Below are 576716 nucleotides of genomic sequence, written 5' to 3'. Positions count from 1 at the left end.
GTATATTTTCAGAGTTAGTGGATCCCCTTTTTGGCACTGGGCATTGTAATCAATGCATATTTTCTACTACTCTCCCTGCTTCCATGATCTCACCACTCCATTCCACCTCCATATAAACAAACCCACTTAGCTTTGTTGAAACAGCACTGATCATGTTTCTTTCAAACCATCCTATGATTGTGAATGCTGTAGCTCAAAACACTATCACATTCAAGATCTTTACTCTTTGGCCCTAACCAATCATTATCCATTCAATTCATAATGTTCCCAGCCTTGAAGCCCCTTAAAATCTGAGAGGGACACACTGACCAAGCAACAGAAATATAAGACAAGACATCTCAGATATAAGTTTTGGAGGAACCCAGATCTGAGAAAATTTAGAGAGGAGGAATTATTTGAACTGGTCCTAAGAAAAGATGGAGTGAGAGGAGGGAGGATTATCAAAGGAATAATGTAATGAAAAAGCATGATGTGTACAGGGAGAAGGGAAACCCATTTGCTGCGACAGCCACACAGGGAACTGGCTTGCAGGAAGGAGCCAGATATGGGGCTGGAATGCAGGCTGAAGCCTTCTTCTGAAAGGCCCAGTACAAGTTTGAACCTTACCTTGCAAGCTCCAATTTCTCAATACGTATGACATATCCTGCTGGTGTGCAAACTGCTTTTAGGTGGTAATAAGAGAAAGCATTTCATTTTAATGGTCTGGTTTATTTAAATGCACATTAGAAAAATACTGGTTTCTGTTTAAAGTAGTGAGATAAAGATCCACTTTAAATAAACGTATTTAAGCAAAACAAAAGTGAGTTGATTTAAAGAAAAATATTAAACAATGATATGAGTGAACTATAGGTGTGCTAAAAATGGTTGGTATTAGCAAATGAATTTGGAAGATGGAAAACTAGGAGCAGTTCTTTACAAGAATGACATTGTCAGATGTGTCTTCTGCAAGGGTAACTGCTGAGTGAGAAATAGCCAGTCTCTGGCCTCGGGTACCCCTCCTTCCCTGCCCTCTGCTTGCTTCAATCCCACCTAGACAGTTCACACACTGGGCTTGCCTTGCCCCATGACCTGCCTTTGTAGCTTACACGGGTGGTTAAGCAATGAACTCTTAGAGCCAGGGTGCCTGGATTTGGAGCCCAGCTCTCCACTTACTGGCTAGTTCCGTGAGCATATTGTTTTGCCTTTGTACCTCATGTGCCACCCCACTGGTAATGAGGACTCTAAAAGTTAGTATTTGTAAAGGGCTTGAAACTGAGGCATTCAGCAGGTACTATGCTGCATACATACGTGTTCATTAAAATGACAGGTTTTATCCACCCTAAACGCATTCTCCCTTCTATGCCTTGCAAAAAATGTTTCTGTTTATTCACAATCCAGCTAAAACCAAATGTCATCAACTGATGAATAAACAAAATGGTTTATTTTGTGGTACATCCATGCAATGGAATCTTTTCAACCAGAAAAAGGAATGAAGTGCAGATACATGATACCACATGGAATGAACTTTGAAAATATACGTGCTAACTGAAACCAGTCAGATACAGAAGCCACATAGTGTATGATTCTATTTATATGACACGTCCAAAATAGGCAAAACCATAAAGAAAAGTAGATTAGTGGTTGTCAGAGGGTAGGGGGAAGAGGGAAATGGGGAGTGTGACTCTTACTAGGCATCGGGTTTCTTTTTAGGTAATGAAAATATTCTGGAATTAGATAGTGGTGGTGGTTGCACAACTTTGTGAATATACTAAAAAAAACACTGAAGTTCACACTTTAAAATGGTGAAATGCATGGTATGTGAATTGTATCTCCAAAAAAAACAAAAATCCAGCTAGAAGACCACCCCTCTTCCCTGACTGTTCCCTCCTCCAGGCTCCCAGTTCAGATCACAAGCCTTGTTAAGTTACAGAAAGTTGGGCACAGGTCAGTTGTCCCCACTGGAATGTGAGCAGCTTTAGGGTAGGAAGACTGTCCTATTCATCCACAACTCCCCAGAATTTAACAGAATGCCCAGCATCCAGTAGTTGCTCCAGTAAATGCCTGTCAATATAATAAGCAGAACATTACCACTGGAGGGAGGAGTAGACCTGGAGAGCCATTTACTTCCTCAAGTGTGCAGGCTCTGAAGTATGAATCCAGTAGCAAAAGATTTCATGCCCAGCCCCTGTGAGTATTAAGACTGTGTACAAAACAGCATAAAAAGCCCTTTCTTTTGCCATTGAGATTGAACAAGCTTAGACTTGGATTTCTTTTTCTCTCCTGTCAACTAGGCTTGTTTTTGCCGGGCAAACATGCAATCCTGAATGGAGAGATTGCTGGAGCAACAGCAATCTCTGTTCTGATAATCACTGCCGTGCTAGAGCCATTGCCAGTAAAGCAGGCATGCTCCTCAGACCCCGGCATGGAAGCCACACTCTGGGTGAGCACAGATTATGGAGGAAATGCAAGGCGCAGAAATCTCAGAAACGTGGCACCAGTGAATGAAGAAGGGTTTCTTTCATGTACGGTCTTTAAAGTCAGTCTGCTAAGCCTGCTGTCCTCACTGATTTGGAAAAACAAGGTGGCATGAAACACGTGAGGGATCTGCAATGTTTGGATACATTTCCATACCTCTTCTTTTAATATCCACCTTTGGGGAGGCAAGTGTGAAATAGGAAGAAACCAAAACTTCAATTCAGAACACCTGGGTTAAATTGTGGGTTCCCTGTGAAGTAAGCAGTTTCTTCACGGAGCCTCAGTGTCCACCTCTGTACGATGGAGATGACGAATATCAGAGATAGTGTGAGGATTACGTGAGCTAAAGTGAGGACAGCATGAGTAGAGGACAACTATGTGACAAACTGCAGGCACATTATAAAAGAGCTGAAAGGAAAGGTACAAAAAATTTAAAAAGTAGGAACCCAGGTAATTTTTTCCTTTGTGTTTAGGCTCCACTTTTCTTTACTTGTACTTCTATAAAGGACATTCTTTGCCCATGAATTAAAGTCCTTGGATCTGATTTCTTCTCACCTCTTCAGCCTCATCTCTCTCTGGACTCAGAGATTTGCCCCTAAATAGTAACTACCTGTTTTTCATACATCTGAGTCTCTTTCAAGAATTACCTCTAGTTCTGGAGACAAACTGCTTGAATACAATTTGGCTCTGTCTTTACTAAGCTATGTAACCCTAGGCAAGTTACTTATCCTTTCTGTTTCTCAGTCTCCCAGTCTATAAAATGGGGGTAGTAATTTTATATACCTCCCTGAGGAGTGCCCATTAATTTGCAGTTGCACTAAAGCCACACTTTATTCCACCCCTGAGGAATGCCTGTTGATATGCAGATGCATTAAAGCCAGGTGAGATATTTTGGAAATATTACAATTTTACCCACAACCTCATAGTGTTTTTATGCAGATTAAATGGGTTAATCTTTGTAAAGTGCTAAGAACAGGGCCAGACATTTAACACATGCTGTGTACATGTAAAATATATAAAGGTCTTAGCTCTATGAAGAGTTCCCTAAAACTCTCCCTCTTCCCCTGCTATGCCTCCTCAGGTTGAAGTGCTGTTACTCATTCCTCATAGCATCTAGAATGTTTCATGACACTCATTTTTAAAATGTCAGTTTTAAAACTCATTTTTAAAAACATAAGCTCCTTTAAAACAGACCTTTTCTTATTTCTAGAAGGTAAATGTGGACACAACATAAATGGTTTTCAGTGAATCAGTGACTGAATAAAAAAAAAATACCTCTATAATAGAAAATACAAAAGAACATTTTTTTTGCTTACATGTCTCACTTCAACTGTGACCTCCTTGAAAACCCAGAGTATTTCTTATCCATTTTGTATCTCCAGTGCCTGATACAGAACCTGTATCCACTCAATGACTAAATGGCTGAAGTTATTACTACTAAAAGGTCAATAAAACACATAGAACCTTTAAGAAGAGTTTTGGAAGCAACCCTCAAAGCAATACCCAAGACTTGGACAAAAACATATATTATCTTAGATTAATTGGGACAATTTGTGTATCACATCAAAGAAAACCTGGATGAGATACATCTATCCAATATAAAGACAGGGGCAACTCAAATAATCAAACATAGGCTGTTGGCCTTTCACACAAGAACAGAAAGATGAAGACTGATTTGGAAAAGGTCTCAAATGTCAAAAATGAAGAATCCAGAGAGCCAGGGTGCAGTTAAATTAAGTTAGCTGCCTTCAGAAACCTAAAAGTTAGCTTTAACTTCCTTTAATGTTTGTTGTTCTACCAAAGCTATTGACAATGTGTCTACATAACAGCACGTATTTATTTAATACAGACCATCTCTCTCCATGGAGTTTAAGCATTGTACACAGGGAAGAAACATTGTAAAGGGAAGAAAAGTAAGCACTTCTTTAAGAAGAGGTGGTAAATGTAGAACCAGTTGTTCCCAAAGGTAGAAGGGAGGAAAATGGAGATAAGTTCCCTGGAATTTGAATGAATTCACCGATTATGAATCCATAACATATGGGTGTGTAGAGACAGTGGTATCTAGGGTCGGTATGTAACTGACATTCAGAGTGTAACTAGAAATTCCACAAATTATATTGTCCAAAATATATTCCTGCTGGAGACAGAAACAAATGCTCTGATTAAATAAGGTATTTGTAGAGCTTTTGTAACCCCAAATGACCTGACTTGGAATGACACAAAAAGTGTTATTTGGTTGTAGTAATAACTTATGGAAACTAGGTAATAGAAGCTTCCCTTAGCCAGGAACAATCCCAAACCTAAATGCATTTCTCTTTCTTCCCCAAATCTACAGGACATCAAATATGAACAAAATGTTTCTTCAAAGGAAAACGTCAGCCTAGTACATGGAGCCTTCCTTTAATGTTTGTTGTTTTACCAAAGCTATTGACAATGTGTCTACATAACAGCATGTATTTATTTAATACAGACCATCTCTCTCCATGGAGTTTAAGCGTTGTACACAGATTTTTTTCATTTTAAATTAATTAAAAATACAGACTAAGCATAGAACAACTTCATCCTACTTAACCAAAAGCTTTAAACTGAAGGCATTTTAGGTCTGAAAAGATTCTAACAAACTTTCTCATAGCCCAGCTGTTAGAAATTTATAAATACCAAGATACTGCTCAAAAAAAAAAAAGTCTAACAAAATTCTGGGAGTACTGTAGTGACATCAATGGGACCTAAGGAGAAATTCTCAGAACCTGACAAGGAAAGAGAAAAGTGACTGACATGAAGCCCTTCGCCAGGAATACCTGCATCCTACGGACTGAGTTTAATTCAATTTTGTCACTGACCTCCCCCAAATTCCTTCTGTAACCCTGAATCTTCAGAAAGCAGATGGGTGTTAAAAACAAAAGGACTGAACACTATTTGTTCAAGCTGTATGGACTGTAGTGACTTTGGAGAGAAAAGACTTTTCCATAATGGGGCTTCCCAATCTCCTTACTACTGGCATTTGGCACCAGATAATCTTTGCTGTGCAGGGCTCTCCTGGCACTGCAGGGTGTTTAGCAGCACCCTGGCCTCTGTCCACAGATGCCAGTACCGGTAGTGCCGTGCCCCTCCCAGACTGTAACAATAATGTCCCCAAAGGTGCCAAGTGCCCCCTGGAAGACAATCTCCCCCGGTGGAGAACTGGTCTAGAGACACCAGCCTAGAACCGTCCTGTATGTCAGCAATATTCACTATCTCAAATGAGATTCAGGAATCAGGAATTGGGTCTTTAAGAACTTTGTAAAATGTGGACAAGCCATTTAATCTAGACATTTTTCTTCTGTGACTTAATACCAGGGTGACTGCCCTTCTAATACCTCCTCTCCTCATTTACTCCCAGCACCCTGATCTTCTAGACATCCTATGAATAGCAACCTTTTACAGATTTGAACTATGAGAGTAAAAAAAGTTAGAATTAGAGGAATGTTGGGCTATGCAAAACATGTCTAATCCGAAACCTCCCTGTGCCAGTATCCAGTTTAAAAGGCAATGAAGCTGAAAGCCAGTAAGGGTGAAGTGCCATGTCCAAGGTCACTTGTCTACTGAGCCAGTGGCAGTCTTGGTAAGATGACTCATGTAGGCATTTTTCCTAAATCTTACCTCATTTAGGAAGCCTTACAAGAGTCTGAATCCTGACCACTATTTACTCTGGACAAGTTCAGGGCCTCATTTCCACATCTATCAAGTGAGAATAATAGTAGGACCTACTTCTTAGGGGTTGATTTAATAAGATAAGTCATACCTGGCATACAGTAGGTGCTCATTCAATGTCAGCCATTTCTTTTTTTTTACTTTAAACTTTAAGTATTTAATTACAGCTAGCTGTTCAGCAGTTGCTCAAACACAAGCCTTCTCCTTTCTCTAGTGATTATTGCAGGTATAAATTGTAGCAGATCCTCACCAAAGTATCTTTCTTATTAAAAACAGAATTTAAATAAATGTGAAACCTTCAGGCACTACGTGTCCTTTCGGAACGTGACCGTCTTATGCAAAACCAAAAACCACACAATTTGGCCCAATTAAGCAACAATAAATTTGATCACACCTCCTGAGCTCCACTGGTGTTGACATACCAGCATGAAAAGCTACAGCCGTTGACAGTTTCTATAGCCATGATTACAAAATATTATCCATCAAAAAAAACCTTGTCTCCTACCTCCACCCATCCCTAATAGTTTATGACTTTTTAAAACGTTACTTTTTTTGGACTGAAGTCCATTGCTTCAGAGCAAAATACACCATTTTACTCCTATGAATTTGGAAATACATGCTCCTTTTTTTAAGAGCTGGTACCACTCCCGGTACCGGAGTGGAGGAGGGCTTGCAGTGGCGGTACTAAAGCAGATAAAGCTTTAGTAAACTGCAAAACTACATACTTCCACTACAAAAGCTTTGTGCTTGATTTGCCATCATATCCCCACAGTGCTCACTCTAGAAAACAAAAAAATTAATTTGCTAGTAATACAAATCAGTCTTTCACAGTGTAGATTAAAATGTGTTTTCCAGTTTCCACTCATATAATATGCAGAAGTGCAACAGACCTTTTGTCAAGTTAGGTAAGAGACAAGAAATATTTTTGCATATTCTAAAAGGATCCATGTTTATGTGTTGATATTTACAGCATGAATTTGCATGCGAACTGGTTGTAACACAAGGAAATCCACTGTTTCATCATGTAATATTTTCTTTTTATCTTTCATAATGTGAGGTGAATCTTTTTTCATGAACAATTTACATTTAGTTCTCAATTCTAAATATATATGATACTTCATATACATTAAACTATTAAGTATATATTCTATATTAAATAACATTTATTTAACATACATATTTATAACAGGATATAAATATAAGTATGTAATGTGAATATCAAACATATACTTAGTATTAAAATATTAAATACAAGATTAATTTGGATTAGAAATTGATGGCTGAAACTACATGTAAAATTTTTTAATACTAACACACATAACGCACCCCATCAGTTTCCTATACATAGTAGATGCTCAGTTAGTGTTAGAACATTATTTTGTCATATGTGACATATAAAGGTCACATACCTTATCTATACAGGTGACCCTTGAACAACACAGTGGTTAGGGGAGCCGACCACTGCACAGTTGAAAATCTGCATGTAATTTTTGACTCCGTGAAAACTGAACTACTAATAGCCTACTGCTGACCTGTAGGTGTCCACTGTCACCCTCAAAGAGGAACTCTCATGTTCTGTCTGCTGCAACAACCTCCCTACAATCCAGTCTCCACCCAGACGTGCCTTTTAACAAGTAAATAATCTTTAATGGCTTTCCACTGGTCTCAGGAGTAACAAAATGCAAACACTTATCCATCATCTTGGAGGACCTACACACCCTAGGTCTCAGTCACCCCAACTCCACCTTGAGACCCTTGCTTCTTGTTCCTGACACTGTAGCAACATCGGCCTTCTTTATGTCCCTCAACATGCCAAGGTGTTTTCCAGCCTTAGGACCTTCACAAATGCTACTTCATCTAGCAAGGATCTTCCTGCCCATCAGACACCTTCAGCATCAGCTCCCTGGAGGTGCCTTTACTGACTACTCCAGCTAAGAGAGTCCCATGTACTATTGTCTAGGGGTCTGGGGTATGCTCATTCCTTCAGAGTACTGAATCCCATCTCAAACACAAAGGAAGCCCCAGGAGGGCAGAGAACTTTTATTCTCCTCTGTATACCCAGTGACTGGCACATAGCAGCTACTCAATAAATTAACACTAGAGTCTGTGTCTACATAAAAATAGGTTCTTTCAGTATCTGATTTAAACTAGTTAAGCCCTATTCAGCATTTTTTTCCAAGTGTACCTATTTACTGGGTTTATATTTTGACAAACTTTTCTAACTCTTCAGTAAGTACTGCCAGCTTCATCTACACAGTATATAAAGACAGGTCTAATTCAACATCTACATGTTCTTCGTTACTAATGTCTCATTCAGTACATATGGTAACTAATAAAATGATTTGCAGAAAGTACTAAAACCCTTACCTGTTTATTAGGTATACTGTTTTTTTTAATTCCTCAACAAATTGTCCAGTTACCATCAATTGTGATGATAGCTTCCAAATTAACTTAGAAAAAAAAAATCCAAGTAGTTCTAAATCAGCCAAGTAGCCAGGATCAACAATAGTCGAAAATAACTACCTCCAAAATCTTCATTTACCTTCAGTAGAATTTATACTATTTTTTTTTTTAAACTGCCAACAACCTTGCTGTAATGCATACTAGCCTTCAAGACCAGTTCTAGGGTCTCCACCCCTTGTGGGGATTGTAACCAAATGTAGGGGAAGCTTTTTCCAGTAGGGGTTACCTAAAAAAGGTAAGTGGATGCACAGAGGGAGCTGTACCTCCAAGGACCAAGAAATGCAATTTTACCAAACCAAGGTAATTGTATAAAGGGAGAGAATAAGGTTGGGGCCAGCAAACAAAGTATGACAGATCCGAGAGTTGAGCCACTCAGTAAACAGCAAGAACAAGGTTTTGTATAAAGGTTCTGGGGAAATATTAAAAACTCATACAATGACACAAGCACTCTTGTTTCATGCCATGTCAAGGCAAAATACCTACGTGAGCTCTGCAACCCAGAAAAATCTACCCTGTATTAGTACTTGGCATGTGGAGAAATCTCAAAGGTCAAAGAGATAGCTTTAAAAACAAATGTCTTGACAGTTACTTTCAGAACAATTATTTATTATAATTAAATGACAGAAAAAGTAATAAACAATAGAGTGAGATGAGCTAGTCAAGTATAATTATCTGTAGGGCATGCAATTCACAAGACTGGTTCAAAACAGAGGGCTGTAAGAATTAAATGGAAATCACAAAAAGATTGCCAAAGAGGCGGCTTTGATTTGGAAACAGAGAAGTGCTGAAATGATTGCGCCATCCCCACTCAGCCCTGCCTTGCTCGTTACTTAGTCATCATCAAGGGCTCCATCAAGGGCTCCTAGTGGCATAGAAAATAAAGAAACTGGAGAAACCAGAGAAAATATGGCTCCTTAAGAGGAGACATCTGGGAGAAAATCCATGCTTATTCAGAAAGACGTGTTCATGGTTGTATTTTAAGTAGAACTCATAAGTTAAACTACACTTTCAGTCACACTTGTGCTTTATAAAAGCCTGCCTGTTGTATTCATTCATTCAACACTCCTTTACTGAGGACCTACTCTGCAGCAGGCTCTACTCTAAGGTGCTTGGGATACATCAATAAATAAAGCAGACAAGCTAGTGGAGAAAAGACAGACAGACAGTGAGCTATATAATTAAACAGCAAGTAAAAAGCTACTATGTGAAAAAATAAAGCAGAGTAGAGAGAGGATGATGTGTGTCAGCAGAAAGGAGGAACTGCTGTTTTAGACACAGGGAGGAAGAGACAGGACTTGGAGATGAAAAAGTGAGCCATGCAGATACTTGGGGAAGACGGTTCAGGGAGTGAAACAGCCCGTGCAAAGGCCCTGAGGCATGAAACCACAGCTGGAGCAGAGTAAGTAAAAGAGTAAGTGATAGGAGATGAGATTTAAGAGGTAATGGAACTAGAAATACAGTGTCTCATTGGCTTGAATGAGTTGGGCAGGCACTGGAAATTTTTCAGCAGGGGATTGATGTAATCTGACTTCTGTTTTAGAAGAATTGCTTTGGACACTGTGCCAAGAACAGAGTGTATGGGGTGAGGGCAAAGGTGGAATCAGGGAGAACAGATAAGCAGGTTCTGCATTTCCACTGTAGTTCACTGACTAGCTCTAGCCAATGGGGAAAGGGCAAGACCCTTCCCACATTACTCAGATGTTTAGTACATGGGCATTGCCACTTAATTTCAGGGCCTGTGTTGCCTCTACAGTTCCCACTGGGGGACTGACTCCTAGGTTCCACTCTGGGAAGATTGCTGGGAGAATATCCCCAAAACCCTGCCTTCCCAGGCTTTGTCTAAACTGCTGGGAGTGACTGTCTATGAATATGAAGCAACTGCAGATGAAAGGCAAAAATTCCAGGGCTCATTAGTACCATCTGAGCTGTTAGTTTCTGTTTACTCATTGGCAAACCTACATATAACTTGAGGTAGATCCTGGAACCTACAGTGTAGGGCAAAGAGCAAAGGCGGTTCCTGGGCCAAACTATTGTTTGCACCGACGGAAGGGCTAACTTGTTATTGGATTCCCTTTGCTCTGCAAACAGGATCTCACTAGAGGCAATTCTCTCAGTATTTCTTCAGCCACCTGCCTCCTTCCATGACTTGTAGGTGGCAGAGCCAGGATTTGAACCAAGACAATCTTATGCTTTTAGCCACTCTGCATGGAATATGAATTTAGTGCAAATAAGTGTCCCTTCCCCCAAATTGTCATTTTCACTCTGGCTAACCACCTTCTCTTTCTCTCCATGCGTGACCAAATTTTGCTGATTACCCTGAGAACACACTAACCCACAGAGCTGAGCTCTCCTCTGCATCAGGGCGCTGCAGCTTTTGCCTTTGATAATCCAGCTAAACTCCAAGGTAAATTGTCAGCCACTATGTTCTTCCCTGGGAAAGTCTAAAATAGTTAAGATCATTTATATGGAGAAATAGATCATAGATATTAGCTGGTAGAATATAAAAAACAACAAAGCCATCAGGCCATTGAATTTTCTGTTAATAATAAGCTGCGGTGCCCCACTGAGATTTCTGTGTCACCAAATGCTCCCAGTTGTATTTACACAAAGGCAACATTGTCTTAAGAAGGCTAATAAGAAAATGGGCCTAGCCTTGGCAAGGGCTTGGTATACCGAGACCTATGTTATTATTTTTAAAAATAAATGACAACAAATAGAAAGAAATATTATTTAAGCCATCTTTTCAAAAGTCACAGTGCTATTATCATCACCGACAGGGATCCCTACTTTTAGAAACACAAATATTTTACCCATGCTGGAAAGGCCCACATATACATTTTCAGAATGACAATCAAATGGGTCTAAGAGAATTAACACTTCAAAAAATCACCATTTTATTAAATTCTTCTCTTTTTTTCTCTTGGCACCATGTGAAATGCTTTGCAAAAATGATAGAGCCGGGTCTCAGTGCTCTGAAAGGTAAATACTTTTTATTATAATTTTTACAGGTTGGCATTTCCTTGGTCAGGTAGAGGCATCCTGTCCCTGTTTCAGCTGCACAATGCCTGCATTCATTGCACACCCACCCACCGCCTGCTGGTACATATAGTTAACTCTTGCTGACCCACTGTGTGGATTACCCATAGCTCTGGGATTGGGGTGTCTTTTCTCCACAGGTAGAAACTTGAGTAATATGAGCAAAATGGACTATTAGCCAAAGCAAAGCACATTCAGGAGGCTAAAACTGTTAGCAACTCCTCTTTCTCTCAACATACACCTACAGGCACCTACTGTAGTCTTAGCCCTGGGCCACCATGTTCATTAAGAACCACAAACATACAGCATCCCCAATGACGAATACTGTGATTTGAGGAGACCAGAGATTGTTTTCTTGATTAATGTGAATGACCCCAATTTATAACTAAAGTACACATGTATCACTACCAGGAATCTGCTGAGACGAAAGGATTAAAATTTTCCCCAAATCACAAAGGGTCTCCAGGGTTACTCAAGCAATTTGTCTTCACCTGATGTCATCTCCCTTAAGTGGCCTTCAGTAAGGTAGTGATTGTACTTCTGATTTCTAAAATGGCCCTACTTTTAAAACCTGATAGGAGTAACTGTATACTTGTCATTAACATTATAGTATCAGTTTACTTAGGTTTTGCATTTTATAAACATATAAACTATATACATCTAAACATACCCACAAATCATTTGGGCATAACCTAAGTTCCTATGACAAAAACTTAATAATCACAACAAAAAAGAACTCTCATATCATATGCATAAGTTACATAAACTGAGCTGTGATTTTTTTTTCAGGTGTCCTTAAACCACCACAGATAGCAGGGGTAAAACTGAATGGGAGTGCAGTTGAAGGGCTTGGCCCTTTTGTAATCACTTTACTTTTGGTTATACCAAGAGCTGATATCTTGAACTCATTCAAATTAGCCATCTATTGCAGTGCAGGAGGAGCATTTGAATTACAAAAGGTGGTGGGTGGCGGGGGGTTGGAGGGGTGGGGGTGCTCAAATTCCTACAGTTGCCAGTTCACTAGCAATAGTTAGAGGGCATTGGTAATCTTGTGGGCTTTCTGGTGAATTCCACATTACTAATGGTGTTGGGAACTCACCTGTTCCTCAGCCATTTATCCTCCAGATACTCTCCCTTCTACTTTTGCTGGAAAGTTCTTCTCTCACCCCTTTTCCAGGGCAAGAGAAAAGAGTTTCTGAAAAGCAGGGTGCCTTGCCTTCCCAGGGAAGGTATCTTTTCCCATCTCCTTTCCCCCATACAGACGCTGTCAGACAGAAGGGGAAGCAACTATGAGAGAAGCACAAACCATCAGAAATCAAGCTCAGACCATCTCAGAAGTGTTTTACTGACAAGAAGATTCAGGACCACACAACAAGTGGCAGGGTGCCAAATCCCTCCAGCATGAGATGTTTCCAACAACTTGAGGTGGCAACTGAACAATTACTTATTATCATTTCTATGGCAGTCCTCTGGGGGTTCTACAGGCCTCCTACTTCACAACCTGAGTCACCTCTGTCTGCACTGGAATTGGAAACCTTTTTCCGGTTGTTCTTTGAAGCAATTACTCTGACCAGGTAGTTGTCTGAACAACCTCTTACGATATTAAACCAGAACATTAACATCATCATAAGACTCAGAGACTGATCCCAAGAGGAAAAATATATCTCTAAATCAGGCCCCTAGTTGAAATGTACCAATATAACCTTTAACTTGGACTCATTCTGACAACCACTGTTTGAGCTGCACTTAGGTCTTCATTGTAATCCCATAAATGTTTGGCACGCAAATTCTAGATTGATGCAAAATGCATCCTTTTTTTAAGTCTTATGAATTCCAAACTTAAGCCCTCTTCAGAGTAAGCTTTTTCTAGGATTATGCATCCTCTGGGAAAACCTAATCACAGTTTCACTTGAACCTCAGTCCAATTTTGAGATCTGCCTCCCTCACCAGCATCTCTGTATCCACTCCTGAAAAATCACAAGGGACTTGAAATGTGGAGGTGGAAAACCATCTGAAATACTTTCCTACAGCAGTCAAAGTGCAATTATTTAGGACATGACTTACTTTTAATCTTCAGATCAAGAGTAGAATGTGGAAAGACAACTCATTTTGTGAGAAAATGATTTCATATACTTTAACCTTCTAATCTTTGTCTACATTACTCAGAACAGGTTCCATTACTAGTAAACCAAAGAGAACAGTCTAATTGGAATGTTATTACCCTGTGAGGAAAAAAAAATGTGAGTGGTTTTAGACACTAGTTAGAGCAAGTATATAGGACACGTGTCCAGAAGCACAGATTCCTTGCTTTCTATATTTCATCCTCAGCATCAACAGTGGTTTTGGGCAGAAACCTTTCAAAATTTAGTCCAGAGCAGCACAGTGGAGAATCAAAAATAAAGAGGTGACTATTAAAACTACAGACTGGAGTAAAATGATGATGCCAAATTTTCATCCTACAAGCTTCTGAAAACTCAATAACCAGGAGGAATAAAAATCTTCAAAACTGGATTCATTTTCAGCATACATTCCAAAAGACTCTTTCTGAAGCAGATGAATTTCAAGGGTAGCCTAGCCAGCCAGGTAAAGATGCAAGGCAGTTAGGCTGGTGGCTTCATTCTTGTCAGCTTTTTTCTCCATTTAACAAATATTGAAATTGAATGATGAAGCTAGGCTCTTGCCTAATTTCTTAGTCCTCATTCTCCCAGTGTGCAATAATCAACTCAAAGAGGCCAAGGGTATGTATATCAGAATACGGTGAAGGGTCAGGTAATTAAGTAAGGATTCAAAAACCCAAATTGCTTCCTTTTCCTCCTCCTGTTTCCCTTACAGACTGAGTTGGTTTTGTTTCCCTCCAAGATTTCAGATCATCAATCTGACAAAGATTATTGTTGAAATCAACAGCAACACAAACTCCCCATATTTCTATCTCATTGCTTGGTTGGATACTTCAGGGTATCTAAAAGTTGTGTTTTATGCCACTTGACAACCTTTCGCCATTTGGAATCAACACCTGCAATTCTCCAACGCTCTTGGTCTAATTGCAGTTGTGCTTAAACTGCAGCAACTTAATGTTCGTATTGCCAACTTTGCTTTCCCTCCCATGAAAAGTTTCAAGTGACTCCAGCATTAAAATTTTCAAGGAACATATTTCTAATTTACATTCCTACTAAAAAAAAAAAAAACCTGAGTCATTAAAATGCCACTAGAAAAAAGTTACTTGATTTTCATTCAAATCAATATGGCCCAAAAGTATCTTGAGCACATTATCTTTCTATCACTTTGATAAGCCTCAAGCAAGAAACCACATTCTCAAATGCCTTGGGACAGTAACAGAGAAGATTAACTTTTACATAATTAAAAAATGAATCATTCTTTTTGAAAAATTGCACTTCATTTATTTTAAGTGATTTCTTAAATATCTGGTGACTGGTGGTGTTTGTCAGCTGTCATAATTCATCAGCCCTACACTTTTATGCAGATCGAATTTTTAACTTTAAACAACTAAGCCCCCACTCTGTGTTACCCAGGGAGGTAAATAGGAAGATATTTCCCCCAAGCCCTCTTCTTAACACTTAAATGAGACACCTGTCATTGATGAATGTCTCCTCAATCTCACTTGAATAATCTGAATCTAAAAAAGTCGCCTATGCCTCTGGACGGCCCAATCTTGCGTTTTTAAGGGTGAAAATAAATCTGCTTATTGTATGGAAAAGGTTTCATCACCAGAAGAAACATGATGGAGCTGACTGTACAGGATTTTCTGCTTTTCAAGAAACTGACACTTCTAAATCTTTTTACAAACCATTTCTTTCCCACTAAATACAGCAGAGTTGGAAGGAGGGTGGTAGAATGAGGTAGGTAAGTACTAAAGAGAAAAGAAAGGAAAAAATTTTTCAAAACTGCAACCCAAGAGTAAGATTAAGGGACAGTAGTCAGAAGGCTTGCCAAAAACCACCTTACCTTTGTTATGTATTTGGAGTCGCCCACTTCAGAAATTAACACCATTCACAGCCCGGTGGCAATTTACACAGCTAGGAAGTAACCTATAACATCTTGTAGGCCTCCCTCTTTTTAATGTAAAACCAAAGTAAGGAGTGTCCAGCTACTCCCCACCGCGCGCCGCTTAAAGCAACAGATCGTTTTGGGCTTAACTCCCAGACTCTGGGAATTCCAGTTTGTCAGAATTCCTTAACCTTGGAAACCCGCAGAGAGAAACTCCCAACGAGGACAACCCCCGAGCCCCGGCTTCTCACTGTCCCAGGCTGCACATTCCAAAGTGGGAAACTAGAGCGAAAGCCAGAAGGCAGCTCTCGGGGCGAAATTCCTGGCGGGAGCGAGAACTCGAAGGCGCAGCGCTCGGGCTCGGAGCGGCGCCGGGTCCGCAGCCCCGGGAGACCAGCGGCCCCGGAGCCCGCTGCGTCCGGCGCGGCGCACGGGGAGCGCCCAGGGTCTGCTCTCCCCGCTCGTCCCGGCTCCGCCGCCCTCCCCCAGCCGAGGCCAGTCGCCTCACAGTAGCAAGGTTGTCTCTCGTCTACTCCCTTCCCTTAAACTCACCAAACCAGATTTTTACTCCCAACACCGGCAACTTCCCGTAAATCTGCACTGAAATTTTATCCTGCTCGCTGAGCCTCCGCTGGCTAAAGGCCAGTGCAACATTCCTGTTGTTTTAGGAGCGCAGATACCTTTGCTGAAGGTTAAAAAGAAAAAAATCTGCCCCGATGGGAGAGATTTGGGGACTTCACCAGGCAGACTCCTCTCCCCGTTCAAAAAGTCACATCCCTTTCAGACGACAAAAACGGCCCCAGAAGAGGCACCTGCTCCACCTGAGGACATCTGTCCGAGTCGGGCGTCCGCCCCCCTTTGGGCTGTTCAAAGAAATCAAGCAGAACCATGTTTGAGGAATAAGGAACCTGCTGTTGAGTCATTAGCCGACCGGTACACCCCACCCCCGTGCTTCCCCCGAGTAGAAAGTCGTTCCGCCAGGTAGGATCCGAGCGAGCACCGCGGCGGGCCTGAAGGAAGGGGGACTTGCCAAAGTGTCCTTACCTGACGCAGAGCACAGCTCCGGCAAGCGCAGGAAGGAGCGTCACGAGGGCGAAGCCCTGACCTTTGCCGGGGCCTTCGCAGCAGGGCCTCGGGCCTGGGCGCTGCTCCTTCAGAAGTGGCTCATTTTCATGCGCTCTGACCTAAAGTTACAGCTGGTTGCTAGAAAGGGAACAAAAAACACTGCACTTAAAAACAGCAGCCAGGCCCTCCCGTAACCTTGCCTCATCTCTGGGGAGCTGGCTCTAACCCCCACCCCAACGCCATCCCAGAGAAACCCGCAATCTGTGCTCCACCCCTTCGCATTACCTGTTTATACAAGAGTTAAGGAGCCTCACGCATTTCAATAGAGCGTTAAGCCTGTTTGTAGGCGAGTAATCGGCCAACAGGAATCGAATTCTGTGACTAAACAAACTAGAAGAGGAAGCAGGCACCACCAGAACCTAAAACGGAGTTGTGATTTCGGGTTGCAATGTCATTCAACTGCGGAGAAAAAAAAAGTACTGTTTCTCACTGAGCTACTTTAGAGGACTAGTCCAAAAATGGAGGGTTTTTGTTTTTGGTGGTTAAATGAGTTAGTACCTACAGAGAGCTTGAACACAGAGCCTCGGCTGCCATCATTAGCAACAGCGGCAGCTGTGTGGCTCTTAGAAGAGGAGGAGGAGGCGTTCCCTACACCCAGCACACTCCCTAGCTGTAAGGCCGTGGGCAAGTGTTTTTTAACCTCTCCCAGCCTCAGTTTCTGGACAATTCCAATGACGAGATTATTGCTAACAGTTTACATTGAGGAGAGTCTTGAATGCAGTGGAAAGTAAGGTTCCTGTAAAGGAGTGTCCAGTTGATTTTCATCTCACTTAGAAGTTGGCCAGATTGACAAGTTACATGGAGATAAATTGGCCTGTACATTCCATGAAGTTCACTAATAGGAAGGGAACTCAGGACCCAGCCATCAACCCTAGATGTGTCCTTTATCCTAATTTGGATTTAGGCACTTGATTTGCTGTCTGACCCTGAGGAAGTTACTTACCCTATTCAGTTAGAAGCTGTTGCTGGACAAATAATGGTCATTGCCATTTGAAAAGAACTGTGAAATAGGGGGAAATACTTTTTAAACTCCTCATAAATATTAAAAAGGGATCACTGAAAGCTAGTATGTGATCAGACAGACACCTTGTTTCCTCCATTTAGCTTCCCTTTTTAAGAAAGAAATCATAATTCCTTTACATTAATGAGGCCCTTTGTACTTTACCAAGCACTTTTGCGCACCTCATCTTCTCTGATCTTACAAATCAATCCTATGAGCTATTTTATCCCCATTTTGCAGACGCCGACACTGAGGTCAATTCATTCTGCATGGTGAGGCCAGGTCTAGTTCACACTTGCAGTTAAATCTAAAAGCAGCACTTGCCACCTTTAGGAAAAATGATTCCTTAAAACCAGCAGGGTTCTAGAACATGTTGAATATCTTTGATTTTTTTTATCTTCCCAAGGGGGTAAGATTTAACTCAGATCAATCAAGCAGTTTTTGAGTTTTCAAGTCATCCCTCTTCCAGTAGAAACCAGAGTGAACTGTCAACAGGAGGCAGTGAGATACTCCAAAGTTCTCTCACCATTGCTGAGTGTTGGCACTGCCAGGCATGAACAAAAGCTCCACTACCTTAAGACAACTGAGCAACCCCAGCTCTACATTAGCCTAAATTTTTCTTTTCCTGAAGTATCTGGATCATGGCCTTGAGAGCCACTCACTGTCAGGGACTCTCCAAGTTAAAAGGTTCAAGAGGGGACATTCTCAGGCTCCCTGAGATTCTTCTACCTCAGAACAGGTGTTTCCATAGGAAGCACTGGGCCAAAGCCTGGGGAATAATAACCGGGAATAATAAAACGAATTTGGAAGTGTGGACGTCAGTGCCTCCAGGTGAGCCAGAACAGGAGGCAGGGCAGATGGCCCTTGAGGAGGCACAGGTCCGTGGAAGTAAGTCCTTATGGCAGTTCGGAGTCAGTTATTTTCTCTGAAATGTTGCCTGGCACTTCTGCTTCTTTCTCAGTTTTGCCCACCTATTAAGTGGGTAAACTTTTTGCTCCTGTTCTTCCCACTGCCCTCCCCCAAAATATGGCAAAAATGTAAACAGATTTTGTAAGTGACAGAAGACAGCAAAAGAAATGTGAGCTTTTGTTATTCCTTCTTTGTGACTGAGCCTTGATGCTTGTTGATACTATTATTATTATTAATTTAATCCTCAGACAAACCCCATGATCCAGGGGGATTCCATGCTTGCAAACCCCTGTCTTCTGCTTTCTGCTTCCTTCTTTCCTTTGTCCCTGTGAGGCAATGTGAGGGAATACAAACAACAGGGAGATCTGTTTTCCCACAGATTCGAGCTTGAATCTCAGTTTTCTCTCTTAGCTATGTGATGCTGGGTAAATTGTTCAACTGTTCTGAGCTTCAGTTTCTTCATTTATGAAATAACACTTACCTCTTTGGATTTCTGTAAGAGTTAATTGAGAGGTGAAATCTCAGCATGATTCCTGGTACATAAAAGGTAGTCAGAAATGGTATTTACTTTTGTATCAGGAGAAAACCTACTCCACCATTCACAAAGAATTGTCTTTTCCATATTTAAATCTTAGGTCAGATAACACTATTCCAAGACAGTTTCATCAAGAGAGGCAAGCCTCAGACCTTTGTAAAGAACTAAAACATAGTAATAACTATTTATCCACATAGCATTTCCAATGCTATATTATCATCTTTGATCATCACAACTCTGTAAGTATGGTAAAGCACAAATCATTTGTATTGCCCCCTTGCTCAGATTAGGAAGCTGAGGTTAAGAGTTCTTCCAAGTGGCTAGTAAGTAGCAGAGCCAGGTTTTTTCACTATTCCCTCCACTAAAATCATGATTACTTTATTCCTTTAATTACTTTATTCCCAGATCTGTGCCCTGTGAAAGTGAGGTATGCTGATCCTGTGAAGTACATTTCCAGTTCTTTGACAAACAGAACGGTAGCAAGATAAAAGAGCCTGGGCTTGATGTCCGTCAGATCAAAGATTGCATCCTGGCCATTATGGGGTCATGGCCAAGTTACCTAATGCTCTCTAAGCTTCAGTTTACTGCTAATGGCAGTACCTAACTGTAGGGTCAGCATGATGTTTCAATGAGATGGTACACAGAAAAGCACAGCGCTCAACACACTTAAGTTGTCAATACGTGTTAGTCATTTTTCTTAAAGACCAAAGATCACGCGCTAAAAAGGTACACATGAGGCCTAAATGAGGCATCTAGTAAGTGAATGCAAAGAGCTTAGAAAAATGCCTGGCACACAGTAATTGCTATTTAACTGTTTGCTATTATTACTATTATTATTATTTCTCTGTGTGATTCTTTGTGACCGTGGTGAGGTCATGGTAAGCAATTGACTTTTTGGGGGAGGGGATTTCCTATTATTAATTCTTATGAGAACTGACCTTTAGGGACCATCTTACCACATGAAAAAGGGTAATATCTTCATAAAGGCTTTTACTTTCTAGCTGTTTTCCTCCTTTCCTCTAATTTTACCTGAAACAGAAAAATGACTGCTGGATGGGATAAAATTGAAACTTGAACCCAAGCTTTCTGTTGAGGCTGCTGATAGTTTTCCCAATAGGAATTGTTTAGAAAATAAACCCTAATTCCATCTAGAATATGCAACTTCACCCACACAGACACCTCTCATCCCCACATTTTCCACAGTTACTCCTTCCTCACATGGTGGCCACTCACTAATCAAAGAAGACTTTAAAGAAAACTTTTATTTTTAAATTTTTGTATTAAGTCCCCACTGGATAGAACACATGCAAAGTTAAAACATATTATTCTGGGCACTCTTTAATCCAGAGGATTGAGCCCAGCTACTAACCTTAGAATGCAGCCATCAGCCCATGGGTGGGAGGATAAGGGCAGGCCGTTCAGGACTCGGTTAGAAGGGCTCTGGGTTTATGGTTTCTATACCACACCATAGGTGGGCCCCAAACTGAATTTTAAAAATGTACTGAGTTCACAGAAAAGGGAATTAAGTATAGCGGGGGTTCACTCTACTCATTAATCTCAGAAGCCAAATCCTTCATTTTGAAAAAGGCCTTCAAGACAAGGAGTCCCTTGACCTTCGTTCTTCCTGCACAAACAGCTCTGCAAAGCCAGCCTGCCTAGACGGAAGGCTTTCCCCACCTCCACCCACCTGCTGAGATGGAAGGAGCACTAATGTACATTATAGGCCCTTAAAGGCCTACTCAAGACCAAGAAGTGGTTTTGTTATGGCAACAAATGGTGTTAATTCCTTTATATCCCTTTAAGACTTATTCCCCACAAGAGAAGAGCTCCAGATTTCTTTTTTTTAATAATGAAAAACAGTCTCTCCTAAGCAGTTCAATCACTCATGCAATAACTTATCAGAAAAGATTGTCAACATAGAATTACTAACATTTATTAAGCACTTACTGGACTATTTGCCAAGTGCTGTGCTAAGCACTTTGCATGTATTAACTATTTAGTCCTCACTTCAATCCATGAGATAGAGACCACTGTCAGGCCCATTTTAGAGATGAAGGGACCAATGTGCAGCATAGGTAAGTGACACTGCTGAAGTCCCACAACCAGAAAATGGCAGAGCTGGCTCCAGAGCATATTTTCCTAGCTGCTATACTCTGTGGCCTCACAAACGATTTTATACATGTCTATGATTGTATTATACATGTGTAGGTATTCTAGTAGCAGTAGTGCCAGTGTAAAGATGATGCCTGACACATAGTAGGCACTCAATAAGTGTTTGTTGAATAAGTGAATGTAGCTATACATCTAAATGTGATGATCTCAATATTTAAAAGTGTGTGCCAAGGAAGGTAGGGTTGGCTTGTGTAGGATTTGAGGTTCAAGACCACATTAGAGAACAAATAGTGTGTTTTTGAAACTGTATTTTACAGGGTAGAATTTATTGCAGGGGAGGCCAAATTTACTGACCATAAAAGGCACATAAAAATAAAGTGAATAATCTCACTTTTGCTTGTACTGTTTCTTTTTTTGGAATCTGCTTGTATATCCATCCATCCCCATTATAAGCACAGTAAGTAAAAACATAGTCTGGAGGTACATGCATGAATCTGAATCCTGTCTCTGCCACTTATTCACTGTGTGACTGGGGGCAAATAGCCTGACCATCCAGGGCTTAAGACTCCTACCTCATTAGTACCCACTGTATAGGAGTGTTAAGAGGATTCCATGTGTTACTGTCAGTGGAGTGCTGGGAACAGCACCAGACGTTGTAAACCCTATGGAAAGGCGTATTCGTCCAACCTCCCATCCATTGTTTTATCCCACAAATATTTATCAAGCATCTACCATGTGTCAGGTTCTGTGCATTGAGCTGAATATAGAAAATAAATGAGATATAGTCCCTATCTTCAAGGAACTCATATTCTATGACAAATAGAATTCAATTATAAGCAACCAGCCAATGGCTTTACAGCATGTAAACTCAGGAAGTTAGTGGCAGTCTAACTTAGACTTGTTCAACAAATACATATTGAGTATCTACCAAAAGTCATACATTGGAGATATACAGATGAATAGATACATGGTCCATTCTCTCACATTGGAAAGAGAGACATATATGTAACTATACATAACACAAAGTGAGGAGGTCAATAGAGATGGAAGCAAAATGCCAAGAAGAACCCATCAATGCTGCCTGTGTGGAAGAGGGAGAACGGAAACTTCCTAAAGTGGTAACATTTGAACAGGGAACTGAAAAATGAGAAAATAAAAGGTAGCAGAGCATTCTAGTCAGAGAAACTTCAGGAACAAGGACAAGATTGGGGGGGATAGGGGGTGAAAGCATTTAGCATCTGGATCACGAAGCTGGGGATATGGTGAAGTGGCAGGATTTGTAGCTGGTAAGGTGGGTTTGGGCCAGATGGTTGAGAGATTTGAAAGAGCAATGGTCTTTATTATTATGGGTGCAAGATTTTGAGCAGAAAAGTGACAGGATCCTGGGTGTGATCATGAAAGAAAACTCAAGTGCAACACAGAGGTGGATTGAAGAGGGGAGAACTTGGGAGCAGAGAGACTTGTTATGAGGAAATTGCAATGGTTCAGGTAAGAGATGATAAGGTCCATAGAGCAACTGTCCAAGAGACGTCAAATGTGGTAGATACTATGGATTATCCCATTCCACTGTCCTTCCAGTGTGCCTTCCTGTACTGAGAGGCTGGAAAGCTAAAAACTACATTTCCCGGACTCCTTTGCAGTTAAAGTGCCAGATGTAATGTGAATTCTGACAAACAGATCCATTCGTGCAAGCTTTGGAAGATAAAAGCGAGAAGGAGGCCAGGTTTCTGGCTGCTTTTGCTGTTTCTTCTAACAAGCACAGTCACAAACACGTGGAGTATTCCTGTGCCAGAAGCCCAGGGTGCTGCTCTAACTTTATGGGTAGAGAACAGAGTAAAGGGCACCCATTTTTGGCTCGTGTGGATCTAGCAATATGGCTCTGCTGCAATTAAGGCAATGGTAGCTTTCTGATCCCACATTGCAACAAGAGTGGTGTGTCCCTGAAGTCAGTAGTTCTGGTGGTGGTTTTCTGATTCCCTACCTTCCTGACTATGGCACATGCAGAAGCTCCCCAGGCAGGCCAGTTCTGCAGTGTTACTATGGAAGTCACACCCTGGGTCGCAAGAAAGTACCTGCTATTCCAACACTTGTGTAAGCACCTAATTGCATATATTAAATTCCTTTCTGCTTAAAACAGCTAGAGTGATTTCTATTTACTGCAGTGGAACCCTGCCTGATGTATTGAATAAATAGAACTGAGAATCTGATGATCAATTGAATATGGTAAGGAAGAAGGAAGTGGGTGACAGTGAGAAAAGAGTGGAGGCAACTACTTCCAAGGTTTCTAGCTTCCTGTGGCCATTAGTCAAAATAGAAGTTCATAGAGAGGATTGAAGATGTGCAGGTAGGAGAGTGGGGCATCTCATGAGTGATTGGAACAGGCCCTCCACAGCATCCAGCTATGCTGCAGACAGTTGAAAGTAGGTCATTACTGACTATGTAATAGTGGAGTTGAAGGAGATTTGTTTTTTGGACTTAAGTGGCATTTTTACTGCAATGCATCACTGACCCACACTTACAAGTTCGATCGTGAATGAAGGGTCATATGAAATAGCAGTGGTGGAGTTAGTAAAATTCAAACATACATACCAGTCTGTCCATAGGGACATTTTCCCTCTCATGTTTTACTGTTTAGAAAGCTATATTTGTGGTAGTATCTCCTTTCTTAACTTTGGTAAGACTCATGCATTTTTTCTTTTTAAAAATAGTAGGTTTCAGTATAGTCTACCAGTATTTTTCTTTCAGGCCCTAAATGACAGAGTATTGCTCAAATAAAATCACATTGTAACCCCAGCTGATTACTTTGGCAATAACAACCAGGCCATGGGCTAATGATCCATACTCCTCCACTCAAAAATATTAAGTGTTTCATTGTGGTTTTTACAACAAACTTGGACAAGTAGTACGATTTTCTTTTTCTTCATTCTTCCTTTTTCCTTTAAAGAAAATTTTTTATTTTATCTTAGTAACTGATCCCATTTATCATCAGCATAGTGACCATGTTTCCAAGGCTATAGGCAGTAGAAAGGTAAATGGACATGAGTTCAGCTCCTTTGAACCTTTGGGACAAATAACAGCCTGATACTGCACACTTGAGATGGGGACATGTGTTTTCTCCTTTTACAATAAAATTAATGGATTTACATAATTGTTATTTAGTGTGTGCCTCAGTGAATACATTTTTTTAAATTGACACAAAATTTGAAAGCAGGAAGGAGAAGCTTATATAATATGTTATAAATATTAGCACCCATTTTTTAGAAACAAAAAGTGACCCTTGGTAAGACTTCAAGATGCATTTTAACATAATTTTGTTGTTGCATTGGTGACATTTAGTTATAGTGGATTAAATGCAAATATTTCTGCTGACCTGGATTATGAGCTCCCTCCGAGGGGTGCAGAAACTGTCTTGTTTTCCCAGCTCCAATAAAAGGTCCACACGCAAGACACTCAAAGAATGCTTGATGAGTGATTAAAGGGAGTTTCTAAACTATGAGACAAGAGACAATGTTTTAGTACTGGTTCTGCTTCAGTTTCCTCAACTCTGAAACAAATTTCCAGGTCATAAATTCCAATGCTTTTTTGAAGGGTTTCTTACTAAAAAAATATTTTTGATCCCAGATAGGAAAAGATAAAGAATCTCCTTTCCAAAAATGTTTGAAGTATAGCTTGTTTAATGAGTTCAGTTTGGTTTTGCCTACAGCAGGGGTTGGACTGATTGACCTTTAGAGGTTCTTTACCAATTCTGTGGTGGTAGGATCCTACCAATTCTCCTCTACCTTGGGATCTGGGTCAGAATTACTGGGTATGGAGCCCCACTCCAGAAATGATTTCAACTACTGAACTATTTCTGTTTTCCTCTTGTTTACCATCAGGATATTTCCCCTTTCCATGGGGATTTTCTGAAAAGGTCACACAGTCGCTTCAGCAAACTATCCTCTTGTTGAATGACAATGATAGCCTCATTCTCTGGTTGGCAACAAAGAAGCAACTAACTGCCATGTGATCTAGGCAGAAAGAGGGGGCTAGGCCACTTAGCTGGCCAGGGCCAGAGGGAAAGTCCACCCTCCTGTGATGACACTGGGGCTGTGGCAGTCTTCCATGGAAGTGACCACTGGGCACAGTTACACTGAGGCTTTGCTGGAGCAGTATAGAGGGAAGGACGCACCTTCTGTGACCAGCTCTGGCCTTATAGGGAAGGAGTTCCAAAATACTTCAGAGAATCCCATCTGTATTGCCTTTCCTGTCCACTTCCTAAATGCATACACAAGATAATCTATTGTCCTTGGGACCAAGGACAATCCTGCTATAAGTACAGTGAATAGCTCTAGGTAGCGCTAGAGTATAAACCAGTCTAGTCATCCATCTATTGAATACTTTCTGAGTCCCTGCCATGGGCTAGACCCTGTACTAGGTACTGGGCTCAGGATGGTGCATGAAATCACACCCTACAAACTGATGGTCTCATTGGGTAAGCATAGACATGCACAACTAATTATCAAAATAGCATAAGGGGCCTGTTTTGCCTGGGAGTATAATCTCCCCACGTCTCCGTAAAGGCTGTGGATTCATCCATACTGTGTGCTGGCAGGGCTGGTGTCCGTGTCGCTCTGTCCTCCCATATATGACCTGTCCTGTATATGAGGCACTTGGCTCATCTGACCAGAGCATTCTGCTGCCCAGATCCCTTGGTGACTCCCATTCCCTATCAAATTAAGATCTAACCCTTTAGCAAGGCATACAATTTGACTCTCACTTACCATTTCAGTTGTTTCTCTTGCCACTTCATTAAAGAGCCCATAATTCATAGTGCTCTTTTCATGTTTCAATCTTTAGTCCCCTACAGCAGACGCACTAGGGGTCTTGCTCACATCAGGCCACATTTACCTGTCCACACGCACTAAAAATTGCTGCAAACACCTGCGTCTCTCTTTCTGCAGCTTTTCTTTGGCTATGGGAGGACCCTAGGCAGGGCAAGCCAGAAGTGTCCCTGGAAGCACTCCCCCACCCCAGCTTCCTTGCCCTTCTGTTGGGTTAATTCTGAGAGATGCTTTACACTATACTGACTCACAGAACTGTCCAAAGGGATTGAGCTCCAACTGCCCATAATGGCAGCTATCTTGATAACATACCCTTCTTCCACTCCTGGTTGCATTCTCCATTCCCCTACTGCTGTTTCCTGGGATCATCTCGCAATTACTAACTATTGCATCCTTGTTTCTGGGCCTACTTCTGGAGGGATCCGAACCAAACAGTCCCTTCTGACTCTCCCACCTTGGCCCAAATGCCCCCTGTCCCCAGTGGGTTGAGCTCCTCATTCCTGAGGGCAGTGTTGAGCAATCTCCTCCACTATGATGCTAGTTCCAAACCACCACACTCCACATCCACAGTGGTAGAACCTCTGTCCCCTGAGATCCTTGGCCCTTTACACAGGCCTCTCTCACTCAGTGCACCGTGCAATATGGTACTACCATACTGGCATATTTGACTTTGCTCACTAAGAATTATGACATACTCATCTTTGCCAGCCTAGGCCCTAGCAGACTGCCTTGACAGAATAGATGCCCAATAAACATTTGATGAATGAATATGTGACCTTCCTGCTGTGGTTTCCCAGTCTACACAGTGAGAAAGTGAAAACCATGTTCCTGACCCAGCCCTTCCAGGCAAAGGAGAATTCTTTTGCTCCTTGAGAGGAGGTTAGGAAACCTCTCCTTGCCCCTCCCATCGTATTGTCCCTGATTAGGATCTTACTGCAAAGAAGGGGCTCTCTTTCAATGCAGGGCAGGTCTCCAAGCAGACTTGCCCAGGTCACTAGGAATCTGTGGAGTAAATTCCAAGGGTGTGAAAAACCAGTAAGGGAGGCCTGAGGGCTAGTGCAATGGCCATATGAAAATTGCTGTAGATAAGCTGGAGGCAACTTAAAGATGCCATCAGTCTGTAAAGCTGCTATCTTTGTAGCTTTTATCATAGGGTGAAAACCAGCTCTGCAGTAAGCTGAGGGCTAAATAAATAGCTCAAAAGGAGATATAACCCTGGAGAGGAATCCAAAACTGTTGGTTGAGAAAGCACCCTGTCTTTTGGGAAGGCTGATTTCAGCTGACTTTCTCTGCTTTGCCTACGGTGTTATTTTAAAATCTCACTGCCAGTGGAGATCTGATCCCCTCTGCAGAACCAGGACTAGCAGGGATGGATGGCACAGGCTGATCGCCTGTGAAGTTAGACTTCAAACAAACAAACAGAAACACAAATTCCAGAGCCATGAGAAGTAGAGCTGGTCTTCCCTGCTGAGCAGAAATGGAAATGAACTAAAAAGCCAGCACTGTAGGAAACAAGAGTTGGCCCAGGAAAATGAACCCATGTTCCACTATGTCATTGAATGAGATCTGGGAAGAATCAAGGAAGATTTGAAAAGAAGGGGAGCAACCATGAAAGGGGCAGTAGAGGCACTAAATAGACAAGGAAGGAAGAAGTATTCACATTGCTTTAAGGGCTTGCATTGGCCAGGCAGATAGCACTTATTTATCTCTCTTATCAGAGAAATTTGAGCTATTATTATACTATTATTATTGTAAATTTAAGTTCAGTAGCTTTGAGCTCTTACCATTGCCATTGTACAGAAGGAAAAACAAGCTCAGAGAGGTTAAGTTAATGACTTGCCCAAGGTCTCCTAGTAAGGAATGAAAGCTGGGTCTAAATGACAATGAGGATTTGAAAACAATCTGCACCCAGTTTAAAATACAAGATGACCGTTGCTGTTTGATTTAAGTCATGTGCTCCACATAGTCAGGAATCATAACTCAAAATTCTGTGCATCTATCATTTTTTTCCTCCTCCCTGCACTTGTAAAATCACTGCCTTTGGGGGCATTGTGAGATAGGCACTGTGGCCGTGGGAGAAAGAAGGGGGAAGGCTTGTTTAGAGGATCAAGTTTAAAGAGACCTAACCTTTGGAAAATCTCCAAATTTGGGTTTCACCATGTGCTTAGGTTAAAAAGAAGGAAAGAAAGGAAAGAAGGACAAAAGAAAAAGGAAGAGAGGGAGGGGGGAGGTCTACAAGCCCAGGATTTAAATGTTCACACTTCCTAATATTGGTTATGACTATAGGGACACGGAAATACCACGGGACTGGCAAGCACTGCCCTACTTTTAATTCAGCCCCAAGCAGGAAGGCTTAGGTATGTCACGAGAAAGCCTCTTGTTACCGCCCTAACACCAGAACAAAACCCCTGGGAGGAGACTCCCATCCTGACAGCCGTGATTTCCAAAGAAGCCGGGCTGGTCTTATGACTGTGATAGCTCAAGTGTCCCATTGTGTAACCCACTGATATTTAAAATGACCCTCGAAACCATCCTACAGGATTAGGAAGATAAAGTACATTAATTTTAGTAAAAGGAGAGAGGAGAGAGAACTCTTGTTGAGGAGCAAAACGAAGAAGAAAGAAACCTGGACAGGAATCCTGGACGTGTGGGTTCTGGTTCTGACTCCTCCACCAGTGCAAACTTCCTGCGGTGACTTTGTCTCTGCACTTTCCTCTGCTTCATGAGGGACCTGTGCTAGATGACACAGACGAAAACTGCCAGCTCCCGAGATCTAAGGGAACATTCGGAGGCTTTCAAAGAGGTAGGCCAGTGAATGTGATTTGGAGCTGGTTGACTATAAGATGATGAGTCAGAAACCAATCCAAGGACTATTTTTATTTTTCTTCATTTCCAATTCCCTTATTTGGGTTCTATTACAGGAAAGATAAAGAGAGAAAAGGAACTGTCAAGAGGTAAATGAAAGAAGGAAAACAGTAAATAAAACAAAAATCAACCGATACTTTTCAACAAGCTGGATTACAAAACTAGGCACCCTAGTGTTTTTTGAGGTGGCAGTGTCATCACTGTGGAAAGAACACAGATTCTGTTTTGAATCCAGACGACCTAAGAAACCTAAAAATGAATCATAGTTTTATCACTTATGGTATTCACAACCCTGAGTCAATCCCTTCATCTTTTTAAGCCTCAGTTCCCTCCTGTAGAAAAGGAGAATTATTTGAACAGTAGTAATAACTACCATTTATTAAGTGCTGTATGTGCCAGGCACTGAGCTAGGCTCTTCATATTATGTCTCTGAATCTGCCCACAACTGTATGAATTAGGTATTACCATTCCTATTTTACAGGTAAAGACATCAAGACTAAACAAATCTAAGAGCAGAGCTGGGATTTAAACGCATTTCGGTGACTCTAAAGCTTAACCTCGTATCTACCCTCCTATACTTTCCCAGGGGATAATATGGATCAAATAAGGTACTTTGTGAATGGCAATATACAAGTGTTTTATACAATATTCATTATCAGTACACCAATAATGGTGAATTTTTTTAATGTTCACAATCAAAGTGAGTATCCAAATAGAATTATGTATAATCTTATTTGGATGTCTAATCAAACAGAGGCAAAAGATGGCTCCAGGCTAATCAGACCCTGGGAGCTTCCCCCATTAGTTTCCATCATTGAATGTCTAAGTTTCTGGGCTCAGGAAAACAGTTTGCTTAAGCAGAAATGTTGATAACTGAGAAACAGTGCAGGGAACACACAGAGCATATGTGAAACCTCTTTGGGCTATACAGTTTTATCTCTGAAAGTACCATCTGGGCAAGCACACCAGAAAATAACCACAGATTACCAGCTGTTAAATTTTACCTTTAAAAAAAAAGTCAAGCAAAAGACTCAGTAACCTACCATGCAGTAATTCTGGATTGTAGTCAGAATAAAATAGGTGGCAAACTGTCCCTATGAGTCATCAAGGCCAACGAAGGAGCTGTTTGGCCTTTTAGAACCGGGCCACATTAACTTGAAATTGAATCTTAGTGTGGAGGGATGGTGCATAGCCCCTTTAAAAGAGGATGTGGGAAACCAATGACTCAAGCAGGTAGCACAGTTGACCTGGGAGTCTCAGTCCCACTGAGGACCTGCGTAAGGAAGCCTCTTCTCTACCTAGTCAGGACTTCAGCCTCCTCAGTTCCCTTAAGGAGTTCTGAACTTTTCAAACCCGTTAGACAGATGCAGAATGTGAAACGGGAAAACGACCTTAGAACTCATGTGGTCAAATGTTCTCATTTCACCGGCGAGAACACAAAGGCCCAGACAGGTGAAGTCTAAAGGTGCCAAAGCTCATGAGTGGCACAGGAGGAACGTACATCTCCCACTCTCCGAACCACGTTCTGGAGGGCGATACTGCCTCACCCCTCCTTCACCCTTTGGGATTCCCACACTGATGTGCTGAATACCACAGTGCATTTAAAAATGATTAAATGGTAAATTTTATAATAGGTATATTTTACTACCAAAAAATACTTTTGGCAAGACAGGGAATACTGAGGAGTGTTTTTCAAGACGTTATCTGGGTCTGGAGCCTAAATGTCTCAATATAATTCAGTAAATGTTTATCAGGCACCTATTGTATACCAGGCTCTGGGCAAGGTATGGCAGAGTATGTAAAAATGACAAAACCCTAGTCTTTACTCTCAAAGAATAAATAGTAGGCAGCTCAATTGATGAAAACGCAAAGTCAAGAGGAAGAGTGCTGTATGGTGAACCATGATCCTGAGGTGCCAACAGGACATTTTTGTATGATTTTGGTGAGTGAGATACTGTGTGTAATGCGCCTAGTACAGCAGCAGGCATGTAGGAGTTTAATCAATGCTATTATTGTTACTATTATGTGACTCTTTTGACACTTACCTTCCTCTTTTGCAAAACCAGAGGTTTGGATTAGATAAACTACAGACTCAGCAACCAGGAATGGAGGTGGTCTTCTGTTTTGTCGATAGTAAAGTGAGGCAAAGCACGCTAGAATGACTGTCCTCACAATATGAGAACTCAGAAGCCCTGGCTGAGAATGGGTGGGCTCCGTTCTGCAGTGGCTGATCTACGGGAGCTCTTCTGCATCCTCCAGCATACAGCGGCCTTGGCCACAGAGCTAAATCAGCGACTCTGGGGCTGCCTTGTTCTGGGTCTCACAGCTGGAGCGAGTTGTTAAACCCAGACATTATTAAAATTCAGTGATATAAACTTAAATGAAATGAATTAAATGTAAAATGAACTAGCATATACTTCAAAAAGTATCTTCTCCTAATCATTACGTCTTTTTACTACTGTTATCTATGTTTTTAAGGTTATTTACATCAATCCTACTTTGAATGGTGGAAAGAAGATAAAATGGTGTGCTACTGTATATCACTTCCCAGCTCCTCATTCAGTGATTAGCAGCTTGCAATCAGCCAAGGAAAGAGTATTTACACTACAGAAATTAGCAAACAGTACAAATCAGTGTTGGACCTCCCCCGAAGCTGGTTAAACATTTACCAGCACAGCGCTGGCTCAAACCAGCAAGTATAATCTGGGTCTCTTGCAATCACTCTCAAAGAGAAAAGAGCATAACTACCATCCCACGGCATGTAAGTCAGGGGCCCATGAAGAAACAGACTGGGAGACATGGCCTTCTTATCCTCTGTTTCCTTAACCAGAATAAAATAATTCTGAGTGGTTGGCACACAGCCATGGACCTCTCATGTTCAATTCTTCATCCCTGTTTGCAAGAGCTAATTACAGTGAGGGGGTGTGCAAAGCAACAGTTCTTTGTGTTCAGAGTGAAATAATGGCTTAGTCACCCCTGAGAGTATCAAGGCTCTGTACTTTTCCTCAGAACAGTGAGCACAAATCCCAATCTGATGGCATGTGACTTTTTCTTCTTCTAAATGAATCAGACTTTATGAATAGAAATTTACTTTTCCTCCACCCGCTCAGGCCCAGCCATGCCAGGTAGCATATTTTCTGTTTTTCTAGTTGAGTTGACTCACCAATAGTTTTAGAAGCCTCTTGGTTCCCATGTTTAGTTCTGATAACATCAGAGGGAGTTGGAATCCTTGCTTTGCAAACTCACTGATTATATAGCATACATTTGATTCTGTTTTTGTGGAGAGAAAACAAAACCCACTCCTAAAACAGAGCTAAGCCCTGGGTTTGGGAAGGGAATCTTCTCTTTTCAGACTTCTGGGACAAAACTAGACCAGTGAGCTGACCTGACTGCGGTTCCAATGCCCTCTCCTAACCCCAGGACAAGGCAGGGTGGGTCTGAGCTGCGTACCAGGCCACCTTTCGACAAAATTTAGGACCAAAAGGGTTCAGGCCTCAAAACCCTTAACACTGACAGACATTGGTGCTCCCCAAATCATAGGTAATTCAAAATAAAATTTCCAGTAACACAAAACCTATGTGGAGGGCAGAGTAGTATCTTGCATAAGTCTGTAGATTCTAGAGCCAGACTGCTTAGGTTTGAACCCTGGCTTTCCCATTTAACCGTATTGTGACATTGGGCAACTTAAAATCTGTGTCTCAACAGTATAGCACAGAGAAGACAAGTAGTGACTCTGTGGCATCTTACTACACTGATAGACAGTGACTGCAGTGGGGTATGGGAGGGGACTTGATAATATGGGTGAATGTAGTAACCACATTTTCATGTGAAACCTTCCTAAGAGTGTATATCAATGATACCTTAATAAAAAGCATGTATTTTGTAGGATAAAAAAAATCTGTGTCCCAGTCTCATCATATGTGGTAATGTTACCTACCCTTGTAAGGTTGGCAAGAAGATTAAATTATGTTAAAATTTGTAACACACTTAGAGAAGTACCTGGTACATGGTAAGTGCCACATAAATGTTAGTTATTCTTTAAATGCCAACATACTTTCTGGTTTGGGATTGAAAATTTGTACATAGGTTAACTGAAGCTGAACTGTTATGTATTCTTTTTCCTATTTATTTATTTCCTGATACCCAAAACACATGACCTAGCTCTGAGACACCAGGCAGGTGTTTTGCAATACAATTCCATAAATCAATCATCAAACAATCTTCATGCAGCTTGGACCTAGAATTTGAAGTGCATTCTGTTGGTTACGATTCATGGTTTGAATGTCAGTCACAGAGAGCTCTTTTTGTTTTGGTTGTTTGTTCAGCTTTTCATTTTTAAATAGTGATTAGACTTCAGAAAAGTAGCAAAAATAATACAGAAAGTTCACAACTACCCCTTACCCAGCTTATCCTAATGTTAACATCTTTCATAACTATAGTACAATTATTAAAGCCAGAAAGTTAACATAGATAAAAGCCTGTCAACTAAACTATAAACCTTATTTGAATTTCAGCATTTTTCCACTAAAGTCCAGCATCCAACATAGGCTCTTGACTTTAGTTGTATCTTCTTAGTTTCCTCCAATCTGCCATGGTTGCTCAGTCTTTCCATTTCTTTCCTGACCTTGACACTATTGATGAGTAGCAGCTAATTATTTTATAGAACGGCTTGCAGTTTGGTTTTGTCTGATGTTTACTCATGATTAGATTGAAGTTGTCTTTTTGGTAGGAGTCCCACGGAAGTGATGTGTCCTTGGTGCATCATTTCTGCGGGAATAGGATGTTTATACATCTCATTAGTGGTCATATTAACCTTGATTACTTGGTTAAGGTTTCTCTGTATAACTGTAAAGTTACATACCTATTTTCCAGAGTAGAGGACATTGTTAGTAACCTCAGAATAAAGGAAGCTTTTTTTGCCATGCCAGACCCTCTATACTAATAGCTTACATTTATGTCCTGCTGTATGAAAGGTTCTATACATATTACCCAACATCTCAGTGTACTTTATTATTTGAAGTACGAGGTAGAACTTTAAAATGTCACTTGAGTAGCACCTCATATGAAAAATTATTTTGGTTACTTCAAGGGAATGCTTATTTGAATGGGGTTTCAAAGCTTTATCATGGAATAACAGAGTAACAACAATACTGTAAACTTAAAATAACATGTGTAAAGGAAAAATTTACACTGTAATGAACATATGAGACCAAATAAATAAATAAATAAAATAACAGTGAGGCCCATGTTTTAGGTATGTATCATGTATGGTCCATTGTTAAATGGTAATTCTTTGGGGAGAAACATTAAGCCTATGAGAGAGCCTGAAAATCCATGTGGAAGAGTAATACTATAAAGACAAAATTTCAGAGCTTGATATTTTGGGCAAATGAGACAATATATTATATATAAACATTTTTAATATACTAAAAATCCAATAATGTATATTATTTGCCTCTTAAGTATATTAAAAATCAAAATTTCTGTTATTTCCTTCCTCCCTCCCTGCTCCCCTCTTTTTATTCCTTTCAGCACCACTACATCTCTATATAGTCTAAACCATACAAATTAATACTAGGTCATATATCCAGTCCTGGGTTGTTTTCCAATTGACTTATGACTTGGGAAGTTCTTTGGAGACAAGGATCAAGTCTTAGACACACAGTCTATTCCCCACAGGGCCCTAGGACAGAATTAATCTTAAGAGCTAATATTTATGGACCATTTAATTTGTGTCTAGCATTATTCTAAGTATTTCATACTCATTATCTCACTTGCTCTTCAGAAGAGCCTCTGAGGTACATGCTATTATTATTCCCATTTCACAGATGAGGAAACTGGAGTTAAGTGACTATCCCTAGTCAACTAGCTAGTAAGAGGCAAAGCCAGGATTGCAACCTCTGTCCAGCCTTAAAGCTGCTGGCACAACCATTGAGATCTACTGTATGCCTGCTGGCCCTAAATATATAGCAGATACTCAGAAAATGTTTGTTGACTTTTCAATTGATTGCTTCATTCATTTTGTTTATTCTTTTATTCCTAGTAAGGGGTGGAAGACGGAAAGTCAGGAAGATGGGGAAGGAGACAGTTAACAAGAAGTAGCCGTAAAGTAACTGATCTGAGGGCTGGTGCCCAAATAGAGATTGAAGTGGGGCATGTAGGAGGGAGACGGAAAAGTAGCTTTGGAGGCAGCCAAGCTAGTGACAGCCTCCGCCATCGTCACAGCTGGAAGTCACACTGGCATCATGAAGGGTTGTGCAATTACATTCATCTGGTGTGACTTGAGACCAGAGACTGCAATTCCCATCTTGTCTCCCTAACTTCCAGCAATCTTATGTTTTGTTCAGTCTCAGAGTTTAGTTTGATTCATTCATTGATGAGATAACAAATTATGTTCTAGGTTCTGGGGATATGTAAGTAAAAAAAAAAAAGGTAACAATTCCAATGCTGGCAAAACTTACATTTTCATTGGGAGGACACAAACAATGAACATAATAAATAAGTAAATTCTGTAGTAGCTTTAAAGCGTCAAGTGCTGTGGTTTAAAAAATAGAGCAGGGTGAGGGAGACCAGAAGTCCTGAGGGCAGAGGGGGACTGGTCGGAATAGACCTCACCTGTAAGGTAGTATTTGAACAAATATTTAAAGGAGATGAAGTTAAAAGAAAGATAATGACAGGAATGATAAGACCCATACTACTAGATTATAGAAATTAAGAATGAACCATTTATAATCAAATTTATAATCAAATACTGAGCAGCTGAGTACTTTCACAAAGGGAGAGTTACCTACAGAGTTGGTCATTCTTCCCTGGGAGGTCCGAGGGATGACAGAGCATCTGTTGGTCAATTTTCATCTCAATTATTTAAAAATAGAACTTCCAAACTTAAGTGGTGGTAGCATACTTTTGAGCCACCATCAGTTTTATTTGTTTGCACACAGGCTGTGTGTGAATTTGTGCATTAAGTGGTTTGTTCTCATGACTACATAACTGCAAACCACAAAATGATTATGAGAATCGTCATGGAATAGCAAAGATGGTCTTTCTATTCATGAACCAAGTGAAGCATAAAATTGGTAAATAACTTTTCAAGAATAGCCTAAAGATTTGCTTTTAATATACATATATAAAGAAGTACTGCTAAAATAGTGTCTTAGACAAGGAACTTTAAAATTGAGTGGTTTCCCAATTTCTATTCTTATCTACTAAGTGCTAACAATTATTGAGCTCCTACCATGTGCAAACATCATGTGAAGTATTTATTGTGTATAATTTCATTTCACTTACTCACTCATTTAACAAATATTATTGAGCATTCACTTGTGCCAGGCATTGCTCTAGGCTCTGGGGATGTGGCAGGAAACAAAACAAACAAAACCCTTCATCTTACGGAAATGGATATGTAATAGGTCAGGTGGTAATAAGTGCTATAAAGAGAAATCAAACCAGGCTGAGGGGGTAGACAGAACCTCTGGGTGGAGGTGCCACCAATGTACTATAGAGTGATCAAAGGCTCTCTAACAGAATGACAGTTGGTGTTCTGAACAAGACTGTTTCTAGGCAGAGGATACAGTAGTAAGTAAGAGCATTTAGTATTTGACTGTAAGGTAATTACTATCTCATAGGAAACTGGAGGCTCAGGGATACAATTCTTATTTATGTGTCCATGTCACATAAGTAGTAACAGGCAAAGCCAAAACATGACTCCCGAAATATGGACCTCAAAATCCATGCCTTCCTCTTCTCAAATATCATTCAGTATACTTGTCCTAACCAAGAGTTACTCTTTTAAAAGATTGGCAGAGTATAGGACTACCAGGAATTAATTGGTGCTGCTGTTATTTCTGTAATTTACTCCAGCCTTAGGCAAATTACTGACAGTTGCTCTTCCCCAGAGCCTGTAAAATGGGGCACAGGTAATTAACAACTCAGTACAAGTGTTATGACAACTAATTAGTTACTGCTTACAAAATACTCTGAACATTAACAATAAGAGTGTCTTCACTCTGAGTATCACATTTTCCTCCCAGTGAAACTCTAGATACCCCCATCCCTGTCCTTCCCCAGCTTCCATTTCTCGGATTTCCCTCTGTGGGCAAAATGAATTACCCCACTGCTAAAACCAGAAGCCCAGGAGTCATCTTTAACTCCTCTTCCTTCTATTACATACATACACAAGTACTGTTCATTCTAACTCCAAAATGTATCTTGTATCCATCTACATCTCTCCACTTTCAATGCCACTGGTCTATTTCAACCCACTGTTCTCTCTTGCATGGAGGATGGCCATAATTGGCTAACTGGCCTCCTCCTTTTCCATCTTGATCCTCTCCATGCATTTGCCCCACAAAAATTACCAAGAGCAACCTTTGAAAACAGAGATGTATCATCTCCCTACTTAAAACCCTTCAGTGACTACTGATCACAGACAGGGTAAAGCACACCCCTACAGTGGCTAGGGTGATCAACTCATCCTGTCCAGCCCAGGACTTTCCCAGTTTAAGCACTGAAAATCCCACATCCCAGGAAACTCCTCAGTTCTGGGCAAGCAAGAGTGATTGGTCACCTTAACTGTGGCCTGTCAGCCCTTACAGGAAGGGCTCCTGCCTGCCTCATGGCCTCATCTCATGCCATCTTTCCCTCAGTCACTACGTACTTTGCACACTGGCATTTGTTAGGTCCTGGAATATCTGGACCCTTTCCATTCTCAAGGCCTCGATGGTTGTACTTGTCTTTCCCTTGGCCTGGAATGTTCTTCCTGTGGTTGGATTTTTATCATCCTTCAAGGCTCAGCTTAAATACTCTAGAAAGGCCTCTGCAGATCCAAGTTAAGTCCATAGCTCCTGTCTGCTATTCTCTATTATAGCATTCTTCCATTTTCTTCCTAACACTTATCATTAGCCTTAATTCATTTTCCATTTCTTTATCATGTTTCCTACCATTAGAATGTAAGAGAGCAGGGACTTGTCTGAGTGTTCACTGTGTTATTCCCAACATATAGCACATGGCAAGTGTGCAGAAAATATTTCCTGAACCAATTTTTTAGTCTTGATCCTCACACCCACCAAATAAGAGGTAGACCCAGGCCCTGCAGAGAGAGAGCTCAAGGTCTTGCAGACACCAGGACATCTGGTTGACATGGCTCCCCTCAACCTCCACCACTACGGGTGACTAAGACCTGACTTCAAAGAGACTTCAAAAAAAAGCTGGTTTCTCTGGAGGCCTAGAGAGGTTAAAGGACTTGCCATGAGTTGCATACTCAGTCTACATATAACATAGGCAGGGCAGCAGATATTTCCTGATTCCCTATCAACTGAATTCTAATTTCAAAGGATCTTAGTGTAGGAAGAAACCTCCAGGCCTTGTTTGCTTTGGCCCTTCAAATAAGACTCTATCATTATCTCCATTTAAAAAACACGGTATCTGGAACCAACAGAAATAACTTGACTTTTCCAAGGTCACACTACTATTAAAAAGCAAGGAAATACTTCGTTCTTATAACACATTCTCTCTAGTTTCTAATCTTTTTTATTCTTAAGTTTGTACAACCATGCAATCAAGTATCTTTTCCATATTGAACAGGCTGGAAAATGCTATTTAAAAAAAGAGGGGAAAAATTAGATGCAAAGATACCTCAGAAGTGACAAATTATTTAAACAGAAATGATGCTTTTGTTTCTGATTTGCTAACTTGTCCAACAAATAGTTAAGTCCCTGCCATATACTACGAACTGCTCTAGACACTGAGGATAGAGCAAAGAATAAAGCAAAGGCTCTCTGTCCTCCTCGCACTTCCATTCCAGTGTGAGAGGCAGATTAAAACAAACAAGCAAACAAATATATTTTTATGTGTAAAGTGTTATTAGGTGGTCAAAGTGCTATGAAGAAAAATAAAGTAGGGTTAGGGAGAGAGTGATGGGCAGAGAGCACAGCTGATTAGATGGTCAGACTGAGACACTCCAGTAAGATTCCGCTTGAGCAGTGATCTTGATCAGTAAGAATCTGTTTGAGCAGATTAAGGGCAGGAACTAGAAGAAGAATGTTCCAAGCCAGGGAGAACGGAAGTGCAAAGGTCCTGAGGCAGCAAATGCCTTGGCATATTCAAGGGAATGCCCGGGGCCCTGTGGTTGGAGTGGAGTAAGCCAGAAAGGGGAAGGAAAGGTCACATAAGGAGCTAGGGACAGATCCTGATGGTAACTGCTTTTTAAAACTCCTCCTTTTTAAACTGACACGTCTGCATAAAGCTAATATTTACAAAGCCAGGCCTTGAAGAGCAAGGTTTATTGTACTTGTGTGTTTCAGTGTGTTAGCAAGCGCCACAGAATTTGCATTTTCTTCCCCTAACTGCTTCTTGCTGTTAGAATGTTAATCTGTCTAAATCCATTCAGCTTCACTTATTTGGAAACCAGTCACCTAGCGCTTGTAGCTAAAAAAGGAGACCAACTAATACATCTCCACAGAGCCCTTAGTGGGGGCCACTCCCATGGATCAAGATCACTGCAGAAACCCAAGCTATTGTTTAGCCAATAGTTTCATGTGGGTTTCTAAAAATAAGTAAGAATCTGAGTCATCCTTTCCTCAGACGGTGCTTTATTCCTTTTTACACGGTGGCTCCTGGTTGGTTAACATTACTTAGCAGCCGCGTGGGCAGGTCTGTCTGCTCCCCCGTTGTAGGTGGTATGGAGTGAGGCAGGAAGGTGAACTGGCTCTGAAGTCAGGCCTAAGTCATATTCTGCCCCCACCACACTTACAAAACAGTTTTAACCAATTCACTTAACTTGAACTTCAGCTTCCTCCTCTGTAAAAAGGGAATATTAATGCTGTATTAATTTTCTACTGCTACATAACAAATTAGCATGCATCTGGGAGACTGGAACACATCCATTATCTCACAGTTCCCTGGACCCGAAATCCCAGATGGCATAACTGGATTCTCTGCTCAGAGTTTCACAAGGCTGAAACCACGGTATCTTGGCTGTGTTCTTGCCTAGAGCTCAGAATTCTCTTCTGAGTGCTTTCCGGTATTCGGCAGAATTCAGTTCCTTGCAGCTGTAGGACTGAGGTCCCTGTTTGCTTGCTGGCTGACAGCTCCGGCCCTCTCTCAGCTCTTTAAAGCTGCCCACGTTCCTCCTCCAGTGGCCATCTTCAAACTAGGACCTACACATCAAGTCCTTTTCACAGCTGAAGTATCTCTGACTTCTGCTCTCAGCTACTTAAAGCCTTTTTAGCTCTCATGTATTTAGATCAGTCCCATCCAGATAATCTCCCTTTCTTAAAGTCAACTATACCGCATAACATAATGTAATCACCAGAGTGAAATCTTACATTCACAGCCTCCAGGAATTCGGGCAAGACATCTTTGGGACTATCTTAAAGTTTTTGCCTACAGCAAATGCCTTCCTCAGAAGAACTCCTTGAAAATTAGAGAGAATGTATTTGTGTAACAGAGACAATCAGTTCAGCCACTGTTACCCACAAGGACCCCCCTTTGGAGGAGGCAGCAAATAATTATCTGAGCTACTCAGTGAATCAAGTATAAGACAAGACTCTGAATTGTCAAAGGTAAAACACCTTTATCATATTTCTCATATTTATGGATGCTAAGTAGTATTTTGCCCATAACAAGGAATCTCTGTCTTACTTGGAGCATTGATTTGCTGACTTGATTTGAGAGCTCTAATCTTGACCTAACTGAATGAGACAAAGACTGGGTTCCTCCTTTTTCCTCTGAGCACATTACTTATCTTTCCCTTATCAAATCATTTTGGCAAAACCACCTTTCCTCTTCCTTCCTCTGTACTTTGGTAGATTCATTAACACAGGGCTTTGAGGATAGATACTAACTGAATTCTGGGAATTGGCTCAAGTTCATTTACCTTAAAATGGGAAAGGAATGGCCTCTTCACATTACTGAAGGCCCAGAAAAAATAAAAGGGGAGGGGTAAGCTTCCGAATTAATTTCAGAACATTATTATGTACAACACAGCATTGGTAAAGAGCATAAACTCTAGCACCACACTTCTAGGGTTCAAATCCTGTCTCTGCCACTTCCATTCTGTGTGGCCTTGCTTAAGTCACTTCACCTCTCTGTGATTAGTATTCTCATCTGCAGAGCATCTACTCCATAGGGTTGTTGTGAGGATTGAATTAAATATTTTAAAACTGCTCACAACAGGGCCTGGTGCCAAGAAGTACTATGTAAGTGCTTGTTCTTGTGCCTGATTCTGATCCTCTGGTGTCAATATAGTCATTTGTATTTACTAGCAAATGTAGCCACAAAAATAATTAGGGCTGTCTTTATTCATAGTTGTGACAGTGCAGACAATGGACCTCTAAAAACTAGGATCCTTTAGGGCAAAGGCTAACTAAATCTGGCTTCTGTCCCATTCTCTGTGGTAACAGGCTGTCAAGGCAAGATTGGGAAGATGGAGATTCAGCTAGGAACACAAAGATCTTCCAGGTGCACGCAATATACCTTCTGCTCTGGTTGCCTAATGTCAGTCTGCTAAGATTCATATGATATTGGGACATACAAATGATAGAGCATTTGCTGTTCACCTAGAACATGGTGTCAGGACCCTGTTGTTCTGAAGATGGCTCACCAGGTACAAGAGAGCTCTGCATTCAGAAGCTACAACCGCAGAAACACCAAATTGCCTGAGCATTGCCAGTCAACCAGGAAAATACTGGAGTCAATGAATAGCTATCTGCATTCAGCAATATGGCACTTCTGGGACTGACTGCTCCTTGCTAAGAAGCAGCAATGTACCTGTATGTGCGAGGGGCCAGCGGCTGCTTGTACATTCAGTTAATGAAAGAGGTTTTCTTCCTTGGACTAATACTTAAAACTACTCACTCATTCCTGGTAATATTATACTTTAAGATACTATTCATTTGATAATTAACAGCATGCAATACTACAAAAGTGATTTTTATGTACAGAATATGAATAATTCTGTTTCTTTTGGCACAGAATTAAGAGGGGAGGGAAACTGCAAGCCTAGATGAGAATTTACCTTTTTTTTTAAGTAATAAGGCCTGAGTTATAAATCTTACATACTGGAATTATGTGTAGCTCTAGTTTAGATCTTTTTGTACCTCAGCTTTATCTGGTAAGGGCTTATCAATTTTTGGAAAATATGTCTTTGAGCTTAGAGTTCATGTATTTGTTTTGAATCTCAGTCCAAGTTGGTTGGAAGCTTGATACAATTCTAAGTCTGAAAGTTTTTTCTTTTTTTTCTTTTCCAGATAAGATTTTGTACAAATTGTAATCTTCATTAAATAACATATAACTCTCCCTACCTCCCTCTTTTTTTATCCATGATAGTGGCATCTAACCCATGAGGACCAATATTACGCCCCTTGGAGGAAGAATTTGGTTGAAGCCAGCCATGCACATCATGCCTGCCTTTCCCTAGTTGAGGTGCAAACAAACAAACAAACAAAAACAAAGAACAGGTAATTAATTATCTTCATTTGGTCTTGAACATACTCTCTAAGGATGATGCCACAGATCTAAACAAAAATTCCATACAGTAGCCCTGATGTGCTCATCATGAAACTCCTTGCTGATTGAACTTCAAAATGAACAACTAGCAAAGAAGCAATATTTAAATCTGCTGGTAGGTGTTCCTGGGAAGTGTGACATTCCCTGGTCAGTGCTTACTTATTTGATATTCAAACTGAATGTTGACTTGGAGTTATCAAAACTCTGTAATCCTACCTGCTTTACGAATTACCCAGCTTGGACAGATTCTTGTGTTTTTGGCCAGTGGCAGTTTGTAAGGCTGCAGAGGGAAAAACAGGGTTAGTGTCTGTTACGGGCTGAATTTCTCCTCAAAATTCATATGTTAAAGTCCTAACCCCAAGATGATTGTATCTGAAGGCCTAGGAGTTCAATATCTGTAGTTAGGAGCTTTAAGGAAGTAACTAAGGCTATACGAGGTCATAAGGAGAGCTCTGATCCAATATGGCTGGTGTTCTTATAAGAGGAGGAAGAGACACCGGGGATGCACACACAGAGAGAGGAGGCTACCTGAGGACCCAGTAAGAGGAGGCCTCTGAAAGCCAAGGGGAGAGGCCTCAGGAGAAACCCACCTTGTTGGCACCTTAATCTGGGAATTCCAGACTCCAGAACTGTGAGAAAAACTTTTCTGTTGTTTAAGCAAACCAGACTATGGTTTTTTGTTAAGGTAGCTTTAGCTAAATATTACAGTGTGATATTCAGAAAAAGCTACAGAATTTGAGTGACTTTTGAGCATAGAGCTCTCCCCCTTGTGGGAGGATATAACATTTTGGGTGAGTTGACTCCTGTTCAGTTGAGAGCAGTTTCTACAGACGGGGGCAGTTATGAATCATTAGCAGCCAACACTCAGCAGATGGAAAAGATGGGTGTACCAGTAGCTAAATGGAATCTGGACACAGCACCTATAATATCCACTCACATAAAATATTGGGGTGAAATTTGGACTTGCTATAAAAATGGTGGCTCAAGATGAATCTCCTAGCCTCCCTTTTCAATCCCATTGTCCCCATTCCCTTCTATATAGAAATTCTATATTAATACAGTCCAGACAAATATGTCCATTTTCCTGATGTGTACTAGAAATCTAATTTTGTTCAAAGAAGAGCATCTGATAAATTACCCTGTACCCCCTGGCATTTCATCTCTCTGAAGGAGAAAACAATCAAGGGAAACACTATTCTGTTTTTAATTTTGACCAAGGTACAATGCGACCATGAAAAACAAATATCATGATGGAGAAGACAGGCAATCCTAAACTTCGGGGATGCCAGTTGTCAGGTGGGCTTCAGAAAAGGATAGCTCTGGGTCTGTACTTATAAACTCTCAAAGGGATATGTTCAAGAAGGAAAAAAATTCTAAAACTGAAGTGTCAACTGTTGATCCCAGTGCATACCCAGGGGTGACCCCCAGCTACTTTATCTGTACTTTGCGTCCTCCCTGGCCATAGGTCATCCAGGAATAAACCCAAGCTGAGCCAATCAATTTTTCAGTCCAGGAACCTGAACTGCTGAACTGAGAGTCTAAAAGTCATGGTGATGTCCAATGCCCTAGAGTGGAGCCATGCACTGCCACTAACCATGACCTTGCTCTTGGTGTTCAACTTTTCTTTGGAGCCTTTTAATCTATTCTGGCCAGAGTTTGTTTCTGTTATTTGCAACCAAAAGAGCCTTAAGTAATACAGGTCTTGTTCAAGCCTTGCCTTCAGATTGACTATGTTTCATATACAAGTATTATTTTTAAAGATCTATAATATTAACAATTTGCATGTTAATTTCAATGTAGGTTAACCGTAACTTTTTTGCCATTATGTAGTTTTCTCAGTGTATATTAAAAGCCCAAATGAAGTGAAGATGTTAATAAGTGAAGAAGCCCAATAAAGAAGAAGGTTGAGAAACTGTTGATCTAGAACTTTCTGATAAGGTAATGGGCCTCTTTGTGAGGTAATGGCAATGAAATTTAAAGGTTGATAGACATGCATTTAAGGAAGGAAGTCACTGGTACCTGCTCAAAGTCAGATGATTTAACCAGATCAACAGCAGGGCTCAGTGGAACTTTTGGGTGGACATGCTTGCTGGCACACTTGTAGAAATTTTATAATCTCAATGTGACCTTACCATTCAGGGTAAGGATTCAAATAAGCCATCATAAGGCTGTGTAGTATGCTTGAAAGAGTCTGTACTCCAGCCAAGTGTGTCTTATGAGAGTCTGTATATTCTGGGAGCTTACTCTGACCACTGTCTTCCTTTTGAACGCAGTTACAGTGTGTGCTGGGAGAAGCAGCTGGTACTTTGAGAGCAGAGAGGCTTTACTTTCCTAGAGAAAAGGTCACTGGGATGTTGGCTGTGTCCTTTTTGCTACTAACAAAGGTGGATACTTAGAAGAAAGGGCTGAGATTTTCATAGAGTAAAAATTGAGAGTCACTAATGGTTGGATAGGAAGATTTTGACTTCATTGTTTCTCTTGAGATTGTCATTTAAAATGATTGTAAATATTATAAATTGCATTCAGTTTAAAAGGCCTACCCTGTATTCTTTGCAAAAAGTCTAAATGAGGTACCCTAGTGGCCCTCATTCAACATGTGGTATGTTTTAACCAATATGAAATCTCACATCCTGCTTTAAGATTATTTGAAATTGTAAAATAAAGTATGTATTATCACTAAAAGTATATAAAAGCAATAATAATTTCAGATTATGGTATTAACAGTTACGTACCACCCTCCCCACCCTCACCTCTACCCATACACTGCCCTCTGCTTGACCCCCATGAGTCAGAGATATCCAACCACAGAAACCATCCTGTATAGCTGTTAATCCTCTGTTTCATCAATTTGCTGACTCCTGATGTTGCCATGTTCATAAGGCATAATGTGTTTCAAGGGTATTTTGAAGATGAATTTCCTTTATCTCTGATCTTTCTTGCAAAAAAAAAAAAAAGAAATCAAGTTGGCCGAGTTCTCTGACAGAGGACTCCTTAACCACCTCAGGCGAACCTAGTGGTTCCAGCTTTCGACATCCAGTTTGGACATTCCCTAAAACAGTGGTTCCAGTTTGAGACATTCCCTAAAATGGTTAGGGAATTGGGAAAAACTGCTGTTTTCAGGTAATATTAGTCAAAATGAAGATGGCTTTTCATTTCTTTCTGAAATTGGAATAAATTACTCAGGTTTTAACCTGAAACTGCAAAGACACTTAGTTGGGGAAATGTACATCTTGACTAGAATAATATTTGACTTGCTTTTCAAGCTCCCACAGGGCCAACAGAGAGAACAGGACCCAATGTGCAGAGAGGATGCATCCCAATCTCTGAAACCAACTTAATACCAGCAAATCATTCCATAGAGCCTATCGGTTCTAATGAATTTCTGTTGCAAATTAATTTGTTCATTCATTTTCATGTGACCTAATAAGGAGTGATCAGACCCTCTGGTCTATTAACTGAAACAAATTTAGAAAATGAAAGACCTACAACTATCCATCTGGATCAATCAATGTTGGGAACACTTTGCTATCAAGATTTTATTTAATATAATCTGATGTGGCCTCTCTCTAAAGTATATTTCATTGCTGACAATAAACAATCCATATGTGCAGAGTGTTTCTAACCCAATCCAAGAAAGAACTGATCCCAGAAATTATATTCCTTTTGTTGCTCCCTTGTATCTATTCAGTTAGTTCATTATAAAAATTAAAATGGCTGTTTCTGCTCAATGACCTTTAAATGTTGAATTTGCCAGGACCTCTTCACTGTATGGTCAGCCAGATTCTGCCAGAAGTGTTCTGTGCATGCAAGGGGTGACTGCTTGGCTACAACTGCCCGTACTCCAGCCTCATTTTCAACTGGGAACATGTTCTCCCACAGACACAACGGAAGGGTACCATTGATAATTCACATACTCTTTAAACCTAAAATGTCGGCCCAACATAACATGTTTTTCCAACCAGTGTGGGCGTGATTGTTCACATCCACATTACTCAAACTTGGGCTATTGCTCAAACTCCTTTTGCGGAATTCTAAATTTCCTTTGAAAGCCATTTTTGTCTTTGGGAGTCAAAAAAAACCCTTTCTCCTTGGAGTATGGAAAGAGATAAGTACTTTTGGAGGTGTTCTTTTTCCCTTCCGAGAACTGAATTTCTACCCTTTCCTTTCCTCCCCTCTGCTAAGTGCAGTCACTCCAACTCCCAGATCTAAGGACTAGCCCATGTGGGTGGTGTCACAGTTTTTACTCAGAAGTTTTGAAGTTCTCAGTCATGCCTTTCCTTAACTGCAGCTACACTTAATTCTTTATTCGCCATGTTTTCCTTTCTCCTGAAGACTTAACCTACACAGACAGTTTCCTATGTGAATTCCTTCTCCAAGTCACTCTGGGTACCTGTACTCTATGACACATGGGTGTATGCAGGTTGATTTATACCCACATGTCAAGATTCTTTTTCTTATTAATTATTGCATGCCCTTCCCATTTCAACCTCTGCTCCATCTGATCCTTATAAATCTTTGAAAATATAATTCTTGGGATTTTATAGTTCTCTTTTTTAGAAATTTTGCTATTGGATTACCTCAGTCTTGTAGAACCATGTTAATTTGATAGCAGTGGGCAATATAAGGATTCTGGAATTTATTATGGTCTATGGAAATTATATGATGGACTCATGAAGGGGAAGTTTTGTTGGAAAAATGTCAGTCAGTACCCTTTGTAATGGCTATGGATTTTATGGTGGAGACAGAGGTAAAAGATTCTGAAAACTGAATAGAAAAAAGCTATTATTCTTGAATGGATAAAGAAGATGTGGTACATATACACAATGGAATACTATTCAGCCATAAGAAAGAAACAAATCCTACCATTTGCAACAACGTGGATGGAGCTAGAGGTTATTATGCTCAGTGAAATAAGCCAGGCAAAGAAAGACAGATACCAAATGATTTTCCTCCTTTGTGGAGTATAACAGTGAAGCAAAACTGAAGGAACAAAATAGCAGCAAACTCACAGACTCCAAGAAGGGACTAGTGGCTACCAAAGGGAAGGGGTGTGGGAGGGTAGGTGGGGAGGGAGGGAGAAGGGGATTATGGGGTGTCAATAGGTGCACATGGTGTGTGTGGGGTCACAGGGAAGATAGTGTAGCTCAGAGAAGACAAATAGGGACTCTGTGGCATCTTACTACACTGATGGACAGTGACTGCAGTGGGGTATAGGGGAGACTTGATAATAAGGGTGAATAATAACCATATTGTTTTTCATGTGAAACCTTCATAAGAGTGTATATTAATGATACCTTAATTTAAAAAAAAAGGCTATCATTCTTTGCAAGAGAGACAATAAAGAGCTCTTGATAAAGCTACAGATTAAAGGAATATTAGAAATCTGCCATTGGAAGGGCAGCAGCCTTCCAGAAAAATGACTTCAGATGTTCAAGCCACATCTGTATTATTAAAACCACTATTTGTAAAAGAAAGTGTACCAAGAGAAAATTAATTAGACATACATTTCTGAGGTATTTTATCTATTGACTGTTCATTTTTTCATTATATCAAAAAAATGGTCATATGAAGAATCTCAGATAGTCAAAATGTCAGAAAGTAAACATTTTGTGTGACAGCTATTACCTCTATTTAGTGTGCTACCACTTATGTGACAATCATATTACTGAATTTGGGGATTAGTACTGGAATCTTAAGAATAAAAAATATTGAATTACAAATTAACTTAGTTTGCATTGCTTTTATGTTTAAAATATTTCCTATTTTTAGGTTCTGTTGTGTCTAAGAAAAATTGGAAACTTTGCCCACCTTGGTATGGCTTAATGAATGAATTGTATTAGGAACAGAATTTCAGTAAATAATCATTTATTCATTTTTTCAATAAATAGGCTGTAAGCACATATCTGGCTCATGACAGGCACAGTACTAGGCCCTGGGGGTACAAAGATGAAGTGGGCACAGTTTTTGCCATCAAGGGCCACAGTCTAACAAAAATGGACAAGCAAACAAATAATTAGTGTGCAATAGAGGAAGCTAACTCCTACTGAGCATGCCAGAGTAGGTTCATAGATGAGGTGAGCATTGAGATATCTTGAAGGATAAAAATCAGTTTGCCTGATGGACAAGGGAAGGAAGGCCCCTCAAGACAGAAGGAATATATTTGCAATGATATTAATGTGAGACAGAGCATAACAAGAACAGGCAACAGTGGTTGTTTAGTGTGTCTGGATCCAGGGGACCTTTGGGAGATTAATGGGAGTTGGGGCCAGAGAGGCAGGCAGGGTCCAGGCCAAGGAAGTCTTGACCCCTGCTAGGGAATGTAGGCTTTACCAAAATCAAGAGAAACTGAAACCTTGTAAATAAGGAAAAATGATCAGTGGCCTTTTAGAAAGATCACTTGGGTGGTGGCCTTTTAGAAAGGTCACTAGAGTGGCAGTGGAGTAGATGGAGGAAATGGTTCAGGGTCAGAGAGATTAGGTGGTTGCTACACACGTTCAAACAAGAATGATAATTACTAACATTGAGTGCTAACCATGTGTCAAGCACTTGATATATGTCATCTCATTTAACCCTCACGATGATCCTATCAGGTATTATGTTAGTCAAGTTAGGTCATGCTGTGACAAAAAACAACCTCAAAATCTCAGTGCCTTAAAACAATCAAAATAATTCTTTGCTCATGCCACATGTTCCATGCAGGTTAGCCAGGGGGCAATGCTCCTCATAGTAACACAGAAACCCAGGATAATACAGAGGTTTCATTTGAATATACAGTAGTGAGAGGGGATCATCATCACCACAAGGGAAGGATATTATACATCCTGACTTCAAGCTATACCACAAAGCTACAGTAATCAAAACAGTGTGGTACTGGCACAAGAACAGATCCATAGATCAATGGAACAGAATAGAGAGCCCAGATATAAATCCCTGCATGTATGGTCAATTAATATATGATAAAGGAGCCATGAATATACAATGGGGAAAAGATAGTCTCTTCAATAACTGGTGTTGGCAAAACTGGACAGCTACATGCAAGAGAATGAAACTGGACTACTGTTCAACTCCACACACAAAAGTAAACTCAAAATGGACTAAAGAACTAACTGTAAGACATGAAACTATAAAATTCTTAGAAAAAAACATAGGCAAAAATCTCTTGAACATAAGCACAAGCAATTTTTTCCTGGACACATCTCCTCGAGCAAGGGAAACAAAATAAAAAATGAAAAAGTGGGGCTTCATCAACCTAAAAAGCTTCTGTATAGCACACAACACCATCAGCAGAACAAAAGGGCAACCTATGGTATGGGAGAATATATTCATAAATGATTTATCCAATAAGGGGCTAACATCCAAAATATACACAGAATGCATACACCTCAACACCAAAAAAACAAAAAAACAAATAACCCAATTAAAAAATTGGCACAGGACCTGAACAGACATTTCCCCAAAGGAGAAATACAGATGGCCAACAGCCACATGAAAAGATGCTTCACGTTCCTAATCATCAGGAAAATACAAATCAAAACCACAATTAGATAGCACCTCACACCAGTTAGAATGGCTACTATCCAAAATACAAGAAATATCAAGTGTTGGCAAGGATGTGGAGAAAATGGAACCCTCCTACACTGTTGGTGGGAATGTAAATTGGTGCAGCAACTATAGAAAGCATTGTAGAGGTTCCTCAAAAACTGAAAATAGAAATAACACATGACCTAGTAATTCCACTTTTAGGAATTTACTGGAAGAAAACAAAATCCCTGATTTGAAAAGATATATGTAACCATATGTTTATTGTTGTATTATATACAATAGCCAAGATATGGGAGCAACCAAAGTGTCCGTCAGTAGATGAATGGATAAAGAAGAGGTGGTACATATACATAATGGAATATTATTGAACCATAAGAAGAAAGAAATCCTGGCATTTGCAACAACATGAATGGACCTAGAGAGTACTAGGCTAAGTGAAATAAGCCAGGTGGAGAAAGACAAATACCATATGATTTCACTTATTTGTGGAATATAAAACAAAAGAAAACAAAATAGCAGTAGACTTATAGACACTGAGAAGTGACTGGTTGTTGCCATGGGGAAGGGGTTGAGGGGAGTGGGAGAGGGATAAAAGGGCTTAAAAATCTCAATCATAAGAAAGGGGGTATTATGATTAGCATGTAGAATGTGGGGGATTGGGAAAAGGGGAGGGCTGTGCAACACAGAGACGACAACTAGCGATTCTACATTTTGCTATGTGGATGGAAAGTGACTGTAATGGGGTTTGTGGGGGGTACTTGGTGTAGGGAGAGCCTAGTAAACATAATGTTCTTCATGTAATTGTAGATTAATGATAACAAAAAAAGGGGGGGATTACTCCCTGATAGGATAAAATTAACTGCAAATCAACGATTAATGCATACTTTACATATCCTTAATTTTGATCTTTTAAAGGGTGTCGGATGATCAGCTATGGAAGTACATTTTTCTGATAATATTTCTCTTAAAAAAAAAAAGCAGTTCCTGTATGGTGGTCTTCAATAGGTTCTTCACAATGGTATAAAGGTCATATCAAAGTGTGGGCAAAGGGTTTGTTTGTGTTTATACAGAGGATCAAAGCCTAATTTGGCTACCCAGAAAATGAATTAAGATACGATATGAAGAACATCCAACATCAACATCCTCTGGAAGAGTCATTCCAGAAGATGATCATCAAAAAACTTCAACAAAGATCCTGGCGCTGTTGCAGTTATAGCTGCATTCATTCCACCAGTTCCTGGACTTGCCATTTAAATGAAGAAGGAGATATCTAAGCTGGCCTGTGCATACAGTAAAACAACAAATTTGACTGGATCTATATTGTCGGAACTCAACCAAGAATTAGGATAAGTGCAAGTTGCAGTGCTCCAAAATCGTGCGACTATAGACTATCTACTGTTAAAAGAACATATGGGATGTGAACACTTCCCAGGAATGTGTTGTTTTAATTTGTCTGATTTCTCTCAAACTATTCAAATTCAGTTAGACAATATCCATCATATTACTGATAAGTTTTCACAAATGCCTAGGGTACCTAACTAGTTTTCTTGGTTTCACTGGATATGGCTGGTAATTGTAGGTCTGCTTTTGTTATGTATCTGTATTCCTATTCTGTTAATGTGTGTACGCAATTTAATTGGTAGTTTGTTAAAACCTATACATGCTTATGTTACTCTACAAGAAGTTATGTCAAATAATCAATCTCCCCATGTTTTCTTCCATCTGCTACTTCTATAGCTTTTCTTCTTCCTTCCTAATTACAACCCTTTAGTAGAATTCGTGCCTTATATCGAAGATTACCGAGTATCATAATTCTTCTAAGTGGTAAAGATACCTCAAGACAAATGCTGGGCATGGAAGCCACAGAGCATAAATCTGCAAAGAAGTAAAAAGCTAACCTTTTCAAAGAATATTGTTCTCTCTCACTTACCAACTTTACATTTTCCTGTATGGCCCCGGAAGATGACTGGTTAGCCAGAGACGGGTAAGATTCCTCAAGGGAGGAACAACCTAAGACAGGCACAGTCGCAGGGGGGCCATCAGGTGAGAAATTGGGGATCAACAGAGGTGAGGCTTAGAACCTCACCATCCCCCCCCTCCCCCCGGTTTGAGAGAAATCTTCTGCATCCATGGATGTTGTGTTGCCCTTGTCTAGCTTGGATTAATACTTAGTCTATAGGTACACACCTGATCGTCTACATTTGCCCTCTTACAGCACAAAATTATGTTTTCTACCTTTATTTTGCATCTACCTACCACTTCAGCATTTTATTAAAAAAAAAATTTGGGGGAGAAATGTGGGATTCACATATAAATCAAGTATAAAAATCAAATGGATAATCATATCTGACTTGATTGTTCATAGTTCAGGATGTATGACCAAAACCAAAAGTTTCTGTGATATGACTGCCCTTGCACTATTCATCATGTAAGAACTTGTTCACCATGTAAGAACTTGTTCGTTATGCTTCAGAAGATTGGAGACTGTTGAGAATTAGGCTTGGGGTTGATTAATGATTGTGCATTGAGTCCCCTATACAGAATTTTATTGTTGTTAACAACCATTTGATCAATAAATATGAGAGTTGCCCTCTCAAAAAAAAAAATCTCAATCATAATATAAATTGGTCATGGGGATAGCAGTACAGCATGGAGAGTGTAGCCAATAGTTCTGTAATGTCTTCCTTTGTTGACAGATAGTAACCTTACTAGAGGGGGTGAGGGTTTAATAATATGAGTAACTGTTGAACCACTGTGTTGTATACCTGAAACCAATATAAGATTGTATATCAGAGGTAAGTCAATAAAAGAAAAAAACCCTACAAATGTTTAGGCTTCTTCCTCCAAGTTTCTGACCCAGTAGATCTAAGGTGGGAATCTAGAATTTGCATTTCCAACAGTTTGTCTAACAAATTTCCAGGTGATGCTGATAGGACTGATCTGGGGACAACAATCGGACAAATTCTGCCCTAGAACATGGTCCTGACATTAAAATGTGATCTTTCTGGTGTCCCAGATAGATGCCTGACATATTATGAACAAAGTATTAATGAGACTTTCCACTCAGGCTAAGCTGACACTCTGGTGACCCCCATCACTGTTTGAACTCTAATATTTCTGCCTGGACTTCAAGCCCACAGAAGCTGTTATCTCGTAATTCTTGGATAGTTTCATCTTACATGTGTCAGCACAGCTCAAAGCCAAGTGCCTACAGAGACCCCACCCCACCAAGGATATTTGGAGACCTGTTTTTGCAAAGCTTCCACCTCTCCAGTGCCCCATCTTGCAGATTCCAGCTACTCAGCTGCCCCAAACTACAGTCTCTGACTGCTCAGCTCAGCAAGTCCTTAAGCTCACTGCTTCCTGGTATGGAAACTGCCCTCAGATAGAGTCTGAGTGATTCTGGGCTCACCTCTTAAGTATCTCTTCACTTAGGGACCACAGAGTTCTGCTACCTGAAACAGTTGACTCATATAATTTGTCCAGGTGAGTAATTTTTTTTTTAATAATGGTGGATTGCCAGTTTACTCCATCATAGCAAGGGGTGGAAGTCCTGGCGTTAGACCTTTTGGATTTAAGGAGCATTAGACTATCCAGATGGCAGTATCAACAATGAAGTTAGCCTAGAGATAAAGGTTTCCAAGGCATCAATGCATAGATAGTAACTGAGAACAAGGGCATGAATCACATAGGAGGTTGTACAAAATGAGAACAGTAGAAGATCAAAGATAGAATCTTGGTGGAACTGCCAGGTTTTTATGGATGAGAGAAAAGAGGGTTGGCAAAAGAGTCATAGAAGGAATGGTCCAATAGGCAGAATAGTGGTTCATTAACTGTCCCAGAAGGCAATGGAGAAGACTTTTAATAAATAAATTTTCAATTCTTGCTGCATCTCCCCAGTGTGCTAAGAGGTTTGTGAAAAAATTTTGTTCTTATATTTCAAGCAACCCAATTCTATAGTACTATCATCAGTCCCATTTTGTAGATGAAGATGATGATGAACATGAAGAAACTGACAACTGAGTGACTTGCACAGGGTCATGCAGCTGGTTAAGTGGCAAAGCCAGGACTTGAACCCAGGCATTCTGTCTCCAATATGGCTCTGACACCACAATGCGCTGCCTCACTCCAAAGTAGGAGAGGATGACCAATGCTATAGGGCTGTCCAGGAAGCTGAGGATTGAAACGTGCCTATTGGATTAGGCACTAGGGCCACCGGCCAGCCCAGCAAGAGCCCACTGCAATAAACAGTAGGTGCTAATTAACCACTCAACATTAACTTCCTGGGCTTAACTCATCTTTGAGCCAGAGTCTGCTTGCATTTTCCTCCCCCTCAGAAACCTAGTCCAGGTTTCTGCTCAGAAAGAGGAGACTCACTCCCTAACTGCGTTCAGGGAAGATATCTGGTGCTCCAGCTTCCTAACAGGGTGAAGTGCAGTGTGAGGTACCTGCTTATAACCCAGCAACTGTGCTCAGGCACAGATCTACATGCATTTGAACATATCATCAACTCAATTACCTATGTTCAGATTAGCCTCGGCAAATCTTTAAGCGCTCACAGCTTTCTTCAGGTGTTCAGGGGATTATTATAGGGAGATGTTGATCAGCTGTTCTCCATGTCTCTTGTGGGCAGAACAAAAGGAAAGAGGCTTAAATGTCAGCAAGAGATTTAGATGTAAGTGAGAACTCTGTGAGGCAGGGAGGTCCTGTGTCCCCGAGTAAATGTTTCCAGCCTTTCTGTCTTATTTAGCCCTAAATATTCCCTTTCCCACCATTCCATCTCTCTCTTGTTTTCTCACAAAAAACAAACAAAAACAATAATAACAATAGCAAATGCTTTTATAGTTCTTACTTTTTGCCAGGTACTGTTATTAAAGTTTTTACTCATTTCACTCATTCATTACTCACAACATGATGGGATAAATACTATTGCCATCTCCATTTTACAGATAAGAAAACTGAGACACAGGGTGAATAATTTGCCAAAGGTCATATAACCAACAAATGGCAGAGCCAACATTTGAAGCGTCACGCCAAAGTTCATCCTTTTAACCACCACCCTGCACCACTAATCCATGGATACAGCACTAGAATGATTCAGGAGAGGTCAAAGCAGGGAGAAATGCCAAAAATTTGGTGTGGAGGTGTGGGTAAAGTGAAGGTTCCTATGGCCGGGATTCTCATCTGGTCCTGGTCAGCTAGCTCACTACACACGTTGCTATGACTCTATATAAAGAGCTCTTCCCGTGCTCTGGGCTATACAGGCTGCAGGAGAGCAGAGACCGGAGCGGTGGCAGTGCCAAGGACAGAGACTGAGGCGACCACGGGAGTAGAGAGGCCCAGAGGCAGAGACTGGCTTGCTGCATGCAGACTCGCTCTGAGTGGATGGGATTCTAGTGATATTGACCTGCTGCTGTGAGAATAAACTTGGATATAAATCCTTTCACCCCAAGAATGTTCCATTGTCATTTTTTGGTCTCATTGAATCCACAGTCAACTTTTCCAGGGCTGAAACCCACTGGCAAGATAGGTGGCTATGGCAGTTTTTTGCGAAATGGCCCTAAGTGAACCATGCCTCCCTGAGTTCACGCCTGTGTGTAGTCTCCTTCCACACTGACTCTGTGCCAGCACGATGACTTGCTTGACCAATAGCATGTGACGGAAGTGCCTTTCTGGGACCTCAATCCCAGGTCTTAAGAGGTCTGGTGCTTTCTCTCTCAGATCCCAACTGCCTTGTATGAAAGATCAGGCTGTCTACCTGTACAGAGAGGCCACATGTAGAGAGAAGACATGAGGGTTGAGAGCCATGTGTTGAAGAAAGTGGCATCCCAGCTAAGAGCCAGCACCAAAATGGTAAGTGAAGCCATCCTGGGTCTTGTGGTTCCAGCTGAACTGCCCTAAGAGACACCACACAGAGCAAGGAGGAGCTGAACCTTTTGAGCCCTGCCCCAAGTCCTGACTCTAAAAGGGTTATGGTTGTAAGGTTCCTTTTTATTATGGTGGAATACACAGGAGATTTACCATTTTAACCATTTTTAAGTGTGCAGTTCTGTGGCATTTAGTATATTCATTGTGAAGTGACCATCAGCACCTTCCATCTCCAGAACTTTCTCATCATCTCAAACTGAAACTGTCCCCATTAAACACTCTTCCTCCCTCCTCCCAGCCCCTGGTAACCTCTGTTGTACTTTCCGTCTCTACGAATTTAAGTCAATAAGTTTTAAGGTGGTTTATTAGGCAGCACATATAACTTCATACAGATACTGACAGATTTAATAATTTGCTTTTAGAATGTATTGATATCTTTGTTAGTTTATTAAATACCAGAGAGTTGTAGAAGCACTAGTAACCCTCCCATAGCTTCAGTGCACTGTGTCATTTATACATTTAATTCTAATGTGTCATGGCTTACAGTTGCTATGGGTAAAATTATAATTATCCTAATTTTTACTTTAAAGTTGAGAAGGCATTTTCACATTTAATATATCATTTGCCTTTCATAATAGCCTTGTGAGGCAGAATTGCTTTTTTTTATTTTATAGATCAGGGGACTGAGGATCAAAGACTTTAAGCAACATGTTCAAGGTCATAGCATAGAGTAGAGCAAGTTGGTCTGCAACTATTTATTAATCATTTCTATTGAGAAGAGAGATGGGGAGGGGACTCAAAAGACAACACAGCAGCTTGAAAGAGAAGATACACAGCCAGTCCTTTAAGAACATCTGCTCCCCTAGGACACGTGCATGGATATGCCCACAGGAAAGTCCTTTGATCATGCTGAGTGCCAACCAAGATGGCTCCCAATGAAATGTTTATAGAGTGTGGCTAGGTCCCACATTAAGAAGCAAATATGCTTAGCTGTATTTTGGGCAGGAATAGTATGATGAGGTAAGCCAGGTACATTACCATTGAGTAAAGCCACAGAATCATATTCCATTCATAAAAGGGACATAAAATCAATTTTAGTGGGTTACAAACTATATATATTTTTTAATGAACCAGAGCAGAATTCATTGAAATGATAAGGGAAAGGGTTTTTCCGTGCAATTTATTTCAGTTATATTGTATATGCATACTTGCAACTTCATAGTCATGTGTTTTGGGATTTGGGTCATAATACGAAATGTATAATCTTTTTCGTGTGAAAGCACCCGAAAACCATTGCCCTACCATGCTTCTTCCCTGCACACAGACTTCCTCAAAGTGCAGAAGTATTCTGTAGTCTCTGGGGAAGTACAGCCTATCTTCAAGCATTGGCCTTGTGCAAACAGTAAAAAAAGAGACATTTATTTCAGCACAAGGACAACACTCCAGAGGCCAGTTTGGAATGGCTGAAAACATTGCATGTAAAATTTTACCCGTGTGCCTAAGGGGATTTTATGACACAGAGGCACAGTGATACAAGGCTGACTGCACTTGGTTAGACATAGGGAAACGGAGGTTCCAGTCTTGGTGCTCCATCAAACACCTATAATCCCTCACGATTTTCTGGGCTTCTCTAGAATAGAGGGATCTGACCAAATCAGATTATCTCTAGGGAAAGTCTTTCACCAAGAGAAGGAATGCTAATAAGATTTATGTCACTGCCTCCTCATTTTCCCAAGGAGGGGCACTGGGATAGTGAATGCAGAGGGAAGGTCAGTCTCTTTTTACAAAATGTGTGCAATTTTTGGTTTGTTTATATTTTTTTCTGAGGTTGGTGGGGATAGACAAACACTATCTTTGAAAAATAACCTAATGTACATTTCGATTTTGAGGCAAAGGACTTGCCTTTAATACTCCACCCAGGTTCCTATGTCTATGATCATAAAAGTTACACCATTTCATTCTCATGAATTAAACAATAAACTGTAATCATCTATGTTCAAGGTATGATGGTAAAGTCATGGCATCTCAATCATATATAAAATTTCATCATTATAATTAAGTCATGTATATAAGAAAGTAGTTGAATTCCTCAGGAATTCACATGGTCATGGTGATTCTTTAACCTGAACTCAGGAAATATGACCTCCTTGATGGTAGGATTTCTATCCTGGAGCCCCCGTGGAGGGAGGGGAGTGGGGCGGCCAGTGACTACTGGCAGCTCCTGGATGTTAAGGAAGTCCTCATGGCAGAAGAGAAGGAGCCTGGACACTGCCAACAGTTATTGTTTAAAAATAAATAAAAAGAGTCATAGAGCCTCAGCAATAATGGCCCTGCTTCTGTCAAGATCGGCAGGAAGACAGGTACAGAGAGCTCTGCAGAGCCCTTCCAGCCTTAGACATGGTCGGAGACGTGCCCCAGAGTCCCATGCTCCTTGATATACTGGGTTGAACCTGGAGCGTTTCTATGTACACTCAGATGGGTCTGGGAGGGACCCTGGAACTTAGCAGCTTTGTTTGCAGCTTAAAAGTAGAAAGTGTTTTTCATCAAACAGAAAACATTCCTGTCCATTTGAATGCCAAACAAAGTAAATGCTGTTTAGGGGCTGATATAAGCAAATTCAATGTCTTTGGAGTACTCCACATCTTTGTTCAACTTAGGGGGAGCATAAGGAATTTTTCAAATTACTTCATTTATATTTTCTTGTGGTATTGAGAAATTGATGTGATTTAATGACTCATTTTTTTCATGGTGAATTTTTAAGAAGGTATTCAAACAAGATGCCATCTAATAGGCTTGAATATTGCCTAAGTCTCTGATATGATAAAAAGAACAGATGGGCACAGATTGAAGGGGAAACAAGAAAAGTTTTTTTAAGGGCAATGAATTATTAGACCAGTGACTCCTTCCCTCCCCTAAAACTAACCCTATGCCCAGCTTATCTAAGTAAACCAAAGGAAATTTAATCTTAGCTCTACTATATATTCAGTACATTTTGGCTGACATTTTGAACCCTGTTAGAAAGCTGGTTGGCTTCCAAGCACATGCAATACTAGAATGGAGAAATGGTAAAGATAACTATCTCATTTTTCTTGCTCTCTGAAACACTGACAATGATTCTTTGTAAAATGTCTCAGGACATTGGAGGAAGTTATCGACAAACATTTTGCAGAAATCTGTCAGGAGCTGATTACTGCAATTTATATAATGTGGATATTCCATTTCACAGGCTTCATGTGTTGCAAGATTAAAACATGCATGGAAGACAATGGAGTCTGAAGGCTGCCATACATACGAACAACCAGGAACCAAAGTGCAGGTTTGAAGAGTGGTGTTTTTAGCTCCTGAGAGGACAGAATGATGGCCTCAGGTGACACAGGCAGAGCCACCAGTCACACACTGATCCCCATCCAAACAGCGCAAACATTAACCAGCAAAACGAGAAAACCCATACCTCCACCTGGCTGCTCAGAAATCCTTGCCTAGGTGCTGGTTTCAACGGGATGCGCCACATGAAAGTTACATGCTATGAGATAGAAATATCACAGATAAACTCAAACCCCTTTTGTCAGCAATTAAGTTTTACTCATCTGTCACCAAGGCACAGCTCTAACCAAGGGCTATATCATAGGCGGGATTCCACACTTCACCCAGCCCCATCCTGCAGGGGAACTAGTGAGTCATGAAGTATGTATATAGAGATGTCAAGGCCATGGCTTAGTCCCAAACTGGATGATAATCCCTGGGAAACTGAACCCTGGAGGGCAGTAAGAAGACTTCATTAGACCATCACCCAGCACAGGAAATTTGCCTAATTCTCGGAATCAACCAGCCAAGGCAATTTTAGACCTTTTTCTTTGATAAGTCTAGGGTTTTTTTAATATGTGGGATGAGATGTATAGATCACTTAATTCTACTTGCTCTTGGGTTTTCATCTGGGGAGTTGACCTGTGCCCACTTACTCTTTTTCCCAGGAAGAGTAGGCCAGTCTCACCACTTCTCTCAAGCTACATAGTAATCTCATGTTTGTGAACAACAGATGCACACGAGGCTTAAGTCTCAGATTCTTCAACAAAGATGATGACATTTCCTTTCATAACATTGTGCTTTATGTGTTAAACTATTTGCTTAGGTTAAAATTATGTGTATGTTTTTAAAGCATTTCTAGATGCACACATTTAAAATAAACATACATACACACTTATACAGATAATCAAAGCAACCATTTTTTAAAAAGTTATTTTTGAGACATCATTTCAACCAGTCACCCTGCCTGTGTGAATCCACTTTTTTTTTTTTTTTGCTAAGATAACTTAATGACTAAAGGTAGCCAATTTGCCCATGCCATAAAAACCCATCTATTATTGACTCTCTCTCTCCCAACAACAGGTAGTGTGCTGATGGTTTCCATAGAAATGCAAAGCCCAAAAATGCATTGAGATCCCTTCCTCAGCTCTGTTTGACTTTCTTGTCATTACTGGGTGAAGAGGAATTACTTTTTCTTTTTGTTGGACATTTGAGAGATGACACCATTATGTTTCTGTTATTGTATAGTTCACAAAGTATGCATCTATTATTGTCTCATGATCCCCACCCACAACATCCCTCTTGACAGGCTGGGCAGAGCAGGAATAGTTATTCCTATTGACAGATGGGAAGCTGAAGCTAGGAGAGGTTTGGTTACTTGCCTGATACTGTGATACACACCAAGTCACAAGTTGGGATTCAAACCCAGACCTTCTGAGTCCTAATCTGCACTCTTTTCTCTACTTTGTACTTCCCCCCCAAAAAAAGATACGAGTACTTGTGAGACAGGCTAAAAATCCCATTTTCTTGGTTCCTCCTCTAAAATCTATAAACAATAAAGAGCTCAGCAGGTGAGTTCACACATCTGGCACTTTTGTGTTCCAACCAATATAGGGGCAGTCACCCACAGGACTGGTTGCCTATAGCCATTATACCTGGTAGCTGGAAAGAGTTGGTACTAGGTGAAGGGTTGGCACAGCTCCTTGTAGATACTTGAGGTAGGGAAAGAAATAGAAGATGGGAGAGATTGGCCATAATTCTTGGAACTTTCCCCAAGGGAGGGTGGCAAGAAGGTTTTGCACAAAGTAACAGAACATGAAGTATTAGTCTTGGTTCCCCAAACTATAGTCAGTGAGCTGGGAAAGAAGTTTGAGAGATCATCAAGTCCATCACGCATTCGTTCATTCATGTGTTCATTCAACAAATAATTGTTGAACATCTACCATGCTGAGAATATAGCAGGGAACAAATCGAAGTCCCTGCCCTCCCAGAGTTTATATTTTATTGGGGAGAGACACAGCCAACAAATAAATAGTTCAGCAGCTGGTGATAGGTGCTGTGGAAAACAGGAAAGCAAGGTAGGAGGAAAAAGGACTGTTGTGGAACAGGAGGTATTATCTTACACTTGTTGGTTAGGGACTGGCATTGCAGCCCACTGATAATGACATGAACAGAGACTTGAAGAGAAAGAGGGAAGAAGCCATGGGGATATCTGGTGAGAAGAGAGTGTCGGGCGGTAGGGACGGGTGGACAGCAAGTGCAAAGGCCCTTCTACAGAGAATGCTTGACATGTTGAAGGAACTGGCAAGATACTAGTGGGGTTGCAGTGTATGAGGGGGAAAAACTGTAGGAGATTGTGGGGCCCAGACCCACAAAGCGTTGTGTTAGGCTTGAGTGAGATGGAGGCCAGCTGGAGGGTTCATGTGGGGAAATGATAGGATGAGTTTTTGAAGTGCCCTTCTGTCTGCTGTGTCAGAAAACCTCTAGGGGCTATGCCAAGGGACATAATGGAAATCTACTTCATTCTTGAAAGACCTTGTATATTACTCAGTTGCCCTCATATTTCCCAGGTTGGTATCCATGCTTCTCTCTGGGCAGGGTTCCTTTCATTTCTAATCATCAAGTTCTTTAAAATAGTCTGATCTTGTCATCATCCCTTTTCAACTTCCAACTTAAAACTTTTCAAATGGTATTCACTTGCTCTTAGGGGAAAGTTCAAATTCCATCCTCTGGACTAAAGGGTGTGTGACATTTAGTCCTCGCGCCCCGCTCCTCTGGTATGCCCCCTCCATCCTCCCCTTCCTACTCCAGCCACCTTGGTTTTCGGTCCGTTCTTTCTAGTACTATGCCTTCCTTCAGGTAATTTATTCTCACAATATGTTCTTCCCATGTTGCACCGGTTCATCCTTGCATATCCCATGTCCTAAGGGCTCCAGAAATGTGTTGAGCTATTTAATTCATCAATCAGATGTGATATATAAAATGAAGCCATCTCTGAATCCAGTTTGGAGTTTTTTCTGTTTTGTAAGAAAGCTCCGGTTTCACTATTACTACAATTCCATTCAGTATGATTTTGGATTATGTGAATATATTTTGAGGTAAATATATGTGATATTAATAATTACATGTTGGAATACCTTTCCTAGGTGTTACAATTCTAATTCACCCTCCCACATCATTATAGCATGGGAAATTACAAGAGAGATCTTGTTAAATAAGGGCTGGTTGATCATAAATTTCAGTGTAGCTCTTTGTCTATTATGGATTTCCCCATGTTAGCATTTTACTACCAATCTGAGAGACCTGCTCTCTGTGTTATCAGAGTTATATTATTCTGTCTAATTCTTTGTTAAAGTCTTTTAAAATTCTGGAGTTATGCGGTTTAATGTGGTACTCCAGCATGCATGTGGCTTTAAGTTTTACATTTTTTAATTAATTAAAATTAAATTTTAAACCACTCCTTCCTCAGTTTACATGCAGTTAGCAGCTACCACATTGGAGAGTGCAGAGCTGTAAGATTCCTGTCATGGAGGAAGTTCTGCAGGGCAGCCTTGTTCTAGAGCTTATGTTTCACATCTCCCTAGGGTTTTGATAAATTTTCTATTTCTACAGAGATATCTGCCACAGGGTGGCAATACTATCTTGCCTTTCTTTCAGTGCCTACTTTGTGCCAAGCTGTGTGGTAAGAGAGCATTGTATATATTATATATTTTTTATTTATATTATATCACATATATACATTTATAAAGTAAATGTACATAAATATATTTATATATGACATATAAAAATATATAAATATAAATATAAATATGTAATCTTATTTATTCCTTGTAAAACCATGAGCCAGCTCAGGGAGGCCACTATATAATATCATTGTAATAAAGCAGAAATTTGATGTCCATTAACTCCGGTTTCCAAATTGAATTCCTTAAACAATAGAATCCAAATTGGTCTCAATCCCATCAGATTACCGAAAACTTCAACGCAAATAAAAGACGATTCTTGCCAGTGTGGATCTACGTCTTTCCAGAATTTGGAGGGCTTACAAGGTCAAGGACCACGTGGCACAAACTGGAGGCCTAGAAAGCCAGAGGACATTCGAGACTGCAGTGGAACAGTTCACAGGCATGGTGTTCTTTACTAAGCAAGACCAATTTACCTTTTATCATCTAAGTGATAAAACTTTTCATATGTCCCCCAAGAAATGGTCTGTCTTAGAAAATTACATACGTAGACATGTATGTGTGAGCACACAGACACACAGAGACAAGAACAAGATGGGCAACATTTGGCAAATAGAGAAGCAGAAAAAAATACGTTTAAAATGTATTTAGCATGATACTTAATTAATAGTTCCATGTAAATTGGCATAACCCTTGGCAGCTGAGTGGCACTGACATAGTTGTATGTCATGGAAAGAACTGAAAAATAAAAGGCAGTTCCAGATAACTTCACATTAGAAGAAATCTCTTATTTGGAACATCAAATAATTGTGAGGAATTAATTTTTATCAATAGAAAATCAGTCTCTCTTTAGTATCACTAACAATTAGTAAATAAATACTTAAAGAATACTGTTTGAAGCAGTCATGATATTAGTACCTGTGGTGCCCTCATGTCTTGGCCTTGTCCTAGAGCTAATATGTTTACTGTCATTTTACAGATGGAAAAACTGAGGCTCAAAGAAGCTAAGTGGTATATTTCTTGGGTAAAAAAGTGGTGGAACAAAATTGAAACTTACATTGCATCTACTCAAGAATTACATTCTGACTCCCTAACGGGAAGAATTGACTCTAAGTCATCTTTCTTTGATTTTTGTGGTTAAATTCTGGATGAAACCAGAACAATAGAACATCAGCTTAAAAAACTGAAGTACGGGTAAGATTCCTCAAGGGAGGAACAACCTAAGACAGGCACAGTCGCAGGGGGGCCATCAGGTGAGAATTTGGGGATCAACAGAGGTGAGGCTCAGAACCTCACCCCCCCTGCTTTGAGAGAAATCTTCTGCATCCGTGGATGTCTTGATGCCCTTGTCTAGTCTGGATTAATACTTAGTCCATAGGCACACACCTGATCATCTGATCATCTACATTTGCCTTCTTACAGCACTAAACTATGTTTTCTACCTTTATCTTGCATCTACCTACCACTTCAGCATTTTATTAAAAATAAAAATAATAATAATAATAGGAGAAATGTGGGATCAACATATAAATCAAGTACAAAAATCAAACGAATATTCATATTTGACCTGATTGTTTATAGGTCATATTGCATGATCAAAACCGAAAGTTTCTGTGATGACTGCCCTTGTACTGTTCACCATGTAAGAATTTATTCACTATGTAAGAATTCGTTCACCATGTAAGAACTTGTTCGTTATGCTTCAGAAGATTGGAGACTGACGAGAATTAGGCTTGAGATGGATTAATGATTGTACATTGAGCGTTGACCCCCCTATACTGAATTTTATTGTTGTTAACCATTTGATCAATAAATATGAGAGATGCCCTCTCAAAAAAAAAACAAAAAAAACTGAAGTAATGCTTGAAGGAAGCAGTCAGGACATTTTAGTGCATGACTAGAAAAGCTTTTGATTCAGAATTATTCTTTTATCTTACCAGTTCATTTTAAAGATTATGCTTCAATCCACAGGAAAGTCTAGAATTGTTTTTATTTATTTAAAAGCCTACATATCTTTTTATTTCATATAGCTTGATAAAGTTCTTCATCCAATGAATAGAATAACCTAAAGCAATGTTGGCATATTTTTTCTATAAAAAGCCAGTTAGTAAATACTTTAGACTTTGAGGGCCACATGGTATTTGCCACAGCTACTCAATTCTGCCATTGCAGTGTGAACACAGCTGTAGAAAATACATCAGCAAATTAGCCTAGCTGTGTTCTAACAGAACCATATTCATGGACTCTGAAATTTGAATTTTATATAATTTTGTCTGCCATGAAATATGACTCCTCTTTCGATTCTTTTCAACCATCTGTAAATATAAAAACTATTTGTATCTTGTGGGCTATATAAAAACAAGCGGTAGCTAGATTTGGCTTGTGGTCCATAGTTTGCCAAACCGTAGTCTAGAGCTGAAATCAAAACCTGGGGAAATGAAGAAACTTGGTTAATAATATGGAAGGACCAGGACTATGCTGTTTTTTCTGCTTACTCAGCTTAGTGGGTTGTATCCTGTCATAAAGAAACGAAAATAATGAAAGCCACAAAAGATAATTTAACTATATGCAGGGAAGGTCATTTTAAGACCATGAGCCAGGACTGCTCTGAAATATTCTTCACAAAAAGCAGAGTCAGAATGCCTGCCCTTATGACTTTACATGCCTTGTCAATAATAATACAATGGCAAAAATACAGGACCCTCTTTTTATTAGTAATGTTTCTTTCCCTCTGCCAAAAGGTTCTATGCTATATTAAGCAAATTCTGCCAGTATTAAGCTAAAGGAAAATGGGGAGGAGAGCAGGAGGTTAAAATTTTAAGTTGCAATATTTGTTTCCTAATCTTGGATTAATGGACTTTTAGGAAATATTTGCTTTAATCTTCTTCACTAAAGAATAATTTATGTATAATCTACATGTAATTAACACAGCATTACTTTGAAGATTTGCTCATTGGGCTCCTCTCTTACATCATTCAATATTTTTTGAAGGTTTACTATGCACCAGATAGTATTGTAAGTTATGAGTATATTGTAGTAAACAAATTTCCTTATATCTTCTTTCAAAGGAATGTACAATTTAAGGTTCTATGTTGAATATAAAATAACATTATATAATTACATATAATATATTGACAAATAACTAAATTTTTTAAAACTATATAGGTAGTTTTTATACTGAATATATAATAATATTATATGTGATAATATATTAACAACTAACTTTTTTAGCTATATAGGCAGTTTTTATTACATTACTATACAAGTAATAGAGAGTTTATTAGAGGACTAGTGTCAAAATTACACACTTGCAAAAATTTTCACTACTCCACCTGCCACACAGTATGGGATTATAAACCAAGAAGCATTAATGGAGAGTCACTAAAGGGTTCCATAATTGAGATGTATAAAATATTGCCATATCTCTATTTTAAAAGATACCCCTGATTAGGTTGTAGCTATTTCAAAGGGTAAAAATGGAAATAACACACACTGTCCAGATAGCTACTGTAAAAACTGTAATACAGAGATAACCTTTATTTTGACACAATTGGGCATTTTTTAAAGCTATGGACATAACTCTAACTTGTAAGTGACGTTCACATGAAGCAATTCCTAAGCCTTCTAATTTCCAATGGATATCTTCACCATTATAAATGGAACAATTTTATGGCCATGAAGTTGATAGACCTTAGTAGTTCCCAATAACCTGCTATTCCTCAAAAGAAAGTCATGTGTACCCACTCCAGGAAAATACAGAAGGCAAACAGCAGTGAATACTGCCTAAAATCTATTCATTCTTTCTTATAAAATGCTTTGAAGTGTTAAGAAACAATACTAGTGTCAAACAAATTCGAATTAAAAAAACATTCACTTACTATCTGCAGGGCAAACTATACATAGCTGAACTTTTAAAAATATTATGCCAAAACATGTCTGCTTAACTTTCCAATAAACTCCAAGTACTTCACACCGATTTTCTCTCTCCCACCTTTCATTTCTTCCTGAAATTTCTAGGTCAAATCGCTTGAGGAAGTCTGAGCCACAACAAAATGCAGGGACTTGTATAAGAACATAACTGGTTTAAACAGAGGAATTATCAAGGTTAGAACCCAGGGCTTGTTTATAAGATGTCCCTTTACCCATTATCTCCTGTGCTAAAAATTTAAATAAACCATTAGTCAGAGAGGTAGCTTCAGCTGTACAGCAAACTCTTCTTAGTCACACACAGTGTTCCTGTTTGAAGTAAGTGAAAACAAGGAAACTTCTTTCCTTTCCACTCTCATTCACAAACATAAAAAACTAGAAATACCAGATAGACCTGGAGGTAATTAATGCATAGCAAGCTGAACTTTCAACCTGCAAGATTATTTTATATATGCAAGAAACACTTGTAATTGAAATGTGATGATTTAATGAAGCCCCAGGGTTAGATGGTTGACTTCTCCTTGAGTTAAGTACTCATTTTGTCTTCCCATTGCTTTGGTCCTCCTCTGTTGGTCCAACCATGGAAATAACATTGCTTGTAAAACTCGTGCCTTTATGGGTATGTTTTTTTCCACTTCTGGTTTGGAGTGGCCACTATTTTGATCCTTTTCCCAAAGCATTTAGAGGCAAATTAAGGGATAAATGCATGAAAATTGTGGTGGGGGCCTCATTCACCAGGTCCTGGCTCATCCAACAGGCCCAGCTCTTGGTTCAAGGGTGAAAATATGAAAACATGATCCAGGGCTGGCTAAGGGGCATTCTCATCTTTCAAATCTAATTTTGACAGATCCTGAGAAGCTTTGTTTTCATGTAAGTGTTCAAGTTGGTGGGCAGCACAAGAAATTCTCTTGTCAAGATCAGCTTCTGGACTGGAGTTCACCTGGACCTGGTATTATTCTGGTAGATACTGAAACTGGCATACTTCCCTTCAAACACAAGGGAGCAAAGAGATGGGGCATGTTCAGTGACCACTGCAGGCAGCCCCGTCCCCTTAATACTCAAGTCCCTCTGCGCCTAAGCCTACACTTGCTGAAATCTTACTCTTTGTTTGCACCATGGATCTCTTTACTTGCTTAAGAGCAATGTTTTGAAATGAATAAAATAAAATATATATGATTTTAAAATATAGTGAAATACTGTTATTAAAATTATTTTAGATAGTAATGTATGTGCTTCCTTGTTAACACATTAAACAAGATCTCATTTGAAAAACTATATAAATTTGGAGTAACTTCAATGATATTTCCAAGCTTTTTGTGAAAGGAAAGGAGCAACACACAGCAGCAATTCACCGGAGAGTTCCGCTTTATTAGGGAAAGGTGCTGGGTTATATTGGAAGGGGCATGAACTGATTGAGGTGTCACTTCTACGGGGCTGTTGGCTGTTGGCTAGGTGCTGGAATTGGGAGGGGAGTGAGAGGTGATTGGGCTTCAGGTGGCACCGGCGGGAACCGAGGACCCCGAAGAGAAGCCTTAAGTTTGCCATCTTACTGGTGGGGGCCCTTCATTTCCCCCTTTCTCCTCTATGGGGTTGTGGACGTTGCTTTCTCTCTGGCTGCTTCCTGCTGAACAGGGGCGGAGAAGGGAGTGAGGGCTTGAGGATTGGGAGGAAAGGGTTGATAGGACTCCCCACAGTAAGGATGAGTAGATGTGGACTTCTTCAGGTTTGGAAATCAATGAAGGTTCCCTGTAACCATAGGTTGGCTAAGAGGATATGGGTGTCAGGAGCCAGGCGTCTGCGGCTATTGTTTACAGGAACAGTTTCCAGTGGAGAGAGGGGTCCATCTCAGCGTATGGTGAGGAGGTCACGTGAGGGTGAGGGATCTTCTGTGGCCAGAAGCTGGTAGTTCCTGAGTAAAAGCTGGTTGAAAGCTTGATTAGAGATTTTTCTGACTTGGGATTTGATGAACTTTATTATACAGGGTAAGAAGAGACAGACGAGAAGAATGACTATTACGGGGCCTGCAATGGGCCAGACCCAGGTAAGGAGGGGGTTTGTTAGTATTGAAGAGAATGGGTTGGAATTGGAAGCAGAGTGGAGACTGGAGGCAAGGTCGGTGAGTTTGGTAATGTCAGTTTCTACAATGCCGGATTCGTTGATGTAATAGCAGCACTATTCCCAGAGGAAGACGCAGGTGCCGCCCTTCTCGGCTGTAAGCAGATCTAGGGCCCGCCGGTTTTGAAGGGTGACTTTAGCTAGCGAAGTGACCTGTCTTTGGAGAGAGGCTAGGGAATCGGCAGTGGATGTCAGGGCTCCCTCAAGTTTGGCGTTGAGATCTCTAACTGCCTATAGAGAGTGACCCAAGGCTTCTCTCGAAAACCCTGCCCCAATGGCTGAGGTGATCAAAGAGCTACTGACTATGATGGGAAGGAAAGCAGCTCTTTTTGTGCGCGAGGGCAAGGGAGGTTGGAGCTCAAGAAATTCTGCCATGCTGTAAAGTGTTAACTGTGGGATTAGGGTGATGAGAATGCAGGGTGTATCGGAGTTGAGAGGCAGTGAGTTGAAAAGACTGCCATTACACTAAAAGAAGTGTCCCGGTTGCGTAAAAGTCTTAGAGCCGGAGGTAGGGGTGTAGATAGAGAGGCAGTGAAGTGCACTGGAGGGGGGTGGAGTTGGGCCTACACAGTGGTGGATGGTGAGATTATCTGCGTATTCTGGTTCTCATAGGAGTATGTCTGCCAGGGGGCAGAGGGGTTGTCTTTCTGCATGGAAGGAGTAGTTGGAAATATTAAGGGGCACGGTGGCCAGCAGTGGGCGCTGTAGTGATGGGCACAAGAAACAATTGGCGGTGTTAAGGGTGTGGTTGAGAAAGATGGTGGTGTCTTGAATGATCTGTAACGAAGAGTAGGAGAAATGGGAAGGGGGCAGGGATAAGAAGATGAAGAGGCGCTGTCAAGAGTTTGGATAATGACTTTTTCGGAATGTCTGCTATCTGATGCAACTTGAGAGATCTGGGAATGAGAGGGAACATACTTTTGAGAGATATGAAGGGTACCGTGGGGGGTCAAGGAACCCCCCGTAGTAAACTGAGGCTGTGACTCTGGCAGCCCATCGAGAGTCCCAGGGATCTGGGATTGATAAGGAGAATGAGCCGTTGGGATATTTCATGAAACGGTTGGAGGAGTAATACTGTGGGTACTGGAAGTTACTCATGTAGTGAATGGCGCAAGACTAGCAGGGACATCTCCTGTAGGTGTCTGGCCATCGCCTGCAATAGGCTTGTTTTTGTTCATAGAGGAAGCAGAGGTAGGGAGAATAAGGGTAGCTGCTAGTGAACACTTCAGTGGAGGGAGGAAAGTGGAGGTATAAAGGCTCAGAGCAGCTTTTCAGAGGGCAGTCTGGTGTGGCAATGAGGGCAGTAACTTTTGTTTGATGCTGTGTGGAAGTCTGTCTGACTTTGAATCGCCATACAAAGGAGGCTGGGGTGGCGGGGAAGACAATAGGAATGAGGAAAAAAGCAAGAGAGCAGTAAAGGAGGAAAAAGTCATGATTCGGGTATGGATGGCAAAGGGGGTGAACGGGATTTTGGAGGAAAGAGGACAGTAAGGTCAGGAGTCTGTAAACTTTTGTAGGTTAAGAGATCTTTTAGGTAATGTGGGGACAGAATGGTAAGGGGCGCCCTGAATGTCAGTTTATGAGCTGCCTTCTGCAAGAGCTGTCTAGCAGCTAATGCTCGTAGGCAGGGGGCCCATCCCCGAACTGTGGGGTCTAATTGCTTGGAGAGATAAGCTACTGGGGCAAAGGATGGGCTATAATATTGGCTTATGACTCCTAGAGCTTGACTGGACCTCTCATGAATGTATAATGAGAAGGGCTTCGACAAATTAGGAAGATGGAGAGCTGGGGCTTCCACAAGGGCTTGACGGAGCTTAATGAAGGAGTGTCGGGGTGAGGAGGATAATGGTTTTTTAGCAGGGCTCTTGCTGAGGTCGTATAGGTGTCTTGCTAACAGGGTGCAGGGAGAAGTTAGGGATCTACGCTCTAAAATATCTAGCCAGGACTAGAAAGGAAAGGATTTCTGTCTTGGTTTTGGGAATGGGCAGGTCAGAGAGGAGCTATTTTCTGTCTAAGGTAATGGACTTTCTTTGTTGAGATAGAAGGAATCTGAGGTAAGTGACAGGAGGGGAAGAGATTTGAGCTTTGATGGGGGATACTCGGTAACTTCTGGAAGCTAGAAGGTTAAGTAGGGAGGCAGTGTCAAGTCGAGACTGTTCTCACGAGAGACTGCAGAGTAGAAGATTGTCTATGTATTGTAATAAGGTGGACTTGGAGTGATCATGATGAAACTGTTTGAGGTCCTGAGCTAGGACCTGTCTAAAAATATGGGGACTATCTCGGAAGCTTTGTGGCAAAACTGTCCAAGTGAGTTGTTCAGAATGTATTGTGTATGGGTCCGTCCAGGTGAAGATGAAAAAATCTTGGGAGCAGGGGTCTAGAGAGATAGAAAAATGGGTCCTTGAGATCTAGGACTGAGAAGTGGGATGCTGAGGCAGGGATCTGTGATAAAAGGCTGTATGGATTTGGAACTAAGGGATGGATAGGGACAATGGCTATGTTGATGAGGCGAAGGTCTTGGACAAGGCAGAAAGATCCGTTGGTTTTTTTAACAGCTAATATGGGGGTATTAAATGGGGAGTGAGTGGGTCTGAGGTAGTTTTTGTTTAAGAGATCTTGAATGATGGGTTGGAGGCCTATGAGGGCTGAAGTGGTTAGGGGGTATTGGGCCTGACAGATATACTGAGAGGGGGTCACATAATTTGATAGAGGCAGGGGGATATAGGGCCACAGAGGGGCTTGTAATGTCCCAAACTTTGGGATTTACAGGGTGTATGAGGGCAGAACCGGAGCTTTCATTGGGTAGAGGGGGGTCGTCAGCTATGAGGGCCATCAGAAAGGGAGTACTGGGGGCTGTGGGAGTGGATATAGTTATGGAAATGTGGAGGAGAGAAAGGATGTCCTGTCCTAGTAAAGGGATGGGACACTGGGGCATAACTAGGAAGGAGTGGGAGAAAGGTATGGGATTGTCTAGGATTGTGCATAAAAGGGGGGGGGTTTAATGGGAAAATCTGTTTACCTCTTACCCCGACTATAGGAGTAATGGCTGGCGTGGTAGGGCCCCGGTATTCTCGCAAGACTGAGAAGGTGGCTCTTGTATCTAGGAGGAAGGAGATGGGGCGACCGTCTACTGTTAAAGTAATCCTGGGCTCCTGTTTGGTGATGGAAATGGTCGGGCGAGAAGCCCCCGGGCCCCATCAATCTTCTTCTGCCAGCCCCACTACGGCGGGCTTAGGATGGGGGTTGTTCGTCCAGCCTCCCCTTCGGGTGGTTGGGCAATCAGACCCCCAGTGGCCTTTTTTGTGGCATCTGGGGCATGGGGTGGTAGGAGATCTGGGGGAGGGGTACGCCCTTGACTAATGTCCCTCTTTTCCACACTTGAAACAAGCTCTTGGGGGGGCTTGTTTGTAGAGGGGCACCCAGGTTGTGGTTTTATCAGCTGGGCCAACATCTGGAAATTGGCCTGATCAGCCTTTTGTTTACGGCGTTCTTTCTCCTCCTCCCGGTTATGGAAGACTTTAAAGGCCACTGTTAGGATCTCAGTCTGTGGGGTAGTGGCGCCCTGTTCTAACTTTTTGAGTTTAGCTTTAATGTCGGGGTAGCTTTGAGCTAGGAAGTATGTCATAAGGACATGTTTTCCTTCAGGTGTTTCTGGGTCCAGGCTGGTATACTGTAATAGGGCTTGAGTGAGTCTGTCTAAGAACTCGGAGGGGGTTTCATCTCTCTTTTGAATTATGTCTTGGAGTTTTTGAAAATTGACTACTTTACGAGCTGCCTTTTTCAGACCTGCTATTAAGCAGGAGGCAAAAATATCTCGAGAGCGGAGACCTACGGCGGTGTTATAATTCCAGTGTGGGTCTTGTTCGGGGACAGCAGTGGGGCTGGGGGGATAGGTGGGGTCAGTCCTGTGGGTTTCGGTAGCGTGCGTTTGGGCGAAGTCCCAAACTCGTCAACGCTCTTCAGGGAGGAGAGTATTGGCTAGGAGCATGAAAATGTTATGATGTGTGAGGCTGTAAGACTGCAGGGTCCATTGAAACTCCCTGATATATGTTGTGGGATCAGTGGAAAAGGAACTTAGGCATTTCTCTAGTTGGGCTAAATCTCCTAAATGCCTTTGGATCCTGCTACCTCCTGGAGGGGGGCGATAATTTTGGGAGGTTCTCAGAACTAAGTCTGAGGGGGACTGAAGGGTTCTGGTTCAGTCTGTGGGGGAGTGACGTGGTCTAGCTGCGCCTATTCAAGCAGGTCCTGAAGTGCGGAAGGGGGGCAAAGAAAATAAAGAAAGATAGAATTGGACCCACATGTTGCCAGCTAGCAGCCCAGCTGCTTGCCTCTGCTGCTCTAGTTGAGCTTGAACTCATGACTCTGAGGTTAAGAGTCCCATGCTCTACTAACTGAGCTACAGCAGGACTCTGGTTAATTGCTTATGGAATACGTAAACAGAATGTTCTTTGTTCTCCATTCTTGCTACATTGGCAAGTGGGGGAAGGGCATACTTAGAAGCAGGGGCGGTGTTTCTACACATCTTCAAGGTCTCCCTATTTTCAGAGTGAGGAGTCTTGGCAAGATATGTTTTTGTGGGCAGATAACTTCTAAGGACTGCACATGTTTTTGTGGGCAGATAACTTCTAAGGACTGCACCGGTTGTTCTCTAGCTTGTGCTTTCCCATGCTGCGTTCAGACATGGGGGAAGGTGCTTTCCCATTCTCCCTACAAACATGTGAGAAGACAAAGGCGGTCCCTAACAGGGGAGAAATAGGTGATGAGGGCAAAGATGGAGGAGGCCCCTGGGACCTAGTTAAAGGGGGGGCTGAAAGGCTCAGGCTTAATCTGCGGGGGACGAAAGCAGAGGAGGTGAGATGGGGGAGGAGATGGTGGGGGAGGAAGGGAGAAGGGCTGTTGTAGGAGAAGAAGGGGAAGGGAGTGAATGGGAGGCTTCTGTGGGGGCGGCGGCTTGCAGGCTAGGAGAACTTGGGAGGGGGCGGGGAGAGGAGGAGGCGGAAAGCTTCGATATAGGGAATCTCCTTCCATTTTTTCAGGTGCTGGCAGTAGTTAAAGAGATCGCGAGTGATGTTAGGATCAAGAGTTCTCCCTGTGGGCCATTGGTTGTTATTGTCTAGGGGGTATGTCGGCCAATCTTGGGAGCAATATTTATGGAGAGGTTTTGGTTTTATATCAGGCATCAGGGAGAGGGTGGCCAAATGCTTAAGCAGGCATTTAAGAGGTGAACTTTCAGGGAGGGATGAGGAGGCTCCCATGGCTAAAGGACAGAGAAGGAGACAAACAGGGGAAGACGAATGGAGATCCTCGGACTGGAAGCAGAGCACAAGGAGACAAAGGGCGTCCCCGATGATCCATGGTGGTCTGCCAAAACTCGTATACGAGTCGGAATTTCTTAGGAAGTGTGGGTCATCACCCAGACTTCCCTAAGAAGGCAGAGTGCCGGAGTCACGAGGTACCTAGCACTAGGAGTTTTTGGCGGACGGAGCAGAAGGAGGAGGGGGGAAGGGAGCGTCCTCATCCACAAAGGAGTCACCTCGTTTATGGCTGTTGGAGGGGGGTGCCTGAGAGTCTGCCACAGCCGTGAAGGCCTGAGGCAGGAATTTATGGCTATTGGAGGGGGCCTGAGGGCCCGCCGCAGCCGTGAAGGCCTGAGGTGGGGATGTATGGCTGTTGGAGGAGGGGCCTGAGGGTCCGCCGCAGCTGTGAAGGCCTGAGGCAGGGAGAGTTCCCTCCTCGTCCCCGAGCGTCAGGGCCTTGCCGGACGATCACGGTCAATGGCACTGTGATAGCTCGGAGAAGAGTGGCCCACCCAGGGGAAATTTTGCTTAAAAAGTTTCAGCACTGATGGAAGGGACTGTGAATGCGTTTATGACTGTCGGAGGAGGGGCCTGAGGGTCCGCCGCAGCCGTGAAGGCCTGAGGCGGGGATTTATGGCTGTTGGAGGAGGGGCCTGAGGGTCCGCCACAGCCGTAAAGCCTTGAGGCGGGGATTTATGGCTTTTGGAGGAGGGGCCTGAGGGTCCGCCGCAGCCGTGAAGGCCTGAGGCGGGGAGAGTTCCCTCCTCATCCCCGAGCGTCAGGGCCTTGCCAGACGATCACGGTCAATGGCACTGCGATAGCTCGGGGAAGAGTGGCCCACTCCGGGGGGAAAACTTACCTAAAGGCCAGAGAGGAGTGGTAAGTGTGATGAGCCAGCACTGGAAAAAGAGGACGAGGGCAAGCTGCTGCTGGTGTCGGGGGGAAGACGGGGCCCAGTTGGGGTGTCCCGTCTCCCAGGTTTCGGCACCAATGAAAGGAAAGGAGTGACACACAGCAGCAATTCACCGGAGAGTTCCGCTTTATTAGGGAAAGGTGCTGAGTTATATAGGAAGGGGCATGAATTGATTGAGGTGTCACTTCTACGGGGCTGGTGGCTGTTGGCTAGGTGCTGGGATTGGGAGGGGAGCGAGAGGTGATTGGGCTTCAGGTGGCGCCGGCAGGAACCGAGGACCCCGAAGAGAAGCCGGAAGTTTGCCATCTTACTGGTGGGGGTCCTTCATTTTGCAACAAGCAGAATGTGAGATGAAAATGCCTGTGATTATTTTTAGTGAAAAGTCAGAGGTACTGCTACCACTGGTGTGATGTGTTGCCTACATTCATTATTGAAGGAAATACTTTTATTTGTAGGTTAGCGAAAACAAAGATTGAATTTTTTCATCCAAGGTCACCCTGAATTCTGCCAATGGACCCCAGGCTAACAATCCCCAAGAGGTTTGAAAATAAACACAAACCCAACTAACAGAGCTGAAGACCCAGCCCTCCACTGCCTACCCCAAGACATAACCAGGCTTGGGGGACTCCTTTTCTAGCCATTTAACTTGCAGATCTCAGTTCTAGTTAACCAGTGAAAGATTATTTCTGCTTAGTTTCCTATTTATTTGTTGCTGTGGGTTCCAAGTGTGTGCTGGTGTTCCAGAACACTAGAAAATTACCCTCAGCAGATGCCTTCCAAAAAGAGACATGCCACACAAAGACAAATTTGGAAAATTTACTGTAAACTCTCCCTGAAATTTTTGAAAAATAGGACACTTACCTTTGACTAACACCATCAATGTTCTGCTTTCAGCTCCTTTAATTGTGGAAAAATGCATCAGTTAACAGCCCTTTAGCATGTGCCAAATACTCTATTGATAAACCTGCAATTACAGGTCAACAGATGATCTTCTAGAAAAAGCTAGCTTTTGGGTGATTAAGATGAGGCCAAAGTTAAAATAAAAGATTATTACAATCTTGGAGTCATCTTCAGTATTAGCTTTAAAAAATTTATCTTATTATCTTATTCTGCTAATAGCAGAAATGAAACAAAGTATGGTAAAAATAACTGTTATTATTGTCAGAAGTAATAGCATTAACAGTGCCAATTAAGTCACTATCCTCATACAATGAAAATATTACCACAAAGGTTAGCAAGAGGGACTCTTAACTCCTAAACTTAGGCAGAGAATTTTTCATCAAAGTAATTTAAAAAATCTCAATTAATGGATGAGGAAACAATTTCACTCATATTCCTGATTTTAAAAGAGATACCATAATACACCAGGCAAAAGAAATAGTAGCTACTACTGCTAACAGGGTGACCTTTATATATGAGTGTGTGTTATAATGCTGAAGAATGTGTGAATGATTTAAAATTTTCAAGGACACACTGCTTAGGTAGACAAAGAGAGTTCTGTGCTTTATTCTAAAGCAAAGTACAAAGCCAGAAAGTTAGCTCATACCAAGAAATGCTTTTTCACAATAATTGTCACCCATGTAATAAAGCTTCATTTTTTTTTAAGATACTGATGAACACTGGATCTTGTTTTTTGAAAGTGATGTCTTGCTTAATTTGAAAAGTTAAACTATAAAAGTTGTACTTGCTATAAACCTTGACATTTAGACTGGAGCAGTCTGAATTCTAACTATAGCTGTCCAGAATCATAAGCAAACAAGTTACCAGATATCTACAAGGTTCCTGACAAACCAAACCACTGAGAAATTCCTTGTCTCCTTAGTAAATTTGTTAGTTAAGTGAAAAACTGTTGGTTTCATTTAAAATTATAACAAAATAAATTTTATAAATTGCTTTTTGTTTCTTAGTATTACTCCCAGACTCTCTTGCTTTCACTTAATTGAAAAAACAATGAATTTCCCTGAAAAAAATAACAGAAATAAAATTTAGTATGAAAGCCACACTCATGAATAAAATGTTATGTTAGTTGGAAATTGATTCCTCTGTGCCCCTTACTTTAAGCACCCTAAAATGGTAACATTTTACAATAATTATAGACTCTTTTAGTTTATAATTTTCTGGTTCAAACATAAGTAAATAAAACATAATGTGAATAACTACATCGAAGTTGCAGAATATAAAATCAATATGCAAAAATCAACTGCATTTTTGTATACTTGAGATGCACAATCTACAGTGAAATTAAGAAATTATTCCACTTATAACAACATCAAAAGGAATAAAATACTTAGGAATATTTTAACAGAAGTAGTACACAACTAATACTCTCAACACTACAAAACAATGTTGAAATTTAAAAAGATTTAAATAATGGAAAGAAATCCCATGTTCATGACTAGAAGACTTAATATTGTTAAGATGGCAGTACTTTCCAAATTGATTTACAGATTCAACACAGTCCTTATAAAAATCCCATCTGGTTTCTTTGTAGAAATTGATAAGTTTATCATAAAATTCATATTGTAAATTTAGAGGACTTAGATTAGCTCAAACCATCTTGAAAAAAGATGAAGCTGGATGATGCACATTTCTAAATTTCACAACTTACCGCAAAACAGCAGTATTCAAGATAGTATGGTACTGGTATAAGATGTATATGCAGGTCCATGGAATAGAAGTGAGAGTCCAGAAATAAGCTCATATATCTAGGGTCAATTGGTTTTTGACAAAGGTGTCAAGACCATTCAACAGGAAAGGAGAGTCCTTTTTTTAAACAGAGCTGGAACAACTGGGTATCCACATGCAAAAGAATGAAGTTGGACCTCTATCTCAAACCACATATAATAATTAATGAAAAATGGATCAAAGTCCTAAAAGTCAGAGCTAAAACTATGAGACTCTTAATGAAAACACAGGAGCAAATAAGTGTGACCTCAGATTAGGTACATTTCTCAGAAAGGACACCAAAAGCACAAACAACAAAAGAAAAACAGATAAATCAGACTTCATCAAAAATTTAAGTACTCATTATCAAAAGTACTTCAGCAACAAAGGACACTATCAAGAGAATGAAAAGACCACCCACAGAATGTGAGAAAATTTTTTCAAATCATATACTGGTAAGGGACTTGTAGCTAGAATATATAAAGAACTCAATAATAAGAGAAAAACCCAACTTAAAGATGGGCAAGGAATCTGGATTCTCCTAATGGGCATTTCTCCAAAGAAGATAAACAAAAGGCCAAAAAGCACATGAAAAGATGCACACCGTCATCAGTCATTGAGGAAATGCAAATCAAAACCACAATGAGATACCATTTCACACCCACTAGGATGGCTAGAAAACAAAAAAAACAAAGTGAAAATAACAAGTGTTATATAACAAGTGAACTAGGAACGCACATATATTGCTGGTGGGAATGTGAAACAGTGGAGCTGCAGTGGAAAGCAGTTGGGCAGTTCCTCAGAAAAAAAAAGCATAGTTACCATTTGACCCATCAACTCACTTACTTTTAGGTATATGCCCCAGAGAATTTAAAGCACGTGTTTACACAAAAACTTATACATGAATGTTCATTGCAGCCTCATTCATAATAGCAAAGGTGGAAACCAGCCAAATGTCCACTGACTAATGAACAGGTAAACAAAATATGATTTATGTATAAAGCAATATTATTTGTACAGAGAAAGGAATAAAGTACTGATACATGCTACAGCATGGATGAACCTTAAAAACATTATGCTAAGTGAAAGAAGATACTCACAAAAAAACACATATTATATGATTTCATTTACATGAAATGTCCAAAATAAGCAAATCTACAGAGACAGAAAAGAGATGACTGGTTGCTTACTTAGATCAGGAGGAGATAGGGAGAAAATGGAGTGATAGCTAAAAAGTACAGGATTTTTTAAGAGGTAGATGATAAAAATATTCTAAAATTGATCATGGTGAAGGTTGCACAACTCTGTGAATACACTAACAGCCACGAATTTTATACTTTAAATCGTCAGGTTTCTCTGAGAAAGATCTATGGTGAATTCATTCATTCATTTACAGGTATAGAATAAGAAACAGGAGGAGCAGGCTTGTGGGTAAAATCAGTGTAGGACATGTTGAGTTTGAAAAGCCAGTAGAATATAATGCACTAAGAGAAGTCCAGTAGTGGAGTGAGAGAGCTGGGTATCATTTGTGTACAATTATAATAGTTACAATTATGAGTGTGTAAAAAACATGTAAGATAGGAGTCTTTTGTGTAATTGTGGTAAAATACACACAATAAAATTTACCATCTTAACCACTTCTAAATGTACAGTTTAGTAGTGTTAAACATATTTATTCACATTGTTGTGCAACCAATCTAGATTTTTTCATTTTGCAACACTGAATATCTATACCCATTAAACAACAACTCCCCATTTCCGCTTCTCCCCTGTCTCTGGAAACCACCATTCTACTTTCTGTTTCTATGAATTTGACCACTATAGATACCTCATGTAGGTATTTCTCTTGATGTGGCTGACTTAATACTTGGCATAATGTCTCTAAGGTTCACACATACTGTAGCAGGCATCAGAATTTCCCTCCTTTTTAGGGCTATTATTTCACGGTATGCATATACCACATTTTAGTTATCTCTTCATCCATTGAGGAACTTGGGTTGCATTCCCCCCTTGACTGTAATGAGTAACAAAATGCCGTTGTGAACAAAATGCTGTGGATGTACAAATCTCTCTTTGAAATCCTGTTTTCAATTCTTCTGGTGTAAACCCAGAAGTGAAATTGCTGGACCATATGGTAATTCTATTTTGAATTTTTTTGAGAAACTGGCATACCGTTTTCCATAACAGCTACACCACTTTATATTCCTACCAACAGTGCAGAGTTACAATTTTTCCACATCTTTGCCAACATTTGTTACTCCCCCCATCTCTTTGTAGTAACTCTCCTAATGGGAATGAGGTGATATTTCACTGTGGTTTTAACATGTTTCTCCCTAATAACTAGGGATGTTGAGTATTTTTTTCATATGCTTTTGGCCATTTTTACATCTCCTTTGGAGAACTGTCTATTCAAGTTGTTTGTGCATTTTTAATGAAGTTAAAGATGTTTTTGTTGTTCTTGAGGAATTCTTAATTTTGGGTACATGGACCACACCTAGTGTGAATAGATGGGATTTAAGTAGTCACAAACACCCTATACTGTATACAAAATTGTATGTGTATGTGCTTTTATTTTTCCCAGAGATTCTCTAGCTCTTATCAGATTTGTTTTCCAGAGAAAATAGGCCCCGCCCCCTGCATTGTGTAAATAATGCATCAAGGGGGAAACACAAAGGATGAAAGTATGTTTCCAGGTCTATTATTCATTTCCTCATTTATATCTTTTGTCACACAGAGACTGTCATTTTTATATAGTCAAATATGTTTATTTTTTCTTTTAGAGCTTCAGAATTTTCAGGCATGGTTGGAAAGGGATATTCCCTCACCCTTTGGACTGATAAGATAATCTAAATTTCTTTGTGTGATACTTTCATTGTCACATTTTTATGATTAAGTTCTTCATACTCCTGGAACTATTATTAGTATAAAGTATGGGTCCTTTTTTATTTTCCCTTTGATAGATGACAGTTATTTTAGTTTCTTTGTTTGCCAAAACCTAGAGGGCAAAGTAAATAATATTGGTGATGATAGCTATCCTATTTTTTATGGAATGGTTTTTGTGATTTGCCATTGCATATTTGCTTGCCGACTGTTGCTAATCTTAAACTTATTTAAGTAGTTTCCTTCTATTCTTATTTCGTAAGGGATTTTTGAAAAAATGGCTGCTGAATTCCATCAAATAAGTTTTTAGCATTTGTTCATACACTTACATTTCTCCCTTAATTTATTCATGCAATAATCATATAGTAGATTATTTGCTAACGTACCTTTCTTGTATTTCTGGAGTAAATCCTATTTGGTCACAGTATAATATTCTTTTGCTACATAGATTTCCATTGCTAATATTTTATTTTGAACTTTTGCATCTATATTCATAAGCAAGATTGGTCTATATGTTATTATACTGTATCTTTCAGGTTTTGGTATTTAAGTTTGTTGTTTTATACAATTATTAGGAGAATTTCATCTGAAATGGTAAATAACTTTGTAATTCTCTCTCTTCTTAAAGTCAGATAAACTTATTTCGGAAGCCACCCAGATGTTTAATCACCTTATGAATCTCTTCTATAATAACTGGTCGTTCATATTTTCTACTTCTTTTGGGGTAAATTTTATTTTCCTAATTTTTTTTTACCAGGAAATAATTTTCTCTAAATTTTCAAATTGCTGACATAGAATTAATCTCTATTCTATTTCTTTCTCTGTATCTGTGGATATGACTTCTTTCTCATTCCCTCATTTTGCCTCTTCTGCTCCCTGCCCTGTGGAGAGGGAGGTACATTGACCTTTTCAAAGAACTAGATTTTAGGATTGGTCCTCTCTATCATTTTTGGTTCCTGTTTAATTGGTTTCAGCATTTAGCTTGATTAATTACCACTTTTGTACTTCTTTGGTTATTTTGTTTTCCTTTTTCTTATCGCTAAATTAAGATAAATTTTTAGTTCCATTAATATTTAGTTTTATTCTCTAATGATGTTTAAGTCCATGGTAGGCTTTTGTTGTCTTTATTTTTATAAATCAACTTTAAATTGTGTAAACTTATTTATAAAATGTTACATCCTCACAGAATGTTCATCTTGTGTAGTGCTTTCAACTTAATGTCCTCTGTCGGATATTACACTGCCAACTCTCTTTCTCTCTACGTATGCTTTCTTTGATACTGTGTATGGGCATGTTTCTTGTAACTACCATACAGCTAAATTTTGCTTTTTAACCAAATCTGGAAGGTTTTGCTCACTAATGGGTGCATTCAGTTCATCATACCCAATGTTCCTATCTTACTCTATACTGATCACTTTAATTTAGATTTTGGTTGTCTCTTTTTCTCTATTTGGCTCATTTCAACAAATTAGTATACCTTTCATTTTCCCCTTTGTTAATTTGGAGTATCTCCTGCATTTTTTTCCCATTCCATTAATGGTCACATCCCCTTCCATTCTTTCTGTATCAGAATATGTGTTCTTAGTATTGTTGGCAAATAAGTCACTCCTTGAGATGCAGTATGTCCTTCTCCATAGTGTTCTAATCTAGCCCAATTGCACCCACTCCCTCAGCTCCCCTCCTCTCCACAGCTAAGACCTTTAGGACAGGTCTACTCACTTTCTTTTCCACTATTCCCCGCTTTCCCATGAATCATCCAGGACCTTTTGTCCACCTTTCTGCACAGACTTAATAGCCAGAAGACCTACTGCCTCCTGACCTCATTTAAAAACATATTCTATACAAAACAACTAATCAACTACATAAAGAACCTGTTTCATGGAATGCTTGGCTAAAATGAAAGCCTTCTATGAAAGCACTTTATGAACTATGACTTGGAGTACAAACACTGGCCTGTCTGGATCTCAAGGGACAGTTGTGGACAAGGTGACATTATAGTCTCTATGCTTTGTTGTGAAGAAAAAGTGCTCCAGCCCTATTATTAGGCATAAAGTCACCATTATTCAAGGTTAATTTCTCTCAGTTAAGGTATTTTATTACAGGATCTATGCATTTAAAGGATGATATCCTAAACTATCAGAATCTATTAACATCTTAGAAAGCTAACAATCCCATAGAAAAGGGACTCTGAACAGGAATGTTCTGACAGGATGAGACTGTTTTGAATCATGGAGAACTGCCTGGAAGTAGCTCCATGGAAGGTGTCTGAAAGGAGGAATTCCAGACAGAAGACTGAGGGATGAGGCAACATCTAAAATAAGAGAAAGTAAAAGCAAAAGCCAGCACATTTTGACATCTTCACAGTGTTGCCTCATGCCTGTGCTGGTTAAGAAGTTCGTGGTGTTATGTAGACTCAAGCCGGGACAGACACTCTACCAGTGCTGTCATACAGGAATATAATGAGAGCCACATGTATAATATTAAAATGTTCTACTAGCCACATTTTTAAAATGTAAAAACCTGAAATTAACTTTAATATTTTATTTAACCCAATATATCTACAATATTATCATTTCAACAAGCCATTAATATGAAATTATTGAGATATTTTACATTCTAAGTCTTTGAAATCTAGTGTGGATCTTATGCTTACAGTGTATCTCAATTTGGAATAGTCACAATTCAAGCACTCAATAGTCAGATGTGGCCAGTGGACAGCCCTGCTCTGCAGTGAAGGTGGTAAAAGCAGCACAGTCCTGGGCTCCCCACTCCTCACCCCTGGCAGAAATCACCAGTCAGCCACAGCATCCTTTTGTAATGAGTCCTGATGTGGTCTCCCAATTCCTGTCACCAGAGCCTGACAGACAAGCTCTCTATTAGGGTTGGCGGCACCCTGATAGAAGGTAAACCCCACGAGGGTGGGGCTGTGAGCTGTTTTAGTCATTGCATTTGCCCCAACACCTACAGCAGTGCCTGGAATACAGTCAGCCTTCCAGATGTACGTATTCAATAAATTACATCTATTTGTCATCCTAGTTGTAGAGCTAGTGAACACAGCTCATTTCTAGTGATTATTATTGTCTGAGAATAATTTTAAATTAAGCCCAAATAGTACAGAAACATTACCAAACCTGTGAGTTAAAAGATAATTCTAAATCAGTTTTAAAATCAAAAGGGACCAATTCCTTTCTTGTTTCACCCTCATAGTGCTACTGCTGAATATGAATTTTAACCTTTAAAGATTTTCTTGTAGGCATTATACTATAATAAAAAATTTTTAAAAAAGGGAATTGGTCTATGACTGTATTTATTACCATGCCTATAATCACACTGTTTGCTGAATGTGTTACTGTCACAGTATATAATAAAATCTAAACACTTTGCAAAGTTCTGTATAATTTCAGTCTATTTCTTAGCAAACTCCCTGAAGCAGCACAAGATCAGAGGAGCAGCCGCATTCATAGCAACTAGTCACATTTCAGAGTGAAGTCATTGCCTTTGAGAGTTTAAGAAAATTAATAGAACTTTTATACTTATGATCATTATCACAATTATTATAATAACTATTTTTTGTTGAGTGCTTATTACATTCTAAGAATGATGCTCAGAGTTTCACATACATTATCTCATTAAAGCCTTAATTAAGATTATGCTAGTAATCACTTGCTTAAAGTCATCCTAAATATCCTAGTCAGCTAATACAAGAAATAACCAGGATTAAAACCCTGGTCTGCCTGGCTCTTAAGTCTGGAATCTTGTCCATTCAGTTAGTCCACCCTCCCCATCTTTGTAGTGAAAATATTTAAATCCCCAAAATTATGTGGTTTGTTCAAGGTTGTACAACTAGTAAGAGGTAGAGTCAAAACTGACATCTTTATTCTCAGGATCAGATTCCCTCTTTTATACAATATAGTCTGTCCATAAGCAAAGTATACGACATACAATTTATTCAAAATATGTATTTTAAATGGTTAAAATTTGGCCTTCATTTGGAGAAAACCAGTGACTACTGCTTTGGTTTGTTTTCCCATGCACAGCAAAGTATTGGTTCAGCAGCCAGAATAGGGACTGGGAAAGCAGCTTCGAGGTACTCAGCAGGGCACATAATTATTGATCCTGGTCCCCAACCCCCAACTTAGGGAATGAAGAGAACTACTATCTGTTAAAGTGGTCAGCAGTTAAGTTTTACCAGTGAAGGAACTCCACAGACAACCACAGAGGGCCCTGGTGGCAGCTCACAGGCATGAACTACGATTTAATTGTCTTGCCTTGCTCACGGAGTGGGAAGTCTCTCCAGACCCCTCCCGAGGGCTCTTCTCATGGCTTCTCCCCACATCTTTGAAACCCCAGCACCTGGATGACTTGGGGCCAGAGGCTGGGGAATGTCCCAGCCCTGGGTGTTTTCAGGGCTGACCTGAATGTTCAGATCTGGAAAGCAGCAGGTGTCTTGTCAATCCCCATAAGCTGCAGAAGAACATAGAACAATGGCCTTTTCAGTCCTGGAAGCTGTGTGGCTCTCCTCAAAGCCACCTCCCTTCCATTTAAGCCCGTTTTTATTGAAGCTAGTTGAATGCTGTCTTATCCGCATTAAAGTGACTTGGGCTTCTCTGAACTACAATTAGATTTTTATGCCACCCAGGCATAGAAGCTCACTTAATTTCCAGTGTCCCACCATTCCAGTAGACTTTTTCACTTTCAAGTTCACAATTTTTGGTTAGCAAACTATCAGATGCAAGGAAAAATTACACTGGTGCACAACAGTAAAATACTAGCTGGGTTACACAGAATGTCCAGTGCAAGAAACGTGATGACTGACAGAGTCACGCTCACGTGTCTCAGCTCAGACGACTGAAACTGTTCCTGTAACTCCCCTTGCTGGCCAATGTGAAAAGTGACAAAAGAAAAATCATCTAAACATTTCCTCCTTTCTGACATCTCTTCCTCTCACTGCATATCCAAATACTTCAAGGCTAGAAAAAAAGAATGGTTAAACAAAAAAAATATCTAGTGTGAGGGGACTAAAATCAATAGTTTTATTTGCTGTGTTTCTGAGGGATTAGCTATTTAAGTGGGAAATGCAATGAGGTAATGATTTTGATGAAGAAGAAAGTACCCTGCCTGGTATGAAAACTACATGCCATTTACCTTCCCTTACCTCATAAAAAAGAACATGAGTTACATGATCAAGATTTATACCCATAACGCCAGGGAGTCTAGCTATTTCAAAGCCATGACATCCGGCTAATCTCAGGGTGGTGGGTAAAATGAATTATATTTGTTGAATCTGGCACTAATCATGATGAATTACACACACAAGAGTACCATCAGTTCTGTTATTTCAGGGAAATGGTGTTTTTAATGCAGAAAAAAAAGTCATAACATACACATATTGAGAAATTAAACATTGGTACTACATTCAATTTACTTAATCTTAGAGAAAGGTGACATGGGGAATGTAGTCCACCAGATACACAGATTTCTGACAGCTATACTGTTTAGTAGAATGTTTTGGAAGATATAAGCAGGTATCAGCTATAAAAACTCATTGTCATTAGAAATTAAAGTAACAGTTCCTAGCCCTGGAGTCTTGTCTTGTAATAGCAGATTTGTTCTTTCTCTGTCATTGACAGTCTCATCACTAGGTCAGCTTCTGATCACACCCCATGAACAAATTCTGTATAATCCAGGAAGGATTTTCCTCCCTATGGTTAAACTACTCTAAGAAAATAAGCTTTTTTGAAGGCCATTTTGAGATTTTACATGAACTCTCTGAAGTTCCTCAGTGTTACTTATTACTTTTATGTTCTAATAATTTGCAAAATGATATTCTTGTGACAATTATATTCATTATTGATGATCTAGATTGATTGCGTACCTTACAGGACATCAGTGATTATTCATTGGTGATGTTGATGGGTCAGCTAATGCTGAGCAAACGATTTTCAAATGTCAGATCATTTGCACTAAAATATTGAAAATCTGCAGATCCCTGCTTCAGCTTATTTATCCTGTGTGGTTAATAGTGATGCTGAATTCTTCTGATGACACTGGGCATTGCAAAATTTGAAGTATGATGTCTAAAATAAGGAGAACAGTACATCTTTGATGGTCAGGCCAGGCTGGAGCATCATACAGCACTGAAGGGCTTGGGCATGGATGTCACATTACAGAAGTGACATTGCCAAATGGGGGAGCCAACTTGCAAATAGTGAGACCACAATAGTAAGGGGACTCAAAACAAATGGTACTCCTCTACCTCCTCCTTACCTAGCACCTTTATCTTTACTGTTTTTCCTTTTGCAGTTTATGTTCCACAGCCCATTTTTGCCCTTGCAAATAGTACTTCCTTGCAACAGCTCAGTCATTCTTTCTTTCTTTAGTTCTTCCATCACATCTGCCAGGTAAAAGACTAGCTCTGGATCAAACCACCTATCCACCTCTCTGCTGCAATCCCCAGGCTGCTGAGTTTGCAGGAGAAATTACACAACTGCATAATTGATTCCACCGTAGACTAAAGGTCTCCAAACTCGATTGGTCCTCAATACAGCCTTCATTTATTATTCAGTCATTCGGTATTTTCCTAGGTGGCTCGCAGCCTCTCTCCACCATGCTTCAAAGAATTCAACCTCTCTTCACTTTCCTTAAACCTCCAACACCAGCATGCAATCTTCCTTTGTACCCAACAGAGAAGACAGTGCTCCTCAGATGGGAAATCCTGCACTTTTGTACCCTGACCATTGGTGTGCTGATAAATGCCTAAATAACCAACTCTCGGGGGCTGGGCTGTGGTGGAGTTCTGATTTGTAGTCTTTGTCAATTTTCATGGTGTAAATATTCCCACTGTGGCTGAATTCAAGCTGTTGATATTATGTTAGCCAGCTCTCAAAATTCCTGAAAATTTTAACAGTTGGTTCCTGTGAGCTAGTAGGATCTGGCTCCAGCACATACTGTATGAAGCCCAGAAACTTAAATACTTCTAGAACATCTTCTCCTCCTTACCTGTTTAGAGAGGAAGAGATGCCTCTCCTGTTTTCTTCCCAACTAAAGGAAAAGCTTCCTGCCTTCTATAATACCTTATTTTACCTATTAAAATCCTCTCCTGCACTTTCAACTTCCTCCTCTTTATTGGCCGATTCCTTTTTACCATTTCAACTTAGCTGTCTCCCACCATGTTTGTTTGTTAGAAGAAAACTTCATTTCACTACACATTTCTCTCCAACTATGTCACAGACCCATTTCTTCAAATAATTGTTTCCACTCATCTGCTTACTGGAATCAGGGTTTCCACTGAAATCTCAAAGTTATCAACTTCCTCTAAATTCAGTAGACAATTCTCTGTCTTTATCCAACTGACTTCACTTCAGCATTTGACACATTTGACCACTTCCTCCTTGCCTTGGCTTCTGTGACACAACGATCCTGACTCTCCACCTTGTTCTTGGCTTGTCTCATTTGGAGGCTCTTCCCTTTTGTCCTCTGCTTTCTTGCTGGAGTTCCTCGTGATTCTATCCTGAGATCTCTTTTCCTCTCCTTCTACTTTCCCAGTATCTCATCTCCTCCATGGCTTCCATGACCATCTCTAGGTTGATGATGACTCACTGGTCTGCGGCTCCAGAACAGCCCTACACCTGAGCTTTAGACATGTGCCACCCACTGCCTATTAGGCGTATTCATTTGGATATCTGCAAAGGCACCTTAAACCTAACATTCTAAAACTGAAGTCTCCCCAAATCTCCTCCACTTTGTGTGCTCAGCTCAGTGAATGGCCCCCGGTTGCCCATGCCAGAAACCTTGAAATAATCCTTAACTCCACCTAATACCTCATTCCAATTAATTACAAAGTCCTGCTGATTCAAATTCCAAAAGATCTTTTCCATCTGTGTACTTCTCATGATCCTTAGCGCCATCACCCTGGTTCGGTCACACTGCCTCTCACTAAAATTATCCTTAACTAGTCTCCCTTCCTTCAGTTTTGCCTGCCCCTAATCCATTCTCCATTCTGATCTATCAAAAACTCAAATCAGCTCACGTCACTTGCCTCCTTAAAACCTTTTGATGAGTCTCCATTGTTTTGGGGGTAGAAACTAAACTCTCTGATACGAACTGTGAGTTCCTGTGTGGTCTGACCCCCATTTCTGAGTCTCTCCCTGATTCCCACCCTATTCCCATCTAAAATTTTTTTTCAGTTCCCTAAGCATGCCTTGTGCTGTTTCATCTCTGGGCCTTTGAACAATACTGTTTACTTTGCCAGGAACACATTCTATTTCCTGCTTCTTTCCACCCCTTTTCCTCTAATGCTTATTCATTCCTAGAAGTCACTTCTGTACAGTGCCACTGACCCAGCTGCCTTCACTTCCTCAACCATTGCATTAATACAGTTCTGCAGTGACTGCTCTACTTGTCTTTTCTCCCTCATAGATCCTTATCTCCATGAGAGCAGGCTATGCTCTTCAACACTGTATCCCCATTGATTTTAATCAAGAAGCCCCATATCCGTTAGCACTCACTCCCCAACTCCTCCACTCCCAGCCCCTAGCAACCACTAATCTACTTTCTGTCTGAAAGTCCAGGGAGAGGAAATCCTGGGGCAAAATACCTCTAAAAACCAAAATCAGTCAAAGGGAGAAATAAAGTTTAAAACCCGTTTATTGCTTACAAACTGCAGTCCAGGGCGGTCTCTCTCCTGTGCTGAAGAAGCAAGCAAGCCAGCCCCTCCCTTTAGACTCTCAGGTTCAGGCAAGCCCTAGGTTGCCCAGGTAATTACCCATTGACATGGAGATGAACTTCTCTCCACTCCTGAGGATATGCAAATGCACTAAAGCCACCTTTGAGCACCTGTTGATATGCAGATGTACTAAAGCCAGGTGAGATATTCAGGAAGTATTACAGTTTTACCCACACAGTCTTTATAGAATTCACCCTACCCCCACCACCTTCCACTCAGCAAGTTACCAGTGAGGAATACTGAGCCTGGACATACTACTAACTCTTAAAATAAGAATATTAAGTTAGTGAGTCATGGTAAATTACTAAACCCTCTTCTGCCTTATTTACTTAAATTTGAAAGGATGCCTACTCACTCAAGGACGCAGCTCATAAGATGACCTACAGTTGTTAATAAGCTACGTATATATATCAACTGACTTCCATATAAAATTTTGCAGTGCTTAGTTTCCCATCTCTTGCTTTGGTCAAATCATAGAATTTCCAATTTCATGAATGTTAGCTTCTGTTGCTGGAAGCAAAGCCTCTATGATGCTTTAAAGAGCCTCCCATTTTGCCCCGGCTGCCCCTCAGGTCCCTGCCTTCTGCTTAGCATCCTCCCTATTCTCTAAACATGGTTCTCTTTCACTCTGATCTCAAGGAATGTGGATCCCTGCAAGTTAACATTGAAAAATTTGTCTTACCTACAATGTTGTATAGCTCTCATTGAAAACCTATCTTTTAATTCAGACATTTTTAGGCTTTTAGTTTTTGTTTTCAGAAACATATAATGAAAATTAGTGAAAAAATAATAGACATATTTTACAGGATCAATTCATCTGCCATCTCCAAGAATTCCATGGCTTCTTTGTGAATTGTAACTGGAGAGAAAGGTTGATTAATTAATCTTCTTTCCAGTTTCATGTTGCCATTAGTTAAAGACTATGAGATACCAGTGACAATACTAAAACCGTTATTTTCATTACCTCATTTAAACTCAGAGCAACCCAACAAAGTGGGAAATAGCATTACCTCTCTTTTATAGATGGAAACTGAAGCTGAAAAATTAAATGTCTTGCTCAAGATTACAAAGCTAGTGATTGAAGGTAAGACTCTCAGTTGGTATCTGACTATAGAATTCAGAATCCATTATGTTCTTTCTGGGGGAAAATATTAATGATAATGTTAAATGATAGTTTAAGCACATGCTGTCTATCCTGAAAAATATCATTATATTCTGACTTATATGTTCACAGAACCCAGTTTGAATATCTTTTATAATGGAAAAATATAAATATATATATATGCTTAAACATGGGCCCCTTGAGAAATGCTTGTGTTTCCTAACCAAAGTTTCATGGCTTCTCCCTTCAGATTGTTTCTCTGATAGCACAACATAGGGCTGAGCTGGTGACGTTCAACAGTGAAAAAGACTAGCCTTAGGATTATTGAAATCCTACTTATTTCCTTCCCATAATGCTAGCTGCACATGTGTCGTTTTCATTTTTGTAATAATTTCAGTTATTGGGATTTAGATGCCTGGCACATAGTAGGTATTCACTAAATATCTACTGAATGGATTGATGTGTCTGCTCCTTTTTGCAACTCTATACTCTTACTTCTGAAGTCAAGACCTGTAAAATGAAAAATTTGAGACAGAGGAGCACTAAGGAATATTCAGCATTGTCATTCTAGGAGTCTATAAACACCACTCAGTTCCAAAATATATGCCGCACTTGCTCCCTAACTGCTTGAACTACATTAGTCTTGTTTCTGTAATTATATTTCAAGCAAGGACTGTCTTTCAATTCTTACATAAGCCCCGTGGAGCCTAGCACAGTGCTGGATTTACAATAGATAATCTATTGAAATGCTCTTCATATTCTCTTACAAATGGCAAAGTAAGTATTTGTTAATGTGGATATGAAAATTATTTTCAAGTTGATAAATTTTGTTGGAACCACCCCAACCTCTTTCCTTCTAATGTTCATAAATTGTAACTTTATTTTTTCCCCAAGTCAACATGATTATAATTTAGTGAACAAATAATAATGTTGTACTTAATTTGTATTTACTTTTAACAAAGTATTATTTTATACTTTATATATATATATTTATAAAGAATTACTCTGATGTCACCTTATGTACATAAACCAGACAAAATTAATTTGATTGCATGATCTATATGGGTTTGCTCTCAGCCATATACAAGCCTTTTTTTTCCCCCATAGAAATTTTTGATTGAGGTATAATGTTCAAATGCTTGAAATGCAATCTTTTAAAGTATACAACTCAGTGGTTTTATATATTCATAAAGTTTTCCACCATCACCACTATCTAATTCCAGAACATTTCCATCATTCAAAAAGAAAACCATATCCATTAGCAGTCACTCCTCATTCCCCCTCCCCTAACCCCCTAGCAACCACTAATCATTTTGTCTGTATGGATTTGCATATTCTGGATATTTTGTATAAGTGGAAACACATAGTAGGTGGCTTTTGTGTCTAATTTCTTTGACTTAACATGTTTTCAATGTTTATTTATATTGTATTATGTCTCCGTTTTTTATTCTCTTTTTATGGTCAAATAATATTCCATTGTACAGATAAACCACATTTTGTTTACCTGATCATCAGCTGATGGACATTTGGATTGTATCCACCTTGTGGCTATTGTGATTAGTGCTGCCATGGACATTCACACACAAGTTTTTGTCAAAACACCCTTTTTTCCATTTTCTTGGTTTTAAATCTAGGAAAGGAATTGCTTGGTAAAATGGCAATTTTATGTTTAAGTTTTTGAGGAACTACAAATCTGTTTTCCAAAGAAACTTCACTATTTTACATTCCCAATAGCAATGTATAAGGGTTCCAATTTCTCTATGTCCTCACCAACATTTGCTATTTTTCTTTAAAAAAAAAAAATCATCCTAGTAGCATGTGGAAATATATCTTACTGTGGTTTTCGTTTGCATTTCCCTGTTGAGCATCTTTTTATTTGCTTATTGACCATTTTATATTTTCTTTGGAGAAATGACTGTTCATATACTTTGCCTATTTATTAATTGGGTTATTTATATTTTTTATTGTTGAGATATAAGAGTTCTTTATAAATTCTGGGTACAAGTCCCTTATTAGATATGACATTTGACAATATTTTTTCCCGTTTGGTGGGTTGTCTTTTCACTTTCTTGATAGTGTCAATTATATCACTGAAGTTTTTACTCTTGATGTTGTATATTTATATAATATGTAAAAATAACTATATATATATTTGATATATATATTATCTATATTATCAAAATCATATCAAAGGAAGAGATTGAGACATACAATCAAATCAAAATCTTCTATTCCTCAATAGCAAAATAGAATAAAATAAATTGGGAAAAGATATATGCAATGCATATAATAAAAACATATTGTTACAAATCAATTTTTAAGTACGATGAACAATGTAATAGGATAAATGGGCTAAAGAGAGGAACCACTGCAAAATTAGAGGGCACAGTTCCCACGACGGCCCTCTCTGCCAACACCAATCCCCAGCTTGAGGGGTTCCCAATACCACACTCAGGTTTAATAATTCACCAAACGGATTCACAGATAAAGTGCTAATTAAGTTATAAGAGACAACTGATATATAAGAAAAGCTAATATTCTTACCTGAGCTTTTCTCTTTGTTTGGGTGTTTGGGTTTAGAAGGATAAATGTTTGAATATCTGATGTAGTAAATAGCTCTGGGAATTGAATTTCATTATTTGACAATATTGCCATCTTTCTCACAAATTGTGGCATTATTTTAGGCGTATTTTCACTTCCTATCATGAATTTTATAGCATAGTGTGATAACTCTATTAGCCAGGGGTCATCTCTGTGCATTAAAGACCTAAAGCAGCAGGTGACTTGCAGTTGAAGCCAACACTCATTTGCCATTTCAAAAATCTGGGGGCCCTTAAGAATTACTCTAAGTGACTTCAATGGGGTTTGGGCGGGACTTGATAATATGGGTGAATGTAGTAACCACAATGGTTTCCATGTAAAACCTTCATAAGAGTGTATATCAATGATACCTTAATAAAAAAAATCACAATCTGATCATCTAAGAACTCTGATGGAGATGTACAAGATTAATGCTGTTTTCGTGCCTGTTAACATCCATTCCATAGCCCATGGATCAAACAATAATTGTGACACTTAAGTCTATCATTTAAGAATTACATTTCCTAAGAGAAGAGCTGCCATAGATGGTGATTACTCTGATGGAATTGGGCTGAGTAAATTGAAAACCCTCTTAAAAGGATTCACCATTCTAGATGCCATTAAGAACATTCATGATTCATGGGAAGAAGTAAAAGTATCAACATTAAAAGGAGTTTGGAAGAGGCTGATTCCAACCCTCATGGATGAAGTCAAGGGGCTCAAGAATTCAGTAGAGGAAGTAACTGCAGATGTGATGAAAACAGCAAGAGAACTAGAATTGGAAGTAGAGCCTGAAGACGTGGCTGAACTGCTGCAATCTCATGAACAAGCTTTAATGAGGAGTTGCTTCTTATAGATGAGCAAAGAAAGTGGTTTCCTGGGGTGGAATTTACTTCTGGTGAAGATGCTGTGAAGATTGTGGAAATGACAACAAAATATTTAGAATTGAACATATACATAGTTGATAAAGTAGCAGCAGGGTTTGAGAGGACTGACTCCAATTTTGAGAGAAGTTTTTCTGTGGCTGAAATGCTCTCAAACAGCACCACCTGCCACAGAGAAATCATTTGCAAAAGGAAGAATAAGTCAATGGGGCAAACTTCATTGTTATCTTATGTTAAGGAATTGCCACAGCCACTCCAGCCTCCAGCAACCACCACCCTGATTCATCAGCAGCTACCAACACAGGCAGGACCCTCCACAAGCAAAAAAATTTATGACTCACTCAAAGCTCAGATGATGGTTAGCATTTTTAAACAATAGAGTGCTTTTAAAATAAGGTATGTATATTGTTTTTTTGAGACATTTTGTTTTTCACACTTAATAGACTACAGCACAATATAAACATAATTTTTATATGAGGAGAAATGAAAAAAATTCATTTGACTTACTTCATCACTATATTCGTCTTATTGCGTTGATTGGAAATTGAACTTGCAATACCTCTGAGGTACACCTGGACTTTTCAAGGAAGACTATTCCAGTTTTGTATAACTCTGATTATAGAAAAGCATTCTCTGTACTGGGTCAAAACCTGCTTTTGGTGTTGTTATGGGCTGAATGTCTTTGTCCCCCCAAAACGTATATGTTAAAATCTAATCCCCAGTGTGATGGTATTTGGAAGAGGGGCCTTTGGGACATAACTAGACCATGAGGGTGGAGCCTTCAGGAATGGAATTAGTACCTGTATAAAAAGTACTGTACAGCTCACCCCTCACTGTGGGACAGTATGGAAGTCAGCAGTCTGCGACCCAGATAAGGGCTCTCAGAACCTGACCATGCTGGCACCCTGATCTTGGACTTCTGGCCTCCAGATTGTAAGAAATAAATTTCTGTTTATAAGCCACCCAATGTATGGTACTTTGTTATAACAGCCCAAACTAAGACAGGTACTATCTTAATGTTTATTCGTTATTATTGTTGTTTAGGATGCTGTAACTTAATGATTTAGAACAAGATGCTTCTTTTTTTGACAGCTTCTGCTTCTAGTCAAGATGAAGTAACAGGGACCTGATTTACTCTCCCACGTGAAACAATTAAAACACTGAACAAAATATAGGAAATAACCGCATTCAAGATATTGACAACAAGGCAACTAAGGACAGTGGTCCTTAAGAGACAGGAAACAAATGAGGGAGACTTCAATTATCTCCAGCTTGTACACAGAAAAAATGTCCAGGCTTCAGCAAACTGGAAACCCAGGTGGAGCCCAGCAGGCTATCTGGGTTGAGGAGATGGAGTTGGAACTCCAAGAAAGAGTTGGAGCCAATAGAATGCAAAGCAAAATGTAGGATAAGACAGTGGCACAGAGAGAGAACTCTGGAGATCAGCTATGGGTCCCCTTTAGAATTTAGTTGAGTGCTTATCAGTGAATGAGTGTGAGGACATTATCCAAGGTCAGGTAAAGAACCACCTGAAAGGATCAGGGGGAAGTATAAACAGTTCTTAGGGCTCACAAATAGCCATAAATAGTCCCTGTTCCTAACAGCCAGAGTAGAAAGCCTCATAATTCACAGATACTGGTTAGAATACTAATAAGAGTCTTGCCTCAGTGTTGGAGAAAAATTATTCCTAGACCAAATGCTGTGCTGGTCCTGGATAAATGAACTTAAATGTTAGATCTGAAAGGATCTGTTTCTAGTAACTGAGCCCCATGACAAAGCTCAAGAATATTTATAAAATATGAAAATATTCAGCTCTCAACAAAATTTTATAGTGTCTTATATCCAATAAAAATTGCCAACCATGCAAAGAAGCAGGAAAATACAGTCTATGATGAGGAGAAAAATTAATCAATCAAAACTCACCTAAAAGTGACACATGTGATAGAGTTAGTAGAAAAGGACATTGGAACATATATTCAAGAAACATATAAATCAAAAGATTGAACCTGTTACATAGAGATATGGAAGGCACATTTTTTTATACCTGCATTGAACCTCTAGATATGAAAATTAATGTGCCTGAGATAAAATAAAATTACATTTGATGGAATTAATGGCAGATTAGACACCACGAAGGAACTTAAAGGCATAGCAACAGAAAAAAATTCAAAATTACACATAGAAAAGACTGGAAAGTAAAAAGAGCATTAGTGAATCATGGAACAACTTCAAGTGGCTTAATGTACATATAACCAGAGTCCCTGAAAAGAGAAAGGATACATATCCTCCTATGTTTATCACATTATTTACAATAGCCAAAATATGGAAGAAACCAAAATGTCCATCAATAGATGAATGGATAAAGAACAGGTGGTACATATACACAATGGAATATTACTCAGCCATAAAAAAGAATGAAATCTTAACATTTGCAATCACATGGATAAACCTAGAGGGTATTATTCTAAGTGAAATAAGTCAGACAGGAAAAGACAAATACCATATGATTTCACTTGTATGAGGAATCTAGAAACAAAACAAACAAAATAGCAGTAGACTCAAAGACACAGAGAACACACTGGTGATTGCCACAGTGGAGGGGGTTGTGGAGATGGGTAAAATATGTGAGGGGATTAAGAAGTATAAACTTCCAATTAGAAAACAAATTAGTCATAGGAATGAAGGTATAGCATAGGGAAAATAGTCAATAATATTATAATAACCTTGTATGGTGATACATGGTAACTACATTTACTATGGTAAGCATTTAGTAACATATCTACTTGTAAAATCACCGTTATACACCTGAAACCAATATGATATTGTATATCAACTATTTCAATTAAAAATAAAAATAAATGATTGAATCTGTCATGAAAAAACTTTTTCATAAAGAAACAATAGGTCCACATGTCTTCAATGGTGAATACTGCCATACATTTAGGTGAGAAATTATACCAATACTACACAAATTTATCTGAAAAATTGAAGAGGTCTGAATAATTGTTAAGGAATTCTATGAGTATTACTATTACACCAAAGGTAATAGAAAAACACAATGAAAAAGAAAATTAAAAACCAATATCTCTCATGAACATAGATGCAAGAATTGTCAGCAAGTTTTGCAACTTAAATCCAACAATATAAAAAAATAGAATAATGATAACAAAGTGGGATTTAAGGAATAAGATTAGTTAAAAATATCAGAATCAGTCAAGGTAATTTGCCATATTAGCAGTCTAAAAAAGAAAAAAACATATATCCAGGGCCAGGATTAAGATAAGTGACAAAAACGAGGCACTTCAGGTACAAAATCTAGTGAGCACCAAAATCCAAAATAGTAATAAAGATGAATGATATTTTAATGTAATATTTATACAAATAAAAATTAATGCAAAAATTCTTGGTAAACAAATATAAAAATTTATAAAGGAAGGAACATAAAATAAAAGTTACTATTTTTATTTACCCTCAACGTCAAATATATAGTATAAATTGAATTGCTTCAGCAGGTCTACAACGTATCTCACTCATTCTAAGGCGGTTTACATGTACATTTTATATAAAGGCAGATGGAAATGGTTCCAAGTGTTGTCAATTTACACCTGCCGACTCACAAAGATATTCCAATACGGGCTCCAAGAACCCTGGAGACTATGTATGCAGCTGCCTGGGACCAGCAGGAGCACCAAAGGCGGTCAGGGTTCCAGCTGCCCTGGGAGAGCCAAAGCGGGTGGGTACTGCGCAGGCGTCAGCCGGGCAGGTCAGGCCTGCTAGGGACCCGGCACACGGCCAGTGTCTGAAGTGCAGTCACTGGGTGGTCATTTGGTGGTGTACCTGCCACCTGCCTGATTCCATGCCCTATGCTACTCCGATGCGCCTTCCCCCTGGAGGCAGACGTGCCGGTCAGGGCAGCTCTTGCGGGTCTCAAATCAGCTGCATACATAACCTTCAGAACCTGCATACATAACCTTCAGAACATAAGGCCACCATCACAAAATCTTCCCTAGGTGGCTGCATTAAAGTGGAGACCTCGGACCCCCTTTGGACTGGCCGCCCAATGGCGGCCCGGGCTTACCAGTGATCAGGATTCCCAGGTGTCTCTGGTGAAGCACAGCTTGGTAGTTGGCCAGGCCGCGTCCTGGCAAGGCGATCCAGACCCCTCCAGCTCTACCTGCAGGGGGAGTTAGCGCCTTTGTGTAGGTTGGGCTTCCGTACAGACCTCAGCCTGGACGGCCTCTCCAGAGGCTGACCCTCTTTCACGTGCCTGGCCACACTGCTGGGCATGGCTCGTGCGTGGGCAGCATGTTCCGCGGGCAGTCTCCCTTGGGTTGGCTGCCTGAGTGAATCCGGGTATCTCCACCAATGGAGATTGCCATGTGTCACTTACTGGGTAAACCAGTCATCATCCCATAGTCCAGCCCTGGCAAGGCAGCCTAGGTTCCTTCAGCTCTGTCCCCAGGGGAATATACCCATTTCTGTCGCTGCGTGTCTGCGGTTAGGCAGACGCCTCCTGCCTCCCAACACACCACCCCCGTGACTCCTCCTCTCGAGGACCTGGCCCCGTTGCAGGTCCCTGGCAGGCCTGACCTGTGCGGCTCACTTTTGCACAGTATCCTGGTCCCTCAAGCGCGTGGGGAAAAAGCCAGGGACCCCAAGCCTGTGGAGATCAGGAGTCCCCAACCAGCTCCATTGTCTCCTGGGCGGAGGGAGCCCACCACCCTGTAAATCTCTCAGGCCCCAGCACGAGGCTGGCTGACTCACAAGGGCCGGGCCTATCAGAGTAATGAAGGCTCCCAGGTGCCTCTTGGTGAAGCGCAGCTGGGCAGTCGGAGAGGCCCCGCCCTGGCAAGGTGGTCCAGAATTCTCCAGCTCTGCCTTCAGGGAGTATACACACCTTTAAGTAGGTTCTGGCATTGAACTAGGTGGGTGCCCTGTTCCCTCAAAAGCCTGCTCTCTTGACCAGGCTTCTGACCCTCTCCCCTTTGGGACTGGCTGCCCGCTGGGGTTCCTGTCTTCTCCCCGGCAATCCAAGCTCCCAGGTGTGCTGTCCTGGAGACCACCGAGGCCAGCTGCTGGCCGCAGCCTGGTAAAGCAATCCAGTGTCCTTCCTGCCTTGGGGTCGGGGTGGGGAGTGTGCATGGGAGGTGCTTAGGGCATGAAATCAGGCAGGTGCCAGGCACCACACCAAGAGTCGGTCCGAGGCTCTGCCCTTCAGACACTGACCCTGTTCCGGGGGCCGGGCCAGTCTGACCTGCCCGGCTGATGCCTGCACAGTATGTACCCTCTGTGGCTCTCCCAGAGCAGCTGGAACCCTGCTGGTCCTAAAGTAGCTGCATATATAACCTCCAAGGCAGAGGAAGGTCATCATCACAAAATCTTCTCTAGGCTTCAGCATTAAAGTGGTGGCCCTCGGTCCCCCTTTAGACTGGCTGCCTGGTGGGAACCTGGCTTCAGGTGTCTCTTGGCAAAGCACAGCCTGTCAGTCCGCCAGGCCGCATCCTGGCAAGGCAGTCCAGACTCCTCCAGCTCTACCTGCTGGGGGAACTGGCGCATTTGTGCAGCAGCTTGCTTGGTACTCTCAACAAACCTTACCAGAGCCTAGCCTCTCCTGAAGCTGCCTCCTTCCAGGTCATTGGCAACCTTGCTAAGCTTGGTGTCTTGCCTGCGGGTTTCAGCCCTGGGCAAGTTCACTCTTGATTCAGTGAAACCGAAAAATGACAATGGAACTTTCTTGGGGTGAAAGGGTTATACCCAACATTATTCCCACAGTGGCAGGTCAATCCTGTCCACCTCAGAGCAAGTCTGCACGCAGCAAGCCAGTTTCCGCCTCTGGGCCTCTCCGCCCCCGCAGCCACCTCAGTCTCTGTCCTCACTGCTGCCACTACTCCAGCCTCTGCTCTCCTGCACAGAGTCAGTAACAACATACTGCCCACACGTGTGTAGGGAGCCAGCCCATAGGGCCAGGTGAGAATCCTGGCCATAGGAACTTTCATTTTCTCTGCACTTGGCTTGTACTTGGGCAGCTGTCACTCAGCTTTGTCCATGTTTGGTCTGGCTGCCTGAGTGGATCCCAGGTTTCTCTAGCTATCAAGGCTGTCAAGGTGTCCCTTACTGGAGGGTAAGCCAGTGATCATCCCTCTGGCTTAGCCCTGGTAGGGCAACCCTGGTTCCTCCAGCTCTGCTTTCATGGGGAATATGCCCATTTCTGTCACTGAGTGTTTGGAATTATGCACATGCTCCTTACCCCTAACAGACCATCCCATGACCTGGCATATCCCAACACTGGCCTGTTCCAAGTCCCAGGCAGGCCTGACTTACATGCTCTACTCATGTGCTGTACCCACCCTTTCCAGTACTGGCCTTGGGCATCCGGAGCCCTCCAAGGCCTATGGAGGTGGATGGGACCTGTGCCACCTTTGTAGGTAGCCTCCTGGTGGGAGGGATCCAGCCCTGGAATCTTTCTGAGGTGGGAGATATAAACTGGCAACACCCCCAATCACACTGGACTGCCTGCCTGCTGGGGCCCATTCTGCTTCAGCATCCAAGGCTTCCACGTGAATTTTATGGGAGGTACTCCTCAGGCAGGTACAGCCCCACCCAGTCAAGGCAGTCAAGTTTCCTCCTGCTCTGCCTTCTGGGGAATATGCACCTTTGAGCAGGTTTGGGCATGGCAGTGACATTGGACTTTGTCCGAGTAGATTGCATTTTGTGGGGAGATTACCAAGAAGACCAACTTTGTATGTAATTTCCCTTATTAAACCTGCCACCTATCCATCTGGAGTGCCTTGTCTCTTTCTTTGGTCTCTATATGGGAACCAGTTTTAGATTACATCTGGAAACTAGGAGCTTTTGAATCAACAATTGGCATCCAGCCAGGAAACTGAAGAAGTGGGCCTTGACAGAGAGGCATCTCTGGGGGAAACCCTGATTTGACCATCAACCTCTGTGTGTGGAGGAGTGATCTCTGCAAGCTTCTCAAGTAAGATCCTTAGCCCTGGAAAGGAAGCATCTGAGGGGGGATCCAATCAGGGGCCCATGTGTGGAGACAGGAGGCCACTGAAGGCCTCTTCTCTGAGTTCCCTAGCCCTAGAAAGGGCGCATCCATGGGAAAGTTTCTGTGTGGGAAGGGGTGGCTGGATGGCAGACGCTACAGACTGCTGCATGAGTACAGGAGCACCCTGCAAATGCTGGCACCTTTCAAGTGCTTGTTTGAGAAGCTGCATAGCACACTGGGGCAAACGGAATCCGGGAAAATGATGAGAACGAAGAGCTGGATGTTACAGTGATTGACCATGAAACAGATGAAATGCCCAGTGAGGTCTGACTGCTAACAGAAAGGAAAGCAGGTAGCACGGCACTGGCTCCCCAGCCAGTGGGCGGCCCCCAGTTTAGGAAATGTTCACAATGAGAGAACCCACTCCTGCTGAGCTTGTTAACAGGGCTGCCCCATCTAGCAAAAGGCCAGGGGAAAGTATCCAGGCTCGGTTAATGCAGCTCTGGGGTTCGGGGGTGGGCAGGGTGGTGTTTCTCTCACCAGGCAGGTGGCAAAAAGAAGGAGCACCACTAGCACACATCCTGCCCTCTGGCAGTGCTTGCATGGTGCCCAGGGTGTTCAGGGCACTCACTCCCTTAGAGACTGAATTATTCTAGCCTGCAGGTGGGCTTGGCCCAATGACAGTTACCTCCCTGGGCATGTGGGACCCTGGAAATCTACAGAGGAGGTACAACAAATTCTTAGGGAGTTGTTTGCCCCTCTTTGAAGGCCCTGATCAGGCCACATTTGCTGCAGGAATGAAAGCTGAGGTACGCCAGGCCATCCCCAGCACCTGATACGGGACACTGATACCCATGCTGAACCCAGTTGTGGGACCCACGCTGAACCCAATTGTGGGACATTTATAATGTTGGGCCATCCCTGCTGATCTGGAGGAAACTGACAAGTCCTGAGAACAGGTATACGCTGTGGGGAAGACCCAACACAAAGGGGAAGCTTGGAAAGCCAAAAGACTATCCCAGGCAGCCATAAAGAGCCTGATGAGGACAACCAAGAAGCAAATGTGATACAACCTCATTTCTGTGGGGACTGTACCTGAACGGACAGACTGACAACCTCAGACTGGACGACTGCTGTGCTGGTCAGCCTGTGGAGAGCCTTAAAACCTGAATGACAGTTCAGGCTTGCTCCCTCTGTCCCTGCCATCCCCGCTGCCCTACCTTCTCCAGCAGAGGCCTCAGGGATACAGTCCTATTTGGGTGGATGCCTCCTATGCCCTGGGTATAAGATGCTCAGGCCAAGATTGTTCCCAGATGAGGGCCATTGGAGGTGATCAGAGGCCTCATGTTGAGCTCACTCTTCACTGGTCTTCCAGAAATGAACAGAGGTAATGGCTCATGGAGGATGATGGTGGACTACTGAAAACTGAACAAGGCAGTACCTCTCATCTATTAGGCTATGTCCAACATTGCCACCATCTTAGATACCTTGGCAGGGTCCTAGATATGTACCATGCTGTGCTGGACTGAGCAAATGCCTTTTTCATTATACCCCTGGCCACTGAGTCACTAGATCAATTTCCTTTCACATGGGAGGACCAACAACGGACCTTTCAAGTGCTTCTCCAAGGTTAGCTGCACAACCTCAACATATATCAATGGATAGTAGACCAAGAGCTGTCCCTGTTCTCCTTCCCCACATCAATAAAGTAGCCCCATTACATTAATGATATAATATTAACATGTGAAGATTTGGCTCTGGTGCTGGACACTCTGTAGGCAGTTCTGGAACATCTGTGAGGAAGAGGATGGGCAGTGAACACACAGAAGATCCAAGGCCCAGGCACCACCATAAAGTTTTGAGAGATATTTGGTTGGGTAAGACGCATGTTGTCCCAGAAACCAAGATTGCTACGGTGCAAGTTTATCCAGCCCCTAAGAATGTGAAAGAGGTGCAGACCTTCACAGGCATTTGGGGGTCTGGAGGACTTTTATTCCCCACCTGTCACAGTGCCTCTGTCCTTTATACCACCTGGTAAAGAAAGGGCACATGTGGGAGTGGGTATCAGAGCAGCAAGCTGCCTTTGAAAAGGAAAAACATATTAGTGAAAGAGATTAAAGCTCTGGGCATTTCCCAAGCAGGGCTCCCATTTGAGTTAGATGTGTCTGTGATTCCAGAATGTATGGGCCAGGCACTGCGGCAGAGACTACAGAGGGAGAGAATGCCCCTAGGATTTTGATCTCAGCTCTGGAAGGAGACAGATACCTGATACCCCCCTATAGGGCAATAGCTCCTATCAATGTATATAGTGCTTCTCCAGGTAGAACCTCTCACCCAGCAGCCAGTAGGCTGAACTCAGAGCCATTTGGCTGGTAATCACTCATGAGCCCTGGCTGTTACCCACTTTGCATTGACAGTTGAGCTTTCCAAAAGGGATTAAGCCTATGGCTTTGACAATGGAAAGCAAAGGGTGTATGATCATGGATAAGCCCTGTGGGATCAGGATGTATAGGGGGACATTTGAGTCTAGCTGCAAGAGCCTGAGGCAGTCCTCACTGTTTCCTACATCCTGGTTCAGAAGGCACTGACAGTCCCTGGCAATCAGGAAGCTGATGCCTTAGCTCAGATATGAACCCTAGCAACTGATCCTCCAGTAGATACAGCAGAGAGGGTGCACAGAAAGAGCAGCCACCATTGCACCCAGGTGCAATGGCATATTGCCAAGGATTGCCCTTAAAATACAGTGACATGGTTTCTGCAGTAACAGCATGTTCTGTGTGTTCTACACACTTCCCAAGGCAACTGCCCAAGGTGTCTGGAGCCGTCCACTGGAGTTTCCAACAAGTGAGGGACTGGCAGAGTGACTATATCGGCCCCTCCCTTGAAGTGGGGGTTAAGTATGCCTTAGTTTGTGTGGACACTGCATCTAGCCTCTCTCAACCTTTCTTTTGTCACTCTGCAAACCAGGCTGCCCCTATTAGGGGATCAGGGAAGCTGACATTTATAGATACCCTCATCAATTAGACAATGATCAGGGGGTCACATTTCAAAGGTCATGATGTGTAAGATTGGGATACTAAAAAATATATGTGGGCATGGCATATAACCTGCAACCAGCAGGATTGATTGGGGAAAAAATATTAAAGCAGCAGATTAAACTATTAACAGGTAAAACCACTTTGGCCAGGTGGACAAAACACTGTCCTAAGCTCTAATGTATTTGGTTGATCAACCAGTAAGGTCTGTTGCCCCATCTGCCAGACTGAGGACCCCCGTTGAGGCACCAAATACTATAAAGGTATGGAAGTCACAGGAAACAGCCATTGCCCCCACCCTCATTGTGGATCAACATGCTAGGCTGCTGAGAACACCAAGCCCCATCACCCCTGGGAAAGGAGTTATCTACTGGAATTTGCAGTAGGATATCCTGCGGGATGGGTGAGTTACTTTGCACACCTGGGTGAGAGGGAACTACTCATTCGCCCCTGGGATCCTGTGGTCCTGCTGCTCGCACTGTTGAAATGCACTATACCTGGAGTGAAACATACCATTGAGAGAGGGGAGAAGGTGGGGGTCCTGATCGGGCACATCCCGCTCGCAGTCCATCTCCTCATGCCTGACGGTGCTGCCTCCCCTGGCTGAGCACATGTATGGTATGCACACCAGGTCAGGTTCCTAAGGCCGCCAACCTCCCTCTCCTCATGTTCTGTTTCCCACTGGTATCATCACTGGGCTGCTGTCTGTGTTCCCTGCTTTGGCTTGGAGAACATTATAAGATGCACAGAAACCTTTATCCAGCAAGCCTTGAATGAATGCCAAACAAGCATTTCCTTACTGAACACTGAAATACCTCTAATGAGAAAAGCTGTCCTCCAAAATAGGATGGCTTTGGACATTATCACTGCTTTGCAAGGAGGAACCCGTGCCATTATCCAAAAAGTATGTTGTGTGTTCTACTCGATGAGTCTGCTAATGTGTCATCTTTATTAAATCACACATGAGAACACAAGTGAACACCCTCATCCATTTCAGCTTAGAGGGCTTAACAAATAAATGGCTTGGCCCCTGGGGCTCTTGGTGGAAAAGGCCACCACTGATTTGAGGAGTCACTGTCCTGACATGTTTCCTTTTGTATGTACCTATATTGCTGCTGTGACATGGGCCGCCAGTGCAACCAGACAGCCACCAAAGGAGGACCTTCATGTTAGTGAGACCCCTTGCTGACCACCCAGGGCACGCTGTGGAAGAGAGGGGCATGTGAGGTTGTGAGAGCCAGTCACAAGGAGTGGAGTGTTGGGGGAGTTCATCAGGAAGACATGACTGCTTGTTGACCTGTGAGGTGGACCCCAGAATCTGAGGCCCCCTCCCTTATCCTTGGAATGTGGGTTCTGCTTGCTTTCCCTGCTCCCAGAGTCTGCCTCAAGGACACAGCCTTGAGATAGTGATGTGGTGTTGAGAACATCTGTACCATGTACTTGACTGAACCCAGTTAAGGGTAAAAAAATTTTAACATTTGGTGGGTGGATGCAGAGATCTACTCATCTTGTGGCCGCTCAAGACAAGCGTCATGTGGCCACCTACCAATGTGCAGTGGCCTGCCTCTACCTTGGGTCTCTCCCTGCCCTCTGCACACAGGAGCTGGTTTTAGATCACACCTGGGAAGCTCCTGAGGTGTAGTGCAACTGACTCCATCTCCAGGTGGTTGTACTACAACTGCCTCCGACCAGGTTGTACAACTACAAATGAGCTCCAGTAGCTCAGTCATTGTTATACTGCATTTATACAAAATTCTAGAAAATGCAAACTAATCTGTAGTGACAGAAAGCAGATCATCAGTTTCCTACAGTTGGGGGAGCGCAGGAAGAGGGAAGGAGGAGGGATTACTAAGGGCCACACGAAAACTTCAGGGGGTGATGGGTATGTTCATTATTTTGATTGTGCTGCATGAATGCTCAGTTATACAGACATCAAAACTTATCAAATTATACACTTTAAATATGTGAAGTTTATTGTATGCTAATTTTACCTCAACAAAGCTGTTTAAAAAATGAAAAGAGGAAAAAAAATGGCTTTGTGGCCCTGGGAAAGTACTTTTCTAAACATCAGTTTCTTCATCTCTAAAATTGGAGTAATTGGGGAGCCTTTCTCATAGGATTGGCATGGGGATTAAAAGGGTACAATGGACAGTCAGGAACAACACAGACCAGTGGTTCAGTGTGTGAACTCCAGAGTTAGATTACCTGGGCTTGAATCCCAGCTCTACAACTTACTATCTATATGACCTCAGGCTATTTAACTAAACTTTATATCTAGTAATAATAATACTTAACTTAGAGGTTTATTGTGAGGATTGGTAACAGATATTTCTCTAAAGTGTTTAGTAATGTCTTATAAATATTAAGTAGTCAATAAATGCTTGTTGTCATCCTTATTTGTTATTTTTATTTGCCAGATGGAACCATCCAGAACAAGTGAGATGATTCTGTCCTTCAAGATTTGAAAATGACTTTGCTCTAGAAGACTAATAATCCTCAGATCTTGTAGCCGTTCCTCAGTGGTCAGTTTTCAGACTCCTCACTGTTGTTGGCAGTTACTCTTTGGAGGTGTTCCAGTTGTTGATGTTGTTATCCTTTTAACGTATGCTGTCCATATCTGGCACCTAATGGAGTGGAGCTCTGATGCCTTCTCTCTACTGCTATTTGCTCTGAACACTCTACTTCAATTAATGCACTTCTTTCATAGATAACTGAAGGTCACCATTAATAACACCGTAGCCAAGATTTAGCCCTAAATCTTTTTCATACATGCTGCCATTTAACTCTGTCTTACTTTATTTTTTATGTAAAAAAAAAGCCTTACTTTACTTTTATCTTTTAACTTTAATGGCTATGATTTTTCATTTTTGTTATAAGGCATTGTTTCTTTGTATCTTTCATTTTATTGGTGTGCAACCCACTGTACTTGAAAAACTATTTGGAGGAATAATTTGAGGCCTAGATGAAAAGTTTCTTCCTCCAAAGAAGATATGCATTAATTTTTGCCAAGTCCCTGGGGGCACAACCAACATGACACCAGCAGGTCCAAGACTTGGGATTTCCACATTCACACAGAAAATCTGACTGAGGTCTCATTTACTACTAGTTCAGTCTTACCCTAAGGGTATAGCCCTTTGGGCCCCCAGCATACTGGGGGAAGGTCTGTTATTAGACTTTGCATTGCATACAGACCCTGTGTTTTCACTTCTAACCTCCTACCTATCAAGGCCATCTCAGTGAAGGTTCAGATTTTCTGGCATCAACAAATGCCCTCATGGCAGAATCAGATTCTGTACCCTGATCACCTTTCTGAGTTCCTGCTTTAGCTTTAGTCTTAGTCTTTTAATTCCTTACTATTTTGTCAGATCTTTGAAACATCTAAGTGTTGGGATTTTTTCATATTTTTCCAGGATTTTTTTTTCTATAGAAACATTGATCTGAAAAAACATAGCGTACCATTATAGAAACTGAAAATTCACCCACACCTACCCAGCTCTCTGAGTAGAAAATAGGCCGCAGAACACCAACCTGAGCTTGAGAAAGGCAACAGGTCCTTCAGAGGGTGCTGTGTGGCACTGCGCAAGCAGAGCAGAGCAAAGGGAGGGAACCAAGAAGGAAGGTGTGTGCAGTAGAGGGAGATGAGAGCCTCCAGGAGTTCCTGGGTGCAAGGGAATTTCAAACAGTGAATATTTTAAAGAAGAGCTACTATGTGCTTGCCCTCAGACCCCCTTAAATATTTGGGAGAATAAAAAGCGAAGCTTCTATTTTGGCCAACTTCTTTAAAGCAATATCTTTCTATGATTGTGCCACAGAAATCACTGCTTTATAAGCCTTATGTACTTGCTTACTATAGGCGATTAAGGGAGAGAAAAGCGAGGCCACAGGGGGTAGAGGGAGGAAAGCAGGGGCACCAAGAGCAAGGCCTTGTTTTAGTGGCATTAATAACCTATTTCATGTGAGAAAGAGAAAAAGTTGAATGAAATATGACCTCTGTCTTCTAGGAGCTCATTGTCCAGGGACAGGGAAGAACAATATGACATCATATAATTTGAAGCAATCCAGATGCAAACAAATTTTATTGAGCATCTACTAAGTGCCAGAAGCTTTCTAAGAAAGAAAAAAGCCATGACTAACATCCAGGGACTGGCCATAAACTTACAGGTAGGCCAGAGTGTGCTTATAAACTTGCCTGGAGCTCGCCATTAGGCCAAATTATTTTCCTATTGGACATTTACAATCTCACAGAGCACCAAAACAAGGCAAGGCCATCCTGACACCATATGGAAGTGAGAAAAAACAAGGCCATTTTGTAATTTTGCCTAAGTATGGACAAAAACAAAGTTGCTGTGAAACCCACAATATACCAAATGACTCCATCTCCCAGCTAGCAGGCGTCACTACTGCTCGTGTACCTGAAGATTTTCGCCTTCCTCTGTCCGTCCTCCATATCCTGTAATCCTCTCTTGTATTTGGGAGATACATTGCAAGAAAACCCCAGTGGATGCCTGAAACCGTGGAGAGTACCAAACCCTGTTTATACTATGTTTTTCCCACACAAACATACCTATGATAAAGTTTAATTTATAAATCAGGCACAGTAATAGATAACAACAGCTAATAATAGAATAGATCAATTATAACAATACACTGTAATAAAAGTTACACAAATGTGGTCTCTCTCCCAAAATGTCTTACTGTACTCACCCTTCTTCTTGTGATGATGTGAGATGATGAAATGTTTACATGATGAGATTAAGTGAGTAAATGACATAATGTTAGGCTGCTACTGTCCTTCTAAAGATTGGTTGGAAGGGGGGTCATCTGCTTCCTGACCCAGTTGACTACAGGTAATTGAAACTGGGGAAAATGAAATTGTGGTTAAGTGGGACCGACTTTAAATAAGTACTGAGATACCCAGTCACAGATTGTCCCTGCATTCTGACAATACTCAATCCAGAGTGAACCCTGCTTCCTTGGACCCTCCCACAAATCACCCAGCCACAGCACAAATCCCATAATAGGTTCATTCTAACACCCTCCTACTGAGAGGCCCCTTACTCCCCACTGTATGCATTCTGCTTCGCTCCAGTGAGTGGTAAACCCAGCTGTCCAACTGCGGATATGCTCTTAGTGGCTTTGGCTGGAGGGCATTGCCATTTCAAATATGTTATTTAATTAAGAGTATAAGTCAGAATTTACAGATTATCTTGAGCTCCTAGAGGCTAATTTGATTCAGAATTATAAGCACAAAGAGACAAATCTGGGATATGAGCACCAGCCGTTTGAATGCTTCTCACCACCCTGAATGACTGAAGAGAGAGAGCAAGATAGAGAAGAAAATAAAGATGTCCAAAAGAAGACAGAACATTTTTTTCCTCACTGGTTTTAAGTGCCACTTTCATGGAGCAACATCTCCATCTTGTGATGTTTTATAATGCAGGTTTGTAATTAATTGGATTTTGCATTATAGACAATATACTTTCTTCTTATTTGCTCCATAAGCAAAATAAAATTAAGATATTACATTGAAAACCAGAGCTTAAGAGTAAAGAAATGTCTTTTATTGTCATCTATGGTACTTTTATTTTCTCCTGAAAGATGACTTTATTGCATCTTTTCACTTTAAAATAATGTCCTTCCTAAGATGACTGAAGATCATATGGAGTTTATTGGTTGCCTCTGCATCAAGGAACTGTTGGGTGCCTGAAGGATAGGGGTGGGAGACTTTTCACCAACTATTCTTTTGTATTTTTTAAACATTTAATACCATGTGAATGTGTTACCAATTCAAACCATAGATTAAAGTGTATAAATGTCAAAAATAAAATACATATGTATATCCCTTTTGCTTTTTTAAAGATAAGTAAAATCTGCAACTAAGGTACTTCAGAAAATAAAATGAATTCTCTTTGGTTTTTTATTCATTAATTGTAGTTGACTTAGATACCTTAAGTATGAGACTGTAACAGTGGGAAAGAAATACCAAGATTAGGAAGAAGAGCTCATTAAAACATTACAGGATAGAATAGGGAAGACAAACACTTCATGTTGGAGCATGTGAATATGGCAGTGAATATTTTCCTAAATAATCATATTATCTGGATTTCAAGAAAACCTTTTCTGAGTCACTTGAAAGAATACTAATTGTAAATTTAAGACAATCTAACATTAGAATATGGAGAAAGTACTGTACTAACATACTTACACTAAAAAGTTATTTGTTGTTTATCTGAAATTCAAATTTAACCGAGCATTTTGTAAATTACCTGGCAACCCCAATTGTACATCCATTAAAAAAATATAAACAACTCATAAATTTACCAGCAGATGGCTCCCAAAATCTAGTTTAGTGTAAGATAGTATACTCAAAACCTAGTCAGTATTGTTTCAGGGTTTTTATTGTTTTGAGTGTTTGTTTGATTGGTCTGGTGTGGGTGGGTTAGTTTTAGGGGGGAGTGGGAATTTTTCCATAGATATACAAAAACATAAAATATACCTTTATACCATTTCATATGACCCTTTATGATCCTTAACTTTAAAATTAAAATGAAAAAATTTAATTTAAAATATTTTTTATATTTGCCAATCATTTAAATGCTAAGACAGACACTTGAAAGGAAGGAGCTTAAAGATGGCAGCATGAGAAGTGAGACAGGAACCTCCTCCCAAAACCACATATAACATAAAAATACAGCAAATACAACTAATCCTGAAAGAGTGACAGGAAAGAAGACTGTGACAGACTGCCTACATCTAGGGAAAAGAGAAGACCTCACAGGAAAGGGTTAAGAAGATGTGGTACATATACCCAATGGAATATTATTCAGCCATAAGAAGAAAACAAATCCTACCATTTGCAACAACATGGATGGAGCTAGAGGGTATTATGCTCAGTGAAATAAGCCAGGCAGAGAAAGACAAGTACCAAACGATTTCACTCATTTGTGGAGTAAAACAACAAAGCAAAACTGAAGGGACAAAACAGTAGCAAGACTCACAGGCTCCAAGAATGGACTAGCGGTCACCAAAGGGGAAGGATGAGGGAGAGTGGGTGTGGAGGGAGGGAGAAGGGGGTTGAGGGGCATTATGATCAGCAGACATATGGTGTGGGGAAGGTCATGGGAAAGACAGTGTAGCACAGAGAAGACAAGTAGTGACTTTGTGGCATCTTACTATGCTGATGGACAGTGACTGCAATGGGGTGTGAGGGGGACTTGATAATATGGGTGAATGTAGTAATCATAATGTTGCTCATGTGAAACCTTCATAAGAGTGTATATCAATCATACCTTATTAAAAAAAAGTAAAAAAAAGAGTGTATATCAATGATACCTTAATAAAAATAAATTAATAAATGCTACGGCAACATGTATAATTTCAGTTTAAAGTGACACTCACATTTAACAAAAGAATTTCATATCTATTAGATTATGTGTACTGAACATTAGGGCAGGGATCGCCATAAAAACCATAGCTTTGCCTCTTTCATGCAGTCTGATTTGCTAAGATATTCTGGCATTAAGACATAAGCTTTATTTTGACCCAAAATACACACCCAGTACTCCCAGTGAAATCATTGATTTAATGGAATTATTAGACTTGTCACAATATTACTAACCCTTTGCTAATGTCAGAATGTCTTGATATGTTCAAGTCTACAGTTTATTTTTCAAGAAAAAAGTATTCTAGGAACAATTATTGTGTTCTAGTCTATTTTCTCTAAAAACAGTATAACTGCTCAAGCTCTCTTTTGGTTCTAGTTTGCATGGCTATATTTTTCCATCCTTTCCGTTTTAACCTATTTGTGTCTTTGAATCTAAAATATGTCTCTTGCAGCCAGAATATAGTTGGATTTTTAAATCCATTCGATCAACCTCTACTTTTTAATCAGTATATTTGATCCATTTACACTTAATGTAATTACAGATTAGGTAGGATTTATCTATTTTTCTATTTGTTTTCCATCTGTCTTATGTCTGTTCTCTTATTCTGTCATTTGTCCTCTTGTGCTAAAATAAACTTTTAAAGAGATATTGTTAAGTAAATATCAAAATAGATATTTAAACATCTTTCCTCTATTGAGTGCCAATCTTTCTCAGTCTCTTCAAATCCTTCTCCACTCACTTTTTTCTTAAAAAATAAGTCATAGACTTGAACCTATCTAGAGACAAATATAAAGAGTGAAGAGACTTGCCTGTGGTTATGCAATTAATTCATGACAACATTAGGACTAAAACCCAGTCTTCTGACTCTATCTACCACTGTGCCATGTAAGTGGACTGAATTAATCTGTGATGTGGAATCCTTCTAATTTCTTTCTTGCCAGTTCTGAGCTTCTTCTATTTTCTCCCTCTTGTTTCAGAGAAACACTGTCCTCTAACTCTTGAACTCGAATCTCTTGACACACAGTTTCCTCAAGTATGCGGCCAGCACCATCAAAGGTATAGGAGATTATTTGAAGTGGTATGGTGACTTAGTCTTGAATAACAATTCAACACATAATGAGAAAGCTGCTTTGTCCAATGTCCTTTTGATTCCTCTGACAAGGAAAAAGTGTCATTTACATACTAGTGTCTAACACCTCTCTAACATTGCCTATCTCCCTTTTTAACCAAGAGCAATCAATCTCAAGCCTGAAGCCTTGACACAACCCTTTCTAACTAGGAAATAATAGTATTAATTTGCTGCTGTTGTGATTATTTTTGCTTATGGCAAATGATGTTGATTTTCCATTTACAGTTTTCAATTTAAGTAAGATCATGATTTTGATTTTAAATAAAATACTGACTAGTAAGATAGTAGTATATGGGTATGGAAAAATAACCCATAAAGATGGTGCTTGAATAACCAACTCTGGGAAACTAATGTGCTGGCACAAACTGTAACACAGGTTGTCTGTTGTAACTCTTAATTTCCTGGGCCACAAAGGGCAGTCAAGGGCTGGGATGATAAGTCTCCTGAATCCTCTTTTCCCCTTGCATCCTAGAAAACTCAAATTCTTCCTTAGCTTCTGTTACGATTTTGGCTTCTAAATCTCAGTGTTGTTTCTAATGTGCTGTCTCTGAACTTCTGTGGTCTGGGTTTTTATTCCTCTCCACTTGCTCCACCCTTCAGAACTCTTTGCTCTATCTGTTGTCTGCTGTTTCCAAATCAAGGGAGACTGTTTTCCTCTTCTGCAAGCGGCTATGGCTCTTTTGGCTAATCTCTGATGTTCTTGCATTAAAGAACCCACAATCATATTTTAATTTTCCCAAAGGGATCTTTGCATTATCAGCTTACCACTTCCTTTTCAAGTGTTTTGGACAAGTTTCCACAAAGACTGGGCAAGATGATACTGGAGTATCCTTCACACCAACTCTCCCACAGCATCAGAGGACAGTGTTCACCTGCCTCAAGGTCATTTTCTTGCTTTCTTGGCCATATATCCTCACTCTCCTCCTCTGGGATGGGGTATTTTAGTATCTGACCATGCAGTCTCCAAATGCATCTTACCTCAGGAACAGGCCCTAAGGATCCTCTGACAAATAAGGGGCCTGATGTGCCCCAAAGTCCTGAGTTGGGTGTAGTTAGGTCTATAATGGAACATTAAATAACTAGTCACAAAGAAAATAGACTGTATTATTTCTAAATAGCAATAATCATAAATTGAGTCCTAATGTTTAAAGACACAAGTTAAAACTCTTTGTTTCATATGCTTTTCACATTTCTGTAATAAGCCTCAGTGGAACTGAGCACAGTTTTATACACCCAGATCAACTTGCAGCAAATGAGCAAATATATTTTGAATTCCTACTTTGCTAATATACACTAGCTACTCTGAGTTAAATGCAAGGAATGTTATTTTACAAATATTTTAAATACTTTACTCCCTCAGAAAAGAAAATCACCCCTTTAAGTTCTGTTAGCAGAAATCTCCTAGTAACTAAGTTTTAATTTTGTACACTGTCTCTGACTTAATGTTCTTATCATATTACAGAATGCAACACAAACAAAGACCATATTTTTATCACCCTGCTTTCACAACAGTTGAATTCACACACCTATCTCTATGGTTACTTTTGTATACTGTTTAATGAGATTTAGGTCCATAATGAAGCTATAAACCAAGAATGAGAGGTAAGGAAGCAGGATTATACACATGATTAGAGTAAATAGTAACCATTTAATTTGCTAACTGACACTGCTTGCCTAAGCTTTATTTTGGTGATAGAGGCTCTCATTAAATATTGTTTCCAGTACAATGAATTGTCACTTACATTGACCTATCATGGAAAGACAAACTCCTTAAATTATATTTTGAAAGACAAAGCAGTTTAAAGTTTATAGCTAGCTATTACCTCACATTTTCAGCAGCTTGTACTGTGTACTGTCTGACGCATAATATGTATCATGACCCAAGATACCTTCATGTTTGTAATTGTCTATGTGTGTGTGTATCTGTGAAAGCCAGTGATATTTTTCAAGCATCTGGAAATAAAATGATACTATATGTAATAAAAATAAAAAGATGTAATAAAATTAGGAGTGTGTGTGTTTTATGGGTTGTGCTGGTAGAAGGATGGCAGAATACAGGTATGTACACAAATATTTATCATCAAAATTGAAGAGTACCAGAATATAAGTATATCCGTGTACTAATTTCTTGAGGTTAGGGTCCCTGGTTATTTCTATACATTCATTTTTTACTTCGAGGCTGAGCATAGTGCCAGGTACACAGTAAGAATTTAATATATTCTTGATAAAGGAATGAATGTATGCATGTATGCATGTATAAAATGTATGGAAACATAAAAGAGGCAACACTTGACATTCTGAGAAAAATGGAAGTGAGTGGGTTTGTAGGTGGAGGGGTCAGAGGAACAGGTATAGCAGAGACTGCTAACTGTCCTCCAGTATCCATTCTCCCCTTCTTCTAGAGAAGTAGTTCCCTTAATTTCTAGTTGGACCCATTTACCAACCCTCTTTGCTGCTAGGTATGCTATGTGACTAAGTTCTGGCCAATAGAATCTGAGCCAAAGTGATGTGTACACCTTTTGGATCCTGTCCTGGAAAGGAATCAGCATGCCCTTCCTTCCCTCTTTATTCCCCTAACCACTGGCTGGAAATGACATGGCAGTAAGCCATCTTGGGTTAAGCGGACAAGGGCAAAGTGCTCACATGCAGTCTAAGTAGAAGTGTGGCTCCCTGACAACTTTGCAGAGGAGAGCCACTATGCTGACTGTTTTGTTCAAACAAGTGGGTATTCTGGCTCTGTCACAGTGATGAAATTTACATTCTAACGTAAGCATCAGGAAGGATTTATACATGTGATGCTTACACTGAGTTTGAAGACTGAGGAGATGTACACTACCTGGACAAAAAGGGAAGGATTTCCAAGACTGAGCGAATGGCATGTATACAAATAAGGAAGTTCAGGGAATTGCTGTGGGGTGCTAAGCAACGAAGCTGGGAAGGTGGTAGGGGCCAAATCACAGAGGACCCTGTCCGCTTTGCTGAAAGGTTTGGATCTTTCCCAGTAAACAAGAAGATAGTGCATGACAGGTGTGCTGGGGAGTGGAAAGATTAAAATCTCACTACTCACATGCAAAACGTGCCAGGATAATCAAACTGTTTTTTAGGAGAGAGAATGGAAATCCAGAGAGGCTAAAGGACTTTTATAAGTCAGAGACAGAAGTGGAATTAGAATCAATGAACAGTCTTTGAATTATACCAGAGTTTTCCGAACTATTGTCTTTGGGAGGGTGCATCAAAATCACCTGGGTTACCTGCTAAAAATGCCAGTTTCTGGGTTCCACTCCACTCCTACTCTAGATCTCTGGGGATGGGTTCCAGAAATTTGCACCTTTACAAAGATTTCATGTGCTTGAAAGTTGAAAACTACTGAATTATACCACTCTCAAAATTTACCTGAAAAAAATCTCTAAATGTTTATGAACTAAGCCGAGAACATGGACTCTATAATAAAGGGTTTTCAGATGTCAAATTCAGCAGACTAGCTTTTCTTATAATCTTATGTTTTCTAGGATGTAAAGATTAAAGATAGATAAAACTTCTAGGGCAGAAAAGAGGAAGTAACCATTATTGAGCACCTACATCTTTCCAGACACTATTCTTCACACATAGTATTTTACAAAATCCTCACAGACACCCACTAAGGTAGGCATTACTATTGCCCCCTGACAGATGCAGAAAATGAGGCCAGGAGACGTTAAGGACTTGCTGAGCTACAAAGATGTAAGTTTACCAAATGCCCAAGTCCGCCCCTTCCTGTTTAACATATCAAGGGAAGGAATACAGAACATAACTAAGAATCCCTGAGTGACCATAACCAACGTTAATATATATGTAAAGTACATTTATGTTCCAGATTGGACCACTTCTACAATGTAGTTGGACAAATTTCAGGGATTCCCAAACAGCAGCCAGCCACACTGGTGATTTAACTCTCAAGCATGCTTTTTGCTGAGTTTGGCGGTTACACCTGCAAGCCTTCCATATGGCTTTGTTTGATTTCAGCCCAGAATTAAGAACTCCGCTCAGTTTGCAGGCTTTGGGTTTTTTGCCTTATTGGAGAAAATGGAGATCAAGTATCTAGCAGATTATTTTTTCTTTTTAATAGATATTAGCTTCAATATAATAGTAATTTTTTTCAATTACTTGAAACATTCTTTGCCAAGTTTCTCCCATAATCCAATGCTGAACTCTGTTTTACAAAAAGCTTTTTTTCCAAATGTGTATTTAACATACAACATTCTGTAAATTTAAGATATGAGTGTTGATTTATTTATATATTGTAATATGATTGCCATTGTGGTGATAGTTAACACCTTTATTGAGTCACTGAATTATCATTTCTTTTTTGTCTGGAATAATTAAGGTCTAGTCTCAGCAAGTTTGTTGATTATAAAACAATACTGTTGTCTTATCACTTCTACTGCGCATTAGATCTCTAGGACTTACTATTACAAAAGGCCTTTCTAACCAGGCAAGAAATGTGAAGTACATGCATGTTACATTAGATTGCATGACCTTTATGATCACAGTTGCATTTGTTTATAGAATTTTACTGTAGGAGAAATTAGAGTGCATATAAAACAGCTCTAGATACTCTGCCTGGCATTAAAATCATTAGACTACTAGACCTTTAAAATCTGCTAGAGAATTTTCAAAGTAGAAATACAAATGGCATATATTAGGAAAAAAGCAGTCCTTTCCTTTCCAAACATGCACTTTGGAGATAATAAAGTAGGCCAAAAGGCCCTCAGAAGAAAACTTAATTTTAATCATTTTGGTTTATCCTTTAAAGTTTTTTTTTTTTTTTACTACATTTAAAAGTCAGCAAACTGATTTTTCTTTGAGACACTAGGATGCAGATTTTGCTTATGCTCTCAAAAATTAACTTAGCCACATTAAAACCCGTTCGGGAGGTTTATATTTGTTCCCAGTTCCATTTTACAATTTGGAGAGGGACCAATTTGATCGTTTGGAGGTCCATTTCAGCAACTTCTTTGCAGGCAACTCCTGGAAAGGAGGGCTGCGGTCTTATATTGGCAGTTTGACCTGGAAGAGTCTAATGTGATATGTTCTAAAAAGCTGGAAATAAAGAAGGCTCGTCTTTTATCCTTTCCTCCACTAGTCCAACGGCCATCTGTTTTAATATTTCCTGAGCCCTTGCCTAACCCGCTAAGCTGGGTGTTAGCGACTTCGAATTCTTGCTCTCAAAGAGATCCCAGAGGGCGTGTCGGGTAAGAGGGGACCACTTGGGATTCTGGGGAAGTCGAAGATCTTCATTCAGGACGGCGCGGTCGAGCTGTGCCAGGGTCTTCGGTGTCGAGGAGGGGCTGGAATCGGGGTTCTGGGACTCGGGAGGAGGAGCCGCACGCCCAGCTAGGGGCGGCGCGGGCAGATCCCGTGGAACGGCGCTCGGACGGCGTCTGTCCGCTCCCAGTCGCCATGGAGACGCAAGTTCGGGGCGTGCGGACTGCCGGAGGCGGAAGGCGCGAGAGGCGGGAGAGGCGAACCCTTCGCGGCCAGAGCCACGGGTCCCCCCCGGCGCCACGCTCACCGGCTCCGCCGCGTCCGCGAAGAGCGACTGTGCGTGACCAGGCGCAGCCATAGGCGCGCCCTCGTTTCGGGAGTCCGAGGGAAGCGGACGCCGGAGGTCGCGACCCCCCTGCCCCTGCCGCGGAGAGGCTGCATTTGAACCAAACGGCCTTCGCGGTCCGTCGCCGCCGCCGCCCTGCAGTCCCGTGTCTCCCGAGGGCACTGTCTCGGGCCCCAGCCCCCGGTGCCCGCAGTGCAGCGGCCGCCCCGTCTGCGTCCCCAGAGCCCCGGGAAACATCGCCCTCTAGGGTAAGGGAGGGCTCGCGGGGCCGTGGGGTTGCGGGCCCACGGGGGCTCTGCCCACAAACGGGCGTCGGGAAAAGGCGCTGGTTGCCTGGGCGGCAGTTGCCGGGCCACTCCCAGCCCTGTCCCTTCTCCAATGTGTGGGCGTTTGTTGGCGCTTGTCTGGCTCGAAGTATGCGGTGCGCGGTCGGCCCCCAAGTGCCATCTCTTAATCTGTAAGGCTACAACGACATGGGCCATCAAGGGTGATCCAGCAGAAACAGTAATTTACCGAGATACCCTTTCTCTTCCAGAGACGATGCTGAATGTACAAAGAAAACCATTTTCTGGAACATCTGACTTGTAATTCAAGCTTCAGTTACCGTTGACAGTCCGTCCAGGGGCAACTATGCTTAACTCCGCAAATGAACTAGAGTTTTCGAACGAAAGTAATGACGAGGTCATCTCCCAGTTCGCTTCCCTGGCACTGGCAGGTGATCCAGGATCCAGCGAAAAAAACTCAGTTCACCTTCCCCCCAAAACTGGCTATTCGGACTCCATTTACGTTATGGCAGCAAACATATTTCAGGGTATTCGACTTGAAAAATCACCAGAGAACGTCTTAATCAAGTATGGGAATGAGCCCCTGCAGTCCTTGTCCAAGTCTGAGGATGAATCCTTCCAGCGTTTGTCCTATGAGCTGGCTTTCAGTGCCCTGAAATGTGAGTAGTACCAGTATTGAAGATCGGCAGTGAAAGAAAATAAGGAATCTGTGGAGTGCACACCCTCCTCCACCCCACCCCATACACACCAAGTTTTGATTTTATGCCATGCATATTTTGTTACATGCAAATGTCAAGGAATTAGAAAAGTTCCAGTACAACAAGCTGTTTGAGGCCAGAACTGTTTTTCACTGCAGATTTTTGCATGCTTAGCACTGTGCCTTGTCCTTAGGTAGACGTAATGCATAGTCATTAAATGGAACAAGCAAACTGTTCTATTAGGAGGAGGAACAAGAAGCCATTGAGGTATCCAATTACAGTTACTCTCTCCTTGGATAGTTCTTTATATTCTGTGTTCACATCCCATATTTATGTACATGAACTTTCACAGATATAAAAACCAGTGAAAGGGTGGGGGACAGAAACAAAGATGGAATTAAGAAAAGGTACAATATATTAAAAATGAATATCAAAATTATATCAATCCCAATTAAGATTTAATTTTGGGAGCCTATGAATTCATTCCTCCAAATTTTTGTAGGATTCCCTCTCTAATTTGCCTTCAAGGTTTAAGATGCATTGTTTCAAATTACCTCAGTGGTGGTTAATTATCAGCGTCTGGGTGTGGACTTGACTCTAGGACAGAACCAAATACTGTTTGATATTAAGAGGCAAGTTCCTTTAGTTTTCATTTCTTTGTTTTCCCCTGCTTGTGATTTTTTTTCTTTTTAAATATGTCTTAACCATTTTTCCTCCTTCAGTTTAATCTTTCAGATTGGCTTATTCCTTCCCAACACCCCCTTTAAAAAATGTAATTTTTACAGAACAAAATGTTGCATTTTAAATAATAAGTCAAATGAACATTTTTATATTTTATCTTTGCAGCAGTGAAATACAGACTGGGCCTCTATGTTGATTAGTTGGTATTCAATGTTAATGCTGAAACTCTATAATAGATAATCTGTTTTCCTGATAGAATATTGATTCTTACCTTTAGAAATTAAAATTAGAAGCCTGAAATTATTCTATGTAAAATTAATGCATGATGAGATAGTCATGCTGTAGTGATACATATAGTAGGTCATCTTTTTTTTTCTCTCAATCATTATTTCTGTTTTATGAAAGTCTTATGAGTCTTTGATATTTTTTAATGGCCCAGAAAATCCCACTCAGATAAATGATTGCCATACAATCTTTTTTACAACTCTGCTTTTGCTTGAAATACTCTTTTTTATAAGCTCAAATTCTGAAATAGGATGGCTTTGGTTATTTACTTGGTACAAGTATTATTTTCTTATGATAATATCTTGCTTAAATTATCAACTGAATAATTTATGATTATTCAAAGGGAATTAAAACTAGAATTCCTAAATGCAGTGGGTTTTCAAGATAATTTTGCTTTAAAAATATTGAAGGCTTGTGCATTCCACTTTTATCTGCTGTATTAATCATTGTTCTATCAATGCTTTCATGTGATATTTTATAAACTCACATTTGGCATTTGGCTTATACTGTATAGGTTCAGGGAATCACAGTTCAGAAAATAAAATTCAGCATTTCTTCCCTAAGTTTTATAGGAGCAGTAAAGCTGAAAAGGTTAATGTACAAACTAAAGGGAACTTGGGTAATGATCCCTTTTATTGGTGAATTTGTGAACAAGTAATTAGATCATATTACTATATATTTTTTAAGAAGTACAAGGAAAAGAAAAGAAAATCCTTTAGTTACTTGATTCTTTGTTGATATCTTTCTTTGTGTATATAAGCTCTTTCAGAACAGAGAGTGTATTTATCTGATTAACCTTTTCAAAGTTTAAAGGGCTAGAATAATGTTTTTTGAAATGAAGACAGTCACTACTCCTGCTTTACTAAATAGTCCCAAGGTCAATCTTCTGCCAAAGAAGGTAACGATGCTGGGGTTCTTGTTCACCAAGCCATAGAATGAGCTTCACAAGCACTCAAGGTAGGAGAGCAAGGTAAAGGCTTTTATTTAGAAATAAAGTGAGAGGAATGAGCTGGCTCACACCAGAGGGGACAAGAGCGCCAGTAGTGGTGCGTTGTCTAGGGAGTTTTATAGGCAGTTGAGGATTTTTCGAGAACATCAAAAAAAGGCTTAGGGGTGTGGACTTGTACCACCTGCCCTGTCCACAAGGTGGGCTGGGTCACAGTCTGATTGCTAGGGCTGACAGCAGAGTCACAGGTTATGCTGATACCCTTGCAGAACACTCAAACATTCCAGGCCAAGTTGCCAGGCAGTTGCTCCTGGCCTTTTGATCTTTAACTGATCTCACTGAAGATGTCTATATCTTTACCCTAGAGAATTAGTGTGACCTTGACTTTGCATAATGCTTATCACAGAGTTTCAGTAGGGACTTCTTTGCCCATTGTTACATTGCTCTGACTAAATATTCCACCCTGCTTTTCCCGGAGGCCCTCATCCTACTCTGACTACAGCCACGGTCCCTGTCTCAGTAATAGAATAGACTATTCCTATTAAGCTTTACTTCTATCAAAGAAGAAAATACTAACAGCTAATTTGATTTTTCAAACAATCTCTGGATATTTCAAGTAATACTAAATATTAAAAAAGAAGAAAAACTGGCAAAATGGTTTTTAAAAAATAAATTAATGACCAACAGAGGGGAAAAAAAAAACTTGAGGAAAGAGATGTCCCTGAAATTGTTGATCTTGTTCCTGACTGAATTCTTTCCCCAACCTCTCTAGGTTTGTGAACTTTTAGTTTGAGAACTTTCAGTCTCTAGGTTTGTGAACTGGCTGTGACATTAACCTGGTTATTTCAGAATCATCTAACTTTTAAGTGAAAAACCTAGTAGATGCTTAATGTATAGTTTGGTTATGGCTTTGGGAATTAGTAAGTGTAGTTGGGGGTCCCCAAGACCACCCTCAGGGTCAGTGATTCACTATAAGGACTCATAGAATTCAGCAAACTGTAATACTCATGGTTATAGTTTATCACAGTGAAAGGTTAGAGGTTAAAAGCAGCACCAGAAGAAGGTGCAGAAGGCAGAGTCTAGGAGAGACCAGGTGCAAGCTCACCATTGTCCTTTCCCAGAAGAGTCCTATGAACAGTGCCTATTTCTCCCCGCAATAATGTATGACAATACTAAAGAGGTCTTGCCAACTAGGGAAGCTCACCCAAGCCTTGCTGTCCAGGGTTTTTACTAGGGTCAGTTACATAGACATAGGTAGTGCCCTTGTGGCTGATTTTACTCAGTCTCGAGCTCAATCTAATTCCATGTTGCCTAAGGCCCCAAGTAAACAAAGACGCGTTCATTAGGCAAGATAATCCAAGGACTTTTAGAGGTTATCTCAAGAGCCCTGAAGGGCCAAACCTTTCTTTAGAATGTGCAGGGTTTGACCACCCAGGCTTGCTGAGTTAATTCCTAGTTCCACAGTGATTCATTAGGAAAATGATCTAGACCAATAACCTCTTAAACTCTGGGTGTCACCTCAGAGGTTAAAGCAATTCTTCTGAATGACAGTAGTAATACCTTATATTTGTGTAGCTCTTTGCGATTCACAAAGAAATTTAAATCATTTGATATACCAGTCCTTTGAAATGGAAGATTCTCATTTTGCTGATGAAAAAATTGAGGGACGCTCAGGAAGAGATTAGAAGATGTCCCTAAGGAACCAAGCAAAAAAGGATAAGAAGAGGGTTTTCATCTGGCTTAAGGGGTGATAGAAAATAGCGACCCCATACCTAAGACCTAGTTTTTATAGTTCCACATTGTTTTAATTTAATTGTATAACGATTTTATATTTGGTGATGCCAGCTTCTTTTCTCTGGTATTTACTTCTCTCAAATATTCTTATAGAAATGATAGTGACTATTCTTAGTAGTTTTGTCAAAAAATTCTTAGTTTTGTTGTTTCCCTCTTTCCATGTACACAAGACATGCATTCTATTTGTATTATATAATTATAGGAGGGCCTTGATGTTCTTGAAGTAAAGTTTCTAGAAGTCTCTCATATGAAGGAAACTCTATGAAAACATAATAATAATAAATAGGAAGAACCTAAGGGAGAGTCAAAAGAAGAAACATCTTCTACCTTTTTTCCAGAATGGGAGTGTAGGTAAAATTGCAATATTTCCAGAATCTCTTGCCTAGCTTTAATTCATCTCCATATCAACAGGTGTTTCCAAGGGGTGGAGAGAAGTAGCCATCTCCATATCAATAGATAATTATGGGTGAATGAGGGTTTATCTGGACCAGAGAGGTTGGGTGGAGCCATCTCTTCTGTAGCTGGGTTAAGAGAGAGACAGGATGATTGTTTGTAAGAAATAAATGGGTTTCTTCCACTTTATTTCTCCCTTTGACTGATTTTGGTTTCAAGGGTATTTTGTGCCGGGATTTTCCCTTGGAGTTACATCGCGGGATGACCAGAACAGCTTATGTGAGTTTTAGGGGTCCAGTAAATGACACTGCCCTTTTACACATGAGTTTGGAACAAATTGAGAGAGAAAAGAAAAAGATGTTTGGGAACATGGCTTTATATCTCCAGTCAGGTGGCTTGCAAATACTGTAGTCCTGAATTAGAGACTTTCCATCTAATTTGAGGTGCAGCTGAAGAAGTGCAGACCTCTCCCCACCAATTCACACACAGCAAATAGTGAAGTAGCGTGCTTCCTGTAGGTGTGCTGGCAGAGAGAGGGGGAAAGGGAGAAGGGGAGAAGGGGAGAGAGACAGATAGTGTTAGGGTCCAGAAATCCGGGGATTTCCCGAGAGAACAAAGCACACAGGCACGGAGATGTAAATACAAGCAAAGTCTTTATTCAGCCAGCTAGCTGGGGTGGACAGCACCTCCCCTGACACACAGGCCGGGTCAGGGCAGCCGACCCCCAGGCAACTTTAGGTATGGAATATATAGGGTTTTCACAGCGGTTGCACCGAAGCCCGCACATTTCTACAACCAATAATTTTAAAACACATTCTATATTGTAACCAATGGGAAACATTGTAACCTTTTTAGGGAACGCGTCAGTGTCAGTTGCCTGACCGCTTCAATTGTTATCTCTTGCTTACCCAAGCATGTCTACATGATTTATCACGGATTACATCCCCAGGCTGTTGCCCACTTCTAGTTATCTAACTTAGGGCAGGCGCATTCCTAAACTTAGCCTCCAGTAGTTTATACAGAAACTGGGTGGCTCTTGCTCTAGGGTCAGGTTAAGTGTTATTAGTTCTTTTTCCTGACTCTTGATGCTCTCTGCTCTCCTTTACATTTCCTCCCCCTTTTCTTGATCAGACTGAGGAATCTTCCGCAGTGGTATCTAGGGCCTGATATTTTTGGCGAAGGACCAGGAGTTGGACGGTGTCAAACCTTTCCCGTACAAACCTAAGCAGCCTGTTTATTATGCACGGACCGATTGTAAGCAACAACATTAGGATGACCAGTGGCCCCGCAACGGCCGAGGAGGGTAGCAAACCATGGCTTGTGTTTGAACCAAGACTCAAACCAGCTTTCGCTGCTTTCATATTCCTTACGCCGCCTCTCTAGATCTTTTTTTAGCTTGGCCAGGGACTCCCTAACTGCACCAGTTTTGTCTACATAGAAACAGCACTCTTCCTTTAAGGCTGCGCACAGCCCACCTTCTCTTAAGAACAGGAGGTCCAGGCCTCTTCGGTTTTGTAGGACCACCTCTGACAAGGAAGTGAGGGACTGCTCCAGGTCTGACATGTCTGTCGGAGTTGTTCTAGGTCCCTATCGTTGCCAGCCTCAGGGCTGTGAGCCCCTGTTCCCGAGTTACAAGGGCTGCGACCCCAGTGCCTGCCCCTGCTATCCCTAGGGAGAAGAGGGCCCCAATGGTCAGGGCAGTAACAGGCTCCCTCTTTTTCCGGTGGGGGCTCGGCACTTCTTCCCAAAAAGAAAGGAGGGATTCATGAAAATGATATATTAAGCGAGGAAGAATGGCCACAAGCACACAAAACTCACTGTTAGCATTGAACACAGAGGTGGATAGGGCTGGGGTGAGGCCCGTCTTTGAACAGAGCCACCAACCCGAGGAGGGTATAATCCACTTTCCCTGCTCCCACGTAGTGTTATTATAGGAGGAGCATAACTGGCTCTGGGTCATCGGGACTGTGCCTACACACGTACCAGCGACTGAGACCTGAGCGATCGTAAGTCCCCACGGTCTCCCGTCCCAGTAAGTGGGATGGGAGTTGTTGATAGTGTAGGAGCCATTTATCCCGATTGCCTCATAGAAGGGGGGTGAACCTGGGTAGCATAGCCAACAGGGATCGGTGAGGGAGGAAGTGGTGTGGTTAAGAGTCTCTACTACTGCCTGCACCATTTCCCACATGGGATTATCTAACTCAGAGGGAGCGTGCTGGGCCCCTAACCTAGAGGTCGATGGACCCGGTCCTCTTGTGGGCTCTGGGGCAAGCGTTCTGGTCAGCATTTTCTCATCCTTTTTTGCTCAGGCTCTTGTCCTGGACTGAAGGTTTCTGGGCATTTATAACCGGGTTGGGACCTACAGCAGCATTGGGAGTTGACACAGTTAATTTAATGATGAGGGTCGAGCCAGTATGCCCCCCATATTTATAGTACACCAGTCCCCATGTTAGTCCGTTTATCCAGCGCGATACCTCAGTCTTTTTGCCCGTCTCGGTGAATTGAACTCTTACCCAATCCTGGTCCCTTCTGTCACAAGCCTTGGTTTTGTAAAGGGCCATAGGCTGGTGACGAGGGATGCCCTTGTTGACATAAGTGAATTTGACAGAATCGATTTTTGTAACTGTCCATCTCCAATCCCCATCATTCGAGGTTACACAGTCCCAGCTGGCACAAAAGAAGTCATGTCCCCCCCCCACAGTGCCTTCTTTTACCTGTTCCTGGGCAAGCATAAAACCCATGGGAGTGAGCCAAATTTGGAGGGACGGATTGGTAAATGGGGTTGATCTGCCAGAAGCAGAAATACAGGTCAGGCCACCAGGTTCCGATTGGCGCAGTGCGTTGTGTGGAGTTGATGACCTCCCCATTGTTGCTATCAGTCAGCATCCAGGTCAGGTTCCTTGGTTGATGGGGGTTGGTGCCTCTGATCTCCACAGATGTGGCTCCTGTGAAGGTCCATACTAAGGAGCTTATTAGCAGGATCCCCTTCATCTTCAGCTTAAGTGTAGTTTTAGGGGATTGGCAGGATGCTGCTGCACCTTCCACTCTTCCTTTCGGTTCCTTGGATCGTTATGAGGTAGGACCTTCCGAACGTGGGTGTGGTGCACCCATGGAGCGATACCATCAACCTTGAGAGCAGTGGGGGTGGTAAACAGTACAACGTAAGGTCCCTTCCACCTGGGCTTGAGAGTCCTCACTTGGTGTCTCTTAACCCATACCATATCCCCTGGGACTATGCCATGTTCCGGGCTCGGAATTTTCCCGCCCTCGTAATATGCTCTGATCAGGGGCCAGATTTCCTGCTGCACTTTAGCAAGAGCTTGCAACACATTCAGATAGTCAGGGGCCGGGTCCTCTGCACCGGGAAGCTGCACTCGCCAAGTTATGGGTGGAGGGGCCCCATACATTATCTCAAATGGAGTTAAACCATGTACATAGGGGGAGTTCTGAGCGTGGAAGATGGCTAAGGGAAGGAGGGTCACCCAGTCCCCGCCAGTCTCCAATACCAATTTAGAAAGGGTCTCCTTCAGGGTCTGATTCATTCTTTCTACCTGCCCAGAGCTTTGTGGGTTATAAGCACTATGTAACTTCCAATCCACTCCCAAAGCTAGGGCTAGTCCTTGCAGGATTTTGCTAATGAAAGCCGGGCCGTTATCAGAACCTATGGCTTCAGGGACCCCATATCTGGGGATGATATCCTCAATTAATCTTTTTGCTACTACCTGGCTAGTCTCCTGCTTGGTTGGAAAAGCCTCCACCCACCCAGAGAAGGTATCCACCATAACCAGCAAATACTTATATCCATACTTCCCTGGTTTTACTTCGGTGAAGTCTATTTCCCAATTCCTCCCTGGAGCCCTCCCCCTTTCCCGAGTGCCTGCCGGGTGCAGCCCTCTTGGGGCTGGTCTTAGCATTGCACAGCTACTGCATTCTTTTGTGATCTGATGAGCTGCCTCATTCTGGTGGGGAAACACCAACTGTGCAGACTGGAAAAGGCTGAGCAGCTTTTTCCAGCCTAGATGGGTGGACTTATGCAGATTAGCAAGCATGTACTGTCCTAATACTTCTGGCAGGATCAATCTACCTTCTTGGTCCCTACTCTAATTTCCCTCCCCAAACACTTTTCCCGATACTTGTTTCCTAATCCACTCAAGATCCCGAGGGGAATACTCAGGTTTGGGTGGCAGGGCCGGCAGTTCAGGTATAGGTATCTTGAGGGCTGTAAGTACAAGGGAATCCGAGAGGGCCGCCCTCCTAGCTTCCGCATCAGCATGGTTGTTGCCGATAGCCTCAGGTGTCCTCTTTGGTTGGTGGCCCGGTACATGTATAACTGCTACCGCCTTTGGTTTTTCAATAGCGGCTAGTAATCTTTGGACTTCTTGCAGATTGCTCAGTCCCTTCCCTTCCGCGTAACAGAATCCTCTTTCTCGGTAGATGGCACCGTGGACATGGACAGTGCCAAAGGCATACCTGCTATCTGTGTAGATACTGGCCCGCTTGCCTTCTGCTCTTTCCAGGGCCTCAGCGAGAGCAATAAGTTCCGCCTTCTGTGCTGAGGTGCCAGGGGGCAGAGCTGCGCTCCAGACAACTTCCCCTTTGTGGGTTACTACTGCTGCCCCTGTTCTCCTGACCCCTTCCTGCACAAAGCTGCTCCCATCTGTATACCAATTTAGCTCACAGTTCGGTAACGGTGTGTCTTTCAGGTCTGCTCGCACCTGGATAATTTCGGAAAGGATGTCTCTACAGTCATGGATGGGGGTCGACAGATCTGGGTCCGGCAGAAGGGTAGCAGGATTTAGGGTCACCGGGTCAGAGAAAGCAATTCGTGGAGAATCTAGTAGGAGCCCTTGGTAGTGGGTGAGTCTTGCATTCGTCATCCATTTTCCTGGAGGATGCCTGAGGATCCCCTCTACAGTATGTGGGGCTGTTACCCTCAGGTTCTGGCCAAAAGTCAGCTTATCTGCCTCTTTTACTAGTAGAGCGATGGCTGCTAGGATACACAGACAAGGTGGCCACCCGGAGGCCACTGGGTCTAGCCGCTTGGACAAATAGGCCACAGGTCTTTTCCACGGGCCCAGCTGCTGAGCCAGGACTCCTTTAGCCACTCCTTGTTTTTCATGTACAAACAGGATGAAGGGTTTTTCCGGGTCTGGCAGAGATAGGGCGGGGGCTTGGAGGAGGGCTTCTTTCAGTCTGTCAAAGGCCTCTTGTTGTTCCTGACCCCATTGCCAGCCCGGCCCTTCTCTGGTTGCCTCATATAGCGGTCGGGCTATTTCTGTGTACCCTGGAATCCAGAGCCTGCAGAACCTGGCTGAGCCAAGAAATTCCCTCACTCCCCAGGATGAGGAAGGGACAGGGATAGTCAGGATAGTTTGTTTCATGGCCTGCGTTAGCCATCTGGCTCCATTAGCTATTTTGTACCCCAGGTAGACCACTGACCTCTGACAGATGTGGGCTTTCTTGGCGCTGGCTCGATATCCCAGTTTGCCTAGTTCAGCCAGCAAGTTTCCCGTGGCTTCTTCACACTCCTCACGGGTTTCTGTGGCCAGCAACAGGTCATCCACAAACTGCAGCAGTGTCACGCGGGGGTGGCTCCTGCAAAAGGGCTCCAGGTCCTGGCTTAGGGCTTCATTGAATAAGGTGGGAGAGTTCTTAAAGCCCTGTGGCAGTCTAGTCCAGGTAAGCTGCCCTTTTCTTCCTCCCCTGGCTCCTGCCACTCAAAGGCAAACAAAGGCTGACTAACTTCAGAGAGTGGGATACTGAAGAAGGCATCTTTCAGGTCCAGAGTAGTATACCACACATGTGAGGGTGGCAGGTGGCTGAGTAGGGTGTAAGGGTTGGGCACTGTAGAGTGGATGTCTTCTACCCTCTCATTGACCTTTCGCAAGTCCTGCACCGGTCTGTAATCTCCACTGCCAGGCTTCCTTACCGGAAGCAGGGGCGTATTCCATGCAGATCGGCAGGGTTTAAGGATTCCTGTCTCCAACAGTCTGTGGATATGGGGTGCTATCCCTTTCCTAGCCTCTTCCAGTATTGGATACTGCTGGACCTGGATGGGTAGGGCCACGGCTTTGAGTTGAACAACGACCGGGGGTAGATGTTTGGTGAGACCAATTCCTCTGGTTTCGGCCCATGTGGAAGGGAACTTCTGCAACCAAGAGTCCATTTCTCCCTGGCCCCCCTCTTCTAGATCTGCCTGAAACAGACGATGTTCATCGGCCAGGGACAGAGTCAACACATGCACCAGTCGTAGGGGCTGCTCTTCCTTGTCCACGATCTTTATCCCCTCGGGTTCAAAATGGATGTGTGCCCCGACCTTGGTTAGTAAGTCTCTGCCTAACAACGGTGTGGGGCTCTCAGGTACGACCAGAAATGAGTGAGAGACCTGATGCCTTCCTAGGTCCACTTTTCTGTTAGTGGTCCAGGCGCATCTCTTGGACCCTATCGCTCCCTGGACTATACTTGTGTGTCCTGGGTTCAGGGGACCGTGGGCCTGGTTGAGAACTGAATATTGTGCCCCAATATCTACCATGAACCCAATGGGAGTCCCCTCCATGCACAGGGTTACCCAGGACTCGGGGAGGGGTGCCGAGCCCCATCCCTGTCAATTTCCTCTTCTAGGTGCAGGGTCTTAATGGGCTTCCCTCCTCCTTGTTCCCTCCTTTTGGGGCACTCCCTCTTCCAATGTCCATATCTCTTACATAGGGCGCATTGATCTCGTCCTAGTCGGGATTGGCGGGGTCCCGTTCTTCGAGGTGGCCTAGGGCTCTCTTTCACCCCAGCCAGGAATATCCTGGCCATCTCCTCCCTCTGCTTCTTGTTCTCCCTCCTCTGAAATTCTCTGTCTTCTTTCCTATTTTTCTCCTGCATTACCCATTTCTCTTTCCTCAGCCTTTCCTCTCTGTCTTCTGGAGTTTCCCTAGCATTGAAGACCTTCTCCGCTTGCTGCAGCATTTCCCTAACAGAGATCTCCCCCAGGTCCTCCCGCTTGTGGAGTTTCCTCCGGATATTGGGGGCTGCCTGGTTGATGAATGAGAGGACTACAGCTGATCTATGTTCCTCTGCTTCTGGGTTTATGGGGGTATATTGCCTGTAAGCGTCAAACAGCCTTTCCAGATACGCGGCTGGGCTTTCCATTTCCCCCTGAACAATAGTTTTTACCTTATCCAGGTTAGTGGGCCGTCTGGCGGCCGCCTGGAGACCAGTCATCAGAGTCTGGCGGTAGACCCGGAGACACTCCCTACCTTCTGCAGTCCCGAAGTCCCAATTCGGGCGCATAAGTGGGAACGCCTCGTTGATGATGGGCTGGAGGGTAGTGGGTCTTCCATTTTCTCCGAGGACATTTTTCCTGGCCTCATTGAGGATACGCTCTCGCTCTTCTGTCGTGAAGAGGGTGCAGAGCAATTGCTGGCAGTCGTCCCATGTGGGACGATGGGTAAACATAATGGAGTCCACCAGACCTATAAGACACTTGAGGTCCTCCGAGAAGGGAGGGTTCTGAGTCCTCCAATTATAGAGGTCACTAGATGAAAAGGGCCAGTACTGATATTGTTGAGCTCCGTCCGGACTGCCTGCACTGATGGCACGCACAGGCAAAACCAGCACTGCTCCTTCTGAGGTGGAGGAGGGAGCCTCCCCTTCTTGTTCCCTGGCCCCCAGAGGCCTTAACTGCATTCCTCCCGCTCTTCCTGGCCTCCTGCCTTCTCTTGCTGAAGAGTCTGGAGAAGCTGTGGCTGCCTGGTCCCCGCTGGGCTCCCCAACTTCGTTTTCTACCCCCTCAACAGCTTCACCCCCTCCCTCCTGCAGAGCCGCATATGGGTCACTCAATTGACAAAAGGGGGTAGAGGGGAGAACTGTCAGGGAGGACAGGCGGTGCACTCGGGTTTGTGGCCCTGCGATCAGAGGGCTTTAAATCTTCCTGAGCAACTAGGACGGAGGTCTTTAGTGGGTTGGGGTGAGGTTTCCCCACCGAAAAGGGCCTCAGCCAGGACGGAGGATTCTCAGCTAGATTTTCCCAGACCAGGATATAGGGGAGTTGGTCAGGGTGGCCCCCAGGGTCTGGTCGGGAGATATTGGCTTTGACTTTGCTGATAAGGTCCAGGGAAAGAGACCCCTGGATTGGCCAGCCTACTCCAAAGGAAGGCCACTTGGCCGAGCAAAAGATGTCAAGCTTACCTTTCTTGATGCCAAGGCCCATATTTAAGGCCTATTCCTTGACCTTCGGGAAATGGGAAAGGATCAGACCCTTAGGAGTAGCCTGAGTCTGGCCCATAGTGAGAAAGAAGATAAAAAGAATACGAGGAAGACAAAGGTGAAGGATGAAGATGCCACTTCAAACAAGATGACTGGTGTATGTGCTTGTGAATGGGTGCCTGTCATTGCACAGTTTTTCTTCTGCGGGGGACGCGAATTTATCTGGGATCTGTGGCTGTGACCCCCTTATCCTGTCATGGGAGTCTTCTAGCAGCGGGCGCCCTAATGGCTCTTAGTTGCCTGACCCGTGCCCGTGGGGGAATGATTTAGTGGCAGAAAGGAGGGATGGAAAGAACAGGAGAACCTCAAAATAGGAGAAACTTAAAATGAAAAGCGCAGAAAGAAATATAAACCAAAACACAATAAAATAATCAACAATGACACTAAACACACACACCACATCTGATCGCACTCGCTCGGACCGGTCCTTCTCTCACTCTGGTGTGCACCACACTCACCACTTTCAGGATCCTCAAAAACTCTCGTAATTCTCCCAAAAGGCGTCCACTCAGACCGCCGCAGGGTGACGAGCTTGATCTTTTCCTCCTCGGGTGCCAGTTTTCTGCTGATCGGATTTACCTTCCTAAGGCCGAGTCACTCGGATCCTAGGGCCAGGATTGGTTACCTGGGCTTCACCCAGGGTCGCTAACCTGGGGGCTGGGAATACCAACCTGGACTTTCTCGCTCGGGATCACTAACCCGAGACCAGACTCGGGATGGCGACTCCCGATTTATGCAGACACGAGGGAGCAACCCTCGAATTACACTGCCCCGTCCGGACAGTTAGACCTTGCCTCCAGCCGTCCTTTGTTCTCAGGGAAGCCGCTTGGATCCCGGACGAGCCCCCAAATGTTAGGGTCCAGAAATCCGGGGATTTCCCGAGAGAACAAAGCACACAGGCATGGAGGTGTAAGTACAAGCAAAGTCTTTATTCAGCCAGCTAGCTGGGGTGGACAGCACCTCCCCTGACACACAGGCCAGGTCAGAGCAGCCGACCCCCAGGCAACTTTAGGTATGGAATATATAGGGTTTTCACAGCGGTTGCACCGAAGCCCGCACATTTCTACAACCAATAATTTTAAAACACATTCTATATTGTAACCAATGGGAAACATTGTAACCTTTTTAGGGAACGTTGTCAGTTGCCTGACCGCTTCAATTGTTATCTCTTGCTTACCCAAGCATGTCTACATGATTTATCACGGATTACATCCCCAGGCTGTTGCCCACTTCTAGTTATCTAACTTAGGGCAGGCGCATTCCTAAACTTAGCCTCGGGTAGTTTATACAGAAACTGGGTGGCTCTTGCTCTAGGGTCAGGTTAAGTGTTATTAGTTCTTTTTCCTGACTCTTGATGCTCTCTGCACTCCTTTACAATTCTCGCTCGGGATCACTAACCCGAGACCAGACTCGGGATGGCGACAATAGAGACACAGACAGACAGAGGGAGTAGGGAGGGAGAGAGATATGTTCCACTTCCTTCTTAGAATTTCACCAATCAAATAAACTCAATTTTCTTTTCATAGGGAGTGGTGAGGAAGAGGTAGGGAGAGAATCCAGGAGCGTTTCTCTAAGGAAGGCCCTCCACATTGATAACATGAGGAATGGGGATTAGGGTCTCCCTTCAACAGGCTAAGAGAAGAGGCTTTCATTAGTGGGTATAACTGGAGCTATTGTGCTGAACTAGGATAGGCAAGCCTTGTAATCTTCAAATCCTGATAACTCAGATCAGGCATTAGCAGTATGTTTTATTTAGGTATTTTAGTTTGTTATAAGAATAATATGAGGAAGAGCAGCAAAATGTGGCGAAGAGCATGCACTTTGGTGCCAGATTGTGTTTGAATCCCTGATTTGCCACTTGCTTTGTGTCTTATGAACATGTTACTTAACCATTCTGTGTCTCATTTCCTAATCTCTAACATGGAGAAAATGATAATACCTAATTCATAGGGTTGTTATGAGAGTTAAATGAGCTAATTTATGGAAAGCACTTAGAAAAATGTCTAACACATAGCACTATCTAAAGTATAGTTATTATTGATTTGATATTACTACATGAGAATGTTAACATAAATTATATAAAAAGGTGATGTATTCTGGATAATATCAAAGGCAGCCCAAAGATGATATCAGTTTTGACAAGAGCCCATCTGGAGAAAAAAAGCAATGTTGGCAAAATCATGTTCCCTTGTTTTTGCTCATTCTGCCTCTCCTATTTCTTACGAGTCCAGTACCTCCATTGCTCAAAGTTCTACAGCCCATGCAAGTCTGCTATGCAGAAGTCCTTTATTCTTATGATGACTTCAATTTTATATTTTCTGTGGAATTCATGCTAAGAAACTATGAAGTAGATAGGAATTGGTTTACAAGTACTAAGAGTGTGAAATCCAAACTTCATTTTCCTTATAAGTGAAATGTGGATACTGCTTTGTACTATACAACAATAATTGGTGGTTAAAATGTGGATAATAAAGGATATCCTATGAAGATGGGAATCTGAGCTCCTACGTTAATCACTTCTTTTTAGTTTTCCCATCCCCTTCCCCAAAAGACTATGAAATTCATTGGGTATTGTGCATTTATAGGTTTTGTATAAATGTTGAATGAATTAAAGCTAACCTAGATTTCTGTTTAATTGATTAAAGCATTTGTTATATGGTTATATATAGCTTCAGTAGTTATAACAAAAGGAACATCCATGTGGAGGTTTTTAAATATGTATATTTAATACTTCTGAAATTATCCCTCTGCATGGAATGTGTTCTCCCAGATCTTTGTATAGCTCACTCCGGGCCATTTTCGGGTCTTAGATTAAAATCTAAGGATTTTAATGAAGTCATCTTATTAATGTCTTCATCAGTGAGTTCCAGGAAATATTTAAGAAATAATACCACTCTAACACAAACTCTTTTGGGGAATAGAGAAAGAGGGAACACTTCCCATTCATTTTATAAGGACAGCATAACCCTGATACCAGTATTGACAAAGATATTATAAGAAAAGAAAATTATAGACCAACATCTCTCCTGAACATAAACATAGAACAAAAATCCTCAATAAAATATTAGCAAATCAAATTCAGCAACAAATAAAAAGGATAAGATTATAAATTAGATCCTTTTTAATGTTTTAAAAGTATACAAATTAAAGATTGGAATTCCTTTATTACTACTTTGACTATTCAGACAATGCTCCCTTGACTATGATTCCATGTGGAGCCTTGGTTATAAGGGTCTGGGATTCATAAAAATTACAAATATTTCATCATGTCAGTGTAATTTAAGTCTTTATCAAGAATTGAGTTATATTTTAGATATGAAATATCTTATGGCATTATCTAAAATGTATTTTGATTCCAAACTTCTAATTTTCAGGCTTGGTATTTTCAGTAACAGACATTTTCCTTGTCTTGCAGATCAAGATATTTTGGAAACTATATTAATAGACAGCTATATCTTCCCAAGTACCACAATAGTAAGTAGACAACTTTAATATAATTAGCTGTCTCATGACTGTTATTTAGAAAGTACTAAAAAGCCTTCAGATTTAAATCATAACTAGTTTGTTTAATGCTGAGAACTCTTCAAAATATATTAACTCTTTCCTACTTCTAATGTTTCTAATACTAGCCTTAGTCCTTTGATTTAGACTACCAAAAATTACATAAAGTTTTAAAAAAGTTTCTTACTTTTTTTTCTCTAAAGTCCTTCTCTATCTCATAATTCAACCAGACTATATAGTTATATTCCTGCTCTTTTATGGAACAAAAGTGGAATGGAAAATATTGCTGTTAAATATTATTGAATCTTTTCTTTCTGTCTGTTTTCCCTTGTTAGCCAGATAACTTGAGCAGTCTTATTATTGTGATGCTGTATGATTTCCAAGATAGGAAATTTCAAGCTCGTCTCCTTTCTGATAATGAAGAGTCCATACCAGAAGTTCAAGAAGTAGAGAACCTTCTTAACAGGTAATTATAAAAGTGAAAACAATTATATAAAATCATTACAATAGTTTCATTGGCAAAATTATATACAGTGTAATGTGAAGGTTAAGTGTTAAGAACTTGTAGAGAATAAAGTTTATAAGTTTCTTGATTTCCTTTATAAATAGTCTTAAACTGGTTAAATATTCTGTTTAAAATCAAGTTGTTTTTGAAAGCTTGAATTGCAAGATCCGATTGAAAGTATTTATGAAAATTTCCTAATAATTCTTAGCACATACATAAATTAAACTTCATTTGAAACAGCTATTATTTATTTCCTTAGCTTTGTTTATAGCTCTTTTAAAAAACTAACATGACTGGATTGCAGAGAATAGTAGAGCAGTATATATGTATAAAGCTAATGCTGAGAGATACATGTATAAATATAACATCAGAGCATTTTTAATCAAGAGTCTTAGCTTTCAGATAATAGAAGCCATCTTCAGTTAGCTTAATCAAAAATGTAAAATCTAAAATGTTCACTTAAAGATACTGGACTGTCTCATACAACTCAAAGAGTCAGGAAGAGAATGAAATCAGGAACTGGGAAGATGCAAGACTTTATTTCTGCTTCTTTAATCTCTGCTTCATTCTCTTTTCCTCTGCAGATCTGCCTTCTCTGCTTCTTTAGTGTACATGGGGAAAGCTCTGTTGTTGCACTCTGGTTCCTGAGCTTACATGTACAGTTGTTTTTAGTTTCTTCACTTAGACTAACTTATTTTATTATGTCTACACCCCAATTCTAAATTCTAAATAGCCTGGGAATTTTGACTGGCTCCATGTGGATCAGGTGCATTTTCTTAGGCCATTCTTCCATAACCAATGAAGTGGGATTCTGAATTTAGACAGGATATTGGAGGCCAAACTCCATAGATTTTCTGGGGATTGGAGCTGGGTACTTTGTACCCAGGAAGCAGAATCACTGTAAGCTTGAAGTATGTGTTACTATGAACCTACTAAGGGGGTAAAGACTAATTTTAAGAGGTGACAGAAAAAGTAATTGTTTAGCATGAAATTCAATAAGAATGATTTTCTTCTTATGAAAATTGTATTTTACCTCTATTGTCTCTACCAGAGATCCTTTTTCATTACTCTGTGTACCAACTTCTATCTTTTGGTTCATTTATTCATGGCTTTAGAGATATAATCCAAGATGACACCTATTATCATTTTTGACATATGCAAAGTCTTTAGGAACTCAATCCTTACATAAAATGCAACTATCATTTTAATACTATGTAACTAGATTGAATAAAAAGAGGCCACAGCCTCTTTCTTTCTCACTCCCCAAGTCCTCATGCTAGCCCAAGAGTCTGTTTCTGCCAAATAATTTGTTCGACTTTTATGAGACAGCATTGGAGAATGGGCAGTGAAAGTCTAGAATGGCAGCAGGAAGGAAAAGACGTAGTAGTCCATCCTCTCAAAACACCTCAAACTATCCATTCTGAAGTTATCTACATTACAATTAAGACACCAACATCTACCTAGATATCATCCTTGATCCTTCTTTCTTCAGCTTCCCTGTGCTCATCCCATACCTAATGCATCAAGTCCTGTAACTCCAACTGGAAAACATATTCTGAGTCTGTCTGCTTCTTACCATTTACACTACTACCATCCAAATCCAAGCCACCATAACCTGTCACTTAGACACTGTGATAGCCTTCTCACTGTTTCCCAGCCTATAACTCTTACTTTCCCACAAACTGAAATGAAATATACAATGGAGGAATTTAAAAACAGATTAGGTGAAATAGAGGAGACAGTAAATGAAATAGAAATTAGAGAACAGAAATGCAAAGAAGTGAGCAGAGAGAGAAAAAAGGATCTCTAGGAATGAAAGAATAAAAAGACAACTCTGCAACCCATACAAATGGAAAAATATTCACATTATAGGGGTACCAGAAGAAGAAGAAGAGAGAAAAAGGAGTAGAAAGTATCTTTGAGGAAATAATTGCTGAAAACTTCCCCAATCTGGGGAAGGAGATAGTCCCTCAGGCCATGGAAGTGCACAGATATCCCAACATAAGGGACCCAAGGAGGACAACAACAAGACATATAATAATTAAAATGGCAAAGATCAAGGACAAGAACAGAGTATTAAAAGCAGCCAGAGAGAGAAAAGGGATCACGTACAAAAGAAAACCCATCAGGCTATCATCAGACTTCTCAGCAGAAACCTTACAGGCCAGAAGGGAGTGGCATGCTATGTTTAAGGCAATGAAATAGAAAGGCATTGAAACAAGAATACTTAATCCAGCAAGATTATCATTTAAATTTGAGGGAGGGATTAAACAAATTCCAGATACGCAAAAGTTAGGGAAATTTACCTCCCACAAACCATCTCTACAGGGTATTTTAAAAGGACTGCTCTAGATGGAAGTACTCCTAAGCCTAATATCTCCTAAGACTAAAAACCAGAGAAAATAAAATGTCAGTAAGGGAAGTAGACCAATTAATTATTAAACAAATGCAAAATTAAATCAGCTACTCAAAAAGTCAGTCAAGAGATACACAAAGAATATAGAATATGACACCTAACATATAAAGAGTGGAGGAGGAAGAAAAAGAAGGGAGAAAAAAGAAAAAGAACCTTTAGATTGTGTTTGTAATAGTATAATAAGCAAGTTAAGTTAAACTGTTAGATAGTAATGAAGCTGTTCTTGAACCTTTGGTAACGATGAATCTAAAGACTGCAATGGCAATAAGTACATATTTATTGATAATTACTCCAAATGTAAATGGACTGAATGTACCAATCAAAAGACATAGAGTTACAGAATGGATAAAAAATCAAGACCCATCTATAGAGTGCCTATAAGAGACTCACTTCGAACCCAAAGACATACAAAGACTAAAAGTGAAGGGATGGAAAAAGATATTTCATATGCAAAAGCAAGAGTTGCAGTACTTGTATCAGACAAAATCGACTTCAAAACAAAGAAAGTAACAAGAGACAAAGAAGGACATTACATAATGGTAAAGGGATCAATCCAACAAGAGGATATAACCATTATACATATCTATGCACCCAACATAGGAGCACCTACATATGTGAAACAAATACTAACAGAATTAAAGGAGGAAATAGAATGCAATGCATTCATTTTAGGAGACTGCAACACATCACTCACTCCAAAGGACAGATCAACCAGACAGAAAATAAGTAAGGACTTAGAGGCACTGAACAATGCATTAGAACAGATGGACAGAACAGATAGCTACAGAACACTCCACTCAAAAGCAACAGGGTACACAGTCTTCTCAAGTGCACATGGAACATTTTCCAAAATAGAGCACATACTACGCCACAAAAAGAGCCTCAGAAAATTCAAAAAGATTGAAATTGTACCAACCAACTTCTCAGATCACAAAGGTATGAAACTAGAAAGAAATTGTGCAAAGAAAACAAAAAGGCCCACAAACACCTGTAGGCTTAACAACATGCTCCTATATAATCAATGGACCAATGACCAAATTAAAACAGGTATCAAGCAGTATGAAGAGAAATGAAAATAAAAAATAACAGCTCAACACTTGAACTTCTGTGGGATGCAGCAAAGGCAGTTCTAAGAGGAAAGTATATAATAGTACAGGCCTCTCTCAAGAAAGAAGAACAATCCCAAATTAACAGTCTAAACTCATAATTAATGAAACTAGAAAAAGAAGCACAAATGAGGCCCAAAGTCAGCAGAAGGAGGGACATAATAAAGATTAGAGCAGAAATAAATAAACTTGAGAAGAATAAAACAATAGAAAGAATCAATGAAAGCAGGAGCTGATTCTTTGAGAAAATAAACAAAATAGATAACCCCCTAGCCAGATTTATAAAGAAAAGAGAGTCTCTACACACATAAACAGAATCAGAAATGAGAAAGGAAAAGTCACTATGGACACCACAGGAATATAGAGAATTATTAGAGAATACTATGAAAAATTATATGCTAACAAATTGGATAACTTAGAAGAAACGAACAGCTTTCTAGAAAAATACAGTTTTCCAATCTGACCCAGGAGGAAACCAAAAATCTGAACAGACCAATTACCAGCAATGAAATTGAATTGATAATCAAAAAACTACTTAAGGACAAAACACATGAACCAGATGGCTTCACCACTGAATTTTATCAAACATTTAGTGAAGACCTAACACCCATCCTCCTTAAAGTTTTCCAAAAAGTAGAAGAGAAGGGAGTACTTCCAAACTCATTCTATGAGGCCACTATCACTCTAATACCAAAACCAAGCAAAGACACCACACAAAAAAAAGAAAATTACAGACCAAAATCCCTGATGAACATACATGCAAAAACACTCAACAAAATATTAGCAAATCAAATTAAAAAATACATCAAAAAGATCATCCATCATGATTAAGTAGGATTTATTCCAGGGATGCAAGGATGGTACAATATTTGAAAATCCATCAACATCATACCACATCAACAAAAAGAAGGATCATGAACAAAAATCATATGATCATCTCCATTAGATGCTGAAAATGCATTTGAAAAAATTCAACATCCATTTATGGTAAAAACTCTCGACAAAATGGGTATAGAGGGCAAGTACCTCAACATAATAAAGGCCATACATGACAAACCCACAGCCAAAATCATACTTAACAGTGAAAAGCTGAAAGCTTTTCTTCTAAGATTTGCAACAAGACAAGGATGCCCACCCTCCCCACTTCTATTCAACATAGTACTGGAGGTCCTAGCCATGGCAATCAGACAACACAAAGAAAGAAAAGGCATCCAGATTGCTAAGGAAGAAGTTAAACTGTCACTGTTTGCAGATGACATGGTATTGTACATAAAAATCCCTTAAGAATCCACTCCAAAACTACTAGAACTAATAACTGAATTCAGCAAAGTTGCAGGATAAAAAATTAATACAGAGAAATCTGTTGCATTCCTATATACTAATGATGAACTACCAGAAAGAGAAATCAGGAAAACAATTTCATTTATAATTGCACCTAAAACAGTAAAATACCTAGGAATAAACCTAACCAAGGAAGTGGAAGACCTATACTTTGAAAACTACCAGGCCCTCATGAGAGAAATTAAAGAAAATACCAGTAAGTGGAAATACATCCCATGCTCATGGATAGGAAGAATTAATATTGTCAAAATGGCCATCCTGCCTACAGCAATCTACAAATTCAGTGCAATCCCTATCAAAATACGAACAGCATTCTTCAATGAACTAGAGCAAATAGCTCTAAAATTCATATGGAACCACAAAAGATCCCGTATAGCCAAAGCAATCCTGAGAAGAATAAAGTGGGGGGATTATGCTCCCCAACTTCAAGCTCTACTATAAAGCCACAGTAATCAAGACAATTTGGTACTGGCACAAGAACAGACCCATAGACCAATGGAACAGACTAGAGAGTCCTGATAAAAACCCAACCATATATGGTCAATTAATATATGATAAAGGAGCCATGGATATACAATGGGGAAATGACAGCCTCTTCAACAGCTGGTGTTGGCAAAACTGGACAGCTACATCCAAGAGAATAAAACTGGATTATTGTTTAACCCCATACACAAAAGTAAACTTAAAATGGATCAAAGACTTGAATGTAAGTCATGAAACCATAAAACTCTTAAAAGACAACATAGGCAAACATCTCCTGAATATAAGCATGAGCAACTTCTTCCTGAATGCATCTCCTTGAGCAAGGGAAACAAAAGCAAAAATGAACAAGTGGGACTACATCAAACTAAAAACCTTCTGTACAGCAAAAGACACCATCAGTAGAACAAAAAGGCATCCTACAGTATGGGAGAAAATATTTGTAAATGATAAATCTGATAAGGGGTTAACATCCAAAATATATAAAGAACTCACATACCTCAACACACAAAAGGCAAATAACCCAATTAAAAAATGGATGGAGGATCTGAACAGACAATTCTCCAAAGAAGAAATTCAGATGGCCAACAGGCACATAAAAAGGTGCTGCACATTGCTAATCATCAGGGAAATGCAAATTTAAACCACAATAAGATATCACCTCACACCAGTAAGGGTGGCCAACATCCAAAAGACAACAACAAATGTTGGTGAGGATGTGGAGAAATGGGAACCCTCCTACACTGCTGGTGGGAATGTAAATTAGTTCAACCACTGTGGAAATCAATATGGAGACTCCTCAAAACACTAAAATCAGAAATACCATTTGACCCAGGAATTCCACTCCTAGGAATTTACCCAAAGAAAACAAGATCACAGATTTGAAAAGACATATGCACCCCTATGTTCATCACTGTACTAGTTCATCACTGCACAATAGCCAAGATATGGAAGCAACCTAAATGCCCATCAGTAGATGAATGGATACAGAGGTGGTACACATACACAATGGAATATTATTCAGCCATAAGAAGAAAACAAATCCTATCATTTGCAACAACATGGATGGAGTTAGAGGATATTATGCTCAGTGAAATAAGCCAGGTGGAGAAAGACAACAAAGCAAAACTAAGGGAACAAAACAGTAGGAGGGTTCCCCTTTCTCCACATCCTCCACAGACTCCAAGGACTAGCAGTTACCAAAGGGAAGGGGGTGGAGAGGGATGGAGAAGGTGATTGGGTGGTGTTATGATTAGCACACATACTATGGGGGGGGGCATGGGGAAGGCAGTATAGCACAGAGAAGACAAGTAGTAACTCTATAGCATCTTACTACACTGATAGACAGTGACTGCAGTGGGGTATTTGGGGGGGACTTGATAATATGGGTGTATATAGTAACCACATGTTGCTCAGGTGAAAGCTTCACAAGATTTTATATCAATGATACCTTAATAAGAAAAAGAATGAAATCTTGATATTTTCAAGATTTGGATGGATAGACCTAGAGGGTATTATGCTAAGGGAAATAAATAAGACAGAGGAGAGCAAATACCGTATCATTTCACTTATATATGGGATCTAAAAAATAGAAATAGGATCATAGTGATAGGAAGCTATTGGGTATCAGAAGGGGGTGGGTTGGGAGGTGGGAAAAATAAGTAAAGGAGATTAAGAGGTACAAACTTTCAGTATCAAATAATTAATTCATGGGGATGTAATGTACAGTATAGGGAATATAGTCCATAATATTGTAATAACTTTTTATGGTGACAGATGGCACCTAGGCTTATCTTGGGGATCATTTCATAATGTATGAAAGGATTGAGTCACTAGGGTACCTGAAACTAACAGGATATTGTATGTCAATAATACTTCAGTTAAAAAATAAGTAAGGTGAGGGGAAATGGTCTATTAGTTAGGACTCTTTTCTGGCAACTGACAGGATCCCAACTCAAACTAGGTTAGGGAAAAGGGAGATTTTATTATAAGGGATCTTGTGGAAGAATTGAACATTGGGATGGCAGGAAGGGCAGTGATGTGCCCTTGCTTCTACTAAATTCTATGACTCAAATTATTATCACAACTCTCTTCAACTCTAGTCTCTGCTTCTCTGTGTGCTTGCCTTCATTTTTTTATCTTCCTTTGTTCCCAGAATGGGCAGCTTGGCTACTGACAGATCAGGAGCTTTACATCTTAGAGTGCCAAACACTAGAAAGACTGGCTTGACTCTCTTGCTGCATCTAAAGAAAAATCCGTTGACGCTGGCTTGGGTCAAATATCCACCCACTACCAATCAGCTGTGGCCATGGAGACAGAGTCAGTTAGGGACACTTCCCAGGAAAATTACATGAATGGAGGGAAGAGAGGAACATTTTTCAGAAGAGGGGGAGTTTCGATTCCCAGAAGGGAAGCTGTGCTTAGAATACGAAGCTGTAGGTTTCTACTATAAAGGGAAACACTGGAAATATTTTTCCCATTATTTATAGGTATAAAGTTTCTTGGGACATACTATATTATGATTTGATATTGTATATAATATTAGCTTATTTCATTGAGGCCTGGGGTGTTGTTATCTTCCTTTAGAGACATACTTTGCTAGAAGAAGGCAGCAGCTAGATCAGGGGTATGGACAAGCCTGGGTGACCTAGTCTAATCAGGGACTGAAATGACTGCAACCTGGGCTTCCGTACTCATGAATGGCAGGTGTTCCTTTTTGCTCTGTTCCTGGGGTGGTCTTCTGGTGACCAAATCCAAAGCCTGGGCACTTTATCAGAGCCCCCCTGCCATAAACTTGGCATGCCCCAAATTTCCATTTCTGTTCCTCTTGCCCCATGAGCCATTGTAAGCTCTGCATATCTCTCAGCTCCTCAGGCACATATCTCAGAATTGGCAGATAACTTTCTTATATGATGCTTCTTCTATTGGAAGCACTGGACAGTGTGCTTCTCATACCCCTACCTTACTCCTGGCTAGCTCTACGCCTACCCTTATGGTTTAGCTTAGTTCCTGGAAAACCCTCCTTGACTCCACAGCAGCACCTCTTGCCTGTTCCACCATGGCATCCTGCCTTCCCTTGTCATTAGTACTTAGGATATTTTAAAATAATTGCTTTGTCTCCTCTGACCAGACTCTACTCTTCATGATGTCTGGAATGGCATCTTTCTCTAGCACCTCTTTATTTCTGGAACCTAAAACAGTGCCTAGAATATAGTAAGAATGCAAATATTTGTTCATGAATTAATCGATATTTCTCTACCCTTAAATGTCCTTCCATTTCTTGCAGAAAAAATTCCCACTTCCTCTGCATGGTATATAAGATTTTCTATGCTTGAGCCCTGGATCTTCCACCACCCCGCACTCTGTAAATACACCTCTCACCTAACATCTCCTCATGTTTACGGTGCTCTGCCCTGTGGTGTCTTTGCTCACATTGTGGTGTGGGAAACTCATGCTGTCTGTGTGTCCTTTTGGTGGTTTGGAAATCCTTGCTCCTCCTTTAGTAGTTCAGGTTTCTCCTCCTCTTACAAGTACCTTTGGGCTGATTTTTATTCTTCTGACACATTAATTTTCTTCATCTATGTCTCTTACAACTTTCATCATGTTATGCTATAATTATTTGTTTATATGTCTATTTTACCCCCAAATTATAAGTTACATAAGGGTAGAAACTGTTTTTCAATCTTCATAGCCCAGATCTGATCACAGTACTTGGTTAGCAGTAGTAAAAGAATAAGTATATTAATTATCATTTCTGAAATGACTTGGCTTTAAATACTTTTTAAAAATATCCTTGCAACAATTTGTAAGTTAGGTACTAATTCTTAATTCCTAGAGCTTAAAGAAGCTAAATAACTTATCTAACATAATATGTCTGGTTATCCTAATAGCATTTGGATTTGGTGTTGGTCTTCAACCTGATATTTATATTTATATTAAAAAATCTTTATAACTGTATATATACTTTAAATTACTTTTTTTGATTCGGTTATATTGAAAATCACAGTCTGATATGTTTTCTTTCTGGAAATTTGAAAAATTATTTTTCTCTGTACTCCCTCATGTACACAACACATATTTTTCTAGTCTTCACATCTCTAATCTTCATACTTAATGATTGAATTATTCACTCAATAACATTTATTATGGTAAATTTGAGCACCTCTTTATTTCTGGAACCTAAAACAGTGCCTAGAATATAGTAAGAATGCAAATATTTGTATGCAAATACAAATGCAACTACATAGGTATGTGGAAGGAAAGTTGAATGAAAAACAGTCTGTACTCAGGAATATTTTCACAGAGTATAATACAGAATAATTCATCCCTTTAAATTAATTTATTATTTTATGAGCATTGATATATTAAGTAATCACTTACAGCAAAGTTTCCCTTGCTGTAGTTCTATGACATTAGGATATAGCACTATATAAATCTAGTTTTATTGTAGCCCTAGAAGGCTTAAAGTTTAATAACCCCTTCCTCTACTCCCCAAGTGCCCCTATCTATGTTCTCTCTTTCCCTGTCTCTTTTTCTTCCTCTCCCTCTCAGGCATGTACACATATTCACAAGTAAACACATTGTTAGGTGAAAGGTTTTCATTGTATTGAGTAGATAAGAAGCTTAATCTTACTAAGCTTTTTGCAGCTACACACATTCTGATTGTACTTGACTCTGGTAGCATCTCTTCCCCATTTCTCAGTTATCCTTGAGGTTTATTATTTAATTAGATACCTACTGTGAAGACGCTGTAAGTATGGATCAAGAGTAAGCCCTGTATTCTCATGTAGTAAACATTTGGGTTTTGAGATCAAGAAAAACCACTGAGTCTTCCTGGTGATGCTAACCAGTGCTTTGTTATATGTAACTTTAAGGCATGGGATAATCAGAACTGGGAAGGACTTGATACAGATTCATGAAAGTTCCTTCATCTTGTCAAGACTACACTGTTGTCATTTATGATAATAATAACTAGTCTATAATCAGTGCCTGCTATGTTCCAGGCACTATGCCAAGTATTTTACCCACATGGTTGGTAATCACCACATTAATAGCAAGGTAAGTTAACCACATTTTACAGTAGAAAACAGAAGCTCAGAAAAGAGATTTAGTAACATACCTGAGGTCAACATAGCTAGCAAGTGACAGAATCTGAATTTAACTTTGAATTTGTCTGACTAAACCTACACCTCTTTCACTATATAAAATTTGTCTCTCAACCAGCAATTGATATAAATATCTGTGGAGATGCACCACTATACAGGGTCAGAAAAAACTGAAAAAAGGAGTAGGATTTTTGGATTTCTATTTTCAAATGTGAATTTTTCCTTTAGATTTCAAAATTTTTAAATAGAATTATAGAAAGATTTGTTAAAATTCTCTATTTAATCTATTAATATTTCTTATGGAAAATTGATGATAGTCTTGTCTTTAGTGCAATAGTCACCAAGAACGGGTTTTCTGTCTCCAGTTTTAAGACAAAATTGGCTGCGGCATTGGCAAGATGTCGAATCAAACACAATGTCCTTTCAATTTACCACATTCTTCCAGAAACAGTTAGGAATCAGGAACTAAGGGCCTCCACTTTGCCACTTTATGCTTGGATAAATACTTGTAAAATCAGGTAAGTTTTGATCAAATTCTTTATTCTTGTTTCAAGTAACTAGCCTTTCACAATAATGTAGTAAGAAAGACTACATTTTTAATGGTGGGGTGGGGAAGATACCTAGGGGAGTGATTGGGGAATCATAGTTTAATTCAGGATCTTATCACCAAATTACCAAAGGTAATTACATAAATATGTTAACTTTTCTGTCTCTAATAATCTTTCAACTTATTGTTGACTAAAATTATAAGTTCCATTAGATGCAATATATGCATGAAATTTTTATTTATTTTAGGAAAAAGAAGACGTTAGTGTTAAATACATTTTTTAGTGTATTATATTTGTAATTACAATGTAATGTTGTATATTTACAGCCCTGAAGAAGTTTATCATAGTTTGAAGAAAAAATGCTATAGTAAAGTCAAATCTGTGCTGCATACTGATGATAAAGTCTTTGCTGTGGACCAGCATTGCTATGATGTCTTAATTTTTCCATCTCATCTTAAAAGTGATCTTTTAAATACAGATCTTTTCAAAGATTACAAACTTATATTTCAGGTAAACTCATTTATTTTCATTTGCTTCTCAATATTCCTACTTATTCAAAGAATCCCTCCACTTAAAAGTAAAACCTAACAAACTGATTTTATTTTTTATAGATATTCAAGGAGGTTTCTAAGGCCCAATTTTCACCTGAAATAAAATTAATCCCCCTACAGTCAGTGTTAATATTATACTTCGGCATTGTCCTTTGAAGTTGTAAAGAACATGGTCTCCTTCTCAAGGAATGTGTTCCCCTTCCCAGACACCATAGATGGGAAGACTTATATTGCTGGCAACTGAAAGGCTTTATTTTTCTCCCCCAAGGGAGGATTCAAAAGTACAATGATACCTTTTCTTCTTTCCATTTCTGGGGAAGATGCTAGTGCCATCCTGTATGTAAAAATGCAATGTGTGATACTTTTTCATTATCTCTTTAATATAGTCTTACAGCTTGGATTTGTAAGTGGTGTATAGTGGCTATTAGTGCAGGAAGAGAATATGAGATGTAATGTGGTTTCAATAGAATGAAAAATAAAAGGTCCAAAAAATTAGGTTAAATTAGTTTTTATGTCCTTAGATTCCAATTCTTGCCTCAGATTCACCTTGGTGTTCTAAGGTTTATCCCTTCACTGCACCCGTATTCGTGGGCAGAATCTCTTGCCCTGATTTTGTAGTGACATCCTATTAAGCATTGAGATCAACTGCAGAAACCCATCTGTGTAACCCCTTTTATAAACTTCTCCACCATCTTACTTGTAATCCCTGTGAACTAGTAGCAGTTTAGGTGATAAGATAACAGGGTAGAAAGAATGACAGTAGCAGATGAATGGATTTTCAGGAAGGGGTAAGAATGGGAGATAAGGCAGGACATCACTAATCTATTAAATCTGTTAAAAATTTTCTTTTTTGGGGGGGTTTTGGCATTGTCTTAACACTACATAAAAGTTAAGTGATAACGGTCATAATTTAAGCTGAACAAAGTTAGGGTCTTTGTTTTAAATCAGTTATTTTTGTCAACTTTGTATTTTAACTTATATTGTATTTTTAACTTATATATAAACTCAAATGGATTAGGTATCTATTCAAGATTCCTACTAAGTACTTTCTTTCATTTAAGGCAAAAAGAAGTCAGTTCATGCTTCTAGTAAAGAAATTCTAATCATACCATTATCTCATAGGACAAATCTCGAAGTCTTGCTGTCCATACTGTAAAGGCCTTATTAAATATGGATGATGATATCTTAATGGTCAATTCAGGCTCATGGTATACAGTTGCACACATGTCAATCTTAACAGATAATAATACCTCAAAAGTATTTGTGTGTGGAGTGCAATCACAAGCTAAGGATACTGACCTGAAGGACCTTTCTACAAATATGGGATGTAAAAGTATGTACAAATATTTATTTGTTGGTTGATTAATGTTCTACAAAATTTAGAAATGTTAAAAATGTTTGAATTTATTATTTTTTTATATGTATAAACTCTGTATGTAAACTATATGCTTAAACTCCTCACTAATACATACTATATCAAGCTGTTCTTGTTGCCTAATATTGGTTAAACAACTGCAGTTTAAATTAATGAATATATTGTTTGACATTTAGCTGCTGTATAATTTGAAACAATAATTGGTTAAAATAACCAAAAATAATTGTTTAAAGTCAAGGTAGTAGAAATTATCATCCTTTAGTAAGTAACACCATCACAGGAGTGCTTGTGGGACAAAAATAATATCTAGGATTAGCAGCTAAGTCCCTTAGACTTCTTATTAAGAACATTTTTTTTGATTCATGCTGTGACTACAGATATCATTTTATTATAGGTTCAGTGGGGCTGAAAAACTAAGCAAAAATTTTGACAGATTTGCAGGGCTAAGGAGACTAAAAGTAGAATTCAGGACTTGAACAGGAGAGGTAGACTGGTAAATAAATACCCAGTATTTCACTTAGAGCACAGAAGGAGCCTACCCTGGAGAGTGATCAGTCCTCCAGTGAATTAAAGCCCAATTCCCAGTTGGATGAAGGTGCTCTGGGATTGCTGGTACCCAGGCTTAGGTCCTACCAGAGGCAAAAGTAAATTCTTTCTGGAAGAAGAGAGCATCATCCTAGGTTTCATATTATCTCATAAATTTTTTCAAATGAAATGTCTGGTACTCAGTTAAGAAGAAAGAGAGAGAGACAAACACGAAGAAAAGAGAAAACTGAAATAGAAAAATACTGCAATAGAAGTAAACCCACAGAGGGCCCAGATACTGGAGATATCAAATGTGGATTTTAAAATAACTATGATTAATACACTGAAGAGACTGAATGCCAAGTTGTAGAATTTCCGCAGAGCCCTGGAAACTATAACAAAGAATCAACAGAACATTCTAGAACTGAAAAATATAATTAGTGAAATTAAGAATTAAGCATTCCAACCCATTCAATGAAGAAAGAATAGTTCAAACTTTCAACAAGTAGTGCTGGCACAATGGGATAGCCACTTGCAAAAGAATGAAGTTGGACCTCTATTTCAAACTATACAAAAATGAACTCAAACTGGATCAAAGAGCTAATTATAAGAGGTAAAAGTGTAAAATTCTTAGAAGAAAAAACAGAGGTGCAACTTTCTGACCTTGGATTTGGCAATGTTTGTTAAGATATAACAGCAAAGGCACAGTAACAAAAGAAAAAACAGATAAATTGGACTTGATCCAGATTAAAATGTCTTGTTTTTCAAAGATCACTATCAAGAACATGAAAAGACAACCCACAAAATGGGAGAAAATATTTACAAATCATATATCTGATAAGAAATTTATATCTGGAATGTATAAACAACTCACTAATGAAACGGCAAATACTACAATTAAAAAGTGGGTAGAGGTTCTGAATTTAATCCACCTCATCAAGAAAAAGAGATCATAAATAATTCAGTTATCAGCAGTAAAGAAATATCACTACAGATACTAGAAACACTTTGAACATAACAAAAGGATACTATGAGCAATTTTATGCCAACAAATTTGAACATTTAGACAACATGGACTTATTTCTGGATCAACACAACTTACCAAAACTGATACAAGAAGAACAGAGAAAATCTGAATACTCTTATATCTATTAAGATCCTAAAAGTCATGAGTATTAATGTCTATTGAATTCATAATTTAAAATCTTTCCCACCTACAAAGCAAAAAACTTAAAAATCTTCAGTCCTTTAAGGAAGAAATAATATTCTTTCAGAGAATAGAAAAATAGGGACTACTTCACAGTTTGTTTTATAACTTTAATATAAAAAAAACCTTAAACAGAAACAAACATTAAAGGAGGGAAAACCAATGCCACTCAACAGCATTGTGGTAAAAAATAAACATCAGCAAACTGAAAATTTTTATAAATAAGATATTAGCAAATTGAATTTAGTAATATATGAGAAAAATACTGCATTATAAATAAGCTGGGTTTCTTCTAGGAATGCAAAGTTGGTTTAACTCTTAAAAATCAATTTATGTAATCACATTATAGAAGGAGAAAAATCATATCATCCAACAGATTTAGAAAATAAATTTGATAAAATTTAGCATTCAGTCATGATATACATATGCAGCAAACATCATACTTGAGGAATTTTTAAAGCATTCCTTCTAATCTCAGGAATTAGATAAACATGCCTGCCATCACCACTTGTAATCAACACTGTACTAGGAGTTATAGGCAACACAGTAAGGAAAGAAAAGAATAAGCATATAAAGATTGGAAAGGAAGAAATAAAACTATTTATTTATAGGTAACATGGTTTTGTATGTGGAAAATCGAAAAAAATCCATAACTAAACTATAGATTTCACATATGCCTTTTGTTAGATACAAGGTGAGTGTACAAATTCAATTTCTGTATACCAATAACAAAAACTTGAAAATGAAGCAGATACCTTTATAACAGTACCAAAAAACCATAAAAAATTTAAGAGCACATCTAATAAAAGATGTGTAAGACCTCATAAAACCATGGAATATTATTGAAAGAAAGATCTAAGTAAATGGAAAATAGGTCATGTTCATGAATTGAAAAACTAAATTAGAAAGGTGAACTTTCTCGCCAAGTTGATTCAGTTCAATCCACATGACACTACAGGGTATTGAGGAAGAGATGTGCTCTTCATAAATGGTGCTAAGAAAAAATAAAAAATTAAACTGACTCCTACTTGACAGGATCTATACAAATCTAGAGTCTCCTAGACTTTATTATAGGAGAAGCACTTCATGACTGGGGTCAGTAAAGATTTCCTAAACAGGACACATAAAGCAGTGACCATTCAAAAAAAAGATCAATAAATTGTATTACAGTAAATTTTTAAAAATGTAAAACTGCATTAAGAGTAACGGCAGACTGTAGAAAGTGAGCATATAAACTGGTGAAGAGTTTTTATCACAGTTGACAAAGAATTCTTACAAATTAACAGTAAAAAAGACAGACAACCCAAAGGGAAAATGTGCAAGAAATATGACCACGCATTTCACAAAAGAGGATATCCAAGTGTCAAAAAACTTACATAAAAGTACCCAACTCCATTAGTAATCAGGGAAATACAATTAAAACTCACACAACACCTCACCACCACACAGCCACAGACGAATTAAAATAAAAAAGACGGGTAGTACCATGTTCCGGCAAGGTGAGGAGCCCTGGGAATGCTCCAACACAGCTGGTGGGGGCTGTGACTTTGTACCGCCACGTTGGAAGGCTAGCGTTAATCACTAAAACTGGATTTGATCCTGGGATCCAGTATTTTACTTCCAGGTTTATTACCCCTTGAACTTTAGTCTGGATAGCAAGAGAGGAGAGGAACCACTGGGTAACCAAGCAGTAGGGGAAGGGAAGTTTCTCCTTTTAGAAGTATTCTGGCTAATAAATGAAAAAGGATGCAGAATTAGAATATGACTGCTTTGCAACCCCTTTGCTGGGAAGAGAGGGCAACCTAATGTATGAATACGACATCACTTGTGAAGTAATTTTGCTCCCTCCTTGCTATCCCCCCACCAAAAAATGAAAGAAAAAGAAAAAAGAGAACCTGAATCTACTTAAGTTCTTAAAGATCCAACTTCTAATTTCTAGGAAGCACAGAAGACAGGAACGCGTCAATTACATTCTAGGGAAGCAATTAGCAAAATCCACACCATGGAAAACCCTAGTACTATAAAAAACTATGTTTCATTCAGAAATAAATGGTAAGAAAATATGGAAAGGGAACCTATCAGTAAAAAGAACTTTAAAATAAATTATTAACTAATTGGAATGTATGTACCCTATCTAAATCCTGGTTCAAATAAACTAAAATTTTTTTGACATGTGAGACTTTTTATAGTACTAGGGTTTTCCATGGTGTGGATTTTGCTAATTCCTTCCCTAGAATGTAATTGACGCGTTCCTGTCTTCTGTGCTTCCTAGAAATTAGAAGTTGGATCTTTAAGAACTTAAGTAGATTCAGGTTCTCTTTTTTCTTTTTCTTTCATTTTTTGGTGGGGGGATAGCAAGGAGGGAGCAAAATTACTTCACAAGTGATGTCGTATTCATACATTAGGTTGCCTTCTCTTCCCAGCAAAGGGGTTGCAAAGCATGTTGGGAAATTTAAGACATGATTGGATGCTATTATTATTCAATGATAATAAGGAATTGATTTTAAAATTTTTGTGCAGTTATATTTTTAAAGGAGTTCTTGTTTTTTAGAGAAACATGGTGAAATATTTGGATTCAAAATAATATGGGGGTAGAAGTGGGTACATATAGATGAAACAATTGGATGTGAATGATACATTATTAAATCTACATGATGGCTACTAGAAGATTTATTATCATTTCTGTTTTTGTATATGTTTGAACTTTTCCAATGCAAAGTTAAAAATAGGGGAAAAAGGGAAAAGGGCCAGTGATATTAAAAAATAAAAAGAATTTCAAGACAGGGTAAGGAGAGGAAAAAAAATGAACAGACAAGAGAAAGGGGGTGGGTGAGGAAATTTCTGGAGTGACTCCTCAGCAGGTGAGGGGAACGGGAGCCACTGCAGAAGTGGAGAGGTGGCCTTAAGATACAAGCACAGATTATTATAACCTGAGGGAGGGCAGACTCTCATAAACTATATTACAAGGTCCCCAAGGGATCTTAGACTGCCTCGTAAATGCTACTGATACCCATTTATTTTTTCCAAGGAAGACAGAATATAAAAGGGAATAAAAACGGGGAAAGGAAAATAACCAATACTGAGTATTTCCTGTATGTATAGGCACCATGCTAAATTTAACTGATTTATCTCAGCCTTCAGCACAATTAGAGGAGGTAGGCATTATTATCTCATTTTCTGAATAAGGAAATACGGAGGATTAGAGAGATTAACCTACACAACAAGTAAACAGTGAAGTTGGGAGTCCAAGTTGGGTATTGCTGCCTCCAGAGCCCATTTCTCTCCATTAGATTAACAGTGTTTTAATGGAATCTGAAGTTCAGAATGGAAAACTTATATTTTATATACAAGATGTTTAAACTTCAAAACTGTTCTCTCAGGTGAAGAAGAAAACACCCTATTAAATGAGAATTCATGTTATTAACTTTGGGAAGTTATCAGAGAAGAATAGGCCTCCTTTCTGCCTACATTAAGATGGCTACTGGTGGGTTGAGGATTTAAAAATAAAGAAAGATAAATAGATATAATTACATACTGCATTAAGATTTTTATTCAATAGTTTCACATTAATTTTTCTGTATTTTTTTTCTCCAAGATATTGAAATACTCCATGAGCCATTTCTTGATATTGACTCAAAGGATCATAGATTACAGAAAGTTAAGGTCATCCTGGTGTTACCTCGCTGCTCAGGACTGGGTGTTAGTAATCCAGTAGAATTTATCTTAAATGAGCATGGAGGTACTTGTTTTAATTTTTAATTTATAAATTATTGAAGTTTGTTGATAATAATTTTAAAAATAAAATCATTTAAAATCATTAAGATGGCATAGCAAAGATATCTGATTAATAAAGAGCTACCATGTAAAAAAGCACTTGTTACATGTAAGTACTTTATATCCGTTACATCACTTAATCCTTATACCGGTCCTGTGAGATATGAGCAAGGGGGATATCCAAAGTGTTTAATTACTGGAATGAGGTAGGCAATCAGAACAGATGCTGATCAGTATGCTATTCTGGTATATACCAGAGCTCAAGATAGACACGTTAAAATTTATCAGCATTTTATAGATAAAATAAATTGAGACTCAGAAAGATGAACTCATTTTTATAAGGTCACACAACTAGTAAGTAACAGAGCTTGGATTCTCTGTCACTTGACAGCCTATGCCCTAAAATGATCCTAATTAAATCTTAATCAGACTATTTCAGCCTCAAGACTTCTTTAACCTCCAGTATGAATATTTCATAATATGAATAACTCAGATTAAAATATTAACTCTAGGGATATTTTATTTGCTTCTTGAGTAAATTTTAAAAAATTTAATATTTATTGATAACTTATATATATAAGGCTAAGCACTTTGCTTGGATTATTTCATCAAATCCTCACATGAACTCAATGAAGGAATTACAGGAGTCTCCCCCCCTTATGTGCTGGGGATACATTCCAAGACCTCCAGTGGATGCCTGAAACCATGGATAGTACCGAACCCCCTTTACACTGTTTTTTCCTACCCATACATACCTATGATAAAGTTTAATTTATAAAGGCACAGTTAAGAGATGAACAATGACTAAAAATAGAACAATTATAATATACTGTAATAAAAGTTAAGTGAACTTGGTCTCCCTTTCTCTCAAAATGACCTTTCTTTCTCTCTCCCTGTCTCTCAAAATATCTTACTGTTACTCACCCTTTTCCTTGTGGTGATGTGAGATATTAAACACTTACCTGCTGAGATGAAGTGAGGGAATGACGCAGGCGTTGTGATGTAGAGCTTGGCTACTATTGACCTTCTGACAATTTAGGAGGATCATCTGCTTCTGGGATCGAGGTTGATCTCTGGTAACTGAAACTGCTGAAAGGAAAACCTCAGATTAGTGGGAATGACTATGTTCTTATTATCTCCATTTTACAAATACGGAATCTGAGGCAGAGAGGTTAAAGCCTCCCACAGACATCTGACTAGTAAAATGTCAGAGCCCAGATTCAAATACAACCACCCTGACTCTGACGTTGGCACTTTAAATCACTCTCTTAATCACAATATACTGCCTGACATGAACTGAAACAGATTCTTACTTTATCTCTTGTTTATATTGAAAGGCATAGATAAGGTGAACTAGAATATTGGGCAAAGAAGACATTCCGTTAACATTCATAACATAGTGAGTAACTGTTTTCCGTTTCTAGCAAGGATAGATGAAATGGAGGGAGAGAAACTAATATTTATTGAGCTCAACTATGTCCCAGTCAATATTCTAGGTAAGGTATACTAACTATCACTTAATATTCAAAATAACTTTTTTGAGGATAGTGTTATTTTATTATATCATTTTATAGAGGGGAAAAAACAAGACAGAATTTTAGCAAGTTGCTAAGGTCATGGGATTCAAATTCAGATTAGTTAGCATATTCCACGATACATACAGTCTTTAACTGGGTTTATACTCTACCATGTAGAACTGTGACTTGCTATAGAAAATTTCTTTTCAGTGATAAACAGAAGAATAACCAGCTCGGACAGGAGAATGTAGGCTAAGGAAATTAATACTTAATAACATTGGGAAATAATGAAATAAAAATTAGTAGACACTGAAAGAAGAGGGTAGAAGTAGCTGCAGATATAATAAGCAATAGTCAAGAGGATTAGAGCTTAGAATAGTGAGACTCTGGCTGTATTCTGGGCCATCTTGAAGTGGGAAAGCAGAAAAAATTAAACCACAAGTAAAAAATTAGAGGCTGAGAGAAAAGCCCACAGGGAGCTACAAAATGATGAAAAGGGAGGAAGTAAAAAATTTCCTAGTTTAAGTAACACTCTGAAAGCCTTGGTGAAAAGGCAACAGGGTAAGCTGAGAAGTCGCATCTGGCAAACCTGGATGAACGGAGGGTTTTGAAGGAACGACTCTCAGGAGGTAACAGAGCACAGGAGGAGCGGCTGAGCTAGTGACTGAGAGATGTTGACCCTAAACTTAGTGGGAACGAATCCAAAAGACTTAGATACTAGGTGGAAAGAGAAATCATGAATTAGTTTGAAAAACATTTTAACATTGAAAAATGTTAGAACCATTGAGGAATATGTGAAGTTGGTCTTTGTTAACAATTGGAGATTATTCTTTAATGGGGTAAAAGAGGTGAATTGATATAGTGTATAAAAATGTGTAGACAGTCCTTTAAAAAGTGGTGATTAGAGTTAGAAAAATGTGAAGTGTAAAACTAAATTGGGAGGACATTGAGTTTCATTAATCTTAATGATATTGCTAGAATGTGAACAGCCAAATATATATTGGCTATATAAATTATTGGCTCTTATACCTTAGGGAGTTACTGAGAGGCACAATGATATAGAGGTTAGAAGGTTGAACTCTAATTAGATTTCTGAGCTAGAATCCTGGCTCTACACCTAGTAGTTATGTGACCTTAGATAAGTGATTTAACGTACGTTTAACTAGTTTTCTCAATGTTAAAAGGGTAATAATGCTTTCAAGGGGTTGTTAAATAAAACAAAATAGCATTCAATGTATCTTTTTAATACCATCAAGAAATACATTAAAATAAGGCTTTTACCTTAAAAATTACTCTGAGTTTCTCAATCTGTGGATTCTTGATCTATGAAGACATACATTTACTTCTCTTAATTCTTTTTATCCAAAATTTCTTTTGTAAATTAAGCTAGTGTTTTAAATTGTATCCTTTGTTGACTTTCCTACTCAGATCTGACCATAGCCCATTGGTTTCTACCTTGGAAATAAATGTATCTTTTCTTTTCCTCTATTAGTCTCCAGACTGCATTCTCTCTTCTATACCTGCATGACTTATTTGGCTTGTTCAATGACTGTCTCAAAAGAACCTGGAAAAAAAGAAAAATGATACAAAAACTAAATAAAATTACCTTCAGTTTTTAAATTTTAAGTCAAGATTTTTATAATACTGTTTAATTTTAATGTTTTCTGTGAAAACAATAAAGAAAATGATTGCAAAATTAAATACTGTGATAATAGCAATATATGAAAAACATCTAATAGTGGTTTATTTAAAAGTACTTATTTGCTTGTAGATACAGATTTACTTAAAGATTTTTCTCAAGGACGCACATCAGAAGACAAACTTCATGATCTTGCTCAACAGCAATATGAACAGCTAACCCATGCAATGACATGTAAGTTTGTTATTAGGGAAATCTTAAAATATGTTGTAAACCTTAGAAACATGAATACTTTCCTTATCTATCACAATCAGGCAATGAGGTGTGAACCACAAGTGAATTTTCCAGAACAGTCTTAGTACCATCAAATATCAGAATACTTATTTTTACCAATTTAATCCAAGTCTTTTAACAACAGATGCTTTAAATCATTTGTAACATAGGTTAGAAAGCATTATTAACAGTTTCTTAATGCTGAAGTGCAATAATTATATACATCCATTATTGTACAGTTTCATCTTCTCTATTTCTTTTCTTTGGCTTCTTACTTGATGTGTTTTTGCTGTTGTCATTGTGCCTGCTCATATTAACTCTTCTAGCATCCACATTTTAATCACACTCTTTTCTCTAGTGCTAAATGGAGAATAGGGAGATGCAATTACAGAAAAAGCTCAGATTTCTTGAAGTATTTATATTATTGCTAGTCAGTCCATTTAGATTTGAGAGCCATTTAGATTTTGAGGAGCATGGATATAGAAATCCAGAAGTCTCTGAGAAATTATGTGTTTTTATTAATTCAGTTGCCTGTTTATCAAGTGCCTGCTGTTGTTCAGGCATGAGGCTGGATGTTAGAGATATGAGTGTGAATAAACCCTGACCTCCAAAGGCTCAAAGATAAGTATGCAAGACAGATAATTCAAATCATAAAGACATAGCACACATGAGTTAGAAAGAAGACAAAATGGAAAGCACAGAGGAGTCCTCCCTTTTAGTAGACACTAATAATAAATATTAATTTGAACACGGTGCATGTATATGATCTATGAAAAAGATGGCTGGAAGATTAGGAAGTTAGTAATAAATCTGGTATCTTCTTTATTTAAAATTACAGTATCATCTCCTGAAACTATCCTCCATCCCTGCTTTTTCTCTATAGCATTTATCACCTCCTAACAATATTATATAATTATCTTATTTATTTATCTTATCATGTGAATAATACATACAGAAAAGCTCCCTAGAGGCAGGGATTTTTGTCTCTGTATCTTGAATGCCTAGAACAGTGCCTAGCACATGGCAGATGCTTCATAAGTGTGAATAAATGAATAAGTTGCAGGTGGTAGAATGCCTCATTTTACAGATGAAAAATTTGAGAGTTAAGTAATTTTCCCAGATTCACAGAGCAGTAAGTAACAGAATGGGGATGTACATCTAAGTCTGTCTGTTTCTAGAATCCTTTTAACTAGTATACAATATGACTTTTAGAAGAATGGCTGGAAGTATCAAGCTCATGTAATCTGCAATATGTATTTGTATTTGTGAGTAGATTGGTCACATTGATTGAGTTTTCAATTTCCATACAATCCAGTTAGATATACTTTACTTATTGGCCACAGACTACAGACTACATTACTAATACATGCTTTAAAAGGGAAGCATGCAACCTGCTATGGAAATCATATCAAAGAGATACTAATGAACAAATTTGTTTAGGACTGTTAATGTAGTCATTACAATTAATTACATAATTATATGTAATTATTTAAATTTAGTTGCTAAAGCTCAAGCCATTGTTTACTGCACATGCTCAGTTTATCCAGAAGAAAATGAAGCTGTTGTTAAGAAAGCAGTGGAGTTTCAAGACGATGGGACTAAAGTGCAACCTTTTAGGTAAGAAAGGAAAGGATTCTTCTGAACTCAATCAAATGTATTTTAATGTGAATGATTATATATTATTTTCTAAGTAGTATAAGACATTCTACCTCCTTCTTGTTAGACTTTAATATAACCAAATAGCCTAACTTCTTACAACTTTAACAGAGATTCTGTAGAGCCTTTCCAATGGCTTGGCATGAGCATTCTCTTGCACATTAAAAGATTGCTTTTGTTGTTACTGTGGGTAAAGTTAAAGCATATTGGTTTGAACTTGATTGGTTTCCGGATAAATTGGGTCCAAGTTTTAGATACATCTATGCTTCAGTATAAAAAAGTATAGAAAATAACTTTAGAAAGTAGATGGAAAATTGGATTTTATTATTTGAAAACATACATTTCTTAGACACTTAGCCTTTGGTCCCTGCAAGGACCGAGGTTGAAGGAGCGTATATAACTATAGTAGCTTCCAGGTAAAGTGCTCAGTAAACTAGGAGTAGAGAGGAAGGATAGTAATTCTTCATCTAAACTCTGGGCATCAAGATAAGATCTAAGAATATATGACCAATTAGTTCTTCAAGACCGTGACAATTAACAAGGCATTTTAATGTATCTCTTCTATTTTTTGCTTATTTCTCATTTTGAACTTTTCATGTAATTCTTACAGTAGGTGCTTAATTTGCACATGGCTTGCTCCCTCCTTTAATGTGATGTTTTCCCTTTGCCATTTCACAAATACACATGTTAATCACCCCTGTATTTCCCTTCTTACTTAACTTTACTTCCTTATTTAGTAGTGCCTGTTGTTGAGAGCTTCTCAACCTTGCATTAGCTAAATCACCATCTAGAAGCAAAGGGAATTACTGCAATTATGTAACCAAATTCATCAACATGGATGACTCTTGATTTGTCTCAGAGATAAGATTTCTAAGAATATAATATGGCAAAAATGGAGAAACATCTGTATTTTATTTCAGATAAGCCATTATTAATGATTAATCCATATTGCAAATGGTAGGATTTGTTTTCTTCTTATGGCTGAATAATATTCCATTCTGTATATATACTACATCTTCTTTATCCATTCAAATGATTAATCCATATTATGGTAGAAAATACACAAGTAATATTTAAAGACAGAATAATCTGGGATTTGGGCTAAAATTGGGAAGTGTATGTTCAAGAGGTATATAAGTACTTGATGGGGATGTTGTCAAAAGAAATTATGAATTGCTTAGGGAAGTCCATGATATGGTATGGCATCTAAGAATCATTTCTTAATTTCAAAAGTAGAATGTAGGAATGAAAGCAATTATTACATGTCATCTAATCTAATCAACCCATCTGTAGTTTGAATTTCCTTTTACTATTCCAGAAATAGGCAGCTCATCTTGGACTTTAGCCATCATACTTACCTTAGTTCTATGCAACATTTTTTTCTTGTCTTCTGTTGTAAAAATTTCAAACATTACAGAAATAATAACTTAAAAGAATACATTTTCCAAATTTCACCCCATTAGATATAACCATTCTTCAGTTTGATTTGTAATCCTCCAGGTTTTCTGGCACCAACTATTGTGCACATTTTGTTGAATTGGTATTGTCAAATTACCCACCAAAATATACACTCATGTAAGCCTATTTCCCCACAGATTCACACATGCTGGGTCTTAATCAGACTTTTAAATCTTTACCAGTCTGAGGGAGTGGAAAGAAGAGATCTCATTTTTTATTCAGTTTCCATTTCTTCATTAATGAGGGTGGGCACGTTTGCTGTTTACTGACGGGGCAGTATTATGGGGGTTCTAGAGCAGTAATTTTCAAACATTTTTGCATAAATACCCCTAAAATTTTCTCAATAACTGTGTACCTTTTTCTATATTTTAAAGTTGACGTCTATGACTTTTCATTATAAGTTTGAATAGTTTCAAAATATAGTACTTCTGGAATATTATATTACTATGTGGCTTAAGTATGTTTCTGTTGAATCTCTGGATCTGGAAATTTGTCTTATTCAATTTATGGAGAAATACTGAATTTGTTTCCTCTTTTACAAAACTAGTTTTCATTGTCAAAACCAGATGGATAGTCCGATTTTATTCTTTAATTCAAATAAACATACTAATATGCCCTGTGGTTTACTTTTAAGATAGATGATAGATGAAGGAAGACGGAAAGGGAGGAGGGGAAGGAGGGAGAGGGGGAGGGAGGAAGAAGTTAGTTCAAGAACAGAGTTTGCTAAGAGTCTGACACCCTCTTAAAGATTTCTTACCTAAACTCTGCTTTGCCATAGGAGAAGAGAGGGACATTCTTAAGTTGTCCCTTTGTTTTTAATGCCCTAATAATGCATTTAGAGATTTTAACTCTAGAGATTTTAACATCCCAGGACAATGTACTGTGATAACATAGGTGCTTTTATTCATTAAGTGGGAGAAACATATTGTGAAAGGAGAGGAAGAAAAGGCAGCTGTAAGATATGATTTATGGTATTACCAGCCTCATTGGATCTCTGTGGTGATTGAGTGTATTAATACATGAACAACGCCCAGCATGTAATAAATGTTCAATAAGTATTCATTGTTATGGTTATTATTAATTTGTAAACTGCCTGTTTATGTTCCTTATCACTTTTTCAACTGTATTATTTATCTTTTTCTTCTTATGTCTTATCATTGTGTATTAGGGTTACTAGCTGTTTTCACATGAACTACAAATATTTGTAGATTGTTTTTTATTTTAAATAAAACATAATTAAAACTTCATTTTGTAGGAATCTCAAATTTCTGTGTAGACAGTTGTATCAATCTTTTATTTATTCTGCAGTTTGTTACATTGATCCTCAGTTTATAAATGCCTTACTAGTTTTTCTTTAGTATTTTTATAATTTCATTTTATATTTAACTGACTTATTTGCTGTTTATTTTGGAAAAGAAGTCTGGTTCAAGCGTTTATTTCCCCTCTTCCCCCACAAAATCCTTCCTGTGCCTTCACCCCACTGATTTAAAATGCCACCTTTTCTTATATGTTACGTGTGAGTCTGTAATTCCATTCTAGTCCATTGATGTTTGGCTTTTTCTATACTAATATGACAATGCTTTAATCACTATAATTCTAAATGTTTTTCTTCTCAAACCCATTGATTTTTTTAAATTGAAGAAACTCTTACCCACTTTTGTGTATCAAATAAAACAAACCAAAGGTATATAATGAGATTAGTAATTTCTTTCTTATGTCTCTCCACCCGCAAATCCCAAAGTGTCTCATGAACAGCTGGAGCAGAATCCTGGAGGTCCCCTGATGAGCCAGGTTGTAACCCCCTCCCTGTTCCTTTTTGTTATGTGAAAGTCTGGAGGGGCACCAAGGGCTGGAACCACTAAAGGGCTCCACCCAGAAGTATTGATATTTTTGCCCCTGTTACAGGCACACCAGTGGGTACCAGTTGAACATCAGCCATAGGAATATGTGTGCCTACATTATGTTACAGATAATGCATATATTAAATATAATTCACAAACTATAAAATTCATTTTAGAGTATACAATTCAGTGTCTTTTTTGATATTTTCAAGAAGTTGTGCAACCATTATCACTAACTCCACAACGTTTCATTACCTCAAAAAGGAACTTCATACCCACTATGTAGTCACTTCCCATTTCTGTGTTCCCCTAGACCCTGTCAACAACTAATCTGATTTGTCTCTGTGGACTTGCCTATTGTAGACATTGCATTTAAATGGAATCATATAATATGTGGCCTTTGGTGTCTGGCTTTTTTCCTTTAGCATGTTTTCAAGGTTCATCCACGTGGTAGAAAGTATCAGAACTTCCTTTTTAAGGCTGAATAATATTCCTTTTCATGGATATACCACTTTTTGTTTATTCATTCATCAGTTGATGGACATTTGGGTTGTTTCCACTTTTTGGATATTAAGAATAATGCTGCTATAAACATTGGTGTACAGTCTGTGTGGACATAGTTTTCATTTCTCTTGGGTATATGTTGAGGAGTAGAATTGCTAAGTCATATGATAACTCTTGTTTAATTGCTTGAGGAACTGCCAGACTGTTTTCCAAGGTGGTTGCATCATTTTACATTCTTACCTCCAGTGTAGGAGGGTTCCAATTTCTCCACATCCTCTAATAAAAGTTATTAGCTGACTTTTCAGTTCTAGCCAGCCTAGTGGGTGTGAGGTGGTATCATATTGTGATTTTGATTTGTATTTCCCTAGTGACTCATGATGCTGAGTATCTTTTCACATGCTTATTAGCCATTTGTTTATCTGCCTCGGACAAATGCCTATTCATATTCTTTTCCCATTTTTAACTGAATTATATATTATTGAGTTGTAGAAGTCCTTCATATGTTCTGTGTACCAGACACTTATTACATAAATAATTTGCAAATATTGTCTCCCTTTCTGTGGGCTATCATTTTGATAGCTCTTTGATGCACAAAAGTTGTAACTTTGAAGAAGTACAATTCATCTGTTTTTTATTTTGTTGCTTGTACTATCTAAAAAATTGTTGCTTAATCCAAGGTCATGAAGAATTATGCCTATGTTTTCTTCCAAGTGTTTTGTAGTCTTAGCTCTTACATTTAGTTCTGTCATCCATTTTAATTTTTGTATATAATAAGAGTTAGGGGTAAAGCTTCATTCTTCTGCATGTGGACATCCAGTTGTCCTAGCAGGATATCCTGCTGTTGAGAAGACTCTTCTTTCCACATTGGATGGTCTTAGCACCATTATTGAAAATCAGTTGATCATAAATGTATGGGCTTATTTCTGGACTCTCAATTCTGTTCCAATTTCTGTACCTCTATACTTATATCAGTACAACAATAAGAGGTTTTAAAAATTGCCAGTGGATGCTTAGTTTTATTGGAAGCTTTTGTAGTGTTTAATGATATGATCAATGTTCTTTCTTATCTGACATTTAACATTGAGTTGTAGAAGTCCTTCATATGTTCTGTGTACCAGACACTTATTACATAAATAAATTGCAAATATTGTCTCCCTTTCTGTGGGCTGTCATTTTGATAGCTCTTTGATGCACAAAAGTTTGTAACTTTGAAGAAGTTTTTACACATTTTAACATGGTGAATTAATGCTGTTTTAACATGGTAAACAGCTTTTGAACTTGAGTCCTAGGTACTGATAGGTGGTGTTCTATGTTTTGATTTTCTGTTACCTAGTAAAGGTGGAGGGTAGGAAAGGTGAGCAGTGCATGAGAAGAACTGGATTCTTATTCCAGACTTAGTGCTTATTGTGGTAATCAGTAATCACATACACCTAGCTTCTGACGGCTACTTTGCCCAGCGGGTCTATTTCAGAATCCTTTTGTCCTCAGTGCTGTCAGTGAGCCCAGTTCTGTAATAGCCTCTCCCACCATCAGCCTGGCCTGTGGAGGAAAGCTGCCACTGAACTTCCATGTACTCTTGGTGCCCCCCTCATCAGCCCTGTTGCTCTGATAAAGGGTGTATCTCCCAAGCCCTCCTCTAACACAGTCTGGTGGGTTCTTCGGCCTTAATAGCATGTCCACTGCTCATCTTACTACACTGATATACAATGATTGCCTTGGAGTATGGGTGGGGACTTGATAATATGGGTAAATGTAGTAACCACATTGTTTTTTCATGTGAAACCTTCAGAAGAGTGTATATCAATAATACCTTAATAAAAAAAAAATAGTATGTCCACTGCAGCAAGCTCACTCCTCTGAGGCTAATTCTTTCTTCTGACATCTGCCACAGCAGTCTGGCATTTCTCTTCATTTAATGAGAGCCACTGTGTATTAGTTTTACATTTCTGCTTAAGAAATCACCACAAATGCAGTAGCTAAAGACAACACCTGTTAGTTAGCTCATAGTTCTGAAGGTCAAATGTCCGGCATGGTGAGGTTAGATTCTCTGTTCAGGATGTTAGCTTGACGACTTCTTTGCTGGGACAGTCTGGGGGAAAGTTTGCTTCCAAGCTCATTCTTGTGCCTGTGGGACTGAAGTCCTCATTCTTTGGCTGCTGTCAGTGTAAGACTGCTCTCAGTTTCTAGAGGTCACACGCATTCCTTTCTGTGTTGCCTCTCCAGCTTCAAGCCAGCAATTGTGCATCATACTCCCTGGTGCTTCAAATCTCCCATTTCTTTTGTCTCTGGCTTGTAGACCCAGATTTAAAGGGCTCATATAATTAGGTCTAGTCCATCCAGTTAATACCCGTAGCTCAAGGTCATTTATTCTCTCACAGTTCTGGAGACCAGAAGTCCCAAATCAAGGTTTTGGCAGGGCTGGTTCCTTTTGGAGCCCTTGAGGAAAAATCTGTTCTGTGCCTCTGTCCTAGTTTCTGGCATTTGCCAGCAGTCCTTAGCTTATGGCTGCCTGACCCTAGTCTCTGCCTCTGTCGTCGCATGGCCTGCTTCCCCTGTGTGTCTCTGTGTATCCTCTCTTCTTATAGGAACACCAATATTGAATTTGGGTCTATCCTGCTCCAGTGTTACCTCTTCTTCATTAATTATATCTATAAAGACCCTATCTCTAAATAAGGTCATATTCTGGGGTAATGGGTAGACCTGAATTTTGGGGGAACACTTGATTTCACAACAGTCTCTGCCCCCCAAATTGTGTCTATCTCATGTGCAAAGTACATTCACCTCATTTCAATGTCTCCCTCAAGTCTCCATCCATTCTAGGGTCAGTTCCAAACCCAAAATCTCATCTAAATATCACCAACTCAAAAAAATCCCAAATATCATCATCTATGTCAACTATGAGTGAGACTCTGGGTATGAACTTATGTTATTATTCAAATAAATAGGCTGTAAGCTGGGATTTGGAAAGTATTTTGTTACATAGGGGCAATTTCTTTCTATAAGGTAACTTGACCAATACTAATTAGGGATTATTATTACCATCAAAAAGTATAGCATAGCAGTAGCTAAAATATATCATAATCTATTAAATAAATATTGACTACTGACTATGTACTAGGCACTCTTCTAGGTGCTAGGAATATATCAGTGAATTAAAACTGACATTAAAAATTAAAAATTCCAACCTTCGTATTTATAATCTGAAACTAAATATGTTCCAAACTGGTAAGAAACAGTTATTGTCAGAGTGTATTCTTTGTCTCATATATGTGAATAATTTTTTTTGATGACTTCTATTTGTGTAGAGAACATATATGAATAGGCCTCAGAGATTCAGTTCGTTGATTACAAGGCTGGTGAGAGGAGTGACTGCCTCTCTTGCCTTTAGAGCCTATACAGATGTTATATTTCAGCTTAGTTCAGCATAAACATTTAGCACCATCATTTGCCGGATTCTTCAGCAGGTCATTTGAGGTCATGTGTGTCTGCCTGCATCCTAAATGACCTCTGCATCCCCTTCCTCACCTTATGCCCCAGCCACGTGGAGATACTTGCTGTACCCTGAGTGTGCATTTTCATGACATTGGTGCTTTTGTTCATGTTCTTCTTTCTCCCTCAAATCACCATCTTTACCTTGTTGGAAGCCTACTTATTCTTCAAGACTTAGCACCGATGCTACTTCCTCTGTAAACTCTTCTGATTTGCTGTCTCCAATGGCCAGACTTAACTGCACCTTATTCTATACTCCTACATAATTTTGTCTCTACTTGGCTCAGCATTCTTATTTGGTCTCCTTTGTATTATTGTAAACCAATTAGTTTCTCCCATTAAATTATAAAAACTATTTAAGAGAGTTAATATTTTTATTTATGGACTTTGCACATAGTAGGCAAATATGTGAATATAAATTTAGTTTTAAATTTTGGAATATACAAAATTACTGAGTTCCTGATATTTTAATTTATGTGGGCAAGTGTTTATTGCTTTGATTAAATATATTTTAATTGTAAAAGCATGGGAATATAAAAATTACTTATGAATGAACCACTTATTGAATGAGAAGTTGAAGTCAAAATTTTATTTTAAACATGTGTTTTTTATACTTTCATATAGTTAGAGATTTTTAAATTTCTGACACAAAGTCTTTCCTTTGTTAAGTGCTTTCTGGAACACTACATAATTTATTAATACTCAAAAAGTGGTTGGAAAGAATAATGTAGTTAAAATGATAGGCCATATTTTTATGCTGTAATTGTGCAAAAAGTAACCAAGAAGGAAGACATACTTCTTGCATTTTGACATATGGAAATAAAGGAATTTTTGGATTATACCTTTGTGATTACTGTACACCTTTGTACAAATACACCTTTGTATTTACCTATGTTGATAATAGAAGTCTTTTGTTAACATATTAGTGACTTGAAGAAGAGTTTAATGTGTTGAAGGTTGGTATTCCTGGCATAGTTGTCTAAAAGATGGAAAACTTGGGAAGTATTAATATATTATGAGCTAACATGAAATACAGCTTTTAATTTACAATAGTATACTGCTTCAGCATTTTATTCCTATTTGTAATTTTTGCTTAAAAAATTGGTAAAACATAATAGAAGAAAATTTGTTACTGTCCCCCTCAACTGGCAAATAAACTAATCTAAGTATTAATGGTTTGCTTATATCCATCGCAGGCTCAGTCCTCCTGTCCTTCCACTGTGTTCCTTAAGGGAAATACAATTGTCTACTGATAAATTTTTCAGAATGGAACCATCTGAAATGACCAATGGTTGTTTTCTTTCTGTTCTAACAAGAGAGGTAAGGAAAAAAAAATCCCAATCCAACAAGAGAGGTAAGGAAAAAAAAATCCCAATCCCTGCCATGCTTTGGAATTAAGAAACAAGCAAAACCACATAAAGGAACCTAGGAACTTTGTGAATATTTTGTGACTGTGTGCTTAGCTCATAAGTAGCTGAAGGGCAGGAAAAAAGAATTATTATTCTGTGGCAAAAAGAAAAAGCCCACTTTTAATATTTTTCCTGAGTGTCCCTCCCTTGTTGCTCCCCACCCCCGCCTCTCCAAGCACTTTGTCAACATCTCCTTCATTTTGGCTCACATGTAAGAAATCCGCTTTGCAGGTTTTTTCCTACAGGCTCACAACTGGGGAAATTTAAGTATAAAAAAAGTAATTTGCTGAGGCTTATGGGATATATTAGGGAATACGGCTTAAAAATAATTTATTATAATAGAGATACTTTTTCATTTTTATTGAAGACACTGATAAATATTTGTAATATACACAGTGTTGGTTAACTCCCACATTTAATAATAGGTAGCTTCTCTAATTGCAGCGGGACCCATCTGAAGCCGTGTGTGTGAAAGATGTTCTGGCCCGTGCTGCAGCAAAGGGTCTGCTGGATGGGATTGAGCTGGGGAAATCTTCAAAACGAGAGAAGAAGAAGAAAAAATCAAAACTATCATTGACAAAATCTTCCCCTCCTGATAGTAATGGCATCCCAATGAAAATTGCTGAGTTCCTGAATCGAGAAGCCAATGCAAATGCTAATCAGTCAGAGGCATTAACAATGGAAACATCTCTCGCGCAGAAAAATACAACTCAAGTAGGTTCTTCCTCACAGGTCAGAAAACCCAGCAAGCCCACCACCACTCCTTTGGCACCTACAGTTAAGAAGGCCACATCTTTCTCTAGGCCCTATGAACGGCCAAGAAACTTCCTAAGGCCTCGCCTTGAAGACAGAATGATTGCACTGAAACCCGTACAGATTGTGCTGCCTCCAGTCATGCTGCCATTTTCAAGTCCCCAAGGGATCAGACCTCAGATACCACCCCAACAGTTTTACTGCCGTTGGGTTGGAGCCAAGACCACTGCGCCCAGCTACCTCCCCACACCAACAATATCCAGAAGAGGGGAAAAGCCTAAAGAAAACTTACCTTTCTCCCTACCCAGGCACCCTCGACCATGAGTGTTTTTTTATAGAGGTCACAGCAGTTTTTTTCAAAGTCTGTTATTTCTCTTAAGGTTAGATAACCCTACACAAGATACTCATCCCCTTTTAGTCACTTTGTATCTTCTAAATGTGATGTTACCTTCAAGAGAATTAAGGCAAGTGAGAAACAATAATGTTGGTGACCAAGCAAAGCAGAATTTCAATACTTCCGTAGCTCAGTGCTGCTCTGCTCTAGAATGTCCCGTGTAGCCCAGAGCTTGTCTCACTCTTCTTAACTTTCAGTCTGCACTCAGAAGACCTGTTTTAAAAGAAAGATGCAAGTTTTTCCTGAAGAGGAACACTATCTACCTTGTAACAGACTTGTTTTCAAACTTAATTTGTGAGGCAGTTTATTAGAAAGCAGATATGGAAAAGATGCTGGCCCTCTCATTCCCCCTTTAGATAGCTCTTCAGTACCTAGTCATTTGTAGTTTAGCATTTCAATCACTATCAAGGTTGACTTTTTTCCTTTAAATATCAAAATATGCTTGAAGTAGGGGATGATAGGAGTTTTTGTAATGTGATTGAAGTTGCGTATGAGTAGGAAAAACAGGAAGCTCCAAAGTCCCAGGTGTGGGCAGCTCAGATGTCCCTTTACTGAGTGTGAAGTGTTTCTCACCGGAAGAGCTGCTAGGATCCTGAGCAGATGGAAGATAATTAGCTCTTCCTTCTGGCCATTTATGCCAAATACTGACTGTAGGCAAATTTCCATCTAAATAGTAATAATTCTGAGGAAGAGGCAAAACTGTTGAATACAAGCGACACCTATTTCTGAAGAAACCCATACACATTTCTGACTCCATTCAAAGATCAGGTGAAGTAGTACAATCTACAAGTCATTCCAAATGGCACACAGTAATCAAACTTGGGAAATCATTTCTGATGTAAAATCAAAATATATTGTAGCACTATGTTAATTATATTAAAAGTCAATTCATTTTGAATGTATTATGACTTGCATACCAAGAATTGGTATGAATATCATTTCTGGGTCTATTGACTTTTTCATCATGGCAACAGAACTTGTTTGACATTAAATCAAATGGTTACAACTACAAATCCTTTGGTTTAAAATGTTCATACATTCATAGAGTTTGAATTTAAAGTTTTATTTTCAGAATCCAGTTTTATTGAACAGTATTATGTAAATGCCTAAATGTTCAATTCAGGTGGCATGACTTAAGCAGGATATTATCTTCTTTAAGATGACTTATTTAGGTCCATTTCAGCTCTTGGATTCTCTTATTTTCTCACTTGAACCGAGGACTAAAAAAATAGTAAATTTATTTTAGTGGTAATTTTTATTTTAGCTGAAGCTTTACATTTATCAGTAAAATGTGCCAGTGAAGAAAGGAAACAAGACTTTTTATACTTGAACCAGGCTTATTATATTTTAAATTCCTAAAGAATTATCATGTTAATTATTAAAAAGTTAATTCTTAAAAAGTACAGGAATGTTATAAATGCTCAGCTTATTTTATTAATTAAAAAAATCAAAAACCATTCTCTCTCTGCTCTAAAAATTATAGTGTTTCCTCCTGCTCTCACTCTGTAAGTTGGCTCGGAGTATTCCACGTCTCTACGAGGCCAGTGCAGCTGAATTGAACTTTTGTTCAGTGAAGAGCTGGTATTTTGTCCTGGGAATCTTTTATCCCTTCCCTGCTTTCTACCTGTTCCAAACTGAAAAGTATTTCATTGTCCAAAAATAGCAGGTCTGAGATTTTTATTTTAAAAAGACAACTCATTGTCATAAAAGAATACAGGATATTTTTCTGATTTCTAAAGCAATGTGTGATTGATATCATGTCAAAACTTTAGCCACTTATTTTCAGTATCTCATTTATATGCATCTTGGCACTAAATTATTTTTCTCTTTGGAAATTTACGGAGATTCTGAATTAAATGACTCATTAAGCCTGCAGTTTTCTTTGAGAATCTTCTAAGGACATGATTAATACTATTTAAATATTTTGGTAGAGTATGAAGTGAAAATACTTGGGCCAAAAACAATATGTGAGCATTCTAGTGAAGACTATTGATTACATGGACATTTTTTTCTAGAGCCTCTAAGAGAAAAAATGCTGCAGAAGTCCAAAGTAATGAATTTACTGGTGTTATAGATCCTCCAGTAGCAAATACAGATTATCTGAATTTACCACTATATAATACCTGAAACCAAACTGAAATGTCCCTTGAGAGTAACTGCCTTTGAGAGTAGAGATAAAGGACTAGGAGAAATGCACGAACAGAAAATAGGTACATACCTTAAATTCTATATATCTTCTTCTATACGTCTAACAGGTAAATTAACCCAGATTTAACTGGCTTGTTTCTCTAGTCATGTTTGATTTAGGATTTAGTGCCTGCACTTCTATTCTTCATTCTTTGATGGAAAAATACTTAAAGGAAAGATCCTAATAGACTGCTTACACAGCCTTGAGTTGGTGACTAACTAGGCTACTGTGTTCACAATGCCAGCCTTCCTTCCTGATAAATTTATGACAGTGGGATTATTTAAAATCTGAAGTTATTTCTAGTTTTTACCAGGTGGAAATGTGCAATAATTAATCAAAGCAGTATCTTATACTGTTAAAATGATTTTTAATTTGAGGTAAGAATAATCTGAAAATAAAATGACTGGTGTGAAGATACTAAACTGTTATTTCTATTCCTGGATATATATGACTGAGATGTCAGATAAATGAGCCAAACATCTTACGCTGCTAAATTTATTCTTACAAATTACATTTAAATGTGTCAAAGCGGTCAACAGTAGAAGGGGCAAAAAGCAAAACCAAATGTTCTTTTGGGATAAATGAGCTGCTTTGGATGGCAGGGAGTGCCCTCACTGATCAAGTGTAATTTCTTTTCTCTGAAGCTGCAATTAATTAAACTTCATATGACTGGCTGTGTAACACAAATGTTAGCTGTATTAGGTTAAGTAAGCCTGGCAAACTAGAGAGCTCATGGTTTTACTAGTTAAATTATGCTAACATCAGTCTGGGAAATGTTTTTCATGTAGCTCATGAAATCTTGCATTTGTGTTGCAGTACTTATGAAATAAATGTGTCATACAAGAAAAGGAGGAAAGATTAAGGGTTTCTAGCAAATGAGCTTGTATGGAATTGGCTTATAAATGTTCATCATAAAATCATAAGGTGGGTTTTTAAAAAAAGTAGCACTGCCAACAGTTTATCACCAAGAACTTATTTTAATGGGAATGGTCTAATGTCCCTTCATGCATTAAGACAGACACAAATGAAAACCAATGGTCCTACTAGCTATGGTTGATCTTATATCCAGGTGGAAACAAAGCGCATGTGGACATGTGTATCTTTTAGATGAGATTACACGTGTTGTGAAGGATATAAAAATGTGAAGCACCAAGCAGTGCTTTAAGTTTGCAAAGGAAAGTTTTTAGCCTCAGGCATGTTGGTTGTTCCCCTTGATGCTGCCAAGGTGCACATATATTGAGGTGGCAGGTCTGCATCTAGCTGCTTTTAAAAAATAAAAGGAACTTTAAGCATTTTGCTTTTTTTCTACATATTCCAATAAAAATGTAACTACAAATCATTACAAAAACACCTTTTAGGCAATGGATAGTTCACTGAGATTACTTAGACCTGGATACATTATGAGATAATATCCAGTAAAGATAATAATACATTAACACAATAATGCAGTATATTTCAGTAAAAATAGAATAAATAAAATAAAAATATTTGAAGCTGTATTTAACAGGTTAATAAAAAATGATAAGACATACAAGGCATAGTGAACATGGCTGCCTGATTACCGAATCACAGATATAAAGAATGCATAGATAACAAGTATCACTACAATATCAGGTAAAACATTGGCATCCTTCCACAGAAAAACACACACATACTTTCATACATACTTTTTGGCCATGGCAGAAAGTGTCTGAACATACTGTTTAACATAATTAATTTTACAAAATTAATTGCATTTAGTATGCAGAGCTATCTTCAAAACAAAGTATCTGCAGTAAAATTTTTAATATGTAAAGGCTATCATTCATCTTAATGCATCCTATAATTGCATATATAAATCAGTTTGCTATTAAAGCTAGCTCAGTATTCTTGCTCCTGAAAACAGAGAAATGTATGCCTTAAAAATTGAACAGGGGGTTCTGGTAGAGATTTCTAATATAAAAGTGGATTACTGGTCCAGAATTTTGAAGTTTATTACACTAAAATGTTTCACTGTGGAGATCAAGATAAAATATGATGATTGAGGTTTGAAGCACTTTTCAAAGGGCATAGTAAGGATTTTCTTAGTGCTGTAATTTCTAATGATTGCCTTGGTTACTTCAGAGAGAACAGTACATAGGCTGGTAAGAAGTGTAATACATTTCTAGAATGGCATCTTTTTGTCATCACGCTACAGTGCTAGCAAATCCAGAATTCTGTGAGGGAACAGAGGCAAAAGGCCACTTACCCATTCCATCATGCTTTCTGGTGGCCAAGTACCATGAGTTAGAATATCTCTACCACAAGGAACATCATCTCTGGGAAACCTTGTAAGCTGAACAGGCTCTACTGCATGTAGCATCCTGTCCTCTACAACACATTTGAGGCACACTGCAGGAAAACAGTACTAGACTGAGACGGTGACGGCTTTATAATTAATACCCACTGTGTGAGTCATTTGGACTATTTCCCTACTAATACAGGGAATTCTAGGATTTCCTGACAATAACTGGATATGCCCAGAGTAATTCTGTAAAGAACCTTCCTAACTGATGTGGCAGTTAAAAGCAGTATCATGTATAATTTATAAGCATAACTTATAACAGAGCTGGGAAGCATGGATCCTAGTTCTGGTTCTCTCTAGGTGACTGAACCTCGTGGTACTTCATGGTTTTATTTCTCTAAAGTGTTTAGTACCTTCTTTATTTTATAAGGCTCAAATGTGGTAAGAATGTAGAAACCATTTTGACAAGTATATAGCAGTGGATAAGTGAAGTGTTGCTTTTGTAACTGGGTGTTGTGAAATGTTAATTTGACATTAAAAAGTAAACAAGACTAATATTTAGATTGATCCCCTTAGCAACTTCCTTTAAAAATGTCAACAAGTCTAAATCTGTGTGTCTTTATAGCTAAGACTCTTTTCTATAGAGAAGCAGAAAAGTGTATTTTGGGGAAACTTGTTAAATAAATGTCTATTGCTCTTACGTATATTTTGCTCTGATAGGAAATTTTTAAATCTTGAAAATAAAATGGAAAAAATATAAATTTAAAAATATATCTTGTAGAGTCCAACAATTTCTAATAGTAAATACATGAATTCAGAAAGGTTCAATTTAATGTAATTTGTTGCCATGGACAATATATGTGGACAGACAGCTTTCTGGGCAAAAAGTATTGGGGTAAGATTGAGCTAGAGCAGAATCCTGGCAGAACATTTACTTAGAGGTGGACTAACAAACTAACGTGGTGGTGGAGATCTAAAGTATAAATGACATTTCCTCAATTCCAAATTGCATATTGGCTAATTATCAAACTAAGGATAAAAGGCAAGAGAGGAATATTTCATTTTAATGTCATTTACATAAAGAATGGCCATTGTGAACTGTAATTTTCTAGCTGCATTGTAAGGTATAAGGCAGAAGTTTGAAATATGTCCCACCCAAAATGCATTACGGTTTTGTTAATCTTTTTAAATAATCAGTTTGAAAACCATCTGGAAAGAAAGGCCATTTTTTGTTTGATTTTAATTTCTCAAATTTAGTTTGTTTTTCAATTCTGAAGTTGCGTTTTTTTCCCAATGTCCCACAAACAGCTCTAGACATGAAATGGTGTCCATGTGTCAGAGAGCTTGTCAAGGAAAGCTGCCAGTGGGTTTCTGTACTGATGCCAACAGCCAATTTTTGTCAACCAAAAGGTTCCATGTTATGAAAAGCAAAAACAATTGGTCATCAAGTATTTATAGCAATTCAGTGCTATCTTGTATGCAGTGGCTACTCCAATGTTGAAAACAGGGCAAAGCGCTGGAGGAGTTAAAGTTGCTGTGACAGATCCAGTCATGATGACAGTGAAATTAAAACTCAGGCATCATTCACTCCAAGGACTCAGCTTGGTTCACTAGGAGAGGGTGGCCACATTCTTTTTCGTGGATGTGAAGTGAAATGTGACATCATGGTATTTACAGTAAGAAAAGGACCTTCCACTGCTTGTGATGTAACTTACTGACAGCAAAAAAAAGTAGTCATGCTTCTTTTCATATCACGTGATGGTGGCAAGACAGAGAACATGCTTGTCTAACATTGTTGGGTTACAGATAAATTCTCAGAAGACAAAGCATCAGCGACTGAATGGAAGGCCTGGTATCAGTTCATCTTTAGTGGAGTTATTCAGTCTGCAGGTGGATGTCACAGACTCCTTCAATAAACCCAGCTACGGCGTTTCTGTGACAGGGCGTTTCTGTTTCAAAGTGTCAATGAGGGATAAGACCCCTCGTTTCACATTGGTTGTGACTCTTCTGGTCACCGAGTCTGGCGGAGGAGGTGGTCGAACTTTCTGTGAAGGCGGCCTGGCTACCAAGCACTTCTGGTATCGTAACTGAAATAAAACAAAAAGTGTTTACTGGTCACTAATAAAGCATCATCTCTTCTTTAATTTGAGTTTAATTCAGCACCACTACATTTTCTCCCAAAAGTTAACAACCCAGCTCCTAAACATAAATCCAAGGGTTTGTTTTCTTCTTAACGTGGGTGTTTTAATTCTCTTAAAGATGATTAAACTCAACAAAGATGATGTGGCTTTTTTTTAAATAGAGGTACACACAATAAAATGCACAAATCTTAGTGCGCAGCTTAATTTTGACATGTATATATACTCATGTAACCATTGCCCGGATCCAGACATCAAACGTTTTCATTTAACTTTCCCCCTTTCACTCCCACCCCTCCCCTATGGCAGCCACTGGTCTGTCTGTGTTTATGAGTCTATTTAGTTTTGTTCCTTTGTTTTGTGTTTTAGAATCCACATATAAGTGAAATCATATGCCTTTGTCTTTCTCAGACTTATTTCACTTAGCATAGTATCCTTTAGGTCCATCTATGTTCCTGCAAATGGCAAGACTTCATTCTTTTATGGGTAATGCTCCATTATATATACATACCACGTCTTCTTTATACATTCATCTATAAATGGACATTTAGGTCATTTCCATATTTGGGTTACTGTAAATGATGCTAGGGTAAACATTTGAGTACATGTATCTTTTTGGATTAGTGGTTTTGTTTTCTTGGGTAAATTCCCAGAAGTAAAATTGCTTGGTAATCTGGTATTTATGTTTTTAGTTTTTTGAGAAATTCCATACTGCTTTCCATAGTGGCTGTACCAACTTGCAATCCCACCAGTAGTGCCCAAGCGTTCCCTTTTCTCTGCATCCTAACCAGCACTTGTTACATTTCTTATCTTTTGGATAGTGGCCATTCTGGCTGGTGTGAGGTGTATCTCATTGTGGTTTTGATTTGCATTTCCCTGATGATTAGCAATGTGGAGCATTGTTTTCATGTGTCTATTGGCCATCTGTATGTCTTCTTTGGAAAAATGTCTATTCAGGTCCTTTGCCCATTTTTAAATTGGATGTTTTTTTTGGGGGGGTGTGTTGAATTGTATGAGTGTTTTATATATTTTAGATATTAACCCCTTATCAGATACATCATTTGCAAATATATTCTCCCATATAGTAGGTTAGTAGGTTGTCTTTATATTTTATTGATGGTGTCCTTTGTTATACAGCAGCTTTTTAGTTTGATGTAGTCCCACTTGTTTATTTTTGCTTTTGTTTCCCTTGCCTGGGAAGATGTATCCAGAAAAAAGTTATTAATGATGATGCTAAAGAGTTCACTGTCTGTTTCTTCTGAGAGTTTTATGATTTCATGTCTTATATTTAGGTCTTTCATCCACTTTGAGGCATTGTTTTTTTGTATGGTGTTAGACAGTGATCCAGTTTCATTCTTTTGCATGTCACAGTCCAGTTTTCCCAACACCATTTATTGTAGAGACTGTCTTTTCTCCACTGTACATTTTTGCCTCCTCTGTCATATATTAATTGGCCACATAGGCATGGGTGTTTCTGGGCTCTTACTCTGGTCTATGTATTCCATTGGTCTATGTATCTGTTCATTGTGCTGGTACCATACTGTTTCGATTACCATAGCTTTGTAGTATAGTTCAAAACCAGTATCATTAAGAAGATCACTAGGCTCAACAAAGGTATTATAGCTTTTTCCACCTTTTCCTTTCATCCATCTCTGCCCTCTATTTTTCTCTATATTAATAGGCTGCAATTAATATACCTCAAAGACAAAGAGCTAATGAAAAGAAAAGGATTGTGAGAGGTAGTGTTAAATTTTCACCAACGACTTGTACATCTGTGTATATGAGGTGAGTGCCCCTGACTAACTGAGAGAATATAAAGGGCATTTTGAATCTAGGCTCTATCACTTATGTGAACTGTATATATAACTTATACATACTTACACAGGCTAGTTATTAAATCTCTGAGTCTTAGTGTCTTCAGTGTAAAATGGCTGAAGAATAGGGATCTTTACAGAGGGTGTTAGGTTTTAAGGAATACTTGCAGAATGCCTAAAATAGGCCTAGCAACAAGGAAGGCATTCATAAGTGTTTGTTCCCTTCCCTATTTCCTGCTTTAATTGAAAAGGTTCATGTATTAAGATTTCAAGATCCATTTTATATACAAGTCTAAATCCTAATGGATTAATTTCTAAAAATCCACTAGCAGTTTCTATCCTTCAGAAATAGAACACAATTCACCTGCTTTCATATTAATGCAAAAATAAGTAATCCTTCAGAATCCTTTGTATCCTGGCATATTTGGGTTAATCTCCTGGCTCACAGCCCTGGAGGGGAGATGATCTAACACAGGCCAGTGGCAGAAAGAAAGCTGGGTGATGAGTGCACACCACCACATCTGCCTTCCGGTCTGCCTCCTTCCTGCACAGCCCAAAGGTGTCTGGTAAGATGGATGTCAGTTGGCTCTCTCTTCTCATTCCCCACCTTTCCCACCTTCTGTTCAACTTAAAACTCACCAAACGCTTTTTTCTCCTACTCTGAGCACTTTAAAATAACTCTGTGGCTGGTATTTTTAAGTACCTAAAATACTTAAATCTACTTAAAATTAGTAGGCTCTTTAGTACAGAGTGAAATAGGCTGGTTTGTCCCCTGAGAAGCCTCAACTATCTACAGCAAGACTGTGTCAGAGTGCTCTGTCACAGCCCATAAGCCACAAAACTATGAAATCCAATCATATGAAAAACAACTTACTAAGTTTCCCATGTGAGGTATCTTAGTAGGTCTGCACCACCCCACAAACCACACACTTCTAAAGCATGGATTTATAAATGGGCAGGTGTAGCAAAATGGTATCCTGGACTGGGGATTTCTAATGTATGTATGTACGTCCAGCGTTTACCAAAATTGTACCTGGTGAATTTCATTAAAGATCCCTCTGTCTTATGCTAAATATCACCAAAATCCCTTCACAGCTGGGCCTCTACTACACAGCTGCAAAATATGCCTAAAATAAGTAGATTCAAAAGAATGTGTTAACACCATAGATAATTCAGATGGAAAATCAGACAGATTTAAATAAAGAGGAGAGTCACTGAGTTAGAAATGCTGGATTCTGAGTGGAGAGAAAGGTTTGAGTTTATCAGTACACCTTGTACTGGATTGGCTGGTTGCCCAATTACACAATTAAAATGATAAGCAAATGAGTACAAATTGTTTCTAAGAGAGAAAATGAGTCTGGAAATCAGAAAACAAACTGTAACCAGTGATAAAGCTAATTATTTGTCATCGGCACTTAAAATGTATAATTAAGGCTAAAAGCCATTGATTTTATGACTAAAACCATCTGTTATGATCCTTTTCAATTTCATGAAATACCTTAATAATCACCCTCCATGTTCCCTTGGCTGAACTCTCCCGCTTTCTTCACCCCCCTCGGTTTCCCACGCCTTGGTCAGGCATTGCATAGTGGCTCCTCTGCCCCGCTCGCTCCTCCCACTGGCCCTGCTCCTTTGTGTCCTGGCAGATTTGGGTAAATCTCCTGGCTCACAGCCCTGGAGAGGAAATGGTCAGACTAACACAGGCCAGTGGCAGAAAGAAAGCTGGGTGATGAGTGCACACCACCACATCTGCCTTCCGGTCTGCCTCCTTCCTGCACCACCCAAAGGTATCTGGTAAGATGGATGTCAGTTGGCTCTCTCTTCTCATTCCCCACCTTTGCCACCTTCCGTTCACTTCATCCTTTTCCTTTATTCTTACCCAGCAGCTTACAAAAGAGAGAATTACCTCCACTTCCCTAAACTCCGCCTACTATTCCTGGATTCTTAGTGTCTACTGGCTAGTCTCAAAGTTGCTCTAATCCCATTAGGAGGCTAAGCCCCAACCCTAGGCTCTTGATTTACCACCAACTACATATATATGTGATTCCCATTAAATTGGCTTTACTGGCACATTCCCTAAAAAATGTATGAATCTCCCCCATGGTAAAACAGACCCCTCAGCACTGTGCTTCAAGGTACCCCTTCACTGTCAGACTCTGAGACTGATCTACTTTCAGGGCCTCCACCTCTTTTTTCTCCCAGCCACTTCTCAATCCAGTGCAATTTCCTGCTTTTATTTATAGCACTCTCTACACTAAAAGAATTTTGGTTTGTGTGTCTACCCCATATATCTAAGCTCCATAATGCACTATCTTAGTCATACTTGAATTTCCTGGACTCCAGCCCATAAATAGTGGATTGAATTAAATGAAACATAGTTTGCTTCAAATTCAGCTTTCCTCATCCCAGCCAGGTGATTCTCTACCCCAGATGTCAAATCATCTGCTCCTGCTTACTCCACCGCCACGCTCCTGGTGTGGATCCTCCAGCACTCTCATCTGGACCAGTAAAATGGGGTGGCTAGTCCCTACCTCCCCACCTCCCTACCTTGGCTGTGTCCTTTTAAACCATCCTCTACTTTGTGTTTTGTTTTTTTTTTTTGAGTACACTTTTAAAACCTACTAGGATCAGTTCAGTCTCCTGCTTACCAGTCTTTGCTGAGATAAACACTTTGGCATGACATCACAGGCCCTTCATGATATGGACCTCACCTCCTTCCACTGGGTTCCAGGAACCCAACCTGCTGTTTCTAGAAAACACCCGGATGCCAGACTTTGATGCCTACATTCATACAGCTCCCTCATGTTTACTAGAACTTCCTCAGTGCTTGGCATAAGAGGTGCTCAAAGGATATCTGTGGAATGAATGAGATTTTTTTGTTTGTCTGAAATCATATAAATGGTACAAAGAGCACTGGCTCTGTTACCCAGAAAACTTGGGGTTAAATGCAGGCCCTGTCACTTAACCAACTATGTGTCCTGGGGCCCTTTATTTCCTCTGATCCTGTTTTCTTATAAATAAAACAGAACAACTACCTAACAGCATTGCTATAAGGATTGTGTTCAGAAAGTAAATAAAACATTTAAGAACAACTCATTTAAGCCAACCATCTGAACCATCATTCAATACACTGTACTTTTTAAAAAAGTACTGTGTAGAAAGAAATAAAAGGCATCCAGATTGGTATGGAAGAAGTTAAACTGTCACTGTTTGCAGATGACATGATATTGTACATACAAAACCCTAAAGAATCCACTCCAAGACTGCTAGAACTAATATCTGAATTCAGCAAAGTTGCAGGATACAAAAGTAATTCACAGAAATCTGTTGCATTCCTATACACTAACGGTGAACTAGCAGAAAGAGAAACCAGGAAAACAATTCCATTCACAATTGTATCAAAAAGAATAAAAAGCCTATGAATAAACCTAACCAAGGAAGTGCAAGACCCTAAAAACTTTAAGACACTCTTAAGAGAAAGTAAAGAGGACACTAATAAATGGAAATTCATCCTATGCTCTTGAGTAGGAAGAATTAATATTGTCAAAATGGCCATCCTGCCTAAAGCAATCTACAGAGTCAATGCAATCCTTATCAAAATACCAACAGCATTCTTCAGTGAACTGGAACAAATAGTTTTAAAATTCATATGGCACAAAAGACCCCGAATAGCCAAAGCAACCCTGAGAAGGAAGAATAAAGCAGGGGGGATTATGCTCCCCAACTTCAAGCTCTACTATAAAGCCACAGTAATGAAGACAATTTGGTACTGGCACAAGAACAGACCCATAGACCAATGGAAGACTAGGGAGTCCAGATAAAAACCCAAGCATATATGGTCAATTACCAGACAATAAAGGAGCCATGTACAATGGGGAAATGACAGCCTCTTCAACAACTGGTGTTGGCAAAACTGGACAGCTACATGTAGGAGAATGAAACTGGATTACTGTCTAACTCCATACACAAAAGTAAACTCAAAATGGATCAAAGACCTGAATCTAAGTCATGAAACCATAAAACTCTTAGAAGGAAACATAGGCAAAATTCTCTTAAACGTAAACATGAGCAACATTTTCATGAACACATCTCCTTGGGCAAGGGAAACAAAAGCAAAAATGAACAAGTGGGACTATATCAAGCTGAAAAGCTTCTGTACAGTGAAGGACACCATCAGTAGAACAAAAAGGCATCCTACAGTATGGGAGAATATATTCATAAATGGCATACCTGATAAAGGGTTGACATCCAAAATATATAAAGAACTCACATACCTCAACAACTGAAAAGCAAATAAGCTGATTAAAAAATGGGCAGAGGATCTGAACAGACACTTCTTCAAATAAGAAATTCAGATGGCTAACAGGCACATGAAAAGATGCTCCACATCACTAATCATCAGGAAAATGCAAATTAAAACCACAATGAGATATCACCTCACACTAGTTAGGATGGCCAACATCCAAAAGACAAACAACAAATGCTGGTGAGGATGTGGAGAAAGGGGAACCCTCCTACACTGCTGGTGGAAATATAAATTATTTCAACCATTGTGGAAAGCAGTATGGAGATTCCTCAAAAAACTAAAAATAGAAATACCATTTGACCCAGGAATTCCACTCCTAGGATTTACTATAGGAAAACAGGATCACAGGTTTTAAAAGACATATACACCCCTATGTTTATTGCAGCACTATTTACAATAGCCAAGAAATGGAAGCAACCTTAGTGCCCACCAGTAGATGAATGGATAAAGAAGATGTGGTACACATACACAATGGAATATTATTCAGCCATAAGAAGAAAATAACTTCTACCATTTACAATAACATGGGTGGAGCTAGAGGGTATTATGCTCAGTGAAATAATCCAGGCAGAGAAAGACAAGTATCAAATGATTTCACTCATCTGTGGAGTATAAGAACAAAGCAAAAACTGAAGGAACAAAACAGCAGCAGACTCACAGAACCCAAGAATGGACTAACAGTTGCCAAAGGGAAAGGGGCTATGAGGGTAGGTTGGAAGGGAGGGATAAGGGAAAAAGGGGCATTATGATTAGCACACATAATGTAGGGCGGGCATGGGAAAGGCAGTATAGCACAGAGAAGACAAGCAGTGATTCTATAGCATCTTACTATGCTGATAGACAGTGACTGTAATGGGGTAGATGGTGGGGACTTGATAACGGGGGGAAGGTAGTAACCACAATGTTGCTCATGTAATTGTATATTAATAAATAAATAAAAAAGGACTGTGTTGGTTCCAAACAGCACCAACTCACACATGACCAACATTTCCTGATTGTGTACGGAAATTAATTAGAGACCAAGAATGGAGAATTCTCAAATTGTGACTGAGGATCACTGTTCTCCATGTGACTGGAGTCTCTATGGAAACTGGCTGCATCTGGTCCTGCTTCTTCCAGGTGTCCTTGCCTCTCGAGATGGCAAACTGCTTATCATCACTGATTCCGTCCACAGGAATGAGAGTATTATACAGTAAGGGAATACTTTAGAGATGAGACTTTTTTTCTTTTAAATTAGTAACTCGGCTTTGATTTGCAGCATACAAAACAAAAGCAAAGGGATGAGGGCCGAACCTGTCATGGAATTACTCACCATGCAGGCAGCCTGCACTGCCTCGGACACGTTCCCGGCATTAGGCTCGCACCAGAAAACATGGCACTCAAAGTGCTGGTTCCCAGTGTCCATGATGAAGGCAAAGGTGTGGACATCCTTCCCGACGCCCATAAAGGACAGGAATCGCACACGACACTCCACTAGGATTTCCTCTTCACTCTGCAAGACACGCTGTTCAGCAGCCTGCTCTCTGTGAAGCTGGGCAACAGTCACAAACAGGTTCAGATCTTAAATCACAGAATCAAGCTTAGAGCGGCCACACATGGGAACTTGTATTTAAAAAATAAAGCCAGACTGATTTAGACAGGACTGGTATTTTTCTAGACAGGCAAGTTTCTCATTGTGTCTGGAGAGGCCATCACTGCTGTGGGTGTCTGATTCCAGACTCCAGACTTGCCCTCAGCTACACTGCAACTGTGATATGTGTGTTCTGTTCTCTGACCACTACCCTCCAAGCCTGTGACCTCACTGTGGGTAGGAACAGTGTCATGCGCCCTTCTTATGCCTTGCCCATACAGGGCACCCAGTGGCTCAAAACCCATTCACCCCAGTGAACCCACTGGAAACCCCAGAGCATCATGGAAAGAAGCCATGGGATCTTCTTCCCAAGCCAAGCAGCACATTGTATCGTATTTCCCTCCAGACCGTGTAAAACAAAAAGTTACCAAGTCATTTTTTTCTCTTTCTCACAAACTGCTATCCATATGGTATCCATATGATGCAGGGTAAAGAAATGTTTAGAATTCATTCTTACGAACATATCCTTTGCAGCAACCATATGCACTTTTGAATTAGTAAACACACCCAGAATGTTGACTTTTGGATCACTAACATCTTGACTTATTAAGCATTCACTCAGGTGCAATGGAATTGCTTAACAGGCAAATTAAGTTAGTCTGAGAGGCTGGGAACTTTTCTTGGGAGAAATGATGTTTAAACTGAGATCTGGGAAAGGGTAGGTAGGTAAAGTGGCAGAGCTCAGAAGCAGTAGCACTTGCAAAGATGGTCAGGTAGGAAGGGGTGTGACATGTTTGAAGACTTGAAGAAAATCCAGCATGGCAGGCTGGACAGGCCAGCACGATCAGTGAGGGTCTTAATCCTCTTTAGACAGGGAATTGGGCTTGAAGGTGACCTGCTAGTGGACAGAAGCAAGGGGAGGCTGAGGACTTTATACAACAAGTGCTTCACAAAGACACCTGTGAATGGTAATGTGGTAAAGAGTCAGACTGTTTGCATTTGAATCCAGAGCCGGCTACGTCTAGCTGTGTGACTGTGGGCACTTACTTAACCTTTCTGTGCCTCAGTTTCCTCAATCACAAAATTGGGGTAATTTGGGATGAGGCTAATGCTGGCCTCTCTCAAGATAACCAACAGCCCCTGCTACTACTGACAAGACATGCCACAGGACACTCCATGTTAGAAGCATCTCCTGTGTCCTGGCCCCGGTCAGCACTAAAGCCTGAAGAGTGACCAGAAGACCAAACCCCATTAAAGAGCCATTGTGAGCATCACACAGTCACATCTGGCAATGACTTCAATCTCTTGGGCACATGAGAGGGGATCAGGAGCACCCGAACAGGAGCTTCTGAGAAAGCAAAGACATGCAAAGATCCAGACACAAAGAGCAAAATGTTTTTTTTTAATGTAGGCTATTTTAATCATAAGCAAGCATGACTTCCCAAGGGGTCAGGCCTTGGCTATGTGTCAAAGTGTCATGGAGCCCAGACAGGCCCCCTGCATCCATGGTCCTTCTCACCTTCTCACTGATGACAGTCACAGTAGCATCGGCCACATTCATGTTCACAGACGGCCAATCCTCCTTGCTGGATGAGGTCGTAAGTGTTTCTATGGCATTGTTTAGGGTATCCATTCCTGTGGATGGGATGGGTAATTGAAAAGGGTCCTGAACCTGTTCATCACTCTCAAATATGGGCTCAAATCACCCAGAAACAACCGTATCCAAACTGATCTTGTTTTCGTAGCCCTAGAAGACATCTCATTTGAGCATTTCATTGCTGAAAAGAAAAGAAATGCCAGCTTTTTTTTTTTAACGGACAGAGGAGTCACAGGAGCCTCCAGGGATGCAGTGTGTGACATCCTGTCTCGTGGGGCCACGGTCCTACTTTCTGTCTCTCCAGACCCCCCACCCTGGAGTGTATGAACAGTACTCAAGGCAATGCCAACTTCTTCCAGGCAAGGAGCCTTGGGCAAGGGGACGCAACAGGAGCCAGCATCTGCGAGACCATGCTGATCCTCCTTCATCTAACTTTGTACTTAAATATGGCCAAGCTTGGAAGGCACCCATACACTAGGGCTATGCGTTATTTAATGGGGGGCCTTCCCCTGAGGGTTCCCACAGTCACTTTTTGTGGGGCAGGGGAAGGGTGGGATAATAACTTTGAGATAAAAATTCACATACCATACAATTAATTCACTTAAAGTGTATAATTCAGTGGTTCTTAGTGTATTCACAGAGTAGGGCAGTCAACTTCAGAACTGTTTTATCACCCCAAAAAGAAACTCTGCACCTTTTAGGAGTCACCATCCGTTTCTTCCTAGGCCCCTAGCCCCAGGACACTACTTATTTAATTTCTAATTCTAGACTTGCCTACTCTGTACCTTTCATATAAATGGAATCATACAGCATGCAGCCCTTTGTGTCTGACTTCTCTTAGTGTAATGCTTCCAAGGTTCATCCATGTGGTGGCATGTTTCAGTACTTTTCAGCCAAATAAAACCCCATTTATCCTTTTGTCTATTGATGGATATTTGGGACCCACTTCTTGACTATTATGAATACTACTGCTATGAACATTCATGTACAAATTTTTGTATGGACAGGGGTTTTCGCTTTACTTGGTATATGGGTAGGAGCAGAACTGCTGGGACAAATGGTAACTTCATGCTGAACCTTTTGAGGAACTGCCAGACTGTTTTCCAAAGTAGTTGCACCATCTTACATTTCCCCTCAGTAGTGCACAAGGGTTCAGATTTCTCAAGAGTCGTTTCTACCCTTGTAAAGGCTACGTCTCCCAGCCTCCTTTCAACTTGGTATGGCTAAGCAACCAGGTGCTGCCCCTGGGATGTGAGCCGACTGCAGGGTCACACCCTGAAAGGGAAGCATGAGGCCTCCCTCAGCCCCTTGTCCCTGCCCACCAGCTGACAAGGACTAAAGTGTGTTCCCTACCCAAGAGATGGAAGCCCCTCTTGAGAAATGGCAGAGCCCTTCTGCAACCCTGGATTGTGCAACTCTGGACTGTTGGGTGAGTAGATTTATGTGTCTTCCTTATTAAATTGCCTGTATTCTGGGGCCCACATGTCAGAGCAGCCTAGCCTGTCCTCTATTGCTCTTTTGATCAGGACTGCTTATGTGCTCCGATTGGTGACAGTGCAAGGGCCTGAGTCAAGAAAAGGGAGTAAAGAAAAGATGCAAGGAAAGGGAGTGAAACAGCAGACCGGACCTTTTGGGGAGGGCAAACACCTCCTAAGAGCTCTCAAACACTTGCAAAGTAGAAATACATAAATGTTTGACATACCGACTGGTTTGTCTACAGGTAACATGCCCAAATACTGCACATGGAACTTCTGGACCAGCTCAGTCTTTGGTGTTGGAAAATCTACTACAGAGAACAAAAGCAACACATTTTTCTCAGTGGTTCTGACAAACACATAAAATCCAGCCATCCCTCTGTGTCAGGAATGCCCAGACCACCACCTGTGCATAATGTACTCTTTCGGGAGGTAAATGCAGCAACTACTCTATGCGAATGGCATCTCATGCACCAGACACTGGGGCTCTGTCAGTCAAAATCCATTAAACCTTAATTTCTGGGCAGGAAAGCATGTGAAAGCAGCAACTGGAATCTACAAGTTAAAGCAGCTACTGTCTCTTTGATATATGCTAAATAGCAGATTTTGACGTCCTAGTTGTTAGGTGTGCTTGATGCCGAGAGAAAAGGTAATCACTGATGGCACAATCATGAGCAACAGGGAAAATAAACAGAATCACCCCAAATAGTAATCCATATATATTAGTGGCAGGTGTACAACATAATGATTCAACATTTGTATATACTGTGGAATGATCATCACAATAACCCCTAGTTAACAACTATCACTAAAGATGGTTACCAAAAAAAATTTTTTAAAATATCAACTCACGTATTTTTAAACTAGCTGGTTCTTACCCCAGGCTGTACATGAGTTACAAAAACACTGAAGACAATATTTTTAATCCTATCCAATAACAACACAATTCATCCCGACCCTTTATGCCTCATCCTAGGGACACGAAGTCACCTTTCTGCTGTGGGAGGGCCCGGAGTACATGCTCAGCATATGGTTGTCGAGCTGAACACAGGTTTTAAGGAGACTAGAAAAACCAGGGACCCACGGGAGACCCTTCGGCTGCTGACAAGCCATCCCGAAAAAAGCAGGTGTGGCCAACCTACCTTGCAAGGGGACGTCGAGACTCACACTGGGTCTTTCCTGTAAGGAGCTGCATGCCAGGGCTTTGGCATTTTTCCGTTCGGCCATAATCTGAAGAAGAGAAAACACAGCTTTGCCTCATGGTTACAGATTTCATATTTTCAGCTATTCCAGCCAGTAAGGTGTCTGAGCGGATTTCACTTCAAAGTTGGACTGGTGTTAGTGTATTGCCTGACTTCCTCCTCTTGTATCACTGAAGCTACATGTTTTGAGAACTGTGCTCATTTTCTCTCGGGATAACAGGTGAATGACTAGGCCTCAGAGGAACAGTCTCCTAACTGTTTGGAATTTATTCTTCCATTCAGCAGGCTTTCACCTCCAGGGAAACCCACGCAAATATCCTCCGGCCACTGGTGGACCTGCTGGCCTGCTGTGGTCAGCGGGACACAGAGCAAGAGACTTCTCCCATGGCTTACAGATGCTGACTTTTAGGTCCCCATCAGGGCTCTGGGGACAAAGTACATAGAGTTCAAATCCTACCTCCCCCACATACTAGCTGAGTGACCTTGGGCAAGTCACCTGACCTCTTATGTCTTATTTACTTGACTGTTCATGGGGATAACATTTATGCCCCTGATAATAATGTCACTTCTGAGGATTAAATATAAGCACTCAGAAATATTAGCTGCTATCATTGTTGTTATTCTCCAGCTGTTTAAACCTGTCAGCTGTCTACTAAACTGTCTCTCTCCTGTTAGGGGCACTTACATCTCCTTTACTGAACGGTTATCACTTTTCACTCCTGTTTACACAGTGCTGTGCATTTAGGGCCTGAAAAAAACCCACCCTTCAATGGCCCTAAAAGTAATTCACATCTTCATTCTCATCCCAAATTTTCCATTCCAGGTGGAATAAAGTCATTTCCTCCCCAGAGCTCCACTCCGCCCATCTCTAGATCTGTGTCTGGGATAGCACGCAAGACAGCTGCTGACAATAATAAAATGAAATATTTATTGAGCACTTAATCTGTGCCAGGCCATGTTCTGAGGGCTTTCCACTAGAATATGAGCTCCACACAGGCAAGGGGTTTTTTTTTGTTTTGGTCTCTGCTGTGTCCTTAGAATAGTATGTGGCACATAGTGTTCAATTATATTTGTTGCATGAATGAATGAAGAAAATGAGACCTGGGGAGTGTGCTGCAATGCTGCAAAAGGTGCAGCCATGTTCCTGGCCTGTCGATGCAAGAATTGAATAGAAGCAAGAATAAATGTGGTGATCTCTAGACCAGCACCCATCCTACATGTTCTGGTCACCTGGGTCAGAGTGGCAGAGACGTGGGCTATTTCCTTCAGGGCTGGGAGAGGGCTCCTGGTCCCCACCCCTCCCTTGGCAATGATGGCTTGCACCTGCTTTGCTCCTGCTGCTCTGTTACCAGGCTGGGCCATGGTGGTGGCTGTGGCTGGGCCTTGCTGGCTCAGGAGGGGTTGTGGGAGTGAGGCTGGGTCATGACATCAGCCTCAAACCAGAAAGGTGATGTTCAACAGAAGCGATGTCAGAGCCCTGTGTTTAGATTCACTAAGTCAGACCAGGGAGTGGAAAGGCCTGGCTCAAGGAAATGGGTTACAGTGTTCTGGAGATTTGGCTGACCACCATCTGAACACAAGCCCGAGGGTGAGGCGGTGGAAAAGCACACCAATCACCTGAGCACTGTATCCTTGGAGAGCAAAGGACGGAGTAGCCCATGGTCTGTTCGCTGCCAGCTAATTGTGGAAACACTTCATTCCGGGGGAACCAACCAGACTCTGCCCAGAAGAGGAAGGTTAGAAGCTGGCAACCACATGATCTCAAGTGGCTGAAGAGATGGGGGTAGGGATGTTGGAGAAGGGAGGAGGCAGCAGGAGGAATCAATGGCAGACACCTGGCCAGCACCTCTGAATACACCAGGTACAGCCCACAGCTTCAAATACAAAGGCTGCCCCACAGTGAGACAGAATGGAGGGATCTTTCTCTGTTACCACAGACCAACATCTCAAGTAAATACATGCAGGGTCCAGAGAGGAAGACTGCTGGTCAGCAGAAGAACTCTGGAACAGCCAGACTGCTCAGTGACAGAACAGTCTCTTGAAAAGCCTGAGACTCTGTCATTTGAAGTTGATAGGAGACAGTGGAAATCAACAGAAGCTGAGGGTGGAGATATTTATAGTGAGGATTTATATATATTTATTTAATGCTCTGTTGGAGGGAAGAAGCACAGGATGAAGTTGGACTGGTGACACCCAGCTGTCTCCTCTCATTATGAGGCTCTGTGACTCTGGGTAAGGAAGCGGGACCGTTACCAGTGTGAGAAAGTGACAACAGTCCTGTCTACAGGTGGTCAGCATTTCCACAAGCCACTGTGTGTCCAAAGGAAGTCAGCGTGTGCCTGTGGAAACCTCCTGCTGCCCGCATGTCCATGGACGCCAGGCAGCCTCCTCTTACCTTTCCTTCCACTGTGTTTACCCTCAAATCTGCCCTGATCCCTTTCCCCCTTTTCTAGTAGAATAGGTATATACATTTCTGCCACTGGAGTTCCCACTATTCTATCCACCTATTTTACTCCCCAAACTGTGGGAGGGGCCGAGGCTGTACTCATTTTATAGATGGAGTGCATTTAGAGCAATGCCTGACACACAAGAGAACCTGAACTAATGGCTAAACAAGCAGCCTGTCTGCTTCTCCCTGAGCCCGATGTGCCCCCTCCTGCCCTTTCCCATCCCCTCCGCTGCTCAAGCCGTGAGGACGCAGGATGGGCCACTGTACCCTGAACCACCTTACCTTGGAACAGATTTCGTGAAGACTTGTAGCGATGGCTTTTGCTGGTGTGTCACATCGAAATACATGACATTTCAAAATTCTTGTATCTTTGTCTCTTGCTACATAAGCAAAATCTCTGCACAAATAAAAATTTATCAGTACATTAAAAAAACGAACCTTTACCAACACTCATTCTAGTTATAAATGTTAGCTGACCTAGTGGCCAGCGTAAAGAGTGGTGAACAGTGTACGCAATGGTTAAAAAAATAAAGTTTTGACAGATACTAACAAAGGAACAATTTTATGGATATTAGGAACTCATCCTGAGTAGAATAACTACAATGTTCCCCAAACTCAGTCTGTTTACCTTCTGGAATCTCTAACAACCCCAAATGAAAACTGAATTCTTTAGGAAGCCTATCTAGAATAACAACAGAAATGATTATAAATGTTATGATTACAAAACAGAAAACAGGCTTGAGAAAGCATGAGTTGGCATCAGTGATATTATGACAAACAGTGGTGTGGAAGCAGAAGAGTGGGCTCTGACGTGTAAACATGTGCACAGAGAATGGATCAGACACGCAGCTGCATGGGAAAGCTGACGGGCAATCACAGGGCTGGCTGGAGTGCAGAGGCACCACAGACTGAAACCCTGTCAAAGGTGCCTGATGCTGTCGAACACTTCTCATACTCTGGAGCTCAGGGCAACGGTGGTAGCATCCCACTATTTATTGTAGCTCCGATGCCATGGTGAGTATGCAAGCTGGCACTGAATTTTAGCATCTGCTTTGCTGATGAAAAGGACACTGACTGTGACATTACCTGGCTTCAGAAGAACTCTGCTACACAGCTAAATTTTCGCTGTTATTATTGGAGGACAGTGGTTTAAAGAGCAAAGTGTTTATACAAAGTCAATATCCCAGATTTACCCATCTGGAGCATAATGATTTCTTTGTGCATGTTGCTAAGCCAGGATGCTGTCTATGAATAGGACCACAGATGAATTTATTGTTCGTTATTTCTGTTAACGTAAGAACTGGCAGTCTTTTCACAGACTCTGGTAGATTCTTTCCCTGGCATATCCTTGGCTTCCTTGGGAGGGCACAGGGATCTACTCACTGGACACAACTGGCCACCATGAAGGTGGGGCTGCAGCTCAGGGACATCTTTACCCAGCTGCCCACAGGGACTTTCACTGAGCCGGTCCATGCGTGACGTCGATATCCGCTCTCCCCTACCTTTCATCCTTTCCTCATGTACTGCAGTTGGAGTCCTCCGCGCTACAACCACGAGGCCTTCCTGATTTCCCCTTTCCTCCTGAAAATGCCCTGACTCCACCCTTTCCTCACCAGCCCCACCGCCACTCAGGCATGCTGAGCAGGACTGCACCTTGGTCACACTGGCTCCCAGCCCTGGCTGTGGTTTAGGGTGCAACTAATGCTAAGTGAGCACCCTTACCTGCACTTAAGCCCCACAGGTATCTGCTTGCAAGTCTGTCCCCCCCAACAACTCCTTGAGGCTCTGTGAAGATACTGTGCCTTATTCCTTGCCAAGACCCAGTCCTGGCCATAACAGGGACTGAGCGCTCCTTCCTTCCTAAAGCATAGGGCCTGCAGCGTGTGTCCGGATTTCCTATCAGGTAAGCTGGCCCATAGTCAGCAGTGTGGACCAAGACAGCTGAGGGGTGGGTCTGGGCAAGGAGCTGGGCACAGACTTTGAAGGGTTAGCACAGTCACATGGCATTTCTGAGGCTTTTCATCGTAATCTTAACCACCATCAAAACAACATATTACTTAAAAAGGAAGAGAAAGTGTCACTATTGGAGACCATGCTCAAAGGAAGCCCTGTTTTCATCCCCCACACCCACCTCTGGCTACTTTTCTTTCCTAGATGGATCCTAAAGTAATGTATGCATTGCCTCACCACACAAAACTGCTTTCCTTCAAAATTTCATATTCAGCCACCATTTTTCTGAGGCCAAATCTCTTTGAAGTTCCTATGGCCACCCAGGAAAGTCCAAAAACCTTAGCCTGGATTCCCAGAGTTCCAAAATGTGTCCTACTAATTCTTCCAGCATGGGGCTCTCCTGTCTGCTCCAGGAAGAGGGATCCCCATGTTCGCTCGAGGTATCTCCCCTCACCTGGTGCCCACTGGCCTCCCTGCACCGCCTGGAGGGTGCCACTGCCCAGCAAAAGCCTGCCTGGCATCTGGCTTTCAGGATCTTGCTTGGGCCTAAATGCTTATAGTATTTAAACTCTGTACCACAAAGGATAAGTGCTTGTTACTATCCTTATAGTTACTAAACAGATCTCACCTGTGTCTGTCCTCTCTCAGGGACAATAAGGAACAGCCAGAGGGCACTGAATGGGTTTTAGGTAACCCCACTTCCAGCCCCATTCCTGATTCCACTGAGCCATACAGTGTTGGGCGTGGAGCCTAACCTCGCCTCTAAGTGAGGGTGTTGTTGAAAAACATGATTTTCAAGGTCCCTTCCTGGCTCTGATACTCTCTTATGTCAGTTCCAAGATCCATCCTGTTCTCTGTGACTGCTGGCTGGCCTGCAAGTGTAGCGACTGCAAGGTTACCACCAGGGATGAGGGAACAGGCCCTGCATCAATAAGCAATGGATCATTCCTATCAGACTTCAACACTGTGCCCTCTGTTCTTTCATATGCAACCCCTTAGGAGTAATTTTTCTAAAAATTATTATTATTCATCTTCATTTTCTCTTGGCACAGGAGAAAGTGATTAATGTCTAAGGCAACCATCTGGAACCCACATCTTCTCCAAGGAGAAGCTCACCAACCACAGGCTTTATTTGGGGGATTCTGACAATTTTTTCTTTTTAAACAGCTTTGTGTTTTCCTGTTCCTTTCTAGGTACCTGGCTAATAGATCAGGGAGGTAGCAATCTGTCAGTCCAGGACAGTCCACAACTAAACCTCTGGTGGCTTCATCTGCTTCGCAGGAAAAAACAAGTGTCTCCTCTCCTCAGTGTGGAGACCAGGAGATATGCCTGTCTATCCAATTATTCCCACGAGATACATCCTGAGTTACCCTGAAGAGATGACAGCCCTATCCACTGGGACCTGTAAAGGGCAGCGAAGCCTCTCCTTAAGACCCAGAACACAAACTGAACAACTTCCTTTGTGTGAAATGAAATACATGGCTGATCTAATCTCATTATTATTCAGAATGATATCCAAACATCACCCAATGGGCTGCTTTAAAAGCTTGGTTTTTCTGCACCTGATATCTAAAAATGCCTGTTGTAGTGACAGAATGATGACCTTCCCAAGATGTTCACATCCTAATTCCCAGAATCTGTGAATATGTCACCTTACATGGCAACAGGGGCTCTGCAGATGCGATTAAGTTAAGGATGGGGCTGTTAGGCCTGGATTATCTGGGTGGACCCAACACAATTACTGGGAAGGAGAAGGGCAATTTCCTTTTAAGTGAAAGAGCAGGTGCAGGGCCAGCAGCCAGGGAAGGCAGGCAGCCTCTAAAAGCTGGAAAAGGCAAGGAAACACATTTTCTCTTGGAGTTTCTAGGAGGAATACAGCCCTGCTAATAGCAGGATTTTAGCATGTAAGACTTACTTTAGATTTCTGACCTCCAGAACTGTAAGAGAGTAAATCTGTGTTGCTTTAAGCCACTATGTTTGTGGCTGATTTGTTACAGCAGCAATTGGAAACTAATACAGCTGCTAGTTGGCTTTATATTCTAACCTAATTATGACATGGCTAAAAGACTTACATTTTTAAAAAATATTCACTTCCACAAATGCCTGAGGCACTATATGTACCAGGCACCAGATATGTAAACACAAGCAGACAAGGTTCCAGCCTAAGAAGCCCATTGTCTAATGATACAGACATTAGTGAGATTTGAGCTGTATCTTTGCACTTAATAAGGACATCACCAGGGTAAGAAGGGCAGTGAATGGTTCAAAGACATTCAAACAAGCATGAGCAAAGGCACAGAGGAAAGAAAGCCCCCAGACTGTTTGGAAGAACCCACGGTCCTGTGCATTCACCTTTGGTACTGCAGTGGGGGCCGTGGTATGGTTGTAGGAAGGTTGTATCTGTGTCTACCAGGAGTCTGGCCTTTCCTCTGAGCCATCTGAGCCTTGTAATATGGCATGTGACTCATCTGACATGTGTTTTTAGAAGTTCCTTCTGGTGGAACAAGGTAGGCTGAGGAAGCAGCTCCTTGGGTGCTGCTGCTATGGTCCAGGTGAGAGGATGGACGAGGTGCAGGCTAAGCTGGCATCTGAGACAGGTACAAGAGGCAGATGGGAAGGAGGTGTTAGAAGGCCACTGCAGGACTGATGGTATGGTCAATGAGGGGGAGAATCTGGAATAAGCAGGGTCCCTGCTGGAACAACTGAGCACCCTCACACTGCGGGAGCAGAGGAGAGGGACTTGGTGGAGGAAGCTGAGGAACTCCAGGGTAGACAGTAAGTATGAGGTGCTTGAGAGGCTCCGGGCGGCCAGGCCTAGGAAGCAGGTGGACACTTAGTCCTGGAGCTCACAACTGGGGAGCAGTCGGGGTGGGAACGGGGAGCAGATGAGTGTGTGGAGAATGAGAACAGACAAAACAAGGCCTAGACCTGGAGGAAGAGAGGCACTTGAAGGCCTATGTCTGTTTGGGGTGGAGGTGAAAGCCCAGGCCAGGCTGGTTGCACAGACATCGGAGAGAGGGTTCCAAGACACATCTGCAGGGCAGCAGGGGCTCAGCAGAGGAGACAGGCTCTTCAGGCTTAGTGACAGGGAGGTCTGTGGTGGCCTGGGCCTCCTGGGCCTTCTCCCTAGAGACATTAGCTTGCTTCCCAGCTTTAGGAGACTGAGAAGAGTAAGAGTTAAAAGAACACAGTATGTCTGCCACTTTTTTTTACTTTAATTTCTCACCCTGGACCTTTCCAAATATGCACAAAGGTAGAGACGACAGTCAATGAACTCCCATGTCCCATCACCCAACTTCAACAGTGACCAGGATGTAGCCCAGATCAGCCTGTCAGAGAGACTTTTTCCAATCAGTGTTATGGTCCTAAAAGACCGTATGCTCATATGTAAGAACAATTTAACATTTTTATGAGCTTCTTGTATTCTGAAGAGGACAAGAATTGCTTTACATTAAACACGCCTCCACAGCTACAGCATTCCTCCCAGACTGTGCGAACCCAACTTGGCACAGCAGCCAGTCTCATGCAAGTGATTCTGGGAGGTGCAACATAATGAATCATAAGAAATACACATTTGGTCATTCATATGGCCAAACATACATTTCCCAGGTATATTTGGTCTTCATCTACAGTTGCTGAAAACACTGTAGGGTCTTAAAGGTGAACTGTGCAATGAAGCCCTCACAAAATCCCCTGAGAAGCACTTACTCATCTCTTAGATCCTGCTTCTCAGTCGGAGAGAGCTTGCACGCTTGGGGAACCAGATGCCTCCAATGTGCCATGGAGGATAGAAGCTCCTTTATTTGGGACGTTGCCCTGTGTGTCTCTTCATCTGGCTGTTAATTTGAATCCTTTCTGGTATCCTTTATTAAACTGGTAAAGGTAAATGTTTTCCTGAGTTTTGTGAGCTGCTCTAGCAAATTAATTGAACCTAAGGGGGAGGTCATGGGAACCTCCAATCTGTAGCTGGTAGGTCAGAGGCACAGGGAACTGCCTGGGGTTTGCGACCGGTGCCTGGAGTTGGGGGTGGAGGGCAGTCTTGTAGGATGGAGTCCTTAACCTGGGGAATATGGTGCTGTCTCCAGACAGCATCAGAATCAAGTTCTTGGACACCCTGCTGGTGTTCAAGAATTGCTTGGTGGTGTGTGTCTGGGAAGATCCCCTCCACATACTTACACACATTGGAATCGGGTCCAGGAGCCCAAACGGAGTCATATCATATCCCTATTACTGCTGCATATAATACTGTTGTCTTTCTATATGAAAACACATAGCAGGAGGAAAGAGCACCAGGTGCCACGGGGTGTCACACAGCCAGGCAGGCCCTGCAGTGGCTCTGACGCTGCGTGAGGGTGTGGGTCAGCCTGCTGCAGGGACATATTAGAAGCCCTCAGAGGCTCTCAGGCCGCCACTCCTCAGAGCCTCCAGTGGCCCTGGGGGTGCAGCCACCTGACTTCCACAGCACCGACAGGGTCCTATGTCAACTGAGATGGACTCAGAGGGGCTTCTAGACCAGCCCCAGTTGACCAGGTAGCCCAGTAGCCATGCACCCTCCAAGGCCTCAGTGTGCTCCTTTAAATCCACAGAGCTGGCCCAAATAATCTCCAAGGCCCACTCAGACACAGCTCCCATTTTCCCCACAACTTCTTCTAGGTGCTGTCCGACACTCAGCAGCAAAGACCTTCTTTGACCTTTGCTCCATTTACAACACTGAACTAGGAGCCAGTTGCTAAAAGAGGTGCTGGTGAGATCCCCTGCAGCCCGTACATGGAGCCCCACCCTATTTATTTCTTGTAGTCATAGGTATCACTGTGTTTCTTAAATAAGCCAGGAAGTAGAAGGGTTATAGCTGTAGCTGCTTGTGTCTCTTCCTTAAACTGTAGCAGAAGCAAGTACCAGGAATCAGCTACCTTTTGCCATTTGTTCACTGAGCCCTTGTGTTTCTAACTCTGTTCCTGTCCTTTTACTGTTCTCCTTAGTAAGTATTCCCAGAGTTACCAGCCTCAAATTTTGCCAGGGAGAAAAAAATGTCAGTACTTCTTATAGACATCTTACATGACAGCCTCAAATTTCTTAATGGCAAAGAGAAAGGATAAAAATTTCTTTTATTGTTCTCAGTTGAACAGCACTTTAATCTCCCTGTAGGGGCTTAATCCATCTTTATGGAAGGAATGAATAAATGATTCATCATTCAGATGGATTCTATTAAAAAATAGCTAAGACAGAACTACTCACCCTTTCCCTAAATTTATCTCCTACAACTCTCTTCTGTAAACAGAATTTGCTTATGTGTTTCTGTCTCCTTGAAAGGAAGGTAAGAGGCACCTACAGACCTGTGGTTACCCAGGCTAATGTTTCAACGTCCCGTCTACAGCAGCTGGGCCAGGTGGTGCTTATAGTATTTCAGTGGTATGAAATCTCATTTACTTAATGACTCAGTTTGTTCCATTGCTGGAACACTCCCAGTAACCAATATGTATATATATATATTTTCCAAATGATGAACTGAAACTTACCTCTCTGCAACTTTTGCTTGTGGGATTGAGCTTTGCTTTCTGGAGCAGTCCAGAATGAACTGACCTTGTCTGCCACATAATTGCCCAGACTTGTCTGGCAGTAACTCTCTCTCCTCTTTCCTATTAAACTGCCTTCCATCCAGTCTCACCAAAACTTTTCTGCTAGCAATCCTTACCAAGCCCCCCACATCTGTAACACCTTTCACATAACACATGTCTGCTTAGGTCAGATACATGTTGTTTGATGCAGGGAATTTGTGAAGGCTGGCACATGAGAGGCATTCAATTAACGGTTGCTATTACTGTAAGTGAGAAAAAAGAAGTCAAAGGAAAATCCCCCTTTGAAATACTGTCCTCTGATTCATGAGGGAGGGATGTTTTAATAAATATTCGCATTCATATGAATATATTAAAACTTCCTGAAATGTACTTTCCTTCCAGCTAATTTTTTTGTAGAAGCTATAACCCACCAGAGTTGTTACTACTGCAGATGAAGAGCCCCACCTGCAAATAAGGACAAATAGCAGCAAAGAGATTTGATCTGAAATCCACATTTCTAGCCTTTATGACAAAGGGCTCTCTCTCTGTCTACCTGCACAGGGCCTGGAGGGCGAGTTCTGTTTCCGACTCCCAGCTCTCCTTTGCCTAATTGATCTTATTTTCTGATTGTATTTTGACAATCTTGTTTTGGGGGTGGGAGAAGGGAAGAGGGAGAAAGGGGATGAGAAATGTCATCTTCTAGAAGGCTGATCCAGAAGGTGAGACACACACACAACTCTGTTTTTTTAATTTTATCCAGCAGCACACGTACCATATGTGGCTATCACTAACTTCAAAAAATTCATGCTCTACCTTAGTAAACTCAACATTCTTTCTCCTTTGCTAGCTTAAAAACATACTGGGTTCAAAGATACTAAGTTACTGGGATGCCCTCTAAGAAAAGGGTCATCCCAGCAACTCTCCACCTGGGTGTAAACATGTTCTCCACAAGGAATCCTTCACCAGGCACTTTCATGAGACACGTAGGCTGTATAAAGAGCAGATTTGAAATTTTACCAGCTGCAATCAATCTATGTGGCTTGGGTTGACCAGAATTTGTAGTCTCTAGAACAGTCTTGCTATTAATATTCAGAGCAACCACTTCCCAGTGAAAAGAACACAATAAATACAGGGGGCAGGACTAGAAAACGTCTGGAAATATCCTCACCACTGGCTCAGACAGGACTTGTCGTTGCTTTAGATGAGGGAGCTCACATCCAAATGCATAGCCTTCATTCTCCAGAACCTTCCACCACCCCCAGAGGCCAGGGCTTCGCTCAATTCAAGTCCGCAAATTCTTCTAATCACATCCTCTGGGAGACTGACTGTGGACCTGTTACCACCAGTCTACAGGGTCTCCCTCTCCCTCCTCACCACTGAGCCCTGGCAGCAGCTCATCCCAGGGGAGGGAAACAGCCACCAGCTGGAGATGGCTTGGCCCCAACCAGGCAGGACTGACTGAGATGGGATCCAACACAAAAAGGCGATTGCCTGCGTCTCTTCACTTTGTCAAGCAGTAACCAGTCACTCTTTCAAGGAGAAAGATGCCAAAGCTTTCTTTCATCAATAATGAGCTTTCATTAAGTGACCGAGCTGTGGAATAGTAGAGCTTAAAGCCTGAATCAGCCAAATGGGCAGGCTGGCATTCAGAGCACTGGAAATGCACATATCGAGGTGTAAATGCCTTTCACTTCAGAGTTCTATGCTTTTCATGGTTATGCCCTTCTGGATGTGGGAAGGGAGGAGAGGCAGGCCATGTATTTTGGTTAATAATCAAGACTGAAATTGAGTCAGTCCTTTGGCTATTAGCCTAGAACCAAACCTCACTGATGAAACTCTAGAGAATATATAACATAAGCAAGTCCTGGTATTAATTCTTCAAGAAGCATGAAAAGCCTCCTTATACAACATGGACATCACCTAAGTATTTCTATTACATTTACTCCCTAGCATGCTGATTAGACTTCTCTTAGCCATTAGTGAGGGCGGCCAACTTCCTGTTATCCTTCCTCACTCTGGCAGCACCTTCCCCAAACAGGGTCAAACGCAAAAGGGTATCACCCAGATGCAAATCCATGCTCTGCTTTAAATGTGAGGCACAGTAACAATGGTAAAAGGTTAAACAGAACAAAATGCCTTTCAAAGACAACGAAGGCTGTAAGGATGGCAATACAGCATGAAGAAAGCAAATGAGCTTTGCCAGACGCATAAGACACCACAGAGGGAAGTGCAAGTGGTTGGTTACCTCTCTCTGAGTCCGGGAAGGCATGAGGGAACAGAGGAGAAACAACACGTTAGCATTCACACGGCATCCGGTAAATAAAACAGTCCCGTTACCAGCAGCTCGGAGCGCTAATATCCCATCTTACTTCTCAACTTTGCTGCAATTAATAGCCTTTCGATGCTTATTTTAGCTGAACTCTATCACATAGTATTTTGAGCCATGTTACGATGAAGCCAAGAGATGCCAGCTGAGTTTAGAGGCAACATATCAACCGGGGGAGGTAATCAGGCTTAAAATATCACAAATATGGGAAACCGTTTACAGTAAATGCTGGCAGAGCACTTATCTTCATTTTCCAGCTCCACCTGCTCCCAATGAAGAACATAGGTAACAATGACATGGGAACAGCATTACCTGTTTTACTAACATTTCTGATATTCTCTAAACAGAGCTACAAACACCATAATCCAGGTGCTTTCAGTGAAATGCATCACAAAAGCAAAGAGAGCAGGTCAAGGCAGAGGTGGGACATGGAGGGCCAGAAATGAAAGCTCGAAGGGTGAGGAATGGAGATGTGTTGGGGATGAGGAGAGAGGAGAGGAACCTGGAGAGGAGCTGAGAGCAGTTTGGGGTTTGGGATCAGATGCTCTAAGTTCCATTCCCAGAGCTGCCCTGAGCCACGGGGTGACCCTAATGAAGCCACTTTACCTCCTCACCCAGAGTGCTCACCAACCCCTCTGGGTCTTGTCACAGCCAATTTGAAAGGGCAGAAACCCCAAGTCAGTCATACGTATGCATCAAACACAAAGCAACTGGGCTGAAGAGGCAGGGGACTCCGGCGAACAACGGAAAGGAAGAGACCCAAGTTTTGCAGAAACCTGCTCTTTCAGGTGGCCTGTGGCCAGGATCATGGAGCAGCCCACAGGATTTTGCAGAGACAAGAGCTAAAAATCATGGTGCGAACGGCAAGCGGGCCAGATTTTTGTGAGTGGAAAGGCAAATTTGTACATCCTCATACCCAACAGTGATCATGACTTACTATTCTGTGGGGAAAAGCAACCAAGCAAGCAATCCAAATTGAAGATACATGGTCTCATATGAAAAACAAGAAAGGCTGAATGTGTATTTTAACATATGCAGAAAAGAAAATCTGGAAAAACATAACACCCAAACTATCAACTGTTACCTGGAGGGGGGATTATGGAGGATTTTACTGAATATATTTGTTTGACTATTATACAATAAGCATATGTGGCCTTTGTAATACAAATACGTGAATGTCTACCTCAGTATTTGAGGGGAACCCCTGTGGTGAGCATGCCCTAAGGCACAGGTAAGGACACCTTCATGAGTGTGGCCACACAGTAGCACGCCCCACAACAAGCCTTTATTGAACTCTGGCTCTTTGTTGTCCTAACAGCAACATGACAAGGAAAATATTACTGCTCTCACCAATAGAAAAAAAAGGAAAAAATAAATAAGAGAGGTTGAGGAACCTAATAAAGGTCACACAGCTAGTACATAGTGAAGTCAGCATTTGATTATAGGTCTTCAGGACTCTCTAACTCGAGTCTTCTTAGGATGCATCATCAATGATGGGCACCCTACACTTCATCCCTGTCCTGCAAAACCATCTTACGGTTTCTCTCCCAAATGACCCAGAAGGTTGCCAGGCACAGGTGTTCAGGAGGGGCAAAGGGTATGGCAAGAATCTGGGCTTTTGGATGAACAGAGGGACCTCCCTCCCTTTCCTCGATCTATGAACATTTGTAGGGGGAAAAGGTAGCTGTAAATTCCTAAGAGAGGCCATTTAGGCTGAATAAGTAGACAGAGCTGTGTTCAAGTCCTGCTGGTAGCGGCATTCCCTCAGGTGTGGTACTTACCTTCTCTTTTTCTCAGACTGCCTCTGTGGGCCAGGCACACTGTTTACATCAGTGAAAAGGGGATAAAGACACCCACTCAGGGTAATCATGGGAATTCAATGAGACGGTGTGTGTAAAAGAGTACCTGGCATATAACAAGTGCAATAAACTGTGTCATTATTGTTACTATCACTGAGTCACATGACGGTTTCACGTCTCGGCTGGCTCATGCTGGGCACCATTTGAGATGAAATACTTCTCATGGAAGGGAGGTCACCTGCAGTTTGATTTGAGGCCCTCTCCCCAGACTTGCTGGTCATCATTTACCACAGAATGAAGGGAGGACACTTCTGGCTCCTGTCCCTCTGTACTGCCCCAGCCCCATGATCAACATTAGTCTTTGCAGACAATTTAGATCAACAGCAAAAGATCCAAAGACCTGGATTCTAGTCCCAACTTGAGTTAACATTGGGCAAGTCTCATAATCTCTCCGGGTCTTGGTTGCTCATCCCAGATGACATGGTCTAGGAATTGCCCAGTGCTCATATCATTATCAGAAAAGGATTTGTTAAATGCTTTGACTCTTACTACAAAGAATGAGCATGTAGCATTTCTTTGATTAGATTTTGACTTACAGCAAATGCTTTTAATTTTTTATTCTTAACAAAAAGCCTATGCCTAGTGTATGGCAAAAATTTTGCCCAATAACCTTAAATCTAGAAACCTGAGAATACAATTTCTTTTAATTATTATTGGAGTCTTGGATATTTTAAATCAGACCCATTACTAGTGATTTACTCACGGAAGCAACATCAATATATGTAAACCCAGTGTGTTTTTCCCTCAAGGCAACTCAGAAAACTGACCCTGTAAATTTTTAACAAGGTTAATTCTTTAAGGGTTAATAGACAGGGCTAGATTTAAATGTTCAAGTAAAAATCAACCATAAACAGGGACTTCAGAGATTTTTGAAATGTCATTCAAACAATCCAGAAGAGTCACAGTGGCAGCTGCTCCACCGATTTGACTCCTTATAAATTTGCCAGAAGAAAAGCATTAGCCCAAAGCTGGGCTTCTGCATGAGACACACCATTCTGAGAGTGGAGAAGGCTAAATTTAGAGTCAGCCACAAGCTTACTCGCTCCTTGCTGTACAAGATGCCAGTGAGAAGAATTAAAACCTAGCATTAATTCCACACCAGCCACACACCCAAGCCTGCCTCATCAGCATGCTTGTGGTGGCTGTTTTTGGGAAAATGAATGTGGGAGCAATTGGCAATGTTTACATCAAAATAAGCCTGAAATAAGAGAACTACTTGGCAGGTGTAACTAGGCATCCACATGAATAGGAAACTCCTCAAAATAAATAGCACACCAGAATGGCAGCATCTCTGCCAGCTTTCTGGAAGAGGGCACATCTCCTATTCCCCGGCAGAGCCACCTACTTCACATGCAATGCACAACCTCCTACTTTTCACAAACTGAGCACGTAAAGCAAAGACTTGCCAATACGCTTCCTGCTCCATCTTTGCAGCTCTTTGCTTCATGCTACTTTCTGATGCTTGTCTTTCATCACTGGGGGTGTCTTTTGAACCTTCTGAACATCAGCACAGACCGGCATTATCTATCTACATGACAATGAAGTTAAAACTTTAAAAATTTGTGTCATGAAAATTCTCACACCAACTCCTGCACTTGACAGTTTTTTTCTTTGAGCTTCAAGTTTTCTTCATTTTTTTGGCCCCTGACATTTATTAGCCATTTGCCTTTGTTCAAGGCTCTCAATCTCTTAGTTCTTTAGCTGTCTCATCTGTGAAATCGGAGTGATGGGGTGCTCGCTTCCTGAGAGTGCTGTGAATGTTAAGCAGTGCGGTCACCAACTGGGAGTGAGAAGTGGGAGGTATGCCATGAGGAAGGTTCCTAACCTGTTTTGGATCATGTTTTGGAACCTGATGAAAAAATTCCAGAAAGAAATGTGTACAAACCCCACAATATACTCTTTGCGGGGAAGGTTCAATGAACCCTGAAGCTCATTCACAGACTCCTTTAGAATCCATACCCTGCAGGTGAAAGATCTCTGAACTGAATTCTGACTTTATGCAAATTTCCCATCTGGAGTATGGTGTGTTTCAGAGAATTCAGTTCAAGAAGGGTTTTCTGTCTTTCCCAGGACCAAACAGTGACAGAAACAACTAATCTCTGACAAGTGTACTTTTCTTTGCAAAGCTAGTTCCCTTCCCATCTCACCGCTCCTGCCCGCTAGCAACGCACAGCCTGTGAACTTTTAACTGGAAGCTCAGCTCTAAGACATGGGAGGTAGAGTTCCAAGAGGAGTTAAGTGTGAAGCTTAGGATCTAAAGTAGTTTAAGCTTATTGAAATTCAAGGCACATTCTTCCAAACAAAGGACTTTTCATGCCTCTGGAGAGAAGACACAATAGTAACTAGTCAGCTTACTAATGAAGGGGAAAAGGATATTGGAGAGCAACCAGGCAAAATTTTTTCTTTTAGTCCATCTTGGAAGAGAAGAAGAATTAAACAGTTGGGCTACATTACAGTTAGAGAAAAACAACCACCTTGCGTCTCTGGATATCTGAGTGAAAAGAGGATACACACACAATTTACACTGAGTTCTCAAGTGAGCGACAACTCATGCCATATTACACTTTCAGGGTATAAAGTTTAGGGCATAATCTAAGGATAAAATAATGTAAATTATAACCGAGTTGTAAAACCACGGGCTGTCTTCTTCCCTGAAAGCAGAGATGGTAAAACACAAACAAAAATGCTTGATACCCAGAAGGCTCCTCCTGACAAGGTACAGGACTGTGTGAAATTTTAAATTCACATTAAAAATTTTTTTATGCTTGGATTGGAGTAGGGAAGGTGACAGCTGTCCACACTGGGAAAGTGATCCATGCAAGATGTGCCACAAAGGCACAAAGCACCAACAAGATGTAGACAAGACTCCTAGTTAAGGCCACAGTGGGCCTGTCACAACTCCTCCTACCCCACCCTGCAGGGAAGAGAGGTAGCCTCAGCTCTCTGCCCTGTCTCTGTCCCTACTGGATTTTTAGTTCCAGTTAAGTGCTGTGCTTGGTCTAAATAACTTTCCCAGACAGAGGATGCTTCCGTCCTTTCCACAGCAGTCACTTAACACTGCTGCTCTCCTGCTTCTGATCCCCATCTATCTCTGACTCCACTTCCTGCCTCACCCACACTCCTGGGCTCCAGCCACACTCCCATTTTTTTTTTTTTAATGCTTGTTTTTTTTTTCCTGGTTTTTTGCTTTGTTTTCTTCTTTTCTTTTTTTCCTTTGGTATCATTAATACACAAGTACATGAGCAACACTGTGGTTATTAGATTCCCCCCATTGTCAAGTCCCCACCACATATCCCATTACAGTCACTGTCCATCAGCGTAGTAAGATGCTAAAGAGTCACTACTTGGCTTCTCTGTGCTATAGGCCCCCATCTTTTGTTCCCAAGCACATACACCTCCTTCTTGCCTTGGCACCTCTGCACACACTTCTGCTGCCTGGATCACTGATTCCCCAGGTCTCTGGTGGAGGCCTCCTTACTGCCATCACCTCTGTAAGACTCCTCGGCAGCACCCCGTCACTGCCGGCGCATGCAGCCATCTACACATACCCTGCTTACTTGTTTAATGTCTGTCCTTCTCTCTCACAAAGGAGCAAAAGCCATGCGAGTGGGAACCTTTCTGCCTTCTTCACTCACCGCCGTGAGTAAATGTTCACTCACTACTGCTTGGCACAAGGTAGGTAATCAGTAAATACTTTTGAATGCGTGAATAACCAGAAAGGGTGAACAGTGCCCCCCTTATTCCTGATCTCTAAGGGAATGATGCTGTGAATATTAGGGAGTTGGCAGGATTTGTTTCTCCTGCTACTGTTGATCACAGACGGCACTTTAAAAATTATGTTAGTTCATATTCTCTTTTCAGGTCACCTGAAACAATGTTAATAAAACATATATTTCATCTGAATGGGCAGAAAGCAAGCTCTGAGAAGATTATTAATCTCTTGTGACTCTGTTTGAAGGTGAATCATCTAATCATCTCCAGAACAAACAATGTTTCCAGAGCCCCTAACTAGATTCCTTCTTCAGAATATCTAAAAACAGCTCTTCTGCTCCTGAAGAAATCAATACATAAATTTCCCTTGTATATTGATTTCTGTCAAGATTTACCACCTCCTCAGATCATTTTCTTTATAATTATACTCTTAAGAGAAATAAACCTTCGTGTACCATTTAGGGAAAAGACCCCAGACAACGCATTGCCATGCACGCTGCAGCAGAGGGGGTATGAAATGCTCCGCTGTGAGGCATCCCACGGCACCCTGAGGCGCCCTCACCAGAGGCAGGAGTTAGTTCACTTCTTGATGCCATTTTGGACTCCCACATCTTTCCTCTTCAGTAGGTTACTTTTCATATGCAGCTAGGCTTGTTGTTCCAGCACCTTTTTCATTTTCCATCAGATATGATAAGAAATCTTTAAAAAAAACAAAAACAAAAATCCCATAGTGGTAGCTCCCTGTTTTTACTGTCTGAAGAAGTTCAAGCATGGGACTGGGATGTCTGCATAATGGCTTGCCATAGAAGTACTCTGCTTCTATGGAATTCTGAGAAGGGTCAGAAGGGATTAGGGCTTTCTCCAGGAATTCCTTTTGGAGAAGGTCAGGCTTCAGTACGTTACTTCTCATACGCAGCTAGGCTTGACCTTCTCCAGGAATTATTTTTGGAGACTGATTTCCATAATAGCACAAGGCTGGCCAAAGTGACCAAACCATCTTACATTCAAAGAACCGGGTCCCTATTTCGAGGGTCACTGTGGATTCTGAAGGGCCCCCACTCGTAAGATGGCAAACTTCCAGCTTCTCTTCTGGGTCCTCAGTTCCCGACGGCACCACCTGAAGCCCAATCACGTCTCGCCCCCCTCCCACTCCCAGCACCTAGCCAATAGCCACCAGCCCCATAGAAGTGACACCACAATCACATGGCAGAATTTCTTGAGCTCCAACCTCCCTTGCCCTCGCGCACAAAAAGGGCTGCTTTCCTTCCCATTATGGTCGGTATCTCTTTGACCACCTCAGCCATTGGGGCAGGGTTTTCGGGAGGAGCCTTGGGTCACTCTCTATGGGCAATTAGAGATCTCAACACCAAACTTGAGGGAGCCCTGACATCCACTGCCGATTCCCTGGCCTCTCTCCACAGACAGGTCACTTCACTAGCTAAGGTCACCCTTCAAAACCGGCGGGCCTTAAATCTGCTTACAGCCGAAAAGGGCGGCACCTGCGTCTTCCTTCGAGAGGAGTGCTGCTATTACATCAACGAATCCGGCATTGTAGAAACTGACATTACCAAACTCACCGACCTTGCCTCCAGCCTCCACTCTGCTTCCAATTCCAACCCATTCTCTTCAATACTAACAAACCCCCTCCTTACCTGGCTCTGGCCCATTGCAGGCCCCATAATAATCATTCTTCTCGCCTGTCTCTTCTTACCCTGTATAATAAAGTTCATCAAATCCCAAGTCGGAAAAATCTCTAATCAAACTTTCAACCAGCTTTTACTCAGGAACTATCAGCTTCTGGCCACAGAAGATCCCTCACCCTCACGTAACCTCCTCACCACACGCTGAGATGGACCCCTCTCTCCGCTGTAAACTGTTCCTAGAAACATTGGCCGCAGACGCCTGGCTTCTGGCACCCGTATCCTCTTGGCACCATTGGAATCAACAAGTCCTCGACCTATGGTTACAGGGAACCTTCATTGATTTCTAACCTTAAGAAGTCCACATCTACTCGTCCTTACTGTGTGGAGTCCTATCAACCCTTTCCTCCCAATCCTCAAGCCCTCACTCCCTTCTCCGCCCCCGTTCAGCAGGAAGCAGTCAGAGAGAAAGCAACGTCCACAACCCCATAGAGGAGAAAGTGGGGAATGAAGGGCCCCCACCTGTAAGATGGCAAACTTCCAGCTTCTCTTCTGGGTCTTCAGTTCCCGCCAGCGCCACCTGAAGCCCAATCACCTCTCTCCCCCCTCCCAATCCCAGCACCTAGCCAATAGCCACCAGCCCCGTAGAAGTGACACCACAATCACTCCATGCCCCTTCCTATATAACCCAGCACCTTTCCCTAATAAAGCGGAATTCTCTGGTGAATTGCTGCTGTGTGTCGCTCCTTTCCTTTCAGATTCCAGTTGGGTCCTTTAAATCTGGGGTTGAAAACTATGGCTCCAGAATCATAGACCACCTGACCCCTGCCTGTTTTTATAAACAAAGTGTCACTGGAAAACAGAGCAATACCCATTTGTTCCCCATTGTCTATGACTCTTTTCATGCTACAGTGACAGAGCCTGAGTAGTTGCAACAGAGACCACGTAGCCCATAAAGCCCAAGATATTTAATATCCGGCTGTTTACAGAAAAAGTGCCAAATCCTGCCTAGGGCAACCTGATTCAAGATGCAACTTACTACGTGGAACAAACATCGACAACAGAACCAGCTAAATAATTTGTGGAGCCCAGTGCAAAATGAAAGTGGGAGGTCCCAAGTGAAAAAATTATTAAGAATTTCAAGATACTAACAGCAGAGCAGTAAACCAAGCATACATGAAACCTGTGTGACTGGTTGAGATGCTGGAATACTCCTTGTTCTAGGTGACAAGACTCCAGGACCAGCGAGAAACTGTTTAACCCAGTTGCAGGAATAAGAGCTATTCCAATTTGCAACTTCTTTAGAAACAAAAACCTTTTGCTCAACTGAAATCTTACACGGACATCCCACAGGAAAATCAGAATCAATGTGGAGCCCTCTGTCCCAACCATTTTATTTCAAAAAGGTCACTAGCAGGCTATGAATGGCATTTGTAATATTTTTCTTAGAATGTTTTTTTTGAAGGGGCACCTGGGCAGCTGGGGGAGAAAAATTAAAAAACACAACACACTGGACTGCTTGAGAACAGCATGTTCATGTAACCTGGCAAACAGATGTATGCTGTGACTTGACAGAATCAGGCCGAATCAGCCCTAATTGTCAACTGTGCTCTCTGCAGCTGCTTTCCCTCTGTCATAATTATTTAAACTGTCATAATTTATTCATCCCCAGACAAGCTTACATATTCTAGGGTAACTAGTCCAGGCTTTCAGATCAGAAGGGTTGACAGCCCTAGTCACGTTTGACCCTTCTCATCTACCTACATTTCTGACTATAGAAGGAGTCTTTTCTTCATCAATTTTTTTTTTAAACCAAACCAAAGTTGGTTTCAAAACTAAAGTTTACTGACACAGACACTGAATCTGCAAGTTCATAAATCTGAAGTTAGGAGGAGGGTACAAAAAAATCCCATCAGAAACCATCGTTCCTCTACTTTACAGATACAAGGAAAAAATGGCTTTCCAGCTCACAAATGCTCAGTGAATTTCCTTCAAAGTTATTAAGGAGTCTTTTTTAAAAATATCATCATATATATATATATATATATATATATTCTTTTTTTATTAAGGTGTCATTGATATACAATCACATGAGCAACATTGTGGCTATTACATTCCCCCCATTATCAAGTCCCCACCACATACCCCACCACAGTCACTGTCCATCAGCATAGTAAGATGCTATTGAGTCACTACTTGTCTTCTCTGTGCTATACTTCCTTCCCCGTGACCCCCCTACATACACTTCCTGATTTGAAATACATGAGACAAAATTTTATTTACGATAATATATCAGAATCACAGAGAATGTTGTATGTTAAATACATTAACTTCAAATGCAATTATCAATAGTTTCTTCTAAAACTGGGAGCAAAGGTAGAGTAATTCCACATGAGTTAAAGCTTAAACCAGTCTTCTTTCTTACTTTGATCCTTTATTTTAATGACAGAACAAAGGAAATGATCAAAGGTCTGATTACCAGTTGAGAAAGATAGAGCAATGAATGCTGAAATGTCTTGGAGAAATAGCCAAATGCACAGCACTCTATGGGTATATGTGCTCATCCACACTGGAGAATTAAAAATATTAAGTCAAAATCTTGATACAGCATAAATTGAAAGTGAGTTGTTTCAAAATAGCAGTAGACTCATAGACACGGGGAAGGGTCTAGTGGTTACCAAGGGGAAGGGGTTGGGGTGGGGGAAAGGGGAATGGGGATAAAGGGCCACAATAATTTGCAACCACAATATAAGTTGGTCACAGAATGGTAGTACAGCACAGAAAATACAGTTAATGATTCTGCAACATCTTACTACGTTGATAAATAGTGACCTCACTAGAGGGGGTGAGGATTTAACAATATGGGTAACTGTTGAACCACTCTGTTGTATATTTGAAACCAACATAAAAGATTGTATATCAACAATACTTAAATTAAAAAAAACTGAGTTGCTCCATTGCCCCATTGCTCCATAACTTATATTTCCATTACTATGTATTTCCAGCAGGCACAAACACTGAATTTAAAAATCCAGGTGTGGTCCTAGATAACTCCTCTGCCTGCAGTCTTCTATATTCAATCCTGCCCATTCAATCTCTACAACCCATTTCTCTCCATCCCTTCTGCCACTGCTTTGATTCTTCCTGGACTAGGACTTGCTAACTGATCCCCAGCTTCTACTTCTGCCCCAATATCTACTCCCTAAGAGTAGGCACTGAGATCTTTTTTAATGGAATAAATGAGATCATAGCACTCTGTTGGTTACCACCCTTCAAAGACTTCTCACAGCATTAAAAAGAAAACCCAAATCCTTAACCGTAGCCACAAAGCCCTATATGATCTTGTCCCCACCTACTTCTTATACCCCAGTGCATACTTGCTCCCGGATCCAGCCATGCTGGCCTCCTCTCAGATCCTACTTGACTCCCCACAAACCTGACTTCTTCTCAGTCTTTAAGCTCAGCTCATATGTCATCTCCCAGGAAGGCTGCCCCTTTTCCCACTGATCTATACTCTATTGCATTGTGCTGGTGACCATCTTCATGGTCCTTACAGCCTCGACCATCATGCCTCCTGAGCTGTTTTTCTGGCCTACCTCCTACCTCTTTGAACCCTGTCTCATTCCCTCATGTACCTCACAAGATGCCTGACATGTAGTAGATGTTTGCTGCACAGCAAATTAACCTATAGATTATGAATATCAAGTACATGTGATGGTCATAGTTAAACCCTAAATGTAGAAATTAAAATATTTTCATCTGTATTCATTTATATGCCCATTTGACAACTTGATTATTTATAGAGCATCCTATGCTAGGCACTATGTTAGGACCAGGAGAATCCAAAGGTCTAAGAATTTTTCAAAAATGTTATATTCTTTATTTAACATGGGCAATTAGAAGAGAGCAAATTACATTACTATTTAGTCTGTTTTCATGTGACCCTAGGGATTTGTGGAAGTTTGGAGACCCAGAAAAGTAAGATGTTTATGCCATCAGTATACTCCCTAAAATCCTAGGTCTTTGAACCTAGGATTCAACTCTTCACACTTGGGAGACTGTGGACAGATGTGAAACTTTGCAGTGTCAGTGGCACAGACTGAAATTCATTTCCCTGAGGGGCTGTTCCGAATGAAACTGTTGAGGTGACACCTGGAAACTGCATGACTGACAGTTTTTGAAACAGACTAGAATTACCGCACTGCAATAAACAATTCCATTGTTCAAACTCTTTTAGAACTCAGCTTTTGGCCCTCCTTGCAGTCCCAGACTCTTTTTAAGAGGTATCCCTGAACAAGGGAAGCAGGTTCAAGAAGACCAACTCCAGGGCACAAAAATCCACTACTCTAATATTTCCACCCATTGGAACAGAGGAGACTGCGGCCCCACCTGTGTGCGCCTCCAGCCCTATGCTGAGCCGACCTCCAGGGCAGCAGCTGGCAGCAACAGCCTCCTGGCTCACCTCAGTGTCATCCACACTGCTTCCCAGCTACGCTCCAGTTCAGATGACTTGGCCCCATACCAGCACAGTGTGAGCTCCAAAAAAGCAGGCGTACTTGTTGCATTTCCCATTTAATCACTAGTGGGCATGCCCAGTACATAGCAGGTAAATACTTGTTAAATAAATTATCATAATTGTTCAAAAGCTAGGACTTGCTACAATGACAGAACTCATAAATGTACCAGCTGTCAGAAGGTGGAAATCCTGACCAACAGCACACAGTCCATGCCTTTGCTCAGCTCATGGCTGAGCCAAGAACCACAGCACCCTCTCGAACAAAGCTTTGTGGATAATCTTTTGCTCATTAAGCTTTGTATTCACTTTTCATTTTGGACAACACAGCCCACCAATAACTTTTACAAAATTAGAGGCAAAATTTGTAAATATGGACTTAGGGCTGTTTTCCTCACAGAACATTGCGCTTCTAACTTCTTGGGAAAGAGCTTAAGACAACTAACAATTTCTTTCACAAAGCAAATAACAACCAAAGGAAGTAGCAGAGATCTGAACTTTGGGAAGAAAACTTATAAACTGCTTTTGTGTCAGAATCTGGCTGGAGGAAGGACTGACTGCCCAGAGGTCTAAGAAAACCACAAAGAGAGTATCAGGAAAACAGGCGGTAGAACCCACCATTCAGGACACAAGTTAAAGCCAGGCTGCAGCTGCAGTTATAAAAAGAAAGAAAAAGATTAATGGGATTGTCTGCTCCTCGCCTTCTCCCACCCAAGGCAGTAATGAAGATTCACAGCCACACATTAATTAGGGAATCGATAGACGTGCCTGGTTACAATATTGATAAAGGGAACCAGATAACAGAAAAGACACAGATTCCCTTGGAATCCAATCAAGTGTTATATGCAATATTTAACTCATGTTTTCCTTTCCAGAAAAATTCCTTTTTTCCATGCTAAGAGGAAGCCCGTGATAAGTTGGCTGCTTTTCTACATTTTGGGAATTTGAGACATTTTCTCACATGGAAGTCACACTGATATTCTAAATCATATAACTAAAATTATTTAGAAATCCACTGTCTTTCTACACCAAAGGATATTGCTTTTAATCCAAACACTGGATTACCAAGATCCTGCAATTATTTTTCACTCCTCCTATAGACAGGAAAACATAAATGGGATTCACCAGAAGGCATGTGAGATGAATGCACTCATTTACTCAATAATAACACTGGCCACAACAGAAATGTCCGATGCAGACCATCCAAACAGCCATCCACTGAGCAGCTTCCTGCTGCGGTCAGTTGGCACCCAACGACTCCTGCATCCTCCAGGCTCCGCACCCCCTTCATACCATCCTCACCCTGCTCTCCAGCCAGATGGAAAGACCCATCCGCCGCCCTTCCAGCGGCCCGCGCCAGCACCTCACTAAGCGCGGACTCCCGCAGGGGACGCAGCCTTTGTCCCGCCCCGCTGTCCCCGCGAGCGTGCGAGCGAGCTCAGGTTCCTCCCCCGGTAGTCACCTCCGCACACACCTGCAGACAAAGGCGAGCTGCCCCCTCGCTCGCTCCTCCCGGTGGCCTCCCGGGCGGCCCCGGGGCTGGGTGGGGATGCCGCTCTCAGCGCTAGGACGTGGCCAGCAGCAGCCGCACCAGCCGGCCCGGGGATCCTGTCTTAAGTTGAAGCGAACGATAGCCGCGCCTCCCCGCGCCGGGCCCGCCCGCCGCAGCCGCTCATTGGCTGCTGGGGAGACGCGTGGGCTGCTACCCGCGCGCCCAGGCGGGTGCGGCGTTCCCGCCAGGTGCTCCCGCCAGGTGACTCCGCCAGCTGCTCCAGGGCCTGGCCCCGGGCGAGCAAAGACAGGGGTGGAATACGCCCATCGCCAGCGTACTCCCTTACTACGACGAACATACCCCTTTTTGGACTCCCAGGGCTTGACTTGGAATGTTCCTTCTAATCCCACCGAACCTCTTTAGAAAGTTGATGCCGTGGACCCGAGTTTCGGGTTTCTCATAGACCCTGCCTGATGCGTGCTGGGACAGGTGGGCTTGGGATGAGGGCAGGGCGTACTGCAAAGCACAGCCAGAAAGCCTTTGCAATGTCAAGACAAAGCAGAAGCAAACTGGTTTGGTAAATCGGGAACTAAGTTTTTAACTGAGCTAAAAGGTAGTTTTCACAGGTTCCCTGCCAATTTACACGAAGCACCAAACAGTAGTACACCCTGACACACTTTCTGATCTCGGCTTCTCTTAAGTCACCTTCTGTTCACTGCTGACTTGAAGCCAAGATGATGCTAGCATTCCAACACTGTCATCTCCAGCTGAGCAGCCCCCGCCACCTTCCAAAACAGGGAAGCAAAAAAAAGAGTTCACCGGGCTAAGTGACCGCATTTTAAATAAGAGTGCTGGCCAACCCCTGGCAGAAATAGAATTTGAAAGGAAAATCCAAGGTCTCTTACAGTATGTATTCTGTGTGTACTGAAAGTGATTCGTCTTTCTGATTGTTTCTAGGCAAGAATAAGTTATTTGACAAAGCAATTAAAGTGAAATAGGAGACAACAGCCATGTTTTTAGCTATATTCAAACCATACACTTCTTTTAGAGGAAAAGGAATAGAAAAAACAAAATATGTATGCCAGTTATTTAGAAGAGTCATTCACAATGAACTGCTCTGGCAACCACAGTTGTTTGGAACACAAGCCAAACTGGAGGTGAGGGTGTTTGAGGCTTAGGGTTCAAGCAGCCAGAATAGACACCACCAACTCCCAAGACATGAACTAATTTCACAGGATTTAACTGTCACCCCTGCAGAGGCTGCCTGTCCTTCCTTATACACAGTTCTAGTGAGTTTGGTTATCTGACACTCAGCCTACAGCAGGACAGAAGCAAAAAGTCAGATGGAGCTGCCAGATGCCCACAGGACTTGACAAGTCCTGCCAACTCAACCTCCCACTGCTCTCTCAAACTTGTGCCCCTTTCTCCAACTCCATGGCCACCATCCGTTCCAGCCACCATCTTCTCTCATTGAGATAGTTGTAATAGTCTTCTAACACTCCCTGTTTCCACTCCTGTCCAGGACCGGCTATTCTCACAGCATCCACACGTGTCCCTTTAAAAAACAAATCACGAATCTGAGCGTCCATGCTTCTGCTTTAAAACTGCATTAGTGGCTTCCCATTGACTGGAGATACAGTCCATAGTCACTTCCTGGGTCTCAGGCCATCCAGGATCTGGTCCTTACTTCTCTCTCTAGTTGACACTGCAATCACCGTTCCCCCTTTCTCTCTGCTTCAGCCTCATCTTTTCCTTCCAGTTTCTGGAACGTGCCCAGCTGCTTCCCACCTCATAGCCTTCACACTATCTGTTCCCTCTTCCTGAAATGCTCTTCAGTGCACTGTTCACCTGGCTAATCCTTTCATCCTTTATAACTCAGTCCACTTCCTTGGGAATATCCTCCTAACTGGCTGTACTGGCTACCTCATCCCCACAAGCATCCCAGATTTTTCCTTCATAGTCCCCGTTTCCTTCACTTTATGGTGAATTTTATAAACTTCTTTACTACACTTACCACTTTTTGTGGTGTCTGGTTTTGTTCCTGTATGGGAAAGAATTCAACCATGGCCAAAGAGGTTTGGCCTTGGTGCTCAGCTTCTGGAGGTAAATTGCTCAGACCATGGAACGTCATCCCTAATAGAGGTGTTTTTGTTCACCTGTGGTTCTTGGCTCTCACTAGGTAGCCTAATAATGTGATAGGTAGGAGTTTTGGGTCACTCGGCATCAGTTCTACCTCTGGAGGGGCTACAGACTGAGATCAGCTATGTGGGCCATCAACCATGCTATATGATGGAGTCCTAAAAAAAAATTCTGGACACTCGGACTCTGATGAACTTCTCTAGCTGGTACTACTTTGTGCATAGTATCACACATCAGTGCTGGGGAAGTTATGCTGTCCATGACTCCACCAGGAGAGGGAAACGGAAGCTCCATTTTTGGAAATTCCCTGGACTCTGTCCTATATACCTCTCCCCTTGGCTGATTTTCATCTGTATCCTTTAGCTGTAATAAACCATAACTGTGAGTATAATACCTTGCAGTGAGTTCTCGAGTCCTACTAATGAATTATAACCTGAGAGTGGTCTTGTGGACGATACCCCATTGTATTTTCTGCAGCAAGCGTATTTCCTGACACACCATAAAGTGCTTAATGCACTTCATAATGATCAAATTTAACATATTAATATTTTTCTAAAGGTACTTTTAAAATGAGCATGTAATACCTTTACAGTTTCAAGAATATATTTCCATTTTGCCAACTCCTACTTCTGAGTCAAGGGCCAGAACAAATGTCCCCTCTACCACGAAGCCTCCTCCTACTCCACAGGGTTTGTCATGCTTGGCTTTGTGTTCTCTGACCCATTACTCTGCTTTCAGAGCAGTTAGTGGCATTGAAACATCTGTTTCTACAAAGGACCGATGTCAGAGCAACTCTGAATCCCTAGCATTGTGTGCCGCGCTTACACAGAGCAGGTACACAAGAGGTGTTTGTAGATTGAAGGCAATTTTTTAAAAGGTTTGGTTTATAAAAGATAGGTTCAATTATCTGTGAAATTCTGGTACATATTACAGCTCATTCCCTGAAAAACAAGATAGCTGTTACTGCAGTAACAGTGTTATAATGGTGTTCTACTCTATTCTTTTTTTCTTTCTAAAAATAAAAATGGTCTTCAAAATTATTATCCACTTTAAAAACCTGACATACTCTACATTAAAATATAGAAGCAGATCACCAAACTTTTAAGTCATCTGATTCCCTAATTAGAATGAAATAGTACATTTTATTTACATAATGCATTAAGAAAATAAAAAAATCCACCACTAATCTTTCCTTTCCTCTGTACAAATCTAATTGAAAATTCAAACAGCACACCAGTAACCTAAGATGTCCCCAGGTAGCACAGGAAAATCAATTTTATTCTCTTCAGACCTGCATTTAAACTGGATAACAACAGCTATAATGTGCAACAGCCATAATCCAATTTCGATTTGTTTGAAAAGATGAGTATAAACATTAAACAAGAAAGTCGCAGGACTGTCATAACAGTGTTCACCCTGTTAACTCATTATAGAACAAAGCATTTTACTTTGCTCCTAGAAAACATGTTTTATAGAAAATGTAAAAATGTGATTTTGAACAATCCTTAAATACCATCCACAAAGTCCCTTATATTGCCTCACCCAAAGATAAAAGCAGCTTTGAACCCGGAGGCTGAGGGAAACTTTGAATGACTCCTTATATGTATGAGATTGTATTTAAACATCCCTCTGTATTGGACCGCACAACTGCCAAGGATATGAAAGCAGCGCCTAGATCAGTGGATCTCAAATTATAATGTGCATAATAATCATTAAAGTGAAGATATTAGGGCTTACCCCAACAGTGTAATTCAGTAGGGCTGGACCCCTTGCTCTTTGAACATAAGTACCTGAAGGATTCAGAGGCAGGCAGCCTGTGGACTGCACATTGAGAGACTTGTTTCCCAAAGGAAGTCCAAGGACATAGATAATGACAGTAGATAATGCAATGCTGTGGTTCTTCTGTGTCTCCCAGCAAACTCTCAGCTCCTGGAAGCTCAACTGTTGCTTATTTCATTTTGTATCTTTGGCACCCAGCTCAGCACTGAGCACTTACTAAATACAGTTCAGTTGTAGCAAAGCAGCATGCAGCCACATTCAGTCTACATAAGCAACAGGAGAATTCACCAGGGATGCATTTCGGAGGGTCACGCATGATCCTAACAAGGTTATCTACAGAGCAGGTGGCATGTTTAGGCAGGACATTAACCTAGATTAGAGCCTTTAAACTTCAACATGCAAATGTGTCCTCTGGGGATATGGTAAAAGGCTGACTGACTCAGTAGAGTCAGTTGAGTCTGGGGTGGGGCCTGCACTTCTAAAGACCTTCCAGGAAATGCTGATGATTTGCTCCGGGAGGCTCCACCTAACTGGCAAGAAATGTAACGCATATTAGCCAAAGAATGGCCACATAAACAAACACCAAAAAGAATGCAAACTCAGATCTACAATGAACTGGGAACTGGAAAGCCAGTAATTGTAGACCAAGGGAAATAATTCCCAAGTTAGTTTACAGGACTGTGTCCCTGACATGTGTCCCTGACAGTTGCTCCTGAAGGAACCAGTAACGTGCAGTTGTAGAAGAAAATCTCTACAGCCCACAACACATCAGATATGGCAGAAGCTTTGCCTGCACTCACATAAAAGGATGCAACTTCCACTCTCAGAGACCTCAAGGTTTTACCATAGTTTTTCTTAAACTCATTTCTAACAGAAATTTTGGGAAAAAAAATTCTCCTGCCCAATGGTCTGTAATCTTCCTGTTCTGCCTGTTAAAACAAGGACTATTTAAAACAAATATGTACAACAAAAATCTTTGTAAGTGGAAGACATTTCCAAGCCCTTGGTAGGGAGCACAGTTCATTTTCTTTATGCGATATTCAGCAGACAGAACCTTCCCTAGACCAAAGACAGCGGGCAATTCCCTGGCATTGACTGTACTGTAGAGATTTGACTTATCCCTCCTCCCTCCATCTCACTGCAATGTTCAATGTTTCCACCTGCCAGGTGGTGGGAGGTGAGCATAAATCATTACCCTCTACGATTCAGAATCCTAATAGGACCAGCACGGCACTCAATTCTTAAAATATGTCTGCTCATATCCCCCTCTTCAACCCTCCAGCTTGCTCTCTCTGGCAAGCAGAATTGCAGGGATGTGCAGAAGCCATGAAAGCACGAGGGTGAAGACAGAGCCAGGCTGTCCTCATGCCTACTCAGGAATGAAAATGGAGGGCCAAGCTTAGATTGATCCTAAATCCATGGTTGGGAAGGAGGGGGTAGGCATAAGAGGGCAGGGGCTGGCAGAGTGGAGCAAAGAGAAGTTCTTGGGATAAATTGTATTTTTCCCTCACCTCTAGCCCACCACTTTTCTGGTTTCTGTCCCTATAGTTTTCCTTTCCCCAAATGTCATATAAATGGAATCATATTATACATAGCTTCTGAATCTTGCTTCTTTCACTGAGCATAACTGTTGAGTGTATCAGTTGGTTCATTCCCTTTTACTGCTGAGAATTTCATTGTATGGATGTACTATAGTTTGTTTATCCATCTACCAGATGATGGATATTTGTATCGTTTACAGTTTGGGGCCATTATGAATAACAACAAAGCAAACAATCCAGTTTTTTAAGTGGGCAAAAAATTTAGACAGACACTTCAGAAAAGAAGATACATGGTTTTCATAAAGACGTGGAAGACGCTCAAAATCATTAGAAAAAGGCAGATTAAAACCACAATAAGTTAACATTTTAGAATTTTAGAAGAACAACAAAACCCACAAGCAGGAACCTGACAATACCAAGTGCTGGTGAGGGTACTAACCGGCTGGAATTCTCTTATACTGCTGGTAGGAATGGCAGAATGGTACAGCTACTTCAAAACATGGTTCAGCAGTTTCTTTCAAGCTATACATACCATTACTATACAATGCAGCAACCTCATTCCTAGGCACTTACCCAAAAGAAGTGGAAACTTATGTTTACACAAAAACAGATATGCAAATATTTATAGCAACTCTATTTGTGATTCATGATTAACGTTCCTTCTAAGATGTTCAGGCAACTATCTTTTGCTGGGTTTATAACAGTTTTCCAATGTTTACAAACCTGAGCATATCAGTGATCTTTAAAAATGAATCAGAAGATTACAGAATGGAACCACTTAATGTCTTGGTGGTCACTAACTTCATTCTCAGGACCTTACTGTTGAGGCTGAATCCCAGAGCTTAAGCAGGAGTTCACCCAGTTCCTACACCTCCAGCACCAGGAATCAGAAAAAGCAAAAGCTGGTGTTTTGACTCTTATCTGCTCTAAACCTTGACTCCCTTCCTCTCCCCACTCTGCCTTCCCTATGCCCCTTAGGAGCCCTCATTCCCCAAAGAGATATCAGCTATGTCAGAGGTCTATGGAAAGGAGATAAAATTTGCTAACATTTTGATCCTTCAGTGCTAACTTTAAATAAAACAGCATTTATAACCCTAGTATTCATTTTCTCTTCATGCTCAACTGGAAGCTCCAGAAGGTCAGTAGCATTCTGGATAAATTTTGGTACATAACCTAGCATAGTTGCTTTTGTTTTTTGCAAATAGAGCTTTATTGGAAGACAGCCACATCCATTCATTTATATCTTGTTATTTACACAGTTACTGTTGCCAAACAGTGGCAGAGTTAAGTACTTAAGACAGACAGAATGACCCACAAAACCTAAAATATTTAGTCTGGTCTTTTACAGATAAAGTGTGCTGACTCTTGAGCTAGAATAATGGCCCTTTAGTCATTCAATTAATATGAACTGTTAGTGTACTATCTGTGTAGCATTGTATAACCAATAATTACTAGCATTTTCTATTTTCAGATATGAACAAATGTCACTTCATATCTGTCATTTCATTACCCCATTGGCCCTATTAACTTTGCAATTATTATTACCATCTCCTTTGTACAGACAAAATAGTCCCAAGAGAATGATTGAATGTATTTATAAGAGGTGAAGCCATAACTTGAGCCTGTCTCATTCTTCAAATCTCCTGCTCATCATTTAAAAAAAAAAAAATGAAAACAAAATAAATAAAATTAAATATAGCATACATAGCAAGCTGATCACTTAGTGTGTGAGCTAAAGTGAACTTGGATTTTCATCTGCCTAAATGCCCCATTGAGCTCATTCAATTAAGTTCCATAGAAAGTTCACAGATGAGATTTCTGTCCTGTGAGATGTCCCCACCTACCCTTATTTCTGGTACTTAGAGATTGTTTGTCTACAAAAAACTTCTGTTACAAACTGTATTCCTTTCACATATTAGTCAATTATACTAATTAATTATCATAGAGTTGATTCTGACTTTATGGGAGACACAGTTTGGATAATTTCTCAGGCCTTCCTTAAGAAAAAGAATATAAAAATATCTTCCATTTGCAAATTTTACAAAACCCATGTGAACTCTTTGCTAGGCCCCCTCCCAGGGCATCACAAAGAGCCCTAAATTTTAAGCTTAATTATCATAATAGTAAATCCTCCTTAGTTTATTATCTTTCCCCCTTAATGGAAACTCAGATATTCCAAATTGAGTTCCCTGAGTAAAGGACAGAGCCTCTGGCTAAACAGACTGATGAGTAGATCTGCCCCCTCCATTACTTTCTCTTAAAGCTACAAGACTGAAAGCATTTATACCTATTCTCAGCAAATTCTCTCTTCAGCCTAGAGCAGTGGTTTTCAAAGTGTGGCTCACAGATAAAACCTGCAACTTTTTAAAAATACAAATCCTCAGGCCCTTCTCCACATATTCTGAATCAGAAACTCAGAGGATGGGACTCAGCCATCTGTGCTTTATAAGGATCTACAACTGATTCAGGTTTGGGCAGCACTGGTCTCGTAGACCACACATTGTACTTTCTCCACTCATGTAGAAAACTCTTTGAGCAGAAAAGAAGAAACTGTTTCACTTAAGCAAGTTTTACAATTTCTCTTCAGGAATGCAGCAATCCAATGATCTGTTTTAACAGTAAGCAGTCTCCTTTCCAGAATTCCAGAAAAACATGACAGGAGAGATGTGTCAGGATGAACCAGAAGGAGAGAAGCCAATGCCACAGCTCAACTACTTTGATGACTTCTGATGGCACTGATTGATAAATGAAATGACTTCATGATGTATTGAGTGGAAAATGCATACTTAAACACTCCTGATATAGTCAGAAGGCTGAATCAGTAATTGCAAGCTCTGAATCATCCTAGAAACTGAAGGAACTTCCCACAAAGGAGTTAAATTACTTACCTCCAACAAAATTCCTTATTTTTAGAGAGTAAGGGCTGGACCAAACTGGTCCTTTTAATCACCAAAGAGCCATTTTATTATTTCAGTCACAAGGACCTCTTATTTTAAAATATATTTCTCGTACAAGTCACAAACTACTTTGATTTGTCCCTGCAACACTTTTCTCTGTTAATCAAAGGTACACCTAGCCACTCACTTCTGACCAGCATTAGCTAACCAGTGTTGCCACTCTCAGTTGATAGATTCTAATTCCTAACAGAAGCAAAGACCCTTAACATTTTAGTTGGCTTGTGCAGCTTCACATAGCAAAGATACATAATCTTCCTTTTGGCCTCTCCTCATCTACAAAAGGTAAATCATAAAACCTTCCTCCTAAGGCTACTGTAAGGATTAAGATTAAAGAGCAAAACCAGGTATGTTATTAGCACTATATCTAGCAAATGGTAGGCACCCAAATATGGCAGTTGCTATCCCCACGATTGTTAATTAGGCTGTTCGAAATCTTGAAATGAGCTCTATAATAGACCCTTGTTGACTGTCCTGGCCCCCTTTCTGCAAAACACTCCAACACCCACTCAAACCCTTGTGGCAACAGCAGGCCCCCGGTGATACCTTGCCCAAAGAGAATTTGGCCAGTTAATTTAGCCTGAGGTGGATGACTGGTCTGTGCTGGGTGAGAGCCTCTTCCCTCACGAATTTGGAATTGACAAACTACACCCTTGGACTGGCTGGAAAAGAAATGTACCCAGTCATTTTCTACCATATGAAGCAGCAAAAAGACTGAAGCCAAGAAGGAGGCAGAACAACAGAAGTGCCTCCTGACACTATTTCATGCCCTTTTCTGTCCTCAAGCCTTGGCCACCCCTGCCTCAGGTTCCAGGAGACAATCGAATCATCTTCTGTTTAACATCACTCATATGGTTTTCTGTTGCTTATAATTAGTGATCTTTAGCTAACACTCCGGCCTCCACTGAGGCGGAACCCCGTGAAGTCTGAGGTCAGCCCCAACTCTACTATCCAGACTCCAAGAGCAATCACTGGCTGTTAGGCTGTTTCCTCAGCACCTGTCCAAGTAGACTCATCTTCCAATATGTGGAAACCCAGAAGGGAAGGGGGTTCTTATGCAACACACTGTAAATTCAGACTAATTAGGGTTGAAGATACCAGCACATGCAAAGGCTGGTAGAAGGAAAGATTTAGTGAGAAGGGTTTCACGCTGGGGTCTGTCACCCACCAGCTGCAGGAGCCTGGTTAATTCACTTCTTCAGCCTCAGTTTCCTCTGAGGTGGGTGAGGAAAGGACAACAGCAATAACAATAATAATGAGAGCAAATGACTGCCTAGTCTTACTCATTAGGGTACAACCAGGAAAACAAAAATTGCTCTAAATATTTGCAACAGGGAATTTAATGGAATTGGTGACATGGGTGATAAAGAGCTGAAAGACAAACAAGAGACAGTGAGGCAACTCAGAGATTAGCAACAGCAGGAAGCACCCCAGGCTGAAGGGCCCAAGGTGGCATGGAGGTGGCATCACCACCAGGCACCTGTGCAGAGGTCGCTGGAGCCTTGAGACAGGAGCAAAAGGCTCCCAGGGGAGAGGAACCCCGGCTTCTCCTACCTCCAACCTTCAGCACCTCCTGGTGGCCGAACGCAGGCAGAACCTGCAGACACAGCTTGCAGGGGTTGGGGGGCCGCAGGGGAGGACAGCGAATGGAACTGAGGGCAGAGAACCAAGGGCACTTCCCACATATGTGCCATCACTGTCCTCAACTCTTAGCAAGGCTGCCCCATTTACTCCTAGGAGGTAGGCAGTGGTAGTAGTTGATGAGAAAACTGGGGCACAGAGAGGGTTGCATAACTTGTCCATGAACACATAAATAGCAAGAGGCAGAGTTAGAATTTAAATCATAAAAATCACTGGATTTCTTCCAGAGGTGTGACAAACAAAAACAACAGGCCACATTGTTATAACTGCTGTGTATCTGTGGTTAGACAGTGAAAATGCTTTAAGCATTTAATATTCAAACACTGCATTTATGCTGTTTATCCACAAGTGAACTACAGGTGTTCGTGGTTCTGAGCACTGCATACCACTCTGCTGGAGCTGTTATGAGTCCTCCTGACTTCCAATCAGGCCCTAAACAGCTCTCCCTTTGTAAATGTGGCCACAGTGTTCTAGGCAAATGACTCTCCTTTTCTTCTTTCAGTAAAAGTTTATCAAGAAACTACTAAATTTCAGATATGATGTTAGGTATTGAGAGTATTCAATATGTGGTCCCTTTCCCCCATTTTTTTACCTTTCCTGAATAAAAGTTACCGTTAATTGGTTACTCTGGGTGCACTATGACTGTGTAAGGGACTAAATAAAGTACCTTCCAATAATTACTTGTTCAGTCATTATGCTGTGCCATGCCTGCGCCTCCTGCTCTGTGCCCATGGCAGACATAACCAATGGATCACAGCACTGCTAACCAAGCTTGGTTCTGGTCTCATGACTCTTCTCAATCCATACTTCAGGCCCCCTAATGTCATAGGTCAGAGATGGTGTGTAACCCCTACATATTATCCTAGCATTAAGATGCAAATTTCCTAAAAATAAGGTAAATTTCTAGAGAGACTGCTTTATAAACAAATGAGGCCAGAAGTTTAGATTCTGAAGATAGACAACAAATGTATGTGAAACCACAAAAACTCCTGAGCTAAAAATACGGCTTTGGTACTTCTTGGTTTATACCTTTGTACAGTATTAGTGTCCTTGCCAATTATATAATCATTTATTTTTCTTCATAGTCTTAATGCTGTGAAGGGTTATTACCTAATGGCATTTATTACTAAATACTTAGTATTTACCAAATACTAAAGTTTACTGGAATTTATGTGCACTAACATACCAGGGTGTGCATACTACTTTAGAAATGGAAAAATATGAGCTCATCCTACTATTCACAAGTGTATCTCTTAGAAGAAACAGAGTGCAAAGGAATATGCACGGCACTACCTTCAGGTTCAGTGGCAGAGAGAAAAAACATTCAAGTGTCTAAAAATGTAGATACCAAATCATGTTATACATCATTTTGGAGGAAGACATAGTTCTCTGGCAATAAACTGCTCATCCATGAAATGAAATAACACTTCAAGGGAAGGATGATTAATTATTTAATAAATATCCTGTGTTTTTAACTTCACTGAAAAAAATAAATGGGAGAAGTCACTCTAGGAATCTCAGTGGGCAGCATCTGCTGCCTCCAGGCCTCTGTGCGCAGCGTCGCGGGTGAGCCTGGGCGGCGGGCAGCGCAGTGGGCAGGGCGGGGTTCTCTGCCAGCAGGCCCATGTCAGCTGCTCTCATTTATTATCTCTTACCAAGCTGCAGGTGGGCTCTGAGGACTCCATCTCTTCACAAGAGGACACCCAGTGAGGCTCAGAGTGAGAAACTTGCCCAGAGCCACACAGCCACAGAGAGGCAGGTCCACTAGGGTGGATAAACTCCAAAGGTCCTTCCATGATACCAGATAAACCGTACCACTTGGAGGGGAGGGAGCCAGGGGAACACCATGGGACCAGCAAGGGTTCCCACTGCGCTGACTGCAGTAGGTTGAAAAATGGTCCCAAAGGTATCAGGTCTAATCCCTGGTACCTGTGAATGTTACCTTACAAGGAAAAGGGGTCTTTGCAGATAATGATTAAGCTGACAATGTGGACATGGGGATATGATCCTGGATTATCTAGGTGGGCTCTAAATCTAATAACAAATGTCCCTATAAGGGAGAGGCAGAGAGCTCACACATACAGAGGAGAAGACTATGTAAAAAGGACACAGACTGGATGCTAATGGACAACGAATGCCGTTAGCAACCAGAAGCTGGACCAGGTGAGGCAGGGATTCTTCCCCAGGGTGTCCAAGGCAGTGGGGCCCTGCCAACACCTCGATGTTGGCCCAGGGTAAATTCTGACCTCTAAAATATGAGAGAACACATTTCTGTTGTTTGAAGTCTGGAAGTTCATGGTGATATGTTATGGCAGCCCCAAGACACTACGACATTGACCTGCTGAAACACACTTAAAGTTGTTGCTTTGTCCTCCACAGTTTGGCTGGGCTCCAAATACCAGGAGATAGACTCCCATACTGGTCAGGGGCTCTCAGCTCTTTTTCTGAAGCTTCCTTCTTCCTTCCCTGTGTGATCCTCAGAACAAGAAAAAAATTGGGCTTTCGCATTAGCAACTAAAAGGAGTGGGAAAGCACTGGTCCAGGATTCGGAATTCATGGTTTCAGACATAGCTCGATCACTTTTTCTTTGTGCAACACTGAGCACACCATCTGAGAGTTCTGAGTCTCACTTTCCTCATCTGTAAACGGCATGATATGTCCTTTAGTCTCTGAAAAGATTAAAGGCAAGAGTGTGCACAGACTCTTAGTAAGCTATAAAGCATTACATTAAAACACGGAAAGAATTCTGATTGTTATCCCTTCATTCTCTCCTTCGTACAATCAAAAGCATTTTTAAGCACCTATTACAGGCATACCTTGTTTTACTGTACTTCACTTTACTGCTCTTCACAGATGTTGCTCTTTTTTTTAAAATAAATTGAAGGTTTGTGGCAACCCTGCATCAAGCAAGTCTATCAGCACCATTTCTCCAACATCTGTTCACTTTATACCTCTGTCACATTTTGGTAATTCTTGCAATATTTAAAAAATTTTCACTATTATTATTATTATATCTGTTATGGTGATCTGTGAATAGTGATCTTTGATGTTACTATTGTGATTGTTCTGGGGTGCCATGAACCGTGCCCATAAAAGATGGCAAAGTTAATAGATAATTGTCGTGTGTGTTCTGACTGCTGCACTGACCAGCCATTTCCCCATTTCTCTCCTTCTCAGGGCTTCCTATTCCCTGAGACACATCAATATTGAAATTTGGCCAATGAATCACCCTACAATGGTCCCTAAGTGTTCAAGGGAAAGGAAGAGTTGCATGTCTCCACTTTAAATGAAAAGCTAGAAATAAATGACTAAGTTTAGTGAGGAAGGCATGTGGAAAGCCAAGACAGCCTGAAAGCTAGGCCCCTTGTGCCAAACAGCCACATTGCGAATGCAAAGGAAAAGTTCTTGAGGGAAATTAAAAGTGCTACTCCAGTGAACAGATGAATGGTAAGAACGTAAAACAGCTTTATTGCTGATGCAGAGAAAATTTGAGTGGTCTAGATAGAATTTCAAACCAGCCACAACATTCCCTTAAATCAAATCTAATCTAGACCAAAGTCCTAATTCTCTTTAATTCTACGGAGGCTGAGAAGCTGCAGAAGAAAAGCTGGAGGCTAGCACAGGTTGGTTCAGGAAGTTTAAGAAAAGAAGCCGTCTCCAGAACATAAAAGTGCAAGTGCTGATGCAGAAGCTGCAGCAAGTTCTCCCAAAGGTCTGAACTTCTGACCTCTAAAATATGAGAGAACACATTTCTGTTGTTTGAAGTCTGGAAGTTCATGGTGATATGTTATGGCAGCCCCAAGACACTACGACATTGACCTGCTGAAACACACTTAAAGTTGTTGCTTTGTCCTCCACAGTTTGGCTGGGCTCCAAATACCAGGAGATAGACTCCCATACTGGTCAGGGGCTCTCAGCTCTTTTTCTGAAGCTTCCTTCTTCCTTCCCTGTGTTACATGCCGTTAGCAACCAGAAGCTGGACCAGGTGAGGCAGGGATTCTTCCCCAGGGTGTCCAAGGCAGTGGGGCCCTGCCAACACCTCGATGTTGGCCCAGGGTAAATAATGTTGAACTTCTGACCTCTAAAATATGAGAGAACACATTTCTGTTGTTTGAAGTCTGGAAGTTCATGGTGATATGTTATGGCTACAACCTAAGTGATGGACACTTAGGTTGCTTCCATTTCTTGGCTATTGTAAATAACGCTGTGATAAACATAGGGGTACATATGTCCTTTTCAAACTGGGATCCTACATTCTTAGGGTAAATTCCTAGGAGTGGAATTCCTGGGTCAAATGGTATTTCTATTTTGAGTTTTTTGAGGAACCTCCACAGTTACATTAAAAAATAGATAGTTACATTAAAAAATAGATAGTTACATTAAAAAATAGATTTTAAATGTAGACAAAACAGCCTTCTTTTGTAAGAAGTGCTTTCTAGGATTTCCAAAACTATTGAGGAGAATTCAGTGCCTCGCTTCAATGCTCTTTCTAGGGGCTAATGCAGCAGGTGACTTGAAGTTGAAGCCAATACTCATTTGCCATTCCAAAAATCCTAGGGCCCTTGAGAATTATGCTCAATCTACTCTGCCTGTGCTCTATAAATGGAACAACAAAGCCTGGATAAAAGCACATCTGTTTACAACATGGTTCACTGAGTATTTTAAGCCCACTGTTGAGACTTACTGCTTAGAAAAAAAAAAGATTCCTTTCAAAATCTGACAGCTCATTGGCAATGCACATGGTCACCTAAGAGCTCTGATGCAGATGGACAACAAGATTCATGCAGTTTGCATGCCTGTTAACACAACATCTATTCTGTAGTCCATGGATCAAGGAGTCATCTCGACTTCAAGACATGTTCTTTAAGAAACACATTTTGTAAGGCTGTATAGGTGCCACAGATAGTGAGTCCTCTAATAGATCTGGGCAAAGTAAACTGAAAAACCTTCAGGAAAGGACTCACCATTCTAGAGGCCATTAAGAACATTAACGATTCATGGGAAGCAGTCAAAAGATCAACATGAACAGGACTTTGGAAGAAGTTGATTCCAACACTCACGGATGATGACTTTGAAGGGTTCAACACTTCAGTGGAGGAAGTAACTGCAGATGTGGTGGAAATTGCAAAAGCACTGGAATGAGGATATGGCTGAATTGCTGCATCTCCTGATCAAACCTGAACACATGAGGAGCTGCTTCCTATGGATGAGCGAATAAAGTAGTTTGTTGAGACAGAATCTACTCCTGATGAAGATGCTGTGAAGATTTTAGAAATGACAACTAAGGATTCAGAATATGACAAACTTAGTTGATAAAGCAGCAGGAAGTTTGAGAGGTTTGTCTGCATTTTTGAAAGAAGTTCTGTGGATAAAATGCTATGAAACAGTGTTGCATGCTATGAAGAAATCATTCCTGAAGGAAAGAGTCAATCAGTGAAGTCAAACTTCATTGTCGTCTTATGTTAAGATATTGCCCCAGTCACCCCAGCCTTGAGCAACACTTCCCTGATAAGTCAGCAGCCATCAACATGCACACAAGGCATTCCCCAGCAGCAAGATTATGAATCATGAAAGGTCAGATGATGGTTCGCATTTTTAGCAATAAAGTACTTTTTAATTAAGGTATATACTCTTTTTTAGACATAAGGCTATTGCACACTTAATAGACTACAGTATGGTGTAAATGGCACTTTTATATGAACTGGGAAACCAAATAATTCATTTGACTCTCTTTATTGCGATATTTACTTTATTGTGGTGCTCTGGAACTGAACCCACAACATCTCTGAGGTCTGCCTGTGTAAGTGCAGCACCATGTTGAGTCACATACAAGGAAGTATAAGACAGAGTGCTGGCTGTCAAGGAATTTACAATCTTACTGGGGGGATGCATACATCTACAATGTAAAGTAATGACACAAGGCTGAGAAGATTAAGTGCCAACAAGATCCACATGACTACAGAAGTAAAAGAAATTATAGGGCACTGCATGGTGTGAACATACAGTCGCTTTCATAGAGCAGGAGTCTATTTCCCCACCTGTGAAGTCAGACTTTGTCATGTGACTTTCTTTGGCCAATGAAATGTGAGCAAAAGTGCTAAGTGTCATTTCGAGACAGAACTTTAAAGAATCACTGCATCTTTTCCCCCTGCTGCCATAGCTAGCAATCCTCTAGCCTACTAGTGACTGTCTCACTGGCCCTGGACACAGAATGAGGACCACGCCCACAAGAAGTGGTGCCTCCAGCCAGCCTGCCATGGATAGTCAGCAGTGTGAAGGGCTGTTTTCAGCCACTGAGAGTTTTTTTTTGTTGCTGCAGCATAACCCAGCCAGTGCTGACTGATTCAAATGCGGATGAGAAGGCTAACTGCAGAGGTGGGCCCTGGACTGAAACATATGATAAGCAACATCATACAACACCCATATTGGGCTTGGAAGTTATACCACAAAGTGCTTCATGGGATTCAAGGACTCATGTAATTACCTCCTGTTCCACTTAGTACATCCCACGAGCCTAGGGACCTTGAGGTTCTTGTTCACAGCTACATCCTTGGTGCCAAGCACTGTGGCTGACACATAGTGGGGACTTAATAAAAGGGTATCTAATAAATCCCCAGGAAGGGATGGGATCCTACCATAGAGAAGAGGGAGAAAGAAAAGAAATCCTACAGCTTGAAACTTCAAGGTAGGAATGAGGATTGTGGGCCTTGGGCATGAAGAAAACCAATTAGAGATCACTTAAAAATGTACAGGTACACAACAGGCACATGAAAAGATGTTCCATGTTGCTAATTATCAGGGAAATGCAAATTAAATCCACAATGAGATATCACCTCACACCACTTAGGATGGCCACCATAGAAAAGACTTAGGAACAACAAATGCTGGCGAGGATGCAGAGAAAGGGGAACTCTCCTACAGTGCCGGTGGGAATGTAAACTAGTTCAACCATTGTGGAAAGCACTGTGGAGGTTCCTCAAAAAACTCAAAATAGAAATACCATTTGACCCAGGAATTCCACTCCTAGGAATTTACCCTAAGAATGTAGGATCCCAGTTTGAAAAGGACATATGCACCCCTATGTTTATCACAGCGTTATTTACAATAGCCAAGAAATGGAAGCAACCTAAGTGTCCATCAGTAGATGAATGGATAAAGAAGATGTGGTACATATACATAATGGTATACTATTCGGCCATAAGAGAGAAACAAATCCTACCATTTGCAACAACATGGACAGAGCTAGAGTGTATTAAGCTCAGTGAAATAAGCCAGGTGGAGAAAGACAAGTATCAAATGATTTCACTCATCTGTGGAGTACAAAAACAAAGAAAAACTGAAGGAACAAAACAGCAGAAGACTCATGAACCCAAGAATGGACTAACAGTTGCCAAAGAGAAAGGGACTGGGGAGGATGGGTGGGAAGGGAGGGATAAGCGGAAAAAGGGGCATTAGGATTAGCACATATAACGTAGGCGGGGGCACGGGGAAGGCAGTATAACACAGAGAAGACAAGTAGTGACTCTATAGCATCTTACTATGCTGATGGACAGTGACTGGATTGGGGTATGTGGTGGAGACTTGATAATGGGGGGAATCTAGTAACCACAATGTTGCTCATGTGATTTTATATTAATGATACCAAAAAATATATATATATGGGCACAATTATGGTTAAATTATAATTATAAATCTTATAGAAAAGATGATGCCCCTTCTGGATAAAGACTGTCATTTTTATTCTCCTGCCCTGATTAATATACTTCTTGGGTAGAATCTGTTCTACTACCATGGTTCCAAGGCCTAAGAGAGTGATTAACACCACTATGATTAAAAGTGACCCAAGATTTAAAGACTTAAGATATATACCATCTTCTTTTCTTTTAAAGAAGCACTCTACTTTGTACAGTACAGACATGTTAAAACTTTATTTTTATTTAAAAGAAAATTTCTCTCCCTTTTACTTTCAACCCTTGACAGTGAATTTAATGACTAGGATTTGGTTTTATCTTTCTTAATACCTTCTACAGCTTCCCTTATGTCAATAAAAAAGACAAAGCAACTCTTTAGTGAGAAGCTTTATAGAGATAAATCAAAACATTTCCTTTAGGCAAGATAGGGGTATAGACAATTACTCTAGGTCACTGAATTCGTAGGGGAAATATATTAAGAAATTCCACCCCATCCATTAGATGAAATGCTCTCAGTAATCACTGCTTATCTTTGTACTGGGATCCCTGGTGGTAGAGAAAACTAGACTGGCAAGAAAGTATCTTTAGTGCTGAGATGGTTTCTGTGAAACTATTATTCTCTAATTCATCTAGAAAGCTGCAAATGTCATTTGGTTTGGTTAATAAATATTAATTGAGTGTAGAGATATCGTTTTAACTTTGCTGTTCTTTCAACTGCTCAGGGATTTTATGGCATCGGGGGTAGGGTACAAAAATGCCCTCAAAATATTCCTGTTGCAGAATGCATAGCATTTCTCAGTTATTGAAAGGTAGTGAAGTCAGGAAAAAAGATCTGTATTTTAAACACCCTATGGGTTTGTGGGTTATTACAACTGGATGGTGTTTTTTGTTAAAATTTATATCCCATTTGCTTCCAAAAGAATTAAGTGATTTACAATAAAAGGCACACATTCTATCAGACTCTTAAATTAGAAAGTAAATTTTAAAACCAAATAGAAAGAAGTAATTCTGTAAATCAATTAGGCTAAATATTAATTTGAATCACATTCAACCAATCTAGTCCACAAAGACAGCAGTCATACATTTCAGTCCAATATTATTACTGCAAATGAGGATTTAATTTCACTTGAAACTTTCTGGCAAAAAAGGGAAATATCACAAATTACATAATTTTCACCATTAAATAAAATTATTTTAAGAGAGACAATATTCCCTGACTGCAATGAGAGCTATGATCATAAGAATACAACACTTTCTAGTGAAGGCAGGGGGGTGGAGTGTTAAGCAAATGAGTCTAATAATAGAGATTGGTTATAATAGAACTTCACATAGAGCTATCATTTAGAGCCCCTAGATCAGCATGCTTTCAGTGTTTTCTAACCTGGGTGGATCCCAGAAATGCTGATCCTCTGGAATGTCATTTGTGTGAAGCAAATAATGTGTTTTATGCTCACAAAGTGTTAAGTGCAGGCCCGTTCAAAGCCTCCAACAGCTAAGCCATGTATTTGGGGTTCTCTATGAGAGCAGGGCATTGCATATATGGTTTCCCAAAATTATTTGTCCATGGACTCCTTTTAAGTTTAAACATCAGTTACAAAGCTGGTAGAGCGTTCAGTTCAAAATCTTTTTGAAAAGTTAACCAAGATCAGTGCTATTCAAACTATCATCAATTAGTGGTACAAACAGCATTTTAAAGTTAAATAAATAGAGTACCAAAGAAAAAAATCTAAGAACAGAGCACATACTGAAGATACATATTGTGTGAAATTTTGTTAGTTATATGTGATTGAGTAAAGGAAACTGGGGTGGAGGGAGAATTAGATTATACCATAAACTACATTTCTTTGAAGTTATGACAAAGTAGTTTAAACAACAATGACACAGAAAAAAGATGACTATAAAAGAATGTGGGGCTTAACACATTTTTTAAAATTCAGTTAACAACTGTCCTTGTAACATCTATTTTCATGTGGGTAAACACACACATCCTCAGCAAGTTAAATAAAGCTTCCTTCAGAGGTGCTGAGATATAAGTTTCCATAGGTTCTGGTTGTGCCCTGGAGGAGGGAACAGCCAGTTCAACTGAAGGAACCTAACAGGTCCATGGCGAAGCTTCAGAAAGTGAGCAGGCAGGGAAGGGCAGCCCAGAGAAAGGGAACTGCAGGGCGAAGGGCACAGTCCGGTGCAGCTGGGGACGTGCACTTGCACACTGGGCTGGGTGGGAGGTGGGGGAGCCTGGGGACGGCAGCTGGAGAGGCAGGTAGGGGTGACATGACTCATCCCACCAGGGAGTCCGGACTCCATCCTCTGGACGGCAGAGAACAACATGTCTCCACCTGTCAGAAAGTTTACTTGGGTTGCAACTGGCAGATTATTTAAAGGGGAGAAACAGGGGATGTAGAGAGATGATGGGGGTTAGGAGTTGGGGTGGAGAGGCAGGCATAAGAAGTGGTAAGAAAAATTCACCCAGACTCAGAAACAAAGCAAAGGGAGGACAGTGTGCCTTGCCTTTTCAGTGTCAGAGTGCAGCAACATTTAACTGGCTCTCCTCAGGGCTGCTTAATTTTCTATGCTGAGCTGTCCAGTAGAAACAGAAGGCAAGCCACATGGGGGCATTTAAAATGTTCTAGTAGTCACACTTCTTTTAAAAAGGAAAAAGAAGTGAAATTAATTTTAATATATTTAATTTAATCTAGCTATGTCCAAAATACTACCAATCAACATGTAATCAATATAAAATGTACATTTTACATTCTTTTCTTTTGTACAATGTTTTTGAATTCTGGTGTGTATTTTATACTTGCAGCCACATTTTAAATGCTCAAGCTGCTTGTGACTAGTGGCTACCGTACTGGACAGCTCAGCTCTAGGGAAATGTATTTTTGTGACTTATTTTTTACTAGTAATAAGGGCTCACACTCTGTGACAGTCATTCTTTAATTTGTAGAAGATGTAAATTACAAATAATATCTGCAGCTTTATGCCAAAAAAGAAAAAAGGTAACCACAAAGGTAAAGATTTTATTGCCAGTAGAATATTAAGTAATTTGGTATCTAAAGTAGCCCTGTATTTGAACACCTTCTCTTTCTCTCTGGCTGCTGTTAGAGTTTTCTTTCTGCCTTTGGTTTCAACCAATTTACTAGGATATGCCTTAAAGAGGGGAGTGTGTGAGCGGTGTGTGTGTGTGTGTGTGTGTGTGCACGTAATTTATCCTGCTTGAGGCTCTTTGTAATTCTTCAAATCACATGTGCTTCCTGGTGGCATGATAAGCAGTCTTGAAGATTCTAAGCCTTTCTTATATTCCTTTGATCTGGTAGGTGTCCTGTGGGTTCTCAATCATGGATTAAATAAATCTTTGATATATTATTCACTATATATTTTTTAAATTATATTTAAATATTGAGCTATAACTACCACAGAACTGCATATATTTAAAATATACAATTTGATAAGTTTTGACATATGTATACATTTATAAGATATAAGATAGTGATTTGTATCTGTAACTTTCAAAGATTCTTCTTGCCTTTTTATAATCTCTGTCTCTGTCCCTCTCCAGGTAACCATTAATCTCTTTCCATCACTATAGATTAGTTTGCCTTGCAGTTTCTAGAAATGTATATAAATGAGGTCATATAGTATGTATTCTTTTTTTTTGTGGGGGAAGAGGTCTGGCTTCTTTAAGTCAGCATAATTCTTTTGAGATTCAGCCATGTTGTCATGTATATCAGTAGCTGCTTCCTTTTTATGCGGAGCAGATGTCTGTTGCATGGCTGTACCACCATTTGTTTATCTATTTACCTGGTGATGGATTTTTGAATTGTTTTCAACTCTGATTATTACTAAATATATGAAAGCCTGTTTTTAGCTTTTTGAAAATTGTACTTTGACCTAAGTACTAAGATGGCCCAATCATTAGGGCTTGACCACTCCCTGCATGTGGGGAAGGTAAAAGGACCTCAAGTCGTTGGCTCCTGCAGCTGATTAGTCTGAGCAGGAGTTGAGCGAAGAATGTATGCATGAATCTAGAACACAGGGCTCAGAATAACCTTGAAAATGGGGTTTGGTATATGAATTTTTGAAGATAATACTCTCAGTTTTGATCATACTGAATGTAACAGATTTGTTTTGTCATTCCAGCAGTAGCTGTTACTAAACTAACAGCAAACATGACCTAGCCTGAGGTTGGCTAAGCAGGGGCTACACACGCAATCTGTGACCTTGTGTCATGCAGTTAGGAGAGATGCTTCTTTCTAAAGGAAATTTCTGAAATGGACTGCTGAGTTCTTTGGAGTTCAGACAGTTGCTTATAGATTCAGGAATGACTTATGTCCTCTTGTCCTTATTCCAATCCCCATGCCACTTACGTCCAATGGCACATGAGGTGGGAGGGCTGCTGAGGGCCTGGGGCCAGAGGGAACTGGATACTTTCAAGCTGAGCTAAATATCTATTTCATAGATTTGGTAATCAAAGCAGGATTAACTCTAAAGAAAAAAAAAAAGAAAAAGAAAAAGATACTGGTCCCTCTACCAGTGGTGTATGCAAAATTCCTGTAAAACTTACCCCCCCAGTGTCATTCCCTGTTTAGTTTGCCTCTTGGGACAGACCTGTTTCAGTGCCCACATAGAAAAGAAACATTTGGTTCTACTGAGCTGAAGATTTCAGACTTCGATTTTTCTGGCTTTGTTTCCAACAAATTTACACTTAGCTCTCCTTTAGGTGGGTGGCAAAGAAAGGATTAAGGGATCAAGGGACACCAAGAGCAATTTTCCAGTAACAAAGGGATTCACAGCTCTATCATGACCAGCTGCTCAGGGTGCAGGGCGTGGACCCATGAACCTTGCCCAAAGACAGATCTCCAATGGGCCAGGGTGCTCAGTGCACAAAAAACCAAACCCTTGAAAACACAGACGCTAAAGGGGCAGACTCGGCAAGATAGGCCTGGAGAAGTCATCAGAGGCAGAAGGCGCTGCCTGCACAGAAAGGCAGCCCGGGTCTGGCTGTTTTCTACTCATGGCCGCCCTCATCCCCATTGTCTGCTGGCCGTGTCACAGGCCCTGACTCAGCTCTCCCTGAGCCCAGGTTCCTTTAGAGCCTGAACCAGGGCACTCCTACCCTAACCTACCCACATTTCAAACAGTACTTTAAAGCAGTTTTCCCTCTTTGGCATATTTCTGGTATAAAATGTTGTACTGAATGACAACATTTTCTAGGTTTTATTTTTCTTGTTCCATCTCTCTGCCACTCAACCTCTCTAGATATGTGAATAGTGCTAGATCCAGTCTGTCACCCACTCTGTGTTCCTTTATTTATAGTCTAAATGCCTCTTCCTGGGTTTACAGAGATACACCCTTTCTGCTTTTTAAATGAACTGCTTGGCTCACTAACTTTCATCTGGCTCATGTCTGATTTGCTATTTCTGTTCTCTTGGCTGCCGTGACCAGGCCCGAGTGATTCTACACCCAGGATTTTTTTACCCTCCATGCTTGAGGACCCTGAGTTAAATGGCTTAATTCTCGTTTTTGACTCCCTGTCTCTTCTTCCCTTTTCTAAAGAGGAGTTCCCTAGGGCACTTGGGGAACAACCTAGAAGGAAAGAACTCCCAGTTAGAGTTATAACAGAGAAACGTGGCACCCAGGGCTGGGGCCCATAGGTTGGGTGCTGCTAAGAGGGAGAGCAGGGGACGTAACTTGGTTGTCTTCTCACCTAAGGAGACAGGCTAGTGAGCAGGAGATGACAAATGTGGGCCCCATCGGGAAGCGGGTGCACATGCCGACACATGTATGGCAGCAGCAGGGGGTGTCAGAGGCCAAGTGGTTGGATTGAAAACCCAGTACGGGATAATCTTCATAAATTCTCGCTTTTCTCTATTCAGAAATAACTCTTCCAAACACAATTTCCAGGCTTTAATTCACAGCTGTTGATACTTAATAAGGGCCTTGGAAAAATACAAAGCCATGGGGACACGGGACTCTAAAAATTAATGTTAGCCTTTGAAGAGGCATCAACTAGTTGGTCAAGACTCACGGGAACAAATAATGGATGTTGTTAGACATTTAAGATCAAAGACAGAATAACACTCACCTCCCATGTGTTTACATTTCTCTCACTGTTTTGCAGAAAGTTACAGTTGACCTAGGGCAATATTTCAAGGAAGTACTACCAGCTTAATAAACCTAGTACAGCTGGGGACAGCGCATGGCACTTCTATGAGAGCACCTCCACACTGCTGCCGTGCCAGCAAAGCCCCCACTGTAGGTGTGGAGCCGGGACACCGAGTGTCCCCAGCAGCAGCGCAAGAGAACCACGGTGAAGCTGCCCACCATGGGGCCTGACTCCAGCGCTGCCCCTCAGACCGCCCTAGCTCGGAAACACCTGGCACATGATTACATGTGGGGAGGCCCCGTGAGTTCCACCTGGTATTCCCAAATTTTTCTTCAGTGAAAAAAGCACTATTATACCTTCATATAAGAAGAAACATATATTTGGTCTTCCTCCCTGGTTCCTGGCACAAAGCTCCTAAAACCTTTGTAGTTTTCTGAGGTATAGGAGCATCTTTTGTTACAATATTTAGTCTCAGTCCCTGATTCCTGACAAAAGAGCTTTTAAAAGCTTCCTAATCTCCAGCATGCTAACAGTATGCTAATGAGAAGTCTGGGGGACCCCCCCCCCGGGGAAGCTTCAGGATGGGGAATGGCCAGTGGACTGGTCAAGGTGTAATTAAATGGCTGTAACTGTCAGCCCCAGTGCCACCTCCAGAGGAGAGAGGGCTGGGCATTGAGTCAGTCACCAATGGCCAATGATTTACTCCATCATGCCCATGCAAGAAGCCTCCATGAAAACCCTACTCCACAGGGATGGGAGAGCTTCCACGGGTGAATGCACCCAGGTGCCTGGAGGGTGACATACCCCAAACTCCGCAGGCACAGAAGCTCAGGGCTCTGCTGTTCACAACCATCCCAGCCCTCATTCTATGTTTGTGCCTCCAAGCTGTTCATTTACATCCTTTACAATTAACAGCTAATAGTAAGTAAAGTTCTGTGAGACCTTCTAGCAAATGCTCAAACCTAAGGAGGTGTTGTGGGAACCTCTGATGTATATAGCTGGCTGGTCAGAAGTGTGAGTGTCCTGGACTTGTGACTGGCATCTGAAGAGGGGGCAGTCTTATGGGACTGAGCCCATAACCTGTGGGGTCTGTGCTAACTCCAGGTAGTTAAGTGTATAAATGCATTAAATTGTAGGATAGCCAGTTGGTGTCTGCTTAGAACTGGAGACTTGCCTGGTGTGGGAAACCCACACATTCAGTGTCAGAAGTGTTCTGTGAGTAGTAACATATCCTGCACCATGTTCTCAATCACTGGATTCACCATGAAGCCAAAAATCTCACATGATTACATTTGAGGAAAAGGGCTCAAGGTGAAAAGTTGTGTACAAAAAGCAGTGGCTGCCCCTTCATCAGCCATAACATGAGTCTTTCAGCAGTTCACCAGACACCTAATCATTTACTGAGCATATACAACATGCCAGTAACCAAGCTAAGCTCTGGGTTATATAATACGTACAGCTTTTTCTGCTCTGTAAGAAACACTAATCCATGTTTATGTGGGTTGTCAGGCTATTTCTCCACTGAAACTACTCTTCCGTATGTTCTTGGAATGCTCTATGCATTCCAAGAAGACTCTGGTACTTTGAGAATTCTGAAGAGAATTGCTGAAGCCAGTGTGCCCGATCATCCTCATGTCGCGCCCAGAAAGGCCTGTCTCTCACCCAGCGTGGGGCTCTAGGGAGCGTGAGATGGGAGTTATTTGGTATCATCATCAGAGCTTTTTGCTTTCTTGACGTGATGACCTCAAGCCTTCCTGCTTCACTGGCTGGTGCAGAAACATGCTTGGGAGAAATGCTGGATGATACATACACTGAACCAGTCAGCAAAATGGATGATAGATCCTCAGAAGAAACTTTCGTCTTCATGGATTTACCAACAGGGATGGCACCACCATGCCAGATCTGCTTGAAAATGCCCTCCCACATTCCTCTGAGGGAGACTTTTCATTACAAGACAATCACTTACAGTGTCTTTCCTTAAAGGTTATTCTAAGCTGAAAGTATTAGCAAGCATCCTGGCGTGATTAATAGAAGGCAAGGAAGCCACTTCTAAAGAGATAAAATATAACTACAGTGTAAGTCAGCAAAATAGTCAGGTAAATCCTGGTGCCTCTGCTGATCATGGGGCTGTATTAAAAAGAAATTAACTCTAGAGGTCAAGATCATACTGTAGTGTAGGGAGAGAATTACTGCTCTCTCCCTGAAGACTTTTCTTCCAGAGGCAAGACAGCATATACCCTAGATTAAACTTTCATCAGCAGGTCTTGGACATCCATCAATCTTTCATTACTGTCTGGTTCAGAGAACCCTCTGACTAGATGTCATTAGGAAGCTCTCTATCCTCCATATGGAGACCCCTCAGTTACTCCTAGGAAAAGAAACAATGTCAAAGGGAAAATAGAGATAATTTTCAGATTAGCTCAAAAACCCAGAGGTCCACTATTTCTAAATTCCCACCACCTAAAAAAGAGCCATGCTTTATGGCTGACAACTCCTGCCAATTCAGAAAGGGTCTCCCAGAAGAAGCACTTCTGAATCCACTGCAGGGTGATGGAGCTGAACAGAAACAACAGCCACACTCATGCGCTTGCTCAGAAAATCTCTGGCCAACACGCCTGTGGCAGACACGCCTCTGCCCTGTGTGAGTGGCCACTGCCCTGAATCAGTGCTAATTCAACCTAGGAGTCACTGAGTGAGAGTGTAGGCAGGAGACAGGAACTACCCCAGATATCTGAACAGAGAGAATTTCATGTAAAGAATTATAGCTAGGTGACTAAGAGGTAAAAAGGGAACAATTGCAAGGAGGCAGCAGTTACAAGTAGGGCTGTGACCTGCAGGGTTGAGGGAACAAAGCCCTGAGATGGGAATTATTAACACTAGATGCTTGGAGGGGATGCCTTATGGAGCAAAACCCCTGACACTGAAAAGGGGCACTGCCTGGCTGCACTGGTGTCTCTAGGCTTGGAGGAGGGACCCCAAGGATCGGGACCCAGACCTCTGAAGAGGCATGCCAGCCCTTGTGCTGGTGGCTCTGAGGGAGTTGCTCGATGAGGCTGATTCTCCATTTCTGGGAGTGTTGGAAAAACTGCAAAGTGGAGCCAGAATGGATGCAGTGGGATGAGGGAGATTTTCTAGGATGACGCTCACAGAAACAGGAAGCAAAGTTAGTTAGGGCCTAAGAGGCAGCCAACTGGACAAGCAGAAATGTGTTTTTGCAGAGTCCCACCGCGACCCAATGAAGCAGAGCAGGGAAGGGTGGGTTAGGAGCAAAGAGACACAGTTTAATAACTGGCTCAGGAAGCAGTACGTTGTGGGCTGGGCAAGCAGAGGTGATCCATCTTGACACTGTCAGAATGCTAGTTGTTTCACTAGTTCCTTAGTTTGCTGGTTCTTTCCTGGTAGTAGTGTTAACTTGGCAATTGTCAGCCCAGCTCCATTTCCCCAGAGTCCCTTGATGATGGGATATAAACAGAATGTGAGCATAATGAGAGGCATACAAGCCAAGTCACCTTCAACTTAGAGACAAGTCCCCAGGCCTGGTTAGACTAGGACGACACCTGAGGAACTCGGAAGGCACACAAGCGTGCGAGGCGCAGAGCTGGCCTGCAGACTGCACCACTCACTGCAGACCGCACCGCTCACTGCGGGCTGCTCCAGGGAACTGCTCTCTGGGATCCTAGCCAGGGGACTCCACAGCGTTGGTGCAGCAGCCTGGCTTGTACCCTACTTAACACTTAGAGGTTTAGCTCTAGGATGAGAGGCAAGCAATGCTTGCAGGCAGCCCAAGTATGGCTGGTAGAACTGAGGCTTGGGGGGAAGGAGAGAGACAGTTGAAGGGACCTCCCCTTTTATACAGTGAGGTTAGGGGAGGTGCATCCTGGGGTCCCTACAGCTGGTCCCTATTCTTTTTTTTAAACCTCCTACTAAAGACATTTAAAAAAATGTCTTAGTTCAAAGCCATACAAAAACAGGCCTTAGGGCCATAGTTTGTCAACCTCTGTTTTCAGGTCACACCTGTGGTTTTTCCTCTTCAGTTAAGCCAGACCCTTAAGGACAGGGACCAGGCCACTGAGCTCTTGGGTCTCCCTGCTGACCCCCAGCTGTTTTAGACCATCCACCATCTCTCATCAGGATGAAGAGAGGAGCTTCCTGCTTCAACAGGTCAAAGCACCAGGAGTCTGTTCTCTGCGCTGTCAGAATGGGGAGGGTCAGCCATGTAAGTCATGCCCTTCCGTCCTTAGGTGCCTAATCTCTAAAGCAAAGAGGAGACAAGACACTGGCTACTAAACTACCTTTTACTTTTAAAAGCCTATGAATTGAAGTTTTGTTAACTAGTTAGCTCCAGTTCTACTTGGCAATCCCCTAGCCCCAAAATTAAGTAGTGTTTTCAAAAGGAGTCAAAACAAAGCAACACTGGCAGGAAAACACGGGCATGAATTATGTATGGCAACAGCTTTCTGAAACAACTCAACCCAGGGTCTTGGTAGATAAAACCGGGTGGGAATATCCTAGAAAAAAATATGAACAAAATAGTACATTTGGACTTACATGTTCTTTTTCGTTGATATATAGTTGATGTACAATATTGTATTGGTTTCAAGTATACAACATAGTGCTTCAAGGGTTACATACATTATTAAATGCTCACCCCAACTAGTGTAGTTACCATCTATCAACATAGAAAGATGTTGCAGAACCACTGACTATATTCTCTATGCTGTACTTTCATCCCCAGGTCTTATTTATATTATGACTGAGATTTGGTGGTTACCCACCCACCCACCCCAACCATTCCCCCCATGTAACCACCAGTCTCTTCGCAGTGTCTGTGAGACCGCTGCTGTTTTGTTCATTTTGTTTTGTTTTGATTTTAGATTCCACATATAAGTGAAATTTTATGGTATTTGTTTTTCTGTGCCTGGCTTATTTCACTTAACATAATACCCCTTAGGGACTTACTACATTCTTTAAATAAAAGTTCCTTGGCATTGTAACCAGCTAAAACAATTAAGTTGACAAACTTATTTGGAAATTTATGAATAATTGAATACACGGTAAGATTTTGTAAAAAATTATTCATCATAAGTAGAAAACAGATGTATAGACCACCTTCTAGGAAGAAAGGTTTTGCGATACAAACAATATCACAGGGCTAACGTTTAACCTGCTAAGAAAGTACTTCTCAAAAAGCACTTGTGCATAATAGCTGTGATAGCTGCTAATGATTATGAAGGGGTTTTATCTTCATTACAGCAGGCCCAATGGGGTCTCCATTTATAAGTCATTTATTAAAAGTAGTTGCAATTTTTCTTAAAAATAAAAACAGCAATCTCATGATGCCACTAATTTAATGACTTTATTGACCAGAATAGCATTTCCCTAAGTGTGTTCCATGTGACTGCATTTCCTTGAAGAAAAGGGTTCCAGTCAAGTCTGGAAAATGCTTTCCTGGAGGTTCCCAGTGCACATCAGCATAGGAAAACCTCTAGGAGGGTTCACAGTTAAGGGGGTTTTTGCTCTTTGATTAACCCAGTTTCCCAATCAACCCTACAATCTTTTAAAATTTTTTTCCCTTAAGGAAAGTCTATGAATATCTTACTTCATTAGTGCTCCATGGGACACTGATATGGAAGTCACTTGGGAAAAATGCCACTTATGGGGTCTAAAACCCTCTGACTATACCATGCACCCATTTTCCTTCCTCCTGGGAAACATGTGGGATTAGCACTGTTGTCTACTGGCAATGAACACGAGGACCTGTGTTCCTCTTCCCCTATGACGGGCCTCTATCTGCTACAAGGGGAGAGGACGGTCCCTGTTAAAAGGTTCCTAAGTTCAGAAAGTATGTTTGCTTGCTTCTGATACCTCTATCAAATATCAGGGAGAAAGCTGCTCCTCACGGTCTGAGTAAGAAAGAGCCGTGGGTCAGAATCATCACAGGCTCTGAAAACAGGCTCATGAAATCCCTCTCACTCCACTTTGAAATGGAAGCGTGCAGGCACACAGGGACAAGATGGGAGAGGGCTGTGGCCATCTACCCCAGTCACTGGGGGTGACATGCCACCTCTATGGCCCAGAGCCATCTGCCCCCTTCCCACAGTGGGTGGGAGCAGAGCAGGGCAGTCTGGGGGCTTCCCTCTGCTGCCTTTGGAAATACAAGGCTCATGAAACCCTGTTCACCAAGCTCCATGTCTGGGAGCCTTGACATTTGTCTCACTGTGATCAAAGGAACCAAAGCACAGAACGGCCAGGAGAGGAGGTAGCCCTCCCTTTGCTGGGCGATAATGCAAATGTGCTTTAAGAAATGTCACAAAGGCAGGCATGACTCTCAAGAATAAGCGAAAACTTCAGTACAGGCCAGCAACAACCCAGACCCCACAGAGAGCCAGCATGTGATGTGACTACAGTTCCTTCTGCCGTTCTTAATAAGGGGTTCCTCCAGATCCACCTTGGGGAAGGGGGGGGGCATCGAAGCCGCATCAGCTCCTCACCTAAATAACATTACTCTGTGAGGAACTTCTTCACAGCAAATCAAAGCCAGACAAGAGCTTTACAAAAATGTGAGACCTAAAATGACTATAAATTCTGAAATAACTTATATTTCAGTGAAGCATTCTGAATTTCAAGAAAGATTCTGCATCCCTCAAGCCTCTAGTATGCATGCTTTTCTTCTTCATTTTAACCACATCAAGAAACCCGCTAAGAGCCCTAGCAAATGAATACACTGCCATGGTCTGATTTCCTCATGTATACTTGACACGACTAACTGACAGGTGGATTATCACAGGGTTATAGGGCAAGAAGGGAAATGGAGTCGCAGCAGCTCTTGCTTGAAAAGCACATGGCAGAGGGTCAGGTACATGGTAAGTGCTCAATAAATGTTAGGGATTGTTACTAGCATTTCTATGAAAATGGTTATCTTGATATTCACAAGAGGAGAACACATGGCCCAAGTTCCAAGGCCTGTACCCTGTGAGTTACAAATCAGATCCACAAACCTTCACTGGGCACCTCCAGTGCCACGCTGGACGTGTGAAGGGCTGAATTTGTCCCACTGCGTTACCTCACATTTCATTAAACATACCTTTTTTCAGAGGGGGAAAAAAACAAGAAATCCCCTATGAGATTTCATTTTCTCAGCAAGGAAAGTTACGAAAGAATGTGAAATGAGCTCATTTTTTGCAAGCAAAATGAAACATTTTTATGTTTTATTCATGCAAAGTGAAAGCCCTTTTCCTTTGCAGCATTACAAATTGAATTTGCTCTTGTAAATTGCTGCTAAAAAAAAAAGAATCAAAAGCAAAAGAAAGTTAAAAAAAACCAAAAAAACAGAAATACAAAGGCCTCTTCTAGGGAATGAAAACTCAGGAGACCAATGAGGGGAAACAGAACGTCTCAGTGGCAAACGAACTTTATTTACTGCTTCCAAAAGCAATCCGGCTCAAGGGCCCCCAACCCTTGACTTGGTGAGGTCCTATGTGGAGCCCTGACAGAAATTTTAAATTACACTTAGCTGTTAACAGTAAGTAAGAATAAGAATTAGTTAGAAAACATAGGTAACCCAGCCCATGTTTCAAAAACATAACTCAGAAAATGTAACCTAATTTACACTGATGTTGTATGGGCAGAGGGCGGGGGGCTCTCAGTGTCTGGAACCACCACCTCATCCTCGTATCAAGTGATAAACTGTCCTTGAAGCCTCCCAGAGGTCTGATTCCTTCCCACGCACAACCCCCTGCAAATCTTTGAAAGGAAGCCATGTAATTAGCTGAATCTACTAGTGTATGTAGCTTTAACAAATCATTCATTAAGAGCTAATATTCATTAAGCATTTGCTGTATCCCCACTGTTTCAATAACTATACATACAAGAAGGTACATATACACAAGCTTTGTGGTCCTTATGGTCCTCATTTCATACATGAGAGAAAATGAGGCTCAGAGCTTGACAAATTTTGTCAACTGGAATTTGAATCATTATTTTGCTGAATTTATATAGTGTTTGGCCTCACTTCAAAGAGTTGGGGCAGGCTGAAAATCTAATCAGTGAAATGTGCTCACAACCTAACCTTAAGAAAACACACCCCCATCTAGTTGTACATGTATATAATATGACCTTCATCTTGTTCCTGCCTTAAAATCAAACTTGGAGGACAGGAACCAGAGAAGGATCAAGCATCTCAGTATCCTTCCATCAAGGCTAACATTTTTAATGATGAGCAAACATCAGGTATTTTCCTTGTAAACTTAATCAATTCATGTCAACACATCAATTCTAGTGCCACAGCTCTGCCAAGGAAGCGAGTGACAGGTGTGTATGCATAAACCATCTACTCGTTTACCCCAAAGCACCTGGTCCAGCTGTCACCATTCATCACTTGTTCCAAAAGCTCAGGCACAACATGCTCCCAGGAAGGTTTATCCAATTAGCAGTCAGAGGATACATCAGCTTTGTCTTTTGCAGACCATTTCTGATTCCAGCAAAATGTGTGTTCTTTGGTGAATGCTTAACCATTTTCTTTTCTGGCTTAGGACTTGGAACTGAATGAATCAAAAGACTATAGAATCTGCTAATGCCCAGCCTTGCTAGAAAAGTCTGGGATAAGCCAAGATAGAGTCCCCTAGAGAGGACCACATGACCCAATAAACCAGAATGCCCAGGAATGGAACCACAAGCCCAGAAGAGTCATCTCTGTGGTGGGGGGTTTTCACCTGCTTTTGCCATGCCCTGGTCCAGTTTCAACAAAGCAATAACTAATCATCCTATAGCTCATCCCTAAATGCTAGGCAATCCTCAGGTACCTTGAACATTGTCAAAGACTGGCTATACCTGAGGAGTTAAATGCACTTAGTGTAGTACAATTATTCGACAATGGTATCCAAGAATAATGTCTGTGATAACTGCTACTTTATTAGTTAGACTATGTATTTGAAAATCCTGACTTCCTCATTTCTAGTCATCCTGGAAAACAGAAAATTCACAACACATCTAAATAAGCAGCAGTTGCTATAAGTAACAAATTTTCAGCAGAATTTCAGAAAAATACACACTGTGTGGAATTTTGGCATGACCAGATATTGTAAACAACAAAATAGTTCAGCCAACCCCAAACCCCAGCAGTCTCTGATCACGATTTAATGATTTAAAGCTTGTCATTAAATCTGTAGAACCTCTCCCTTCAAACAGGCTCTCTAAGAAGGAAATACCAATAGGAGGGCTTCTGAAATGGTTGAGATTTAAATAGATTGCAGAGAAGAGGGGAAAAAGGCAGGGGGTCGGGAAGCCTGGGTGAGTTGGGAACATCAATGAATGAAGATGAGCAGGAGGAAAAAGATGCAGAACTCAAGGCAGGATCCGGAGCTGACAGAAGGTTTGTGGTTCTGGGAAGGGAAGTGGCTCGGAGGATTTGCAAGGCAGGGAAACAGCGACGTGCTTTCATGTTTTACATTTCCAAAGAGTCTACTGTCAACTCCCATGTTCAGTGAGGTGCAGTAACTTCATATTAAGTTAAAATTGGGTCAGCTGGTGAGGTGACACACGACAGCATGCCCCCAGCACACTCACCGGCCGTTGTCGCGGCCCACACCCCACACGCGGATACTGGCGATGGGCTGGGAGTGGAGCACCGTGCGGTCCATGGGGTCCACCAGGCTGAGTGTGTCGTTCTCCAGGATCAGGTACATGTCTTTCCCCTGGGATTCGATGAGAAGACAGGTTATCATCCTCATGATGTTTGTGGCTATCTAGGGGCGCATTTCAACCATCAAAAGAAGTCACCCCTTCGATCTATTTGTTTTCTTAAGAAATATCCTCTCCTTACTAAAATATCCATAAATTTCTTATGTTCCCCTCACATACCCAATTTCTCTCTTTCTCCAAGTCCTCTGAAGTGAGTCCCTAACCTGCATTCTAGACAGCTCTTATTTTAATTAATTACACTTATGAATATTGACTTGAAGGAAAAAGGCTACTTGTGGGCTCCCTGGAGAACCTGGTCTTTTACTAACTCCGTGTTTTGAATTCTGGCATGATCCCTCTCTCCCCATTCCTCCTCTCTTGTCAGACCCTGCATCAGGCAAGCCTTGCCAGAATTCCCAGGCCTACAACCATGTCTGTCTCTTCTCACCTTGGACACCATCTCGTATCTTTGCGAATTGGCAGGCCAATAGTAGGAGCATCTTTGTGACAATTCTTGGTACTGAAATAGCTAACATTTATATGACTTCAACACATCTCAAACATTATGCTTAAGGTACATTGGCTCATGAACCCCCCAATTTCCCTAAGAGCTTGGTTTGTTATTATCTCCAATTAGCAAAATGGGACACTGAGGCTAAAGATTAAGGAACTTGCTCAAGGTCTAACCCAGAAGCTGAGATGCTATTAGCTACATGGGCGCTGCTGTAATACCCATATAGGGAAGGCCACGTTTCTCATCTCTGGCATTACACTTCAGGTGTTTAGGTTTTGGTCTCCTGTCCCCACACAACACTGGCTCTTTGAGACAGGAATGCTTATTCCCCTTGCAATTTCTCAGGCATAATTCGAAGGAATTATTGCGCTGTACCAAAAGACTAAAGACTGTCTCCTGAAGGTCATGGTCAGCCCAGATGCTGTGGCACTAAAGCTAGGAAGGTCTAATTAGGCTGAACAGTGAACCTTCTTGGTAGGTTTTGAAAGCGGGAGAGAGAAATTCTCATTGCTCTGTTTTGAGGTGATATTTTAGGTTCCCATCAACGGCTCTCAGTATGAACACAAGCTCTGCTGTTTCAGTGGCAGACTTGGGCTTTTCAGTGCCTGTGCCGGTCGATCTGCTGCAACTCTACAGCTGAGATCCAGGATGATCTGTGATCTTCCCAAAGGGTGGAGAAGCCATTTCCAGATGAGTACTAGCAGAACACGACCTGGGCAGACTGCTGGCTGCACAGACCCCACAGAGCCTAAGGGCAACAAGCTATCTCAGCTCTATGCACCCCCAAATGGCTTCGGTGGAAAATTGCAGCTCATTCAACCGGCTGCAGGGTCAAGCCTCTGTGGACACTTCAAGGTCACAGCTGTCTCCAGACCCTGGGTAAAGAGCCAAATCTTAATTAACCAGTTTGTAGATTGATCATGATTGAGGTCCTGAGGAGATTCAATCTTCTAGTACCTATTGGAGGCTGGGAAACTGATCAGTAGCTAAGCAATGGTAGGCAGACAAGAAGAGAAGCCAAGGTAGAATGGTGGGCTACAGTCTCCCACCCTATCCTTCCGCTAAAGGCTGGGCTCCATTCCCCCAGGCTTGAGCTGAGGGCTGCCACTCAGTGGCACTTCGGAGCTGTATGATCTCAGAGGTCCCGAGAACTGGGAACCAGATGGCTGAGCAGGTCCCACGTCCTGCAGCAGCTGGCCAGGTGATGTGCCTTGGGATAACTGATAGCTGTCTGGGGATTTCTGGTGCTTTCTTCTCTCTCTCTGTCCCTTCCCCTCCAGGAATTAAGCACTGACTGGAGCCTATGAGAGATCTTCAGCTAGACCCTCCAGTGAGTGACCCCCACTTCCTTTCTTTGCAGCTGCCTCAAGGCCAACACCTCGCAGGTACTAAGAGATTCTGAAAGGCTTTGTTTGGCCGATATCATCGCTTGATAATGTTAAACATGCTTTGTGGGATGTGACCAACAGTGAGGTGAAGTCCCACTGAGCTGGGTGACATATTTCCTTTGGGCTGATTCAGCTTAGAAACAACAGTTGGTCCTCCCAAAGGTAGCAGAGTTTGTCTTCATCGGTTAATTCTCCTAACAATCTTTGCATTATTGGACAGAACCAATGACAACTGCCAGCAGATAATCTAAAATGAGATTGGATGGCTGAGTGTGGGGTGTCCCTGAATGAAAATGCACGCTGGCTTCTGCTGAGCCTGTTCAGCATAGTCGTGTCGCTCATACCCATCTTTTCAGTTTTCTCATCAACAAATAGTAGCTCCTGGTTGGCCACTTGTCATGTCTGGCTAACTGGTTTTTGTTCCCAAAGAGCCAATGCTTATGCAGCTGTCACCTAAAGATAAGACACTCCTCTGACAGGCAGGACTTTATTTTCAGCCTACCGTTCAACAAGGACTTGTGCTGTACATGGCGGGGCATGGCACAAAGTCACTGCTCATGACCCCAAGCATTAAGCAGTACTTTATATACTATGAACTAGAAACACTGCCTGAAGAATTTATTGTTTCAGAAGTAGGAAAAAGAATGGAGAAAAACAGGAATGGCCTATCAGAGTTAACTAGGTGGGGAGGCAGGGTAGATTTTCAGGCCTGGCTGCCCCCTATAACCCTATTCTCCTATTGGAGCCAATTGGAGATCCCTTGAAGAATCTTACTAAACTCTTCTAAAATGATAAACCCCTGTGGTGGTGTTCATCAGTCATTCACACATTAGTATAAATTAATGCTGCCCTTCCTTTTACATCCTAAGTGAGATTTGTTCCTTCAGTATAATAGCATTTTGACTGAAGGAGCGAGAAGACAGGTGGATAATCTAATGGGAAAGATAGTCCCAGATATTTGGGTAGGAGATGGATAGTAATGCTGGTAAAGTAAATGTTGGTTAAGAGAAATACCTGAAAAAAGTCCTTTTCCTGGATGCAAGAAAATTTTGCCTCCTCTCCTGCCATGCCTGGGATCTAAAAGTCAGGTTGGCAGTGCAGTTTGGCCCCCTTCTAAGGTAGACAGAATCCTCCATGGGAAGCCTCGGAACCCACCCCCCTTTATGATAGAGTTGCTAGGATAAAAAAGAAGTGCCTGAGGTCTGAACAGCCCAATCAGAAAGCAAACTTTCACTACCAGTGCTCTGCTAAAAGGGGACGGTTTGAGTGCAGTAGATTCATGTAGGAAGCATGGCCCCAGGGTGCATCCACTACACTTGTTCAGAGGCCTCAGAACACAGTAGAAATGTGCTTTCCTGTTCAATATGACTTTTATACAAATTTCATATTCTTATTATTTTTCTTTCTGGAATTCACTAACATTTCAAATCAGAATTACCATGTTCAAAGTGAGAAAGAATATGTAAGTATCAATTCCAAAGCTCACGTATATTGTTCATTTTCAGATTGTCCATAAAGAGGACTGTGTTATAAAAGAGCAATTTGTCAACTTTTAGAGGAAGGCATCAACATTTTGGTGTGTATGTGTGAGGGTCACCTTCCCCCCTGAGGATATACTTTGAGTGGGCCTGGGTCTTCTTCCTGGAAAACTGCTGTTATGTAATGGCATACCCAATTTTGCATCCAAGTTTAGGAGTGTCTGGACTCTAAAGCCCATCCATGTATCTCTGGGGATCCAGGGATACCAAGCTGAACTCTGTCATTTAGACCTAGAGAAATGTTCTCTCCCAGGGGCCTCATCATCACTAAGATCTGCCGGTGCTCCCAGATAATTAATTCACTGGGTATATCATATCTCCACTATCTGCCTTTACAGGAAATGCACCCAAAAAATACCTTCAGTGGCCCTCAGGATCACGTCTCACAGAACTCTGGAGTCTCACGAAGCACAGCAGAATGTAAACAAGTCTGTCATTCCCACGTGGTACTTACCTCTCCCCAAATGCCGACTGTATCTCGAATGTCATTTTTGCAGTAAGAAAGCTGCCTGATGCAGTTGTTGACAGCAACACTACTTTTACCAGGCGCAAGGTCCTCCTCTGCCATTTCTACCCAGCCCAGAGAACGCACAGCAAAACACTAGAGGACAAAGTCAGGGAACATGAAATTACTCATTAGTCACAAATCAACCGCTATCAATTTACCCTAAGATCCTCTACAAGGTATGCATTTTTAATTATTACATAATATTCAATCATCTAATGTAGCCAAGGAATCTAGGACTAAATAATTAAATTGTGACTATTTTTGCTCTTAAAAACATGTAGTGATAAATATCTTCTTGCCTAACATTCTGTGTGTGTGTGTTCAAGGTTTTTTCTAAGAATTGGTTCCTAGAAGTAGAATTATAGGGCTAATAGGTATAAAAACTTCTAAGTTCTTTTATCTATTATAAGGTAGTGTTTTTTTTCCATAATAAGAAATGCAACCCCCATGAGATCTGTTGTTTGTTAAATACCTGGAAAAAGACAATAGGATGAGAAATTAAATATATATCAGGCACTTGTTTCTCATTGTTATGAAGCAAAATACATTCTCTAATACCCAGAAATAAAGAAAAATGGGGAAAATGTGTTTTCATGATAATAGGTCTCAGATCCTATAAGCATTTATTTGCACCAAATCCTGAAAAGCCTGCAGAATGGATGAATTGTGAGATACCTTAAAGAAAAAAATCTATTTACTCTTTTATCACTTAGGGACATCTTACTTGAGCTCACGCTCCTTGTTCAGTACTCAATTTTTTAAGTATAAAAAATATTATATGCATATTGCAACAAGTAAAAAATCCACAGACACACAAAGAAATTCATGCAACATGTGAGGGTGATTTGGCTGGAGTATCTGCCTTGGTCTTAACTGCCAGGGTTGGAGATGGCCTGAAGTGGGGTCCCTCATCCCACCCTGCAGTCTGAGTCCATGATCCCTGGTGCAGCCTGGGGTCCCTCTGAAGTGGCATGCCAGTTGAAGAGACCACCTTCCCAGGAGAAGAGGGGCAGGCAAGGTGCCACACTTCTGCTGGGGGTAACAGGCTGGCTCTTGAAGAACATCTTGCGAAGTTTCCAAAGGGAACTTCATAATAAAATGCAGAAATGCAGCAAACTGTGCCACAGTGACCACACACTCAGTCCAGTTCAATGTTCCCCGTTTCAGCCCCTGGGCCCAGACAAGGTGCCTCTTTCATGAGTTGCTAGTCACACTTTCTCAGGGGGTGAAAATACCAAAATGCCAAAGACAATCTACTTAAGCAAACAGCATGTGGATCCTCACATCCTAGCGGGGAAGCTCCAGGGAAAGGCCCAAGGTTCTGCGTTAACCACCTGCTGCATGCGGACCATGCATGTGATGCTTTTCACAAATATGCCAAAAAGAGGAAGCTGTCCCTGTGATGACTGCAAAAGCCACTCAGGACCCTGTGCCTGGGCACAAGTCTGGGAGATGCCCATCACACTTCACCTGCACTTGTGGATCGGCTGCAGTGAAGCTGCTCAGAGAAGAGGATCCCACAGCTACTATGGCTGGCTGCTGAGCAACTGAGGGCCAGCCTCTGGTCAGCAGCTGGCCTGCCTGCTGCAGCTCTGCTTCTATAGCCCTGAGACCAAACCGTGATTCTCCAGGTGACAGTCAGATGTGCCCCAGGTGCACACCACAGTGCATCTTCCCAGTTTTATTCAGCCCCACAATTTCACGGGTCTATGGCTCCTAAGTACCGCATTTTGCTTCCTCTAAGGAGCACTGTCTCTCATTGGTTCCTAACATAGTCCCTCATCAGTAAAATCACAATGCCACAATCTATCTGTGGCCTGCTGACCTTGTTATATACCACCTTATGATGAAAAGACAGCTTTTCCATCTTCACCCATGTATGGAGGTTTTCCCATACACCAACAAGCAATTCTCAGACACAGATAGCTTCAGATTACATTGGTTAAGGGCTCAGCGCTACAAGAAGACCATCACCCTCACTTCAGATGTTTAGTTACATGCCCAGGTTGTCACCTGTCTTTCCGACTACAGATTGGGGTTTCTGATGATCCCCTCCTTGGATTCGATTAATTTTTTACAGCAGCTCACAGAACTCAGAAACATTTTACTTACTAGATGACCAGGTTATTAGAAAAGGATGTTACTCAGGAACAGCCAGATGGAAGGGCAAGATGGTGTAGTGTCCATGCCCTTTCCAGGTGCACACCACCCCCCAGTCTCCCCATGGGTTCATCAACTCGGAAGCTCTCTGAACCCTGTACTTTCAGGTTTTCATGGGGGCTTCACTAAATAGCAACAACTGATGAAATCATTGGCCACTGGCAGCTGATTCAACCCCTAGACTCTCTTTCTGGAGGTCAGGGACTGGGACCGAAAGTTCCCAACCCTCTGAAGGCCTGGTTGGCTCCTCTGGTGGCCAGCCCCTAACCTTAGGTGCTTTTCCAATGTTCACTTCATTAACATAACAAAAGACACCATGATTATCCTCAACACTTTGGATATTTCAAGGGTTTTGGGAGCTGTGAGCCAAGAACTGTGGATGAAGATCAGATAATTATGAGAAATGTATTTGAATGACCAAATATATATTTTCTTATAAATCACAATATTGCACACCTTTAGCTCTCTCCTTGTACCTCAAAAAGTAAACTGAAACTCCTGATTTGGAGAACATTTATATTATCCCAACCTACTTTATTAGCAGAAAATAAGCATAGCATAGTTGTATCATCTGACACAACCAACCATTGTTCAAATGTCAAGGTATGTGAAAACAAGTAAAGGGAAACCTCACTGACATGGCGTTGGGGGGCCTGCAGGGGAAACTCCATAGTGTTCCACTCCTTGTACATCTCAGAACCCATCAGAAAAGACGGACTTAAAAGTCCATGCTGTTCTGGCTATGTAACCATCCAGCAGGAGAAGGAAGGTGTCTGCTCTTCTTGCAACAGCCGGAGCCAGGCCAATAAGAGTCACAACTCAGCCAATGATGAGAAGCCATGATACACGAAAACTCCAAGTTTACTCCAATGGACCCTTTGCTTAGCAACAGCCTTTCCAACAAGGCCCGTTTCCTCTATAAAAAGAGCGGTCCTCCTTTTGTTCTCCAGACACACTGTAGCAAAAATGGAAATTCCATGGCCAGGATTCCCACCTGATCCTAATCTCACCCATTGTATAGTGGGATGAGGTGATACTTAGATTACTGCACAGGCACGTACTTGCATACCTGTTGGCAATAAGCTATTTATATCTGTTATTCCTTTAAAAAGAGTTCCACAGGGTGCTGTGGCAGAGGGAAGGAGAGCAGAGCCTAGAGAAGAGAGCGGAGACTGGGGAGCCTGGAATGGAGGCAACGCTTGAGCAGAGTCTGGAGTCGGGAGCAGAGACGGAGCCAGACTTGCCCCGTAGAGACAGTCGGTGGTGGCCATGAGAATAAAGCTTGTTATGAACCCCTTTTTACCCTCAACATCCTGTTGTCATTATTCGTTCTAACTGAATCCACTGTGAACTTACTTGGAGCTGGGAATCCCCTCTGCCCAGAGCTACACATGCCTATGGTTTTGCCAGAGCTTGCATGTCCTGGATTGCAATTCTGTACTATTCCTGAATAAAACTGTTTTTCTGGCAAAATAATTGTTCTATTTTTAAGGTTAAGAGGGGTTAATTCATTTAATCTCCCCCCCCACCATCCCTTAAAAGTAGATAGTAAGTTACTATACCCATTTTATAGATGAGGAAAGTGAGTGAAGCACAGGGCTAGTAAGTGGTGGACCTAGGATTCAAATCCAGGCATTCTGCCTTCTGGGTTCCCATTCTTAACCTACCTGCTAAAAACTTGAGATTTTATGGAGAAGCAGTGTCAGATGGGGCAAGGCCCACAAAGGGGGCTCAGAATAGTTAGCAACATCAGTAAGGTTCTGGTGTATATGGCCCAAAGGCAGGGACAGCCTGGATTAAAATATTACCTCTGATTTACTGGTACTGTGATCTTGGCTAAGTAATTTACAAAGTCCCATTTTTTTTCATTTGTGAAAACGGGAATAACAATAATAGTTAGTAGGTTCTGAGGAGGAGAATACAATATAATACAGGTAGAGAACCTAGCATAGAGGAAGCATTCAATGAACATTTGTTGAATGAAGGAGCGAATGAATGCAGTGCCACATAAATCCTGATTGGAGTGATTGAAATGAAAGGCAAAGACGTGTGATTAGAATGACCACATGTTCTCATTGCCCCCTGGATAGTAATGATTGATGTTTATTGTGCTGGCAAAATTATTAAGAGCGGCTCCTTTTACTCTCAAAAGTGCCCTAGTTTGGGTAATAAATTATGTTCACTCAAGTCAAAATTCCAATGAATTCAGTCATTGATACGGAAAATGAGACTTGGATGGGATACTGAGATATGCCTAGGCGGAAATGGGGTTCAGGATCAACATTAGCTGCTATCAGTAGAGCACCGTGGTGATGTGATCCTGGGCAGAAGTGAACCTAAGATACCACTATTACTGTAGGATGATCATATGCCCTTAAAACTAGGTCAGGAACACATTTCCCCACTTCCTCTAATTGCCTACTACAAAATTGTCAGCCTGTGATACTAAAAATAATTTAAGAACAATAAGAAGGCAAAAAAAAAAAAAAAAGCTGGTTGCTTTTTCTCCCCTGAATCCAAGAACAAATGGATTTCAACCTAAAAACCCTCATTAGAAATTAATGCTTTTCTGCCAAGAAATGTGAATGCTGAACTCCACAATAGTATGTTACATTGTTTCGTCATGCTGATAAAAAACAAGAGCCCTAACTATATTATTATGATGAATTAATTTTAAGTAATTTTCCTTGTGCAATCTTGCCGTTGTTGAAATCTAGTTTCTGATCTGAAAAGCTTCACCACCAGTCCACTGAGACAAAGTTAGAGGAAATGGATGTTATGGGGAATAACTAAGCTCCCTGTACTTCCTGCACAGAACCAGGCAGCAAAGGGCAACCTGCGCTGTTTGGTGCTGCCCCCGTGTGGCCAGGACGTTTATAGTCACTATCGCTTACACTTGGGAAATAACTGATGCTTACTGTAATGAGCTCAGGGAATAAACACTCGTTTCAGAGTATAGGGGAAGCTCAAAATATTCAATCGAAAATTTAATCAAATATTTAATCAACCAGACTCTTAACATATTTTCAAATTTTGAAAAAAAATTACCCCAACATTTGCACTTTAACTGATGTTCATTCTTTAACGTTTTTTTTTTACCAAAAGGGCAAAAATGAGTAATGCTTCAGGGTATGGACTGTGTCATCCGATGGATCTGAATTCAAGTCACAACACTGCTACCTACCAGCTGGTGTCCTTAGGGATGTCACTTCAAGTCCCTAAGTCTCAGTTTTTTTCATCTGTAAAATGGGAATAATAATAGTACTTGTACTTTTTAGTACTGTTGTGGGGACTAAATGAGATGATGCAGGTAAAGTGCTCAGCACAGTGCCCAGCATGTACTTAGAACTTGATACCTTTATGATGTTATCAATACATTTTAATTCTTTTCTATGTGTGGATTTTAAAGGTTCCTCTAGTTTAACAAATTTCAGCCAAACCCAGCATGTGGAGGACATGTAGATCATGGCCCTTGTGAACACACCACCCAGAGGGCTTTGCTGACACACAGAACACTAGGCCCCACCCCCAGTTTCTGCTCCAGCAGGTCTGGGCAGGGCCAAAGAACCTGCACTTCTAATAATTCCCCAGGTGATGTTGAAGTTGCAAGTCTGGGGACCACACTTTGAGAACCACTGCTGTACACAGATGGTCCCCCTTCCTTCCCCAAAGTCTTACTGTTCCTAAGACTGGTCCTGAGAGTAAAATCTGGGTCAAAATTCCAGGACTGCAATGATTTGTGATCTTGGGCAAGTTAGTTAAACTTTCTGGGCTGCAGTTTCCTCATCTTTAAAATGGGGGTACTAAATCACCTGTCTCACAGTAAGTGGCCTATCGTGTGAGGATTAACTGGGCGGAGTTTACTGTGGTTAGTTATCATAGGCAACCAGGACAACAAGGGCACAGCTGAATCGGGAGGATCCAGCTCTTAGCCTGAGGCTTCCTTTTCCTTCTCTTCCACTTGGTCTCTCTTCTCGCACACCAGAACCACGTTATCGTACCTTGGTTGGAAACACAAATCCTATTTCAACTTCACTTTCTCAGAGTCCTATATTAACAGAACCTATGCCTAGGGAGAACCTCTTCCTAAAACATGTGCAGAGAGAGAGAACACGGTGCAAAAAAAAAAAAAAAAGCCCCAGTCTAAGACCAGATGGTACTGGGTTTGAATTCCTATATTCCCATCAGCAGGTCCTTGGCATCCACTAATGTGTTCACTCAGGTGAAACACGCTAATAATACAGGGCTCAGAGAGCTTCCAGGAGCTCCAAGGTAAGTGAGGAAGGAAAGTGGTAGCCCTCAGCAAACGTTCACTTCTTCTCTCTGGCTCCAGGGCACTCGCTCGTTCCCTCTTCTCCCAGAGGCCTTCCAGCTTTCTTCCCTTGAGCCTTAACAAGGACAAGCAAGGTGAGAGCATGTTCGCACCTGTCCCTGGACGGTACAGTGGGAGGGAATGGGCCAGGGGTGAGATGAGGGAACTGGAGCTTTTGGAAAGCAGGTCCGATTCTTGCCTGTCAGGCAAGTCAGCCTCCACGCACAGCACCAAAGCAGACGGCATATCAGCGAGCGAATGTCCACAGCGCAGCACGTGCAATGTCCAGACACAGGCAGTGCCCCATAGTTATCGAGGGACAGTAACCAAAAAGCAAATGATACCAGAATTGACAGCTACACTAAATTACGGATATTAAAAAACTCCAAAAGCTCACAGAGAAAGGCTATAACTTGGTCTAACACTATAAATGTAATTCTAGTTAACACTCATTTATAGGAATTACTTACCATGTAGGCCTAATTAACTTGCAGCACAATAACAACTGTGTATTCAAGTCAATAAACATTAATGAGAGCCTCTTAGCTCCTGGAGACATAGAGAAATGAATCAGACACAGCTCCACTCGAGAAGGCTGTAATGGAGTAGACACAAAGCAGGAACCTACGACATGGCCATGTGAAGTAAAGGGGACACAGAGGCACCCATGTGTGTTGGTTGTTCTTGGAAGGAGGGGTTTTTTAACTTAGAAGAAGTTATGGACAGTTCCCTGAAGGATGTGATGTTGAACTGAGCCTTGTAGGAAGCTGGAGACACATCAATGAGCTGAACAGACCAAACACTGTGTTCTGAGTAATATCTCAAAAAACCGCAAGGGCGTATTCATTTGGCTGTGACACCAAAAGTCACACAGCTCCACTGACATGAGCCGAGATGAGTACCATGCAACGGTATGTAGGGGAAGGGCAGCAGAAATAGTGGTTTAGGGCCAATGATTTCAAGTCACTGACCTGGGATCAAATCCCAAGGTGACCACTTATTAGTGGTGTGATCTGAGCCAGGTTACTTAATCTTGGTGAGCTTTAATTTCCTCGCATGCTGCAGTGAGGATAATAGTATGAATCTCCTCGGGGTATTGGCATGATTCAGCGGGATGGCTTATGTTAGGACCTTTACAAGGCCTGGCCCAAAGGGGATGATCAAAAAGAGGTGGCCACTATTTTCCCAAGGTTTCTGATTCCTCAAACGTATCAGGACCAGGAAATGCCACCAACACACGGCCAATCAATTCTGTTTTGTCTTTTCAGCTAAACTCAAGCATCACTGAGATGTACCTTGAGGGGCTGGGGGTGGGGAGAGACACGGGGCTTGGTGAGGGGTGGGGGGCTCACTCCTCTTGGAAGGCCGGGCTCCATCCAGCTCATTGGCCTGCCTCAGGGGTTTACCCAAGAGGAAATACACCCCAAATCAGGTGTGTATCTGCATATTATGGAAAGAGGGTCTAAAGATTTCACCAGCTTTCCAAAGACTGAGAATATAAAGTATTTTGAAAGAATTCCAAAGAGGAAGATCCCAAAGTACTCACTCATCAAGACATCAATTAAGATACATGTTTTGGGGCATAGAAAAGCTTACCAGTTGGCACGAGAGGTCTTTTCTGAGAAGTGGATAAGGAAAATGATTAAATGGCTCTACATAAGAAATGATCAGCAATTAAGGGTGAAAAGAAAACACGGGTATGATAGGGAAACAGGAAGAGCAAGAAAGCTGTTTAACCTCCAGGGAGGGACTAGCTCTGAGCGGGCAGGCATTCCTGAAGGACTTGTAAAGATGAGAAAGTCCAATAACCACTTTTTAAAACCTGTAACTGTTTTTGATGCAATGAAAGCCCCTGATATCAGTCTTGATGCTCCAGCAAAAGCCTGTTGCAAAGAGATGACTGACATTATCAGGGAGAATTAAAGAGAAGGACAGACCCTTGACCATGGAGGGGACTGGCAGAGAAAAAGGCAACAGCCAAGACCATACAGTGTAAAACAAGAAATCAACTCAAGAGAAATACAAGCCCCAGGGAGCCAGGCAGAGCTTCGGGGTGGCCACACGGACTTCTGCAGGCTGTGACACTGGGATTCAAGCCTGACTCACCTCGATCCTAAGAGCTGGTGACCCCAGCTGCTGTCTGAGTTCTGTGGAGCGTTCTACAGAGACTCTTTATATCTGTGTTTTTTGGGGTCAGGTGGGGAAAAAACATAGTCTTGCTATGTGCAACCATGAAGGACCTTTGAATAATCATATAGCCTAAATATGAGCAATGAGTTATCCTTTTTTATTTCATATTGGTGGCCAGAATAACCACCAATAACCTCAAATGGTAGCCATTTAGTGCACATTCATTACATGTGATGTCCTATGTTCTGTGATGGATCCCTGAGTTAACAGTCCTCTGCCTATAAGCAAGAGAGCCAGCATGGACCTGATTTCTGCCCAGTGGCCCATCTTTAGATTGTCCAGATTTCTCTGAGAAATAAAGCAAAGGGCTGTGACATTAAACAACTTTCACAAAGTGTCCAAAAAACATGCAGGGTTTTCAAGGTTCAAAACGTCTTCCTGGGACGTTGCCTCTGTCACAGGGAAGTCTCCAGTAAATCAGTGTTTGTGGTCATTGCATGTAAGCATGCAGATCACTGCCATTATGGACATGGCTTGAAATAAAACTAGGCTTTATTTGCCCTTGCTTTTCTTTGAAACTCTGAAATGCTTTCCAAATCCAGCATCTCAGTGGGCTCCGCTGGAGCCGTGTCTGGGGAGTCCGGAGTGGCGCCTGACCCAGTTCTCCATCTGGCTGAAACATGGAATCAGCCTGGTTAATTATTCAGCATGACCTCAGCAGCCACAGAGGATCCAGGAGCGTTTCCGCACTGACCCCAATGAGCACCTCAGCTTTCCCTGCTGTTTTGCTCTGACAGTGGCAATGTGGTGAGCATTGGGGCAGAAAACAAGATGCCTCGGCCTTTGGGGCCCCATTTACTTAATTTTCCTCCCTTCCTATTTTTCAGAAACAGACAACCCTCCTGGAAAAGGACACCCTATGATGACATTTGCCGGAGGCTTCCAAGAAGACAGTCATGATAATGGCTAAGGGCCTGATGGCTCAGGCTCTAAGGGTGGATCTGTAAGCGATGCGTTGGCTATGATATCCATCTCCTGGCTGGTTCCTGCAGCGTGGTTCCCAGCTGGAGTTACAGATCTGTAGCAATAGGAAGCCCAGTCCCTAGTTAATGTTCTGGAAACATGCAAAGTCAGGGGGCAGGAAATGCCATCGGCATTCCCTATATTTGGGAAAGGACTCGGACGGTGTGTAATTACAGGGAATCGAAGCCAAGTTATTTAACATAAGTAGGGGAAAGATGCAGTGCAGTTCAGAAGCAGTACTTGAGCTTCCCTCATATGCAATGGGGAGCCATGCAGGTTTCTGAGATTTAAGCTTCAGTGATTTTAAATCCTTAATTGAAGATGTAAGGACTCTTTCCAAGAGAGAAAGGCATCTTTATTTCTGCACCTCTACACCATCCCCAAGTTAGCTCCCACCTGTCATGCCCACTGTTAACCGGTCCCTCTACTGGCTCCCCATGGCCCAGTGCCAACAAGAGTAATCATTTTTGGATTTATAAGAAGCAAGGTTTGATCCACTGACATGCTGAAGGGAATTCATGTGAGTGGTGACACAGGAGTGGACAGAGGTGTGACTCGCACATACTTTAAATATAAACTGCTGTGGGGGAGACTTTGCTTCCCACTCTCATTTGGGAAGAACAAAAGCTCCCTGTGCTTCTCACTGAGAGACCTCTGGGTAAGGATGGGACAGCCCAGCTGGGCAGAGCAATAGCCTGGGCCCCTGCCTGTCCCCTCAAGTTGCTGGAGTGGGTGGATTCTGAGGCCACCCTGGGCAGTGGGGGAGGGGGGCACAGCACTGAATTTGGGATTTTAATTTAAGATACATGTTTGCGTCAGCACTGAAATCATGACACTAGCATGTCTTGCTTTTAGGACACAAGACACATGTTTTTGTGAGGCAATGAAATCATGGCACTAGTATGTCTTGAACATATTTCTCAGTATTTATTATTATCTTAGAAGAAACAGTCTCAATACTTAGATGAGAGGATTTCAAAATTAGAATGAGGGAGGGAATTTCCACTCACTGAGTTCTTAGTTAGAGGCACTTTATTAGTTACCTAATTTAATATAGTTTAATTCTCACAACTAAGTGAAAGAGGTATGCCCCCATTTTTGAGGAGAGGAAACAGATTCCTAAAGGAATCCTGGGCAAGTTTAAGGTCTCGTCAAGGATTCTGAAAAATCTGACTTGGGGCTCTGAAGGAATCACACTTAATCCTAACATTTGTGCATGTGATGGTGAGGAGGGGGGTGGGGTGGGGGAAGACTGAAGTGACAGACGGGAGTGTCACACGCATGCATTTATCAGGAATGTGTGCGTATGTGTGTGTGTGTATGCATGTGTGTGTGCATTACATATCAAGTAGGATAAACTCCCTTCCCCTGTGCTTCCCCTTCACTAACACAGAGCACTTTGACATTTCTGGTCACCAAACGTGTTGGGGCGGGGGGTGTTCCCCACACCAAGCAATTCTCTGCAATATCTGCTGTGTGTCCCAGAATTTAAATCAATTCTGACACTATGGACCTGGAGATAGCACCAGATCCCATAGGGCTCAGTCCCACAGACCTGCCCCCTCCCCACTTCAGACGCCAACCCCAAGTCCAGGTTGTCTCCTGTACTTCTGACCAACTGGCTATAGGATCACAGTTTCCCACAACCCCTCCCTTGGTTCAAGCACTTTGCCAGAGTGGCTCATAGAACTTGGAAACCAGCTTACTTCCTACATTACTGGTTCATTATAAAAGACTATACGGCAGGACCAGGTAGAGGGCAGGGTGTGTGGGAAGGAGCACGGAGCCTCAGCACACCACTCTCCCAGCACCTCCCATGTTCCCAACTCGGAGGCTCTCTGAATCCCCTAATCTGGGAATTTTTACGGAGGCTTTACCTTGTAGACATGATCCATCGTTAACTCCATTTCTAGCCCTTCTCCCCTTTCTGCAGAATGGGAGGTAGGACTGAAAGTTTCAACCTTCTAATAATGGTTTGGTCTTTCTGGTGAGCAGCTTCCACCCAGGGGCCCCACCAAGCACCATCTCATCACATCAAAGGACACTGCCATCACCCAGCCATTCCAAGGCGTTTGGGAGCTGCGCGGGGAGCACAGGGCAAGACCAAGCACTACGACAAAAGATGCTCCAAGGGCTCTTGTCATTTAGGAAATTACAAGGGTGTTAGGAGCTCTGTGCCAGGAACCTGGGGCAGATATATACACACATCTCTGTCATAACCTTTCATAGCCAAAAGCTTTGCAGAGAACTCCAAACACTTTTTTACATATTTAATAAACTTAAGTCACATGCCAACATATGAGATAGACGTTAACATTATTCCTATTTTGCTGATGAGGAAACTGAGGCACAGAGAGGTTGTTAAGGACTGAATTGTGTCCTATTTGTATGCATAGGTTGACATGCCTAATCCCCAATGTGACTGTATTTGGGGACAGGGCCTTTGAAGAGGTAATTAAGGTTAAATGAGACCCGAAATGTGGGGCCACAACCCAGAAACACGAGCGTCCTTATAAAGAGGGCAGGAGTGTGCACACACAGATAAAGGCCAAGCACGGGCACAGCAAGAGGGTGGCCACCGCAAACCAAGAAAAGAGGCCATGGGAGAAACCAAGCCAGACCTGAAACCAAATCTTCACCTTGATGTTGCCTCCAGAACTATGAGGAAAAAAAAATTCCTGTTGTTTAAGCCACCCAGCCTGTGGTGTTTTGTTGTGGCCGCCGAGTAGCCAGTGGTGTATGAACTCAAATTAACCAGCTAGCACGTGGGAGCTGGCATGCCCATCCAAGTTTATGCAGACAAATTCTTGTCACCCTGCCATGCTGCCTCCTCGGAGCAGCAACAGTGTTGGTTTCCTAAAGAGAAAAGAGCCAGACAGAGAGAGAGAGAGAGAGAGAGAGAGAGAGAGAGAGAGAGAGAGAGAGGGAGGGAGGGAGGGAAGGGGAGGGAGGGAGGGAGGGAGAGAGGGAGGGAGGGAGGGAGGGGCAGGCAGGCACACCTCACTCTACACCTAGGGACCTCCCAGAGGCCCTACAACCCAACCCCCTATAATCATAAGTATTCAACAGCCAGACCAGGCTGCTACCAGACTTCAAGGGGGCCTGGTCCCATTCTAAAGAGGCTCCAGAGGACTCAAGGCCAGGAGCACACCAAGAAGGAAATACCCCAAACGGCATGAGTACTTCAAAGTCCCTTAGGTCTAGATTTATTGCTTCAGGCTGGCCCTGACACTTCTCACTGGTTTATGGGACCCTCTCCACAGGCACTAAGCAGCAGAGGTGGTCTGGGTGCCCTGGCCCACACTTTCCACCAGGGAGTAGCACCTGTCATCCTCTTTCCCAGCTCCAACCCCTGGTAATCATCACTGGAGGCAAAGAGTCTGCAGAGAGGCAAACGGAATACAACTGCAGTCAACTACCTGGCGCCTGTGCTCTCATCCCTCCGGGCGGTTCACACTGGGTTCTGGAAAGGCGCAAGGCTGTCAGGCTGAGGACAGCCTAGGCTGGGGCCAAGAGGCCCCCCAGCGTGGGGCTGAGGCCGCTGGGCCTCTCAGCCTGAGTCCTGCCCATCCCCCTACAGGACAGGCTTTCTGCCTTAAGGAAAGGCCAGTGTTCCATGGTCCACAGGGACCTGGTTCACCTGCTGGGAAGGGTGAATCACCACCACATCACGAGCGATTTATATACATTTAAAAATGAAAACCAGAATGCTAATTTATTAATTTACAGAGAGAAATGGTAAGTCTGACCAGATGCTGGGGTTGGCTAACAAGAGGATTTATTCTCTGGAGGAAAGTCTCTCGCTTTCCAGCAAAGATGCATGCAGAGGAGGAGACCGCTTCCACAGGATCCTCGCAGATTCATCATTAGTGCCAGAGACAGGCCTCTGGGCTCTGATTTACTATATAAATAGTTAATTGTATTAGTCATTTCCTGCCCAGGAACTAGCCTGGCATTATGGGGCCTATTTTTATTAATGGAAAAGTTCAGCAGAGGTGGGTTCAACCAAGATACTTAGCCCAATGTTTCCAGAGCATCACAGAACAAAGTATCTGTCTGTGCATAAACATAAACTTGTAGATATACTGTATTTTACACCTTCACATATAATTGTCATCATTCTTGCAGTGGCTATTTATTGAATGCTTACTCTGTGCTGAGTATTTTATATACAAAATTGAGAGTGTGGACTTGGCCAGGAAGCACAAAGTTGGGCACTGACATTTATAGATCACTTTCTAAATGCTACACGCTTTACAAAACATAACACAACTTGTCCTACAATCCTACAGGGCAGGAGCTATGTGTCTTATTTTATGTATAAGAAATTGAGGTTTGGAGAGTTTACCTTAATTGCCTAAGGTCACATAGTAAATAAGCTACAACTAGAATCTGATCTGAGGTTTGGTCCTCACAGTGGATTATCTTGATCCCACAGAAGAGGAAATCAGCAAAGTGACACAGCAGAGGACTGGATGGATCCTAAGCGTAGTCCCACCACTGATCCCGCTATTCTTTGTTCCACATTTGTTTAGTGAACAAAACAGGAACACTCCATCTGAAGGAGGTTCCTTGAGAACAGGTCTGTTCTGTGGACCTCTGAACATCCACCACGCAAAAGAAGGCCTGGCATATGCTACATGCTCAATAAATATTTGTCATATGAAAACCTTTGGGCTGGAGACAGACTCAGGTATGGTGCTAAGAGTGGTCCAGATCTGCCTGGGAATCCTGGACCACCAATCTCTGGCTGTGCCCTCCACAATTTAACCATCTTTAGTTTCTGCAAACTTGGGGGCTAACCCCACTCTTACAGGTGCTGGTGAGGATCTGAGGGATGTGTGCTGAGAGCCTGGCATGGCCATTTTCACTTTAGCAAATGTATATCACCTTGACTCTGAAGCCAGAGCACCCAGGTTTCCCACCTAATTCCTGAGTGACACAGGGCAAGTCTGGCTCAGCTGTCCAATCTGTAAAATTGAGATGATGGTAGAACTTACGACCTAAGGAATGTCAAGAGCAATAAATAAAAACATGCATCTAAGGTGCTCATTAGAAAGGCATATGGTAAGCATTCAATGTGTTAGCTATTTGTATGATTAGTTCTAAATGATCAGGAAATGATCTAGGCCATGTCTAGTAATATAAAAGTCATTTAAAAAAATATTCATTTAGCGAGTAATGGGAGCTAGAATCAGGTATTATACACCTCCCAGTGCATCCACTGTGAGACCACAGGGCAGTCTTTCCAGGGGGCTAATCCCTACCCAGTGCCTAATCTAGTCCTAATCTGGTTTGTCAAGAGCTCCATCTTCACTGCTGCTAGGGCCTTAATACAGGTCTGTAGATGAGCCACATTCAAGGGTCCTAAGACACGGGGAACAAGTAACAACCTGGGCCCTTGCTGTGCTTGCAGTCTATCTGGGCTTCCAGCTGGTTGTTGACTAACACTCTGGGTGCCCACACAGAGCCCTGTCCTGGAGCTCAGAACCTAGCAAAGCTCTGCGGTGACTTCCTCTTTAGGTAGCAGAGGGATCTAGACAACTCACTGTCATGATGTCCCTCTGTCCTAGCCTTGAGGTAAAGACTGCCAAGATGCTCGTGCTGCAAGGACCCACTCATTGGATGGGCCCCTCTGGACAGGGACCAGCCCACTGAGATTTTGGGGAGTGTGATCAGGGCCATTCCTGCACTCGCCCTAGCAATAATAGAACTCAGTACCTTGTTTAACTGTTAAAATATTCAAAAGCTTCTGCAAAATATTATTTCTTATGTGATATAAAACTTGGCTCTCATGAAGGGTGGAAGGGTGGGAATAGAAGAGGGACTGAAGCCTAACATGTCCCCCTATGGCACCTGTCAGATCCCCCAGCCAAATACCCAATCACAACACCTTCTGGATGGCCCCGGCTTGCTGCAGCCCAAGGCCCAGGGCAACTCAGAGTCACCAGGAAGCATCTCTCAGAATCATGGTCTGCCAGTAACCACAGGAACTTCCAGGGGACAGTGAACGTGTTACACACAAGGGAACCTGGGCTGCTGGAGACACTCAAATGCCAACAGAAGCTGAGCCTGTGGCAGTAAACACAGACGCAGAGCCCACACTCAGAGCTTGAGTAAGAGCCTGTGCAAGCCCAGGCCAGGATGCAAGGCTGGCAGGATCCTGCGTCTCTTCCTGCAGATAAGCAGCAGATGTCTTCACTTCTGGGAAACCATTCTTATCCCCTGGAAGTGTGAATGGTATTTTGGTTTTCCCCTGCAGGAGTCCTGGAAGAGACTGAGAGGCAAGTCCTACAGTCCTCATGGCTGATTTACACTATAGATTATATTTATGCCGCTATAAAGTTTGGAAGTGTTATTTGCAGAGTAAGCATAGAGAACAACCATAATGAACACCCATGTTCTGCACATGAAGTTGGCCATTTTATTTGTCTTAGGGAAGCTAGACAGCCATGTGAGCTCCAGAGGCGATGCTGAGTGGGGGAAAGCAGCAGAAAGAGCCTGAAGTCGGGGACAGGCTGCACCCTCTAGGCTGAGGCTAGGGACCTCAGGAAACAGGGACTAGCATAAGCAGGATGACTGGTGAGATGGGGAAGTTACATATGCAATCTCAACTAGTCACAAGTTTACTTGAAATATGGAAAAAGCAATACTCAAATAAAGAGAGTTATCATTCTTAACAAGTTAGCCAAAAGCATGCTCTGCAAGTGGCATGCAAGGTAATTCAGAACTAATTTGATGCTCAAATGTGCCCAATAGACGACTCCCCCAAGAATGATGCCACTTGGGTCTTGAATAAAGTCCTTCCTCTCAACAGCTCAAGTGCAAATGCAGTCAGTCTTACTTAATGGATTCCCTATTGGAAAATTCACCTAATCACTAAAATTTACCTGTAACCCCCAAATCAATAGCATTGATGTGGTCACTCACGGACACATGCTGACAAAAAACTTTGAGTGGCTTAAGGTGCCCATTCCCAACTGAAGCTGAACTTCTTGTTTCAGCTCACGGACTGAAACCAAGTGTCCCTTCACGGTCAACTGAGAACATTTTTTGCATTTTTGTGCTTTTTGTTGGTGGCTTTGCTGTTTAAAATGCCCCCCATTGAAGTGCTGAAGTGCTGTCTAGTGTTCCTACACACAAGATAGCTATGATGTGCCTTACTGAGAAAATACATGTTAAATAAGCTCCGTCAGGCATGAGTTACAGAGCTCCTGGCAGTGACTTCCATGTTAGTGAATCAGCCGTATATATTAAATAAGATGTCTTCAAACAGAAACAAATAAAACAAGGTTATGTATTGACAGGTTGACAAAAATCTTGTGACTAGAGGCTCATGGGAACTTAACCCTGGGAACAATGCTTTAGTATTTACTAATACAGTGTTGGCAGTGACTTTATAGAACTACATACAGCCCAACAGGACTGCAAATGACCAGAACTGACTGCATGTGCCCTCATCCCAGAGCAGGGAAGGAGGGACATGGGGTAGTGGAAGGGGGCTTCCTTACTCGTAAGCTTTCTGGACCTTGGTTTAACAGGGTGTAGACAGGACTAGGGACATGAAACCCTGGGTTTGGTCCTGGTGCTGCTTACCAACTGTTGATTCCTCAAAGCCTCATTTGACAATGTGAGAGGAAAAGCAGGGAACTGGGGAGGGAATAAGGGTCCGGACTGAAAGGTCTCTCAGGACATCCCCACTGTACAACACCTCTCAAACCTCTGGTCCCATTCCTGTGCCTCTTGGTCACTCACTGGGCTCCCACCATACCAGCCTCCAGGCTGATCCCTTCTCTGCCAGGTACGTGCTTGCCTTGGGCTCCCCGCTACTCTACCTGGGTCCCTGCCTCACAACCTCCTTGAGGTCACTTTCTCAGGAGGCTTTCCTGACTGTTTAACACTGTGCCCCTCCCAGCACTATCCAGCTCTCTTCCCTATTTAATTTTGCTCCATTCAAGTATTTTCATCTAATGTTCTTATATCCTACTTCGGTGTTTTGTTGTTTACCTCTCTCCCCACCCTGGGAAGTGAATTGCCTGGAGGCAGAGATTGGTCTGCAGTATCCCCTGCCCCTCGGCAGAGACCCTGAGGGCTGTAAGAGTTAACTCAGTGATGGAAAGCAATATGGAGGTTCCTCAAAAAACTAAAAGTAGAAATACCATTTGACCCCAGAATCCCACTCCTTGGAATTTACCCAAAGAATACAACTTCTCAGATTCAAAAAGACATATGCACCCCTATGCTCATCACAGCACTCTTTACAATAGCCAAGATATGGAAGCAACCTAAGTGTCCATCAGTAGATGAGTCGATAAAGAAGATGTGGTACATATACACAATGGAATACTATTCAGCCATAAGAAAGAAACAAATCCTACCATTTGCAACAACATGGATGGAGCTGGAAGACATTATGCTCAGTGAAATAAGCCAGGCAGAGAAAGACGAATGCCAAATGATTTCCCTCATTTGTGGAGTATAACAATAAAGCAAAACTGAAGGAACAAAACGGCAGCAGACTCAGAGACTCCAAGAATGAACTAGTGGTTACCAAAGGGGAGGAGTGTGGGAGGGCGGGTGGGGAGGGAGGGAGAAGGGGACTGAGGGGTATTATGTTTAGTACACACGGTGTGGGGGATCACGGGGAGAACAATGTATCACAGAGAAGGGACATAGTGGATCTCTGGCAACTTGCTGCACTGATGGACAGTGACTGCATTGGGGTGTGGGTGGGGACTTGATAATATGGGTAAATGTAGTAACCACATTGTTTTTCATGTGAAACCTTCATAAGAGTGTATATCAATCATACCTTAATGAAAAAAAAAGAGTTAACTCAGCGAGTTCATACACATCAAGAAGGCTTCAAGCAGCACTTGGTGCCTGGTTAAAGTGAGCCATAATTGTCACATAATTAGGACTAACTGTAGTTTTTATTGTTGGTTTCTAAGAAAGGTTTTACTGTACTACTCACCAAGAAGCAAAAAGTCTGCAGCTTTTTACAAAGCATCTGAGACAAGTTCAGCAAGCTCTTAAGTGCAAAGGCCTATGAGGACCTCACTTAAAAGCACCAACCCTAAAGAGCATTTACGATGGTCTCCTTCTTGAAGCTGACTCCTAGACGTCTCCGTGGCACTCACACAGGAAAAGCATTTAACCACGGCACAGAAACCCTGAACACAAGGGCTCTGGGGACCAAGGAACCCGATCGCCTCATTTCACAACTGAGTAAACCCAAGTCCCAAGAGCATTACCCACTAATAAGAACGGGTGTCTGCCCTGTGGGGAGGGGGGTGGAGTGGGTGTGGAAGGCTATCTTTAAAGGGCTCCCTTGGTTAATCACCACGTACTGAAACAGCTCCTGACCAACTGGACGCACTGTGACTGTGAAGACGGAGTATGAACAGACACTGTTCCAAGACATTTATGGCAATTCAAAAAGAATTTTAAGTAGCTGTTTTAAAGAATGTGCTGTAAATTAGATACATTGAATTAGGATAGGAATGATGGACACATAGCTAAGATATTAAAGAGGAGGAAACTTTCAGCAATAGACTAACGTAAAGACTACAAACCTAATCCCAGAGACGACAACGTATCTGAGGAACAGACACACCTTGGACTTTGTCTGAAGACAGACGGACTGAAGAGACCCCTTGTGCCTTCTCACACATAGGCACAAAGCAGGGGCTATCAGTAGCAAGCCTATCTTAAAAATGTGTCAAGTTTCTTAGGTAGTGACCCTTCACATGGAGATTGGCAGCTCTTACCCTGTATTAGCTGAGCCATGCTTTTCAAAATGCAAGATGTGCTTCTCTTCAAAAGAAACAGCTTTGGCCCATGCTGATTTATAAGGCTGGTTTCTGTTTCAAGTGGGTGACATACTTATGTCTCAAGTATAGTCCTGTTTTACCCTGCATGTGTGTGGACACGAGAAGAGATGGACAGAAGGAGCCATCAGGAAGCCCAGGAACTCCAGAGACTGAGGACTGTTCTAAGAGCAAGTGTGACTGGTCCACCCTGGTGACCACATGAAATCAACAAGGAGAGGAGGCCCAGAGTGTTGTAAGACTGCAGATTCCCAAGGGTCCAAGAGAACCAACTGCCAACTGGATCCTGTCACAGAGCCTTGAGATGGCAATGAGGCAGAAGGATTGTATATAAGCAGCCAGTGGAGGAAGTGGGTGAGGAGAAAGTGCTGGAAGGGTCAGAAGGAAGGACCCATGGCCTTGGGTCTCTGCAGTGCTGCAGACTTTTGCAGGCCCCCTCCTCGGGCCAGGGCTCACAGACCAAGCCAGAGAAGCTCCTGCTGTTGCCCGGGACTCACTACTGTCCTAGTGGGACTCCTAGGACTCTGTTCCCAGAATGGACCTGAGCTGTGTCTAGTGCCTTGGGTTAGAGATCACTAGGTCAAGTTCAAAGAGAAACCTCATTCCCAAACTCATCTCTCCTGTTCCCGAACTCCTATGGTAGATACTCCATTGCTCATCTCTTAATGACTCTGCTATTCTTTGAATTAATTCCAGCTCCCCAATTAGTCTCTGAGACTTGCTTACAGAGCAAAACTCCAAGCTTTTCTCATCCTCTTGCTTTGATCACTGAGGCCCATCAAGAGGAAGTGACTTGCCCAAGGTCTCCCAACTCGTGCGTGGGTGGCAGGTCCAGATAAGCAATGGGCCTCCTGGCTCTGAACACAGTACCCCTTGCACAACCCCCATGGCCTCCCCCAGGAGCCACATGTGTATTTTCTTTCATATCCTACACTGCACAGGTAAGTGGCAGGCATATCATAAGCATGTAATATTTGTTGATTTTTTTTTGTTCTAATGAGAAGATGCAGACTATCCAGAGAAAAATCAAAACTAATCAAAGCAATATGAGTCCCATAAATTATAAAGAAAGGTGGAGGGACTTTAGATTTCAGAGAATGAAAAAGGCTATCTTGAAGTATTTGAAAGAGTGTGGGGAAATGCCAACCCAAAGTTATCCTACATAGGGTATTAAGAACGAGGTAGGAGCTTTGGAATTACATAGAAAATTTGGAGAGTGGTAATAGCCAGCTTCTTAAGGAAGGTATTAAGACAAAAAACCCTCTTATCATAGTTCTTTATCCCTGGGGCAAAGCTTTAAAAAACAGTACGATGCATTAACTGTCCCCAGTGACCTTCCTGTTTCAACAAATTGACTACACCAGAGTCACTAGGTTTATTCTGTTGCCTAGGTTATGGTTCTGTCTGCAGACCGTGATCTCTGTGAAACTTATTCCATGACAACGTATTGAAGCCTTGACCACCCCGTGGTTCAGATCACTTTGGGAAAAGTCTTTACCACTTGAAGGAGAAGATGGCAATTCACATTTGAGCACATAAAAGAGAGCACAAAATAATATTTGTTTTTTATGTCTTCAGAATATCTTCACATATTAACAATGTGAGATGCCCCCGTGCTGGCCTGACCACATAATCTTGATTCTGGAGGGGAAGGGGACTGGCTTCAGTTAGCACATTGCCGCCCCCACCAATATACAGTTCCTCAGGGCTGACACATGCTCTCTCTGCAGACTTCACACCTTTCAAAGAAAGAGGTCCACAAAGAACTTTAGAGAAATGAGAAGATGTTTTGCACATAAGGGAATGCCAAAATATGCCATGGGCCACTGGGAAATTTCCCAGCTTCCTGTGTCAATGCCCTCCTTCCCTGTGTCAACTTTTTAATAAGTAAAAATAAGATTTTGGGGAAAATGTTTTCCAGATGCTACATTATTTATCATTATTCTTCTCTCTTTCACAGTAAGACAGCCTTAATGTTATCCAAGGCAACAGGCCAGACTGCTGGAATCCTCCATTTTTTGACTGTCCTTGTAACTCTGAAAATCCCGGCAAACACTGGGACAAGTGGCAGACCGAGGCAAGGAGCGAGCAAGCCATCGACAAAATGCAAAACAGGGCAACTCTGAAATCATTTAATATTTAAGTAGACTATGAAGTTGTTTTTTCTTTTAAAGCTAGTATAAAGCCCTGGGCAACTCAGGCCCACACTGGGCTTTAACCAAAGCCACTAAAAAAGGAAGACGTGCTTCACTCCCGCTCCAGCTGAGCCACCAAGGGGTTCTGAGCTGACGTGCGCCTCACAGTTAATATGCTCTGACATAGAGGAAAGGGGGAGAGGAATTTGCTCCAGTAACATGAAAACTCACATTCACATATATACACTCACCAAAGGAGCCACTCCAAGAACTGTCTCAAGGCTTGTTTGGGCTACAGGGTGAGGCAACTAACACTCGGCTCCATCAGCACAGAGGAGATTCTTGAAGCCTATCACTGTCTCCTTTCTGGAAATTTCGATTAAAACTCCTCACATAACTTATGACATAAGTTGATACATCTGCATTTCCACTAATAACAGCATGTTCCCAGAAATCTCCCATTTAAATTTTTTCTAAGGTCTGGAAAAAAGACATGTATGCTGCTCACATTAAGCTACGACACCTTACAAAACTCCAGTTGCTGAAATGGTTCCCAAGTTCCAGGTTAGCACGGCCTCCGGGACAGGGTGCCCAGGCCTAGGCTCACTCCCACACCACCTCCAGCCAGCTTTGTCCACACAGCAGCAAAAATCACTACCTCACCATGCCGGACATGCTGGGAATGTTGGAAACCACGCCATCGAATTTTTTAAAGAAACTGTTGGAAGACCAAAGTCACACTATACGTTTAGCTAGGACTGTAGAGTTATCAAAGCTTTTCTATAACATCTTTCTTGGTCTTTGTAATAATACTGTGAGGTTCATAGGACAGGCACTAGCATTATTTCTTTCTACAGATGAGAAAAGTGAAGCCCAGAGAGGTTAAGTGACTTATTCAAAGCCACACCGCTCATCACCCACAGAATGGGGGCTAGAACCTAGATATTCTAGTTCCTGCTTCTTACGCTTTCCACATAGAGCATGGCCCTGTGGCCCGGCACTTGGGGACAGAGACTGGCTGGCTTTTCTTTTGTTGCCATTCAAATGCTTGGTTAACCACTAAAAAGCAACCCACACAAAGCAAACAAAAGCAAAACTGGAACACAGAAGAACTGTATTTTATTTTTCCTCTGTCTTTAAAACAGAGGCACATCTGTGGGTGAACTTGAACTTGTGGTGTACAACTCCCACCATGACAGTCCCCAGGGGGTCAGAGAACTACACCCAACGCACGCTTACCAGGCCCACTTACATGGGAGGCAAGGAGCTGGAGGATAAAGCTTGGGCTCAGAAGCCAGACTCCCGGGTGCAAATCTCAGCTCTGCCATTTACCCACTGGGGGACTATGGGCAAGTCACTTAAGATTCTGTGCCTCTGCTCAACTAAAAATAGGAGAAATGGGAGAATATACCTCACAGGGTGTGTGGGAGAACAGAGCAGCGGCAGCACTGTGTGAGTGTTTACTGCCGCTGTGTAGAGGTGCCGGGTGAGCCTGGGACCAGGAGGCTCAGCCTGCGGACGGCGGCCCCAAGCCATCTTGGTTGTGTTTGTGCCATGCACGCACTAAATGCTTGCATATTATCTATCATCATCATTTTATTATCAGAAAGAACAGAGGCTTTAGAGTCTGTCTCACTCAGATTCAAATTTCAGCTTGTCCATATAACAGATTTGTGATTTTAGGAAAGTAACTTAGGTTCTTCGAATCTCAATTTCCTCATCTATAAAATGGGAATAACAACATCCCTTCTCTTGCAGGGTTGTTCTGAGGATCAGATGACCAGTGCACGTAGACCACCCAGTAGGGTACCCAGCACATGGCTGGATGGGAGAAATGTTCACTTCCTTCTCCACCCACCCTCTCCTGTTGCCAAATGATGGGCTACGTCAGATGGCCATTCATTCCATTGTTTCTAGACTCAACTAAAACATGCAGAGATGTATAAGAATATCTCAAGTAGGAGAGATGAGCTTCACATAGCATTTTGTTATTTACTAGCTGACACTCGCCTATAGCATTAGTGATGAGGGAGACTGAGCACTTTTCATAAATGAGCTCCAGGTTGCTATAGATGTCACTTGAATTACAGCTCTGAAATAAATCATGCTTCTCAGAGAGCAATTTTTGAGAAGTCATGTATTCTTGGCTCTAGATTCCATGTGTCATGTATGCAGGCTAGTTTTCTAGCTTTGCTAGAGATGGACACCATGTGCTATTCAAAATGACCACTGGTAATGTGGCTGAAACAGAAGAGAGGACCCCAGGTGGGGACCTGTCGCCCCTTCCCGAGCAGCAAGTCTGCTGAGAGAATGAGAGACTACTGGAGCTGTTCCTGCAAGTTCAGTTTTTCTAGATTCCACAAATACGTGAGATCATGTAGTATTTGTCTTCCTTTGTCTGACTTGCCTCACTTTGAGTAATACCCCCAGGTCTATCCATGTTGTCACAAAGGGCAGGATTTCATTCTTTTTCATGGCTGAAAGACAGTTCTGTGTGTGTGTCTGTATATATAAAATATATATTTGGTGTGTATGTATATTTATATTTATATATAGATAGAGAAGATGCAGTGTGTATATATATATATATATTCTTTACCCAATCATCCACTGACAGACACTTAGGTCATCAACTAAAATGATTAATGTGTCATTGCTTAGTGAACTGATCTCTAACACTGCCTTTAACATGAAGCAACAGAAATTCCACACACAGCTGCAAGTTATTGCTTCCTTAACATTGTGTCATTCTCAAATGAGATTACTATGTTCTCTGCTATATTATTTTCTCTGCTCCCCTCCCCAGTCTGACTGATCTCATACCAACTGGCATGTGATAGCTCTTGAATAAATATAAATGCCAAAATGATGGACGATGAATCCATTGAAGACTATTGTTGAGAGTTGCCACTCTTGATATCAGTTTAGAGACTAAAAATACAGGACGCCTTACTACTAAAATGATTTCCTTACAAGCAGCAGAGCCAGGAGAGGAAGAATTCAGATTCTGATCTTTGTGGCTTCACACTTTGATGAGATATTAAAGGGGTGAGGGGACAGTGTGGCTCAGCTAAATGGCTCAGCATCTGAAGAATTCTAATAGTCCTGTAGGAGGAACCATCATTTCTCTACAAGTTTTATTAACGACAAATAAATAAGAAATGTTTGCACTACTACCTCAGTACTGGTACTGGCATTTCATTCTCAGTCAACCAAGCCAAGAGAACGAGGCCTGGTATCTGTTGGCAGTTCCCCAGGTAGGCTTAGAACGCCAGCTCCGGGATCCCCAGGTCTTGACCAGCTGGCCGTTCCAGAGGACCAGCTCTGCCAGATGAATACGCCACTGCTGTCCTGCCTGCGGCTGCTCAATTCTGTGACTACCATCGGCCCGGAGTTCTCGGCCAGGATCCCATGTAGCTAGGTTCACGAACCTGCGACTCCTGCGTACCCAGGGTGCCCACCTCTGCCACCCGCTGCCGCTCATCTCCGCACCTGTTTCGAGCTGCCATCACTCAAGGGAAGAGGGAAATCTGCCTTTCCAGGCACCTGCTACAACAGGGCGTGGCTGCCAACAGCTGGATAACAATACATCTCATTTCAACTGTGTCCTTCAAAATCGAGGGGCTCCCACGGCTGCGGATTCCTCGACTGCTCATTCAGGCAAGGGTGGTGAGCAGACGCTGACAAGGGAACGGAAGTCATAGCTCTGCCAGAGCACAGCATTATGTTCAGTTGTGTTGGCAAACACAGGGAGGAAAACAGTTTTAGAAACACAAAAGCCGTCCTCTGGGCTGGGAGACAAAATAAGCGTTTGAGGCCAGTGGCTGTGAGTGTCCAAGAAGCTGTGAGTGTCAGCTCTGCCCAGCGGAAACCATGCCGGCCCAGGGTCCGGGGGCCTGGCTCTGAGCCCTGCCCTTCCGGGACCAGCTAGCAGTCCTGGGCGGATCACCTCACCTCTCTGTGTTCCTTCTCCTCCTCAGGCTGAACGGGACGGGCATTATTTTCTCTTTGTGAATGTCAACCTAAAAGCCATGTGTGAGGGATGAAACTCCCTCTGCCAGGTCTTCGGATGTTTGTCATCGGCTCTGTGCCTCCGTTTCTGGATGCAACTGTGTTGATAACCACGCCCTTCGCTGAGAGCATTTCCATGGAATGGGATGGCCTCTGTCACAGACTGTGTCCCAGAGATGCTACATAAGGCCTCCCACCCTACGTGCTCTCTGCACTTTGGCCCTGCCCCTCTCCCTCAGGAGGGAGAGTCTGTGTCTCCACCCTCGGTCTGGGCGGTGTCTGCTCCGATCAACAATGTGGTGCCATTTCTGAGAACAGTTTTGTCACATCTGGGCCATCAGCTTCCTGTGCCTCAGAATCCAGACACATGTGTACACCTGCCTACCCAGCGACCCCCACTGCAAGAAGCCCAAGCCACATGGAGGCCCGGGAGGATGAGAGGCTGCAGGAAGAGAGAGGCCAAGGAGCACTGAGTTGCTAGGCACGGGGGCCAAGCAGTCATCTTGGAAGTGGATCCTCAAGCCCCAGCTGTCCCCATGTGGATCAGAAAGGAACTGCACTGCTGAACCCTCGGCAAATTCCACAAAATCAGGAGCAAAATAAATCGTTGTTTTAAGCGAACAAGTTTTGGCAAGGTTTATTACATAGTATTAGCAGTATTGGAAAAATAGGATGGGACTCATCTTAGTAGATCTGTTCCTAAAAGCATTTGCTGAAAATGCACACAAAGTTACATAATAGAATTATTTTCAGATCTTCTGCACTTACACAGAATGGGGGGAAATCACTAAGTCTTGTTGCAATTCAAGTACATTCATAAGCCTAGGCATCATCTCCTTCCAGGGAACCACATGAGGTAGCCCTGACTCCCGGCCAGGGTAGGTGCTCCTGGCAGTCTCCATTCATGAGATGATAACTCAGCTCTTAGCACCGTGCATTCAATTTGCCTGTTTGTTGTCTGCCCCTTGAAGCTGGGGACATATCTACTCCTCTTTGTAACAGAAACAGTAATAATGGCTAATGCATGAAGATTGCTTATTATGTACCACAGACAGTCCCTAAGCACTTGTCATTCATGTTTTTAATATATCAACTCAATGCTTACAGTGGCCATGTGAAGTAGGTACAATTACTATCCTTACTCTACAGATGAGAAAACTGAGATACAGAGAGGCTAAGAAACTTTCCCAACTTCACTCAGTAAGTAGCAGAGTCTGACTTTGAACCCACTTAGTCTAGGTCCAGAGTCCATGCTCTTAGCCATTGTATCATTTAGCCTCTCCTTGAAAAATCAAGCATTCAATAAACGTTTTGATACAACGAATCAACATAAAAAATCAAATCCACTCTTCTCACACAGACCAGGACTTCTGAAAGAAAAAAACCTCTGCCACAGAAATAAAAATCAATTACGAGAACTACATGCAGACATTAAATGCTAAGTAATGATAATTAATTTGTCACACAGACCAGAAATAAATTTGAATGAGAAAGGATACTCCCTACCCCTTCCTGTTTATCTATTAGTGATAATCAAGTCAGTAGCTGCTAATGTAATTACTTCATGAAAATCTATGCTAATAGGAACTAACAGAGGGCACAGATAAATATTAGCATCTCAAGTTCATTCACCATTCATTTCAGAAAGTTCCTCTACCAACCCTACTAATCAGCTGATTGCATCACCTCCTCCCCCTAGTCTGTCCATCTGGGTCAGGCAATTACAAGAGAGTAAGGAGATGGCAAAGCTTTCACAAAATCCAGGGCCTGGATTAAAAAAATCTGAGCTGAGAACTCATTGCAAAGGGCCACAATAGACTGGGAGGTTCTGTGCAGAAAGACTATGCATGGCAATGATGCCTTACTTATCAAACTTTTTAGTGTTGCTACTCAGTGTTCCACATCAGCATCACCTGGAAACTTAGCAGAAGAGCAGCCCCTTTTCCCACCCCAGAACAGCTGAATCGGAACTTGCCAACATGTGCAGGTCAGTTTGCAATCACTGCAGAGGACAGGGACTCATGAGTGTGGATGGCGGCGAAATAAAGGGGGCGTCTGTTCTCAAGCAGTCACCCTCCAGTTCCCTCTTCCATGCCTAGCCACAACATCTCTGCTGCCTCCACCCAAAGTACCAGGCAGCCAAAGTGAGCTCAATGCATGGGGAAGCAGTATCCAGGAGTGGGCGGCCATGACATTTGCTTGGGTTTGGAGCCAAGTGCCTCTGAGTTCAAGTCCCAGTTCCACCAGTTACTATTGATAAACTATTTGGCCTGTTCAGAGCATCAGTTTCCCATCTATAAAATGGAGGAAAAAACCACATCACCTTGTGTTTGCAGGAACACTGCATGCAGGTGCCTATGTACGGAGAGCCAGCAGAGTGAGTGTGTTCCCATAAGGGGAGCCAGCGACCCATCGCCAGCCCTGGAGAGCAACTGCTCTCCCTCTCCAGATCTGAAGACAGATCAGACGCAGATTTCATTTCCAGATGCCATAGGTCAGGACTGCTACATTTAACTTCAAATTTTAAAATTCCTCAGAACCAGAAGTGGCTTCTGAGATGCCACACATTCATTTTACAGATGAGATGCTGAAACCCCCCAAATTTAATTAGCTTGGGACAATATCATCTTCCTTACCCAGTTCCTTTCGGGGAGTTAAAACAACAATGTTCTAAAAACCTTTCCTCACAGACACCCTGAAAAAGATTTGTTACACACTGAGAGGACAGTTAGGAGGGGTGGGTGGTCAGAGGCCAGGAGGGAGATACATCTCTGCATGCCATCTCCAACACTAATTGTGTGGCCCTAGTAAAGTATTTACTCAAACTTTCTGGGACTCACTTTTTTTTTTTAACCTGTAAAGGAGGCCCTTTAAATCATCTCTAATGTCACTTCCACTTAAAAGCAATTCAGAGTCCACATGAAATTGCCGCCTTTGTCAATATCTTTAAAGATGCAATTTTCATATTGTCCACAAGGTGGCAGAACATCTCCTTTACAGAAGTCCAAGCAGAGTGAGTGATAGAAAGGATGGGAAAAAACTCAGGAAACTAGTACATATTTTTCCAAAGCATTAAGTTTCTTCAATTTAACCATAACATTTTATTTTAGTGTTGATTATTCTAATTAGTCACTGGATCAGCAATGTGCCACATGCCATGAGAAAAGGAAAGTTTTATAGGGCGAAATTCAGACGTTAAGGTGTTAAAGCAGGATGAGCACCAGGTCAGACAGTAAAGTAACAAAAATTGAGAAATGCCAGCAACCTGAGCATCCACCACCAACATGTGGCAAGGAGTGGACTTGACAAATGAAGCATGAGAGACAATGATCTACAAAAGATATGAATACACAGAAATTTTAAAAACATTATCACACAGAGAAGTAACACAAACAGACAAAAGCAATTAGAGAAAAATATTTAAGATTACAACTACAAAGTTCTGAATTTAAAATGCATAGGGACTAAATGCAATGTGGTAACCTGGATTACATTATGGGACAGAAAAAGGACAATAGAAGAAAAATTGGTAAAATCAGAACAGTGTTCAGAGTTTTGTACCACTGTTAATTTCTTAGTTTTGACAAATGTGCTATGGTTATGTAAGGAAGGACATGGAGTTGGCTAGGGGGCATATGGGAGCTTGACGCTATCTTTGGAACTTTTATTTTTAAAACATTATTATTTATTCTAAAGTTATTCCAAAATAAAATTTTTATTTGAAAAATACATGGAAAAATAAGAGGATAAAACAGCCAAGAATGGACAGAAACAGAGTTTTATAAAAAATGCCCTGTTTCTATGATCATTTAAGAAGGGGAAACTTTAAAAGTAGGAGGTAGGAGCTCACATGCAATGAAACCAGGGTGAATAAATAAAAATGACAAAGCCTGGAGTCAAATGGGCAGTGGACAAAAAGGTGTATCCTAGGATCTTACTGGTGGACTTCAATGCTGCTGCTGTATCCTTTCTGAACATCAGTGTTGCAATAAGTGACAGAAGCCATAAACTGATAGCCTTTGACCTAGTAATACCAGTCTTAGCAATGAATACCAAAGCAATAACTTAAAAGAAAAAAGTCCCCTATTTTTCTGAAGTTGTAGCTCTGCTCTGTAGTACTGTAAGCTGGGTACCTAGCCAGACTATAGTGCTACTAATTAAATGGAGTAATATAATGGGCTTAAGAATGAAAAATATGAAAATTATGGAAAGGAGTATGTGAAATAAATTTTAAAGAGCTCACTCCAAATAAGGTAGTACCTTAGACTGGGTCCACTAATAGAAAAAAGACATCAGTGGAAAAAAGTGGGAAAATGTGAATCAGTTCAGTTTGGTTAATAATATGGTGTTAATATTCATTTCTCAGTTTTGATAACTACCATGATTATAAAGATATTAATATTATTAGGGAAAACCAGGTGAAGGGTATATAGGAGCTCAATCTTTATGACTGTCCTATAAATCTGATTGTTTTAAAATAAAAAAATTAAAGAATTTAGAATCATACACAAGCACACACACATACTATCAACTACAAAAATAATTTATTGTATAAAAAATTAGGTGGATGTAAGAACTTGTTTGTTATGCTTCAGAAGATTGTAGACTGACGAGAATTAGGCTTGAGATGGATTAATGATTGTGCATTGAGCATTGACCCCCCCTATACTGAATTTTATTGTTGTTAACAACCATTTGATCAATAAATATGAGAGATGCCCTCTCAAAAAAAAAAAAATTAGGTGGGCTCAAAAAACATCTTGAGAGTTAGAAAAATGCTTTGCTCTTTGAGGTGGAGAAGTGGGAGAGTGGGAGTGGTGGGGTCATTTCATGCGACCACTGCTATTTAAGGGTTTCACTGAACAGCTGATTATCAAAGATGCCCAAACTCAGAATGGCTGGAGAGGATCTGGAAGTGTCCACAGCCTGACAATCTAAAAGTGGTTTTTATTTTTCCAGCACATAAGTTTCATTTAGGGAGTAAGGAAGACATTTTCTACAATAGTCTTTGTATTTTCTCCAACAATCTTTTAATCTGACCATGCCTCAGAGAATATATTTAGCATCTCAAGGTACATGAAATCAGGTTTGTTTTTCCTAAAGAAAGGATACTTTCTGCTTATTTTGAAACCACTCAGTTTCCTGATCCTTGGCCCATTCAAAAACCGTAACTGGTTATCTAAAGAATTAAATTACTTCCACAAAGGAGCCTGGACATCTGGGACATCCAGGTCTTGCCACTTCTCCGTTCCTGGGTGCCCGAAGTGGCATTGATCAGGCAAGGAGTGACTAAGAGGTGGATGGGAGAGGACAGAGGGAGTGTGTGGGTGCACATGCAGGGGCACCGGGGACACAGCATGGCTCTCCTCCAAAGGGCCTTCATAAAAGTCAGTTCTAAACTCACTGACTTTAATATTTGTAAAAGTTAATTTCATTTAGAGCTGTTGCATTTTGAAATAGTTGTAATTCTCAAAGAACATCTTGGCCTTCCCTGCGGGGCTTCCCCCAGCCCACCTCCCTTAGGGGGTGGTGTGTAACCGTGCATCCAGAGGAGCAGCAGCAAGACTTGGATTCCTGGAAGGCATGTCAACCCCGCCCCCTGCATGGGGGAGCCACAGTGTGCGCATCTGCCCATCACCAGCAGTGCAGGTCATCTCCACATGAGCCCTGGCTTCCTCCTGGGCCTGGCCTTTTTCACAAGCCTAGTAGAAATCCTACGACTGAGAGTTGATCTAAAAAACCTGCAGCTCATCCATTCCACTTCTGGGCCAAGTCCACCTCTGCCTCAAGTCAGACCAGAGGGCTGGTCCACATTGTCATGATCCTCCACCATGTGCCTAGAATGAGTTTTGCTGGGGTTTCCGTCCTTTGTTCCCAATAAGTAATGCCATAAAATACCAACTGGCAAAATCCAAATTTCTATGTATCTCTATATGGGTGGAATACTGTTGAGGTCACATCATTTGCTGGTTGCCCCCTAAAAGAAGCTCCAAGTGAGAGTTTGTTTTTTTAATTGAAGTTAAATTGACACGGAACAATATATTCATTTCAGGTGTGCAGCATAATGATTTTTAAAAATGATATTGCAAAATGATCACTATAATAAGCCTAATTAACATCTGTAGCCATACAGTCACAAATTAATTTTTCTTGCAATAAAGACTTCTAAGATCTACTCTATTAGCAACTTTCAAATATGTAAAGTATAAAGAATTTTCTTTATATACTCCAGTGAACATGGGCTCTGGAGCCAAATTGCCTGGATTCAAATACTGACTCAACTACTTACTAGATTTTTATATTTCTATGCCTGTTGCCTCATTTGCAAAATGGAGATAATGACACGTAAGCCTACTGAATTTTTGTGGGATGAGAGCCAAGAAAATTAAATTTAGGACCATGCCTGGCAAAAAATTAATATTCATTATTACACTTATCTATAATGAAGCACTAGGCAAATGGTTACCTTCCGCAGAGAGCTGGGAGGCTCTGGCCTTCTGTGCATTGTGATTCCTGAAAGCATGGTTCTGAAACCCTTTTCTCTCCCAGTGCTTGGGGTCCTTAACAGCGACAGTGATTTCTACAGCACAGGGACCTTCAGAATCTAGGGTGGGCTGGGGGCAGTTAGAAGCAGGTATGGTGCAAACGTCCTGTCAGGGTTCTGAGTTGCCCGTCTAGGGATTCATGCCATTCACTCCAAGAATACAGGATATCAATAATCACTAAGGTATGGAAATGAACCCACAGGTCAGTTTCTCTAATTGTGCAGAGTCCTACAGTCTGAAAAGCCATGTGTTTTTCTTTCCCCCAATCTGACGTTTCCTGACTCTACTGTCCCAGTACAGTGAGACACAATGATTATCTCCTTGTATCTTCTGTGCCTTTTAAAAAAATGTGTTTGTTCTTTTAAGTCTTCTCAGATCTTTTATGGATCAAAGAAGAACATAAATACATAATGCAATACCCACACTTTTTTGCTTAGAACTCAGTACACCTGCAGTAACTTAGGATAAAGCTGAGCCTCCTTATTAACACAAATTTGTAATAGGTATCGATAGACACACTGGCAATAGAAAGGGGGCAGATAAAGAATTCAGTAAACAATACAACTGGGAGGGAAAAGGAGAAAGCACCGACTTGGGTAATATTTGAACCAGTCCTCCTACTCCCGTTTCTAATTCCATCTCCCTTCCAGGCATCTCCCTCCCTGCCCGCCTGTGTCAATTTCACACCCCAGCTTTACAGACACCACTCCTCCAGCCTTTAGGGGTGGAGAAAGACACTGCCGCTGCTCACCCCTCCTCCCCCAAGCCTCTGCCCATAGCCCTTGTAAAACACCCGGTAGCAAAGCAATTATTCACAGCCCGCCTTCCTATTTTACTGCATCCGTTCCCTGCCATAAAATTTATCTTTAAAGGCCAACATGTTAGCAGAAGCCCAAGGCCTTGTTTAGTATACCACTGGCTCTGGATCGCTTTCATCCTATTAGGCTGCGCTCAGAGTGAAGCTGATAATCTAGGAGTACCAGAGATGTCAACTGTTAGCCTTGATCCTTATAGAACTGATGGCAATATGGGAGTTTCTGGCAAAGGAGTCACAGTTTTGAACCTGCATGATGCTTCCCACTCGACTACTAAGGGAACCTATTTGCCATTTTAATCATAGACACAGTTTGCTTTGGAATTCAGATAGAAATTATCTTGGACCAGCTACATAATTTACAAATGAAAATGATGCATGCAGAATGAAAATGCAGGGTCCCTTGTTCAAGAAACAGGAAAAACAGCGTAAGAAGTACTAAAACAAAACTTTTTCCTTTCTTCTGCATTCTCTCTCTTGATTCCTTATGGTGGTTTTTACTTACTATTTAAAGTCGTGCTCCCTTGAGCACAGAGATACTTGCAGGGCGAGGGCAGGCCCTTTTAGGTGCCTAGGGAGCCTGCCCTCCCCCACAGACCGCCAGCTCCTGGGTAACCTCTCCCACCAGTGGCTGGCCCGATGCACCATGCCCTGGCTGAGATAAGAACACTGAGCCAGGAATCTCTTTCCCACAGACCCACAGCAGATGGGTGGCCCTCAAGTGTACAGTACCATTGTGCCAGGACATGCTAGGTATTTGGACTGGGAAAAGGCAGAGCCTGCTGAACACATCATGGTTCTGTCAGCCTGGGCTGGACATGCCACCACTTAGCCCTTCCTGGGGGTATGTGTGCCTAATGCCAACCCTCCCCTTCCCACCTAGGCCCCTAGTAGTAATTGCTGGTGGAGCCGGAATGTGGTGGTAGGGGGTGCCAGGACTGTGAGTAAGCCCAGACTGTAAGTCCCAGGAGTATGCTCCATTGCCCTAATAAAATTATTAAGAATTTCAAGACTGAAACTACACAGCATTAAAAGATCTTACATAGGGGCCTGATCTCAGCTCAGGACCCTGAGTTACTACACTGGCTGCAAGCCTGTAATGATGGCTCTGCTGGTACCCCACCAGCAGTCTAGAAGCAAAAGTTCACTCTCACTTCCCATCATGAATCCTGCCTGTGATCATTGCATTTATCACCTTGCAGAGGGGTGAGGCTGCCCTGGAGAAGATGGGTGTGAGGAGGCTCCTACCCTGGTCCAACTGCCCTTCCCATTTCCCCGCAAGGCTGGGCCCTCTTCAAAGACTTTGGAAGCTCACATTGAACAATTATTTTAACTGTTTATGTTGTGCAAAGAGCTGGTGCCATGAGATACAGGTATGTCCTGATGATTACAGAAATCCTCCCAAACCTAACTTGGCCTGGAGATTTACTTCAGGTGTTGGGAAGATTAGGAAAGAGAGACAATCGAGGGACAACAGCTTAAGTGACTCTAGGTTGATGGTTTGTAAAAACGGGGCCACGTCCAAGATCATTGCTTTGATGTAAGAATATAACCCGGTCACTGGAAGCATATTTCTTACAAACCTTGGCTTCTGGATCACTGTTGACACTACAAGAATCATCATCATCACCATTTGGGGCATTTCTAGAAAGAAAAACAGAATATTGGACTTAGAACTCGATTGCAAACTCTCACTGCACAAAGCCACAGATTACTGCAGGTCTTTCCAACATCTTACCTGAGTTTCAAAGATGCATAGCGCAGCGTTGCTCCCTCAAACTCTTTTAAACTTGGGTCCGGGTTAACTGTGGCTGCATGCAAATCCTAGAGGAAAATAGACCCCTGTTAATGGAGAAGGGGGAGGGCCCATAACATGGCCTCAAATACCAAAGGGGAGCAAAAATCCTCCCGGCATGAGGCAGAGCATGTATGTGAGCTTAGGCAGAAAAAGGCATGCAGGGGCTGCTGGGTGCTGGCTCGGCAAGCGCTGATTCTTATAAGACAACAGGGAACCTGGGGCAATCATCCTCAAGTCACTCACAACAGAGGACTTCAAAAAAGGCATCATGTGTGAGAGCTGGACATCCCTAGCAAGAAGCCCCATTACTTCATCTCTGCAGAATGCATGATCTTCATGAAGTAAAAGATACAGCCACGGCCATGCAAACAGGACAAAATATTAAATGATCTAAAATCTGACAATATACTTGCCTTCCAAATGTCACTATTAATCTTTCCCCCATTCAGAACAGCAAAATCACTCCATGGCTGTTTCTAGACATATAATTATTCACATAGGAAAAAGCACATGATTTAAAAAGAAAATAAAGGAAACAGGAAAGAAAAAAAAAAAAACACAAGACACTGTTGTTAGCATTGATATTCACAGGACGGATTAGGGAACAAATTCACTCTAACAGAACTTGTTAGTTCACTTTCCCTAGACTTGGATGATCACCTGAAGACCAGGGCAGGAGGGAAGAGATGGAGCTTTACTTACCAAACAAATGACTGAACATTATTAGCAGACAGTGAAGTCATTTTCTAAGTGTGGTCTTAAAAGCACATACTGAGCTAAGTATTACATGCCTAGTATTCTTAATTCCAAAGGAAGCTTTTTACTTCCCATGAACAAACAGAATTGTTTTCTTGAGTGGGGGAGAATTTAGGGGTGGTGCTTGTCAGTATGCTGGTTTGGGAACTGGGGTGTGTCCACGGCCAAAGGTATATGAAGCCGGAGGTCAAATTATTTTCACTTAAAATAAAAAAAAAAAGGGACAATGAGCAGGAAAAGAGGGAGATAGAGTGTGGCCTGACATCAATATCCCACTGAAATCTAACCTAACAAAAAGTAGCTCTAAACAATCCTGTGTAAATTCCTCTAATTCATAAAAAGCTCCGCTGCCTTGCACACAAGCCTCTTCACAAATTTCTATTAGATCATGACACGATTTTCTAGACATAATTATACAGCAAAGCATGAAGCCTTGGCTGACTGGGAGAATTCTTCTAATCAATCTTTGAATCTGAACATCTCAGACAAGGCAATTTTTTTTTCCTTTCTACTACACTGACTGAATACTCAAATATTTTCCACCTAAGATTTAGGGAAATACCTGAAGCTCATAAGACCCACAGACATCCTTGTGAATTGGTTCCACTGACTCGTCAGGGAAATCTCTTTTCTTGGGATAATAAATCAACAATGGAAACTTTCCAACTTAAATTTCTTCAAAAATGAAAAGGGAATACTGACCCATAACCTTTGCTCGCAACATTAATACAATTTTTAAAACCACTGAAAGCAGAAGCAGCCCAGTTCAAATATCCTGTGTGTTGAAAGATGCCTTTATTTAGCTCTGAAGGACTCTAAGGGACCAAGTCATCACCAATTTCAATCCATTATCACTGTTGTATGGTTGATACCACTGTTGCTTCATTTTTGGACTAGGCACCCAAACTGAAGTTTTTCAAAATAAAATAGAACTCAGACCATTGTATTTTTTTTTTTAATAATCTCCTTGATTGAGCACAAGAGCAGGAATGCTTCCCAGCACCTTGCCTCTTTCCTTACTGTATCCCCCAAAGCAATGTTCGGTTTTCACTGAGAAGATTAATAACCCAGGAGAGCTTAATCTATCAACTGTGGGTGCTTGGGAACCCCTCAAAAGGGGGTGGGGTTTTGTGTATTTTCTTGGGGAGAAGATCCCCTATTTTCTCCTATTTTCAGAGGGTCCAGTGACCAAGAAAGGTTTAGAATCACCATCAGAGGGGGGCTCACAATAAGGACCTGAATCATCAAAAAATGTAAGCTAGGGTTTCTTTTTAAAAAGGAAAACAAGCGTCTTTGACCCACACTGTCATCACACATGTGAGCAATGTTTGTTTTTCACTTGAGTTGAATATTGAAAAAGAATATCAGGTAGTGAACTAGGAAGGCTCAAGGCAGCTGTATTCTTGTGAAGAAGCTTTAAAAAAAACAGTAGGTGTCGGACAAGAGGAATCTGGAGTCAGAAATTACCCTCAAAAGACACTATGTTGGGAGTAGGAGAGTATTTTTTAAAACAGGTATTTGGAAAACTTTGGCATTCGATTAAAACAGTTGCATGTGTGGGGATGGGGTGGGGGGTGGGGGTTAAATGTTTTTAAGTATTTATTCTTTGGATATAGAGGTCCCTGTAAGGTAAAGTTGATTAGAGTTCTAAGACTACATGAATCTAGCTCTTATGCTGTGGAGACATGAGCCAGCTGGCGAATTTCCAGCTATCATTTTTTATAGATTTAAATCAACAAAGGCCCCATACAGTGATTCTGCAAAAGCCAAAATAACATGGGTACTCCTACAGAAACCCTTTGGTGCAAAACTCAAAGAAGGGAAAAATGGGACCAACATTAAATGTTATGACTAAGCCAAAAGACTTTTTTTCCTCCTATATTTAAAAGTATTCATTTTTTAGAAATTTTCTCCTCCTTAAAAATGAGTTTTCCTTTTTAGGGCAAGGAAGGACAAAAGTAATTTGTCTTACATTTTAAGAACTACATATTCTATCCACCAAATTATTTTTATTGCAAAGAGAGAATACAACATTTTAACTAATCAATTAAAAAAAGAAAACCTAACGGAGATTCTTTGGTTCTACAGAAAGTTTGCAGTCACCCCATTCTGCAGTCTGGGTGGAGGGAGTGCGAGATAATGGAGAGAAGGGGCAAAGAGAGGGACAGTAAGAGAGGGAAAGGCTGGTGGCAAAGACAGAAAGAGGGGAAAGGAAGGGAAAGAACAACAGAGGCTGTCTTCCATGAGTAAGGACCTCCTGACTGATAATCTTCCAGGTGATGCAGCTCACGCTCTGCACAGCGGAGTGATGTTCTGGTGGCAGAGCTCCAGCCTGGGATGCATCCTCCTGGTGCTTTGCCCTGACCTTGCGCAGGCTGCAGTGCCTTTCCCTAAGTACATGAATTCCAGGAGAGCCTTGGAGCCTCAGCAACTTAGACACAGTGTGCCCATGGGGATCAGCCCAGTGCCCAGAGCATGATGCCCATCATGACCCTTCGTGACCTTCCAGCGTGGCACCCTCTGTGACCATGCAGCAGAAGCTGTGTGAGCCTGGGCCCACTCAGGGAATCCAACTGTATAACCTTGACTACTGAGACTTTCCTTCTTCCATGTTTCTCTTCTGGGATCTTAGAAAGAAATTCCACAAATCAAACAAAAACAATGCCATGTCCTGCTGGAAAAAAAGCTAATATTGGAGTTGATCCTTTGACAGTGTCAACAGGGCATTCTTGAGGATGGGGCCTGATGGGATGAGAAGTCCCTATGAGACACTAAGAAAGTCTCTATGCAGTGCTGTCAAAATGCAAACTGGACTGGAGGTGGTGCTGGGGAGTCCTGGAGAGGGCAGAACACATGAACGTTCCACGGGCAGCAGCTGCAGTCACCACCTCCTTTTGCACATCAGAGGTTCTGGAGTCAACACGACCTCCTGGAAAGCCCAGGTTCAGATCATGCATCTGCTCTGAGACCTTAGCACCCTGCACCTCAAACAGAGCTAAGAAGACCTCCCATTGCAGTGTGGACAAAGTGAGCCCAAGAACATCAGCCCTTAGCACAGGGCCTGGCTACCCAAAGGTGTCTGGGGCATGTCACTTTCCTTATCCTCTACTTTCTCCACAGAGGAAAAAAACAAGGCCATCTGTAAGAACAAAAATTTAGGGGACCTATGGACTACAAAGAGTTATGAACTATGCTGCTTAATCTTCCTTTGTCAAGACTTGAGCCTCAGTATGTGTGACCTTGATGAGAAAAAGCAGAGCATCTGGAGTCTTAGAATCCCAAGGAACACTGCCAGGCAGTGTTAATGAACATTGTATGCCTACATGTATATTTTGTCTGTCTTTTTAAAATGCTTTCTGTGTTTTGTTGGATGCAGCACTAAAGGAAGAACAGAGGTATGGTTTATCATGCAAACACAATCCAGAGAAGCAAATAAATAAATAAAAACTAGTAAACAGATTGACAAATGCCTGTGCAAATGAATTAGTCTCTGAGCAGCAGCACAATGCACAAACATAAACCAGAGGAGGGTCAGGAGATGCAGGGCCTAATGCTGGCTTTGCTGCTCCAGCAAGTCAACTAAGAGCTCTCTTGGCCATGAAGGTGGTTGATGCCTTCTTTTATTCCTTCAGCAAACACTTAATGAGCTTCATCATGTACCAGGCACTGTGCCAGACGCCAGGGACACAAGATGGAGGGACAGTCCTGACTCTGCAAGGAGAGAGACTGACATGCTGGAAGTAGTAATACTACAAAGAGACACTATGGACTAAAGGGTTTTCAAGTAGAGGGTAAGAGCAGTGATTCCCAGGAGGTGCTGGGGTAAGGCCCAAGAGGAAGTGACACAGAAATAAAGACAGGGAAACTAGGTTCACTGGAGGACCAGCTCTTGCACGTAGTCAGCATAGGATTAGCTAGAAAGCTTATGATAAAGGCAGATTTCCATGTCCCACCCCTACAGAGTCTAGCTCAGTGGCTTGGGGTAGGAAGAAGGAATTGATATGTTCTACAAGCCCCAGAAGTAACCCCGGCTGCAGTCCTTAGCTCACAGGTTCAGAAAGAAATACTGCCATAGCATTTGATAGGACCTTCTTGATAGGCCCTTGCCAGCCTTAAAATGTCATGATTTCTAGATCAGAAAAATAAGTTCAGTAAAAGGACAGAAGAACGGCCCCTTATGTTATCATCTTTTTTCTATGAACATATGAGCGTCTACAGGTTCTAATATCATAATGGGTTTTGTCCCTCCTAGGGAGTTAGCTACACAGGCCCCCACATACTCCAGGGGAAATGCAGCAAGACTGACTGAATTATGATCTAGAAAAGATCACAGTCCTGAGAAACAATTCCACCTTCCTTCAGACGCACTTTCTCCTCCACACTCTCTTCTTAAGGAACCAGGGAATGCCATTAAGTTGGAAAGATTATAAGCAAGATTTGCCTATGGAACAATAGTTATTCACAAAACTATTTTGTGTGGATCTCCTAAAATTTGACAACTATATAATTTGGGAGATATCAGTGGTTTGGGGGAAGATCTTCATGGGCCAAATTTCAGCAGCAAATGCTTCCTGGATAGTTTATAAACTTTTGCAAATACTTCTGGCATGTGCAGAGGAAACATTATCCACTGCACTTAACACTTCCCCAGTGAACTTTGGAATGTGAAATGTAAAATTTTCAAACTGTAAGGAAGCCTTCAGTCCTAAACTTTTGTGAAGCTTAGTCAACTGATTTTGGCATTTATTTGATTTTTTTTTAAAACCAGCTCAGGAAAAAAGCTGAATAAAATATGCATTTCTAACATGACATATTACATGTTTCTTCTCACTCTTAACATTCTGCTTTCTCTCATGTTTCTGAATTAGCTGAAATACATTTTAATGAGAGATCAAAGAAACAGTGTCAGAGAAATAATCATTTTTCTTCAATTGACATTAGCACCTGAAACAATGTTGTCAAGAGAAGTCATTTTCTAGAAGGCTCTGCAAGTGACACAGCCATCCTCAGGATGATGTGAAGAGATTCAAGATGCTCCCAGCCTCCTGATGTGCACTACCATGAAGCTTCAGGTAGAGATGGGGGTCAGGAGACCGTCTTTCAAGTTTGACTCCACCATGTATTAGGTGTATGACCTTGGGCAAGCTTCTTCACCTGTGTCTCAGCGTTGTCAAATGTAAAAAGGAAATGACAACTTTAATACCAGATGCACAGGGTTTTAAGAGTAGTCATGAGATTAGGCATGAGCCCAGCACTGTAAACACTCAGTTACCCTCAGTGCCTCTGGTTTAACGTCCATGTCTGCTTCTGCATGTTCTGGATACGTGGCAGGCTAGGACTTTTCCCCAACTCTACCCTTCCTCTTCAATCTACCTGTTCATCCCTTTGCTTCTATGATTTTAATCCACTGCCTTTTGAACTTACTTGATTCTTTGACTAAATGGATGACCTTATGTACAGGGGGAAATGTGTATGACAGGAACAATTGAAAGGCTGATCTGAAGAACATCTATTTCGTAAGTCTGTTAAAGTGCTGGATATAAGCCATGTCCTCTCTATGTATCTTCAAAATTACACATCTGTTAACAAAGTTCCCTGGAGGGATAAGACTTTCTCATCACAATAGCATGGTCAGCAGCAGGAGAAAGAATGGGACAAGTCACAGGAAGGGAATCCACATAGTGTTGGGGGCAGAGCTCAAGATCTAGAGTCAGAGCCCTGGACACGTGTCCATCCTTATGCCCGCTGTGTGGTCATTCAACTCACTGAGCCTCAGTTAATCCTTTTCTTAAATGGAGAACATAATAGCTGTCTTCTGTGCCACATGAGAGTCTTGAAGGAAATAAATGATTTGACATTTATGAAAACACACTGAAAGCTACAATATCATGAATAACAGCAGGGAGGTGGAGTGAGTGGGGATGCATGAGGTAAACACTGAACTTCTGGAGAGGAGGCAGGGAGGGCGGGCTGCAGGACACAGTGTGACCTGAGAAGGCTGAGCTCTGGGCAGGATGAAACTGGGAGCAGGGACAGAGAAGGGGAAGAACAGGCAGGAGCAGCCATTGCAAGGAGGCTCAGGGATTAGATACAAACTCTGCTACCTGACAGTTTCCCCAGGCCCACCTGTGCTGCATTCCTCCCAAGGCTTCTTGCAGAAAATGGGGATGTGAAAGTCTACCATAGTAAGTGAAATAAAAATCCTTGGGAGCCGCCTAAGCCTTGGGATGTGCTCTTTGGACTTTACCACACCCACACCTTGGCCTCAGGAGGCAGGCTTTCAGGACTTCATTTCTTCCCCATACAGAGGACAGGAGGTTCACTGAACAGAAACAGTAATTCAAAGTGAGTCTAATCTCCTCACCTCTGGGATAATGCAAAAGCAGAATAGGGTGAAATCCCAAAGCCAGCAAAGTTGGTGAGAATCCCAGGCTAGGATTCAGGAGGATTCAGGAACTCTGACTTCTAGACCCAGTGCTACCACTGCTCACTAACCTCTCTGCATCTAGGTTCCCTGACTTTAACGTATGGATTCTGGTATCAGATGATCCCCTCCCACCCCAGTATTCTGTAGTTGTAGGTTCTTCTGTGGGTGAAGAACATTAAAGGGAGGCACTAGGGGAAAGAAGCCCTGGAATGAAGAAAGAGATGCTAGCAGAGATGTCAAGAGAAAGGATGTACAGGTAAGGAAGAGAGAGGATATCTGCTCCTTCGCAAAGAGCAGAGGCTGCATGCCATGTTGGCCTGCTCGGCTTCTGGGAGGCCACTCTGTGGTCCAGCTAGAAACGCCAAGATGCAATTGGGCTGGGGTAGGAAGAGGACTCCATTCATGCTAAGCTCCTTGAGGACCAGGACTGTGTTGGTTCGTCTTTATCCCCTAGCATACATAACACGAGATGAGTAAATGAATGGACTTTGCTCTGGAAGTAGGAATATTGTGCTTCAATAAAGAATAATCAAAATCACATAGCAACAAAATCCCACACGGCTCAATGGTACTGAAGCATGCCTGACTATTGGGGTCAAGTACCAACAAACCAAGGGCCCTGTCTATCAATGAGGGGATAGCTCACCCCAACCTATCACTTGATAGATGGAGAATCTGAGGCCCAGGCAGGGTAAGTGAGATGCTAAAACCCAGTTACAGCAGGAATGTGCTTGGATTATAGGTCTAACTGCATCCCAGTTGACAGCAAGTAAATAATCAAAGATGTAGGAAACAAGATGTTGCCTACTGTCAAAGATAGGCAGGGTGATTAACAGTTGCAAATATACAGAGAAGCTTCGCAGATAAGTTCCCTCCTTGTTCTCAAAGGAAAAGAAATGGGCTGTTTAAAAAAACAAAAGACTGGGGTAGAAAAAGGCAGAAATGCCTGCCTGTAAGGGATCCAACCACATGTCTCAAAAAAAGCCATTACTTGTGACCTTTTCCAACTGCAATTCTCTGGATTATTTTGTTATCAGGTTCACAAAAGCTCACTACATGAATCTTTGTATTAATAAATACCACAGCAGAATCTTTTAATACCTCAACTCTTTGTTTAAATATCAGATTTCTTCCTCAGGGCAAGCAGAAATTTAGCTACTTATTTCTGAAATAATGTCACTTCCACTAAATAAACAGATCATTTTTGTAAAAAGATAGAAATTCAGCATTTAAGGGCTCTCAGGGGTTATTCTTACAGGCATCCTCTCGAGGCAATCAAATTAATCTAGGGCTAATATTATGCAGCAATTATAATACGTCTGGCCAAGAGACGTTCTTCTGCTTGTAAATATTTTATGGAGCCAGCACCACGCAGGGGCACCTAGAGTAAAGCATCACCTCCGCGAGCCCCAGGGAATCTTAGCCACTTCTCATTCATCAGCCCCACTTACTTTCTGTACCTGGAACAGTGTTTCAAGAGACCAAAGCCACTAAAAAATGAAAACATCCCTGGAAGGTGGTATTCACACTATTTACTAAGGGGAAACATTTCTGAAGTGTCAAATGCAACATGCATGATAATTAAAATGCTTACCTTGATGACCTGTTGGGGCAGAAGCAATAAGCCTAAACAGAAATCACAAGCTACATTCACTTTACCAAGCTGTTAAAAAGATTCTCCATTTTACCTCATTCTCTGGGGTGGGAGATGGCGTTACAGAACTAAGTGACCCTTTCCTAGAATCCTGAAGGTCTGCTGGGATGGAGACAGGGCGCTCCCACTGAGTTGTCCCTGTTGGTATGTGCCAGTAATAGGTCCCAGCGATGTCACTGATTCTTTTCCAACCAGGTGGCAAATCTGGATCGGTCTGAAAGGAGTGATCACTCCATATGTCTGCTGGGAAATGGAAAAAAAAACAGGGAACAATGATAGCCTTCTAATTTCAGTACCAATAGTCAGGGAAATTTCATAGGCAGGTGAGTCCACAGCCCAAATGAGAACTAACGCCATTCTATGACACCAAGTATGGTAGGACGGGCAATATGGAAAGAAATTTGGAAAGAGTGAGCTGGAAAGGAAGGTTGATATTTGATAATATGGACATAAAGAACCCATTATCAAGTTATCTTACAGCTCCAGGAACCCTGTGGACAAGCAACAGTTGGTCTAGCCAGAATCAACCACCTGAGCAAAGTTTTCGAGGCTACACATAAAATCTGCTGAGTCACTTTTTAAATTAGTAAGATTTACTGGTTGGCATCTTATACCATTCCCAGCAGTGAGAACAACTCTAACTTTCTTTAACCAACTTTCTATAAATGAGTGCTGATTGTATATCTTTTCATTTGCTTTAATAGCTCTAAATATCTACAAAGTAGCAATGTCTTTTGTAGTACTCCAGAATTCTAAATTGCACATAGGAGATTTCCAAGGAAGGCAGACTGGAAAAGCCTTGGAATGCAAGAAGGGAGAATGACTTTAAAAACAGGCAGTAATGTAAATACATCAAGGAGGGTGAATGTGAAAGACAACAGAGAATGGTGGGGATTGTGGCAAACTGGCAAGCATCTGCAAAGTCCAAAGGCATTCAAATTCAAAAAATAATTTTTTACACAGTGCTGTGGGACTAAATAAAATACATCCACTGGGCAACTACAGTCATCCCTGGCCTGTATTAATATATCAGTTTACTGAATAACTATTTGTTTTTTAAGATCTCATTTTCGGCCTTCTTTGGGTTGACTATGACATGGGCTAACGAACTAGAGAAGAGAGAAGCTGAGTAGACTAGGAGATCCATACAGATAGAGGCATAACAGAGGAACACAGGCAGCTCTACTGACGTATACACAGGTGGAAAAACTTAAGAAACTTGTGCTCTAAATCTGGGGATCACTTTATCCTAAGGATTAGGCCCTTTTCTATGTGGCCACTTGAAGAGGCTGGAGCGCTTTACATCAATTCAAAGAGAAAGTGAGGGCCTGTTCTGTGCAGATGTCACTGTATCACGTGGGCAGGCATCACTGAGGCTGCTGCAGCAGCAACAAGAAAAAAAAGGAGCCAGACAAAGAGGTTGATTAAGACTATGGGCACAGATGTGCATTCATGGATGGTTTGGCATCGCAGCATTCACTTTTCTCATTTAAATTTGCCAGAGGCAAAACTGCCACTTGTCTCAAATTACGATGGAAATTTCCCCTCCCCCTACAGGAAATTAAACATGATTAAATAATTTCAAGTTACCCAAATTTTTCAGAAACAACACAAAACAAACATGTGTATATATGCTCCTTCATCCTGTCTCGTTTTTTGGGGGTGGAGGAGTAATTCCTGCTGTTTTTTGTTTTCAACATCTCAACTGGGACAAAAAGGTACAATCCACAGGGCCCAGGATTCAGTTGGAGAACACCCTATCAAGAGTGCTCCCTTGTCCCATTCTAGTGGCCTACAGACAACCAGCTCTGGGGGTAGAAACTGAAAGAACAAAAAAAGGCTGCTAGTTACCATGCCTGTGGTTTTTGAGGTCTGAGGGCCTGAATTTACACATTCATCCTAGCTGTTCCTACAGCTGGGACATTAGCATATATGAAGAATAGCTGCATAGCACTCTTAGCATATGAAACCATGTCAGACCAAGGACAGAGACCAAGGTCAGTGTGTGAGGTGGCACCTCAAGGGCAAGCATGAGGGGGGCTTTGGGTTGCGTGGCAGGAACTGAGCTCTTCTGTCTTCAATCAGACCCACCCACTTATATTTGGTTTACAGTCTGAGTTTCTGCTGAAATTTTGTTGGAATAAAAATTTAAAGGGCGGGTTGACTCTGCTGCTAAAAATTGACAGTGATGATGGAGGATATGAGGTGAGCATCTCTACAGTATTATTCACAGTTCCAGAATCATTTATAGAATCCCTCCCCCATCATCCCACACTGGTTGTAAGGGATGTAAGCCCTGTGAGGGCAAGCAGACATCATACCTGTCTTGTTCACCATCATATTACCAGCACCTAGCATGGCAGGTGTTCAATAACAAGTTGGATGGATAGATGGAGGATGGATGGATAGATGAATAGATGGAAGGAAGGAAGAATGGTTAAAGAAGGGAATGAATGAATGAAGTCCTTGAATGATGGGAAATGGAATTTGGCACTTAGCAAAAGAGGAATCGTGAAGAAATCAGTTCTGTACAATTTCACAAAAGAGTGACCTCACAAGCCCCAGGACCATGAAGTTTTAGTTTAGAGCAGTGTTTACTTCCCTGGATGGTGTATGTGAATGTTCTTACAGACAAAAATATGTATATACAATATGATAGAGTGGGAAGAGTCCTGGGCTGGAAGCCAAGAGACTTTTAGATGAGATTTTGTTTACTGACAGGTTTCTCAAGGAATAGTGAGGAATATGCCTTGCGAGGTGCCTTGGCCTTATTGCACTTCATTTTGTTTAACCTTCCTAGCCCCAATTTGCTGTTTTCCTCCATAAAACTATGTGCATGTTTACATGAGTGCTTGAGACCTCACTCGGCAGGTCGGCAGTGTTCAGCTGTCTGCGAACTGAGGGGGAAACAGCGGTGCAGGCGGGGGGAGCTCAGGCCCTTCCAGAGCCTCGGGCTACAGCAGCACCACTTTCATCTGTTTTAAATATGAGACTTGTGTGTGTATTTTTCCTTGAAAACAGAGATCAGTTGTTTTTTATTTATTTTTTAAATTTTTTATTAAGGTATGGTTGATAAACACTCTTATGAAGGTTTCACATGAAAAAACAATGTGGTTACTACATTTACCTATATTATCAAGTCCCCACCCCTACCCCAATGCAGTCACTGTCCATCAGTGTAGTAAGATGCCACAGATCCACTATGTGCCTTCTCTGTGCTACACTGTTCTCCCCGTGAAGGGATCAGTTGTTTTTTACACATTTTTGCTTAACTACTGAAAGGCAAGAGTACAGGGGCCAGGACTGCTACCTGGCTATCAGGAAGCTGCTTCTGTCGCGTATTCATCAAAATACTGCAAAGCGGCTTAAAACAGTTACACCGAAATGGGGACCACAGTGCATGTGACAGGACAAAAAGCATACAGGCTAATCAATATAGGGTATTACAGGAAAAGGTCTAATCCTGTCTGATTCTCAGAAAATTACATAGTGAAGCACTGCTGAAGACAAAGGGCTGCAGAAAGGAAATAGCGGCTGATGGCTTCATGCACCTTCCGATGCTCAGCAGTTTTTTGAGAAAAAAAAGCTGAGTATCTGTCATGCACCCATTCTCAACAGATCTGCTTAGACTTCTGAAATCACAACTTGGTATATTCATTGTTTTCAATGTGGTATTCAGTAGGCATTCATAGCTGTTAGTAGGAATAACCTGAAAAACCTCCACACAGGAGAGGTTTTCTCTTACCGGTTGAGTTATCACGCAGCAGCGGCCACGGGAGAACATGAGGCAAACCACGGGATTCCATCTCAGAGTCACCCAAATTCAGGACTGGAACTCAGACCCACTGGGGCAGTTACTTTAGGGAAGTTTTATCAGAGAGTTAAAATGGCAAAATCTACATAAAGCCTGAAGAGTATTTTTAAACACACCAGTGAAACTAGAAACCAGTGAGCAAAGATTCTAGAGATAACAGTGGGCAGCGTGGTGTGAAAACCCAAGTGTGAACTCCATGCGGGGTCTTCCTAACTTGGCTCAGTCACCCACTCTCTGAACGACCTCAGATAAGCCACTCAAACTCGTTGGTCTTGGATGCTTTCCTGTAAGATGGGAATCAAAACAGTTCTGACTTCACGAGGTAGCGTGTAAAATACTTGACTAAAGGTTGGCCTATGATGGGCATATTCACTAAATAAGTATTCTCTGCTATTGTTATTATTATTACTATTATTATATATTATAGGTCTTCAAATCTTATAAGGACTCTTTCCCTGGTGAGGAAGGTCAGCCAGACTCCCTGAGCAGGGCTGCATTCTGTGGAGCTGAGGGGTCAGAAAGACCAGACTGTACACATGCCGCTGGCCAGCTGTCTCTGCTTCACAGATACCTTCTCTTTCTCCAAATGCCTGTTTGTGTTGGCTAATATGGAGGTAAGTTTTGTTATTTTTAAAAATAAAGTTTTATGTCTCCTGTTGTCTATTTCAAAGCAGATTTGCACATTTTTTCCTAGGCTTCTCTCAAACACAAACCATTCCCAAATGAATATAGTTGTCCTGTTATTTGTATGTCTCAAGGTTTCCCCCCACTGTGGGTTGGGGCCTTCACTAGGAAAGAAGCTCCCCACCCTTAAAGTAAAGCATGTCTTTACATACATGACCACATTTAATGCTCACATCAATCCAAGCTAGACGGCTAGGGTACTAATGTTAGCAAGCTAGGACAAGAATCGGGCCTTTCAAGGCTTAACCGAAGTGCCACAGTGCTATGGTGAGGTTCTGAGGGGCAGTAACCATAATACTGTCAACAAAAGGAAAAGTAACTGAATACTGACGCTGACGGGGGCCAGATTTCCCAGCTCCTTTATTGCTTCTTTCTTGCAGGAGCTGGAGGGATGTCCAAGCCGCCCTGGTTGGGGCACACTATTGTTACCCCTGTTTCTAAGGCTCAGAGAGGAGAGCAGTTTGGCTTAAAGCCAAGGAGGTAAACTATGTCCCTATATAGAAATAGATTTTACTTTTTCAGAGACCTGAGAAAAACCAGTGTGGACAGTTTGGGGGAATTTGGAAGGTAAGAGTGGAAACCAAAGAAAAAACACAATGGCTGCAGATCCAAGGCTGTGAGACCAGCCAGCTGACCTGACCACAGGCAAACGGCCACTGAGAGAGCACCAAGATTGTCCTCTGGGAACTGGCCCTGACCCCTGAACTAGCCCAGGCTGGGGACATGTCCAATGCATGTCCCTTCACGTAGGGCCCTCCTTGCCGTGCCTCCCTCTTAATTCTTCTTCCAGCAAATCCTGCAGCCATTCCAGCTGGCCCACACATCTGTACGCCTCCCATCAGAAGCCTTAGGATCGAATTCCACCCTCAGGCAAGATGCTGAGCCTAAGATCCACTTCTCCCTCCTCTGTTCCCCAAAAGACTTGCACCTAAGAAGATTTATGGTCACCACTGCGTCTCACTGAAGGCACTGTCATGGGCTAGTGGGACAGCAGAGTTAGGAGCTGGAAGCCACAGGTATCCTTTCAAAGTGGCTCTGTGGTCTTTCATTGTTTGTGGGTTTATTTGGAAGCAGAGCCTGGAAGTCAGACTGTAGAAATAGCAAGGCTGAGAAGCCCAGAAAGCCCCTCTTGTGCTGGCAGCCTCGTGAGCCAAGAGCAAGGCTTGGTGTGGGAACCAGTAACCCATCTGAGAGGGCGAGGGTGACCCTCGCAGCCCCCTCAGGTGCCAGGACCACAGGTTTGGCCCTCCCCGCTCCCCTCCTCATGGGGCATGTGTGCGAGGCAAGCCTGCTTCTAATCACCCTCTACCCTGGGCTCACTTGCAGAATCCCAAGGGTCAAATGAAAACCTATTAGCATCTAGCAGCAGCTGGAAATGTCTTCTGCTCCGGAGGCCACAGGAAGGAGGAACGGGTGAGCTGCAATTCTAAATTTGGCAAGGTCTGCAGTGCAGAGCACAAAAGGTCTCCCTTAGGTCCTCAGAATAGAACTCACTCCCTTCCTCAACATCTGTGCACCCCGTACCTTCCGTGTCCAAGGCACGGAATATGGGGGTGGGAGGAAAGAGGAGATAGATTAATTCATTCAACAAATATTTCCTGTCTACTCTGTGCCGGGCATTGTTTTGGGGCTGAGGATGCAGATATCATCAGATAGACCATGTCCTGCATCAGAGATATGGGGCAGTGGTTCTCAAGCACCAGAATCATCTGTAGAATCTGCTGGAATTCATGGGCTGGGTACCACCACCAGAGTTTCTGACTCAGTAGGTCTGGGGTGGGGCCCAAGAACTTGCCTTTCTAACATCCCCACGTGGTGTGCTGATTTCATGGTGCTGGCTTGGGGCTACACTTTTTAAGAACCACTGGCCTAGTAAAACAGAAGAGTTAGTCATTTCCTGCATTGGACTCCATCTACCTACCGGCTTCATGGAATTAAAAAGTGAATGCGTGTTCAATCATTCCTTCCTTCCTTCATTCACTCTTCTGCATTGAGGGTCTCCTACAAATGCCATGTACTACTCTAGAAGCTGAGAATACAATAGCGAATAAAGGAGGAAACTGGGTAACAGTCAATCATGTCTAGGGATTGGGGCAGGCTACTTGGTCACGGTGGTCTGGGAAGGTCTCTGAGGAATGATGTCTCCCTAAACTAGAAGGGGCCAGTCCTGAGAAGAGACTAGAGAACAGAGCTCCAGCAGCAGTAACAGTCAGTTTAACTGCCATGTGGCAGGAAAAGACTGTCATGTTCTTACAGCAGAAAAGTCACTTGGGTGAGGGAAAAGTGGTCTAGGATAAGATTTAAGGCCAGAGGGCTAAGAATTCACCCACTATGCAAAGGAAAACTCTCGAAGGCCTTGCATGATCTGTGTTTTCAAACTCAGAAGCCTAATGTGCACAATGCTCCCATTCTTGCAGAAAGAAAATTTCTCTTCTGAAGTCTTAGTTACAGCAGCTAAGGAATAGAAATATTTAGCACTGTGTGCGCATTCTGAGACCCAAAGAATAACCTCTCTCAGACTTTTCTGATACCTTTGGACACATCTTGATAACAGTTGGATGAAACGAACAGAGATAAGCCACAGATGCTCACAGATGGAGTTCAAAGCTCAGGCGGCCTGATGCTGAGACGCTGAGTGTAGTCCTCAGAGAAGGCACTTGGCGGCGCCACTCTCCCTGCTCGGGGCTGCGCCCGCCTCTCTAAGGACTTGCTGTAAATAAAACACTGGACGCTATTTCCCCTTTCCCCCCTTTTTTCATAAAAGTGGAAATCTTCTTTGGATTTCTTTTGGTTGGCAAAAAAGGATACTAACGTGAGACTTCTGTAAGAGTGAAGTGACAAAACTTGAACTTACGAAAAGCAGGGGATACCTATGTTTGACTTTAGCTCTAAAACTCTTTCTGATCACCTGGTGGTCTGCTTCCATGGCCTCGCTCCGTTCTTCTTCACTTCTTAGTTCCTTTATTTTTTCTGGACCCCAAACTTCATTGCCAGAATACAAGGCCCTTCTTGTCCTTCAACCTCATCACCAATTTGTGAAGATAATGCCACAGAGCCAGCACTCCAGGTCTAGTTCATTTATTATAGTTGTGCTGAGGGTACCAAGTGGCATACGGAGGCTGCTGAGAATTTGGTGTGACGTTGTTCTCAGCCACAGGAACCGGCAAAAACAACTACGGAAACAAAGGCACAAGCCCCAAGTGTCCAAAATCTGTGAGCTCTCAGAATTCTGACCTGCCAGCCTGCCAGACACAGGGCAGCCTAAACAGTTTCAGGGCCTCTTCCATTTCTTGGCATTTATTTGTAAGTCATAACTGAGACCCTGAAATGCCTATCGCATCCTTAGAAAAATTATGTTGTACTCAACTGCACTTTCCTGCGGTGGCATTCCTTTAACAGTTATAACAAAACTTTCAACAGTCATTGGAGTGTTAACTTCCTAAACCTTTTTCCCAAAATTTTTCTTTAAAAATATTAGTATTAAGAGTTTTGAGTGTCCTTGGACTAGGGAGCAATTTGTAACTAAGGGTTTTTCTGTTAAAGATTCTTGAGTAAATATTCCAAGAACTCACAATGTAAATGGTCCTCAAATTTAGGCCTTATAACACTACATTCTTTGTATATTTTTATCAAGCATTTTGGCATACAATCAACACAAAATTTCTTAATTTAAACTCACTGGAGACAGTGGTTGCTGGGCTTATTCTACTAAATTTGCTTCAGGGCCATATTACTGTCACAGACAGGAGTTTTGGAGGAGGCCAATAGCCCTGAATCTCAGCTCCGATGCTGGCGAGCTGTATGACCTCAGACAAGTGGCTTGATTTTTAATGACCTGTCCACTCACTGTAGGGCCCAGATGATGACAGCCCCTGACTCACAGGGTCGATGCAGAACAAAGCACCAGCAGAAAGTCGGGCATGTAGTAATCACTCAGGTAAACATCTGTGAATATTAGCTATTGACTGCTGCATTCAATGTGGCTTTGGGGGAAAAATATTCTGTAATACAGAACATTTTTGAAATGGCATCAACCACAGTGCATTTCATTTAAAAAACTAAGATTTTGGAGAGTTTGCAACCACCAAACATGTTTTTATTATTAAAAAAAGGCAGTTTTTATTTAGATCAAGAAAACTAGCTGACAATTCTGGCCACTCACATGTCAATTCAGAAACAATGTATCACATGAGAACACACTGGTTTGAGTATGTGGCACTTCTTTAATCAGCATGTGGCTCTTTCATGTCATATAGTTAAGCCAGGAAAGAAGCAGAAAGGAAGTCAGAAAAAAATAGTTAATCTTAAGTGTGCTTTATTATTTAAGGCATCCTTCTTTTGAGACTACTCTACCTCATGCCCTCATGCAGCAGTGTAAATAGTAACTAATTGATGTTGGTGGGAGATACAAGGGAAATTATGCCTCTCTGTTTCTAACCAAAATCAAAACACAATGCAGGAGTCAGAGACTCTGCAAAGACAAATTTAAAAACTAAAAAGCATGAGATGCAAGAATCTAAAAATTATCCTGAGGAAAAATTAGTATTCATAAATTCCATCCATCCGTGCATACCTATGCACACATACAGTTGAAGTTATTCATATGACCAGACACAGAATTCATAAATCAGAAGGTCTCATTCTAAATAACTAAACACACAATAAATCATGCATTTTCTTACAAGTTATGAAAGGAGATATAAAATCTTAAAATGACATGAAATATAACCCAAGAACACTTTTCCTTGCAGAGTGTATACAAAGTACAAGGTAACATAATTTATAACCACTTCTGAGAAGCCATAGGCTTAAAGGTCCTTCCCCATACAAAAAAACTTAAAAATAAAAACTTAAAACTTGAGTGAAGATTCATACTTTAAGAAAGCCAGAGGTCATCTCAGTAACCTCAATTTTGTTTTTCTAAGAAGTACTGGGAACCTTTATTAAAACCAACAAATCTCGAAACTTTAAAAGTTGAATCACTATAATGAATGGAGAATGGGTGCAGGTGGGCATGCTCTTAAAATCAGCAATTTTTTGATAATTCTAAAAAGTAATTATCACGATATATTTATATAAAATTACTAGACAGGTTTATTACTTTTTCCTCCCATTTTCTGACTATACCACCCATTTACTGAAGGGCAACACTACATCTTGTTCAATATCAGATAGGATTATTCAGGTTGCATATGAAGATCAACAAATCAGGCCTAATATTCTTTGCTTTCAAGTTTGAGTATTTAGTATCTCATCTTAAACACAATTTTCTAGGAGGATCTATAATTATATTTGGAAATTAACCAAAGGGTAATTGCACAACATCACTCAGAGAATGTGTCCAGCTGGAAAATCCTCAGTCGACCCAACTACACAACTTCCTCAATTGATTATTTTACAATGAGCAACTGGAGAAGACAAAATGCCACATGGGCATGAATTTTTCCTTGGCTTCCAAACAATTAGACAGAGTTACTACTGTCTCACTGTAGACAAGTTTGAAAGTATATCACACAGCACCAATTTTCTTTTCCAATATTCTGGCAGGGTCTTTAATACACTTAGAGTTGTGGACCTCATTAGGCTGGAACACAATAGCAGTGGTAACAAGGTGGAAGCTAATCTAGGCTTGCCTTAACCAACTTTAGGGTCATTTTTACTCTAAATGAAGAGAGACATGCAGGACTTGACTTCTCTCATGTACATTAAAATTAGAAACACAAGGTGATTATTGAGAATCTAGCAAATAGACACATTATTTGACAATGAACTACAATGTGGCCTTTTATCAGCACATTGAAAGAGCAAGCTGAAGTGGATGTCATCCTTTCTAAAATCGAATCTATGTGTGGAAGCACACAGAACTAACTCTAATAGATTAAAATGTATATATATATATATATATTTGTGTGTGTTTGTTTCCAATATGAGACAAGAACATATACTCCTAGAGTACTACAAGACTGATTTCAAAGTGCCATAACTAATCCAATCTCACTTGATGCCCCAAATCTTGCAACATCAGTAGATGAGATACTATTTCCATTTTACAGATGAAGAAACAGATTTCAGCAATGTGAAATAACTTGACCAAGGTTGGGAAACAGGTTTTCATTTGACTGTAGAGAAATCTCAGTGTATTTTTGTTTGGGAATCAATCTATTTGTTAAGTGCATTTTTAAGGTGAAGTGCCTTTTAAAAAATCACTATAACTGAAGTAATTTGTTCAGACTGTCAGTAGTTAGTGGACAAGCTTTAATATTTGATTTTTAGACTATGGATGGGCTGGAGAAATTCAGAGAAAAATGTTTTTTTGTGAGATTAACTTTTGAAAACACATTTAAAAAGATCAGAGTAAAACCTGTTTTCTTTTCTTATTCTTCTGAGATATTTATTTTTCACCTAAAAGAGAACTTGAAGCAGAGTGAGCAAAAGATAAATTCTGGTACTTTTCTGTACAGTTGTAGACACTGCAAGGTGTTGATCAATACCCAGTGTCTTCTTCCATGCAATAAAAACTTTTCATTGGACACGTGGCCACCCAGAATACAGATTACATTTCCCAGCCTCCTTTGCAGCTAGGTGTGGCCAGGCAAGTTCCATTCTAACTGGGGTGTAAGTCCAAGGATTGTATGGCAGATTCCAGGAAACGTCCTTATAAAATAGCTGGCAGGTACATTTTTTCTTGCTGTCTGAAACAGACATGGTATCTTGGGCCATAAGGACACATCTACCCTAGGGATGGTGGAGTAGTATGGCCAAGGAATTCGGGTTCCTGAGGTCTTTGTGGAACAGAGCCACCATATAAGTAGACTGCTACTGCTAGGCCCCTATGCGAAATGAAAATCTATTTCTGTTGTAATAAGTACTGTTATTTTAGAGTCTTGTACTGTTAGCAGTTGAAGTTGATCTTCATTCATTCATCCAATGGTAGGAAACTGAAATCCAGATCTAGGAAAGAAACAGCTTCTAATGGATTAGCTTTTATTATAACTCCATATTTCAATCCAAACATATAGGCCTCTAACTTAAAAAGTTAAGAAACCCAAGTTTTTAACTCCCAACTTCTCCAACACTGTTTCTAAAACAGCATATTGCTGGAACATAACCTAAAGTGTCACTCATTCATTTTCTACCACCCTACCTAGCCAAGCATCTAAACTTCATCTCCAACTCTTGTCAAAAATACCAAATACAACAATCAAAAGACAAGAAAAACAAATACTGGTGAGGATGTGGTGAAAGGGGAACCCTCCTACACTGTTGGTAGGAATGTAAATTAGTTCAACCATTATGAAAAGCAATATGGAGGTTCCTCAAAAAACTAAAAGTAGAAATACCCTTTGACCCAGTAATCCACTCCTAGAAATTTACCCAAAGGAAACAAGATCCCTGATTCAAAAAGACATATGTACCCCTAAGTTTATTGCAGCACTACTTATAATAGCCAAGATATGGAAGCAACCTAAGTGTCGATCAATACATGAATGGATAAAGAAAATGTGGTACATATACACAATGGAATATTATTCAGCCATAAAAAGAAAACAAATCCTACCATTTGCAACAACATGGATGGAGCTAGAGGGTATTATGAAATAAGCCAGGTGGAGAAAGACAAGTGCCAAATGACTTCACTCATTTGTGAAGTATAACAAGCAAAACTGAAGGAACAAAACATCAGCAGACTCACAGACTCCAAGAAGGGACTAGCTGTTACTAAAGGGGAGGGGTGGGGGAAAGTGGGTAGGAAGGGAGGGAGAAGGGGATTGAGGGGCATTATAATTAGCAATTACAATATAGGTAGGTCACAGGGAAGGCAGTACAGCATGGAGAAGACAAGTTAATGACTCTACAGCATCTTACTAAGCTGATGGACAGGGACTGCAATGGGGTGGGGTGGCACTTGATAATATGGGTGAATGTTGAAACCACAATGTTGCCTATATGAAACCTTCCTAAGATTGTTTATCAATGATACTGTGATTAAAAAAATATACCAAAGGCAGACACTGTATTGGGCCTTATTTTTTACAAACCTCAAGAAGTATCCACCAGGATTCAACCAACCACAGGCAGCATCCAGCCATTTATCTGATTCAAGGATTTTATTTCTTTCATCTAAACCATCTTCTTCCCCAACTCCCTCTAAATCTAGGTCAGGAGAGAAAAGCAATGATTCTTCAGGGAAAAACAAAATGGTAAAACTAATTAGCTGCTGCACACCTGTGCAATAGTTCGGTTTTTCTTTTCCAGCAATGAAAGAGTGATATGCAGAGCTCTGAGTTTTTCAAAGATGCTCAGGCTACTGGCAGAAAAGAGGCAGGGGTATTTGTGGATCCCATCTGCCAAGGATGCACGTGTAGAAAGTGTCATTTTTTTACACTCCTCAAAATAGAATTCAGCATAAGACAATATTAGGTAACTGAGCCAAAATTCCAGGAAGGGACAAGTAAACAGAATACTTATTCTTGAAGATCTCAAACAATAATTAGTGCTCAAAGTTTAGAAGAATTTCCTTTCTGTAAAGATTAATGAAACTATTGGGTGTTTTGTTTGTGGGTCCCCAGTAGCAAAAAGTTCAGAGAAAGCATCACAGAGATGCTATTAATCACAAATTAAACAGATCTAAGTTCCTAAAAGTGAAGATCAGGCTTGTTCCTCTTTTTATTTAAATTAACAAAGTACCATAAACATGTCTCATGAACACTAGGTGTCAATGTAAGTTTTCTGAATGTAAGGGAATATAGTTGGGAGTGGCTCCCTTTTCCACGTCTTATTCTCTGAGACTGCAGAGGCTGCATAGATAATATCTATATGAGTGAAGCTACAAGAAAGAGGAGGACAAAGAAGTGAAAGGAGGCAAAAAAGAAAAGAAGGGAAAACAGGGGTGGAGCAGGTACTACTAAGCAGCCTTCCTGCTGAGTCTGAGTTGAGCTCTACTTTGCTGTGACATCCAGAAGGAACTTGGGTCCCTGTTAATTTTTATTTACCCACAAATACACTGTTTAACCCACTGAGCCTCAAATTCCAGCCAATAATCTAAAATTATTTTCCTACTAAAAAATGCTCTTGAAACATTAAGAGGTTTCTTATCTGCAGGGTGTCTGGGAAGAATTCCAAATTTATTATGCTACAGAAATAGGTGTATTTTTTTTCCCCATCTCAAAAATCTAAGCCTCTCCTTTGTGAAAATTCTGATTCATAAAAAGTTTTTTTTTTCTGGGTTAGGCCCATTTCCTTCTTTCCAGATTTTTTGGTAGTGTCCTTTTGTAAATGATGGTCTACCTGGTCTTGAATTCTGGTATGTTCTAAGCACCTTCTTCGTCAACTCTTTCCATTTCTCTCTGAAAGAAATTACTGTAACCTAAAGACTTTTGAGAGCAGACTGCTCATCACACACAAATGGTCCTTAGATCTCAGACGTGAACCCAGAGGAACATTCCTTGGAAGCTGGTGACGCAGAAGCTGCGTGAGAGTCTGCCCTGTTGCCAGCAGACAAGGCAGACATCTGCAAGGGCAAGTGAATAGCTACGTGGACAACTTCATCCTAGGCAGTTGTTTGTGCTTCCTGCCTTGTGGAAACAAACTTTGTGTGTCTTCCTGTGTCACAGATGTGCTTTGATGAGTGAACTGAGGGCACCTACCCCTCCCTCTAGAAAATATTACAGCGGGAAGTACCTACCCATGGAGCCAGAAGCAGAAAGGAGCTTAGTGCAAGAAAACACTGCCTTGCCTTTTTTTTTTTTTTTTTAGTGCCCTTTGAAGAAACAAACAGTATGCATTAATTTTAAAAGCAGGAATGCATTTTCAGTGTAAAATTTCCATGGGGATTTTTAAGAGCAATAGCTTTTTTTTCTTCCACTGCTTGCTTCAATGACTAATGCATTTAAAAAGTATATTATGCTCTGCTGACAGAGCAAGAATTGCAAATTTTCTTATTGTGAGTAGAGGTTACACTTGCACTTGGCCCAAATTTCAACTGGTCACCCTAAGAAACCTTGACCTCCCTCGTGGATACTGCTGTTTGAGAAATATATCCACAAGAATTGAATTGGTTAGTTACTCCTAAAAAATAAGCCACAACTTGATTTACCCTAGTAGGTTGGAAGGATCTGATTCAACAAACAACTGCAGTGTTGTATTTGCCACTGAACAAAGTTATATCCATCAATAAAAAAAGATAATCATTTTTTTCCCAACACAAGTAAATAATATTTACTCTATGACCCAGCCATACTAAAGATCTACCTCACATACTTTCTCACACTAATTCCATGAGACAATACAGTGAAGATATTCCCTGCAGGATTATTTGTGGAGCTGGGGAGATGGAGGCACTCTGATGGCCCATCATTCTACAGGGGGAAGGTAAAATGGGTTGAATTCACCCCATGGAGCAGCAGGCAGCAGTTAGAAACAATGCATTTGTTATATACACAGTCTTATGGATAGATCTTTAAACTGGGCATGTGGAAAAAAATATCCTTGAAATAAATTAAGAACACACACTAAACAACAATGTACACATTAAGTTACACATTAAATGCATTGGAATAGTTATCCCTGGGTAGAGAGAATGAGAGGTAAGGGAATAACAGGAAGTAAATAAGCAAGGGCGTAAAACAAGAGAGATGCTGTGTGTATGGACCAGGGGTGAAAAGGCAGCATACATTAGGGCACGTGATTAATTCAACTGTCTGCAGTGCAGGACCAAAACCAACTCACTTTTTATATTTACATATTTTCCTAAATAATAAAAATACTAATGAAAAATCATCAAAGATACAGACATTGTTTAGGTAGTGACCTAACCAGACATAACCCAGGGGCATTAAAAAGCCCTAAGTTGTAGCACAGTGCTGTCCAATATGGTAGCCACATGGGGCTACTCAGCCCATGAAATGTGTCCAGTCTGTGCGCTACCAGTGTAAAATACACACTGGATTTGGAGACGTGAGTACAGTAGGAAGAATATGAAATATTTTATTAATATTTTTCATATGGGTTATATGTTGAAATAATATTTTAGATATAAAATCCATAATTAAAATTACATTTACCAGAAGAAAACAAAATCTCTGGTTTGAAAAGATATATGCACCCCTATGTTTACTGCATAACTTACAATAGCCAAGATATAGAAGCAATGAAAGTGTCCATCAGTAGATGAATGGATAAAGGTGTGGTACATACACATAATGGAATATTATCAAGCCATAAAAAAGAAAGAATCCTTTCATTTTGCATAACATGGATGAACCTAGAGAACATCATGCTAAGTGAAATCAACCGGGCAGAGAAAGACAAATACCATATAATTTCACTTACATGTGGAATCTAAAAACAAAACAAAATGAACAAATCGGCAATACACTCACAGACACTGAGAAGTGACTGGTGGTTACCATGGGAGAGGGGTTGGGTGGGTGGGCAAAACAGATAAAGGCGATAAAGAGGCACAAAATCTCAATCATAATATAAATTAGTCACAGGGATGAAAGTACAGCATAGAGAATATAGCCAATCATTCTGCAACCTCTTTCTGTGCTGACAAATAGTAACTACACTAGTTGTGGTGGGTATTTAATAATGTGGGTAACTGTCAAATCATTGATGTTGTATACTTGAAACCAGTATAATATTGTAATTAAAAAAATTATGTTCACCTGTTTCTTTTTACTTATTTTTAATGTGGTTATTAGAATACTTTACATTACATTATGTGGTTCAGATTGCCTTTATAATGGATACACTGGTCTAGAGGCTTCCAAGGAGCTAGGTGTGGAAGAGGGATCCTTTTTGCAAAAATTTCTTTGGAATTTTTTCAACTCCAATTGCAATGTCCTGAAAAACATCATGTGGCCCCTGACTGTAAGGATATAAAAGCAATTCAGGATTAAATACTAAATTCTAGGTTAGGAATTGCCAACAATTTAAAATATTCACAATCTTCTACCACTTTCATTGTAAAATTTCCCTTGGATTAAAGCTGCTTTTCAGAAATTCAAACCCAGACCTTGAAACTAGACTGAAGGAAAAGAGAACTTCTCCTATAACTCATTCTGAAGCTATGAGGTAACATAATAAGATATCACTGGGAAAACCTGATATAACTTATCAATACAGATGCACAAATACATGATTGTGCTTTTAAAATAATAATGACCTTGGTACTAACAATTTAGAGATTATGTATTCAGTAATTACCCCTCTTCTCTCATTAGCTCTGCTACAAGTGGTCCTTTGTGACATGTGGACCCCTTTTCCCATATTCTTTTGTGTGGACCAAGTGCCACCTATTAAAGGCCTCTCTGCTCCCTTATGACAAGACCTTGCATTTCCATTTTTGTAACCCTAGTGATGAGCACAATGCTTGGCACATAATGGATGATCAACAACTATCCATCAACTTAACAGGAAATGAGAGTTTAGGGAGGGTAGACTGAGATGTTTGGGGAGGCACAGAGTCAGAAAAGTTTTTTTTTTTTTTGAGATTGCGTAAGAAAATTATGAAGAATACTTAGCATGTTTTCACATTTCATCAATATCAACATCTACATTCATGTATCACTGAGGTGCGTACGGGTCCCAGGCAGTGTCCTAGGCACTTTACAAGTATTTGTTCATTTACTCCTTACTAGAACCCTTTAAGGCTGGTGTTATCTTATCCCCGTTTTACAGGTGACTCACACAGAGGGTAAGTAAACCGGACTCACTGTCCCAGAGCGAGTAACGGTGGAGCTGAGATTCAAGACACACAGCTCCAAACCAGAACCCACACTCCCAAGTACATGTTGGTCAATATACAAAACCACCTATTTCAGGCACTGAATCCAGAAACAGGCATGCCCTGCTTTCCAATCTCCATAACACTGCCTCATGCTAAGCTCACCAGAGCCTCACCTGGATTTGAAAACAGTTCATAATCAGTTATTGTAACTACACTGCTCTCTGATCATATTACAGACAGCAATTTCCCAGAGAACACCCATTCCAACCTCTCCTTGCTCCGCTTCCATGAGCACAGTAGTGCACTGAATGCGTCAATGTTTCTGTTCCCTCTGCCATCCTCCTCCCTTATGGCCCTTCCATTTCACACCACCTGCATACTCACTGGTGTCACAACATGCTGATCATTGATGCACCCCTGCGCCTTTGCTTGTGCTGTTACCCTGGACTGGAATCTCCTTCTGTCCTAACTCCAAACAAAAACCTGGTCATTCTTCAGGGGCTGCCCTCCAAGAACCTTTTCCAATCACCCATTTTTAAAAATTAACCTGTTCTTCCCTGTACTACTACCTTCTTTTGGAGGCAAATTATAAAGGCAATATTCCACTTAATATTTTAATTTCCAGTGTAAGACACCTATCTTCCTCAGCCCCTACAGACTGGGGACATGGAATGTACATGTGGGATTCATAATAGATACTGTTGAGAGAAAAAGTTGAATGGGAGGCGGAAGCTACTTTTCACAGCCCCCCCCCACCACAACTATACTCCTAAATTCAGGACTTATTATGCATGCAACAAAATGCCATCAAAAGTTTAAGCAGGAACTCCATATATTTTGAGAATATTATTATTAACAAGACAGAAAACAGATGAAATGGAATTGCATGCAATAACATAAAAATTATGTATCCCAATGCATATTCAAAAATTACATGTAATATTAGTGAAAATATCAAGCCAAAATAACATATTATTACACATTCAACATCCCTATTTCATTTTGCTAGTAATAAAATCAGTGATTAAAAACCCAGCCACTGGCCATTTGAAAGAGTCCTCCCTCCCAGTGTTTAACTGTTGTCATGCCAACATGACTTCCAGCTGTATCTCTGTGAACAAGCTTATGTTTAAAGGGAAAGGACCTGGACCATTCAGGTTAAATAAAGAATACACTGACCAATTTTGGAATTAAAGAAAACGTGTTTCAACCCAAGGTTATCCAATATAATCTCTTTAAATTCCCTTAACAGAATCAGGCTGGGCTTTTTTAATCAATAAAACTGTGCTTTAGCACTTATATTTAACATATAATAAAATCACACCATTCTCTTAATTAGTGAGGGGTTTTTCAAAACATATTCTGTCCTTACACTTACTGAATATTATCCTAAATCTTCTGAGGCCAAGGCCACCCATCTTTCTTCTGTTTCACCTCTTCTGAAGGATATACTCTCATTAAGAACTGATTCTATGATACCAGGGACAGGATGGAGGACTGGAATAGAGGTCCATTATATCTCTTACCCTTATAAATTATCTGTATGTTGAACATCTTCCATGAGTATAAATTTGAAAATTCTGTGAGAATCAGTAATTATTTGTGAATAAAAGCAACAGAAAACTTGAAAGTTCTTAAACAGGATCAATTTTCTCATTTTTTCCCCATGCAATTTCAATTAACATTGCCACCTCTCCCCACTCCTCTTTTTTGTGCCAAAGGCATTAAATTAACTGCATGGGTTTTTGAAGACTGAAGATCGCCTCTTGCATCAACCTTACTTCAGTAATAGTCTTGCCAATGGGACAGTGTGCTTTGCCACCATGCCTAGACTCATGAGTGGTTCTCAACAGGGGCAGTTCCAACTCTCTGGGGCATTTAGAAAGGTATGGGGATGCTTAGGGTTTCATGATGGCTAGAGGGCATCACTGATGAGGAGGAACCAGGGAGCTGACCTGCAAGGAGCAGGGCAGTCTGGTCAGGGTCCTGAAGTGTCCTTGTTTTCCTAGGACTCCCCTGTTTTGAGCACTGAAAGTCCCAGGCAAACCGTCACCTTAAGTCTCATACAAATGAAGGACTGCTCCTGCCAAACACTGGAGAGTTACTCTCTCATGGACTAAATGCACATTTGCCCCTCTGTCTTTTAAGAATTCTCCATGGTTCCCTAACTCACCAGGCCCTTCTGCCTTTTATTTACAGTTCATATCTCAGAGGGAAAGCAATTTTCTCCATATATATTTGTAACCTTAGAAGTTCCTAGCACAGGTAAACCCTCAATCCAGCTTTTGTGAGAGTAATTCCAGCATCATGGCTATGAAATGTCTTCTTACTGCTCAGCATACTTCTATCAACCTAGAGACTCCAGCAAAACCTATCAATAGGGGGCTACCAACATGATTCTTCCTTGTGAGACTCAAAATCTACGAGGAAGGAAAACACTGTAATCCTAAAATCAAACTGCATATTGAGAAACAGACTGATGACTTTCTGAACCTACCTTCTCTCTTCTTTGATTTCTTCATTAATTTTTTTACAAGTAATTTCCTCAATCACTCTTAAGGTGAGAAGGCATTTTACACTACTGACAAGCATTAACTAGATTCAATACTTATCAAATCAAGGATGCAATAATGGGAGTAAGATCTCTAAGGATCACGTTATACATCTTTATCAGAAATAGTAGAGGCTTTTTGTGGAAAACAGTTAAGCCATCTGCTTGTCATTCTCTTTAAGATTCCCCATCCTGAGGTTAGCAGACAGCCGAGCTGCTTATGGACTCTGCAATTTCTTTCCTAGCAATGTTTTCCTTATATGGTCACCAAAGGAGGCACACTGGTGTCTCAACATTGGTTTAGTAATGGTACTTGGAGGGCCCAAAGGAGTGAACACCCCTCATTTAACACCAGGAAATGTTCTAAGAGCAGGCAAGCCAAGTCTATCACACAGCCATTCCATTTCATGCCTTTGGAGGTCTTGTTCTGACACCACGTGACAAATGTTTTGCTTTCACATTGAAATTAACAAAGGTATTGCCCCAAATTCTTGTGTTAGATTTAAACCATTGCCTTAGATGTTAAAAGGCTATTGTGCCTAGCAAATACTTACATACACACATTTCAAATTTTCATTTCATTTCAGTGCATATTCTTATGGATCAATCAGTTTATGAAAACAGTGAGCAAGGGAAAAACAGACAGTACTCGGTTTCTGTCTCTGAAGTTTAACAGAAGTACTTCCAACAAAACCCAAAACTTCCACAAATTAAACCTAGAGTTATAAAATAGATAAATTACAGACTATTTTGTTTCAGCATGCTCCCCTGGTAGAGGAGTCATTTAAATAATCCTTTCAAATAGCTACTTTGAAGGGATACTTAGTTAATATTATTAATAATATTATTAGTCCTAAAATAGTTACTATCCTAGTTAGGATTATTTATAATCCTAAAATATATAAAATACAATTTTATATATTTTCAACTACCCACTAATTTTCAGAAACCCCTAAATAGTAAAATGAAAGGGTCTAGAAATAGCCACTGTGGCAGAGAAACTATTTTGTGTTGAAGATATTTGAGTTCCTGAAATCCCTTATCTGCCTAAACACAGAGCCTGCCAAAAGAATTCAATTGTCATAAATCTCATCCCCAGGAACAACTCTAACCTCTCCTGGGAGAGAAGTCCATAACCCACAGCCAGTCATCAAAGTATCACATATCCAGCCTGTTCTCCTAAGAACCCACTTATTTTTTCAAATAATCATTGGTTTTTCCATAGTGTCCTTTCTCCCTCACTTCTAAAAAATCATTTATTCTCTCAGAAGTGCCTCTGCACCCACCCTACCACCATCCACTATTAAGATTATATATAAGCCCTGAATACTAACAGTCTCCTGAAGTCACGTTTCTTTGGGAAATCTTATGTGCAAGTACATAATTAAATCTGGCTCTTTTTTTCCTCTTGCTAATCTGTTTTACAAATTTGCATGCCCTGATGACTGAACCTGAAAGAACAGAGGAAAAGTTTTTCCTCTCTGGCAAATACAAGGCACTCTATCATTCATCCATTAATTCAGTGAACACCTGCCAGGAGCCAGGTGCTGGGCGAGGTGTAGGGACCTGGAAGTAAACGTGAGAGACGATCACTAGCCTCGCAAAGTCTGTAGTCCACAGGGGAAAAGCAGCACCGAGTGAGTAAGTTCAAATTACACTGAGTATAAAAGGAAAGTAGAATCTTAGGGAGCGTTAACCCTTGTTAATATAGTTGGTGCCTACTAGACTCTGAGTTCCATGAAGGTAAGGACAGAGTCTGTCTTGCTCAGGGCTTATCCCTAGGGCTGGCTCGTAAGTGGCACTACAGTAGGTGCTTAATAAGAATTTGCTGAATGCATCCCACCACCTTGAATCTTGAACTCCAACACAAACAGTTCTTGGGTAGCCTATATCAGCAATCAAAGTATTTGTTGAGAACCAGGAGTATGTATAATACTATCTCAGACATTAGATTCTTTCCTTCTCGTGGAGAACAGATACCTCTGAATGACATATACCCCTTATCCCAAATGTGTGGGATATTCTCCAGTTCCCGTTCCAGATCTACTCTCTGCCCTTTCCCCTCTACCTAGATGCTGAGAGGCTAAACCCTTGGCAGGTACCACCAATGAGAGGCTCGGCAGATGACAGGAGCGCAGGAGGAGAAAGTGGTCAGAGTAGGAATTCCCCAGCACGCTCTCTGCAAGAGCACAGGTTGGCTGGGGTTGCAGACTAGCTACCCCTCCATCTCCTACACTCCCAGATCCAAATCTAGCTCCTCCCTCTCCTTGGCCCTTTAGGCCTGGACGTGACAATAGGAACCTGTTGCTGCCAACTCCAGAAAGCTTCCCCTCCCTTAAAGGCTCTTAATCTTGCCCACACCTCTGTAAACAATGCCTCCTTTAAACTTCCCTCAGTTACCCTACTGGAGTGATCCTGTATTTCTTTCTAGAACCCTGACTCATACAGAAATGTCTTATACTTGGATTTCTTTCCGAGGGCTGCAGTAACGAAGTACCACAAACTGGATGGCTTACAACAACAGTTACTTATTGTCACATAGTACTGGAGCCTAGAGATGCTGGTGGAGGCATACTAGGGAAGATCCTTCCCTGCCTTGTCCGGCTTCTGGTGCCCTGGGCATGCCTCGGTCTGCAGCAGCGTGACTCCGATCTCTGCCTCCATCCTCACATGGCCTTCTTCCTTCTCTGTCTTCACATGGTGGTCTCCATGCCTGTCTGTGTCCAAACTGCCCTCTTCTTATAAGGGCACCAGTCATATTGGATTAGGGCCCACCCTAATGGCCTCACCTTAACTCGATCATAGCTGCAAGGACTCTACCCCCAAGTAAGGTCCCACACACAGGTTACCAGGGGGGAGGGAGGTCTTCAACATGTCTTTCTGAAGGATACACCTGAATAACAATAATTAACATATTAATAGATATCTTCTACATGCAGAATTAGTTGAAGGTAGGGAAAATATCTTCACCAATCTGTCTGTAGCCACAGGGTCTAGCCCAGGCCCAAGCATACAGCAGGTACAATCAATGTTTGCTCAAACAGACCCAATAAATCCATAGATCAGTAAATGAATGCCACACATAGCCATTAAAAAGAAAAAAAGATTTGTAGTTTTATTACAGTTTCAAAAATTGTGTCCATAGAGACTAAGAGAATAGAAGCTGCCTAACCACTTCTTCTCCATCACAAATTGTAAGCAGGATGCTCAGCTTTCAGATTTAATTGTATATCTAGCTGCAGGCATAGCTAATTCCAGCATCTCTATGAAGATCTATCTGGAGAAGTAATCCTCTGTGATGGAACACAAAGAATAAATACTAAACAACCCACTGCTTTGGGCTGAACTCTGAGATAAATTCTGAGGATGCAAATGAAATACAGCCACTGTCTTCAGGGACATCACATTCCAGTAGGGCCAACACCTTATATACAAATGCTAAGGGTTTTTGTACCCACTGCTCATTTCTCTGCTTTATTAAAAGTGCCCAAAGCATTAAATTTTACCCCTTCATTACTTCAAACATCAGCAGCTGCAAGCTCTTTACATCTGCCACTGCTAACTGACAGGTTCTCTGAGCACTTAACACTTGGTCCACGCCCCTTGCCCTGGCCCCTTGCCCCCATGCTTGCTAATACCGAAGACTTGGCTCTATCAGCTCCTTTTTCCTCCTGATCCTCCCTTCCACCACCCAGCTCCCTCCTAACCCACTAAATCTAGTCCCTTGTCCACTGTGCAGCCATGTCAGAAGCATCTAAATTAGAGTAAGAAGGCTTGGAGTGAGGGCCTGGAGGATCTTCCATACTGAAGTGAACGTGGTGCAGTACAGGGACAATGAGCTATTTTTGGCTTCTCCAAAGGCTTCTGCCCTTATTTCAGCTTCTCATCACTGACCTGGAGCTGCCCCTAACCCTCCTACACCAGGGTAGTTTTCCATGTGGAGCAGTAGGTGATCACAACTAATTTTGTCTAATTATATGCTTAATTATCGCCTGACTCCTGCATTAGAATTTCAGCACCTTGAGGCTCCAGAGTGCGTGGGTATAACTGCAGATCCTTAGCATCTTGTACAATCCCTGGTATGTGCTATACATTGTTAATAAATATATGCATCTTCTAACATTTCTTACTCCTTACTGCTCCAGGCACTGTACGCTTGATCTCATATAATCTTATGGTTGGCCCAGAAGGGAGGAAGTCATGTACAGTGGATATAAACGGCTTTCAGGTTACTAAGGTTACTATGAATGCAGTAAGAAAAGAAACTTGGCCCTACATAAGTCTCGTTATTTACAAAACAGAAAGACACATTCTTATTTCTTAACCCAGGGCTTGGGTTGACTCTCATTCTAGGGAACCTCATGAATCCCTGCATTCTCATTTAATCCAAACAGTAAATGTAAGTTACTCAAAGGCTTCTTAAAAAATGAATGTTTATCTTCCGTTCTAGCCAAAATCATTAGGAAAACTATCAGCAGTGATAAGGTAAAATACAAACTTATAAAACATTAATTATGTTTAAGGCTATTTTTGTTTCACAGAAAAATTGTTATTTTTCTCCTCTGTAAAATTCAGAGTTAAAATATATAGAAAATTTACCAAAATTAGACTTTAATTCCAATTATTTTTTAGATCTGGAAAAAACCCAAAAATGTTGAATACACATCCCAAATCCCAGGTTCATAGTAGCAAGTCAGGACTAATTTAAGAATAGGGCTTATTTTAATTTTATGTAAAATGTATAACTTAACTGTTACAACAAAAGAGTAGAAGTAATAGGACTCCGTATGGGAATTAGCCAAGATGCTAAATCTTAATCTGACACCAGGTGGCAGACATTTTGCTTTAACGTTGGAATTAGTGATGGTTCATCTAAATCCTTTGAATCAGAAACTAGAGACCTTTGGAGAGCACATTCCTATTCTCATTATAGGAATTGCCAACTTCTAAAAAGCAAGAAAGTATCTACATATTAAAGTGGTTCCTAACACCCCCAGCTGTGACCAGGAAAGTATATATTTAACCTACTACGGACTGTCATTCTGTTAGACAGTGGGTCATAGATAGACACAGTGCTGGGGATTGGGAGCTTCCAGTCTAGGGGAGACATGAACATGAATTAGACATTCATTTCAAGAATTAAAGAACTGAAATGGGTTGTGGTGCTACCAAGGGAAGCACTGTCGGCTTTCCTGCGTATCCCGCAGAAGAAACCTGGGACCAGGAGGTTTGAGATCAGGTAACAGCCCAAAAAGCTCAGAATGCAAAGCACCTTGCTAGATGCTGACAGACAGTAGCTCTCATCACGTAAGCACAAGGGCATCCTGTTGAGTACTGATTAAGACCCAAATTATAATGAAGCCAGTGCACTTTCACAGAAACTTGTGTTTTGTTTATCTCCAGAGCATCTAAACACATTTGAAAAAAAAAAGTCACACACATATAAAACACTGAAGGCACATACAGACACACATACTGAAATATCTTCTTGTTCCCAGAGGTCTGAGGTCCACAAACTAGGAATTACTTAATACACTATGTGATAGATACAGTATAAAGGTGACCTACAGAAAGACACTGGAGATACTATCTCTACCTCAAGAAACCTTAGTTCTAATGAAGATTTAACAAATCTCCAAGCAAAAGTACAAATGAGCTTCATGTAAGATAGAGTATGAAACACAAACCCATGCTCCACAAACCCATACAGTAAATTGGCAAATAATAAGAAGCTTCATAAACAGACTCACAGACTCCAAGAAGAGACTAGTGGTCACCAAAGGGGAGGGGTGAGGGAGGGCTGGTGGGGAGGGAGGGAGATTGAGGGGTATTATGATTAGTACACATGGTGGGGGGGGGGTCATGGGGAAGACAGTGTACCACAGAGAAGGCAAGTAGTAACTCTGGCATCTTACTACACTGATGGATAGTGAATGCAATGGGGTATGGGGGGGACTCGATAATAGGGGTGAATATAGTAACCACATTGATTTTCATATGAAACCTTCATAAGTGTATATCAATGATACCTTAATTAAAAAATTAGAGAAAAAGAAGCTTCATAGCAGAAGCAGTAGCTAAATGGTTTGTTCAGCCATTCTCAGGTGAATGTTGAGATGTCCTTGATGTACCCGTAACCAAGAACTAATACATGAGAAGCTGCAAGAGGTGGGACTTAGAAATAGCCTGTGGCTGCACTATTTTCTCAATTTGGGGGATTTAGCCCACAACCATACCTTGACAACTGCCAAGATGTGTGCCTTGACTCAAGTTGGCAAGCAGTCCATTGCTTCGCCCCAGATCAGGGAGGCCTGGGGTTGGGCTAAGTCACACATTATTTTAGCCATACACACTAGCTAAGGACATTCTATTCCTATTTGAAGTATCCATGGTCTCCACGCTGGGACAATAACTACTTCTTATTTGGCAGCAGTCACTTTTCAAGCTAAGGGTGAGTCTGTCCTGTGCAGTCATTCATCGGAGGGCAGCCTAGAGAGGAAGCTTGAATACATACTGTTAAACAAAAACACTGTCTTGTCCACAGTAAGATGCTACTGCACAAGAGGAAATGGAAAAATGTTCAAACATATTTATACTTAAATAGGTATTTTTTTAAAAAACTACCAAGTATTATTTCATGTGGAACAAAAGAGTGGAAAATTATTAAATGAATGTCAGCCCAATTGTCAATCACAAAAAAAAAGGTGTTTTTTTTTTTTGTAAGGCAGTTGGATTATAAAAAGCTTTCTGATTCCTATCCCCACCCTCAGCCCTACAGTTACTTGACTGTATGAGTCATCATGAAAATTACAAAAATTATACAAACACAAATAAACAACCCAAAGCTAATTTTACCCAAGATCCCACTCCACTTAGTGATTTATAAACACATTAGAAGAAAAATGCTCTAATTCAAGACAATAATGGAAACAAAACTGTTCACTAAATTCAGTGCACTTTAAATTAATAAGAGTACTTGGAGCTCATCTTTTAGGAAAGAGACACAGGAAAAGAAATGACAGAAAGGGCCAGCAGACTCCCAGCCTTTCTCTGCTCCTGACCCTCGAGGTCTTTCCCATCGAGACTGCATTTGCACAAGGAGTGTGTGTAATAACTGAATAAGCTCTAAGGTTCTCTAGCTTTCTGTGTTTCAAATTCTGGATAAAAAAGGCTAGATACTTTATTCTGCTTAACAATATTTCTCAAAAAAGCTGCAGCTTAGAATCTATATGATTAAAGAGTCCTAGAAATTAATGTTAACATTTTTATAGAGTTACTAACCAAATAGTCAAGATTTGGTGCCTAACATACAGTGAATGATGTTTGGACACATGATAGGCAGACTTCTAAGATGGTCCCAAGATTCCTGACTCCTGATACTCATGCTCCAAAAATTCTCTCCCCTGCGTAAGGGCAAGATGTAGGCATATGATGGACTATTACTCCTGTGTTTACGTCACAGTGTAAGATGAAAGGATTCTGCTGATAAGATTAAGGTCCCTAATCAATTAACTTTGGGGTTACTTAAAAGGGAAATTATCTTGGATGGGCCATACCTAATCAGGTGACCCCTTCAAGGAGATAAGCAGCAACAGATGACAGCCTTGAAGAATTAAGCAGCCATATGAAGAAGGATAGGGCAAGGACCCATAGACAGCCTCTAGAACTGAGAGTGGTCCTGGCCAAGAGCTGGCAAGACAATGAGGACATCGGTCACACAACTACAAGGAAACAAACCCTGCCAACCACCAGTGAGTTTGGAAGAGGACCCTGAGCCTCAGATAAGGCTGCCGCCCTAGCTGATACCTTGCCATCAGCCTGTGAGGCTCTTAGCAGTGGACCCAGCTAATCTATACTCAGAATCCAGACCCACAGAAACTATAGATGCAGTTTTAAACCTCTCCATTTGTGGTAATTTTTTATTCAGCAACAGAAAACTAATATAGGACACCTAGATATTTTGGAGCAAAACCAGGGGCTGTTTCCCCATTTCACCACCTGCTGGACCTTTCTCAGTCTTCTTCAGTCCACAGTTACCTGGAAAGCACATTCTGCTTCCTTATGAATTTTTTCTTCTGCAACCATTTGGGATTTGCTTACTCTTTACAACCCTGGCCTGAAAGAGCAGTAGCCATTCTCCTGTGAGCATGAGATAAAAGAATTTGCACTTATGGTCTGTGAAGAGACACAGCAGAGCCAATGAATATCCAGTAAAGGTAGCCAGTCAACTCAAAGACATTTAAAACTGTGAAGGGGAAAGTTTAGGACAGTATCAGAAACAATAGAAATCACAGCCCTAAAGGTAGAAGAACCCTCTCCATTTTGTGTGATTCTAGTAAAGGTTGCTCTTCTTACAGTCTCATAGCTTGATTGCTGCATATTGGCACAAAATAAAATTTAAATTGTGTAGCTCTGGGGACAAGGACCAACAAAGACACTAAAAAGGACCCAACACTTAGCCATTTCTCAAACTCAGGCTTTTTTCCAAGTCTATTCTAGGCCTCAGTTGCTTTTTATGCTTAGGAGAAATCTCAGAGCAGCTTCTCAAAGTGAGATGGAAGGACCACCGGGTGTCACACTCACTTAGGGGATGCCTGCTAACAATGGAGATCCCTGAGTCCCACCTAAGCTCCAGTAAATCAGAATCTCTATGGGGAGGGGCCCACAGAATATGCACTTTTTAGAACATTGAGTAATTTGCACACCAAATTTGCAAAACAATAATCTAACATGGACAGGTTAGAATGGGTCATTTTATAGGTGAGGAACATGAGGCTAACCAACTTGTTCACAGAGACATGGTTAACAAGGAGGAGAGCTAGGATTAGAATCCAGAATGTAAAACCTGACATAGACCAGGAAGCTGGAAATGAATCAGTGTCTTTGTGTTTTCCATGCTAATATTCTCCCCCATTAGTATAGACAATTAAGCATTGAAGATAAAATGACTTTATAGTGACAGGAATATGTAAACACATTAGGAAAAGTATTCCATTTTGCCAAGGTCTGTAATTAGTTAGCATTTTATGGTTTGTGCAAAATTTGCCAGCACACTAAGTTATCACTGGGATGGCTTGTGAGGAAGGTTCTTTGTTGAATATCCCTTCCCACCCACCTCAGCTCCAAATAATGAGTGTCCATTCTGGCTGCAGGCATGGTCTCTGCTCCCTGCAGACACCCAGGCTACCACAGGGATGCATGGAGCCTGCCCTACAGTTGCTGCCCCTGTAATTCTTCCACTGCAGCCATCACATTCTTACAGGAGACAGTGCTTTTCTCACGTGCCGTAAAGTAGAATCTGCCTTAAAATACCAATTTCACTTCATTTCCAACAAACACGTATTGTAGGCTAAACTGTGTCCCTTCATATGCTGGAATCCTAGCCCCCCGTTCCTTGGAATATGACTGCATTTGGAGACAGGGCCTTTAGGAGGGAAGGAAGGCTACATGAGGCCACTAGCGTGGGCCCCAATCCACCTAATCTGATGTCCCCACAAGAAGAGAAAGCACATCCCCAGGATGTGAGCCCACGGGAAACCTGCGAGAGGACAGCTGACTACACGCCAGGGTGAGGCCTCCGCGGAAACCAACCCTACCGGCACCTGGATCTTGGACTTCAACTTCTAGAACTGAGAGAAAATAAATTTCTGATGTTGAAGTCACCCAGCCTTTGGTATTCTGTTACGGCAGCCCTAGCAGATGTATGCACCTACCTAAGGTAATGCTATAGTAGGTAGACAGCCAGACATAAGCAGGGAGGTGCTTGGGGCTTTGGCCCAGGTTTACATTCTGTTAGATACTTGTTTATATTCTAAACATTCCATGTGAACTGTTCTCGTGGGATGTGGGGAGTGAGGGTATAGATAACAGACCTGCCTAAATGGAATGGTTCCAACATGAAGGAGAAGCTGAGCCTGACTTCCCTCAAATGCATTGTACACTCATCAGCATACTAACAGTCACACCCTTTGGTGCCATGACAGTTCCAAGACAGACCATCTAAGGACAAAAAGAGGGTACCCCCCTATTTCCTGGATATGCCTTCCCTATTCCCAGGAAACCCCACCAATCCTGACAAATATTCCACCTCCTGCTTAAGATGCAGCTGAAGACCACCCCATCTGAACGCCACCAGGCTGCTCATCTCTGGAGCACGCCCGCACTCCCGCCTTGAGTGTGTACTTTTGCTTTACTAAACACTCTTCGCTTGTACCTGCTCGACCTGCTTGTGAATTCTTCCTCCATCAGAGCCAAGAACCCTTTCCCAGGTTGAGGTCTCACGCAGGGAGATCACCCCAGAGTGGATTGCCTCACAACAGTAACAACTCGCACTCACTATAAAGTCCCTGGCATGATAGCTACAGCTAGTAAACTGCCCATCTGAGATTGCCCTCTAGTTATCCTTCTCTTCAGACAGGGCTGATCTGTTTTCTGATTATAGCAACCCCCTCCCTTTTTTTTTTTCAAGATTAGAAAACATTTGTTCAATGAATTAGAAATGCCCCATATTTTCCCTGCAAGTGTTCAAATGTAAGCTTTTTTCTTTGGTTATGAAGTAACAAAGAGTCAACAAAAATAAGGCATAATGATCACTTTTTCTTATCACTTAAAAATAAATCTTAACTTTTAACAAACCCAAATATGTACAGGTGATCTAGTCAATGGAGAAAAAAGCAAAATCTCTCTCCTCCTACCCAAGAATGAACTTCAGTAACCCACATAAACAAACACAAAGACTGGAGCCAAACTGTGTAGGCAGGCTTCCTTCCTGCCTGGCCTCCCCCAGGACACAGACAGGCAGGGATGTCCTCCTCCCTCCCAGAGATGAAACAGCCAAGTTCTGAAAGTCCTTCCACTTCTTCAGATGCAGCAGGTAGAAAAGTAGCAGACTGGCCTCCTGGAAGTGACAGGTAACAGATCCCTGACATGCACCTGGGCTTTATATGCTTTGTCCTCTCTAGGAGCTGGAACTGCCCTTTGCATGCCTTTCTAGCCTGACCACTACCCAGGCTGGCAGAGGACATGGGTGGAAGCATGCAAGGGAGACACATCACACACATTTGGGTGTTGCAAAAACAGCAATAGTATCTGACACTTATTGAGCACTTACCACAGGCCAGACACTGTTCTAAGCACTTTTTGAATATTACTCATTTAGTTCTCAAAATGCCTCATTTCACAGATGAGGAAAATGAGAAACAGGGAACTTAAGTGGTTTGCCTAAGGTTATATAGCTAATAAATGGTCCAAACCCAGGCAGTTTGGGTTCCACGGACTGCTCTTAACCATCACACATTTGCTGTCCCCTAAAAACTGATACTACAGCAGAGATGATTTTTTAAAATTGAAGTAGAGTTGATATACAATATTATATTGTTTTCAAGTATACAAGTCAGTGGTTCAACAGTTACACACATTATTAAATCCTCACCCCCCACTAGTGTGGTTACTGTCTAAAGCAGAGATGATTTAAAAAGCATAGTTTCAGTAATCTGCTCTCCCACCCATGTTCTGAAGAGCACTGTTTTTGGAAAAACAGAATGAAACATGCATTTCTCTAACTTAAATGTTAAATACTGGGAATTAGCAAACATTTTATAGTCTTTTCTCTACCATTCTAGGAAGTAGGTAAATATTATTTCTCTCAGTAATGGACAAAACAGCTAAAGCTGACTTAGTACAATGTCACAGCCAGTCCAAATCCCTAATTCCAGGGTCCTGTTTACTAGGATTTTGATCCCTGAATCATGAAGTCTCTTGGGGGAGAAGAAAAAAGTACATTCTTAATGCAACCCTGCTGTGAGTTCACTGGTTAATGAAAGGATCCAGAGAAAGCCCTGGATCAGCAACCATCTGCTTAAAATGCTGGGGGTGGACTGTGACTTGGTCTTGATCCTCAGAGGCGAAAGTAGGCAGTGGTGCATGACCACCAGGGCAAGGGATCGCTGCGTGAGGCTGAGAAACTGATGGCTCATCACTCTGCATGGACCGGACACAGGAACCTTCCTCAGTTGGACTGGGAGAGTAGTCACGCATGAAACCCAACGGCAGCTGACCTCCTGGGACGCTGGCCAGTCTCAAGATCTCCAGCATTTGTGCTGTCTTATTAAAGTTCATGCAACTGAGCCTAGAATTGGTTGTCTTTGAGTGAGTTCAGAGCTGTCTTCCTTTCTTAAAGGACTTAAAGGAGTTAATTTCTGAGAAAATGAAGGACAAAGGTGGCTAGGTAAAACAAACATGCGTTTTGGGGTTTTTGAAAGACGGTGTATGGTAGCTGGCCAAATGAACTTTACAACTAAGGAAGCCGAGGGCTGAGCGATAGACTGAGTTCCCTTATATTCCCCACTCAGGAGGCACCTTGCTCTGTGAAAACAGTCCAGGCCAGAAATAGTCATCTGGTTCACTGTGGAGTGATGTGTTCTTCTAATTCCATCCAGGCCTCTGTGATCCCAAGAGGTGGAACAATAGCTAACAAGAAGCAAAGAGGCAGAGAAAAATCTGCCCAGAGAGAGCTGGGAATTCAGTGTGTGGGGGGGTATCTGGTGGGTTTTTGTTTTTTTGCTTATGGAGGTTGGGAATAAAGAATAGTTTACAATAAAGACATTGACATATTTCAGTACTCATATTATAAGGAGTTTATAGAATAATAAAAAACACTTGACTAGGCTTTTCAGAAAAACAATACTCTTTTGATGAATATTAGATTTAATATTCTTACTGAAACCCTTGCACAAGGAAACAGAAATTCATGAGCCCAGTTTGTCACCCATTTGTTTACAGTGGTAAACTTTCTTGGCAGAGGTACCTGTCAAAAATGCTCTACCTAGACAACCTCTATAGAAAAATACTTGTACATATTCATGAGATGTATAATGTTCATGGAAGACTAGTTTGTTAAGAAAGAAACAACCTAAAGGCCCAGCAACAAGGAACAATAAAATAAATATAATCTACTTATATTGTAATTATTACCCAGCAGAATGAGGAGGTCTCTGTACTGAACCTCGACTCCTGAGCTAGTCTTCCTGGATTCTAATCGCAGCTCCAACACACAGTTGACAGATGCCTCTTCCAAGGTCTCCCATTATAAACAAGGCTTTGACAAACAGTAGTTCATGGATCACTGTTTTCCTGTTTAAAAGTCTGGCTGTATGACCTTAGAAAATGTAACCTTTCTGGGACACAAATTCCTGATACTGTAAAATGCAGATAATAATAGTAGTCTTCTTAGAAGGCTCCTGTGAGGTTTGTAAGTGAAGTGCTGAGAACACTACATGGCATGGAGTAAGGGCCATATAAATGTTACCTGTTACTATTATTATTACCAGTAGATATCTTCTGTGTGTGTATGGTGGGGTAAGGGGAGCAAAATACATGTAGAATTTACACAATAAGTCCAGCAAACCATAACTACATTTCTCTCCCTCCCTCCCTCCTCCCATCCTACCTCCCTGACTCCACCTCTCTCCCTCTCTCTCTCCTTCACACACACACAGAGTTTCTCTCTGGGCAAGAGAGAAGGTGGAATGCGGAGTGGGTGGAGAGGGAATTTTGATTTAAAAAGCCTATCCTTCACCACCTGAATCTTTAAGAACCTGCCAACTGCACTGGCTGTCAAGTTCTTCCTTCCTGCTCACTCCTAATGCTCCATCGAACTGCATTCCACTCATGCCACATCTACAAAACTACTCTCTTCTAGTCATTAATAACCTCTTGATGGTAAATTCAAAATACATCTTTCAATTGTCATAGCCGTTTAATGTTTTTAACACAACTGACAACACTTTCTAAAAAATGGCTTCCAAAACAGCACACCTACTGGCTATTCTCTCCCTCTCTCCCTCTGCTCAGTCTCCTTGACTATTTTATTCCTGCCCTGCACCTTCAGTGTTGAAGGCTGCTTCCTGGGCCCTTTTCTGCTCACTTGATTCAACTTCCAGGCAATCTCAACAGGGCCGAGGGTCCTAGTCACAATCTCTAGGAGCACTCCTCTCACACTTACACCCACTCCGGATCCTTCCTCTGAGCTCCTGGCATCAACTGCCCACTTGGCATCACCATTTGGGTACTTAAAAATGACCATGTCAGGGCCTGGTCCTTCTGCTTCGATCATTCCTGGCCTCATCTACCCAGTTACAAACTTAGGGCTCCTCCTGATAAATCCCCCTTCTCTGCACCCCTAGGTCTGACCCTAGGAGAGCCCATTATTGTGTCTTCCCGCATCCATCTCCTTCCTTGCCTCCATCTCTACTGCTGCCTTCTTCAGGCACACACAGTCTCTCACCTGGGATACTGCAATTACCTCTCAGCTGGCTACCAGCTTGTACTCTGGTCTTCCTCTCAGAGGTTCTTAACCTAGGATCCATGGACTCCCAAGGAGTCTGTGGATAGAACTCCAGTAGTCCATGAATTTGGAAGAGAGAAAATATTGTATCATTAATCTCAAACTGAAATTTAGCATTTCCCTCAATCATGAATGTGAGCAATAAAGGATGCTAGTATTAGGAGAGTACCAGTATTCCCAACACTGCTGTGATTTTGCCACCAAGAGAAAAGTATTTTCATATCACATGACAGTTGTCAGATATAATGTTTACTGTCACCACTACTTTGAAATTACAGTAGCTATTAGGTTTCCCACTAAATGTTATTATTTAAAGTGTTAATAAAGGAGCACATATACCATTGTATCACTAGCATATGTTTAATTTTGACAACTATATTTCAATATAACTGGTCTCCTTTATGATTCTATGTGTTTTATTTTATAGATTTTAAAACATTATTCTTAGAAGGTGCCCTTGAACTTCTTCAGACAGCGAAGGAGGTCAGTGGTAATAATAAAGGTCAAGAACTCCTGCTTAGCTGACTTTTCACACCACAATCTCAGTTATTTTCTCAAAACATAAATCTGATGCCACCTTCCTATGGCTAATGTCACCTTCACATGGCTTCCCACTGTCTTGCTAATAAAGACCAAAGCACTCAATAATCTGGCCTTTGCCCACCTTTCTGGCCTCATCTGGTACCACCCGACCCCTTGTTCCCTAGGTCACAGTTACACCAGCCACCTTTCAGCAACTCAAGCTTGCCACTGTCTGCCCAGCCCAGGGACTCTGCTCATGCTCTCTTCTGCCCACTCATGCCCACCTTCACCAGCCAACACAGCTAACTCTTTTCTAATCTTCAGATGGCCCTATAAACATCACCACCTCAGGAAGATCCTCCCGGGACCCCAAAATCTTCCCTTCTCTTGGCTATAAACTCTCAGAGCTACCAGAACTTACTCCTCCTACCACTTTCCACAACTGGTAATTAACTCTCCTCTGTGGATCTACCTGCTCCATGAGACAGAAACCATAAGTGCTTTGTATATTCTACCACTGGCCCATGCTAGAAAGTCCATTAACATTTGTCAAATGAATTTGTTGAAGAAAAAAACCAACCTAATTGTCCAGTGATGGAACTACTTCAAAAAAATTATGGTATTCCACATCCTAGTTACTAGACAGCCATTGAAAATCATATAATAAAAGCATATTTGCTGACATGAAAATGTATCAATATATCTAATAGTTATGTAATAATAAGCAAACAGGGCAAGTTACCAAGTAAATGCTCAGCAATTTTATTTTATTAAAAAGAAAAAAGATATATAAACATATGAAGAGGTAAGCAACAGGGCCAAAGAACAAAGTCTGAAGGGATATTCATAAAACACAGAACAGTTCGTATCTTTGGGTAGTAGAGTTAGAGAAGATTTTAAATTGTTTATTTATGCCTATCTTGCCTAACCTTGTCTTCAATGAACATGCCTTGATTTAGGCAGCTAATAAATTAATAAAATGTCAAACTACCTGATTAAGTTAATTACTTAAAAAAATTAAACAACCCAGAAGTGGAAGCTATGTCTAACTAAGTTAACTAAGGTCCATTTCAGCAAGGTTAACCTTAGGAGATTAAGTAGAACTGTTCAAGAGGCTACATAAAGGATTGGAGAAGCTAAGTATACACTTGCCAGGCAGTACAGTGTTGACTGTGAGGTCACTATAACCAATACAGGCCTTTTCAGGTTAGTATGGATTTCATTATCTTGGAAAATCCACTTTATTTATATTGGATTTAATATTCAATATATTGACTAATTCACAACTGTAATAAAGGAGAAGATAAAAATCATGACAATTTTAGTCACTTTTTAAAGGCAGATTTCTTAACAGAAATATTGAAATTAAAGTAATTTTTTTTCATTCTGTTGCTGTTTGACCACATTAAATATCTAAATATTAAGATAATAAAAAGATAATGTCCCAAGATTAATTAATTTAAGTTAGAGTGAAGATGAGTAAAAGAGGAACATCTGTAATTTCTGGAAAGTTGAGCAAAGCAGCATTTCTAAATATAAGCCAAACTGTGTTAGAAAAGCATCCCTGGTAATAATTACAAGACTTCAGAATCAATTTATGTTTCATTATAGTAAAAAGTTACTCTGCCTTGCACTAAAGCATTTGGTTAGAATGAACTTACTGACTCATATTATCCTGAGAATAGGCTTTTTCTACTTGAAAAAACTTAATATGTTATCCCAGAGAAGAAATAATTGACATACAGAAGGAGAAAAGAGAAGTTTTGTAATGAATTCCAGTTCTGTTTGAAAACTTTCAAGCTCCATGGATCACCATTTCCCATCTCTACCACTTGTACCACAGGAAAGACAAGAACTTTGATTTGAGACAAGTCTTTTCAAGCTACTCCACCAATTTGAAATTACTCATTTCCTCTTTCTATGGTTTCTCTGCCAGCCTTACAAAAAATAAGGTAAAAGGGAAAGTTTCAAAGCAAACCAGAAGCAAGATATAACCAATGAAATACAGTACCTGATAAGAGGTTACTTGCAATCTCTCGCCATGACAGTGCAATCCACTCCCAGCTGACCTGCTACCAGCATCCTGTATTTTTGAGCTACATTTCTCAGTAGTTTCCTACCTTCCTTCATATGCCTCCAAATCAGCTCCCCATTTGAAGCAAGGCAAACAGTTTTGTGTGTAAACAAGAATTTAGTTAATTAGTCCAAGTAAAGTCAGACTTCATCTGAGAGAATAAAAACCCCTCTCCTGTGCACATCTGCCTGGATATCATATCACACTGCTAAAGTTTCACGTGCAAATGGCACCAATGCCTCCTTGTCCTGATGAGCTGAACAATTGGTTCACTACCAAATGGCTTCCAGTTTGAAAAACACTGATGCATGATCTGACTTATTCAAGAGACAAAAACCAGGAAACAGGGCATTTGGGCCATGAATCTATTGTATTAATCCATCACCCATGACTGATGCTAAGCAGCTACCTAAACAGCAAAAACCCCTCATTTACACATCCTATTTCAAGCACAAAAGAAAACATTTGACAAGATCTTTATTGCAAGTTGTTTGGATATCCATAGAAGGGAGAAAAGGGTAAATAATGAAAAATTATAAAGATAAATTTAGGAGACACGATTCTTCCCAAGGTTCTTAACCTTCGATACTCCACAGGAGCACAGCAGGAATGGTAGAAATTGATTTTTGTAAAAGGCTATTAAATAGAGTGCTGAAGTCCCTCCCCTTTTTAACAGAATCAATAATTTAAAGCAAAGCCAAAAATCACATCAGCCAAAATGAAGAAACTTTTTTGGGCACAGTGTAAGAGTAAAACTAAATTAGTGTATGTTAACAAATTATTACTCTTAAGAGAATTATTAGGTAACTTTATTAACTCTTTTTCACACCTTGCCAATATACTCACTTGAAAAGAACAGCTCAGTGGTAAACAATATGATACCAAGTGTATGCATCGGAAGAGGAATAAATTTGTCCCTTTTATTACTTAGACATTTGATTTACTATAAAGTTTAAAAGATGGATTTGGAACTTGACAGGCACAACACATACTTCAGAACTTGACAATATAATTGTAAAAAGCTGTTTTCTTCTGCAGTTCAGCAAATTTCTTAATCTAAAGTTACAAAATAATCAGCAGGAAGCTTTGATTACAAATTATCCTGAAGCAATTCTTTATTTTAATGCACCTTGTTCTCTTTAGGTTTGACTTGTACACTAGGGACTAAGAAGGTCTATTTAATATTTCATAGAACATTTTTTTTTAGATCTGACATTTCAATCCAAATGACTAATTCTTTGAAATATACTTAAAATTAGATAGTCATTCTTTCTCAAAATGAAGGGCTGAACATAGTCTCTGTGTGTATAATTTGTAACTAGGGCATGAAAATTCCCATGATGCTTCTGGTTGTTGGTCACAAAGTGGAAGGTGAAGAACTTTGAGAAGAAGGTGCGCATCACCATGTTCATCACTGCCCCTGCTTCTAGAACTCTCTACCAAGAACGATTCAATGAGCATCTCCACACATCTCACTAAGAAACTAGTGGCTTCATCCTAGGCATGTGCTGAATGACCATCTCTCTAGGATGGAAGAGAAGGAATTAGGTGAGAATTGTAGTAGATAAAAATCTAAGGGCCCTACAAATTCCAGGATTCTGTCTTATTCCACTATGTTAAAATTATATTTTACATTCAAACATCAGCACTTAGACAGAATCAATCTCTAAAACCTCAGTTTCCATGTCTGAAAAATGGGAATAATTATAAACAAGGGTATTCTGTGAACTGAATGAGATAATGGATGTCAAGAGACTGTTCATATAGCAGGTGAGAAATAATAAATGGTCACTGTGACTAAGTTACTGCTCCAGGAATGATTCAAAGCCAATTTTGACACTAGAATTGCAAAGCCATATTACAGCTCCACAAGTACGACAATCCCAACAGCTGCAGAAACAAACATGGTACAAGATGTGTTCCCACTGCAATTGTGCTGATGCCCTTATTTTGATATACACTACACTCGTATGCAAATGATTCAAGCTAAATTCTTCTCAATGACTCACCCTTTTGTTTTAAAATGCCAGGAGGCATGGTACATGTACAATTACTATTACTGTAATGAACACTAAAGAAATGAAGTTTTATTCTGCTGTCCAATGTCTTTTTCTAGACTTTTCAATATTCATACAGAGGGTGAGAAACAAATGGGTTTTTCAGTGAAGTAGAGAAGAGAGAGGAGGTTGATAATGGAGCCTCCTTTTCTGCCTCATTAATAGATGTCCAGGATTAACAGTCAGATGGTCATTATTACTTGCATGGACTCTCAAAGGAGGCAGCCATCCCATGATGCCTTGCCTCTTCCTGCACTTCTCAGGGGCTGGAGACGGAAGGAAAGCCAAACTCGGCTCAGACAGGATGCTTTCTCCCCTCAACTTAGCATTGACACACACCAGAACGGACACGAAAAATGCCTTCCGGAGGAGGACCTTTCTCTGCAGAGAGGGCTTACTTCCTGGAGGTAAAACCAAAATCTATCTACAATCTATGCTTCCAAAAATTATGGTGTTTCTTTTATCACTTAGCTTTTATAAAAACAATGTGCATATGAGCTTAGTGGAAATCAATAACACAAGAGTTTTTAATTTCCCTTGAGTAGACTAGAAAGTACATTTTTTCCAAAGCCATCCCAAATGTGTCAGTTTTTCAAACCAGCTACATACTTACTTTGTTAATTTGCTTGTTTGTTTGTTTATTCTCTAATTACTCTAATAAATAGTGCATACATCACACCGACTATTATAAAATCTTCTCCTGAATCCTGCCTCTGTTATGCTAAGCTTTAGAGTGATCACTGTGTCACAAGACCTTCATCCAAAGGGGGATGTGTTTGCTCTAGGAGACGGTGTCACAGACTCCACATTCATAGATTAAGTATCACTCCACCAGACTTTCTAATCCAATGGCAACAAAGATAACAATCACTGGGTATTCAGGAAGAGCAAATCCTGATTTTCAGTGGACTGTCTGTTCAAGTGGGAAAGAAAAGGAGAAAATGAAAGAACACACACAAAATACTAAAACTATGTCATCAAAAAAGAGGTCCAAAAGATGGACTTGAGAATCTTATTTAATGATCTGGAATCAGACTCCTTTCCCCTTAATTGTTCCATTTTTATTCATATGACTTTCATTCACATTTAGGGAATTGAAAAAAAAGTTGGGGGGATGGGGTAGAGACATGGACTCTGAATTGAGACAGACCTTGGTGTGAATCCTGATGATTTGAGCTGCTTAGCTATGTAACTTTAGCCATGATTTCCTACTGCTTTCTGAGCCTCAGCAAATTCTTCTTCTTTGGTATCATTAATGTACAATTACATGAGCAATATTATGGTTACTATACTCCCCCCATTATCAAGTCCCCCCCACATACCCCATTAGAGTCACTGTCCATCAGTGTAGTGAGATGCTATAGAGTCACTACTTATCTTCTCTGTGTTTACGGCCTTCCCGGGCTCCCCCCCCCCCCTACATTATGTGTGCTAATCATAATGCCCCCTTTCCCCCTTATCCCTCCCTTCCTACCCATCCTTCCCAGTCCCTTTCCCTTTGGTAACTGTCAGTCCATTCTTGGATTCTGTGAGCCTCAGCAAATTTAAGAAAAGAAGGTGTGTATACCCAAGGGTGTACCCAAAAGAGAGAGGCAGGGAGGGAGGGAGGAAGAAAGAAAATGGCATCCTGCAGGATAATGGCAAAAATTAAATTCCCTCATGCTTAGACAGAGCCTTACACACAGGAGACATTCAATAAACGGTGGCAATTATCACTCCAATAAAGAGATTATCAGTGGTGTTTTACAAATGGAGTCAATTTCTGAAAGGTTAATCAAGGATTATTAATTTGGCTGCACAATGGAACAATCTGAATAGCTTAAAAAATACTCATCCCAGAGCCTCAAATAAATACTGCTCCCACCACAGAACAGTCAAGTCAGAGTTCATGGTGGGAATACACCAGCATAATTTTTTAAAGCTCTCCAGGAGATTCTAATGTATAACCAGAGTGAGAACCACAGGATTGAATCCTTAGCCAAGGACAAGCCTGCATGTTTTCTTATGACCCTTCATATGCTTATCTACCATAAGTCTTTGGCTCACCAGCTACACCAGTAAGTCTCAAAAGTGGGAGTGGTGCAATGTGGAAGCAACCCAAGTTGCAATCCAACGATGAATGGAAAAGCAAAACATGGCAATACATACAATGGAACATTATTCAGCCTGAAAAAGGAAGGAAATTCTGACACATGTTAGAACATGGATGAACCTTAAAGACGTTATCCTAAGGGAAACAAGCCAGTCATAAAAAGGCAAATACAAATACAGTCAAATACAAAGACAAATAGAAAGACAGTCATAAAAAGACATGTAAATTCCTCTTTCATGAGGTACCTGGAGTAGTCAAACTCAGAGAGACAGAAAACAGAATAGTGGCTTCCAGGGGCTGTGGGGAGGTGAGATTAGGGAGTTATTGTTTAATGGGTACAGAGTTTCACTACGAGACGAAAGGAGTTCTAAGGATGGGTGGTAGTGATGACAATGTGAGCTGATGGAACAATAGGAATATTGTTGCAGAACAATATGAAAATACTTACTATAACTAAACTATATACTTAAAAATGATTAAGATGGTAAATTTTGTGTTATGTGTATTTTACCACAATTCTTTAAAAAATGGGAGCAGTGCAAGATGGTCCATTGATATTAGGAAGAAAGTATATATCCTATTTATACGTGTTATCTTATCCATTTATTTCTATTTTTTGTATGTTATCTATATACAAAACAGCTTCCTGCAAATGTGTATGATTTATAAACAAATGTACATATGGTCAGGATGTATACTCAAATACCAGAATGAACAATGAAAAAAGTTTGCAAAATATTAGATTTCCTAAAAGGAAATGTGGATCCTAATGCCATGTTAGAAGGTGGGCCTGAAACATATGTCATCATTAAACAAAGCAGTTTACAGACTGGGACAGAGAGGGCCAGCAGGGGAAGGAGGAGCACACAGTCAGCACACAGGCAGCTTGCCAACATAAGACATTCATTTGGCAGAGCAAGCACGAGGGTCTGGATCCATAATACCCTCTTTACTGCAAGTTCCGTTCTGCTGTCTCTAAATAATAATTTAGGTCAACATTAACACCAAATCAAAGGAATCACCAGCAAGCATCACTAAATTTTTTAAGAAACTAGATAAAATCAAAGTAGAAAAGGAAAAACTATTTCTTGACTCCTGCCATGTGCCAGAAATACACTTTACATATGCACATACATGCATATATACATTTCACACATATTTCCACATATACTTTCCCTATAGGATTAGCTCATTCCATCATCACAGGAATTTTAAGAGGAAGGTGATATGAGTCCATTTTCTAAATCAAGAAACCAAGGCTCAGAGACACTCAGTAACTTGGTCAAGAACACAGAGCAATGACACAGATCTGGATTTGAAACCTAGGTATCTTTGACTCTGAATATCACGCTTTCCACTATACCACTGGAATGTGGTGAGTGTAAGAATACATTTTCTTAATCATGATCCAGCAAATACACACGTATTTATCCAACTGTAAAAAGTGTTTCATAAAATATTACTTAACCTAAAACTGACAGACTAGGCCTGGTTTGCTGCCCAGCATCCTGGGAACATTTATCTTTATTGGGTGTCTAGCCTGAGAAAAAGTGTTCTTTTTACAAAAGTGCCAAAAACAAGTGGTGAGATTCCAAAGCTGATCATTTCTCATGAAAACACTCATGCTATAACCACTTGTCATATCAAAAAAAAAAAGAAAGAAACTCAGCAAAAACAGCTTAGCATTTCATTCATTAGCATACCGTCCAAACCTTTCAGACACCCAGAAGGCTCTTGACAGACCATGGTGAGCTCCTGGGGGAACTGCTTCGCCTCGATGGAATCCAGCCCAAATAGGCCATCAAGCAGGAAATGCATGGTGGGCCCAAGTGGACCCATATGGGCAAAGAAATACAGATGACACAGTGAGTTATTTTATCCCAAATCCATCCTTCATTTTAAATCTATGTTACCCCAAACTATATAGGGCATCTTCTCTTCCACTTCTGCCAAGGAAAGCAAAGACTCTGGGACTCAGCTCACGAAGGTGTAAATTGGATTCACGTGTTCTAGGAAGGCAAATAGAGGAAAAGAGAAGCAGCGAGAACCCTCAACAGTGAGGGGAGGGTGAAGCATTTGTTGACTACACAGACTTCTGGTTATTTTGAGTTGGGGTTTGATTTTGAAATGTGTTATTTTGCTTCCTGGTATTTACAGAAAGTCAAGTGGAGAATGTCACACATTTTGAAACTTTCATGCCCCTACTGACATTCAAAACATTTTAGGGGAAACTATGGTGGGGCAGAGTGAGAAACATTAAGTGACCCTGTTCATTTTTTTTTTGCTCTTTAGGGATTATCTTTTTTTGGGGGGGGGAATCATTAATCTACAATTACATGAGCGACATTATGGTTACTAGACTCCCCCCATCATCAAGTCCTGTTCATTTTTTAAAGACATATGCAAAGAACCCAGGAAACAGTATACACGGAGTTCTGAGCATGGCAATCTCCCCCTGCTTCTTGATTCTGAGTTTGAAGTAAGGTGGTTTTGGTTTTGTTTTTGGCAAATGAACCAAGCAGCCAAAAACTACAGATAAGTTCTAGACTTTTTAACCCTTATTCCCAAAATAGGCACACTTCTTATTTTAGGGCTTTGAAAATTCTCCTTCCCTAACTCAGTTTATCTTTCAGTTTTCTAGGTTTTTTTAAAAATCTGCCGAACATCAGAGGGTATTTTAGCTGACGGTACTCATCCTACCCTTTCAGAAGGTGGGCTGCAGCTTCTCTTATGATCTGAACATTGGTCTGAAACCAGGAAGCTAGAAAAATCCTATCAGTGATGCACTCTGTCCTCAGTAGACATTCGTTGTTATCCCGTCTATCTCGCTCTCTCTATCTCACACATGCACACATACCACAGACTCATATTGGGAGTAATGGAGTGAAAACTACCAATTAAGGCTAAAAATACTAGGGAGAAAAGTATTTTTGCTAACACTTTTCTTCAGTTAACACTCAGAACAACTTTCTGAGACTGAAACCGTGATGCTCACCTGACTGGTGATCAGCACAGCTCTCTGGGTCACTTTAATGGCTATAGATAGATTCATCTTCCGATATAATTAAACTTAATTTTAGGTATGTCCTGGACGTGTTCTTGGATGCCTCATAAACATGTAATGGGGAAGAGAACGAACTGACCGTTAGAAAATTGTTCCATCAGGAGTGTAGGATGGCTGGACGGAAGCGCCGGGACCCCATGCAAGTCACCCTGGCATGCTCCAAGTGCACGTGTCAAGGGCAGAACCCAGACCTCCTAATGTCCAGACCGAGGGGGCTGCACCACCCTCAGGCCACACCCTTTCAAGTAAGGCTGATCCCCATGAGCAATGACCTACAAACCAAACTCTACGGTGCTTGCTGGAAAGCAGGCCAGCCTTCTTGCAACACCTCTATTCCATTATGAACTGGCTCCTTGTCTGCACATTCTAGTCCATCCTGCTGCTTATCTGAAAGTATTTTCTGTTTGTGTACAGTGATAGTCTCTCTTTTACTCTCTTTCTGTGTCTTTCCTTTTGTGAAAGAGCTCATTTTCCATATGGGAATATCTGTAAATCATACTTGTGCTCAGCCCTCACGGAATGCCCAGCACTGTGCCGAGTGCTCCAGGGGCCATACTTTGTTTCATCCTCATGACCACCCTGTGAGGTGGGGACCCCTACTAGCCCTATTTTACAGTGGGGGAGATGCAAGATAAGCAACTCAGCCACAACCATCCACTTAACAATGTTAGTGTTAGGATTTTAAATATTCAGTTTTTGTGCTGTATTGAAGCTTAGGTCACAGATCCCATTTTGGACCAATCAGAGAAAAGACTTTCAGTGTTTAGTTTCTGGATCCTAAAGCAATTAAGAACTCTTCTTGCTCCTACCAAGAAAAAACAAAGCACTAGTTTTTTTCTTAAAGTGTCATTGATATACAATCTTATGATGGTTTTAAACACACAACATAGTGGTTCAACTTTCACCCATACTATCAACTCCTCACCCCCTCCATTTGCGGTCACTGTTTATCAATGTAGTAAGATGCTAGAGAGTCATTACTTGTCTTCTCTGTGCTATACTGCCTTCCCTGTGACCTACCTATATTGTGATTACAAATTAAAGTGCCCATTAATCCCCTTCTCCCTCCCCAACTCCTCCCCTTTGGCAACCACAAGTCTCTTCTCAGTGTCTGTAAGTCCACTGCTATTCTGTTCCATCCGTTTTGCAATAAAACACTCTTTTTTAAAAGGAAATTTACATATTGCATGTTCTTCATTAGGATTGTAATTCTTGTTAAATTTTGACCAAATCAGTATTGACACTAATGGGAACCCAACTCTTTAAACACCTCTGAAAGCTCTGACTAAAGCAGATCTGGTGTCCGAACTGGAGCCATGCTTCTCAGGCTTGGTGTGTAAAGGGATCGATCCTCTGAGGGGCTAGCTGCAATGCAGGTGCCAGAGGCCCTGCTAGTGGATCTGGCTCTGTAAGGCTTGGCAGGGCTACAGGGATCTATGCTGTAAGACATGACCAGGAGATTCTGATACAGGTTGACCAAGGCCAAACCCGGAGAAAACAGTGACTTCATAGTGGCAATGAGATTTCCTCCAAGACTAGAAAATAAAGGAAATAACATTTTTCTTAGAGTTACCGCACAGCACTTGTATCAGCTGACGGATCTAAGCCAAGAAATGGGGTAAGAACGAGATAGGATGGCTCTCAAACATAGCGTGACTGTGATTTTGTGATATAATAAGAAAAATGTATGTGGTCTTCATCACGGTTCCTGGAGAGTGCCTAAAACCCTTGCAATTTTCCAAGGGATAAGAGTCAGAGACTCTCTTTTGTTATTCATAATAAGCCACTGTCAAGCACAGCTGAGTTTATATTAATCAGACGTCTCTAGACGGGACTCCAGGTAGTTTCAGGATGTGAGCTGGTTGCCAGAGAAGAAGAAAATCAGAAGGTTGGAACTTACAGTCTTATCCTCTAAGAAGGTAAAAGGGCCTGTAGATTAAGCGAATCATCAATGGCCAGTGATTTCATCCATCATACCTGTGTAGTGGAACTTCCATAAGAACCCTAAGCAAAGGGGTTTGGAGTTTCCGATTGATGAACAAATCCACATGCCAACAGGGTGGCACACCCCAACTCCACAGGGACAGAAACTCCTACCCTCATGACTTTGTCACCTCTCACCCTATGTACCTCTTCTTCTGACTGTCCATTTGTATAGTTTATAAAAGGCTTTATAATAAACTGGTAAATGTAAGTTAAGCGTTTCCCTGAGTTCTGTGAGCCATTATCATTTTGAAGAGAGGGTCCTAGAAACATTTTATTTGTGGCCAAGTTGCACAGAACTGTGGGTAACGGTAACCTACTACTTGTGGTTGGTTGTCTGAAGTCGGGGGCAGTCTTAGAGGACTGAGCCCTTAACCTGTGGGGCCTGTGCTAACTCTGGATAGTCAGTCTCAGAACTGAAGTAAATTATAGGATGACCAGTTGGTGTCAGCAAAGAACTGGAGAATTGCTTGGTGTGATATACCCACACATTTGAGGTCCTAAGTGTTCTGTGTTGGCAAAAACACAGATCATAGCGGTAGGAATGAATTATATTAAACTAAGTAGAAAATATTATATCTTAAGAAAGACTGTGTCAACCAGAAACCTAGGTAGCTTAGAAAAAGCAGATGATAAACTCAAATTTCAAAGAAGAGGGAATCTTAACCAATGCACTTTGGGCATTCTAGGTCCCTGGTAGCATCGTGTGAAGGGGAGGAAGCACAGCATGAATCAGGCAATCCAGCCTGATGACATTCAGACATCTGATTTCTCTCCCTTTCGGCTAAGACCATGTTCCTCAAGTAACCTGCTTATGCCTAGGTTTCCCATGTGGTTGTCTAGACAGAGAGAATGCCTACTCAAGCAGTTTGGGGCAAATCAGGACATGTAATAATGATTTCTGGTTGGGAAGTAAAACACCAGCACTGAGAGTATGTACTGACTGCACAGTGTCAAGAAATCTAATACCTGAGAGAGTGATTATTTCATTACAAGTCAACAAATTGGTATGTTGTCTGCAGCATTATTTTGGTTTCATGAACTTGATTAATGAGTCCATCCCTAAGAGATAAATCTGCTTTTAGAGGCTGGTTTGGAGACTGTCAGGTAGACCCACAACCACAAATATTACCTGATAAAGTCTGTTGGGTGTCTTACTTGACAGAGTTAAGCAGAAGTCAGTCAACTTGTAAGTAGAAGAATCTTTATTTTTCTACATGTGGCCCTTTTACTTTACTATAGAGAAGTAAAGAGAAATAGAATGTTATCCCTGTATTTAACAGCTCAGTCATCAGTAAATGAGATACCTAGTCATTATTCTAAAAGTAATGCTAAATCAAGTTTAACATTTAAAATGGGGAAAAAACTGCTGACTGGTTCAAACTATCATAGCTATTTCATTAGTCTTCTTGCCAGTCCTTTAATACCACCCAACCTGGCTAAGCTACCCATGTTCCCATTCCATCCTTATCCTAATCATTATATTCTAAATGTAAGTATGGGTACAGCAACGACATACTACAGGAACATGAAAAAGTCCCAGACCATGGAAGAATTTGGTATCCAAGCAGAGCTGCAACTCTAACTTCGGGGTGTTACCCCATGGCTAGTCTCACATGATCTCAAACTCACACATTAAAAAAAAAAAATCCTTCTCAAAAAACTAGTTCCTCATCACAACTTCACTATTTCTGAAAACCAGCATTTTATTAGTCTTCAAATTGAAAATCTGACATTTTTTATTCTACTCTTTCCCTGGCCCCCATATCCAGTCACTAAATCCTAGAGATTCCTTTCTGCCACTTCTATTTTTGAAGCTAGGAGTCTTCTTGAGTCCTTATTACCTCAAAAGGATTACTGTGACACTCCCCTAACTGCTTGTTCCCCTTGCCCCTCCAACATATTCTAGGCAGCAATGTCACATATACCTTCCTCAAACTCCACCTTAAAAATGGCACTACTCCCTTTATTTTCACTAACAAAGAAATTGTTAACCACTAGCATCCCCCAATGTGGTCTCGCCACCTAGCTACCTGATGTCTCACCATTATCTTTCACAGACTCTCCTCTCCAGCCAAATTTCTAGAAGCACTGATCCTCACACCAAGAGCAAAAGTTCCCAAAGGGAATTTCAGGATGTCTCTGAGGTGGAAATTATTTCCATAATACTAGGATTTATTTACAGCCTTGTTCACTGTGTTGACATTTAACTGACAGGGTGCAAAAAAATAATAGATAAGATTACTGGCATCTCAGCACAAAACAAGACAATGGCACAAACTACACTAGCAATTATCATTTTCCAATGTTTATACGCCCACTGAAAACAATGCCAGCTTCACTTAAGAATGTCCTTGTTGAAGCAGTAAAAATGTTTTATGAAATCTCAGTTTTTAAGTATACACCCTTTAAAAATGTTTTCTATTAAAGTATCGATATACAATCTTATGATGGTTTCACATACACAACACTGTGGTTTCAACATTCACCCATATTATCAAGCCCTCGCCCCCTCTATTGTGGTCACTGTCTACCAGCGTAGTAAGATGCTATAGAGTCATTACTTGTCTTCCCCATGCTTTACTGTCTTCCCCATAACCTAACTATATTGTGATTGTGAATTATAGTGCCCCTTAATCCCCTCCTCCCTCCCCACTCACCTTCCCTCACCCCTCCCCTTTGGTAACCACCAGTCCCTTCTTGGTGTCTGTGAGTCTGCTACTATTTTGTTCCTTCAGTTTTGCTTTGTTTTTATACTCCACAAATGAGTGATGTCATTTGGTATTTGTCTTTCTCTGCCTGGCTTATTTCACTGAGCATAGTACCCTCTAGATCCATCCATATTGTTGCAAATGGTAGGATTTGTTTTCTTCTTATGGCTGAATAATATTCCACCATGTATACGTACCACATCTTCTTCATCCATTCATCTACTGATGGACACTTAGGTTGCTTACATATCTTGGCTATTGTAAATAGTGAAGAAATAAACATACGTGTTTGTATGTCTTTTTGAATCAGGGATCTTGTTTCCTTTGGGTAAATTTCTAGGAGTGGAATTACTGTGTCAAATGGTACTTTTAGTTTTAGTTTTTTGAGGAACTTCCATATTGCTTTCTACAATGGTTGAACCAATTTACATTCCCTAAGTATACACCTTTTTAATGTAAGTATGCATAAAGCATTTCTGCTGCATACAAAGGATGGTTATTTCAAAGAAAAGCCCATGAAACACCCTTTTTCCTTGAAAAAAAAAAAGAACAGACCAAACTATAGTTATTCAAATTTGGGTACTAGGCAGACACTTTCTCTAAAATGAATGAGGTGAGCCTTTTACTTTAAGGAAAACAACAGTATCTGTAGTCAATGATAGAATTTGAGCTTCAAACAAAAACTAGAATTTTGGGAAACTGGTATCTGCTACAAAGAGCTTGACAGCTCCCAATAATTAATGACTTTTCTGATGAGATGGGTGGTGAGATTAATGAATGTAATGTTTTCATATTGTATAATAAAATGTGTCAACATTTGGAAAAGCTTTACAACTCACTGAACCAACCAATTGGTGATTTTCCAAATCACCAATGTATGATGTTACAAAATTATATATGGGTAAAACATCCATTCAAAATGTATGACAGAACAATGGACTTTAATATAACAGAGCATAAAAAAAATTACTACTATGGTTTCAGATTCCACATTATAACTAACCTTCAAGAAACCACCAATGATCAAGTTTACTTTTTCAAAAGAGAATTTCCATCATTGCCTGAAAGGGCTATTAATATCCCTTGTCTTTTCTACCTACATATCTGTATGAGTCCAGCAGGATTTTCTTTATCTCCTTCAACCCAAACAATTTATTGAGACACATTAAAGGTAGAAGCAGAAAAGAGAATCCAGCTGCCTTCAAGTAAGACATACATTAAAGAGCTTTCCAAATAAATAAAATATCACTTTTCTCACTAAACTATTGTTGGCTTTGAAAAAAATGGTCATGTTTCATAAAACATGTCTATTTTATTATAACAATGGGTTGCTTATTCCTTTGTTCCAAATGAATAACTTAAGATAGCTCATTTAAATTTTTAATACAATAAATACTGATAGATATAACCCACATAAACAAAAGATCTTTGGGGCTCTCAATAATTTTTGAAGATGTAAAAGGTTCCTAAAATCAAAAGGTTTGAGAATACTGTCTTAGAGCAATCTCTGCTTTTGCTTTCTTCAAATTTCTATTTTGTGTGTGCCTCATAGGGAAAATGAAGTTCCCATGGCCAGGATCCTCACCTGACCCTAATCTACTTGTCCACTGCACACGTGCAATGATGTAACTGGCCTACTGCATAGGCACATGCTTACACACCTGTTGGCAATGAGCCATTACTATCTGTGTTGCTATATAAAGAGCTCTGCCCAGAGGCAGAGACAGACACAGAGATGGAATGAAGACTTTTGCTGGATGCAGATGTGATTCTAGTGCTCGCCCTCCCATTGTGAGAATAAAGCTTGGTATAAACCCTTTTACCGCTAATATTCCATTGTCATCATTCAGTCTTACTGAATCCAGAGTGATCTTGCCCAGAGCTTAAATCCCCTTCTGAAGTGACAGCCCCCTATTTCTATTTCTCTTTCAGTTGTGTCCTCTCTTGTGTCATGCAGCACTTGAGTCACCAGGTCAAGAAATGCTTTATCTTGGACTTTATGACCCTTACCTGTTCTACATACTTGGCAAAAATCTACCTGATGCCACTACTTATGTTTTGAGGTAAATGTATTCACTCCACATTATTTTTTTCTAACACGAGCATGTCCTGGGCACTGTTATTCTATGTGCTCAGGATACAGCAGTGAACAAAAAGAGACTGGACCCCTCCCTCCTGCAGCTTACAGTGCAGTGTTACCACTCAACATGTGGCTAACAGCAGGAGTGGGCACTGATATTACCTGAGAGCCCTTATTAAAAATGCAGAATCCCCACAATCAAAAAAATTTTTTTAAAATTTTTAATGCAGAATCTCAGGTCCCAGACCATGCCTACTAAATCAGATGCTGCATTTTAACAAGATCCTCAGGAGAACATCCTGCACATTCACATTCAAGAAGCAGAGGATTTATACATCTCCCTAATTACTGTGAACTTCTTGGAGGTAAATTATTATCTTTAATTTGTTGTACTGCTAGTATAAATAATACAGTTTAGTTTTATGCAGATCACTCACTCAGATATGAGTAATCATTGTATAGGATTTCATTTCTGGGGATCAAAAATAACAAAGGCAAAACATCCTATATCCTGAAGAAACTTTCCATCTCATAGTGAAGATAAAGACAGTAGTTATAATAGCTAACACTTCAAAAAATGCTTTCTGTGGTTCAGGTATTGTGCCAAGGGCTCTATGTAACAATCTTTTAAGATAGGTACTATTATTTTTCCCACTTTAGGGATAAAGAAACTTGGAGCTCAGAGGTTAAGAAAAAGATGAATGGAGCTGAGAAGAGTCAGGATGTCTGACTCTAAAATCCAGGAAGTGCTAAGTGCGTAAGAGAGATAAAGGGATTTAAAAGAATCTTGACAAGGAGGCTGGGAATCAGTCCCTTGAGAGAAAGATTGTGCCTCAGTCTTGGGATCACCCAAAGCACTAGCTCAGTTCCTTGCACATCTTAGGAATTCAGCAGACATTCATTGATTGAAAGTATGAATGGCTTAAGGTTAGCCTATCATCTTACTAAAGGAATCCTAAAAATAAACAGACTAGATTCTACCACTCCAATAGTCCTTAACTCCACTAAAGATAAAACGGGCCTGAGAAGAACACAGAGTCCCTTCTCTGTCTCAGGGTTTTTGTTCCACAGCACAGAACAGCAAGAATCGTCAGGAGACAGACAGGCAAGAAGACATCGACTAAAGGTGAAAACGACTTGGAAACCCTGACAGAAGCTGAAGAAAGGGCAGCGGGTCACAGAATGGCTCCCTTGTCCATGGTGAACAGGGGAAGAAAGGAAGTGCCCGTCAAGGGTCCCCAACCGGACACACACCTGGAGTCGCTTCACCCCCTCAGCCCCTGAACTTCCCTTCTCACACTTCCCACCAGCCGCTTCCCAGTGGTTTGGTGGCATCGTCTCCTTTCTCACTTTCTGACAACTCCACATGGAACGTCGGACCGTATTTTCCTTTAGAATAACCTCGGAAAAGTTTCTATGGTTCTATTAATACTGCTCTACATGTCTACTGAGATTATATCGCCTTTCATGGGCCAGCCACTTTCTATACTTGTATAACCTTCACATATACTATCATTTGTATGAGAAAAAGTGCCATGGGGACAAAGAAACAAAAGACCAAAACCAGCTTCCCAAACAAGCCATTTATAGCTAGAGCTCTACCTTTAGAATATCCTAAATGTACCAATTCACTTCTATAAGAAGACTTCTTCAAATAACTACTGTGGGAGAAAAATAATCAACTAACATTGTCTCTAATGATATTAAGGAAGAATCCTTGCAAGGATTAAATGCAGTCATATTCAAGAGGAAATCAATGGAAAGCTAAAGAAAAAAAAAGAAAGCTCACACCCAATAAACATCATCTCCCCTCTTGGGTATCATTATGAAGTTGGGGTCATCCTGTTGTCTCACTTTCTGATGATTCCACATGGAATGCCACCCACATATGAATTTGTAGTCATTAAATTATTCAATTTTTCCAATGAAATCTGCTTGAATATGAAGCTTTTATTTTACTCTTTTGTATCCAAAGGTCCTAACAGGGAAATGCATTACATAAATTATAAGGGTAATTGTAAACTACCTGCACATTTATGAAAGCAAATTGATTATATTAACTGAGTCAGACTTGAGGCACAAAATTTGTGAACCACCCACATCCTAGCTTTTGAAAAGCTAATGTTTTATTTCCTCTAACTAGATTAACAGATGGGGAGCTCTGAGAAGTCATCTGAAGATGCCTTTGGAAATTTCAAGCATGTTTTGCTTAATAGTTCATGTCACACATTATAATTCTACCAGAAGGCACTGGACTGACACTAGGGTGACTATGATTAAAAGAAATCTTTAGATGAAAGGACATTGCTACTACAGCATTACATTCGTACACACCTGTAACAGGCAAGACCAGCACTGGCCTAGTTCTTTTTACCATAAGAGTTTCGTGTATTCACAGACTCAGCTGAGTCCACTGACACTAAGAGCCGGGGTCCACAAGCCCAGTGCTGTGAGCTGAGAAGGAAGACCTGCCACAGATTGTTGTCTCTGGCATTTGAGCCCAGTGTTGTGAGATTTCTGGATTTGCATGAGAAATGAGAAACACATATTTTAATATAAAAGCTCCCAATTTCTAAGACTGGTATCTAATTCCAAGTTTTCTGGGACAAAAACCTTGATGGGACAAAACCTGTCTGTGCATCATCTGTACACTCCCCAGCACTGCCCATTTGTGATCTCTTAAGCTGTCCTGGCATTATGTTGCCTTTGCATTGCCCTGAAGTTTATGGTCATATCTTTTCTTTTATACTCTGCATAGCTCCTAAGAAAATTCTGCATGTTTGGTAAGCCATGCCTCTTAAAACAAGGTAAGAAAAACATGACTATTATTGATATCCCTGTCTGTCTGCTCTTAAGCTTTGATCAGAGAGAATGACCCCATTCTTATAAGCTAAGTATTCCTAAACTACCCTACCCTGCAAAACTACACCATACTGCTAAATGGTAAGCTTACCGTGTCTTGATCATGTTTTCTTGCCCTTCCCACAGTTTTTTTCTGTCTCAGTTGGATTTGTGGTTTCAAATTCACCAGTATCAGGTCCACACTTAAGTTTCACCTTTACAACAAAGAATTTGGATGATGGTACCCCAAAAGTAGAGGTCCCCTGAAGCACATTCTATTCACTTATCAATTCTTAATACCTCCAAGTATTAGCTTTCCTTCTTGAAAATTTTGAATAATCCCCACAAATACTCTCTCTCCTCTCCTGTGTCACATATATTAAGGCATTATCTATGAAGATATCTGTACTGGCTTGAGTAATATTCTTCCCAAATGTACGTCCATCAGAATGTGACCTCATTTGGAAAGAATCTTTGCAGATATAACCAGTTAGGTTAAGGTGAAGTCATACTGGATTTAGGGTGGGCCTTAAATCCAAGGACTAGTGCCCTAAGAAGGTCATGGGAAGACAGAGACTGAGATTGCATGGGAAGACAGAGACTGAGATTGCAGTGATGCAGCTACAAGTCACAGAGGCCACCAGAAGCTTGGTGGAGGCAAGGAGGGAACCTTTAGAAGGGGCCTTCAGAGGGAGCTTGACCCAGATGACACTTGAAGACTTCTAGAACTGTGAGAGAATAAATGTCTGCTGTTTTAAGCCACCAGGAGTGTGATAATTTGTTACAGCAGCCCTGAGAAACTAATAAAACATCTAAACATCTTCTCTTCTTTGCTTAATTAGGGTGCCCAGGCTCTAGGGTGGGCTTTATCTCTTCATACTCAGCTATGACGTGCGCAAGATGAAACAAAGAAACATTTTAGAAGGCAATCTACACACAGTGGAGGTTTCGTCCATGGAGATAGGAAACTGTACGCAAGCTGTCTGAGGTCACAGACTGGTTCTATATGTCAGGCACTGAGCACACAGTACACAGAATAGATCATTAAAGAAGCATTTGTACATTCACATGCTAATCAACTAACAAATTAAAGAAAGAATAGATGAATTGATTGAACAAAGTTATGATGAGCAAATTCACAGACTCCTGAAGTACTGTTAACTTAGAGGGATAGTACTGTTCAGTGAAAATCATGGCAAAGTTATAGATCCATTCCAAGTCCCCATGGATATAGATAAGTTCAAGCATGCTGACTATATGGATGTTTCTATGGCCTCTTGGATTTTAAGATTTATTTAAAGCCATAAATCTTTCTATGTATTTATTAATTTTAGTTACTTTTGTAAGGATACTGAATCTGGACAGATAGTTCATGATGAAATTTGACCAGAACATTTCTGAAAATGGCCAGTCGTGTTTTTGTCTTGATGGTCCTACTGAGTCAGTCTTAGTGATTACACACCATCCAAGGACACAAGGGCATCACCTGGCAGTTCTGGGAGCACCTCATATATGACTACTAGAGGATTCCACCCCATCACTTCCTAAGCAGCCTCTCTCTGTCCATTCTACCCTGCCCCAGAAGCTAAAAACTTGCTATACAGGCAAAGAAAAGAGTGGGAAAAAAGTTATGAATTAATAAACTTCTTAAGTAATTAATAAAAAAGAATAGAGAAGAAAAATTCTTTAGTCTTTAAAAGCTCTAACAGGTAATGATCTCTCCAGATCTCTCTCCAATGAAAGACTATTCCATCTCCAGGCAGTTAACTTAAAATGCGTCCCAATCAATTGGAGTTTCTTCCTCCTCTGAGCAACTCTACCACACTCAAGCCTCTCACAGCCACCTGCTGGTGTCATCTTGAATATATGGACTATCTTGTGCTATCAGACTGTTAGACTTTTGATGTGACTAATTTCTTTGTACAACTGACCCTTGAACACAGGTTTGAACTGCGAGGATCCACTTATACATGGATTCTTTTCAGTAAATATGTTGGAATATTTTTTGGAGATTTGCAACAATTGGAAAACATTTTCTTTTTCTACCTTACTTTATTGTAAGTATACAGTATATAATGCATGTAACTTACAAAATATGTGTTAATTGACTGTATATATATATATATATATATTATATAAATATAATTTAGTTATATTTACTAAATATAAATCAATTTAAATATAAATCAAAGAGTGATATTATCTGTAAAGCTGTTGGTCAACAGTAGGCTATTAGTAGCTCTAAGTTTTGGGGGAGTCAAAAGTTACATGCAGATTTTTGATTGCACAGAGGTCAGTATCCCTAACCCCTGCATTGTTCAAAGGTCAGCTGTAGTTACTTTTTTTGTTTCCTGAAGTACTTAGTATAATACTTCATAATAGAGGAGCAACCAAAAACTATCTTGAACAATCAACTGAATATATTTTTTTTCTAGAACTTTTCAAGCATACTCAATTGAGCAAAATCTTTTTCTTCCTTAAGTTCATGGAGTGAGATAGAAAATATTTTTATACATCTTACCCCCGAGGTACTAAAATCTAGTTCTGAAATCACACCATCTACCCCAGAACACAGTGCGTCTGAGCTATTTTAGAAACTTCTCACATCTGTCTTCTTGAATTCCTCCTGTCACATCACGGAACTCTCGACAGAGAAGACTAGACAGGAAGGCTAGTGAATCACTAAAGGGTGTTTAAAAGATTAAAATTAATTCAGCAGGGCAAGCCAGCTGAAAATTGGACCTTTCCAATATCCTGGAATTTTTTTTTTAAGGCGGTAGGGGCTCTTTGAAAGCAATCTTAAAATTATTTATGGTTAAAATTACCAAGAACCACTTGACATAAGACAAACATTTAGAATAAGTTTCTAAAAGTATTAATAATACAAACTTATCTGAAGCTCTAACACACCTAAGCTAGCAAAAGCCAGAAAGAAGGGCTGTTAGTCACTATGACATAGTCAGGCCTGGGCCTTGGCTTTCACCTCGCCAGCCATCCGGCTTGCAGAAGGGGTCTGCGTTGCTGCCTGAAGACTGGAAACCAATTGATTTCTGACATCAAAGAGTCTTAACTCTCTAACAACATGGATCCACTTGGAACGCAAGGCAGATTAGGGAGGCAAATGACACAGCAAGGGCCCTTTTCCTGGCACTGGCCTGTCTGACTTGTAGACCTAGAGACTCAAATATAAGGAATGTTTGTAGAAGATGTTTTGTACAAGCTGAGCTTACCTTCTCTGTGTCTATAGGAGGACTGATACAGCAGCCCCCAGTAAGCACCCCTGCATGTCACCCAGCTACATCTATTCAACCAGCAAACAGGTAACATTTATGGAGCCTCTTACTATATGTTACACACTGTGTAAAAAGGTTCATATCCACACATAATGGAGACTTGGCTCCTGCTTCCATGGAGCTGGGTATCTAAATAGAAACTTTCAAATAAGGTTACAACCTGCTGAGAGGAACATGGTAAGAGAGACTTGGAAATATGTCTTTGGGGTACAGAGAAAGGGCTTTCAACAGCTCAGAGGGACTAGAAAGGTTTCTCAGAGGACATGATACTTGAGCTAAATCTCAGCTCCTTACAGGAATGGAAAGATCCTTTAAAATATAATTTTCCAAAGAGTGTAGCACAGAGAAGACCAACAGTGAATCTGTGGCATCTTACTACACTGATGGACAGTGACTGCAATGCAGTATGTGGAGAGTACTTGATAATATGGGTGAATGTAGTAACCACATTGTTTTTTCATGTGAAACCTTCATAAGAGTGCATATCAATAATACCTTAATACAAAATTAAAAAATATATATATATATATATAATTTTCTATTTTTCAGAGACTCAAGATAACCAGTTGAAGTGGATAAAGTCTGAAGTCTGATGTAGTCAGCCTCTGGGGGCTCCATGCCCACATTTCAAGACTATGGCACAGTAGGAAAGCACTGAATGCTATGTCTGAACACCTTGGTTCAAGTCCCAGCATGACTACCTGAGTATGAGAAGTAGCATGAACATCTGGCAGAGTAGGCCTGCAGAATTCTACTGTGCCTTCCCCAGTAACTGGTTATTCGGCCCCATCTAGTATAAGGCAATGTCATCAATTAAGTTATAAAATACATACCCAATATCAAAATCAAACATGGATTAGGATATGCCATCACAAGACTTAATGCACCTGGGACATTTTGGGATAGGTAGATGACCTCCATTTTTATTCAATAAATCATTACTTATTTACTAAGTCTACCTACTATATGTCAGGCACCAACAATACAAAAATGAAGACATCCCTGCCCTTAGGGTACAGAAAGTCCTAAGAAAAATTGAAGTCCAAAATATAGGTAATTCATGACTAAAAGAGAAGTGAACTTTTTTATTCCACCACTGTACTGCTAATGATGATCACTAATAATAAGCATTCATATTTATAAAGCTCTTGCTACATGCCAGACACTGTTCTGAGAGCATTTCAAAGATGCTCTCATTTAATCCTCATGCCAGGCCTAGGCCAAACCCTGTCACCCCCATCTTATAGATGAGATGCTATGTGATCTGCCTACATGTCACAAAGCTGACATTTGAACTCAGGACCCGTGCTCTTAGGGATAAGTGAGTGAAGCATTAGGTCTACTGCCATACCACCTAGATCTGGTTTTCTCTGTGTATGTCCTTTCGACACGTCAGCAATGAACCTAATTTTGAAATGGCTATTCTATAAGATCTACCCAGTTTTGTACTCTGTATCTTCAATTTTGTTTAGCCCCAAATTAAACCTATACCCAGTAGCACCAAGCAGTTGTGTCTTTCAAGAGTTTTCATGAAGCAAACATAAAACAACAGGTGATGACAGAGAGATGACACACAGTCCGGCCAACCTGTATTTCTCTGACCCACTGTGCTCGCTGGGAAGCCCACGGAACTGTATCTCTGGAAACACCCTAATAGGTTAAACATTCTTACTTTCAAGTACTAAAACTATGAGACCCTTTCTTTGAGAATTAGGACAAGGCATTCTTTTGAACTTTTCTAAATTCCTATGAAACTCAGTAATTTCACAGATGCTTTTTTTCCCCAATAGCCTCTTTGAGCTCCCTCAAAGGACAGACTACATAGGAGGAAAAGAGGAGCAACATATTGTATACATCACTGATTTTTGCAAAAAAAAAAAAGACTACTAAAATGCGGGAGATGGCAATTCAGAAAGAAAGGGAAATAGAAAGTAGTCAATCTCTGGGTTAGGCAGTGCAATTTATTTTGTAAATAGCATTATATCTTGGAAAGGAAGCCCCTAAGGTAGAAATGAGTCTATTTTTCTAGGCTTCCCAAAGCACTCTACAATCCAAAGATAACTGTGTCACGATTTAGTCATAAAACACACACCACTGTGATGAGTATTTACTTAACATGCAGCAAATAAGCAAAGAAATATATACACTTTTTATATATATACTATGGCACTGCATACTAGTATCTTACAAAATATTTGCTTTTTTATTTCAACAGTTTGTATTTGTGTTTATTATATATATAAACATGTGTATACTATGTAAAACATATAATAAACACTTGTTTTAACATTAGAAGTGAAACACACCATGGTTAATTTAAACTGATTGGGATCATTGTAAACACTAACAGTATGTCTCACTGGAAAGATGAAATCCAAAGAAATACCAGTGCTGAATAACTGTTTATTTTACTAATTTATGCAGTGGTCACTACCTGCAACTCTGAAGTGTGATCATGAAGTAAAAAGGTTTCTTTTCAGCAGGAGTTCACAACTGTCTACGAGGAAATTCCAAATGAATTTCCAAATAGTATTCAGGGTAATATCTTGAGACACTGCAGCATGCTGAACTAGGCTCAGAGATCCCAACACGACCATTCTGAGGAACAGCACAGGTTTGGCTTCTAGTATGTTTTTTAAAAACTCCGTCTTGCTGCTTTAGCGCCATAGCTAACACATTTTTTTTCAGGCAGCTTTCATTTAAAATGTCTGCCTTAGCGACACTTAAGCTACCACCACACTGTCATACTTCAACATTCAAAGTTCTTCAAACCTGACTTTTAAGAGAGAAAAATGAACGCAACCTCTCAACATGTCAGAAAACGCTAATCCAGTTCACGTTGGGTATTGAGCACTGTAATGGGTGAGAAACCAAGAGAAGGGAATGCCAAGCCCCTGGGCAAAGCGGTGGTGAGCACAGGGGCACCCCCAGAAAGGTCTCCTGGGGAGAGGCCCCATAGACGGAGCTCAGCACCCTTGCTCAGCTGAATATTCCTGCTCTCCATGCCCCTCGCTGACACCAGTACTCAGTTAGTGAAGTGGCTGTGGGGAGAAATAATCTGGATCCTCAGCGGGGAGAGGGTTGTTAAACAAGCCATGGAGTTGGAGTAAGGTGTAATAGCGCGCCTAATACTTTAAAAGCCTGAGGTGGAAAAATGGTATGCCCTGCTTGATCTGGCTGCTTGACAAAATACATATTTAAGAGGAAAAAGCAAAACATTCATTAAACAATCTAACATGAGCAAATTTTTCTTGTTTTTGCTTTTTAATGTGGAAAAATTTAAACATACAAAATCAGAGAGAACAGAATAATGAACCCTTATGTACCTACCAGGAACAATTATCAGCTTATGGGCAATTTTTTTTTTATCACCTACCCTCACCCCCCAAATTAGTTTGGAGAAAATTCCATACACAATATTATTTATGTTAATATATATTATATTATGCATATGATGTATTAGTTATATACTATGAAGTATTAGTATTTATCTCTAAAAGGTAAAGACTCGTAAAAAATATCATTATCATAAAATTGGGATAAAAATTTAAATTTATTATAAACATGGGATTATGCTCATGTCATCATCGGGAAAGGTGGCTAAAGTTAGGAGCAGGGGACACTTTACTGTTCATTTAACACTGTACAGTAAAATTTAAAATGTAACTAGACTAGAAAGTGTCATGCCTGGAAAACTGCCCAAAAGGCTGTCACAATAGAAAGAAGCCAGTGAGGACTTCATGGGGAGTTTTGAAAACAGGAGGTAGAGTTTGGATGTAAGATATTCAGGGAGTCCTTCATGTTGATTCAAACACTAGAAGGTGACAGGGTCCATCAATTCAGGATAGGAATTCTCTCAATAGGGACAAATTAACAGAGCTGTAAACTCAGTGACATTACTAAACATAATTACGGTTCCAATAATGTGCAGGTCCAGACGTTTAATGGTTCCAATAATGTGCAGGTCCAGACGTTTATAAGATGACATGGACCCATCTCAACCACCCTCCTACCATATCTAGCCACAGCAAGCTGATGAGATCTGTCATGTAAAGAGCTGCATTTTCAGAGGGGACTTCAAACACACTTTTTTAAAACAAGTTAATGCCTTAACTTTCTCCTTCCCTTTTCCTTATCTGTAGTCCTTGTAATTTCTCTGCATTATAGGTTAGGAAAATGTAATTTCCTTCCCTGGTGGCTCTATCTGTTATATCTGTATCACACTGACATAGACCTGTGACTCACCAGGGCAGTTCCAGGGTTACAACTGAAAAAGAGGGAGGGGAGAGGTGGGGGGGTGGGTAGCTTTGTGAGTGCTTATTTATACTGAATTCAGATACAGCAAAGTCTTCCACATCTTTTAATCTGCTGAACAGTATAATGGGAGGCTATCAGAAGTTGAGTTTAAAAATAGCTGACTTTAGGACCCTGCTCATTTCTTTCACAATTTTGCCTCGACTGACCCCAAGATGTTACAGATACTGCACACACAAGTCTCAATCAAACTAGTTCAAATCCTGAACATCTCAATATGTTTAAAAAGAAACAGCACTTTCTCACTTTCAAACATCACTGAACAACCTAATAGAATGTTCCCCAGGAAAGGTCAAAAGGGAAATGGCTTTAATGAACAGACTTTAAACTTTTAACTTTTCATGAGCTTGAGCATAAATAAGTTCTTCTGAGAACTTTAAAATAGTTGCTTCTCTTAACCGAGTTGTAGCCTGTCCCCTGGCCACACTATTTCTTTCAGTTTTTGCTTAGCAAAAACGAATATTCCTAGACAGTATATAGAAATAGTTAACCTAAGCACTGGCAGTATAATTTCCAAATAGATGGTATTTTACTGTACTTAACACCAACAATCAAATTCTTTTACAAAAATGCTTACCAGAGTGAACCAAAATGAAACCACTGAGGAATCTCATTTCCATGCAAATTGCCTAATTCTAACCCAAGAGGCTCATGTTCTTCTATGCCTGCAAATGGATTTTTCTGCTAAGTCTAGAGATTAATTCCACCAATAACTGAAAGAAACAGTGCCAACGTAGTCTACATCTTTCCCAGGGGTACCTGCTTCATCTGGGGAGCTAGGTGAGGCGCTGTCTTGGGACAGTGTGGTCCAGCTGGACTCCTCGTCGCTCGGAGCCAGGTTCTGGATCCGGTGGAGTGCGCAATCAGTTTTGGCCCCCGTTTTAGGATGATCCTTCTTGGTCTCTGGGCTGGATGATACTGTGGCCACCTGGCCATCTTCAGGGCTGCATTGGGGCTTGTTAGGTTTCTGCACCAGCAACTCGTCATTTCCGACGGTGGTGGGGGCTGGGCCTGGGTCTGGCTGAGACTTCTCTTCCACAACTCCATGCTGGTGGCCTAAGTTCTGCTCTAGTTCTCTGGCTGAGGTTTCCAGGTCTGCATAGTAATTTAGGAAACTCTTGGTTCTCCTGGGCTGGGAGGGTAAAATTTCACAGCCCGGGGAATCCCGTGGATGGGGCTCTTTACCCTCTAACTTCTCAGAAGTTATGTTGATGACTGCAGTGGGGCTGACGTTTTTGTTGGGGTCCTGCTGCCCTTGTTCTGCAGCCTTCCGGAGCTGGTTCTCCCCATTTTTCACCAGCTTACTGTTGGCAGAGCCATTTCCCAGCAAGGGCTGTGCAGCTGGATCTGAGAGGCCCATTGCTGCCTGGATGTTAGTTAGTGCATATTTTTTCCTGCATTTGGGGGGGGTGCTGTTCTTTGTTTCTGTGTGTTTTATTTCAGCATTCAACAGTTCATTGTGGGAGGAACGGAGATTAAGGGTATTTGGTGGTGTGGCCGGGCTGTTTCGATTCGTGACGTGTGTAGTTCCGCTGCTGGCCATAAACACTGTCAAAGTGTCTACACCTGAGTCCACTGGAAAACAAGAAAACTGGTCATTAGGTGCCTGGCATGATTAAACTACTTAGCATACAGAGTGAGCAAACATTTTTATACAGAATATTGAAAATGTTAATGCATCCACTGTACACATTCTTGTAGAATTAACCCATTTTCCTCTTTATCTTCACTGTTTGCTCATATATTAAGTAGAAGCAAATAAAAGGCTTAATGTAAATATAGAAAAGCCAATTTTTAGAAAAACTAACAGGTCTGAGGGGCCACATTTTACTTAGAATAAAAAAGTATCTCTCTTTAGAATTTACATGAAAGCACTTTCTTCTGGCAGCTGGTCCTCATTTCATTTTCACAGCCTTGAAAATCACCTCCTTTCTAAACATTTATGCCACATTTCTGTTCTGTGGTTCCCTCAGGCAACAAAAAAGTTGCTCAATAATCTTCTGAGGCTCCAACTTCCTTAATTAACCTGAAAGGTCACTGTTCAGTGATGCACCATACATCCAGCATAATTTTTCTCAGCCACAGAAGTGGTGGAAGTGTCCAGAAAAATCAGACGTCCATTAGACTTTGTTAATGTCTCTGAGAACATTTTTGACCTGGGCTTAGTGCTTCTACTAAATAGAAATTTTGGACAAATGGTTTAATTGCTCAAGAGTAGACATGAAACTATTGCCTATAATGTACGTTGAACCCTTGGCTACAAACATGGAGTCTGAATATATTCCACTGAATTAAAATATACACTCAGCTGCTGCAGTCTCCATGCCCTCGCAGAACTAAGAAACTATCTGACAGTCACAATTTATCTCAAATATTGTTCACACCATCAGTGATTTATTCCATGTGTCTCTTGCTAGGAAGAAAGGTTTCTCAGACTAGAAGGGAATAATATTCATCTGCAAGAATTTCTAAGGTTTCACATTTCTCAACCTATGAAGAATGACTTCTTTCTTATCTGATCCTTTGCCCTCCACAAGGACCTTGGGGATTTCTATACCAGTAGCAGGTGAACCAAAGCACAGCTCCTAACATTCTTAGAATTGTATTCTGACAACTCCCTCTTCCTCCCACAGGCAAACAGGGAACTCCACAGGAGAGGAAGGCAAGAATTTTCTGTTCGAGGGCTTTGAGGTATCTCTTTCTATCACCAAATACTCAGGCTTATCTATTTTAGAAAAAAAGCCACCCATTCATCTTGGAGTCTGTGTGCTTCTAGGCAGCTAGGCAATGTCTATACACTCAAGGCTGTGTCCACATTTATAACAGCATGACCATGTGGCCCACAGAGCTGGCTAAGTGGTTAGATCTTGGGCCCCATGCTTTAGAATTACTATTTATAAGGATTCCTACTCGACTGAGCTCAGCACTTGAGCTTCACTCTATAGGTAGAATCTAGTATGTTTATCTCCTTTATAAACAATGCTTTGAGGACAAAATTATAGAGTATTTTGGCTACTACTACCATTTTATAAAAAACATGTTTCAATTTATAATTCAACCTCACTCAGGAGTAGCATGTGACATGAGAAGGGCCCACCTTGAACCCATATAAAGTTTTCCCAGAGACAAATATCTATAACATAAGCATGTGAGAGAAAATTATATTTAAACTCTTGGGTATTTTCAGTGACATTATTACAAGAAAGCTAGAAAACTGCTGGCTTTTTAAAAGGAAGAGCAAAAAATTTATATGAGGCTATTTTGTGATGTTAGACATTATATTCTAGCAATGTTACAAGGGAGAAGTTTTTATTTACTTTGTTTACAAATAACCATAAGCATTTTCAGAAAGAATACCATCAAAATTTCTAGGTGATCTAGTACTTAAGTAATTTTATATTAACTTCAGCCATGTTCTCATCAGCTTTTGGGGTCCCACTGTCCTCCTATGCCTTTTGCTAGAACTATCAAATCATAAAGGAGAGGGTTGGGAGGGTTAAGTTGGACCAGCCCTTACAAAACAGATCTGTTTTTACAGCTCAAAGAATGAACAAAGTTTGAGTATGTCATAAATTTTAAGGGATGGTGTTATCTGGAAGCATAAATAAAAGGTTCAAATCTATAACCAAGGCAACCAAGTTAATCCTACGAAGCATACAGTTCTCTCCAGGAGTTAATATATCAGGTAGGCAGTCATTTGGACACAAAAGGGTCATGAAATAGTTAAGAATTCCTAGAAAGACCAAAGCTGTGGGAAAATAGGCTCCTGAAAGTGGGAGGTAGTACCCTTGAGGATAAATAAGAGCACAGACCTCAGGGTCAGAGACAAGGCTCACGCTACTTAATAGCTGAGTGATGGGGGACACCAGACCTTCAGTTTCCTTGTCGGAAAAGTGGGAATAGTAAGAGGACTTAGTTGTTGTGAGGAATAAAATGAGAAAGGCCTGCAGAGAGGTTAGCATAGTACATAACAATAATGCCAGCAACCCTCACCCCTTTTTATTCAAGGGACAGAGCACCGCACTAGGCTGCCTGTTAAGGCCCAAATGTATCACCCTATTTGGTCTGAGCAATATAAATGGTCTTGTTGAGGAGACACACAGAAAGTAAACAGACTAACAAGAAGGAATAAAGAAGTTGGGTCTAGAACAGTTTAATTAAGAAAACAAAACAAAACAAAAACACACATTCCTCAGGTTTAAGAGGAAGGGCTGTGTTTCTTTTTTAAAGAAAAGAAAATGTATTAGTGTCTATTTAAACCTTCTAATATTTCTGTTTTCTTTGGATTAAAAAAGCCTAACAGTAAGTCCAAACTCCCTGACATAACAGATATTACCTAAACACCCCATTTCTTTGCTGTAAAACCGGGATAATAATAGTATCTACACCTCATTGAGCATTTAACCTAATGTCTGGCATACTGTAAGAGCACAATGTAATTATTACCCTTACAGCATCCTCTTTCCCCATACACCATGGTCTCTGACCACCACAGAGGTACCCATTATATCTTCTCTAGGCCTTTTAGAAAGCATGGAGTTATTCTTTTGGCCACACAGACACAATCTACAAGCAAGGTGATATCGCAGGCATCAAGGGCATGGACAATATTCAACAAGGAATGCCTCCCAGGTTGTTACCCTGGCATAACCCGAAGAGTCTGCAATGTCACCCAGCCACCATTAACGGGGCACTTTCTTCCTGCCAGGCACTGTGCTAGGAAGGGGGAAACCAAGACTTACAAGGTTCCACCTGGCAAGTGCTTTCAGCCTTCTGGAAGAAACATACACAATAAAGTGATAGAAACTGACTAGGGTGTGAGTAAGGGGAGGTACAAAGGAGTAAGTGGTCTTGCCACCTCAGGTTGGAGCGGCTCTGAAGGTAAAAGAAGGTGGATTACCATCTGGGGAGTCTGAGCAAACCAAGAATGAGAGAAGAGGCAGTAAAGAGGGAGGAGGGGTCAGGCAGGGAATCCTGCACCGCATGCTCCAAGAATGTGGACTTGACCCTGGGGCAGAGAAGATCAAGCACTTAAACAGCAGCATGAAAACAAATCTGAGGCTGGGGGGTGGGAGTGGGGGAGAGGGGTTGGGGGTGGGGGGGGAGAGAGAGAGAGAGAGAGAGAGAGAGGAGAGAGAGGAGAGAGGAGAGAGAGGAGAGAGAGGAGGGAAAGGAGAGAGAGGAGGGAGAGGAGGGAGAGGAGAGAGAGGAGAGAGAGGAGAGAGAGGAGAGAGAGAAGAGAGAGGAGAGAGAGGAGAGAGAGGAGAGAGAGGAGAGGAGAGGAGAGGAGAGAGATATTCCTTTATGTGGTGAGTAGAAACAGCATCTTTCTTCCAGCATATTCTCCAAGAAGGTGATGATTCTGATGCAAAGGCACTAAAGAACTATGCAAATTGGGCAGTTAAAACACCAGGGGTCATCAGGGAAAGAGCACAATAAGGCAGACAAAGAGTTTTCTCTCACCAAAGAGGCAAGTGGCCCCATCTTAGGCAGGTGCTAAAGCCTGACCCTGCCATTTACCAAACAGAGACAAAAGCACGGAACCCAGCCGAAGGCCAGCGCAGTCAGGACAGCAGGGAGAGGAGAAGGTGGGCAAAGGAGGCTCAGGGATGGGTAAAGTCTGTCTCTTGCCGCCTCAGTGCCAGCCCAGCCCACACATCTCTGCCCAGGGCATGAGGCTCGGGTCTTCACCAGCCACCTGGATTCAGAGGTAAGGACTGAAAAGAGCCAGGTGCACTGAGCAACCACGAGGACCCCAGAGGCTGTGGTTGTATCAGTTTCCGGAGAATGGCAGGTGGGCAGAGAGTGACCTTTAAGGAGCCTCACTATGAACAAAGCAGAGAGTGAGAGAAGGGCAGCTGGAGGATGATCTGGCATTCGGGAGAGGAATATTTTTTTAAGGAGGAGACTCTTAGCCATTTTGTATTGTTTGCAGGCTGCAAAAGCAGAGGCCAGTAGAGGGGGAAAGAGGAAACAAAAGAGGGACAAACCAGTGAGGCAGAATCCAAGTGGGAAGAGAAGAGGGACCACAGCAGATGTGGAGGAGTGAGTCTTGCCCATGACAAAGGACACCACTTCACACAGAAGGGAAAGGGAGCAGGGATGGGGACAGGCACATGCTGCTGCAGTGACACAAAGCCAAAGAAAAGCAAAAGTGACAGTCTCCATTTTCTCTATGAAGTCTCCCCATGACGGGAAGCAGTCTAGGTACACATGAGGAGAGGGACAAAGTTTATAAACAGTCACAAGGGAGAAACACAAGAGCTGGTGACTCCTAAAAAATTTTCTGAAGTTTGATAGCATAGAAAATAGACACACAGATTGGTGGAATAGGGAGCCTGGAAATAACCCCCCACGTGTGTGGTCAATTAACTTACAACAAAGGACTCAGGACATACCCTGGGGAAAGGACAGTCTCTGCAATAAATGATGCTGGGAAACTTGAGAGGTACATGGAAAAGAATGCAACTGCATCACTGTCTTATACCACACACAAAAATTAACTCAAAATGGGTTAAAGATGTTAAGACCTGAAACTATAAACCTCCTAGAAGAAAACACAAGTGATAAACTCCTTGACATGGATCTTGGCAATGAATTTTTGGATTTGGCAACAAAAGCAAAAATAAACAAGTGGGACTATATGAAACTAAAAAGCTTTTGCACAGCAAAGGAAACCTTCAACAAAATGAAAAGGCAACCTATGGAAAAGAAGAAAAAAATATATATAGTGAGAGAGGGTGACAGGATTAAGGTGTCAGGTGTGGGGAAGTGAACAGGAGAGGAATGCATTCTGGGCTCTGACCTGAAAAGAGCAGGTAATGGAGATGGGAGGGGGTTGAAGAGTCTGGAGAAAAGGAAAAGACCAAGGGTTCAGAGGTCTCTGAAAGGTCAGGGAACAGGTATGAGAGCAAGAAGGAAATGTTCTCAACCCTACTGCATGCGTCTCTTGGGGAACTTTTAAAATGCACAGAAGCCTAGGCCCCAGCCCTAAAGGCACCCTGAAAGATTATGATTTAATTAGTCTGGGACTGGGTCCAGTCAGGATAGGAGATATTCTTTGGGTGATTCTAATGTGTGGCCAAGACTGAAAACCACTGGAATAAGGAAGTGAGAGATTTGGAAGAATAAGATGATAAGTATATCTGAGTGAATGATTTCAGAGGCACCTGGAATGCTCTGATGACACAGGTCATGTCCCTTCCCTTGTGCACATTCTCAGCATCCTTCTCTCCCGTCTGGCAGATTCCTACTTCTTCCTGATTTAGGGTACCTGTCATATTCTCTTGCCTCTCCAGGCAGACTCCAGGGTTCCTTCTTCCCCAACCTTCATAAACATCTCTCTATGACAGCCTCATTCATATTATTATTTTTAACCTGCTTGAGTTTCCTCCCAAATTATGATCCTAACCCACTCAGCAGCCTAGCACACATAAGGTGTTCAGTAAATGTTTCTAGAATAAATCACTGACTAAAATGAAAAAGACAAGTATTTCATTCACATCTCAAGAAATATTTACATCAAAAGTTTAGGTAGAACTTTTTTGAAATTAAGAATTTCAATCTCATTAAAGATTGAAAGCAAACCACCATGATTGATCAAATTGGTTAAGTCAACAATAAATAATTTTTTCCTTTCTTTGAAAATGCTATTGATATCAGAAAGGGAAAGGGTGATCTAGGGTCAACTATCTCAGTTTTTATCCCATGTAGCATCTAAGCAAGATCGAAAATAAATTCCTTCAATATATTGTGTAAACCAATTTATTTTACTACTCGGTGTCAGTTCAAGAAAAGATTCTTGCTCAATTCTACCCATCACTCCCTAAAGAAGAAAAAACTATTTGGAGTCACAGGTCATTTGTGACCAAAGCAGACAGGTGTACTTCTCTGGCAAATGTGATTTCTCATCAGCTGTAATCCTATCAGCTCAGCGATTCCCTGCTTTGATCTGAACAGCCCTGGAGGCCCAGCAAACGCTTAGGTGCACACGGCACGTTTGCTCCAGTCGCTGCTGACCCCCAGCCCCCAACTCCAGGCCTTCTTCTGGTCCTTGCTTCCTCATTTTTTACCTCATATTTACCACCTGCATCATTACAACAATGAACAGAGGAGAATTAAGGAGAATAGGAAACAGAAACAAAACAATAATATAAATGTAAAAAATTATGGAGAAAAGGGAATGCTCTATGGATAAAAAAATGAGTATCTTCCTCTGCTGCCTCCCTCCATCCTTTGATTTCTCTCATCTGCACATAAGGCATATTTTAGCCTACTTTCTCCAACACTGAAGCTAGACTGAGATGCCAAACTTGGTGCATTTAAGCCAGTCCATTTACCTTTGCCTCATGTGATTTCACTCTGGATCCCGGATCAAAGGCCCCTTGGTTTACTGCTCCCTATAAACTGGGGGGAGGAGGAGTTAAATCCATGGGCACACGGGCTGGACCCTAAGTAAGAATTTGTGGCACTGCCACCATTGCAGTTTCCGAAGCTAGAAATCCTGGAATAGCCCTTCAGGAGTTTCTCATACTACCACATTCTGTCAGTTTTACTTGAAAATGTTTCTCCAATAAATCGAGTTCCCCCTTCCCACCTCTTCCACGCCTGCCGTCAGGTCCTCATCACTTACAAGTTTCCTTCTAGATCACCCAAGCACAATGCTCTCTCAAACTCCACTGTAGACTGACACATTTTGCCCTTTTTCATTCTAAAAACAAACTGATCATGTAGCTCTCTTGCTTAAGAACATTGACTGGCTTGCTGTTGTCCAAATTCAGCTCAGGACACAAGGCACTTCAAATTCTCCTCAGTTAACCTCAGTCCACCCTATCAGTCACATCTCCTGTCACTGGGCGTCTTGTCCATACTACAGCCCTTCCCCGAGGATGCCAAGCCCTTTGCAGCTCTTTGCCTCTCTATAAAGTTTGTTTCCTCTGCCCAGGAATGTCCTTTCCGCTCATCTCTCCTACGCCACCCTACTTTCTGCTGACAGCTCCTATAAATCCTTCAAAACCCAGCTCCTCTAGGCCTTCTCTGATTCCTGTACACAGTGAGATTGCCTCTCCTCTAGGCAAACTATGCAACATGCTACCCATCTCAGCCCTTCTGTACTAAACTATAAATCCCAAAGGAGACATCCATCTCCCTTCTAAACTGCAAGCTCCTTGAGGGTAGTGACTGTTCTGTTCATTTTTAGGAAGAGTCGTCTTTGTTGTATTTTCAAAAAAATGTTCTGTTCATTTTTTATGAGTTGTATTAAAATATAATTTCCATAAATATAAAAATATAATTCATATAAAATATCATAAAGTTCACTGTTTAAAGTACAACCCAGTGGTGCTTAGCATATTCAAAGGAACACACCCATCACTATAATCTAAATGCAGAACATATTTACTACCCAAAAAGAAATTAGCAGTCACAATTTTTCTTGAGGAATCAGCCTTTCTGTATGCTCACTCATTCACTCAACAGTTATTTTTTTGTGTACTGCTATGCAACAAATACGGTTCTAACTGAGGATACAGCAATGAACAAACCTGACGGAATAAAAATACTACTCTCACAAAGCTTATGTTACAGAGGCCAGCCCATGTGTTTTAGGCCCAGATGATTCTACCCCTTACTTCATGGGACACAAGGCTCAGACCCCACCAGAGTAGGATGTAACTGTAGCACAACTATCCTAAGCCAGTCACAACTCTGACCCGCACAGAGTCAATCCTAAGACTTTTGCCAGAATGATCAGAAGAGGGGTGCTCTCTTCTCTCATTTACTTGAACTAGAGCTTTAAGGGACCACCGACAGTAAAGAGACAACTTGAGTAAGCATGAACCTAACAAGCGACTGAGCCATTAGAGGGAGAGAAAGGAGTGAACTCCAAGGACACTGCTGGGGCCCTCGAAGCAAGAAATGCCTGAGTCGTGAGAGCCCAGGCTTCTTGAGTACTGAAGCCAATAGCTTTTTTTTTCTTTTTTTTTTGCTTAAACCACTTTAAACTTACTTTCTCCTTTTAGAAACGTTTAGTTAATACACAGAGCACCTTTTATGAGGCCTGAACAAAATGAGGTAAGCCAGGGTCACTTCAATTCCACCACTAACAAAGCTTTCCTCCATGTCAGAGTCACAAAGGTCCCGGTGCTCAGACGTAACCCCATAACTCAGATGACATCCTGATACAAACCCATGCCGCAAGCCTGCAGTTAAGCCCGCCCTCGCTGCCTCTCTTTTTTCAGACCTCCAACCTTCTGTCAAAGGGAAAGCTTGTCAGTAATGACAGGGCACTCCTCTCTGTGATGACCTGCTGCTCGCCCTCTGCCCCACTAACAGGCTTCAAAAATTGGGAATTGACAAAATGGGCCAGGGAAGGCCAATGTTCGTCCCACTGTTGAAAGAAACTTCACATTTTCTCCAGTTTTATTTTTCTTCTACACAATTCTATTTTCACTGAGGAGTTAACAGCAAAATTTCTACCCTGAGGAATGTTGTCTTTTGAATAAGACCTCAAAGTTTAAGGAAATGAAATAAACCCTGATTCTTTTTTTCTCTTTTAGGAAGGAGAGGCAAAATGAAGCCAGTTTCCTGAAATTACTCATGAAAGTAAACTCTCAATGTGACAAAAATGATAAGAACTTCTCTCTGAATAAAAGAGGCAAAGGTTATTAGGAGGCAACTTCAGTCCCTGAGTCAGAGAGATCACAGGATTAGAACCCTGGAAATTTCTAGAGCTGGGAGAGCAACTTCACACAGTGGATTCACAGGGCACTTCCCCAGGCTCAAAGACAAAAGGGTGATTTCAACAGCTGAAGTGTGACCTAAGGATTTCCCGTTCCCATTCACCTTAACTGCCTGAGGGTTCATTCTGTCCAACATCCCAAGTGGAGCTGAAACATGCCTGGTATTTTTCTTTAAGGAACTTGGAATTGGCAATGAGATGAAAGGTTATTCAACAAACTCACAATGGCGCGAGTAAGCAGAATGCCTTAAAAGAAGGCATTAAGGATGAGGAGAGAGGTTCAGAGGAGGCTTCCCACAAAAAGAACAGGGGAGCTGAATCCGGAACAGAGTATTCAGTGGACAAGGACAAGAAAGGCACTCCAGATGGGGAAAATCTGGCATGCAGATGCGGAGATCAGTTATTTAGGAAACACCAATCAGAACTTATATACTCAAAATAAGAATGAAGATTTTCTAAGTAGTCACCTTGAGATACTATATGCTTTGGGGTATTTTCTCTGCTCAATTTTAAGCTGTTTCCATCATTTAGAAGAGCCTGAACATCTCCTGGAGATGAATGGATTTCATAAATATAGCTCTAGACATTTATGGTCACATCTGATGAATACGGTCAACGATCGAGACAGAAAACACTAGTTTGAGTGAAAAAAAGTGGGTGAACTCTAGGTAATGACATGGATTTTCTTGAGTAACTGACAAGTGGGTCCTCAAGTGAATTCCAAAAGGGAAAAAGTATTAAACAATGACAGAATCCTTGAAATGGGGTAATTACTTGACTACATCACAGGGTAAGACCTACTTGGAGGGGACTCCTGGGTTGAATCCTGAAGACTCAACAGGAATTTTTCAGGCAGATATGGTATATAGAGTTTGGTATGTTTGTGTTTAAAAGGCTCCCTGTATTCACAGCTCCTGAGAGTTGGAGAACAGGATTGAAAATATACCTTATCCCGGTTATTGGTCCAGACTCTCCCTCACTAGCTGCCACTTGAACTTCCAAGTAAAAAAGCAACTAGAATATGATACTCTGCTGAAAAAAGAATACCACTTTCCTTGTAAAATGTGCTACACTTACAGCAATGCCTGGTGGTAGTTGCTGTTACTAAAAAACCATGCTAGATAAGAGTTTCATTATCTCTTATGTTATCTAAACATATAAATATGAATACCAATAGAAAGGATGAATACATGAGCATAATAAAATATGGTGACAAAAAGAAATTTCTTGAAGTTATTTGATTAGCTCATTTAGAGAAAAACACATCACTTTGCATATTTGCCGGCTTTGCTTTTATAAAGTTTCCATACTGAGTCTATCTTGTAATATAATGGAAGATTTTAAGTGCTAAGAAGTCCTAAAAGGAATTATTCTCAACATTTAAAATGTATTTTTTAAAAGGACACATGTATTTGCCTTGATTTCCCAAAATGAATATACCTGTTCAAATACATATTTACAAAGAAAATCTACTCTCTGATGCAAATTATCACAGTATGATTAGATGCCCTCTAAGAATCTCCTCAAAGTTTCTAGTTTTCCTGTGTGAATTTAGTTTTGCCACATTGTTTGTTTTTGGCTGTTTTAAATGAAAAGGATATTTTCTGTCATTCAGATACCTCTACTACACTTAGTGTTTATGTTTTATTTTAGTTATCTGTTGAAATGTAACATGCAGTGTTATATAATGGAGAAAAAGTCTTGGATATATTTAATGAGTTTAATTTTAGAATATAGAGACATTAATGTCTATTTGTCCATGGTTTAAATCTACTTATTTAAAAACTGAAAATGTGCTGAGTGCTGTGTGTTCTAACAAATAGGGATTCTACCCAGATCTACCTGCTACTTACAGTCCCACACTATGTTTAACTCAAAATGTTATATATATATAACAATTGCTTTTCCCTTATTAAATTACTGTGAGGCTAAGAATTAAATCCCATACCACGTTGTGTGCAGACCAGCATCCATCATGACAAAAAAAAGGACATACAGTAAAGTTAAGGTGGTTTTCTTAAGTTCCAAAATCAATCAGCACTAAATCCAGAGAGAATACTGAATTGTGGAGCTCTATTCCAGACAAACCCCATAATGGCTAAGCTGCTGTTTATGGGGACTCACCACCAGCACCCTCTTTTTCATATTTAACAGTTCTCAGACTATAATGTGCAATGCTAGACAGCAAAATTTGACAGTTTTAATTTCCTGTTATAGTCTACTAATATTTTCAATATATTAATAGAATCATGCAATTACATGAATACGGTTAAATCCAATGGATTCTTCTGTCTTATTTTAAAGATCTACTCTTCTATTACATTAGTGAAGAGTAATGAAAAGCAAAAACATGTTACTTCAGCAAATCCTAAATTTAACATCAAAACAATTACCACACACATTCTTTACAGTTTTAATACTCAATTGCTCTACATTGAAACATATGAAAGTATTTCTGACCTGGAAGTACTTCTGACATGGATCACTGGACGTCAGCAGTGGTGCAGGAAATAGGTTATAATTTGAAATCTGAAAAGAGGGATTATTTGAGAAATTAAAACCCCAAATAACAATACTAAAAAAAAAAAAAAAAAAGCATAGCATTGAAAATTCTTCCAAAAGCTGTTGAAAATGTTAAACAAATTTAGGCAGATAATGACCAAATTTGTGTTTTTTCAAAGTTGGCTAAAACACTTTTGTCTGAAATTCAAATTCCTGCTTAAACAATTCCCACAGACGCTTCTTGAGACTTTTTTTTCTATGTCCTCTTGAATTATCTATTTACCTCAAATTTTCAATGCTTTTTCTCATTAAAAATACACAATTCAGAAACCAACAAGGAAAAATCTGACACATTATAAAAATGTAAGCCTTCTATTTAGGAAAAAAATGGCTATAAACATGGTAAAGACAAAAAACAAACTGAAAAAAGAAATTAACATAGATAACACGAAAGGGTTAATTGCCTTTATATAGAAAGAACTCCTTGAAATTATTAAGGAAAATATGAACAGGCTTATAGGAAAATGAGCAAGAGGAAACGAAAAACTCCCAAACCAAACGCAAATGTCCAATAAACATAAAAACAACCTCATTCAAAACTAAGGAATATGCAAATTTAAATAACAATGACTTGCTGTTTTTCCTGTATCAGACTGCAAAGATTAGCAGGCTTGATAACACATAATCTAAGGCAAGAACACTGCAAATAGGAATTTTCAAACCTTGCTGGAGGGAGAAAAATTGGCAAAACCCTTTGGAGGGCCATTTCAAAACACCTGAGCAAATTGAAAATGCATGGACTCCACTGTTCAACCATTCCATTTCTAATAATTTATTTTACAGATAAATTTACATGGACTCTATTATTTTTAAAGCAAAGATCAGTAACAACCTAACTGTTCTTCAGTGGACAGCTGGTTCATTAAATTTGGGTGCATCCATACACATTAGAAAAAAAGCAGATTACATGAACTGATACAAAAAGAGATTTGAGCCCTAGTACTAAGAGGTGAATAATATGCATAGCACAAGACTGAACTTGAGCAAAAATCCTAAAACCACATATATGTGTGTAAAGACATGCATGTAATCACGTGCACATGGAATAATAAAGAACTAGATGCATGGAAAACTAGCCAGTTTACCAAATTAGATCCATAATAAGGAAAACTGAAAACAGACCTTGTTTTCAATGAGCTATCAAGAATGTCACTTAGAATAATAATCTATTATATGAATTCAAATGCAGATACCGCATGATTCCACTTATATAAAGTACAAAAACAGGAAAAACTTATCTATGTCAGGATAGTGGTTTACCCTGGAGGGCAGGAAAGGGGGAGAAGCAAGAACGCAGCCTCTGGGATGTTGTGATGGACGCGTACTATTTCTTGATCTGGATGTGAAAATGCATCAGGCTGTACCCTATAATGCACATTTCTGCATGCTTATTTTGCTTCCATGAAGTTTTTTAATAAAACATTAAATGCTAGCAGTTTCCTAAAGCATTATTCAAATTGAGAAACTTTGGATTTACAAAGATTCGATTGTAATCTAACCTTTCCAAACTAGTAACCTTTAATATGCATTACTTCCAACTTTGTGATTCAGATAATGACCTGACAACCTGGTCTACTCGCCCACAATACAATTTTAATTATATTTTCACATATTGTGGGTAAGGCTCATTACTCTGCTATAATTAAAAGGGTGGGCTTATTTCAAACCATCTTGAAACAGCAAGAGATGCTTTCTCTATGCACTTTTGCTTTTGCTCTCTACCTTTCTCAGTCCCTTAAAAGTATTTCACAATGCAGTTTTCCAATTTTTAGTGTTTATTTTTAGTATATATTAAGTTATAAGCAAAGACAGATGTGAGGCGATATCTATTTCCAGAAAATGAATATAAGTAGAAAGCAAGCTAAGAAAAAGCATACATACAAAACGAGTATCTTGAAAAGACCAAACAAAAACTAAGAAACTGCATACTTTTTAGAGTGTATACTTCTTAAAATATTCCTTCTTCCTCAACACAAAACAAACTCCAACTTCTGTCAAGTTAAGAATTGGACACTTTGCTAATCACTTCATATTTTAAATGGCCCTGTACTATTGTTATCTAGCCAATTTTGCACACATACCATGCATTATGCTAGGAGCAAGGGATACTTAAGTGAATAAAACCCAGTTCTCTCTCTAGTAGAAATTAGAGACTAGTTGGTGAGATGGATACTAACCACAAAATTACTCAAGACAGTGTGCAAGTATATATGTTCTGGAGCAAATAAGCAAGTTCTATGAGAAAACGTAATGGGTGAACATATGATAGACTGGAGAGTCAGTAAACACTTCCCTGAGAAAGTTAATGTAAGTTACAATTTGAGGATTAAAAACGATTCAGCTTGGTACAACATTTATTAAATATCTACTATCTGCAAGAAGGGGGCTTCATGCCTGGGGATATGCAGAGCTATTTTTCCCTAGGCACTTATAACTTGGATGAAGAAAAGTAATCTAGTAAAGCAGTTTCTGAGGACCTTGTGGCATGAACTAATTCTACATGAATAATAACCTGAGAAAATATAAAAGCTCTTAAGTATGGTTTTAAGATTAATCTATAGTTGTGTCCAAAATGGTAGCCACCAGGAGCAACATGGAGCCACTAACACTTGCAAGGTGACTAGTGCAACCAAGGCACTGAATTTTTAATTTCATTTAATTAAATTTAATTTAAACAAATTTATAAGCAGATATTTGACTCTTTTTAGGAAACACTTCAGTATGTTTGGAACTTCTTGGGTAGGTGGATGTACTTTTTCAAACCATAAATTTTATGAATCTATATAAAGTTTAATATTTCCAGTGAAAATCCTGCACTCAAGTTGAGAGGTATAGGTGTAAAACATACCATGAGCCTGAAGACTGAGCATGAAAAAAATATAAAATATTTCATTAAAAATTTTTAAATATTGATTACATGTGGAAATGATAACATTTTGGATACAGCCAGTTAAATAAAACTTATTAATATCAATTTCACCTATTACTTTTTTCTTTTTTTAATATGGGTACTAAAAAAAAGTAAATTACATATGTGGCTCTTTATAAATTCTTTTATATTATATTTCTATTGGAGAAGCACTGATCTAGGGAAGGCAGAGAGATTCCGCATCTTTACACTACTCAAAATATTATCTACCTTTCCCATAAAAGCAAAGCCAGGCAGAACTGCTACCTCAGCTGTAAAGCTAGAGAAGGTAAAGCCAGTGTTCAAAGCAGGTGCCTTAGTTCCCATTAAATCACACACTGAGTTCAAAGAAAGCCCTGACTCAGGGTAGGCCACCACAAGCTCCACATTAAGACAACAGTTGGCATTTTTAAAGCATAAAGCTATGTAACTTAAACAACTGAGCAACAACAGTTTCCCTTCCAGCGGCATTTTCCAGGGTCCCTTTAATGAAATCCATAATGTTTATACGCCCCTGATGATGCTATTGGAACTAAGTGTCCAACAGGACCACAGAGGAGTGCCCCAAGGAGAATAAAGGTCTTTCAGCCATTGACAATCTAATACCCATTGATCTAGACCCACTTACTCAAATCCTTCATCACTTTTCAAGAGCTACTTTCCTAAAACTAACCTAGTGCACTCCTACCAGATCCCACACTATCTTGCTGTAACAACTGTTTAACAATGTTCCCTTCACTATCATGAAGTGAAATGCATAGACATATAACTTACCCTGTCTTGCCAATGGGTTTCAGCTCCGGGCAAGTCTGCTATGGATTCAACGTTACCAAAGAAATTACAGTGGAACATTCTTGGGGTGAAAGGGTTATACACGACTTTATTTCCACAGTGGCAGGTCAATCACTAGAATCCTGTCCATTCAGAGCCAGTCTGCATGCAGCAAGCCATCTCTGCCTCTGGGCCCCTCTGCCTGCACAGCCACCCCACTCTCTGTCCTCAGCACTGCCACCACTCCAGCCTCTGCTCTGCTCTCCTGCAGCCTTGCAGCCGTGCCACCGTGTCACCCAGAGCACTGGGTGGAGCTCTTTATATAGAGTCAATAGCAATGCACTGCCCACCCGTGTGCAGTAAGCTAGCCAACCAGGGCCAGGTGAGAATCCTGGCCACAGGAACCTTCACTTTATCCACACTCCACCCCTCCAGGATTCTCGCCTCTCAATTCTATGTGCCCTCAATCTTCTGCAATGGTCCCTGTGTGAGAAATCTGGAGCATTGTAACCAAATTCCATAATAACATAATACAATACACAAACAAAAATTATGACAAATTATAACAACCCTCAAGCCTGAGGAGATCCATTGCCACCCAGTGGTCATCCTGGCTGTATTCAAACCAGTTCTACTCAAATGAGCTAACCAAAAGGACCATGGGTGGGCTTTACAATACCCACCTTCTCAGCCTCTCCAGCAGAAAGTCTTGCAGACACACAACCCTATCCTGTTACTTTACCTCTTCCTTCTGCTTCGTCCTCAGCAGCCAGAACCACAGCTCTGGCCCCAACTGCTGCCACAGCTCTAGGCATCCAATTTCTTTCCGTCTACTCCCACCTTTTCAAACCAACCCACATCTGGGTCCTTGTGACCCCCACGGGGCCCTTTAAATTTTTCCTTCAAGAAGCAGACCCTATTTCCTTTTGTGCTTGAGCCTGAGGATAGAAGCAGAGCGTGAGGGGCTCCACAGCCTGAGGAGGGGGCTGCACCTCTCCTGGAAGAACCCGCGGTTGCCGAGTCCTTCTGGCTCTGCACCAGCTCTCAACCAGGTGGGGTCTCAACCAGGTGGGGTCTCAACTGAGGAGGAGCCGATGCCTCCAGCACCAGCAGGGCCTCCACCCCCACCTGTTCTTCAAACCTCCAATCCCCCATTTCTGGGGCTGACGGCTCCACTACATCCCTCACCTGCCCCATGGCACCAGGCAGCCTGCGTGCTGCTGCTTCTCGTGCCGCCCCTTCTCGGGCCTCTTCCTTCACCGGCCCCACGGCACCTGGCAGCCTGCACTCCCACATTGCTCCTTCTCGGGCCACTCCTTCTTGGGCCACTGCTCCTTTTCATGCTGCCTCCTCTCGGGCCTTTACTATTTCCACAGCACTTCATAGTGACACCATTTCAGTCAGCAACAAATTTTCCTTCTCCTGGGGTGGACCCCAGTCCTCCACCCCTTCACAGTACCACACGTCCACAGGGGACACTCAAGTGTCTCCCCGTCCATAGGGACAGCCTGCTGAAACACTCCATGAGGGCAGCCTGTTCTTTTTCCTTGGTCACCAACGAACCCTGCCGATGTCACCAATTGTCTTGCCAATGGGTTTCAGCCCCAGGCAAGTTTGCTATGGATTCAATATGACCAAAGAAATGACAGTAGAATGTTCTTGGGGTGAAAGGGTTATACGGAACTTTATTTCCATGGTGGCCGGTCAATCACTAGAATCCCATCCTCTCAGTGCGAGTCTGCATGCAGCAAGCCAGTCTCTGCCTCTGGGCCTGTCTGCCCACACAGCTGTCCTCTGGGCCTCTGTCCTCGGCGCTGCCACCACTCCAGCCTCTGCTCTGCTCTCCCGCAGCCTTGCAGCCCTGCCACTGTGTCACACAGAGCGTTGGGCAGGGCTCTTTATGTAGAGTCAGTAATGACGCATTGCCCACACGTGTGTAGTGAGCTAGCCCACCAGGGCCAGGTGAGAATCCTGCCCACAGGAACCTTCACTTTATCCACACTCCACACACAAACTCCAGAGAAGGAAAAATAAAGGGAGAGATTCATTTCATCAAGCAAATCCTCAGGCCTGACTGCCAGCTGTCCCCCAGAATAGTCATCAGATGCTCGCATCTACGGGTCAGAATGACTGTGAGTGCAACAGCGATCAGTGCAGACTGACACAGGCTTGTCTTGTGTTGTCAGAGCAGACAGGATTTGTACTGCTGTCAATAACATTTCAAAATGCATAACAACTCTAAGAAAATTCCAAAAATTATTGAACACAATTACCTTCAATTAGGAGGAGTTTCCACTGCTGGAATATATAGTGTATCTTAATGCCATAAAAAATACTTTATGTTTAGAACTTTCAGCTCAGATAATTAGAAACATGGTGTTCACCTACATGAATATTGGTAGGGTACTTGCAGGGTAAGACATTCTCTGATATGGAGGGTGTGCTGGTACTGCAAGACATTTATCAGGCCTTGTCCCTGCCCAAAAAGTGGGCCCCCTTCCACACTCCCTAAGGGATGCTCTAGACACCTTTAATCCCCACCCACCCCCAACACTTTGAAAATTATAACCTCAGCCCAGAGTTCTTTCTCTTCTCAATGCATTCAACACTTAAGTCCTATATGATCTTGAACCAATACTTAATGTCTGAAGTATGTCTTATGCAACTGCAGACTGCAGTTACCATCAATCTGACAGTCACCATGAGGGTCCAAGGTTGCTTGTTTGCTCTCTTGCTTCACTTAGTACCTGGCAGATATTAAGCATTCAATAAATGCCAATTGCTATTATTATTGTTTTTATTTTTTCTTACACATATGACTTACTCTCTCAATGAGGTTGTAAACTTTCTGAAGAAAAGCAGTGTCTTGGAGATCTTTGCATGTCTACCCAAAGTACTCAATAAACTTTGGTGGTTTACATCTTTGTCTTCTCTCCCTGCCTTATCCTGCCCTCTGTAAAAATGCTCACAAATAATAGGTTGAGTCCAAGAATGGAGCTAAGAACTGCAAAAAAGAATAACAGCTTTCTTTTTGCCATTACTGAAGTAACTATCATAACCTGCCAAGCACTGTTATTACCCTTGCTTTTGAAAATCTACAGGGTTCTATACGTTTGTAAATACTTTTAAAGTAGACACTGCATTCCAGGATTAGACCTATCTCCAAATTCATATTGATTCAATCTCACTTTAAGGCTTTAACATTTTTCCCTGAAGGTTTAATCTCTATTTCCAGATCTACAAAATGGACCAGCTATTTCAGATACCCACAGTTCCTTCTAATACCAGTACTACACGACATTAATTGAGCACCTACCATGTGCCAGGGTTGTGCTCAGTGGGCATTTTATAAGGATTATTTCATTTATCACTTCCAACAACCCTATGAGAGAGGTACTATTACTATATCAATTTCACTGATAGGGAAACTGAGGCACAAATTAAGATTATGTAACATGTCCAAGGTCACAAGCAAAGCAAATGATGGAGCTGGTAACATGACTCACACACATTTGCCTCCTAACACTAGACTCATGACCGCTGTGCCGTATTTTTCAGGCCTCTTTCTCTTGAAGTTGACTCAAATCACCTGCATTAATTAATTTTACAAGCCAATTCTTGCCACAATATTATTCTCTTATAGATTTATGTCCAACATCCTGATATACAGTTAAACTAAAAAAAGGGGTGCTCTCAACCGCTGGCAAACAAAATTTGAGTACCCTTTTTCCTGACAGCTTAAGAGAGCAAAGTGGAGTACAATTAAGAACAAGTGTGTGAAATCTTCTTTCACTTGGGGTGGGTCCTAAAAATCAGAAAATGAAGCAAAACTTGACAACAAACTCACTTTGAAAATCCTTTAAGTTGTCTATACAGTACAATGCACACAGTTTCCATTAAACAACTAAAGTGTGTCTAATTTTATGATGCACACATAATGAAGAGTATTTAGTAAGTATACACATATGCAAATTTTTATTTCAGTATTTTGTATTTTCAAAGAGAGTAGAAGTATGGCATATAAAAATTTGATTTTTAAAAATATTCTTGATATAATGCTTTTCATACCTCAAAGGCACAATACCTGCAATTGAGAAGTAACAGCAATGCCTCATGTTTGTAAGATGTGCCAATTTAAAATATGCTGCTGGGCGAGCTTTGGAGGACAGACTGCATTAATGGCCCCAATCAATAACCTCTCTGTGTCCGAGCCCTCTGCTCTGTAACTCTGTTGTCCCTCCCCACAGACTCTGGCCTAGCTATGTGACTTGTTTTGTCAGTAGGAAGTTAGCAAATGGGATGACACAGACACTCATGAGAGCATGGCTCATTTCTAGCTCCTTGAAGAAGATATGATCTGCACTACTGACCACGAGAGCATGCTCAAGCTGGCCTGTTGGGAGAATGTTAGCCTTCAGTAGGACAGCTAAGTCCTCTTGGCCAGTCTTAGGCCAGTCTAAGGCAAGTCTAAGTCTAACTTAGATCAGTCTAAGGCAGCTGACCTCAAACATGTGTGAGGGCGCTATAAAGACCAGCACACTATGCCTGCCCCTGACTCTATGTGTAGGAGTGAACTCAGCAGAGATGGCAAGAATCACTCAGCCATCCTGTAGATACTAATGGCTATTGTTTAAGTCACTGAATCTTGGGGTGGTTCATTATGCAGCATTATAGTGGCAATAAACACATGATACACTAATGATATCCACAGCAACCAAAACGAGGTCATAGAAGAGCCACTGGGATTAAACCTGAATAGATCCAGAGGAGGTGTAATCCTAACATGAGAATACCATTGTGGGGAATGTTTTTTCTTGGAATTTATACCCTCCCTATGTTACACAGGGTTGTCTTGATCAATACAAGCTGCATCATAGGTCTTTACTATATTATTGTTCATTCACAATACGCAATCATTTATGCTTTGCACATCAGAATACTCTTTGATAGCAAGTTTTAGGAATCTGTCATAAGGACATATAAGCAGCATTATTTCTACTGGAACAAAATCAGAAACAAGTTAGATGTCCATCAATAGGAAACTGATTAAATAAAGTATCACATCTACACAATAGAATATTATGCATCATTTAAAAGTCATTTAAAGTATGTTTCTCTGTATTTAGTTACATAGAAAGACCTCTACTAAATATTATGGAATGAAAAAACAAGCTATAAAACAGTGTGGTGAGTACACTGACATTCCATCCTTTCAACTTTTCTGTATGTTTGAAGATTATCCTAATAAAAAGTTGGAATAAAGGCAGCACATATAGTGTCATCCTTTTATAAATGTTTAAAAATTCATAGTAAAATAAAACATAGATTTAAAAAATCACACAAACAAATACCTTATTCCTAATTATAGAGAAAACACTCTATAACTACCAGTCAGATCAAGAAACACACTTCTCTAGCTACCCTGGAAGGCCCTCCATGAACTTCTTCCTTTCCTTCAAAAGTAAACAAATCATCTTGAACTTACAGTAATCCCTTCTGTTTCTTTATGATTTTATTACCCAAGTATACAACCCCAGTCAATAGAGTTCATACTTACCTATTTTTCAAAATTTCATACCTCTTCTAAGGTACATTTAATCTATACCCCACCCCACCCCTCATCCTTTTCATTATCTTCCCATTTATTCATTAAAGAATCTGGGCCATTTGAGCTGTGGGTGTCTCCACCATCTGGAGTTTGCTGACTGTGGACTCAGGGTGCAGGTAAACATGTTCCTCCATCATATGCAGTTCCCTGCAAATTGGCAGCTGGACTCTGAGGCTTGAAGAAATTGAGATTCTGCCCATTTGGTGGCATGATCTTTCATCAGGAAGCACATATTTGGTTTTCACTGGTATCTAATGTCAGCCATTGTTGCTCAATGCCCGGGTCCATTAAAGCAATGGGAGTTGCAAAATGATGATATTCTAATTCTCTTACTTCATTTTCATTTATTGGGTGGAAAATTTTGAATGTGCCTCCTATCACCTACTACCTGGTTATCCAGTGATCAGCTCATATCAGAAAGGCAGGGTAAATACTTGTTTTCCTGACTACTTTCAAGAGTTGGTTTTCCACTAACCTCAGGTAGTAACCAATAATTTTTTTTTCATATCATCAAACTTTATAGATTTAAACATATACGGAATTCTTACTTTGAAGCTCAAACTGTCCCATTTTTGGCTAGCAGGAACCTCTTTAAGTTGGCTCCTGAGTTATTTTCATATGCCCTAATAATCTCTGATAGCTTCCTTGCTAGCTATTATCTTGAGATGTTCCAGGCTCATCTTTTCTCCTCACTTTTATTTTTGTTGTTTAAAGCTCATCACTCTTTTCTTTTTTATTATTATTATTAACATATCATTGATATACAATCTTATGAAGGTTTCACATGAGCAAAGTTGTGGTTATAACATTCACCCATATTATCAAGTCCCCCCGCCCCCACCCCATTGCAGTCACTATCCATCAATGTAGTAAGAGGTAAAGTTCACTCTGCAGGAGTTTTCTCAGGAAAGCTCTTAGGAACAGTATTTCCTCCCCTGGCTTTCTTGCATGTTAATAACAGTGGGTGTTCTTTATACTTGAAAGTCAATTTTACTAGACTTATATAGGCTCACATTTTTTTTCTTTGAGTATCTTAAATATGTTATTCCATTTTTTTCTGGCATAAAGTGTTTCTGTCAAAAAATCTGAGAATAATTGAGTTCTCTTATTGCTGTTTATCTCTTTTTTGTCTAGATGTTCAAATGAATTTTCTTCTTTTTTAATCCAGTAATTTTAGTAGAATGTTTTCGCATTGGTTTTTCTAGATTAATACTCTAACAATAAATAATTTTCTATTTTAAAATGTAGTTTCAAGTCTTTTTTTTTCAGGAAAATTTCTTGAAATACATTATTTGTAATGTTTATGATCTTCTTTGCCTGTCTGTAATATTTGTCACCTTTCCCAAATTTGATTTCTTTCTTCATTTCCTTTTAATTTTTAACTTTTCCCTCCTTTCCATCATCCTCTTTCTTAAAGCAATATTATTAGTGGTGTTTGATTTTATGTTCCATCTAATTTAGAGTTTATTTCCAAAATTATTTTTTTAATTTATAATTCTTTCTTGAGTTCTGTTATCTTGTTTCTCAGATTTTTCAAAATCAGACAGATGTTGTTTTTTCATGTCTTGTATAATTTTTTAATAATCTTATTTACTTTCTTTTGAAATAGTATAATACAGTTTTAATTCTTTCTAAGCATGTCTGCTTGGCATGTTTTTATTGTCTTATAAGGACATTACTCTGTTCTTTTAATAGCAAATTTGTATGGGATTTAATTTTTTTAGTGTTCTATAGTTTTATAAAAAAAGAAAATTTCATGTAAGTATATAGCACTAGGAAGATTAAATCCCATATGAACTTACTATTTTAAAAAAGGATAAGGAACAGATTGGTATCTTCACAAACGATAAAGATATGCCACAAAGATAAGTACTATATAGTTAAAACACAATACACTATCTCAAAAGAGGTAACAGATATCTAAAAAATTATGTAAGACATGAAAAACAACATACATCTGAAGAAAATATATATATAACTTATATAGTTTATTTTAATATCTATCATTTTTGGAAAGCTCCATGAGGGCACGGACCACATATTCCTAGTACCTATTACATGAATATATTGATGTGACATTCAATAAATAGTTCATAAAGCAACGAAAAGAAAAGTCCACCAAAATATTAACAGCAGTAATATCTGGTTGGCAGAATCTAGAAAAATGTCTTCTTATCTTCTATATGCTGCTGATGAGTATAAGTTATTCTAAAATGAGTATGAAGCATTTTCATACTCAGAACAAAAGAGTTATTTTCAACTTTAAAGAAATAAAATTTATACATGAAGCTATACATATGCATACCACGTATCAGGAAGGAAGGAAGAAGTCGTGCCCCCAGCCCCCTCACTGCACATGTCTTCTATTCACAGATGAAGGCTCAGGGTTAAAGGTGACATGGCTGAGCTTTACTGAGGAGGTCTAGGTTTAGAGATTGTGTAAAGGAAGACAACAACCATCCATCTGCTTTTCATGCTATATTTGACAGATTTTACTCTGTAGCTCAGAAAACATGTTAATGGGACTCCTCATGGTGAGAGGAAGGGATTAAAAAAGCAAAGAGCCCTGTTGTGATAGTTTGGCACTATATGGAAAATGGCTCACAGTGCCTGCAATTCACGGAAAAAAGACAACATCTTTTCATAGAATCTACACCCCAAGACACCTCAAATATACAACTGAGAAATGCCGATGGCAGTGACACAAAATCACCAAACAGAACAACCCCAAACAAGAGTGAGATGAAGTCTTAATTTGCTTAACTGGGCCTTCACATATCCATTAGAGAAAACATAAGAGATGAACTGCCTCATAAAGCAGATGGTCTTCTCTGGTTCGTTCTTTTTTTTTTTTTTAAACAAGATAATTAAAGGAAACGAAAGAGTAAGGATCTTGTTAAATTGGCCAAGGAAAATGATTTCATCTGAAGTAGATTGCAAGAGTTTTTAAAGAAAGGATTTCACGTTTCCCCACAGAGCTGACACAGGTCATTTGTAACACCTATGTGAGAAAAGGAAACCTTTCCAAAGACAACTGCCTCCTGGACAGCGTGGAACACCCTGGCAGCCCTATTAACAAGAGGCAAGAAGGAAGGCTGGGGGGTAACATGGCTTTGCTGAAAGAAGCCTGGAAATGGGAGTAGGATACATGGGACTAGACTTCTTGATCTGTGAATCTGAGGAACCTAGTTCACTTTGCCACCTGTTAATTTTCCTTACAGAAACCCACTATTCATTCCCTTACCCTATCTTGGTAGAGAGAAAAAAATGAGACTCTGAGAAAAAATTCTTTGTAACAAAGACTGTAAGTGCAAAACTGTTAGTTTATAATGGAATTTTGCTTGATTGCTAGATATGACTCATTGCTCAGTATTGTTGTGAATTAATAATCAGGGGAAGAGAAATGAGGGTCCAGGTGTTTTGAACCCAATAGAAGAAGAGACCAAGTCCATTTCTGTTCTCCTCTAGGCTCTAAGATACTTTTTTGAGATAAAGAAAAGGCAGATAAAGCATGCCTCAAAAGCAACTCCAGATTCCGTAACAGACTCTTGACTGAGACAGTGACAGGAGCCCAGGGTCTTGTATGGTCTTGGCTGGAATTCATCCAGAAAGGGCACTGTCCCAAAATGTCACCATGTATGGCGTGCTTACCAAGCTTGAATGTCTAACAGAGGCCCAGGGGAAATATTCAGCCCTGGCTAACATTAAGTAGCTATTGTTGAGAGCTTCCTCTGGGCTAGATATAAACAGTGTACACATCTCTCTCAGGTCTCACAGCCCTAGGAAGTGGGCACCATTACTCTCCTCAATTTATAAAGAACAGGGAGCTCTAGCAAGGCTGAAAAGCTTGGAAGACAGCTAATAAGCACCAGGGCCCAGGCTCCAAACCTGGTCTCCTGATTCCAGAATTCTTAGTTTAATAGGCAACTCTACTGTCCCTTCCAGGAAGTGAAAAGAGGGGTGGGGCTGGTGAAACAGAACCCCCAAAGATCCCATTGGCAGATTTTATCGAGTCCTCACCCACTGGTTCCCAGAGAAAGTGAGTGTCATAACCAGACAACTAGGAAACGGTGTCTCTTCAGCCACATCACAAAAGCAACACAGAGCTTTCCTTCTGACCTGCTACCCAATTATCTTTGCATAGCTCCTAATCTCCCCATCTTCAAATCCTTTTTCCTCTCTCCTTTGGACTTCTCCTGTTGCTTCTAATATCACTTCCCTAATCCCTCTTCATGAAAACCAAATCCACTTTACATTTCAAAAATTACAGTTAAATCCCATTTCAACACATTCTGCATATGAATCAATCCTGACTTCACCCTATAGTGGCTTAGAAGACATTTGGCAATTTCTTAATGATAATAATTTTGAATACTTACATCACATTGACTATTTACCAGGCACTGCCTTAAGACTAATTACATATTAGTCATTTCAATCCTTATAACTACCCTGTGAAAAGATAACTATTATTATCTCCATTTTATAGATGGGTTAACAGGCAATGAGATACTAAATAACTGCCCAAGGTCACACATCTAGCAGGTTAGTGTTGCTTCTTTTATTTTCAACCCCTCTGAACTTCAGTCTTTCATCTAAAAAATAAAAAGAATATTTATCTTCACGTTGTAATAAACATACATAAAGCATGTGGAGAAAATGGATATTTCTGACCAGGATTCCTGCCTGATCATAACAGAGCCCACTGCATGTATATATACATAAGACAGCCTGTTTGCACATCTGTGGAATCTTCACCAGGGACAAAGCGGCTGGTCAGTCACAGGAGTACTGGCTCAGAGGGGGGTGGAGAGGAAACACCCATTCTCTCCTTTCCTCAATTCCTGGTGCCTAACTAGTTAGGCATCTGCCAGTCACCAGAGACCCACCCACAGAGTTCCTCCCGGTGCTGGGGTGGGGAAGTAGAGTGCCATGAGAGTGGGCGGAGAGTTGCGCAAGCCAGGAGAGCAGGGATCTTGGAAAGCGGAAAAGAGAAGTCTAGAGGGAGAACTAGGAGAGAACGGTGGCTGGTAGAGGGAAGCTGTGGAGCCCTGGTGTTAGGAGAGGATTAAGCCAGAGCCGGGGAGCAGGAGGGGGCAGCGTCAGATCCAGCAGCTTGTACTTGGCCAGGTGACTGCCAGGAGAATAAACATGGGATGAATCCCTTTTAACTTCTTGCCCCTGCCTTTATTCAGTCTCACTGAATTCATAGGGAACTTGCCCCAGGTGGGGCCCTCCTCCCAGAGCAACAAAGTAATTTAACACCATATTTAGATTCCCCTTTCTTCCTTTAGTATTTCTAGGATCATTCTAAGGTACGATTCAGCAATTTTTAATTAGATGAGAACAGGGAGATAAGAAAGTGCTCACTATTCTTTCAGACACGTTGTCTCATGTGTGTGTTACAATACCCCTTTGAACTAAGTATCACCATCCCCATTTCACAGGTGCACGGTCAGAGAACTCATGTCCAGACATTCTGCTAGTGCCTGAACTGGAACTGGAACCAGCCTACACATATGGTCTTTCAGGGTGGCTTGAGAACAAGGACACCGAAATGTTCCAGGTTCCTTCATTTCCCCATGTAGCCATATCCACAGTGGTGAATGGCTATAGAAATTCCACATGTAACCACTGCTTATGTGCCTTGCCAGTGCTACCTTTCTTTGAGAAATCAAGATGGAAAACTATAATCAGAGATAAAAATAGGTGCTACCACATTTACTGAGCATGCACAATTAGCAACTCCTCTGATAAGGGGGGAAAAAAAAAGGAGGGATGGAGAGAAAGGGAGGGAACAAAGAAAGAAAAAGAGAGGGAGAAGAAAGTCCCAGGCTGCAGAAATGATAATGCAACATAATCCCAAATAGTAATCTCTATGCTCTGTCATCCACTTCAGGATGTAGTTTTCCACAACGGTATGTATTTTTATACACAGCAATAGAGCAGTATAACTTCTTTCGGATTCTAATGCATGTGTGCATGGGAGGGGGTCTTCCCATGCACAATGCCAAGCAATTCCAAACACTAGCAGGGTGTGCTGACAGCACCAGATTCCCCAGGTTAAGGGTTCCATCCTACCAGACTGTCCTCCACCCCCAACTCCAGATGCCAGCTGCAAGCCCCAGGCAGTTACCTGTGCTTCTGACCTACCAGCTACAGATTGGAGTTTCCCACAACCTCCCCATTAGTCTCAATCAATTTTCTAGAGTGGCTCACACAACTCAGGAAAACAGTTAACGTTTGCCAGTTTAATAAAGGATACAAGTGAACAACCAGATGAAGAGGTATGTAGCGCAAGGCCCTAAATAAGGAGCTTTTATCCTCATGGAGCTTGGGGCCTGGCTCAGTAGCATGTGGAAGCTTTCTGGTGCCCCAAGTGTGGAAGCTCTCTCTAACAGAGAAGCAGAATGCAAGAGACAGATATGCTCTTCTCACGGGTTTTTGTGAGGGCTTCATTGCATGGTCATGATTGACTAATCACTGGCCATTGGCTGATTCAACCTACAGCCCCCACCCACCCTTGGGTGGGGGTCCAAAAGTCTCTCATGAACATGACAAGACATCCATTTCACATTCAAGGCTCTGCAGTATTTTCAGAAACTGTGGATGAAGACCAAATTTACCTGAATATACCCCCAATGCATCTGAATGAACAAATACGTATTTCTTATGACTCATTATATCCCAGGTTATCAGCTACTGATCTTGGAAAAACTTGCTGTCTCCTCTTGGCCCTTCCCCTGGGGTCTGCAGTTACAGGCTTTAGAGAAGACGTACTCAACCAGATTACCTTTACCAGAAAGGCTGCAGGAGGGAAGAAAGTGCAGTCAGTTCTGGCCCCACAGGCTGAGGCCACCACCACCAGGAACAGGGCGTTCCTCTCAACACAGGATGCTCATTCACAAAGAAACACCAAGGGCCCCCCTATCTCTAGCCACAATCGGCTCTCCTCGTCAAAACACAAGGGCAGGCAGGAAAGCGGAAGGCAAAAATCACTGCCAGGGAAGCTGAAACAAAGGTGGCCCCCCAAAGCAGAACCACACCCATCAACCCCCTGCTCTCACACTCAATATTCTTTTTTTTTTTTTTTTGAGAGGGCATCTCTCATATTTATTGATCAAATGGTTGTTAACAACAATAAAATTCTGTATAGGGGACTCAATGCACAATCATTAATCAACCCCAAGCCTAGTTCTCAACAGTCTCCAATCTTCTGAAACATAACGAACAGGTTCTTTCAGGGTGAACAAATTCTTACATAGTGAATAAGTTCTTACATGGTGAACAGTGCAAGGGCAGTCATATCACAGAAACTTTCGGTTTTGATCACGCATTATGAACTATAAACAATCAGGTCAAATATGAATATTCATTTGATTTTTATACTTGATTTATATGTGAATCCCATATTTCTCCCTTATTATTATTGTTGCTATTATTATTATTATTTTTAATAAAATGCTGAAGTGGTAGGTAGATGCAAGATAAAGGTAGAAAACATAGTTTAGTGCTGTAAGAGGGCAAATGTGTGTGATCAGGTGTGTGCCTATAGACTAAGTATTAATCCAAGCTAGACAAGGGCAACAAAACATCCACGGATGCAGAAGATTTCTCTCAAAAAGCGGGGGTGGGGTTCTAAGCCTCACCTCTGTTGATCCCCAATTTCTCACCTGATGGCCCCCCTGCGACTGTGCCTGTCTTAGGTTGTTCCTCCCTTGCACACTCAATATTCTTAAGCTGGAAGAGGACATGCCATCCTACAGTTGTGAAGGTCACAAACTTCTTAAAAAACCACCTAGCCCTATTGTGGGCCCAATACCACAGTAAGACACGTAAGCTTGCAAAGGTCCATTATTTCAGGAATTTGTTAGGTGCGCTTACAGGGATCTTTTCTCTCTAGGTTAAGAACCATTCCACTACTTGGCTACAGTGAGAAAACAGGGCTATGTAAAAATAAATCATCACCTCCCCCCCAATCTCCTCAACTTCCCTAATTTGGGCAGGCAAGCATCTAAGCGATATCCCAGCCATCTCTGACCCTGTCCCTCCCTGGCTCCACAGCCTGGGGACCTGACACCACGGAGCCATGCTCAGAAGCTACTCACAGTTGATGTCTCCTCCCTGCATTTCCATTGTCACCACCTGGGCCAGGGCTCTAGTAACTCTCCTAGAGGCCTGAAACCCACCTCTTGAACCCCCACCTGCCCTTGCTCCATCCTCATGCATGCTCCTACAGATTCACCTTCCTAACAGAATCCAACATCTTTATCACCAATAGCTCTAGGCCATTAAAAGTGGGACTCTAGGACCAGACCACTGGGGTCTGAATTCTGTCTCCATTACCTCCTATGAGTGTCTCTTTGGGTAAGTCATCCAACTTCTATGCCTCAGTTTCCTCAACTGTGAAATGGAGATAAAGAGTGTACCTATGTCAAAGGCTTACAGGAATTAAACAAGTACGTATGTGTGAAGCACTCCAGATGGCACACAGTTCTGTGTAAGTGTTGGCTTAATCATCAATATGATAATTATTTTCAGAGCTCCCTACTGGCTGCCAAATAAAATCCCCACTCCATCAGTGGGCTCTCAAGACCCTCCATGCACTGGCACAAACTGGCCTGAACTAGCTTCAACCTGCCCTTAATCTCTGTGGGCATGTAAACCCTTCCTCTACCACCTGCTCCCAAAGGGGTACCAGTCTGGGCTCCAAATTCTTTACAGAACCCACTGAAAATTTCCTGCCCATGCGTTTCTACCATGTGCTCTGCCTGGGATGCCCTGCCTCTTATCACTGCCTGTCAAACCCTCCCCAGCTCTCAAAGACGAGCCGGAACACTGATCCCACCTAATACAGTGCCATCAGGAATTCCGGGGAAGGCACTGACGACGCTAGCACTAAAGATGTTAAAGAAGTTACCAGCTATGGTCCTGTCCCTACCTGCTCAATAAGCCACCTTCTGGTCTACCTCAAAGAAATAACCTTTGTCCTCTCTCTGGGACTCAGTTTCCTACCTGCAATATGAGGCAGACAGCATAGATGGCTTACAAAGTCTTGGGCTACTGGGGTTTGTGCAGATGATGTTTCCTTGTTTCTTTGGAACAATCTTTCATTAAAGATGAAGAGGGTGCAGAGAGTAACCACATGTGTTTTTATTTTTTAAATGAATGAAATTATTCTAGGTCTCAAGTTCTGAGGTTATGAAAAAAAGTGAGGTTTTACTAGATGCTCTCTAAAATTTCTCTCTCTTTACAATTTGAAAACCGTATAATTTATAATCCCTATTTTCCAAATAGCTTAGAAGATGATTTTCATTTTATACTTCATATTATCTCCATGGTGCACCACAGAGCCATTTGTATCTTCCATGTGGAAAACCATGCATTGAGTATTTACACTGAATGAGACAATGCATTAAGTCCAAGACAGTAGAAAAGAAAATCTAGATTAACTTCCCCACCCCTATTTTCAGCAATAGCAAATTCCAGGATAAATTGTTCTCCATAAAAGTACAGAACCAGCCCCCGAACTTCTTGAAATCACCAGGGTGGAACTTAGCCATAAAAAGTTTGAAAAGCAGCAGAAAATTTAATAATACCATTACCCTGAAATCCAATAAAGGCTATTGGAGCTTCATATTTTTAAGAAATCAGACTATTTATGCTATTACCCCTAGTACTGCTATAGTTTCCTATAAAGCCATAAATAAACACAATGTAGTTCACCAGAACACTGACTATCATAAAAAAGGCCATAAGGAAGATACTGGCCATGAAGTAAGGCTCCATGGTACTTGCTACAGCAAGCTCACCCAGAAGAGTTCATTCATTTTGAAAATTACATTTCTAAGTCAACAACTCATCACTTACAACTGTGAACAGCTTTTAATACAGGTTAGAATTTCCTCTTTGGGAAAGATTTCACACAGGCTAAATAAAGGTCATACTGAATATCCAGGGACATTTATGAGGCAATCACAGCACACAGGAAAAAATCTTCTACCATCTGTATCTTCATGTCTGCTTCAGTGAACATTACATTCATCTGTGAGTATCAGAAAGCCTAACAAACAGTGGATCCAACAAATAGGAAGTAGTTGGAAGGCCACCCTTGGTGGCAGTTCAATAGGAACAATGTCAGAGCAGGTATCTCAGTGATGTTCTTGGTTTTTCTTTCATATGAAGCTCATCATCTCATGGTGACATGAAGGCTGCTGTGCATGCAGATATCTTATCAGCATTCAAAGCAGAAAGCAGGGAAAATCAGGTAAGGGCAGTGACAGGCTCATGTGTCAAGTTTTGTCAGGACAATAAATGCTTTCCCAGAAAGCCCACCCCAGTGGACTTATTCTCAGATCTCACTGGCCAGAACTAGGCCACATGGCCACACTAGCTACAAGGAATGCTGGGAAGTCAGGGTCAGGGCTGGTACACTCACTTAGACCATCACAACCACTGTCTGAGTCTGATCACCATGTCACCCTGAATTAAATGCTGGGTCTGTTAGCAATAATGGGTGGGTGTCCTGGATGGGCAGTTGATAGTGTCTCAATTTTAAGTCCCCATTTGGGAATACAAAAGTCATCCAATAAAAAGAGGAGATAATTATAGTACTTCCAGGGTGTTTTCTGCTCTCCATATCAAAAGTATCTACTACACAAAAAGTATTATTTTACAAATTTCAATGTCTACAAAAACGAACAAAAATGGGTTAATCTTTAGGTTCATATACTCTGGTTTTTCTCTCTACATTTTATATATATATATGCAGTTCACCAGAACACTGACTATCATAAAAAATATATGTATATATACATATATATATATACACACACATGTATGTCCAGGTAGAAAGATAATGTTGGCTGCAATTCAGACTTTTAAGGTACCTGATAGGGGAAAAGCATCCTAAATGTACTTTTCCACCCTGTTTGCCCTCCTCTTCCATCCATCTCCCTGTTCCTGCCTGATCAAACAGGTGCATCTATTTAGCACCCTGGAGCTCTCACGACGCCCAACTACTTAACATTCAGTGGCTTCCCACTGCTTCTAGGAAACAATCTAACCCCCTTCCAAAACCCTCAAGTCTGATTTGGCCCAGCCTCCTCCTCCCTTCTCCTCTCCCGCCAGGCCCCACCATGCCCGTAATGCTCTGAGCACCCTGGCGTCCTTTCCATTCCGTGAACAGTCCCTGTTCTTGCAGCCTGGAATGAGCTTTCCTCAGTTTTTCGTGTGGCTGGGCTTTCCACATACTTCAGATCACAGATCAAACATCACTTACTTCTTCAGGGACACCTTCCCCATGTCACCCTTTGTGATGTAGGCCCTGCCCAGTTACTCTCAGTCACACTCATGATTCCTCCACAGCATGAACCATAATCCACAATTACCTTCTCTGTTAGACAGCTTTCCTATGTCTGTCTCCATCACTGCAATGAATGGATGTCCCACAAGAGCGGCGACATTACCTACTTATTTGCTGCTCTATCCCCAGAGTCCAGCACATAGGAAGGGCTCTACACTGTTAGTTTTGCCATCCTGCTTCCAGGACAGGCTTGACTTCTAACTCCCCTCTACATTACCAACTCTTCAGTGTGGCCACCAAATAGACATCATATCCCCATGACCTGACCGACTGTGACCTGACGTTGGAATTCCTCTCCCCACAACAACTCTCTTGCTGTAATCCCTTTCAACTGTTCTCACAGCTACCAAAGCAGGCAGCACAGTGGTCAAAAGCAGAGACCCTGGAACCAGACAGCCTGGGTTCAGATCTCAAACTATGCCACTTACTGTAAATAAGTTACTTTTCTCTCCGTGCCTCAGTGTCCTCAGTGTCCTCATCAGTAACTGAGAGATACACTAGCACCTCTGTCACACAGTTGTTGGGAAGGTTCAAAGAATACACATGATGTGCTTAGAATAGTGTCTGGTTATGTAAGTGTTAGTCATTAATAATATAAATAGCTTATCATCATGAGTGTGCTCTTTGTTCTCATCTGGATGTGCACTTCCCTGGATCCTCCCCACATTACCCCATTTCAACAGCACCCCCCCCATGATATCCCCTTGCATGTGCACTTCAAACCATTTGCAATCCCAGAGCCACTTTGCCAACTACAGCTACGTGATCTAAATTATACCTATTTCCAGACCTTTGTGTCCTTTTGGAGGAAGATGCTCTCAAAATTTGTTTTTTGGTCCTTGAACTTCATGGATGACACATACCATTACTGGTCTTTCTCTCTTCTAAACTGCTACACCATATAGTTTGATTCTAATTGACAGAATTACTGTTTTGGTCATGTCTAAATACGTAAACATAAACTCTCTGAGGACAATATGGAACTCTTCTCCGTCCTCCCCAGAAGTCAGCACGACATTCTGAGTAGTAGCAGGTCCAGTATCGACCCATCTACTGATTGGCTCTAATCACCTCTCTCGCCTGAACTCCACCCTGTCCCTCAACCAGAGGAAGGGGAAGGTTCTTTTCAGCCTTGTTGAAATTGGACCTTTCAGTGTGAGGAACAGTGATTTCAAAAACAAAAAACTTCTATCTCCTGACATTTAAAAACAATAGAAAATCCTTTTTACCCCTAACCAAGCCCCAGTCATAAGGATAGGATGGTAGTAGGTATGCATGATTTAACCAAGTCATGTTGAATCTATTGGTATCAAGTTCCAGATAAACAATATGTAAATTAAGCTCTTTGGGAAATTTTCTTGTACCCTGGAACATGGTATCAACTTTTCCCATACTTGAACACTAATAAGAATTCAAAGGAGAAACAAAAGCAATCCCATAGATGTACATATTTTCCATAAAAACTAAGAGAGAGAATAACTAAGAAGTCTGGATAAACCTTTAACCAAGCATTCTCTATAGAATATTCAATAATGCTTGCTATTAACTATTTGTACATATATACTATCTCTATATATACACACACATATACATGCATAAATGCATACACACACACCCTCATAAAAGAAAGATCAAGAAGGTAGAAAGGCTAACAAGAAATTGACCTATCTTGTGACTCTGAAGTATGCCAAGTCATTCCTTTCAAACTTCTACCAGTTTCATTTTGCAAGGATTTTTGTGGCTTTCATTCAGGTCATGACAGTTCATATCCCCTAAGAACAATCTCAGGTTTGCACAAATGAACAACTGTACAGGGAACCTGGGGAAAAAAAACTATATTTGCTTTGGTTTCAAAATTGCCTTATAAAGTTGCATATTTCTTTTCTTTCCTGTCCAGAGGCTGCTCCCAGGAGATGGTTCTTAGGCTCCCTAAATTTGGCTGGGGCATTTCCTCCCAGCTACTGCTTTAGCAGCAAGTGCTACGACCAAGCCCACTCTAAGGACAACATGTTCTTCTCAGCTCTCTGAGTCAAAGCCTGTCCACACATACAGAGGGTTAATCCATCCCCACCACCCATCAGGGAATATGGGGAAAAGGATCCTTGGAAGTCCCTGCAGTTGATATCCCAAAAATGCTTGGCATGTGGTCTGCAAGTAACACATTCTATAAACAAGTTTCCTTGAAATAAGAAAGCTAGTCTATGCAACATAGGCAAACATCTTCTGAATATAAGCATGAGCAACTTCTTCCAGAACCTATCTCCTCAAGAAAGGGAAACAAAAGCAAAAATAAACTCATGGGACTACATCAAACTAAAAAGTTTTTGTACAGCAAAGCACATCATCAATAAAACAAAAAGGCATCCTACAGTATGGGAGAATATATTTGTAAATGACACATACAACAAGGGTTTAACATCCAAAATATATAAAGAACTTACACACCTCAACACCCAAAAAGCAAATAACCTTATTAACAAATGGGCAGAGGATATGAAGAGACAGTTCTCCAAAGAAGAAATTCAGATGGCCAACAGACACATGAAAAAATGCTCCTCATCACTAATCATCAGGGAAATGCAAATTAAAACCACAATGAGATATCACCTCACACCAGTAAGGATGGCCAGCATCAAAAAGACTAAGAACAACAAATGCTGGCGAGGATGTGGAGAAAGGGGAACCCTCCTACACTGCTGGTGGGAATGTAAGCTAGTTCAACCATTGTGGAAAGCAATATGGAGGTTCCTCAAAAAACTAAAAATAGAAATACCATTTGACCTAGGAATCCCACTCCTTGGAATATACCCAAAGAATACGACTCAGATTAAAAAAGACATATGCACCCCTATGTTTATCGTAGCACTATTTACAATAGCCAAGATATGGAAGCAACCTAAGTGTCCATCAGTAGATGAGTTGATAAAGAAGATGTGGTACATATATGCAATGGAATAGTATTCAGCCATAAGAAAGAAACATCCTACCATTTGCAACAACATGGATGGAGCTGGAGGACATTATGCTCAGTGAAATAAGCCAGGCGGAGAAAGACAAATGCCAAATGATTTCCCTCATTTGTGGAGTATAACAATGAAGCAAAACTGAAGGAACAAAATGGCAGCAGACTCAGAGACTCCAAGAATGAACTAGTGGTTACCAAAGGGGAGGGGTGCTGGAGGGTGGGTGGGGAGGGAGGGAGAAGGGGACTGAGGGGTATTATGTTTAGTACACATGGTGTGGGGGATCACGGGGAGAACAGTGTAGCACATAGAGGGGACATAGTGGGTCTGTGGCAACTTGCTGCACCAATGGACAGTGACTGCATTGGGGTATGGGTGGGGACTTGGTAATATGGGTAAGTGTAGTAACCGCATTGTTTTTTCATGTGAAAACTTCATAAGAGTGTATATCAATCATACCTTAATAAAAAATTTTAAAAAAAAAAGAAAGTTGGTCTACAGAAAGAGAAAAAGGAAGTCACACTTAGTGCCCTCCAAAGACTGTTCTGCCATGTTTTCTATTCTCATTCCACAACAAAAGCCAATACCAAGCAGGCTTCCTTCCACAGTGTCAATTCCTACAACTGAACACGTGAACTTAGGGCCTCTTAGCTCTGCACTGTCTTTTTGTTACTGCAGGGAAAGTGCTACACCCAGGGCATCCACATGAAGAAGACTTTTTCATTACAACTAAATACAGTTTTGAATCTCTACCTCCAAAGAAGCTGATATGGAGGGATTTTTAAAAAAAAAAGCAAAAATTTACCAAGAAGATATTTTAATTTGGGCTGCTGACCTTTAATTTCTCTCTCCAGAGAAAGATAAATGCATAGAAGCTACCTTTATTTATTACTATTAACATCACAGTAATACAACCTTATTTACTAGATACAACTTTACTTACGGGACATGAAAACAAGCTCTATTTTGTGCGTATCTAAATCATTGGTAGTAGACAGACCTCAGATAACCAACTTCACAGCTTGGGTTCACATGTCATGGAAAAAATCTAGAGCCGAATTTATTAATTCTGAGTCATGCACAGAAAGTGGTGTTCTACAAATGATTAGGTGGCTATTGATTAGACTGTCCTTCATGACACCACAAAACTGCACTCAGGTACAAGGTATACCAGTAGAAAGATCTACAGGACACCCATCCCCTGAATTAATATTTACTTAACACTTACTTAGGTTTAAAGTTTTGTAGAAGTTTGTAATCTGGTGATTCAAAGGTCTTAAAATCCTATAATCAGATCATGGTGATAAAGTTTCTAGTCAATATGGTGAGCTAAGAAGACAAAGAAGGAGTCTGCCTGTTTCAAATACAAGGAAAACCTGAATAAGATATAACTAACAACTTTTTTTACACAAAGAAAAAGTCAAAATCATGAGAAATACATCCCTGGGCCAGAACAGAAGACAGAACTCAAAGTCAACAAAGAGGATAAAAGCTTCAAAGACTCGGAAGGCGATGAGAACATGATACAGCCTTACCAGCCAGGTGCTGAGATTCTGGTGACCCACAGAGAAGCAAGGGGCATGCAGCCCAGAGGGTCTATGAAACTGGCTAGCCAGAGCTGAGCTGGCCGCTTTATGCGGCAGTCACTAAGGGTTTCCCCTCGGTAAAACAAAGTCTAGGAAATACTCATTCCCGCCACCCTCCCCAAGCTTTGCAAGGAAGCTTTTGGGGATGAGGTAAAAAAACAAGGTAAGTAAGTGCATTTTTAAAAACCTTGCCAATATCAAAGAAAAATCTCAAGTCTGCTCCCACACGGAGCTGTGACATCAAAATACGTGACATCCAAATACATGACATCCATGAAGTGTCAGGTCCCCAGGCCAAGAAAATAATATAAAAATGTCCAGAAACAATGACAACCATGGGGCACTGGCTGAGGCAAATGAGAAACTGCCCTATTTTTCCACATTCCTAGTCACACAGGATTCCCGTGGCAAACCACCCCCATTAACAAGGCTCTGATTGTCAAAGCTTAAGACTAAACAAGAAAAAAGTTCCACCATAAGAGAGAGCCAATGCAAATGGCAAAATCTGCACCTTTTGAGCTAAAAATAGTAGAATGGTCTGAAAGAGACTTGAAAAATGTGTTTGAACAATGAAAGGATAGCAGATAGCAGGTGAAGAAAAAATCTACCTAGAAATTCAGAGTGAAGGAAGGTAGAAAGGAATAAACATATACATTCACACACATGTATATACATACATGAATACATGCATACATATAATACACATACATACATGCACAAACAAATCAATTCTATTCCCATACAGTAGCAAAAACAATCTGAAACAAAATAAAGAAAACAATTCCATTTATAATAGCATCAAAAAGAATAAAATACTTAGGAATAAATTTAACAAAGTATGAATTTCACACTGAGAACTACAAATCATCAATGAAAGAAATTAAAAGACACATAAATGGACAGACATCCATGTACATGGATTTGGAAAACAATATATTAAGATAGTGACACCCCCAAAAGTGATCTAATAAACAAACACACTTCCTATGAAAACCCAACTGGTACCTTCATAGAAATTGAAAAGCTTATCCTAAAAAGGAGAAAGAATAGTCTTTCAACAAATAGTGCTAAGACAACTGGATATGCATATGCAAGAGAATGAAGTTTATGCACATTCAAGAAAATGAAACTGGACCACTACCTCAGAATATATATAAAAATTAACTCAAATGAATCAAAGACTTGAGTGTAGACATTAAAACTATAAATTATTAGGAAAAAAACAAAGATAAATCTTAAACATATTGGATTAGGCAATGGTTTTACAGACATCACATCAAAAGTTCAAATAACAAAAGAAAAGCAGATAAGTTGGACTTCATCAAAATTTAAAACTTTGCTACTTCAAAGGACACTATCAAGAAAGTAAAAATACAATCCACAAAAGAGGAGAAAAATTTTATACATCTGATAAGGGACTAGTACCCATAATACATAAAGAATTTTTCCAATTCAATAAGAAAATAAAGGATAAATAACCCACTTTAAAAATGAATAAAGGCTTTGAAAGATGCTCAACATTATTAATTAGTAGGGAAATGTAAATTAAATCCACAATGAGACACCACTCATACCTAGTAGGATAGTTATAATAAAAAAGTTAGACAATAAAGTTTGGCAAGGACATCAAGAAATTGGAACCTGTGGGATTGTAAAAGGGCCCAGCTACTTTGCAAAACACTTTGACATTTCCTCAAAAAGTTAAAGATAGAGTTACCCTGTGATCCATGTATATACCCAAGAAAAATGAAAACATTTCTCCACTCAAAACTTGTACTTGGATGTTCACAGCAACACTAATGTCATATGTATATTATGTGATGCCATTTTTATAATGTGCCCAGAATAAGCAATTTTCCATAGAGACAGAAAGTAGATTCATGGTTCCCTAGGGGGAAGGTGAGATTAAACAGCAACAACTAATGACAGGTAAAGAGTTTCTTTTCAAGGTAATAAAAATATTTTGGAATTAGTAGTGATGGTTATATGACTCTGAATATACTAAATACCATTGAATTTTACAATTTAAAATGGTCAATTTTATAGTACATGAATTATATCTCATTAATGGGGAAAAGCTTCAATAGGCAAATTTAATAATAAATTAGAAATAGTCAAAGAGTAAATTCATAAACTGGAAGGTAGTTTGGGCAGGACTGTATTGATTCAGCTAACAGGTAGGGTTTGGCCCAATTAGGAGTTGGAGATTTGTCAACAAAACAGTGTCTCTGAATTTAGGTTCTCTTTATGTTCTTCTTTGTACTATACCTCATCTCTTAATCAGGTAATGAGCAGTCCTGCTTTGTTGGCTGGAGTACCTGGTATAGCAATCCAGAAATGGGTTGTTTTTAGAGGAAACTAAGATTTCTCTAGATAGATGCAATAACTGCACACAAACACAGGTGTGTGTGTGTGTGTGTGTGTGTGTGTGTGTGTGTGTGTGTGTGTGTGTGTTCCTACAACAGCAAATAGTTGGTAGTAAATAGAAAAGGAAAAAGTTCAGGATGGGAAGAGTGAAGGAATATACGGTAGGCTGAATAATGTCCCCTCCTGTCCAAAGATACTTATATCCTAATTTCTGGAACTTATGAATGTTACCTTATATGGGCACAATGGACTCTGAAGATGTGATTAAGTTAATGACTTGAGAAGAGATTCTGGATGTTCTGGGGAGACAGTTAATGTAATTACAACTTCTTTATAAGAGGAAGCAGAGGAAGACTTGACTGCAGAAGAGGAGAAGGCAGGGTGAGCAGAAATTAGAGTGACACACTCTGAAGATGGAGAAAGGGGCCACAAACCAAGGAATACAGGAGTTCCCAGAAGCTGACAAGATGAAGGTATAGATTCTCCCTTAGCCCTTGAAGGGGAGCCAGCCCTGCCAACACCCTGGTAACCTGGGACTCCTTTTGGACTTGACTTCTGGTCTCCAAAATGGTAGATGAAATTTGTTGTTTTACGTCACTAAATTTGCAGTAATCTGCTCTAGCAGCATTATGAAACTATACAGAGATGATAAGTGGAAGAACAGAGGACTTTTTAATTCCACCTTAGCAGAAATAAAGGAAACTGACACCAAAACATGCATTAGAACTGCTTCCCAGTTTACAGAGGGAGACAGTAAGGCAACAGGGGTGAGAGGGATGGTAAAGTCAGGGGGTGCCAAAGGGGGCTGTCGCCTGCAGAAAGAAGCTACCCTGAGCACCACGAAAGCTATAGAATCATTTGTGTTAGAAAACAGGATTTGGAAAAACAAATAATACGCAACGAATCACCCTCCCTACTCCCAATCAATGCTGAGTGAGTTTTCAAGTACTTATTCATTCAATAGGTATTTATTGGGCACTTACTAAGTGTCAGGCCCTGTACTTTATTACATTCATAATGGTTATTCAAAACTTTTCCCATCAGAAGCATTTACACAATTACACCAAGAAATGGGAGCTAACACACTTATCTAAACTAACTAGATAAACCAAAATATTATCATGTAAAACAACTTTTATTTTTGTTACTGCTACTATATAGTAAAGTGGATCACTTTTATTTCCTTGGCTGTGATCACTCTCCTTTAAATGCGCTTTGTCTTGGCCTATTTGCAGGTATTTTAAGCAGTTAAAGTGTAAGGTTAAACACTGCTTCACTATCCATCAATTTTCTGAATTCTCTGACTTTAATGTATTTGCTTGACTTTGACTTGGTTCTTCCTAGAGCTAAGACTTGCTTGCAGTTCTCTCTGGAAAACAAATATAATTTCGAACTAGAGGTTGCCTAACTATCATCCAGTCCAACTCTTCAATTTACAGATAGCAGCAGCGAGACTCAGTGGGCTCTAATTTGTCCACACCCTCAGCCTGGGGTGGGCAGGACCAGGGCTGGAGCCCAGGCCTCCCATCCCCATGCAAAGTACTCTCCCATGATCCCAGGCTGCCTGCTCTTACACCCACAGTTCTAGGCCCAGGGCTCTCATACTTTAAATAAACTCCCTAAGATATTGCCATATGAAAAACCTGGCAACTTGTCTCTTTAGAGAATCAGACGTTTAGCTTAAACCCAATACAAACTACACAGAATGAAAACATGTCACCTCACCGACCAGTCATATTGACTTTTTTTACATTGGCTTGACATATTTAATGTGGCTGATCTGGGACTAACTGAACAGATTTTTTTAAATGTTAAGCCTCAATATTAGGAAAAAACAGGAAATGCAAACAGCAACAACGAAGGGAGCATATTTCATCTATCATACTGGAAAGTGTTTTTTCTTTCCCTCTGTTTGCAGAGTGAGAATAAATGTGTAGTTCTACTCAAGGATGATGGAATGGAAAGAGATAAAACTTCTCCAGAGGGCAGTTTGGACATGAGTAGCAATGTCTTTAAAATGTGCAAACAATGCTTTAACTTAGCAATTTCACTTCTACACCTTTCTTAGTGAGAGGGAAAAAAAAGAGAGTCATGAGTGACGATTAATCTAGAGGAAAGCAGAGATTGGAAATACCATTCTTGATCAACTATGGGTGATTGTTAATCATGAAATATCCATGCAATGCAATAAAGTATAAGATCATTAAAAGTCACATACTAGAAGATTTAAGAATATCTGAAGTTTCCATGATGAATTAAGTGACAAAAAGCAGGTCATAAAGTAAGACCACAGTATGACCACAGTGTTTAATATAAAGGTTCAGATACACACATGTACACACACACACACACACACACACAGACTTGAAAGACACATGCAAAATGTCATGGATTTTTTTTTCTTTGTGTTTTTTGGTGTTTATGCATTTTCTAAAATAAACAGGTCACTTTTTATTTCCTTTGACAGAAGAAAAATCTAATCAGTGTTATTTTGTAAATCTTGTTGCCTTTAACCTTTCCCAGCTCCCTTATCCACTCTTCATTTAGGGAATCTTATTACTAAAACTGTAAGACTCCCAGGGGCTCCTGAGCTGTGATCACCCGCATCTGGACAACCCTGCAGGAACTTCCTCCCACACCAGGAAAACCTATTACAGCCAGAGCAGAAAGCCCCTCTCTTGGGATAGCACGTCACATCCTGGCTGTTCTGGGCAGTGAGACCCACTTGGTTGTTAATGATCTTGAGCACTGTTCCTGGGCTCCTGATCTTAATTCAAATTCCAAATTCCTCCCATGGAGGCTGAATTCAGACCCCCTCTACCACCCTCACCCCTGCCCCTGAAAACCCTGATACTGCCAAGCGCACTTTCCATTTTTGTGTGATTTCTAGATCAGTGCTTTTCAAACTGAGAGTTGAGACCCATGAATGAATGGTGCAAATCAGTTCACTGAGTCCTGACCAGCATTTTTTCCACCATGGTAAAAGTTGCTCTTCATAGCAAGGTGCATCAGCCTTCATGCACCCAACTGTTTTTACTGCCTCCTAGCATATCATGTCAGTCAGTCAGCCACAGGCCACAGCTGCTTTTGAGTTGCTCTGAAAGTAAACATACTGGTCTAGAGAGGTATTTATGATATTTTGTTGAGTAAACACCATGTACAACATGGTCCCATTTCTGTAAATAAACAGAATAAATAAATATATTGAGAGAACTTTTGAAGTACAAAAGGGTATTCAAGATAAGGTTAAAAAGGCATTCTCTCTTGGTATGTCATATTTTGAGAACTTATTTTCTTTATTTTTAAAATTTTCTATATTAAACAGGGATTATGTGCATGATTTTTTAAAAGTGCTTTTACCATTGTTGTATTTATTATGATTACTCTTATTATATGCTTTCCTAAGGCCTTCATGTTATTTGTGGTGACTGGGTTTATTTGGATAGAGACAGATGTCAGCATCCTTTGATACTGAATCTTTTAGGCCTTTTAGAGCCATATTACCCAGAGCCCTGGTAGGGACAGCAGATGAGTGCACATCACCTAAACAAGTGATCACAGATCACAAGTCAGCCTGGTGGTAGGAAAGAACATACATGGGGTTGGGCGGGCACATAAACCTAGGTTCAAATGGCAACTCTGCTCTGACAACTTACTTTGTTATTTCAAGCCTCAGTTTTCCCATCTGTGAAATGGGGGTAATAAAATGGCCTTTCAAAGTTCACCCCTTTGGAAGTGAAATACTTATAGTAAATTTAATACACAGCATGTGGAGTAGAGCAGTACCTACAACCAAACGAATGCCTTTCATCAGTGCAAGCGAGGAAGTCCAGGAGGGGAGGCCAAAAGAAATCTTCGTGTGTGCCTGTTTCTATTTAAACTTTTTAAATGGCAATTCTTTAAGTGCAGAAAGGAGGCCACACCCCTAAGTGAGAGAGAAGGAAAGGCGGAAGGAGAGACGGGTCAGGGAGCGGCACAGGGGCTGCCCTGGCACCCCATGGCCTTGGCCTGCACAGGCTTTGTCAGGTGCTCTGGAAAATGCTTTGCAGGGGCTTCCTGAGGACAATCATTATCCAACCCAACCCCTAAGCCCAGGTGATCCCACAAATATTTGAGCATCTACTGTAAGTATAGCACCATTCTCACACACAGAGGAGAGGAGGGAAATGAAAATGCATTTAGTGTAAAAGTTCAGAGTATACACACTCCTCAAAATGAGTCATTTGGGCCACAAGCTCAAGGACGGAGATTTAAGAGTGACAAGAATACATGCTTCTAGCTGAGCAACTAGGCAAACTCCCTGGGAAAGAGGACAACTCTGCAGTACCCTACAGCCAGAGCAGGGTTCCAGCAGGCTGTCAAAAGATGGATCTGTGTTCCAGAGGGAACGGCAGGTGCAAAGCACAGTGACCTACAGGCAAAGGGCATGTCTTGGCAAGAGCAGACCACTGAGGCTAGTGTGAGATAGCTATGGAGGAGGAACATGCTGAAGGCAGCAGTAACAATTATGAACAAGGAGTAATGGACATTGAAATAAGGAGTGAAAGAAAACGCAGAGGACTCATGTCAGGGTGACCTTCTGGACTGGTGTGGATACACCAAACACTCTCTGCAGGGAAGCGACATGATCAGGGCTGTGCTTCCATTCGATTAAGTTGGTTGCTATACATGAGTCAAATCTGCAGGGAAAGACACTTTAAGCCAGAGGTCAGGAGACTATTGCAACAGTCCAGATCCTAACAGCTGGAGCTAGGGCAGTGGCTCTAGTCATGCAAAGGAGCAAATAGATACAAATGAAAATAAACAAGGATGCACTCTCATTAGCAATTCCCAGGAGAATTTTAAAACTCCAGTCTTAACACAAGCAAACTCCAGTCTTAACACAAGCAAATATCTGTAGGAAAAAACTGGAAAGGTCAGTTCTAGCTATTAGCTTCTTATTTTGGTGCTCAATGGATGCCAATCCACATTCCACCAAAGAAGGCATCCTGTCCTGAAAGAAGATAGCCTTAAAAGGCAGAACAATCACTCCAAAGCAGAAAGAATGAAAATCTAAAACTCCAGTGTGTTTATATATGAGCTTCAAAAAATACTCAGAATGCAGCAGTGTGTACTACCAACCTTTGACTGATGGTTCTGACCACACCTAATGACAAAATTATAAACTCCAGAGAATTTTTTTTTTTCTGAAATAGTTTTCCTTCTCCAGAGAACAGTGTGGCCCTATTCAGACCTAGGCCCCCAGTCATCTTAAATAACTTGCCTTAGGTGACAGAAGACAAAGCAGCTGTGGTCAATTTTCCTACCACTAAGAATGGCCACTAAAGAATGTCCATCGGAGGTTTCAACAGCAAATCTTATTAAATAATCAGGAGAAGGGAGTACAAGTGGGGAAGGGGGAGAGTGGAAAACAAACCACATAAAATAAAGGACTGCTTTAATGCACTGGACGAAGGGATCAACAATACTGAAAAAGGAGACAGAAAGCACAAAAGGGTGAGAAACACATTCTAGTTCCAGGGGAGGATGTTTCAAACAATATGTTATGACAACACACTGCAGGCCAAGGGACCATCACACATGCCTGCTGGAGAAGGCAGCCACTTGTCCTCCTTCCCACCAGAAAAGAGGCACAAGACATGCTCAGCAGAGACCTCTGGGGAGAGCTTGTACATTCCTGGCACCTAGGAAGGGTAGAAGACAGTTTTCTCCTGGAGAACCCTTCGTAAGAAACAAGTCAGGTGACGAAGAAGTGCTTTCTTTCAACTACATGACAGCACAAGACTTTGCAGCTCAGAGTCATGTGCAAAGCCCCAGAGAGGTACAATGACTCATTCATCAAGATGGCGAAAAATGAGCAGGTCCACATATGGAAATTTTTCATGTAAATTTACAGTTTCCACCCTATGAACCCAAATTTTAACATTTTTAATCATTCTGAAAGAAGAATTTCCTTGAAATGTTATTAGATTAAGCCATATAGAAAGTGCATTTCTGCAGGTCAAAACTCATCAAATAATGACAATGTCATGTGGTTCAATCACAGGACATGGCTTTCAACTTCTTTATGGCAAGATAGGCAAACTTTCTCTTAACAGGCCAGACTGTAGATATTTTAGGCTCTGAGAGCCAAGAGGCAACTTGAGATGGTGTAGGTGTGTACACAACCATTTAAAACTATAAAAACTGTTGTTAGCTCCAAGAAAAACTGGCAAGGGCTGGATTTAGCCCATGGGGCACAGTTTACTGACCTCTATTTTACAGTAAACAAGGGTAAGCTTTGTCTGATTATGTTTACGAAGAAAACTGCTGATTTTAGAGTAATATAGTAATGCCCTGGGAGAATACTAACGTATATATGTAAAAGCTGTTTCTCCCACCCCATGGGCCTTAGCTGGTGGTCGGTCTGAACCCCCATCTTGTCAACTCTCCCCTCCATGGCTGCTTCTAAAGCCCTGGCTTATTTTTAAAAGCAACTGTCCAGGTGAAAGTTTGAGGGTGGTTCTAACTTTCCTATGAAGTAAAAACTGAGACGTAGAAGATAGTGGGACTTAAAGGTGAATATAACCAAACATAACTCAGGGAAGGTTATGAGAGCAAAGGCACTCTGGGGAATGACCCTAACATATCCCTGATTTGAAGCCAAAATTCCAGAGGTCCACAGGGAAGCAACAAAAACAAATATCTAAACAGCTGGCTCAAAGCTAGAAGACTAAAGGAGGCAAAAAATAAGTTTGGGACAAACCCTTCTTTATAAAAATAAGAGAGATCGTTAAATGGGCAATATTCATTTTTCTCTTAAGTTAATCAGAGGTAGAGACAAATAGGAAAAAGCTGCAATTGTAGTCATTCCCAGAAGACTATTATTGGAAAGACTGAAGTGTTGTGAGACCCGGTCATCACCGAGGGAGTCAAGCATTTCCTCTTTTGGAGATTAGTTAAAAATAAGAGTCAGGGACTCTCTCCCTAAAACCTTTTCAATAATAACATATGCAGAGGACCTCTCTTCTGGGTTCATGAATTATTTTTATTTCAACAGAATTAAAACAATCTGTGGGGAATGTTTTTCATTTATGACACTGCTGTTGTTCCAAATGTCGTATGTTGTGATGAGAAAGGAAAGCCTTAAAAAAAAAAAACATATATGAGTGGATGTATTTAATCAGAAAAGGGAGATTGCTGATATGCACTGCTGGTGTTACAGGGTCAATGGATTATAAAAATCCTAATTTAAGTAATGCCTCATCATTCAATATTAAAAACGTACCCTAGAGCAGTCCATTCTCTTGCATTTCTAAACACTCTCATTTAAATCTTATAAACCTTCACTAGTCCAGTACCCTGCAGTATTCTACAATGAAAATTAAAGGGGAGAATAGAGAGACCAGCTCCATACATACACAAGCTGCGTGGATGACAGTGAGCCTCCGGATACCGTATGCCCATAGCGGCCAGTCAGCACATCAGCAGGGGACCCGGTGGTTTCCAAGCACTCAGGAAAGACTGAGACGGTTAGCTGGGGGACAGAGAAAAAAAAAGTAGGAACAAAATAGAGATTTAGGATAATGGCTGCGTTTTTTTTTATTAAAATGCTAATGACCACAAATTTCCAGATAACCACATTTATGCATTATTCACAGTCACATTGGACATGAAGTCACCCTATCACTGCAGGCGGGTGGAAAGCTCACTGGCGGTTAGCATGTGGTCCCTGGGACTGAAGCACAGGTCACTGCAAGTCTATCCACTAGGGCTGGCCTCCCCGGCCCCATTCAGCAGACCAGGCAATCCCATTCACACTTCTCTGAGGCTTTTTCACCTGACTCTCCCTTCACATCAAGGAATACCACTGGCCCAGTTCTTTGTTGTGACATCTGAACTAATATCCTACAGAAACGCAAAACACTTGAAAGAAAAAAGAAGTTGTCTGCATTGGGTAGAGAAGATGTCACATTGACTTTTTTTCTAACTTTTAATTAAAGTATAACATAAATATAGAAAAGTACACATCCCACAGCTGGATGTCTCAGTGAATTGTCTTAAACTGAACACACCAGATTAAAACCCAGAACATAAAACACCAGATAGAAGACACTGTCTGTTTTTTTCTTTTTTGGTATCATTAATCTACAATTAGATGAGGAACATTATGTTTACTAGACTCCCCCATCACCAAGTGCCCCCTACATAACCTATTTACAGTCACTGTCCATAAGCATAGTAAGCAGCTGTAGAATCACTACTTGTCTTCTCCGTGTTGTACAGACCCCCTGTACCCTCCTCCCCACATTATAGATGCTAATCATAATGCCCCTTTTCTTCCCCCTCCCCCTTATGCCTCCCTCCTCTCCCATCCTCCCCAGTCCCTTTCCCTTTGGTAACTGTTAGTCCATTCTTGGGTTCTGGGAGTCTGCTGCTGTTTGCTCCTTCAGTTTTTTCTTTGTTCTTATACTTCACAGATGAGTGAAATCATTTGGTACTTGTCTTTCTCCACCTGGCTTATTTCACTGAGCATAATACCCTCTAGCTCCATCCATGTTGTTGCAAGTGGTAGGATTTGTTATCTTCTTATGGCTGAATAATATTCCATTGTCTATATGTAGCACATTTTCTTTATCCATTCATCTACTGATGGACATTTAGGTTACTTCCATTTCTTGGCTATTGCAAATAGTGCTGTGATAAACATAGGGGTGCATCTGTCTTTTTCAAATTGGGCTGCTGCATTCTTAGGGTAAACTCCTAGAATTGGAATTCCTGGATCAAATGGTATTCCTATTTTGAGTTTTCTGAGGAACCTCCATACTGCTTTCCACAATGGTTGAACTAATTTACATTCCTACCAGCAGTGTAGGAGGGTTCCCCTTTCTCCACAACCTCACCAACATTTGTTGTTGTTGGACTTTTGGATGGTGGCCATCCTTAACGGGGTGATGTGATATCTTATTGTGGTTTTATTTTGCATTTCTCTGATGATTAGCAATGTGGAGCATCTTTCATGTGTCTGTTAGCCATCTGAATTTCTTCTTTGGAGAACTGTCTGTTCAGATCCTCTGCCCATTTTTTAATTGGATTATTTGCTTTTTGTTTGTTGAGGTGCATGAGCTCTTCATGTATTTTGGATGTCAACCCTTTATCAGATCTGTCATTTATGAATATATTCTCCCATACTGTAGGATGCCTTTTTGTTCTATTGGTGGTGTCCTGTGCTGGACAGAAGCTTTTCAGCTTGAAATAGACCCACTTGTTCATTTTTGCTTTTGTTTCCCTTTCCCGGGCAGATATGTTCATGAAGAAGCTGCTCACATTTATGTCCAGTAGATTTTTGCCTATGTTTTTTTCTAAGAGTTTGATGGTTTCATGACTTACATTCAGGTCTTTGATCCATTTCAAACATACTTTTGTGTATGGGGTTAGACAATGATCCAGTTTCATTCTCTTACATGTAGTTGTCCAGTGTTGCCAACACCAGCTGTTGAAGAGGCTGTCATTTCCCCATTGTATGTCCATGGCTCCTTTATCAAATATTAATTGACCTATATGTTTGGCTTAATATCTAGGCTCTCTATTCTGTTCCACTGGTTTGTGAGTCTGTTCTTGTGCCAGAACCAAATTGTCTTGATTACTGTGACTTTGTAGTAGAGCTTGAAGTTGGGGAGTGAGATCCCCCTGCTTATTCTTCCTTCTCAGGATTGCTTTGGCTATTTGGGCTCTTTTGTGGTTCCATATGAATGTTAAAACTGTTTGCTCAATGGGCGGAGCCAAGATGGCGGCGTGAGTAGAGCAGTGGAAATCTCCTCCCAAAAACACATAGAGCTATGAAAATATAATAAAGAAAAATCTTCCTAAAATAGAGACCACAGGACACAGGACAACATCCAGACCACATCCACACCTGCAAGAACCCAGCGCCTTGTGAAGGGGGTAAGATACAAGCCCCAGCCCGGCGGGACCCGAGCGCCCCTCCCCCCGGCTCCCGGCGGGTGGAGAGAAACCGGAGCAGTTTTTTTTTTGGCGAGCGCTTTTTGGAAGCCTTAGAGGGACGGGCCCCCGTTGCTGGGGAGGCAGGGTGGCGGGACCGGTGAGGAGGTGCCTGGGAACGGCGCCGGAGGACAAAGAATATCCCGCGTTTCTCCCTGCGAGACCTGGGGGCGGGTGCCTGAGACCGGTGCCTGAGGACGGAGGAGGTCGCGCGTTTTTCCCCCTTTTTTTTTTTTCTCTTTTGGGCGAGCGCTTTTTGGAAGCCTTGAAGGGACGGGGACCCCAGTGCTAGGGAGGCACGGTGGTGGGACTGGTGAGCGGGTGGCTGGGACCGGCGCCTGAGGACAAAGAATATCCCCCGTTTTTCCCTGCGGGACCGGTGGGCGGGTGCCTGAGACCGGCACTTGAGGACAGAGGAAATCGTGCGTTTTTCCCCTTTTTTTTTTCTCTTTTCTGCGAGTGCTTTTTGGAAGCCTAAAAGGGACAGGGACCCCGGTGCTAGGGAGGCAGGGCGGCGGGACTGGTGAGCGGGTGCCTGGGACCGGCACCTGAGGACAAAGAATATCCCGCATTTTTCCCTGTGGGACCGGTGGGTGGGTGCCTGAGACCAGCACCTGAGGACGGAAGAAATCGCGCGTTTGTCCCCTTTTTTTTCTCTCTTTTTGCCGAGTGCTTTTTGGAAGCCTTGAAGGGACAGGGACCCCGGTGCTAGGGAGGCAGGGCGGCGGGACTGGTGAGCGGGTGCGTGGGACCAGTGCCTGAGGACAAAGAATATTGAGCGTTCCTTCCCTGCGGGACCGGTGGGTGGGTGCTTTTTGGAAGCCTTGAAAGGACAGGGACCCTGGTGCTAGGGAGACAGGGCAGCAGGACCAGTGAGCGGGTGCCTGGGACCGGCACCTGAGGACAAAAAAAAAAAAACAAAAAAAATCGCTTGTTTTTTCCTTTTTTTTCCCTTTTTTTTTTTTTCTCTTTCTTTCTGTTCCCTCTCTCATTGTTGCTGTTGTTGTTTTGGTTTGGAGAGTGCTTTTTGGAAATCTTAAAGGGGCAGGACAGGTCACTTAGACCAGAAGCAGGGAATCTGGGGATCTCTGGGCACTCTAACCCCCTGGGCAGCAGGGAGCACAGAGGCCCCTTACGGAGATAAATAGTCTCCTGGCTGCTCCCCCTCCAACGGGGCTCCACCATTTTGGAGGAACAGCCCCAGCCAGGCCAAGCCCACAGCAACAGCAGAGATAAACCCCAAAGCAACTGGGCAGGAAGCAGAAGCCCTGTCTGCGCACAGCTGCCCAGCACAAGCCACTAGAGGTCGCTATTCTCCCAGGAAAAGGCTACAAACCAACAAGAAGGGAAGCTCTTCCAGCGGTCACTTGTACCAGCTCTGCAAACTATCTCTATCACAATGAAAAGGCAAAACTACAGGCACACAAAGATCACAGAGACAACACCTGAGAAGGAGACAGACCTAACTAGTCCTCCTGAAAAAGAATTCAAAATAAAAATCATGAACATGCTGACAGAGATGCAGAAAAAAATGCAAGAGCAATGGGATGAGATGCAGAGAAAAATGCAAGAGCAGTGGGATGAGATGCAGAGAAAAATGCAAGAGCAGTGGGATGAAGTCCGGAAGGAGATCACAGATGTCAGGAAAGAGATCACAGAAGTGAAACAATCCCTGGAAGGATTTATAAGCAGAATGGATAAGATGCAAGAGGCCATTGAAGGAATAGAAGCCAGAGAACAGGAACGTATAGAAGCTGACAGAGAGAGAGATAAAAGGATCTCCAGGAATGAAACAACACTAAGAGAAATATGTGACCAATACAAAAGGAAAAACATTCGTATTATAGGGATACCAGAAGAGGAAGAAAGAGGAAAAGGGATAGAAAGTGTCTTTGAAGAAATAATTGCTGAAAACTTCCCCAAACTGGGGGAGGAAATAATCGAACAGACCATGGAATTATACAGAACCCCCAACAGAAAGGATCCAAGGAGGACAACACCAAGACACATAATAATTAAAATGGCAAGGATCAAGGACAAGGAAAGAGTTTTAAAGGCAGCTAGAGAGAAAAAGGTCACCTATAAAGGAAAACCAATCAGGCTAACATCAGACTTCTCAACAGAAACCCTACAGGCCAGAAGAGAATGGCATGATATACTTAATGCAATGAAACAGAAGGGCCTTGAACCAAGGATACTGTATCCAGCACGACTATCATTTAAATATGATGGCGGGATTAAACAATTCCCAGACAAGCAAAAGCTGAGGGAATTTGCTTCCCACAAACCACCTCTACAGGGCATCCTACAAGGACTGCTCTAGATGGGAGCACCCCTAAAAAGAGCACAGAACAAAACACACAACATATGAAGAATGGAGGAGGAGGAATAAGAAGGGAGAGAAGAAAAGACTCTCCAGACAGTGTATATAACAGCTCAATAAGCGAGTTAAGTTAGGCAGTAAGATACTAAAGAAGCTAACCTTGAACCTTTGGTAACCACGAATCTAAAGCCTGCAATGGCAATAAGTACATATCTTTCAATAGTCACCCTAAATGTAAATGGACTTAATGCACCAATCAAAAGACATAGAGTAATAGAATGGATAAAAAAGCAAGACCCATCTATCTGCTGCTTACAAGAAACTCACCTTAAACCCAAAGATAAGCATAGACTAAAAGTCAAGGGATGGAAAAACATATTTCAGGCAAACAACAGTGAGAAGAAAGCAGGGGTTGCAGTACTAATATCAGACAAAATAGACTTCAAAACAAAGAAAGTAACAAGAGATAAAGAAGGCCACTACATAATGATAAAGGGCTTAGTCCAACAAGAGGATATAACCATTCTAAATATATATGCACCCAATACAGGAGCACCAGCATATGTGAAGCAAATACTAACAGAACTAAAGAGGGAAATAGACTGCAATGCATTCATTGTAGGAGACTTCAACACACCACTCACCCCAAAGGATAGATCCACCGGGCAGAAAATAAGTAAAGACACACAGGCACTGAACAACACACTAGAACAGATGGACCTAATAGACATCTATAGAACTTTACATCCAAAAGCAACAGGATATACATTCTTCTCAAGTGCACATGGAACATTCTCCAGAATAGACCACATACTAGCTCACAAAAAGAGCCTCAGTAAATTCCACAATATTGAAATTCTACCAACCAATTTTTCAGACCACAAAGGTATGAAAGTAGAAATAAATTCTACAAAGAAAACAAAAAGGCTCACAAACACATGGAGGCTTAACAACATGCTACTAAATAATCAATGGATCAATGAACAAATCAAAATAGAGATCAAGGAATATATAGAAACAAATGACAACAACAACACTAAGCCCCAACTTCTGTGGGATGCAGCGAAAGCAGTCTTAAGAGGAAAGTATATAGCAATCCAGGCACACTTGAAGAAGGAAGAACAATCCCAAATGAATAGTCTAACATCACAATTATTAAAACTGGAAAAAGAAGAACAAATGAGGCCTAAAGTCAGCAGAAGGAGGGACATAATAAAGATCAGAGAAGAAATAAACAAAATTGAGAAGAATAAAACAATAGAAAAAATCAACGAAACCAAGAGCTGGTTCTTTGAGAAAATAAACAAAATAGATAAGCCTCTAGCCCAACTTATTAAGAGAAAAAGAGAGTCAACACAAATCAACATAATCAGAAATGAGAATGGAAAAATCACGACAGACTCCACAGAAATACAAAGAATTATTAAAGACTACTATGAAAACCTATATGCCAACAAGCTGGAAAACCTAGAAGAAATGGACAACTTCCTAGAAAAATACAACCTCCCAAGACTGACCAAGGAAGAAACACAAAAGTTAAACAAACCAATTACAAGCAAAGAAATTGAAACAGTAATCAAAAAACTACCCAAGAACAAAACCCCGGGGCCGGACGGATTTACCTCGGAATTTTATCAGACACACAGAGAAGACATAATACCCATTCTCCTTAAAGTGTTCCACAAAATAGAAGAAGAGGGAATACTCCCAAACTCATTCTATGAAGCCAACATCACCCTAATACCAAAACCAGGAAAAGACCCCACCAAAAAAGAAAATTACAGACCAATATCCCTGATGAATGTAGATGCAAAAATACTCAATAAAATATTAGCAAACAGAATTCAACAGTATATCAAAAGGATCATACACCATGACCAAGTGGGGTTCATCCCAGGGATGCAAGGATGGTACAACATTCGAAAATCCATCAACATCATCCACCACATCAACAAAAAGAAAGACAAAAACCACATGATCATCTCCATAGATGCTGAAAAAGCATTTGACAAAATTCAACATCCATTCATGATAAAAACTCTCAGCAAAATGGGAATAGAGGGCAAGTACCTCAACATAATAAAGGCCATATATGATAAACCCACAGCCAGCATTATACTGAACAGCGAGAAGCTGAAAGCATTTCCACTGAGATCGGGAACCAGACAGGGATGCCCACTCTCCCCACTGTTATTCAACATAGTACTGGAGGTCCTAGCCACGGCAATCAGACAAAACAAAGAAATACAAGGAATCCAGATTGGTAAAGAAGAAGTTAAACTGTCACTATTTGCAGATGATATGATACTGTACATAAAAAACCCTAAAGACTCCACTCCAAAACTACTAGAACTGATATCGGAATACAGCAAAGTTGCAGGATACAAAATCAACACACAGAAATCTGTAGCTTTCCTATACACTAACAACGAATCAATAGAAAGAGAAATCAGGAAAACAATTCCATTCACCATTGCATCAAAAAGAATAAAATACCTAGGAATAAACCTAACCAAGGAAGTGAAAGACTTATACTCTGAAAACTACAAGTCACTCTTAAGAGAAATTAAAGGGGACACTAATAAATGGAAACTCATCCCATGCTCATGGCTAGGAAGAATTAATATCGTCAAAATGGCCATCCTGCCGAAAGCAATATACAAATTTGATGCAATCCCTCTCAAATTACCAGCAACATTCTTCAATGAATTGGAACAAATAATTCAAAAATTCATATGGAAACACCAAAGACCCCGAATAGCCAAAGCAATCCTGAAAAAGAAGAATAAAGTAGGGGGGATCTCACTCCCCAACTTCAAGCTCTACTACAAAGCCATAGTAATCAAGACAATTTGGTACTGGCACAAGAACAGAGCCACAGACCAGTGGAACAGATTAGAGACCCCAGAAATTAACCCAAACATATATGGTCAATTAATATTTGATAAAGGAGCCATGGACATACAATGGCAAAATGACAGTCTCTTCAACAGATGGTGCTGGCAAAACTGGACAGCTACATGTAGGAGAATGAAACTGGACCATTGTCTAACCCCATATACAAAGGTAAACTCAAAATGGATCAAAGACCTGAATGTAAGTCACGAAACCATTAAACTCTTGGAAAAAAACATAGGCAAAAACCTCTTAGACATAAACATGAGTGATCTCTTCTTGAACATATCTCCCCGGGCAAGGAAAACAACAGCAAAAATGAGCAAGTGGGACTACATTAAGCTGAAAAGCTTCTGTACAGAGAAAGACACCATCAATAGAACAAAAAGGAACCCTACAGTATGGGAGAATATATTTGAAAATGACAGATCTGATAAAGGCTTGACGTCCAGAATATATAAAGAGCTCACACGCCTCAACAAACAAAAAACAAATAACCCAATTAAAAAATGGGCAGAGGAACTGAACAGACAGTTCTCCAAAAAAGAAATACAGATGGCCAAGAGACACATGAAAAGATGCTCCACATCGCTAATTATCAGAGAAATGCAAATTAAAACTACAATGAGGTATCACCTCACACCAGTAAGGATAGCTGCCATCCAAAAGACAAACAACAACAAATGTTGGCGAGGCTGTGGAGAAAGGGGAACCCTCCTACACTGCTGGTGGGAATGTAAATTAGTTCAACCATTGTGGAAAGCAGTATGGAGGTGCATCAAAATGCTCAAAACAGACCTACCATTTGACCCAGGAATTCCACTCCTAGGAATTTACCCTAAGAACGCAGCAATCAAGTTTGAGAAAGACAGATGCACTCCTATGTTTATTGCAGCACTATTTACAATAGCCAAGAATTGGAAGCAACCTAAATGTCCATCTGTAGATGAATGGATAAAGAAGATGTGGTACATATACACAATGGAATACTACTCAGCCATAAGAAGTGGAAAAATCCAACCATTTGCAGCAACATGGATGGAGCTGGAGAGTATTATGCTCAGTGAAATAAGCCAAGCGGAGAAAGAGAAATACCAAATGATTTCACTCATCTGAGGAGTATAGGAACAAAGGAAAAACTGAAGGAACAAAACAGCAGCAGAATTACAGAACCCAAAAATGGACTAACAGGTACCAAAGGGAAAGGAACTGGGGAGGATGGGTGGGCAGGGAGGGATAAGGGGGGAGAAGAAGAAGGGGGGTATTAAGATTAGCATGCATGGGGGGGAGGGAGAAAGGGGAGGGTGGGCTGCACAACACAGAGAGGACAAGTAGTGACTCTACCACATTTTGCTAAGCTGATGGACAGTAACCGTAATGGGGTTGTTAGGGGGGACCTGATATAGGGGAGAGCATAGTAAACATAGTATTCTTCATGTAAGGGTAGATTAAAAATTTAAAAAAAAAAAAAAAGAAAGAAAGAAAGAAAGAAAAGGGGATTACTCGTTAACAGGATAAAACTATTGGTAAATCAAAGATCAACGCATGCTTTAAATATCCTTAATGTTGATCACTTAAAGGGTGTCAGATGATCAGCTATGGAGGTACTCTTTTCTGATAATATTCCTTTCTCTTAATTAAAAAAAAAAAAAAAAAAAAGCAGTTACTGTGTGCTGACCTCCAATGAGTTCTGCACAGTGGTATAGAGGGCATGTCAAAGTGTGGGCAAAGGGTCTGTTTGTTTCTACGCAGAAGATCAAGGCCTAGCTTGGATACCCAGAAAATGAAATAAGATACGATATGAGGAGGAGCTTCCGGCATCAGCACTCTCTGGAGGACTCGTGCCGGGGGATGATCATCAAAAAGCCTCCCCAGGGATCCGGACGATGCTGCGGTTGTGGCTGCATCCAGCCCACCGTCTCCTGGACTTGCCATAAGAAGGAGGAGGGAGATGTCTAGGCTGGCATGTGCATACAGTGAGACAACGAATTTGACTGGATCTGTACTGTTGGAACTCAACCAGGAGTTGGGAGGGGTGCAAGTTGTAGCACCCCAAAATCTCATGACTATAGACTATCTATGGTTAAAAGAACATATGGGATGTGAACAGATCCCAGAAATGGGCTGCTTTAATTTGTCTGATGGTTCAAGTACAGTTGGAAAATATCCATCATATTATAGATAAATTTTCACAAATGCCTAGGGTGCCTAAATGGTTTTCTTGGCTTCACTGGAGATGGCTGGTAATTATAGATTTGCTTTGTTTATGTCACCGTATTCCTATTATGTTAATATGTGTGTGCAAATTAGTTAGTAGTTTAAAACCTATACATACTTAAGGTACTATACAAGAAGATATGTCAAAGAAATAATCAATCCTCCCAAGTTTCCTTCATATGCTACATCTATAGCTTTTCTTCTTCCTTCCTAATTACAAACCTTAAATAGAATTCGTGCCTCATATCGAATTTACCGAGTATCATAATTCCTCCAGGTGGTAAAGATACCTCGAGACAAGTGCTGGGCATAAAAGCCACAGGGCATAAATCTGCAAAGAAGTAAAAAGCTAACCTTTGCAAACAATATGGCTTCTCTCTCACTTACCAACTTTACATTTCCCTGTATGGCCCCGGAAGATGACTGGTTAGCCAGAGACGGGTAAGATTCCTCAAGGGAGGAACAACCTAAGACAGGCACAGTCGCAGGGGGGCCATCAGGTGAGAATTTGGGGATCAACAGAGGTGAGGCTCAGAACCTCACCCCCCCTGCTTTGAGAGAAATCTTCTGCATCCGTGGATGTCTTGCTGCCCTTGTCTAGCCTGGATTAATACTTAGTCCATAGGCACACACCTGATCATCTGATCATCTACATTTGCCTTCTTACAGCACTAAACTATGTTTTCTACCTTTATCTTGCATCTACCTACCACTTCAGCATTTTATTAAAAATAAAAATAATAATAATAATAGGAGAAATGTGGGATCAACATATAAATCAAGTACAAAAATCAAATGAATATTCATATTTGACCTGATGGTTTATAGGTCATATTGCATGATCAAAACCGAAAGTTTCTGTGATGAATGCCCTTGTACTGTTCACCATGTAAGAATTTATTCACTCTGTAAGAATTCGTTCACCATGTAAGAACTTGTTCGTTATGCTTCAGAAGATTGGAGACTGACGAGAATTAGGCTTGAGATGGATTAATGATTGTACATTGAGCATTGACCCCCCTATACTGAATTTTATTGTTGTTAACAACCATTTGATCAATAAATATGAGAGATGCCCTCTCAAAAAAAAAAAAAAAAAAAAAAAATATGTTAACATGCAATGAAAAAAAAAAAAAAAAAAAAAAAAAAAACTGTTTGCTCCACTTCGTTGAAGAATGCTGTTAGTATTTTGAGAGGGACTGCATTGAATCTGTAGATTGCTTTAGGCAGGATGGCCATTTTGACAATATTAATTCTTCCTACCCAAGAGCATGGGATGAGTTTCCATTTATTACTGTCCTCTTTAATTTCTCTTAAGAGTGTCTTGTAGTTTTCAGGGTATAGGTCTTTCACTTCCTTGGTTAGGTTTATTCCTAGGTATTTTATTCTTTTTGATGCAATTGTGAATGGAATTGTTTTCCTGATTTCTCTTTCTACTAGTTCATCATTAGTGTATAGGAAAGCAACAGATTTCTGGGTATTAATTTTGTATCCTGCAACTTTGCTGAATTTAGTTATTTGTTCTAATGGTTTTGGAGTGGAGTCTTAAGGGTTTTTTGTGTACAATATCATGTCATCTGCAAATAGTGACAGTTTAACTTCTTTTTACCAATCTGGATGTCTTGTATTTCTTTCTTTTGTCTAATTGCCATGGCTAGAACCCTCAGAACTATGTTGAATAACAGTGGGGAGAGTGGACATCCTTGTCTTGTTCCCGATCTCAGAGGAAAAGCTTTCAGCTTCTCGCTGTTCAGTATGATGTTGGCTGTGGGTTTATCAGATATGGCCTTTATTATGTTGAGGTACTTGCCCTCTATACCCATTTTGCTGAGAGTTTTTATCATGAGTGGATGTTGAATTTTGTCGAATGCTTTTTCAGCGTCTATGGAGATGATCATGTGGTTTTTGTCCTTTTGTTGATGTGGTGGATGATGTTGATGGATTTTCATATGTTGTACCATCTTTGCATCCCTGAGATGAATCCCACTTGCTCATGGTGTATGATCCATTTGATGTATTTTTGAATTCGGTTTGCTATTATTTTGTTGAGTATTTTTGTATCTATATTCATCAGGGATATTGGTCTGTAATTTTCTTTTTTGGTGGTGTCTTTGCCTGGTTTTGGTATTAGAGTGATGCTGGCTTCATAGAATGAGTTTGGTAGTATTCCCTCCTCTTTTATTTTTTGGAAAACTTTAAGGAGAATGTGTATTATGCTTTCTCTACATGTTTGATAAAATTCAGCGGTGAATCCATTTGGCCCGGGGTTTTGTTCTTCAGTAGTTTTTTTATTACTGATTCAATTTCATTGCTGGTAATTGGTCTGTTTAGATTTGCTGTTTCTTCCTTGGTCAGTCTTGGAAGGTTGTATTTTTCTAGGAAGTTGTCCATTTCTTCTAGGTTTCCCAGCTTGTTAGCATATAGATTTTCATAGTATTCTCTAATAATTCCTTGTATTTCCGTAGGGTCTGTTGTGATTTTTCCTTTCTCATTTCTGATTCTGTTGATGTGTGTACATTCTCTTTTTCTCTTAATAAGTCTGGCTAGAGGCTTATCTATTTTCTTTATTTTCTCAAAGAACTAGCTCTTGGTTTCATTGATTTTTTCTATTGTTTAATTCTTCTCAATTTTATTTATTTCTTCTCTGATCTTTATTATGTCCCTCCTTATGCTGATTTTGGGCCTCATTTGTTCTTCTTTTTCCAGTTTCAATAATTGTAACTTCAGACTATTCATTTGGCATTGTTCTTCCTTCTTCAAATAGGCCTGGATTGCTATATACTTTCCTCTTAGAACTGCCTTCGCTGCTTCCCACAGAAGTTGGGGCTTTGTGCTGTTGTTGTCATTTGTCTCCATATATTGCTTGATCTCTATTTTAATTTAGTCATTGATCCATTGATTATTTAAAAGCATGTTGTTAAGCCTCCATGTGTTTGTGAGCCTTTTTGTTTTCTTTGTACAATTTATTTCTAGTTTTATACCTTTGTGTTCTGAAAAGTTGGTTGGTAGGATTTCAATCTTTTTTAATTTACTGAGCCTTTTTTTGTGGCCTAGTATGTCATCTATTCTGGAAATGTTCCATGTGCACTTGAGAAGAATAGGTATCCTGCTGCTTTTGGGTGTAGACTTCTGTACACGTCTGTTAGGTCCATCTCTTCTAGTGTGTTGTTCAGTGCCTCTGTGTCCTTACTTATTTTCTGTCTGGTGGATCTGTCCTTTGGAGTGAGTCGTGTGCTGAAGTCTCCTAGAATGAATGCATTGCATTCTATTTCTTCCTTTAATTCTGTTAGTATTTGTTTCATTGTGTTGGGTGCATATATATTTGTAATGGTTATATCCTCTTGTTGGACTGACCCCTTTATCATTATGTAACGTCCTTCTTTATCTCGTTACTTTCTTTGTTTTGAAGTCTATTTTGTCTGATACAAGTACTGCAACACCTGCTTTTTTCTCCATATTGTTTGCATGAAATATCTTTTTCCATCCCTAGACTTTAAATCTGTGCATGTCTTTGGGTTTGAGGTGAGTCTCTTGTAAGCAGCATATAGATGGGTCTTGCTTTTTTATCCACTCTTGTACTTATTGCCATTGCAGGCTTTAGATTTGTGGTCACCAAAGGTTCAAGGGTAGCTTCTTTACTATCTAACTGTCTAAACACAGTCAGATGATTCTTTATTTCTCTCTCTTCTTATTCCTCCTTCTCCATTCTTATATGTTAGGTGTTTTATTCTGTGCTCTTTTGTGTTTCCTTTGACTGCTTTTGTGAGTAGTTGATTTTATTTTTCACCTTTGATTGGTATTTGGTTGGTCTGCTTTCTTTGTTGTGATTTTATTTTCTCTGGTGACATCTATTTTGCCTTAGGAGTGCTTCCATCTAGAGCAGTCCCTTTAAAATATCCTGTAGAGCTGGTTTGTAGGAGGCAAATTCCCTCGACTTTTGCTTGTCTGGGAATTGTTCAATCCCTCCTTCATATGTAAATTATAATTGTGCTGGATACAGTATTCTTTTTTGAAGGCCCTTCTGTTTCATTGCATTAAATATATCATGCCATTCTCTTCTGGCCTGCAAGGTCTCTGTTGAAAAGTCTGATGGTAGCCTGATGGGTTTTCCTTTGTAGGTGACCTTTTTCCTCTTTCTAGCTGCCTTTAAAACTCTGTCCTTGTCCTTGATCTTTGCCATTTTAATTATTATGTGTCTTGGTGTTTTCCTCCTTGGGTCTCATGTGTTGGAAGATCTGTGGGCTTCCATGGTCTGAGAGACAATTTCCGTTCCCAGTTTGGGGAAGTTTTCAGCAATTACTTCATCAAAGACACTTTCTATCCATTTTTCTCTCTCTTCTTCTTCTTGTACCCCTATAATGTGAATATTGTTCCATTTGGATTAATCACACAGTTCTCTTAATATTCTTTCATTCCTGGAGATCCTTTTATCTCTCTCTGCCTCAGCTTCTCTGTATTCCTGTTCTCTGATTTCTATTCCATTAACGGTCTCTTGCACCTCATCTAGTCTGCTCTTAAGTCCTTCCAGAGATTGTTTCATTTCTGTATTCTCCTTCCTGACTTGATCCCTTAGCTCTTGCATATTTCTCTGCAGGTCCATCAGCATGGTTATTACATTTATTTTGACTTCTTTTTCAGGAAGATTGGTTATATCTATCTCCCCAGGCCCTCTCTCAGGGGTTGTCTGGTTAATTCTGGACTGGACCAAATTCTTCTGCCTTTTCATGGTGATAGAGGTAGTCGTAGGTAGGTGGTATGTGTGTCAGCTGGGAGAATCAAGTCCCTTCCTGCTTGCTGGTCACCTTGCCCTTCTCCGCTGCCTCTGTTGGTTACCTGCACACTGGGAGCAGCCTCCAGGTTAGTCCCATGAGCTGCTGTATGTGGGGCGGCCCTTGGGACACCCCAGAATCCTGCGGGGAATGGCAGGTGTGCCTGGTGTATTCTCCTGTGAGAATGGTGCCCATTCGTGCCTTGCCCCAGCTTCCTCTGTCTGTTCCAGGCAGCAGTGCACCAGCAGCAGCCTCTGGGTCCGGCCCAGGCAGCTGCATGCCGGGAGGAGACTCTGGGCAGTTGCTGTGGGCGGGGCTGCTCTCCAGCTGCTGGGCAGCTGTGGCAGGGCTGTGCCAGCCAGGGGAACAGATGGCAGGCTGCTTATCACCGTGAGTGTCTTCAGAGCTGCGTTGCCACCCAGGGGGTTGTGGCACCTGAATTTCCTCAGGATTCCCAGCCTGCTGGGCTGACTGTGCCAGGACAATTCCGTCCAGCTGTGGAACTCCTGTCCCTTTAAGACTTTCAAAAAGCACTTGCTTTTCTTTTGTCCCAGGGGAGCCAGCAGTGGGCATCCGCTTGCAGATTTTCCTTTTCCTTTTCCCTAATATCCAGCACACCATGCAATGTGTGTCTGTACTCCTGGTGCGGATGACTAGGGCTGGGTATTTAGCAGTCCTGCACTTCCACTCCCTCCCCACTCCAACTCCTTTCCTCCTACCGGTGAGCTGGGGTTGGGGGAGCGCTTGCATCCTGCTGGGTCATGGCTTGTATCTTACCCCCTCATGAGGCACTGGGTTCTCACAGATGTTGATGTAGCCTGGCTGTTGTACTGTATCCTCTGGTTTCTCTTTTAGGAATAGTTGTATTTGTTGTATTTTCAAAAATATATATGGTTTTGGGACGAGATTTCTACTGCCATACTCGCGCCGCCATCTTGGCTCCTCTGACACTGTCTGCTTTTAAGGGAAGTGAAGTCTAGTGGGGCCAAAGACACACACAACAGACCCGAAAGGGCAGTGGGACTAGGGCAGTGACTGAGCTTCCTGTCAAGCAGTGGCACCTCGCCCAGAAATGGAGAGGCTGCAGAAGGCTTCCAAGGAAAGGCAATGTCTGGCGTGTCCTCGGTTGGGTAGGACTTAGCCGGGCCAGGAATGGGAGACAAGACAGGAGCGGCAGATGTTTTCAATGTTGCTGGCCTCCTTGGGTGAGGACAGCGAAGAAGCCTGGCGCCCCATGGGACCTTGTACTCATACTCAAGAACTCTGACTGTATCCTGGTCACAGACACCCAGTGCTGGGTCAGACCAGGGTTTCAGATGCATTACTCTCTCTGAATGGATTCAAAGGGGGCAGAGCAGAGACAGGGAGACCAGTTCGGCCAGTTTGGTTGTTAGGCAGAAGTGGAAGGGTGGGAATTAGAGGTGGGTAAGGAGAAAGGAGAGAAGAAAAGAGAAAGGGAAACATCCAGGCACTAAAAACAGAACAGCTTGTTGACTGAATACATGTGCAAACAGGAATGACAACTAAGGTAGAGAATACAGGGAAATGAGTAGGTTTAATAGGAACACAAGGGGTTTAGCTTGGGGCATTATGAACTGAGGTGTGGAAGATTCAGGTGGGGATACCCAGATACTCTTGAGTGTGAAGTCTGGGGAAGAAACCTGAAACATGCAGGTACATAAGTGATCAATACATAGAGAGAAACAGCAATCAGGTTAGTGAGTGATGTCACTGAGGGAACATGGGTAGAGTGAGAAGATGAGAGGATTAACTCCAAAAGCAGAACCCCAGAGAATATGCACCCTGATAGAATGGGCAAAGGAAAAAAATCTTTTGAAAAAGACCAAGGAAGAAAGGCAGAGAGGTACCATGGGATACAAGGCGAATAAGGATAAGAAACGGAGTAATATACCAGAGGAGGCAAGAAAGAGGGTCACAAGTACAGATGAAGGGGCTGACCTTGAAGAGAAAGGGGAATCCACACCCTCCAAAATTCGAGTAATGTTAGAATTACAAGAATAAAGACAAATGTGGTTAGAGTGAGTTTGTATGTAACAGCATTGGGATGTTGTAGGCAATAAGCCAAATGACATTTACATTGTAGAGAAAAGAGTTGGCAAGGCTCTTTGCTGAGAATGAGGGGACAATGAAAATGGTTTGAGAACACAGATCTTGAAAATCTTCGTGTCCAGCATGCTGCCCTCCAAAATTAAAATAGTTCAACCCTGTGTTAAGGTAAATAAACATAGTGCATATCAAGATGGAAAAGGGCATTTGTGATATAAGCACACACGTAGTAGAACATAATAGTAACAAAAAATACCATATAAGCAAAAGATTCAGAAGAACAGGACATTCCTCTTAAAATGATCTTAAGTTTTGGGTGCCAACCTTCCCAAAGATTTACATATAGATTCGTTAAGTGAAAGGACTACCCACCATTGTACAAGGCCTCTTAAGATGCTGCAAATCAAAGATCCCTCCAAGCATGACTAACCTAATGAAAACGGAGTCAGACATTAAGGCAAGAAGAAGGGGACACTGGTTGAAAGTAGCACCTGCACCTGAGATGCCCAAGCGTAATGCCTCTGCACACAGCAAGGATGTCTCCTGCCCGCACTTCTACCTCAGGTTTTGGCAAATCCAAAAGTGGGTGGAGTGACTTCCTTTTTGGAAAGCACTCCAATAAATGCCAAAACCAGCAAGGTTCATTAGAAAATCAAATGCAATGGAAAACATCTTCAAAAGTACATTGTATGTTCTTCAGGCAGACTTTGTGATCTCAAAAACCCTGAGGCTGTTCCACAGTTTGTCTATTCTGTTAACGTGGACATCTCCAGACCATCTTTGGAAAATGACAGAACTTTAGAATTCTAGACAAACATGTTATCATCATTGAAATCAGCCAGGATTGAGATGGTTCCAAAGCCATCAGATGCCTTCTCACTGGGCCATTTATCTTTGTATCCCCAGGGCATAAGATGTATAGCAGGCAACCTATAGATATGGAATAAATCAAAAGCCAATACATAAATAAGGAGGTCTCACAACTAGGAAGTAAGGAGGTCAATTAAATGGTGAGAACAGAAATAGTCTTTATAGTCCTTCCTTTCCCACCCTAATTGACTCAAAGCCAAGCTGCAAATCACATTCAACTGCATTTACTTTCCTCTTTGCAGAAAAACTCTTTATGAACTCATAAATAAATATTATGTGTTAAGTAAGAGGATTCAGAAATAATGAAATCATGAAAACAGGATGCTTCCTAAATGGGAAAATAGGTAGGTGCGAACATTTTGAGCATACAAAGAAATAGAAATTGCCCACTTTACATCTGTCTGCCTTCTTTGTCATCCTCCGTGTGAAGGACAGGGTATCATTAGTCTGACCGCATGGTGCCTCTCCTTCCAGATGCTCATTCACACAGCAACCTGCACCGGTTCAACCCACTGGGGCAAAACACAGTAATGAGATAATCAAGTCTCACTCCCTTGAAAATTCTGAAAATTCACTCAGTTACAGGTCTATGTTTTTGTCCTAATATATATTTATATTATTCATCATTTTGCTTCTTGTAAAACACAGAAGCTCTGAGGTATCACGGTCATATTGAACACATATACATGTTACAGAGCAGCACGGTGCTGAGGTCTTGTCTGGAAATAATCCTCTAATGATAAAGTTTCCAAAAGTGAGGAATAGTGGGTTGTTTTTTCATTGGTAGTATGTACTATATGATCTTTTTTTTTGAACTGTTAAAAAATAACTCAGTCCTGAAAACATCAAATTTGTTTGTGTTCATCTAATCAGTAATATTCCTAGAATAAAACAAATCTTTCAGACGGTCACCCTTCTTTCTATTCTTGATTAAATATGCTGAGAGACCAAGATGAACAATAGACTCTTCACTTGAAGGCAGGCCATCAAAGGGGAGGAACGGAGTATTTATGCCAGTCCACAAAGTGTGTAGTGTGCAACTTTTTAATTACTATATTTATGGTACTTTAGTAATACATTCACTAACACAAATGCTCTGAGGACATTAATCCTCAACAAACACATTATTGCTTCCCCCTTCAACAAATTCTTATTATGCTGATGTGGGGCAAAAATGCCAAGAATTCTCTCCAAAATAAACATTTCATGTCAATAGCCATTTGTTCTCCTATCTCCCTTTCCAACTATTTTATGATATCATATCTCTTCTTAGTGTCTGCTATTGACCTAAAAGACAAATCTATAAACAAAATATATCTTTAAAAAGGCTTTGTTTAATGTAACATTGCTTTGATATGAAAGCTGGTGTAAGCTACTAAAAAAGTTGGGTTACGTTCTTCAAAAATAATATATTCTACAGCCCATTAAATGATAATGCTCTACATTACTCTACAGTAAAAATGCTGTATGATTTCTGATTTTTTTTTAGAAACCTCAAGGAGTAACATACTGAGAATGAATAAGATTTTCATAACATTTGAAGGACTAGCCATCTAAGTAATAAAATGAACTTAATTTCAGTGATACCAGATTAATTTTTTTTCTAAAAGGTAAAAGCCTTTTCAGAGAATCCATGATATAATTAATATTTGTTTGGTTGCACAAGAGCCATTAATAAGACTCTCAAGCATCTTGCTCTGTTGGAACATGAGAACACTCCCTTGGAGGAAAAGGAGCTGACCTCGTGGGTATGAAGCAGAAGCAGAGTTTCTACCACCATGAGGAGAGCGGGTGCAGAGTTCCTAAGAGCAACGGAACACTGAGAATCCAAAGGAAGACACCACTGAGGTTCAAACACCAAGGAAAGCACAGACACAAATAACTTTGGAGAGCCAAAGGCGAAATCCAGGTTAAAGATCCAGGTCTAGAGCCAAGTAGAGTCCAGATCTGAGGGGAAGACAAATCCATGCAATCAAGGGACAGGGCAGTAAGACTGACTTTATGGTGACCGGCTGGTAGCTGGACTGAGCCTGCCTATCAAGGCCAGTGGCAAGAAAACCTCCTAAGGAATAGGGGCTCCCCACTCCAGGGTGGCCCACTGCTGCTCTGAGAGAGACTCTGCCTGCCTTTCACAGATGGATGTCTCCTCTCCCTTGCCCTTAAGAGTTAAATCTCACTGAGGTCAGAGTACCATCCTTTGCTTTCAAGTCAGCTATGATTTAGGAAACAAAACGACATACAAAAGTGTAAGAATTGGACATAAACATGAGCGACTTCTTCATGAACATATGTCCCCGGGCAAGGGAAACAAAAGCAAAAATGAACAAGTGGGACTATATCAAGCTGAAAAGCTTCTGTACAGCAAAGGACACCATCAATAGAACAAAAAGGCATCCAACAGTATGGGAGAATATATTCATAAATGACAGATCCGATAAAGGGTTAACATCCAAAATATATAAAGAGCTCATGCATCTCAACAAACAAAAAGTGAACAATCCAATTAAAAAATGGGCAGAGGAACTGAACAGACAGTTCTCCAAAGAAGAAATTCAGATGGCCAACAGACACATGAAAAGATGCTCCACATTGCTAGTCATCAGAGAAATGCAAATTAAAACCACAATGAGGTATCACCTCACACCAGTAAGGATGGCCACTATCCAAAAGACAAACAACAACAAATGTTGGCAAGGTTGTGGAGAAAGGGGAACCCTCCTACACTGCTGGTGGGAATGTAAATTAGTTCAACCATTGTGGAAAGCCATATGCAGGTTCCTCGAAAAGCTCAAAATAGAAATACCATTTGACCCAGGAATTCCACTTCTAGGAATTTACCTAGGGATGCAGCAGCCCAATTTGAAAAAGACAGATGCACCCCTATGTTTACTGCAGCACTATTTATAATAGCCAAGAAATGGAAGCAACCTAAGTGTCCATCAGTAGATGAATGGATAAAGAAGATGTGGTACATATACACAATGGAATATTATTCAACCATAAGAAGATAACAAATCCTACTATTTGCAACAACATGGATGGAGCTAGAGGGTATTATGCTCAGTGAAATAAGCCAGGCAGAGAAAGACAAGTACCAAATGATTTCACTCATATGTGGAATGTAAGAACAAAGGAAAAACTGAAGAACAAAACAGCAGCAGACTCCCAGAACCCAAGAATGGACTAACAGTCACCAAAGGGAAAGGGACTGGGGAGGATGGGTGGGTAGGGAGGGAGAAGGGTGGGGGGAGAAGAAAGGGGGCCTCACGACTAGCATGTATAATGTGGAGGGGGGCATGGGGAAGGCTGTGCAACACAGAGAAGACAAGTAGTGATTTTACAGCATCTCACTACACTGATGGACAGTGACTAATGGGGTATGTGGGGGGGGGACTTGGTGAAGGGGGGAGTCTAGTAAACATAATGTTTCTCATGTAACTGTAGATTAATGATACAAAAAAAAAAAGTGTAAGAAAAGTAAACTTAAAATACCAGGCTCCAGATAAGGCCTAAAGGGTACAGTCTGAGATATGAATCCATACTTCAGCATTTGAGATGTCTTTCTTGTTTATTCATTGGTTCTCAGAGAATTCAAATAGTATTCCTTAAGTAGGATTCATCTGAACTCATTTAATACAAATACAGCCAAGCCTAAAACATGCCCTGGGGTGTTATCTGTAAGTGACCCCTAGTATTTAACAAGAACTTCTTTTAGAGAAATCCAATAAGCTAAATATCCAAAAACACAACAGAATCAATTGCTCTGATGTTAGGTATCTGTAGAAATGTGGGAATAAACTCACAACCTGGAGAAAGAAGGGCTTTGCCACTGGAGAAATGGTTGTGGGCAAGTCAATGAGCCTTCTATGCCTCATCTGTAAAATGTCTTAATGATACTTACATTGCAAAGGCATGAATGAGAACAAAATGAAAGGCTCAGATGGTATCAACAAATGTAAATTACTCCTTAATTCAGTGGAAAATCAGTACAGGTGACACACGGATTTTTTTTTAGAGCTGAGAAAGTCATTGGCCTCGTGGTTTCTGCTCAACTCTCACCACCTCACGTGACAAGATTCTTCCCCAAAATTATTTTCACCAGAACTTGCCTTTTGGTTAATAAAAAATATATATTTTAACTTAATTGCTTGAAAAGAAAATGCAAGCACTACTGCATTTTCACATAAAAACAACTAGAATGTAAAACTCCCCCGTTATGATTTTCACACTTTATTAACTTTTTCTTACCCAAGTTACTTCTTTTCTCTTTTTCCCATTTGTCTTTATTGAATTTTTGCAGCTCTTTTTTCTCACTTTAAGTTAAACCTTTGCAATAGTAACTAACACCTTTATGTTATTTAGCAATTTACCAAGCACTTTCATTTCCCTTAAATTGTTTCTACTTTCTTTGTTTTCCCTTGTCCACTTTCTAAAACACAGGCAGAACTTTCTAAAATAAAGAAGCAATTTTTCTCCTTCCAAATTCCAACACTTTAATGCACAATACTTGACAGAGTTGCCTAAAGCCAGCTAGGCTATATGCAGTATACCTAAATCCTGACACATTCAATTCTTCTGGCAAATATTTTTTCTCTCCTGATGATGATCTTTTGAAATTAAAATACAGTGAGAAATGTGTAAATGTACCAACATATTAAAACAAGACAGGTGAATCTCTGTCTTACAGGTAAATCATCAAAAGTAGTAAATGAAAAAGAAAAAGAAACAAAAAAGAGTGAAAAGGTTCACAGAAGGAAAAAGAACAGTTCTTGCTGTTTTAGTTTTCAGTAAAACTTCCATTATCTATCTTATCAGAGCTATTTTTCTCCAAGCTCTGCATTAAACAATCTGATCATTAAATCTGTGAAAACTATAAGGGATGCACCCATCTCATTTAAAAAGATGATCTTTTGAGTTAAGATAATGAGAAAGAGCATCTATTTTTGGTTTTAAGGACAGAAGTACTTCCTGCTCGCTGCTCAGAGGCAGTGACACCTCTAGCAAGCTTTAGCACAAAACAGATGCCTGGCACTCTACCTATCATGATGAAAACAGGAACCTTCAAATACAAATGTTTCTTCTCACAACCTCTACATATTCTCCATCTAATGATTTATCAACAAAGAACATGAGGTATTTTGAAACAGAAAAATATTAATTCTGCTATGTGAAGGTAAACATTTTTTTTTTTAAGATTCTGTAAGCTCTAGACTGGAACCCAGATCACATTCCCCTATATTCATTCAAACCTTGCAGACCACAAAACCTTTAAAATTTGAATTGGCATCCCCTTTGCTTTATTTACAATGGATGAGTAAGACCCACAGTAATTTTACAGTAACCCTTGCGATACCTTAGTATTATATTAAACATGTAAAACAAAAATCAGTTGTTACTGTTAAAATGGAATACTAAAAATACTTAAGGAAAAAGTTGAAACAGACATCATATTTGATCTTGATACTCCATGGGGTTTACATGTTCAATAGTATAAGCCTTTGGCATATTATAAAAGCTACATTTTGCAAGAGACTACACTACATGCTTAGTGATTTTTATCATAAGAATGGGGAAGGATATCATGGTCCAACATTCTACAATAGAACCTATCGAGATGCCTCATGGACATTCACTATCTCACAGAATACAGTTGGGACCATTGGACGGAATGGTTCTTAGAAAAGAATTTTTCCAGCTTGGATACAACTCAAGTCAAACTAGTAGAAATCAAAGAAAGACCGACCCAATTGGGAAGATGGCTGTGAAAAACACCAGAAGATAGAAGTCATTTCTTTGTAAGGTTGAAACAAATATAATTTTATTCTTGTGACTGGGTTTGAGGTCAGACTTCGAATTTATACCTTAGAGGTAACTGACCCCTCTTCTTTTCACATGCTCAAATCAGGAAAGGGTGATACCAATTCATTTTGACACTGACAATAACAATCTCTGAATGAAACAGAAGTACAGTAAATGGAATCCATCCTGGAGTAATCAAATTAACTCTTCTTTAATGGACCAAACATATGCAAACTCTCCAAAGTTCATTAATAGGGATTTTCAGTTGTATGTGGTAGATTACAATCATGAGCTTAACTCCATTCCCTCCAAAACTCTACTAAATGACACTAAGGGAGAGGCAGAGATAAACTCACAAAAAGAGAATGCAAGAGGAGAAAATGAATGGAAAAAAGTTTGGAAAACAGAAAGCAGATGGGCCAATGATGAGTGAATTTCAAAGCAGAAGCAGACAAAATGAAATGCCAATGTAAAGAACTGTCAGGAAAAAGGAAGCCAATATGGGACACAGAGCTTAGAGAAGAGCAAGTTTAGGCACAGTTACATGTCAAATGGGACTTGGATGGAGAGTGTAAAATGGAGGTGGCACTGAAAATTGTAGGACTGCTTGCTAGCTGTTTTTAAGGAGTAAACCTCCACATTCGTCCTCAGCCATGAAGCTTGTCAACTGTCTCCCCTTCCACCTGAGGTTTGCTCTTTGCAAAGATCAAACCTGAGCAGGTCCAGACTCAGGGACACCAGGAGAATTGACTGAGTGGAGGCACCTCACTGAAAGAGAGGACTGAACGAGTGTCCCCCCTGAGAACGGACACCCACAGCACCTCCCCCTGCTGGGAGGTGGCCAGTAGCAGTTATCAGGCTTTTCCGGGGAAAATAACCAGCCCAAGAAAAGACACCTAGAGTTACCAAAACTAGGGAGAAAAGGGCTTCTGAAAAGAGGAAGTCATCCTAATAGTAAGGCCACCAGTTGACAAGAAAGAGAGCTTGCCAACCTGGTCATGCACAGAGAGCTTCCTATTAGTTTGCAAGGCTTTACATAAATAAAAAGGGACAGCACATGATCACCAGGCATGTGATGAAGCGTGTAACATGACAGACAGGAACTTTAATAGGAAAACAAGTCAATACTGGGAGCAGGGAAAAACTTCATATATTCATTATAAATAACTCCCAGAGGGTAAAAGATATTGCAGCCAGCAAGCAAAAAGGGGTATTATAAAATAGAAATATGAGAACAAGGAAGAGCTCCTAGAAATTAATATTATGATCATAGAAATAAAAAGTCCATAGAAGGGTTAGAAGATAGTACAGATAAATATTCCCCAAGTGTAGAACAAAAAGATACGAAGATAGAGGTCAGAAGTTTTTTTAATGGCAAGTTGGAGGACAAATACCAATGTCCAGCATCTGACAAATAAGAGTTCCAGAAAAGAGGGAAGGAAAGGAAACATTATCCTCTACCAGCCCCTGCAAAAATCTTCACAATGAATGAAAAAAGTTACACAGCAGTATAATGAACTCTCAGAACATTAGGGGATTAAAACAAAACTGAAAACTTCCCACCCCACATCCAAGTCACATATAAAATAACTAGAACCATAAAAGCATCCAATAATACAGTAATAAAATTGGAAGCAGAAGAAAATGAAAGGAGACTCCAAAACTCTCAGGGAAAATAATTGTTAAGGGAATAAAAAAAAATAAGTTGAGGGAAACTCTCAACTTAATTTCTCTATCAGTCTTATGTGAGGAGAAACTAAGTGATATTTTCACAGAGCCAGATCTCAAAAATGTTACATCATACACACTCTTCCTCTAGAAGCAACCGGGCAATGTACCCCCTCAAAGGAGAGAAGGAACCAAGCCAGATGCAATACGTCAACAGGTCAGTCAAGAATTCCCAATACGATAGTGAAGGAAAATTCCAGGTCAACAGCTATGCATAAGGCCTCAAGAGTAAACAGTCCAGAATGGCAGGCCAGCAGGAAGCTCTGGGAAGGATGTCACACACATACACAGAACTGTGAGGCAAGCCACTGTGTTTGACCTTACATGGGAATTTGGGGGTGACTAAGGAGTACCTAATAGAATATGAAAGAAAAAAAGAATTTTTTAACATGCTGTACATGAAAGAAAATGAAATCACAGTATACTGCATTGCTCAGTGGTGAAAAATATTTACAGTGAAAACAAGTTGAAATATAATTATCTTAGAGAGTGAAGGGCAGGTACTCAGGGGAGGGAGGAAGGGAGGAAGAATGAAAGGAAAGAAAGTCCCTTTCTTTCTTCATAGGAATTCAATGTTTAATGCCTAAAATTGAAAAATCAAAACAGAAATATCAATATTCAGTTAGTTCTTCCAATCAGCTTTATAGAAGTAAATATCAGAAGAACTAAGAACTAAAAGTAGTTGCCTCTGAGAAGTGGAAACAGCAGTGCAAATAAGCATGCAAGAATTTGTAAGCTAAATGTATTGTTGAAATAAAAATAAATTTTTAAGGGGAAGAAACCGATCAATAAAATACATAAATTACCAATCATGTAAGACAAACTGATAATGTGAAGTTTCATTTCATACCAAAAATAAATAGATAAATATTAATGTGCTTCTACTAGCTAATCAAATTGTTAAAATTCAGTTTACTGCATTCCATCTTAAAGTGGCAAGGAACATACTGTGTGAGATCAAATATGCCTGAGCAGTCAAGTCACACCTCCAGCTTTCATTACCACATGGAAAAGGCCTCCAGTGCACAGGGAGAAACAGCCATGCTTCTATTGTACAGGTCTTTAACTACGGCTTCAGATGGGTAACATGTTGGCCACTCCCCTCCTACCAAAGCCCCCACTGTGGCTCCTTATAGTGAAGATTTGTCTTTATAGAGGAGAGAAGAATGGAGAATATTCAGCATCTGAACCCTCTTTTTATATGTAGGGAATTCCTCATTATGGAAGTATTGATGAGAGCCACACCTTTCAACATAGAGGCAAAAATGGCTGGACACTCACCTTTCCAGAGGTTTGGGCACGTGATTTAGCCCTGGTCAACCCTGATCTAGAACTGGAGACACAGAGAGGTAGGAGCAATAGGAAATGACCATGCGTGAGGGCACTGGCAACAACGTCCAGTGCCCAGAGGCAGCAAAGACTGAGGTGACAGTGTTGGTAGCAAGTGTCTGGTCCCTGTGGTGTGGTCAGTGGGAATCAGCACAGTCCAGTCTTCAGTGACAGGATCCACACCACCAAAATCTATTCATATCCTGTGGCCTTGGCTATGAATGTGGCTGTGTAGTCTCTATTTGCTCCTGCCCTTTTTCCAACTTCCAGCAGTTCCAGAAACTACACAATCTCTTTTCCATAAATTACTTCTCTGCCTAACTCATTCAGCCAGTCTCCATAGCTTCTACCTAAGAATCCTGCCTGGTGTATTGCCGTGGGATACACATACAGGTGCATGCAGAGATAACTGGATACTAACTGAAGTTAAGAATGAAATGTTTATGTTTCTTAAGATAACAAAGCAGAACGAAGGACATTTTTCCACAGAGAAACAGCAGGGAAGGTTAGGTTTTAAGAAACAGATGAAACTATGCTGCTGCCATGTTATGGGTTAAAGAAGTTTCAATAGGCTCATCTATTCTTTAAATTGTTTGTTCCCATTAGAAAACACATTCCAAGTTCCAAACCAGTGACTGACTTCACAACGAGCCATGGGAATATAATTATTTTGTGAATTGGGAGTTGCTACTATTTACATCTGACAAAAGACTCACACTCATGATGCTTACTGTCGTGAGTGGGCAGAAGAACAGTGGGTGAGGAAGAACAAATTTCTTCGTCTTTCTACTTAACGCAGAGTTTTCTGAAAGATGAAGCCCTATGAAAACCAGTGGTCAAGAACTGCACATAATATGACAATGAAAACTAAGGCATCCCAATGAAAACTAAGGTATTCAACTACAGAAACATCAATGTTGCTGAAAAGCTGCATCCATCACTTCGGTGCACAGCAGCATATCGACTTCCAAGTCTGAGAAAGCTAAACCCTAGGCAATTGGTCTGCATATGTCTCAGGCTTACCACACAAATTGCGCAAAGTTAAAGGTTGAGATAGATAGCTTAGAACAAACTATTGATGAGACCAAAAGGGCTTCATAAGAGTCAAACGTAGTAATGTCACTAATAGAAATGTGGATGCAAAGAAAGAAAATCTCTCTCTGTGATGCCCATTGTTTCTGGAAACTTAAGAAGTCTTTCACGACAAACAACTACATTTTTTGTTAGCTGTACAGAACAAGGCTGTACACACCCAGTGTCGAAGGCTTACAAAATAAACACAAAGCCTAATTTCCCATCCTGCAGTGTTACTTCATGAAGACTTGCCAAGAGATCAATCCCCAGTTACAGAAATCAGGCTATAAATCACTTGGGAAAAAAATTAATTTTATTTCAGTTGGTGATGCAAACACTACTGCAAATTCTATCAACTGTCAAACCATCTTCACCATACAGTCTTCTTCTGTGCAGTCAGTTCCCATGGAACATCTGATGGCCGCTGAAACAAGAGTTCCATTCCACAGTTGTCCAAGTGGATTACACTATGCTCACAGTGCTTTGAGAAGCTTAGATAAATTTATTTATCTGAATAAATTTATTTCAGTCAATCCCAGATCCGCCTCCCTCCTTTGGTTCATCTGGGCATCACAATGGAGGGTGATTCCACACAGCAGTCTGGGAGTGTATCAAGGTGAACATGCAGTGTAATCACCACCGTGTGGTCAAGAACACTGCACAGTTCAGCTTTTCAAAAAAGAAAAGAGAAAAAGAAGGGGGAAATCCCAAGAACACAGTCTCGAAAGCTGTGTCTGAGACTACCTTTCCGAGGAAGTCAAAAATAAGGGTCAGTTTTTTATGCTCAAGTGTAAAGAAGGCAATTTCATAGTTAGCTAATGAACTTCCAAATGGTGGCAACATAAATGGCTATTTCAAAATCAGACATTATATCCAAAACTGGTTTAATACTTATTATAGAGAAAGATTTCTTTGTACTTCCCCATATACAAGGTAAGATATCCAGAAATTTACAGAGGAGTTTTATTTTGCTGTGTAGGTTCTGCTGCCCACCACTAGAAGTAGATTTTTAAGCTTTTATGATAAGAATCTCTATTGGACTATATAATCTCTCAAACACTCTCTTAACCTGAACTTTTTTAACGAAATGAATATGACAAGATGTCATTAAAATGGCATTAATTTCAATAATGTCACAGAATGCAAACTGATAGTGAAGTTCTAAGCAAAGTATAAAACTGCTGAAATACTGCTGCTCATTTGATAACATAACTGAAAGCAAGTCAACCACTAATCCTTCAACATTTACTACAAACTCAGCAGTTTTTATAGGTGCAGAACAGGAACAAGGCATGTGACACAGTTACTGACAACAGGAGCATATTGGAGAAACATGACACGAAGAACTCTAAACAAACACTGGATGTCCCAAAAAAGGTCTAGACTTGAAGGAAAAGCAGTTAGAGAGCTCAGATGGGCCTTTTCTGCCAGATTATTAAGTCTATTATACAATTCTCAAAATTTTTGTGTGGCAGGAATATGTTCGTATGTCCACACTTCTTATATCACAAAGGACCAATCAACAATGTTGCTAAAGTCAATTTCATGCAACTCAGGAACTTTACCATTTCTTTTATATTCGATATCTTTCCAACAATGCTCATCATTGCAGCAGTATTTTTTTTTGACCAGTCTGAGTCTCCCACTAGACTATAAAATACTAAAGGACTTCTAATACTTAGCTCTTGGCACCTACTGAACACATAATGATCCAATATAGTACTGATGGTGAATGGATGAATAAATAGTGCTATAATAGTAGCTACTTATTTAGTGATTTATCTGAATATAAAAATTGATTCTTAAAAAGAAAACACATTTCAGGAAGCCTCTATGAAATTGTATTTCATTAAGAAAATGGTTAAAATTAATAATAAAAAAATATGCAAAAGAGCTGTTCATTGAAGCATTATTCATAAAGGAAAAATGGCAATATTTTGAATTTTCTACAACTGGGCGATGTGCTGTTTTACTATGGTCAACCCCTGGATAGATTATGGAACTGCTAAAAATGACAGATATGAAGGTCTGCAACAGAGGATATAGATATAACACTAACAACAAATAAGAAGATCAAAATAAGGTATAGTATGTGAAAGAAAACTGGAATGAAAAATATACAAGAAATACATGTCTAAGTAGATTGAGCTTATAAGTGATTTTTTTTTCAACTCTAAACTTTTTGTAAAACAATGTTTACATTGTCATTTATAAATCCTATTATAAAGCTATACTATTTTAACAGTAGCATTGTAAAAGTAGTATTTAAACATTATATTTTTAACAGTAATTGCTATAACAATCATTAATAGTAACTTATTTCATCAAATCCAAGTGCTATGGGGAGATGCATCACTATTTTACATACTAAGAATAAAAACAAAAGTGCTGCCAATAATTGTAAAATGTCAGCAATTACAGATATACCAAACTTCAAGAATGGTAAAATTTGAAAGACATGTATCTTAGAACCAATGAAATAGAATATATTATAAAGAACTGTATAAGAAACTATTCTATTGGTCAAATGAAAAGTGACCATTATTGATAATGAGATAACAAGGAGCTAACAAATCTATGGGGCAATTGATAGAAATCTCTATAAACAGAAAAATAAGTTTGATTCATAAACAGGTCTATATAAGGAGTGAGATCATGAAAGGAACAAGGACATCACACAACAGGAGGCAAATCTTCATCTTGTTCCTGAAATTAAATATATCTGATCCAAATGGACTGAGTAAATAGATTATCAAGGAGAAACTGAGGTTACACCAAGAGGCCTGAACAAGATTATGAGCTCCCGTACAAAAGTAACTATGAAATGAATGGTTTCGAGGAGCAGTCTCTTAGAAGTAATGCTGAAACTGCCTATTGGTTAACAATCACCAAGAGGGACACTCCCTGAATTTTGGTAATGTCAAAATTTTTGCAGGGGGGGGGGGGGGGAATGGGATGGGGAGAACTAATAAGTCCAGATCTGTGAATGAAACATTATGGTTAACAAAAATGAAATTAAAATTTAGAATTTTCCATCTACTAGTCCTGTAAGTTTTCCTAAGCTCACCCATTTTTATTTAAAATAATAATCAAAGTTAATTAATCTCACCTGAACTTTTTGCAGTTTAACATGAAGAAAATATAAGGAACTTTCCAACTGGAAGCCTTAACTATCTCTGAGAGAATAATCAAACAATGCAAGCAAACTGTAAGATCAAACTATAATTAGCAGTGATTCAAAAACATCACCCAAAAAGAAAAAAAAATGGCAGAAAGACTCAAGTTTATTATTTTAAGAGCATTGGTTATTTAACACTTCATACATCTACATATGTAAGGCAAAGGGGTCTTATTCATTGTAAAACTACAAAAACAAAATTCAGAAGTCTAATACTGAAACTAATTTATGATGTCAATTTCCTTAGTGTAAGAAATAAAAATCACAAAAGTCAACCTGAGAAAAATTAACGAAACATGAGTTGATTCTTCAAAAAGATCAACAAATCATTTTTCCAATGGCATTTGTTCACTTTGTGTCTCTGTATCACATTTTGGTAATTTTCACAATATTTCAAACTTCTTCATTATTATATTTCATATGATGATCTGTGATCAGTGATTTTTTCATGTTACTATTGTAAATGTTTTGAGCACCACAAACTGCACCCATAAAAGATGGCAAACTTAATCAATAAATGTGAGTGTTCTGACTGCTCCATTGACTGGCATTCCTTCATGTCTCTTCCTTCTTGGGACTTCCTATTCCATGAGACACAAAAATATTTAAATTATGGTCATTATTAACCATCGATGATCTCTAAGTATTTAAGTGAAAGGAAGAATCGCATATCTCTCAAAAGCTGGAAATGATTAAGCTTAGTTAGGAAGGCATGTCAAAAGCCGAGATAGGCCAAAAGCTAGCCTTCTTGGGTCAAACAGTAACTCAAGTCGTGAATGCAAAGGAACAGTTCTTGAAGGAAATTACAGCTGCTACACCAGTGAGTACCTAGATGATAAGGAAGCAATATCCTCAACAGTGAAAGACTGAAAGCTTTTCAAGACCAGCAGCATGACAAGGATGCCTACCTAGTCTTGCCACTTCTGCACACCATACTGGAAGTCTGAGCCAGAACAATTAAGCAAGAAAAAGAAACAAAAAGCATCCAAATTGGAAAGAACAAGTAAAATTATCTCTGTCCACAGATGATATAAAAATCCACTGCAGATCTAGGAAACCCCAAAGATTTCACACACAAAATAAATTCAGCAAAGTTGCAAGATATAAAACCCACACAATAATCAGTTGCATTTCTATATACTAACCACAAACAAGCTGAAATGGAAATTAAAACAATAATTCTACTTACAAAAGCATCAAAAACAATAAAATACTTAGGAATAAGCTTAACCAAGGAGGCAAAAGGCTTATACAATGAAAACTACAAAATGTGGCTTAAAGAAATTAAAGAAGAGTCAAATCAATGGAAAGACGTCCTATGTTTAGAGATTGGAAGACTTGAAATTGTTAAGATGTCAATACTATCTAAAGTGATACACAGATTCAATGCAATCCTTATCAAAACCCTAATGACATTTTTGCTGAAATAGAAAAATCTGCATGTTCTTTCTTTTAATAAGTTTTAAGGGCAAATCACTCCAGGTTACACTTACTTATAATTAAGCTATAAGGTAAAAGACTCAGTGTAGCACATTGGAAGCTGTCTTTAGAACATATAGATGATCCAACATTTAAAACAGTGACATCATCACTAATATTCAGGCTGACAATGGACCTTATTTGTGACTTTTTGTATGAGACAATCACAGGGGACACTTGGTAAGCCTGTCCTATTATCAGAAAACAAGTCTGCCATTGTACTTGAAAAGCACACCAAAACAATAGTATAATATCAAATAAAGGGAGGAATGGCCTTTTCCAGAGATTGATGCCTGGGTCTCCACAAAACACCTATAGTCACAAACCAGTGTAGTACTAAGAACAGTAACCACCATCGTCAGATACAAGCAGGTTCAATCTGTTTAAAAATTGCACTGTGTACGTTTAGGAGTTACTATAGATCTATAGAATTTCTGATTGACCTGGACCTTAAAAATAATATTACTATATGGATAAGAAAATCACTATATGGATAAGAAAATGAGGGCCCTAAGAAGAGATGCCTTTGTACCTCAAGGCCACATAACTAGCAGGTGGCAAAACCAGGACGACAACCGAGGTGTCCCTCCATCTTCCCTAATAAAACTCCTGAGCTTAAGTTCAGGAATGCCACCTTAAACTATTGGCAGAAAAACTCTATGGAGAACAATTTCTTTTCTTTACAGTTTTACTGAGATATATAACACTGTATTAACATAGTTTTAGGCATACCACATGATTTGAGATATATATATATATTACAAAATGATCACCAAAATAAGTCTAGTTAACATCCATCACCATACAGTTAAAAACATTTTTCTTGAGAGCCTGGTAAGCACAATGTTCTTCATGTGATTGTAGATTAATGATAACAAAATAAAAATTTAAAAAAAAATTTTTTTCTTGTGATGAGAACTTTTAAGATCTACTCTCTTATCAACTTTCAAACATTCAATATAGTATTAACTACAGTTACTGTGCTCTACGTTGTGTCCCCAGAACTTACTTATCATATAACTGGAAGTTTGTACCTTTTTGACCACCTTCACCCATTTCCCCACCCCCGACCCCTCACCTCAGGCAACTGCCATATCTCTGTTCTATAAATTTGTCATTTTTTAAAGATGCCATATATAAGTGATAACATACAATATTTGTCTTTCTCTGACTGATTTCACTTAACATAATGGCCTTAAGGTCCACCCATGTGGGGGTAAATGGCAGGATTTCCTTTTATTATAGCTAAATTATACACATAGTCACATGCATAAACACCATGGTTTCTTCTCCATTCAGATACTGATGGCCACATGGGCTGCCTCCGTGTCTTGGCTATAATGTTACATGAACATGGGGGTGCAGGTATCTCTTCTAGATTGTGATTTCATTTCCTTTGGATATACGCCCAAAAGTGAGATTGCTGGGTCATTGGTATCTCTATTTTTAGTATTTTCAGGAACCTCCAGGCTCTTTTACATAACGGCTATACCAATTTACATTCCCACCAAAAGTGCACAAGGGATTCCCTTTTCTCCACATCCTCACCAACACATTTTGTCTCTTTCCTTTTTGATGACCCACCTAACAAGTGAGGTGATCACAAAACAATTTCTTGAACACTCTTAACTACATCAGTGTATGTCCAATATGGTTAAATCAACTCTTCCCTGCCCTGGGCCAGGAACCTTCTAGGATTATACGGAAGCTCTTATACTGATACTAGACTTTCTGATAGTTGTGACGACACAGTCCCATCTCTGTAGAAACTTCCTTGTGAGAGGTGGGCTTCCCAGTGTCAGTTATCCTGGGCAATGTCAGTTGTCTTCCCGGTGTCAATCATCTGCCTCAGAGGCAGAGCCTGAGGTAAGAAATGGACCCCAGCAAGGAAAGACTTGGCTGAAGGAAGAGGGAACTCCCCCTCCCACTTCCAGGGCCTCAATCTCTCTGATGCCTGGACTCTATGTCCAGATGGGCTGACAGTCACATCTGGGGTGGGGGTGGGGAGAGGGTCTGGGCCTGAGAGGCGGCCTGGAGAGGATGATCTGGGTCTTCCATATCTTGTAGCCAATTTGATGAGACTCTCAGGGTTTTGTTAAAAGTCATAAACTCAACTTTTATCTGCTATAGGGAATTAAGGACATGTTTTCAGACTAAGGATGGACTGGAAAATGGTGAAGCAGAGTGGCCAAAGAGTCATTACAGTGCTGGTAGCAATGATAACAAGGTCCCCAAAGAAATACAGAACCTTTGGGACAGGAATCTAGGCATGAAGTCTAGGTTCACCTCATCATATGAAGATGTGTCCTTTCCTGATCATCTCACAGGAGGAGGCATTAATTTTTAAGTAGGAGACATAATGGGTTTCCTTGCAAATCATCACAGGTTTAGCACAGATTTCCTGATACAGACAATGCAGGCTAATATTCGGAGCACTGTGATGACGTCCAGAATATTTATAGCCTGCATCCATTCTGATTGGCCAGAAGCTGCATATTAACTACTTCAAGTCTCTTCCTTCCGACAATAACACATCTCTCCATTGGCAGTATCTACTATTGATTCCTCAGCCTGGGAAAATGCTAGCCTTTGTGTTATACATTTAATGTTTATCTGACTTTCAGGAATGACTAATCATCCTATAAATAAACTCTAAGCAATCAATAACATTATTCCCATTTTATAGGCTAGAAAACTGGCTCAGTGGCAGAACCAGAATTTAACTCCAAAACGAACAGAATTTTAGGATTTTTTGTAAAAACAGTCCCTCTGCTCTGGAAATTTACCCTCCTATGGAAGACAACAGTGTAGGCAAAAATAAACTATGGGCCTTGAAGGTTAATGCATCACTATCATAAGATGTTAAGATGGAACAACTGGTCATTAGCATGATTTTAATGCCCCATCTGACTCTCACACTGCAATTATCGTCACGCATCAGCTGAATACTGAAAGCTTTCGTATATCTGTGTAACAAAAATACTAGTTTGTTTCTTTAAATCCATCCATTTGATTAAAGCACTACCACCATTTTTCAACAAAAGTTAACAGATTTAAGGGAAAAAATCTGAATTTAACAATTTTCCTTCCAGCCATTTCTTTAAACCTCTGACAAAATGCCTAAGAAATTATTTTCTTTACTTTATACTTAGAGAACAAATGAAAATGCATTTGAACTGAATTACAACTGCTGTGAAAATACTGACACTCTAAATCAAAACTAGTGATGAGATTTTCTTGAAGGATGCTAGATTCCCTGAACACCACTCATTTTCATGATAACCTCTAAATGCCCTTTCTCATATGGCCATGCCAGCCATTTGTTGTAATTAAAGTTCATTTTGTAGAAACGAACTTATTTCTCTCTACAACAGATTGTTTTCAGCTACCATTCATTTTTCTTCTTTCAACTTACTATAAGTGATTAGACACTAGTCTAATATGTAATTTTACTGGTGCTACATCCACATTAAGTTAATTCACCAAAGTAATCTGACTAGTGTAGTTTTTGTTTTTCCCCTTATTAGTAGGGTGACCGTTTAATTTATCATCCAAACCAGAACACTTGACATTGAAAGAGGGCATCAAAAACAGTAACAGAAAGGGCAGGCAGGATTTGTTACAGCAAACTGACACATAGTCATCTAACTTACTAAGGAACCAAATACTGTGCTTAAAAAACAAGTCTCAAAAAATGGAACAAAGATGATGATGGGAAAGGGGACACAGAGGATTCACGTGTGAACAGAAAGCCAGAAGAGCCAAAGTGTAAGACTAAAAGAAGGCCGCAGTCTCTCTCAAATACCCAAACCCCATGGCATTTCCAAATTCCCAAATACAGCTCCTCCCTCCTTGGTTATTCAAAATGTGTACATGGGAATTAAGTCCATCACGTGTCATGTGGTCCCCTCGCTTACTTATCACTTTTATGGCCACCCTTAACACTCCTCCTTGACATTACCTTAACTTATACCCCTCCCCATGCCCCATAACTTATACCCCTCCCCATAACTTATACCCTTCCCCTCTCCTCCCCATTTTATTTCCCATCACTGACCCAAAGAACCAGAGTTCCTGGGTACTTGCTACAGACCAGGCACTGTGCTAAGTACCTCCTACAGAAAATGTATCTAATTCAGAGCTCACTTAGCTACAGCCTTGCCAAGTAGGTGTTCACATTTTTGATGCAACACTTTGTTTAAAAGGCAATACAGTTCCAGTCCAGCTTCATTACTGCATGTCCTATGCAGCTCAAGCAAGGAGTACAATTGCAAAGCTAGGTTTAGTGAAGCCACCGCTCTGGTATTTGTAGGTAATTTAGTATATATACTGATAGAAAAGAATAAGCAACTAAACTTTTGTTAATGTGTCAAAATTTCTAGATCTTAAAAAACTTTAGGGAAGCTCTCCCACCAAGATACTGCAGCTTTTGCAGAGGCAAACCCTTTCTCACATTCCTATTTCCTCCTCGGAGCTGATTTCGTCTCGCCCACCACTGAATTTCCAGCACCTTGCAGAGTGTCTAACACAGAATAGGCGCTCAATAAATATCTGTTGAGTAAATGAATGAATGAGGGGCTCATGGTTTACTGCTTTTTCCTGATTCCAACACCTCAAGATCTTTGCTCTGCTGATTATCCCCTCTTAAGAGGAGGTCCCCACAGTAGTAACAGCTTTGGTAATAGCCAAAAACCCCAGATCAAATTTCCAGCCACTTAACCCTAGGCAAGTTTTCTAATGACTCCATGTCTTATTTTTCTTATCTATAAAATAGAGATAGCACTGTATCTAGTTAGGTTTTTCTGGTATATGTGAGGTTTGAAAACAGTTTATGTAAAAGGCCAGGCAGGAATGCAGTAAATGTGTATTGAATGAAAGAATAAATTGCCATTCCATTCTGTGGCTTCAGATCAAAATGTGACCATCAAAATCTAATACGCCAAAGCTGATCTTCATTCAAACAACAGATATGCATCAAGAGATTTAATACACAATTGGAGTCTGTCTGCTATTGAGCACCAAAGGAAGAGTTTAACATCTGCTTTTAAATTCAGGAGAACAACAATTAGTCCACAAGTAAAAAGGAAAGGTGCGCAATGCAATTTTATTTTCCCTACCAAAACATCCAAGTATTAAGGGATTACCAGCTCAGAGCAGACTGAAGCTTTTTTTTGCAGGAGTCACAAAGTGGGGGAAGGTAATCCTGGAAATGGTTTTTAAATTCAGTATTTATGATAGCTCCAGATTTTCACTATCACAAAGTCCAAGTTTGCCCTTACTTTAAAGTACAAACCCAAGCAGTCAAAAACTACAAGAATAAGATGGGGTCTGAGGAGTATTTTTATCCAGGTAGCTCGCCCTTCCAGCAGTCTAAGGCATAAAACCTTAAAAAGGAATAACATCACTAGTCTTCAGGCAACTTCACATTTATAAAGAAAACAAGCACTGTGACAGACAGGCATGAGTTTCTTTTTGCTATAAAGCAATGTTCTGAGCTATTCTGCTGCTATTTGACTGCCCCCAGACCAAGCAGTGACCAAGGGGAATAAGAAGCTCCCTTGGGCTCTATTTCCAGCACACCTGAACTTACAACCTACGGAGGCTATGAGAGCTATTTACAGGTCTTAACCTTCCTCTTTCTCAGTGACAGCAGCAGAGGCAAGCTATGAAACTTCCCCAGGGTTTGGTTTCCTTTCTCACAGCTCCTGTGTGCTACTCTCCTGGAAGAAAGAAACCTCAGGGTTTTTCAAAGCCCAGAGGCAATGCTGCTCTGGAATAACATTTTCCATTTACTTAAAAGCCATCATTTCCTACTCTCCTTGGGCATATACAGCATGAAGCAAAGCCTAAACTACCTGCTTACAGTTCACAAAAGCAGATGCAGTAGATACAAGAGAATGTGAGCTCTGATTTAAAAACAGCAAAGGGTCACCCTGGGATCAACATGGGCCATAATATTAAAGCATCAAATTCTGTCCTACAGGCTCACATTTTTGACCTCCTTTAAAGTGTAGCTGAGCAAAAGTGACTCCCACCTAGATGCAGATTTTTCTCCCTAAATTCCCAATGAACCAGGCACATGAACCTATTTTCACAACCTGTTTTCTTACCCATCCTCATTTAACAAATGCTTTCTTCCAAGCATCACAGAGTCCATAAAGCCAAGAAACTACGGTGGAAACCTAGGCAGTCTGACCTGGGGGCCTCTGATAATCTGTCTTGAACTCAGAAAGCACTTCTATTTCTTATCTAAATCTCTAGTCTAGCCGGGACCAAGCCAGGGGTGACCGTCAGCACAAGGGCTCCACATACTTTTACAAACTGAGGTCCTTACCTGCATGAATAACAGTGTAACATTTTATACAGACTCAAAAATATAATTTAAGACATTTGAGTTCTAAACCTGCCACAGCAACAAAGAAGCAAGTGCAGCTGGCAGAGCCTCCCAAAAGTACAAGTGCCTTTTTGTCTCAGCTTCAGTCTTTGTGACTGAATTTGTGACAGCAAGTCACACATTATTTTTCAGATAAAATGGCAATTAAGAATTTTCTGAAACTTTAGCCATCAATCTAGGTCTCAAACTAAAAGCCAATGACTCCTTTTTAAGTTCTAGTTGACTATTACTGCAACTGAAGCTTTACATATATAATAAAAAATTATTTAATTTTAGGAGACAGAAAAAGTTTTAGAGATTATTTGTTTATCAACACATTTTATTGAGCAAAGAGTTTTGAAAGAAAAAAAAAATGAGAGTAGGTCCCAGTCCTCAGGATCTTACAGTCTAGTATATTAAAAAAAAAACATTATGCAAATAACTATGACCCAATCCAAGTTAAAAACAATAAAACATAAAATCAAAACATATTATCAGAGAGATTCAAGTAGAATTTCAACATACACAAAAGATTACTTCTAAGCAGAACACACAGGTTAAGAGCATAAACATGAGAGTCACACAGACCTGGATTCAAGTCTTGACTATGCCGCTCTCTAGCTATGTGACATCAGGCAGGTTATTTAACGTCCCAGATCTTCAGTTTCAAAATCTTTCAAATGGGGCTGTAACATCTACCTCTCAAAACTGATACAGGATTAAATAAGATAAAATATGTAAAATTCTTAATACAGTTCACAGCACACTTCAGGGTTAACTGCCAGCAGTGGCTTCCAGACCTATTATTTCTCTATCTCGAATGTCTAGCTCTTTTACTTACCAATGCCCTTTACCTGTTTTGTCCAGGGTTCTGCTAAATTCTCTTATCAAATGCCCTTTAAAGATGACGAAATGGATTTTTAGAGGATGAGGAACATGTCCAATGACATATACTTAGTGAACACATTACTATGTCCACCTCCAGACTCTTAGATCTTAGGGTACACAGTTATTTCTTTGTCTTATCTTTCCTATTATTTTATAAGCAATCAAAAGGCAAGTACAGCATGTCATTGTGTGAATTTTAAAAGGCGCCCTCTCTAAGCAGGCCCAATCTCATGAGCACACAGCTTGGTGGGTAATGTGGTGGATGGTTCTCAGTCACAACTACTGTCATATATCTTTAGGCAGTGAACAATCTGAACAGCCTCACATGGCAGCCCTGGGTCTCCCATCTCCAGTTTCCTCTTTTTCAGTCTATTCCACATTGCTGCCCAAATGATCTTCATAAAACTCCCATCTGATTATGCAATTACTTCTACCTTAAAACTCTTCAGCTATATATTGCCTAGAAACCCCAAGTCTCAAGTGTCACCCACATGTGGCCTCCTCACTCGGGCACCAAGGCTTTTCAATCTCAGAACCTACTCTGCTCTCCAACACACCCCACAGCCCAGCAGAGCAGCATTCTTACCACTGTCTGAACATGGCAGGAGCTTCCATTCCTCTGTGTCTCAGCACATGCTTATCCTATAGTCCCAACTACTCTCTCGGTTTCTGTTTTCTAACTCAGCCCTTAAAAGGCTTATTTCAATTCCAGCTCTTCAATGAAGCAAACATACTTTTTGAGTCCTTAGCTGAAATGACTGCCTCATCCCCAGCAGGCCCATGGCACTTACGAGTCTACCTTCCCACCAGCTCCTGGGAGTTGGGAGGACATTGCTCAGGCTTTGAAGTTAGATGGATCAGGGTTGGGGTCCTAACTCAAACATTTTCTAGCTGTGTGAATGTGGGCAAGTCACTTTCCCCAAGTTTCAATAATAATCCCTTCCCCAAGAATTACTGGGACAATCCAGTGACCTAACACCAAGGCTTCCACGCTTGTCCAGACAGAGCCACAAAATGTTGATAAATTTAATTGTTTCATGTAAACTAAGAATAGGAGAAATTATGACCACATAATATGTATACAGGTTTCCAAATATTTTTTAAATGTGTATACACACACACACACACATATACATGTATTTTGTCATCACTCTAAGTTTTAACTTTTTTTCCATTTAGAATTTAACCTAACAAGTAGTAGCAGACACCAGAAGTTGAAAAAAATAAATGGAGGACAAAAATTTGAAAGATTAGAAAATTCTATTCATAACTTTTTTGCAGGGGATAAGTCAATAAATATCATTACTAAGTTTTAGTGATCAAACACCTCACCTAAGAACATCCAGTCCACTGCTTGTCACATGGTAGGTGATAAATAAATGTTATTTGATTCTGAATTTGAAACTCAAATTAAGTTCCTTGAAAGCAAAAGCATAGCTCACTCATCTCTGGCTAATGAGCTCGTAACTCAGTGCCTAGCACATAGGAGTTGCACTACAAATGCTGGCTTAATAATGAACTTGCAATTGAGAACACAAGCAAAAGTCGAACGACATTTTGCGTCTCCAATTATTTTAGACTGCAGTATACTCCAGTAAGTTGTATTCCAAAGCCCCTGCAATGTTCTGTACCAGTCACCTCATCTGAAATACTAAGAGTTTCTTGGGAAGGAGAAATACGTAAGTAGAATCCTTCCTTGGGTACAGAAAAATTGATGAAGACAGCTAAGCAGGAGAAACATGTCATATGCACTCCTGTAAAAGAACAAAGGGGCCAAAGAAGACACAATGCGCTATACACAGTACCTGTCAGACAGTGACACTTACAATTTTGAACATATATTTAGTCCCACGAGCCTCCTATTCAGAACACGTCTGGTTACAATAAGCACTATAGAGATTATAGAAAGTGAATCCTAGTCTATTCTCTGCAGATCAATAACTTACACCATTTTTTACATATTTATGTATCGTTCCAAATGAAAGCCAGTATAGCCTCAAATTAAACAAAAAACTAAGATCCAATTATTTCTCCTTCACTAAAAATAATGTGGTAGATAAATATTTATTATCATGGGAATTCATTACTTAGTGTTAAATGGAAAAGACAGGATATCCAAACAGGATACTGACTGTAGCACATACTACTCTTATAGTAGTAACAGAAAAATATGTACATGTGTTAAAGAGAATAATAAAATAGAAGCTATTTGCTACTTCTTTTTAAATAATCCATGACTAATTCTTCAAAAGTACATCTATATTTTGTCAATAATACAGTTTCAAATTTCCAGAAATCTACCTCAAATAATTAAATAAAATACTTGAGACAACAAAGACTTTGAAAACACATTTGTGATTAAGAAGAAAATAAAAGGAGAGGACAAAGGGAAGTTCAAAAGACATGTGGAGGTTGTTTAGGGTTCTGAATTATTCCCTAAAACTGCATTTGCCTCCCCAAAGGGAAATCACCAATACATTTAAATACCCCTTACAGTTTTCAAAGTACTATAGGAAACCTGTTCTCAGGACTTCTGTAAATTTCAGAAAGAACTTCCATCCTGCCCCTGTTTCACCTTCTCCCTTAGTCTTTACTTCCATATAACTAGTTCTTCAGGACTAGATTCATGTGGAATATAGTTATGCATTGTAACCACCTTCTTTTTTTTAAACTTCAAGGCAAATTGTGAACATCCTTCCATGTATGTATTCACCTACGACATCAGTTTTAGTGAACAGGGATCTTTCTGCTGTGATCCGTCTTGTAACACTGGAGCAGGCTTCAGCTTCTTACTGTGATCAAAAGTCCGACAAGATGCCTTGTATATGGAAACATAACTTCTACAACAATGTCAGAAAGGGAATTTTTGGTATAAGGGAAGGAAAACATTACACTGGAGACTATATTAAATTTTAAAGAGATGCTAAATTATTTGAAAGGCAGTTTAAGTAGCTTACTTTCTGGGGCTAAGTCATATCTCCAATCTAAACACTACTGCAAATATCTGGATCCTGAAGGGCAGAGAATTTAATCTTTTGCCCTTTTCATTCTACTTCTGTGGACAGATTGGTGAATTCCAACATAATCCTCTTTTAATATCTTTCCAACACTGAATAACAACAACAGCACATGATTTCTTTTATTGTCAGGTTAATATGTTAATACAAAACTATAAAATTCAACCAAATAAACAGCTATCATTTTTTAAATTCTATTGACAACAGTACTTCACTATAACAAAAAAAAGAGTTTGGAGAAAATTTTCTAAGTCCTTGCTTTCAACTGATTTATATGTTAGCAGACTTGACAGCCCTCAGAAATTATATACATGGCATATGAATACTGCGTGTATGTGTATGTATGTTATCTTTTTCAATATGAATATCTTATTTAATTTTGAAAAGTCTTCACAACTAAAGGCCTTACCTTATTATAATTACAAAATATACAATTTAACATAAGCAAAAATTTATAGTACATACAATATAACAATAAAATCTGACCTTACTGTTTAATGCTTCTATGGAACTTCTACAGTAAAGTTCTTTTCTGCCTTGTTTTATACTAGACATGTTTAAACTAGCTCTTTTGTACTGTCAGAAATGTAGAGGAGCTGTAAGACACAAAACATACAAAGTTTAGAAAACTATCTAGTAATTTAATGGATGAATACTTTCTATTGCCAATGTTATTGTTTCTGGAACATGCCAGAAAGAATATTTCTGTGTGTCTGCATGTGTGCATGTTTTGTTTTGCTTACATTCTTATGGGCCATTTATATTTCCAACTAGTATCTACAAAAAAGTAGACAGATTTTATTATCTTTAAGGCACATCTTACCTTTACAAAACGATTGAGAAATAAAACTGAACTTTACGGCCCCAAGCACTTTTTTCTAAAAGATTGCAAAACCACTGATACAGGTGTCACAATTAGACTATCTCAGAGTACCTTTAAAAAGTTGTAAGATAATAAAACTGACAGATGCATCAATTCTTCCAAGACCACGCTACAGGAGGGACTTTCTGAACAAATTATTTGACATTTTGTTTTCCCTTCCAGATAAAAAAAGAACCAAACAGATATCATTCTTATTCCAAAAATTCAGAACTAAAGCACCTATCTAAAAGTCTAAAACTCATGAAGCTCAGAAAACTGGATTCACTTTTCTATCACAACATATTACACTGTCTTACCTTTAAAGTTTAATTCATCTACTGCACACCTGGTAAAAGGTTTTATCACAATCTTGGGGACTCCATTTATGAAATCCAGAAGAAATGACAGAATGCAGAAAGTCATCCTAATCTTTTGGAAGGTTTTTTTTAAAGGTCTCCTGAGTCCCTTTCTGTGTTTCAAATCCTTAAGTGCATATAAAACTTACAAAGCAAAAAGTAGAAATGCCACAGTCCCACTGTAAACTTTCTGAATGAAGTATAACAGGATAATAATAATAATAAATAGCAAGTTAGAAAATTACTTACTTTTCCCAGGTCTTTGGTACAAAGCTCAGAAGGCAAGTTCCCTTTTCCCACAAAGTCTTGTTAATTAACAGCAATCACTCAATGAGGTCAGACAGCACAAATAAATCTAAAAATTTTGTAGAAACAAGAGTTGAAATTCAAAGTCAGATTTAGAATTAAAAATCAAAACATCCCATGGCTATTCAGAGTCTCTTTGAATAATTAAAATACACTATAAATGATGAGTTATGTTAGCTACTTTTCCTTCAGACAATACTAACGAGGCTTGCTAAATCTAGATGGTATTTTGAACTGTCATCATTATTAAAGTTACTAAAGCAGGAACCAGCAAGGCTTCTTGGCAACTGTTCACAGTAAAAATGTCCTTCTCAGAGAGTCATAAAAAGCAACTGAGGGAGGATATGGACTTCTAATTATACTTGACTTGGGAGGGAAGGTCTTCCGAAATCACACTTGCCTGCCCCACCTTCCAAAGATGAGCTCATCTCACAAACACAGAAGCAGTTGTAAATAGAAGTGAACAAAACAACCTAAAATCATCAACTTCTAAATACCCTTCCCATGTATTTATTTAAGCACACTTCACTTTTGCAGGTGAGAATAGGAAGTTGTATTAACTATTTTTCTAATAAATCTGAAAATTCTGCATGATAATAAGCTCACTCAAAACAAAAGTTCCTTCTCCAACAATCCTGGGAATGAATACAGAGGTAATAACTCATTCATAAGTTCCAGAAGTTTGAGTAGGTAAAACACATGCCTCAGGTCAACTACAGCCTAAAGTCTGTGCAATCCTTAGCCTCTCTCACTCAGGGCTCTATGCTAGATATAATTCTAAGAAGCATGATGAACCATTTAAAAGCCACAAGAGATTGAGAAACAGGTCAATAGGAGGAGGCGGAAAACCCTGCTACCACAGGCAGGGCTAACTGAAAAGCAGATACCCCAAAATATCAACAGGCATTAGTTATCATTATTGTCATTGTTGCTGCCAACACTTATACAGTGTTGAGTCTTGTACCAGATTTTTCCTTAAGTGCTTTACATGTATTAAGTCTATTTTGGATAGAAAAAAGTACACTATCCCCTCGACATCTCCATATTACTGCACACTATACTGTAATGCTTGTGCTTCCAACACTTGTGTTTGTTCCAAGATTGCTTTATCAGGGAACGATTTGAGCATAACTTGAATTTCATATTTATGCATGATGTTGCTGCAAGAAACCCTAGGTGCTAGCAGACGACTGCACCCAGGCAGTATCCAGCTGTGTAAGGATACGCAGAATACATGAATCCATATCTCAAATAACCACCAGCAATCTCAGTTTCCACCAGTGTGCCATGAGCCACACCCATCCACACTGGGAGCCCCAACTTTCTTTCCAGTTTCAGTTAACCCTCCTTCCACCACTTCACAGTATCTCACAAGCTCCAACCCTTCCGGGGCCTGGGTCTACAAGGAAACATCAGGACTTTGTCAAGGTAAAGGGCCATGTTTATTGTACTATTTATTTCTTAACCACCTATTATGTGTAAAATTGTGCTACAATTTTTATTCAGTTCCTATCTTATTTTTTTAATGTGTCCCTGGTAATGGTGTTGGAGTGTTGTTTCTCTGATCCTAATTTTCCCATAAAAAATTAGGGTTTTCCGACATGATTTTGCATAGCATTATGGTTTTTAGAAATGCCTGTATCACATTTTTGCAGAACTGACTAATATAATAACTAGTGTTTACAAGGGTGCCTATGATTTGAACCAGAAGGGTTCTTGTAATTTTCATATCTTTTCATTATGTTAAAGAGAATAACAACATATATAATACAATTTTAGAAAGCTTCTCACTCACAATGTTTACAATTACCAAGTATAGACATTTAAGGGTCAGTTTCAGTTAAGGGGAAAATGTATCTATGAGATGTTCCCTAATGATGTTAGTTAGATAAAGGAGGTGCTACTGAAACATTCTGGGCAGAACAAGATAAGATGTTATAAAGATGACCCTATGAACTTGAGGGCTTAACCATAATTGCTGGAGAGGAGAAGCTGAATTGAATTACTTTATCATTCCTTGATATCAGTAACTTGAAAAAAGACTGAATTTATCCCTGCCCCCCCCAAAAGACCAATATGTGCATAAAGGTAAGTACAGAGAAGTTTTCTAAGTAATATCATTTTAAGCAATTTTTAAAATATAAATATCCAACAATGGATAAAGTGTTTTTTTAATCAGTAAAATATCTAATAAAGTGGGAAAATATTGTTAAGCACTGCTTTTTGGGAATATAGACTATAAAGCAGTATGCTCAATATGCCTCCAATTTCATTTAAAAGTATACCTAGAGAAAAAACTACAAGAAAAAAAATCCACATTTTATAGCTGCTAAGTAGAGATAAAAGAAAGAATAATTTTTACTTTCTTTGCATTTTCCTATGGCACCCAAATTTTCCACAATAATAACATCTATTTTTACAATTAAAAATAACAATATGCTATATAAAAATAAGTCTAAAGCATCTGGTGCAAAAAGGTTCTTTTATCCCCATTTTAATTCCATGTGTGAATCAGTCAATAGAATGAAGCCCAGCCCAGAAACAAGAACACCAGAAGCTTCCTCCACAAGTATTAACAGATCCAGTCTCATGACTGAACCCTGGGAAGTATGTTCTAGCTCACAGTTCAGGGGCCAACACAGTTTTAGTAGGATGTTCAACATATATAAATCCATCACAGAGGCCAAAATATAATTTGCTTTTACTGGCTAAAACAGTCATGGATTTAGTAAAATCCAGATGAAAGAAGATTTTTTAATTATATAATTGCATAAAGCTTAATAAATGCCTGAAAGAAGTTTCGTTCTGAATGAAGAAATTGTGTTCTGGATAAAGCTCCTTTCAAACAAGATCAAGATTAAAGAAATACAAGGAGGGATGGATTTGGGCATAGGAATGAACGCCTCACTTGGAGAGTTTTAAAGAGAAAGTAAGATGAGAGAGACTGATCTTTATGACCTACAAAAGAACTGTTATATTAAAATTTTCCCAACAACAATGAAACTTGACTTTGAAAAGAATCCATTTGACAGTAAGGATGTGACTCCTTAGTCATGAGTGTGTTTATTAATCCCATCAATGACATCACAGAAGAACTGGGGAGGGTATTTTTGAGTACAAGGGATAATCTGGCCACCACACACCTGGGTTCACTCTCCTATGCTTGGCTAGCAGCACATTTAAATGAAGTGTTGCTTTCCATTTTTAGTTTAACCTTCCTGGGGTACCATATACCAAATAACTATTTGGTATAAAGCAGTTGCTTTAATATGACTCACCATTCTCATGAATGAACTGAGGATTAAGTCAGGGGTTGTACGTGTGTGTGTGTTTTTTTCATAAAATTAGAAAGCATCTGTAACATTCAGTATATACATCTGAATAATAACCATATTCCTGCTATACAAAGTATAGATGTAATAGTCTTTGTTTTCTTATTTTGTTTTTTTACTCCCAAAAATGCTGACTTTGATGAAAAACAAAAACAAAACCCTTGTGTTTCAAATTTGTTTTTGTATTTTTAATTTAAACAGTTTCATAGATTCCCTATCAAATGTAAACAAAGGCACCAGCTTCCTGTTTTGTTTTTTTTTTGTTTTAAAGAATAGAAAGGAAAAATGAATATTTTAATTGTGCTGTTATATACTTATAAAGATCACAGAGGAAATACTGAGTTCCAGAAGAGTCAGTTCAAGTTCAGGATCTCCCTCAGAGACTCTATCATTTTATCAAATGCATGCTGATTTCTTTGGAAAAGAAACAAAATTCTTGGCTTCTGTGTTTCACAAATTGCTGCTTAAAATGCTGCCCATATGCACCTTTAATCATTTGCAACCAAATAATTATAATCAGCACGTAAATGCAGCTACTATATTCAATTGTGAATATTCAAACATAAAAACTAAAATTTTTAATTTTTAAAAGAAGCCATGCTGAAATATACCTGCTCTATATGTACTTTATACTGACTCTGAAAATACAGAGCACTTTGGAACTCTCAGTATGGAAACCATATTTCTTAAATTGCTCTAAGAATTAGCATATGTATAGCTCAAGGATATACACTCTATTAGCATTTCTGGATATAAAAAAGGGCAACCAATTACCAGAGACTACCTGGATAATAAGCAGAAATTATTTCCTCAGGCTCTCAAGTCACTCCCTGGGCAGAATTTGAGCATAATCTCATCTGGTCTTTGGCACCACCTCACTTCCCGTCTTGTGGTACCATGCCACCTCCATCCAGAGCCCAAAGACCTTCACTTTCAATGGCCTCCTCCTCTCACTGGTCCTTTCCTTGCAACTTCTCAACTCCCAATGCCTCCGTGGGAATATTTTAGCAGAAGCTGGGAGATGGGTGAGCTTAAACAAATGATTTATGACTTCCAACTTTCTCTGGATTCTATGCATTTTTCAAGAGAAAAACTTGAGTACCCAGGTCTTGGTTTCTAAATACTTTACTTCATTGGAATAAGAAGTTGGGTCCAAGCCTGGGCAAGGAAAGCACAAAATAAGCCTAAGACATCTTATTATGCCAGAAAGCAAGGAAGTGCTCAAATATTAATGTAGATGTGACAAAGGCCATAGGAGCTGCCTTGAAAGGGCTACCACTGGCCAAATGTGGGACTATTGGAACAATAAAAACAAAGATATGGATGAACTAGAACACACTGAATTTATAAAAGGGAACCATAAACTCATAAATACTCATGAAAAAGGAGAGAGTGGGAAACTCTTCTTTACAAAGAATGACAGCTAATAAACACCAAAGGAATAGTTCAGCAAAAATTTCTAAAAGTGAGTGTGTGTGTGGACAGAGAGAGAGATGGATGAAGAGAGAGACACAGAGAAACATAGCAAGACAGAGATAAAGAATATTAGGCGAACTGTTAGCATTTTATGTGGTAGGTTACCCATAACCTATAAAATCCAGTAACCATGGTTACTTGTAGGCTGCATCTATTCCATGTAAAGAGGGGTCATAAAGTAGTTTATGGCTGAAAGGAAACTCACATAAATAGGATTATAGCTCACTGGTGTTAGTCCATTTGCCAAAACACTTTTTCCAATTTATTTCTCTTCTATTGCAATTAATGATGGTTAATTGGGAGGAAGAAGATTGACAGAAAGAGACCCAAGGAAGAAGATGACAGTGGGTAAAACTTAGCGACAGAGAAGTTCAGTTCTCCTCCAACCATTTTGAAGAGGTAAGTCTCAAGGCTTAAACAACTGGAAATGTTCAGTGAGCCATAAAGAGTTCCTTTGCAAGATTTATACTGACCAAACACCCAACCAGAGGAGGCTGAGCGCTTCGTTCCATGCCCACCCCTGGTCAGGCCAGACAAATCAAAAACCCTAGAGACTGAGAGATATCTGAAATAAAGGGTTTATGGAGCCTTTACAAATGCTAGCCAGATAAGGACTGCATCCTGGGATAGGAAGTTTCTGCTTCACCAGCAGCAGGGCCAGTTAACAGAAACAACCCATCCACCAAACTCAAGAAACAGGGCACAATGATGAGGGGCCTCAAGGAAAGGAAGTTTGTTAAACTCACACTGGCTACAGGTAAGGAAGGTGAGACCACGGGAAGCCGCAGAAGTCTGGGGATAGATGATTAGGGCACAGAGAAGGCTTCTGGATTGATTGTTGATGGTCAGACACTGGTCATGCATAAGGGGGATGCGGTATTCTGGGGACACTCTAGGTGATTGTTTAAATTACTTCATCCAGGAACACAATCTCTAGTTAGCTACAGCCCATGGCTATTGACTCTTTACCCTCCCTTCTCCCTGTACCCTATTCTCCAGCCCTTATGTCACTTAATTTTAGGCCATCTCAGGACTTTTCCTTAGAAACAGGGGCATGCCTCTGCATCACAACCCATGTAAGCAATCATGTATCCCAGACCTACAACTCTCAACAGTTGCCTCAAACTTACTATCTTTGACACAGAACTCTCTCTACCAAACTTGATCCCTTGTATCTATAATCTCTTTTTTTGTCTATCTAGTCTCAAAGTGGCAGCTTCATCTTTCACTCTGGTTCCCAAGAGTCCATTCTTCACACTCTTTTCCTGATTCACATCCTCAAAGCCACAATGGCCCACAGGTCTCTCGTCTTCCAGGTAGAAATAACCTTTCTTTTCTTTGTTCTTCCTTAATATTTCTGTCTCTGGCACTCAGCACTTTTTTAACATATTTACCACACAGCACTGATCAATTCCTCGCCCACTGTAGGCAAGTGCTTCACTGTGTTATCTCATTTAAAAAACACGGTAATTCTGGGAAGTACTTTATATTATTTTATCCTACTTAACAGAAGAAATGGATACTCAGGTGAAATAGTTTGTCCAAGGTCACAGAGAGGTAAAGCTGGTCTTCTGGTTCTACCCGAAAACCAAGGTTCTTGATGCTGTTAGTTATACCTGTGAACACTACCCCATCCTTAAGCCAAGCATACAATCCTTGAAGCAAGGGATCCATTTTATACAACTTTGTGCTTTTTCCAGAGTTTAGCAGTGCTTGTAACTCATGTTCACTGATGTCTGTTTCAAGACACAGCTCACTACAGGATGACCACTGACCTGCAGCCTCCTCCCAGGACGAGCCAGACCCCCTGCCCTCTGTATGCTTTGGCAGTATATGCAAGCCCTGACTATAGGGCCTACAACTGCTACATATGTGCCTGGAATGTAGTAAGAATTTACTGAATGCTCATTGAATGAAATGTTTATGCATGAGACAGTTGGATTTCTCAACAGAGTTGCTATGCCTTGCTAAAAAAAAATTTTGACCTCATTTTTATCTTTATCATGTACTGAGGAAAATTATTTTAGGAAAGAGTGACAGAGGGGAAATTGAAAAGAACAGAGAGTACAGGTCTTGGCCCTTTGAATCATATCCATTTCACTTGCTGCCTTGGGTGTACTGTGTTCTAAAGCTTCCAGATGTTAAGGTACATGTAATATCATTCAATACAAATTATGATTCAGCATGTCTGGGATAAAGCCCAAGAGTCTGCATTTCTAACAAGCTCCCAAGAGACATCAGTGCTGCTGATCAATGGACCACAGTTTTGAGCAGCAAAAAGTTCTCAACAGTTATAGTGATATTATGGCCACTGAAGAGATACAACATGTAAACTAAAACGACAAGACATAAATTCACAGAGTGGTATTGCTAGTTATCTCTGGGTTTCTTCTTTCTGCTTTTCTATAATTTCCAAGTATTCCATAATGACTCTTGCTGGTGGAAATAAAAATTTTAAATGCTATATATATATGCACAAAAAACTGTACACTGGGATATTTCATTTCTGCATCTTTATGTAAGCAACAAGTATACTTCAAAGGACTAGCCTTGGGAGAAAACAGGTTGGTGAATTTAACAATTCCCTGTCTACTCATTTGAACATGAAGATTAACATAAAACAGCAATTACCCTTAACAAGCAGCCACCACCACAAGCATTGTTTTTCTCAGGTTCCCTTCTCTTAAAAGAAAGAAAGAATCCATTCAGTTGGAAGACAATAAAAGACAAAGCAAATTAAGGACACAGAAAAAAACAAGTAGGCTCTACACTGAACCCCTTCCTAGTGGGTCAATAGAATCACATGAAAATTGAAACAGGGGTGGAAATGGGTTTCTTCCAGCTGAGGCGGGTGGGCTGGGCTCCACAAAAGGCTAAACAGAAGAAATGAAAGCAGCACTTACTGTGCCCCAGCAAGTGAAGTGGAGAGAAACAATCCTCAGAGGAGCCCTACTTCCAAAGTATAACAAGGAGAGATCATTGGGAACAGGGAATTGAGGGGGTGCCCAGCCTGTAGAACACCCCCAACACCTAAGGGCTCTTCAGTGGTGTTTCAGTGGATGCCAGGTTATATGCTGAGCACTGTAGAAGTTGCAGCCCTGGCAGATGGGCATTTCACACCCACTCTATCACCTGCAGCAAATCCGGACACCCGCTGGGCGCCAGGTGTCTGTGACTCAGGGAGGGCCGAAAATAAAGAAGAAACCCAGTTGCTCCCAGGGCACACCCAGGGCACTCTTGGATAAAGTAGGACTAGCCAGACTGTGCAGCCTCTGCTTTTCCAGCTCTCTTCCGGTTCCCAGGCAAGGCTTCCCACTGCAGCTGTCAGGTACTCATATAACTCCACCCCCAGTCGTAACTGATTTTCTGCCTTAAACAAATATTGCAAAACACTGAAATTACCCACAAGGACTGGAACTTAGTGTCCGGGAGGCGTATATATACAACGGAACCCAAAATCACTTGTGTGTGTCTACACAGTACAAGGAAGGCTGTGGTTTCCTACCTGTGAAGGGCAGACACACGAAACATTCTGCTCCACCAAAAACAATGTGACATCCCATCTCTTTTGAATTCCTTGAGTGTAGTGTGGGGCTGCTCAAGGCAAGGAAGCAAATGCGAAGTTTTAATCACTTGAGATTTCAGAATTACCATCAAAGTCATCATCTTCATGGAGGGAAAATCTGAATCTATTTGGACTTCCTTTATTGAAATTCAGTATTGTTTTTATTTCTAATGACATGGATATCACAAGGGAATTGGGTGGGGCAAAGCAGTATAATCTCAGTGCCCAGAGCCTCGAAGTCTTACTGTATTAGCTGTAATTTTGATTTTAAGAGATTTAAGAGGCATGACAATATATATATACACACACACATATACATATATTTATTTATTTATTTATTTATTTATTTATTACATGTCCTTTTGCATTAACTCTGGTTTTAAAACATTTTTAAATGCTAAAGACTTGAGGGGCAACTTTGGGAAATTCAACTACAGACTGACATTAAATGATATTTGTGTATGAGTGTCCATCGTGTTATAATGGTGCTGTGTTGATGTAAGGCAGCTTCCTTATTGGAGATGCATGCCAAAGCATTTAGAGGTAAAATGTCATGATATCTATAATTTATTTTAAAATGGTTCAGAAAATACATAATATATGTAAGTTCATACAGATGAAGTAAATTAAGGAAGAATGTCAAATTATTGAAATCAGATAGGATTCTAGGTGTTCATTATAGCATTCTACTTTTTTCTATATTTGAAAACTTTAGAAGTTTAAATTTATACCATCAAAAATAATTGTCTTATAGCTCCCTCCTTTGTCCCATTGTCTTGCCATATGAGATTACAGTCCATCTATTGTAGATAATCTCCTTTCCTCCAGGAAACAGTCTCTTAAACCTTCCCACCACCTCTGTACCTTTGTGGATTATATTCTCTCATCTGGCATTTTTTCTCTCTGGTCGTTGTGCCTCTGGTGATTGTTGACTTATTTTTGTAGGTTAAATCTCAAATGCCACCTTCTCTTGGAAAACTCTAACTGCCCCCCAAAACTGTACACATCTCCCCTTTTCTGACTCCCCATGACACTCTGTACCTCCCATCACACTTATCACTTTCTGTCTCTCATGGTAAAAACTGAATTGGAACCTTACTGAGAGGTCTCCCATCTGTGAGGCCTGGTCTACCCTCTCACATGTGTCCTTTCGTTTACTCATTTTATTCTACCCCACTGAGGTGAGGTGAGAACTGTTACTACCCTTTTTTCACAGGTGAGCAAACAGGTGTTGAAAGGCTAGGTGACTTACCCAAGTTGCAGGTTAGTAACTGACAGGGCCGGGCTGCATTCCAACACAGCCCCATCTGCTTCCAAACTCTCAAGCACTAATGTACAGGTCATTTGCAGGGTGGCCTGCCCTTCCCTGCTACATTATAACAGTTTAAGGGCGGACACCACACCTTATTTATTTATTCACTCAACAAATATATGTTGAAAAGCCACTACTTTCAGGAAACAACCTCTCCATGTGATAAGATAAAGTAGTGAGTGAAAAAGGACAGTTTTTGACCCATATAAAAACTAAGAATCTGAACAAACTATGAACTTTACTTAATAATAATGTATCAACATTAGCTCACATCTGTAACAAATGTGCCATATTAATGTAAGCTGTTAATAATAGGGAGAACGTGGGGAGAGGGTATATGAGAACTCTGTACCATCTTCCCAATTGTTCTGTAAATCGAAAACTGTCCCTAAAAAATGAAGTCTATTTTAAAAAAGGACTCAACTACAAAGTCAGTTTTCTAGATTGGCTCACAAACTGCCTTTTTACATCAATCCCAAAGAGTTGTCCCATCATCACAGCAAAGCGGTGGTGCTGAAACACATGCACGGGGCCTATTTGGGGAATGAATTGGAACTAGCATCTCCCACCAAATGTGTGGCATGTGCTTCTTAAACTTAAGCTCATACATTTATATCCCTCCTCTCATACAACACTAAAATGTTTTATGTTCCAAGTTCTCCAGCTTAATTCACCACATTTTAATCAATATTCCTAAGAAGGCTTTTATCATATCTCCTACCTCTCTAAGTCAACTCAAGTTCTTAAAGCAAATCTTAGAAAGACCATAGGCAGGTCAACTTTTTTTAAGTGATTTTTTTTTTTTTTTAAACCACAGAGTCCCAATTGCCATGTTCCATAGCCATCTCCAACCCAGACCTTTAGGCCTTTGCACTTAACACAGTCATCAATACTAAGCCGGATTCTTCCCTACAGGCCAGAACTCCTTTCCTGTCCAGGGACTTCTCTCCACTGTAAAATGACACTCTCCACTATACCTGGGAGATCTGCTAGACTTCCACATATAAAAACTTCCCTTTGGGGAGCTAGCCTAATAAATCACGATTAGTAACAGTAACATTTTTTTAGCTCAAACTCCTAGAAAACTATAGATGATCCAGGAAGGACATAAAATATCACAGAAGTGTAAACATTTAATAGACACCTTTGATAAGATTAGCCACAACAATAAATAACAGAATTAAGAATATAATATAATATAAAATGTGTCTGTGGCACCTTTTATAATTTAGTCTTATAAAAGACCTGTGATATAGGTGGTAAAGACATCACCCCATTTTATAGATAAGGAGAATTAAGGCTTGGCATTGAGGCCAGAATTCAATCATATCCACACTGCTGATTGTTCAACTGGGGATCCTTCAAGGCCTGGTGCATTGCCAGTTGTGTCTGTGCTCTCTCCAGCCAAAAAAACAGGACCTTTCCCCTGTTGTAATTTTCTCCACAGTTCTCTGCCATCTCTGGAGGCACTCTCTCTTCCTCTGCAGGCCTTATGTCTGTTCTTGCATCCAATCCCCTGAGTAGCATTATATAAACCACCTCAGGATCAGGCCTGTGCCTCACTCATGCTTACAGCCTCTGAATATTAACACCATGCCTCGCGCAATGGGTCCTCTCCAAACCCAAAGCCCCGTGACCACAGGGATGACCCTGGGCTGCAGAGCTTACCCATGGGCAAAAGCTGTGAAACAAAAACATACCCTGTTCTGGTTCTTGAAAACTAATGGGGAGTTCAAGGTGACTTTTTTCCTTGACCTTAAAGAAAAATAAATTATGTTTATGTTTTACAAACATGGCTGATAACCATAAATAGAAAGGAGAGATTTCCCCATGAGTCCTGAACTTGGGCCTCCAATTGAGGGCCAGGAACATTCCAAGGAATGTGCCACGGGTTTTGGTTTTCATCCAGATTCCAGGAAAAGGGAAGACAACAGTGACTTTTACCATCCATATAGCTTAAGTTCTTCTTGATCTAAAAATCAGTTTGTACATATCTCTCTTTCTATAGATTTGTTGGCCACGTTGACTGTTCTGTTATTAGAGCCTTTGAATCTCAGCATTTAAATCAAGTAAAAAGTCAAATATTTTTAAGAGATCAAATCATTAAAAAAAAATTCTTCTCTGCCCCCTAGTATAAGATATAAAGCTCCTGACTTTGCACAGAAAGTGACTAATTCAGAGTTAACTCTCCTGCCTGGAACACTGAAGGCTTCCAGTGTGCTAGGACACAACCAAAGTCGCTGAAAGAAGCAGTTTACTGAATGGTACTTCTGTGTCTTCAAAGTTTTAATATGTCCAATGGCAGAAAATCAAAACCATCTGAATCAAAGAGGCTAAAATTCAATGCCTGCTTTGTTTCTAACCAGAATAACCAAAACTGAATATGGCTCACTAAGGTTTTAAATTCCTAACTCACTGTATTTCCTGCGTCCAACCAGAAAAGAGACTTTTAAAAAGTAAAATAAAATGTCTAATTCTACCATCAGTAACATGTGCCTTGAGTTTTTTATCAGGAATGAAAGATGAGATGTGTAGAGCTATCTAAACCCGTCCCTGTACGTAAAGGACATATGCTATAGAATCAAACAACACAGAAATAATTAAGAAATGCCCTCAAATTTCTCAGTTAATGAATTGCTTCTCTGCCCTCATCAGAAAAGTGATTGCAGAATACCGGAAGGGCCTGAAGGGTGTGGGTGTCCACTCCTGGACCCGCTCATCTGTGGTGTGTCCTGGCGCAGGGTTAGGGTGGGAGAGGTCAAGCAACAGGGAGTTGGCACTCATAAAAAGCATCTGAGGTGTCTCCTAAGATTAAAGATTCCACCAGCCCCTTCGTTTTCCCACTCTGGTTTTGTTCCAGGATGCTGACACATTTAACAACAGGTTTCCTTACCCTCTGACCCCTTATTGCATTTGCCCAATGGAGAGGTCCCACAGGAGAGCAGAAGAGAAGAGCAGAGTGATTCCCTCCCCGCAGGTCCCTTCAGGTCACAGGTCCTGTCTGGCGGTCCCCTACACAGAGCTCTCTGTCTCTCTGTAACTGCTCCTCCCTCACCTCTCAGACCCAGAGTGGGAGGAGTTTCGGGGCTACCAGTCCCAGGGCACCACACTGGAGAGTGTAGCACACCCAACTCACAAACCTTACTCCCAATTTGCATGTGCCACCTGTTTCTGGATGGGACCAGACTGCCACTGAGACCTCAAGAGTGTGAATACTCACCTAACAGGAGAGTGCCCTGTAATTACTACTGTTTTGATCCCACATTTACAGCAGCCTTGCATCAATTATGTCAAAGAAGAGGCATCTACAATACTGCAGGACCTTTCAAAGCTAACTGTTTTGGCTGGTTTACTGACATTTTTGTTTGTTTTAAGCCCACAAAATGCCATCACCTGCAATGATGAATTACACAGTATAGGAAATATACTCATAGCTTAAGGGGTCCCTTTTCCCCCAGCCTTATGGAGGTATAATTAATACATAATATCATAAGACATTTAAAGTGTACAGCATGGTAATGTGATACACATATATACTGTGAAAGCATTTCCACCATCTAATTAATTAACACATCCACCACCTCACGTATTTATCCTTTTTGGAGGGGGATAAGAACATTTATGTTCTATTCTCTAGAGAATTTCAATTATAAAATCTATTGTTATCAACTATAATCACCATGTTTTACTTTAGACCCCTAGACCTTATACACCTTGTAGCTGAAAGCCTATTTTCCCCACCTCCCAGACTCTGAAAATCACTTTTTCTACTCTGTTTCTGAATTTTTATTTATTATTTATTTATTCTAAGATTCCACAATTAAGCAATATCATGCAGTATTTGTCTCTTTGTCTGGTTTCTTTCATTTAACATAGTACCTTCAAGGTCCATTCATGTTATTGAAAATGACAGGATTTCCTTCTTTCTTATGGCTGAATAATATTCCACTGCATATATATCCCACCTGATATATATATATATATATATATCCACATCTTCTCTCTCCATTCATCGACTGACAAACACTCAAGATGTTTCCTTGTGCCGGCTGTTGTGAACAATGCTGCCATGCACATGCGAGTGCACATCTCTCTTCAGGATCCTGTCTTCATTTCCTTTGGATGCACACCTAGAAGTGGAATTGCTGGATCGATCATATGGTAGTTCTACATTTAATTTTTTGAGGAATCTCTATACTGTTTTCCATAATGGCTGCACAAGTTTACACTTCCATCAACAGTATACAAGGGTTCCCTTTTCTCCACTTCCTTGCCAGAATTTCTAGTTTCTTTTCTTTTTGATAAAAGTCATTCTAACAGGTGTGATATCTCACTGTGGTTTTGATTTGCATTTCCCTGATGAGAAGTGACATTGAGCATCTTTTCAGGTACCTATGGGCCATCTGCATGTCTTCCTTGGGAACACTTCTATTCGGTTCCTTTGCCCATTTTTTGACTGATTGTTTGGGTTTCTGGTTTATTTTTTGTTTTGTTATTGAAAGGATTGTATGAGTTGTCTGAGTGCTTTAGATATTTTGAATATTAACCCCTTATAGATGTGATTTGTAAATATTTTCTCCCATTCCACAGGTTACCTTTTGGTTTTGTTGATGGTTTCCTTTGTTGTGCAGAAGTTTTTGAGTTGGTCATAGTCCCAACTTGTTTAAGTGATCCTTTTAAAAACATAAGTCAGATCAAGTCATCTCTCTGAATATTTTAAGTCCTTATTCTACCCTATAGTAGCCTTCTGAACCCTTCCCTCACTCCACCTCGGTATTTTTGACATCACCCTTCCTTTGACCCTCTGCTCTAGCCTCAAGGGCAGCTTTGCTGTTTCCCAGACCGGCCACGGTCCCCCCCATGTGAGGGCCTTGGCTCTTGCAGTTCACTCTGCCTAGAATGCTACCTGCTGAGTCCTCACATCACTGATTCCACAATCAGTGGACTGGTAACGGTCCCTTCTAACTGGTCTAGGAGGCCCTTGCCCATCACCAGCTCTTAAGTAGCCCTCTCTTGTTTCCAGCTCTCTCTCCCCCTAATTTTTCTTCAGTGTGCTTATTGCACCAATATAGTATACATTTATTTGTTATGGTCCATCTCCTCCTACGAGAATGCATTGTCCCAGAGAGCAGGGACATGGTCTGTTAGGATCACCGCTCATCCCCACTGCCTTGGACAGTGGGTGACATATAGTCAGCACCCACTAAGTAGTTATTGAATAAATGGATGATTTGGCTGGGGGAAAATAAAAAGAACCGCTAGTCTCCTTTCTTAATGATTGCAGCTAAGTTTCCAGTAACCAAGAAAACGTTCAGGAGCCACCTTTCAGAGATGCTATAGACGGGATTCTATGTAAATTAAAAATGAGTTTATGGAATAACCTGCCATCCTACATGAGAATTCTCTACATGGCACATCAAAACCATCAAAGTATACAGTAAACAATCCAAAACATAAATAAATTTAAACAACTGTTTAAACCAGGGCAGCAAAAATATTCTGTAAAGGGCCAGGCAGTAAATAACTTGGAATTTGCAGGTCACAATGACTCGCTCCGCTGCTGCAGCATGACAGCAGTCGTACACAGTACAGAAACGAGGCAGCAGAGCTGTGTTCTCTATTAACACTGAAAAATGAGTTTCATGTAATTTTCAAGTGTCATGAAATATTCTTCTCTTAATATTTTTAATCATTTAAAAACATGAAAACCATTCTGGGCTCATGAGCCATACAAAAACAGGTAGCAGGCCAGGTTTGGCCTCTGAGCTGCAGAGTTTACTGGCCCCTGATTTAAATCATTTCTAAGGGGGGCTTCTTAACTACAGATAAAGTACATTCTGACCCATGAATCTGTTGGATATTCTACAATTAATTAAGCATGGAATAATTGTATTTGGTAAAGAATAATAAGTTGAATGACAGTTTATTTGGGTGAATAAGCATGACTAATTAATTTATTCTTCTAGAACTGTCTTTCCACCCAGGTTTTGGTCATCTTCAAACACAAGCTCTGTTTTAGCTTCTTTTTTCCTCATCTAAGTATCTTCATTTTCCATTCAAATGCGGAAATTTTGTCCTATGCCTTCATTCTTTAGAGAAAGGGGAAGTGCAACAAAATCTTAGGATAGAGAGAAGACAGTAGTAGTTCCCTCGGCACTGGGGCAAGGCAGATTCCAGTATAATGTTTTATGATTAAATGTACAATGTGTTGCTTACACTTAGCTTTCAAATACTTTCAAACACACCCTGTTGTGTGGGCCCTGGAATGAGAACTATTTTGATTACAGGTGCTGCTAGAATTCAGGGTCATCTGTCCCCACGAGCCATAAAATTTGCTGAAAAGGCCAGGGTGGGAGATTATACAGCCAAAATATGTTACTTCATAATTTGAAGCAGAAGACTTTAAATTTCACTTAATTATGATAGTCTTATCTATCTCTCCTACATAATAGCAATATATGAAAATAAGGAATTTGAAGAGGCACTCTTGATGGAATCACTCAGAAGAATCGACCAAACATAGGAAAAAGGTATAATTAATGTCAAATATGTCTATTTGACCCTAGATACTCAGGAGAGAACAGGAACACATCATTTTGGTGTCTCCAGCTATTTTAAATAACCTGATGTTGGGTGTCCCAGATGCCAATCAAGAAAGAATTCAAGAGGGACGTTCTCAACACTTACTGCCCTCATTTTCTCCAAGCCCAGGAGACATGGAAAAAAAAGACAAAATTTATGCTAACCTAATTAATTAAAGACTCCACTTGCCCTACCCATTTTGATGGCAGATCCACTGGAATATGAAGTGAAAAATTTTTAAGTTCTTTGAAAGACCTCTAGCACTGGGCTTCTTGAAGAATTTCCAAGTATATCAAAAAATAAACAGGCCAAAGGACACCAATGGTTTTCCAACTCCTGCTGTAAGTAACACACCCTACAGATTACAGTTAAAAACCAGGGATTAAATTAAGCTTCACTTAAATTCCAACTGCCAGGGACAGTCTCCTGGGAAAGCAGACTTGGCTTGGAACCCTGGCGTCTCACATACAGGGTCCAATTCACAACAAAGACAGCCATCCACAAAGCCATCCTGTCTCCACAGGAATCTCCTCCATTCTGCTGAGCTTGAGACCATCCGCATAAATGAAAGCTGAGACATCATATCATAGAAAGTTGTAAGATAAGCGCCTCCACTTCATCCCACAATCGTAACTGAGTTTCTGCGGGAAATTAAAATGCTGGCGTGGCATGCAGTTTCAAACAAAAATGGTCAGAAATGAGTGAATACACCAAGGAATCACCACTGCAGTTGCCTGGCGATGCTATGAGCATTCAGAGACCCAGTCTTTTGGGGAATACCCAGAACACTGCTGAATCATCCTCCGCCAGACATCCAGGGCGACTGTGATGCTGAGGCCAGGTGATGGAGAAAGTGTTTAGGGGAACGTTTCAGTTCGCCGTGGCTTCCGCTCCTATTCATTTCGCAAGGCCTGCCAGTAACAAACCACCACAGTCTATGGGGCTTAAACAACAGAAAATTACAAGTCTGATATGCAGCTGTCAATATCAAGGAGTCGGCAAAGTTGTACTTTTCCGGAGGCCCCCTTCCTTGTCTTGTAGCCTTCTTGCTGTGTCCTCGGTTGTCCTACTATATACGTCTGTCTGAATTTCCTCGTCCAACAAGGGCACCAGTCATGATGGATTAAGGCCCATCTTGATGACCTCATTTATCTCTTTAAAGACCCTACCTCCAAATATACAGTCAGATCCTAAGGTACTGAAAGTCAGGCCTTCAACATATGAATTTCGGGGACACAATTCAGCCTTTTACCCTGCCACAGCTATGGAAAGGCTCTCTTGCTATTTATTCTTACCAGTGTCAGAGGCTAGAGATAATAAACCCATGAATTCAATTCCCATTTTTTTAAAAATAAGCCACCTTTCTTTCATAATGAAAGGATATTAAATTCAACAATGTTGCAACACCACTCTGATTTTGATTACCAAAAAAAAAAAAAAAGCAGCTTATCACTTTCACTGCCTCTATGAAGTCCTTCATTCCATACCAGATCCAATCGTAAAGTCTTTGGGGGTGGGAACACTCCCAAAAGATTTCTAAGCACCAGCTGGCAGCCCACATTTTATAAGCAATTTTCACTGCAACAAAGATCCAACACAAGGAAAAATCAGGACATTCATTTGACATTCATCATAGTAGAAGGCAAATGTAAAAAAATACATTCTCACTTCTTTCACATGTGCCTTTTCATATAGACATTCACATCTTTGCAGGAAGAATTACCTAATGCTGTATTAATCTATACTGCCAACTCCTGATTATCAAAATGGGTTTAAAAAATAATACTGAGATCAAGATTTCTTCAAACCAGGTGTGTGTGACCAGGAATATCATCAGCCAAATATATTAAAGTCCTGTATCTAAATGATCACAAAAGCCCTGTTTAAAGGAAATACCAAAAACAATAGCATTTAAATGATTTTGATCTGAAGTTAAGCCTTCAATAATTTATGCCTTAAAACCACTTATGTCCTCCAATTATATCTATATTACTCATTAATTCCATAAACATTAACTGAGGCTGTACTATGTAGCAGGCAGCATTCTAGGATGAACAAACAAAATTCCTGTCCTCATGGAACTGACATTCGGGCAAGATACACACATCACTTCCCCTAGTGTCCTAGAGCACACTTCCCTTCCCAATTTCCCTGACTGGGGCAATTCTATCTGTAGCCTCCTACCTTCCCAAAGACAAAACTTATACTTATTTTATATATTATTTTGTCCTTCACGTCCCCCCTGGGGTTTCTAATGGTCATTTCTGCCTCCCCCACCTACCCTTCCTCAGACATATAATATTATCACCACAAGCCCCAGCCATGAAGAGATGACCCTGCTTCTTCCCCTGCACTCCTGGTCATTCACCAAATCCTATTAATCCCACTCCTGGAATCTCTCCCCAGTCTTTTCCGTACTCTCCTTTCCCACCACCACAATCCTCACGTTTTTGTCTTAGACTAACACCACATCCCTCTAGAGGATTAAACCTATGAATCAGGAACAGTGATCTACTCATCACTGTGACTACATCTTCATTTTTGTTTGCACAGAACTCTGGACACACTGTAAGAAGTCAATACACTTTGTTTTTACAGATCATGTGCTCTGAGGACAGGCTTGTATCTTTTTTTTTTTTTCTACTGACAGTGACTGACACATAGTGGTTATTATGGGCCTTCTGGAAGCCACTTACTCATTCATGCACCAAATATTTATGAAACACCCACTCCCCACCAGGCACTATCTAGATGATAGGGCTATATCAGTGAACACAAATAAAATCTCTGCCTTTTGGAATTTATATTTATGAATTTATATGTATGTAAATTCCTCTTGGAATGTATATTATAGTGAGAGGAGAGAGATATTGATTTAAAACATAAGTAAAGTATGTAGTGTGTTACAGAAGGATAAGTTCTATAGGAAAAAATAAAGACAGGTAAGAGGGATGTGGGGAGGAGGGACCGGAAGGTTTGTGATTTTCAACACATTAATCGGGATAAGTAGGATAGACTTCACTGAGAGGGTAACACTTGGGCAAAGATATAAATAAGAGAGGAAGTCAGCCATGTGGGTATCTGGAGAAGAGCATCCAGGAAAAAGAAACGGTGCATGTAAAGGCCTTGAGGCAGAAATATGCCCAGTGTGTTCAAAGGGCAGTGTGGCTGGAGTGGAGGAAGCCAGGGGAGAGTATGAGGAAATGAGGTCAGAAAGGAAGGGAGGGGTCAGCATATGGAGCCTTTCAGGTAATCATAAGGACTTCATCTCTTACTGTGAGGACAGAGAAGTCATTACAAGTTTTGAGCAGAGAAATACTGTGGTATAACTTGAGCTTTAACAGGATTACTCTATTATAGAGAATAGAGGCAGAGAAGCAAAGACAGAATTAAGGAAAGCAGCTAGGAGATCCATTCAATAATTTAGGCAAGAGAGGATGGTGGCTCGGGTTAAGGTGGAAACAATGGATATGTTAAGAAGGTCCAGTCAGTAAGGTTTTCTGACAGACTGGACCTTGGAAACATGTCTACATTTTTTCCTTTTCATTGATAACAACCAAGTTCACACATAGACCCTTCTCATTCCCAGATGGCAGTGAGAGTCTACAATTTGTTCTCCGTATCTTCAATTCTATCCTCTACCTTCATCCTACAAACGGCAGCAGGATGGCTATTCAGAATGCTGCTTCCATCACACCTGCTCACAGTGGGTCTCTCTTCTGAGGCCAGACCTGGTCCCAAGCCCTCCACACAGGCCAGCCTCCTGGCACACATAACCCTGCCCGTTCTGTCACCCACCTCTGCTCTCCACCCGCCCTCCCTTCGTTTCTCCACTGCCCTAGATCTGAAGGCTCTTCAGCGTGTCAAGGCTCACTGCAGGTCCCACCTCCATTAGGGAGTCTTCCCAGCATAGTTTCTACCTCTCAGGGTTCCTGTGGCCTTTACCACCCATACCAACTGCTCCACATCACACTGGCCCAACCAGACTGTGCGTCCTTAGAAAGCAAGAGCCGCACGGTATGTTTTTCAGGCCTCATGTCACCTACTGTATAAGAGGCAATTAAAATACTTGCTGACAAAGAACATTACAGCAAAGAATGCAAGAGTACAGTGTTTTAATTACTTCTGAAGTGCCATCAACACTTAAAATTGGAAGTAATCACATAAAAATCCAAATTTCTGCCTTCTTCTAAAATATTGGACAATCAGGCAACATCAGACCCCAATCCTGAACAGCCAAGTGGTGCCTGCACCCTTTTTTCCCCTTATACTCCAGTCCCATTGTTTACTTTTCTGTTGGGTCCTGACAGTCATTAGAGTTTGCAATCCCCATATTAGATACTAGTTACCTTGAATACTTAAACTATCAGGTTCTTTGGGGAAGTAATTACTTAGTGAAGATAGTATCAGTTTTTCCCACTCATGAAATCCAGTGACAATGATATGGTTTTAGACTTTCCTGTAGTATAAACATAATCAATTATATTCATACAAACACAAATACATATACAAATATACACACACCTGTGTATTTTGGAAACTATTTCCTTAATCTAACAGATTATAACTCCTATACTACAATTCAAATACCTTGAAATATGGGTATTATAATTCATGATTAAGCATAAGAGGGTCAGATACCAGTATATAAACTATACAGAAAAAAAGGAAGACAAGGAAAAAAAATAAATGTTACTGATTCTAATGAGCCATTAAACCATTTTAAGAAAAAAACAAGTTACTAAAATGTTTTTGAAACTAGAAAAATGATATGGTTTTGTTGATTTTTTTAAATGAAACATCAAGTATTAAGGATTGAGATATGTATAGATTAGGGATGTTACAATGGGTTTAATCTCCAGACTACTACCGCCTACATTTTAAATAAAAATTGTCATCTTCTTATCTATCATTAAATTTCAGAAAAATGATACCAAAGAAGGTAAATCATACTGCAGAGAAACAATACAACAGTTTTCAGTTAAGCCTATCAAGAGTTGAGGGGTTAAGCAGTTATCATTACTGGGAGAGTTTAGGGGAGTCATCTCCTATGACCTGTGACCCATGTCTAGGGGTTTTAATTAACAGAAAAGCAAAATCTGGAAACAGAAGTCAGAAGATATTTAAAGGGCACACTGGCTTTATCTGTGCATCAGTCACTACTTCTAGTCCAAACAGGCAGGCCTTTCTTAGCAAACAGCTTTCCTGATTAGCAATCAGACTTTGGAGACTTCCATGGCTACCTCCAGCCTTGTGGTCTGAAAAGCAAATACAGTTCAGCCCAAAGCCCATAGTTAAAGCAAACAACCTGAGCATAAAGGTACACTTTCTGACACACTCCAGCAAGACGGGATTCTATGTCCTTCAAATCACATTTGCTATGTGTCTTTTTCCCTTTCTCTTTCCCAACTGAATGGTTTAACTAATAACTTTCAGGGGAATGTTTGCTGGCTTAGCATATACTTTACCACTCTTCCCCATAAAAATTAACCTATTTACTCTGCATACAAAGAGGCCAAGACAGACTGATGAATGAATATTAGAAAAAAAAATTATAGTGTTTTTAAAAATACTTAGTAGGGCTTTATAAACACATTATAACCCAATGAAGCAAAATGGTCCATGATCATACTGTCAAGCTAGTTCATAAAGGAAAGAAAATAAATTAACATGATTAGAAAACTCAAATTCAGAAAAGAAAAAGAGAAGTCTTCTAGTGTATTAATGGTTCATATTTTTCAGTGGAAAATATATATCAACATATATATCTTTTTTAAAAAAATTTATACAAAAGGAAATGGTATTCACATGTCCTGATATATATATATAAGTATATGCATAGAAATAATACAATTCCAAAGCAGCACACAGAGCTACTGCATTCTTTACAAATATGCTATAAATAACGTGTGTAAATATCTTTGCATAGTTTTAAGTGAACCTGTTTATGAAATTGCTGGTGATTTTAATTGTGAAACATATAGCCAAATTTAAAAGATAATTTAATCTCAAACAAAGTCCATTTTCTGCATGTGTTGTAAGTATCAACAATATGGACCTGCTTTGTCTCAAACTGCATCAGAAAACAGCCAGACAACCAACCCATTGCAGACCAAGCCAAGCTCTTCTAGATAGCACAGTCTCTATGAATTAAACCAGAAATCTTATGGCAAAGCTGGGGGGTTGGTAATGACAGCTTTGAAAAGGCTGACCTCTGACTTTTTTCTACATTCTTTGTTTAAGACACAACTGCAGGAAAAGAAGGGGCAAGGTGGAGAAATTAACATGCGCTTGTCATAGTTTTTTCAAGAAGCTGTAACAAAATACCACAGACTGGGTGGCTTATAAACAACAGAAATTTATTTCTCAGAGTTCTGGAGACAGAAGTCCCAGATTAAGGTGCCAGCATGGCTATCTTCTAGTGAGGGCCGTCTTCTTGGTTCACAGCTGGCCCTCCTGCTGTGTGCTCACGTGGCAGAAGGAGCCAGGGAGCTCTCTGGAGCCTCTTTAGCAGGGCACCAAACCCATTCATAGGGCTCCACCCTCATGACTCGATCACCTCCCAAAGTCATCACTTCCTCATACCATCATCTTTGGGAGTTAGGATTTCCACATATGAATTTGGGGGGGAGGTGACATTCACTTAGACCATAGGAGTACTTAATTAGGAATATTAGTAGTTGAAAATGCTAGGTAAGCAGTAGATAGATGGGAGTGTCAATCCATCTAGAGCTGAACACCTTGCTCCCTCAACATTGTCAGAATCTAGGGGGTGCCCACGGCAGTCAACGTGAAGAAGCTCAGAGTCCTGGGATGATGCGGGCAGTGGGGATGGGGAGAGCTGGGAATGTCCAGTCGCACCTTATTTCTTCATTATCTGAGTGGCTGCATGGGAGTGTCTGATTCTCCTGGCACCCAGATACGTCTGGATAACTCAGAGCAAGTTGAAAGAGTGCGTGGCTAAGCCACATACGGTGGCTATGAAACCCGGGCCAGATCTTTCCAATATGCCCTACATTTCTATTTCTGCCTCTGAGGGTCTGATTAGGTATTTTCCTCAAGAAAATAGCCCCTATCCACTGACAACTTCCTATCTATTTCTTAATCAAAAATAATGTTACTTCTCCTAGTTAATCTACATCTACATTAACCACTTTCTCCCTGGAAATTCCAAAGCATTCCATTTATATACTCTGGGCCTTAATTATCTCATTAGTTACTAAAATAATGAATGATACATAAAGAGAGATACATGGAGTTTTCTATAGGTCAGCCACTTTATAGGCGGTGCTTTTATTTATACAGGTATACAATGGAGTTTGAGGAAAAAATTCATTCAAATTTTAATTAGTAGATGTGAAACTTGGATAAAACCATTTGATCTCTACATCCTGAGCTCTTCTATTTATAAAACCAGCTAATACAGTCTCTTTCATAGGATGTTGTGGAGATCAAATGAAGTTCCTCCCTCCCCCACCCCATCAAAAGCTGAGAAAGTACTTAAGTAGTTAGCATACTGGACAAGCTCAATAAAATGTTAGCTCTCCCAGAAGGCCTTGTGCTCTGGCTGTCTGTCCTCCAGGATATTTCATTTTACTCCTTCCAGCAGCTACCAAAGTTACCTTCCATATAGGATATCTTTCATGAGTTAGCTTGGAATTTAACTGAATTGCACCAAACTAAGCAAAATTAATTCACTATCTTCTATGACTCATAAATTAATGTCTGCTCAAGACTAGTGGTCATTTTCAACCGAATTTTAGAATCATCAAGGGCCCAAAGCTGTGGCTGGAACTCCCGATGGTTTATTTCTGAGCCGAGCCTTTGGTAAAGTGGCTAATTACTTTTTAGGCACTGTCATGTTCTAGCCAGACACCAGAAATCCTGGCACTAACAAATTATCTACAACCCTAAGCCTTCAAGAAAATTACCCTTATGAAACCAAGCATGGAACTGTTACTAAGATTCTAAAATCGGTCCTCAAAAGGGCCTCAGCTGCATCATGAGTTCAGGAAAAACTACTTTCTTCATTTCTAAAAAGGTTATGCTAGGAAACTGCACAGAGCAATTTCCTAATGCAAGCCAGACTGAAGTTGATAGTCATTTTTTAAATAAATTATTGGCTTGGATACTGTCTACATAAAAACATCCAATAGACCATTCTGTTTATGAATGAAGTTGGAGATCAATTCTTATTTGAGCAGATAATAATCTATTTGGAAATTCCAGAAGTTCTGAACAGTTATCATGTCCTGAATATAGATCTTATTCAGACAGTATAATGAAATTAAATGTTTTATTCATTACAGGGATTAAGAAACTACTGCTTATTCTTATTTCAGCAATTATATTAAAATAAATGATTGACTATATGTCACTCCAGTGTGTTATCTTTGAAGGCTTGTAAAGAGAGTCTAATAATTCACAGATTATTTAACATAAAAAATATAAAGACAGGCAAAAAATCAGAAGATGTAATGTTATAAGATCTATTAACATATTTATCATAAACATCCTTATTACAGATTTATACAAAAATGTGGTTTCTCATCCACAATGTTGCTTATGTGAAACTTTCATAAGATTGTTTATCAATTGTACTTTAATAAAAAAAAATGTGGTTTCTCCTAATGAAAGCAAGTTCCAGATACTCTCTTTAGCAAGTTCCAGATATTCTCTTTATTCTTGTATTAGCTAACTGAGTGTGACAAGGTTGATCTGATTTTACTTCATCTGCAACCAAATAATCATAATTAGGCTGGAAGTTTCACATACATATTTGTACCCCAAACTCAAATTTCAGTGGTTCAATCACTCCAAACCCCTGACTTCAATCAGCACCAGGCTCTATTCAAAGTAAAGGGCAGTTAAGAAATTACTGTCATGCAGCCATTATTTTGTTTCAGCTGCAAGAAAAATAACCAACAAGACCATATCCTCCTAGAATATTCTACTACACCCCTCATAGGGTCAACCATCATTCTATGAATAGGTCAAAAGATTTTTTAAAGGGCATCAAACAGAAAGGAAGGTTCTCAAGGAGAGACAGGGTTAAAAGATTCATGACACCCACTTTCAGGGTGCTAAAGATATCGATGAAACTTTAGCTATGGCTGTCCTTATAAATGAACAATACCACACTGATCTATGGATGAATTTTTATGAAGTGACATTATCAGCCAAAGGACTGCCAAAGAAAGCAAAGGGGCCAGGTAACAAAGATGTCAGTTCCCAGGAAGCTGGTCTACCCAGGTTGAAATAAGATTACAAAGAAAGAACAGGAAGCAGATAAGCCATCTTGGAGAACTGAGCCCTCCACAGATTGGGAGGCATGGCTTGACCTACTAATGGAAATACAGAAAACATGTTCTAAATCTAACAGTGTGATTTTAATACCTGATTAAAGCTCAGTAGCAGAACTCAGCTTTTAGCTACATGCTGGAGAAGGGAAATGTCTTTGAATTTCACCAAGACCGAATTTATATTTTTGCACATTAAAAATAAAGGTTATTGCCCACACAAAACTGTAATTTTACTAGAAACAAAATTAAATGGCCACCTAGAATCCAAACATCACAATAAAGCACTGACTTTTTTTTCCTTTTCAATCTTTATGCATTCACAATTTTTACAGAGCTGTAACTAAAGAAGAGATATAAATCTGCAGTCTTCATGCTTCCAATACAATTATTTTAATGTCTGTTTAACAGTCTATTGAGAGGTATATTAAGACAAAAACAGCACAGGTAGATATAAAAATATAGCTAGCATTTTAATTATACTATGAAAAAGGTCTACTTTTCATGAAACATATAAAATCATGTTTCCCAAACCCAAGATACTTTAACTCATAGGTTTTCTATTTAGTAAAATAATAGTTTTGTGAAATGTACCTTTTCATATAAAAGACTCAACTCATATAATGATTAATAAAAATTATTGAAGTTCTATATTACTGAATAATATACCAGACTTATAAATCCTCAGTCAGTAGTTATTGATAATGATTAGGATAGAAGTAATGGAAATTTTTATTTAATCTGTTTTATTCAAAAGTATAATGAGCATAAAAATGCTTATACCTTATGAAAAACAAAGTATTTTTAATTTAATATATATAGTGACCTAGAAAATGCATCAAGATTGATTCACATTCTCTTCTATTATTTCAGATTTCCACAGTTACGCCAAAGAATAGCCAGAGATTGGTACTTTTAACAGAGTGACTCAAACAGGGATGGGGAGGAAAAGTAGCAAAGATACAACGTTTGTAAAGAAAAAAAATGACATCACAGCTTAAGCTCACTTCTTAAACAAACCTTTTCCACAGAAAATATGCATAGCATAAACCTAAGTAAAATATGGTACTAGAATAATGATAGGCATAAATAATCAAAGGAACAGAATTGAGAGACCAGAAATAAACTCTTAAATTTATGGCCAACTGATTTTCTACAAAGTTGCCAAAGTAAGTCAAAAGCTAAACAGGAAAAGGACTGTCTTTTCAGCAAATGGTGGTGAGACAACTGGATATCTATATGCAAAAAAAAATTGCATATATACCTGACCCTCATACCATACACAAAACGTAACCCAAAAGGGATCAAAGACCTAAATGTAAAGACCAAAACAACAAAAGTTCTAGAAAGAAACACAGGAGAAATATTAGTGACCTTTGATTAGACAAAATGTATTTAGAAAAATCAGAATCATGAGCTTTAAAAAAAAACTCATAAATTGAACTTCATTACAATTAAAATCTTTTGAGCTTCAAAAGCTACCGTTAAGAAAATGAAAAGACAAGTTGGAGACTTGTGCAAAAAATTGTGCAAATCACATAACCATTATATAAGGCAAATAATCCAATATAAAAATGTGCAAAGAATTTGAATAGGCATTTACCTGAAGAAGATATGAGTGGCTAAGAAGCTCACTGACTGAATAACTATCCCATTTGTGAGGAGATAAAATCTCATAATTATTAATTTTGTCCTTTTTAAGAGCCATATAATAGGACGATCTCATTCAAAACTCCAAAGCATGTTATTTTGCATTTCTCAAACCACAGTCAAGTTTTCATATCACTATATAAAATAATGACAATAATACCCAGATTGAACAAAAAATAAAACTATCTATATTCACAGATGATATAATCTGGTATATAGAAAATTCTAAGGAAGTCATATACAAAATAAAAAATGACAGGTACCAATAAACAAATCCAACAAGATTAAAGAATACAAGAGCAATACATAAAAATTAATTATATTTCTATATACTAGCAGTGAATACTATGGAAATGAAATTTAAGAAATAATTCCACTTGTAAAGGCATCAAAAAGAAAAAAAATACTTGGGAAAAATTTAACAATCAAGTGTTAATACTTGTTTCTTGAAAATAATAAGAAATTTTAAAAGACCTAAATCAGTGGAAACACTCCATGTTAATAAATAAGAACTCTTAATATTGGTAAAATAGAAATACTCTTCAAATTGATCTAAAGATTCAACACAACCTCTATCAAAAGGCTGGATCAACATTCAAAAACCAATTTATATAATCTACCATATCAATAATCTGAAAAAGAAAAATCATACAATCATATCAATAGACATAAAAAAAGCATCTGATAAAAAAATCCAATACCCATTCATGATAAAAACTCTCAGCAAACTAGGAATAGAGGGGAATTTCCTCAACTTGATAACATCTACAAAAAAACCCTACAGCTAATATTTTACTTACTGGTGAAACAAGATGTTTTACCACTAAGATCAAGAACAAGACAAGGATGGCCCCTTTCACCACTCCCATTCAATACTGTACTAGAAGTACTAGCTAAGGCAATAAGACAAGAAAATAGAAGGCATACAACTGAAAAGAAATAAAATTGCTTACAGATAACATGATTGTCTATGTAGAGATTGTCTATGTAGAAAATGCCAAAGAATCAGTAAAAACACTCCTGAAACTAATAAGCAATTATAGCAAGTTAAATATAGCAGGATACAAAGTCAATATACAAAATACACTTGCTTTCTTATACACCAGCAATAAACAACTGGTATTTGAAATTAAAAATACTATTTATACAAGCACTAGAATAAATGAAATACTCAGATATAAAACTAATAAAATATATGCAAGACCCATATGAGGAAAACTATAAAACTCTGATGTAAGAAATCAAAGAAGATAGAGATAAATAGGGTTGTTCCAAATACATGGATAGGAAGACTTGATATTGGCAAGATCTCAGTTCTTCTCAAATTGACCTATAGATTCAATACAATCTTAATAAAAATCCTGGCAAGTTATTTTGTGGATACAGATAAACTGATTCTGAAGTTTACATGGAGAGCAAAAAGCCCAGAATAACCAATACAAATTGAGGGAGAAGAAGAAAGTTGGGGGACTAACTATCTGATTTGAAGATTTACTATAAAACTATAGTAATTAAGACCTTAATATTGGTGAAAGAATAGATAGATTACTAAAACATAATAGAGAGCCCAGACAGACCCACACAAATACAGTTAACTGATCTTTGACAAAGGATCAAAGGCCATTCAATGAAGAAAGGATAGTCTTTTCAACAAATAGTGCTGGAATAATTGGACATCCACATACAAAAAAAATGAATCTAGACAAAGGCCTTACAGCTTTCACAAAAATTAACTCAAAATAGATCACAGACCTAAATGTAAAATGTAAACTACAAAACTCCTAGATGGTAATATAGGAGAAAATCTAGATGACCTTGAGTTGTCAGTGACTTTTTTAGATACAACACCAACAATCCATGAAAGAAATAATTGATAGGTTTGGCTTCTTGGCAATTTAAAATCTTCTGCTATAAGAAAGATAAAAGATATGCCAAGCAAATGAAAAGATGAAACAGAGAACTGGGAGAAAATATTTGCAAAGGACTTACCTGATAAAGGAATGGTATCCCAAACATCCAAAAAACTGTTAAAACTCAATAATAGAAAAATGAACAATCTAATTTTAAAATGGGCAAAAGATCTGAACAGACACTTCATCAAAGAAGATACATAAATGAACAATAGGCATATGAAAACATGTTCAACACCATACATCACTAGGGAAATGCAAATAAAAAGAACCATGAAATACCACTACACATATTAGGGTGGCTAAAATCCAAAACACTGACAACACTAAATGCTGAGGAAGATGTGGAGAAACAAGGAACTGTCATTCACTTCTGGCAGGAATACAAAGTATTACAGATACTTTGGGAGACAGTTTGGCAGTTTCTTATAAACCTAAACATATCCTTAGCACACAATCCAGCAATCATATTACTTGGTAACTCCTGCTACTTGGGTTACTTGGTAACCCAAAAGAACTGAAAATTTACATCCATACAAAAACCTGCATCTGAATGTTTATAGCAACTTTATATATAATTGTCAAAACCTGGAAACACCCAAGATGTCCTTTAACAGGTAAATGGATAAAGAAACTGTGGTACATCCAGACAACAGCATATTATTCAGCACTGAATGAGTGATCAAGCCATAAGAAGACATGGAAGAACCTTAAATACATATTGCTAATTGAGAGATACCAATCTGAAAAGGCTACATACTAAATGATTCCAACTATATGACAATATGGAAAACGTAAAACTATGGAGACCATAAAAAGATCAGTAGTTGCCAGGAATTCAGAGGGAAGGATGGACGGATAATAAAAACACAAGAGGTTTTTAGGGTGGTGAAACTACTCTGTGACACTATAACAGTAGATACATATTATATTTCTCAAGGCCCATATAATAATGTACAACACAGAGAGTGAACCCTAGTGTCGACTATGGACTTTAGTTAATAATAATGTATCAATATTGGCTCATCAATTATAACAAATACACCATACTAATGCAACATATTAATAATAGGGTAAACTCTGGGTGGTGGGGGGATATATGGGAACTCTACACTTTCTGCTCAGTTTCTCTGTAATCTAAAACTGCCCCCCCAGATATAAAGTCTATTAATTTAAGAAGCAAATAATGTCAATTATAAAAAGTAAAATAAAATCTAGCATTAAGAAAAGGAAGTAAATCTTTACTATTCATGATGCACTCAGAATTGTTTAGAACAGAAAGTCAACGGAGGTCTTGGCGAAAAGGGCAGCTGTTACCTTGCGGTGTGAAAACTCTGGACAGCTTTCTGATAACCTCTAACTTGGCTGTTCCCCAAACAATTGTGTTTATAGCACACACCAGGATTCTACTACTAGTGAAGCTCTGAAATTGTCTTCCTTATCTGCTCTTTAACTATAGGCTCTGGAAGGCCTCCCTTTCTTTCAGACTCAAAAAGCAAGTAATTGAGTTAAATGTATTTTTTTTATGTTCCTGAAGAAGAAATCCTATTTGTCCTTTGTTAAATAATAGCTCTCTCTGCTAGTCTCTCCACCAAGCAGCAGAATTTGGAATGCCATCTGTACTCCCACAGAACTTAGTTCTTACCTCTAGTGATTCACTTTTCACCCTGTGCGCCTGCTAGCTGAATACCGATCTGGCCTATCCCCTACTGTGAGCCCGGGGAAGACGGGACTATGCCAGTCATTTCATACCAAGACCACACACCTAAAAGGCATTACCAATCAGATGGTTTTGGATCTAAATAATGGGCACCTAACTCAAACTACCTACCTAACCTGCCAGGAAAGTGAACGTTGCTGGCTGTAGGTGCTGCTAAATCTGGGGCCTTTAAGAGGGGGTGTGTGGATGGGTGTGTCCTGCCCATGTTATTTCCTCCATCTCCCTGCTCTGATTTCTGCTCTTTTGACTTGATCCTCAGAAAGGCCAGAAATGGTAACAGTGAGGGTCACTATCAGCTCCAGCTTAACAAACCCACAAAAATGAAAAACTTCTTTGCAATAGTTTCAGCAAAAATACTGGGGGCTCCTCCATAAACTGATTTTTGTGACCCTGATTGGTCAAGCTTATGTCACACGACCCTAACAGAAGCAGCGGGGTCATCTCCTCTGACTATATAGGCTAAAGACAAAGCAAGGGTGGACTGCTTGTGGAGACGTGGGTGATTTACTGACAGGAGGAAGAAAAGGATGCTGGGTGGGCAAAGTCAACAGATGTTCCCTACGTCACACATTCTCAAGACTGCCGACTTGCTCCCTTCTCATGAGTATTTATTAACTGTGTAATATGTATAATGCTGAGTTACCCACCAAATATCCAATAGAAATTGTCTGCAGTGTCTGCACCTGTACAATATACTTTCTCAGAACGAGTAATTTTCCACCTTACAGCCTGCCATACGTCAGGCTGTCAATGCTGTTTCATTTTCCTGGTCCGTGGTGAGGATATTTTGCATTGATTTATATTCTTATTTTCAGGACCTTTCTTTTCCTCTGTCCTACATGAGTATCTTAATGCCAAATGCACACACTGCCGAAAATAAAATGTGTTGCTAGCTCTTTTGTTAGGGAGGAGGTAAGACTAAGTGCAATCTCGCCAAGGAAACCAGAGCCAGAAGGCCCAAGAGAAGGAACAGGTCTCCAGGACCCACCCTTCCTCATGTAAAGACCCAAATGAAGGCAAGTCTTTGCTAGCACAAGCCCAGCCTTTTGCAAGGACCTTGCTATTGTTCTCTCTCTGAAGTAAAGCTAAGATCACTGAGGCTGCTCCCAGTGGCCTCTGGTTGTGGCATCTTACATATTTACATTGAGAGCTTCCTCTCTTCTTTCAGACGGGAGAGGAAGATGCAGCAGAGGATGGCAGACAGAGGAGATAAGGACAAAGGAAAAGAGAGGAAGACAGCAATACACTGTACACAGAGCTTTGTCAGGACAGATCTGCTGTGCATACCATGCTAGGAATCTCTCATATAACTGGGAACGATTATTTAGGGCTGTTTCAAAAACACTTCATAGAAAATACAAAACAACTTTCCCTATATGCCCCAACCCACTCTATCCAGCTCTCTTATCTTGTACCAACCTGGCTTTGCTTAAGTTATCGTCTGTCTCAGCCTCTCACAGCAGCTTTCTTTTATGGATTTTCCATCCAGCGAATGTTTCTGTCCCTCGGCTGGGCAGGTCCGACCACAGCATGCTTGGCTACAGACCACAACAGCTCACCCACGGCAGCTCCAACCTGGATGGGCAAAAGCCAGAAGCCGTTACAGGGACTCAGAGTCACAAACCCTCTCTCTCTTTCTCAAGAGTGTATGTTTGGCAGGATAACCCCAAACATCTTCCAAATATTTAATATCATTAATGCATAGAGACAACAGTTTATAAGGTGCCTTAAAGACAAGCTGGGATATTCTGAGGATATTTAATCATTATTGAAAAGGTTCGGCCAAACAATTATGCTCTGTTTGTGGAAAATTTGAAAGCCAGATGTTTTAATTAACCACAGAAAACACAAGCTACAACTAAAATTTCATGAACACACTGATCTGCCCTGTGGAAAACCACAGGAATGTTCTGGCAAGGCTCAGTCTGAATTCCTGGGACACAGAGGGCTGGAATCATTCCCCTTAGGAACTCAAACAGAAAATTAACTTGCTCAATATGTTTAAAAAAGTAAAATGAAGCCCAGATTTAATCTCAATCAAATATAAAAACATTTCAGAACTTCAAAGGGCACCACCAAAAGACACATAAGAAGAAGGTCATAAAAAATTCCAATGTAGTTCAGGTTTGAAACTGTATTTTCAATGCAAAGGGAATGGTGAAACAGAAAATGTTATAGGCTAAATAATCCAAAGGGAAAACTAATCATCTTTCATTTCCTAATAGAGGAACATATACAAAACCAATATTTAACAAGTGAATTGTTAACTATTATCAAATGTATAACATATTTTGATATATGGAATCTCTTCACCATCCTACATCCTGCCAAATCTGTGGCCTGGCCCACAGTAGACACCATGCCACAGACTGAGGAATCAAGGCATCCAGAAAAACAGAGTTTAAATAACTTTGCTCACTGATGTTGAAGCTTGCAATTCTCGCACAGACAATTTAAAGTGAGAGAACCTTACAGAGTGATTAGTGAACAATTAAGAACCAATAGATTCAAAAGTCTTCATTTCTTAATTATGGTAATAGTTATGACATCTATACATGGTAAATATCAAAAACTTACTCAAGACAGAACAGGACAAACATTATTTTCAGGTATTGGGTCCACAATTCTATTTCTGTAAGTCAAAACAGGCCCCGTCACAAGTGTGCCAAGCATAATAATACATTAATCTCTACTTCATTTGAAACTTCATACTCAAAAATCATCTCAAAAGGAACACAGCTGGAAAAAAGCAAGATACCAGGTTATATACGCATGGTAGGATCCCAATTTTGTTCTACTAACGGAGTATGTGTAATCTAAACACACAAAACTCTGAACAACAGCTATTTCTGAGTCACGGAATTAGAAGCTACTTGTATTTCCTTCTTGGTGTTTACCAGATTTCCTACAATTACTATGTATTGCTTGTAGAATTTGAATATTTGAAATAGGGTTTTATTAAGTAGTATGGGAATACAAACACAAATAGAATGTCTATATTACATTAGCCTGATCTCTGAGTTTCCTCTTAGCTGAGTAATAACAGCTAATAAATTAAGAAGTTTAAAACCCAAGTGTCCAATGACACTTCCAGGGCTGAACAACACTACTTTCTTAGACATAAGATATTTTTGTTATTCTGCACACTTGCCACAAAGAGACTATAAGACCTTTACCTAATGCATCCAAACTTCTCTATCACTGGCCTTGCTGCACAATTGTCACTTGATTAAAAAGAGCACCTCCTGGTGTTACCTATGGGATCACAGGAGCGGAGCCCTCAGTGAACCCTGGCACACTCCCCTTCTGCTTCTCCTAGCGTCCTAGAAAGCACAAAACACAATGGTGGAATCTTAACCCTGGAGGACTTCACAATCCACCACTCCAAGAAATCCAATCCCTTCAGTTCACAAATTAGGACACTGAATCCCAAAAAGGTCAAATGTCTTTCCTGTGGCCACACAACACAGCCTGTGGTGCAGGGATAAGAGTCCAGATCTCCTGCATCCCTTTTGACTCTTTTCACCTCTACACTCAGCAGGTACTCCTCAAAATATGGGTTTGTATGAACTACTCACACATGTTAAATTCATATCAGCAAAACCAAAAGCAGCAGCAGAAATTCGTTCCACTAAAAATGCAATGCATGCAGAAAAAAAAAAGCAGAGAGTCAACTGCAGGCTAAAAAAGGCGTGGCTCTGCCCAGAACACGTTCAGTCGGAGAAACAATGGTTGCAGTGTGCTGGGGCAGCAGGTGCCTGATCCCAGAAACGGCCTGTCACACGGAAAGCTCTCTGGCCCTAGCACTTGCCCTGTTGATAACAGCACGTTCTCACTGCTGAAAGCAGGACAAAAGGTTCTCAACAATATAAATTACACTTTCACAGAGCCTCCTATAAGAGATAGGAAGGATGTGTGCTCACTCCAGTGTCGGAAATAAGTCATTTATGGCATCAGGTCCTGGCCTCTTCCTTCCAAAATGACCCAAGTCTTAGGGCAGAGAGATTAGCGGTTCCAAAACTTAAGAAAACAGCTGAGTCACTAAGGACTAAAATAAAATTAAATAATCCTAATACTTCACGTCTTATAGCTGATACTACCTTAAAGAGTGAGCAGGATTTTTCTATTCTAAATTTTCTGTTTGAAATATGGGTCACCTCCCCTGCTCTCAGCATCTACCTAACAGTGTCCCCACCACACCAACCAGAACCCTAAGATTCTCACAACATGTGAACTTTTTGCCCTCCCCTGAAAAACAAGGGGAGAGAAGAGGACAGATGGCAATGACAGACTCAGAAACCCTCCCTGAAAGCCTTTATTGAGCTCAGTCCCCATCACCCTTTGCCTACTGTGCAAGTAGCACAACAAAGGCCCGAACTGTGAAGCTACAAACAAAAAAGCCACATCGAGGGATGATGTGCTCTCGCCGTGGAAGAGCCAGAACAAACACAATGGCGTCTCATCTGAGAAGCCAGGCACCCAGCAAAGAAAGAAAACAACATTTTTTTTCCACCCCAAACCGCTCCTGAAGTCCCCACCATATATTTCCGTGGCTGGATCCTAGAGGAGACACGGTATCAGCAGTTTATTTATTCCCTTCTATGTCTCAGTTCTAACACTAAAGGTTAATGTCTACAGCAGGCAAAAGGAATTTAGCGCTTGTTGCTATTTCACAATGAAATCAAAGCTTCGTGGTGAGTGTTTCTCAAGTAATTCAACAGTCATTTGTAAGGTAATGATAGTACGTTCAAATTTAGCAGTCTGGTAGAATGAACTCTGACCTACTAATCCAATTGGATAAAATCTTCTGAAGCTGTCAAACTACCCTTCTCAATAGAGACTAAGCAGAAACTAGAATTAGATCAGATTCACAGATTTTGAAATCCTTCCTTCCTTGGGACGTTGGCTGCACGTTGCTGGGTCTTTAGCTTCTAAGAATGCTGTCGGCAAAATGTGCAGCCAGAGACTGCTACCATTTCAGAATCTTAAATGTTTTGTCTGCATTTTACTTTTTCTATTCTAATGTCATAGGGAAGGTTTCTCGTTCTTGAGCCTGATTACAGAAATACCAGCCAAGCCACCTCAAAACTTCAGAAGTTTCTCTCTCAAGTGACCAGGAGAACCAGGCAAAAACATGTTCGAGAACATTCCTCTCACCTCTTTGGAAATTTGATTTTAAAAACTTAGGTTCACAGTACTGATAAATTTACATCTTAAAATGTTTGGGAAAGGAGAGTATAGTTTTGAAATATTTTTTTAACTTTTTTCTCAAAGAGAACTATAATGTTATAATTATAAATATAAATTATAAACTATAAATACTAATCATAGGCAACTTAAAAGAATTGATTATGAATAACCCAAACTGGTACCCAATAAAATGTGTGGCTGGTGATGAAGATGTGCCAATTTGGAAAAGGTTTCACATAGTAAACTCCCCCGTTTTGCTCTCCAGTGAAGAGGGTTTCAACTGGGGGAGGGGGGAGCAGAGAAGGAGAGTTCATGCTTACTTAAAGATTATTCTGGAAAGAATAAGGGATGAAGGAAATAGCAAATTTAGAGGCAATGGTCCCAGCTCTGCTACTTAGGACCCAAGGGTTTCTGGGATAACTAGTTCATTCTCTTTAACTTTTGTTCCCTCATTTGTAAAACTGGGGTGATACTACCAGCTGACTTCATGGGATTACCCACTGATATGAAAGCATTGTAGAAATTTTTAAAGCACTATGTGTTCACTCAACAAATATTTACAGGCATACCTTGGAGATATTGCAGGTTCAGTTACAGACCACTGCAATACTAGAAATGCCCCAACAAAGCAAGTCAAATGAATTTTTTGGTGTCCCAGGACATATGAAAATTGTGGTTATGCTATACTGTAATCCATTAAGTGTGCACTTGCATTATATCTTTAAAAATGTATATACCTTAATTTAAAAATATTTTATTGCTAAAAGAACTGCTGACTATCATCAGAACTTCTGGCAAAAAGCTTTTTGCTGGGAGTAGGTTCTGCCTTGATACCGATGGCTGCTGACTGGTGGTTGCTGAAGGCTGGGGCAGCTGTGGCAATTTCTTAGAATGAGACAACAGTGAAGTTCTTCCTCTCATGAACGATTTTTCTGTAGCGTGTGATCCCATTCAACCCACAGAATTTCTTTCAAGATTGGCATCAGTCCTCTCAAACCCTGCTGCTGCTTTATCAACTAAATATATGTAATATTCTAAACCTTTTGTTGTCATTTCAACGATATTTACAGCATCTTCACCAGGAGTAGTTTCCATCTCAAGAAACAACTTTCTTTGCTCATCAGTAAGAAGCAACTCCTCATCTATTAAGGTTGTATCATGAGATCGCAGCAATGCAGTCACATCTTCAGGCTCCACTTTAATTCTATTCTCTTGCTGTTTCCACATCTGCAGTTACTTTGTCCACTGAAGTCTTGAACTCATCCAACAGGGTTGGAATCCACTTTTTACAAACACCTGTTCTTGTTGATATTGACCTCTTCCCATGAATCACAAATGTTCTTAATGGCATCTAGGATGGTAAATCCTTTCCAGAAGATTTTCAATTTACTTTGCCCATATCTGCCAGATGAATAACTATCTACAGCAGTTAGATAGCCTTACAAAATGTATTTCTTAAAGAATTAGACTTGAAAGTTGAAATGACTCCTTGATCCATGGGGCTACAGAATGTATATCGGTTAGCAGGCATGAAACAACATCAGTCACATTGTTCATCTCCATTAGAGCACTTGGGTGACCAGGTGCATTGTCAATGAGCTGTCATATTTGGGGAGGGAATCTTTTTTTCTCAGCAGTAGGTCTCAACAGAGGGCTCAAAGTCTTCAGGAAACCATTTTGTAAACAGATGTGCTGTCATGCACGCTTTGCTGTTCAGAACACAGGTAGAGTAGATTCAGCATAATTCTTAAGGGCCCTAGGGCTTTTGGAATGGTAAATGAGCACTGGCTTCAACTTAAAGTCACCTGCTGCATTAGCCCCTAACAAGAGAATCAGATTGTCCTTTGAAGCTTTGAAGCCAGGCACTGACATCTCCTTCTATGAAAGTCCTAGATGGCATCTTCTTCCAATAGAAAGCTATTTCATCTGAATTTTAATGTGTTGTTTAATGTGGACCTTCGTTCATTATCTTAGCCAGATCTTCCGGATAACTTCAACATCAACATTTAATGCTCACCTTACACTTTCACGTTACGGAGACAGCTTCTTTCCTTAAATCTTATGAATCAACCTCTGCTAGCTTCCAACTTTTCTTCTGCAGCTTCCTCACCTCTCTCAGCCTTCATAGAATTGAAGAGAGTTAGGGCCTTGCTCTGGATTAGGTTTTGGCTTAAGGGAGTGTGTGGCTGGTTTGATCTTCTATCCAGACCACTCAAACGTTCTCCTTATCAGCAATAATTTTGTATTATAAAATTTTTTAATCATGCTTGTGTGCACTGGAGTAGCACTTTTAATTTCCTTTAAGAATTGTTCCTTTGCATTCACAACTTGGCTAACTGGCACAAGAGGTCTAGTTTTCAGCCTATCTTGGCTTTCCACATGCCTTCATCACTATGGTTAATCATGTCTAGCTTTTGATTTAAAGTGACAGACAGTGACTCTTCCTTTCAGTTGAACACTTAAAGGCCAATGTACGGTTATTGACTGGCCCAATTTCAACATTGTTGTATCTCAGGGAATAGGGAGGCCTGAGGAGAGGGAGAAAGACAGGGAACAGCCAGTTGGTGGAGTAATCAGAACACACAGAACATTTATCAATTAAGTTTCCATCACAAGTGCACAGTTCATGGCACCCCAGAACAACTGCAATAGTAAAATGAGAGATCACTGATCACAGATCATCATAACAAATACAATAATAATGAAAAAGATTCAAATGTTGTAAGAATTACCTAAAAGGAACACAGGGACACCAAGTAAGCAAATGTTGTCAGAAAAATGGCACTGACGGACTTGTTCAAAACAGGGTGGTTACAAAATTTTTTAAAAACTTGATATCTGTAAGTGCAATAAAGAAGTATGCCTGTACTGTGAAACTACAGTGCTGCCAGATACGGCACTGTGAATACAACGAGGAACAAGAGACCCAGACCCTTCCCACAAGGTTAAGGGATGCAGTGTGATTGGTGGGAGACCCAGGGGGCTATGGGAACATGTAGGCAGCCTCTAATATAAATACGAAGTATCAGGTATTGTTACCATTACAAGCCCTGGAGGATGTTTCTCAGTGAAAAGTGGTAAATAATCATTTTCGGTTTTCGTTATCTAACTGTTAGCTCATTTATTTGGTATACATTTATTGAACATTAACTATGTACAAGGCACTGTTCTAGGTATTGGGGATGTAGCACTGAACAAAATTTTTGCCCTAATGGAGCTGACACTCCATAGGAAATGCAAAATACATACACTAAGTAGAGGTAAGTGGCAAGCCTGCTTCTGCTGCAATACAATTATTTTTTTAAAACTGAAACATCCACACACAAAGGTTTCAAGGGATCTTCTAATTGACCTAAATAGAGTAAACACTTTATATTTCTTCTTTTAATCTCCAGGCCACATTTTATAATATACCAATTAACTGCCATCATATGATAGGTGCTTTTCAGTCTGTGAGATTACAATTTGTGCATGCATTGGCCTGGAGCAGAACACCCGCCGCCCCCAGCCTTTTGCACCCGGAGGAAAAAGAACACAGGCTGGAATCCACCCAGTAACAACCCCAGTTTTAATGAGAGGAGTATCAGTTTTTTTAGAAACATTTCCTTAAGTCATTTTTTAAAGGATAAAAAAATGTTGCATTATTTACTTTAGAAACTAAACTGAAGTTCCAGTTTAACAGGCCAAATGTCTGCCTTAGCAAAGGTTCTTTTTTAAATCTGTTTTATTAAAAATAAACAAATAAAAAGGGCCTGAGAATAAGGCTGGCCAGGACATAGTCAGCCCAACTACCTAAAAATTCAGGACGGGATGGATGAGAAGGTGATGAGGAAAGGGGGAAGAAAGAGAAAGGAAGGTCTGGAGTGAAGATCCACACATTGGTTGGGATTAATACCCTGAAAACTCACATACTCGACAAATAGTGAGAACCAATGCCCCAAATATTGTATAGCAAAGAAGAAAGTAAATGCCCAACTACAACAGAGGAAGGTTTTCCTAAACCTGGAATTCCTACAAAAAATACAAAATCCAAAGCCCAAATATGCTGACATAAGAGGCGTGGAGCAGTATCCACACATCCAGGAATCTTTATTTTTTTAACTGTCTCCAATTGATGCCTGATGCACAGCCACAGTTGGGAACCATGGATTTAGTATACTTCTTTACAGAAAAAGGTATCACAATATTTTCATTATAATAATGGGTAACTGTTTTGCTAAGCACTCTCCATTACTCCTCCGTCCATCCTGAAGCAGGACCTATTATGTATTATGCCTATTTTTAAATGGGGAAACTTGAGGCATAAAGAGATCAAATACGTTGACTAGTGTTACAGAGCTTTTAAATCAAGGACATGGGGTTTTTACCCAAGTCTTATCTTCCCCACATTTTCTTAGCATTCTGCTCTGGTGAACTGTAGCAAGTTAACTCTCTTTCTCACTCTCTAGTCTAAGAATGTCATAGGATTATTTATCTTAATAATATACCATAGGCATTAAAATTTTTAATACAGAACTTAAATTTCAAAATTCTCTAATAAATTCTGTAATTTAAGATATGATGTGAAAATCATATATAAATTGTGGTCTGTTTAGAGCACTGGGGAGTTTTATCCAGTCAGGTCTGCAGTTATTTTGGTTCTTCCATTCCAACTTACCTGTAAGAGGTATATATTCTGACCTTAGGGAATATATGCACCTTCATGAGCAATAAACCTTTACCCAGAAAGCTGCTAAACGCAGTGAAGTCCATCTAGTTAGGAATCATTGCCAAGGGCTTCACACCTTCTCACAATTTCATGCTTTTGCTAGTGTTCCTGCCTACACTGCCCCGCCCTACTACTCTGGTGTGCCCATTATTCGTCCTTCAACGACCTGCCCACATACTACCTTCTTCATGAAGCCTTCTCAGAGGCCCTGGCAGGAATAGTGATCCATGCCTTTGGGATTTTTCAATGCTTCTCCTATCACATAGAGCAGCCTGATGCTTATTTCAGTATTTTATATGCCTTATCTTGACAGAGTCTTCCCAGCATCTCACCTCCTCACCCTTTAGTCTCGGGTTGCCCAAGTTCTTTCTGGTTTTTCCCCACCTCTCTGAAAGTTCTCTCTCCTAGGCTCCTTTCTACATGATCATGAGAATATCAGTGGTGTTCATAAAGGCTTCATCCCAACTCTCCTCAAACTTCATATAAACCTGGGTGACTTCAGCCATGCTGCCAGGACGAGCTACGAGGCTATTCTGATGAATCCCAACTACCCATCCAGTACGTCACCCAGTCATTCAGCAAACACTTACTGAGAAGTCCTCTATGCCAAGTATGCACCATGCTTCGTCTTCAGGACAGGCCTCTCTCGAGTACTTATCTCCCACTTACTTGGATCACAGCTCCTGGATGTCCAGCCACTCATGCTCTAACCCCGTACTGCATCTATTCTAAGAGGCACATTTCTTCACATTTTCACACAGGTAATATTTTAAAAATATTAAAAATGGTATCTAAAAATTTTTTGAACGTTTTCCTTAAAATTTTTTTCTACACATACTATAATGGTAACTATTACAACAACATCTTAGAGTCAATGAATTAAAGAGATTATCTTAGTATACTTCCCTTCTACTGTTCTACAACAGTGCTATCCAACAGAACTTTCTTCAATGAGGCGAAACCTTCCATATTTATAATTCAGTACAGTAGCCACTAGCCACATGTGCCTTGAAATGTGCCTAGTATGACTGAGGAACTGAATTTTAAATTTTATTTAATTTTAATGAAATCTATCTACATGTTTACCAATTTCTTTATTTTTACCATGCCTTTTTGCACTTCAGCACTTCCTCCTGCAATCACTTTTTCTTCCTGATGTACATCCCTTTAGTTTCTTAGTAAATGTCTGCTATGGTTTTAGTATTTTTGGAAAACATATTTTGCCTTTTCCTTGAATGGAAGTTTTGCTGACATACAATAAACAGTATTTCCTTTCAACATTTTGAAGATATTTTCCAGCTTCAATTATTGTTGTTGAAAAGTCGGTTGTCAATCTATTATTCCCTTGATAAACAATCTGTCTTTTTTGGGTGTTAAGATTATCTTTTTTATTTATTTTGGTGTATTGAAGTTTTCCTGTATCAAGATGTGGATTTTTTTTTTCTTATTGGTATATTGGTATATGTTGTGCTTCTTTTGTCTGTCCATGAATTACTTGGATTTAGAGAACACTAGTCATTTATGTCCTTCAAAAACTCTCTCTGGAAATTATTTATACACTATATCTTCAAATATTTCTTCCCCCCATTTGCTCTATTATCTTTCTGGGACTCTGAACAGATCTCACTGTAGCCTTTACGTCCTTCAACTACACTTTGAAGTTTTTTTTCTCATTTCTATGTTACATTCTGGTTAATTTCTTTAAAACTTTTTTCTAGTTCATTAATTGCTTCTTCAGCTGTTTCTAATCTAATGTATTGAGTTTTTATTTCAAGTTATAATTTTTTCCTATGTATTTTCCTATGTTTGTTTCTTCCCAAATCTGCCAATCAACTTTCTTTTTAATGCTACCATCACCTAGATGTATGTTGCCCTTGTACGTACTCTTTGCCTCATTTTATTGATATATAATTGACATATTGTATTAAGGTGCACAGTATAATGATCTAATGTATGTATATATTATGAAATGATTACCATAAGTTTAATTAACATCAATAATTTCACACCAAATTTTTTGCTTATGATGAGAACTTTTAAGATACTCTCTTAGCAACCTTCAAATATGCAATACTAAAGATAACTATAATTACTGTTAACTGTAGTCACCAAGCTGTATGTTATATCCTCAGAAGTTATGTAACTTATGACTGGAAATTTGTTTCTTGGCTACACTCACTTTCCCCCAAACCCACCCACCTCTGGCAATTACCCAACTGTTTTGTTTCTATGAGTTAGTTGTTTGTTTCTTAGATTACACATATAAGTGAGATAATACAGTATTTTTCTTTCTCTGAGTTATTTTACTTAGCATAATACCCTCAAAGTCCATTCATGTTGTGGCAAATGGCCAGGATTTTCTTCTTTTTTAAGGTAAAATAATATGCCCGGTCAATTTTTATCTTGTGGTTTTTTGCACTTAATTGTGATAACATTTTATTTCTTAAAAGATTTCAAACAGTTATTTCAGATTTTGTATCATATAATTTTAATATCTAAAGATCTCAGGGTTAAAATCTATTATTTTTTATTCCTTTTTTGGTAACTCTCTCTCCTGGTGGCTTGTTTTCTAGTAGGCCTGGAGAGCTAAGTATTCTGAACTCCTAGTTGGTTGATCCCATGGTTAGGAGAATCCTAAGCTCTGAAGTGGTGATGCCTTCCTCCAGAGATTTGCATTTGCTTCTGCCCAAAGCCAATGGGCACCTGGGCCACTTCAGCTTCTTTTACAGGTCCTAGTAGAATACAGGCTCTTATGTCTTGCCACGGAAGGGAGGCTTACACTCCCCTCATTTGCCCTCGAGCAACCTGTCGTTTGTGTTTGTTTACACACACAGCTCCCAGCTTTGGTTCTATGTAGCCCTTTGATGGTTGATTGATCTAATTGAGGTAGGAGATTCTGGAGATGTCTTAGTTCCTGTGATGCCCAAAGTACACTTTAAAATGTTTTGTCCAGATTACAGTGCTTTAGGGGTAAGTGTGTTAGAGTATCCTAAATCTTGAACTAATCGTCTTCCTCAAAACCCACTTCGCTCAGGCATATTTAAGCTACTTCATAATAAAGATACTTATGTCAGTACTGGGGATCTGTGAGAAATTTTTTCCTTTAAATAAAGAGGTCCATAAATTACTGAGATTTAAGGAACACTGGTCTTTATATACTTTGCCACCTTTGATATTCATCATTTTCTCCAGACATGGAGAGAAAAAGAATGTAACAGACAAGCAAGAAATCAAGTACTAAACTCCAGTTTCTCCCCAATTCTCCAGCTGTTCAGATTAGTTCAATACTGATGAATCTTTTAAGACAGCGTGCTTTCTTTGCTGCAGTCATGGTAATATGTAAGACATACATACATAATATGTAACTTCTAATATGAAGAAACACTGCTCCTACCATCACCCACTTGTACTAGAATTCATAAAATGGTACAAATGTACCTGGCAACTGTACAGCAAATGAAATGTGTCAAACAAAGAACAGTCCTTGCCTTAAGGAAGTCCATTTCCCAGTTGGGTTTCAATAACTGGGAATTTAGGTAGGTACAGGACTGTGGTTCTGAATGAGCACAAGAAACTCCCAATCACTTTTTTTTAACATCTACAGCCTTATTCTTTATGAATTAATGGGCTGCAGATCCTTCAACCTCCAGGCAGTTTATTTTAAAAGTTCCTCTATGAAGATAAAACATTCCCTCTCCAACACACTGGCCCACATGCCACATCTTGTATTTCTCTTTCCAACAGGGTCCGACTCAGTCAGAACCAGAAGGCAGGTCACAGCATATCCACACAATCCATTATCGGGTGGAGGACCACACTGGGGCCCAGAATGTTGCAAAGGCTTGGCTGCCGTGCAGAGACTAGAACCCGGTTCTACCCAGTCTTACCACCCAGTCCAACCCTGTGACTCAGCTGACTCACTGTAAATCACAACTAGTTTGAAACAAGACAACAAATTAACAACTTTGGTCATCATTGAACTTTTTTTAAGGAATTTGATACTTCTCTATTAATAATATGAGGATATCCACAGTGCATGAAACAATTTGTGTTTCAATAAAAATCTAATAAAGGTTTCCCAAATTCTGAAACCTAATTCCAGAATGCTTCTTTGGAAATGTTCTTGTTGTTTTTGTTTTGGTTTTTTAATCAGAGTACATTAACTCAGGGGAAAATGAGATTGGCTTTTTATTTAAAGAGAAATAAAAACATTTCACTGGTAGTTTAAAAATAACATAGTAACCAAGTATAACTCTCATTCGGCAATTCTCAAATTCATCTCTGGGATAGGGCACAAGAATGGGCATTTTTAACAAGCACAAGTGATGATAATGCTTATGGTCTTGATGGGAAACACTGATCTATCCAATTTTTTTTAATTAAACTGATTTTGGTACTATTTCTACCTAATCAAGAAAGTAAGACAAAGAAAGGAAGGAGGAGAAAAGAAAAGAGTAATAGAGAATCCAGTGGACACAGTACACAGGCAGGCAGACATGGTGTTGGCCTTCAAGCATGTGGGAAAGTGGCTTTCATGCAATAACATTCCTAAACTCTGGCCTCACAAATGATGCTGAGAGCTGCCATTAAGAACTTTTCAAACAAACTCCAGGCAACAATGGTACTATCACCCAAAGAGCACGTGAAATCAAAGACTAGGAAAGGGTTTGGCAGACTTCAAGCCCTCAAGAAGTAACTGTTAAATTAAGAAGCAACTCTAGGTCTGACTGGAAATCTACTTAGCCACATAAGTGGAATCATAATTAATATGATCACATATTATTTCCCCCCCCATGCCCCATGTTTGTTTCCTCAGGGCATCTATGTCTGAATTGGACAGGGAACAGTAAGCGTTATAGTAACATTTGTTGGAAAGCTCATCCTGTATTTTTGAAGATTATAACTGATGGATGTGGCTTTATTTATCCTTTTCATCCTTTTTCAAAGAAATCTGAACTTTTTAACATTATACACATTATCCACCTTAACCCAAGTAAGACTGGCAAGCAAAATCTCCTACTAGAAAAGACAGTTAGGGAAAAAGAAAAGGGAAGGAATAGGAAGGAATAGGAGGGGGCGAAAATTAAGAGTTAAGAAGTCAGGAATTAAATGGAGCTACAAATGCAAATTGCTACTTCATGGTCCAAATACTATATCATTTTTAACAAAAGAAGGGGAAAAAAATTCCCCAATGGACTTGTTTAGAAGAAAATTAGCAGAGCTCCAGAGTGCACTGGGGGAGGGGTCTCACTGTCTCTATGTATTGATCACCAGTCCAGCTGCAGTCACTCACTCATTCATTCACTCATTCCTTTCTTTTATCTCTTCCGTTTCAGGATAACGGGTAACATTTAATAGTGCTTTTTTAATTCATTTTTATCCAAAAGAAAATCCTGATGTTCTATTAGAAAATAAAACTTTTATTTACAAATTAACATCTGCTGTGAGGCTGAAGGCACAGTTTTCTTTCACAGAAGGGATGATATATTACAGAAAGTTCGTAGGCTTTCAAGTCTGAGAGAAATGGGTTAAAATCCTGACTGTAGTCCTTACTTATTATCTGCCTGACCTTGGGATTTATCATTTAACTTTGAGTCCATTTCCTCCTCTGTGAACTGGGGACCTTAACATCTACCTTCTGGATGGAGTGAGAATTAGGTATTAAGAGTCCTAAAGGACCTCTCACAGGGCCTGTGCAGAGCAAGTGGTCATTTTATTGGTATGTCACACCTGCTACATCTGCCTGAAGGCTCTATAATTTTATGTTGGGGCAGGCTGGTATAAAGAAGTATTCCCTAGACAATTACACACTCTGTTCCTGGGCCCTGAAGGAAAGCCTTCCTCAAACAGCCATCTAATGCCAAGCCTGTTAAAGCTGCGAGCCCAAGGGCCCTTGGGAACTGCATTCTGTTCTCCCCTGAGTGCAGATGAAATGACAGGCATTCTCCTCAAGCTTTCTCAAAGCACCATCCACTTCAAAGAGCCCTCATTTTTAACAAAAGTGATTGTTAAAAAGGAACACCTCAGCCTACCATTTTAGCTGAAGAAAGGATGACCAAGTTTCACCTTCCAAGGAAGCTAATCCCAAACACTTAAACAGTAAGTGGAAGAATGGGAAAGCAAATACGCGAGGTGGAGCTGTAAATCTGCTCTACCACCCGCATCCCCACTGCAGCACATACAATGCTCTGATGAATGTATTCTCTTGAAATATGGATCAGGCCAGGACATGCAAGAGCTAACACTGAGTCCATGAAGAAGGAGACCACAAGTTCTTAGCAAATTTTCATGACCCTTGGCAGAAGCTACATGTTCCAAAGCCTGTTTCCAAGGCAATCCCTTCTGTAATTAAGAGACAGCACATGAGATGCAAGAGGAGTGACTCAAGTCTGGTAGCCTGGGCTTAAAACTGTGCTCCACCCCATCCTATCTGTGTGACCTTAGACTGTCATGCAGAAGGAGCACCAATGAGGGGATGACATCACTCATTGGGCTGTTGTGAGAACTGAATGGGTTAATACCTGTGAAGTGCCTGAGTTAGCCACTATGATTACTGTGAAAGCATTACCCGCTTCTCACTTACACGGCAGGGCACACAGGAGTACGCTGTCTTCTCTGAGAAGGACTGCTGCATCCCCAAGAGGCTACACCCAAACTAAAGTCCCTCAAATTCAATCATATTTTAGAAACGATAGAAAGTCGTTCTGCTTTGTCTAAAGCAGAGGGTGACTCTAGGCCAGGGTGGCATGGGGAGCACCTGTGAAGCTCTTCCAAAAGTGCACGTGTGGGCAGTAGTCTGGTTTAGAGCCCAGGATGTGTATTTGACACAGCAGTGTCATTTGAATGCCCACCTGCAGGCGAGACACATTGGCCGAATGCAGTCCTGACTCTACAGGACCAGTCTGTCTTACAGGGTGCTGTAGCTCAGGGATGTTGCAAGATCACTGCCCAGAAATGCTCTGCAGCCTGCGTGTGGCTGCCTGGAATTCCTGTAGCAGGGGCTTTCCACTGCGCACCAGAAATACACTTACACCAGAAAGGAATAACACTGCTTGAGCATCTGAGCATGTCAAGCTCTTTATATATACATTCAGCTCCTCAAGATCACCACCGGTAGCTAAAATACACAGGAGGTAACCGAGGTACAGCGGCTCCATAGCTGAGCCGAGACTCCTCCTGCACCACACTGCCTCCGGGTACCTTCTGAGCTCGGGACCCCTGGACACGGTCCTGAATCAAAGACAATGGAATGAGTGAAGAAGGAAGCTGCACATACCCTCCACCCCACCCTCAGGTCTTGGGTTGAGCTGAGCCAGGAATATGCTGAAGTTCAAAGACATGTGAAGGGGTCCTCCACTCACCCCTGGAGAAGATTTTAGAGCAACTCTCAACCTCACCAAGCCTCAGTGCTGCATCTGTACAACTGATATATATTAACCTAAAATCTTTTTCTTAATAAGCAAAAGGAAAGGAATACACAAACTCATGGAAATAAATAGATAAAAGTGGAGAAAATGACCCGACCTACCTCAAAAAGCTGCTTTATTATGAAGCTCAAATAAGATCACAATATCCACAGTAATATTAGCTAGAATTTATTGAATTCAACCAATGCCAAAAACACATCTCCCTACAACCCCTGGAAATTCCCACTTTTCGAATAGGAAAACTGAGGTAGAGAAAGGTAAAATAACTTGTCTAAAAACCTACAGTTTGTGAATGGAAATTCAAGCTGAAGATAAAAACGTAGTCTTTTCAACTCTTAAGTCTAGTATGTTATTTTGTCTATAAAATCGTTATGTAATCTGTCAGGTCTTATAGAGATATTAGGAAATCTTATTAGGAAATCTTCATGAGCCATAAAGTGCCTCAAAGCTGCAGAAAAAGGAAAGGGATGTGGATGATCCATAAACTGCAATCTCATCCCTGGAATAAATAAGAGAAGCTTGAAAACCTATTTTCAGCTTAATGAATAGAAAACAAATAGAAACATCCAAAGAAAATGAAGGCAATCAAAAAATAACATTAAGGAGAAAAACAATAGGCTTACGGGCAAGAAAAAAAATCACAGGATGCTGCTTGGTGGGTGCCAGAGAAACAATACTATTTATTGGGAAAAGTCAAGGATGAAAAACAAGGAGGTGATTCAGACAATTCTAAGACAAAGATCTAGGCACAGGGCATGCTGGCTGTAAGGAATGGGTGGGGACCTCCCAGGTGCTGCTGGCCTGGCCCAGGAGGACAAGGGCCTGAGATCACCAGGCATTTGAGAGGAAATGACAGAAACCCGGCTGCTTAAGCAATTAGTCAGCACGCTGAGAAACACCATGCTTCCTCCCATCTTCCCTCCCTGCAATTCTAGAGCACTACAGACATTCCTTCTCAAAGGAGGGAATGATTTTTGAAATACTAGACAGATCAGACAGACAATTTTTCTCCCCACACTGCACCCAGGTCAGCAATAAGGATGTCAAAGGAGACATCAGAAAGCTGAACAAGGCCACAAAAATAACTGGCAGGCAGGAGACCAGATTCACTACTGCCCTGGCTGTGGTGCCAGGGCAAAGTCCTTGGCAGCTCAGACCATCAGCATCCAAGTGAAGGGCCGACAAGATGACCTCTAAGAAGCAAGTTCCAGTCACGAACCCCCTTCCCTGGTTTCACACCTGAGGGGGATTTCAGCTATAGGCAAGTTCGCTCTGAATTTGGTGAGACCCAACAACAACGGAACATGGGTGGCAAAAGGTCTTACACCAACGTTTATTCTTGCAGTGGCAGGTTGAGCACTAGAATCCCATCCACATCCACCAAGTCCACAATTCACATCCACCACAGCCAACCGTGCAAAGCGTTGGGTGGAGCTCTTTATTATGGCTCATTGCCAGCACATGTGCAAGCAGGCACCTGCACCCTAGGCCAATTACACCACTGAATGTGTGCAGTGGGCAAGAAGATTAGGGTCAGATGAGGATCCTGGCCATGGGAATTTCCATGTTCCCTGCACCAGGTTATGCTGGTCTCCCTCTTACCTCCCATGGACTGCCGTGAGCTCTCTGATGTGCTTCTAACCCAAAGAGAGGGAGGAAAGAAGGAAGACACTGAGGGTAAAAAATGTGCATAAGCCTCAGCAAGCCTATGAGAACTGGAAATCCAAAATAAAAACAAAACTAATAGAGCCAATAAAAATGACATTTAACATTTATTGAGCCACTATATACCAGGCATGTATTAGCCGATTTAATCCATACAACAACCCTCTAAGGAAGTGTCTTGCCAATGGGTTTCAGCCCCAGGCAAGTTCACTATGGATTCAATGTGACCAAAGAAATGACAGTAGAACGTTCTTGGAGTGAAAGGGTTATACCCAACTTTATTTCCACAGTGGCAAGTCAATCACTAAAATCCCGTTCATTTGGAGCGAATCTGTATGCAGCAAGCTGGTCTCTGCCTCTGGGTCTCTCTGCAGTCGGCCCACACAGCCATCCTCTGGGCCTCTGTCCTCAGCACTGCCACCACTCCAGCCTCTGCTCTGCTCTCCTGCAGCCTTGCAGCCATTGCACCGTGTTGCTCAGAGCACTGGGAAGGGCTCTTTATATAGAGTCAATAATGACATATTGCCCACACATGTGTAGTGGGCCAGCCAACCAGAGCCAGGTAAGAATTCTGGCCACAGGAACCTTCATTTTATCCACAGGAAGGTAGGTTAAGTAGCTTGTCCAGGTGATAGAGTTTGTGGTTAAGCTGGGATCTGAACCTGGCCTCCAGAGCCTGAGCTCTTAATAACTACACACGGCAGCATTAACTTTGGGGAGAAGACGATCCAGCTAATTATATGACACTTCTTTGCTCTTTAGTTAAAATTCTATCAACTCAAAGTTACAGAATGCTGCCAGTTTCCCTGGGGAAAAGGCGGTGACAAGTTTGGAGCTGGAATCTAGCAAATATACAGCCTTAGTGAAACCATGCCCTTCACACACATTACTCCTGGATTCTGGGATCTTTCTCCCTGAATGCCAGCCCAAAGTCTCTTTCAAAAGTACACCATTCCAGGGGTCCACAGACAATGAAGCCCCCACCCAGTGAACTCACGTATTCAGAGGAGTTTGGGAGGCCCAGAAATACTGAGTAAGCATCTCCAAGTCATTCAAGTAATTAGAGGGCCAGGGCTAGAATCCAAGCCTCCCAGATTCCAGTTTCATGTTCTTTCTAATCTTTAAAAACAAGACCCATGTCTTATCCTTTATTTCATCCTGTAACTTTCATCATAGAGACTTTCAAATACATAAAAAAGTAGAAAAGATGAATGAATCCCCATACAACTATCACTCAGCTTCAACAATTACCAATTCACAGCTAATCTTGTTTTATCTCCATAACCACCTATTTTTTTTCCCTCTACACCCCTACTCCAGCTAACAACCAGGTTGTTTGGAGGTAAATCCTGGACATCACTTCCTTTCATCCACAAATATTTCACTGTGTATCTCTAAAAAATAAGGAGACTTTCAAATATAAACACACTAGCATCATAACACCTATAAAATTTAATCATAATTTCTTTTTTCTTTTAAATTTTTTATTAAGGTATGATTGATATACACTCTTATGAAGGTTTCACATGAAAAAACAATGTGGTTACTACGTTTACCCATATTATCAAGTCCCCACCCATACCCCAATGCAGTCACTGTCCATCAGTGCAGCAAGTTGCCAGAGATCCACTATGTTCCTTCTCTGTGCTACACTGTTCTCCCCGTGATCCCCCACACCATGTGTACCAAACATAATACCCCTCAGTCCCCTTCTCCCTCCCTCCCCACCTGCCCTCCCACACCCCTCCCCTTTGGTAACCACTAGTTCATTCTTGGAGTCTCTGAGTCTGCTGCCATTTTGTTCCTTCAGTTTTGCTTCATTGTTATACTCCGCAAATGAGGGAAATCATTTGGCATTTGTCTTTCTCCGCCTGGCTTATTTCACTGAGCATAATGTCCTCCAGCTCCATCCATGTTGTTGCAAATGGGAGGATTTGTTTCTTTCTTATGGCTAAATAGTGTTCCACTGTATATATGTACCACATCTTCTTTATCCATTCATCTATAGATGGACACATAGGTTGCTTCCATATCTTGGCTACTGTAAAAAGTGCGATAAACATAGGGGTGCATATGTCTTTTTTAATCTGAGTTGTATTCTTTGGGTATATTCCAAGGAGTCGGATTCCTGGGTCAAATGGTATTTCTATTTTTAGTTTTTTGAGGAACCTCCATATTGCTTTCCACAATGGTTGAACTAGCTTACATTCCCACCAGCAGTGTAGGAGGGTTCCCCTTTCTCCACATCCTTGCCAGCATTTGTTGTTCTTAGTCTTTTTGATGCTGGCCATCCTTACTGGTGTGAGGTGATATCTCATTGTGGTTTTAATTTGCATTTCCCTGATGATTAGTGATGAGGAGCATTTTTTCATGTGTCTGTTGGTCATCTGAATTTCTTCTTTGGAGAACTGTCTCTTCATATCCTCTGCCCATTTGTTAATAAGGTTATTTGCTTTTTGGGTGTTGAGGTGTGTAAGTTCTTTATATATTTCGGATGTTAACCCCTTGTTGGATATGTCATTTACAAATATATTCTCCCATACTGTAGGATGCCTTTTTGTTCTGTTGATGATGTCCTTTGTAATCATAATTTCTTACCATCAGTTATCTCACCAGTGCTCAAATATCCCCAACTGTCATGTTTTTTACAGTCTCTTTATATCAGAATCTACATAAAGTCTGTACATTGCAAATGGTTGACATATTTCTGTGGATAAAGTGAAGATTCCTGTGTCTAAGATTCTCACCCAGCCCTGGTTGGCTAGCTCACTACACATGTGTGAGCAATATGTCGTTATTGACTCTGTATAAATAGCCCTTCCCAGGGCCCTGTGCAATGTGGTGATATGGTTGTGAGGCTGCAGGAGAGCTGAGCAGAGGTTGGAGTGGTGGCAGTGCCGAGGACAGAGGCCCAGAGGACGGCCATAGGGGTAGAGAGGCCTGGAGGCAGAGACCTGCCTGCTGCACACAGACTCTCTCTGAGTGGACAGGATTTTAGTGATTGACCTGCCACCATGGGAATAAAGTTGGGTATAACCCTTACACCCCAAGAATGTTCTACTGTCATTTCTTTGGTCACATGGAATCCATAGTGAACTTGCCTAGGACTAAAACCCATTGGCAAGACAATTTCTTAAGTCTGTTTTAATCTCTAGGTCCCCTCTTCATCTGTCTCTTTTTCTACTAATTTGTTCATTAAGAAAACAGGTCAATTATCCTGTAGCATTTCCCACAGACTGGATTTGGCTGAGTTTCTTTTTATCTCCCCACAATCCACTCTACTGCATCTTGTATAAAGTAAGTATGCTTGGGCTCATCCATGTGCATTCTCTCTCTCTCACTCTCATTTTCTCCCTACCTTCCTCCTTCCTTCTCTCCCTGCATGCTTCTCCCTGTTTTAAAATAATAAATTACATTTAATTTTTGATTCATTTCAACAACTCTCTACAGAATGTCAGCAAAGGCAAGGCTAATGGAATACCAAGGTGAAACAGACATGAACCTTTTCTCTGGAAAGACGTACAATCCAGTGAGAGTGATACATGCCATAATATTAATTCAAGTAGGACATATGAGAACAACCTGAGAAGGCCCTAGAAGAATTTCAAGGATGAAGTAGGACCTAAGTCAGACTTCGGAAAGATGCTTTGGGACCAGATGGAGCAAAGGGCAATATGACATAGAGGTAGCTTGGGCAGTGTCAACAAGGCGGGACTTCTTCTGGCATATTTTTCATTGACAGAAGTGCTGGTGGGCAAAAAATTTTATAGGAACAGAGTTCGGTAATGAAAGATCCTGACTATGTGCTGGGGATCTGCGAATCACTGAGCATGTCTGGGTAGAGGAGTAGCACTATGTCTGTATGGCAGTGTTAGCCACAGCTAACATCTCAGAACATGTTAAAGGTGGTGAACCCAGTTTGGATTTCAGAATAATTCAGTTATGGAATCCTGAACTGGGCCAATGGGAAGGAGCAAAGAGAAAAGGAAGTGATATAATTTGTCAACTGAATTCCTGGGGCAAGAATGCAGAAAGTGTAGAAGATACGAAAAGATGATTAGCAGCTTTGAGATAAAGGAGACAACTGTTTTGAGGAAAAGAAATTATTTATTCAGCACCTCAAGTAACATACTTCCACAGCTTTGTATTAAAATCCACATCAAATATAAACATAATGTAATGTTTCAAAGACAGGGATCTAGGAGGAAGGAAATGAATTGTAGAGAAAAGGTAAGTCCTAAAAGACTCTATATTTATATTTACTTAGGGATAAAATGTAAGCAAGCATTTAAATCACAATTTCAATATCTGAATTCACAACTGATTTTGAATGCACAAATTACAATCAGTAGTTTAGGACTATAAGTTTCTAAGACACTGACATAGGGCACAAGAAGTATCCTTTGATTTAAAGAATATCTTAACACATAATTTCCCTTTATCTAATTCAGAGGACACAATAGTTTCTCTTTGTACCAGACAGCACAAACCCAATTAAATTATTAGTAGATACTTTCATGATAATAAATCCCTTTAAAAAAAACAAACAATGATGGGAAAGGCTGTGCAACACAGAGAAGTAGTGATTCTACAACATCTTACTACGCTGATGGACAGTGACTGTAATGGGGTTTGTGGGGGGGACTTGGTGAAGGGGGAACCCTAGTAAACATAATGTTCTTCATGTAATTGTAGATTAATGATAACAAAAAAAAAAACAACGAAAAACCCCTACAGCTTTTAGAGTGCCTGAAAAAAAATAAAACAATAATATCCCTTCTCTTTAAGTGTTAACCTTTAAACACAGGTGAGTTTGAACTGTGTGGGTCCACTTACACATGAATTTTTTTCAATAAATATATTGGAAAAATTTTGGAAATTCGCAACAATTTGAAAAAACTTGCAACAAACTGCACATCCAAAAAATAGCAAAAAAAAAAAGAAAAAAGAAAAAGTTAGGTATGTCATGAATGCATAAAATATATGAGATACTAGTCTATTTTATCATTTACTACTGTAAAATCAACAGCAGGCTATTAGTAATTACATTTTGGGGGAGTCAGAAGTTACACACAGATATTCAACTGCAGGGGGTTGGGGATTGGCACTCTAAGCCTTGTGCTGTTTAAGGGTCAACTGTAACTAAAACAGCCATTTTATTCTCTGGATACCAAATCCTCCCTCACACTAGTTTTGACATAAGCCCAAAGAATAAATTCCAGATGTTTTTACAACCAGCAGAAAGTTGTGACTTAGAAGTTGATTCTTTTCACTTAGAAGCATTCTAAAACATGGCTATTTTTTAGAAAACTAGATTACATGTGGCTGTTTACGTACATTTCAAGGTTAACATAATGCCTGATTTCTAGAAGTAATTATGGATTTTTATTCTCATCACTCAGTCTTATTTTATGACGGAGTTTAAGTGGGTATAGTTTCCCTTTAGCCCCCTTTGTAGAAAACTTCACCATCACCATAAGAACCATTTCCCTAAACCATTAAATCTATAATACTTTCCCCACAAAAACATCAATTATTTTATATTTTATTTGACCACTGGGGATGTTTGCAGCACACAGTTTGAGATTTAGATTCCAAAGAACCCCTGGTGTTGCAATTTTTAAGTCCCTTATCTGCTTTCTCACTGTACACTAGGGTCATATTAGTACCCATCTCTCAGGAGTGCTGTTAGGACTACCCCTGATTCTCCAATCCCCAGCACCAACCAGGTGCCCTCCATTTCAGTTCAATCCCGGCACAAACTACTGGAGGGAGCATCAGACTCCACAGGCTTGGACTCAGTCCTACAAGACTATCTTCACTTCAGACTCCAAGCAGAAGTACCAGGTCCCAGGACACCCATACTTCAGTCTGCTCTGGCTACAAATTTGGAAGTTCCCACAACCTCCCACTCCTCATGTTCATTAGAAAAGCTCACAGAACTCAGGAAAACACTTTATTTACATCTGATGGTTTATCATAAAGGATGCAACTCAGGAATAGCCAAATCGAGGAGATGCATTGAACAAGGTACAGGTAAAAGGGGTGCACAGAGCTTCCATGCCCTCTCCATCACCCACTCAGCACCTTGATGTGCTCACCAACCCAGCTCTCCAAATCCAGGAGTTTAGGGGTTTTATGGAGCATGATTAATTAAAGCACTGACTATTGGTGACTGACCTCAATCTCCAGTCCCTCACCTCCACCCTGGAGTCTGGGATGCAGCTCAAAGTTCCAGCCCTCTAATTACAACTTGGTCCTTCCAGTGGCCAGCCCTCATCTGCAGCTACCTAGCAGAGCTCTCTCACCCTTCATCCAGGAGTCATCCCGAGAGCTGACAGAGGACACTCTTATCATGGAGGAGAGTCCAAGAGTTTTAGGAGCTCTCTGCCAGGAACCCAGGACAAAGACCAAATATCTCTTTTTTATTTACCACAGACTAAATGTAAAGTGAAAAGCACCATCTAAGTGGTGGCTGATTGTTGTTTTCATTAATAAAAAGCAGTAGTCAGTATTGCAGTGCCTCCTCCACATCGTATGGTTTAAGTGAGACTGCTGCCCCAATCCCCATGTTCCTATGTTCCTTCTAACAGCTAGTGGTTCAAGAACGGACAAATAATATGAACAAGGCATCGGTGGTATTCCCCTGGTCACAGTGAAGGGCTTTGAGCTGGTCCCACCAGTATGAGGCTCAACACTTCTGAACAATAGTTGGGAAAACTCCCTACACATGAACAAACACATCGTTCTGGAAGCTACTGGCAGCCATTTAGCCACCCTGGGGAGAACCACAGTGAAAAAGCAGCTGGCAGAAGACAGCAGCACCAAAGCAGAGCTTCTCAACAGCCTGTGACAATCTACAACAAGGTAAGGATGGAAACTAAGAATAAACACGTTTAGAAACATTTATAGCAATTTGACTGAATAAATTACTATCTGTTGAATTTAATCATTAAAAATCTGGGGCTTCTATTTGTTTTTAAATTTCATTTTTCTAGTAATTCATTTGCATTATATTTCGTACAAGTATGGTCTGCATTGGTTTCATCTTTTTGAAAGCCCCTTTTCTCACACAGCTTGAGAAGCCCTGGCCTAAAGGCCTGAGGAGAACTGCACCACAGCCCTGATGAAACCATACCTACACCTCACTCTTAATCTACTTCTTAGTAAACTGAGCCAATAGATACTCTTTGTTGCTTAAGCCTGTTTGAGCTGAATTTTCTGCCATTTACAATCAAAACTCTTCTACTTGATACAGGACACTAATTGCTGTCCCAAAATAAGGTGAGAAAAAGAACAAAGATGGAGGTAAGATACAATGCAGGCAAAGGAACTGAGAACCCACTCATTATTACATAAACTCTACATGATACTGAAGAAGAAAATATCCATTCAAAGATGTATGATCAGATAGAGGCTTTTCACAGCCTCGCAATTAAATGGCCACCTTGATGGAATTCCTTCCTTTAAACAATGAACCCATGCAAACATTTCATTCTATCTCATTTCAGCAACTACTAACTCAGCCAAATGAATTATCTTCAAGCAAATGTCACATACAGTGAGTAGTGATCTCATTTTCCTAAATTGTTGTCAAAGCTTTGCATACTGAAGATTCCAAAAAGGAGAATTGGAAAAATGACAATTTAGAAGTGGGAAAGAAACACGAGTTATTTCAAAGCAGCAGCCTGTGATATGGTGAAATCTTTCTTCTACAGTGCCTCCATCTAACTGTAATCACTTCAACTGCTGGCTTTCACTGTATTTATGCTAAAATTTAGCTGATTTATTTTTATAACATTTTACTAGGGTGAAAAGCCAAAAATGAATAGGAGGAAAAAAATGAAGAGAAAATATGTTTCTGTAGGTTTTTTAAAAAGTAAAGATAAAAACTGCAAATGGGGGGAATTAGGAAAGAATGAAGAATGTATTTTGTTAAGAAAAACACTGACTAGTTTTATTTGTTTTATTAATCTAAAACAATCCTAAAATGGAATAAGGTTACTCTCAGTTAAAAGTCCATGAATAACAGATGAGATGAGTAGCCAATGGGGTCAGTCCGAGGCAGGGAACTCCCAAATCCCTTATAATCCCTTACAAAACGGTACAGTCTCTAGTGAGTGACGCCATGAGGAATGGGGAGGCCATAGCCTCCGCCAAAGTTTCCCTAACTGGGGGGCCCAGGTACATTTCCCCAGGAGTCTGAGGTTTAGAAACTTTCTATTTCTTTTCCTAGTTTATGAATTTTTAAATTAACATACAATAATCTAAGTATATCCTAGGCCATCCAGACACCGATATTAGAGCGTCAAGTAATCTCAATTCCTACATTTGTATTTATAAGCATGCTGGGACTGAGATCACTAAAATGAGAGCTCTTAACTCAAGTGTTTCTCAAGCTGTGGTGCTCCAGACATGGTCTCAGAGCTCAACATTATCTCAAGTTTGAGAAACTGGAGTCTAGTTAACTGTATCTTTCCATTTCAAAGGAAGAACAAGTGAAGTTTACTATGGTTAAAAACAGAGAGAGTGAAGCACACATTACTTCCATTAATAGTCTGAACAAAAATGGATAACCTTTATTCAGTTATGAGAAATGACCAACTAACCCAAACTATGGACATTCTACAAAATAATTAGCTGCTACTCTTCAGGAGTATCAAACTTATCAAAGACAGAGGAAGGGTAAGGCATTGTTCCCTATGAAGACTAAGGCACTTTGACAACTGAAGGCAACAGGTAATCCTGGATGGGATCCTCAACCAGAAGAACGTCAATGGGACATTAACTGGCAAAATTTGAATATGGTCACCAGATAATAGTATGAAATCAAGATTTATTTCCTGATTTGGGTCACTGTACAGTAATTATGTAAGATATTAACATTTAGAACATCTGAGTGAAGAGTGTAAGGGAATTCTTTGCACTCTTTCTGCTTTTCTGAAAGCCTGAAATCATTTCAAAATAAAAAGTGAAAAACCAATAAAAATTGTAAAATAGACAAGGAAGGGTATGGATCAGTAAAAAGGAAACCCAAACTGCAAGAAACCATATGGTATCTATTAATGTCCAGGGAGCTAAAGTGTCAAGTTCCCTCTGCAGAGATGGCCCTCCTGGAGACCTAACAGCTCATCATGTCAGATTCTCACTTGGCTTCCCGTGTAAGTTTCCCTCCAGAACTCATGTCCAGACCCCTCTCTAGCACTAACTTCACTCTGACATCAGCCATCATGCATTTTAGTTTAATATGAGTCTCTTGCGCTTTGGGTTAACAAGAACCCAAAAAGAATCTGACTATGAGAGTCCAGTAACTTTATAGGTGTCCTGATAAAAGAACTGATTTTCCAGGTTACCAAAGTTAAGACAGACTCAGGACTAAGGTGATAAAGTCCTCTGCTTATTTGGAGGATTAAATGCAACAAAGTATGTCATGCATATGAATACACTATGTGATAGTTATTAGAATTACATCAAAATGACTTCACTCTAACTATGCTTGAAATTTACAACTGCTTTTTCTTTCACCTGATGAAGGGGAAAAAAGTCTAGCAAAAGATGCCAAGTTGTCATTTTCTTCAATGATATTTTCTGACTGTCAAGTCAGCTCATTTTAGGATACTGAAAAACTTTAGATTGCAAGGTATAGCATTAAGAAAGGGAACGCTTCTAAAATTAACACACTACACTCTTTTTATCTGAGATAAATCTATACTCATCATCAGTACATTTTCACTTCCCTCTGCAGCCTTCACTGTAGCCTTCTCTTTCAAATTACCACTACAAGGATGATTGTTCCCTTTTCAAACACCAAAAACTCTACTAATAACTTCCATGAAAATGAGTTTCAACTATGATTAAAATCTCATTTGCTTTAAAAACACAGAAAACGTGCTTCTATCTCAACAATGAACTATTAAAAGCAGGATAAATCACAGCTACACGAAGGAGTCCTTGTGCAGAGGAGGATTTAAAAGCATTTAAAACTGTAATTTAGTTAACAGCAAAATGGGGGATTGAAACACCCAAAATGAACGTATTTTCAGGTATGTTTCACTAACAGCAGCTAAATTCTCCTGGGCCCAGGCAATCTACTTGGGCAAAGGGAACAGGGACTAAATACTGGGCTTTCTTTGAGGGTAACTACACAGATGCCTACTGATCAGACATGAAATGAGAATTCAAGAGTGTGTTGTTTCCTTAGAAGAAAACTACACCTCAGAGAACTTGATCTAGAAAAATATCTCCACTGAAATGGCTGTGTTTTGGACATTTGTATCAAATGCATCAATACCCAGCAGCTACACGCAAAGGCCACTTGGTAATTCAAAGATGGGCATGTAGGGGAGGAAAGACTTTCTTTCCAGTCTCCTGAGTTTGAGTTGGGCCTATAAAATAAACTGACAACAGGCAGATAAACAGAAAAAAAGATTAATATTTTGAATTCATGCACAGAGACATCACAGGGGAAAAAAGGTGAATGTGCAAAAATGCAGTGAGATCTGAGAGTTATGGACTATCTTAATGCAGGAAGGGGAGGGGAGATACAGGCCTCTCAGGGGAGAGAAAATGATTTTGGGGAAAGATGAATGGGGCCTTAGAAACTAGATGGGAGATAAGACAGTTTGTTATAAAGTCTGTTGGGGTGGGATGTGTGATAAGATTCACTCTTCCCTGGTTGATGAAACTCCCAGGAAGGGAATTTATGACAACTGAGCTCCTTTTGGAGGGTGTGTTTTTAGGTAGATAATGGGAGTTCAGAGAAAGTCGCTTATTGCATTTGCTATTTTTCAAGTGCTTCATTTAAAATAATCAATATACTAAAGCAGCATATCTTGGGGAGGCATGTTCTGAACTCCTTCAGACAAAAGCATGATGTCTATCCTCAAATCATGGGATAAACAGATACATAACACCTACAGATATGTTCATGCATGCATCTCATGCTTTCAATCTCATAAAAGCTTATGAACCTTCTCCCCAGGGGGAAAACATGTGTACACAAAAGAGGTTCTCTTAACTGATCTCTATTTAGCCAACTTGCCAAATTAGCCTGCACATTCCATTCCCTCCATAGAGCAGTGTGGCTGGTGTTTCTGGTACACCAGCAGCTCACAACTAGTAGAAGCTATGAGTACAGGGCTTCTCAAACTGTGGTCTGGAGATAGATGCCAGTCTGCAAACTAGTACCAGCTGTCCAGGAAATGGATAAGTGGGCACTTAAAAACGTGTGTAGCCATTAGATGGTTGCAACATCTAAACGTATGAAAAGCAGACTCATCTGGTTGACCAGTTCTAGTACTGTTGACACTGCAAGATGAGATGCATATGGCATCAGCTACCTGCTCATCAAGGACAACAGAACCATGTGACCACTAATGATACTTTAAGGTTCCTTTGTCAACTGTAATACGAAAGCATTAAAATTCAGAGTCCATTTCTTTTACCAAAAGATCACTTCAATTTGATCATAAATTCAAAGGACTCATTGCTGGAACTGGCTCCTGAGGAGGGACTGAGGGTGAATTTTGACATGGCCATATCACTTTGCTTCATTTTAGAGAAAAATGAAAGATGAAGATTTTGAGCTTGCTGAAATTGCTTTAAAATGTCTTTTTCATTCTCACCAACATTTCTCTAGAAGACGAGTTCCTCCACCATGAGTATTATTAAAACAAAACCATAAACAGTTTATACTTTGTACACTTAGCCCTATGTTAAGCTGGCAGGTGAACAAGAAAGAACTAAGTTCATTTGTGATATCAAAAATCTTTAATATTGATCTTTATTTAAACACTGATATATGATAATGGGAAATATATATATATATATATATGGAGTTTGTTGAAAGTTACATAGAGGTATTTGTCAGGGATTCTGTGCTTTGTTCTTTGTATTAGATATCTCTGCTACGCTTTCTGCTCCTTCTCTGTGCGGTCCTCTCTTCCCTCTCGGGTGCAGGGGGTCTGTTCTGCGGTCTTCAAGTCATTTTCAGGTCTAGTCACTATTGCTGTATTTTCCTGTTTTGTGTGTTTTTAGGAGAAGGTTTCCACCTTGCCTTCCTATTCTGCCATCTTTAATCCAATAACACACATAGAGGTATTTAGTGTGGGTGATCACCATTTCACTCATAACTTTTTGTTTAGTTATAACTGAAATACATTAACAAGAGTAATAGGGATTCTTTATATGAATCAAGCAATTATTCACACTTTAAAGAATATACACAGATTGTTTTCTCTGCTATCTTTGTTGTGATTATATTTACGGAAATGTAATTTTATTTCTTTTGTTTATAAAATAGTAAAAAATAAAGGCTTGAATTTTTTGCCTTTCTTATGTTTTTCATTTGGAGTACAGCCCATAAAAGATTGAAAATAAAAAAGACTAGACCTAAATATCAGTTGAGAAGCAGTGACCTGCTCCCACCAATTATATTGCACCCTTCCCCACGGTCAGATGTGTTTATTCCTGACCCATTTAGGCCAGCAGGTCTTATAATTTAATTGTATGTGAATACACAGAAAATAAAATAAAATAAAAACACATAAAATACGAGTTCAGAAAATTTACTGTTTCTATGAAAATGAAGTTAAGTATATGAATAATGTGGAATAATTCAATAAAAATGAAACACTAAAACAACTACTATTATATCAGGGGTGAGGAAGAAATAGCAAAGGACTAGGAAGCAAATCGTAAAAATCTGGAAGGCTTCTACACTCATAGTTCACAAGTATCTTAAAGTCCTTGTAAGACTTTGAAGCAGCCCAAACTGAAAACTAGGTAGACATACATCATGGGTGCAGCCAGTGTGCAAAAATAACATGGAAACCACTTATCAGGCGCTGCATTAGAAATTAGCAAATGGATGTACACTAATACATTTGAGTTAAAAATAAAATATTTAAAATATGAATGTAATATTTCTTATATTTCCCTAACTGACCAGTTGCTGGTCACGATAATCCAAGATAAGAGAGTTTATACTGTAAGCACAAAATTCTGTACAGAATATTCAAGAGATTCTGGCCTCCTAGCCCTATTACTGAGACAACTGGTGGGTGGGTGATAAAACAGGGACAAAATTCAACGTATGGAAAGATTCACAGCAATCACAAAGAGCATAAGGAATCCAAAAAGAGATTCTAACATAAAGAAAATGAAACAATTTGTGAAATGGCAAAGCATATGTTTCTTTCTTGGTAACATTATATCCACACCCAGTTCCTGCAGAGAATGTGCTTTTTAGCAGTTAACAGCATTAACCAAATTAAAGCCAATCTCTCCGGAGGACAAACTGGGTTACAGACAGAAAGCATCATTTTTCCCTGGCAGAGACCAAAGGTTGAGAAGCAAAAGCAGAATCAAAAGTAATTATAAAAAGTCCTTTATGAGATACTACAAAACATTTTCTCTTACTATCTCTGCAACAAATGTCAGTGATTCTGAGCCATAAACCTAACTAATCCAAAGCCACAGCATTAGTTTAATTCTGAATTCAAACTTTTTGCAGTTTATCCACCTTGGCCCACAGCTCAGGATTAAAGTTTTAATTTAGTGTGAGGAAAAATAAGCAAAACAAATGAAAAGTATCATAGTGAAATAAAAGAAATTAACATTAAAGTTTCATTTAATAAAGCAATCTAAATTGACAAAAACTAAAATTATCGGAAAAATTTTTAAAGATTTTATTAACACTTAAATTGAAATAATTAGAACACAAACTCATTTTGAATAGCCAGAGTGTATCCTAGTTATACTTCACAGCATTGAGACTTAGCTGAATAGATACAAAAGCTCACTGTCAATTATATTATATACATGAAATAGAATGGGAAAAACATGTCAAAAAACAAAAACAAAAAAAGGTGTGGAAATATCTGTGGGAGAGGAAATAAAATCTTCCCTCCATCCTCCTGAATTCTTAGCTGAGACACCCTATAATGAAAGACAGATTAACAGGAGAAAAACAAACAGAAGTTTATAACATATGTACTTCATCTATACAAGGGAGAGACCCATGGGAAAATAAGTAACTCAGCGTGGTGGCTTAGAATTCAGACTTAAATGCCATCTTACTAGGGAAAGGGGAGGGGGACCATAGGCCACAGTAGGGGAGAGTAAATGATTTGTACAGAATATGGAGGGGCCCTTAGAATAATAACAGATGGGAAGTAGGCCAGTTTGTGACAGTGTCTGCGTATGGTGTCAACTTGTAGTCTCCCCTCCAGTGATAAGAGCCAATCTTTGCTAGGTGATGAAATTCCCAGAGAGAGGATTTATGACAGCTGCATTCATTTTGGCTGATGTCTTTGGGCCGATAAGGGCAGTTTCGAGGAAGCCTCTCCCTGCATTTCCTGTTTTCCAGTGCCCACAGCTCAAAATGATCAATGTATCAAAGTGGCATATTTTTTAGTGCCATCTGCTGAACTCCTACAGTCATATATTGGGGTGGCATATTCTGCCACCCTTCACATGCAAGACCTAAACAGGTGTAGGGGAACACTGGGCTGATGTTCCAGGTTCTGCTCTCTGGTTTGGCTCTGCCCATAAACAGCACCGTAGCCCTGGAGAAGTGGCTCGCCTTAAATTTTGAGGTCCACATCTGTGAACTCAGGGAGTCTGCTTACATACACACCACAGGTGCTATCCACAATAAGATTCAATTGACCTAAACTAAATACACAACTGACTCTGAATTGCAGCTTTTATGGGCAATGAGAGATGAGAAGTAGACCTAAGATCTACCACAGTGAGCAGATCTGGACACTCACTGCTATAGCTAATAGTTCCTCTGGTTATGAACAAAGGAAAAATGTGGAGATATGCAGCCCAGAAAGCAATGTCAAGAACTACCAAACTTTCATAATTCTTCATGGCAAAATGCATAAAACCACAATGTAACTGTAAAAACTATTTTGCCTTAAAATAGGTTTTCTTCCTAATTTTGTAATTAACTGGATAAAGTGAAGGTTCCTATGGCCAGGATTCTCACCTGGCCCTGGTCAGCTTGCTCACTACATATGTGTGGGCAACACTTTGTTTATGACTCTATATAAAGAGCTCCGCCCAGTGCTCTGGGAGACACGGTGGCATGGCCGCAGGGCTCCACGGCTGCAGGAGAGCAGAGACTGGAGTGGTGGCAGTGCCCAGGACAGAGACTGAGACGGCTGTGGGGGCAGAGGCGAAGGAGTATTACAGACCTGCAGACTGTTAGATACAGATGTAATTCTAGTGCTCAACCTATTGTTGGGAGAACAAGCTGGGTAATAAAATTACCCCTTTCACCTCAAGAACATTCCATTGTCATTCCTTGCTCTCACTGAATCCATAGTGACAGTTGCCGGGGGCTAAAACCCATTGGCAAGACATTAACAAAAATTTATTTTTAAAAAAGAAGGAAATATATTGAGATGAAGGCATTCACACTGGTTATTTAAAGATGACTGGCATCCTTATATTTTCTTATAGAACATTAAACTAAATTAATTCTTTTTTAAATGAAAAGTTGAAGATGAAGAGATAAAGAACACACACGTGGAACTAGATGGCCTGGGTCCAAGTCCCACTTACCAGCTGTATAGCCTTGGGCAAGTTTCAGTTTCTCCATCTGTAAAGTGAGGGTGATTGGGTAACATGGTCTTAACACATCATGTGGTTGTTGACAGTTCACAGGAGTTAATATATATGAAGCACTAAGTACAGTGTACCCAGACACATTAGAAACTATGTGTTTGCTAATATTTTATGTTAACTTCATGTTTAGCTGAAAATAGAAGTTTGTTAATTTACAAATGAAACCATATAAATATCAAGATTCTAGAAAACCTCACATAAAAGTATCAACATTAAACATTTAAAACATTAAAACATTTAAAACAAAGCAATTGAGAATAAATATGAATATATGTCATACAACAGATACAGAATATATAATGACAGTAGCTTCATTTAAGTCTTCTCCTATATGCCAATCCTTCATCAGCCCATCCCAGATGTAGCCACTAGGTTAAGCTTCCTTAAACAATATTAGGTTTAAGTCATTCCCTACAAAAACCTGTAAGGGCTCCACATGCTACAGATACAATCACAAACCCCAAAATCAAGCTCTACCTGCCACCCAGACTTGATGGAGCCCCTAGCACTCTGTATTTCATAGTATTTGTTAATAATTATATATTTGAGGGATTGTTAGGTTACACCTTTCTCACCCATTAGAATGGAAGGCCTGTGTGTTACCCACCAGTCTGTCGCAGGGAAGGGCCTGCCGCAGGTGCTTAGTAATGATTTGATGGATAAATGAACCTCATCAAACATCAAGGCTCCAACACCGCCTAATATGAATGACCCTTCACAGTTTACAAAACACTCTCATACAAATTTTCTCATTTGAGCCTCACAATAAGCCTTTGGGGAAGGCAAGGCAGATGAGATACCAAGGCTCAAAACTTCAGAGCCACCCGAGGTCACATTCTTCCTTAAGTGGCAAAGATCCTGCGTATGTTAACTCCCAGTCTGGAGTTTCTTCCAGAACATTCTGTTGCCTGCATTAAATCCAATACAAAATATTTAGGCTTGGCCTTGCCTCACACTTTTTAGTTTCTACAGTTTTTACTCTTCACCATCTAGAGCTGCCTCCAAGATCTTTTCTCATTTTTCATTCACTAAATAAATATTTATTATAGTCTGTGACCAATGCACACACCCTCCTCCTTCCTTCAGGGCCCCCCGCTGTGTCATACCTACACATATACACAGCATTCTATTGTTCAGACACCGTTTATTCCCTCAACAAAAAGTTTTGCATTGTACCAATATTCATTTGTTCTTTCCATACAACAGAGAGTACCTGCTAAGTGTCATACTGTGTGAGGTTCTGATGAGAACTATACAGTTAGGATACGGTGGTCCCAATGATCTGAAAAACTTGAAGTTTCTAGAAGAGAACAGCAATGTAAATCAATCTGCTTTAAAAAGCAATATAATTGCTGCCATTCACACAGCCTTAGACCTCTAAGGTACCTTAACTGAGAAGTAAAGCAAATATAGAGCAAATACTAACACCTATCAAAATAATATAAATTATATCAACTTCCGTATCAGTTAAAAAAAGAACATAAATTTGTCTACCATCATAAAAAATATATAGATTCATACAATGACACCCTCAAGCAAAGTATCCCTCAAACTACTCCACCAAAAGTTTTTATCTATCAGGTATGTTAAATCATTAACAGACCTTCTCAAGCTCAAAAACACACACAATTAAAATGGAAACAGCAGATCCCAGAAACCCATTCCTCTGAATTACTAGCACACATCCATAACTCTAAATGCGACGGCAATAAACCTGCAATAATCCTCGTGAAATACAGTATCAATTAAGTGTTGGTGCAAGAAATGTAATGCAAAATTACTGCCGTATTAACACCTCCTGAAAATAAATCACCAAAGAATTTAAACAAGTGAAAATTGATTCTATGAATATTTAACACAGCTGGCTTTATTTAAAATTTCCCATAGCAAACATACAGTGGCATAAAAAAGCGCTACAAAGGGTTAATAATGCTAGGTTACATATGAATTCAGGAAAAAGGAAGACATAAACCTGGGAATCTTCCTTATCCTGACAATATTTTATTACAGCTTTGGGGGGAAAGCACACAAAAGAGTATGTGATAAAATGTTAACTCATTACAGGATTTAATAGAAACAATACCCAGTAATGCTCCTCTTCCTTTCCTACCTAAATTTCAATGCTGACTTTAAAAGGCCAGTCTCAGATAAGACTAGAGGGAAGTTGCGAGAACAAAATAATCTTGGAATGGACAGAAATCTGAGAAATCATTTATCTCAATGGGCAAAGATTTGGAGCCACGAAAAACTTCTACCAGTACAAAGCTGCATACATAATCTGACTCTCAACGCACAGTCTCCTAAACACACGCAACTGCTTTCAAACACTGTGGTGCCAGGGCTCCTAAATAAACTGAAGTAAGCCTGCAGGATGGCGGGGTGTTCTGCTTGTCTGCTTGCTTGAGGGTCTTTAAAAATAGAGTTAAAATTGCCCAGATGTTTTCTTGTAACTGCTAACAGGCCAAATGGACCCCACACACACCCACCTTAAGGTCTGTCTCTGCTCACTCCGCCTTTCCCACACCTGGAACATCTACAAAGGCGTAATTGATAAATCCTGTGGAGAGGACATCACCAGCTTCTAAGAGTCACATTAGGAAATCCTTCCCTTTTATTAAGTCTAAGGCTCTCTAGTGTGCAGTTTAATTCCACTTCCTTTTTTTAAAGCCCACTTTTGTGAACTCAGTGGAAAGGAATGAATTCCTGAAAGAAAAAGTCCCTTTCACCTCAAACAAGTAATCACATTTGGGCAGATGAATTTTGTGAGTTAACAGAATAGGAAGGCTCTGAACTTGGTGCCCTCTTCAAAGCAAGGACATTAATGATCAAATTTAATTATATCATTTATGTTTAAAAAAATCATCAGACCTAATATGGCCTTATAGAAACTAAGCATTTATTATCTCCATTGACTCTAAAACTGTACAAGTCTCCCTGAAAGTTTAAGTTCACACCTTCACCCACATTCGATTCCAGCAGGCACACAGAGCTTTTTCTAAATGCTTTCACTGAGCGTGGGAGGACAGAGGGAAGATGCAACTCAAAGCCCTTTTGTTTCACTCTACCCTTTCAGCTGCCCTCTGGGCTCTTCTGCTCCCTTACCTTGGGAAATGAGAGGAGATGAAACTCAAGTCTGTTCATTATACTTTGCCCATTACTCCTGATTTTTAAGATAGGTGAAGGATGAAATTGAAATGTGGCTAAAATTGTTTTTGGATGTAAATTATCCTGAAAGCTAATTATGTATAATTCCTTCTTTTTCTTTATTTGAGCAAGTGAATCCCAGATAGATTTTCTTTTAGGTCAAATATTTCTTCCTTATGACTTCATGACTAATCCTGTATAACACCAACACTTCCTTACTCACCCCTCAAGAAGCCAGTATTGCTATTCTACCCTGTTGAGAGGAAGGAGCTAAAACTTGTCTGAGAAGGGCTAATGTTACATATTTTGGCATGAAGTTATCATTACTGGGATAAAGTTAAAGCTAAATAATCCTGGAAAAGAAAAGGGGAGGATATCTAAGAAGTACAAGACTCCATTATAACATGGTTATATAAAAGTTTCCCAGAGGGTTTTCTATCCCTAGCATCCTAATTACTCTGCATCTCTGGGGTGAACATGGCTCTTCAGCTAGCTAGTCAAAGAGCTAGTCACAAAATCAAGGGCTGTCTGCACTTACACTCTCTATTTCTGCTCCTCCCATTGAGTTTACTCCAATCAGGCTTTCAATCCCTGTCATTTGATCAAAGTGACTCTTGTCAAGGAGCGAAAGCCAATGGTCAAGCTGATCCTCATCCTACTGGATGCTGATCTTGAAACACATTCATCACGTGCCTTCTGAGATGCCCCCATTCTTTGGGTTCTCTTCTACCTCACTGACTCCGCCTTCTCAGGTCTTCTTTGCTGGTCCCTTCTCACTCATCCAAATTCCAGAATTTCTCGTATGTTCAACTCCCTACTCAATATCCCTACATGAATGTCTAACAGGCATCATAAACTTAAATCCTAAATTAAATTCCTAATCTTTCCCCCAAACTGGCTCCTCCTAAAACCTTGCTCATCTCAGTAAAGGGCAACTCCATTCTTCCAGTTGCTTGGGAGCCATGCTTGCCTCTGCTCACACTCTCTCTCGCTCCACATTGAAATCAGCTTTACCTTCTGTCTAGAACCTGACCACTCACTACCGCTGTCTCCAGCACACTAAGCCAGCTACCATTATCTCTTGCCTAGATGATTGCATGGCCGTTTCCTCCCTTCATTCTAGCCTCCATAAAACAGACTGATCTTTTTAAACATAAAACAGATTATACTATGAATCTGTTCAAAACTCTCTAATGGCTCCCCACCTGTTATGGGTTGAGTTGTGTCCCCCAAGACCTCATGTTGAAGTCCTAACCCCTCAGAATGTAACCTTATTTGGAAACAGTCTTTGCAGATGTAATCAGTTAAGATGAGGTCATTAGGTTAGTGTAAGCTCTAATCCAATATGACTGGTGTCCTCATAAAAAGGAGAAATTTGGACACTGAGACATGCAAATATGGTGAACACCATGGAAAGACGAAGTCTGCGATCTACAAGCCAAAGAAGGCCACACACTGTTAGCAAAACCAAAAGCTAGAAGAGATGGGTGGAACGGTTTCTCTCTCACAGTCATCAGAAGGAACGAAACCTACCAACACTTCTAACGAGGTGAACTGCTTGCAATGGCCAAAAGCCCCACGTGACTGTACCCTGGCTCACCCACTGGCCTCGTTGGGGTTCCCCAGTACATCAGGCACACTCCTGCTGAAGGCATTTGCCCTGGCTCTTCCCTGGACAGCTCCGCCCCAGCTTCCTCAATTCCTGTAGATCTCTGTTCAGTACCTCCTTAAAGCCCCCCCCATCATCCTGTGTTTCCCCATCACCCCATCCAGCTTTTTCTCCATCCTTGTCACCACCAGACACTTTAAGTACTTACTGTGGTAGACCAGGGATCGCACCACTGAGACTCACAGGACAGCTGCAGGGAGACGTCCTCCAGGGCCCAGACAGCCTCTGGGCCAGCCTAGGCTGCACAGCCTCACCTGCCTGGCAGGTGAGGAGTGAGGTCCCCCTCAGTGCAGGACCCTCTGGCAGATCGTACTCACCCCAGAGCTCTCTAGCAGGTTGGTGGAGGCTTTGTCAAACTGGCAGCACAGCTTCTCCCTCTGCACAGTCCAGCTGCCGTCCCCCAGTTCACAGCATTGATCCCAGACAAACACCTTGTTCCCCAAACTACATCTCAGCATCTGCTTCTGGAGAACCCAACCCTGAGACTGTTATCCACCTCCCCAACTAGAATGTAAGCTACGGGGGACAGGGACTGTTTTCTCTGTGTCCCCAAAGCCTAAAAGCCACCTGGTACAAAATAGGAAATGACTGAATGGGAATTTTGGAAGGAAGAGAAGAATGGAGGGAGGGAAAAGCATTGACCATTTGGATAGGAGACAGCCCCTGAATAAAACAAAAGCCTCTGAATTTGGTCACTATCTGTCACAAAGCAAAAAGATTACATACCGTTACACTGAAGCCGTGCGTGATGTTTCTAAAGTGCACTTTGCTGTCTGATTTCAGAGAAACTTAAAAAAAAGTATACAAAGTTGCTATGACTCACTTATTATCTTGATACTCCTGACTCTTTCCCTCCTCCTGGGATTTTAAATCTTGCAACTTCCAGTTCTACTAGGAAGAAGGTTTCAGGACCCTAACCTTTCAGGAGTGGAGGGTACTGCGTAATTACTGTTCAATAGCTTTGTGACATCTTGTATGTTAATTCCTAACTCCCACTAACAACAAAATCTGCATCGAATTTAGCTTAATATAATTATATCATATTTATCCTCATAAATAGTTCATAATAGCTTTTCTCTTTATTCACCGTATCTTTTGTCAAGTCTCACTCAAATATTATTTTTTCTTTCTCAGGAAACTTTCCCTTTATTGCAAGACTAATTGCATTCAGCTCCAGCAAATGATTTAAAATACAGTTTCCATATTTGCAGGTGAATACTCATTCAGATCCAAATAAAGCTGATTTCTACCCGATCACATACCTCATGACAACTCAATCAAGAATACATGAGGTGTGACTATAAAGTAATAAAGCTGGGGGAGTTTGTGTTTGGGTTATAGAATCACTTTCATTTCTTTACCTATTATTGCATGACGAGATTCAAAGGGAAAAATGTAAAGCCATGTTTAATACCAAAAACAACCCCCACACTAGAGTTATTACTTTCCTGGTCTAAGACAAATGGATTCAGAACATTCTGTGTGTTTACAACACAGGAATGTCAAACATAGATGTACCTGAAATATTTTATAACCATAAATAAGAATAACAGAGTCTTTCCCGTCAGACCTAATTTCATCAACCTTCTGAAATCACGTCTTTCACTGAAGCAGCCTTGGGGCACAAACATAGTAAGATAATATTAATTAAAATACATAAAACCATCTAGGAGTAACAAGGCATATACTACACCTTTTTAAAGCATAGAAATTGAACTAAAAATAGTAATCACTATTTTGCCAGCTTAAAAACCTAGGTCTTTACACAGTGCCTGAAGCTACAATTCTACCAGACTCTCTCCAAGGGAGGATAATAATTAGTATGTTATTCATTCAACTGGTATGCACTTAACTTTGCAGGGCTGTGTGTGCACGCTCACTTTGCAATCACAAGCTTCAATTCTCTGCCACCTGTTTGCCATTAAGCAGAATTCAAGTTCCAAAGCACAATGCGCAGGCGATCCCTTACCAATACGCCAATAATTGCACCACACACAAAAAAATGAAGATTGTAGGCAGTCCTAAACACTATGACCCCTGCTGAACTTCAGCTCTCCGCTTCACTGGAAACAAACTGCTGCGGACCATAAATAAAGGGCCATCATATTGTAATTAAAATAACCACAACTGCCTTAGCGCTAACATGATCTCACTAAGTCTTCAGAGCAACCCTATCAGGTGGTATTATTCCAATTACTCAGAGAAAATGAGGCTCAAAGTAATTGAGAAATTTGCTCAAGGCCACACAACTAGGAAGTGATGAAGCCAGCCTGGAAACCTGGCCTGGACCCCAAATTCTAGCCACTTGTCTGTATTATATGTTCCTCTGGAAATTACTGCAAATGGAAACATATTTAAAGTGCATCAAAATACTAACCTAATTTTACCACTAAAATTCATGGCCCCTGCTCATGCATAGGAATCATCAGTCTGAGAGTATTATTTTGTATTATGCCTTTTTATTTAAGATTATGTCAGATATTAGAATCTAAATAACCACAGCACAGCCAGGCCAGGGATTAGCTTCAGCTAGAATGTGTTTCCTGATGATGTGAAGACACAAGATACAAAATAGAACCTCATTTAATAGAGGGCAACAGTAATATTTTGGGGTTTTCTGTTACATTAAAAAGTAAAACCTGCATAAATGGTGGAATTTCAGATAATCCTAAAAATGTCTTTTTTATATTTTTGTTATGTCTTTTACTAAAACCTTTACCATTTTTATAAGATGAGAAGAGCTAAAAGGGTATTTTGATTTGAGAAAAAGAAACAATAACACACACTGGTGCCAATGGGCTAATATTTTATTTAAGATGTATAAAGACCTAATGATTTTTAAGTTCAGATATTGTCTGCAGAAACCATCTACAGAAAAGATAAAATTCAATGTAATGACCATGTGCTATTAAGTCAGAGGCTAGGCTATATGTACCAAACCATCGGGGACTGTCCATTTACCCTAGTGAGTCATTCAGCTCCTCAGAGACCCCAAGTCCTCACATGTAAGAAGATACTCTAATACTACCTATTTAACATAGTTGTTGTAAGAATTAAATGAGAAACACATGCAATTATGTACGCACACATTCATAAACTATGAGGTGCCATCTTGTTAATTATTCACGACCAAGATTTTTGAAATCTGAACTGAAAGATACTTAAACAGAAAGTACTCTCATTCATTTCTGTGACATGAATTTACCCATTCCTATTTTAGCTTCTTTTATAAGCCACATCTTACTGCAGAGGCAGAGGGCAAAAGTTTCTCTCCCCTCGTCTGTGTGTGTGTGTGTGTGTGTGTGTGCGCGTGCACATGTGCACACATGCACATATGTGCATATTTCCCAAATGATATCGCCAGTACACTGAAAAATCATTACCCTTTAACTATTACTTTCCAATATGTATTTTCAAAAGGAGTTTAGACTTTTCAGCCAATTTTAAATTAGATTCTCATTCAATTCACATTGAAGTGCCTATGAATTGTGATGAGTGCTTTTAAGTCATGTATCTTTACTTTAAATGGGAACATTTGAAGACTGACTTGCAGAAAAGAAAATCCAGAGACAGAACAACCAATTAACAGGCTTTGCCATCATCAAGGTGAGGAAAAACAATGAAGACAACTGTGTGCTGAAAGAAGAAAATAGATTCCAGGGACAATTTGGAAGACCAGCCAGTCCTTTTGGTGACTGAGTCAGATCAGACAAAAGAAAAGAAAACGTAAAGAGCAAGGAAGCTTCGTAGCTTTGGCGCCTGTAAGGGTTGGGGGGTGGGGAGGGTTGGGGGGTGGTGGGGATGGTGGTGCTGTTAACTGGGTGGAGGACACAGGAAGTCCTAAAAGGGGTACAAAAGGGTGGCATCATACCTAGCTGATGGGGATGAAAACCTGAACAACTGCTCTGAAAGACTTTATTAAAGCTAAACATACATATGCCTCACAACTCAGCAGTCCCTCACCCAGGAATATATATAACTGAAATGCATGGTAAGTGTCCACTGAAAGGCATATACAAGAATGTTCACGGCATCATTATTCTGAATGGCCAAAAATTAGGAAACCAAATGTCTGTCAACAGTCATATGGACAAGTTAAATTATATTCATGGAATGCAATTCTACACACAAGGGAAAGACTATAAACTATCGCTACTTTCAACAATAGGTAGGGTTGAGCAGAAGACAACCAACATGAAAGACCATCCAGAGTATGACACATTCACTCCATTTATGGAAGTTCAAACTCATCTCCAGTGGCAGAAGTATGATGCCAGGGGACAGGAGGAAAGCTGCAGGGCAGGTGAAAATGTTCTTATCTTGATCTGGGTAAAGACAACTGAGGTGCATACATATGGAAAAACTCTTCAAGTTGTACAAGTAAGATGTATACACCTCATTGTATAGAAACTATGCCTTAATTTTAAATTTTAAAGAATTAAAATTCTCCTAGCTCTGCAGCATTACAGTAATAACAAATCCCCTCCCCAAAACAGCTCAGTAAACCCTGCACCCTGGTAACAAAACAGCCTCACTTCAAAAATCAAGCAATAAAAGCATGTCAACAAACTGAAGTCCTAAGTACAAGGACATGTACCTTGATGTACATGTGCACGTCATGTAGAAACATTTAGCTTCCCAGAAGAGGTCATTAATGAAATGTTCTAGAAATGGCTCAGACTCTTCAGGTGTAGAACTGCGGCACTGACGTAGTGTGCCATTCCCTCTCTTGTACTTTCTCTAAACCCCCAGACAAAGTGTATTGATCCCTCTCCTGTGTTAGCAGATCAGGTCCCTCTATATGGTAACACCTATTATCTATGAGCCTCCTGGAGACAGGCCTGGGGCTCATCCATTTGTCTTTGAAGCACCTTATGCACTGTCCTGGTACACGGCTGATGCTCAATTAATGCTTACTGGGTTTTGTTTGAACAATTCAACACGCTCTCAATAAAAATTCCTTAAAACTTCATGGCTAAAAAACAAGTGTCACATCTTCTTTTATAATAATTATCCAAGTAGGTTCCATGCTGTACATGCTTTTTTTTTTTTCATTAAAAAGTTGACTTATCTTTCAATACTATGATCCTTGAAGAAATAAAAATGTGCCACAGTTTCACATACTGCTGAGTCTGCAGTATATTTGTTTTCTAAAATTTACCATGTCAAAAGAATTCCCTACACAGGCTGTTTCTCAGCTCTGTCTGTGATCATCTCATAAGAAAAAGTGAGGAAAGAGCAAGGACCAGTCATGGAAAAAGGATACAAGTCCTCCTTTACACAGTCAGGTTTGGCTACTGAGTTGTGTTTTGGTTTCCAGTATTTTGTCATACAGATTGTATACTTGGCCATAAAAACATAGTTTGATTCCTGGAGTTACTTAACTTTCCCTAAGTTAAGACAAAGTGGTTGAGCCAATAAAAAGGCAAGAAAGACTCTTCCCTAGGATCCGCAAAGAAATATCCTATAAAGGCTAATCCTCTACTTCTCATTAAGGAGGTTTAAGAAATGAGCCAACAAGGAGCTGGTGGTCTCTCTGGTGGACAAGAGCAGTGAAAGGCTGGGGGAAGTAGATTCCCAGCCAACTACAAGATAGCTGTGATCAGCCCACTACTTCCCATGTGGGTGATCCTTGGAGAAACTGGATCAATTGAGCTCTCCCTCGAGAGGAGCTCAGCAGGGGCCAGTGGAGTTGGGCCACACCCACGAAGTCACAAACACCACCCTGACAGCAGGCTTAGCCACCCGAAGAAGGAGAACGCTCATACTGAGAAAATAAGCCGCTCACGAGACCAGGGACTAGGGGACAGAAAACTTGTACCATGTATGTTTCCTCCCCTGTCCACTTAGTGAATAAACAGCCTCCTCTGCCTCTTATTAATGTTCATGGACTTACCAGGATCAAACCGTGGTTAGAAACAATCAGCAACCACTTACTTAACTCTGCCTAAGTTGGGATTCATTGACAATGTCAACAGCTATTAAATTCTTTTCAGTTTATTTCTATGCATTCATTTTTATTTTTCCCCAACCCTCCCTAGAACACCCAAGTGTAAAAGAACACAGTTGTTATCAATGAAGGCCCCTCACCCAGTGGAGTGGCCAGTCTGAGAACCACGGAAGGGAGCACCATCTGACTGTGCCTCTGATGCACCGGGCTGTCCTGACTCACTCATGTCCCCCAGTGAAGTGGCCAAGGTGTCCTAGTGACTATTTGGCCAAAGCTAAGCATTTGGAGGACTCGTTATTTGCCAGCAATGAAAAATATATATGAAATCATTTTTCCCACTTGTTCATTTTGAACCCCTTCTTTTCACTACTTTGTAATTATGGACCTGTTTTCACCAACCAGAGCTGATCATTTGGTTAAATGATGATTTGGACAGTTGAGACCACACCGACTAATACTGAGATGGAGCTTCTGAAGTGATATTCTTTCCTGAAGCAGGGAAATAGCACAGTAGGGCACTAAAGTAGTAAGAGAGGCCATATTATTAGCTGCTCTTTTCCAGGAGATCTCCAGACCTCTGGAAGCAGACTTGACAATGAAACTATTCACAGTGAAACTTAAATGCTTCCTGGCTAAGAAACTGGATTAAAAAAAAAAAAAACTGGTAGAGCTCTAGTCTCAGGTCAGCTACTTTATGCATAAGATTCTTTGATCTCATATTCTTTTCTATTAACCCAGAGTATATGTACTTAAATAATATATCTCCAAACCTTTTTCAACCACCAATTACCTTAACAGTAAATTAGGAAAAAGACGAGGAAGGCCTGGGGAAAAGAATGGTTGCCATTGGTACCTGGTACGTGACAAGACCTTTTAGGTACTTCTTGATATGTTACCTCCTGCAATTCCCACAACCTTTTAAGGTGAGGATTGGTGGCTCCAGTCTGAGGATGAAGAAAACCAAGGCTCAACTTGTCCATGATCACAGTTAGTGACAGAGCTAGGATCTGAAGCAAGGACGGGAGGACACCAAAGCCTCAGACCTTCCACTAGACCAAGACCCTCCCACTGGCATCCCTGAGCGCTCCAAATGGAAACGCAGGACTTCCCAAGGCTACTCTCATCAGCAAGCTTAACGTGTTCCTTGAGGAAGCTGCTGTTTTCTGCATCATTACTTCTATGGCTCTCCCAGGACCCAGCTGGGTGCAGGACTGCTGTGGCTGATGTACAGCAGCTGTCTGAATAATACAGCACAGCCTTGGGCAGGTGGAAGAGAATAGGTGGGGGAGAGAGAAAACCCACACATGCATGCATATAGTCAAGAAAATGTACATGTGTGTGTGAATATAAAAATAGAACTGCAATCATAAGGACCTGAGATAAATTCAAGACACCCAGAACAGTGGTCACATTTCTTTAATATGGGTGGTAGGTACACCACGACCTAATACATAGTCTCTACTTACTTACTGGAATATTTGTATATTTGAAACATTTGTTAAGACAAAAATTTCTAGATACAGATAGATGTATATCAATACGGATACATAAATAGTCTCACACACACACATCTGGAAGGTTACCCAGATTATTAACTATTAACAATGCTATCCCCAGGGAGTAGGAACAGAGAATGGGGCATTTATACTGAACACTCAATACAATTCTGTGAATTTAATGGAATAAATAAGATTGACCATAAAGAACACCCATAAGTCTCCAATTACTAGAAGTTTACACAGAGATGAATTTATCTTTAGATCTGACCCTGATGATCAGACCGCTCCCTTGAGCTACATCTGTACTTAGCTTCTAAGACACCAGTCTCCCACTCAGTGACGGCTCCTTCTCGGTCTCCTTTGCTTGTCCCTCATCTCTCCAACTCTGCCTTGTCAGTGAGAGGCTAAACTCCTCCAAGTCCTACCTCACTCCCTCTGTGGATGACATTTGTGCCCCAAAACCTACAGCTCCAGCTCAGACTCCTCCCTCCTCTGAGCTCCAGACTCCTAGACCCCACCACTAGGTCCCTATCTCCAATTGTATATCTACTAAGCACCTTAAATTACCATATTTGAAACAACTCCTGATCTGCCCTATCTTTTTCCATTCAGGCTATTATAACAAAATACCACAGACTAGGTGGCTTAAAAACAACAGAAATTTACTTCTCACCATTCTGGAGGCTGAGAAGTCCAAGATCAAAGACCAGTAGATTCAGTGTCTGATGAGGACCTTCTTCCAGGCTTCAGACTACCAGCTCTTGTATCTTCAAGTGCCAGAGAGCAGGGGGCGCTCTTCTGACTTAATAAGGACATTAATCCCCATTCATAAAGACTCTACCCTGATGACTTCATCTAATTCAAATTACCTCCCAAAAGCCCCATCTCCTAATATTACCACATTAGGGGTAGGGGTTCAACATATTAATTTGGAGGGGACACATTCAGTCCATGATGCTCAACCCCCAAAACCTGCTCCACAGGGTCACAGTCTTCTTCTCAACTCAGAGCAGCCTCACACTTCTAGCTGCTCAGACTAATATCCTCAGACCCATCCTTGGCACCTCCTTTCTATCACATCCCACATTCAGCCCATCAATAAATCTTGTTGGCTCCACTTTGATGGTACAGTTGACCCTTGAACAACATGGGGGTTAGGGTTGCTGACTGCCTGCACTGTTAAAATCTGTGTACACTTTTGACTCCCCAAAAACTTAACTACTAACAGCCAACTATTATAGACTACTATAGACCAAAAGACTTACCAATAACATAATCAATTAACATATATTTTATATGTCAAATGCCTTATATACTATATTGTTACAATAAAGTAAGCTGGACAAGAGAAAATAAGTTTACAGTACTATACTGTATTTATTTTTAAAAATTCATATATAAGTGAGCCTGAACAGTTCAAACTCACATTGTTCAAGGTCAACTGTCTGTTCAGAATACAGTCACTCCTCACCACCTCCACTGCTACCATCCTTGTCCAACTTTCCACCATCTCTCAAACCAAATTACCACAACAGTCTTGTGGGATTTCTATAGGTCCATTCAGTACCCCTAAAATCTATTCTCCCTACAGTCACTGGATGAACCCTGTCAGTCAGTAAGTTACCCTAGGCTGGGAACCCCCCAGCAGCTTTACATCTTCATTACTGTAAAAGCCAAGGTCCTTTCAATGGTCTAACCAGCTCTGCGGGATGTTTTACCACCTCCACCCCACCTCCTTATTTATGTCATCCCATCTGTTCCTCCCCTTATTCACCTCATTCCAAGCATGCTAATACCCTGCTGCTCCTCAGACACCACTGCCTAGACCTCTAATTCCCCAAATATGCACAGCACAAGCCAGCCTCTGTCGCCTCTTTCAAATCTTCAAATACCACCTTCTCTGTAAAGTCTTCTCTGACACCCCCACCCAAAACCATTTAAAATTGCATCCCCTCCTACTAGCCCTCAGCATCCTTTCTCCATTCCCTTAGTCCAGTTCATTTTTCTCCATAGCACTTACACCTTGTAATGTGGATTATTTATTTTAATGAGGTACTGTCTAAAATCCTGGCAATGGGTGCAAGTCCCACAAAAGCTCAGGCTTTTGTCTGCTGTGTTCACTGCTGTATCCATTGCTCTATCCTGGCACTCAATAAATACATGCTGGAAGAATAAACAGATCTATAAACTCTGCCCAGCCACTTATTATTCCCAGCATTTAAACTAACTTAATGTAAAACAATTCCATTATCATTTGTTATTTCTATCCTGAATCTTCTGCCCTGAATCTTACAGAATGATTTCTAATTAAGTTATTTCCTCAAAAGCCTCACTCAGCCTGCCCCATGTTCAAGGCTGGCCTCAGCTGTCCTGGCAGTATAGAAAGACCGAAATTATACATATGTGTGAGAGGAGGCTTAGAAGGTGCTACCCCAATCGTTAGTAACAATTATTACCTCCCAATGTTAAAATTTCTAGTGATGTTCACTTTTTATTTTCTTCTTGCCTGAGTCTTATCATAAAGAGCACATTTTATTTTCATAATCAAAGAAAGTCACAATTGCAAATGACCCACTTTCAGAAAATAAAAATGAAAGAAGGAGGGACCATGGCTAAAATCACGCATTTGCTATCACAGCTCTGAGAAGTTTAGCCAAAGAAATCCTAAGGGCACATGCATCCTCTTACCTCCAAACACACACTACCTAGGTGGCACAACCAATGTGCTGCCTTCCAGTAGTGGTTTTTTTAAACTTACATAGGTTCAGAACAGACTGACATCACTGGGTAATTTGGAGACAATTAACAACAAACCAAAACCATCTTTAAATTAATTGCTTAAAGATACAGGTGGTTCACCAGATTTAAAAACAAAACCATGTTGGCTCAACATGCTCATTTATTTTTTTTATTTTGCCTAATCAGCAATCTGCACATATCTTTGTGCCAATATCTGGGCCTATTTTAATCATTTTCTCCTCTACTTAAACAATGTGCACTGTATTTTTTTCACCTCCTAATCCCCATGTTCAAATGGTGAAAGTTGTTTTCAGGAGAATGTATGGGCCCGAGGGTGCAGTATTTATAAAAGCCCACAGCAATCACTGAACTAGATGAGGAATATTAAGTGAACCTTCTTCACACTCATTTTCGAACAGCAAATACAAGAGTAATAACATTAATTAGAGCCAATATGTTTTGAAAATTACTTTGGCTAAGCACTAATCTAAGTACTTCCAATTAATATATTCACTTAAGCCTCCCAAAGCCTGTGATCACTACTTAAAAAATGAAAATACAGAGACACAGAGAGGTCAAGAAAGAAATCTAAGGTTACATGTAGTGACAGAACTTGAATCCTGACTCCAGGATCGACCTTGTACCACCCTGAGTGACTGACCACCAATTGTCCCCTGTACTTGCCATGGTGTTAAGACTCCCTGCCTTTGGAAATACTACTCCCCTTTCCCCTAATGTTCTTTCCATCCTTCGCTGCCTGGCAAACTCCTATTTGATCTCCAAAACTCATCATTAGGAAACCTTCCCTCATATTCCAGGAAAAATGAATCAGACTCTGTCTTCTTTCTACCACCATTTTCTTGGTTCCATAAACTCTTTCACTAGCATATAAATAAATAAATCTCACCTATGAGTTCTATGTGGAAAGGAGCTGTACCTGATCCATACCTGAATTCCATACTTAATAAATATCAAAAGAAGAATATTGTACAAAAGAAGAAATTGTACATTAATGATTGTACAAATTTGAGATCTTTCAGGGTACATTTACTGATATAACAACATTTATTATTCTGGGTACATTACGTATTTTTAACTCATTTAATTCTCACCATAACCCTATTAAGGAAGGTGTATCAGTGTCTCCACTTTGTTAATGTAAAGGCAGATAAAGTTAAAAATTCTATTACTCCCCAAGGTCAGAGCTAGTAAGAAACAGAATTTAACCCCAGGCAGTCTGGCTCCAAGCTCCCTGCCTCCGCAGTACACAGGTTTGGTACTAGACTCTCCGAGGTCCAGGGGAGAGGTTACACCAGTTCTTGCCCATAAAGATGCCACATGGAATCCACTTTTCTTTCTTCTTCACAATGGAGGGAATGATCACCTGAAGGTCTTGAACCAAGATCCTGTCTACTTGGTCCCCCATGGACACTCATCATCTAGCATAGGCATGTCATTAAAAAGGAAGCTCAAGAGATATTTATTTGTTGATTAATCAAAAATTATTTCTATATAGCTTTGAAATGATTGGGTTTTTAACATATAATAGCTCCAGGCATTATTCAAAGTATTACATGTATATTATTTTATCTTCAAGACAAAAAGGTATTCTTTTCAGCCTTATTTTACAGATGAAGAAACTGAGGCACTATGAGGTTCAATAACCTTTGATTTCAAGCCCAAGATCACAGCATCAGATGGGAAACCAGGACTCAGATTCAGGGAGTCTGAGTCTAAAGTCCTGTTGTTTCCTGTGGCTGCTGTAACTAGTAACTACAACCTGAGAGGCTTGAAATAACAGAAATTTATTCTCTCACAGTTGTAGAGGCTAGAATTCTGGCATCAAGGTATTGGCAGGGCCATGCTCCCTCCGAAGCTGCTAGGAAAGGATCCTTCCCTGCCTCATCCAGCTTCTGGCAGCCCTGGGCATGCCTCGGTCTATAGCAGCATAACTCTGATCTCTGCCTCCATCCTCGCATGGCCTCCCTTCTCTGTCTTCACATGGTGGTCTCCATGAATGTCTGTGTCCAAATTTCTCTCTCCTTATAAGGGCACCAGATTAAGGGCCAGTGTGACCTCATCTTAACTTGATGACATCTTCAAAGACCCTTTCAAATAAGGTCACATTCACAGGTACCAGGGGTGAAGACTTACATATATTATTTTTGCAGGGATGCAATTCAACTCAAACAGATAGTTTGTATATGCAAGAAAATAACTCTGACTAACCAGTTACTCTCTTGGCTGATACAAGATTTTCTCAAACTCCTCTGAATAAAGGCTGGAGGTTTGAGATTCAGGGGTTTCTTCATATACAAGTAAATAGAACACAACCAAAATGTAAACACACTTCAAATAAATGAGAAATTTTCTGTATTATAAAAAAGCAAGTATTTCCCTAGAATGGAAGCTAATTAGTATACCAGAAGTACTTATAATCAGCTTACCTGCCCACTCTCCTAATTTATTATACACCTCCATTTCTTCCACTAAGGTAACACCTTAGAATTAACCAATGAACAATAATTAAACAACAGTCTATAATAGTGACCTACTTGATATTTGATATTTTCTTTTTTAAAACTGATAACAGAAGTGCCAATTCCTTTTGAAAGCTAATAATTCTTTGGGGTCTACAGCTAAGAGTTTAAGATTACATACACCCTTCAAATATTAATTAACAAAAATTAGCCTTCAAGGAAAATGTGAACAAAGTATACAATTATTCAAGTACATGAGTATGTTTCACATCCCACTGATAACTTCCCTATTCTTCTAGAGTCTAGTGTCAAAACTTGTTCATTTACTAACCAATTCTACTTTGTTCATCTGTTAATCAAAAATATATTAGCCATACACTGGCAACCTGATTTTCTCTGAGGAAGCAACCAGAAATTTCTGCAAAGGCTAATTCAGAATTTGGCCCTTTAAACAGACTTAGGAAAATTCTCTGGAATGAATAGTTGTTAACCAACCAACTACTCAGGACTTCTTCTTTGAAATGGTTTTCTTGAATGACATCATTGATAACTAAATAAATGAATATATTTTGCTAGTACCACCCTAGATGGCAAAAGGACTACATAAGTTGACTTAACTCATTTTAAATATAAAGATACAGCATTTAAGTCAAGATGCACTGTAGGTCAAAGCTAGCAAAAGCAAACTGTAGGGAAACATATTTGCTAAAATCAAATTCTTGACCTCAAATTCGATCTGCTTTCTTATATTCCATTTAGTGAATTATGTTGTATTAGTCCAATTATCCTGACTCAAACAGAAGTAGAAGAACCAACAGGTTATCCAGAGGAGAGTTCAATTATTTTGGAAGAAACAAATGACTTTTTCTTTTTTTTAAATAAAGTAATAGCCTTCGTCTAGAAAAAGATCATTATTAACATGGAATAATTTAGCAAGTAAAAGTCTATTTTGTGATGAATGCCCTTGTACTGTTCACCATGTAAGAATTTATTCACTATGTAAGAATTCGTTTACCATGTAAGAACTTATTCGTTATGCTTCAGAAGATTGGAGACTGATGAGAATTAGGCTTGAGATGGATTAATGATTGTACATTGAGCATTGACCCCCCTATACTGAATTTTATTGTTGTTAACAACCATTTGATCAATAAATATGAGAGATGCCCTCTCAAAAAAAAAAGTCTATTTTGATGGGAGGAGCCAAGATGGTGGTGTGAGTAGGGCAGCAGAAATCTACTCCCAAAACCGTATATATTTTTGAAAATACAACAAATACAACTATTCCTAAAAGAGAGTACAGAAGATATAGTACAACAGCCAGGCTATAACTATATCTGTGAGAACCCAGCACCTCACGAAGGGGGTGAGATACAAGCCGCAGCCCAGCGGGACCCAAGGCCCCTCAGCCCAGCTCCCAGGAGTCGGAGTGGGGAGGGAGAGGGAGCCCAGGACTGCTAAACACCCAGCCCTAGCCATCCGCACCAGAGCGCAGATACAGTGCATGTGTGGTGTGCTGGATACTAGGGAAACAGACCAGTAAAACCTGCGAGTGATCCCTGCAGCCAGTGCCCCTAAGACAAAAGAAAAGTGAGTGCTTTTTGAAAGTCTTAAAGGGACAGGGGCCTCACAGCTGGACGGAAGCATCTCGGCACACTTACCCCAGCAGCTGGGAATCCTGGGGAACTCTGGGCACCCTAACCCCCTGGGTGGCAACACAGCTCTGAGGCCCCTCACGGCGATAACAGCTTCCCGCCCGTTCCCCCTCCGGCACAGCCCCGCCATAGCAGAGCAGCAGCCTGAGGCCTGCCACACCCACAGCAGCGGCACAGAGTCTCCTCCACAGCCACCCAGGCCAGACTCAGAGACCCCATCTGCGCGCAGCTGCCCAGCAAGAGCCACTAGGGGTCACTGTTCTTGAAGGAGAGGAAGGTGACGAGCAACCAGGAAGGGACTTTGTTCTCCCAGCTGACACACATGCCAACTCCCTACAACTACCTCTATTGCCATGAAAAGGCAGAGGAATTTGATCCAGACCAGAATCACACAGACATTCCGTGAGAGGGAACCTGGGGAGATAGATTTAATCAATCTTCCTGAAAAAGAATTCAAAATAAAGGTCATAACCATGCTGATGGAGCTGCAGATAAATATGCAAGAGTTAAGGGATCAAGTTGGGGGGGAGACTACAGAAACAAAACAATCTCTGGAAGGACTTCAAAGCAGAATGGATAAGATGCAAGAGGCCGTTAATGGACTAGAAGTCAGAGAACAGGAACGCAGAGAAGCTGACTCAGAGAGAAAAAAGGATGTCCAGGAATGAAAGAATATTAAGAAAACTGTGTGACCAATCAAAACAGAACATTATCCACATTATAGGGGTACCAGAAGAAGAAGAGAGAGAAAAAGGGATAGAAAGTGTATTTGAAGAAATAATTGCTGAAAAGTTCCCCAACTGGGGGAGGAAATAATCACTCAGACCACAGAAACACACAGAACTCTCAACCAAAGGGACCCAAAGAGGACAACACCAAGACACATAATAATTAAAATGGCAAAGATCAAGGACAAGGACAGAGTATTAAAGGCAGCCAGAGAGAGAAAAAAGGTCACCTACAAAGGAAAACCCATCAGGCTATCATCAGACTTCTCATCAGAAACCCTACAAGCCAGAAGAGAATGGCATGATATATTTAATGCAATGAAACATAAGGGCCTTCAAAAAAGAATACTGTATCCAGCACAATTATAATTTACATATGAAGGAGGGATTGAACAATTCCCAGACAAGCAAAAGTCGAGGGAATTTGCCTCCCACAAACCACCTCTACAGGGTAGTTTAAAGGGACTGCTCTAGATGGAAGCACTCCTAAGGCTAAACAGAAGTCACCAGAGAAAATAAAATCATACCAAAGAAAGCAGACCAACCAAACACTAAGTAAAGGCAAAAAATAAAATCAACTACCCACAAAAGCAGTCAAAGGAAATATAAAACAGCACAGAATAAAACAACACCTAACATATAAAAAATGGAGGAGGAATAAGAACGGAGAGAAATAAAGAATCATCAGACTGTGTTTATAATAGCTCAATAAGCAAGTTAAGTTAGACAGTAAGATAGTAAAGAAGCTAATGTTGAACCTTTGGTAACCATGAATCTAAAGCCTGTAATGGCAATAAGTACATATCTTTCAATAATCACCCTAAACGTAAATGGACTGAATGCACCAATCAAAAGACAGAGAATAACAGAATGGATAAAAAAGCAAGACCCATCTATATGCTGCTTACAAGAGACTCACCTTAAACCCAAAGACATGCACAGACTAAAAGTCAAGGGATGGAAAAAAATATTTCATGCAAACAACAAGGAGAAAAAAGCAGGTGTTGCAGTACTTGTATCAGACAAAATAGACTTCTAAACAAAGAAAGTAACAAGAGATCAGGAAGGACATTACATAATGATAAAGGGGTCAGTCCAACAAGAGAATATAACCATTATAAATATATATGTACCCAATACAGGAGCATCAACATATGTAAAACAAATACTAACAGAATTAAAGGAGGAAATAGAATGCAATGCATTCATTTTCAGAGACTTCAACACACCACTCACTCCAAAGGACAGATCCACCAGACAGAAAATAAGTAAGGACACAGAGGCACTGAACAACACACGAGAACAGATGGACCTAATAGATATATCTATAGAACGCTACACCCAAAAGCAGCAGGATACACATTCTTCTCAGGTGCACATGGAACATTCTCCAGAATAGACCACATACTAGGTCACAAAAAGAACCTCAGTAAATTCAAAAAGATTGAAATTCTACCGAGCAAATTCTCAGACCACAAAGGTATAAAACTAGAAATGAATTGTACAAAGAAAACAAAAAGGCTCACAAACACATGGAGGCTTAACAACATGCTCCTAAATAATCAATGGATCAACAACCAAATTAAAATAGAGATCAAGCAATATATGGAAACAAATGACAATAACAACACAAAGCCGCAACTTCTGTGGGACACAGCAAAAGGAGTTTTAAGAGGAAAGTATATAGCAATCCAGGCATATTTAAAGAAGGAAGAACAGTCCCAAATGAATAGTATAATGTCACAATTACCGAAATTGGAAAAAGAACAACAAATGAGGCCTAAAGTCAGCAGAAGAAGGGACATAATAAAGATCAGAGAAGAAATAAATAAAATTAAGAATAAAACAATAGAAAAAAATCAATGAAACCAAGAGCTGGTTCTTTGAGAAAATAAACAAAATAGATAAGCCCCTTGCCAGACTTATTAAGAGAAAAAGAGAATCAACACACATCAACAGAACAGAAACAAGAAAGGAAAAAATCATGACGGACCCCACAGAAATACAAAGAATTATTAGAGAATACTATGAAAACCTATATGCTAACAAACTGGAAAACCTACGAGAAATGGACAACTTCCTAGAAAAATACAACCTTCCAAGACTGACCCAGAAAGAAACAGAAAATCTAAACAGACCAATTACCAGCAATGAAATTGAAGCAGTAATCAAAAACCTACCCAAGAACAAAACCCCCGGGCCAGACAGATTTACCTCAGAATTTTATCAGACATACAGAAAAGACATAATACATAATACCCATTCTCCTTAAAGTTTTCCAAAAAATAAAAGAGGAGGGAATACTCCCAAACTCATTCTATGAAGCCAACATCACCCTGATACCAAAACCAGGCAAAGACCCCACCAAAAAAGAAAACTACAGACCAATATCCCTGATGAACGTAGATGCAAAAGTACTTGACAATACATTAGCAAACCGAATTCAAAAATACATCTATAGGATCATACACCATGACCAAGTGGGATTCATCCCAGGGATGCAAGGATGGCACAACATTCGAAAATCCATCAATATCATCCACCACATCAACAAAAAGAAGGACAAAAATCACATGATCCTCTCCATAGACACTGAAAAAGCATTCGACAAAATTCAACATCTATTCATGGTAAAAACTCTCAACAAAATGGGTATAGAGGGCAAGTACCTAAACATAATAAAGTCCATATATGAAAAACTCACAGCCAACATCATACTGAACAGCAAGAAGCTGAAAGCTTTTCCTCTAAGATCGGGAACAAGACAGGGATGCCCACTCTCCCCACTGTTATTCAACATAGTTCTGGAGGTCCTAGCCACGGCAATCAGACAAAACAAAGAAATACAAGGCATCCAGATTGGTAAAGAAGAAGTCAAACTGTCACTATTTGCAGATGGCACGATATTGTACATAAAAAACCCTAAAGACTCCACTCCAAAACTACTAGAACTAAATCTGAATTCAGCAAAGTTGCAGGATACCAAATGAATACACAGAAATCTGTTGCTTTCCTATACACTAATGATGAACTAGCAGAAAGAGAAATCAGGAAAACAATTCCATTCACAATTTCAACAAAAAGAATAAAATACCTAGGAATAAACCTAACCAAGGAAGTGAAAGACCTATACCCTGAAAACTACAAGACACTCTTAAGAGAAATTAAAGAGAACACTAATAAATGGAAACTCATCCCATGCTCTTGGCTAGGAAGAATTAATATCGTCAAAATGGTCATCCTGCCCAAAGCAATCTACGGATTCAATGCAATCCCTATCAAATTACCAACAGCATTCTTCAACGAACTGGAACAAATAGTTTAAAAATTCATATGGAAACACCAAAGACCCCGAAGAGCCAAAGCAATCCTGAGAAGGAGAATAAAGTGGGGGAGATCTCGCTTACCAACTTCAAGCTCTACTACAAAGCCACAGTAATCAAGACAATTTGGTACTGGCACAAGAACAGACCCACAGACCAGTGGAACAGAATAGAGACTCCAGATATTAACCCTAATGTATATGGTCAATCAATATACCTTAAAGGAGCCATGGACATACAATGGGGAAATAACAGCCTCTTCAACAGCTGGTGTTGGCAAAACTAGACAGCTGTATGTAAGAGAAAACTGAATCATTGCTTAACCCCATACACAAAAGTAAATTCAAAATGAATCAAAGACCTGAATGTAAGTCATGAAACCATAAAACTCTTAGAAAAAAAACATCGGCAAAAATCTCTTGCACATAAACATGAGCAATTTCTTCATGAACATATCTCCCCAGGCAAGGGAAACAAAAGCAAAAATGAACAAGTGGGACTATATCAAACTAAAAAGCTTCTGTACAGCAAAGGACACCATCAGTAGAACAAAAAGGTATCCTACAGTATGGGAGAATATATTCATAAATGACAGATCCGATAAAGTACAGATCCAAAATATATAAAGAGCTTATGCACCTCAACAAACAAAAAGCAAATAATCCAATTAAAAAGTGGGCAGAGGAGCTGAACAGACAGCTCTCCAAAGAAGAAATTAAGATGGCCAATAGACACATGAAAAGATGCTCCACATTGCTAGTCATCAGAGAAATCCAAATTAAAACCACAATGAGATATCACCTCACACCAGTAAGGATCACCACCATCCGAAAGACAAACAACAACAAATGTTGGCGAGGCTGTGGAGAAAGGGGAATCCTCCTACACTGCTGGTGGCAATATAAATTAGTTCAACCATTGTGGAAAGCAGTATGGAGGTTCCTCAAAAAGCTCAAAATAGAAATAGCATTTGACCCAGGAATTCCACTTCTAGGAATTTACCCTAAGAATGCAGCAGCCCAGTTTGAAAAAGACAGATGCACCCCTGTGTTTATCACAGCACTATTTACAATAGCCAAGAAATGGAAGTAACCCAAGTGTCCATCAGTAGATGAATAAAGATGTGGTACATATACACAATGGAATATTATTCAGCCATAAGGAGAAAACAAATCCTACCATTTGCAACAACATGGATGGAGCTAGAGGGTATTATGCTCAGTGAAATAAGCCAGGCAGAGAAAGACAAGTACCAAATGATTTCACTCATATGTGGAGTATAAGAACAAAGAAAAAACTGAAGGAACAAAACAGCAGCAGAATCACAGAACCCAGGAATGGACTAACAGTTACCAAAGGGAAAGGGACTGGGGAGGATGGGTGGGAAGGGAGGGATAAGGGGTGGGGAAAAAAGAAAGGGGGCATTACGATTAGCAGGTATAATGTAGGTTGGGGGGCATAGGGAGGGCTGTGCAACACAGAGAAGACAGGCTATGGCATCTTACTGAGCTGATGAACAGTGACTGTGATGGGGTATCTGGGGGGTACTTGGTGATGGGGGGAGTCTAGTAAACATAATGCTCCTCATGTAATTGTAGATTAATGATACCAAAATAAAATAAATAAATAAAAAAGAAGTCCATTTTATTAGTAAACTACATTAAAATGTAATTTACAGGCTAATATAGAACATTTTGAGACTTACAGTTGTTCACCCCTAGCAGCTGGAGCTTATCCTCTGTAATTATATTGAGCACATTCTCAAGACAGGATGCTTAATGATAAGAGAAATATCTGATTTTTTCCTAAAGAGAAACATCACAACCACAGTTACAGCCTTTAAAAGTATGTATCACCCTACAGAGAGTGTAGAAATTTCCTTTGTTTAAAAGTACAATTAGAAAAAAAATGCAAAGCAGCTACAATTACAACCAAATACAGTTGGTGCTTCTGACATGAGCTTTCTCACCCTGGTTGGTCCTCAGACACTCTCTACCCTGCTGGGGAATTTCGATTCTGCCATCCAGTAGCTCTTGTGTCTTAGAGAAATGTTAATTTAAGGGAGTATGTGTGTATGCACATGTGCGCACACATGCCAGCATTCACATTTACCGAATGCCTTTTCCAAGGCCGAGGTCTTTTCTCAGAGTCTACTTTCAGCCCAGTCCTGTCATCTGCTGTAGCTGTGTGCCCTTGGACTCCTCTGGTGAGCCTCGGCTTCCCACCTGTACTGGAGGATAATTACAGCAGCCCTCAGAGATGAGTGGTGCCAAATGACACCCTCCCTATAAGGCACTCATCAGAGGCTGCTGTCTCACAGTAAGTGTTCAATATACACTAACCCTTGTCATTTCTGCAGGGTGCTCCTACAGGTTAGGGACATTGCACTGATAGAGCCTGACGCCGGATCAAATCCCAATCCGTAAGCCTTCCAAGCCTATCCAACTGTAAGAGGCATCATCAAACATACTGAGGACTCTCGTCTGCACTTCCTGCAGAAAGTAAACGACCAGGGGGGAGATAACAAAAACCAAGAGGACGCAGTTGAATATAAAGCACTGAAAACCTACTACCAACTACAAATGTCTCCCATCAGCCTTTTTAAAAAGAATTTTCTTGATATTTTAATCCTAAATAGTATGACAGCTTTGATCAAGGACCATCTGCTGGGCACAGTAACCAATGTGGAGTTAATGTAGCATGCCTGGCCTATCTACTGACCATTTCAACAACAGGAACTAAGAAAGTTTCTGTTGATCACTCTGTATCACGCCCTTGCCATGGCTTCACAGGAACCCCTCCCCACCAGGTACATATCACTCTAGATACTTTACAGATGGAGAAACTGGCTCAGGCAGGGTACCTACTTACATCTACCTATCTATCCCAGGGTAGGGCCAAACTGAAACTCAGCTCTGTCTACGTCTAAAGTCTATGGTCTCTTTAGAACATGGAAAAGGCAAAAGGGAGTTAGGCGACCCAGCTGCTTAGTTTTGAGGGTACACTTGACAGGATGAATAGGAAAGTGCCACAGTTTTGGAGAACATACCAGTGAAGATTAATTTTTCCCCAAGCAGAAGTCAGTAACAGACACGGTCAGAAACATTTGTCACATACAGCATACCCCAAATTCCCAATTTCAAACTTGTCTAGATCAGCTATTAGTTTCACACAAAAGAAAACCTTTGAAGAGACAGGAGCTCAGCTTCAGGTTCAGGTGAGTGGTACCTACACCCTCCCCAGCTCCCGGGATCTAGGCTCTCCCCAGACCTCACTGCTTCAGCCCCAGCAGCAGATTGCACTGAGGTTAGATCACACCCTGAGTGGCTTTAGTCTGATTAAAATTAATTCTTCCTTCAGATGAATTAAGTTGCCAGTAAGGCAAGACTCCTTGGATCACAGTCTTGGCTGGTGAGGATAGGGGACCAGTTCTCTTCTTCTTGTGTTTTTTCAGGTTAAACTTTTTTTTTTATGGTAGTAAAATATACACAACAAAACTAACCACTATAATCGTTTTCACACGTATAATTCAGTGGCATTCAGCACATCCACATTATTGTGCAACAACCATCCATGTCTAGAACTCTCATAGGCCCCAGCTGATACTCTGCACCCTTTAAACAGTAACTCCCCATTGCTCTCTCCCCCAGCCCCTGGCAGCCACCTTTGTACTTCCTGTCAATCTGACAGCTCTAGGTGTCCTAAATACAATCATACAATACGTGTCCTTTTGTGACTGGCTTATTTCCCTAAGCATAATGCTAGTACCCTTTTTGTTCCCAGATAGTCTCCTTGATGAAACATCCTGAAAGGAACATCCTCAAGAGGAAATAAAAATGAACACATGAGAATTATTTTTTTTCTCCTTTTACTCATTGCTGAAAGGATAGAAAAACACTGAAGATGGTTGGGGAGGAAGAAGAGGGAGAAAGCCAACAAAATCATCCACGATCCCACCACACAATCAGTCCACTTTCATTTCTACTCCTCTCATAATCTTTTGCTTTATGCAAATGAAATTTTTATAATTACATCACATTGAGTGTCCTCCTTATTTAACTTAACCATCTATCAAAATTATTGTATCTCCAAGCATTTCAAGAATTAACTTTCAAGGTTAATGCTTAGGAAAAATAAATGTGCTTTTGTGACAACTTGTATCCACCAGGCTCTCCTGTAGTAAATTTAAGTTAAAAATGCCTAAGTTTCACTTGATATAAAGGAAATTGATCTTGGCAAGATAGTACCACATTGTGTAATAGATGGTGCTGCAGAAAGAAGGCAAATCTTCACAAGTGCTCATATAAAAATCATTTAAATGTTAAGCAAAAATGTACATAAGCTCTGAATGTGACCATCCATCTCCCTATTATCCTTCTCAGTGGGAAACAGCACAACTGCATCTAATGAAAATCCTGTTTTCTTCACAGGAAATAAAGATAATAGTGCCACAAATCAACATTCTCCCCATTTTTCTTTTATTGGTTTTTCTTGCAGTCCACATGTTCTCAGTATGGGGTAGGGGGGGATAAAATGTAATGAAACTCCAAGTCTTATTTCTGTTTCTTATTTCTATTTGCATCTTGTAAATATATATAACAGAGGATCTAGTACCAGTAAAGGAAAATGATTTCAGCTGAAATAAGACTCAAGTCGACAGATTACTTTGATTGGGGGACAATTATACATAAGTTGATGAAATGCAAGACTTTATTTATTTTAGTAGAAATAACCTGAAGTCCTGGGGAAAAAAGACGTTTTTAGAAAACGACACTGACCCAAATGCTAAATCTCATTCAGAGTAATATGAGTGTCACTTTCTTGTACCCCTGCTCATACATTTTTCTGCTCAAATCATTGGAATACCTGTAATTTGAATATAGTTCTTTCCCCTTGAATTTTGGAATACTAGATGATCGAGGACATGAAGATCCTGTCCACGGTAATGGTATCCAACATATCCACCATTCATACTAAATTTCTTTTCATTTTGAGAGAGCATCAAGGCCATGAAAACAAAGTACCCCAACAAGGGGGACCCAAAAGGCCCAATCATCCCAAATTCCTGGAACTAGAGGGAACCTCCAGGGACTCCTAATTCTTATTATCACTCCACCCCCAGTTACGTCCCTGAGTGGACTGTTTCTTTTCTGGGGCTGTTCCATGTATAGCTGTTGCTGCTTTAATCCTCTCCTCAGACAAGCCCACTGCATCCTTCTGGCAACTGGCCCAAGCATAAGAAATCTGCAGCTAAGGAGGGGCCTCCGCCCATCCGTCACAGCCAAATGCTCTTTTAAACTCTAAATTATTCTACAAAAAGATTTCTCCTGGGCTCTCTCTCAAATGGAAATTTTCAGTGAGATTACCCTACCTTGTTCCATTCCCAGCTTGCTGTGCTTAACTATAACCATAAAGATCAGAGAAGGAAGCTTTACAAAAAGACAGACCCAGTCCATCTGCTCTGACTCCAGGACCAAAACTAAATGTATCTCAACCAAAAGGAAATCTAAAAGCTAATCTTTTCAAAAATTGGGATTAAGATTCCAAAATGTCTACAAAAACTCAGCACAATGTTAACCAAGTCTGATCCTGGTTCATTTTTCTCATAACTAATGCTCCCCCTTAGAAAACCCAACAGGCCTCTTCTTCTCTCTCCCTACTTCCACTCAGGAGCAGCTGACATCCAAGGTCATGTTTACATACCCAAAAGGGGATAGAATGAAGTCATAATTTGAACAATTCAATCGAAAACCACTCTGTTAAATTAACTGAGGCAAAAGCATGTGTAGAAATAGCTTGTATCCCACATGACATTACAGCCAGCTCCTCTCTGTATGTGGCAAGTGAGCAACCGTCCCTCAGACTCTAAATGCCATTTCTCCCTGGACCCGCATCAGTGGGGCTGATAACTGGGCACAAGACACGAGGAAAACTAACATGAGAAACCCTGTCTCTGCCAAAGATCCCATGGTTCTCTTCAACTATCAGAAAGTCACTGAAGGGAGAGTGGAAGGTGGAGAACAGAAGTCTGCACCACATGGAACAGCCTTTAGGTGGACACAAAGGAGCACCTTTAGAGCTGGTCATCCAAGGTAAGAACCAAGAAACACCAGCTCAGAGGAGGTTGTGTAAATGAGGGATTAAGTGAAGTTAAATTTCTTTTTAACAGAGCTGCTTGAATATGCTAATGGAGAGAGAAAGTATATACAATTTTCTGATCGTAATGGCAAAAACCTTTATTTACAATTTATTTCCAATCACTCAGGTTTCAATGAACCCACTTTGGGAGGCAAGGTTAGAGTGGAGGCCTAGATAAGCAAGCACAATAGTACGGGACATCAATCCTGTCTTCAAGACTTTAGGGGCATTAGGGTTCCTTGAAGTGATGTTTAAGTGAGGCCCTCTGTACCATTCTCCTGGCCTCAAACTGCTCCTCTCTGTGTCATGATCCTGACATGCCATCACTTACTGTCACTCAGGACAGTTTCACAGTCACCTACACAGACAACTTGATCTAGAGGAGCCCACAGGGCACTCTGCATCACATCACCTATCTCTATTTTCTCCATAGTACCTCTCACCAAGAAAAGTAGAAAATGTATTCATTGTCATACCACTGTGGCCACAGCACATAGTAGGTACTCACTAAACATTTGCAGAATGACTAAGTAAATGAAGTATTCTAGCTATTCCTCTCTCTGGCTTGGAGAAATGTTTACTTAAACATCTGGTTACATTTAATTTCAGTTCAGTATGAATTATTATTTCCAATAAAGAGGCCACACTTACGCTATGGTTGCTAAATTAAATGACATCTGCATGTCCGTTGGGCAGATATCTTCATGCTTAGCCACGAAGAAAACTACTATTTTTAATCATTCCAGAAACAATAACGGTTTTAAAGTGAGCTTCTCCCCTAAACCTCCCTAGAATTTGGACGCAAAACCACAAAGTTAACTGGCTCTTATGTTAACCAAACTCATGGTTTTAATAACATCATGTTATAAGCCTCTACCATCACAACTGGGGATAAACTTTCAGAAAAACCAGCTGCTGAAAATGTTCTAGGACATATTTATTAAAGCCTCCAATGATAAAGCTCTTTCTCAGTCATATAGTCATTCTTTGACAAATGCTTATTGAGTACCCAGGACTTCTAAGCACTGGGTACAGAAAGATGAAGAACAACTTCAACAGTGCCACCCCCCGAGGGGTTTATGCTGGAAGAGCAGTTAGGGGAGCAAATAGCTGTGACACAGTGTGACAAGGGCTTGAGGTAGGTGGGGGGTGGGGAGCACCAGGAGGAGTAAGAACCAGTCGCTATGTCCTAGCTGATCACGTAACCCCACTGGTTTTTCAAGTGTGGTCCCCAGACCAGCAGCTTCAGCATCACCAGGGAAGCTGTTAGAAATGCAAACTTTCATCAGGCCACACCATAGACCTACAGAACAAGAAATTCTGGAGGCGGGGCCAGCAATGTGAGTTTAACAAGCCCTCAGGTCATTCGGATGCACACTGAGGTGGATGATGACTAAGGAACTTCCTGAAGGAGGAGCAAAAGTCAAGCAGATACAGAACAGACACACAGGGAAGGATGGTGGCAGGCAATGAACACAGAGGATACAAGCCCCAGGACCAGGGAAAACCTGGCATGTTGTAAAAAGAGTGTGACTTAAGCTCAGAGAGTGAGATGGAGATAGGGCAGATCATGAAGGGGGTCAGGTGCAGCACCGAGGACCTGGGACTTCATCCTGAAGGCTGCGAGGAGCCCCTGGAGAATTGGGATGGACATGCTGAGACTTGAAGAAGATTTCAGATGAACCTCTCAGAGGGAGTGTAGAGAATAAACAGAGGCTGGAGAAGGCAGTTGCATATTCCTAGGTGAGAGGCAAGGGTGGGATGGAAAGCGGAGGCACTCCAGAGCAGGCTCCAGGAATGGGAATCAGAGGCACCTTATGCAGTTGCAGAAATGGCAGTGCCAGCACGGTGTGGGAGGCTGAACATCCCTCCCCTGGGAAGCCTTGCCTGACACTCCCCCAAAGCCCAACCAGGGCAGGTGCTGATCTAGGAAGCACTGAGTTCTGTCCCTGGTAGCACACATCACATTTTATCATAGTTCTCTTGCTGTCAGTCTTTCCCTCTAGACTGAAAGCTTCCCACAGACAGAGGCAGTGAGCTTCCTGGTCAGTTTCTATTCTGGTCAGTTTCCACATGCAGCATTTGGAACAGCGCCCAGCGCTTGAGAAGCCAAACTGAATGAATGGAGCTGGACAAGCCAGGAGGCCACTGATAGGCCACTCCTCTCATTCAGGGGAGAGATGACCAGTCGTGGGCGAGGAATTATGAAGCTTGTAGCTACTGACCTTAATTTCTTTCTAGTCTGTTGATACCATTCAAAACACTGAATGAAAATCTTTACAAGTCAATTACGTTACAAAAATCCAACAGTAACTCTGATCTGTTGAGTGAAATCCACGAGCTCATGTTCCTATGGAAAGTTAGAAAGGACCATGGTTTGAGCACTTGTGCAAGTGAAAGAAAGACATGCTTCTAGGCCATGGAGATCCTGCCACCTAATTGAGATAACAAGTCTGCTTTCTTTTGTTTCCAGGACAACTCTGCAAATTCTCTTAGTAGAGGACACAGACATTCCAGATCCCAGGGACATAGTCTGTGTCTTTGCTTTGATTTTTATAAATGATTCCAAGCAGGCAGATAATGTTGCGACCCAGTTACAGGGTATTTTGGAAGCAGCACGCACCTAACTTGGGGGCAGAGCTGGTGGGTGTAGAAGGAAGAGTTACTAAGTAGGCAGTACCACCTGCCTCTCAATCCTGCGCAGAATTTCATAGAGAAAAGAGCTATGATAATCAGGAAGTAAGGCAACATTGCCCCTGACCTGCTTCCCATTTTCTCACCATTCCCAAAATAGACAGAGCTAAGGAAAATCATAAATATATTTCTCAGCCCTCTGGAGAAGGTTCATTAAGGGCATAAATTTGGGTCCCTGGGAAAAAAGGATGAAAGGCAAAGCTATTGAAAGTCCTAGAATCAAGACGTGAAGACAGTGGAAATAAAATCCATGGACAAAAAGGAACAAAAACAATGGCCAATTCTTCCACCAAAGCATACTGAGAGGTGGGGCAACGAACCCAGCTGCCCTGGATTCTCTCAGCATGAGCGTTTTAGAGCCAACAGTTAAAAGTTTTTGCTTAAAACTAAAATTAATAATAACTGTTACAGTCTTACTTCACGCCAACAACTGTTCACCACCATGTATTAACAACGCAGGAAATCCTCCTAACAACCATATCATATAGGCACCATTCGCATTTCTATTTACAGATGAGGAAACTGAGGCACTGTGAATTCTGTTGGCCAGGTGTAATTTTGTTCTCTGAAGTGCATGATGATTAATTGCAGAGCAATACTGGAACCCTAAGAGTCTGGCCCTTAACCACCAAATCCCTACTACCTTCCCACAGGGCTGCCCTGTGCACGCACTGTAGAATGTTTACCAGCATCCCTGGCCTCTGCCCGCTGAGGCCAGTAGTCCTCATTCCATGGTCATGACAATCAAAAATGTCTCCAGATATTGCCAAATGGCCCCTGGAGCACAAAACTGCCCCTTTTGCGAACCAATACTACAGAGATTTGAAAGGCAAATCCCTAGGTTCCCTTATAGAAGGAGAGACAAATCCTTGGGGTTGGGTAGAAGAAACAGGCTACAATAGTTCTCTTGGGTGAAGGAAAAGTGGAAAAGGAGGCAGCTGAAGGGCTTTCTGTGGTGGGGTTTTATACTAGGAGTCCCCTGCCATGCCTCCTATTACGTGAGGACCCCCTACTCCAGTGGAGCGAGGACAGCCCTCCTTCTCCCTACTCCCTGAGAACCTCACACACATGCCTCTACTAGAGCACCTTATAACCAATGCTCGGGTACCTTCCTCTCTGTCTTCCTGAACTTTGCACAGTGCCTGGCACAAAGTACATGCTCAATAAATATTTGCTGAACAAAGGTATGAGCAAATCAAGTTGAGGTTTCTGGGTGCCACCAAATAAATGCCTATCTGTCTTCACTAGTGATCTGGAAAAGGTATAAATAAATATAACGTGGTTATTGGGGAGGATAAGAATTTCTGCTCAGATCATTAGAAGAATCTGAGGTTCAATTAGTGCTTTCTGAAGTACCTGTAACCCCAAGTTCACAGTGAGTTCAGACCATTCCTCAATTATGTTCAGAAATTTAATTGCATTAGTTCACTCAAGAATGAATCAACTCAAGAAACCAAACTCATGTTAAAGACATTCTAACTTACTTACTTGCCTCTACTGACAAAAAACACTTCCCAGCAAATTGCAGTACTCAGTATGGCAGGTCCACTGACTCGTGCCCAGGACAAAAGTCTACTTGGGAAACCAAATGAAGATCAGAAGGTAAGAACAGAGCCAGCACCCAAGAGCACCATCATCTGGGGTACTGGGGTCCTCTCTCCAGATCCACCACTCTAGCAGCCAGAAGTCGCCAGTCAGCCACAGGGCTGATGGAGAAGCTCTGAAATCCTTACCTTGCCTTTTTCCAGTCACAAGAAGCCTCTGTTATCCCAGCTTTGCCTCATGATTGGCACACGCCAACTAATCAGACTTTGGAGTATTTTATTTACAATGGAAACATTCTAGATGACTCTGCTCTGATTCAACACAGCAACCCCTAGTTTCAGACATATTTAGAAATTACATTTGGATTTTCCTACTACTAATTTGTGTTCAGGTGAAAGAAATGCACATTGGGGCCATAATTTGGAGGAAATAGTTCCACCACTAAATATGCAGATTTTGGTTAACATCTGTTTTGAAAGTGGATGAAAGGTGAAACTTTCACCTTTTCCCCAAATGCTGAATTTAGGAAGGTTTCATGGTGTACTGGAAAGATCAACACAGGCTTTGTTTCAGGATAGGGCAAGTCCTTTACCTTTTCCAAGCCTTTGCTTCCTCACCCATAAAAGAGGAAATAAGGAGGTACTCCAAAGGGCTAAATGTACAACACCCCTTACACAGATGACCCTTAATTAACAAATGTCATTTCTTCATCCTGTCCTTCAGCAATGCATGGACTCCTCTGTACTGACTACAGTTCTAGGGCAAGTATCATTATTCATTGGGCAGCCTTTAGGGAAAAGGACTCAGTTCCCTTATCTCTAAAATGGGAACAGCATTACAGTGTTCTGTAAAATTAAATAGGATAACAGCTATAAAACTCTTGGCACAAAATAAGAGCTTCAAAGTGGTATTAATGATACATTATTATGACCAGTGAGATGAGACATCACTAAGCACAGAGTCTTGAAGTATTACCTGAAAATACATTATTTTCTTAAGCTACTATTTAAAACTCAGGAAATATTTGAGTTTTGCAATTCTATGAGCAAATTATTCTTAAGCTTCCTCTAGCAGTTCATCAAGGCTTGTCCAGGAGGGCATGATACTGCTGAGGTGCAAATCAAGCTGGCTATCGAACAACTCCTGGTTCTATGGCTTTGATTCCATCAGCATTTCCTAGAATCACCAACCCCAAGTTGCTAAAATAGTGTTATTTTGGCAGAAAGAGGCCTGCATGCAAAAACACAAACACAAAGATCTGTCGTTTTGAGCCTTGTCTGCTAAAATTCACATTCAATCACTTGTCCTTTCTGCTCTCCCAGACACTCATCTTTCACCTTGGCACTTCCCTTGTCATTCTTGGGCTATAATTCAAAAATATTCTGGTTCCCAGAGCACTTTCAAAATTAGCTTCTTTCAAAATCAGCTGCTAGAACCTTGGGTCTGTACCAGTGACTCTACATTCCTGGAAGGCCCAGAGGTCCCATCAGCCCACCCACAAGCTCCAGTTTGGCCTGGCCTCCATTCCTCACTTGATCCCAGGAGCAAGGCTCTCTGCTTCGCAGGCCTGCATTCCCAGACTTATCAACTTCATGGACCATTAAGCTGCCAAATAAAAAATATTCCCATCAATTCATAAAAGAAATCTTACAAGGGTATAATGTCAGGGAAAAGGACACATCTTCTAATTTGAACACATTTGAAATATTCACGCCATTGTCATGGTCATCTTGATGAGGGCAGCAAAAATTTCACCAATAGACAACGGCCCGTGGACCCAACACTGTACTTTGCATTTAGTAGACACTCAGGTACTTTTAAGTTGTGTGGAAACTAAGCTCTGATTTTAGGGCAGCAATTTTGGAAATGCTACAGCCCATCCCACCCATCATGCCAAGCCTTCCTTCTTCAACAACAGCATTTCCCTTCACTCTCTGGAGCTCCCTGCAAGTTCTCTCCAACCTCATCCTCCTAAATGAACACTTCTCCTAGCTGAGTTCCCAAACTGCATTCTTTCTCAAATGCAAAAGGAAAAAACAAAACCACTCTTCCTCCACTCCAAGCATTCCTGAAGCATACTTCTCAGTAGAGTTACACTTGCAAAACCTCAGTTCTTACCTTGGAGACAAAATTTTGCAAAATTTCCACAAGAGGCAAAGGACAGAATGGTTCACTTCATTTATAACTACTGTCAAATCATTAACAAACAATAAAGGAATACCTTAATTGATAATTCCATACCATTCATTTTTTTGCATATTCTCTTTCCATGTTTGTCCTTATGAATTTGTACATTTTATATACTCACAAATACACTGGGACTTTTTTCCTGATGATAAAAGTTAATGCCTGTCCTGGTATTTCTTCAGTCCTCTGAAAACAAGTTAAGATTCAAATATTATGAAAATAAGATTATGCAGAAAGGGAATGTCTCCTATACCCAAAGGCCTCTAATACCCTTAAACTGATCCAGGCTTCTTACTTCTGTCATGTCATGATAACATGACTTTCTACCTTCTATGCCTCTACCCCTCACAGCTCTCATCTCATGTCTAGAGTTACTGCCCCACTCCTACCAGAGGCCCAGCAACCCTGGAGCCTGGTTATGATCAGAAGCACTAGACTCACATCTGTTAATTATCAATTATTTAAAAGCAGATTACAACTCTGCCTTCTCCTCACCTGCCTCACTTAAAGGCTAAAGAGGCTGTTTTGTAAGCATCTCAAACACAAAGTATGCTACAAACACCAAATGGATTGGTTTCCTTTGCTCTCTGCCCCATTGTCATAATTTGCCACAAAAAAAAAAAAAGTTCATGATCTTTCCAACGATGAGCAGCAGGCACGTCCCGATGGCCATGACTCCTGCCACCGCAACAGCTGACCACAGGCACCCAGCCAGTTCAGCAAGGGCACTAACATGAAATGATAATGATAACTTTATTCCAGAGACTACGGGCTGAAGAGAGAGGCCAGGGACATGGGAAAGGCTTGCCAAAACTTCACATAGGAAAGCCTCGCAGCCAAGGCACCGGACACCCTCTTCTGCAGCCCCTGCACAGGCTTCTTTCTCGGGTCATCCGTGTGCCCAAGAGCAGAGTCTCTCCTCAGGAGATGCTATAAAACAGTTTCCAGGATCTAATGCTCTTGACCCAAATCCAGTCATTACCTTATCTCTACCTAGACTTGGCAGGGCCACAGAGAGTTAATTTTATGTTAACCATTTTTTGACAAACAAAAACTAAGAGAAGTAGAAATGGGCCAAAAAAAAAGGGGGCATTCAAATAAGCAAGACAGACCAGACTTAGTAAAATACAAAATCAGCCTCATCTAATGCTCTATTGAGGTCCCCTCTGCTGTATCATAGACCTCCTCAAGGGGACAAGAAGAACCCAGAGGTTGAATTCTATAGCAGTGTCTCATTTTACAGATGGGAAAACTAAGGCCCAGAGAAATAAACTGACTTTGCCAACATCACACAGCAAATTAAAGTAGTGGAAGATCCTGGCCAGCAGGCAAGTCTTGGGAGTTCCCCGTTGATGGTCTTGCCACCAAATCCCACCAGATGCTTTATTATGGAGAGTCTGTCACCCAGGCTCTGAAAAAAACCTTTCAATTTATTGGCCATCAACACATATCAACATACAGAATATGTACTAACAACACATTAAAAGTAAAATGGGTAATCTGGGTTTATCTTCCTTACATTTATTTGTTGGTAGTACAACACTGTTGAATATAAATGAACACGAACAGTTTCTAAATATGGATGGAAGCTTCTTTAAAACATTCAAATCACTTTGAAGACATGCTGTTCCAATCAACCTAATTCTAAATAACAAATCAAAAATGGTTTACAGGAGAATGCTTATTGAATAATAATAAAACCAGCACAAAATATTGTCATGTGAGATAAAAAGTTAAAGTTCTATTGCTATGCAATCCAAGGACTGTCCACCTCCTCAGAGGGGTTTTCTTAGGAAGCTGACATTTATGTGAAATATGCTAACATATAATATATGTAAGGAGCTTAATTTCAGACTTGACACATAGTAAGTGTTTGAGAAATGCTAGTTTCCTTAACCCAGGGTAGGAAAATAAGTATCACCCTTTTCTGAGAATACTTATCTAAAAGTCTGTCCTACATGCCAGGAAAACTTTAAGTGGTATATCACTGGGGTACCATCTATTTTAAAAGTGCAACTGAAAAAGGCATAGAGAGACAACATTCCATTTTTCTTAAAAGACAGATTTAGATATCCTGAAATCAGCATAGTCAATATAACACAGTTCTAATACTATGGCAAATCTAACTCCTACTGTAACAGAAAAAAAAATAATTCAATGTTTATTGTTGTTTCTCTGGTGGAAGGAAAAGAAAATAGTCATCAGAAAGATGTAACATGACATAAAAAGAGTAACAGTAAGTCTTTTAAGGTGAACTTCTGCAATATTTTAGTAGACTCTTCCTAAATAATTTTGTAGTCAGTATTCATATTACTCAGTTAAGTGTGAAACACCAGTCTTTTACACTCCAACTCATGGAGCTTTTCCACTACCACTTTATATAAGTTTCAGAAAGTGCTGAATGGTGCTGGCTCTTTGGGGGTGAATTATTTAGTTAAAAGCATAATTGGAAAAGACAATAAAGCTATAACATAAACACCTTCTCTGAAAAAGGATCTCAACAGTTCTGTGCAAATACCTAGAGACATCCCCAGTTTATGAAGAACCTAAGTAATTTTTGGGGGCCACACAATAAGCTTATACAAAAGTGGAGAACTAGAAATCTTGCATCTGTTTCTCCCCTGGTGTTCTACCAGCCCACTGTATTCTACTGCCACCTGTGTTCACTCTGAGTTTCCCCCAGTGTGGACCGTTCCTCATCCTCTTGACAAATGCCATTCTTTTGAAACAGTACCATTTCCAGGAATCCACAAGTTACCATAAACAATTGCTGAACAAATATTGCTTTCAAGCTATAAACTGGAAACACAACAAAGCTGCCTCCGAAGTTATACAGAAATCCCCCTTTAAGGATTCTGTCTGCTCCTCAAAGGCCACCACCACCAATTCAAAGACTTCTAATTATCATGGCTATTGAAGACGAGATTGGAAATACAGATCCAAGACAAGGAAAACGAAAATCAAAGATTTAAGAGGCCCAGATCCAGAACAACAGATCAGGATGCCACTGTTTGTTTTTTAAATCACCAATCTCACAAAGTTTCCTCATTTCTTGGAATTCAAACACCACTGTTGGCATCATTTTATGACAACGCTGTATTTCATCCAAGTCTTCGGGCGCAAGGTAAAGCCAGTGACTGAGGGACTCAGACAAAACTGTGCCTTCAGAGAGCAGTCTTGTCGGAGCGCCCAACACTGGCCTTCTCGATTTTTGCCCCCCACACTCCTCAACGCCCCAGCCATCCAAAAACGTTTGTGACAGTCGTGGCTCTAAACTGCGCAGAACTTGACTACAAATCGGCCACCACTCTAAATCTAATTTCGCCAATTTTGTTTTCCCCAAGCTCTACGTTCCCTCGGCCCTTCGCCCCTGAGATCAGTTCTAGATCTCTTCACCGACCTTTATTGTTTCTATGGGACTCCGCACCCCTCCGTCCGTCCAGTAATATTTTCATGGCACAAATGTCATTTCTAGTCTTCAACCCTCCATTCTGCCCGGCGAGCAGCGGAGGGGCTTTCGGGACCCAGTGGCCAGCTTCCCTAACTCGGTCCCCTACGCACAGCCATTTTCTAGCTAAAACGCTCTCTGCCTCCGAGGGGGAAATTGAACTTTTCCCCCTTTGATCTCGCAGCGGCTAGTCTCTAAACCCCGGAGGAGCCAGCGCCTTCTCCAAGTCCCCGGCAGGCGCGCGCTGCCGCTCCGGGAGGAAGAGCCCAGCCGCACAGCAGAGGCCGGTGCCAGGACAAGGGGGTGTGCGCTCTTCCCCGCCGGCGCCCACCCTCTCTTTTACCCCGCAGCCCCGATCCGGGTGCACCCCCTCCAGCCCTGTCTCCCCCGCCCCAGGCCCTGCCAAGCCCGGGCTGCCGAGGGAAAGAAGACGCCGGGAAGCAGGAGGGATGGAAGTCAGGGAGTGAGCCCGCAGACGCCGTGCCACCCGGCCCTGCGGCACGGGCGCAGGGCGCACGGGGCTCCGCAGCGGAAGCCTGCTGCAGATGCGGCGGTAGCTGCTGCAGCTGTGGCTGCGGCTGGGCAGGCGACAGTGGCTGCAGAGCCCCCGGGGCCGGGAGGAGAGGAACAGCCGCCGGGGCTACGCGCGGCCACTCGCCGCACGCCGCTGCCCTGCCGCTGCCCGGGTCTCTCGCCAGCAAGCCCGCGCCGCCCAGGAATCCCGGGCAAAGGCGAGGAAGAAAGCGAGGCTCACCGGCAGTGCGCGCGGCGTTCACTTCGGCTCCGAGCCCGGCAGCTCTTCTCCAGTCTCGCCCTCCCCCGAGCGCCTGGATCAGCAGCGGGTGCAGCGCTCGAGCTTCCTACTTGAGACCAGGACGGGCTCCGGCGACTGAGCATGCCCAGTGCCGATTCGCGAGTCCCGCGCAGGGAGCGGCAGCGGCGCGATTCCACTTCTCCAGGCTTTGGCGGCGGCTGCGCGAGCTGAGGCTGGAGGGGCCCGGCCGGGCGGGGGCCGAAAGGGAGAAAGGCGGGGCCGGGGGAGGGGGCAGGGGAGGAGGGGCAGACAGCGCTCCTAGGGCGACCCCTGCAGGCCGAGGCTGCGGGACCTGTGGGACACACGCTCCTACCACGGGTCTGGGAAGCTGGCAGGGGGGCAATGGGACCAGGGTGTGGAGACCCAAAGGCCGGGAGTCGCAGTGCTGCTGGGTATCTTCTCCATGTGGCCTGACATCTGTCGCACCAAAAGGCAGCTGAGTAACCTTATGCCTGGCTGGTCTTTTCTCCTACGTGTCTTCACTCCCTTATAATGGGATAATGTACCCAGATGAGAGATGCCCACACCCGCCCAGCTGCAACTTACAGACAAGACCTTCTGCTTCCCTCTACTTCCTTTTCCACACACACACACACACACCATTCCTTGATGTGAAAATCACAGCAAGACAACCTCAGGGGAGAAACACACCTGCAGGAAGGGGGAAATCATGATTTCCTTTTCACCCCTAGACAAGCCATGTCCGGATAAGAATGGCTACTCAGCATCTTACTACTATGATGGGCAGTGACTGCAATGGGGTGTGCGTGATGGGGCGGGGGAACTTGATAATACGGATGAATGTTCTAATAACAATGTTGCTCATGTGAAACCTTCATGAGATTGTATATCAATGATACCTTAATACAAAAAATAAAAGGAAACAAATAAAAATAAAAAAGAATGGCTACTCGGTAAGTGGCAATCAGTGCTCTGCTCCAGACAATGACATCCCCAAAGCATCCTTAGGTTTGCTAGTCACCAGGGCAGTGGTTGCCAAAGTTGAGCCAGCTGCTAACCTGGAGGGTTTACGGAAACACGGATGACTGGGTCTTGTGCCCAGAGTCTCTGAATGGGTAGACCTGAGGTGGGCCAAGCATCCATCTTAACACATTCCCAGGTGCTGCTGCTGACCCAGGACCACACTCTGAGAACCACTACTCCACACATACACACAGCCTTACCTCCCATCTCAGGAGGATTAGGCAAAAGTAAATTTATAGTGTCTACAAAGTAGTGACCCCTCTTCACTCATCCTCCTCCCCAACCTCCAGAATGCACTGCTCCCTCAAATAAACTCATACCTGGCCAGTCCTCATTCTTCATGTGTGGACTCTAAGCGATTGGGGGTGGGCGGAGCATCACTTTATTGCTTGAAACATCTTGAATAAAGTGAGGATCCTTAAGGTCGTAGAATAAACCTGGGATTATCAGTGAACAAAAAAAGCCTAGACCTCTGCTCTTAGAGCTTAGTCTAGCAGGGTGGACAGAAATCCATCAAATCACCCAAAAACATTACTTAAACATGGAGAATGCACGGAGAGTAAATTTATCAGATGTGTATAAGAGTGTATACCAGGAGCGTAACGAAAACTCGGAATAAGGTTGTAAGGAATATGTGGTGGAGGGAAGCTGCCTTGTGGAAGAGGGGTTTCTGGCATTTGCACCTCTAAATCCTCTTCCATGAACAATCCCTCTGACCCCTCTGGATGCCAACAATTTGTCTTTCATTTCTGCTCTACTACTGAAAAACAGTAGTGTCACTTGAGAAATCTCTATAAATGCATTAAAGTGCTCGCCCTTGAGGCTGTCTCTGCACCCCAAGAACTGCCTATCGAGCCTGTGGACCAGGGATATTCAGGCGCTGCAGTTTAGCCCACTTTGAGAAAATGCAAACTCTGAAACGGAAAGCCTTCTAGCTCTAGTCTAGGTCCTTCAGGCCCAAAAGGTGAGGAAATTAGTCCAAGACCACCACCACCACCACCCCCGACCCTGTCAGCAGAGACGCGACGGGACCAGCCTCCTGCCCTTCAGGCAGGTTCTCTTTCCGCGGCACTCTTATTGCCTCGGACTCCACAGCTCCCCGTGGCTCCCCAGGAGTCCCGCCCGGCCACTCCGCTTTCGAGGGTAGGGGGCAATCAGCTGCGTCCGCCGCTCCCGGCTCGGTCTCTTTCTGACTCAGAGGAAAACCCGCGGTGGAGTTCTCTGCAGCGGGGCGGGGCGACGCGCGCAGGCGCAATGGCCGCCAGGTTGGGCCGAGGAGGTGCCCAGCTCCACACCTGATGCAATCAGCCTTCCGGAAACTGGCCCGGCTGCCGCGCTCACCCAGGAACCGCCTCTGCGCTCCCACGTTCCCAGACCTCTGGTCGCCGGGCTCCTCCTGGGGTGGAGGCCGACATCGGCGTCCCACAGGGAGCCACAGGAGGAATCGAGAAGTCACCGCCTGCAAAACAAAGTCCCTGGCTGCCCTAATAGTGACGTGGAAACGGCCACTGAACGTTTCGTGGCTGCAGGAGGAAATTCCCCTAATTAATTATTTCCAGAGAAGATGGGCGGAGGGTTGTGGGGGAGTGAAGCAAAGGCTCTAACCTTCCTTTGCTTGCTATCGTCCTTCCTCAGCCTCCAGATACACATCTTCTTTCTCCTTTACTGAAAGGGACGTTTACTGTGATAGCAGTATTAAAGCGGTATGAGGAGGACTCCCAGCTACCCTCTTGTCTTGCTAAATATGTAAAGGCACGGTAGCTCAGCTACAAAAAGCCTTCCACCGCGCACTCATTTTATAAATAAGTAATCGGTTTCTCTATACTTCATTTTAGTTTACAATCATTTGTCATTTCACTGCCTCATGCAATTTTGATATCGTGGGTGGATTCTCTCTTCCCTGATGCTGACTCACCCATGAATTGTTTTCCAAGGAAATGAAATATTCCAAGAATATTCCAAGAGCATAGTTATAAAAATGTGAAGGTAAAAATTACCTTCCTTTAAATCAAAGGGAAAAAGAAAAGGCAAATTCAAGGAATTTTAGTTGGAAGGCTACTTAAGAGAGCTATCTAGAATCAAGTCTGGACCAACTTAGATTTTAAAGAGGTTCAGAGGACGTTCACTCCTCTGTGACACAAAGAGATAATAAATGAATTCTTAACAGACAAATCACTGATTTTTTGACACTCTAATCTGTTGGGAAAATGTATTTCCTTTTTGCACAAACACTATACAGAGTGTTACACTATAGAAAAATGCTGTTTTTTCAGTCTGTAGGTAATAGAGTACAAAATGGGTGGTAACAAAAGAGATCCTATTACTTGTTCCTACTTCTGAAGTCATTAGTCTTTAAATAGTCCTTGATCTACCCAACCACTATGCAACCTATCCAACCACTTCTAAGATAACCAGAGACTAGGCATTCAGTATTTCATTTAAGTGGTATGAAATTCTTCAGAACTTCCAGTCATCAAGAAGTCCTTTGAGTCAACATTTAGAGCCACTACTATTTTTGCTTGATCATGTGGTATATGAACTGTTTGAGGTTAAACCAAAGGAATGGTAATGATTACAAAATATCAGTTACGATTTGCCACTGTACTGATTTAAGATACTTGAACAAAATGGAAATCAAAGTGAAATACAAAATAACTGCAAAATTCATGCCTACAATAAGATAAATTCTCTAAGCCCCATCTACCTTCTTATCTTGATTAACATATGTTTCTTTTGCTAATTCTCTGACATTTAGAGAGCTGGGAAATACCTTCCCTTTCGAAAAAATAGTCCAGTAAATGTCAAAATGCAGAGGTGCAAAGTACAAACTCATCACAAGTTACTAGTTACAGAATAGCTAACCTTTCCTGAGTGCTTACCATGTACCAGATACTGGCTAGCGTTTTACACAGGTTATTTAACTTAATCCTCACAACTATCCTGTAAGGTACTATTGTTATCCCTGTTTTGCAGGTAGTGAAAGTGAAGCTTGAGAATGTGAAATAGCTGATTGAAGGCACGTAGTGAAAGTGAAGCTTGAGAATGTGAAATAACTAATTGAAGGCACAACACATTCAGTGGCAGAACTGGTATTTGAGCCCACACATTTGCCCTGAGCTGGTACTCTTAAATAACACTCTACACAGAAAAATGTAAATAATAGAAAATGATTGTGATTTTTATCTCATATAAGAAAAGAAATGAGTATTCTACTTGCTCTCCTTCCAGAAATAAGACTTGGTAAAATTCTTTGTTCACACTAAGAAAGGACCCCTTTCTCATTAATGAATTGTGGTCCCCAAATTTAGGACCAATCCTATCCACAGATAGGAGGCAGATGATCAACAACCTAGTGATTTTTCAGGGGCACCAGCAAGGCCTCCTGTCTGATGGACCCTCTCCATGTCTTGCTGATTCCTCTAGCCCTCCTTTCTGTCCCCACTTCCATTGTCCTCATTGGCTTTTCATGCACTATTTCAGTATCCTGCTTGCCAACCCGGGTGACACTGTTCACTCCCAATTTAAGCCCTTCCTCCATGCTGCAGCCAGGGTGAGCCTTCGAAAAAAAAAGATGCTGATGACATAACTCAACTCCTTTAAAACCACTGATGACTTCCTGTGGCTCAAGAATAAAAACTTAACTACTAAACTGAAGGACTCACATGACCAATCCCCCATTCCATTTCAAACCTATATTTGGAAGCCTCTACTACAACCTCCCTTTCAACTGCCCCTCCTCTAGGCCATAACTCTCCCTGCACAACCCCTACCTCCCCACTGTATGCCCTCCATCAGCAACCAATACTCCATGAGGCATTCCTGGAACAAAGAGTGTCCTTGCACATCTCTGCCCTTGAACACACCTTTCTTAACTGACCCTTTTATGTCTTCCTTACCTGGAAAAATCCAGCTTATTCTTTAAGGCCCAGTTCAGGTATTATCTCTTCTATGAAAGCTTAGCCAACTCCCTCAGGGAAAGGTGGTAACCAGCTCATCTATGCTGCCATAGAGTGTAGATGATGTATTCAGGCTACCTGGGTTCAAATCCTGGCTGTACCACAACCCTACTGAGAGTTTTGGGAAAGTGAGTTATCCTTTCCCAACCTCAGTTTCCTCATCTGAAAATGTTGATAATCATAGCATGTGCAACTTAGTGTTGTTGAAAGTATATAATGAGATGATGCACATAAAGCTGGTAAGAATGTTCCCAGCTCATAGATAAGCATTCAATATACATGACCTTAAAATTTTTACTACTTGATTATTTATCTAATTTATCCTTTTGCCTCTATGTGGGTCTTTTTTTTAACAACTTAAATACATTTTTTACTTTCAAATACTTTTTGAAAGTATTTGAATACAAATATCACATTCACATTTGATTTTACATTAAATAAAAAGTGTTTTATTACAGAAATATTTGATATTCATTGAACAATTTAGGAAACACTGATAACAAACCAAAAAGATTAAATTCTTTTGTTGGAGCTACTTCTTAATTGCAAAGTGAAGGAACCCTCACTAGTTAACTTATCCAGAAAAAAAGATTACAGGAGGGTTGTCAGTAGCTCAGTGCATTGACACCCAAATGGAGAACTGGTTCACAGAAGAGTCCAAATCTACGGAAGGCTGGTTGTAAATAACACCGATCAGACTATGGTACCATATGTCACCAATGGCACTATGGCACTGGCCACACTCTGGGGCCACTGTTCCTGAGTTTTTGTAACTTAGAATCACATTCTCCCTATTCAAGCCACAGGTGGAAATATCCAGAGTCACATGCCATACCTCTGCAGCCAGAAGCAGAGGGAATGTTTACCTCCCTTCAGATTCCTTGTTGGAAGGTACAGCCCTGTCACAATGCAAACTCGTATAATAGGGGTTTCACCAAAAATAGAAAGAAGGTCTTTTTCCCTCCCCCACTCCTCACCCTATGATGTTTCACTCACACTTGGTCACATATTGGCAAACATCATGAACTGCCATGCTTCCGGGCCTTTGCTTATGCTGTTCCCTTTGCCTGGAATACACTCCCTGCCTCACACATTAACCCACTCCTACCTCCTTTGCTTTGTCCACTTTTCAAAATCATACTCATTCTTCAAAGGCCAAGATTCTTCCTTGAATCCACTGTACACGTTAGTTGCTCACTTACTTGTTCAGAGCATGTCATATTTTTTTTTTGGTATCAGTATACAATTACATGAGCAACATTATGGGTACTAGACTCCTCCCATTATCAAGACCCCACCACATACCTGATTACAGTCACTGCCCATCAGCGTAGTAAGATGCTATAGAATCACTACTTGTCTTCTCCATTATACTGCCTTCCCTGTGCCCCCGCCCCCACTACATTATGTGTGGTAATTGTTAGTCCATTCTTGAGTTCTGTGAGTCTGCTGCTGTTTTGTTCCTTCAGTTTTTAATTTGTTCTTATACTCCACAGATGAGTGAAATCATTTGATACTTGTCTTTCTCTGCCTGGCTTATTTCCCTGAGCATAATACCCTCTAGCTCCATCCATGTTGTTGCAAATGATAGGATTTGTTTTCTTCTTATGGCTGAATAGTATTCTATTGTGCATATGTACCACTTCCTCTCTATCTATTCATCTACTGATGGGCAGTTAGGTTGCTTCCATGTCTTGGCTATTGTAAGTAGTGCTCCATTGAACATATTGAATCTGGGATTTTGTTTTCTTTGGGTGAATTCCTAGGAGTGGAATTTCTGGGTCAAATGGTATTTCTATTTTTAGTTTTTTGAAGAACCTCCATACTGCTTTCCACAATGGCTGAACTAATTTACATTACCACCAGCAGTGTGGGAGGGTTCCCCTTTTTCCACATCCTTGCCAACATTTGTTGTTGTTTGTCTTTTGGATGTTGGCCATCCTAACTGGTGTGAGGTGATATCTCATTGTAGTTTTAATTTGCATTTCTCTGATAATTAGCGATGTGGAGCATCTTTTCATGTGCCTGTGGGCCATCTGAATTTCTTCTTCGGAGAAATGTTGCTTCAGATCCTCTGCCCATTTTTTAATTGAATTATTTGCTTTTTGTTTGTTGAGGTGCATGAGCTCTTTATATATTTCGAGTGTTAATCCCTTTTCAGATATGTCATTTATGAATATATTCTCCCATATAGGGTGTCTTTTTGTTCTACTGATGGTGTCCTTTGCTGTACAGAAGTTTTTAGTTTGATGCAGTCCTCTTTGTTTATTTTTGCTTTTGTTTCCCTTGCCTGAGGAGATGTGTTCAGGAAAAATTGCTCATATTTATATTCAAGAGATTTTTGTCTATGTTTTCTTCTAAGAGTTTTATGGTTTTATGACTTACATTCAGGTCTTTTATCCATTTCAAGTTTACTTTTGTGTATGGAGTTAGACAATAATCCAGTTTTATTCTTTTACATGTAGCTGTCCAGTTTTGCCAACACTAGGTGTTGAAGAGGTACTCAATTTATTTCATTTATAACTCAATTTCTCCTCAAATAGGCTATTATAACCATTTTAAAACAGAGGAAACTAAGGCACAGAGGAGGTAAATTAACTTTCCCAAGGTCACATAGCTAGTGAAAGACAGGCAGGATTTGAGCAAGGCCATTTCCTTCCCTAACTAGCTTAAGCTCTTATCTGTTGAGATGTTGTAACTCTGTAAAAGGTAGTACATGGTCCTTTTTCTAGAGAATTCCATTACAGGTATTTTTAAGTACTGACAGCCTCCTGTAAGAAGAAAAAACTATTTAAATTTCTATGTATATTTTCACTATTTAAAAAATACATTTAGTAAATTTTATAAACACTTATTCCATAGTTCTTAAACAATGATAATGAATGGGCTCAATACAGGAATTTATAGATATTCACTTTATGAGCACAAAAGCACACAATAAAATTCTTCATGCTCTTTATCTCTGCCCTTCCCTCAGGTCACCAAGAGTTGTTACTGCAGACACTGGCATTTTATTGAACTGGCTTTGGGTACAAAGAATTTATGCTCTTCTGCTCAGGGCAATCTCCCTGCCTGCCTATATGATATCCTGCCACACCGCCCAAAATCTTTGTTTTGCTTATCTTCAGACAGTAGAAATTTAATTCCAACAGGCATGGTGTCTCACAAATAATCATCTGCACAGATAAGGGCAAGAATTTAAATCTCATAAATTGAGGAAAACTTTCACCTTCATGTTCAAAGGGTACAACATAAGTAACACCGCACAACCTGGAAAAATAGTCAATTGGAAATTCACATAAACATAATTAATTAGAAAAGAGAAAACCTGCGATGAGGAATGCTGAAAGACAGAAGAGGTTGTAAAAGAGCCAGAAATCTTTTACAAAAGAAAAATGCTTCACTCTACCAGAGACAGACAACAAATATATTGCTAATTTGCAAAGAATAAATAGTCTCCTGGATCAAGCAAAGAATTTATGATCTCCTTTCTCCACTTCTTGCTCCCAAATATCTTCCACTTTTATGCATCTCATTACAAGGTCTGCAAAAAGAAAGCAAAGAAGGAGGAAGGAAAGAAAGGGAGGGAAGGAGGAGGAAGAGAGGAAGGAAGGAGAGGAAGGGAGAGAAATACAGAATATTTTGTCTGAGATAGAAAGAGAAAATGAAGAAAAAGATCTAAAAGATCTCTTAGATTTAAGAGATTATTATTATTATATTATAAACATCTGTCATTAGGTCCTTATAAATATCTGAGAGCATAAAAACTGAATTTGGGAAGGGAAGGGGCATTAGTATAGGGGAAAAAGTATAAGTAAAAGCAATAGCACAGAATTAATACCTAACATGGATGTTAGATAATAAGGGGAAAAAAAGACAGATTCGTGGTAAGGTCAATTAGATAAAAGGGAAGACTTCAAAGGGATATAACAAGTGTTCCATCCCTTGAAACATTTAAATAACCTGGACAAAGAACTAGAATATATTTTGTAGAAAGCAATGCTCTCTGACAAGCTGGTAGATTAGCTCTAATTGATTTTTCCACCTCTAATTTCTTTGAATCTCTGAAATGCTATTCTTAGAAGACAAATGAATTTTATTTAAGGATTAATTTTCTGTCTTTTTTGTAATGAAATAAGATGTGATTTTTCATGGAAATAGTTTCAAGCCATAACTTTGTAAATAATTTGTCCATAATTTAGATTTAAAAAGTTAAAAATCAAAGTTACAGCACTAGTAGACATCAAAATAACAATATTTTTCTTCCATTGTGCACTAGCAATAGTCATGGAATAAAATTCCCGAGAAGTGAAGAAATAAAGTACAGTCCAAAAAACAGGAAAGGCAGAGCAGGTAGTCAATTTGTACCTTTTTGTTCTAGGTTCATACCCTGTTTAGAAAGTTATCACTGAGAAAAAAATTTAGTTCCATTGAAATTATGTCAAATCTTGTACTGTTTAATCAGGTAACAATTTTGAGAAAAGACAACATCATGATATATGTTATTTACTGTAAAAAAAAGAGCTAAGTTAGAGATGTACTAGATAAAACTTTGATGTCTTTGAATTTTCTTGGAGAACACTTTGCTTAAGAAAAGAAAAGGAAATGATAAGTGAAACAGGAGGTATATCTGTTTCTCCTTACATACTTGTGATTTTCACAACAGTTCTGCAAACTTTGATAAATGTTATTGTTTTTCCATGAATGAAAATATGATTGGAAAAAATTGATTAAGGAAGGCTTTTTTATCAATCCTTCTTGTCTGTAATGCTACTTCTATCACACACCAAGTTCTCACTGGTCTGTTCCTAGCTCTCTATTCCCTTCCATTGATTAAAATTTCTCTTATTGTGCTAATAATATACTATTTTGATTTCTATACCTTTGTGATATATCTTGATATCTGGTAGGGTATCAAATTTAGCTCTTCTTTCACAGTATCTCTTCCTTATAAAAAGTATAATAAATATATTATTTCTTAAGCATGTTTAGAATTGGTATTACATTAGATGTAATATATTGATTTTGATTGGTATTATACTTAGTATAAGTTGATTTGAGGAAAACTAATGTCTTTACTTGATTGTATAATTTCATGCATAGATGTATATTTTCCCATTTATTTAAGGCTTCTTTATTTTAACAAATAATCTCCACATCTACTCAACTCTAAACCCATGAAAGTCCATATAACTTCTCAAGTCTGAGAATGGTATTAATAAGAGGACTTGACTTAATATTGTCCTAAATCTGCTGCTACTTTGGCTGAGACAAAACTGCTGGACAGAAACCTATTGTTCTCATTGTATTTTTACTGGATTTGATCTTGGAAAAAGTCAGTGAGAGATGGAAATCAGTCAAGCACATTGCCTTTGTCAGTGACTGGTGTTATATAAGCCCAGTGTGCTGTAGAGTATCAGTCTCAATTTCAATGTTTAAGATGACAGTGACTCATTTAAATTAATCTCCTCTGATTTGCAAGGGAAGTCACAGAGGAAGATTAACATATTTCTTTCTCTTAACTTGTGTGTTCAGACCACTTACACTTAATAACCCCTAGAGCAACTACTAAAAAAGAGAGAGAAATAGTTAAAAATATAATAAAGTAAAACAGAATATTGAAAGTACTTAAATAATCCAAAAGAATATAGGAAAGGGAGAAGAGGAGAGCAAAAACTTAGGAAACAAAAAGAAAAGTAATAAAATTGTGAACCTAAATCCAACATATTAATAATTTAGTGTAAGTAGACTCAACCCTTTAATTTAAACTCAGAGATTATCAGATTGGCTATAAAAATAGAATACCCAGTTACATGCAATCTATGCCAGTTTAAATATATACATAAATTTAAATAAAAGGATGGGAAACGATGAACAATGAAAATACTAATCAAATGGTATTATTTTGCTTGGGCTGCCATAACAAAATACCACAGACTGGGTGACTTAAACAACAGAAACCTATTTTCTCACAGTTCTGGAGGCTGGAAGTCCAAGATCAAGGTAGCAGCAGGGTTGATTTCTCCCGAGGCTTCTCTTCCTAGCTTGCAGGTCACTTTCTTCTCTCTGTGCCCTCACAGGGCCTTTCCTGTGTGCTGGCACCTCCCTGGTGTCTCTGCCTCTTCTTATGAGGACACCAGTCATATTAGATTAAGGCCCACCCATATGACTCCATTTAAACTTAATTACCTGTCTAAAGGCCCTATCTCCAAATACAGTCACATTGAGAGGCAGTAGGGGTTAGGGCTTCAATGTATGAATTTGGGGAGCAGGGACACAGTTCAGTCCATTGTCATCAGAGGAAAGCTGGACTGGCATATTTATATCAGCTAAAGTAGACTTCAGAACAGGGAAAATTACCAGGACTAAAGATAGACTTTTTATAATGAGCAATGAGTCCATTCATCAATAATATACAACAAACCTAATGTGTGTGTACCTAAAAATTAGAGGTTCAAAATACACAAAACAAAAAGTGATAGACAGGAAAAGAGAAATAGGAAAATTCACAATTATACATAGAAACTTCAATGCTCCTCTCTCAGTAATGAAAAAAACAAGTAGAAAAAAAAAATGAAATCAGCAAACATATAAATGATCTGAATACTCTATCAACCAATTTGCCCTAACCAACGTTTATAGAATATCCTGGCAAACAACAGCGGAATACACAACCTTTTAAAGTACACATGGAAAAACTGAAATCATCCTGTTTTTTCTCTGATCATAACAGAATTAAACTAGAAATCAATAAAAGAATAATATCTGGAAAATCCCTAAATATTTTAAAATTAAACAATGTGCTCCTAAATAATCCATGGGTCAAAGGGAAAGTCTCAGAGAAAATTAGAAAATAGTCTGAATGGAGTGAAAATGAAAATACAAAGTATCAAAATCTGTGGGATGCACATAAGTGTTTAGAGAAATATATGTAGCATTAAATACTGGAAAAAAAATAAAGCACTCAAATCAATAATCTAATCTTTTGTGCTAAAAAAGAAAAAGAGAAAATTAAACCCAAAGTAAGTAGAAGAAAGAAAATAATAAAGAATATTAATGAAATAGAAATTGAAAAAATAATAGGGAAAAATCAATGAAAATAAATGCTAGTTCCTTGAAACAAATCAGTAAAATTGGTAATCCTCTAGTTAGAATGTTCAAGGAAAAGTAAAATTTACAAATTACCAATATAAAGTTAACAAAAGAATATCATTAGCAACTTTATGCTAATACATTTGAGGTCCTGGGTAAAATGGACAAATTCCTTGAAAGATAAAAATTGCAAAAACTGACCCAAGAGGAAAAAGGAAACTTGAAAAGCCCTGTAAGCATTAAACAAATCAAAAACTTCAAGCCACTGGTGAATTTTATGAAACTTCAAAGGAAGAAATAATAAAACTTCTACATAAACTCTTATAAAATAGAAAAGGAGAGAAAACTTCCTAAGCCATTTTATCAGGACAGGATCACTCTGATACCAAACTAGATAAACACAAACCAAGGAGAGAGAACTAACAGAAAATGTAGGTGCAAAATCTCTTTAAATTTTAGTAAATGGTTTAAATAGATGATCCAGTGGAATCTAGTAAAGCATTAAAAGCCAAAAACTAAATTTAAAAAGGTCACAGGAAACATTAAAAAAAATTTATTGAATTTCTATTTACAAGCCATGAAAAATTGAAAACAATTAAAAAATAAAACATTAAAAAAACCCATTCATTTCTATTTACCAGTGGTGAATACTAGAAAAATTTTAAAACATTAATGATAGCATAAAAATATCAGGAATAAAAATAATGAAAGTTGTGTAAGATATATACCTAAAACGACAGAATACTGCTAAGAAAAGTTAAAGAACATATAATTAAATGAGGAGATACACCATGCTGTGGATTGGAAGAATAATATTGGTAAGGTGACAATGGTTCCTATGTTCTATAGATACAACACAATCCCAGCCAAGATCCTCGCATAACTGTGTAAGGAAATTGACAAGCTAATTTAAAAATTTACATAGGAAGGCAAAGGACTCAAACAACTTAAAAAAAAATCTCAGATTTTAGGTTTTTGTTAGAGCAGCATCCCGCTTACAGGTAACAGTATCTGTTTTTGTCATGTATTACTGTGTAACAAATTACCCCTGCAGCTGAAAACTACAGACATTTATTATCTCACCATTTCCATGGGGTAGGCAGCTGGGAACATCTTAGCCAGGTCTCTCAAGGTTTCTCATGAAACTGAAGTCCAGCTGTTCCTCAGTCATCTGCAACCTCACCCAGGGGCAGGTTCTGCTTCCGCACTTGGTCCCGCACTTTTTGGCAGTCCTCGGTTTCTAACCGGCTATTGGCCAGAGAGCTCAGTTTCTCCCCACACGAACAGTGTGAGTACCTTCACGACATGGCAGCTGGGTTCCCCTAGAGTGAGGGATCCATGAGAAAAGGAGGAGGGAGAGAGACAAAGACATACCAGGACAGGCCCTGACAGAAGCCACAGTGTCTCTTAAGATTTATTTTTCATTCCTGTGTAAATAATATTAAAAGAATGCATGCATTTTTTGTTAGGGACCAAAATTTTTATTCATCCACCTTCCCACTCTCTTTTAACATTATAAACATGATTTAACCATTATAAACCAAATTAATCGCTTTTTGATCCAGGGTTATGATAGGAACCATCATATTACAAGACGTAGCAGACCTATGTCAGCTTTTATAATTCTCTGGCCTCTTTCAACCTCTCACTGTCACTTCTCTTGTCCTTTTGTGGCTGTCCCTCAATAGTATATTCTAAGCATTGTAAAACAAGGACTGAAAACAATAACAAGGACTGAAAACACCAACCTAATTGTTTTGAGATTTAAGAGAATGCCCAGTACTAAGCTAAGTTCTCAAGAGCATTGAAACTTCAACAGTTTCGCCCTACCCTCTGTTGTAGCTCCTTCTCATCTGTCATAGTCTGAGGAACCACTGAACCTGTAACCAAGCACCTGGTTATCAAGTCCACAGGCCAGGTGAGGGCTTACATGGTAAAATACAGGGCTTTGTGACCACCAGAGCCGACTTCCAGCGTATGGAAGGACTGACTGAGCAGTTCCCAAATCCCTGCACTCATGGTTTCTTGTGGGTATCTCCTGTGCGCCTCCATCATGACCAGGCCTTGAGGTTGTACTTCATTCCCCTTGCCACACTTGGAACAGTATGAGGACTGCAGTGCAAACCAAACACTGAGTGACCAGCCCCCAAGAATTGATAGGGAACATAAACAAACAAATCTCAAAGTTGGTGTCATCTGCTCTAGGAGAGGAGAGGTGGGACCTGAGTACGAACAGCAGCTGAAAGACAAAGAGCAGGCCTGACACTAATTCACAATTATAATATAAGTTGGTCACAGGACGGTACTACAGCACAGAGAATACAGTTAATGACTCTGTAACATCTTACTACGTTGATGGATAGTGACTGCACTGGAGGGGGTGAGGACTTGATAATGTGGGTGAATGTTGCACCACTGTGTTGTGTATTTGAAACAATCATAAGATTGTACACCAATGACAATTTCGTTAAGAAAAAGAAAAAAAAAACAGAGCAGGCCTGGTTCTCAGTAATGGCAGTGATCAAGTTTGAAGGGGTCATCACAGGACAAGCCCAGGTACTCTGCCTGCTTCTCAGTCAGCTTGGTCAGCTGCACATTCAGCTTGCCCAGCGGGGCTTCAGCCGCAGCTTTGCCCAGCTCCTTGGGCAGGAGGCGAACCCTAGCTGGGTACTTGTCTGGGTGGGTCCACAGCTCAATCTGTATCAGCACCTGGTTAGTGAAGGATACATGCATTTTTATCGAATACCATGTTTGCTGAAAGAAGAGGTTTTAATTTTTCCATGAAAAAATTATTGAGCTTCATTTTAGACAGGTGGTAATAATATTAATACAATAAAAATAATCTAAACCTTCTTGAGCATTTACCACGTCCCATACACTGCTGAACACCAAGGTTAAGAACATGATCTTTGGCACAGACTGCCTGGTATTGCATTTATGTTCCTCATTTATTGGTTATGTGCCTCTGGGCAAGTTATTTAACTTCTGTGTGCTTCAGTTTTCTCATCTATAAAATGGAGGTCATAATATTTACCACATAGAGTCTTTATGGAATTAAGTGGTCTGTATTATGTGGATCACTTAGAACATGGGCTGGCATCTAATAAGCATTGTGTAACATTTAGTTAATATCCTTATGAGGTAGCTCTGTACTTGTAAACATTATGTCATTTAATACTCAAAATACCCTAAGAGATAAGAACAATTATTATTTTACTCCATAGGTAAAGGAGTTGAGGCATGGAGATGTAGGTTTAGTAATTCACCTAAATAAATGTACACAACTGAGTGGCAGAACTGAATTCTATGCAATTCTCTGGCCAGAGTTTACTTAAAAAAAAAAATCATGTGGCGGAGACTTAAAAAAAAAAGATGTAGGTGGAGAGAAATCAAAAGTGAAGGTAGGATCTAGATTAGAGAACTCATTAGCAACTGTAATTTTTCAGAATTTTAAAAGAATATTGTAATAGAAGAAATTTAAGAGTGCCTGGCCATACAAATCACCACAGTTCTTAGAGGAAAAGTGAATATAAAGTATCAGCAGAAAATCTGCCAGGAATATAGTGAAGCAGAAGTAAGATATATATGTACATATGTCTATATATAACATATACATACATATATCTATTGCTGCTATAGCAAAAGAGATCCTACCACACATCTCCAAAGTCTGGCCAACTGACACGGGTCTCTTTTCAATGGTACTAAGTTGGAATTTTTCCATTAACCAGAATTGCTTTTGCTTTTATGTACCCATTGGCTATTGAGGGTATGGTAAACATTAGGTCTATCCAGAAATACTCCAGTTCTCTTCCTGGGAACATGGTAGAACTGCACTTCCAACCCCCCTTTTAATTCAAGCATGGCTGTATGACTTAGTTTGTCCAATGAAATATGAGTGGACATGATGTGCATCACTGCCAAGTGAAAACTTTGAGAGCCTGTGTGCCATTTGCTCATCTCCAGGTGATATTTCCTTCAGCCTGGAACCCCGACGGACTACCAGGAGCAGGAGTCTCCCCCAACCTCTGGACATGTCATGTGAGCAGCTAGTAAACCACTGCTGTTTTAAGCCAGTGAGATTTGGGGCTTTGTTATTCCAGAATAACCCATTTACTCTGGAATGATTGTGCATTATTTCAGAACCTATTCTTAAAGAATAATGATAACATCTAAGAAACTCTAGTCCAAAAAACATTTTGTTGAAATCTATTACATTCTCATAACGTATTTCCCAGAGGTATCTACAGCTAGCATTTAGCCGTTTATAACTGGCTTGTATTCTCCTTGGAACTGAAGCCATCCTAATTCCTGAAGGAGAGCTGTTGGCTTTTATGACTCCTTCTCATTGTGTCATTTGACCTGAAACACAAACCACCAAAAGTTGACCAAACTTACAATAAAGAAATCCAACACTAAACATTAAATATGTTAGAATGGTATTCAAAAACAGTGTGTTTGTATTCAAAAAACAAACACACTGGCTCCTGTTTTCGCTGACTAAAAAGTAGCAGAACAGAAAGAATTACACATGAAAAAAATGAATGGATGTCATAGGTATAAGCAATAAGATACAAAGCTGAGAAGTTCATAAAAATCACCTATAATATTAACCATTTCATTAGTAAGCAGCAATTATTTTGTCCATGGCTTCTTTAATATTCATTACATAAATTTAAACTAGGGTGGGCAGGACTATTGCACATTTTGCACATTTAAAGCATAATATACATGTAAATTGAAGAGATATTACAGGAAATAGGCAATTATAGAAACAGGAAAAGTAATAAATACATGCAACAACAAGGAAACAAAGAAAAAGAAGGCTAAAGCAGAAGAAGGTTCAGAGAATAAGGGCATTCTTTCAGACATAAACATCTATGAAGTCACATGCAACACAAACGATTGATTCATGGCTATTTATTAATTTGGGGATATATTAAAACCTAATAATGTGTATCATCATTTGGACATACTATGTATGTGTATATATACATATGTGTGTGTGTGTTGTGTGTGTATGTATACACACACACAAAGTTGTTTCCCCCTTACTTTCCTTGGCTTAAAAGGTATTCAAACTGTAAAACATAATTTCACTTGAAATGAAACTAAAAAGATAAATATTTTGTTTCTGAAACTGCTGTAAAATGGAAATAATTGTTGGTCAAATGACCTCTATCCTCCCAATAGGCTTATGTATTTTAATAACTGGGGAAAGTATGAGGGGTATTCCTTTTCTGAGAACTGCCTAAAACCCAATTCCTATGTGGCAAGCAGTCATGCTTTGACCTATTCACCTGGCCAAAAATTGAGATTCTTGTCTTTTAGTCCTCAGCTGCTCAGGGGCAACGTTCACTTAACGGACATATTTGAGTACCTACTATGTACTAAGGAAATGGGTTGGTCATTGTGCTATTTGCCCTGCCATTCCAGAAATGTTAAACTGTCAGAGTACTACAGAAGACATAAGCCACCATCAGGCTCGTCTTTGGTCCACTGTACTGGGTTGAATGTGTCCTTCCAAAAAAGATAAGTTTTAACCTGGTACCTCAGAATGTGACTCTATTTGGAAATAGGGTCATTACTGATTGAGATCATACTGCAGTAAGGTGAGCCCTTAATCCAATATGGCTGTTGTCCTTATAGGAAGACAGCCATGAGAAAACAGAGATGCAAGGAGAATCCCATGTGAAGATGGAAGCAAAAACCGGAGAGATGCAGCTCCAAGCCAGGAATGCCATGAATTGCTGTCTGTCAGCAGCAGCAAAGAGAGAAGCATAGAACAGAATCTCCCTTAAAAGGAACCAACTGTGCTGACACTTTGATATTGGGCTCCCAGCCTCCAGAACTGGGAGGGAATACATTTCTGTTGCTTTGAGCCACCCAGTTTGTCGTATTTTTTTTTTTTAACCACAGCCTTAGGAAATCAATACACCCATCCATTCCAAATAAATACCTTTATAAATAGATAAACATTGTACAGGAAAATTTTATTAACATAAACTAAATCTCGAAACTTTAGAGATTGCCAAAGCTACTAAAGACGAAAGAAAGTCTGAAAGCTCTTACAAAATGTTATCGCCCTTTTCTGTAGTAACACATTGATGACACACTAAAGAAAACAAAACACAAAACAACTTCTAGATTCAGAGTTATTTTACCTACATTTTATTTCAGTGTTGATTTTGTAACAACATGTAGTATGAACATCGAATCTGATTATTGGATTTCCCCAAATGTGATTTGCCACAGCAAAAGAGACACAATAAATGTCTCAAGTTTGGGAGTGCAATTTCCCGTAAGTATTGGCCTCACACAGACCTCTACACTTACAATACAGTTAATGCTGCTGCCATGGGCTTGGTGGAGGGGGAAAAAAGGGTTCTTTTTTCAGAGTTTCATTTTTGCAAGCTGGAAAGAGTTCTAGAGCCAGATGGTGCAGATGGCACAACAACGGGAATCCCTGAGCTGCACACATATAAATGGTTAAGATGGTAAATTTTATGTTATGTGTGTCTTATCCCAATTTTTTTTTATTAAGGTATCATTAATATACACTCTTATGAAGGTTTCACATGTACAACGTTGTGGTTACTACATTCCCCCCTATTATCAAGTCCCCACCAAATACCCCATTACAGTCACTGTCCATCAGCATAGTAAGATGTTGTAGAGTCACTACTTGTCTTCTCTGCACTCTACTGCCTTCCCCCATCTTACCACAATTAAAAAATAAATAAAAATTTAGAAACATAAGTCACACTGAAAATTAATGACGATTTTTTTTCACTGCATTTGAGAACATAGACACATACCTTAAAGAGTAGTCTATATTGGCAAAATAGTTTTTACTTGTTCATTGGTGATAGAGCAGAAAAAATCTTGTTAAAGATGACCACCATAGAAGGTAAAATTAGTTCAACCATTGTGGAAAGCAATATGGAGGTTCCTCAAAATACTAAAAATAGAAATACCATTTGACCCAGGAATTCCACTCCTAGGAACTCACCCGAAGAAAACAAGATTCCAGATTCAAAAAGACATATGTACCCCTATGTTTATTGCAGCACTACTTATAATAGCCAAGACATGGAAGCAACCTAAGTGTCCATCAGTAGATGAATGGATAAAGAGGAAGTGGTACATATACACAATGGAATACTATTCAGCCATAAGAAGAAAACAAGTCCTATCCTTTGCAACAACATGGATGGAGCTAGATGGTATTATGTTCAGTGAAATAAACCAGGTGGGAATGACAAGTACCAAATGATTTCACTCATCTGTGGAGTATAACAATGAAGCAAAACTGAAGGAACAAAAGAGCAGCAGACCCACAGACTCCAAGAAGGGACTAGCGGTTACCAAAGGGAAGAGGTTGGGGAGGGTGGGTGGGGAGGGGTGGAGAAGGGGATTAAGAGGCATTTTGATTAGCACACACAATATAGGTAGGTCACAGGGAAGGCAGTACAGCACGGAGAAGACAAGTCGTGACTCTATAGCATCTCACTACGCTAATGGACAATGACTGCAATGGGGGTGGGGTACTTGATAATATGGGTAAATGTTGAATCACAATTATGCTCATGTGAAACCTTCATAAGACTGTATATCAATGATACCTTAACTAAAAAAATAAAAAGATGACCACAGTTAGTTTGAGTTACAGGGTCAGGGCAGACTGGAGTGGCAGACAGAACTGGAGAGTCTGGGTGCAGGTTGGTGAAGACTGGAACCAGTGAACTCAGAGGCTATCATAGGAACTAGGTCTCTCTCCAGCTGTGTCCTACCTCTCTGCTTCTGTCTGGGCTGAGTCACACCCAATAAGGTCTCACCCAGTGGCAACCTCCAGCAGCCCCAGACCTCACTCTTCCGGCCAGGAATCCCATCAGCTCTGGCCCAAGTGTCCTGCACATCCTGAAGTTAGAAACACGAGGGGAGTGAGGGGGTCCAGCCCCACCAAAGCAAATGGCTGGGAACTGGCCAGGCAGTCTCCCTTTCCTCCAAATTATGTGCTGTTAATAGAAGGGGAAGGAATGCTGAGCACGCAGGAACAGACATCCACGGCATGAATTGATCGAATGTCCAATCAAAGCAGTGTGGGATAAGTACATTTGTTAAGCATGTAGAAAACAGCCTATATACCCTCAAGCTACTAAATGTCTCACTATCTGGTTATAATTATCTACAGATATGTCCAATTCTCTTAAACTGGAGAAAATACAGATAGAAATTAGGAGAAATTAGCCCAAAAGGTAAAAAGAGAAAAAAAATCGAAGCAGGTAATTTCTTTTAGGTAGAGCCCATATACCAAAGTAGCTGAGGAACTCTCTGATGAACTCAGTAGCTCCATTCTCCAGTCCTCACACCCAGTCCCAAGAGGGAAAGACCTTTCCTAACAGTCCACTCAGAACAAGTCTATATCAGGCTGGTCCTCCTTCCCATCTTCCCTTTCACATTCCACTCTTCATCCTCTTTACAGAAGAAAGGCACATCTCAGTTCCAACCTGAATCTAACTTTGTGCATTGTCTCAGGTGTAAAACTCAGCAAAGGTACAGTTCAACATACTTCCAAGAGTGTTGAGTAGCTGAAGAGTACTCAGGCTGGTACCAAGAGTACCACTGTTTTACAATGATTTTACAGTGTTTCCAAGTCTTTGCAATTAACAAAATTGAAGGTGGAAGGGACAAAAGTTGTCGGCTAATAGATGACCAAATTTTTACAAGATTTTTGGCATATAACTTGGGTGAAGGGCAAAAAATGTAGTGGCATTACTACAACAAAATTCTTTCCATTCCCATCTATTCTTTATGTGATCACGGTTTCTCGTGCTCTGGTTTTTCAGAGCTATAACACTGAAAAACAGGAAAGGAATGGATGTTAAGTCTTGTCCCAATAGTAGAAGGTTTACTATGATTAGTATTAAACCTTCTAGCAATATTACTTTATTTATCTATTATGCAAATACATAAACTGATTTTTAAAAATACAGCCTCATTCATCTTATTAAAAGATGCACTTCCAGAAAATTCTTACTTTTTAAGTTTAATAATTATTCATAAAATGTGTATTTTGATTAATATGCTGGTAATAACAGTAACCCAAAATAAAAGATATTTGGAATATTAAAGACTTAGACCACAAAAAATACAAGCAAAATTTAATTTCTACAGTGCAGAGAATTATGCTAGAATGATAAACAAAATACTTTCAGGAATAAAAATATATTACATTAGGCTAAACTTTTCTGGGAGAAATGGAATAGAAATATGAGATAAAGAGCAAAAAGGAACATGTAAAATGTCCAACTGTAAATAAAAGCTGGCTTAAATATTTTGAAAATATATGATAGTGAGAATCAAATTGCTAAGCTATTTGACTTCATTAGAAACATCTAAAAGACTAATACTTTATTAATATGTCCAATGCACCAGAAACTATATTATTTGCATTAGTTTAAATTTATGATAAAAAATGTTAAGTGTCAATTAAAAATGTGTGTCGGGGGGTACATTGTTTAAGGTCATACTAGCCAAAAAGGGTTGAAGAACATTGATCCAAAGAGACAAGGTGGATACTTTAAAAAGAAAATAACATATTAAGATTCTGTGTGAGTCCTAAGGGAGGCTGCAGAGAAACAGAAATGCTTAAGAAGTAATCATGCGTAGCGCAGTTTGAGAGGAGATGCATAAGGTAAGGTTCCCAGGGGCAGAGGCAGGCTGCCTGCCAAAACTGGGTCAGAGTCTCAGCTGAAGTCCCAGAGAGTTGATTTGGTCAGAATACTTCTTGGTTAATACATGATGTTCATCACACTCGCAGCTTACTTATTCATAGTAAGAACTGCAACTGTCACATCCAGTATGATGTGACAGAAACCAAATTACAACCAGAAGGTTATTTGCTCTGCCCAGTGGGCTGAGAACAAGGGTGAGAATGGTGTGAAGCAAGAGCATGAGGACACGGTTTCCCATAGCCTGTAGCACTCGTCTGATGGCGGCACTGGGGACTCCAGTTTAAGCGTCAGGCGGTACTCACGGGCAGGGCTGCAAGGGCCTCTGCCGCCTTCTGTCTATGCTAGATCATAATTTCTCAGACCTATTATGTTAGAACAGTAGGCACATATTCATCATCATTACATTCCAATCCTGTCTCCATCATTTGACCTGTCTATACTTTTGGGGGTGAGTTTTGGGGCAAACCCATTCCTCAGCCACATATTAACAGACAAGATCATAGCCTTCTTCCAACATAAGGTGAATTATGTTTAATTATCATATGTGAATTTTTCTGTTTAATTATCCAGTAAAATTTTATTTTCCAAATCTTTGTAGGAAGAGGGATGCTGGGGATCTTAGTTCCATGTGTCATCTGTAAAACATAGACTACATGCAATTATAAAATTCACATATGAGAAGAAAATAAAGCATATTACCTATTCAAAATAAGGACTGGTCAAGATCACTCAGCCCTGCACTGATCACAGTCACTTTGAAGACAACTGGACAAGAAGGAAACTTGATTAATTCAGCACATATTTACTGAGCTCCAACTAATACACTGAAGCCTGCCAAGGTCGGGGGAGAGGCAGAGAAGTAAGGCAGACTCTGCTAGTGAGCCCTCACATGGAAGCAGGCAGTTCTCACACAGTGGGATAAATGCACAGTCAAGGAATAAAAGAGGGTTATAGGAGCACAGTGAAGGGAGGTGAGGGGTGGGCTTTCCTGAGGTGAAATTTTGTCTCTGTTTTGAAGAAAAAGTAGAAATTTACTAGAAGACAGGGCATAGTCATCGAACATTCAGAGTACAGTTGGTACCTGGAGACCTGCAAGGGCATGGCATCTTTAGAGGATGGTAAAAAGTTCAACATTCCTGGAACTTAGCAGTTAGTGGGGGAGGGCGCAGTAAATGAAGTTGCCAATCTGCAGGGAGAGAGTATGTGTGTGATTTCACATAGATTGGACCTGTGGGCAAGCAGGGAACTAGCAACCATCTAAAATACCTTGGAAAGATGCATGGGGCCAGACAGTGGGATATAAAACACAAAATGTGGAAGTCTACTACCTCAGTGAATTTCTAGTAATCCAGAGGTGTGGACTATGCCAAGACAAGATATCCTTCCCAAGGGTAAGCACAAGTTGCTACATATGGCACCCTTACCAATAAGAATCAACAGAATGCTAGTATTGTTACAGAATATTTTGGAGGTGATATACCTATGTAGGATTGCTACTTTGACCCATTTACTCAACAACCCAAAAGCTTCCCCATTTTGAGAGGAGTATAGAGAAATAACTGCAACAACAAGAAAGCTACATTGCCCCTCGGGTTGTCTGGCCCAGAAGATGCATGCTGATCAAAGTGCTGTGGCAGACAGGGATGCTGTATGGAGCCTTTGGCTGGCTCCTCAGTTCAGATCCTTGGAATTCTGAGCAAAGCTTGCCATTCTCTGCATATAATTATTCTCCTTTTTGAGAAACAGCTTCTGGCTTGCTATTAGGCCCTAGCAAAACTGAACTATTCAAACTGAGGTGCCCATCATGCTCAGGGTACTGGCTGCCCCATCAAGCTGTAGTGTTGGCTATGCCCAACAGCACTCCACCACCAAGTGGCATGTAAAGCCTGGCCTCTACCAGGTCCTGGAGGCACAGTAAGTCTTGTGAGCAAGGAACTTGGATCTCCATGACTTCTACTCCTGT

At 40.6% G+C, this 576716-nt stretch overlaps 2 protein-coding genes and 2 long non-coding RNA genes across 16 annotated transcripts; 2 read left to right on the top strand and 2 right to left on the bottom strand.

Annotated features, from left to right (window-relative positions):
• Nucleotides 1-28584: 28584 nt before the first annotated feature.
• Nucleotides 28585-32795, top strand: LOC118969223 (uncharacterized). Its single transcript, XR_005057164.2, has 3 exons — nt 28585-28952; nt 29496-29622; nt 31081-32795. It is a non-coding gene; the product is annotated as an uncharacterized lncRNA (long non-coding RNA).
• Nucleotides 32796-32904: 109 nt separating this feature from the next.
• Nucleotides 32905-77972, bottom strand: LOC108399931 (uncharacterized). 3 transcript variants are annotated; one of them, XR_005057036.2, is made up of 4 exons: nt 77780-77972; nt 76033-76068; nt 42737-42800; nt 32905-33781 (listed from the first exon to the last, which is right to left on the bottom strand). It is a non-coding gene; the product is annotated as an uncharacterized lncRNA (long non-coding RNA). The 3 variants fall into 3 exon arrangements; XR_012131755.1 differs by lacking the exons at nt 32905-33781; nt 42737-42800 and adding exons at nt 68197-68763; nt 71978-72058; XR_012131756.1 differs by lacking the exons at nt 32905-33781; nt 42737-42800 and adding an exon at nt 68197-68763.
• Nucleotides 77973-117695: 39723 nt separating this feature from the next.
• On the top strand, nt 117696-170419 carry NSUN7 (NOP2/Sun RNA methyltransferase family member 7). Of its 3 annotated transcripts, XM_037002509.2 has the most exons (12): nt 117696-118390; nt 118678-119085; nt 134892-134950; nt 135313-135443; nt 146296-146448; nt 146805-146988; nt 148152-148362; nt 153732-153875; nt 157199-157300; nt 158839-158956; nt 167484-167607; nt 168141-170419. In XM_037002509.2, exons 2-12 carry the CDS (start codon nt 118773-118775, stop codon nt 168771-168773), a joined length of 2172 nt encoding a protein of 723 aa, XP_036858404.1. In that variant the 5' UTR covers nt 117696-118390; nt 118678-118772; the 3' UTR covers nt 168774-170419. The 3 variants fall into 3 exon arrangements, with proteins under 3 accessions (XP_036858404.1, XP_073093818.1, XP_036858405.1); XM_073237717.1 differs by lacking the exon at nt 146296-146448; XM_037002510.2 differs by lacking the exon at nt 153732-153875.
• A 1569-nt stretch (nt 170420-171988) lies between these two features.
• Nucleotides 171989-553136, bottom strand: APBB2 (amyloid beta precursor protein binding family B member 2). 9 transcript variants are annotated; one of them, XM_073237712.1, is made up of 18 exons: nt 552925-553136; nt 479765-479920; nt 447443-447548; nt 403389-403504; nt 368319-368387; nt 355880-356695; nt 293998-294203; nt 285540-285602; nt 285067-285152; nt 284912-284972; nt 250315-250461; nt 246307-246434; nt 190128-190242; nt 187337-187424; nt 186422-186505; nt 184642-184757; nt 182865-183044; nt 171989-175381 (listed from the first exon to the last, which is right to left on the bottom strand). In XM_073237712.1, exons 5-18 carry the CDS (start codon nt 368335-368337, stop codon nt 175217-175219), a joined length of 2274 nt encoding a protein of 757 aa, XP_073093813.1. In that variant the 5' UTR covers nt 368338-368387; nt 403389-403504; nt 447443-447548; nt 479765-479920; nt 552925-553136; the 3' UTR covers nt 171989-175216. The 9 variants fall into 9 exon arrangements, with proteins under 9 accessions (XP_073093813.1, XP_073093809.1, XP_073093810.1 ...); XM_073237708.1 differs by having other exon boundaries at nt 293998-294206; nt 552925-553135; XM_073237709.1 differs by lacking the exon at nt 552925-553136 and adding an exon at nt 552123-552440 and having other exon boundaries at nt 293998-294206.
• Nucleotides 553137-576716: the final 23580 nt, after the last annotated feature.

This window comes from Manis javanica, chromosome 5 (genome assembly GCF_040802235.1).
Source record: "Manis javanica isolate MJ-LG chromosome 5, MJ_LKY, whole genome shotgun sequence".
Lineage (NCBI taxonomy): Eukaryota > Metazoa > Chordata > Mammalia > Pholidota > Manidae > Manis > Manis javanica.
This window is presented reverse-complemented; position numbering and strand designations above follow the sequence as displayed.

What these genes read in the sequence shown, in the direction of transcription:
- NSUN7 (XM_037002509.2), top strand. Translation starts at nt 118,773, where the DNA reads ATGCTTAACTCCGCAAATGAACTAGAGTTTTCGAACGAAAGTAATGAC. An exon ending in GGCTTTCAGTGCCCTGAAAT is followed by an intron (nt 119,086 to 134,891) that starts GTGAGTAGTACC and finishes CTTGTCTTGCAG; the next exon opens with ATCAAGATATTTTGGAAACT. An exon ending in GTAGAGAACCTTCTTAACAG is followed by an intron (nt 135,444 to 146,295) that starts GTAATTATAAAA and finishes TTCTGTCTCCAG; the next exon opens with TTTTAAGACAAAATTGGCTG.
- APBB2 (XM_073237708.1), bottom strand. An exon ending in TAGCTCCCCAGATGAAGCAG is followed by an intron (nt 294,207 to 355,879) that starts GTACCCCTGGGA and finishes TCCATTTCCCAG; the next exon opens with CAGACATATGGAGTGATCAC. An exon ending in TCTCGACGTCCCCTTGCAAG is followed by an intron (nt 186,506 to 187,336) that starts GTAGGTTGGCCA and finishes TGTTCTCTGTAG; the next exon opens with TAGATTTTCCAACACCAAAG.